General features: G+C 38.4%; 4 protein-coding genes across 10 annotated transcripts in view; 1 reads left to right on the top strand and 3 right to left on the bottom strand.

The window, feature by feature from the left end:
• The window catches only part of RhoGAP71E (Rho GTPase activating protein at 71E), a 292,611-nt gene extending 279,521 nt beyond the window's left edge, over positions 1-13,090 (bottom strand). For both annotated transcript variants that reach the window (XM_067152936.2, XM_067152928.2), the window contains exons 1-2: positions 12,842-13,090; positions 12,593-12,748 (exon numbers count right to left, since the gene is read on the bottom strand). In XM_067152936.2, the coding sequence (XP_067009037.1) occupies positions 12,593-12,748; positions 12,842-12,870 (185 nt within the window). In that variant the 5' untranslated portion in view covers positions 12,871-13,090. The remainder of the gene's footprint in view (positions 1-12,592; positions 12,749-12,841) is intronic.
• A 107,761-nt stretch (positions 13,091-120,851) lies between these two features.
• LOC136879145 (tRNA (guanine(10)-N2)-methyltransferase homolog) lies at positions 120,852-408,621 on the bottom strand. 3 transcript variants are annotated; one of them, XM_067152909.2, is made up of 11 exons: positions 408,491-408,599; positions 344,843-344,951; positions 287,859-287,924; positions 263,294-263,539; positions 246,948-247,082; positions 235,265-235,421; positions 218,329-218,435; positions 206,469-206,610; positions 195,948-196,143; positions 181,796-181,922; positions 120,852-121,610 (listed from the first exon to the last, which is right to left on the bottom strand). In XM_067152909.2, the coding sequence occupies exons 4-11, from the start codon at positions 263,459-263,461 to the stop codon at positions 121,410-121,412; spliced, it is 1,233 nt and encodes a 410-aa protein (XP_067009010.2). In that variant the 5' UTR covers positions 263,462-263,539; positions 287,859-287,924; positions 344,843-344,951; positions 408,491-408,599; the 3' UTR covers positions 120,852-121,409. The 3 variants fall into 3 exon arrangements, with proteins under 3 accessions (XP_067009010.2, XP_067009018.2, XP_067009002.2); XM_067152917.2 differs by lacking the exon at positions 344,843-344,951 and adding an exon at positions 334,424-334,532 and having other exon boundaries at positions 408,491-408,598; XM_067152901.2 differs by lacking the exon at positions 344,843-344,951 and having other exon boundaries at positions 408,491-408,621.
• Positions 408,622-408,860: 239 nt separating this feature from the next.
• On the top strand, positions 408,861-568,117 carry ppan (Brix domain-containing protein peter pan). 3 transcript variants are annotated; one of them, XM_068225544.1, is made up of 10 exons: positions 408,861-408,974; positions 411,689-411,847; positions 433,037-433,094; positions 458,422-458,589; positions 466,271-466,594; positions 466,722-466,906; positions 490,825-490,969; positions 514,359-514,468; positions 519,838-520,058; positions 567,867-568,117. In XM_068225544.1, the coding sequence occupies exons 3-10, from the start codon at positions 433,074-433,076 to the stop codon at positions 567,977-567,979; spliced, it is 1,287 nt and encodes a 428-aa protein (XP_068081645.1). In that variant the 5' UTR covers positions 408,861-408,974; positions 411,689-411,847; positions 433,037-433,073; the 3' UTR covers positions 567,980-568,117. The 3 variants fall into 3 exon arrangements, with proteins under 3 accessions (XP_068081645.1, XP_068081646.1, XP_066994000.2); XM_068225545.1 differs by having other exon boundaries at positions 408,862-408,974; positions 411,658-411,847; XM_067137899.2 differs by lacking the exon at positions 411,689-411,847 and having other exon boundaries at positions 408,873-408,974.
• LOC136858393 (phospholysine phosphohistidine inorganic pyrophosphate phosphatase) lies at positions 552,871-568,986 on the bottom strand. 2 transcript variants are annotated; one of them, XR_010858635.2, is made up of 3 exons: positions 568,084-568,986; positions 555,760-555,967; positions 552,871-552,910 (listed from the first exon to the last, which is right to left on the bottom strand). XR_010858635.2 is itself a non-coding variant. In XM_067137900.2 (2 exons), exon 1 carries the CDS (start codon positions 568,910-568,912, stop codon positions 568,121-568,123), a length of 792 nt encoding a protein of 263 aa, XP_066994001.2. In that variant the 5' UTR covers positions 568,913-568,986; the 3' UTR covers positions 552,871-552,910; positions 568,084-568,120. The 2 variants fall into 2 exon arrangements, 1 of the variants encoding a protein (XP_066994001.2); XM_067137900.2 differs by lacking the exon at positions 555,760-555,967.
• Between the last annotated feature and the right edge of the window lie 7,730 nt (positions 568,987-576,716).

The raw sequence follows: 576,716 nt of genomic DNA, 5'->3' as shown, positions 1-576,716 counted from the left end.
AAATAAATTGGAGCAAGTTATGTGTTTATCATTTTCATTGTTAAATTAAGTGAATACAGATCTAGTGCTTGGTTGTGTAATACTGTACAGTAAGATGACAAGCAAACAGAAATATAGCTCGTGTACATTAAAAGAAAAACTGGAAGTTCTCATGTAACTGGACAAGGGGAAAAATGTTACAAAATTGGCTAACGAATTTGGTGCTGGAAAAGCCACTGTTAGTGAATGAAGAAAAAAATGGCACTATATGTGTGCGTGCATAAGGAAAGGGATTATTTCTCGGTCCACAGTTCACGAAAAAATTGTAAAAAATCACTCAAGGGAGTAAAATGTCGAATTTTTGTTTTTGATGCCTATGTATTGTTTAGATCGTCATCTACTTATTGCGAGAATTTAAAAGCCCTCTGACAATAATCACTGCTAAAACATGAGGTTTATTTAATACTAAGAAAAGGGATTACTTTTCACATTGTAAGCAAGGCTCCACAAACTTGCTCGCTTGCGCTCACAGCTGCGCAAACATGACTCGGATATCTTATCTTACGATAAATAAACCCTAGCTGGGCACTTTTAAAGGTAATAGGTTTCATAGTCCTGTCTGCTCCAAACATTTCCAATAACGATGCAGTTTTTCAGTGTATTTCATAGCGTAGAGAAATGTGGTGTTTTCCTTATTATTCGTATAGTTGTGAATTTAAGTTTATTAAGTTTTAAAAACGATTAGGTTCCAAAATAACGAGTAATAATTCTCACAATGTCAGGGCCTAGTAATGCAGCAGATGTTATCGTAAAAGAATACGCAGACAGTGAGCGCCGGAACTACTGAATGTTATTTCAGACTACTTCAGTGCACCCCTCGAGTTTGAAAGTGAAAATTCTGGTGAGGATAGTGATTTTGAGGAAAGTCAACCTTTTAAAACTTCCACAACAAACGAGTAGCAGGAGGCCTTTGCTGATGTGGACGTAAGTATTTTACATGATATTCCCAAAGTTCAAACAGTTCTGACAGTTGTAAACCATTAGAGAGAATTCCTGTATCACTCTCATCTTGGTATTCCATCTGGCCTACATTTTGCAGTAACACAGTAGTTCAGAAACCCAAGACTGATCTTTGTATGACTCGTAGAAGCAATCAAACTGTAATAGGAAAACTGTCAATTATGGATGAGGAGGGGAAAAAAAAATGATGGAGAAGGCTATACATCATCTTAATCATGTCCAAGAAGAGTGGACTGCTTATAAAAAGACCACAGAAAATTGTAGAAAAGGGATTAGACAACTGGAAACTCCTTTGTCTCTTGGGCCACATAGCTGTAACACAAAGTGATGTATCTGGGTTATTTGTGGAATGTTTTCCATTCCAGCATGGAACTTTTTTTGCCGGTCATATGCAGGAATTGTTACATTTCCGGATTCTGTGCCAACAGCGACAGGAATAATAGAGCTAGAAACCTGACAACTTTTAATGGCAACATTAATTAAATCATAAACATGCAGTCAACTTTATGAATAATTTCAGTGAACAAAATGCACTTATCATGCCAGGCCGGATCTCTACAAAACAAAAAAGTGATCTCATGGTTCTCCCAACCAGCATGTCCAAGAAGTACATTCATACATTATATTCTGACAGTTGTAAACCATTAGAGAGAATTCCTGTATCAATTTTCCTCAACAGGTGTAGTTACCATACGATCCACAACAAGTTGGAACCATTTTCTTTCTTACAGGCTACTAGGAGGGTCTCTTTGGTGTAGCGTGTGAAACACTTACCAAATTTGTTTTGTACTGGTACATTTTTCCAGAACTTAAAATCAATAGACACATGTATCTCCATGAAAAAATCAGACCCTTCTTTCCCTGCTACAACGCTGCCACCAACCCCCTCAAGTGAAAATCTTATGGAGCCGGCTTCTGTTTCTCCTCTTCCCATTATGCACTAGGACATCAGGGCTCAAGAAAAGGTTCGCATACTGTACAAAGGCATAATGCATTATAGTTGCAATTTTCCTCAACAGGTGTAGTTACCATACGATCCACAACAAGTTGGAACCATTTTCTTTCTTACAGGCTACTAGGAGGGTCTCTTTGGTGTAGCGTGTGAAACACTTACCAAATTTGTTTTGTACTGGTACATTTTTCCAGAAGCTTGTATTGCAGGTAAAGGAGTAAATACTGTCTTATCCCTTGTACATCACTCCTTGGAAAAATTTTCATTAGGTTAAATGAAATTAGGTGAGGAGCATTTAGAATTCCATGCTGATAACTGTGTTGGGCTAAACAGAAACATCTTAAATGAGATATCTCATGTGCAGAGTTGAGACAAGAAAGAACAGTAGTTGCAGAATTTCATTTTCTTTTCCAGTGGGACACACGAAATTTCAACTTGATTTGTATTTTGGTTGTTTCAAGAGAGAATTCCAGAAAAATGAAAGTGCAGTTATTGAAGATTTAATTAATGTTGCCATTAAAAGTTGTCAGGTTTCTAGCTCTATTATTCCTGTCGCTGTTGGCACAGAATCCGGATATGTAACAATTCCTGCATATGACCGGCAAAAAAAGTTCCATGCTGGAATGGAAAACATTCCACAAATAACCCAGATACATCACTTTATGTGTATGAAAGAGCACCCTGGTGTAGTATTGACAAAGAAATCCATAGTTTCTGACGAAGTACCCTACACCATCCTTCCAGAAGATCCACCGCCTAACTTCAGTGACCTTCCGCAAGTCATCAAACCTCAAGGACTTAACATCAATAGACACATGTATCTCCATGAAAAAATCAGACCCTTCTTTCCCTGCTACAACGCTGCCACCAACCACCTCAAGTGAAAATCTTATGGAGCCGGCTTCTGTTTCTCCTCTTCTGCCAATAATTATGCCATCATCATTTTCTTCAAAAAGTGTAACGCCTTAAAAAAAAAAAAAAAAAAAAAAAAAAGGCTCAGAAGAGAAAACCACCAAATCCAAGATAATTCTCCCCAAAGAAGAGATCTCGACTCAACTGCAGCTACTGTGGAGAGGTACGACATCGGAACCAGACAGTGAAATGGCATATAATATGCCCAAAAACACAGGCTTCAACATGAATAACTGATATTCCTGTCTTATGCTGGCTGTGATTAACAAACATTAAGGTAAGTGATAAATTTTGTCAAGTGCAGTAGTGTTGCAATTGTCTTCAGTGACCTTCCGCAAGTCATAAAACCTCAGAGACTTAACATTGATAGATAGATCTCCATGCAAATTTGAACCGTAAAGAATACATGTTGGTAAGATTCGTTTTAAAAAAATCTACATCAGAATACTGGTGAACATGAAAATGCCAAATAGTTTAGTAATTATTTGTGTCATAAAGTAACCAAATTTTAAACAGCTCTACTGAAAACTTATGAAATGTTATGTTGTAACATTACATGTTAATTTAAGGCCTTAATTTCTTTCAGAGGCATTCAATTAATTACACGATATTAGTTACATATTATGGAACATGACAGTACCTTTATCTCAATACCCGACATGTGGTCCCTTTTTGTCATGCACGCACACATATACTGAATACCCTTTAAATATCGAACACTTCACATATATCATTGCAATATAAGGATATCATTAAGTTTATGTATCATCTGACATTTGTAAATTTACCCCTCCAAAGCCGTTAGCATGTTGGCGAGCGTGGGGAAGTATCAGAACTTCGTTGTTGGCAGGATACTGACGAGATTGTTTTGTTAGTAAAGTGCAGTGTCTCAGTGATTATCAGTTTCTGCCGGTAAAGTAGAGTCTTCAGAAGGTATCCTTTAAATAGTATGTTGTCTTGACATAAATACGTATTTATTAATTTCTTGTGTTATGAGTTTTCACCTATCTTCATATTTATATCTAAAATGCAGTACTGTCCGATATTTAAATCCCATTTTTAATACTGAAAGATCGTTCGATAAAAGAGATTCATTCAAGGCAAAAACAGCCCTTAATATCGAACGTCACTGAAACTTAATGGGCTGTTGATGAATTTAATTTGTAGTATTGTTTCCTTTTATGCTGAAGTCTACATTTCTGTGGTAGTGACTGCTGAGGCGTCTATATGTAACTTTAGAGGGCCTAAATTTGAACCCTCATCAGGTATAGTTAGATTTCTTTTACGATGTCTGTTTGATGCCATATGTTGTGCTAATCACTATATTTGACAATCCTGTCACTTTCCAGGGGTTCTCATCATCGGTAAATACAGTGGCAGCAACAAGAGGGGGCATGCAGAGGCAGCTGCCCTCCACTTTTAGGAAAAAATTTAGGTTTATAGTGAGATTATTTTGAAATGCAGTGTAACCGCTATTACAACAATGAAAGTTTCGGACTGATGTATTTTCAAATTTAAATGCCAAATTGATTACTGATTTCATTTTGCCTACTCTTAATTAATTCATCTATCTTATCTTTAAATTCCAAGCATCGATTATTAAAAGTCAAGAAAATCTAGTGTGACATGACACCATAGCAAGTAAATACTCTCTCATCAAAGAGACGACCAATTCGGATTTATGTAATATTTGCTATAAGACAGTAAACAGCGCTGACAAAGCCACTTAGTGTGAATGCTGCAACAAATGGCAACATTTTCTTTGTACTGATTTGACTAAAGGAGAATTTTATATAGCCAAAAGAAATAACTGCAAATTGACATGGCTATGTAATGACAGCAAACCAAAAATAACAATTGCCTTGTATTTCAAACAGAAAATAGTAAGAAACCTATGGAAAGCATGAAATCTAGCCTGTTAAGCAAAATACAAGAAGAAATTCACAATGCTCTAGGCAAAGAGATCAATTCTATTCGTAATCAAGCAACATCAAAAAGAAAAGCTCCAATTCCACCAGTGGAAAGTTCCAGTACCCTCGCGCCTTTCAACAACTCTAGGGGAGCAGTTTCACATAAATCTCCTAGAATTATTGTAGGGAAAAAAGAAGAGTCTCTCAGAGATCAGGAAAAAAAGAAAGAGTAGAGAAATGGACACAGTTCCGAATTTAAGGAAATTTCATCATCAGGAAAATATTTCCAGCTTAAATGAAGCTTTGTCTGGTGGTAGTAGTAGGAAGTTGATTTCATCTCACCAGATTGAAACTCATGACAGCAGCAATAATAACAACTCACCCAGGTCAGAGGTCTTCGATCGTAAACGCAGGCTATCAATAGTTGTAGGAACAAAACAATCCTCAACTAAGGATGACAACAAATCAAAGGATCAAGAAATTAAAACTGCACCAAAGAGAGAGCTTGGTTATACGTAGGACGACTCAGAGCACCTCCAAAGAAAAGTGAGAATGCCATCTAAGGAAATTGAATATAACAGAGCATAGAATGTGAAAGAATGTGAACAGCTGCAGACAAAAGGTTCAAGGAAAGCTTTTAAAGTCAGAATCCCTCCAAAAGATCTTAATAAGATAACTGCCCCAAGCCTCTGGCCAGAAGGGGTCTTAATCAGACGATTTCATATTTTTTGACAGCAAAGACAAGGGACAAGGTTTGAGGATTCACCTCCTCCCATGGAATGTAGAAGGGATAAAAAGCACTCTGGACTTAGCTCAGAGAAATCTGTTTGACAATCACGAAATACTAAACATGAAAGAAATCCTAGCAACTAATATGATTGAAATTCCAGGCTTCTACTTTGAGCAGATCTTCGCAATACAAGGTGCAAGAGGAAGACTAATAAGAGGTCTAGCTTGCTTCTTCAAGCCCTCTGCTGGAAACTGAATCGTGTATATAGAGACGTGAACTTCATGATACTTGAATCAAAGAGATTAGTAATAATCAGACCATACGTCGAGCCCCTAACTCCAATTGAGGACATAATAGCTTCAATAATGTCAGTATTATCAAAGACAGATCCTTCAAACAACACAATCGTAGCAGGAGACTAAAACTGCAGATTAGACAGGAATGATTATAGGAAAGAAGAGCTGCTCCGAACAATGGATGAGGAAGGATTTACACTCTTCAATCGGAAATATGATAGGCCATATTTCTTTCATAATGGAAGCAGTACGATTGATTTGACATTTTTTAAAGGACCCAGACTGCATCAAATGGATTATAGAGTCTCAGAGTATCCTTTGAAGAAACATTGCCCCGTCTTAGTGAGTTTCAAGTTAACGGATCAGTCAAGCATAAATGATAAGATGAAATTCTGTAACCCTACGTCTCGGATTCCAAATAAAGACATATTAAAGCAAGATAAGAGCAGCCTTGATGATCTAAGTAACATAATACTGAAGAAATATCTAGATTCTGCAGCTTTTGCATTAGAAATCTTCCATAAATTTGCAACTACAACAGTTAAAAAAAGAAGATCACAATTGGTTCAACCAAGCTTGCTACTTGCAAAGAAAACAGGTATTATATGCTCTACATGTAGCAAAAGTAGAAAATTATACCAGAGGTGCCAACTTTGAAGTGGATCATCACTAATCGCCCTCCGTCCCTGAGAAAAATTTCGAGTCAAGTCCAACGCATGCTCATTCCTTCTTGATAATGACACCCCTTTTGCCCTTCCCTATAGCAATCTATCCAAAAGTATATCATATTACACAATAACATTTGCACGCAACCTGTTGGTTCTGTGATAAAACATTCCTTGTAGCTTGTTTCTCACGCAGCAGCTGCTTTTCAGTGTAGTTTTTCTTGAAGCATCCTTCCGACTGTGATGAAATTTTCGTTTTCTGAACCATTAGCGATACCAGTGCAGACGTGCTTAATGTAGGCCTCACTTCTTAATCTTTCTGTCAACTGTCAGGTACACTTAACACAGAAAATATAACATTACTGAAGGATTTGTAGTGGAGAAGAGCAGCACCTGAGCTCCTTCAATCACAATGAATTTTACAACGCTTATGGGTAGCAAAAGGAAGTCACCATTGAATAATTATCGCTGCCAACTCACAAGCATTGAAATAAAGACGATTTAGGAGAAAGGCTCGAAAGGACTGAACATTTTTCCTTTTCTTTTGTTTCCGTAGAAAATTATCTTTTCGTGATAATGTCAGCTTTTCCGTAATAATTTCCCCTTTAACCGTAACTCCGTAATCGCGAAGTGAAATCGGTAATAATTACGGACAATCCGTAATAGTTGGCACCTCTGTTATACCTATCTCAGGAAACAATATAAGGATCTCTTAAAGAGTACGCGAAAGGCTTACATTGAATTGCAAGCTAGCAGATTGGTGTCGGAGGCAATAAAGGACACTTATTTAGCTTTGAAACCTAGGAATTCACAAACTGCTAGTAAAATAGACATGAACAATTGGGAGGTTCATTTCAACAAGACCCTGAACCCACAAAATTCCTCATATGCTTACTTGAAGAAACCCAATGGAACAGAGTACGACGACTTCGCATTATTTACACAAGAGGAGGTACACAAAATAAAAGATAGGAAAGCTGCAGGGCCAGATAGTATTTATAGCGAGCATCTAAAAACAGCCATGGACATCATCCTACCATCTCTCACGAATCTCATGAACCTATGTCTACAATTAGGGGACATACCGGTTGCGTGGAAAACTTCCATAATATACTGTAGATGCTCTACAAAGAGATACACATGATCCTAACTTTGACAGGGGGATCGCTTTGGAGAACAACCTACTGAAGTTAACAAAACTTGTAACGGAACGACTAAACAAGGAAATAGACGAGAACATTCCAGAAGAACAGTTCAGATTTAGAAGAGGTAAAAATACTATACAGGCAATAAGTAATTTACTAGATGACACAGAAAATTCTATCAGGCTTCCAAAGGGAAAATTTCATGCTGTGTTCATTGACTTCACTAAGGCATTCGACACTGTAAAGTGAAGCATCATCTCTTCTAAATTTGATACACTTGTTTTTTTTTTTTTGCTATTTGCTTTACGTCGCACCGACACAGATAGGTCTTATGGCGACGATGGGATAGGAAAGGCCTAGGAAGTGGAAGGAAGCGGCCGTGGCCTTAATTAAGGTACAGCCCCGGCATTTGCCTGATGTGAAAATGGGAAACCACGGAAAACCATCTTCCGGGCTGCCGACAGTGGGGCTCGAACCCACTATCTCCCGATTACTGGATACTGGCCGCACTTAAGCGACTGCAACTATCGAGCTCGGTAATACACTAGTTAAGGAAAATAAAGTCCTCACTAACCTGGTCCATAACATGCTGAGGCGAAACAAGGTCATAACATCAGAAAGAAAGACTCAACACATGATCTTAAAGGAAAGGAGGGCGGGCTTCCCCTCAAGATGTATTGACTTTCAAACATGAGCCATTACAAGTTGTAAATAACTTCAAATACCTTGGCTTAACCCTTTAGATGACAGTACACTCTTACAGAATACGCATAAGACTAAGAGCAATAGGGCAATAAAAGCAATTTACAACATTAAATTTTTTACTAGATTATCTTAGAAGACCATTATGACGCTATTTGACATAAAAATAATTCCTATCCTAACTTACGGTATAGGGATTATTTGGGAAAAGTTGACAAAGAACAATCTTAGGACGTTGGAAAGGTTCAAGGCTCGCTATCTAAAGACAACTTTGTGCGTATCTAAATACACAAGATCAAGGCTCGTCTATGAACTCACCAGAGAACCTTTTCTAATCGAGACACTGAGACTAAAGTTCTCCCTACCATCAACTGACAGCTGGAAGAGGCTAAAGGCAGAGAGGCAAGAGAAGAAGAAAGAAATCTGATTAGAGTTTTACTACAGTGAGGCCATAGTGAAGAAGACTTGGGCGGATACAAACCAGGCACTGCGACACTTTGTGACCTCAGTATGTATCAATATTATTTAACTGCCATATATCTAGGTTATGTTAGCTGGGCGATCTGTAAAAACAGAGAGATCCTAGAGAGAACAGTGTCAATTATTAATAATCTGTAATGTCTGAAGAAATGTAATCCCTTCATTTAAACAATCAAGATAATACCCCCTAAATTCACATTACGTTAAAAATTGAAGGTGTGTCTAATAATACGGCCAAAGACTGTAGATACAATGAGGCCATTGATCTGCTAAGGATAGGTCTGGCAAGTGACAAGACCATTGGTCTGCTTTTTGAACCTGGGTACTCCTCTTATTTTGGCTTTGTGTGGTAGCCCTGATGCCAGATATGACGAGAGCTCTATCTGAGACAGTAGGAAACTTGCTTTCATCATAGCCAACTAATAATGTCACAGAAAATGGCCCCATTCACATTAACACAGTCACGTTTCAATTCTTCTATGTAAGCAAGAATAGTTCTAAGGGCAGGTTGGTGGGTCCCTGACCTGCAATCGAATTACTACCGGTACCTATAAACGGTGGAACATTCCCCATACCACCACTCGTGTCAATAGCCACTGCAGTTGGCTGAAATTTATACAATATGGGGTCGTTCTCAGAATTCAACGCAGACGTCACAGCAAAAGTTCAGAATCTGCAGCATTTTTTGGTGCAGACATCTAGGAGCGATTTCACTTTCGCTTTTTCCTTTCTCACAGTCAATGTGATCAAGCAGTGCACAAGGCTGCCAACTTTTGAACTTAAGAACTAGTGATAAGTTGTTAGGTGAAAGCATGCCATACATTATAAAAGTAAATGTACGAGGGCTATTTTTTTTTCAAGGTCCGATCGGTCGCGACAGTCAAACGCCCGCGAATATATGATGAACCGCTGCGCAGATGTGTTGCGCAACGTCTCTGAAATGACCGTTATGCGCCTCACCTCAGTCCCGTCAGTAGTGAACGTGCAGCGCGCTCGTAAACATGGCTACAACGATCGCTTCGCCCGCCAAGTGAGAAGTGCGCGGTGTAATTCGATTTCTTCAGGCTGAGGGGTAAAATGCAGCCGAAATTCATCGCCGAATAAGTCGTGTGTATGGTGAAACGTGCATGAGCGACAGCAAAGTGTGACAATGGTGCAGGAACTTTACAGCAGGGCGTAACGTCCATGATGCAGGCGGCCAGGGAAGGAAGCGTGTGTCAACCGATGATCTTGTTCAGCGTGTGGATCAGGCAATTCGAGAAAATCGTCGGTTCACAATTTCTGTGTTGAGTGCTTCGTTTCCTGAAATTTCCAGGTCAGCTCTCTACACAATTGTGAGTGAGACACTTCAGTACCGCAACCTTTGTGAGAGATGGGTTCCGAAGATGCTGTCTGGCCGTCACAAAACACAGCGAATGGGCGCCGCTTTAGCGTTTCTCCAGCGCTACCGTGATGAAGGACCGGATTTTTTTAACAAAATTGTCACAGGGGACGAGACATGGGTTCATTTTGAAACGGAAGAAACAAAAGAGCAATCCAAACAGTGGATGCATTCGCACCCCCGAGTAAGCCAAAGAAATTCAAGCGAACATTCTCCAACAGAAAGTGTATGGCTACTGTGTTCTGGGACCGGAAAGGAGTTCTGTTGGTGGAATTCATGGAACGTGGTTCCACCATCACTGCAGCCGCATACTGTGCGACTATTCAACGTCTACGACGGGCAATTCAGAATAAGCGGAGAGGGATGTTGTCATCAGGCATTGTTCTCCTCCATGACAATGCTCGGCCGCACACTGCAGCTGCCACCACGAACCTCCTGCAGCGCTTCCAGTGGGACGTTTTCGATCACCCAGCATACAGTCCGGACTTGGCTCCATCAGATTTTCACCCCTTTGCTCACATGAAACGCTGGCTAGGAGGACAGCATTTTGACACCGACGAGGCGCTGCAGATCGGCGTACAAAGATGGTTAAAGGCGCAGGCGGCGACGTTCTATCAAGAGGGCATTGACAAGATGGTACCACGCTACGACAAATGTCTCAATCTGCGAGGCGACTATGTTGAAAAATAGCTGTGATGTATCAGTAAGTGTTACTAATAGAAAAGTGTCAAATTTGTACTGCTGTTTCATTTCGTGACCAATCGGACCTTGAAAAAAAAAATAGCCCTCGTACTTCTAGGTGCTGGTGGGTGGGTCCCTGGTTCTTGCAGTGAACACATCTCTCACTTACAAGGTGTTCCACATAAGATTTATACTATTTCAAATCCACTATAATGCTATAAAACCTAGGCTGCACTTATTGAATTTCTACTGATGTCATTACCAAGTGTGGCACTTCCAGTGGCTGTGATATAATCTGATATGATGTCATTACCAGCAATCAAGACAAATATATTCCGTTACTAACCCACACACAATAAAAACACAATTAAATGTAACCTGTAAGTACCCTATGGTCATTTGTTTCCCTCTCGCGTTGGTCGTGATCGTGCGGTGGACAGGGCTGCTAACTGTTCATCTAAAGAACTAGACCTAATAGAGCGGCGCTACTTTTGAATTTACAAAGCCATTGGTCAGGATATGTTAGGTCCGGCTAGTGACAAAGCCACTGGTCTGGATCAAGCAAAGGGGGTCTGGGAGCGTAAACACCTACAGTAGGTTAGAAGCCGCGAAGCGGCCCTTAGGCCTCTAGTATCCTGCGTGACACCTCGATTGGTCTCGATACGTTAGGGTAGGTTAGTGACAAAGCCACTGGTCTGGATTCGTTAGGGTAGGTTAGTGACAAAGCCATTGGTATGGATCAAGCAAAGGGGGTCTGGGGCGTAAGCCCTCAGGTTAGAAGCCGCGAAGGGGCCCTTCGGCCTTTAGTATCTGGCGTGGCACCTCCATTGGTCTGGATACGCTAGGGTAGGTGACAAAGTCATTAGACTACGTTCAAGCATAGGGGAAAAAAACAGTTGTGAATTTACTGACCGCAGGCTGGTAACAGAATTCATTTTACTTCAGTGCTAGGAGTGACTACATATCCGATTGTCTCTCACCCAATGAAAATGCTGCTATGCAGTTAGGCGATGGACAATGGCCAGGATAAATTGTATTATGTTATAAAAGTAAAATTAATTCTGGGGGATGGCGGGTGGGTTCTTGGCTGTCACAGTGAACACATCTCTCCTCTACACGGTATTTCACTTAAGATTTCCAACATATTACATTCTTATCATGCAATAAAACTAATGTAACACATATTGAATTTCTACCCAATGGTTTTGCCAATAACTGGACCTAACCAATTCAGACCAATGATTTTGTCACTAGCCGGACCTAACCAATCCAGAAAATGGTTCTGTCACTAGCAGGACCTACCCTATCCAGACCACTGGTTTTGTCACTAGCCAGATCTAACCAGTCCTGACCAGGGGTGGAATGCTTTCACCTAAAAACTTATTACTAGTTCATAAGTTCAAAAGTTGGCAGCCTTGTTCACACTGACCGCGAGAAAGGGAAAAACAATAGTGAAATCGCTCCTAGATGTCGGCGCCAAAAATGCTAAAAGATACTGAACACAGATAGGTCTTACTACATACACGTCACCCCAATAAAGACTTCTATTTTCTTCAGTAACAAATAAATAATGATTTCTACATAGGATTAGGCTATGCATTTGAGGTTATAATTTACAGTCTTCCTCCTACAGGGCAGCTAACAATTTCAATTTATTTCTCGAACATATCACCCTGAGAATTACGGTACATAAATAAGAAACAAACAAAAGTATTTATTTCAGAAGTAATATTACTTACTTTTCCAGACGTCTAGGATATGGGACACTGGGATGACCACAAGAGGTCACCACGTTGCTGAAAGTGGCAGCTCTGCGGTGCATCCTCTCGGCCCAGCTGGTCATCCTACTTCCACTCCAGCAATCTACCTGACCCCCTATCACACTGGCTACACACCTAAATATGAAGATAAAGGATCTTTCAAATACCTGTCTTGAATGTTTTTTTTAAAACACAGTAAAATATGATAGAATATTAATGTGCACTTGCCTACCGGCTTGAACTTCACTGCTGCCCATTATGAAATGTCAACGTGAAATGTCAGTAAACAATTTGACAGGCATCTCGACAACATATGCTTAGAGAGGCAAACTAGAATACATACCATCCATTATCACCGATAGGCTTAAATAATGCACTGGCATACGTTACATTTTAACTTTCAAATGACAAATAATCATAACACAAACACACTCAAGCATTAGAGTCATCTCAGTTTACTAAACAACCACACCTTCGCCTTCATATTTCAAAAAATCAATATGGCTTCCGACAATACCGCAACTAGTGGTGGTTTCTCGAAACTACATTCAGAAAACATAAGAACGGCCGTTGCCATCAGGGAGTATTTATATAGCAGTAAGGGTAAACGAGCTAGAATGACATTATTTAGGAAATGGGACAAACATCAGTACTCCTTGCGGAGGCTAGTTCATACGGGGCAGCCATGTTTTGAGTTACCAAAATAAAGCGAGCTTATGAGTTAGCTCAGGAGTCTTTCCTTATCTCGGATCTTAGATATCTTTCTGTACCATCGACACCTCAAGCCATTGCTCACCAAAATCTGAGGTTAACCAAAAGCGAAGAAATCTGGCGTGATGGATCCTGATCTTCTTCTTCTTCTTCTTAGAATATTCTTGGGCGCTACTGAAAAGCCATTACCCAATCACAACACTTATTATCACAAATCTTCAAGAGAAACAGACTGAGTTTTACTTATGAGGGATAGAGTTCTTCAACACTTGTAGAAACACTCGGGTTACAGGTGGAGAACGTTACGTCAGGAGATGTTATAGCAAAGTGATTGGGTTACAGTTATGTAGAGGAGGACGCGAGTTAAGAAGCTCATATGACTCACTAGTCAAAATTTAGAGTTTAATATGACAATTATCCAAAAATTCTTTAATAGCAAGAACAAGTGAAGGTGTAGGCTGTTGAACGAGGCGAGCGACCGTTGTGGGTACTTGTATTTTTTGTGAGCGTGAAGTATGGAAAAACGTTTTCTATGTAGGGCGAAATGGGAACATTGAAAGAGTATGTGAGTAGTGTCGACCATTCAGTTATTACATGAACACATGGGTGAATCCGCTAACTATAATTTGAATTTATAAGCCGAAGTTAGAGCATGATTAAAGAGTAATCTGATAATTGTAGTAATATGTCTGCATGAATATTTTTTTATTGAAAACCATGGGTGACTAGCAACAAATACTTTAATACACCAATACCGGACAGCTGTATCTCAACAGCATTGAGTGGAGTGCGAACAGCGATGGTGGTGACATCTAGCGTGTTGGTGTGAACTGCATACTCGTCTATGCTACAGCTGAGAGGAATGCACTACACTCATTGGAAATATTTTTGTTAAAATAATTGAATAATCACAATAATTAAGAATGAAATTTTAAAATATGAAATTTCTCCTTTATAAACCTTCAAACGAGCATTATCTTAGCCGTGTCTTTCGCTATGTCTTAAAAATTATAAAGCAGAATCTGTTTGAGGATCCACCCAGCCTCTGTGGAAATACTTAATAATTACACTCTCCTCTTCTTTCTAACCTTTTCTCAATTACCTGGCGCAGGATTTTGTATGGACTTAGCCTAGTTTTCCGGCCGGATGCCTTTCATAACAGCAATCATATATGGAGGGATATATACCGTACTCACTAGTATTTTTGTGTTTTTTTTTTTTTTTTTTTTTGCATGTGTTGTATATACTTGAGGATGCGTATGAATACGAACACAAACCCATAGCCCTCGATCTACAGGAATTAACAGACGCGATTAAAATCTCCGACTTAGCCGGGAATCGTACCAGGGCCCTCTGAACCGAAGGTCAGTACGCTGACCATTCCGTGGTGGTGATTATTTTAAAAGGAAGTACAACTGGACAGTCATCCTCTATTAACACTAATCAGAAGGGAAATGGGCCGGCCCCGTGGTGTAGGGGCCCTTTACCCGGAGGCCCCGAGTTCGATTCCCGGCCAGGTCAGGGATTTTTGCCTTTACCTGAGGGCTGGTTCGAAGTCCACTCAGCCTACGTGATTAGAACTGAGGAGTTATCTGACGGTGAGATAGCGGCCCCGGTCTAGAAAGCCAAGAATAACGGCCGAGAGGATTCGTCGTGCTGACCACACGACACCTCGTAAACTGCAGGCCTTCGGGCTGAGCAACGGTTGCTTGGTAGGCCAAGGCCCTTCAAGGGCTGTAGTGCCAAGGGGTTTGGTTTTAGAAGGGAAATGGAAGAAGTCCAACACTCAAAAGAATGAAGGTATCATAAATGGGGGGGGGGCACGAAGAGCTAACCAATCAGCCAAAGAGCCAACGGGGACAGATAACCTAACAACATCCGTGATTTATTAAGATTTTGGGAAAGAGAAGAAGCTGTAATTAAGAAACAGTAGTTTGGTCCATTATGTTGACTTCTTCTTCTTCTTCTTCTTCTTCTTCTTCTTCTTCTTCTTCTTCTTCTTCTTCTTCGGTACGGCCGATCTTTCCGAACTCTACAGAGCAACTCAACCTCACGCTGCCATCTCGCTTTTGCCGTTCTTTGAATTTTCTGTTTTACCTCTGAAGACAAAAATACATACCGGTAATATATAACACATATTGGGGTTACGTGAGTGAACTACGATGTTCCTGACAAGGATGAAGGGTCCAGAATTTCCTAACGTCTCTTTCACAAATTAATGCATGAAGAATTAGTATACACACGTTTTAAGTTAATTGGACTGGTGCTCAAGCCTATGCCAATAATGCACTGAAATAATTTTCTTGCGCCGGGCTGAGTGGCTCAGACGGTTGATGCGATGGCCTTCTGATCCAATTTGGCAGGTTCGATCCTGGCTCAGTCCGGTGGTATTTGAAGGTGCTCAAATACGTCAGCCTCGTGTGGGTAGATTTACTGGCATGTAAAGGAATTCCTGCGGGATTATATTCCGGCACCTCGGCGTGTCCGAAAACCGTAAAAGCACTTAGTGGGACGTAAAGAAAATTATTATTATTTTCTTACAGTAAAAGAAAAGGTGACTGGATTCGAAAGTCATGGCTTTAAATTTTCAATTTCAAGACTACCACGATAACCATTACGCTACAGACCCGCAAGTTTTCGATTGTGAAATTTATGGCACTGTTTAACAATATGGATCCTCAAGCTTGAGTATACTAGAGTTGCATATTTGTTAATATTATCGGTCTTACTTCCTACTAACATTTCAGTAGGGTATTTGATTGAATTTCTTAATATAAGGGGCATAGAATGTAACCTCAACACAGATGGAAGGTCATTACTTTTTGTAATACTTGCGGTCCTTATCATTTCCCAAGCCCATTATCTTGCTGGGTAATTTGTTCAGCGCATAACACTTTTCTTGGAATATAACTGCAATGTAAGATTATTTAGTGACAAACACTGATACATTATAAACAACACGGCAGTGCGCCAAGAATCATGCAGATGGCAATATGTTTTTGAAGAGTTGGTCACACCAAGCCATGTAGGTAGCAGCACTATCGGCTTTCTCGCTGAAAACAGCAAGCTGTCCGGTATTATCATATTAAAGTATTTGACTAGCAATACGTTGTTGCAGCTGATAATAATATTTTCCTTTGAGTTTCGCCGATTGTGTCCAATTGTGCTGCCATTTTTGTCGAATAGCAAGTTTAATAAACGGCGTGAAGTCTGTGTAGGGAAGGGCTATGGAAGCATTGATTCCGGTTCCGGATGCAGCTTGTTTTGTCATTTTATCAGCCTTATCATTACCTGCGTTGTTCGAATGACCTTTTATCCATGTTAACGTTATATCAGCACCATTTTCATCGAGTTCAAATAAAAGTCTGCGAATATTGCAGATGTACCAATTTGTATAGGAGTTATGTGGCATTAAACTTTGAAGCACACTTAAGGAATCTATAAAAATGATCGCTTTGGAGACTTGGTTATTTTTTAGGTATAGCAAAACTTGTCGTATAGCGAAAGCCTCAGCAGTAAATATTGAGGCAGGGTTTGGAAATGTGTATTGCTCCCAGACGAGTAACTGCGGAATGTAATATGCGGCACCTGTGCCCACATTTTGTTTGGAACCATCTGTATATATGATAAGAGTAGGATTGAGATCATTTATCGCCATTTTAAGTGTTAGTTTAGGTATGTCAGAAATTTGCATTGTGCTGTTATTAAAGGAAATGTGCTGAGACACTACAATATTAGGTTTGTAGTGCATAATATTGTATGGCATTGTATTGTATGGGAGAGAAATATTTTGTTGAATGCTAGTATGATTTTGTCACGTCAAGTTGAAAGCGCCTAACAAAGCAGGAGTTCGTGATTGCTGTTGAGAACGTTGCCGATATTTCTCTAGTAATTGTAGTTTGGGTAGGAGAGGATGTCTAGCTTGTGCCATTCGGGGCAATAAAAATTTAGAAGGTAAATACAAACGGCGATAGTGGAGCGGCATGTCACATGTTTCAACAAGTAACGCATTAGTAGGGGGAGATGGTAAAGCGCCTATACATCATCGGAGTGCTCGATGTTGAATTACATTGAGCTTTGAATAAGAGTGGAGGAAGCAATATCAAAATAAAAGGATCCATAATCTAGAAGCGAGCGTATTGTATGCCGATAAAGTAATAAAGCCGTTACGGGATCAGCACCCCAGTTTCGTCTAATTGTTAATTTCAATATATCGGTAAATTTTTTAGTCTTTTTTGAAAGGTATTCGAAATGGGGTTTCCAGAAAGATTTATTATCTAAATACTTACCAAGATACGTGTGAACCCGGACAATCGGAATTGTAATATTTGCAATTCTGAAAGAGTCTGTATTACACTTGCGTTTATGCGTGATAATATGGCCACATTTTTGGTAGAGGAAAGTTCCAAACCATGCTCGTTTAACCATGCTTTAGCAGTAGTTAATGCTCGAGTAATATTACTTCTGCAGACTTCCAGACTTTCATGAGAAGAATAAATGACTATATCATCCGCATATAACAGTATTCGTGCATCACGTATGACGATACATTCTAAATCCTTTAAGTATAGAGCAAATAATAGGCCACTTAAAATGACGCCCTGAAGCAACCCATGAGATGCGTATCGTACGTTAGACGTAGAGGTTGGGCATGCGAGTTCCATTCGCCGAAAATATAAAAGATGTTGGAGAATTTTAATAAAATTAGCAGGGAGATGTAAGTTATGAAGTTTCGACAGCAACATGTGTATGGGCACGTTGTCATAGGCAGCTTTAATATCAAGGAAAGCAGCAATTGTTCCATGTTTGCGTTGTTCTGCAAGCACTAAATCCGTTAATAATATATTAATGGGATCCGCTGTACTTCTCCCTTTTATAAAGGCATATTGATAGACGGGTAGCAAATTATGGATGCTATGACAAAGCAGATACTGGATGGGCCCAAATAAGAACATGCGCAGTGCTATCAAAAGGCTGGCTGTACACAGATTTCATCATAAGCTATGTGTAAAAGAGATATGTCACGATCCAAGCGACGAATGCGTGTGCAAATTATGTGGGCAAATATTTGAACGATACCACTTCAAAAAGTGTAGCAAAAGAGAAAACACCTTACATGAATGTAGTGAAGAGTAGAACAATTTATATATGACCATTGGCTGCAATAAAACATTAAAATAAAGCGAGCTAGAACGAGAAAAATTATCAGGTGGCATAAGAATATCGTAGGTCCAAATAAAATTGAAATATTAGATTTTCGAACTCAAGAATGCCAGCCGAATGCTACAATGTTAATAACTGAAGTAATGTGATGCTTAACTATATAGTGATTGATAATGTTCCCTTTTTCCGAAAAGATGAGTAATAATTTCTTGATACCAATTAATTTTTGACCATGAGAGTATGTTTTAGTATTTATTAATGAACATAACAGGCTTCCGCCCAAATACATGTTCTCATTCAAAGCAGATTATATATTAAAATGAAATAAAATTATTTATCTATATGGGTCTTGAACAACTTTCTCGGAAGCGGCAAACGGCATATGAGCTAACAATGACAATTAGGCATATTTAAAATGGCAGGATAGGATAATAATAATTAGCGTAAAATTAAGACAAAAGATAATAAAAGAGCAAGATGGCGCAACCATGCAAACCCTACTTCTACCTCCTACTCTGTCAGCATGTCTAATGGAATTATTACTACACGCTCACGTTATCCTAACATCTAAAGTGCTGAGTGCCAATCTCTTGCTGACCTACTTATGCTGGCTACTCCACTATTTACATTCCATGTCATTACATCATATACTACCTCGTATTTCTCTGAGACATTGTTTTTTCACTGCGCATAAAAACTTGTTCAGGCCACTGTCATTCCTCCACTGTTTTGCTATCCATACAATAATTTTTTGCTCACCTTTTTGTCTACACATTTTTTGTAGCGTAACATTTAGGAATTTATACAATCACAAAGTAAATGTAAGTCATCATGCTCAGCCTCACATAGTATACACTGAGAGCTCTTTTTGCACCTGATCCATCCTTTATTTCTATGCAACCCTATCAGCCACCATAGTTACCCACCCTTTTAATCTTCCATCCCCAAATCTTATACTTAAGTTCGAGATTTGGTATACCTTATAGAATAGACTGAGCGAAGGCCTTTCTTTACATTCTTCCAAACAATTCTGGATCTTTATGTCCTTAATTCTCATTGTCAGGGCCCGCTTCAGTCTGCTATTGTACCCCTTCCATCCCTCTCGCCAAATATATCCCATACCCAATTCCACAACATAACATTTGATTTTTGCTAACCAGCACTCATCATACATTCTTCCAGATCATATCTATATATTTCCTGCAGCAGGATGCCACCGCTACCCCGTCTTAGTCTAGTCCAATAATTTAATAACCTTTTAACACAGTCTAACAAGATACACTCTCGGCATAAGATTAGACCCCCACATTAGTTGTACATTGCGGTAGCCTCAAAACAGCCTTACAGAATTTATATATTATTTGATTCAGGCTGTCCCTTTCCTTTTCTAATACCCAAAATTCAACCCCATATAAAGCACTGCTTAGCACTAGAGATTTCAGTAATAGACTAAGTATTTTATAGCTTGCTCCTGGGTATTTGGCGACCAGAATTTTTATTTCTGCAAGGGCTGCAAACCCTTTCAGCTTGCATCTCTTTATGTGGTGGTCCCAAACTCCTTTTCTATTCAGCATCATTCCTAGATATTCTAATCTATCTACTTTCTCTATTCTTGCCCCTTGTATCCACTATTCCCCTACTTTTCTTACCCGCCTTCTCTTACTTACATTCATCGCCTTTGATTTCTTATAATTAATTTTCAGCGACCACTTATTTTCATAATCTACTAATTTATTCAAACTTTTCTTCAATCCTCCCCTAATCAGCGTCATTAAAAGAATATCATCAGCGAAAATCAGACCTGGGATCTCCATATTACACACCGCCGGTACAGCCCACGTAGCCCCCCCCCCCATGCCCATCCGATATATCATTTATAAATAGTGTAAATAATATGGGCGATAATATACACCCTTGTTCAAGGCCCTGCTTGATTTTTATCGATTTGCTTATTACATTGTTCTCCAGTTTGACACTACTATATACTCTTTGTTATATCTCCTCTACCGCACGTATCACTTTCCTAGAGACTCCCACCCTCCCTATTTTTTCTATTAACGCCAACGACCTAGAAAGAGGACTAGAGAGAGGCTATTCGACCGCCATATTTGAATCTTCTTGAACGCCGCGTCCGCAATAATATTAGTGATCAAAACAAGTGGGCGTGGCGATCGAGCTACAACTCGTTGGTGATTGAGAACAAAAAGTGCACGAAAATTAATCGTCACATTTTCTTCATTGCGAAAATAATCAAAGGAGCATAATGTATTCAGCAAGTGCATACATAATTGCGTATTAAACAAAGAAATCAACGAATTTCCAGTACGGTTCCATAATTACAAAAGGAATCAGATTAGACCTACACTGTCATTAAGCATTAAAACACATGGAGAATGAAAATAATAGAACAGAAATCACTGAAGGTACGTAATACATACACTCTAAATGTACATTAGCTGCAATAAACTTTCTTTGCTAGTGGCTTTACGTCGCACCGACACAGATAGGTCTTATGGCGACGATGGGATAGGAAAGGCCTAGGAGTTGGAACGAAGTGGCCGTGGCCTTAATTAAAGTACAGCCAGAGAATTTACCTGGTGTGAACATGGAAAACCATCTTCAGGGCTGCCGACAGTGGGATTCGAACCCACTATCTCCCGGATACAAGCTCACAGCCGCGCGCCCCGCAATAAACCTATTACCGGTATTAAATGTGCATTAGGCCAGGCCAACAATTTAGAAAGAGGACACCTCTTTATACCTCGTTGTGCCTATAAATAACCGACTCGTAAATGTATTTTTATGTTTTTATTTTACAAAATATGGAATGTACTTTCTTCTTCGCAAGTAAAACTGCCGTTTCATATTCATTTTAAAGTTCTCCAGAAAAATGGTTTTATATTTAAATCTCTTTAACGGACATGGGCCTATCTTTTAAAACATTATAAATTGCCTGGTCATGATTTCTGCTCTGCTAATTGCTTCACGTCGCACCGACACAGATAGGTCTTATGGCGACGATGGGAGAGGAAAGGGCTAGGAATGGGAAGGAAGCGGCCGAGGCCTTAATTAAGGTACAGCACCAGCATTTGCCTGGTGTGAAAATGGGAAACCACGGAAAACAATTTTCAGGGCTGCCTACAGTGGGGTTCGAACCTACTATCTCCCGAATACTGGATACTGGCCGCACTTAAGCGAATGCAGCTATCGAGCTCGGTGGTCATGATTTGGGTGGTCGCTCATACATTCAAAGTTGTGAAATATGAGTCACATTCGGACTCGGGAAAAAGGGAAATGTTCAATAAATTTCCAAGTCCTTTGAAAACATTGGACAAATGGAAAGGTATACTATTGATAGGGAAGCTGCAACCTGGGCGATCTAACGCCTTAACTCCAGTGCATTTCTGAAGATCCTGGTGGAATAAGGTGGCAGTAGCATGGGCATTTGACATGCCGAAAGCAACAAATACCGATTCTTCCAGCGTGTTGTTTCACTTTGCCGAACAGCAACAGTTTATTTATCCCTGAAACTTTTTAAAATTTTGTAGAAATCACTCTCACTCACTCCAACACTAGCGACACACACTTTCACATCTGTGTCACAATTTGAATATGGTCAGTAGCAGAAATGGGTACTCTTGCCGTGCTTACCGATGCTATCTATATACCATCAACCATACAAGCGTTGATGTTGAACTGATGGACAAGACAAATGTCTATCGGACAAATATCAAACCTGATCTGGGGTTAGATTCTCAGTGTATCTCAGATATTGGCCTGTAGTACATAAACTGTTAATACATTCGAGGTACCATGACATATACCATCTTAAATCAATGTAAAACCATTTTGAGCCATGAACAAAATTTCCTTCATCTATAGTTCTTTTCGGTACATCTATTTCAATGCAATACAGATCATGATGAACCAATCGAACTACTGGTGTGCTAGCTGTGGAGAATTTAATTTCAATCAATCATCATTAATTTGCGTTTAGAGCAGTTTCAATGTGGAGTGAGAGCATATGATTCTGCTGATGGTGACTCCTCTGTTGGATGGGGATGACAGGCTTGCACAGACCCCTTGATAGGAGTAAGATAAGTGCCAAAACCGGGTTTCATCCTCTCTCTACCTTCGTCATACGCAGATGCACAAGTCACCCATGAGCATAAGCAGAACGTCCTGCCTGCTTCTGGCCTCTCCAGAGACCACATAACATCATGTAATGGATTAGAATGGTTTCCAATTTCATCCCCAATGAAAGCATGGTGGCTTTATAATAATCTGCTAATACATTATGACCCTTTCCTTCCTACTACTTACCCTAGTTAATTGCAGATACCAAATCCCTTAAGCAGAAGTCATCAGACTGATGGCCATAATTGTAAAATAATATTCATAATTTTATATTTTACAGTTGTGTTTATTGTAGGGACATGCTGCTAATTTTGAGCAGTGTCTGTTGGCTCAGTTTTGACATAAGTTTTTCACTCAATTCTGCAGCTGCCGTTCAAACCTTGAGCCAGTAACGTGCAAGATTTTCAATGAAAATATAGCTTGATGATCTTAAGGGACATTGGTACTGAGTTTTTCCCAATAAATGGTCAAAAATCGTAAATCTGGTTTTTTTGCGTAAAAACATTCTCTGAACCATTAGCCCTTTGGCACTCAGCCTATATGCAGGGGTTTGCTCGAAGACACTCAGACTAATTTTTGTGATTTTCCAAAGCAATTTACAAAAATTCAACACGTAAACAGTTTAACACACATCAAAATAAAGTAAATCACACTAATACAGGAAACTATGAGCATTTCAGAAATGAACATACCAAGGACATATTGTTATTGGTTAAGCCCAAAATAATTATTAGATTTCGAAAATAAATTTAGAAAAATAAATTATGGCTTTCAATGACAGAAAAATCAGACATTATTGCGTCTTCCTTCTTTACTCTCAGACGTGAAGGAAAGAATATTTAATTCTGAATAATTTGATGTCAATATGATGTGTGTGCTGCAATTCACTCATGAAGCATGGCACAAAGTTATTCAGTGTACATGTAACGCTCATCGATGTCAGGTCCTCGCGGTCCGATGCACGGTGAACAGTTACGACCGTGTCACTTCCCACATAACAGGAAACACTTTCGGCAAAAGAAGGTCATTATTGCTGTCTAAATAATCTGAAAATTCAAGGATATCGGTCTCATTCCGCCTTGAATATGGCCTAGTCATTACGATAAAAAGATGACGCAAGCACGTGCAAACACGGAGTTATGAAAAGGAGTAAAATTGTAGTTTACGAAGTACATCGAACACACGATATACCAAAGAAACGAAATAATCTATAAACAAAACTCATGGAAAGGTCAATTTGTTGTATTCATAAGCCAGTCAAAACAGATCCACGTAATAACAACTTCAAATAACCATAACATAAACATTCACGGTCAACAGATTTCATTTTGTCGAAAATAGAAAAACATTTTGTAGGGCTGGTGGATATATCTGTTGAGTTAAACGCAAATTAAACGCTTTAATGTAGCGTCACGATCAAGTGTTACGATTTAACAGCCACGCAAATGACCAAAATCCGGGAATAAGACAGAGCCGATGTATCGGCGCCGTGAGCTTTCTCGCGCTGAGTGCGAAAGGGTTAAGAAGGAGGTACCAGGAATTTAACATCCCCCCTCCCTTATAGGCTGGACAGCCATTTTTAAAAGGCGGTGCGCAATGCTTCAAGCCTCATAAGCTGTTTCGGTACGCCCCCTCGACACTCCATAATGGATTACAAAGTATTCTTACTTTCAAAAAGTTATTTTATGTTTGAACTATGACTTTAGTGAAGTTTGCGTAAATACGCCTATCTTGTGCTGCCATCTCTGGTTTATTTTGTAAACTACATACGAGTCAAAACAATTTAATAAAATAATTATCAAGCTGTTGTTTTTTATTTTTTGTTATATGCTGCTGAGTTTCACAATATTAGACATTGTATTTTAGTGTCCAAAATAATCCCATAAACTATTATATTATGACAATCCTGCGTATTTATTAATTCCGTTAAAGTTGGCAGTACCATGTGCTTTCTGTCTAAAGTTTGTTTGTGGATTTGTTTGAAATCAAAGTAGTGTTCAGCCGTACTAATTTCCATTTCTTGATAAAACGAACATGGATACATCAAGTTCACGATGGTATCCCTCTACAGGAAGATCTAATAAAAGGAAAAAACAACTTGAGGCAGCTCGTAATGGCCTCAATACGAAAAGGGAGTTTAAAAATCAGGTAGGCCAAACTGTTGCACAGTCTACTAAACTGAATTTAGAAAACATCAAGAAACTCAAAAGTTACTATAGACAGGCCATTCATAATCATTTACCAGATGTACCTGCCATGAAAAATGCAATATATGCTACACTGTACCATTACAGGTCTACAGAACACAAACCAGAAAACAAAAAATGTCCCCAAGGAACAGATTGTTGGTACTTCTACAATAGAAGCATTGCCCGTGGCGAGACTCCACAGAGCCATACCAAGATATCTGTTTAGTTGTCTGACAGCTAGTTATTAAGAATTTTGCCTGTCTACCAGAGACAAGGAAGCAATGAATTGTTAGCTCCCTGTGTCAGGGGAGGGACACAAGATTCCAACGAGTGTGTGTATTCTCTGATTTGAAAAAAATGTCCAAAATAAATTTTTACTTCTAAAAAAAGCCTGGACTTGCGAAAATTCAGTGGAGTTTCTGAGTTCAATATGGGATGCTCTGCCACCCATAAACTGAAATGTGTGTTAAGAGGGGAAGAATATCCAACAGCTTCCTCTACAATTTGTCAGCGTCATGATATTACCAGAGTAAACGAAAACAGGTCACGGGTTAAACGAAGGAAAGGGGCACCACGTGACATAAAAAAATTGCAACAAGAAGCTGCTAAAAAGAAACAGGAAGGGGAAACTTACAAATCATGAGCATTCTGAAACTTCAGGTAGGCCATAGAGGTTTACTGTACCATGTCAATATATAAAAATGAAATTTTCTCAAAACTACTTTATTATAATTATATTCAAAATGTTCCATACGCATCACATTTTTTCTGAATTGGATGAAATTTTCAATTTATGTTCAGAAATAGGCAGTGAACAAAGTTACACAGCAAAATTTCAGGTTTCTTTATTCTGATAGTACTTGGTTCGTTCTAAATACCCTCTTTAAAAAATTCGGGCTCAAATTAAAATCCATATATTTTTTATAAACTATATATCCTTGCCTATATTTCCTACCTTGATTCTTAAGCCGAAATACCGATGGGCCACTATCTATGCCTGGTGGGCTTCTTCAGTTAAGTTAATAAATTTCATTATTCGTCCGTATTGAACCAAGATTACAATTTATTAAAATTTGTATCCACCTTATTCAATACATTAAAATGTTGTTAAGATGAAATTACAGCATATATTTTATCAGACCTAGTTTCAACGCCTTATTTTGCGTCATCATCAGCTGATATACATTTTAGGAAACTTTGGCAAACACATAAGTTAATCTACGTCACATAAAACAAATTTTTAAAAACATATTGATGATATAAAAACCGTGTTACTATTATATTGTATCAAAGTCCATATTATCTGAGACTTACGAGTATTAAACTTTAAGTTGATGGGGTCCAATGTAAGTTGGTTTGCTTCCTCATAAATTAACGTGGGTTTAACAAGAACAACTACTGAAAACACAATCTTCTTAAAGAAACATTAGCTCAGTTTTAACAGTTCTTAAACCGTGATGTAGAATCGTATTAAAATAATTCAATAAAATCTTCAAGACGTTATCATGGAGTAATTTTAGTGAGGTGGAAACTAGCAGTCGGTGCTTTAAGATGTTAACAATTATCTCATTCCCAGTTCAATGCGGACCTCAAAAGATCGTTGTCCTTGCGAAGCACCGAGTAGCTTAGCGAGCAACACGGAAACCACTACAGATCTACAACAACTTGCAAAAATCCAAGAATGACAATGCCCTGGAGAAGTAATGCCGTGTGAGAGTAAAGCAAGGAGGTGGAAGAATGTGTTGCGAGTAAATACATGCACAGCCTACATGATGCTGAATCTGACGAAGACTTCGACATTATTGGTATAATAGCCTACTTACAAAGGCAGATTACCATAAGGAGTTGTAAATCATTGAATTTTCCGCCGCTACTTTTCCGATATTCCGTACAGATATCCGTTCAAACTATCACGAAGGTAATCAGCTAATTCATTATTCCCATAATTTGTAGCCTTAGTTCCCTGTATACTTAGTACTTTCCACCTTCGTTTATTCATCGAGTAAAAGTTAATAATCAAATTCCTATATCCCAATAATATTGCATTTCAAGGCCCGGGCGTGGTTTTGACAGAAATTATAGTAGACAACCTCTTATTCTCAGCATTTAAGGACACTTTTATTCTCCGTAGCGCGTAGTAGGGAAAATAATACTAATCCACCAGCGGTAAAAGTTCATATAACCGCACTTCAGCTGAAAATTGTAGTGTAGATACATTGTAGTGTAGATACAGTACATTTAGATAGTGTCGTATCTCGCCTGCTATATTCGTGTGTATCAATTAGAGCGTAGTTCTAATAATAATTTTTCTAAACATTTAGCTATGCTGGTAATCTTTGAGTACAGTAGTTCTTGCAAATTTCATTTCTGTTTGTGCTTAGTAGTGACATACGGTACCGGTATTGTAAATAGGATACGTGTCAAAGTAGTTTAAACACTACTGTAGTGTACTGTACAGTAGTATACGAGTAGCCTAATATCCTATCAGAATTTAGTGTGCTTATTTTATTGTTGTAAAATATTTGTGTATTACTGGTGTAGTAGAGGTATCCGTAGAAACTCTTACTAAAATTACGCTGTTGTAATTGGGATAGGTTTCATTGCAGGTTGGAATTGTGTAGTTCTAGAGCATTCCTTTAGATATTCAGTAATTAACAGCAGTTTTTATCCTGTTAGGGGTTGTAGGATAAAAAATAGAGTAATAATTTAGTGTAGTCGTGTATCTATGACCTTGTTGTTGTGTGATCTTTGAGTACTATCCCAGACAATATATCCCTCGCTTCATTTATTTTTTGAAAATAAGTTATTTTATTTTTAATTTCATTTTTCCGTAAAGTGGCTAAGGAGCGCGAGTGTACGAACTGTGGGTGTGGCGAGGCATTGAGGGGTATGAGGGAAGAGTTGGAGAGTTTGAGGGAGATAATTAGGATTCTCACAGAAGACAGGAAGGAAGATAGGACTCCCTCAAACAATGTACAGGTTACAGTAGGTGTACAAGAGGAAGAGGAAGGAAAGGGGAAGTTGTAGAAGACAGGTGGTCTAATGTTCTAAGGGGAAGGAGATTGCAGGCTAAGGGCTCTATTCAGGATCAGAATTCAGGACAGGTGTCTGTGCGAAATCGGTACGAGTCACTCGAGATAGAACACCAGAGGGAAGATGAGGGACAGGGAACTGTTGCTGGGATGTGTGGAAGAAGGAGGATTCTGCAGCTATCACGAAAGATAGGGCTGACCAGGAGGGGAGGGGATCAAATAAGTTGGGGAGGATTGAGGCTCTGGTCATGGGGGATTCCATCGTTAGACACGTGGGGAAAGTGTGTGGAGGAAAGGGAACCAGGGTAGAATGTTATCCGGGAATTAGGTTGAGGCAAGTGTAAGAGAGGGAGGAGGGTAAGGAGAAGGTGGTAGTGTTTCACGTTGGTACCAACAACGTAAGGCAAGCTGATATAAGTACCAAAATAGTTGGGGATGTGGGGGACCTGGTAAATGCAGCACGGGTGTTGTTTAAGAAAGCGGAGACTGTTATTGGTGGAATACTGTGTAGGAGGGATACTGACTGGGGGGGGGTGATAGGGGATTTAAATGAGAGTATGGAGTGGGTATGTGGGAAACTGGGAGTGAAACTTCTATATCCTAAATGGTGTGTAGGAGATAGGGATCTGCGCTCAGATGGCCTTCACTTAAACCGCAGTGGTACGTATAAGTTAGGAAATTTGTTTGGAGAGGTAATGGGGAGGTACATTCGGGGAAACGGGATGGCATAGGGAGCGGTGATAAGGGAACAGGGAACTGGAAATCAAGTAAGGATGACATAAAATTGTTAGTGTGAACTGTAGAAGTATTGCATAGAAAGGAATAGAATTGAGTAATTTAATAAATATATATTTACCAGATATTCTAATAGGAGTTGAATCATGGCTGAGAAATGATATCGTGGGTGCAGAAATTTTCTCACGTAACTGGAGTGTGTATCGTAGAGATAGGATAGGAATGGTGGGAGGGGGAGTATTCATTCTGGTGAAAGAAGAATTTGTAAGCTACGAAAAAGTTAAAGATGTGACACACGAAATTCTAGATGTAAGGCTCATTTCTAATTTTTTTAAAAATTTTCATTTCAATATAGGCACCTGAGCCAAGGCTCTTCTTGGTGCAATACAAATGAATGACAATGGCAGCTATATTCACAATCTGATTACAAAATAAAATACAGTAAGTATATAATTTAACATGGTGAAAGAGATAAGATAGGACAAAGCTTCCTAACCATAATTACCATACTACTTCAGGTATTTAGTTACATTATTCTTGAAGATAGATAAAGTTGGTAACATTTTTATATTTTTTGGAAGCGAGTTATACATAGTTATAGAAAAATGCCAAAGAGAGTTTTGACCATAACTAGTGGAATTAATCTGATTGTAGTGAATATTATAAATAATTCTTGTTTCATAATTATGAATCTGTGAATTGGTAATTACTGATGTGTTTGAGCGGACTAATTTGTTTTGAATTTTATAGATCATAATTATAGAAGCCTTTATGCGGAGGTTTGGAAGTGATAATATATTACAATATTTATACAGATCTTTATAGTCGTTGTCAGAATGGGCAGTTTGAAAATTATTTTTAGTGCTCTCTTCCTAAGGACCTCTACCTTTCCAAATAATTCTTTATTACAGCATGCCCAGACATGTATCATATAAGAGATGTGGCTTTCAATAAGAGCATAGTAAATACCCTTCAACAACCCACGAGAAAACTTATATCACAATCTACTGAGGATACCAATCACAGGGATAATTTTATTACAAATAGTCTCCACGTGATTACTCCACGACAGATTTTCATCTATAATCAGTCCTAAGAATTTAGTACTGTGCACTTTCATTACTCTTTGGTTGAAGAAAAGCAGATTTTTATCCAAATTTAAAACATATAAAGGTTTGTGAAAATTTATGTAGTTTGTTTTTGTTAGATTGATAGTTAATCGGTTGGAATTAAGCCATGTTTCAAGTAATCGAATATCCTGCTGCATATTTTGTTCAATTTCATGATTGCTAGAGCCTGTATAAAAAATATTAGTGTCATCAGCAAAAATGGATAGTCTTCCATTTAATTTAAGGTGACCAATATCATTAATGAAGATAAGAAACAATAAAGGCCCAAGCACGGAACCCTGAGGCACACCAATTGAGATCACCTTCACATTACTCTGATTATTATTACATGTAACAAACTGCTCCCTATTAGAGAGGTAATCAACAAACCAATCCAATGCAATGCCTCTAATGCCTGCTACTTCTAATTTATGTAATAAAATTTTATGATCAACTGTGTCAAAAGCCTTTTTAAGATCTATAAATAAACCAGCTGCTAACATACCTGAGTCTAAAGCTTGTTGTAGTTTAATAATAATATCCTCAATAGCAATACTGGTACTCGAGTGAGGTAGGAAACCATACTGAAGTTGATAAAAATATTTATTATTTAACAAAAATTCTAATAATCTTTTTTTAACCACTTGTTGTAAAATCTTAGATGAAGGAGGTAGTACGGAGATTGGTCTGTAATTACTTACATCAAATTTATCCATGCCTTTATAGATTGGTACAACCCTGGCGATTTTAAGTTTGGCTGGTACTTTACCCTCGGATAGAGATTTGTTAACTAATTTTGTGATGTGAGGTATAATAAATTTGGAGAGTCTCTTTACAAGAATATTACTAATACCAAAACAGTCAACACTACAACTGTTTTTAAGATTATTAATTATTTGTTCAATTTCATTTTCATTAGTAGGGGTTCAAAATAAGTAATTAGATGGACCAGGCTCAAGGTGAGGGTATTTACACTGAGGAATTTTCTTAGCTAAAGACAGACCCATATCAGTGAAATAGTTATTAAATATAGTAGAAATTTGACTAGAATCAGTCACCAACTTATCATATACTTTCAGTTGTATTTCTTCATTGTTACTGTTATTAGTTGTTAGAATATTATTAATAACTTTCCACTGATTATTTGTGCTGTTTAACTTATTGATATAATAATTATTTTCTAGATCTCTTTTCATTCTAGTAACCCTGTTACGTATGTCTTTATAGTCTTGTATTAACTGCTGTGAAACATAGCCACATCCCATACTAAATCTCATCTGTTGTCTTTTAATTTTGTAATATAATTTATTTTTTTGTTTGACTAAATTTAACAGCTCTGAAGTAAACCATGGGCAAAAGGGTCTAACTTTCTTATTTAGATTAGGACTTTCAGTTTTAACTAAAGCAGTACTTTCTTTAAAATATGTCATTAATTTATTAGTTATGATATCCGAGCTATCCTCTTCATTTATAGTTAATGGCGTTTGAGACATGTATTTTTCCATAGATGGGACATGGTATTTTGTAGGTTGCATTACATAATTTCTTTGTGTATTCATTTTGGGTGTAATATTGATATCCAAGATTAATAAATTGTGATCACTCAGATCATTTATTATGTTATATATTTTATATTTGCAGACTCTGTTTATGTAAAAATGAGGGAGATCTGAATTTAAAAGATGTCAATTGAGAAGGAAATGCGAACGACAGGAAGCATGACCAACAAATTGCAAATAAGTTAATATAGGGAGAACATCTGTTTCAGAAAGTGATGGAACCAACCAGAGGGAAAAATATCCTGGATGTGGTGCTGAAAAAACCAGATGAGCTCTATAGAGAAACTGAAGTAATAGATGGTATTAGTGATCATGAAGCTGTTTTTGTCGTAGTTAAAAATAAATGTGATAGAAAGGAAGGTCTTAAAAGTAGGACTATTTGGCAGTACTATATGGCTGATAAAGCAGGCATGAGGCAGTTTCTAAAAAGTAAATATGCTCGGTGGAAAACGGTAAATAAAAATGAAAACAGACTATGGGATGGGTTTAAAGAAATTGTTGAGGAATGCGAAAACAGGTTTGTATCTTTAAGGGAGGTAAGGAATGGCAAAGACCCACTTTATTATAATAGAGAAATAAAGAGACTAAGAAGGAGGTGCAGACTGGAAAGAAACAGAGTTAGAAATGGCTGCGGAAGTAAGGAGAAATTGAAGGAACTTACTATAAGATTGAATCTAGCAAAGAAGGCAGCTAAGGATAACATGATGGCAAGCATAATTGGCAGTCATACAAATTTTAGTGAAAATGGAAGGGTATGTATAGGTATTTCAAGGAAGAAACAGGTCCCAACAAGGTCATTCCAGGAATAATTAATGAACAAGGGGAGTATGTATGTGAGGATCTTCAAAAGGCACAAGTATTCAGTCAGCAGTATGTAAAGATTGTTGGTTACAAGGATAATGTCCAGATAGAGGAGGAGACTAAGGCTAAAGAGGTTTAAAATTTACATATGATAACTATGACATTTACAATAAGATACAAAAGTTAAAAAGTAGAAAAGCGGCTGGAATTGATAAGATTTCTGGGGATATTCTATAGTTCCGTTTCTATGAGTTTCGACTTGACAGTTAGCCGGAAGTAAGCTGATGGTGCCGAATTGCTATGAATACAAACGGCTGATTTAGGATACAAAACACGAACAGAAATGTAAATACTGTAATATAAGTCCCTAATCAGTTATTCTTTGTAGCAACATACATGATTCACATAAGATCAATAATACACAACACATTTAGGATAAGGATACAAGATAAAATATGTCAATGCTCGAACAGATAAAACGTGAGGAAATTACATTAAATTGAATTTATTAAATTAACTTAAATTAAATTAAATTTCTACTCACCATGTAGAAGATCCCGCGTTGCTGTTTGATTCAGTTTCCCGTAACGACGAAATAAATAATCCTACAAAGCGAATATACCACTCATTTCTCAGTCACTATCGGCATTGCCATCGTCTGTTCAGGTTTAACTCTCACTTGACCCCAAAAAGTTAATAAAGTCTTCAACATTATCGTATGAACTACTTTATGCCCTTTCCTTCTGGCTATCCACCACATAAACTGGGTAGTGGGGGTTGTTTTGTTTCAAGGGATGCAAAAGATCTTCCTTCCCCATGTCATCGCGAACCGAAATATTGTGCTCCTTGAACCACTTAATCAACTCATTCTTTCTAGCCGTCATTGTTGGTGTTTTTTCAAGAATGACTCCCTAACATTACAAGCAATTTTCCGGGCCTGGATCCTTAGTGGAGTACCTCGTCCGAAGGGCTTTCTTCTCTTGGGAGCTTCATCCTTAGACGTAGGCGTCGACATGACAGAACACAAAATTCACACACGGGCCTAAAATGAAACTACTATATAACTACCGAACGAAATATTAAACTAAGCTACTATATAAATTAGATCACCTGTTATACACTATTTACTACAATATAACGCTCTATACTAGTAAAAATACTAAACAATACATTTATAAACTCTACACTACGAAATATAAACGAATAACAACCTAGCACAAAGAATGCGAAAAGAACTGAGCACAATACAACACACACCTGATAGCACGTGGTTACTGTAAACAACAGATCGACAACACCGCTAACCGGAACTGGAGTCTAACCCGCTCTATCGAAGCGATCGGATGCCTATGATTGGTTGTTGATTAATTCACTTACCCTCCGCCAAAAGGCAGCACTCAAACGACAAGTCGAAACTCATAATAACTGAACTATGGGTTGGGATATAGTACCATATCTGAAGTACTTACTTGATTATTGTTTGGTCAAAGGAGCTATACCAGATGAATGGAGAGTTGCTATAGTAGCCCCTGTGTATAAAGGAAAGGGTGATAGATATAAAGCTGACCATTACAGGCCGGTAAGTTTGACGTGCATTGTATGTAAGCTTTGGGAAGGCAATCTTTCTGATTATATTAGACTTGTTTGTGAAATTAATAACTGGTTCGATAGAAGGCAGTTCGGTTTTAGGAAAGGTTATTCCACTGAAGCTCAATTTGCAGGATTCCAGCAAGATATAGCAGATATCTTTGATTCAGGAGGTCAAATGGTCTCTATCGCGATTGACCTGTCTAAAGCATTTGATAGGGTGGAAAATGGGAGACTACTGGCAAAAATGTGTGCAATTGGACTAAACAAAAGAGTGACTGAATGGGTTGCTATATTTCTAGAAAATAGATCTCAGAGAATGAGAGTGGGTGAAGCTTTATCTGACCCTGTAATAATAAAGAAGTGAATTCCTCAAGGCACTATTATCGGATCTTTGTGTTTTCTTATATATATAAATGATATGAGTAAAGGAGTGGAATCAGAGGTAAGGCATTTTGCGGATGATGTTATTCTCTATAGAGTAATAAATAAGTTACAAGATTATGAGCAACTGCAACGTGACCTCAAAAATGTCGTGAAATGGAGAGCAGGCAATGGTATGTTGATAAACGGGGTTAAAAGTCAGGTTGTGAGTTTCACAAATAGGAAAAGTCCTCTCCGTTTTAATTACTGCGTTGAAGGAATGACAGTTTCTTTTGGGGATCATTGTAAGTATCTAGGTGTTAATATAAGGAAAGATCTACATTGAGGTAATCACATAAATGGGAATGTAAATAAAGGGTACAGATCTCTGCACGTGGTTATGAGGGTGTTTAAGGGTTGTAGTAAGGATGTAAAGGAGAGTGCATATAAGTCTCTGGTAAGACCCCAACTAGAGTATGGTTCCAGTGTATGGGACCCTCACCAGGATTACTTGATTCAAGAACTGGAAAAATCCAAAGAAAAACAGCTCGATTTGTTCTGGGTGATTTGCGACAAAAGAATAGCGTTACAAAAATGTTGCAAAGTTTGTGCTGGGTAGAATTGAGAGAAAGAAGGAGAGCTGCTCGACTAAGTGGTATGTTCCGAGCTCTCAGCGGAGAGATTGCGAGGAGATATTAGTAGACGAATAAGTTTGAATGGCGTTTATAAAAGTAGGAAAGATCACAATATGCAGATAAAGTTGGAATTCAAGAGGACAAACTGGGGCAAATATTCATTTATAGGAAGGAGAGTTAGTGATTGGAATAACGTACCAAGGGAGATGTTCAATAAATTTCCAATTTCTTTGAAATCATTTAGAAAAAGGCTAGGAAAGCAACAGATAGGGAATCTGCCACCTGGGCGACTACCCTAAATGCAGATCAGTATTGATTGATTGATTGATTGATTGATTGATTGATTGATTGATTGATTGATTGATTGATTGATTGATTGATTGATTGATTGACAAACTTCTGCAAAATTTATAGCCAACCATTCAGGACCGCAAAACTACATCTTCATTACCTCGAGTTTCACCAACAAAAGAACCTAAATTTGAACCTCAGGGAATATTTAAGCCTACCAAGAATCCTTATAAAAAGACGTCACTATCCATCGCAAAGCGCACAGCCATAGAAGAGCAAGACATTGCAATGAACTTACTGTTACCTTAATCTGAACTGCAGTGATTGATCGATCATTGGTCTTCTAAACAGGATAGTAGGCGGTAAATAGAAATATTGATATTAATATTATTTGCATGAGTGTACTTCAATTATAATTTTCAGTTAGCTACGAATAGACCGGTAATTAAGATAGTGAAGTGTGTGATTTGTATACGGTTCATACCCTACATATTATATTATTTATAATTCAGGGACATGAAAACGCTCTAAAACTATAGTTAAGTAGTTAAAAGTAGTTAAAACTCCAGGTTATAAAGTTACACAAACATGTACGGGGTCTGGGGGAACAAATTTTATTTGTACTATTGCTTAAAAATGAAGGAAATTCATACTTAAACGTGGCGCGCTCAGCAGCCTGCAAGTGCCAATTTCACCGCGAAAAGTGACATACGCAGTGGACAGTTCGTTGGACCGAAGAGAACCGAAACGTTCCAAGTGGCTTCCCGATACACAACAGCAGGAAGAAGGCAAGCAAATGTTGTCAATCCAGAGCGGTGAATTTCAGTATATAAGGCTCAGAATTGTGTGTGATATGTCGGGTGGTAGCAATAAAAAAACTCCGCTAGTTGCTTTACGTCGCACCGACACAGATAGGTCTTATGGTGACAGGAAGAGCTTAGGAATGGGAAGGAAGCAGCCGTAGCCTTAATTAAGGTACAGCCCCAGCATTTGCCTGGTGTGAAAATGGGATATCACGGAAAACCATCTTCAGGGATGCCGACAGTGGGGATCGAATCCATTATCTCCCGGATGCGAGCTCACAGCTGCGTGCTCCTAACCTCACGGCCAACTCGCCCGGTAGCAATTAAAAATGTCCTACTCAACCAATCTCGACACTCGAAAAATATTCATATTATGTGTAACAAACTGAGTAGAAATGTATTTTTCGTATGGCATACATGAATATCTACCTATATATATATATATATATATATATATATATATATATATATATATAATTCTTATTCTGCCTGACGTTCACGGCACTATTGAGAAAATGAAAACTTCAGAAGAGTTGAAATATATACCAGTTGTAGATTGTTATGTACTCTTTACATGAAAAATACAACGGAACTCCCACAACAATAACTTGTGAACTTTGTAAAATATAAATACCTTCGTATCAGCGAAATTATCGTATCATATTCACCATGATGACGCACAAAGCTATCTCTATCAGCCTTCCACAGAAATATTGAGAAAAGGGATAGTTGAAGAAGCTACAAATGGCACATATATACGGTAGCTAACAAAATCATTGCAATGATGGCCAAATCCTACTTGAGTAGTTAAGTAATATATACTATCTTTCAGTGAGCTACACGGATCATTTTCACCATTCTGGTGTATGCAACTTCGTTATCTCCATCTATCACAAAGAGATAGTAACCCTTCCGCTGTGTTTGGGAAATGACATATATCAAATTTTGATCGTGGATACTTAGTTGTAGGTGTTTTCACGGTAGAGAAATGATTTGGCTGAGATGGAATTTCGCATGTTTAGTTCTCAATAAATGTTTATTTCATTCAGCGAGAAGAGATGGCCATTTTGGTGCACGCAAGGTCAATCTATGTACGTCAAGACATTTAACTAAGGTGAGATAGTCACGCAAGGTGTTTAGGAAGGACAAGATATGTTACCTGTGTAGCAGCCATACTGATTCTTGGAATGTGCTTAACAAAATGTAAGAGCATTAGAATTTGGAGGTTTAGGATCACAAAAATGGAAAAAATAACAACTTTCTTCACGTAGAGTTTAATTGGCCATATACTTTTTATTTGGGAACATATAAGTAATTATTTATTAATTCTGTACCACAAATATTTTAGAACTGACTCCATTCATTTCAAGTTACCAACTTTGCCCCTCAGAAAGAAGATTGTTACAACAATATTTTTGACATTTTCACGGCTTCGAAAAAGAAAATTTCTTCTATACACTTTTCCTTTCTTTATCGTCTTTTTATGCTTAATATCTGTGTCAACATGTAGCCTTTACATCACTCCCCTCCAGCGATAATGTCACGAAAAAATAAAATTAATTGGAACTAAAATAAGAAGAATATAAAGCAATATTTTCAAATCACACAAGGAGAACATGCTCAAGAAAGCGTTTTGGAAAATGGACTGTTATACCAACTCGTGTTTTCACCTACTACTTTTTTTTACCGAGAAGTGGTGTATTGTTGTCGATACTGGTGTTGATGATGAATGGTTTCCTTGTTGAGACGGAATGTATCTTCAAGGTGATCCGGCTTAACCTGGTCCTCGTCCACTAACAAATATGCCGGTTTTTATCAGCCAAGCAAAATATTACACTTTCTTGACTTGATGAATACTGTGATAAATTTATCAGTTTGATAAACCACAGGAAATGTGTATTCATAAGCAGGTTCCAGGGGCTTCTTCACTCTATCCACACATACAAACACATGTGAACAAGGGGTCAAGTCTTTTTGCACTAATATATTATTCTTGGTTTTCATTTGTACATGAACAGGTTTTAGTTTCCTAATCGTGTCTTGGAGTTGGGTGACAAAAGAATCCTAGCAAGAATTCTTCGAACCTGACATACCTAAGAATTCGCCTGGCAGCTTGATGGTATTACCATACACCATTCGAGAGATGGATGTCCCAGTTTCTGGGTTGATTGCCGCACGCAGATGAAGCAGGGTCGTTGAAGGGAGTCTGACCATTTTAATGAATTATGTGCTTTCAAAGCTGTTTCAGTGTTTGGTGTAGCCTTCCAAATTTACCATTACTCTGAGAGTGTTAAGGTGTTTTTTTAAAGCGTTAGCCGCTCCTTTAAAGAGAGGCCTTTAATGAGAGATGCTCAAAATATTCTTCCTTGTTCAGTAGTAACGGAAGACTGTACTCCGAATCGAGACATCCAGTTTTCATAAAACGCTTTGGCTACTGATTCTGCAGTAATGTCAGTTAATAGAAATGCTTCCATCCACTTTGTGAACCTGTCTATTTCAGTTACAAGATATGTGTATTCGTCTGAAGCCAATCGGACGACCAGATGTATATGGAGAACAGAAAAGCGATCACCAGTTTGTTGAAAATTTCCTGTTGGTGATAATGTATGTCTTGAGACCCTGCTCCTTTGGCAAGACAACCACTCTCTAGTCCATTCACGAACATTTCGATTAAGGTCTGGCGATACGAAACGACTTGACATTTGCTCCACAGAAGATTTGACTCCTAGATGCTGTAAGTTGTGGGCCTGAGTGAAGAACATGTATCGAAATTGTTGAGGAGTGAGAAAGAGGTCTGATGGAGATCGTTGAGATATCACACCACTAGTTTTTTCCACTTGGAAATTTGTAGGGTATGAATTTCAGAGATGTAGTGCTATTCCTAAATGTTAGGAATTCAGCATCATTGACTTGGGCATCAGTTATTTGATGTAGGCTGAGAGTACTGACTGATTCAATTCTGTAATCAGATCAGCTACAGTAATTAATATCCCGCTAAAGTGACGGATATATGTTGAAAATTCTGATATATATGTATTGCAGCTGTCGAGGTGATGCCTTTTCATTATTTTGCTCAATGCATAGAACCATGTTCGATGGTCAGTGTAAATCGGAAAAGGACGACCTTCGAGTAAATGTATTTAATGTTTTATGGCCATGTAGATGCTTAGAAGTTCCCCGTCACAAGTGATGTATGACTGTTGAGCGTCATTCAACCTTTTCGAATAAAAGGTTAGGGGCTTCGATCCGTCTTCTTAAAGCTGCTATACGACGCATCCAATAGCGTAGTTATTAGCGTTAGTCACAAGAGCTAGTGTGTGGTTTGAATTGGTGTAAGTCAGCATTGTTGCTGAGGCTAGGTACCGTTTACATTCCTCAAATTGTTTAACTGCCTCATGTGTCCATTGAATATTCCCTTGTCACGTTTTCTTATTCCTTTTAGAAATTCGTGTAGAACAGATTGGACATCAGCGGCATTCGAAAAGTATCTTCTGTAGAAGTTTATCATTCCAAAAAATTGATCTGAGTCCTTGAATAGTTTCTGGTAGTTTGAAATTTACGAAGACGTCAACTTTGTCTGGTAGTAGCTGGGTTCCCTTTGATGTTATAAGGTAACAAGGATCTTAGTTGTATTACTCCGATAGCAAACATGGACACGTTAATACACAGACCATACATATTCAATCGTCAAAAACTATTCTGAGATGTTGTCTTTACTGTGGAGAGTGGCATTTTCTAGAAGTGAATCATGGAGGAAAAACAAACACCAATAACGGGTTGTGCAAGATTAACGAAAGTTGGTAGGCGTGTTTATGCATCTGAAAGATGACGTTTATTCAAATTTCCCGCAAATCGCATTAGCGTGACGCTAGTAGGCAGACCGAAAACATTGCAAGTCAGGTTTGCTTTAAAAACAGGCTGTATTGTGCGTGAGCGTTAATTACCTGTGATACTGGACGGAGTGACTGAGACTGGGTCAAGAATGCCAAGAATGCCTTTACGATGACGAAGATGCTAGTCAACAGCTCACTGCGGTTTAACGAGGCTGTAAAATAGGCCTACGTGAAAGTGGATTTTCCTTCTGCGCTATTGCAGAACGATTTGGCAGGAATGTCTTCACTGTGCAAGCATGCTGGCAGCAGTGGTCACGAAAAGGTAAGAAGACCGGGCTCCGGACGTCCCAGTGACACCACCGATAATGAGGACCACCGTATTCGGCGTATGGCTGTGTCGCAACGGACTGCGTCTACAGCAGCAATTCTAGCGAAGGTTGGCACCACAGACACGCAACAAACTGTTTGAAATCGGTTACTTGTAGGACAGCTCCGAGCCAGGCGCCCTGCGGCGTGCATTACATTTACCCCAAACCACCACCGACTGCGATGTCTTTGGTGTCAAGCAAGACCTCATTGGCGAATCGAGTGGAGATCCGTTGTATTTCCCGATGAAAGCATGTTCTGCCTTGGTGCCAGTGTTGGCCGTGTGTTGGTTAGAAGAAGGCGAGTTGAGCGCCTGCATTTCACCTGTCTGCGGCGTCGACACACTGAACCTACACCGGTGTTTCTGGTCTCGGGAACAAATTCCTATGGCAGCAGGAGCACTCTCGTGGTTACCCCACGCACCCTGACTGCAGATGTGCACGTCTCTGGTGAATAGACCTGTTGCGCTGCCATTCATGAACAGCATTCCCGAGGATATATTCCAACAGGATAATGCGCGTCCCCATGCCGCTCTTGTAATCCAACGTTTTCTATAGAGTGGCGAATAGTTTCTTTGACGTGCTTGATCAACAGATCTGTCCCCAATCGAGCACGTATATGACATCTTTGAACGGCAACTCCAGCATCATCCAAAACCGACATTAACCGTCCGTGTATTGATTGAAAAAATGCAACAGGTACGGAACTACATCCCGCAAGCTGACACCCGGCACCAATACGACACAAGCATGCACGTTTGCATGCCTGCATTCAACATTCGGGAGATTACAACGGTTAATAATGGACCAGTACGACACATTTGCGATGGCTTTCCTCGCGTTGATATTAACCTGAAGTCTCATACCCTTAATCAATTAAGTCTGTTACCTCGACAGATACATTGCCAAAATTTTCGTATTCTTACTTGTATGCTTCATGGTATTTGGGTATATTTTCCGCCAGCGTATGTGCACTTTTACTTCCATTTCGTCTTACTGTGCTTCTTGTTAACATCATCTGTCGAAATATGTCGTCTCACGAACCGAATCCATGAAATTGACTCAGGTATATTTTGATTACATGAAATATTGAATTTCTGGAATAATTACTTAAATACTTAACCACCCACCACTCTCTCGAATGTATAAATATACCCAAAAAAAAGCTTATACTCGCTTCGTCGAAACCTTAACCACTAAAACATACCACTGTAAAACCCCAAAAATCAAAAGATCTACGATGCAATAAGCAGAGAAAATGCGCGCAGTAGCAACACAATAATACAACGTTCTTTCCTCGCGAAGTCGGCAAGAACAAACAGGGAAACAATTTGGAGTTGAATCCACGTCAATCAGCACTAAGAAAAATTACAAACGAAACTAACCGATCAAAAGAAAGGTAGGTAAGGTAAGGGTTATTCTGCCCGAAGGCAGGTCCTAACCTCCGCAGAGGTGTTCCTGAGCCGGAGTTTACGTGCGGTAGGGTGGCCAGTTCCTTTCCGTTCCTCCATTCCCTTACCCCCACCAACAGCGCGTGGCAACCCATCCAACTCCTGACCACGCCCAATATTGCTTAACTTCGGAGATCTCACGGGATCCGGTGTTTCAACACGGCTACGGCCGCGGGCTAAGAGAAAGGGATTACCATATTTATTCAAATAAGAAATAATATTTAAGTAACATTGGAGGTAATATTGTCCATATATTTTTCCTGTTAGGACGAGAATCACAACAGCGTGGTTGCTGTTAGGTCTTTCCATTGATTACACCATGCATAAGGCCATTATTCCCCATCTCGATAGAGTGTATTTCTGATAACCATCAAAAACAAGTCAAGGTAATATTTAACTTGAGCCTAGATGAAATATGATCAAACAAAAGGATTAGGTCATCAGAACATTATCGCCCACGCATCATAAGGTCATTGTTGATACGAAGATACCTCTCAAAAAGGAAAAAAGAAAAAAGGATTTAAAAATCGCGATTTATAAGGCGAAAAGCGAAACGAAGAAAGGGAGTTCAACCAGTGCCCGTAAGAATAAACAAAATACATCAAAACTTTTAACAAATCAAAGGGCCCACTAAGAGAACATGTAAATAGAAAAATGGATCCGAGAAAAAATGTATAAATTTATGAAAAAAGAAACGCCTCTTAAAAAGTTATAGTAGTACACACACTATATCTCCTATCCACACAAGTCCCGAAACGAGATCATAGTCATACTAAACCGGTGCCTTATATGGACGCGTCGCAAAATGGGTAACATCCAAATACTTCTCCAGGAAAATAAAATGAAACGGATTAGCCCAAAATGTGTGACAATCAATTTTCAACATCACTGTACTGCCGTAAACGCATCTTACTTTCTCGTACTCGGAGGAAACATAACCTTGCTTCAAGCATAGCTGGGACAAAGGTGATCCAACGCTACCATTGTGGAAAACATAATACAATTGGCATAAGGACGATGTATATAAACATTACTGGGTACAACATTTTATAACCCTCACCAGCGCAGGAACCGTTGTTTAATGTTCATTTATCATTGGGGAGTTAAGTAAGATCTTGGCGACAGGTACTAAATCATGTGACACAATTACTTCCTGGTACAATCTTCACTTATTTTCTAATTCCCAGTACAAACGTTGGTCGGGCTGTTCAATGTAAACGTGGTTAGCTGCTACGGTCATAAATAAATTCTTCGTTGCTATGTTAATCAACAAAGTATTTGTTGAACATGGATGTTGTTCCATGCGAAGGCTTCAATGTCAAATTTATGTTTTTTATGTCGTTTTATGTTAACCACGGCGTGATAAATAGAGAAAGTAATTGTGAGAAATATGGGCATAGCACCAAACTCAGTGTTCGGCGATGGGATGAATAATTCTTTAGATGCTCTCCAATAAGGTATGCTAACTTTTCTTATAAATCTTCCTTCCTACCCTCCTCCTCTGCATGTTAAGCTCTGTTTATGTGTGTGTATGAAATATTTTTTCAGCATTCGTCTACCCTGCATCGTTAGTGTTATTTTCAGAAAAATATGGCTAGCCATGGAACAATCGCTCACGGTTTCATTCCTCCTGTAAACAAGATGTTATAATTATTTTCGTTAATTTCCCCGAATCAATTATAAGACAGACATCAGCGCAATCTATACTTTACAGTGGCCAAATTTTACAATAATCATCACGCTTCCTTTCCCCTGGACGAAACATTATGGCTAGCCCTGGACCGTTAATTTTAAAAATATTACTATCATTATTATATACGTAATTTATCCGGTCCGGCTAGTCAGAAAACAATTTGACTGGAAAGATTGGGTCAAGCTAGCGACAAAACCATTGGTCTGGATAGGTTAGGTCCAGCAAGTGACAAAACCATTGTGCGGGATATGTTAGGTCCGGATAGTGACCAAACCATTAATCTGGACAGGTTAGGTCCGGCTATTGACAAACCCTTTGATCTGGATAGGTTAGTTCCTATCTAGAGACAAAATAGTGGATCTGGATAGGTTAGGTCCTATCTAGAGACAAAATAGTTGATCTGGATAGGTTAGGTCCGGTTAGTGGCCAACCAATTGGAATATGATCAAGCAAGGGGTTCTGGGGGGATAAGCCCCAAGGATAGGGTGGCGATGTGGCTTTAGGCATGTTGACATCAGCGCAATATACACCTTATTGTGTCTAGTTTCATGTTACCGTCAGATCTGGAGTAGTTACAAGTGCTACTGCTTCTCATGTATACATATAATTCTGTTTCCATTATTTGGGTCGTATGAATTCCAAGAGTGACAACAGCGCAATTTATGCATTACATTGGCGATATCTGTAATTAATGTACAGCTAGCTCTGAACAATTTAAACATGCTATTATTTGTCGTTGTCATTGATATTAAATCATGAGTGGCGGTATTCCAAGAATGACAACAGCGCAATTTATGCCTTACAGTGAAGAGACATGTAGATACTGTACCGCTAACTCTGAGCAATTTCAACATGTTATTATTTGTCTTTCTTATTTATATTAAAACTTAAGTGTGCAAAAACAGAGCCACGAAGGTCACACTTTCCTGGGAATATGTTTTTCCTCGAAAACATGTAATTCCCTCCACCCGCGTACATCACATATCTCTTTTTAATAACAATCTATCACCTTCCTTCATCGCCCCCGCATCAAGGAATAAGCCAAGCTAATACATGTTCCGAGAGAGACAGGAAGGTAAAAAAAGAGAGTAAACGATCTCGCAAGTCAAAGGCCAAAACAAAGTAGATGATTGAGGTCAGAACATTTGCGAAAAAACGATGGGAACAAATGAATTTAACGCGTTGGTAATAAAAAGAAATAATACACCGAAAAGCCAACACGGGCACAAAACATCAAGCCTAGAATCGGCATAAAAAGATAAAATGGAAATCAATAATTTAAATGGGTTATCGATATGACACATGCACCCCAATACACCCACACCGCCATACATTTCGGCACTGATATGCAAACATAAGACAGGGCACATAGATCTAACAGTAATACAACATCAAAAATATCGCGACCCCAAGGACATCCAAGGGTCACTCAGGTGAGCACAGGAATGTGCGTAAACGAGCACGAACAAGGTATACGGCAGCAAGACAGTGTAATCCAAACCACCACAGTTTTCCCATCACGACTGCGATTGGTACAAAGCAAGAGTGTTTTTGTGATAACACGAAAGGCAATCACAATCTGATGGTTCATGGCAAGCGACAAAGCTGACACAATAATACAGTAAATGCTGGACCCATCTCGTAACCAAAATGCATATCAATCAAGTGCAAAGATCACATGCACACAGTCCATTCATACAACGGGGTAAACATTGCATATCGAAATTAAGAAATAGTCAAATTTAAATATAAGGTAATTTACTAATACAAGAGCTTTTCAAAGAGTGAACTAATAACCGGATCTATCAAGGACGCAGACAGAAAAATAAAAGGCGGTTGCAGAAACACTTAAAGCGTTTAAAAACTTTCAGATAATTCAGAAACGCTGCTCCAATGTGCAAAGAAGCCATTTTTCTTTTTCAAGATGGGATATTTCACCACTGAAAATTGCGCTCTCGTTACTCATGTTAAAAAATATTATCACATTCCATACCAAAACGAACTTTCAGTTATGATGAACATATAAACGGTCGCATGAATATAGAAATCGACAATTATTGTACCGCTACCTCTCAACTATTTAAGAATGTTTATATTTGTCTTTGTTATCCATATGAAATCATGGCTGGCGGAGGCACGAATGGACTCTGCCATTGGCTGAAGAAATTGCCCTATGAAACATTACTCCCATCAATCAAGGGAGTGAGATGTTATTATACTTATTAATTTAATATCCTAATTCTTTACAAACTTCCTCCGGGCTACAACAACGGTTACTTTATCGCTAACATTGCCTCGTTGTTTCAGGTTTTTTTATAACTCCTAAGTTGGTCATAACTTCTCGCTGTCTTGAATCATGGGAGCGACGGTTCATTGGCGTAATCTTCAACCAAGGGCAGAGTCCATTCGCGCCACTGTTAGCCATGATTATTATGTGATTTATCCTGGTGAGTGTTATAAAAATGTTTATAGATTTTAATCATCTACACTTGATCCCATAGTCCTCCAAAATGGTGAACATCTTTTACCTCGGTACCCTGCCGAATGCTTTCTCTAGATCCAGAAACCATAAATACAACACTCTATTCCTCTCGTCGCAGTTTTCAATTATTTGGCTCATACTGAAAATCGTATCCTGACAGCCCCTCTGTGGTCTGAAACCAAACTGGTTTTCATCCAACTTCCTCTGAACCACTGATCGTACACTCCCTACCAAGACGCCAGTGAATACCTTGCCTGGTATATTAATCAATGAGATACCTGGATAGTTATTGAAGTCCTTCCTGCTCTTTGCTTATAGATAGGTGCATTTACTGCTTTTGTCCAAACGCAAGGCTCCTTACCAACACTCGAAGCTAATGTTATTATTCTATGAAGCCATTACATCACTGGCTTCACACTACACTTCACCAATTCAGATATAATGTCATATATCCCTGCTGATTTATGAAAATGGTGTTTACTTACCATCATCCCACTTCCTCAAACGTAATTTCACCAACAGCATTTTCCTCCTCCCCATGAACTCTGTTGTTCGCGACCACATCATTTCTTTTTATTTGAAAGGATTTTCAAAATATTCTCTCCACCTGTCCAGTCATTCCCTGGGATCTGTTATGAGTTCACATGGATTACTCATTTCATTTTTCCCTCTCTTCCTAAGAATCTTTATTACTGTCCGGAAAGATTTCCCCGTTGCTTGACTTAGACTATCCAGGTTACCAAAATATTTTCACAACTTCGTTTTGGATTAAACAGCTAAGCAAATAAGCTAATATGGGAAGGACTGCTGATTCAGAAAACGATGGAACAAGCTAGAGGGAAAAATACCCTGGATGTGGTGCAGGTAAAACCAGATGAGCTGTACAGTGAAACCGGAGTAATAGATGGCATTTTGTGATCATGAAGCTGTTTTTGTCGTAGTTAAAAAGAAGTGTGTTAGAAAGAATGGTCTTAAAAGTAGGAATATTTGGCAGTACCATGTAGCTGATAAAGCAGGCATGAGGCAGTTTAAAAAAAGTAACTATTATCGATGGAAAACGGTAAAAAAATGTAAACCGACTCTGGGATGGGTTTAAAGCCATTTTTGAGGAAGGTGAAAACAGGTTTGTACCTTTGAAGGTGGTAAGAAATGGTAAAGACCCACCTTATTATAATAGAGAAATAAAGAGTCTAAGAAGGAGGTACAGAGTCTGTGGAAGTAAGGATAAATAGGAGGAACTTACTAGGAAATTGATTATAGCAAAGGAGGCAGCTACGGATAACATGATGGCAAGCATATTTGGTGGTCATACAAATTTTAGTGATAAATGGAAGTGTGTGTATAGGTATTTTAAGGCAGAACCAGGTTCCAAGAATGACATTCCAGGAATAATTAATGAACAAGGCGAGTGTGTATGTGAGAATCTTCAAAACGCAGAAGTATTCAGTCAGCAGTATGTAAAGATTGTTGGTTACAAGGATAATGTCCAGATAGAGGAGGAGACAAATGCTAAAGATGTATTAAAATTTACATATGATAAAAATGACATTTAGAATAAAATACAAAAGTTGAAAACTAGAAAAGCAGCTGTTATTGATAAGATTTCTGGGAATATACTAAAGACAATGGGTTAGGATACAGTACCATATCTTAAGTACTTATTTAATTATTGTTTGGTCGGAGAGCTATACCAGATGAATGGCGAGTTGCTATAGTAGCCCCTATGTATAAAGGAAAGCTTGATAGACATAAAGCTGAAAATTACTGGCCAGTAAGTTTGACTTGCGTGCATGTAAGCTTTGGGAAGGCATTCTTTCTGATTATATTAGATATGTTTGTGAAATTAATAACTGGTTCGATAGAAGGCAATTCGGTTTTAGGAATGTTTATTCCACTGAAGCTCAACTTGTAGGATTCCAGCAAGATATAGCAGATATCTTGGATTCAGGAAATCAAATCGACTATATCACGATTGACAATGCTAAAGCATTTGATAGGGTGGAAAATGGGAGACTACTGGCAAAAATGAGTGCTTTTGGATTACAAAAAAGAGTGACTGGATGGGTTGCTATATTTCTAGAGAATATATCTCAGATAGTTAGAGTAGGCGAAGCTTCATCTGACCCTGTAATAATTAAGAGGGGAATTCATCAGGGCAATATTATTGGACTTATACCTTTTCTTATATATATATGTAAATTATATGAGTAAAGAAGTGGAATCAGAGGTAAGGCTTTTTGCAGACGATATTATTCTGTATAGAGTAAAAAATAAGTTACAAGATTGTGAGCAACTGCAACGTGAACTCGATAATGTTGTGAGATGGGCAGCAGGCAATGGTATGTTGATAAACGGGGTTAAAAGTCCGGTTGTGAGTTTCACAAATAGGAAAAGTCCTCCCGGTTTTAATTACTGCGTTGATGGGGTGAGTGAACCGGACCCCTCCCTTTTTAGATAATATCAGACATATTATGATTCGCACAACTGGAGAATTGAGGCGTGGACCTCGACTAGGAAAGGCTAATGACACAGCCGTGAACTCTAAATGTCCCTCATTTCAATGTAGTATGGGATAAACACTAAAACTACAAACAGTAATATACAAATTAAATTCAAATGAGGGTTTCTTGAAAAAATAAAGATTCAAAAAAAGGAACAAATAAGAATTGTAGCCAGCAATCAAAAAGAGATAATACATACATGTTCAACACCCATCCAACTGGAAATCATACCATTGATGTGTGACCACATTGTTTCCTTTTTAATCACGAGGCTGAAATTATTAATATAACGCTCTCACCTTTTCAACTGTAGTCTCGCTACATAATACCGTGATGAAATTACAATCCACACGGATTAATTCAATCATTCTTTCAGCGGGCATAATGAAATTCCAAGCCTACGTGTCTATTGATTGATTGATTGATTGATTGATTAATTGATTGATTGATTGATATTATTATTTCCACATCGTCTCAACAGTTTCTACACATCATAATTCCGACACAGCGAGGAGCAGAAGAAATAGTTAGCAATAAACCCAGAGAAACATAAACAAAAAGGCAAGATCACGTCTTAGCACACAGAGCAGCATCTCTGGACCAAAGAATTCGAATTCAAAACCAAAGAGAAGCACAGCCAAGTGCATAGCTCGAATGAAAATAAACAACATGGTGGCCCCCAGATCAACAAACGGCCGGGAAGGACACCAAGGCAAAACAAGAATAGCCGTACCCATGACAAGCACAAGGTCCAGAAAAAATTTAAGTATTATATAAACTGATCGATACGTCATCCTTACTCTCCTTTCACGCGCCCACACACGCAAACAAACACATACACACAGTCAACATAGGCAATCGACGCGAGCAGTTGCACCAGTAAATAAGTTGAACACAATCTCGTATATGTGACTCACCTGGTCACAAATATGGGGCCTCACATATCTTAGGGATAGAGTGCACAGCTCAGGCAATCAGCAGCAACATATTAGTGACCTAACGGTCACGCATAAGTCCATCATTTATACATTCCGTACGACCCGAAATGGATCTCCGAGCCGAGACGCAGGGCATGCATTCATACGATGGCAAAGTATTATACAATGCAGTACACCAAAATAAATTAGAGACCCAGCCACGAACACAAAACTATCACATCAACAACAGACACACAACCCATTCTCTCTCTCTGACTACAAGGACGCATATCAATCAGCTATGCATGATAGTGAAGAATGTCTTACAAACACCATAAAAGCATGGTTAAAATAAAGATTAACGTACCTGCCATATCAATAATTAAAATAATAGAAGCAAGGTAGTATGGTCCATGTTTGAATCTGTTATAAACCCATTTATAACGTAAGAACGCCGCTCCAATCTGCGAATGCTCCATCCTTACATTCGGCACTCATAACAATGCAAAGATTCACTCAAAAGAGATAAGACAAAGGTCTCGCCGATGGAACGGTCCTCCGTGCACACGACCGAGGGGCTGCCCTCTAGGGTTCAATCATGGAAATACATTAGTCAATTGAGGTGAGGCAGACATAAGTTCTTTGCAATAGAGAAAACATCAATTTAATGGACATGCCATATTAGCATGTTTCAGGTGTTAATATAAGGAAAGAATTTCATTGGGGCAATTACATAAATGGGATTGTAAATAAAGGGTACATATCTCTGCACATGGTTATGAGGGTGTTTAGGGATTGTAGAAAATATGTAAAGGAGGGGCATATAAATCTCTGGTAAGACCCCAACTAGAATACCATTCCAGTGTATGGGACCCTAACCAGGATTACCTGATTCAAGAACAGGAAAAAAATCCAAAGAAAAAAAGCTCGAGAGAAAGCGTATCGCAGTTGAGTTGCAAGCACATTAATAGAAGAAACTTCAGGAAAAAATATATTTTAACGAAATAATATTATTTAAAAGAAGACGTCAAAGGAACGCATAAAATATCAGCGAAAACTGATAAAACGGATAAAGGTCAAGAAAAGCAGCCAACGAGATTTGAAAGGCAGCCAAGTTACTACACCAAGAAAGAAATACCTATCAAAGAAGCAATAATCCAGAATAGCATCACTTTACAACAAGATAACTGATTACGCAGATCACATACAGCACACATATCGAATTTAAATCAGACATGTTGGGAATCTGAAATATAGATTAGTAGCTGACTATAGAAACTTTAAAGCAATAATAATTAGTACAATAGAACATTATACATCAGCTGATTTCACACATGTCTTCATTCATTAATATATTTGCTCAAGATCAGACGATGAAATGTTTTAAGAAGATGAGTGGAGGACTGTCCGGAGTGACCTAGGCTAGATTGAGACGGGCGAAAACCGCAACCGACAACTTGCAGCACCAACATCGCTACCATCGACACAGGGTGAAAGAAAGATAAATCATCCCCGAAGTACAGAAAAAGAGAGAAGTTTCTTGTATAAAACATGTAGAATAGTAGATATTATAAGAGTAGTTAATTTCTTATCAGAGAAACATTAATTGGGTCAGTCAAATGTTTCATACAATTTTTAATATGTTTCATTCTCGCGAGTGATTTATCAATAAGTGAAAATAAAGAGAAAAGGCAGCGTTTTACAGTCATATAACCAAACCACAATAAGGCTTTAGAGTAAACAGGACCTGTTATGATGCCAGAGTTTCGAAGTGTTAGGCTAAAAATGAAGGTAGTTGAGATAGGTTATTATTCATGAAGGGAGTACATGAATACGATAAGATGCAAGGTCACAAGTGAGTCGTCTATTTGCAAAACCGGCCATCTACTCCCAAAAAAGAAATACAGTTTTCGTGGTGAATGTGTTCTCTGTCCACTTTTACACAAGATAGCAAAATATTAGCTGCAAGCTCGGCCTCCAACCAGCTTATTTACTTCATCAAATCAAAAATTGGAGTTGGTTTCAAACACGGCCGTCCGCGTATGGTTATGAGTCGCAATACCGGCCAACTCCTCTAACGCTAGATTGCAGAGGAATCGGAGCAACTGTGTGGGAAAGAACAGCTTATTCATGGTGACTATTGTAGGTGTTATTGTTCTTTTGTAAGGAAAGTTGTGGTTTTTGTCATAGAACTGTGCAGCTATTATAATTATATTGGGGAAATATGGACACTAAGGTTGATGAAGTGACACCTGAAAGGGCCAGAAAAAGGCAATGCAATAGCATCAGCGCTTTATCATAAGCTAAGTACTACTGATATGTCCAATGTTTCATTTTATAAGGTGTTTCGCTGACGGATGTGGGGGGCAGAAAAAATTATCTTATGATATCAATGCTATCCTTTTGCTTTTCACAAAGGCACCTAAAAGCATTAAGGAAAATGAGTTAATTTTCCCTGTGAAAGGCCATTCATTTTTACCATCAGATAGAGTTTTCGGGCCCATTGAAAAAAAGAAAATAGAAACTTTAATACAACCTGAGGAATTTCATAACGTTCTTTTTCAGTATGGAAAATTATTTCATCTAGGAAAAGGTGATAATGTTCTCAACCTTGACTGGAAAAGAGAATGTACATCTATTTTCAAGCCTACAGGGAAATGGCACTTGAAATTTTCTGCTGCGAAAAGGATTATTTTGACTAAATCAAAAGGAAGAAATTCAGTGTTAAATCAGGGTGAACCCTACCACAGAATAGACGTTGGAACATAATTATTTGTTTGTAAGAAAGGCAAGACTGTTTTGATCATGAATCCAAAAGTTATACATAAGCCCTACTGGTAAAATAGTAAAGAATTTAAAAGCAAAAATTTGAATCTCTAATGACTAAACATTTTGGGACTCAGTGGAGAAATTTTGAAGTGGTTAAGTTTTACAAATAAATCATTGATAACAATACACAAAGCAAGCCAGAAGATGAGGGAGATGCATGTGAGCACAGTGCAGACAATGGCATTAATGTTTATTGTTTTTTAAATTTAAATTTTTGAAAATTTAATCCCGGTTCATTTTGCAAAAATATATTGGATTTTTATACTGCATTGATTTTTTTAATTTAACTTTTAAATAAAGCTTATTTTGTACATTTTCATTTCTTCAGTTTCTTTAGTTTGGTGCAAACCCGGCCATCTCAAAATTTGAACTTTAAATATTTCAAATAATTATACGAATAAAACATTGGCATTCTGTGACATTCATTGCAATGCTATTTAGAAGTGTTATAGCAAATACCAATAATTCTAAATCTCTTTATTTAGATTTTATGAGTTTTTGTTGTCCTGAAAATTTTAACCATTTGGGGATGGCCGGTTTTGCAAATAGGCGACTCAAGTACCGTAATGAAAGTTTGGGACGTAAACATTATTATTATTATTATTATTATTATTACACTGACTGACAGAGCAAATGCAACACCATGAGGAGTGGTTCGAAAGGAATGAAAGTTGGGGAAAAAACAGAGACGGCACGGACGAATAATTGATGTTTATTTCAAACCGATATGCAGGTTACACAATGCGCACGGCATCGACTCAGTAGGATGTAGGACCGCCGCGAGCGGCGATGCACGCAGAAACACGTCGAAGTACAGAGTCAATAAGAGTGCGGATGGTGTCCTGAGGGATGGTTCTCCATTCCCTGTCAACCATTTGCCACAGCTGGTCGTCCGTACGAGGCTAGGGCAGAGTTTGCAAACGGCGTCCAATGAGATCCCACACGTGTTCGATTGGTGAGAGATCCGGAGAGTACGCTGGCCACGGAAGCATCTGTACACCTCGTAGAGCCTGTTGGGAGATGCGAGCAGTGTGTGGGCGGGCATTATCCTGCTGAAACAGAGCATTGGGCAGCCCCTGAAGGTACGGGAGTGCCACCGGCCGCAGCACATGCTGCACGTAGCGGTGGGCATTTAACGTGTTTTGAATACGCACTAGAGGTGACGTGGAATCATACGCAATAGCGCCCCAAACCATGATGCCGCGTTGTCTAGCGGTAGGGCGCTCCACAGTTACTGCCGGATTTGACCTTTCTCCACGCCGACGCCACACTCGTCTGCGGTGACTATCACTGACAGAACAGAAGTGTGACTCATCGGAGAACACGACGTTCCGCCATTCCCTCATCCAAGTCGCTCTAGCCCGGCACCATGCCAGGCGTGCACGTCTAAGCTGTGGAGTCAATGGTAGTCTTCTGAGCGGACGCCGGGAGTGCAGGCCTCCTTCAACCAATCGACGGGAAATTGTTCTGGTCGATATTGGAACAGCCAGGGTGTCTTGCACATGCTGAAGAATGGCGGTTGACGTGACGTGCGGGGCGGCGGATGCGCCGATCCTCGCGTGCTGACGTCACTCGGGCTGCGCCTGGACCCGTCGCACGTGCCACATGTCCATGCGCCAACCATCTTCGCCACAGGCGCTGCACCGTGGACACATCCCTATGGGTATCGGCTGCGATTTGACGAAGCGACCAACCTGCCCTTCTCAGCCCGATCACCATGCCCGTCGTAAAGTCGTCTGTCTGCTGGAAATGCCTCCGTTGACGGCGGCCTGGCATTCTTAGCTATACAAATGTCCTGTGGCACACGACAACACGTTCTACAATGACTGTCGGCTGAGAAATCACGGTACGAAGTGGGCCATTCGCCAACGCCGTGTCCCATTTATCGTTCGCTACGTGCGCAGCACAGCGGCGCATTTCACGTCATGAGCATACCTCAGTGACGTCAGTCTACCCTGCAACTGGCATAAAGTTCTGACCACTCCTTCTTGGTGTTGCATTTGCTCTGTCAGTCAGTGTATTATTATTATAGTAACTGTGTTAGTCTATTATTACTAACTATTATGAAAATGAAAGTTAATCGACCTCACTCAAACTTCGTAGTTCGTAATCTGTCAGAATACACTAACGAAAATAGTGAACTGTCAACAAGTCCGAATTATTATTAATCTTATAATTATGGACAAGTCTCCGAAATTACTGAAACATGTACTTACATATTGTTTTTCGTCGCACCGACACAAATATGTCTAACGGCGACGATGGGAGAGAAAAAGGTTATAAGTGTGAAGGAAGAGATCGAGGCCCGAATGAAGGTACTGTCCTAGCATTTTCCTAGTGTGAAAGTGGGAAACCACGGAAAACCATCATCCTGGCTGCCGAGAGTGGAGTTCGAACCCACTATCTCCAGAATGCAAGCTCACAGCTACGCGCCCCTAACTGCACGACCAACTTAATCTAAGCTCTAATGCTGGGCTGAGTTGCTCGGACGATAGAGCGGTGGTTTTCTGATCCCACCTTGGCAGGTTCGATGGTGGCCCAGTTCGGTGGTATTTGAAGGTGCTCGAAACGCCAGTTTCGTGTCTGTACATTTACTTGCATAAAAAATAACGCGGGACAAAATTCTGGCACCTCAGCATCTGCGAGAACCGTGAAAATTAGTTACTGGAACGTAGACATTATTATTATTAGTAGTAGTAGTAGTAGCAGTAGTATTAATAGTGATATTATTATTACGGAAGTTCTAATTAAACAGTTCAATTACAGTAATCATTTTACCTATCGGCACTTATGTCCAGTAATAAGAATTCTATTAAAAATACCCGGCGGCATATCCACATTAGCTTTTTCCCATCGAGCGATGTTCACGCATGGATGCAACTACGGTTATTGAAATTTATCTCATTAATAACAAATTCACTGAATACTTATAGCCTTTCCTTTCAGTGTCCACCGCCCTTTCATTGACCTGAACATTTTATGAATACGCATAGAATACTCGCATAGTCTATTGTCAGAAATTCATCGTAGACTTTCGCAATAACAGCACAGAAATGCTGCGAACTTTTTCAATTTACTCATTAACTATTTACTTTCAGTTTGTCACCTTGGAACCCTGAGTAATGCCATTGATGTCTTATAAACCACACACAACTACACAAGACTTGATTCGCATGTTTGTGCTGGTACGGATTTTAGACGTCACTGTAAGGATTCTGTGTACTTTTCACACAGATTACCCAAGACCGGTTTTCGAGTAGAGGAAGTAGCCTGGCACGTGAGTCAACCTCCCCTACTTGCCAAGCCTTTAGAGGAAGTGCAAAAGAACATGTGTTAGCCTGCGATAAGAAAGAGGTTCAGCAATCCCAGTACTCTGCAACTGTACTTCCACTACACGACGACAGATTGACATCACCGGCGTATTCAAATCACATTAGGTTCTGAAATATTTGGCTCAGTTATGGGAAGACCAATGGGACGAGGTAAAAAGTGCATAGCATATATTGTGAAATGTATTTTTCTCTGCCGACTAGCAAAATACCTACGTATATACCCCTATCTCCCTGTATAAGGAGGTCAGGTGCTGTGTTAAGCTGGAGAAAACCAGGTTAAGTAGTTCGTTAGAGTGTAAGATGGGTTAAACAGGGTTGTACATTATCCGCGATATTGTTTATTTTATTCATCAACGACATTTTGGATGGATACGGCAGGAATAGCTGTGTGGCATCTGTTCTTAATGGGATGGAGATTCCGCGAATTATTTCTGCGGATGACATAGTTTGCTCACTTTAACTGGAGGTGGGATGCAACGAAGTTTAAATGCAGTTTCAGAATATGGAAATAATGGGCATTGAAAATTAACGGGATAAATATAAGGTAATAGCAATGCAGAAACATAAAGAGAGAAAAGGAAATGAAAATTGATTGTCCAGGGAGAGAAGATAGAGCAAATAATTTAAAATATTTAGGAATGATTTTAAACAGAAGAGGAATATGGGAGGACCAAATTAGGTAAGCAAGGGAAAAGGGGTTGGCAGCCTTAGCCGTAGTCAAAATTTTAGAGGCAAAATTTCCCGGAATAACCTATAAAACCTCAAGGTTAGTCATAAGAACAGTAGTATTACGCAGGGTATTATATGGGGCATAAATATGGGTCTGGAAGAAAAGAGGGTTAACTTAAGACCAATTATGTGTAAATATGGTAAGGCGATGATGGGGCTCCCTCAATGCACAGCGAATGTCAGGATGGAATTATTGTGCGGGGACGAAATAGAGCTTGAGAGTGTGAAATAAGTAATCAAATATTGGATGGGTTTTAAAAGAGGAGAGGAAGGGAGGAGGCTTCGGTCTGCGTACTAACAACTAAAGAAGAGCATGTATAAGGGATGCTGGCTAGCAAAATAGAACTATACGTGGAAAGGGTGGGAATGGGGTACATGTGCGAACAGGTCTGGAAGAAGAAGGACGTCAGGTGTCAAAGGGTGCTTTTAAGGAGTGTTAAAGGTATTCAAAGACAGAGACGGATAGAAAAATGCAGGAAAGCAAGTTCGCTTAGCGTTTTTATTAAAGTAATGGAAGTGATATTGTCTAATATTAGGAATGTAGATAGATTGAAGAGAGGAGGATTACTATGGAGGCTGACGGGTCATACAAGAATAAGCGGTGGACAAAGGATAAAGAAAATTCACTATGCATAATATGTGGGGTATCAGGCAATGATCTACACATAATAGGAAATTGTAAAAGTACGGAACAGGTAATAAATAAACTTTCGAATGCCAATAAACGGGAGTTATTAGAGAAAGGGGATGAGAAAAAATCTTAGGGTGGGTTATCAAAAAATGGGGAAAAGGAGAGAATAAAGCAGGTATTTATGTGCGGCAAGGATAGCTTTTGAAATCAAGTTACAGAGGAAAGTGCATAATGTGATATGCCTCTGCAATAACGGCAGTGAGTTCTGATTGGGTAGTCATGAATGTATAAGACTTGAAAGTGGATGTGAAATAAAGTTAAAAGAGTTAAGTGTGTACAATGAGAATGAATTAAAAGAGCGTAAAAGAGTGATAAATTAAATAAGAATTAAGGTTTTGTAAATAAGTATGTTTGTTAAGGACGGTTAAGTAAGGTAGGTTATGGTTATAAATGTGTGTGAAGTGTGAGTGAATGATTGCTAAGACAAGGACAGCAAGTTTAGAAGGTTTGAGTATATCTGATTGTAAAACGTTGAGATACATTTTAAATTTGGAAGGTTTGTGAAATGTAATTATGGTTTCGGCAGTGTAAACATATTGCAATTTGGAAGGTTTAAGTATTAAAGATAGGACATGTTAATATTTATATGGCATTACATGGATGTATAATTTAAATAGTATTGGTAAGTAAGTTAGAAATTGATGTTTTGTGATTAGCGTGTCGTAACAGGATAGTAAAGTTGGAACGTGAGAAAATGAGAGATACGACCCAACTGATGATTCACAAGTGAACTGGAATTCAAATAGAAGTAGGTCAGTGCATGTGTAATATTATGAACTGCAAAGTCATTAGGTGGTGTAAAGACGACAGGCAAGAAGAATGAAGGCATTGCTCTGCTGATGACGAAATGTTGATTCAAAGAGGCTAGAGTAGAGTAGGGCATGTTTTGAGTGAATAAGTGTGTGTAGGAGTTAGGGTAGACGTATAAGAAAGCAGTAAATGGGTAAGAGGTTATAGGGTGAAAGCGGAGGGGGCAAGGGAACGGCAGAAGAGGGGGGATATGGCTGTCCTATCCCAAATGTTTGTAGCAAGTGTTGGTATATAGAGGTCGAGAAAGGAGAGAGGGAGGCAGGGTGCATGTGAAGCTGGACTTCAGCACACAGGTAGCCTGTCGCCAGACGGAAAGGTGAGGATCTAGCTTTGTGAATTGTAAGAACGGGCCGGATATGTCGTTCAAGGGAGCTCTTCTTTTCCTCACCCGGTGGTACGACACGGCCAGTCAGTAGTTATAGGGGTGGGTTCTCACATGATGTCTGGTTGCCGCCTGTGTGAGGGGTCACATAATGAAGTTTGTGTTGTAGAGTTAAGGTAGTTATAGGGATGGCGCATAAAGTGGCTTGGTTTTCCGCTCATGTGAATGACCACATAGTAGTCTTAGTTTATTTTATTTTTGTTTTGTAATGGGAACATATATGGGAGAGTGACCACATAGTATACAGGGCTGGCGTCTCACATGTAGTCTGGTTCCGCCTTTGTGAGGGGTCACAATATTAAGTTAGTGTTTTAGTGTTCAGGTAGTTATAGGGGAGGCGTTTACATGTGTCTCGGTTTTCCGCCCATGTGAGTGACGACCTAGTAGACTTCGTTTAATTTTTATTTTTGTTTTATAATGGGAACATGTATTTGGTATATATACTACTATCTACATTGAGGATACCAGTAAATAAAAAAGAATGCAAATAAATGCTGCGTAAAATAAAATGCAAAAAAGGCATTATTGTTGAGAAGAATGGGAAAGTACTGACTTGGATGACCAGGGTATTGGAAAGCGCATGGCCTAGGTTATCCTTCCTCGTAACCATGCCATCATCTCAGCTGGACGTGCTTGTGACGGTCTAGCTCTCCATACTCTCTTGTGTACTTGTATTTCCTGGATATCTTTCTGATTTCGTTATTTTACTTTCGTGCAGATCACACCTGAAAAAAGCTAACATTATTCAATAAACACACAATCACTATTGAACCAACAATGCATATACTTCCAATTACACGTGGATGTTTGCGAGATACCGACAATTTCTATTACGTATCGCGTTGCTTTCCTTGTAATGGCTTTGCCTTGCACGACTGTAAGTATTCACACTATTTGCATTCATTTACTGCGTACATATCACCTAATAACTTCTTTTCATATTCAATTTACATAGAGTATTAGTATGCTCATTTAGCAACAACCTTTCTTAAGCTTCCGTGTATCAATTTCACACTACCATTTCATCGACACCAACAATGAATAAAATGACCAGGCTTTGTATATCTCCTTCTCGTTTTTAAAACAAGACATGGAATAACAGAATTACACACTAGATGTGGAAGTTTATTTTAAGTACCTTCTTACATCTATCGATACCTAGGTGTCGCCACCATCCTTATTAAACAACTATCGATGATTTACATTGCATATCCTTGTATGAACGATCTTTCGTTTCGTCTTATTTTATACATTTTACATCTAACTTAATTTTATTATTATTTACATATATTTACACTACGTTCCGCTCAAAGATGAAAGCAAAGTCTCTCTCTTCACGATCACTTCTTCGCGTATTCAACGTATGTCGTTGAGTTCTCGCCTAGACTGTTCCGGCGCCATGTTTCCGGACCTCGTGCTCGCTGTTTTCACTCGCGCTGTGGCGCATGTTCCACATGGAAACGGCACAGTATTACATAATAAGAAATGTAATTTCTGGGAACAATTACACTGTTAATGTGAAGGTACAAAACAGAATGATACGCTTTCATAGATTCCATTTAAAGTCGTTTGTGTTGGAATGTGGTGATTTTCTCACAAAAATAAAAATAAAATGTGATGTGGTATATCTTGTATAAGTTATAAGAAAACAACTTTAAGGTTATGTGTTGGTAACTCAGATAATTGAGTCGAGTGGTTTTTCTTGGTTTTTTTTCTGCTCTTTGAACTGCTTGGTGTGTGTGATAGTCAGTTGTGGTCAACAGCTCGTAATAAAAGGATGTGTGCAATGAAGCTGGTATTTCTATGGCATAATTTGCTTACCTAAACCGGTGTAATGAGTAGAAATGAAGATATATCAGCAGGGCATGGTCCCAGAGCTCCAGAGCGCCAAAACGCCGCAGTCCGTTCCGGATAATATAAGTTGAGATGGAGTAAAGGGAATTAAGGGATGAAGCAAATTTTGACCTTATTGACGGGGAAAATGGTATCCTCGTGGGCCAGTGAAGAACCACTGTATAGGAATGTGGCTAAGCTTACTGTGCAGAACTATTTTTCATGGGCATTGAAGGTGAAAAAAGAGCTGTTATTGAAAGATGTGTGGGAATCGGTAATAGGGTATGATGATACGCCAGGTTGTCAACTGCCTCAGACAGAAACAAGACGGCGAACGCGAAACAATGTGATCGCGTTAGCGGTTATTATCAAATATGTCGGAGAAAATTTTGAAAGTTATATTGCAGATATCGAATCAGCGAATAAGGCACGGGAAAACAGGACGAGTCGTGCAATGACGGAGGACTACTCAATGGTGCTATGACCCTGAAACTGTTAACTCATTTTGTGAAGCCCAAGGACATGAGTTTTCAGAAATACATTGCATGGAGGAGAACGAGTAAAGCCGAATACGAGTTCTCAGATCAACAAGTTGCAGGAATGACTACCGGAAATCTTACAGAGGCATATGCAGGCTGTATACATTCGTTAGAAGCTGATTTGGCGAAACAGACAATCTCGAAGGTGAAGGAGAGATTACTGATTGAGAAAAGCTGAAGGAAACTTCAGCAAAATGGAGGAAAGGCTTACGACACTGGGAAACGTGAGGAGGATGAAACTCAAGCCATGGCTGTATGCAGCATCTACCTTTCCTAGGACCATACAGCCTTCGACATCCTTGCACTTCTCCTTCAGCCATTCTTCCTTAGCTACCTTGCACATTCTATCCACTTCATTCTTTAATCGCCTGTATTCTTTTCTGCCCTCTTCATTTCTAGCATTCTTGTATTTTCGTCGTTCATCAATCAGGTCTAGTATCTCCTGAGTTATCCACTGATCCTTAGTTGATCTTTTTTTCCTTCCTAACATTTCTTCAGCAGCCTTACTGACTTCATTTTTCATGACTCTCCACTCTTCCTCTATAGTGTTTCCTTCAGCTTTTTCATTTAGTCCTTGTGCAACATGTTCCTTGAAACAATCCCTCACACTCTTTTCTTTTAACTTGTCTAGACACCTTCTTCTTGCATTCTTTCCTTTCTTCAATTTCTTCAACTTCAGATGGCATTTCATGACCAACAAGTTGTGGTCAGAGTCCACGTCTGCTCCTGGGAAAGTTTTGCAATCCAACACCTGGTTTCTGAATCTCTGCCTAATCATAATGAAGCCTATTTGATACCTTCCAGTGTCTCCAGGTCTCGTCCACGTATACAGCCGTCGTTTGTGGTGTTTGAACCAAGTATTGGCAAGGACTAAATTATGATCAGTGCAGAATTCAACCAGCCGACTTCCTCTTTCGTTCCTTTGTCCCAATCCAAATTCTCCTACTGTACTACCTTCTCTTCCTTGGCCTACCACTGCATTCCAGTCTCCCATCACAATTAGATTCTCATCACCTTTTACATATTGTATTAAATCTTCTATCTCCTCATATATTCTTTCAATTTCTTCATCATCCGCTGAACTAGTAGGCATATAGACCTGCACTACTGTGGTGGGCATTGGTTTGGTGTCTATCTCGACTACAATAATTCTTTCACTATGCTGGTCTTAGTAGCTTACCCGCTGCCCTATTTTCTTATTCATTATTAAACCAACCCCTGCATTTCCCCTGTTTGATTTCGTGTTGATAATTCGGTAGCCGCCTGACCAAAAATCCTGTTCTTCCTGCCAACGTACTTCACTTATACCAACTACATCTAACTTTAGCCTATCCATCTCCCTTTTCAGATTCTCTAACCTACCACAACGATTCAAACTTCTAACATTCCACGCTCCGACTCGCAGAATGTCAGTGTCCATCTTCCTGATGATCGTCCCCTCTCGTGTAGTCCCCACCCGGAGATCCGAATGGGGGACTAGTTTACCTCCGGAATATTTTACCCATCATCAGTACATCATTCATACAGAGAGAGCTGCATGTCCTCGGGAGTTAGTTACGGCTGTAGTTTCCCGTTGCTTTCAGCCGTGTAGCAGTATCATCACAGTTAAGCCATGTTGAGTATTATTACAAGGCCGTATCAGTCAATCATCTAGACTGCCGCCCTTGCAACTACCGAAAGGCTGCTACCCCCCTTACGATGAACCTTTCATTAGTCTGGTCTCTCAACAGATACCCATCCGATATGGTTGCACCTGCGGCTCGGCTATCTGCATCATTGGGATACGCAAGCCTCCCCACCGCGGCAAGGTCACATGGTTCGCAGAGGAGGGACAGTAAGGGTAACATTCAGAAATATAAGGCCAGGTTGGTTGCCGAAGGTTTTAAGAGACAGATGAAATTTAGTTATGAATCATTTAGTCCTGTTATAAAGAAGAAAACAGTGGGACTGTTAATAGGTATTGGAGTACGTAGAAGTTGGACTGTAGAGTATGAATGAATTTATTGAACTGAACATAACAGGCTTTCGCCCAGTTACAATGTTCCAATAAAATAAACACTCACAGACTATTTATAGCTAGACACTAACTACTTACTACTTAACTACTTCTAAATCTACTTTGTAGCATCCTGCACATGGGCGGATCGCCAGCTCCACATGCAGCACACCACCTAACTAAACTAACTACTTTACTACATGAATATACTACTTAACTACTTCTAAATCTATTTTGTAGCATCTTGCACATGGGCGGATCGCCAGCTCCACATGCAACACACCACCTAACTAAACTAACTACTTTACTACATGAATATATACTAAATCTATCCTAAATCTGTCTGGCCGTGACATCACCCCTGGTGAGGAACTGCTACCACCCTTCCCTGGGATGTCACGACCAGACATGTCTCATGAGGCTCGGAAACCGATACCTCATAGACCCTTTAAGCTGTCAATGTTATTTCCTCACCACTCCTTCCTGTAACAACCCACATGTGAGCGGATTGCCTAGCTCTACATGTAGGCTATCACACCTATATTTCACTGCCGAGACGGATACCATAACTCGGCTCATCTTTCACTGTCTCATTGACAACTTACTTCCTCTAACCTAACACTATTCACTACTTTACTCTACTTTACATGTGCAGACGTACCGAATCAACACTTTAGCTTGAGATAGGTCAGGCCTATCCCCGCCTCTTCCAACTCCACTGTACGTCATCAGCCAAAAAGAAATAAACTAACAAAACCAAACTAAAATAAAACCAAAATAAAATAAAACGGGCAGACAAACCACCAACAATCTCATTAGAAGGTAGCCAAAACAAACTAACTAACAAACCCAAAGAAAATAAAACAGGCAGACAAACAACAGTACCTAAGGAACAAGGGAACAAAACTGTACAGATATGAAAAACGAAAATAATACTAAACTTATAATTATTGTCGCCCTTAGTTATTAGTGAGTTAAACTCTATAATGTTCCATATCTGTGAATCAAAGTTGTTTTATGTACATACATGATTACAAAACTTCGTTATTATTAACCCATACAGAGATGATACTTCAGAGATAACTACTCTCCGTATGTTTTCTTCTACTGACTATAATCAATTTTAAACTTCTTATTCATTGTACGGGTAACTGGTCGATTTGGAGTCTCCCTCTTCCAACTTCGGTCGTTCGAAGTAGGAGAGCCGAGACTTGGTTCATCCTGAAATACTAGCATGCATTCCTGTATGTGTAGCTTAAGTGTCCCATAATATCCTTTTAACCATGTGTACTCGTGCTGATTACGCTGTTTCATCATTTTTTTTTTCAGCAGCATGTGCCCCTTCCCTCATGCACTAATTTCAGTTTTTTCTCCCACAAGCTTTTTATAATTGTGAATAATTTTGATAGTTTCCCTGGCCTTCTCCATTCCCTGTTTATTAATTTGACAAGAGTATAGTACTCAGATTCTCTTTCCATTTTATTTATCTCTTCCGCTTCCAAGTATTTAACCCGTAATGCTCTTGTACTTTCACACTGTCTCAAGAAATGTGCATTTCCTAACTCCTTTTCACACAATAAACATGTATTTGCGACTTCTGTAAATGCCTTATTTTTATAAACTCCCATCAACCACCATATCATTCCCCTGTATTCTCTTTTGGTTAATTTATCATGTATTATTTTCATACCTGGGTATATATTCATGAATTCCTCCAGAGTTCTCCTATTATTACCCTCAGCTCTTAGCCTTTGTATTTCTATATCTGCTACCCTCTGTGCCACTCTCCCACAGACTTTTCTTTCTTCTAAACCGTTGTCCCAATAGTTCCCCATCCCAATTCCTTCTAGTATTTTCTTTAAGTTGCCCGCCCAGTACCCCTCCTGATACCTCATTTGGTGTCGGTAAGCTATATCTAGAATTTCTCCCCCTCCTCCCCTTTTTAACCTAAACCAATATTTTATTAATCTCTTAATTATATCCACTTTTATATTAATGTCAGTACACATTAATCTTGCTCCACTATTCGCTGTACTTATTGGTAAGCCTGTAATTATTTTAATAAATCTACTAGTGACTGAATCGAGCATTACTATTTCCTTTTCTGTGCCCCATACTTCTGAACCGTATATCATTTTAGATTTAATCACAGCGTTGTATACATTTCTTTGTACCCTAAAATCAATATTAGGCATCCTGTTATCTAATATTCTTATACTAGCTAGGGCTGCTGTACCAATCAGTTTTGCTCTCTTGACGTGTTCAGACCAATTTCCATTTCCTGATATGATAATTCCTAAATATTCTAACTTATTAACTACTTCCAGATTTACTCCTTCAAGATACCATTTTTCCTTTTTTGCTAATTTGTTCCCTTTTTTGCACACCATTACTCTAGTTTTCTGTGCGTTAATTTTCATATTCCACTCTTTACAGTACTTCTCGATACCATCAATACTTTTTTGCATTGCAACTGGCGTTAGTGTGAACAGGAGTATGTCGTCAGCAAAGACAAGACCAGGAATATCCTGATTTTCTAAACACGGCAGTGCTAATCTTTCCTCAACTTCCAATTCTAGTATATCGTTAATGAACAATAAAAATAAAATCGGTGACAATTTACATCCCTGTTTCAAACCCATTTTAGAAATAATATCTCCTACTACTACTCCTTCTTTGACTCTCACAGTACACTTTACTTCAGCATATATCTTTTCTATAGCCCTTATCATTTTACATGACACTCCTACTTGTCTCAATCTAGTAACGACTGCCCCCCTGTTCACAGTATCGAATGCTTTTTCTAAATCTATTGATGTAATATAGAGCTTTCCACGTTTTTTCTTTACATATTTGTCAATAAGAGTTCTCACAATAAAAACATTATCTGGTGTTGTTCTCCCTCTTCTGAAGCCACTTTGAAATTTCGAGAGGATTGAATGTCTCTCTGCCCAGTTCCTTAGTCTATTTGCCAGTATACCCGTATATACTTTCCCCAATGTATCTAATAAGGTAATTCCCCTATAGTTCCCTGGATTTAATCTATCCCCTTTATTTTTGTATATAGGGCATATAATCCCCTCTTTCCAAGCTTTTGGAAATATCCCTTTCTCGAATATTTTATTGAAAATCTTTGTCAAAATTTCCAACATGCCGCTTCGTTCTCCCACCTCTTTCCAAAATTCATATGTGATACCTGAAATTGCTCCTGATTTTCCCTTTTTGGCTCGTTGTAACAGATTCCTTATTTCATGAGTCGAAATAGCCTCATCTAATTCAGGCAGAGTGACACTCAAACCCCTCGAAACAGTAATCCCCTCATGCTGAGCTCTCCATGTGTCTTCTTTATTCAATAATTTCTCGAAATACTGGACCCATGTACTATAACTTATATTGGTCCCCCCAGAGCCCGACTTCTTTTTGGTTATTTGATTTATTTTATCCCATACTTTCCTACTGTCATTGTCCTTGCACTTTTTATTTATATCTGCAGCCAACTTTTGTTGCCATTCCAACTTCGTCTTTCTTAACAATTCTCTGTATTCTTTCCTTTTTTTACAAAATTCGTTTCTAGCTACTTGACCACCATCCACCCTGTATATCCTGAGTGCCTTCATAACTTGTGACTTTTTCTTTACACATTCTGTATTATACCATCCACCTCTTATCTGCGTTTTACTTGGATTTTGCCTCATACCTTTTCCTGCCATTCCTATTAAATTTTCTATCCTGGTTAGGGCTTCCTCCACTCTATTCTCTTCTATCAATTTTACAATACCTATTTTCCAAATCTCAAAATTTTCTCCATTGAAGTACTCTCTGAATTCATTTCCTAATTCTTCTCTCCAACGATACCTAGCTATTTTCCTCTCCTGTACGCTATCGTAAACGATCTCTTGCGCTCCTATCTCTTGAATAATTAATTTTACAGTTACTGGCATATGATTTGCCTCTGCCCAATCCTTAATGCTTATCTCTTTGATAGTTTGCAAACTATCCCTACAGCATACAACTAGGTCAATTGTACTACCCCCATTTTCTACTATATAGGTTAGTTTTCCACTCTCATCTCCAAACCACCACCCATTCAATATATAAAGCTCCTCTACCGCGCATAACTCTAGTAGTTTTTCTCCATTTCTGTTACATTCTTTATCCTGACTATTTCTATTAACTAGTAATACCCCGTCCTCAAGTTGACTATAAACTGGTTTCTTGTCCCCTATCCTCGCGTTAAGATCGCCCATAATAATAATGCTTGCCTGATCATACGTACTTCTCATTCGTCTAATTTCTGTCGCTAAATTCTCAAAAAAATCATTCTGCGCAAATGGGGAGCTCAAAGGTGGATTATATATAAAAGCTATACATATTTCATTCCTCCAATTAACCCTATCTAATATTCTTATCCAGATTAATTCCTTAAACTCAGATTCTAACCGCTGTATTCTATCTTTTAAGTTGTTTTTGATAACCACTGAAATTCCGCCCGATATCCTTCCTCTATTGGACCTCCTTGATCCATATTGACTCCATACGATACACCCTTCTATCTTTAAGTCTTTCTTGTAATCATCCCAAGTTTCTACAAGCCCAAGGATGTCCATTTCTTCCAGTAGCTCTTTAAAGTCTTCGTTACCTATTTTGCTCCATACTCCTTCAATGTTAACACATGATACCTTTAACTCTAGTTATTTTTTACTTCTATGTTCTAAACTCCCTGACTTACTTCTAGTTATTCTAGATCTTTCCACTTCCATTATACTTCCCTCCGGAGAGCAAATAACGTCCTTCTCAGATAGTTCTTCTGTGAGTTTTAATCTACTACCTGAACCCATCCCCTTGGACTGTAGAGCATCTAGATGTAACTAGTGCTAACTTCAATAGTGAAATCAGTTGTACTGTATACATGGAACAACCATAATTGTTCGTATGAAACGATGTCCAAAATTATGTATGTAAATTTAAGAAAGGCATCTATGGACTACCTAATTCGAGCAAAGACTTGAATTCTTGTGTTGATGTTATAATTAGAAGACTAGATTTTAAGAGATGTGTCAAACAACCATGTGTGCATGTAAAGGAGTGTTGTATCATTGGCTTGTATGTTGACGACATAATTGTAATAGGTGACAAAGAGGTTGTTAAGTCGGTTAAAATAAGGTTGGCAGATGAGTTAAGGATTAAAAATCTAGGAACAGCAACAAACTTAATGTAAATAAAAATAGAACAGACAAAAGAAGGAGTTATGTTGAGTCAAATTTCGTACATTGACAAATTACTTTCTGATTTTTCGATGAGTGACTGTAACTCGAATAAGACTATTTTACCAAGCGGGTATTCAGCAGCTGAAAATGATCAGCAGAATTCGATTGTACCATCTATCGCAGTGCAGTAGGAAGTTTGCAATATTTGTCAAATAATACCAGAGCTGACATTGCATTTGCGATGAGTAAAGTTATCCATAAATTGTCAAAAACCTACAATTAAAGATTAGGAAGAGCTGAAGCATATGAAGAGATATCTATTGTACCAGGAAGGCCTAGGTCCTGGCACATATAAATTAAAAACTTTATTTCCAGCATACAATTCCAATCCGATACATGAGCAGCGGTGTGAAAGAACGTTCTAGTACCTACCACACTTCACGATTATGTCAAGCAAGGTCAAGTGACTTCACCGCCGCTTACTGCTTACTTCCCCTACAGATATTTCTAGACGTTTTTCATTAACTTTTCAACGCCTGGACCGATTAAAATGAGACAACACTAAACTATAGCTAACATTATGGAAGTAATGCCCTGCAAATTTCAAGTCAATCCATCCAGTAGTTTTCGAAATATAACGATCTAAATATTGGAACGAATGAACACGCCTCCGTCAGCTGATTCATAGTGCCTCCCACCTGGCGTGTATATATGTGCCACTGGGCCAAGGCCAGGGGGAGAGCAATCTGACCTGTGTGGCGTGTACAGTCTGTCAGTGCAGTCTCGTCAGTGAAGAAATTATGCTCCGTCGCAATTTGCGAGGACGTGGTTATGGCCATGATCGAACGCCGTTGAACTAGTACCGTACGTGAAGTTCCAATACGCCACGATGACGGTAAAATTCTAGACGTTTCCGTAACATAACATTTGTGAAATTTTTGACTGAATAAAACCAAAATTCGGAGTGAGAATTCAAGTTACAGATATTTTACAGACTGGTACACTTTACTAATTTCATGTAATTGTGAACTCTGACGATATCTTAAATTACCGTGTGTGGCAAAACGGAAATCATAATTTACGACAATTTTAATCATTCTAGGACACATTCTTTTAAGACAGTATAACAGTGAACTGTGTGTAATCTTATTTTCTTAACATTTCCTCCATAACCGGACAAGACTTTGTTAATTTTCCCAGTGAACTTTCTCGATTTTTCGATCAACACTATAATAAACGCAGAGAACATTAAGAACTCTTTATAGTTATATTAAATAATTCAGACTAGTGTTATATAAACGTGACTATAAAATCACCTTAATCTGCCAACAACAATTGTTCAGAGACTGTGATAAAAACTATTGCAAATTACATTTTCAAGTGTTTGAACTGTGCTTATTACTTCGCAATCATAATTTCAGACGTAATCAGTGACGACTATGAACTGTATTTTGTGTCACAAGGACTGTAAATATTAATTTAATATCGTAAAATTAGAGTTAGAACAGAACTGTGTATCACGACAGTGAGTGGTAATAATGTCCGTGATTACTGAATTAAATAGTGCCAATTGAACTTTCCATGTGCTAATATCACCTTCAAGACTGACGAAAACCTTGGCAAAATAGTACATCCTGCTACATCGAACATCATTCCTTCATCTATGGTACCCATCGAGGGACGTCGACGTGTCTCTTCACGGAACATCGCCGAGTTCGAGTCTTCTTCCGCGCTCCGCGAATGTTCCAGACGCCGAGTCTCCAACTTCAACATTCGTAAGCAGATATTTCGATTCTGAGTGAGTAACTACAAACTGACTGACTTTTACCAAACAGTTAATCCAATACAGTGATATTATCAGTGCTTCGTGTGAATAGTATTCCATAATTTTCTCGTCGTATCAAAGAAGTTCACATTCTGTGATAAATTTATTTCAAGTTAAAAAGGAATTCAAATTCACGTTACCTAGATAAACTTTACGGTTTTCAAGTGCTTTGTTATCATTTCTTACAATCCAAACTGAGAGACACTCCACAAGAGTTTAAATATTTTACTCATTTTTTTGTAAATGTGTGTGTTCATTTTAGTGTGATTTAAAACTTAGAAAGACTCTAGATGCAAAATTGATATCTTATGTTCTCACGAGATTTAAAAAGACTGTAGGATATTAATGTCCCATAATATTTATTTTCAAAATGACTTCAAGAAGTTCACGATATAAATCTTTGATTTTGACTATATTGATGATAGATTTGTCTTCTACAGTAAGATTGCAGGATGATCTATTTTTGATATTATTAATAAATTTTATAGAGAAAGATATAACCACCTCTTATTCGCCCTGCGATTCTATCCTTCTCTGTATCGCTTCCAAAAACACCGTACACCACCTGAGATCCTTCTCATGCCCAAAACCCACTATCATTTCCTGGTACACTATGTGATACTAGAGATTGAAAGTTGGGTTTCAAAAATTGTGAGGAATCAGTACAAGTGTTCTGCGATGAAGGTTGTTGAGGAGATACTGACTCAAGAAGATCAGTGAGTGGGTACGTAACCACAGTGGCAGAGGGAGCAGTATCTTGGTATAGTAAGAAACAGAGTTGTATTGCTAGATCTACCATGGATGCTGAATACATGGCAATGGCAGTGTTATCTCGAGAAATAACTTGGATGAAAGATTTGCTATCAGAGCTAGGGCTGGAAAGGTTTATGGATTTACCTTGTAAAGATTTTGCTGACAATGTAGCAGCGATTAAATTGAGTAAAAACGATAATCTGAGTAAAGGTTCAAAACATATTGACATCATGTATGTAGAGAACTAGTGGAAAGGGGGTTCATTGAGTTTGTATATGTAGCATGAGAGAGAAATGCTGCAGACTTGTTTTCAAAGAATTTATCAAGCAACAGGCTTAAGAGTTTCTGTAGGCTTATAGGCTTGCAATGAGAGGATAATTGATCGGTGTAGTTTTTTTTGAGAAAATGGGGAAGTGTTGGAACATTGTGATTTTCTCATAAAAAAGTCATGTATTATATCTTGTATTAGTCATAAGAAAACAACATTAAGGCTATGTGTTGGTAACTCAGATAATTGAGTCGAGTAGTGTATTTCGTTTGTTCTTTGAGCTGCTTGGTGTGTGTGATAGTCAGCTGTGGTCAACAGCTCGTAATAAAAGGACGTGTGTGTAATGAAGCTAGTGTTTGTATGGTATAATTTGCTTACCTAAACCAGTGTAATGGGTAGAAACGAAGATACATCAACAGTTTGTTAGTAGTATAAAATCGTGTCAGTATATACTGATAGTATACTGTTCTTTATTATTATTATTATTATTATTATTATTATTATTATTATTATTATTATTATTATTATTATTATTATTATTATTATTATTATTATTCATTACGAAAGTAGAGCCAATTTTTTGTTTCGGTTTTACAGTTATAGCTAAACTAATGTCAGATACTCTTTCTCTTTCCAGTCGACTCTCCGTTTACGGATACAGAGGTAGGCCTAAATACGTACTGTACTAGTAACAACGAACCGTGTAACGTTGGTTGTCAAGTTCAAATGTTGGATGACAACAGCACGGAAAATCTAAAGAGAACAAATAAAAGGCTTCTTGTTGCGACATTTAGAATGAAGAAGCAAATAGCAGATCTGAAAGAAAAATTACACCGATCAAGTAAACAGCTTGAAGATTGTAATACGCAAATCAATTTACTGAACATTATAAAGAAAGCTGCAGGAGAGGGTATTGAAGTGACCATTTATCTTCAAGATCAAGTGAATAACGTTCAGAAACTGCGCCCAGTATGGTCTAAAGAAGTTATACGGCATTGTATTTGTTGGCGGATTGCTTCTCCGAAAAATTACGTGTATGGGCGTAAATCAAGATTAATACTGTCACCTACACATAGTACATTAGACAGGTATATAGGGACGGTGAAGTGTGGAGCTGGTATTTCGCCACTAATAAAGGAAAGACTGTAAGCCGAAGCAACTAATTTGAATTATCTGGAGGAAGTTTGCTCCCTTATTTGCGATGAAATGGCAATAAAGAACGGCTACTGTATAATAAAGAAGAGGACTGATTCTATGGACTAGTCGAAGCAGAGGGAGTCTACAACGATGAGATTGGAACAAATCCTCAACTCGCCAACAATTGTTGTGCTTTGTGATTCATGGGTTGACGAAGAAATGTAAAATTCCGGCTTCCTACTTCATGGTGAAGGCATTACAAGGACAGGAACTTCTCCTCCTGGTTCAGCAGGTTTTGAAGGCTGACAGAGAATGTGGTTTCTATGTTATTCGTCTTGTGACGGACAATCATAGAACAAATACTTCAATGTTTAAGAAATTTGGTGATGGAGAATTAAAGTCGTGTGTAGTTCATCCATGCAACGCCATGAGACAACTATATTTGTCTTTAGATTACTGTCATATTATTATAAGCATCACATCTCAGTTTCTTGAAGACATGGCAGATAAAGACGGCATTATCTTTCTTAAATGAGTTGTATCGTTTTCAGATGAATCTCTTAGTGAAACCGGTCCGGAATTTAACGAGGAAGCACGTCGAACCAAGTTATTTTGAAAAGGTGAATGTACTCTATGCTATGGATTTGTTCCCACCGCCAGTCACACCAGGTTTGCAGTTCCTAGTGGAAAACTCATCGCGCCTGACGGCAAGATACGATTTCTTTAGGCTGGACCTACCATACAATTTAAATCTGTGTATAAATTATTCAGTGTCCGTGACTCTCAGCAATAAAACACAGCACTTGAGGCAAAATAATCCGGTCATAATGATGTTCTTTTCTCCAGCAGATGAGTGTCTCCAGTGGCTGAAAGACGATTTCTGTCTATATCTTGAAGAGATATAAGAAGCGTGCAAAGCACGCAAGTGGCCTTGATAGTTGGGATACTATTCGCTATGGAAGAGCAGTGGTCATCTCGGACATATTCTGAGTAGTGGCACTCCTTGTGCTCAAGCGGCTAGGACTATAAAATCCTCCGGTGGTCTTTTAACCCGTAAGAGGTAAGTATTTTCACTCATTCGGACTATGTGTAAGTAAGGTTAAGTTAGCAGCCTTCTCCGCGGAATTTTTCTTAGGATAACGAAAGTGAAGTCTAACTGCAGACGGTTAAGGGTGAAACAACTCTAGAACGAGGAAATTAGACAGGAGTATATGGATGATAATTGAGAAAATTTTCAGGGGTTAGACAGCCATCAGGTTCAGGATAAAGGAAGAGGATGGGAGGCAAAATGTACGGAATGGTAGAAAGAGCAAGGGATTGTATAGAAACAACTGCTTGCAAAAACAGATGGGTCCAATGCAGTTGGTTACTCAGAACAAGGAGATAAAGGATAAATTAGGAATGAACTTGATGTACGACCCGCTGTTGGTTTTGGGGTCATGTACGTCTAATGGATGAGTGGTGGTGATGGTTATTATTGGTTTAAGAGAAAATAAAACTAGACAATCATCTTCTATCAACACTAATCAGGAAAAAGGAAGGGATACGCCACTTCGAAAAATGAAGGTACCTATGAAAGAAAAAAACAGCCACAAACGGCGGGAAAATGAAAAACACCCCAGGCCTCCATTCGTAATAACGTCGGAGATGGAAAATGACAAATGTTGACCAAGAGAGGTCGGATGGGGTAGAGAGTGAGGAGCCTGGCACAAATAAGTGGAATCAATGCTAGGACTCAGCTACGGGAACTGTGGTCGCAAACCCACCCTTCCAATTTCAAAGCCCCTTTTGGTCACCTCTTACGACACAGGTGTTTTTCTATCACCCCCCACACAGGAGGAACTAATGGATGAGGATGATTCCTAGGAGAGTAATGGACACGGTCATGGAGGTAGGAGAGATAGGACAAGACCAATACAAAGACGGTTAGACAGAGTTTTTAGGTATTTAAAAGTCAGAGGTGTAGAACTAAACGAAACCGCAGAGCTACGAGTTCGTAATTGCGAAAAGATAGCTTTGAAGAGACTTAGTTAACTCACAGGGGATTGTAGACTGAACGGCGAAAGGCATAACCGTCTATTATGGAGATATACTGTATTAATGTATTTTATTTATGCTTATAATTTTGTTGAAATCATGGTAACGTATTGTGTTCATTAATCGATGAAGGCCTAGACAAGTTTAAGGCTTGTATGATGATAAGCATTGTTCGTGTACATTGTAATGAAATTACTACTTGGGCGAGAGCTATAAATGTAGATCGTTGATTGATTTATTGATTGATTTTCTCCTTTCATGTATATACTGTATACTCTCTCTGTAGGAAATATCAGTTTCCTCTGCTTCTCCTGTTGTAATTTATATTGTTTACAATGTATTTATAAAATGAATTAACTTCAATTATCTTTAAAAAGTTAAGTTCAATCAATCACTACTGATCTGCATTTAGGGCAGTCGCCCAGGTGGCAGATTCCCTATCTGTTATTTTCCTAGCTTTTCTTAAACGATTTCAAAGAAATTGGAAAGAAATTCCAATCTCTAACTCCTATTCCTATAAGCGAATATTTTGCACCAATGTGTCCACTTGAATTCAAACTTTATCCTCATACTGTGATCTTTCATATTTTTAATGACAAAGTTCAAAATTATTCGTCCTCAAGATACTGTTATGTTTGTATTATTCCCTCAGAATACAAAACACTCAAATCTCATTTCAAAATGAACGCGTGATGTCATAGTATGCGACATTGGGGTCATGTTCGCAGCGACAAAGTTTATTTTCAGCTTGTAGGTTTCTGAATGGTCTGAGCTGGCCGTGCGGTTAGGGTCGCATATCTGTGAACTTGCTTTCGGGTGATGGTAGGATCGAACCACTGTCCTCAGTCCTAAAGATGGTTTTCGTAGTTTCCAATTTTTACACCAGAAATATGGTGGGACTGTGTCTGAAGTACTGCACCGTCGCTTCCTTCACGCTCCTAGCAGTTTCCTATCCATTCTCGCCATAAATCCTATCTATGTCGTTGCGAGGTAAACCATAACTTAAAATATGAAATGAAACCAAACAGGCCTTTTTCGCTAAAGAAATTTAATATCATTTCTTGTATTTATCCGATCATGGTGATTTTTACGAAACTCTGAAAACACAGAGTAATTTATAAACCAGTAGTAAAATATATTGTGCAGTCATTCCATATTCGTTATAAGTGAAAAATTGTACACTATTACATGTTATTCAATATATTTAAATGTTGAGAAACGGATGGGGAGCCGACATTCCTAAATAATAAAACGAATGTTTTCATACCATGAAGTACGGTACTTTTCAAACTAAGATTCTCATAACTATCACCCCAGTCAACCTGACACGTCGCTCTTGTTTGCGCAGCGAGAGATTCATTCGGTCGTGCTATCACTTAGCTGCCAGACCACTAGGAGCGCTGCGGTTATTTTTTTTCCAAACTCTAACATGTAATGTGCGCTTATGTTATGCGTTTGTGTACTGTGGTCTTAGTTCATATTTAGTCTAATAGGTGGCATTGATTTTTCCATTTCGAGCCGGATATCTTCCTTGACTTGTTTATTCTCTTGTTTCACCCTGCTTTTAAACATAATTTAAGCTTTCATGAAGAAAGTGGTGACGATCTCCGACAGAATCGGCTTTCTGTGTTATAAACAAGTTTTTGCTCGTTTTAAGACACATCACATGTTAGATCCCTGTGTTGCTATGAGGTTCGTAATAATTGTATATTTTTAACGATGTAACTGATTTCACACCTTTTCTTCCTTCCAGCATTATTACCTTAGTTGCCGTTAGCGAGATTACAGAGCGTCCTTGGTATGTTCTTCGGTCACTATTCATTTTTAATTTTTTCACTCATAGCTCTAGCCTGATATTACTGCATTTGTGTGTCTTCCAGTCTGTTTATTTAATCCTTAATTGGTGTGTTTCTCTTTTTATTTTGCCTCTTGACATGGTGGCTGGGCGCAACTTTTTATAACCCTCACCAGCGCAGAAACCGTTGGGTAATGTTCAGTTGTCATTGGGGATGTAAGTTAGTTCTTGGCGACTGGTGCCAACTGATGTGACGCAATTAGTTCCTGGTACAAACTTCACTTATTTCCCAGTTACTAGTGTCAAATTTGGTCGGGCTGTTTAATTTATCCGTGGTAAGTTGCTTCCTAGTTAGTCGCTACGGCCATAAATATATTCTTCGCCGCTATGTTAATCAACAAGGTATTGTTAAACATGATGTTGTTCGTTCGGAGGTTGCTATGTCAAAATTATTGATTTTCATTATTTCAGGTGTAAGTTTGAAGATTTATAGTCGTTTTATGTTAACCACGGAATGATAACTAGGAAAGGGAATTGTGATAAATATGGGCATAGCACCAAACTGAGTTTTCGGCGAGGGAACTAATTATTCTTTAGATGCTCTCCAATAAGGTATGCTAAATTTTGGTATAAATCTTCCTTCCTTCCCTCCTGCTCTGTATGTTAAACTTCGTTTATGTGTGTATGAAATAAATTTTCAGCATTCGTGTACACTAGACCATTAGTTTTATTTTTCAGAAAAATATGGCTAACCACGAAACCAGCACTGATGTTTTTATTCCTGCTCTAAAAAGATATTATAGTTACGTCCATTAATTTCCCTTGTATCAATGAAAAGACTGACATCAGCGCAATCCGTACTTTACAGTGGTCAAATTTTACAATCATTACGCTTCCTTTCCTCCAGACGAAACATTATAGCAAGTCCTAGATCATTAATTTTAAAAATATTATAATTTATCCGCTCGGCTAGTCAGAAAATCATTTGACTGGAAAAGTTACGTCCGGCTAGTGACAAAACCATTGGTTTGGATAGGTTAGGTCCAGCTAGTGACAAAACCATTTGTCTGGATAGGTTAGATCCGGCTAGTGACAAAACGATTGGTCTGGATAGGTTAGGTCGGCTAGTGACAAAATCATTGATCTGGATAGATTAGGTCCGGCTATTGGCAAAAACACTGGACTGTGATCAAGCAAAGGGGATGTGGGGGCATAATCCCCCAGGTTAGGGCTGCGAAGCGGCTTTAGGCCTGTTGACATCAGCGCAATATACACCTTACTGTGTCCAGTTTCACATTACCGTCAGATCTGGACCTGTTATTCATCAGGCTAGTCAGTTATGAAAAAACCAGTCCTTGAAACAACCTCATGCAACATCTTCTTTTGTTAGAGCAAAACTGTACAAACTTACCACGGGCTGAATGGTGCCATTTTGTCTCCACCTGTATAATAATGGTACGGTAATAGGTAAGACTTCAGTGCCTAATTTGGTGTCAGTGTCTTCATTTCATGTAATAGTATTAATCCTTATTGAATGCATCATAGCCTAGCTTTGCCCTAATGGTTCCTTTTCTGTGCTACACAATAAGAACCATTCCGCCCCCCCCCCCGCAACCTGCTTCGAAGAACATTGAATGAATGCTGATCCATACTTCATAACACATAGGCTATGGCTCGAAGACTGCATACCATGTATTTTCAATTGATCATCATTTCTATGTAGTTCCCGTCTAAAATCACTAGACTACTCATTTTTTGCATTTTAATATTTTTCTCAAAGCATGTGCGTTTTATGTTTGTATAACGTGTATTTTATTGCCTGTCTCGTGCAGGCCTATGCGAGTCGTGGCGCTTACTATTTGTTTAGTTATTCAATGAACCCTTCAGAAATAGGTAACATAAAACTGCTTCCAACGAATGATAAAAGACTGACACAAGCCGTGATGTAAGTTACGTCCCCTCCGTCGATCCCTTGAAATTGGGGATGACCAGACGAAAAACAGCTAATGGAACCGTGGACGCAAACCTTGCTTAAAATCAAGAAATCGTGGTGACGATTTTAGTCACCTTTTACGACAGACAATGGATAGCCTAGCGTGTGTGTAGCCTACCGCTACATTTACTAGGTGGGGGAGAGAATTGTTAGCAAGTATAGTATTTTAAGTAGTAACTTGAGGAACAGATAAATTTACGTTATTGGCATCAGAATAATACGCAACGGGTATTTCGATGGGGAGTTGAGTCGAGTCAGTATGTGAAAGGCTTGAGTATGGCTAATAAGCATGGGGGAGTTTTGAGGGGGGGATTGGGGCGGAGAACGGGGTAGCGGCGTGCGTGGAGCCAAAAATGTGTTCTGCACGGATACAAATTAGGTGTCGAGGAGCTTGTGTACTACTGAAGGAAGAGACCTTCACAGTGTTGAGACTGTGTCCCGAAAGTGCAGAATCTCAGGCACTATGAACAAGCATGTAGTCAGAGCGTAAAATTATGAGATATTATTTTCTACCAAAGGATGATAAGCACGGAGAAGGTAAGTTATGGATATACATGTAAATAGTGTATTCAATTATACATTTTCATTTATTCAATTTCATTGTTTTCAGTTTTGAAACTTTGTTTTCAAATGCCATACTTTTTTATTTCAGAGAGATAACACCTTTGAGGTTAAAGTACTTCTGCATGTTTCCAGCATGTTGATATAACAGGTAACCTCAACATCAAGATCAAGCATTTTTATACATTTCCTAAGGAAGCAAAGTGAATGCTCTGAAGCAGTGGAAGCACGTCTGTCGTGTGGGTGATTGTGTAAATGGTTTCAGTTTATATGTTTGTGAAGATCATTTCCTTAAGAAGGACTTCGTTGACCACACAAGTCACCGATTAAATTATGATGGTGTTCCCAAACATCTGGAAATTATCCATTAAAATCTCCGCAGTTTAGAGATGCCTATGTCAAATAATAATTTTGCAGAAAATAGAAATGTAAGCCTAGATGATATTTCAATAATTTCACAAACAGGATTTGTAATGTGTAATCCTGATCTTTCAGTATTAAGTGACTTTGAAGAGACTGAATTTGGAGAAGACACACAATGTGGTATGGATGAAGGTATACATTTTCTGTCTTCATCTATAACGGAGACAAAAGTATGTGTGGTGTTTTGGGGTCAAGAATGTACACCATTCATACGAACCAATGTTAAAGCTAGCAAAAGTTGAGAAAAGTGTTAAAATGTGAAATAGAGGGATTAAAAGAACTGAAAGATATATATGAATTGAAGAAATCAAAATTTATTGAGGAAAATCTAAATGAGGTCAGTAAATCATTTATCAATGCTAATTTTCGGAATGCTAACAAACCCACATCCGCGATGCGCTGGAATGTTGGGGATAAGGTTGTGGCACTTTCAGTGTATAAACATAGACCTCGCTTATGTCGATATTTGGCTACTCACTTTCATCTTCCCTCTGCGAGTTTTTGATGTCTTTATTATCCGGAATAACTTTTGACACTGGTGTTAATCCACCCATAGTTGAAGTACTGGAAGTAGTAGTTTCAAACAAGTCAGATAGTGACAAAAATACCCTCCTATTTGGTGAAATGTCGCCTGAAATGGGGGTTATATTATGAGGCTATTAAACAACGTATATGTTCGTATGAAGATCTTGATCTTTGAGGTCACCTGCTCTACCAAATCATGCATTAGTTTTCGTGTTAAGAGGTATTCACAGAAATTGGAAGCAAATAATAGCCTATTATTTCAACCACAAATTCAGTAGGCAGAATAGCCTAACAACAGCTGATTGTGTTTATTATAACTCAGTTACAGGAACTTGGGCTGAAAGTTCTTCGCACAGTTTGTGAACAAGACTCGAAAAATAAGAAAGTATTGAGAAATTAATCTTTATCAAGCTAATTTAGATAGGCCCAGTCCATTCCAGTTTCTTGTAAAGAGTGAAAAATTGTTGACATATAAGTTCCCCATCTTCTAACAAATACCAGAAATGCTTTAATTGAAAATAAGTTTCAAGTTAATGATCACAAGGAGGTAAAATTTGAATACATAGAGATGGTATTCAATATAGACGAAGAGAAAAAATGTAAAGCGCTGTCCAAACTAAGAAAAAACATTTCATCTCCTAGGATATCTATGTAAAAATGAAAGTTAATTTGCTGATACACAGTGAAGCCATACCGTTTTTGTTGTAGTTGAAACATACCTAGCTACTCAAGTGCTGTCCTCAGAGGGTATTAACGCAGCAGAACTTGTAGAAACAATTGATAACCTTCTTGATTGCTTGAAGAGTTGTAATCAGAGTGCCCATGAAAGTAAGTTGTATAGATGTGCTCTTTCAGGAATTCCTCCTCACATTGAGTTTTGGAACAACATTCTGAAAGAGACAGGTAAGTGGAAAATAATACACCTTAAAACTCGTATAGATAACACATGCATCATCAGTTTTGTTGATGGGTGGCAGCTTACTATAAGATTGCTTTATTTTTGTTAAATGAGTTGAAGAAAGTAGAATTCGAGTATCATAATTTGAAAGCTCTCAATCAGGACCCCTTAGAGAACAAATGCAATTTGTTGTATTCGGCAGCACGGCATTTCCAACACAAATCCTACATGTTTTCAGTTATTCATACGAACCAATGTTAAAGCTAGCAAAAGTTGAAAAATGTGTTAAAATGTGAAATAGAGGGATTAAAAGAACTGAAAGATATAGTGACTTTGAAGAGACTGAATTTGGAGAAGACACACAATGTGGTATGGATGAAGGTATACATTTTCTGTCTTCATCTATAACGGAGACAAAAGTATGTGCGGTGTTTTGGGGTCAAGGAGGTAAAATTTGAATACATAGAGAGGGCATTCAATATAGACGAAGAGAAAAAATGTAAAGCGCTGCCCAAACTAAGAAAAAACATTTCATCTCCTAGGATATCTATGTATATGTATATCTATATGCCTGGGTTGTAAATAATGTGGATTTGCCCTCCACGACTATGAGTAACTGCGAGAGTTAGCAATTTATACCAGTTTTGAAGAGTGCTGATCATGACAATGAGGAGTAAGTGGCACTGTCTCTGTTGATCTTGAAGGTATAAATTACTGTCTAAGCCAGGCCAGTGAATCCCACTCTGAACTGTTCGAAGACAATCAAGCTGTGGCATATGTAGCTGGATGTCACAGACACGATTCAGTGTTACCAACATTGGGGCTACACGTCCCCACTATTGTTGGTCAAGCAGTATCGTCGAAAGCAAACAAAGGTTGGCGAAGGACACGAACAAAACATGACAAGTCGGATAAAAAACAGTTTTACACAGCACACCTATATTTACACTAATTTTCCTTCTTCATATGAAAGACATGCAAGGGCGCATCCCAAGAAAACAAGGAGGTGGGTTAAAATAACGGTTGGCTACTATGAAGAATCAATTCTACGACCAACCAAACCCAATAATACTCACCAAAAATTTTTAATAATTCTAATTCAATAACCCAAAATGTAATTAAGTTCAAATAACTAAAATCAAAAGAATTTAAAAAGTAAATTAACTGGAATAAGATATGACAACCTTTAATCTGAGAAACCCTCAACAACAATTTTCACGCATCATTTACTTAAATTATATACATAACTCGAGAAATAAATAATTAATGGGTACCGGTATTTAAGAAAACAGATAATCAGAATTTACAATCACTTTCTGTATATTGGGGGATAAAACACGACACACCAAGCACACCTTCAATACATTTATTTCGTTATTCACTCAACTCGACACATACTATCGATACAGATATGTCTGTACAAGAATTGTTCTTAAACTCCCCGGCAGATGGCAGGGCACTATCTGTTTACAATCCTCAACACTGTAGGTAACCATAAAAAAATTTCACTTGCTCAAATATCGGTATCGTTTATTTTAATCCCGTAGAGTCTGAAATATTTCATAATATATCGGAGCCCTCCATAAAATATAACTAACCGGGCGAGTTGGCCGTGCGCGTAGAGGCGTGCGGCTGTGAGCTTGCATCCGGGAGATAGTAGGTTCGAATCCCACTATCGGCAGCCCTGAAAATGGTTTTCCGTGGTTTCCCATTTTCACACCAGGCAAATGCTGGGGCTGTACCTTAATAAAGGCCATGGCCGCTTCCAACTCCTAGGCCTTTCCTATCCCATCGTCGCCATAAGACCTATCTGTGTCGGCGCGACGTAAAGCCCCTAGCAAAAAAAATATAACTAAATTACCCTTAAGGTATAAATAATGATATTTCGTAAACACAAATATTTCTCATTTAAATCTGTGTAGCATACATGGTGTTTAATGTACACTGTTTTTATAATGAGAAAAACTATTTTGAGACTTGAATTCCATACTACGATGCTTGAAAATTTGGTCAAAATTAATTACACATACATACATCTCCATTATATGCCGTTATGTTTTTCAGTGTTCAGTCTGCAAGCCTCTGTGAGTTTACCAAATGTCGCCATAATCCTCTATTTGCAACTAGTGCTTTGGCCTCATTAATTTATATATATCTTTAAATCGTTAAAAACTGAGTCTAATCACCGTCGTCTTTGTCTCTCTATACATCTCTTACCCGCCGTAACAGAGTTTATTATACTCCCAGGAAATCTATCCTACTCTATTCGCCTCACATGATCCCAATGCCGAAGCCGGCTAATGCGGACATCTCCATGCAACGAGTTCATTCCTAACTTAGTTTTATCTCCTCGTTCCGAGTTACCTCCTGCCATTGTTCTCACTTGTTTGTACCAGAAATCATTCTTGCTACTTTCATGTCTGTTTCTTCTAACTTATGAGTAAGATATCCTGAGCCCAACCAGCTGATCGCAAGTGCGAGCTCACTGCATTAGCTTTACTGCATCTTGCTTCTATCTCACTTACTATATTACCATCCTGGGAGAACACAAAAACTAAATGTGTAGTATAGTTCCAAAACCTGCCTTCTCCACAAAAATCGGAAATTTAGTTAATGACGCCATTTAGTTGTACATTCTAAACTGAGTCGTTTAAAACCAGGAATGGGTTCCAAAAAACTTCTCCTATTCAAAAACCAATAAGGAAACGAAAGTTTGTTCCAGAAGCAGCCTTCTCATCCAAAAGTTACTTCCAAAAGGTGCCTTCTCCATTTCATTCCAAAAGCAGTCTACTCCCATTGCTTTCCATTATACCATTTGATAGTTTGTTCCAAATGGTGCCTTATCCACTTTACTGATTTTACATTTTCAACGTATAGTTTGACAATAATTGAAGACCTGAGTGCAAGAACTAGCTAATAACCAAAAGTTAAGTTCTGAGAAAAACGAGAAAAACATTTAAAACTATATAAATCCTATAATTCATTAAAGGTTTCAGTTTAATGTGAAGGTATATATGAATATACACTACTGTTTCAAATTTTAACCCACTACTCCACTTAGAAATAATAAAAAAACAGAAAATGTGTGATGGAGTTGTCCATTTCTTGCACTCAGATGTTTTAAGGAATACAAAAACGGGAATAGAAATTGGAGAATGATTGCCATTACATGTTTTAATGTTTTAACTATGAAATATTGAGTTTTAAAGCCCAGTGCATGACATACATAATATGTATTAAGTAAAATACGCTTGAAAACAGTTTTTAGAACTCGTGGTATGATGCCTCAATTTCAGAGCAATATTCTTCATCCTCGCGTTCACATCTGAGATCGGAATACCATTTCATGTGTGCAGGAGGAATATACTTCTCTGCCAATTTCATCACATCTCTGTACTTCTTGTTATTCAAAGGCAGTGGAGTTTGGTACAGCTTGGCGGGATGTAATATTGGAGTACGTTTCGTCTTGAACAGACAAAATTTTGTATGAATAAAAGTGTTTTGACCAGCAGAAACAGACAGCTCTCTCCCTTCATAAACAAATTTATAGTACCTACTTATTCTGAATGATTCAGTACCATTCTTTATTATTTTCTTAAAATGTGACACCAAGTGATGTTTAAAATCAAATACCATGTCCTGGTGTACTTTCACCACAGCAAATTTTTGGGAAGCAGATGAAACAATATCATACCATTCCTGAGGGACAAACACATACTCTTTCTTGCGTTTTAGCTTCTCAATCTGTGCGAAGGTACGATCACAGGGCATGAACGAATTTCCACGTTCTGGAAAATGGTGATATATTATGACAAATCTTCCCGAAGCCGCTAGTGTACTTAATTACTGAACCATCAAAATATTCTTGTTTTGCCCTGCATAGTTGTCAGTAAAAGTGTGCAGAGTTTTAATTTCATGCGGAATGTAGTTCTCTACATAATGGCTCTACACCTATTTCTTTATCCTCATCTTCACTCTCAGTTGCATTGTTTCTTGCAGTAAGCTTCTTCTTCCTTCTCCACTTCATGCTGAGATCAGGGCGCCTTCTACAAAAAATATATTGCATTGTTGTGTGTTCAATGCTCCTACAAAATATATGTCTAAAACTAATATTTATTTAAAGCTTACCTCTGAATATTATGTGAGGTTATTAAGCCCATGAGGTATGCATCCTGAGCATTCTTATCACTCATTTTGTTTAAATTCCTAAGAATTCGTTCTTTAATATCTTTGGAGAATTTGGCTGTACATTTTCTCTTACAAAAACAATCTGGAGCAACTGTCTTTACAGGCACAAGTTTCCCTGTTGATATATATTCTTCTTTATTCAAAATGTTTCGTTTCCTAACATTCCTTTGCCAGTTATCTTCTTTTCTTGTCCTTTTCTTACTCTTTACTGGAGTGGAATCAGTAGAACTTCGTAGCGGTATCTAAAAATGACAATAATTTATAAAAGCATAAAGTGTGGGCTTCAAACTTCCACATTTATTTGAATATAATATTTTGGTCTAAAATATTGTTGTATAATACAATGTAACATTAAACTGAATATTCTGTAATATACATTCTATACATTTAACACTAAAATGCAGCTCTTAATGGGACATAAGCTTGCATTTGCAGCACACAATAACTCACTGCATTCAGCCACCTTCCTCACTCTTCTTCAGCACGAGGACAACTGAGAGCAAGAACTGGATAATTCCGGTTATTATCCAAGTCTTGCACTCAGAAAGGAACCAGTTGAATTTTAAAGGCCATCTAGCGAGAAAAATAGGCACTTTCTGAAATTAACTTCTATAGTAACTGATAGAGGGCGGTTATGGCTACAAATACAAGTCAAAAGCTAATTTTCGCTAAATGTGGTCATTATCTAGTTCTTGCAATCATGTCTTCAATTGAGCTCTAGGAGTTTATATAGAGATCTTTGAGTTTGGCCAATATTTCTGTTTTAGTAGTTTGCCAGACTCTCTGAGTTAAACAGCTGTTCGTTGTTTATAAACCAGCAGTAATGTATTTCCGTATAGTGCGTTATTTTCTGTTGTCATCGTTTAATCTGCTAAAAGATTCCCATTGCGATGGATAATAATAATTCCAGCTTTGTTGTTCCGCAAGAAAGAGGAAGAAAACTAGTGAGAGATGTTGGAAATTGGAGAAAATTAAAGAGAAGAGGGAGAGGTAAGTTCCATTAGAGACATAAATAGGTTATATTGTGCAAACCTAGCCTAGCCCAAACCTCAAACTTTGTTCAGTATATTGTACTTCTTTAGTGATGACCACAACTATTTAAATTCTATTGTGTTATATAGGTATAGTATTATATATTTTGGTTTTTTTCAGGTACTCATCTCAAGGTGCTCCAGCTAATCCAGATTGTGGTCACGAGAGCAATAAAATGAAATGTATGACACTTACTAAAAGGGATGTGCAACACTTCCACAGGATGATTTATTCCACTCCTAAGAAGATTATTCAAGACAAATTTATTGTGAAATACTGTAACATAGCACCACCAAAAAGATGTAGGAAAAAGTTAGAACACAGCTCAAGTAAAGGTATTTCTTATTTTGTAAAAAAGGCAACTCTGAAGCCTGGAGCTTCAGCAAACGTACAAGTTTGTCAAAATACATTCATGAAAAGTTTGAACATAAAAAAGACAAGGATTCAAAATGTTTGCAGGAAGCACATGAAAGGTATCTCCATTAAACACAATAGAGGTGGGGACACCAGGTCTAAAAAGTATGTCAGTAAAAGAGAGGCAATTGGGAAATTTATGGGCTAAATTCAAGTAATAGAAAAGCACTATTGCAGGGGTAAGTCACAAAGACAATACTTGGTTAGCCACTTAAATATAAATAAGTTGTGGAGACTTTACAACTCCAGGTGTGAAAATGATGGAGATGTAACCTTAAAAGTCACAAAATTCTTTTTCAGGAATCACATTAATATGAATTATAATATTGGGTTCGGAGCTCCAGCAGTGGATGCATGCTCACACTGCTTAAGATTTAAGTAACAATGGCAACGTGCAACAAGTGCAATTGAAAAAGAACCTTATAACTAAAAAAGTGTTCATAGCCTTCAAGCTAAAGCATTCTTTCAAATGCTTGGGAAAAAGACAACTGAAGACACTTTAGTCCTCTCGTATGATTGCCAAAAGAATCAGGTACTACCTAAAGTACCTGATCAGAAAGCATACTGTCCTCGACAACTTTATATGTACAATTTCACAGTTGTCGAATGTTCGTCACAAGAAAGGCTTGGTAATGACAACGTCTTTTCATACATCTGGTGTGAACATGAATACCCAAAAGGCTCCAACGAAATTGCGAGTGCTGTTTTCCATGCCCTTAATACTAGAGCTATAAGTCCTAGTATTAAGACAGAGCACCTCTTTGAAGATGGCTGGGGGGATCAGAATAAATCAGCATTATCGTCGGAATGGTATCGAATTGGTTACTTGATCATGCACCTGCAAATGTCGGTCAAGTTGAGCTTATCTTTCCTGTTCCTGGCCACTCCTTTATGCCCTCTGATAGAGTGTTCGCATTTTTTGAAAAAGAAATCCGCAAGAAGGACACGATTATTTCACCCCAGAAGTATAGGGACATTTACTCTAATTACTGTACCGTGTTTAAACTTGGATCTGAGTGCCCAAACTTTAATTGGAAAGAAGCTGTCGGAGAGGTCCGTAAGCCACCGGGAAAATGGCATTTCCAGTTTAATGCTTCAAAAGGTTCATGATTAGTAGAAACAAAAGGAGAACAAATACTTTGGTAAGAGGAGAAGTTTTTTTATCGGAGTGACCTTAACAAACCATAATCCGTAACTCAGAAGAACAAAATATTTAGCGACATCCATCCGCTTCCAATACATAAAGGAAGTGGTCTGAAACCGGCAAAACTTAGAAATGTTGACAATTTGTTGAAAAGTCTTTACGGTGAAGATTGGAAGAACTTAAATGAACTGTCTTTGTATGTAGAAGTTTTGAATAACTCCCCCGCAGAAGATATTGAAGCTGATCAACAGTGCGAACATCAAGAAGACTGTTTTGAGAACAATGAACTGAGAGTCTAGATTAATCCAATCTGTACTCTATTCTCAGTACCTCTTGATACTGCTTTATATTTGTAATTTAAATATAATAACCTTCAAGTGTGTATGTAATAAAAGTTAATACATTTAACATGTACCTAATAAATTAACTTTGACAATTTAATCTTTTTAACATACTAAATTAACCTTGACTCAATGTAAGGTCATCATTGTTTTAAGAGGAAGTACAACTGGGCAACCATTCTCTATAACTAATCAGAGGGAAAAATGGAAGGGATCTGACACTTCGAAAAATGAAGATATCGGCCAAAGGAAGACAAGGGCCACGAAGGGCGTGAAAATGAAAGACTCCCTAGCCCTCGCAAACCTAATAGCGCCGGGGTCGGAAAATAACAAGAGTTAGCCAAGAGAGGTTAGATAGGATAGATGAATGTGAGGAGCCTAAAACAAGTGGAAGCAATGTCAGGACTCAGCTAAGAGCCCCCTGGTCGCCAACCCTCGCTCGAAAGTTCAGAGCCCCTGGGGAGACTCAATATAACCTTTACTATATACATTCCAAAACCAGTCTACACCACCAAAGTTTATTCCAGAAAATGCCATTTTTCCTTGTTAGTTCCAAAACATGCCGTCTGCATATTTAACGGTTTTGTTCCACAAACTGCCTTATTCAACCTAATTTGTTCCAAAAACAGTCATCCACCATGTACAGTTCCACAAGGTGCCTTATCCGTATTTAACTTTTACATATTTAATAAGAGGTTTCTCTAAAGTAAATAGATTTAATATTTCCTGGTTCTACAATTCATATCGGTTCCGGTGGTATAAGACATGTATCATTAATACATCAGCATCATATACAAACAGTTTTTCCTCTCTCCTGAAGAATATGTGAAAATGGAGAAGGCATGTTTTGGAACTATACTACTCAAATACTTGAAATTATCTACATGTTCCAACTTTGTGTCACCAATCTGGCAGTAGAATAACACCCACGATATGTCCTGCCTGTCGTAAGAGGCGACTAAATGGGGCTCCAGGGACTCTTAACTTGGGAGCGTGGGTAGAGGACCACGGGGCATTTAGCTGAGCCCTGGCATTGCTTGTACCAGGCTCCTCACTTTCAGCTGTCCTACCCGATCTCAGCTGATCAACTCTTGTTCATTTCAGGCCCCGACGGTATTAGATCACAAGGCCTAGGGAGTCTTTCATGTTCATGCCCGTAGTGGACTTTGTTTTTTCTTTGGCCGATACTTTCATTTTCCTAATTGTCGGATCCCCTCTACACCACCTCTGATTATTGTTATCGGAGGATGATTGCCCAGTTGAAAGTCCTCTTAAAACAATATTCATCCCCACCACCATCGCTGTGACAAAAATTTGAAAAGTTTCAACAATGCTTAGAATGAATGTACTGTCCAAAGAAATACAAGCACGAGAAAGGGCTTGAAAGTGAAGACTCTCCAGGCCTCGGAAACCTAACATCGCCGGAACAGAAAAAGAAAAAGAGTTGACCAAGGGAGGTCAAATAAGACATATGAAAGTGAGTAGCCTGTCACAAATAACTGGAAGCAATGTCAGGCTCAAAAATGCTACAAAATTGAAAGTTTCTGGGACCCCTTTTGGGCTAGAGATACCGTGAGTGTGTTCTTCCGGCCCCACCCACAGAGGGAAGTAACATTATTATTATTATTATTATTATTATTATTATTATTATTATTATTGCTATTATTATTCCTGTTCTATTACTAAATTCATTAGTTAGCCCGTACCGTAGTTAGGTCAAGTTTTACGGCTGAATATCCTTTACGTAAACGCTGTGTGGTGGGACGTCATCAGTATTACGTGTTTTTGTGGTGGATGGTAGTGTGTATGAAGTGTATACTAATAATAATAATAATAATAATAATAATAATAATAATAATAATAATAATACCAGCGGTTCCCCGGCTATTTAAATTGCGCGCCATCTCTACGACCATCTATGCCAAAAGATCTGAACTTGTAAACTTCCAAAGAATTTCGTTTTCTACAGTTAAATGGCTCTAACATCGATTTGCTAGCTCACTCGCGCGCAAGAACAAACCTAGAACTTGGGATATTTCATTTTTGTTATTGGTAACCTTTTTCTGAAGACTGTTTTTTTAAATGTACCGACGTTGTCATCACTTCAGCTGGTACCTCCTCTACTGTAATCTGAATACCAGATGCTTGTAAATATGTTCTCTAGCCAATCAAAACTATGGTTGTGTATAAGAATCCAGCCTATCAGCAAAGTGTGGTTAAATTTAATCGGGAAGCTTCCCCTTACAGATTTTTTTCTAGTTGCTTTACATCGCACCGACACAGATAGGTCTTATGGCGACGACGGGACAGGAAAGGGCTAGGAGTGGGAAGGAAGCGGCCGTGGCCTTAATTAAGGTACAGCCCCAGCATTCGCCTGGTGTGAAAATGGGAAACCACGGAAAACCATTTTCAGGTCTGCCGACAGTGGGGTTCGAACCTACTATCTCCCGAATACTGGATACTGGCCGCACTGAAGCGATTGCAGTTATCGAGCTCGGTCTTACAGAAATACATAAGCAGGGCACTTCAGGGCCGTCTTGTCTGAATTCCTCCAGTGCCTTGAAGTGTGACTTGACGGAAGCCAACTAGGCAGGGGAGCGGCCTGCTTGAAGAATATACAACGATACAAGGTAATAGCAGAATTCTTTTCCTAAACATGTGATAGCGCCTGCGGGTAGTTTGAGGGAAAGGTTTTAGCCACATGCTTTTAATTTAGTTTTGTAAACTGGTGGATTAAATATAGGATTTTCGGCGAAATCTGAGGACTCTGTTTCTATTCCCTACCGGTAAAGAAAGGGAAAGAAGAGTGATGACCATCTGCCCACTCACATTCGACCTTGCAATTGGCTGACTAAAGTTTTCATCTCTAAATTTTGTAAATCTCGTCTTGGCTTTAAAGTTTCCCCATTTAGTCACCATCTGGGTAGTATGGGATTAACCTCTGTATCACTGGGCCGTAAGCCCACTTAGGTTTTTAGTAATTTCTACAAGGAGAGTTGGAGTTTCACCTCCTTGCCTTTTATTAATGACCGGTTATGTGCAATCTTTTCTCTTTTGCCCTTAAGGCCATGTAGTATGGGTAATTATGCCCCTGTTTATCCTGTATTACCCATAAGGCAACTGTTCTTATTTGCAGCTCAAAACGCTTAAAAGGCTTCTCATTCACTAAACCAACCATCGCACAGGGGAAACCTAAGTCCATTGGTAGCCCACGTCTTGGACTCAGCATACGCCAGTGAATGCCTTGGTATTATCAGAGACAATATACTGGCAAGGACAAAAAGAAGAAAAAGTAGTATTAAGGCAATAAATGGTTGACTGATCGGTGGCCAGCTTAGTCGGAAATAGCTCTGAAAACCGTGTAAAACCATCGACACACACAATTATGAACTTGTTCCCGTTCCCTTAGATTGAGGAAAAGGCCCGATATAATATATGTATGAACACTCCATACGGCGAGATACTTGAATAGATGGCAATGGCCCTACTATCGTAGACAACGTGGGCTTGCTAACCAAACAAGATTTACAAGCTTTAGCCATCTCCCCAATTTCGCCGTCCATACTATTCCAGATAAGCATTTCTCTAATTTTTCTCTAGTTTTTAAGAAGTCTAGATGTCCTCCTAATGGGGTATCATGGTAACACTTGAAGATCATAGGTACAAAAACAGCTGGGACTACGACTTTCTCCTTTGATTATGCCTCGAAGGGCAAAACAGAACCCCATTCCTCATAACAGAGGGAACAACATGTTCCCCAGAAGACAAAGTTTCCATAATGGGAGCCAGCACTGCATCTTCGCGTTGATATTTTGCTATAACATGAAACAGTCAAACTAGCACTAACACTAGGACGTATAGGAAAAAAGGGGAAGAACTTTCCTCCAGTTCAATGTAATCAAGCTCGCCAGAAAACATACGGCTTAACCCATCTGCGACCATATTCTTAGATCCTCGAATGTGATGCACGTCAAACTGAAAAGCCGAGATTATAATAGTCTGACGGCCTATTCGCCCTGAACGACGGGGCCTAGCCGAAACCTAGCTCAGGGCCCGATTGTCAAATTCGAACTTAATATGTTCAATATACAGGCGGAATTTTTCCAAGGCAAGCATGACAGCCAGTCCTTCTAACTCATATATGGTTTTTGAACCGATAAAGACCTAGATGTACAGGGAATTGACCACCTTCCGAGTTCAAATTCCTAAAGAAGAACAGCAGCGACAGCAGATGATGAGGCGTCTGTCTGAATGATGAATAAGAGAAATCTGGGGCATTACAGAGAGCTAACTTCAGGTCTTCGAACGCAGCTGGCTGCAACGGCCCCCATTCAAACTTGACACCTTCCCTACGGAGGAGATATAGGGACGCCACCCTATAAGCGAAGTTGGGAATACATTTCCTAAAGAAATTCACCATGCCGATAAATCTCCCAATCCCGTTAACATCTTTTAGAAGGCTTAAAGTCACGAATTGCCTGCGTTATGGAATGATCGATTGTAACTCCGTCAGGTGAAACAATATGACCACAGGAGGACAAAGATGTTTTAGCGAAAGGTACCTTTGATAAAATGACTGTCAATCCAGCCCTTCGAAAGTGATTTAGGACTTCCTCTACATGAGCTATGTGTACTTCAAAGATTTCTGAGAAAATATCATCTAGAAAATGGTACAAATATTTGAATTTGATGTCGGAGAAGTCACTGTCTAGCAGTCTAGTAAGAACAGCCACGCCTGTGGGGAGCACGAAGGGCACGCGGTTGTGTTCGTACAGGTTCCAGTCGGTAGTGAAAGCAGCCAGATATTTCGATTCTTCCGCTAGAGTTATCTGGTTGTATGCTTGGTTAATATCTGGGATGGTGAAGAACTTAGCCTTACGAAACCAAGCAAATCAATAATGCAAATCAGGAAGGGTAACTGATTGCAATACAACCTTACGGTTTAACGCCCTGTAATCAATAACTGGCCTGAAGCCGCCTTGAGGTTTCGGTACAAGGAAGATTGGCCGAATGATGCCATCCTTCAACACTTGATCAATAATTTCATTAAGGGCTTTCATTTTTGGTGAAGATAGCCTATATGGGGGAAACCTTACAGGGGCCGAATCCGTTACCTCGATCTTATAATCGATTAAATCAGTGACACCAAGGGTTTCCGAAAATACATCGGGAAATAACTGACATAACTTGCGAATACTATCAGTCTGATCCTCAGGTAGATGTCTAAGGTGTAACGACATCTCACTCTGGGTAGGCATAATCACAAAAGATGATACAGTGTTACATTTCAAGAGGGGAATACGGAATTAGTCTCAAATTTGAATGTGGACGATTTAGTTTGAAGATCGAGCACAAGACCGGCATGTGACATAAAATTTGCCCCTAGTATCACAGGGCATGACAAATGTTTGGCAAAGAACAACTTAAACTTCCAAGTGGATTTAGAAATACGAATTTTGGCCTGAATAAATCCTAAAATCTCTAGAGGGAAAGAATTCGCCGCAACACATTTAACACAGGAAACATTATAATCTGGGAATATACAACAAACTGTCAATTTGGAACACCAAACTTCAGAAATAATGGAGCTAACACTAAGTCTAACCGTGTCGTTACCGGTTCATTATTTATCTCAGTTATGAGGAAGGGCAAAAATCTTAGGGTCTCGGAGGCGATTTTGGGACATTGTCTCGTACCTCCAAACGATACATTTGAGTGTCCTCCCTCAAAGAGTTCAATGCCCGACCTTACCTGGGCTGAGCCCCGGTAAGATGTTGGTGACTCAGCCGTGCAATCTAGTCACTTCCTATCGCCTAGATTAGCGGAAACAGCACCAGAAGTAGATTAAGAACGTGTGCTGATAGGTGAAGGACAGTTTTTAGCAAGATGTGAGAATGATCCACACTTAAAACATCGTTGGCACTGGCCTGCTCCATTCCTAGGTCCATCAGATTTTACGAGAGGACACTTATTTCTAAGATGGTCCGCCGATCAACACGCATAACATTTGCGAGGAGAGAAGTTTCGCGAAGTGGTGGCGGAGAACTATGAAACGGTGGAGGAGGATCCCTAGCGACTCGAAGAGTGTCGGCATATCTAACTCCCTCCGCGGACACTACCATAGCCCCGGGTTCTGAAAATGTTTGCGGCCGGGAAGCAAAACACAAATAAGCCTAGCTTGAACACGTTTAATTCCTGAAGGTTCACCTCCTTCAAAAAAAGCTGAGAACAGAGGCAAAATAAGTAATATTGGCAGTGATGATGGATAAAGCATCACCAATTTATTTCTCCCCATACACTGGAATGCTGATGGGAAACTCTAAAGAATCTTTAAGTCTAGCTGCTTCTGTTGCAACCGTGCCACCAGACTGGACCTTTTTCATTAAGAATTCGTAATGTAGTTCTTCCTTGCGCAGATACCACGGTGCAAGGACTTCTCTAGGACCAGACATAATAAAAGAAAATTTTGACAAAATTGGAAAATCTGGAAAGAGAAACAATTTTAGAGTTAGATGCCAAATTCTATTAAAGCCGTCAAAAGGGCCTTTGTCCAGACCCATTCAACCACGCATTCCTAGGAAAAAATTAAATTGTCACCCGATACGTATTCAACCGTCTTCGACAATCAGCTTTCGCGTAACAATTAATTTATATCAAGGAAGAAAGTACCCTATAGAGCATGAAGAGCTACTGCCACAGAGAGACGACGAAAAAGAACTAAAACGTTGGTACAAAGAAGCTAAATTCAGACTTTCTCGATTAAAATGTGAAGCAATTTTACGTGATTATGAAAGATTTAGCATCCAGTGAAATTTAAGGTGACGAGTGACGTACAAATTTAAGAGTGCTTTTAGAATATTCCTTTAGTAGGAAAAAATAAAGTTGATATTAGGATGTGAAGACCGAGCGGAGTGGCCGAACTACGGCTATGAATCACAGCTCTGCATTCGGAAGACGAATGGCTTGGTGTCCCAACGCTGGCTGTCCTGAGACCTTTTCTGTGGTTTCCCATTTTCACTTCCAGTTTATTTTTATTGGCCACAGCCAAATCTTTCCACCTCCTTACACATTATCATTCACCACCATTCTCTTCATCTTCATTATCTACTCAACTGAAGTTGGCGTCAAGATTGGGCATCCGGCCTTAAAATCATGCCTAATATTTTATCTCACCTAATTCCCGACCCCATATCTAGAAAGGGGACTAAGGTGTAGACATACATTAAGATGTGACGGACAAGACGACCTGAAGTGTATGTTAATTGTTTCGTCTTTGCACGTAGCACCGTACAGGTTATATTGTATGTTTGATTGTTGTTGTTATAGAAATTGGCGTACGTAAATCATCTTAGTAATTTTGAAGAGTAGTAGTAATGAACTGAGTGACAAGAGTCCTTACTTTGAGGAACTATATGAAAAGATCCCTTGTTTTAACCTTAATAATAATTTAAGTGATGTATGCGATGTGTACCTATGACAAACATCATTACGTAGTGCAGTGGCGGTTCGTGAAAAAAATCGTCCTACGTGCTACAAAAAACCGCTAAATACGCTGTTTACAATCTGCATATTGCCATGATGAACAACTCATAAGTTACTTCAAACTTGTTAATAATAATAATAATAATAATAATAATAATAATAATAATAATAATAATAATAATAATAATAATAATAATTTTAATAGCTTTTCTTACAATTTATAACACAGAACAAACAAAAACAACATTAATTCGGAAGCAGATGATTTCTTCGACAATTGTCTACTACATAAATATTTCTTTCGAGAAAGATTGTGTTTACTCACCTAATGGCGAAATACGAAGTCCATGCGGCGATCCTTCTTGCTGCAAAACTTGTCGATTACCTTGTGGTTTAAGTCCTTTATTTCCGATATAAGCTTTTTCTCGATTGATAGCATCGCTAATGCATTCAACCGTTGCTGACACTAGTGATGGGCAGTCTGAGACGAGGTCCCGAGATTTCCCAAGATTTCTCCAGAGTAGCGCAGGCACTATTTCTCGTGAGAAATTTCGAGAGATCTCGAGAGAGTTGTCCCCGCATTGCGTTGCGACCAGCGTGTCGTGGGCCTACAGGTAGCAGAAACTGAATGTTGTTTACGCCGAGTATGCGAACAGCAATCCATGCACATTCTCCATTTCGTAAATACGCGTTAACAAGCGATTGGGACTTTCATTTCCACCGAGCTTTTATTTTAACGCTGTATAACATAATTATAAAGGATACGAATTCTGACATTGTATGCAGTGGCAAGTACACAAATGAATAGGCTAAGTACAGAAACTGACGACTACTGTAGGTACGCCTACCTGGATACTAGAGGCGTGCATTATTCGATCTCGAGACCAGGCAATAGGCGCACTGCTGCATATGCAACCACCATTTCGCATGACTGGAAAATGTAATCTAAAATTCTTGAGTTTGCTCCAATTCTTTCGACAGGTAGTTATACATCGTTATCAGACCCCACCTTCAATATCATATTATGAATACTGCTTGTGTTTACCGTTATTTAAATGACGAAGGAAATAATTCCTTACAATGTTATAGAGTATTCGTACCATACATAAAGGCCCAGGTGGCAGATTCCCTATCTGTTGCTTTCCTAGCCTTTTCCTAAATGATTTCAAAGAAATTGGAAATTTATTGAACATCTCCCTTGGTAAGTTATTCCAATCCCTAACTCCCCTTCCTATAAATGAATATTTGCCCCAGTTTGTCCTCTTGAATTCCAACTTTATCTTCATATTGTGATCTTTCCTACTTTTATAAACGCCATTCAAACTTATTCGTCTACTAATGTCATTCCACGCCATCTCTCCGCTGACAGCTCGGAACATACCACTTATTACATGTAACTAATCTCATTTTTAGGCCCGTATTGAACTATGCTATGATATATTAACAATTTGTTGGTTATTTTGATCCACCTTTTCAATACAAATTACAGTTTGTGTTGTTAAGTTGTAATGTTACAACACTAATTTACCGGGACATGTTTCGCTTTTATTCATAAGCAACATCAGCCTATACAATTGTCTCAAGGTTTGTCATATTTGGATTGTTGTTACAAATTTCATTACATTGAATATAAATCTAATTTCAGTGATAACAATATTTAAAACACAAGAATAATATACACATTAAAAATTATGACAATATGATTTGCAATGTTAAAATGGAGTAACTCTTAATTCTAAAACACATTGACGTCCAAAACACAGTTTTTACAATTTGAAAATTTGGCTAAAAATTGTTTGCAATGTTAAAATAAAATTGACTCAACTATAATTTTGGTATTAAAATTTGAGTCATAAATATAAATATTGGATGTTAATATATAGGAGCTATAGTTTCTGAAGTGCGTTGGTTTCTAGAATACAGTAACATTTCAGTATTGAGAATTTTAGTTAAGAATTGTGCTCTCTAAATAATGTTATTTAAAAAAGACTGTAATTTTGCATTATGCGTGATTAGTTTTGATGATAATCTAGAATTGAAGTCTTGGGTTCGTTGGAAAATGGCTTCTAGATTTGATTAAGCTTGCTGCTGCAGTTTGGCAATTTGATTAGAGGAAATATTGACATATTTAATTCTTGTTTGTAGCGGCCAGACTCTCCGTTGGAAGTTGATTGTTTTGATGTAAGTTATGGTTAAAAGGGGCTTCAATCCAAATTTTGAGTATCTGATTATGTTTCTTTCAATTTATAGAATGGAAGAAGCATCTGGAACAAATGGAAATGAACTTAAGTAATATTGTGCGTGTGTTGTGCTTGTAATGTGAGTGTTGATGTTGCATTGTCACTTACCCCTTTGTCTGCTGCTACAGAATCTTGTGGACCTTATTGCGTTACTGTGACTATTGTCTGTTGTGGCTCTACTCCTTGTGTTGTACGTTTGAGAGTGCTGTTGTTAAGGAAGGGTAGGGGGTTGAGGGGAAGAGATGTTGGGCGGGGCGTTTGCTATTGACGTGCTATGTGGTAGGGTATTCTTATCTGTTGTCGAGGTGGGGGTGGGGGTAGAGGACGATCCTGCAGGCGGGGCGTTAAGCTTTGGCGTGTTATGTGGAGGGGGACTTTTTTGCGTTGTCGAAATGGTTTCAGTTGTGAGTGTATTTAGATTGAATATTTTAAAGAATTTGCTTTTATCTGATTTGAGATTTCGTAATAATGTTGGCAACTGTTCTATTAACGGACTTTTTATTTCGATCGCGTCATTCAAGTTTTTACCTTTATTGAAGTATTGATCCAAATACCGGTACATATATATGTTTTCGAATTCTGTCATTAGCTTCCCCTTTTCGATTCTTTTGATTATTGTAAGATCTTTGTCTATTGAGGTGAAATGATGGCCGGTTTCTTTCATATGATTACTCATTGCGGAGTATTTATTGTGTTTTAAGGCGTTAAAGTGTTCCGTGTATCTGGTTAGGAAACTGCGTCCAGTTTGGCCAACATATGAAGATTTACACTGTGCGCATGTTCGTCTGTATATTCCGGAGCCTTGAAATTTGTTATTGTAGGCATTTACTGTGTTATGGTTAAAAAATAAGTTTTTGTATGTGTTGTATGTTTTAAAGGCTATTTGCATATCCCGTTTTTTGAGTGGGTTTGCTATTTGGTGAATCTTTGAACTGGTGTAAGTGAAGGTTGCGTATTTGGATTTTTTAGTCTTTTCCGGTGTGAGGTTTGTGGCTATTTTGAGCTTTACTTTATTGATGATTCGATTTACTATGTCTGCTTTATATCCATTGGCTAGTGCTAGTTCTTTTATAAAATTTATTTCTTTTGTAAAATTCGCGGGTGATAAGGTTATTTTGTAGGCTCTGTAGACCATACTGAAAAAGGTTGCTTGTTTGTGGGATTTGGGGTGGAGTGATTCATTTCTTACTGTTATTGGCGTGTGTGTTGGTTTTCTGTATATCTGATAATCCTATATATTAACATCCAATATTTATATTTATGACTCAAATTTTAATACCAAAATTATAGTTGAATCAATTTTATTTTAACATTGCAAACAATTTTTAGCCAAATTTTCAAATTGTAAAAACTGTGTTTTGGACGTCAATGTGTTTTAGAATTAAGAGTTATTCCATTTTAACATTGCAAATCATATTGTCATAATTTTTAATGTGTATATTATTCTTGTGTTTTAAATATTGTTATCACTGAAATCAGATTTACATTCAATGTAATGAAATTTGTAACAACAATCCAAATATGACAAACCTTGAGACAATTGTATAGGCTGATGTTGCTTATGAATAAAAGCGAAACATGTCCCGGTAAATTAGTGTTGTAACATTACAACTTAACAACACAAACTGTAATTTGTATTGAAAAGGTGGATCAAAATAACCAACAAATTGTTAATATATCATCACATACCACTTAGTCGAGCAGCTCTTCTTCTTTCTCTCAATTCTTCCCAACCCAAACATTGCAACATTTTTGTAACGCTACTTTTTTGTCGGAAATCACCCAGAACAAATCGAGCTGCTTTTCTTTGGATTTTTTCCAGTTCTTGAATCAAGTAATCCTGGTGAGGGTCCCATACTCTAGTTGGGGTCTTACCAGAGACTTATATGCCCTCCCCTTTACATCCTTACTACAACCCCTAAACACCCTCATAACCATGTGCAGAGATCTGTACCCTTTATTTACAATCTCATTTATGTGATTACCCCAATGAAGATCTTTCCTTATATTAACACCTAGATATTTACAATAATGCCCAAAAGGAACTTTCACCCCATCAACGCAGTAATTAAAACTGAGAGGACTTTTCCTATTTGTGAAACTCACAACCTGACTTTTAACCCCGTTTATCAACATACCATTGCCTGCTGTCCATCTCACAACATTTTCGAGGTCACGTTGCAGTTGCTCACAATCTTGTAACTTATTTATCACTCTATAGAGAATAACATCATCCGCAAAAAGCCTTACCTCCGATTCCACTCCTTTACTCATATCATTTATATATATAAGAAAACATAAAGGTCCAATAATACTGCCTTGAGGAATTCCCCTCTTAATTATTACAGGGTCAGATAAAGCTTTGCGTACTCTAATTCTCTGAGATCTATTTTCTAGAAATATAGCAACCCATTCAGTCACTCTTTTGTCTAGTCCAATTGCACTCATTTTTGCCAGTAGTCTCCCATGATCCATCCTATCAAATGCTTTAGACAGGTCAATCGCGATACAGTCCATTTGACCTCCAGAATCCAAGATATCTGCTATATCTTGCTGGAATCCTACAAGTTGAGCTTCAGTGGAATAACCTTTCCTAAAACCAAATTGCCTTCTATCGAACCAGTTATTAATTTCACAAACATGTCTAATATAATCAGAAAGAATGCCTTCCCAAAGCTTACATAATGCATGTCAAACTTACTGGTCTGTAATTTTCAGCTTTATGTCTATCACCCTTTCCTTTATACACAGTGGCTACTATAGCAACTCTCCATTCATCTGGTATAGCTCCTCCGACCAAACAATAATCAAATAAGTACTTCAGATATGGTACTATATCCCAACCCATTGGCTTTGGTATATCCCCAGAAATCTGATCAATTCCAGCCGCTTTTCTAGTTTTCAACTTTTGTATCTTATTGTAAATGTCATTGTTATCATACGTAAGTTTTATTACTTCTTTGGCCTTAGTCTCCTCCTCTATCTCGACATCATCCTTGTAACCAACAATCTTTACATACTGCTGACTGAATACTTCTGCCTTTTGAAGATCATCACATACACACTCCCCTTGTTCATTAATTATTCCTGGAATGTCCTTCTTGGAACCTGTTTCTGCCTTAAAATACCTATACATACCCTTCCATTTTTCACTAAAATTCGTATGACTGCCAATTATGCTTGCCATCATGTTATCCTCAGCTGCCTTCTTCGCTAGATTCAATTTTCTAGTAAGTTCCTTCAATTTCTCCTTACTTCCACAGCCATTTCTAACTCTATTTCTTTCCAGTCTGCACCTCCTTCTTAGTCTCTTTATTTCTCTATTATAATAAGGTGGGTCTTTCCCATTCCTTACCACCCTTAATGGTACAAACCTGTTTTCGCATTCCTCAACAATTTCTTTAAACCCATCCCAGAGTCTGTTTACATTTTTATTTACCGTTTTCCACCTATCATAGCTACTTTTTAGAAACTGCCTCATGCCTGCTTTATCAGCCCAGGTGGCAGATTCCCTATCTGTTGCTTTCCTCCTAAATGCAGATCAGTATTGATTGATTGATTGATTGTTCACATAATTAACTAACAGCAACAACAATAACAACAAGAGTACAACAAGCAATTCCATGGAAAGAAAATTTTACAAGAAGTACTACTAATTTAACATGCTAAATTCAGCATCATCATCATCATCATTCCACTGCTTAACACAACGGCTTACAGTACTATAGTTCGAGCTTACTATTAGCTTAACATTACACGTGGTGATAAAGTAAACTTAAATACATAATTATCCAAACAACAACTACAACAAGAGTACAACAAGCAATCCCATGCTGAGAAAATATTAGAAGAATTACTACCTACTAGTTTAACATTCTAAATCCAGCAGAAAATTACAAATTCCGTGTCCGTAGTTTACAACTTTTACTTTTCACTTTACACTAGCACTAATCATCTTCTTAAACGATTTGATACCGGAAGGGAATCTATCAAAGTCTGCTGCAGATAATTTATTCCAATCCCTTACGGTCCCGTGTACGAAGGAAAACTTGCCCACATCAGTATGCTGGTTATAATTACACTATTGTAAGTGACAATTGCCACCAGGATATTTCCCATTTGCGATGTATTTGTTAATAATAATAATAATAATAATAATAATAATAATAATAATAATAATAATAATAATAAAATAATAATTAGGTACTTCGGTTTATGACGGTGCAATGTGTAATTGTGTCTAGTTGTACGCGACAACTTGAAGCCGATATCCGAAACGCAACGTAAGTTGTTGATGTCAGTTATTTTGAAGAGATGCCACATAGCAAAGCCCGTTGTGTTGTTTGTTCACGAGAAGTGAAATACGTAGGCAGAAATACTTCTGGGATGATCCGGCACTTCAAAACACATCAATGAAGAGGAATCGTCACAGAACATCTCCGGCCCGGTCTGAATCACAAGAAACTACCCTGCCGGCAACGATTGTGAGGCATCCAGGTAGGTGTACGTCATAATTACAGTTATTAACAAATTATACGGGTTATTCAGCTCAGAAGTCCACCTGAAATAATGAACAGTTTTATGATACTGACATTCTGTCTTCACTTTCGATAATGGTATTAAGGAGCTCATAGTTCAACATGCAGTGCTTTCCTAAGCTTTTGACAGAATTTATCGTCACACACGTTTCCATATGAGAACTGCTAATGGTAACTATCAAGCGTACACTCGTAGTAACTGGGGAGTCACACAGCTCGCAGCACACGAGAAGCGGTCTCGCGAGCATTAGCCATCACCCCTGTGGACATAATTGAAGAAAACTCGGGCATTTTAGATTTGCATATGTAGCAAAGCAGATCTTCCCCGTCTCAAGTTCGAATATTGCACGCCTCTAGTATCCAAGTAGATGTACATCCTATCTACAGTTATTCACAAAATTATGCAGGGTTAGTCAGCAAGGATGTCCGCCCCAAATAAGTCGTAAACAGTTTAAGATACCGATATTCTATTTTCACTTTCGTTAATGATATTAAGGGGTTCATAGTTCAATATGCAGTACTTTTCCAGGCTTTTGACAAAACTTATTGGCTCAAACGTTTCGATATGAGAACGTTATTCCACGGAATAAATACTGATGATACACTATCAGTTTACACTCGTACTTACTGGACGTCGCACAGCTTGCAGTACAAAAGGATCGGTTACAAGTAACAACTCTCAGTATCGGTCTCGAGATCTGTGACGTCAGTCTCGGGAGTCTCGAGCAAGAGCGTTGCCTATCACTAGCTGACACATAGTACTGTATTTCGGAGGAACGTTTTAATGCTTTTAAGACTCGAAAAGAATCTTTTCGGGTCTGAAGTAGTCATTAGAATCGTAATCAAAATCCTGAGCAATTCTGTTATTTGGGCGAAGGTATCTTACAGTTTGTTCTTCAGGATCGTTGAAGCAAAGGAACTGCACCGTCAATTTCTCTGAAATCATTTCTTTCATACAGAACGCTGAGCCCAGTCATTAGTCTATTCTTGTCTGGGAGTCTGTGCATGTCACACACTGTGTTAACTCCTTTTACAGGGAACTATTTTCAATATTAGCTAAAATTAATCGAATCTAATAAATTTGCAAAATCTAAATAAGAAACAGACTCAAATCTACGATTTAACTCTTCAATGATTTGATCACAAACATCCTTAGCATCAGCCGTCCTGTAGGATTCCGTTCTGCGTTTTTGGTTTGTGGTATTTTTGAAGAAACTTCATTTGCTATTTTATCGATAGAATCCCTGATTGATGTAACAGTCTTCTTAAAAATGCTAACAGCATTTTCTACTTTGATTGCATCTGTCGATCTTGCTTGTAGCTGGGAGTACAAAATATCGATATGAGACATTATTCTGTGAACGGAGAGCCAAAATAAGAACTCTTCGTTCTCCAAATTGTGTGTGAATCCACGTGCTTCTTGAACTGTCCTTACAGATTTCGACTTTTCCAGGTCCAGAAAGCATTGCAACAAAGCATCTTTGTTTCAATGCACGACATTGACGGTTTTAGACTTGAAGTTCCACCTTGTTGATGAACATCCTGGAATTCTTCGTTCTACCACTTTTTCCAAAGCTGCCAGACGTTGAGATCTGGCAAAGAATGCAGGAAATGCAGATAGGCTGCAGAAAAATACGTGCGCAGCTTGATTTTGAGAGGCCTCGTGTTCTAATACGAGGTTGAGCTGGTGGGCGTAGCAGTGAGTATAATTGGCTAGGGAATAGTGAGCTTTGATTTTCCTTTGAATTCCACCTCTTTCACCACTCATCACATATGCTCCATCGTAAGTTTGGGCGATAATTTTATCTGGATTAACCCGAAAAATACTATTGACCTGCTGCAGTATGCACTCAGATATTGCATATACAGTTTGTCCATCTAAATGATATACTATCCAAAATCTTTCGAGTGGTTGTCCATTTAATACGTATCTGAACACAACTGTTAACTGTAGCTCTTCATAAACGTCAGTAGTTTCATCTGCCATGATAGCAGTGTACTTAGTGTTATGTATTTCCTCCGGTGTCTTTTCAAGGCAGACTTCCAGCATACAGTCTAGCAATTCATTCTGGATGGGTTTTGATATGCCCTTAAATACCTTATTGGATTCATGTGTTCCTTAATGGCACTGTCTAGACTGCTCATGAAATCAACTAATCTTGGATTTTCAGATACGGAAGACTCATCATGACCACGTAAAGCTTGTTCGAATGCCCCACAAAATTTTATACAATCAATGATTTAAACTAAATATACCTATTATTCTCTATTTCTGCATTATGTCTCTGCAAATTGTCGTGATATGCCCTACTAAGTTGTGTTGCAATACTCACATTTCCTAGAGCACTTAGGTCGAATACATTATTGATGTGTTTTCTGTTCGATGAATGCTTCTTCATATACTCGTTTATATGCCCCAGATCCTTCACACCTTTCGTACTCCAGATATCATTATTTACAAATAAGACGCAAGGAAAGCAAAACAAAGCATTTCTTATATCACAGCCACATATCCAACTGTTATTGTCGTAAATTTTACAGTAAATGCCTGATTTAACTGGAATTTTGCCCTCTCGAAGCCTTCTGAGTTAAATTTAAGACTGGAGTGGGACGACCTATAATTTTTATGTTCACTTTTTTCTTCTAGTTCTCCTAGAAAATGGTTCTTCATCAAACTGTCCACACTATTCATGCTGTATACTTTCTTCCCAACTTACATCAGTGCAAATAGGATCATAGAAATACAGATCCTCACTAAGAACACTAGTTTAATTTCACTTGATATACACTCTAGTGGATAAATAACTGGACAAATATCAGGTTTGAATTTTAGCACTAACACAGTGAAAGAAAAACACGCACCAACAATATAACCTAGAGATCAAACACCACACAAAGCAACGGAAAGTGCTGCCAACTGAATCATTGAGACCACTTCTGTTACCAGCATAAATTACATTCTAATGCGGGTTAACATTTAGGGTCAGTCTAGGATCCTTTGACTCACGCACAAATTCCTTATTTTTGGCACAAAAGGAAGATGGATATTTTAATAAACATTGACTGATTACTTTAATAACGTTATGTTTGCGATAAATTGCCCACAGTTACGCTTTACCTTTGAACCAACGAGCTAGAATAACATAGAGAGGCGGAAGCACTGGCTGGGTGAAGCTAATAGAACGAAAGTCCGCCATGTTTCCTGTTGTCACACAAGCAAGGGGGCATGGCCTTTAAATGACGAAAAGTGTAGAAAATACGCATTTTAGAATCACTGGGGGAGAATTAAAGACCGTTGCCGATAGCTTGAAGCATTAAAGCGAATACCACCACTTCATCATATTGCGGCACGAGGCCAACATCACGATCAGTTGATTGTAGGGTAGTTCGAAATCATCGCACAGTGACATACGAATAGGCCTCGAAATCGGAACAAGAGCGTTACCCTGCTTGGCTGTTGTGGTTAAGCGTAAATTAGAATAAAAACGATGGACATAAATATTTATGACAGGAAGACTTAAAATCATAGGGACCTATAATAGGTTACAACCTCATTCTGTTCATATTTTAAAAATTATTGCATCCTCATGAGTATTGTGTTCCTTTATTAATCTGTTTACCCTCCTGGGTTGGTTTTTCCCACGGACTCAGCGACGGATCCCACCTCTACCACCTCAAGGACAGTGTTCGGGAGCGTGAGACATTGGGTCGGGGGATACAAATGTGAGGGAGGGCTGCACCTGCTACGCTGAACAGGGGGCCTTGTGGGGGGGAGAAGGAAGCGGCCGTGGCCTTAAGTTAGGTACCATCCCGGCATTTGCCTGGATGAGAAGTGGTAAACCACGGAAAATCACTTCGAGGATGGCTGAGGTGGGAGTCGAACCCACTTCTACTCAGTTGACCTCCCCAGGCTACTAGAATCCCGTTCCAGCCCTCGTGCCCCTTTTCAAATTTCGTGGCACAGCCGGGAATCGAACCCGGGCTTCCAGGGGTGGCAGCTGCTCATGCTAACCATTACACCACAGAGGCGGCCCATGAATACTTTACCACAATAATCATTTAGTGTAATTATTTATTATAATATAGGGGGGGATATCATGTTTCTCCCATTACCATATCATACTGGGATTACTAGCTGAAAGGTAAGCTTGAAAGTTGTCCATTATGAAGTGTGGCATAGTTTTAAAAACCAAGCCAACAGACATCTACAATAAAGACTGTATACATTTCAAAAATAGCAGTAAAATACTGTATTTACCATACTTACGAGGGAACGGTACGAAGTCAGACGGCGAATTTCGATTTGATTTTTACATATTCGTGAAGGTCTTTTTAAGCTGAAACAGGTAGTGGAAGTCTAATTTTTCGCTGGTCTTTTTTAAGAGGGCATTTGGGGGCTCAAAATTGGCGGTGCGCGTCCTGAATTGTACAGTACATGCTGGCACACGTCAACGCTCACGGCCAGCGGCTGCCCTGCCTCGCCTTCCCTCTCCACTCCTTCGGTTCTCCTCTGTCCCCCACCACATATGGCTGCCAACAGTTCTGTATATGAGACGGCGAGTCCTATTCTATTCGGTCAAGTTCTCCACGACTGATGGCTATTCCACATACAGGATATCGCATTGGATTCTTTACTTTTTTATGGCCGCTTGCAACATTATTGCAGCTCTTATTAATGCCTACGGTGTTAATATTCAGGAAGCTACAGAGCTTTCTGATGAAGAGCAAATCATGTATATACAAATAAAGACAACGTTTGATGCAATTTTGGAGGGAAAATGGGAATTTATTCAGGAGGAAGAAGCCGTTTACGTTGATTCAGAAGAGGAAGATGGCGTTGAGGAGGGTACAACAACACCGGAAAAACGCAAACACGGAGATGAGTTTAATGAAGATAACGTCTTGTGATGGCCGAGGAAGACCCTGTAAGTCAGTGGAAGATTATGATTCCGAATCATTGTTGGACATGTATCAAAAAATAAAGGAACGAGAACCTATGTACGCTGTACGGAAGTATAAGAAGACTCGGACACAAATTTATGGAATCGTCAACCACGGTGAACGCAATGGAGAAATTAGGAAATGTGCGATGGTTCGAGCTTATGTGAAAGAAAGTACACCAAGACAAGGATGCGTTATTTATATGTCACAAAATCGGACATTGAGCGTTGGATTGGTGAGGGTAGAGACTTGTATTTCCCCAAACATTCTTTGCAAAGCGAGTCATACTTGACAAACCTTAAAAGGCGTTTGAAAATTCGGTTCCGAAAAGTAACCAAACTAGTCAGTAAAACGTTTAAAACAGACGAAGAAGTACGACATGAAGTGGCTAAAACGTTTGTAACATTCATTAATGAATTGCAAGAAAAGAAAGAGATCCCGGATGCCAATATCTGGAATTCGGACCAGTCCCAATTTGAGTACGAAATGGCAACACAGAGAAGTTATTACTTTCGTGGTGTGAAAGACGTTCTTGCTACGCATGTTTGCCGAAATAGTTTTACGCACTCCCACACAGTGCAATATCACATTTCTAAAGCTGGAGAGATGGGACATTTGTTCTTGATCGTTTTCCAAGAAATTAATGGAAAGTTTGGACCTAGAGTACAAGAAAGTATCAAAACCTACACGGATGCCTTTAAATATGTCATAATTGATTGTTCATCTTCCGGTAAAATGGGGAAAGGGCATGTACGTGACTGATTTCAAAACGTTTTCCATCCGCAATTACAAGAAGACGGAAGAAATCTTCTTCTCATAGATTCATTCAGTGGCCAGGGCAAAAATGCACAACTTGAATCCCTGACGAACAAACATGTACAAATTGAATACATACCGAAAGGAACTACGTATCTTTGCCAGCCGTGTGATCTTGGACTCTTCCGACAACTAAAATGTTTAGTGCGTCGAATGAAAAACATTTGCTGGGTAAGGAATTTACACGGCAAGTCAAAATTAAAACCCAAAAACAGACTTTTCATTATAACTAGTCAAATACTAGCGCATAACCAATTACAAGCTGATTGTTTTGTACCAATGCAAAAATATGCTTGGAAAGCGGGTGGTTATTCCATTACTGACAATATACCACAATTTCATACTGTCTCACAAACGAATTTTCATGATTTAACTGATAAAAGGTGTGCTGGAAATTATTGTACCAATTTTTCATTTATAAGGTGCGCACATTGCTGTCTTGTGTTTTGTTATTCACATTTTGTGTTAGATTTTTACTATCATGCCATGAACAATGAACCAATGCCAGACTGTGTTAGAATAAAGTCATTTCTTGAACACTTTGAATGTCATGATGATGCGGATGATATTTGATTATGTATTATTTGTATGTTAAGTAGTGATTTGTAAACAATTTTTATTGTTTATTTATTCCATAATGAATTCATCTTTGTAAATAAAATGTCCCAACTAACGTCGGTCTTTGCCCGCAATCCCCTGTACATACCTGTAGGCAGCCGTATGTGGTGGGGGAAAGAGGAGAACCGAAGGAGTGGAGAGGGAAGGCGAAGCAAGACAGCCGCTAGCTGTGAGCGCTGACGCGTGCCGGCATGTACTGTACAATTCATTGCGCGCACCGCCAAATTTGAGCTCCCAAATGGCCCCTTAAAAAGGACCAGCGAAAAATTAGACTTTCACTACCTGTTTCAGCTTAAAAAGAACTTCACGAATATGTAAAAATCAAATCGAAATTCGCCGTCCGACTTCGTACCGTTCCCTCGTTAGTGTACGTTTGAACGAAATGCGGTGGTTTTTTTTTTTTTGGTTACGTTTTCTTGGTTGTGGGCGCTCCATTTCCTTTATTTGTAACTGTGAATGAAAATTGTTCCGTTAATTCCTTGTTCTTTAAACGAAATCTGAAACAAAATTCGACAAATAATAACCGTGGCTATCCGTACTTTCGTTAAGTAAACAATAAAATGGATTTAATTACAAACAGAAATTACAAAAAGGAATCTTGGCTATAATTCAGTAATACTTACTTAAAGTACGATATATCCTTGGTTTTATTACTCCGATTAGAACAACCATACGCTGAGCTTACGGCTGGCATTCTTGAAAGTGAGAATCTATGTTTTCACTTCTTAAAACTTAGGGAATTAAATTGGCATGCACAATCTCCCTGTCACCTCAACATATGCTCTCGCGCCAATTCGCTTTGTTTTGACAACCATTAACATGGCTGCCCCTTACCAACTTGCTTCAAGTAGGGAGCGCTGATGACAAGCTTACAGCCCCTCTATGTTATTCTAGCTCGTTGCTTTGAACCCAGACGATGCTAACCTCTGGTGGCAGAATCGCTTATCACGTTCAACATCAGGGTAGCAGGAGGCATCGAGCACTTATGCCCCCTTGCGGAAGGGAAAGTAACAATAGACGGGATCAGTGAAAGTTGATCACGGTTGATAGTATACTCCACCGGCTTCGGGGAGTGTTGCAGACTTGGCTGTGCCAGTGTATTGCTTCCTTCAGGCTACAAGGCAGAGCTCATTTCACATGAGCACGAGCCAGGTTCCCCGGGAGAACGGCGCTAGGTTTTCGACAGATCCCGTCCTGATTTTCACAAAACAAAAATTCATACCGTAATCAAAACAAAGGAAAGGCATCAGGATAATTGTACGGAATATAACTAATGCCTTACAGTTCCAAGCTACGTGCAGGAGCCCGGTAGCACACATTGACCGCCCGCCACTGACGTAGTATTTAAAAATTTTGTCAAATATTTTTGCCAACAATTATATGAAAATCTCAAACGAAAATCCCCAAATGAATTGCCAAGTAATTTAAATGCAAGGCACCACGGGGAAGACTGATGAAAAATTCAAGGACAGGAACAACAGAAGGCAGAAGTATTCAGTCAGCAGTATGTAAAGATTGTTGGTTACAAGGATGATGTCGAGATAGAGGAGGAGACTAAGGCCAAAGAAGTAAGACAATTTACATATGATAACAATGACATTTACAATTAGATACAAAAGTTGAAAACTAGAAAAGCGGCTGGAATTGATCAGATTTCTGGGGATATACTACAGACAATGGGTTGGGATATAGTCCAATATCTGAAGTACTTATTTGATTATTGTTTGGTCGGAGGAGCTATACCAGATGAATGGAGAGTTGCTATAGTAGCCCCTGTGTATAAAGGAAAGGGTGATAGACATAAAGCTGAAAATTACAGGCCAGTAAGTTTGACATGCATTGTATGTAAGCTTTGGGAAGGCATTCTTTCTGGTTATATTAGACATGTTTGTGAAATTAATAACTGGTTCGATAGAAGGCAATTCGGTTATAGGAAAGATTATTCCACTGAAGCTCAACTTGTAGGATTCCAGCAAGATATAGCAGATATCTTGGATTCTGGAGGTCAAATGGTCTCTATCGCGATTGACCTGTCTAAAGCATTTGATAGGGTGGATCATGCGAGACTACTGGCAAAAATGAGTGCAATTGGACTAGACAAAAGAGTGACTGAATGGGTTGCTATATTTCTAGAAAATAGATCTCAGAGAATTAGAGTAGGTGAAGCTTTATCTGACCCTGTAATACACTGACTGACAGAGCAAATGCAACACCAAGAAGGAGTGGTCAGAACTTTATGCCAATTGCAGGGTAGACTGACGTCACTGAGGTATGCTCATGATGTGAAATGCGCCACTGTGCTGCGCACGTAGCGAACGATAAATGGGACATGGCGTTGGCGAATGGCCCACTTCGTACCGTGATTTCTCAGCCGACAGTCATTGTAGAACGTGTTGTCGTGTGCCAAAGGACACGTGTATAGCTAAGAATGCCAGGCCGCCATCAACGGAGGCATTTCCAGCAGACAGACGACTTTACGAGGGGTATGGTGATCGGGCTGAGAAGGGCAGGTTGGTCGCTTCGTCAAATCGCAGCCGATACCCATAGGGATGTGTCCACGGTGCAGCGCCTGTGGCGAACGTGGTTGGCGCAGGGACATCTGGCACGTGCGAGGGGTCCAGGCGCAGCCCGAGTGACGTCAGCACGCGAGGATCGGCGCATCCGCCGCCAAGCGGTGGCAGCCCCGCACGCCACGTCAACCGCCATTCTTCAGCATGTGCAAGACACCCTGGTTGTTCCAATATCGACCAGAACAATTTCCCGTCGATTTGGTTGAAGGAGGCCTGCACTCCCGGCGTCCGCTCAGAAGACTACCATTGACTCCACAGCATAGACGTGCACGCCTGGAATGGTGCCGGGCTAGAGCGACTTGGATGAGGGAATGGCGGAACGTCGTGTTCTCCGATGAGTCACGCTTCTGTTCTGTCAGTGATAGTCACCGCAGACAAGTGTGGCGTCGGCGTGGAGAAAGGTCAAATCCGGCAGTAACTGTGGAGCGCCCTACCGCTAGACAACGCGGCATCATGGTTTGGGGCGCTATTGCGTATGATTCCACGTCACCTCTAGTGCGTATTCAAGGCACGTTAAATGCCCACCGCTACGTGCAGCATGTGCTGCGGCCGGTGGCACTCCCGTACCTTCAGGGGCTGCCCAATGCTCTGTTTCAGCAGGATAATGCTCGCCCACACACTGCTCGCATCTCCCAACAGGCTCTACGAGGTGTACAGATGCTTCCGTGGCCAGCGTACTCTCCGGATCTCTCACCAATCGAACACGTGTGGGATCTCATTGGACGCCGTTTGCAAACTCTGCCCCAGCCTCATACGGACGACCAACTGTGGCAAATGGTTGACAGAGAATGGAGAACCATCCCTCAGGACACCATCCGCACTCTTATTGACTCTGTACCTCGACGTGTTTCTGCGTGCATCGCCGCTCGCGGTGGTCCTACATCCTACTGAGTCGATGCCGTGCGCATTGTGTAACCTGCATATCGGTTTGAAATAAACATCAATTATTCGTCCGTGCCGTCTCTGTTTTTCCCCCAACTTTCATCCCTTTCGAACCACTCCTCGTTGGTGTTGCATTGTCACTGTCAGTCAGTGTAATTAAGAGGGGAATTCCTCAAGGCAGTATTATCGGACCTTTATGTTTTCTTATATATATAAATGATATGAGTAAAGGAGTGGAATCGGAGGTAAGGCTTTTTGCGGATGATGTTATTCTCTATGCCGGCCCCATGGTGTAGGGGTAGCGTGCCTGCCTCTCACTCGGAGGCCCCAGGTTCGATTCCCGGCCAGGACAGGGATTTTTACCTGGACCTGAGGGCTGGTTCGAGGTCCACTCAGCCTACGTGATTAGAATTGAGGAGCTATCTGACGGTGAGATAGCGGCCCCGGTCGAGAAAGCCAAGAATAACGGCCAAGAGGATTCGTCGTGCTCACCACACGACACCTCGTAATCTGCAGGCCTTCGGGCTGAGCAGCGGTCGCTTGGTAGGCCAAGGCCCTTCAAGGGCTGTAGTGCCATGGGGTTTGGTTTGGTTTGGTTTGGTTTGGTTATTCTCTATAGAGTGATAAATAAGTTACAAGATTGTGAGCAACTGCAACGTGACCTCGAAAATGTTGTGAGCAGGACAGCAGGCAATGGTATGTTGATAAACGGGGTTAAAAGTCAGGTTGTGAGTTTCACAAATAGGAAAAGTCCTCTCCGTTTTAATTACTGCGTTGATGGGGTGAAAGTTCCTTTTGGGGATCATTGTAAGTATCTAGGTGTTAATATAAGGAAAGATCTTCACTGGGGTAATCACATAAATGGGATTGTAAATAAAGGGTACAGATCTCTGCACATGGTTATGAGGGTGTTTAGGGGTTGTAGTAAGGATGTAAAGGAGAGTGCATATAAGTCTCTGGTAAGACCCCAACTAAAGTATGGTTCCAGTGTATGGGACCCTCACCAGGATTACCTGATTCAAGAACTGGAAAAAATCCAATGAAAAGCAGCTCGATTTGTTCTGGGTGATTTCCGACAAAAGAGTCGCGTTACTAAAATGTTGCAATGTTTGGGTTGGGAAGAATTGAGAGAAAGAAGAAGAGCTGCTCGACTAAGTGGTATGTTCCGAGCTGTCAGAGGAGAGATGGCGTGGAATGACATTAGTAGACGAATAAGTTTGAATGGCGTTTATAAAAGTAGGAAAGATCACAATATGAATATAAAGTAGGAATTCAAGAGGACAAACTGGGGCAAATATTCATTTATAGGAAGGGGAGTTAGGGATTGGAATAACTTACCAAGGGAGATGTTCAATAAATTTCCAATTTCTTTGAAATCATTTAGGAAAAGGCTAGGAAAGTAACAGATAGGGAACCTGCCACCTGGGCGATTGCCCTAAATGCAGATCAGTATTGATTGATTGTTTGAACACATAAGGGAAGGATTGAAGCTCAGCAGCATGTAGCCTCATTATCAAGATAACGATTTATTATTTTATTTCATCAACTAATGTTTGTTTTCTAATAACAACACTTCCTTTAAATGGTTTGTTGTATGTGTGCAGGATTGGATTTGGTCAACTTCATTATTTTATTGAGGGATACATGTTGGATTAATGGGCATGCTGTCACAGGCTTAATAACAGAAAAACTGATTATTTTGTTTGGTTTCTTGTTGGATGTTTCTTTAGTCCTTACTCGTGTTTCAGCAAAGTGAAATTTGTTAGGTATTGTCAACTTGAGTTTGGTGTATTGTTTTTAAAATTCGCTTTATGCATCTTACTCTTATAGGTAAAGGTGTAAAACTACTGAGCCATGTATTTGATTTTCCCTCCCCCCTTATACTATTTATTATGTCTGTTTTAATGGTTTCCCACTTTTATGCACTACTGTATTTTTTTGCCCGTTGAGTTGTCCCCTTGGTAAAATAATAATAAAATTATTCCTAAATTATGGTCCCAGGGTAAAGGAGCCTTTTCCGCCCTGGGAACGGCCCGGCCTGTACTGCCTCCCCCTTGCCTTCCCTCCCTTACCCCTGCAGATGCGCCGAGCTCTTCTCATGCAGCCTGACCGTGTCGCTTTGCGTCACGTGGTCGTGCGTCATCGGTACTCTTGGCGAGGCCGTGCGGCCTGGCTGGGAGTAAGTGTTATTCTTGCCTTGCTCTCTGACTTGAGCACGTCTCGCACCCGTCTTCGAACTCCGCACCGCGAGGGGTATGGGAGGTAAGCGTCTAAAACTTGCTTAAGATTACGGATGATGGGAGGACATTCTTTGATTGTAAACCACTGAATAGGCGCTGAATGTTGTTTCAAGGCATCATAATAGCCGAGTTGCTTGGAAACTGTAAGGTATGTGTGAACCCCTTGGGTCTGTTTACTGCAGTTTTCTGCAGCTTAAGTTATTGGGAGTTTGTGCCCTTGGTAGTTGAAAAAAAAAAAATATATATATATATATATATATATATGTGTTGAATGATGTATTCAACTCCCCTGGGAGTCTTAGGCGCTTAGAAGCGTCCTTTAATGAATGTAAACTGTACCATGGTATGTTATGTTAGGGGAAATTTGCGCTCCTCCTTGAACCACTTGAGGTGGCGTATTATCAATTAGCTCCATCTAGAATTACCTATTACACTGTTCTCTGGTCATAAACTGTGAACAGGGCTGGATCCCTGAAAATTACTATAGGGCACGTGTCTGAGGAACCTGAGTGATGTTGGTGTTTAAATATTTTAATCTTTCTAACTCTTCTTGGTGTTTATCTATTTGTTCAATAAACTCTGTTAACCTGATTTCCTCGGGTATCAGTGATCTTGCCCTCTGGGTGGTACCCTATCCTCGCAAAGTCCAGATCCCATGGGGGCCGCACCTTCTGAAGGTTTACCAGTGATAATTTATGGTACAACTACCAATACATTTTTACGTATCATATCTTCCTTTTTTGATATCCATCGGTAAAAGATTTCTGACTACTAAATTCTCACAGACAATATTAGGTTACTCCTCGCCATGTGAGCTTTGGCCCGGTAGTTTGCCATTTTTTCGGTATTGTAATCTGAGTATTGTAGTTGGTCTTGCACTCAACATCTTGTATACAAGTTAACGAGCATTGCAATTATGTAAATCGCGACATGCTTCATAATTCCTGTAAAGATTTCATGACCATTCAGGATATTTAGATCTGTAAGATGTACCATAATAATTCATAGATTAATATTTTTTTCCTTTTTACTTACCGCATGTAGAAATTTCAGATTATTGGTCTTTTCTGAAATTAGACGAATGTAGGTTAATACAACAGAGCCTCCGTGACACATGTAACAGAGTTCCGGTGTTTCACCGCTGGGTGCTAGGTTCAAATTACCGTCACTCAGTGTGAGATATGTGTTAGACAAAGCGGAGGCGGGACAACTTTTTCTCCGGATACTCTGGTTTTCCCCCTCACCTTTCATTCCAGCAATAATCTTCGATATAATTTCGCTTCGTCTGTCAGGCATTAACTATCGCACCAGAAGGGTGCGACAGGCTTCGGCTGCCTGCACAATTTCAATCCGCATTCTAGATGGGGATTTCATTCATTCCATTCCTCACCGGTTGAACCTGGAAACAGGCTGTGGATTTTCATAGCCTAATACACAAAAAATGTTTACTCACTGCTTCTCTATTACGCAAATAATGGGAAATAAGAAATTAAGGTAAATGAGATATAAATTAAAATTTGCAATCTTTTAATTCCGGCGGTGACATTATGTTCAATCGATTTCTACACAACTTTAGCATATTTGTATAGTACACAGCAGACAAATCGGTGACTTATAGTACCTATGTTCTAAACCAATGGGTGCTGCGTCAGCATTTTCCAGAGCTTTTTTCGATTAGTAAGGCCATGAGGATTCTAGGTCAATTACTTATTAGTATGCCTATGAGTGTTCTTGGCCAGGTTCAATGACCTCTCGGTGAGGTTAAGACATGAAATAACGACATAACCTCACGTACGAGAGCAATTCTAACCTCAGGCATCCAGGCACCACTGGATGCGCTCAATCAGTCAGGGAATCACCTGGATTCTTTTTGACAACCAAGTGAGGCTATGACGTTATATCCTTACGTACGATGGAATGCTATCCTCAATGGTCAACCTGAGGTGTTTTTGACCCCTAGGTGATGTTAAGACCTCATACCCTTACGTACGAGGGCAATGCTACGCTCACGTGCCGCTTTGGAGGAGCCGAATCGGTCGGGCCCCTTAGGAGGAGCCAAAACGGTTAGGTGACCTACAGATGAGGCTGACTTCAATATGACTTAACCTAACCTTGCGCGCGAACGGTAACCTAACATCACACAAGCTCTTCTCCGGATCCCCTTAGAGGAGTCCAATTGGTTAGATGATGTTCAGTTGTGGTTATGACGCCATGATGACGTGTACCTAACCTCGCTACGAGGAACGCAAACCTAACATTACACAGACCATTTACGGGCTAACTTTGGAGGAGACAAACTATTGAGTTGTCTTGTAGGTGTGGCAAACACGTGTGCTAACTTTACCTTACCCGCGAACTGAGACATTTATTATCCTAATTCCTCCAACTACAAAAACTACCCGTATCATTAGCTCATTTACGTGCCTAACAGAAACTATGTTGCGTGCATTAGTATTCCTGATAAATAGCCCTACCCCACAATCTGCCAACACCCATCAAGTACATTTTATAATACCCTATCTCTTCTTCGTTATCTCCCCTTACCCAAATATCACTTACTCCTAGCACATCCAGATGCATTCTCTTTGCTGATTCAGCTAGTTCTATTTTCTTTCTTCCATAAGCCCCATTAATACTGACAGCTCCCCATAGAATTCCATTTCATTCGCCAAGTTGTTTCCAAGGAGTTCCTCGCCTGTCAAATGGGAGAGGAACTCCGTTACTTCCATAGGTCCGAGGCTTGCTTAAAATGTTCTGAGCTCGGTAAATTCGTGAAGCAGGATGCTACCCTACTTGCACATAGTCCAAGTGAGGGTCTCTCCTCTAACGGCTTATGGACCACCGGTGAATTGTATAGTCCTAGCCGCCTGAGCACAAGGAAGGGCCACGACTCAGAATATGTCCGAGATGCCCACTCCCATTTCACAGCAACTGGTATCCCGACTCTCAGGACCACTTACTAGGCCACTCAGCCGTTGCCCATGGTTCCGCGAACCATAAATAATCAAATAAAATAATCAAATAAAATAATCTAACATTTCAAATATCATTAGGAATAATGGGGTGAGTTATAAATAAATTTTTTGGTTTACGTGTGTCGGATGGATAATTAATTGAAATAAAAGAATAAATGAACTCCTATGAAAAATAGAAATACACTTTTTTTCCAAATGAATCTCCAAATGTTGAAATAAATGAGTGAATTAACTGTTTTAATCTTTAATATCTGTAAAATTAAGTTTCTTATTTAAGTAAATGCTGTCTTCCAGCCACATAATGGAACTATGCCCCAGTACTATCAATTGACAATTTCTTTTAACTAGCAGCTGGCAATACACAATGTCCCTGTAACATTAATGTGTATATTTTATTTACGTGAATAATGTGAGATGGGATTGTCAGTTATGAGATTTGTCATTTGGTTAAATTTTATTGAAGATTGTAGACGAGTAAGGCACTGGTAAACCGCTCCGCAAGCGAGCAAAAACCTGTTTTGTTCCGCCGTGCGCTGCACATATGGAAAGAAGCTAGCATGTTTCAAGGCTGTATTGTCTGCGTAAGTGAAGAATGGAAAAGTCGAAATGTACAGATAGAATACACAAAAAAAATCTATAAAATACATCAATAATCAATAAACTTACGAGCCATTTACACCTCCTTCACCTGAGGAAATATAAGCCGTGTTGTACAGAACTCGTTCTCTTACTTATTCTCTTGACTCTTACATTTGACTTCTAACTTCTCTTATATACTGCTCTGCTGAATAACTTCCCAATGACTTACGAGAGTCTACTTAATTTTTAGTAGAGTTCTGAGGAGACTCTTACCTGAGCTTTGCCTTGACTGACACCGTAATATACGATCCGTGTGGTTTATTTAACTAGGAGATCAAGATAAGTTTTGAACTTGTTTGTTTCACAAAATATTGACTGGTCATATGAAGATGATAATTCCATTTATTAGTTTTCAGTGTATGAAGAATTCTTTCCAACTGAGAATCGAGAAGTCCCCAATTGCAAGAGACAATTCTCAAGTTGATCCGCATTGAAACTGACTAAAAGCAAATTATCACAAACCGGGCGAGTTGGCCGTGTGGTTAGGAGCGTGCAGCTGTGAGCTCGCACCCGGGAGATATTGGATTTGAACCCCACTATCGGCAGCCCTGAAGATGGTTTTCTGTGGTTTCCTATTTTCACACAATAGGAATAGTGCCGGCAGCCGAAACCTGTCACACTCCTCTGGAGCAATGATTAATGGATGACAAAATAAATTAAATTATATTGGACAGTGTTGCTGGAATGAATGATGACAGGGAAAACCGTAGTATCCAGAGAAAAACGTGTCCCGCCTCCATTTTGTCCAGCACGAATGCCACATGGAGAGACCAGGATTTGCACCACAGAACCCAGCTGTGAGAGGCCGGCGCGCTGCCCCCTGAGCAACGGAGGCTCCTTATAAATACATTATGAACAGTAAAGTCAATTGGTCTCACCTCCTTTTACACCCCACCGCCGTTAAGTTTATTTACCCCCCCCCCACAAAAAACTAAAAGAAGGCGTGTTTCTTTATGTTTAAAGGAGATTCCAAACACCAATGTTTACGTCTATTACCTTCCATTTTGAGATTAAAATAATTCACCTTTTTTCACTTTCACACTCCTCACCCCCCAAACCCTAAGTGAATTTTCCGGCAAAAAATACTTGTTTCTTTAATAGTAAAGGATCTTCTAAATACCAATTACCACGACTGTAACTTCTTCAGTTTTTGATTTATGTGTCCTCATGAAAGGAATTCAACTCCTTTTCACTCCCGCCCCCCAAGATGATTTCCCCCCCCCCCCTTAAACGGGCTTTTCTTTGTTTTTAAAGGAGATCCAAATACCAATTTTTATGTCTGTAGGCCCTAACAACTTTAGTTTTTATTAGATGTAAGTATTCTCATAAAATTAAGTCAATTAATTTTTCAATTCTTTCACCTCTTTTCCCCCTTCCCATTCATTGGATTTTCCGAGAATACGTGTTTCTTTACTTTTAAAGCAGATTCCAAATATCAAATTCCACGTCTGTGACATCTTCATTTTTGAGATAACAGTAGCCTAATTAAAACAATCCAACACCATTTTCAGTCACTTTTACCCCCCCCCCCCTACTCCACCCAAGTGGTATTTCCGAAAACTAAAAATACACATTTCTTTATTTTTTAATAGAGATAAAAATACCATTTTTCACTTCTGTAACATGTTAAGTTTTTTGAGATATACTGTATAAATTCTCATTTTCAAATTTCACCCCCTTTTTAGTTCCCCTTAAGAGGAGTTTCCAAAAACAAATCGCCTTTGTTTCTTTACATTTACAAGAGATTCCAAATATCACTTTTTACGTCTGTAACATTCTACGTTTCTGAGATATTCTGTAGATATAGTCTTTCAAAAAATTCACCCCAATATGTCACTCCTGTTTAACCGCCATTAATTGGATTTTCCAAAAGCAAAAAAATAAGTTTTTCTTTATTTTTTACGGAATTCCCATATACAAATTTTCACTTCTGTAATATCTTCAGTTTCTGAGATATATGTATCCTCATTAAAGGCATTCAACCCATTATTCCCCCTTAAACACCCCTCCTATTCGGATTTGCAGAAAACAAAAAAAAACGTGTTCCTTTACTTTTAAAGGAGATCCTAAATATCAATTTTTACATGTGCAAACTTTTAAAGTTTTGAGATACAGATACACTCATTTTAAAAATCCACCCCTTTTCACCCCCCCCTCCCCCACAGTATTTGGATTTTTCAAAAGAAAAAAGAAATGTTTCTTTATTTTTAAAGGAGATCACAAATACCAATATTCAGGTCTGTAATATCTTCAGTTTCTGAGATTTAAGTATCCTCATTAAAGGCATTCAACCCCTTTTTCACCCTTCCTATTGGGATTTTCCAAAAACAAAAAATACATGTTTCTTTATTTTTAAAGGAGATTCAAAATACCAATTTTCACATCTGTAAACTTTTAAAATTTTAAGATGTAGATACACTCATTTTAAAAATTCATGCCCTTATTTGGATTTTCCAAAAATGAAAAATACTTGTTTCTTTATTATTTTTAAAGTAGATCCCAAATACCAATTTTCAGGTCTGTAATATCTTCAGGTTTTGAAATACAATTAGCCTAATTAAAGGCTTTCAACACATTTTCACTCTTTTCGACCCTTCCTATTGGGATTTTCCGAAAACAAAAATATATGTGTTTCTTTATTTTTAAAGGAGATCCAAAACACCAATTTTCAGGTCTGTAATACCTTCAGTTTCTGAGATATAAGTACCGGTATCCTGATTAAAGGCATTCAACCCCTTTTTCACCCGCCCTATTGAGATTTTCTGAAAACAAAAAAATATGTGTTTCCTTATTTTTAAAGTTCTAAATACCAAATTTTACATTCGTAAACTTTTAAAGTTTTGAGATACAGGAACACTCATTTTAAAATTTCACCCCACTTTTCATCCCCTTAGTGATGGAATATCCAAAAAATCCTCTCTTAGCGTGCACCTACATCTTAATATGAATGTATCCCCAAAATTTCATTTCTTTATGTCCAGTAGTTTCGGCTCAGCGATGATGAATCGGTCGCTCGGTCGGTCGGTCAAGACAAGCTATTTTATATATATAGATATGGCGATGGACTTTAATCTCTTTTTGTTTGGGTGCATCTTCCTATTGTTGGTTTCTGTAATTGTTGCCCATCTTTCTTTTGTTTTTGATTGGATGCCTTTGTGTTGTTGCGTCCTATTGTTTGTTGGATTCATATTGTAGATGGGCATTGCTTTAATCTTATCTTGTTGGGATCTGAATAAAATCCCTGTAGTTTCAGGATTTTTAACTGGTTTTATGATTTTCTGTGTTAGGCAATTGTTTCATATTTTTAATACTTGATTCTCTTAAATTCAGAATTTATTCAGCCTAAATAGAAGAATGGTGGTTCATTGTCTCGCCATCGACGTTACCCTCTCACGAGAAAGGATCATAACTTAATGTTTTCATTTTACTAATTTTCTTAAATTATATTGACTTTACTTCATCTAATTCATACTCGTTTTAATTTGAATGACATTTAAAGTTAGCCCTGTAATTTATTTTCATTTCACTATTCAATTAAATTGCTATGATTGTATCCCAATTTTCTTAATTTTTAAATTTTGTTATTACGTTTTCTTGGTTGTGGTTAATGTCTTTGAATGATCAGAATTTTTCTCTATTTTTGAGCATCCTGTACCTACTTTCTCTTTATTACTTCATCCTTTTGGAATTTTATGGACTGTTTTCCTACTTGTAATTGTTCCTATGATACTGTTTACTATGAATTGGTAAGTTTTTTAATTACTTATCACGTCATCATGCTTCATATCCAAAATGTAACTGTGTTAGTTACACACTACATTAATGTTATTTTACGTCTCATGCATTATTATAAGACACCAGAGTATCCGAATATTGTTGTACAGGGGTTCTCTAATGTGATCAAAGCCAATGATAAAGATTTATCGTATATAAACACTCTCAAATGTCATCGACTTTGGCTGGAATCAAATCCGTTATCTTGGGGACAGAAGGATGACTAACCAACTGCACCATAGAGATCACCCTCTCCTTCTCACTCCTTAAAACATATCAGATCTGGAATGATCACGAAATGAAGTAACACTGTAGTACCTTTTCTTTGATGCTTCCCCTAGTAACACTGTGCTTGGTAATTATTTTATTGAACACAACATTGGTTTCATTCACATATTACTAATACTGTACTTAGTGAGGACAGCAAAAAGGAAAGATTGGTATGACTGAAGATTAATAATTATTTTCTTCTTTTCTACTTGAGTAATATAATACATTTTTGACAAATTTATTTTATAAATAATTTATTTTTTAATTAGAATGAGTGATATTAGTGAATATCAATAATTAGAATTTCCAAGAGCATGATCTAGAAAAATTTACTGTACCACACTTCAGCCATTCACAATGTAGCCTATATTCTATGGTCAAAGTCCAAGTTAAATGCTTTGCACATTTCAGTTATAGACAAATTCTCGCTAATCTTTCTACACCATCGAAATAGTATAACCAATAGGATAAAAAACTGGAAATACTCACAATATATTTCTGAAATACTTACAGCTCAGTCAATGCTATGAAAGCAGAAACATACATTGGCTTACAGCAAAAATCTTGCTAAAACAAATAGAAATTCTGCTATCTCATTTTGTACGTACACCAAAATCATCCTTGATGTTCATTTAAAATTGGTTTTTCCTGTAACACATACCGCTTTTTTATGATTTATTATACCTTGAAACTGAGATCTTAACATTCAGTGAGAGGATATAAATTATATCAGATTAATACTGTTTATCTCCTACAGTGTAATGAACTTATGTCACCTTTCACTACTCTGCCTATCTTCATTTTGAACACCAGAGACCTCCTGATCTTGCTGTGCTTGTAGTCGTTTGCAGAACAGAGCCTTCAGCTGATCTTTCCGTAGTTTGCGTTCCTTCCTTACTTCTTCTCCATATCGAAAAAATTTGGAACGAAATTCTCCTGTTGACGTGTCAATGTTTGGCAATGACTGCGCTTCCTAAAATGAAGGAAATAAACTGTAAATTAAACTACACACAGGTAATCTGCATAACTGTGCAAAGAAGAATTTCAAGCAAATACTGCCCATTAAGTTAATTAACCTGGAAAGGACTTGTGGTATCATATGGTACCAGTGCATATTATTATAGATTTGATCCCAATTATGGAAAAAGGGAACCATAATTATGGCAATCAGTATAGTTATTATCTGTATACTGTGCCACGTGAATTTGCGTGATCTTCATATGAAGTGACAATGACTGCTCATCTGAGGTAAGTAGTATTATTGACTGAATAAGAAAGTGTACATGAACTTTTCAATGCATGAAGTATGTTTGTAATAGATGAAAGGAATGCCATAAATACCAATGAATACTACTGTATAACTTCCCCAGTACTGCACATCCTTTACAGCAACATTTCATGTTGTTCTGTTATTTCTTCATTTTTATATTACGAAGAGAATTATTACAAAAGGTAGCTTTCATAAATGAATGAGTACTACCTGCACAGATATTTTAATAAATTTTAAGAGCTACAATGTGTTCAGAAATTCAACCATAGTAACTTGGTAATTAGTTTCCCTCTCCCGTGGCCTCACATCAGAGGAACTATTACGTATATTGAAGAGAATGATAAAAATATAAGGAACATTACACTGAGCCACTGGATGCCGCTGTACATTCTGCGAGGATTCTGCAAGGGAGGATGAAGGAGGTTTAGCAGACAATCTTACAACTCAGAAGTAAAATTAAGGCAGATAGTAAAGTAGCTTATAAGAAATATGTAACGACTGTCAGACACCATTACACATGATTGTAAAAAAAATTTAGTCTTATGCAAAAAGTAGAAAATGTAACTTAGGAACTTGTGATAACATGTGGTACAATCATGAGGAGTTAAAGTGTGATGAATCAGTTGTGGATGGGTTTGCTATATATTTCAGATCAGTCTACTCTCAACACACTGCTCTGGACGATATTCCCACAGATAATACTAGTGACTCACTTCACACATCGATGAAATAACAATGAAAACATGAGACATTTAAAGCCGAAGACATCTGCAGGTCCGGATCAGATACACTATAAGCTTTATAATTTCCTAAGATTTTCTAATAGAGTAGCGTCAATGATTCTTCAGACCACCACTGCTGGACACTGCAAAAATACCCTGTGGTTTTACGCATTGGTGCCGACTACTGTATCTGTAAATAAGTTAATATAACCCCTTTTAACTCCATATATTAATGAACATTGTTTTCTCACTGAACATTGTTTCTTAATTAAATTTTAATAACAGTTACCAACATTTCTGATAATGTAACGTCAATACTTCATACGGACCACTGCTGCTGGACACTGTCAAATACCCTGTGGTCTTACCTATTAGTGAAAGTCACTTATCTTTCCCTTAGACTGCCCCATGTTAATATGTTAAGTCATCCTTCGTAGGACATACCCTAACATTTTGACTATATTATCCTTCACAACTGGTAATATACAGCCAACAGCTGATATATTGGTATCTATATCATCAATGAACATTGCTTTTCTCTTGACTATCCCTACTGTAATATGTTAATATTATATCTTAGTATTTACAATTTAATTACAAATCAGGTAACTGATTTATGCCTTGAGGTAGTACTATGACTGATGATGCCTTCAAAGAAGGGTGAAACATGTCTTATACGGAAATAAAGATAAATTCCTAAATGTTTAAAATTTCTAATGTATTGAATAGGTGACATAGTAAACTATTTAGCATTATACATATAGTATCTTCAATATGGATCAATAATGATATTTATTACCTGCAACTCACCAATTAGTCGAGCAGCTCATCTTCTTTCTCCCACTTCTTCCCAGCCCAAACTTTGCAACATTTTTATGATGCTATTCTTCTGTCAGAAATCATCCAGAACAAATCAAGCAGCTTTTCTTTGGATTTTTTCCAGTTCTTGAATCAAGTAATCGTGGTGAAGGTCCCATACACTGGAACCATACTCTAGTTGGGTCTTACCAGAGATGTATTTGCCCTCTCCTTTACATCCTTACTACAACCCCTAAATACTCTCATAACCATGTGCAGAGATCTGTACCCTTTATTTACAATCATATTTATGTGATTACCCCAATGAAGATCTTTCCTTATTTTAACACCTAGATACTTACAATGATCCCCAAAAGGAACTTTCACTCTATCAATGCAGTAATTAAAACTGAGAGGACTTTTCCTATTTGTGAAACTCACAACCTGACTTTTAACCCCACTGATCAACATACCATTCCCTGCTGTCCATCTTTCCATCTTACAACATTATCGAGGTCACATTTCAGTTGTTCACAATCTTGCACCTTATTTATTACTCTATACAGAATAAAATAATCCGCAAAAAGCCTTACCTCTGATTCCACTTCTTTACTCACATCATTTATATATATAAGAAAACATAAAGGTCCAATAATACTGCCTTGAGGAATTCCCCTCTTAATTATTACAGGGTCAGATAAAGCTCCGCCTACTCTAATTCTCTGAGATCTCTGAGAAATATAGCAATCCATTCAGTCACTCTTTTATCTAGTCCAATTGTACTCATTTTCGCCAGTAGTCAGCCATGATCCACCCTATCAAATGCTTTAGACAGGTCAATCGTGATATATTTCATTTGACCTCCTGAATCCAAGATATGTGTTATATCTTGCTGGAATCCTACAAGTTGAGCTTCAGTGCAATAACCTTTCCTAAAACTGAACTGCCTTCTATCAAATCAGTTATTAATTTTGCAAACATGTCTAATATAACACTAGCCAACATGATTTTGTGGTAAAATAGAAAATGTGTAATTCTTATGGAAATCGCTGCCCTGATTCCGAAAATGATGCTATTTTTTTCCTATCACGTCTAGTTTTGATGCAATTTGGTGTTTTAGTATCTGCATGAATTCGTAATATGTAATGTTGAGAGATGTTCTCGTGCAACTTCTTTTAGAATACAATTATGTGGTTTAATTATTATTGTTTGCATTTTATTATAGGTTTATTGCTGTCTAAATGTTCATTTTGTAGTTGGGGGTTTCCTGGTAAATTCATAACAAACTCCCCCAGATATGCAATAGACCATGAGGTATGTAGGATTGAAGATAAGACAGTTGAACGTTTGTCTTTCATCTTAGACCACTTGAATAAACAGACATGTTAAAAGCCCTAGCCCTTATGCAATGTTTATGACGGACTGATAAAGCAGTTTCCTTTCGAAGATAACAGTGTTGCTTGAGATGGGCTCCAAGAAGTACTGGTACGTGTTTAGTGCAACTTTTAAAGTTCACATTCATTTAATTGTAGGCCTATCGTGTGGGCGAGATTTAATGTATTTTAATTTCAAATTGATCACTAATAAGTGAAGTTTTAACACCATCATGACTAGTGTTTCAGGGGTGCACAGAAGACAATGTAAACAAAGTCCTCCAAAGTCCTCCAAAGTTTTGTTACATTTGTGGAGTTTATGTGTTTGATTCCAAGGTGCGTCAAATAGACTCGTTCGTAAAGAAACTTTATTTTTCTTACTTCAAATTGAAAGTTGGGGATCAAGACAAATCTTTCGCAACTCATATTGCATGCAATATCTGTGTCAAGGGACTACGTTACTGGTACGAGGCCAAACGAAGCTCAATGTCGTTTACTATACGCATGCAATGGCGAGAGCAAAAGAACCATCATGACGATGGCTATCTTTGTACGACCCATGTTGTCGGTTACAATAACAAAAGTAAAAACAAAATTAAATATCCGAATCTCAAGTCACCTCTTCGACCAGTTCTTCATGGACCTGACTTACTTGTACCTACTCCACCTACTCACTTGAGTGAGAAAAGTAGCAGTTCATTGCAATCTGATGATGAAGAAATAGATTTCGAGCCACTTCAATATGACACACCTTCAGACAAATTCACGCGATCCGAATTGAATGATCTGATAAGGGACTCAGAGCTAACCACAGAAAAAATTGAATTACTTGGTTCAAGACTGTGTGAAAAGAATATGCTGGCACATGGTGTTACATTTTCCTGGTACCAAAATTGTGACAAAGAATTCCGAAAGTATTATACTCAAGAAGATGAACTTTTATTTTGTACGGATGTTTCAAATCTTCTAGGTCAATTGGGAGAGAAAGAGTATGATTCTAGTAACTGGCGTGTTTTTATTGACTCTTCCAAAAGAAGTTTAAAGGCTGTTTTGCTTCATAATACAAATGTTCTGGCATCCGTACCACTTGCACACTCTACAAAAATGTCTGAAACATACAAGACCTTAAAGTTGGCGCTTGAAAAAATTAAATATCACGAGTATGGGTGGCATTGAAGATCACTGAATTGTTGCTGGGACAACAAAAAGGCTATACAAAATTTCCCTGTTTCATATGCAAATGGGATAGCAGGGCATGGGATAAACATTGGGATACAGTGAACTGGCCAGAAAGGAAACAACTACAACCACGATCCAAAAATGTCTTGAATGTAAGTCTTATTGACTGTGAAAAAATTATACTTCCACCCTTGCACATCAAATTAGAATTGATGAAACAGTATGTCAAGGTATTAGATAAAAGTAGCCTATGCTTCCAATATTTATCCACTAAATTTAACTCATTATCAGATGCAAAAATCAAAGACTGCGTATTTGATGGACCACAGATTCGTAAACTGATGAAGGATAAAAATTTCACAGACACGATGATCAAAATTGAGAAAGAGGTATGGAACGCATTCAAAGATGTAGTGACTAAATTCCTTGGCAACATTACAGAGCCTCAATACAAAGAAATTGTAACGAAATTGTTGGTAAAGTTTAAGGAACTCGGTTGTAATATGAGCCTTAAGCTTCATTTCATAGCTTCGCATCTGGATTATTTCCCCCCAAATTTAGGAGCTGTCAGTGAAGAACAAGGTGAAAGGTTTCACCAGGATCTCAAAGATGCAGAATGACGCTATCAGGGACATTGGGATATGAATATGATAGCCAACTACTGTTGGTTGATGGCACGGTTATATTAATTTAAAAGCAACTGTACAGCCGAAACTAAATAGGTGCTTTATGCTTCAGTTTCACGAATTTCAATATACAGTACATTAAAAATATAATACAAACCATCTACTTGCTTACAAAGCAGCATTTATGTGTATTTAATGCATGCAAAATATGATTACATTTTGCAAGCTGATATTTACATTAATATATATCAAATTTAATCAGTACTAAGTATCAACAATTTTACATAAGAAAATATGTTTTGTAAAATTGCCACTAAACCAGGCGTGATATGCCAAAACTAATTTTTCTCCATTTCTGCGTTAAGAAATTCATAAAACCCACCTATTTTCCTTTTTACCGCACAAAAAAAGTTTTTTTTTTTTTTTTTTTTCCCCAGGCTAGTGTAATCAGAAAGAATGCCTTCCCAAAGCTTACATACAAGGCATGTCAAACTTACTGGCCTGTAATTTTCAGCTTTATGTCTATCACCCTTTCCTTTATACACAGGGGCTACTATAGCAACTCTCCATTCATTTGGTACAGCTCCTTCAACCAAACAATAATCAAATAAGTACTTCAGATATTGTACTATATCCCAACCCATTGTCTTTAGTATATCCCCAGAAATCTTATCAATTCCAGGTGCTTTCCTAGTTTTCAACTTTTGTATCTTATTGTAAGTGTCATTGTTATCATATGTAAATTTTAATACTTCTTTAGCATTAATATCCTCCTCTATCTGGACATTATCTTTGTAACCAAGCTATCCTTCCCATATTAGCTTTAATCTTTACATACTGCTGACTGAATACCTCTGCCTTTTGAAGATCCTCACATACACACATACACACTCCCCTTGGAACCTGTCTCTGCCTTAAGGTACCTATACATACCCTTCCATTTTTCACTAAAATTCGTATGACTGCCAATTATGCTTGCCATCATGTTATCCTTAGCTGCCTTCTTTGCTAGATTTAATTTCCTAGTAAGTTCCTTCAATTTCTCCTTACTTCCACAGCCATTTCTAACTCTATTTCTTTCCAACCTGCACCACCTTCTTAGTCTCTTTACTTCACTATTATAATAAGGTGGATTTTACCATTCTTTGCCACCTTTAAAGGTAAAAACCTGTTTTCACATTCCCCAACAATTGCTTTAAACCCATCCCAGAGTCTGCTTACATTTTTATTTACTGTTTTCCACCAATCATAGTTACTTTTTTTAAACTGCCTCATGCCTACTTTATCAGCCATATGGTACTGCCTAATAGTCCTATTTTTAAGACTTTCCTTTCTATCACATTTGTTTTTAACTATGACCAAAAGAAGCTTCATGATCACTAATACCATCTAATACTTCGGTTTCTCTATAGAGCTCATCTGGTTTAACCAGCACCACATCCAGGATATTTTCCCCTCTAGTTGGTTTCATCACTTTCTGACTCAGCTGTCCTTCCCATATTAGCTTATTTGCCATTTGTTTGTCATGCTTCCTGTCGTTCACATTTCCTTCCCAATTGACATCTGGTAAATTCAGATCTCCCGCTACAATCACACTCCTTTCCGTGTCGTTTCCCACATAGCTGATTATCTTATCAAATAATTCTGAATCCGTGTCAGCGCTTCCCTTTCCCGGTCTGTACACTCCAAAGATATCAAGTTGCCTATTATCTTTAGAAATAAGCCTTACACCTAGAATTTCATGTTTGTCAACTTTCACTTTTTTGGTAGCTTACAAATTCTTCTTTCACCCAAATGAATACTCCCCCTCCCACCATTCCTATCCTATCTCTATGATACACACTCCAGTTCTGTGAGAAAATTTCTGCATCCATTGTATCATTTCTCAGCCATGATTAGGAATGGTGAAATTTTTTAAAATACCGATATATTGATATTGTGATATATTGAAAACTTATTTTCGATAATCAATATTTACTGCACATAATATATCGGTATATTCAAACGATATCGATATATCGCTAATGATAACCAAGACCAACTACAACATCATCAGACCTCAATGCATATAGGCCTATATCAATATTGGTTTATTCTGCACGTGACTGGTTGGTTGAGTTTATCTTGCTACTAGAATTTGCAATTTAATATCCATGGAATATATCCATCAACGGCTGCTAATTTCAGATAACCACTAGCCTGCACGGTTGCTAGGGTTATACTTCCAAAACACAAATTTTCAGCGACCCCCAGCCACAAGACATATTTATGTCAATAGGTGCCAGCAGTCGAGGCATAGGCCCTGAATAAACAGCTTTTTGAAAGAAATAAGTACACCTATAAAAAGGAGTGAGTAAAATAGCACTGGAGTTCATATAAACCTCGTAAATTAGTAGGAATGGCTGAAAATAGTTAAGAATATGATGCAGCATCTACCGTGCAAGTACGAGGGTCGAGTCATAAATCATGGCAACTATTTTTTTCTCGCGAACAGGAGACAACACGGAAAATCTAAGATATGCATTTGGAAATATAGGGCATGTACTTATGCATAGTGCCTGAAGACAAATTCTGACTTCAGAATTCTCGTAGGAAAGTGATAGAACATTAGTAAACATTGTTTTATTATGGTATAGACAGCAAATACACAACACAACGTACAAAGGACAGGTCTCCACTGGTTACAGACCTTCAAAATAATCACCCAAGGTTTCCACTGTGCGTTGCCAGCGGTGGGGCAAATCGCCACTGTTCTATAGGGCATGGCATGCACACCTAATGCTTCCCGCAGCTCTGCATGGCATTGGCGTGCATTTCTGCCGTGGAGAACTGCTATTTTAATATACAATCGTTGCTCCTACTTGTTGACTTCCATTTTGTGATGCTCCCACTCACACACTGCTTAGACCCATACTGTTGTTTGTATACACCATCCACTGAGCTTGATAGCTGCAGTCGCTTAAGTGCAGCCGGTATCCAGTATTTGCGAGATAGTGGATTTGAACCCCACTGTCGGCAGCCCTGAAATGGTTTTCCATGGTTTCCCATTTTCAAACCAGGTGAATGCTGGGGCTGTACGGACGATTCCTTTCCACTCCTAGCCCTTTCCTGTCCCATCGTTGCCATAAGACCTATGTGTCGGTGCGACGTAAAGCAAATTGTAAAAGAAAAAAAAAAAACATACATCATCTAGTGGCATCATACGCAAGTACAGTACATACCGTACGTTTCCAAATGCATATCTTAGATTTTCCGAGCTATCTCCTGTTACAAGTTGTCCATTTCATGACCGTATCGATGTTTAATCAAGAAGTAAGTATAAATAACCACCTAATCGATACTTTATTCAAGAAACACAATACCAAGGTAGCCTTCTCTACAAACAACAACACGAAACATAGGTTCTTTAGTCATAATAAAGCTAATAAGCTTAAAGATGACGAATTCCAGGAATCGGGTATTTATAAGCTGACTTGTGCTCAATGTAAAAAAACTTACGTGGGACAATCTGGAAGGAACTTCTCAATTAGATATCAAGAACACGTCAATGCTGAAAGATACAAAAGATTCTCTGCCATGGGATCCCATATGAAAGAGTCCAACCACAAATTCACCAATATAAAACAGGACCTTCAAATTATCTGTATGATTAATAAAGGTAATCTTATGAACAACCTGGAAAACATCCACATCGTTCTTGATAAATTGGAAAACGGTGAAGAGAATCTCAACGAAAACAACGAGCATAAAAACATCTTATATGAGAATATTAGCAAATACTTAGAATGGGTAGACATGAAACAGACTAGACGAACAAGAGATATAATCAAACACGACATCGCAGAAGCACAGCCCAATCTCCCTCCTCCCTCACATTTTATTTTAGATGACGATGAAACTCTACTTCCCTTCTCTCCAGAGCTTTCCATGAACTGTCAAACTGTATCACATCGTTACTTCACCAGGTCGCGCTCAAAGACAGACCCTCTAGACAGCGCAGAATAAACATCTTTTCCAAACAAGAACGAAAGGCAAGATGACCTATTCTACGACCACCATTTTTATCAAAGGAGTCTCCAAAGAACTTTTATTTGTGCTTATTGTCAATGTTTTTCTTTTCAGTTCTTTATTTATACAGCTGAAGAGGACCACTAAGTGGTCGAAACATGTCCTGTAAGTTTTAATTTTATTCAATTTTGCCTGAGGCATTAATAAAGTATCGATTAGGTGGTTATTTATACTTACTTCTGTTTCCTGTTCACGAGAAAAAAAATAGTTGCCATGACTTATCACTCGACCTACGTATTTATGGCTTTATCACTGCATTCTGGGAATAAAGATGTCATTGGTCTTTTTTCTGGTGAATAACATTAACTCAGGCACATAGGGTGTTAGAATTCATGGTTGAATTAAGTTTTGATGTTTTCTACTTTACTGCTGATACCATTTTACACAAAATATTTTGGTCATTATATTTGATTCTCTTAATTGTCTTGTTTTTCTTGGAACTGCCGTGATCCCCATTTTATAGAACTTCAATATAATTTCAAATCCTTGTATTTTGGAAAAAGATATAATTTAATATTGAGATACATCGATAATTTGTTCTGATAATAGGATAATATAATCATGTCGATATCAAAGGAAATATCGATATTTTAGTATATCGGAACGCCCTTAGGTAAAATTCTTTCAAGAATAAAATTAATGTGTCCACCTATTAAATACAATTATATTCTGTAGTGATTAGGTGAATTAGTGAATAGGTGGACAAATTAATTTTATTCTTGAAATAATTTTACTTATTGTATAAATGAGATTAGTTACTTGTAACGTCCCTAGGTGTTATCGTTGCCTACGAGATAAGTAAAGGCCTCTGCATGCACGGTCTCCTCAAATACTAAATTGACAGAGTAGCAGCAGTTCAAATAGCGCCACTGGATTTCAGGTTTCCCCTCTATTCCTCCGCACGATTCCAACTGGCATTACAACAATAACTTGCACATGAAAGCACATTATAAATATAAAAACATTGCGTTTTCAGTAGGAAAGTGATATTTCTATGACGTTTAATAAAAAATAAATATATCACCCAGTAATTCAAGATAAGCTCATACGAATCAGGTAGTAGGCTAGAACTGCAACTGGAAAGTTCACACCCTAATAAAAATGAAAATACTCCATAGTATATTTTAAAACACTGCAGTATTCACATAGCCTATGTCGATGAATGCAGAGTGGGTCTCGGCCCACACGTGTCCAACAGCACTGCACTCCGACCGGCCAACCGAGCAGACGAGGGGTGGCCATGGCTCTACCGTGGCTCTTCGCCTCTGTATTCGGGAGACGGGACAGGGCTGGACCTCACGGCTGGTCCCCACTGTCGACTGTCCTGAGAATGGTTTTCCGAGGTTTTCCATTCTCCTGCACCAAGGCAAATGCCGGGACAGTTCCGAGTATAGGCCACGGCTACCAACCCCCTCACCTTCTCTGAGCATCTTCTTCACCGTAACAAATCTCCTGGCCTAAGAGATGGCGCCACCGTCTAAGAGGCCCGCCTCCTCTTTCAGGGGAGGAATGAAAATATTTTAGTAGCCGTACATAGCCTAGTCTTGCCATGCAAGTACGATGGATACCCTGAAAAAAGTGTTGGCATTGATTGTGGCTACTTTTAGTAGAAATGCTAAAGCACGTGCTTTCAAAATGTTCACTACATACTACAGACTTCAAGGAAGGTTGCCACATGCTATTTTTCTCGTCACCCTGACATGATATCATATGGACCCATTTTTCTCGTAGTTCTACATTTGCTCGTGGAAAGAAATGCCACTACCTTTCTGAAGTTTACTTTGGCAGAATGGTACACAGCAATAATCCATTGTTTATCACGTGCAATAAATATCCTGTAAATAGAATGTTTACAATAAATACTCTATTGGCTTTTGTATATTTATCAATATGCACAAAACATTTTCTTAATGTAAATCCACAGCTTGTTTAGTCATTTGACCGGGCCAGGAATGGAACAAATAAAGCCCCATCTAGCGGCGAGGATGGGAACTGTGCCGGCTGCCAAAGCCTGTCGCACTCCTCTGGGGCAATCATTAGTGACTGACAGATGAAATGAAATGATATTGGAGAGTGTTGCTGGAATGAAAGATGACAGGGAAAACCGGAGTACCTGGAGAAAAACCTATCCTGCCTCCACTTTGTCCAGCACAAATCTCACATGGAGTGACCGGGATTTGAACCACGAAACCCAGTGGCGAGAGGCTGGTACGCTACCACATGAGTCACTGAGGCTTCTATTTTCTTAATTTAATGTTTAAATAACTCACCACAAGCTGAATACACAAATCAATGCCTCTTATAATTAATTTTAAGGCTACTCTCACCTAAAAACTCACTAACTTACCTGTTTGCTTCACAGTTTCCATATACGTCTGTGTTGTTAAACAGTGGAAGACTAACATGAAGTCTAGGGGGAATTCTGGAACTAGAACGTATTTAGCGCTGTGTAAACTGCCATTGTAAGTTATGATCTTCATTTCCGTGTTGACGTTTAACCAATAATGTAGAGTTTGAGGGATGTTCCGCCATTCAACACATTACAACAATTTATTCAATTATAAGAAGACTGGTTTCGACTCCATGGAGTCATCATCAGTTCTTGGTGAAAATTAAATTAAGGGGAAACTGATAACAATCATCATAATGAAAAATCCATGCATCTATAAGGGGTTGATTGGAAATACATCATTGAGTTGATAGATATTACCTAGAAATGTAACATACACTTGGCAAGGAGAACGTGGAGCTTAGAAAGTTCCCAGTCTGGCTCTAACAGTCTTGTGTTCACAGAACACGGAACACTGGAATTACATGTACTGGATTGAAAATGTATACAAAACACAATAAGGACACTTATAATGGTGTGGAAAACTTGGCTCTCTAAGAGCATTCTTGGATTTGACAGTCCTGTTTCTGTCTGAAAAAGATTGGATGAAATACACACAATGAAGCAAAACGTATAAAGACATAGATCTAGTCTAAACTGTCGCGCGTTCATGTACACGGAGCACTGGGAACACTTGTCTTGTTTGATAACACATTCGTTCAAATTAAAACACTTATAACCATATGAAATATTGGCGTTACAAGAACGTTTATGGGTTTGACTGTCCTGCTTCCCCTGACTAAACTAGTGAAATAAATATACATTGAATGTTAAAAATAAACTACTTGGTATTTAAAGTTCTGGTTTTTTGTTTCAAAAATTGTCATGTGTTCGTAGAACACAGAATAGAACTGCTGGTCCTGCTTCTGTCTACTGGAAACTAATGCATTAACGCAGTTGAAATTAATTGATTGAAAGTTTATACACCAATGCGAAACACTTGGCACTTTAATATTCTTGGATCTGAGTAAAATATCGTTGTATGTTTATACAACTTGGCATAGACTTGTCGAGCTGTCTTGTCACAATCAACCAGAATATGTGAACCTAAAAAAAAAACAAACAAACTCATTGACTATTACAACCACACATCACATGAAACGTTTGGTGAACAGCTGAAGTTACACACTGGTCTGAGATGCTTAGTATTTAAGAGAGAGCTTGGGTCTATATTAAAATTGTTACTGTGTGTTAGTGGAACATGGAACTTAATTGTCGGTCCTGAATCAAGATACTTGCTTGGTTTTAGTTTACATGAGCTTGCAGTGTTTTATGATAGATGGAATGAACTTATTAGTAGAATTAAGCTGGTTGAAGAACTGGAGGAACATCCTGCAATATGGAATACTTGCTACTGTAGTTGTAACTGTCGTCGCTATTGTTGTTGTAGTATGGTGATGGTATGGCCTTGGCTTATGGAAACGTGCACTGAAGGTGTCTGAGGAAAAAGAGAAAGACGGAATGAGAAACTGTTGTGTGTGTGTTCGAGTTAAAATGGAATGAAGTTTTTATTAATTTACTCACTCTGTATCTGCTCGTGCTGACCAGCCGTTTGAAGAGTGGATTGTGATCTGTTCAACTGTGCTTGTGTGTGTGTGTGTGTGTGTGTGTGTGTGTGTGTGTGTGTGTGTGCGCGCGCGCGCGCACGCGTGCGGTGCTATTGTTGGTTGGGAGATGGTGGGGAGGTGTGGCTTGCTGTGGATTGGTTGAGGTGTAGGAAGGGGTGTGTGAGACGGGGGTGGGGGGTGGGTGTGCTTTGTTGTCGAGCCGTTCTGTCTACATAAGTCTTGATTATGAGGGGATGAATGGCCTCGTAAAAAATGTTTGTTTTTTCGGTGGATTCATTCAGATTATGATTAAAATTAACTTGTTGGTCTAATGATATGTAAAATATTTCTTTGATATTGAGTACGGGTCCCTTTTCCATGGTTTCAATAATTTGCATGTCTTTATCTATGTCGGAGAATTTATGATTGGATTCGTGCATGTGTAGATGCCTGATTTGCCAAATTTGTCCGATTTATTCACGGTCCCTGGATTGGGGAAATGAGAACAACTGTTGTTGGTTGTTTTGAATGCTCTTTTTACCCCGTGTTTCTTAAATAGGTTTGTTATTTGGTAAACTGAATCGTTGTTGAAGGTAAAAACTGAAAAGCTGTCTTTTGGTTTCTTTTCTTTGATAAGAGTAGATTTAGGTTTGTTTTGGATTTTAGATATAATTTGGTCGATGAACCTTTTGTTGTATCCATTGGAAAGAGCGATCGTCCTGATGGTGTCTAGTTCCTTTTTTAGGTTGGAGCGAGTTAATGGAATATTAAAAGCCCTGTAGACTGAGCTATAGTAGGCTGCTTTTTTGTGGGAGCTAGAGTGGATTGAGTGTTGTTTTATAGTGTTGATAGTTTGTATACGTTTCCTGTAAATGTCGTAAATGAGTGAGTGTTGATTTCTTGTGACTGTTAAGTCTAGAAAATTTAGAGAACGGTTGGACTTTGTTTCCATTGTGAATTGTATATGGGGATTCAGTTTGTTCAACTCTTCAAGAATGGTTAGGCTGTTGGTGTGTCTGCCATCTATAATTGTGAAGGTGTCATCGACAAACCTGGTCCAGAAAAAAATATGTTTCATTTTGCTGATGTGTGTATGTTCTAGGTAGTCTAGGTAAATGTCAGCCATGATGCCCGATGCGGGGGATCCCATTGGAAGGCCATTTTGTTGATATATTATTCCGTTAAAAACAAAAAAGTTATTGTTAAAAGTAAACTTAACCAGACTGATGAATTCTTCTATTTCAAGTTTACTCAGTTTACTATGTTGGTACAAGTTACGTTGTATGATGGAAATGGTCTCATCTAATGGAATGCTAGGGTACATATTCTTAATGTCAAAAGATGCTAGTAAATGGTAAGACTGAATTCTGAGGTTTTTGGTGTTGTTGCAAAATTCTATTGTGTTTTTGATGGAAGTTTTTGCTTGATGGACATAGTGTTTTTTAAGGAATTTTTGGATGAATTGGGCTAGTTTGTAGGTAGGGCTGGGTCTGAAATTTATTATTGGTCTTATCGGGGTGTTTTCTTTATGAATGTTGGGGAGTGCTCGTGCTGTTGGAAGTTTGGGGTTTATGTTAATTAATTTACTGGCATCTTGTTTACTGAGGATGAATGAAGTGTTCTTAAGTAAGAGTTTCAGGTTGGTTTTTTTTATTTTTTTTTTATTTTTTGGGTGGGGTCTTTTTTGATTGTTTTGTAATTTCCTTCTTGAAAAAGTTGGTGGGTTTTTGGATGTAGTTTTCTCTGTCTAATATGATGGTGGTATTTCCTTTGTCTGCTTGTGTAACTATGAGATTGTTGGATTTTATTTGCTCTTTTAACTGTTTGATTTGTTGCTGATGATTTGTGCTATTGTTAGGTTTGTTGTTTTTTTGGTTGTTTGTTAATTAGTTTTGTTAATCTTTTTCTGGCTTCATATCTAATTTCCTCTTCTTGTTGTGGGGGGATTTTACTAATTGCGTGTTCAGTTTCTGTAACAGTAACCAGCTTAATTCTACTAGTAAGTTCATTCCATCTATCATAAAACACTGCAAGCTCATGTAAACTAAAACCAGCAAAGTATCTTGATTCAGGACCAACATTTAAGTTCCATGTTCCACTAACACACCATAACAATTTTAATATAGACCCAAGATCTCTCTTAAATACTAAGACCAGTGTGTAACTTCAGCTGTTCACCAAACGTTTCATGTTATGTGTGGTTGTAATAGTCAACGAGTCTTTTTCTTTTTTTAAAGGTTCACATATTCTGGTTGATTGTGACAAGACCGCTCGACAAGTCTATGCCAAGTTGTGTAAACATACAACGATATTTTACTCAGATCCAAGAATATTAAAGTGCCAAGTGTTTCGCATTGGTGTATAAACTTTCAATCAATTAATTTCAACTGCATTAATGCATTAGTTTCCAGTAGACAGAAGCAGGGCCAGCAGTTCTATTCTGTGTTCCACGAACACATGACAATTTTTGAAACAAAAAACCAGAACTTTAAATACCAAGTAGTTTACTTTTAACATTCAATGTATATTTATTTCACTAGTTTAGTCAGGGGAAGCAGGACAGTCAAACCCATAAACGTTCTTGTAACGCCAATATTTCATATGGTTATAAGTGTTTTAATTTGAACGAGTGTGTTATCAAACAACACAAGTGTTCCCAGTGTTCCGTGTACATGAACGCGCGACAGTTTAGACTAGATCTATGTCTTTATACATTTTGCTTCATTGTGTGTATTTCATCCAATCTTTTTCAGACAGAAACAGGACTGTCAAATCCAAGAATGTTCTTAGAGAGCCAAGTTTTCCATTATAAGTGTCCTTATTGTCTTTTGTATATACAGTATTTTCAATCCAGTACATGTAATTCCAGTGTTCCGTGTTCTATGAACGACAACGCCAAGAATGTAAGATCACAACTAGGGAAGTTGACCCACACTAATGTCTTTGTAGTGAACGTGCCCCACAGGCATGATTTGAGTAGAGACTCGTGTGTGAACACTGAAGTGGACAAAGTCAATACAGATATTGTTAAAATTTGTAAACATTTTTGGAATACTCAGGTTATTGAATGCAGCAGTTTTGAGAGATACTGTTATACAAAACATGACCTCCATCTAAACAATTCAGGTAAACGAAGATAGCAAATATTGTTCTAGATTTTATTAATCTTAAGATATGTACTGTAAAACAGGCAACTCCCTTGAGTTATAATACTGACCAGGAAAACTAGTACTTCAAGCTGGCTCAGTCAACTAGAAAATGAAATTCAGGAAAGTAAGGAATTTCAAGTTACCCAATTGCAACAGTCAAGTTTTAGGGAGGAAGGGGGTCTGAGATTGCTCTTTGTAAACTGTCAAAGTGTACTAAATAAACAATTAAAATTCAGTACACTGATGGAATCTAATGAGACTGATGTGGTGATAGGAGTGGAATCGTGGTTGAGAGAAGGGGTGGGTAATAGAGAAGTATTTCCAGAAGGGTACACAGTCTATCGTAGAGACCGAGGAGATAAAAAGGGAGGGGTGTGTTTATTCTGGTGAAGGAAACTTATTGTTCACATGAATAATTTACCGAAGAAAGGAATGAAGTATTAGGGATAAAATTAGTTTGTGATAATAAGAAGGAGGTGGGAATTATAAGAACATACAGGCCAGGAAAAGAGGAAAGAGACATGGAAATATTTGAGAAAATAATAGATTATACTCATAAAAACTACAATAATGATATAGTAATAATTGGAGGAGATCTAAATTTGCCTGAAGTTGAATGGAATGGAGCTGCAAGTGAAGCCCATGAACAGAAACTGGCAAATAAGTTAATTTGGGAGGGAGGATTTACACAAGTAGTACAAGAACCGACTCGTCTCAATAACTTACTAGATGTATTCTTGGTTAAACCATGGGAAATTGTTGATAAAACTGAGGTAATTGAAGGAATAGGAGACCATAAGGCTGTAATAATGGATGTAGGACTCGTACCAAAAAGGCTTAATAAGAGGGTTACACAAGACAAGAAATTGTACAGAAAAACTAAAGTTGATGAATTTGGGACTTACCTTAAATCACAATTCAGTTGTTGGAGAAGTGAAACGAGTAATGTGGATACACTTTGGGCTAAATTTAAAAGAATCATTTGGGAAGGAGAGACTCATGTGTGAACACTGAAGTGGACAAGGTCAATACAGATATTGTTAAAATTTGTAAACATTTTTGGAATACTCAGGTTACTGAATGCAACAGTTTTGAGAGATACTGTTATACAAAACATGACCTCCATCTACCTGTTAAGAAGGTAAAATGACCTCAGACCCTGTTTATTATACAAAGGAAATAAGAAAATTAAAAAGAAAATGTAGAATAGTAAACAGGAAAATCAAAGAGGGTAGGAAGAGTAGAAAAACTAGAAAACAGCTAATGAGGAAACTGAATAGAGTGAAAAAGGAAGCAAAAGAGAATTATATGAATGGCATACTTCAAGAGGGTAATGACCACAAAGGGAAATGGAAAAAGCTGTATTCGTATATCAGGAATCAAAAAGGAAAAGGAATCCAAATTCCTACAATGGTGGGAGAAGGGGGTGAACACTATTTAACAGATACTGAAAAAGCAAACCTATTTAGTAGGGAATTCAGAGATTCAGTAGTTGATTGTCAGGAGTTGGAAACCGAAACAGAAGATAGAGAGGGAGAGATACAGAGGGAAACAAGAAGCTTCTCATTCACAAATGAAGATATTTTCAGAGAAATCGAACTGCTTCAGCAAGGAAAAGCAGCAGGAAGTGATCAAATTACTGGGGTGGTGTTAAAGACAATGGGGTGGTACATAGTGCCTTATTTGAAATTTCTCTTTGACTATGTCATAAATAATAGTGTAATACCAAAGGAATGGAAGGAATCTATAATAATACCAATTTATAAAGGAAAGGGTGATAAAAGGAAACCAAAGAACTACAGACCAACCAGCCTGACCAGTGTAGTTTGTAAAATACTGGAGAATTTAATAGCAAAGTACATCAGAGGGATATGTGATGATAAAAATTGGTTCATGAGGAGCCAGTATGGATTTAAAAAGAAATTTTCTTGTGAGGCACAACTGGTGGGATTTCAGCAGGACATATCAGATCAATTGGATTCAGGAGGCTAGTTAGATTGCATACCCATAGATCTTTCCAAAGCCTTTGATAGAGTGGAACATGGAATATTATTAAAGAAATTGGAGGGAATAGGATTGGACGTAAGGGTTACACGTTGGATAAAAACATTTCTAAATTCAAGGGTTAAGAAAGTCAAAGTAGGAAATAATGTATCACAGGAAGGGAAAGTTTGGAAGGGAATTGCACAGGGTAGTATAATCGGTCCATTACTTTTCTTAATATATATGCAAATGATTTAGGGAAAATATAACATCAAAAATAAGATTGTATGCAGATGACATAATTGTTTATAGAGAAATAAATAACATTGAGGATGTTTCAGAATTACAAAGGGACCTTGAAAGTATCCAACAATGGGTTGAAGAAAATAATATGAAGGTTAATGGAGGCAAATCAACTGTTACAACTTTTACAAACAGGAGCTTTAAAACTGAATTTGAATATACCTTGGATGAGGTAGTTCTCAAGATGGCAAGTGCAAATACTTAGGTATGAGATTTGAAAGTAATTTGCACTGGAAGGGTCATGTTGATGACATTGTTGGGAAAGCATACAGATCGTTACATGTCATAATGAGGCTACTCAAGGATGCAATAAATAATTAAAAGAAAAAAGTTACTTAAGTATGGTTCGTCCATTATTGGAATATGCAAACAGTGTTTGGGATCCTTACCAAGAATACCTAATAAAAGAAATAGATAGTGTGCAGAAGAAAGCAGCAAGATTTGTAAGAGGTGATTTCAGGAGATAGAGTAGTGTATCAGAAATGTTAAAGGAACTTGGGTGGGAAACTTTAAGTAAGAGAAGGGAGAAAACTAGGCTTATAGGATTATATAGAGCCTATACAAGAGAAGAAGCATGGGGAGATATCTGTGAGAGGCTTCAGTTGGAAAATAATTATATCGGCAGGACAGACCACAAATATAAAATTAGAAGGAATTTTAGCAGAAGTGATTGGGGTAAATTTTCATTCATTGGGAAGGGTGTGAAGGAGTGGAACAGTTTACCAGGGGTAGTGTTTGATCCTTTTCCAAAATCTGTACAGATATTCAAGAAGAGAATAAACAGCAACAGAGAAAATAAATGAAGTGTTAGAGGGCATTTGACCAGTGCAGGTTATCGTAAATAAAAAAAATGTGTGTGAATGAATTAATTCCATCCCCTGGTCTAAGGAGTTTGGACAGCCGAAGTAGGCGATTGCCTGTAGGGGTGAAGTACAGTGGGGACTTCGTGGGCCCTGGGACCGCTACGGTAGCTGGTTAAGATGCAGCAGGTCGTTATGCTACTTAGGTTCCAGAATGGGTTAAAAAAAAGTAAATAAATGCAATGAAAAGTTTTTTTTTTGCTAGGGGCTTTACGTCGCACCGACACAGATAGGTCTTATGGCGACGATGGGATAGGAAAGGCCTAGGAGTTGGAAGGAGGCGGCCGTGGCCTTAATTAAGGTACAGCCCCAGCATTTGCCTGGTGTGAAAATGGGAAGCCACGGAAAACCATCTTCAGGGCTGCCGATAGTGGGATTCGAACCTACTATCTCCTGGATGCAAGCTCACAGCCGCGCGCCTCTACGCGCACGGCCAACTCGCCCGGTAATGAAAAGTTTAATCTTATACCAGTTGTATAGTATCATTTGAAGTAATTCCACATACTGTATATCAGTTGACTATATTTGTAAGTAGTACAGGAGATATTATAAGTAGAATTTTGTAAACAATATAAATTTATTAAGGATGAGCTGTGTGTTTAATAGAAAAAATTGTTAGCGTGAATTGTATAATATTGTATTATAGGAAAATTTTCTTCTCTTGTTAATTTAATAGTTAGTGCTTGACAATAATGCATTTTAGTGTACCATTTGCCACAGAGGTAGACACCTCATTTGCAAATAAAGAGATTTTGATTTGATTTGATTTAATTTGATTTGAAGACTGTCAGAGCCAGAACTGGGAACTTTCTAAGCTCCAAGTTCTCCTTGCCAAGTGTATGTTACATTTCTAGGTAATATCTATCAACTCAGTGATGTATTTCCAAGCAACCACCTATAGATGCATGGATTTTTCATTATGATGATTATCAGTTTCCCCTTAATTTAATTTTCACCAAGAACCGATGATGACTCCATGGAGCTGAAACCGGTCTTCTTATAATTGAATAAATTGTTGTAATGTATTGAATGGTGGAACATCCCTCAAACTCTACATTATTGTGTAAACTGCCATGCGGAGGCCTTAATACTAATCACATAGGCAATGGTGTTACATATTCCACCGTTAGTATTCGAATAATAGTCCAGCCTATCAGAGGCTCAGAGCAAGGTATTGATTAGATTGGATATTTCCAGGTTGCAATTCCACCTTTACTAGCACCATCTCTTACAGAATTATTGACGTTCTCTAGTGCAGATGTTGTTAATGAAAATAATAATTCAAAGAAAAACGATACATTTATGCGATAAATTGAATAAAAATTTCAGTATCGATATATCAATAAATCGATAGGAAAATATCGGTATTTCGTAAAAACCGATATATCGTTGCCATCCCTAGCCATGATTCAACTCCTATTACAATATCTGGTAAACATATTGTACCCGTAAAAATGTGTTCATATCTTTAAGGCGCTTGATATTAAATTAACGAGCATGATTCTTAACCTAGGGAGTGGCTTTATCATTGGAGCTGGTACAGAGAGAGGTATAGTTATCAATTTGAGAGATTCTTTTGTTAAATTGAGTTTATTGATCGTCAAAAGCAAGTTCATATCACCTTCATACAGCAGCGTGGAAGCGTCGTGGCTGGTTGGTGCCTCCAAGTCCTGGGATGGTGCTGGACGTCGACTGGGCAGGGACCACACCTGCTCGGATGAGGAGTTCTGGAATGTCTGGAGGTTCTGGAAATGTCTCGACGTTCTGGAAGTCTCGACGTTCTGGAATGTCTCGAAGATTGGCACACGTTCCTGGGTTCGATTCGAGACGTAATTCACACTTGAATTTCCTGCACGGCACTCCACACATTCAGGGCACTGTCTGAACAGATATGACTGTAAGCCAGAATGTTCTAGAGGATTACTGTCACTGCAGTCCTAAACGCATAGTTTAGAAGATTTAAAACATGTTGGCAATGCACTGAATAAGTAGCACTCGGAAACTGTCCTGTTCCGTCAATAGGCGAAGTGAATAGCCATTAAAGAAAATAATATTTGAAAGAAAAAGTCTGACTTCATAAATTATGGATCACTCAAAATACTGGAAAGTTCTAGGCTTTCTCGGAACGCGATATGCGTATTCTGAATTGTCACAGTCTTTAAGAATCAAAACATAAGTCCCTGTGCAGCACTTGGAAAGCATTGCATATTTCACAATTAAACGTAATGTTGAATGTCCCCTAAGTTTCATAGTCTTTACAAGGCGTAAATTCATTGAGGCACTTGAGAAAACAAGTCACATCGTTCACACGAAAGTTTACGTTGGTAGGGCACAAGTTCATCCTACACGCTCGGAAAGTTTCAATGTTCCAGAAATTGATTCAAAAAATACAAGTTCGAATAAGTTCGAAACATAAGTTCAATGTGGTACACAACACTCGTGAAAATTCAAAGTCCCTTCAATCGTCGTCGAATAAGTAAGTCCCTATGTTGCACTTAAAAAAAAAAAACAAAGTTCCAACGTGTAGAAATAACAAAGTTCCAATGTGCCAAAATATTAAAGTCCCAACACGACACTCGAAGAAAATAAAGTTCCGATGACAATGTTCCAGTATGTCACCTTAAGAAAATAATAAAGTCTTGTCGCGACACTTGGCAAAAATAACTAAGTTCCAATGAGACGCTTCAGAAAAACAACAAAGTTCTTATATGGCACTTTAAGAAAATATCAAAGTCTAATCATGACACACGAAAAAAAAAACAAAGTCCCAATGTGTCAATATGACAAAGTTCCAATATGATGCCCGCAAAAAATAAAGTCCCATTCAGGCACTTCAAGAATATGTTAAAGTCCCGATACAATACTTAGAGAAAATACCGAAATACTTGCATTTCGCAGACTGTCAACTAGAAGTTCGACACACACAATACTTCTCCTGTCACCCGTGTCACAGAGACGGCGGAGTGACAGACACTGAACTCGTAAGTCGGGCGGTCCTCCTTTTATACACGTTCGCATGGAAGTGTCTAGAACTCGGGTACTATCTACCCTTATAACTTCTATAATACTCGGTGGATTCTCTTGAAATCTTAACAGATGATGTCCATTGTAAAGGCTTTTAAGATGGCAGTGTCAAAATAGCGATAAAGTAGCTCAAAAATGTACTTTTGAGGATGAGCTGGAACATTACCATATATGGTAGCGGATAGCTGGCTTACGGCGGCCACGTCACTCGCTGGGTACGTCACTGCGTTTGGCGGGCTGCCTACCTTCCATCTCGCGCAAAGTTCAACAAACATACTTCGGACTTCTCTCGTAGCGGCGTTCCCGGTACAATATATCTATTAAATTACTTAATTCTATTCCTTTCTTTACAATACTTCTACAATTCAACACTAACTTTTTTATGTCATCCCTACTAGACTTCCAGATCTCTGTACCCTTATCACCGCTCCCTTGTCCTGAATGAGTAAATTCATCATTTCAATATAATTGGTCCGTTATTGCACATTGTACATTTTCCAGCTAACTCATTCTTGGTTGCCAGCGTTTCGCCCCAGTGTGCCAAGTTTGGCTTATCAGTTGCTAACTAGCACACCTACCAAGACACATGGCTAGTGCATACTGTGGAGGCCACTGCGTAGGCTACTTGGAGCCACTGGCAGTGCCATTGCACTATGAAAGACTTTGTTCATTTAAAAAAATTGATGCTTGCTAGGCGATGAGATGATGTGGGTTTACAGCATAGTACTTGCTGCAATTCTGAGGTGTTGTTTTTTTTTTTTTTTTTACGTCGCACCAACACAGATAGGTCTTATGTGAGACAATGGGATAGGAAAGGCCTAGGAGTGGGAGAGAAGCGGCCGTGGCCTTAATTAAGGTACAGCCCCAGCATTTGCCTGGTGTGAAAATGGGAAACCATGGAAAACCATCCTCAGGACTGCCAACAGTGGGGTTCGAACCCACTATCTCCCGGATGCAAGCTCACAAATGCACGTCCCTAACCGCACGGCCAACTCGCCCGGTATTCTAAGGTTTATTTAGGCTTGAATTTCTGTAATTATATTGAAATATGGAATCCTCTTCCCTGTTTGTTCCTTACAACTGAATTATGTTTTACTCCTTTGTTATATGCTGGTCATAATGTTGTGAGATTTTACTATTTAAAACTGCATATCTAGTCATTGCTTCTTTTTAATTATGTGTCTAGGTGTTAAATTGTTATGTATTGGATGGTTTATATTGGCAATTAGCTTTTTCTTGTTGCACATGCTAGAAGCATATTTCTGTTAATACCTTTTCAATAATAGTAGAAGATAGTGATCTATTCTTCTCTTACAATTCCACTCAAAATCTAATTATCTTAATTTCAATAACTTGAGCTTTGTTAAATATTCAGTGGTATATAGCCATTTATGTCAGTGACTAGACTTGTGCCTTGCGCTGCGCGCTCTGCTCTCCTGGGGAGAAAATCCAGAGAATCCTGCACCAGTTTGCTTCCACTTACTTGTATCAGGCTCTTTACTTTCATCTTGATCATCTCATCTCCTTTTTTTTTTTTTTTTTTTTTTTTTTTTTGCTTTACATTGCACCCACACAGATAGGTCTTATGGCAACGATGGGACAGGAAGGTGCTAGGAGTAGGAAGGAAGCAGCCGTGGCCTTAATTAAGGTACAGCCCCAGCATTTGCCTGGTGTGAAAATGGGAAACCGCAGAAAACTATCTTCAGGGCTGCCGACAGTGGGGTTCGAACCCACGATCTCCCAAAAACTGGATACTGTCTCATCTCCCTTGGTCAACTCTTGTTCTGTTCTCATCCTGACAATTTTTTATTTATTTATTTTATTTATTGTCTTGTTTTATATGGCGGGACTCAGGCTATGAAGCCTACTATTCTGTCCGACCATACATACACCTACATGAAGAGTTAAATATACACTAAATTATCTACAATTTAATATCTTAAGGTATCAATTAAATGTTTTAATTAACCTAATAACTCAGCTATGATCTAATCCTACTATGTTATAAGAAATTATTATTATTCATTAACCAGGTTTGACAGAGCTTCTTAAAGCGGAGGTGGTTTGACACGCTCCTAATTTAAGCAGGTAGGGAATTCCAAATTCGGCTGGCGGCGACTATAAATGATCTATTGTAGCCAGTTGAGCGGTGAATGGGAATGCTTAGTACTGCGCTGGATGATGATCTGGTAGGAATACTAGAAAGTGATGCTAGGTAATGGAATTGTGTGGCAAGGTATTCAGGTGTGTTAAGGTTCAATATACGATGTAACAGGGAAAGAGTGTGTAAATTTCGTCGCTCTCTTAAGCGTAACCATGAAAGCCTACCAAATGCGGGAGAAATATGGCTAAACCTTGGTATATCTGAAATAAATTGAACGCATGCGTTATGTGCCTTTTGGAGCTTGATGGAAAGTGAGGCGTTCAGGTTACTGTATACTGCGTCACAGTAGTCGAATATTGGCATTACCATACTTTGGATAAGCAGTTTTCTTACATTTTGGGGGAGTAAATCTCTGAGTTTTTTTAAGGGAATGTAAGGAATACAACACTCGCTGACATATACCTGTTACATGTTCGTTCCAACTAAGGTTTTTATCCATTATCATCCCTAAGTTTTTAACTGTGTCTTTGAATTGTAACTGAGTGTCTCTTAATGTTATTGAGTGGGTATGGACGTCTGTAAGTCGTGCATGGGTTTTTTGGGTAGCTAAAAGAATACACTGCGATTTTTGGGCATTGATTTTTATCGCATGGTCATCGGTCCACCTACATATTCTTCCTAGGTCGTCATTCATATTATTTATTGCAGTCGGTAAGTCACAAGGATGTGCACGTGTATATATCTGCATGTCATCTGCGTACACATGATATTAACAATGTTTAATTACTTGTGTTAGTCCTGAAATGAAGATCGAAAATAGGAGTGGCGCTAGCACTGACCCCTGTTGTATTCCAGTCTCTACAGATTGCCATGAAGAGAAATTTTCACCTGTAGATACACACTGCCGGCGATCAGAGAGATAGGAATACATCCAGGATAGTGTGCTTTGTGAGAAATTAAGAGCACGTAATTTTGCTATTAGTATGTCCGTGTCAACGCAGTCGAAGGCCTTACTAAGGTCTAGAAGAGTTAAAACAGTAACTTCTCCCTTATCCATAGCTACTCCTATGTCGTTTATAACTTTAAGTAGTTCACTAGTTGTGCTATGATTGCTTCTAAAACCAGACTGATATTTGTCAAGAAGCATATTGTTATTTAAATATGCGGTTATTTGTCTGTGAACTATTTTCTCCAAAATTTTGGACAGAAATGGTAAAATGCAAATGGATCAAAATTCTTTGGGTTCCAAGGGATTGTTGGTCTTGGGGAGTGGGCGAACAATTGCATATTTCCAAAGGGAAGGGAATATGCTGGTTATCAGTGAGGTATTAATGATGTGGGTTAGAGTTGGTAGGATTACGTCTAGAGTTTTTAACAGTAACTGTGGAACAATCTCGTCACATCCTGTCGCAGTTGTCTTTATTGATCGTGCAATTTTTCTCACTTCTGCAGGAGTTACGAGGGAAAAATATAACTGTTCTCCTCCATTGTTAGTATTGCCATTGTGTAGAATTTTGTTAATCGTCTGTTCTTTTGTTGTCTCGTCAATGTTAACGGGTCTTGTAATAAAGTATTGGTTTAAATCATCCAGTGATAGTTTAATGTCAGCAGTATGTATTTTATTTCCACCTATGCCCATTTTTTTAAACGGTTTTCCAGATTGTTGTTGTGTTTTGGGTTAGCAAAATGTTCTGTGAGTGTCTTATTTTAGCATTCCTTACGGTCTGTGTGGTCCTGTTACGAAGGGTCTTGTACAGGTCAAAATCATTTGGTATTTGGCTAGTTTTGAATTTTCTGAAAGCTTTGTCTCTCTCTGTCATTAAGTCTCGTATTTCCTGAGTAATCCACGGAGCCTCAGGGCGTGTTACGCGAGCAGTGCGTTTTGGCGCGTGTTTATTAAGAAGAGCTAGCAGTTGTGTGTTTAAGAACTCCACTTTATCATCTATATTATCTAAAATATGGACATTATGCCAAGGTATGTTTGCAGCGTCTTCTAATAGGGCTTCGTTATTTCTACTTTTTAGGTCTCAGAATGTAATTAATTTTGGTCTGTACCTGGGGCATTTAAGTGAATAAGCTAAATAAATTAAGTCGTGATTGGATAGTCCGCAAGCAGACATTTGCCCATGGGTCAGTACCCTGTCAGGGTTATTCGTCACAATTAAGTCCAGTAATGTATGTGACGTGGCTGTGTGATGTGTTGGGTTAAGTGTCAAAATCGTCATGTTACAAGATTTAAATATGTTGATTAGTTGTTTAGTCTCAGTCATTTTGTTGTTAAGGATTTCAGTACTGAGGTCTCCTAGTAATAAAACATGCTCATACCTGGGTAGGAGGTCAAGTAAGATGTCTTCAAGGTCGGTGATGTATCCAATCTTTGGTGGGCGATACACAACACTCAGTAAACACTTTACACCTAAAGCCTCAATTTCAATGAACATGAACTCAGGCCTTGTGCAGTATTCACTAATTGTTTTGTAGATTATTTTATATTTTAGGTCGTTTCTAATATACATAGCTACTCCGCCGCCGGCTTTACCTGTGTGATCATTTTGGATCAAGGTATAATTTTCGAGGTGGACAAGAGAATCTGACAACCAAGGTTTCGTCCAGGTTTCCCCGTTCATGACGATGTGAGGGTTGACATTAGCAATTATGTTACAGAGTTCGTGGAAGTGAGGAATTAGACTTTGAATGTTAGCATATACTACCTGTAAGGAATTTGGAAAGTTGTTAAAAGGGGATTAGTATCAGCTGTGTAGGTATGGGAGCGGAGATTCCGCTCAATACTGTATTAAGTTTGCAAGGCCTAAGGTGTCTTACTTTTTCATGCCCTTTGCGGTCCTTACCTTTCTTTTAAAACCGAATGCAACCTAACCCCCTGGCACCAAGCCCTGAAGGGCCTGCAGATTACGAGGTGTCATGCACAACAAATCCTCTCGACCATTATTCTTGGTTTTCTGGACCAGGGCCACTCTCAATGTCAGATAGCTCCTTGAACCAGCCCTCAGATCCAGGTAAAAATCCCTGACCTGGCCAGGAATTGAACCCGGGGCCTCTGGGTAAGAGGCAAGACCGGCACCTACTTTTCTTTTGCCAACACCTTTATTCTTTGAAGGATTGCAATACTCCCTTTTTTTTTTTTTTCCCCCCCACCCGCTTTTGATTGGCTTCTTGACCGCCAATATCAATTACTCTTTAATCACATCTCACTTCTTACTGTGAATCCTTTTGGTGTTTGCCCTCCTTTGTGATTGCCTGGGTCTGCTGACATACAGCAACTAAGACATGCTACTGAGGCAGTATGGTGATGGTTTTGTAGTATGCCTGATTAATCTGTTCCTCTCCCCCTTCATCCCAACTTGAAGAGCTCAACAGATGATTAGGTTCATCAATACAAGAGCACAGCTCATCGGAAGTTTTTGGAGAGAAGTGTGGAAAGGGGAACCTTAACAGAGGAAATGGTTGATTCTGTGCTACCCAGAATGGTAAGAATAAGAATATCTATTCACCACTGATAATTTACATGAAATAAGTTTAGTCATCCAATACTACAGTATTATTTCCATTATCATCTATATACAGTTATTAAAAGTTAATATTAACAATTTTCATTTCTAAGAATTCCTTGACGTCATAAAATGGATTTTCCAACATCCAGTTATAGGCTACAGTTTTCTTTTAAAATTATTGATGGACACATCCTGTACAAAGAATGGTAATTTATTAAAAAATATACTATTTACTTTATGTGAGTTACCTGTTTTCACAAGTCTATGTCTTGGGACATCAATATTACCCTTACTACGAGTATTGTGTTGATGGAGGTTTTCCCTGATGGCAAGTTCATTCAGATGGCTTTTAACATACAATAATGAGATAAAATATACAGATTTAAAACTGTTAATATTTTAAGCCTGATAAAAAGGGGGCGACAGTGCTCAGAAGAACCAGTTTTACACATTACATGAACAAGCTACTTCTGTATTAGCAATACATTATGGACATAAGATGAACATCCCCACAATAGCAGCCTATATGAAACATGGGACTGGAAGAGTCCAAAATATGCCGTTCGCAAACAGTCTGCTGTTACTAATTTCCTCAATTTCCACATAAGATATGAGACCAGTGATACCTTTTTACAGACATGACTGACATGTACTTTCCAGCTTAATTTGGTATCAATATGAATACCCAGTACCTTGACTTACTGAATTTCTATATTATTGGATAATCCTCACAGAATACGTTGGGTTTTATTCTTGTTGCAGAGTACTGTAGTTTATTAGATGAAAACCATTTTACTGCAGTCCTAAGAGCTTCTTGTGACATCTCTTGCAGATTTAATACATCCTGATGCATGTTGATTAGTGTTGTGTCATCTGCGTATGATACAACTGATTGTGATACAACATTTTGTTGTAGGTCATTAACAGGAACATTAAAGAGAAATGGGCCAAGTACAGATCCTTGTGGAATGCCTGTCATAACATCTTTCAATGTGGAATGTCTATTTCTAATTGCAACAAACTGGCATCTGTTACTTAAATATATCTTCATTACATAATACTGAAGTTTTCCCAACAAAATGTTATGATCTATACAGTCAAACGCTCTACTGAAATCACATAAAACCAGAGAAACCATTTTCCAATTTTCGAAGGCTGTTAAAGTTTGATTGACAATTTCCAGAACAGCAGAGGTAGTACTTTTACCCTGTTGGAAGCCATATTGATTACTAGACCAGGCATCGTCAATTAAGAACAGAATGCCTTCGGAGCCAGTTTGCTCCCCGCTTTCGAGGAACGAGAGCAGCTTAGCAAGCAAGTAGGGGAAGTTCATGACATAATGCATACTGAAGGCCAGTGGCACAAAGGTATAGCACATCTTTCTTGACTGGTTAGATTACGACATGATACGCGTGAAGTCATGCGAGGTGACATTCCGTATTATACGAACGTGCAGTGGTTAAGTAGAGAAAAGTTTTACACCGCTTCTATGCTCTGAGGAAAGATATCGCTCTCTTTATGGAAATGCACAGAGAACCACTAGGAGAACTGAACAATTGAAAATAGATAGGAGATGTGGCATTTCTAGTACTGTAGATCTCACCAGTCACCTTAATGATCTTAATTCCTCCCTACAAGGTAGAAATCTTATCATTATTCACCTCTTTGATCATGTTAGAGCTATTGCTTTTTATGATAATTATTTGGGGATATTAGGTCGTGTAATAATAAATAAACACCAGCTGACGCGTTTCAATCCTGCGACCAGGATCGTCTTCAGAGCAACTTGCTCTCCCCAAATAATTATCATAATGTCATTTAGTGGTCGTGAAAGTCTACGTATGAAGACTATTGCTTTTTTTTTTTTTTTTTTGCTATTTGCTTTACGTCGCACCGACACAGATAGGTCTTATGGCGACGATGATGGGATAGGAAAGGCCTAGGAGTGGGAAGGAAGCGGCCGTAGCCTTAATTAAGGTACAGCCCCAGCATTTGCCTGGTATCAAATTGGGAAACCACAGAAAACCATCTTCAGGGCTGCCGACAGTGGGGTTCGAACCCACTATCTCCCGGATGCAATGTTACAGCTTTTAAGCGAAAAGTACTATTGTGGGAAAGTCAGTTCATGAATAAAGGCAATGCATTTTCCGACTTTTACTGGTGAGTTGTGTATAGCTCTAAACTATTCTGGTAAAACATTAGAAGAATATAAAGGGGTTTTAATGTCACTATAAGACGAATTGGAGAGTAGGTTTCACGATATTCAGGCATAGAAAATGATCTGCAGGTGTTCGTTATGCCCTTCTCAGTGGATGTGCAAACTGTTAGACCAGAACTGCAGCTAGAACTGATTGACTTACAGTGCGATACTCAAATGAAAGGTAAGTTTGCAAACACGAACAGTCTGACTGAATTTTATGTTCGTTTTCCACGGGAGAGATTTCCTAGACTGCACAAAGTTAATGCACATATTTTAAGTATATTTGCATCAACTTATTTATGTCAAAAGATGTTTTCATTAATGCAGATTTGTAAATTTAGACACAGAAGTCGGCTCACCGATGAAAACTTGAAATGTGCTTTGCGTCTTGCCAGTACGCAAACGATAGTGCCAAACATTGATACAATACTATCTAAACGAGCCCAAAGGTCCCGTGAAGGAGGAGTATACCAGTGATATGTTTTAGTACGTGTGTTTAATTTGTTGTCATAGTCATAAATGCCATACAAATATTAAAATGTATGTTAATGAGAGTGCAAAAAATGTGTACAAATCACACAAATTGTATTTTCTTCCGGTAAATGTATGTGTCCCAAAGCTTCAGTTAATCGTGAAAATGTTTCAGGACATATTGCACATTGCTGTATATTCCTTTGTCAATGAATAATTTTCTTGTCCTGTTATACTCTGCAATCTGTGTCCTGTTCCTCTCACATGATACATGCTCCAAATTATTATTATTATTATTATTATTATTATTATTATTATTATTATTATTATTATTATTATTATTATTATTTGTTTGATAATGTAATTGGACAGCCAATAACAGTCCATACTTTTAGAATTAGATAATTTTGAGGCCATCTTTATGATTTCATTTGGCGTCATGTCAACCCATTGGAAAGTATGTCCCCCTAATTGATGTGGACCAGGCCCAATGATAGCAGATGTACATGTTGGCTTAACTTTAACATCTATTTCTTTCACTGTGTTCAAAAAGTAATCATTCATAGTATCTGGATTCAGTAATATATCATGATTATGAGTATTCTCTTACGCTATAATATCCCAAGCTGCCTTGCATTTGTTGAATGCATTTTCAATGTATGTTTCACACGCTAATTTTTTTTCATGTGCAAGTTTAGTTCTGTAGAACTTTTTACACCTGAGATATACTTCATATGCATCATTCTGCACACCCCCTTACACCCAGGAATTTTTATAAACTCTATACAGAATCAACATCCTTTCCCTTATTTGGGTCAATTCGTCAGAATACCAGTTAAGTTTTTTGTTCCTAACTGTGCGCACATTATTGACTAGGTGTCAAATGATACACATGTAAAGAAAAGGAGGTTAGTATGAGTTGACTGGGAAGAACTGGCAGTCAATGAGTTAAGTGAGTTAACACAAAAAGTGTAAGTGATAGTCTGCTGAAAGGAGAATAGGTCTCCAACCCAGTGACCATTTCACACAGCATAATTTGACTCCATGGCACGACACAAAGTGATAGATGGTATAAATGATCATGAAGCTGTCTTCATTGTAGTTAAAAATAAATGTGATAAATGTCATAAAAGTAGGACTATTAGGCAATACCATTTGGTTGAGAAGGGAGGCATGGGACAATTCTCAAAAAAGCGATTATGATCAATGGAAAATGGCAAATAAAAATGTAAACAGCCTATAGGATGGGTTTAAATAAATTTTCGAGGAGTGTGAAAATAGGAATTTACATTTAAATGTGGTAAGGAATGGTAAGGACCCACTATATTATAACAGGAAAATAATGATATTAAGGAGGTGCAAATTAGAAAGAAACAGAGTTAGGAATGGTTGTGGAAGTAAGGAGATACTGAAGGAGCTTACTATGAAATTGAATTTAGCAAAAAAACTAAGGATAATATGATGGCAAACATAATTGGCTGTGATATGTATTTTAGGGACCAATGGCAGGATATGTATAGATACTTTAAGGCAAGAACAGGTTCCAGGAATCATTAATGAACAAGGGGAGTGTATATGTGAGGACTTACAGTAGGCAGAAGTATTCAGTCAGCAGTATGTAAAGATAGTTGGATAAAAAGATAACGTCCAGAAATAGGTGGAGACTAATACTGGCAAATTACTGAAATTACCTATGATAATAAAGACATTTACAAAAATATACCAAAGTTGAAAGCTAGAAAGACAGCTGAGATTGACAAGATTTCTGGGGATCATGAAGCTGTTGGGACATAGTGCCATATTTTAAATGCTTATTCGATTACTGTTTGTATGAAGGAGTGATACTAAATGAATGGAGAGTTGCAATAGTATCCCAATGCACAAGGGAAAGGGTGACAAACAAAACACATAATTACAGGCCAGTCAGCTTGACATGTGTTGTCTGTAAGCTCAGGGAAAGCATTCTGTGTGTATATATTAGACAATTTTTCAAAATTATAAACTGGATTGATAGAAGGAAGTTCAGGTTTAGGAAAGGTTATTCCAGTGAAGCTTAACTTGTAGGATTCTGGCAAGATATAGCAGATATTTTAGATTCAGGAGGTCAAATGGACTGCATCACTATTGACCTACCTAAGGCTTTTGATAGGGTGGATCATGGGAGATAACTGATGAAAATGAGGGCCTTTGGACTAGACAAAAGAGTGGTTGAATGACTGGCTAATTTCTAGAAAATAGAACTCAGAGAATTAGAGTAGGTGAAGTATTATCTGATGGCGTAATGATTAAGAGGGGGGGGGGGGGGGGGTCACAGGGCAGTATTATTGGACCTTTATGTTTTCTTATATATACAAACTAGCTGTTAGGGTAACAGGTAAGCACCCTCTTAGAGGCAGCCCTGATCAGGGAGTGGTGCCCCTGCCTATGTGAGTCCTAGACCACAATGACCCGGTGTGTAACATCTGGTAAAGGGTCCCAGCTCAGGGTAACGAGTAAAGACCTCAATAGCAGAAAAGGCGGAGAATATGATTCGGTACTGTGGAGCTGGCCGAGGAGGCAACCTCATTCCTCTGGGGGTAGTAGAGATGGAACCCACTGCCTTGTGGGATGGGGAGGGATCCTCAAAGGCTAAGGGAGTAAACCCTGAAAGAAATCCTCAAATTATGTTAGGCCTAGCAAGCCAGTAAAAGAGCTTATTTGTAGTTGCTTTCAAAACATATAAGAGCCTCAGAATGCATTTATCAACTAAATTAAGACACCAGCATGAGCAGACTCATGTCAGGGACGATGGTTTATGGCCTGATGATAGACAGGGTCTTGCAAAAATGCAAAAATCCTGGAGGAGACTAACACGGATTGGGACCATCAACTACTCAGTCTCACAGGAAAATGTGAAGAACTAGTTGACCTCATGGAAAAGAGGAAATTAATGATACTGGGGCTGAGTGAAACCAAATGGAGAGGGAAAAGAATAAAGAAATTAAGAAAACAGTATACACTGTATTGGCATGGAAATGACAAAGAGAAGAGGAATGGTGTTGGTTTCATCATGAGTAAAGTTCTAGAAGGAGTTGCTGACATTCAGTTAGTGAGAGAATAATAAAAGATGACTGTGCATTTAGGGAAAGAAAAACTAACTTTGGTACAGGTGTATTCGCCTCAAACTGGATGTTGTCAAGAGGATAAGAACCAATTTCTTGATGATTTGGAAAAAGTTATTAGTAATCATTATAGGAGATATGAATGCACAGATTAGGACAGATAGAACAGGATATGAGAGCGTAATGGGACCTCATGGATACGGTGGAAGAAATATAGAAGGTGAACTGCTCGTTGACTTCTGTATGAGAAATGGGTTGGTGGTGAAAAGCAGTTGGTTCAAGAAGAGACAGAGCCATAAGGTAACACGATACAGTTGGGATGGACTACAAAAGACTGTAATTGATTATGTCATCTCAGATGAAGAAAGGAGCAGAATGGTAACAGATGTCAGAGTAATACCCAGCAAGAGCCTTGACAGTGACAGTGGGCCTGAGAAACTTCTATGCGCCAAAAGTACAGAACAGGAAAATACCAAAAATCAAAGTACGGAAACTCCAGAAAACAGATAAGAGTACTGAGTATCAGAACTGGATAAAAAACCTGTTACCAAGAGATGAAAGGAAAAAATGGAAAGGCAGAATGGACCAGACTAAGGGACACATTGGTTAAGGAAGCAACTGAGGTTTGTGGAAAGACAAGTATGAAAACAAGGGAGAAGGAAACATGTTGGTGGAATGAAAGAGTGAGAGGAGCAATCAGGGAAAGAAAGGGATCGGGAAAAAAAAACCTGGATCTTACTAGAGATGAGGCAAAGATCAGAAACCTTGAACAAATATACCGAAACAAGAAACTACGTTGAAAGAACAGTTACAGAAGAAAAGACCCAGGCATGGAAGATATTCACTCAGAAACTGGAGGAGAACAGCAGAGGCAATGAGAAACTGCTGTATAGTGTTATCTGAGGTAAAAGAAAACCAATGAATACAATAAAGGCACTTGAAGATGAAAATGGAAATCTGGTTAGGACAGCAAGTGACATGAGAGAAGTCTTGAAGAACAATATTTTGACCACCTACTGAATAGACCAGTTCAAGAACAAAATACAGAACCAGAAATCCAAGCCTGCAATGAAGAACCTCCCATCACCTGGACAGAAACTGAGACAGCCTTAAAATCTATGCCTAAAGGAAAATCTTCAGGTGCAGATGAAGTGAATGCAGACATGCTAAAGGCAGCAGGCATCCAGGGCATACAATTGCTGTACAGAGTACTAAAAGCCATATGGAAAGACAACAAAATACCTGCAGATTAGAGCAAGGGCGTTATAATTCCCCTGTTTAAGAAAGGTAGCAGACGGAAACCCACCAACTAAAGAGGGATAACCCTACTGTCTCTAGGGCTACAAGTTCTAGAGAAGTTCATAGAAAGGAGATTGAGAACCATCATTGGACCATAGTTAGAGGAGGAACAATATGGATTCAGAAGTAACAGATCAACAATGGATCTAATTTTTAGCACCCGCATGCTGATGGAAAAGTATTGGGAGAAGGCAAGAACCTGGTCATTGTATTCCTGGATATAGAAAGGCCTATGATAGTGTTATAAGAGATGAGATCTGGGGGTGCCTGAGGAAAAGGCATTGTAAGGAAAATTCAGATGTTGTACAAAGACTGTACTAGCTATGTACAAATTGCTAGTTGCTTTACATCGCACCGACACAGATAGGTCTTATGGCGATGACGGGATAGGAAAGGCCTTGGAGTTGGAAGGAAGGGGCCGTGGCCTTAATTAATGTACAGCCCGGTGTGAAAATGGAAAACCACAGAAAACCATCTTCAAGGCTGCCGACAGCGGGATTCGAACCCACTATCTCCCGGATGCAAGCTCACAGCCGCATGCCCCTGACCGTACAGCCAACTCGCCCGGTATGTGTACAAATTGGGGAAGGTCGATCATCATGGTTTGAGACCAAGAGTGGAGTTCAGCAAGGAAGTGCACTGTCCCCATTACTGTTATGGACAATATAATGAAGAACGTCAAGGAAAAGTTAGGTGAACTGAATGCAGTGGCCTTTGCTGATGATATCATGATTTGGGGTGAAACAGACGAGCAAGTACAAAACGTATGGAAATTCTAGTTCCAGGAATATAACCTCAAAATCAGCGAGACTAAGACAGTGGTGATGGCAGTCAACAGAGATGGGTGTCCAGCAAGTGTAAAACTATGAGACCACCAGCTAGAGTGTATGGGTAGGTTTCCTTACCCTGGAAGTGTAATCTCCAGTGATAATTTGGTCAGAAAGGAAATTACAAACAGAGTGCAAAAGGGATCAGAATTCTACCAACAAGTAAGAACACTTTTATGGGATGACATGATTCCAAAAAAGGCCAAACTGATGTCGTTTAACAGCTATTTCATACCAATATTGACCTATGGTATTAAAGCGTGCACCCTCACAAAAAGAGATTCATCAAGACTGCAAGCATCAGAGATGAAATTTCTTAGATCCTCCATACAGAAGACCAAGATGGACAAGTTAAGAAATGAGTAGGTGAGGAAAGAAGCCAAAACAAAAGAAATCCCTATTAGACCAAATTAGCACATCCAGACTACGGTGGTACGGGCATGTGATGAGGATGGAGCTTACAAGAACAGCCAGAATAAATTTGGAAAGACAGGTGGAGGGGAAAAGACCTGCAGGAAGACCTAAAACCCGATGGATGGACATGATCAAGGTTGATCTAGTTACCAGAGGATGGACAGTGGATGATGTTCTCCATGACAAGTTATATATGGACACGATGAAGTGGCAGAGGCTCATTAACAGTACTTGGGAAACTGGAACTGTACACTGATAATGCTGACAAACTAGCTGTAGTACCCATCGTTGATGGGACAATCATATAGAACGTGCAAAGTTCAGGGAAACAGGGTGGCATAGGGAGCGGTGTTTAAGGAACAGGGAACTGGAAATCAAGTAGGGATGACATAAAACTGTTAGTGCTCAACTGTAGAAGCATTGTAAAGAAAGAAATAGAATTAAGTAATTTAATAGATGTATACTTACCAGATATTGTAATAGGAGTTGAATCATGGCTGAGAAATGATATAATGGATGCAGAAATTTTCTCACGGAACTGGAGGGTGTATCGTAGAGATAAGATAGGAATGGTAGGAGGGGGAGTATTCATTCTCATGAAAGAAGAATTTGTAAGCTACGAAAAAGTTAAAGATGACAAGCACGAAATTCTAGGGGTAAGACTCATTTCTAAAGATAATAGGCAACTTGATGTCTTTGGAGTGTACAGACCAGGAAAGGGTAGCGCAGATGCTGATTCAGAATTATTTGATAAGATAATCAGCTATGTGGGAAACGATAAGGAATGGAACGTGATCGTAGCGGGTGATCTCAATTAACCAAATGTCAATTGGGAGGGTAATGCGAACGACAGGAAGCATGATCAACAAATGGCAAATAAGTTAATATGGGAAGGGCACCTGATTCAGAAAGTGATGGAACCAACTAGAGGGAAGAATATTCTGGATGTGGTGCTGGTAAAACCAGATGAGCTCTATAGAGAAACTGAAGTAATAGATGGTATTAGCGATCACAAAGCTGTTTTTGTGGTAATTAAAAATAAATGTGAAAGAAAGGTAGAGATTAAAATTAGGACTGTTAGGCAGTACCATATGGCTGATAAAACAGGCAGAGAGTTTTTAATAAGCAATTATGATCGGTGGAAAATGGTAAATAAAAATGTAAACAGACTCTGGGATGGGCTTAAAGCCATTGTTGAGGAATGTGAAAATAGGTTTGTACCTTTGCAGGTGGTAAGCAATGGTAAAGATCCACTATATTATAACAGGGAAGTAAAGAGACTAAGAAGGAGGTGCAGGTTGGAAAGAAATAGAGTTAGAAATGGCTGTGGAAGTAAGGAGAAATTGAAGGAACTTACTAGGAAATTGAATCTAGCAAAGAAGTCAGCTAAGGATAACATGCAGCATAATTGGCAGCCATACTAATTTTAGTGAAAAATGGAAGAGTATGTATAGGTACTTTAAGGCAGAAACAGGTTCCATGAAGGACATTCCAGGAATCATTAATGAACAAGGGCAGTGTGTATGCGAGGATCTTCAAAAGGCAGAAGTATTCAGTCAGCAGTATGTAAAGTTTGTTGGTTACAATGATAATGTCCAGATAGAGGAGGTGACTAATACTATAGAAGTATTAAAATTTACCTATGACAGCAATGACATTTAGAGAAAGATACAAAAGTAAAAAACTAGAAAAGCAGCTGGAATTGATAAGGTTTCGGGGGATATACTAAAGACAATGGGTTGGGATATAGTACCATATCTGAAGTACTTGTTTGATTATTGTTTGCATGAAGGAACTTTTACCAAATGAATGGAGAGTTGCTATAGTAGCCCCTATATATAAAGGAAAGGGTGATAGACATAGAGCTGAAAATTACAGGCCAGTCAGTTTGGCATGCAATGTATGTAAGCTTTGGGAAAGCATTCTTTCTGATTATATAAGACATTTTTGCAAAATTAATAACTGGTTTGATAGAAGGCAGTTTGGGTTTAGGAAAGGTTATTCCACTGAAGCTCAACTTGTAGGATTCCAACAAGATATAGCAGATATCCTGGATTCAGGAGGTCAACTGGACAGTATCGCGATTGACCTGTCTAAGGCATTTGATAGGGTAGATCATGGGAGACTACTGGCAAAAATGAGTGCAATTGGACTTGACAAAAGAGTGACTGAATGGGTGGCTCTGTTTCTAGAAAATAGAACTCAGAGAATTAGAGTAGGTGAAGCTTTATCTGTCGCTGTAAAAATTAAGTGGGGAATTCCTCAAGGCAGTATTATTGGACCTTTATGTTTTCTTATATATATCAATTATATGTGTAAAAAAGTGAAATCAGAGATAAGGCTTTTCGCAGATGATGTTATTCTGTACAGAGTAATAAATAAGTTACAAGATTGTGAGCAACTGCAAAATGACCTCGATAATGTTGTGAGATGGACAGTACGCAATGGTATGATGATAAACGGGGATAAAAGTCAGGTTGTGAGTTTCACAAATAGGAAAAGTCCTCTCAGTTTTAATTACTGCGTTGATGGGGTGAAAGTTCCCTTTGGGGATCATTGTAAATACCTAGGTATTAATATAAGGAAAGATCTTCTTTGGGGTAATCACATAAATATGATTGTAAATAAAGGGTACAGATCTCTGCACATGGTTATGAGAGTATTTAGGGGTTGTAGTAAGGATGTAAAGGAGAGAGCTTATTTGTCTCTGGTGAGACCCCAACTAGAGTATGGTTGCAGTGTATGGGACCCTTACCAGGATTACTTGATTCAAGAACTGGAAAAAATCCAAATAAAAGCAGCTCGATTTGTTCTGGGCAATTTCCGACAAAAGAGTAGCGTTACAAAAATGTTGCAAAGTTTGGGCTGGGAAGACTTGGGAGAAAGGAGACGAGCTCCTCGACTAAGTGGTATGTAAACTGTATATAGGAAAATATATTTTGTTTATTTCTACCTATTCAATACAATATAAGATGTTGGCATTTAAGTTAAAACTTTTTTCAGATATGAGACATGTTTCGCCTTCTACTGTGAGGCATCTTCAGACATTATCAAAAAAACATTATTATTTTTTCAGACGTCTGGTTAAAGATATTCTAAAATGTGTTTGATGATTATAAGAGAGATAAGATTTACATTTGTTATAATCATCAAACACATTTTAGAATATCTTTAACCAGATGTCTGGTAAAATAATAAGGTTTTTTTGATAATGACTGAAGATGCCTCACAGTAGAAGGCGAAACATGTCTCATATCTGAAAAATGTTTTAACTTAAATGCCAACATCTTATATTGTATTGAATAGGTGGAAATAAACAAAAGATATTTTCCTACATACAGTTTATGAAACTTTCAATACGGACGAAAAATGATTTTCATCACTTGTAATAAGTGGTAATCTCCGATCTGTCAGTGGAGAGATGGCGTGGGAGGATATCAGTAGATGAATAAGTTTGGATGGTGTCTTTAAAAGTAGGGAAGATCACAATATGAAGATAAAGTTGGAATTCAAGAGTACAAATTGGGGCAAATATTCGTTTATAGGAAGGGGAGTTAGGGATTGGAATAACTTACCAAGGGAGATGTTCAATAAATTTCCAATTTCTTTGCAATCATTTAAGAAAAGGAGAGGAAAACAACAGTAGGGAATCTGCCACCTGGGTGATTGATTGATTGATTGATTGATTGATTGATTGATTGATTGATTGATTGATCTCCCCAGTTACTTTCCACCAATATTCAGGCATGCTGTTTCACTCTGGATGTAGCAGTGGAGATCAGTGGCAGCAGAAGAGACAAATCACATCACAGCAATGATCCATGTAATATTATTGTTGATCAGTTTTATGAGCTTTTGATATTGTAGGCCTTTACATTTAGTTTACTTCCAACTCTGGGATGTTGTAAAGTCAGTCCTTCCTTTTTTTCATGTCTCCCTCTTGTCTTTTTCTTCAAAATATCATTTCTTTATATATTTTTTTAAAAATTATTTATAATCTTCCTCACAATTTTTCTCCAATTAATTAATTGAAGGAACAAGAATCCACCTGATCGATACTTTCACTTTTATTTAGCCTTAGGTTATTTCAATAGACATTAAATTAAAAGTTCAGAACATGTTTCGAATGCATTGCATTCATCATCAGCTGCTTACATTTGGTAAAAGTAAAATTAGCTAAGAACAGTCTCACAATTTTCTTAAAACCTTAAAAACAAGTGTTAGTAGTGCATGTGTGAATGGATGTGGAAGGGGGGGGGGGGGTGTAGAGGGGGGATTCATTGCAGGCAATTGTTGGTTAAACTATGACTTATTATTAAAAATCTTCATGTTAAAAAACACTGATGGACTGAAATATAGTTCACTATAAGTCTTGTGAATTTTCCATAAGTTCGTTGATTACTGAAGAACTTGTATGCACTATGTAAAGTATTTCTGTTGAACTGTTGGTAACAAGTTTCCTTACGAAGGCATCCGGTGTTTTCACGTCTCTTATCTCCTGTTGGGTGGAGAGGTGTGGCTTGTTTCGAATATGAAGTTTGCTATTTGTAGTTTGAATTGAAAAAAGTTGGATCGTCTGTATCACGACCTGTAACCGGCAGGAAAAAATGAGGCTATTAGTTGGAATTTGAAAAACGTGACGGATAATAAGTCTTTGAGTGTTGGAAAGTATGGAAGTATGAATTTACCCTTGCCTTGCGTGTTTGTTTAACTTCCCGTGCTACAGGGGTGGGTTTAATCCGGCTGCCTTCAACCTTGTATTGTAACTGTGTGCTGTAGTTCGTGAGTTAGCCTGGTTAGGAGGGAGGGGAAATGCGGACGTGCCGTCATTTGCTATATCGGGCGGGGAGGTGGTTTCTGCTTGTGACGTGTCGGCCTTGTGATTGCTTGAAGTGTGCGCTAAGCGTGTTTGCTTCCTTCGTAATAACTCAATGTATCTCAATATGCATTTGAATAAGGCGTTTTTCTGTTCGTTTACTTCATTCAAATTCTTGTCCTTATTAAATGACTTGTCTAGAAGTATATGAATACTTTCTAGACTGTTCATTAACCTTCCCTTGTTTAGCCTATTGAGAATTGCTAGGTCTTGTTTAATGTCTGTGAATCTATGGCCTGTTTCACTCATGTGTACTCCCATTGCAGAGAATCTTTTATGTTTCTCCGCATTGACGTGTTCTAAGTACCTTATTGTGAAGTTACGTCCTGATTGCGCTATGTATGTGGCCTTGCACCGATTGCATGTCAGTTTATAAACACCTGAATTCTGGAACCGCTCCTCGCTATTTCAATTGACCGTATTGTGGTTGAAAAACTTATGTCTTGTATTGTTATTCGTTGAGAACGCTATTTTGATGTCATGCTTCTTGAATAAATTGGTAATTGCATAAATGTTGGGATTGTTACAGGTGAACCTTACGTACTTTTTTGTTTGTTCTGATTGTTTTGTTAAGTTTGTTTGTAGTTTATGCTTGCATTTGGCAATTAATCCGTTAATGGTTTTTAAATTAAAACCATTAATAAGGGCCTGCTGTCGAATAAAGGCTAGTTCTTTATTTCTCTCTTTGTTGTTTAACGGGATTTCAAAAGCTCTATTGATAAAACTGTGGTACGCTGATTTTTTGTGTGAATCGGGGTGTAGGGAGTTACTATGAATGGTTGTTGGGTGAATGTAGGTTTTCTATAAATTCCAAAGTGAAATTGGTTGTCTTTTTTAGTTGTGGTCACGTCTAAAAAATGAATCGAACCATTATTTTCTTCTTCAACAGTAAACTGTATATTGGGGTCTAAGGTGTTCAACATGTGTAAAATGCTAGAACTGTCGTTATGATCCTTGTCAAGTATGGCGTACGTATCAATCAAACTTCATATTCGAAACAAGCCACACCTGTCCACTCAACAGGAGATAAGAAACGTGAAAACACCGGATGCCTTCTTAAGGAAATTTTTTACCATCAGTTCAATAGAAATACTTCACATAGTGCATACAAGTTCTTCAGTAATCAACGAACTTATGGAAAATTCACAAGACTTATAGTGAACTATATTTTAGTCCATCAGTGTTTTTTAACATTAAGATTTTTAATAATAAGTCATAGTTTAACTAACAATTGCCTTCAATGCATCCCCCCTCTACCCCCCCCCCCCCACCACATCTATTCACACATGCACTACTAACACTTGTTTTTAAGGTTTTAAGAAAATTGTGAGACTGTTCTTACCTAATTTTACTTTTACCAAATAATAATAATTTCGTGTGGCTATTACTAGCCGAGTGCAGCCCTTGTAAGGCAGACCCTCCGACGAGGGTGGGCGGCATCTGCCATGTGTAGGTAACTGCGTGTTATTGTGGTGGAGGATAGTGTTATGTGTGGTGTGTGAGTTGCAGGAATGTTGGGGACAGCACAAACACCCAGCCCCCGGGCCATTGGAATTAACCAATTAAGGTTAAAATCCCCGACCCGGCCGGGAATCGAACCCGGGACCCTCTGAACCGAAGGCCAGTACGCTGACCATTCAGCCAACGAGTCGGACACTTTTACCAAATGTAAGCAGCTGATGATGAATGCAATGCATTCGAAACATGTTCTGAACTTTTAATTTAATGTTTATTGAAATAGCCTAAGGCTAAATAAAAGTGAAAGTATCGATCAGGTGGATTCTTGTTCCTTCAATTAATTATTTGGATCATATAGCCGATACGGATATGAAGTGGATAGTATGTAACACGAACACCAACCAGGCAGGAAATATTGCGAACACCTACTTAAAGTTAAAGGTAAAAATAGCAAAAGTCAGCAAAGACATAGTTTTTCTTAAAGAATGACTTAAAAATGACCTAATACCTAAATTTCTAAAAGGAACTCAAAAGAAAAAACTGCATTCAGAATACCACTCAGTAACTCAAAAATTGGTCAATCGAACCTGGTTAAAGAGGGAAATTAAATTCATGTATAAAAAGAAACAATTTCTTAATCACGAACTATACACTACTTATCTCAAAGCGGCAACCACCCTTTAACCGTTAGAATGCAATTCTTTCCTCATATTTAGCAGAGATAAAACAGAAAAGTTAATGGATAAGAAACAGGTTACATTAAATAAGAAGTTAGATAACCTAAAAGAAGATCGTTCGAAGAAGGGGAACGAGTTACAGTTTAAATCAGCAACTAGACATATCACATACCCACCCGCTGTCGAAAATTTATAAAAAACTATTTTTACAGAACAGGAATTGCAAATTTTGAGTAAAGGCCCGAAATATAATTGGCAGGCTACTAATAGAAGTAAGGAGTTAACCCTTACCTTAGCTGAAACCGAAGCAGCCATTCAGATCCTTCCATTTGAAATGCAGAACGATTTGAGATATGAGGCTAAGAAAAAAATTCCGTCCCTCATAAACGGTTTCAGGAATAACACCCATAACACTAGAGCAAACAACAAATTACAACGGAAAATCAAGCAAAGTGACGTAGTCGTAACCAAGGCAGATAAAGGAGAATCAATAGTTATTCTGAACAAATCCGATTACATTGAGAAAACCGAAACCTTTTTTAATAACAACAAGTTCAAAATAGTAAGTAAAGATCCCACCGTAAGGATTCAGAGAAATTTGAAAAGTATACTCAAACAAAGTACCTTTCTTCTTAGTGAGCAGGAATCACAAAAGCTGATTAATATGAACCCAGGACTCCCTACTGCAAGAGCCTTGCCCAAATTGCATAAAAAAGATATACTTATTAGACCGATAATCAACTTTCGTAAGAGCCCTACATATAAAACATCGCAATACATTCGTAGATTCTCAACACAAAATTACGTCTACTACGCCAATACAGCCGTAAAAAATTCTAGCGATATCTGCAAGAAAATTAAGGACTTTAAACTCAAATCCTCTCACACAATCAATATGTTCCTTCGATATAAAAGATATGTACACCAATATCCCCATAGAGAAGGCTATTAAAATCATAAAATCCAACCTATTAGAACATAAAAAGGTAAGCATACCCGAAATAGAAGAGTTTATGGTTATCCTTGAATTCGTACTTAGTCAGAACTATTATATGTTTAACAGGAAGATTTATCGGGAGGATGGCCTCCCCATGGTCGCTCCAGCCTCGGGCATACTAGCATTCCTACATTATAGACCATATCAAAGGACTTGATTTATGGGTACGCTATGTTGATGATACGTACGCCATAATTGACAAGGATCATAATGACAGTTCTAGCATTTTACACACGTTGAACACGTTAGACCCCAATGTACAGTTTACTGTTGAAGAAGAAAATAATGGTTCGATTAATTTTTTAGACGTGACCACAACTAAAAAAGACAACCATTTTCACTTTGGAATTTATAGAAAACCTACATTCACCCCAACAACCATTCATAGTAACTCCCTACACCCCGATTCACACAAAAAATCAGCGTACCACAGTTTTATCAATAGAGCTTTTGAAATCCCGTTAAACAACAAAGAGAGAAATAAAGAACTAGCCTTTATTCGACAGCAGGCCCTTATTAATGGTTTTAATTTAAAAACCATTAACGGATTAATTGCCAAACGCAAGCATAAACTACAAACAAACTTAACAAAACAATCAGAACAAACAAAAAAGTACGTAAGGTTCACCTGTAACAATCCCAACATTTATGCAATTACCAATTTATTCAAGAAGCATGACATCAAAATAGCGTTCTCAACGAATAACAATACAAGACATAAGTTTTTCAACCACAATACGGTCAATCGAAATAGCGAGGAGCGGTTCCAGAATTCAGGTGTTTATAAACTGACATGCAATCGGTGCAAGGCCACATACATAGCACAATCAGGACGTAACTTCACAATAAGGTACTTAGAACACGTCAATGCGGAGAAACATAAAAGATTCTCTGCAATGGGAGTACACATGAGTGAAACAGGCCATAGATTCACAGACATTAAACAAGACCTAGCAATTCTCAATAGGCTAAACAAGGGAAGGTTAATGAACAGTCTAGAAAGTATTCATATACTTCTAGACAAGTCATTTAATAAGGACAAGAATTTGAATGAAGTAAACGAACAGAGAAACGCCTTATTCGAATGCATATTGAGATACATTGAGTTATTACGAAGGAAGCAAACACGCCCAGCACACACTTCAAGCAATCACAAGGCCGCCACGTCACAAGCAGAAACCACCTCCCCGTCCGATATAGCAAATGACGGCACGTCCGCATTTCGCCTCCCTCCTAACCAGGCTAACTCACGAACTACAGCACACAGTTACAATACAAGGTTGAAGGCAGCCGGATTAAACCCACCCCCGTAGCACGGGAAGTTAAACTAACATGCAAGGCAAGGGTAAATTCATACTTCCATACTTTCCAACACTCAAAGACTTATTATCCGTCACGTTTTTCAAATTCCAACTAATAGCCTCATTTTTTCCTGCCGGTTACAGGTCGTGATACAGACGATCCAACTTTTTTCAATTCAAACTACAAATAGCAAACTTCATATTCGAAACAAGCCACACCTCTCCACCCAACAGGAGATAAGAGACGTGAAAACACCGGATGCCTTCGTAAGGAAACTTTTTACCAACAGTTCAACAGAAATACTTTACATAGTGCATACAAGTTCTTCAGTAATCAACGAACTTATGGAAAATTCACAAGACTTATAGTGAACTATATTTTAGTCCATCAGTGTTTTTTAACATGAAGATTTTTAATAATAAGTCATAGTTTAACCAACAATTGCCTGCAATGAATCCCCCCTCTACACCCCCCCCCCCTTCCACATCCATTCACACATGCACTACTAACACTTGTTTTTAAGGTTTTAAGAAAATTGTGAGACTGTTCTTAGCTAATTTTACTTTTATCAAATGTAAGCAGCTGATGATGAATGCAATGCATTCGAAACATGTTCTGAACTTTTAATTTAATGTCTATTGAAATAACCTAAGGCTAAATAAAAGTGAAAGTATCGATCAGGTGGATTCTTGTTCCTTCAATTAATTAATTGGATCATATAGCCGATACGGATATGAAGTGGATAGTATGCAACAATTTTTCTTGTTGATACAGACCGATGACCATGTGGTTTTACACCTTAGACAATCATGACAAAAACCATCACCAATTTACACGATTAAATAATATTTCCATGTTAGCCCTGCTCGGTGTTGATATGGACAAAAGTCTAAATTCATTAATTCTATTATCACGATCGATATCGTAAAACTGTATAAGACATAAATGATTGTAATTGTATTCTCTATCATTTTGGTTACAGTATGTAATACTTTTTGATAGGACCAATAACATAGGTATTTAAAAAATTAAGTTTTAGGCACCCTCCCCTAAACTACCATTTAAACCAGCGTGAATACAAATTATTTACAACCTAGACAGTAGCACCTTATTTTCAGACTTTACATATCAATTTTCATTAAATTCTGTTCGCCCATTTTCTCATGGTTTGGCGTTGACTTAGCAACAAAAATGCATATTCATGAATATCTCTGTTATCATAGCCGGTACGGTAAAAATGTATAAGACATAAATGATCGGAAATTTAATTACATGTAACTTTAGTTTATCGATAAAACAATCATGACGAATATAATAACAAGTGTGATGACTCAACCGTTATAGCGTGGTAGTTTGTGGACCCGCCACTGGGAGCACTGCGAACGACGGTGTCCAACACGTGCTTCAGTAGACCGGCAAACCATGTGTAGGAAAGTGCTGGAGATGTTATTGTGCGAGATATTTCAAGTCAATAAGTTGAATTTTCTTTGCTTTCAGTTCCTAAACTCAGTTCATAGTGTGTTGTGCACTTAAAGCACGTGTGTTATGTGGCTTGATTAAATTAATAGTTCAACATGCCATACTGTTTTGTGTCTGGCTATAAGTCAGGCTATGGTGGAGTAGTTAATGGTATTAAGATTCTTTTCACCACCGAAGGATATAAATAAATTTGAAAAATGGGCCAGAGCTGTTCCACGAAAGGATACTGTGTTAATGCTTAATAGTAGAATTTGTCAAGTTCATTTCTCTGATGATTTCATAGTAAAATCAGATAATTTTATAATGAATGGTGAAAAAGTGGTTATGTCTCCTGTGAGATGGAAATTACGTCCAGGAGCGGTATCTCACATTTTCCCTAATTTTCCGAAATACCTTTCAAGTGTGATTAAGTCCTGTGAAACTTCCAACAGGAAAAAGAATCTAGACACCACTAGGAAAAGAAGAAACAAGATTGAAGATGGGAGTGCATCAGCTAATGGAGAATTAAAAGGTCAATCTAATGTTGAACAAAACTTGAGTTATCCTATTGTGCTTTCTGATGCCCAAAAGACCTTTTCATCACCATTCGTTTTAGATTCTAGTCGATACATTTTGAAGTTTTAATTTTAATTTGCATTTTGTTGCACCTCGTACCATTAGGGGCCGATGACCTAGCGGTTATGCCCCTTTAAACAACAATCATCATCTTTCTAATACCTATTTCAGTGTTCGAAGTGAGTAAATTTATTTTCGTAAGTCTTGCTCATGCTAGACTGCATGTTATTTTGTCCTTCTGCCATCGTTAGTTATTATTTTACTACCCAAGTAACAATATTCATATACTTCCTTCTAAGTTTATTAAGTGTTCGCCCTGTGCCCATTCTCTACGTGACAATAATCAAAGTACATTTTCAGTTCTCTCCGAAGTAACAGACTACGGTTCAAGCAATAATGAAGTGTTTTTAACACGCACTTCGAAAAGTATATGCGACATTCTTTTCCAAATGGAAATTCTAAGTTCCCATGGAGGGAATTAGATTCTTTTCCACCAATAGAGCATATCAAAAATCAGATCAAAAATTAGATGGATGGCTTTTCCGGCGTTTGCTCTATTAACCAGCGTTTCGTCTTAGGTCTGACACTAGACTCTTCAGAGTGGGATGTGTCAGACCCTACCCACTGACGCTGGGGTGTATGCAGGTGAACTTATCAGAAGCTTATTTATGAAGCACAGTCTGATAACTGCATACGGGAGATAAAACTCCACAATGGAATTAATGCCCGCCTAGCAATTCCAAATGGAAATTCTAAGTTCCCATGGAGGGAATTAGATTCTTTTCCACCAATAGAGCATATCAAAAATCAGATCAAAAATTAGATGGATGGCTTTTCCGGCGTTTGCTCTATTAACCAGCGTTTCGTCTTAGGTCTGACACTAGACTCTTCAGAGTGGGATGTGTCAGACCCTACCCACTGACGCTGGGGTGTATGCAGGTGAACTTATCAGAAGCTTATTTATGAAGCACAGTCTGATAACTGCATACGGGAGATAAAACTCCACAATGGAATTAATGCCCGCCTAGCAATTCCAAATGGAAATTCTAAGTTCCCATGGAGGGAATTAGATTCTTTTCCACCAATAGAGCATATCAAAAATCAGATCAAAAATTAGATGGATGGATGGATGGATGGATCTAATTTTTGATCTGATTTTTGATATGCTCTATTGGTGGAAAAGAATCTAATTCCCTCCATGGGAACTTAGAATTTCCATTTGGAATTGCTAGGCGGGCATTAATTCCATTGTGGAGTTTTATCTCCCGTATGCAGTTATCAGACTGTGCTTCATAAATAAGCTTCTGATAAGTTCACCTGCATACACCCCAGCGTCAGTGGGTAGGGTCTGACACATCCCACTCTGAAGAGTCTAGTGTCAGACCTAAGACGAAACGCTGGTTAATAGAGCAAACGCCGGAAAAGCCATCCATCTAATTTTTGATCTGATTTTTGATATGCTCTATTGGTGGAAAAGAATCTAATTCCCTCCATGGGAACTTAGAATTTCCATTTGGAATTGCTAGGCGGGCATTAATTCCATTGTGGAGTTTTATCTCCCGTATGCAGTTATCAGACTGTGCTTCATAAATAAGCTTCTGATAAGTTCACCTGCATACACCCCAGCGTCAGTGGGTAGGGTCTGACACATCCCACTCTGAAGAGTCTAGTGTCAGACCTAAGACGAAACGCTGGTTAATAGAGCAAACGCCGGAAAAGCCATCCATCTAATTTTTGATCTGATTCTTTTCCAAGCCGAGAAAATAATTTGTGAAAAACTGAACTCAAAATCGATGTGGGGCGAAATATTTTTTTATTGTATCGATTCTATAATTACAAGATATTAGAATCATTCCGTATTGACGGTTTTCACTTTACAATGGCGAAAAATGAAAGTATCCTCCTATTCAATACATCATATATTCCGTCGTTAGACGGAGTAAACAAGTTCAGACATGTTTCGGCTCGTTTGAGCCATCTTCAGTGAAAAAATTAGGGGGGTTGGAATAATTTACATAATATGAGTTGAAAAAATGCTAAAAAACATAATGAAAGCGCAAATGAAAAAACAAACAAAAGAGAGCCTAGACGGAAACAAAATAGCACAAATATACAATATTTACATCAATATGCAGAGCAAAAAACAACTTATTGCAACAAAATTCAGTGAAACAGGAGTTAATTTGAAATAATAATTGATACTAAAAAACTGCGTTAACCTAAGAAACAAGGGAATGAGAAAACAAATGATGTAGATGGAAATGAATAATAGTAGCACATGGTGAGGTTGTGGACCTCATAGTTTACAAATTATTAGTTTATAAAAACGACAAAACAGTTTGAAATCGCTGTCAAAATCCTAGTGGAAACCCATCACATCAAAATGGTCAGGAGGAGAGCGGGAGCAAACATTTTGAGAGAAACCAAGCCTGAATTAACCTGCAGGCGAAAAGCCTGTGATAAGGAGAAAAAACACCTTAAATTTAAGGCTTCAGAAATAGCAGCATTCTTAATATCTTCTCAATCTAGCGGTCCCTTTCTTCATTATTGTTTCATAATGTTGGCTGGTGTTTTGCCTTATTATAGAGGGGTCGGAAGGGCCGCATATAAAAAAATATGAGAAGCTGTGTTAAGTAGAAGACAGATGCATAGTAAATTGTAGTAATCTAGTGGAAACCGTCAATGAAGTTCTAATCTGTAATGGAAAAAATGAGGTTGTATGAGAAACATGGGTTGATAAGTAAAAAGTGTGGAATGGTTGTGAAGAAAGCTTAAACTTACGGTGTGCAGTAGGTGGTTGTCCTCTCTAGTGGCCTGGCTTTCTCAAAGTAACGGTCTCGTTCGCGTGATCGAGTCTATTGTTGGTTCGGCTGTGTCTGCTAGGATGGAAGGAGCGGAGGGGGAAGGGGAGGTACAGGGCTGGTTTGAGGAAGGGAGGGGTGTTGAGTTGGAGAGATGGAGGTGGGTTTGTTTGGCAAATATAAAGAATGAATGTTTCAAGAGGATGTTAGTTTACTCGCTGCCTTCTAAAGCTCGAATGGTGTGGCCTTCTTAAAGTGACGGTCTCGGTCGCGTGATCGAGTCTATTGTTGGTTGGCTGTGTTTGCTAGGTTGGAAGGAGCGGAGGGGGAGGGGTGGTGTGAGGAGGGGGGGTGGTGGTGGTGAGTCGGCGAGATGGAGGTGGGGTTTGTTTGTGTTATGGAAATTCTGACAAATGTATGGAATGAATGTTTCAAGTAGAATGTTCTTTTTCTCGCTGACTTCATTTAAATTGTGATGGGGTTCATAAACTGATCTAAATCGATGTGGATGCTCTCGAGAATGTTGAGCAAGGTGCCTTTTTGCTCATAATGCAAGATCTTCAGGTCTTTGTCTATTGAAGTGTATTCGTGGCTGGAATGGTGTTCGCTCATAGCTGAAAAACGATTATATTTGAGAGCGTTGCGATGTTCGGCGTATCTTATGACAAAATTGCGGCCTGTTTGACCTATGTAGCTGGAATTACAGGATTGGCACTTTAATTTGTAAACTCCGGAGTTCAAATATTTGTTGTTGATGTTGCTATTGTTATTGTTGACAGTGTGTGGATTGAAAATGAGTTTGGAGTTGGTGTGGGAGGTTCTGTAAGCTATTTTGATGCTGTGTTTCTTGAAAATATTAGAAATTTGGTAAATGCTACTATTATTGAAAGTGAATGTGGAAAATTTTTCTTTTGGAGCAGAATCTTTTACTAGGGTAGTCTTGGGTCTGCTTTTGTATCTATTGATGATTCTGCTGATGAAGGTTCTATTGTAACCATTGTGTTCTGCAATGTTGTAGATGGTATTAATTTCTTTTTTGAAATTCTTGCGAGATAAAGGGATAGTTAATGCTCTGAGGACCATGCTATTGTAAGCTGCTTTTTTATGTATGTCTGGGTGCACAGAGGTCTGATGGATGGTATTGATGGTGTGGGTGGGTTTCCTGTATATATTGAAGGATAAAGTGTTGTTGCTGTTGCGCATAATGGTTAAGTCCAGGTAATTAAGGGCTTTATTGTTTTCTGACTCTATGGTGAATTTTATATGTGGGTCAATAGAGTTGAGAAATCCAAGTACTGTGTTGCTGTTGGTAACGTGGGAGTCTAAAATAACAAAGGTGTCATCTACAAAGCGTGTCCAGTGTTGGATGCCATTGATCTTGCCAATGATGTGAGAATGTTCTAAATGATCAATGTAGATGTCTGCAAGGATTCCTGAAGCTGGTGACCCCATGGGAAGACCTATCTGTTGGTAAATGACATTATTGAAAGTGAAGAAATTGTTGTTCAAAGTAAATTCCAGAATTTGAATAAATTCATCTATTTCGCCTATACTTAAATTGCTGAATTTGGAGAGATTGTTTTTGATCAATTGTACGGTGCTGTTAACGGGAACATTAGCGTACATGTTAGTAATATCAAAAGAATGAAGAGTGTGGTGTTTGGATAAATTAAAGTGTTTGATCTTATTGCAGAATTCTAAGGAGTTCTTTACTGATGTGTTGGCTTGAAAACGATAGTGTGACTTGAGGAATTTGTGAATGAAACGAGATACTTCATAGGTCGGACTGTTTCTGAACTTGATAATGGGTCTTATGGGGATGTCTGTTTTATGGATCTTGGGTAGCGCTTTGGCTGTGGGAAGTTTCGGATTCATGATAATCATTTTGGATTTTTCAAGGTCATTAAACAGAAATGAAATGTTCTTGATGATGGTTTTTAGGTCTCTTTGTATTTTATTAGTTGGATCTTTTTTAGAGGTTATGAAGTTGTTGTCTGTAAAAAACGTGTGTGCTTTATTAACATAGTCACTTTTGTCCATGATTACGGTAGCATTTCTTTTGTCGGCTTTTGTTATAATTAAGTCGTTTTGTTTCACTTTTTTCTTAAGTTTGTTTACTTTAGCTACGTGCACTGTGTTGGGTTTAATGGTTTGTTGTTGATTGAGGATGGAAGATAGCTTGTGTTTGACTTCATATCGGACCTCTTCTTGTATATTAATTGGTAATTTATTAATGGCCAATTCAGATTCAGCTATGGTGGAAATTAAATTATCATGGTTAGAAGGATTACCCCAATTATGTTTAGGTCCCTTGCTCAACACATCAAGATCATCGGCATCAAGAATGATTTTACTTAAGTTTACTACAGGTTGGTGAAAATCATTAGACCTTGTGTTATTTGAGTTGTTATGTTTGCTAAGTATTGTTTTTGTTTTTGAAAGAGCATTCCATTTCTTGTCAAGTGTGTTTTGTTTCTTTAACAAAGTGAGGTTAAGTTTGATGGAGACGTGGAATTGAAAGGACGTCCATTCGAGGGGGCAAAGGAGAGTGGAAACTTCTAAATGAGTTTCATATAGTTTGTGGTTCAGGAGAGATTTCTTTTTATGGAGAAATTTGATTTCCTCTTTAATCCAGATTTTATCGGTTTTAAGTTGAGTCGCGCGAGTTTTTGCTGTATTTCTGTGAGTTTTCATGGTAAACTTTAGAAAATTGGGGGTTATGTCATTAATCAAGCATTTTTTCAAAAAACGTAAGTCTTGCCCTAATTTGGCGACCTTTATTTTGAGGTTGCAATAAAGGTTGGCTTTCTTCTTTGCCTGGATGGCATTTCCATTACAAGATATTAGAATCATTCCGTATTGACGGTTTTCACTTTACAATGGCGAAAAATGAAAGTATCCTCCTATTCAATACACCATATATTCCGTCGTTAGACGGAGTAAACAAGTTCAGACATGTTTCGGCTCGTTTGAGCCATCTTCAGTGAAAAAATTAGGGGGGTTGGAATAATTTACATAATATGAGTTGAAAAAATGCTAAAAAACATAATGAAAGCGCAAATGAAAAACAAACAAAAGAGAGCCTAGACGGAAACAAAATAGCACAAATATACAATATTTACATCAATATGCAGAGCAAAAAACAACTTATTGCAACAAAATTCAGTGAAACAGGAGTTAATTTGAAATAATAATTGATACTAAAAAACTGCGTTAACCTAAGAAACAAGGGAATGAGAAAACAAATGATGTAGATGGAAATGAATAATAGTAGCACATGGTGAGGTTGTGGACCTCATAGTTTACAAATTATTAGTTTATAAAAACGACAAAACAGTTTGAAATCGCTGTCAAAATCCTAGTGGAAACCCATCACATCAAAATGGTCAGGAGGAGAGCGGGAGCAAACATTTTGAGAGAAACCAAGCCTGAATTAACCTGCAGGCGAAAAGCCTGTGATAAGGAGAAAAAACACCTTAAATTTAAGGCTTCAGAAATAGCAGCATTCTTAATATCTTCTCAATCTAGCGGTCCCTTTCTTCATTATTGTTTCATAATGTTGGCTGGTGTTTTGCCTTATTATAGAGGGGTCGGAAGGGCCGCATATAAAAAAATATGAGAAGCTGTGTTAGGTAGAAGACAGATGCATAGTAAATTGTAGTAATCTAGTGGAAACCGTCAATGAAGTTCTAATCTGTAATGGAAAAAATGAGGTTGTATGAGAAACATGGGTTGATAAGTAAAAAGTGTGGAATGGTTGTGAAGAAAGCTTAAACTTACGGTGTGCAGTAGGTGGTTGTCCTCTCTAGTGGCCTGGCTTTCTCAAAGTAACGGTCTCGTTCGCGTGATCGAGTCTACTGTTGGTTCGGCTGTGTCTGCTAGGATGGAAGGAGCTGAGGGGGAAGGGGAGGTACAGGGCTGGTTTGAGGAAGGGAGGGGTGTTGAGTTGGAGAGATGGAGGTGGGTTTGTTTGGCAAATATAAAGAATGAATGTTTCAAGAGGATGTTAGTTTACTCGCTGCCTTCTAAAGCTCGAATGGTGTGGCCTTCTTAAAGTGACGGTCTCGGTCGCGTGATCGAGTCTATTGTTGGTTGGCTGTGTTTGCTAGGTAGGAAGGAGCGGAGGGGGGAGGGGTGGTGTGAGGAGGGGGGGGTGGTGTGAGGAGGGGGGGGGTGGTGGTGAGTCGGGGAGATGGAGGGGGGGGTTTGTTTGTGTTATGGAAATTCTGACAAATGTATGGAATGAATGTTTCAAGTAGAATGTTCTTTTTCTCGCTGACTTCATTTAAATTGTGATGGGGTTCATAAACTGATCTAAATCGATGTGGATGCTCTCGAGAATGTTGAGCAAGGTGCCTTTTTGGCTCATAATGCAAGATCTTCAGGTCTTTGTCTATTGAAGTGTATTCGTGGCTGGAATGGTGTTCGCTCATAGCTGAAAAACGATTATATTTGAGAGCGTTGCGATGTTCGGCGTATCTTATGACAAAATTGCGGCCTGTTTGACCTATGTAGCTGGAATTACAGGATTGGCACTTTAATTTGTAAACTCCGGAGTTCAAATATTTGTTGTTGATGTTGCTATTGTTGTTGTTGACAGTGTGTGGATTGAAAATGAGTTTGGAGTTGGTGTGGGAGGTTCTGTAAGCTATTTTGATGCTGTGTTTCTTGAAAATATTAGAAATTTGGTAAATGCTACTATTATTGAAAGTGAATGTGGAAAATTTTTCTTTTGGAGCAGAATCTTTTACTAGGGTAGTCTTGGGTCTGCTTTTGTATCTATTGATGATTCTGCTGATGAAGGTTCTATTGTAACCATTGTGTTCTGCAATGTTGTAGATGGTATTAATTTCTTTTTTGAAATTCTTGCGAGATAAAGGGATATCTTGTAATGGAAATGCCATCCAGGCAAAGAAGAAAGCCAACCTTTATTGCAACCTCAAAATAAAGGTTGCCAAATTAGGGCAAGACTTACGTTTTTTGAAAAAATGCTTGATTAATGACATAACCCCCAATTTTCTAAAGTTTACCATGAAAACTTACAGAAATACAGCAAAAACTCGCGCGACTCAACTTAAAACCGATAAAATCTGGATTAAAGAGGAAATCAAATTTCTCCATAAAAAGAAATCTCTCCTGAACCACAAACTATATGAAACTCATTTAGAAGTTTCCACTCTCCTTTGGCCCCTCGAATGGACGTCCTTTCAATTTCACGTCTCCATCAAACTTAACCTCACTTTGTTAAAGAAACAAAACACACTTGACAAGAAATGGAATGCTCTTTCAAAAACAAAAACAATACTTAGCAAACATAACAACTCAAATAACACAAGGTCTAATGATTTTCACCAACCTGTAGTAAACTTAAGTAAAATCATTCTTGATGCCGATGATCTTGATGTGCTGAGCAAGGGACCTAAACATAATTGGGGTAATCCTTCTAACCATGATAATTTAATTTCCACCATAGCTGAATCTGAATTGGCCATTAATAAATTACCAATTAATATACAAGAAGAGGTCCGATATGAAGTCAAACACAAGCTATCTTCCATCCTCAATCAACAACAAACCATTAAACCCAACACAGTGCACGTAGCTAAAGTAAACAAACTTAAGAAAAAAGTGAAACAAAACGACTTAATTATAACAAAAGCCGACAAAGGAAATGCTACCGTAATCATGGACAAAAGTGACTATGTTAATAAAGCACACACGTTTTTTACAGACAACAACTTCATAACCTCTAAAAAAGATCCAACTAATAAAATACAAAGAGACCTAAAAACCATCATCAAGAACATTTCATTTCTGTTTAATGACCTTGAAAAATCCAAAATGATTATCATGAATCCGAAACTTCCCACAGCCAAAGCGCTACCCAAGATCCATAAAACTGACATCCCCATAAGACCCATTATCAATTTCAGAAACAGTCCGACCTATGAAGTATCTCGTTTCATTCACAAATTCCTCAAGTCACACTATCGTTTTCAAGCCAACACATCAGTAAAGAACTCCTTAGAATTCTGCAATAAGATCAAACACTTTAGTTTATCCAAACACCACACTCTTCATTCTTTTGATATTACTAACATGTACGCTAATGTTCCCGTTAACAGCACCGTACAATTGATCAAAAACAATCTCTCCAAATTCAGCAATTTAAGTATAGGCGAAATAGATGAATTTATTCAAATTCTGGAATTTACTTTGAACAACAATTTCTTCACTTTCAATAATGTCATTTACCAACAGATAGGTCTTCCCATGGGGTCACCAGCTTCAGGAATCCTTGCAGACATCTACATTGATCATTTAGAACATTCTCACATCATTGGCAAGATCAATGGCATCCAACACTGGACACGCTTTGTAGATGACACCTTTGTTATTTTAGACTCCCACGTTACCAACAGCAACACAGTACTTGGATTTCTCAACTCTATTGACCCACATATAAAATTCACCATAGAGTCAGAAAACAATAAAGCCCTTAATTACCTGGACTTAACCATTATGCGCAACAGCAACAACACTTTATCCTTCAATATATACACGAAACCCACCCACACCATCAATACCATCCATCAGACCTCTGTGCACCCAGACATACATAAAAAAGCAGCTTACAATAGCATGGTCCTCAGAGCATTAACTATCCCTTTATCTCGCAAGAATTTCAAAAAAGAAATTAATACCATCTACAACATTGCAGAACACAATGGTTACAATAGAACCTTCATCAGCAGAATCATCAATAGATACAAAAGCAGACCCAAGACTACCCTAGTAAAAGATTCTGCTCCAAAAGAAAAATTTTCCACATTCACTTTCAATAATAGTAGCATTTACCAAATTTCTAATATTTTCAAGAAACACAGCATCAAAATAGCTTACAGAACCTCCCACACCAACTCCAAACTCATTTTCAATCCACACACTGTCAACAATAACAATAGCAACATCAACAACAAATATTTGAACTCCGGAGTTTACAAATTAAAGTGCCAATCCTGTAATTCCAGCTACATAGGTCAAACAGGCCGCAATTTTGTCATAAGATACGCCGAACATCGCAACGCTCTCAAATATAATCGTTTTTCAGCTATGAGCGAACACCATTCCAGCCACGAATACATTTCAATAGACAAAGACCTGAAGATCTTGCATTATGAGCAAAAAGGCACCTTGCTCAACATTCTCGAGAGCATCCACATCGATTTAGATCAGTTTATGAACCCCACTCACAATTTAAATGAAGTCAGCGAGAAAAAGAACATTCTACTTGAAACATTCATTCCATACATTTGTCAGAATTTCCATAACACAAACAAATCCCCCCCTCCATCTCCCCGACTCACCCCCCCCCCTCCTCACACCACCCCTCCCCCTCCGCTCCTTCCAACCTAGCAAACACAGCCAACCAACAATAGACTCGATCACGCGACCGAGACCGTCACTTTAAGAAGGCCACACCATTCGAGCTTTAGAAGGCAGCGAGTAAACTAACATCCTCTTGAAACATTCATTCTTTATATTTGCCAAACAAACCCACCTCCATCTCTCCAACTCAACACCCCTCCCTTCCTCAAACCAGCCCTGTACCTCCCCTTCCCCCTCCGCTCCTTCCATCCTAGCAGACACAGCCGAACCAACAGTAGACTCGATCACGCGAACGAGACCGTTACTTTGAGAAAGCCAGGCCACTAGAGAGGACAACCACCTACTGCACACCGTAAGTTTAAGCTTTCTTCACAACCATTCCACACTTTTTACTTATCAACCCATGTTTCTCATACAACCTCATTTTTTCCATTACAGATTAGAACTTCATTGACAGTTTCCACTAGATTACTACAATTTACTATGCATCTGTCTTCTACCTAACACAGCTTCTCATATTTTTTTATATGCGGCCCTTCCGACCCCTCTATAATAAGGCAAAACACCAGCCAACATTATGAAACAATAATGAAGAAAGGGACCGCTAGATTGAGAAGATATTAAGAATGCTGCTATTTCTGAAGCCTTAAATTTAAGGTGTTTTTTCTCCTTATCACAGGCTTTTCGCCTGCAGGTTAATTCAGGCTTGGTTTCTCTCAAAATGTTTGCTCCCGCTCTCCTCCTGACCATTTTGATGTGATGGGTTTCCACTAGGATTTTGACAGCGATTTCAAACTGTTTTGTCGTTTTTATAAACTAATAATTTGTAAACTATGAGGTCCACAACCTCACCATGTGCTACTATTATTCATTTCCATCTACATCATTTGTTTTCTCATTCCCTTGTTTCTTAGGTTAACGCAGTTTTTTAGTATCAATTATTATTTCAAATTAACTCCTGTTTCACTGAATTTTGTTGCAATAAGTTGTTTTTTGCTCTGCATATTGATGTAAATATTGTATATTTGTGCTATTTTGTTTCCGTCTAGGCTCTCTTTTGTTTGTTTTTTCATTTGCGCTTTCATTATGTTTTTTAGCATTTTTTCAACTCATATTATGTAAATTATTCCAACCCCCCTAATTTTTTCACTGAAGATGGCTCAAACGAGCCGAAACATGTCTGAACTTGTTTACTCCGTCTAACGACGGAATATATGATGTATTGAATAGGAGGATACTTTCATTTTTCGCCATTGTAAAGTGAAATCGATTCTATACACAAAATTTCAGTTGATCCTTCAGGAGTTCGCTGTTGTCTTCAACATGTTATGGATATAATCCCCACTTGTTTATCATTATCTGAAGTGCCGATTTTTCTTCAGTATGAAAGAAATCCGGTGATATTTACAATCTCGAACATCCGCCAAATATTCACGCAAGCTTTCGAAAGTCCATTAACCGAAAAACTGAGTTGGTGTTTGTTTTAATATGCTGGGAGTTGTGTGTTATTATTGTATATGTACACTCGAGTAACTTGTGCTTTTCGCAACATGTGGTGAAGGTCGTAGATCTTTATTTCCGTGTATGATATTTTTGCATTGTTCTCTGCCATGGTATTTTAATTGTAATCTCTCAATTTTTTAATAAAATACAGTGTATATACTTATCAGTTACGGGGTAATACGCTTCCTGTGTCACCATTCCTAAGACCAGCTGATCGGTTATATGGAGCTACCACACTCTAGCACTGCCTGGCGGGGCGCGCTTGAACTCGTTGAGTCATTACACTTGGTTCTTATATTTGTCATGGAACAATTAATAACATGGATATTTGAGAATTAAATTTTAGGCTTCCCGTAAACTATCATTTCACTCAATGTGATTAAAATTATTTGTAGCCTAGATTGTAGTGCCTCATTCCCCAAATTTACATATCGATTTCCATTTCCAGGCATTTTCTTGTGATGCCCGTACAGACAGACAGGCAGAGAGACAAACAGAGATGACAGAAAATTAATAAGGGCATATCATTGTTACTGTGGACACAACCACGGAGACTGGATCGAGCCCGTCAACTTGGGCTCAGAAAGCCAACACTTTCCCATCTGATCCACTCAGCTTGGCAAATGTCCAAGAAGGTGATGTGATGATTAGATAGCCCCAGCTTGCCTTATCCAACCTATTTGAAGTGCTTGTCAGCCCACTAAGTCTCTCCTCTTCCTCCTCTTTGACTTTTGAAGACATATGTCAAAATATATATACTTATTTTATGAGTCAATCTGTTGCACTGTTGTCTATTTAAGCCCCTGTTCATTCTCTCATTTCTGTGAAATAACATGCAAGTGAAATACTCAATATTAAATACTTTTTCTCCTGTACAAACAAAGATAAAGAATTCTACTTACTTCAGGTTCACACGTTTTCTCCAATGTCAACAACCGTCTGCTGGTATACATGGTTAATGTCTGTTCTGAGTTTGCAATCAGGTTGAAACATGGATGTGCAGGAAGTTTACTCTCATCATAATCACTCCTAAAATAAAATTAAGAAATTAAAACAAAAGAGAATTTGTTTATAGTACCTATCAGAAATACTACCAAAGGCTAGGGGGATTGCAACTATGGCAATCCAAGACAGTCATGACATCCAAAGGTAGGAATGAGTCTATGATATTTTGGATGTTCAGTGAACATATGTTTTTTTTTTTTGCTATTGGCTTTACGTCGCACCGACACAGATATGTCTTATGGCGACGATGAGACAGGAAAGGGCTAGGTCTGGGAAGGAAGCGGCCGTGGCCTTAATTAAGGTACAGCCCCAGCATTTGCCTGGTGTGAAAATGGGAAATCACAGAAAACCATTTTCAGGGCTGCTGACAGTGGGGTTCGAACCTACTGTCTCCCGAATACTGGATACTGGCCGCACTTAAGTGACTGCAGCTATCGAGCTAGGTGAACATATATGTATAAATATAGTATAATTCTTTTTTTCCTGACCTTTTGCCAAGCATCTGGGGTTGGCACCAATGTGGATTAAGCCCAGTTTTAGGGCCAGATGCTCTCCTCATGCCAACTCTATGTGAAGGGAATACATATTACTGTGTGTCAACAAAGATAATCCTGGAAAACTGTTATCTGTAATACTGGTTACAAGAGCCTACCTTGTTTTTTTTGCAATGCATTTATAAGAGCCATATTAATTTCATAGGGATAGGTAGAAAAAGCTAAGTTAAAATTTCATGATGATGTGCACTTTTTCCCACACCACCATCTACTTATGCCAGATGCTGTGAGAATACCATGGCAAACAAAATGATGTAATGAAGTTTGAATGGAGTATGATTGCTGGTGCCCAAATAACAGGTAAGTGTGTTTACTATGCTCCAGGATTGACAGAATTTTCGAGGCTAATCGTGTCAAAAGTTCACCATGATAGAAGGTATTAGCACAACACATCCAGTAACAAAAGGTTCCTGGGTCATAAAATGAAGACAGATGAAAGGGAGCAGTGATGTCCAGCAGTAAGATTGTGCACGTCATCAGGACAACTTCACAGACGAAAGCTATTTACGATATCAACACTAGAACTGTGCAATAGAACATGTTATTCATAGAATATTAACACAGATGAGTTATGCCAGCAAGAATTCCTGTTAACAGTTACAAACAAGAACCATCACCCTTTGTTTGCCACAGACTATTGCAACTGGACCAATGATCAGTGGAAGGAGGTCATAAAAGCAAAATAACCTCCGTACAGGCCATGAAGGCCCTTTGAGGAGTGGAAGGTAAAGGCTTCCACCATTGTTAACCTCGGCACGTGATGGGGTAGAGTGGTTAGCTCTACGCCCGGCTGCCTTTGTCTTCAGGAATTAACCTGGTACTAATTTTTTGTGTAGGCTGAGTGAACCTCAGGGCCATATGCACTGGAAGGAGGTCATATAGTCAGACAAATCCAGGTTTAAATTGAATTATTATAAGAGAGGCTTCAAAAGTGTGGTAGAAACATTATGAATCAATGAACAAACAATAATGTGTTGAAGGCAGTGCTTTTTTCTACAATAAAAGGTGGCAGTACTCACCTGAAAATTTTCATAAACTAAATCTCACAGGAGCTGTCACACCTCCTTCATATCTCCAGATATATTCTTCTCTTGATCACTGTTCGTATCCACAGGAGAATGCCGTCTTTACAGCAGCCACAGATTAACATATCTGTCCAGTTTGAAGCTGGTGAAAGGAGGTCCAACTATTTTTATAATCATTAGTGCAGAGGTTGTTTGTATTAATAAAGATGATCTCGTTGGTGTCAATATCAGGTTCATCTGTGAAAACCCTCTTTTGTATTCACCGGAAGATACACCAATGGTGCTCAATGTATTTGAGAGAGAAGTGGTCTATTCGACAGTTTATCTTCCTCAAAATACTCATGAAAATGAAGAATAGCCTCACTTTCATTTACTCTAAAGGCGACTTGTTTTTCTGTCTTTTCCAGCCAGTAATGGGAGTCTAAGACCGGGCGCACATTGAGAAGCAGTTGGCTACAGAGCAGGGGAGAGGAGAGCAGGACGGCACGGGGCTGACGGAACTGCGAAGTGCATGTGAGCTCACATAGCCATGCAGGGTCTTAACGGTTTTCAGAAGGAATAAACATGTTTTCTTCAGACTCTGTGATATTGGGGCATCCTGCGTAAAGGGGCTCCTTTTCTTATTCTTCAAGCATTCATGACTTTTTCTCATTTTCCTTGTGCTGATAACCACGCGACCAGGCGAGATGTTTTTCCGTGGTTTTGCATTTTCACACCAGGGAAATGCTAGGGCTGTATCTTAATTAAGGCCACGGATACTTCCTTCCCATTCCTAGACCTATCCTATACCATCGTCGCCGTAAGACCTATCTGTGTTGGTGCGACATTGTGACTACGTGGTTGTACACTTTTAAGACAATTCCAATAAAAACCACCACCATCGCCAGTTTACAAGACTGAACAATATTTCCATGTTACGATGTTCGGCGTTTGTATGGACAGAGCAACAAAAGTCTAAATTCATTGTTATGGTTTTCATTTGTTTTACGTCGCACCGACACAGATAGGTCTTATGGTGACGATGGGATAGGAAAGGGCTAGGAGTGCGAAGGAAGTGAACATGACCTTAATTAAGGGACAGCCCTAGCATTTGCCTGGTGTAAAAATGTGAAACCACGGAAAACCCTCTTCAGGGCTACCGACAGTATTCTTTGAACCCACTATCTCCCGAATGCAAGCTCATAGCAAGGCGACCCTAACTGTACGGCCAACTTCCTCGGTAAATTTGTTAATATCTATCTCCTTTATCATAGCTGGTAAGATAAAACAGTATAAACCCAACCCGTGACACTACAGCCCTGAAGGGCCTTGGCCTACCAAGCGACCGCTGCTCAGTCCGAAGGCCTGTAGATTACGAGGGGTTGTGTGGTCAGCACAACAAATCCTCTTGGCCATTATTCTTGGCTTTCTAGACCGGGGCCGTTGTCTCACCATCAGAGCTCCTCAATTCTAATCACGTAGGCTGGGTGGACCTCGAACCAGCCCTCAGATCCAGCTAAAAATCCCTGACCTGGTCGGTAATCGAACCCGGGGACTCTGGGTAAGAGGCAGGCACGATAAAACAGTAGAAGACATAAATAATCGGAAATTGTGTTCTCTTTAACTTTTGTTTTGTAGTATTAATTTATTTACAAATGTACTGCTAGTTGCCACAAGACACAGTATACTAAAATAAATCAACACTGACAATCTATTGTGAACACGTTTTCATTTGACAAGACATGGTAAATTATTTTCCCTCGTTATTTCTTCACATAAACGTGATGGTAGACGATGGCCACGGAGTCGGCGATGATGATCTCCATAATCAACATTAGATCTTGACGTGAAATACCTAATGTTATGAGAACTTGGGTCATGAATTGTTATATAGATATTTGAGAATTACATTTTAGGCCTTCCCCATAACTACCATTTTACCCAGCGTGAATAAAATTATTTATAGCCTAGACTGTAGTTCCTTAATTCCCGAATTTACATAACAGAAATTAAAATTAAAAACTGCATTTGTAGTCCACATAGTACAAAACATGGTAAGACGGAACGGCTGTGGTGATTTTCTCCTCCATTCCTCAACTAACTGCGTGATACATGCGCAGGAAACTGTGTTTCGAAGACTGTGCGTGGTAGGCGGAAGTAGGTGCAGAACCGGCCTGCTCTGCTCTGTCCTGCCCTGTCTGTCAACTTGCGATGATGCAATGATTTGTATGGAATACAAAAATCTGCTCTGCGCTGCGCTGCTTTACCTGTTTTGCCTACGTCCCAATGTGCGCCAGGCCTAAGACTTAGACACAATCAGGCAAGTCAACAACTGTTCCCTCCAGGAGTCTTCTTTATAAGCATTCCTTTAGGCCCTGATAAAAGCTGCCTGGTTTCACTGAATAGCCACGCTTCTTGTTTGTTTTGTTATGAACATCAAGCTCTTTTCACTTTGGTGAGAGATGCTGTAATATGAGCAAACATAATAATTTTTTCTTCAAATACTTTTATCGTTCTCCTTATCTTCTTGTCAGTATTGTTCAAGTTTATATTTCTTTCCTGAAATTCTAAACTTAAAGCACTCAGTTCTTGAAGAGCATCACACATCAGTCCCAAATCCAGATAAAATGAAAAGATATAATTTTCTTCAACAGGCCCTCATAAAGACATCGCTGTTTTGCTTCTTGTAGCATCCTTCTGTACTTGTTGGAATTGACCAGTTAGTGCTGGATAATCTTGTCACACTGCATGGATTGTATGAAAGCTTGATGCTACCCATCATGTACTCAAGACCCTTCCTACTTTCAGGAGCTGCAAATCTAATGTTGTTGCACACTCCTGCAGTCACCTTGCGATTTTTGGAGAAATTTGAATTTTGAATTTGAATTTGAATTTATTGATCATGATTTACATGCCACTGAGGCTGAAAAGCCCCTTTATGTAGCGTCTTCTTATAATACAATACAGATTTATGAGCACAGTAACTACATTTTTATAATATTAAAGTATTAAACTAAACATGAAACATAAAAAAAAATGAAAATACAGATACCAAATCCAGTAAGGTTAAGACATACAATATATAATAAGTAAGAAATTAAGTCATTAAGCCCTTCTGTTATTTTGGACTACATGGAGAGAAACAATTTTCTTCGAAATATACATATTTCCGATTGTTCGACACAAGAATGCCTGATCTCAGCCTCTTGCGTACTCCTCCAGAAAGATAGATGTTAAGAACTGCTTTAGTTGTGTACAGTTAGTGTTATTTGCGAAACGGTGAAGATTAAAGACGTTAAAGATATGTGATGCAGTGCAAACAAAGAATTTGTTAAATCTAGTGGTACGATGAAGGGGAATTTGAAGGGTGGTTTTTGTAAACCTATTATCTCTGTTATGTACCTACTCCATAGGTTTAAATGCATTATAAAGGTAGGATGGTGTCTTCAGTTTGAGAATTTTCTGCGTGGCAACAGCTACTGAGATACATGGTATGTTACATATAGTTTGTCTACAAAACTTTTAAAATCTATTCACTGCAGCCATACTACTTATTGTTTCATTAATGGATAATTCCAAACAATGATTGGCACAGTACCATCCAATAACATTCGGGAGTATATCTTGCAATAATTTTCCAACATCGTTACGTGCACCAAATATTACTGCTCTCAATCACAACTGACAGACAAAAGGTAATCCTTTAAGTAGTCTTCTGACATTCCAAGGCTTTCTAATCGACTCATTAATGAACAGAAAGTCCTTTTGGCAGCTACAACATTAAGTTCGATCAAATCAAGGACAAGCTCCAATGGAGCACACAATTCAGGGAAATTCACACAAACACAAATCTATAACAGCACCCTTGATACTGAAAGGGGTTGATTCATCGATAATTACAGAAATTTTTTTTGCAACTGAGAATTTGATTGATTACTGTTTTTCTCATGTCACTGCCAATGTGGTTAATTATACTCATGCAGTCACTGTCGAATATGCAGCCCATATCTACATCATTAAGTTTCTGAAGATTAAGGTTTATATCATCTTCAAAGTTGTTGGATGATGGTTCTTTTTGGTCACTTCATAAGACGTTCAAAATATCTTAGCAATAACTTCTTTTTCATGAGATAGAGCTTCCAAACACACTTTTTCCAAAGCTTCATGCTTAGCTTCTTGTTTAATTTTCAAAGCTGCTCTGTGAGCTGCACTTTCCTTATGGTTGTAAATCCTTTTCCTCAAAGACATTGTTTCTTATCACTAGGGCTTGGATGTTTAAGACCTAAAATTAACCCAAATAAGCAAGCAAATATGACCTCAAAAGCGACAAAATATGACGTAAAAATTGAAAAATATGACCCAAAAATGATTGATATAAATATAGCCATTTTAAAATAAGTTATAAATCGAAACAGCAATTCCTTTGATACATATTTGTTAACTAAATTGTTTATTCTTACTTTCATATTAATTTTCTGAATAAACATGTTTAGCAGTTATTCACAGTCTATTGTCCTCGATTTCCTCATCAAACATTTGTGAATACATACCTATAAAGTACGAAGTTTGCTAAGTTTATCAGATCACACAACATGTTAAAAGTCAAAACATGTTTGCAACCTTCATTGTTGGTTTAAAATACAAGAAAACTAGAAATAAATCTATTTTTTAAAAAATATTTTGGAACGTTTAAGCCCAGATTACATTAATATTACTCAAAGGCGTTAAGGTTTAAATTGAGCACCACGTCACTGCTGTCGAGTATGCACTCATCTTGAAATGTACTGGTACCTTCTCCTCTAAGAACAGCATTTATCTTGCACACACTTCGATTAAGCACATTTTAAATTTTCCATTTTACACTGCCGCCAACTATTCCATGTGATTGTTGTGCTAAAAGTTCAACACTTTTCACATTTTCAATACTTGCATGGATTTCTAAGATAGCAGTTTCTAAAAGAGTAATTGCACTCGATATAATTCCAAAGTTTGACTTAATATATGCCAGACTTTCTGACAAACTGTAGGAAAACAATTCATGTGCAATCTTGATAGAAGCGGCTGAGTATTCCACTTGTATTAAGTATAGATGTGATACGGAAAAGCAGTTTTGTGAATACTAGTTCTCATTTGGAAAGTTGACGATCATTTTGCACAGCTACAGCTGTCGTAAAACCCCTGAAATATGACGTTCCTCCTAAAATAACTCAAAATATGACCTTAAGACAAAAAAAAGCCAAAATATGCATTTATATGACAGATAAAAGTCACTTAATTGTGACTGCTGTGTGTGTCCTCCGCATCGCAAGCTCTGCGCCTACAAGCTCCGCAACCCACTGCAGCACCGAAGTTTCTAGCAGCTACGAGGTGTCTTCACTGCGCCTGGCCCGCTCACCGATGACGTCAGCCAGCGATATATAAGGAGCTTCATTCCGAACCTTTCCAGGACTACCCCAATGTTCGACGACCAGACCACACCGCAAGTCAGACACGGAGGCATTCCTCTTCAAAATGTGTTTTGAACAGGTGGACAAATAGCTGGCCATCAGGTTTCCCCTCTGAACATTGCCTCATTATCCTGATCCCCGTAGCCACGTCGAGCCCTGAGTATAGCATTCTGCTACTCCCTTTAGTCCTCACCAGTGCTCCGATGTCCACCTTAGCATTCTGCTATTTGAATAAATTAATGCAAGTTTCTTGCAAGTATAAACCTAGTACCAGCATTCTGCCTCTCTCTACAAGTTACGCTTGTAATTTCACAGAAGATAGTTTTCGACTATCAGGACAATTTATTAGTGAAACAGACTATCTCCTCAAGATAGAACTAAGTGTATATAAAACTCTCGTATTGTATAATTGAACATGTGCAACGGACATTCAAGATTTAATTTCAACATTAACTGCGTGCATTCAAACAAGTTTCAAGAAGAATTCAGTTTTATTTCTTATATATATTGTATCAAATCAATGAAACAATTAACTTTATGTTGTGTCACTGTATACCAAGTCCTTGTATACAACAGTGACAATCATCTGATTTGCACCAAAATCCAATCAGGTAATAAAATGGAGACAAAGAAAAAATATGACTTTTCCTAAACATCCAAGCTCTACTTATCACCTTCTCCAAAGGTACCAATTTTATCACCTGCCCACTCTGTAGAAATTTTCACACCCATCTGCTTTTCTGGTCATAAACTTACAACCTTAGAACCTAGCATTCTATTCTTCACATACAGCCACTCATTTCTATAAAAGAAGGCAATTGGGCTCATCATAGCCATAATTGTTTCCCTCTTCATTACAGGAAAACTATCTGTACTTGCGATGTTTTCTTCACATTCACTTGGTTCAATGTTTGCAGGTTCAGGAGATACTTTAAAAGCATCATCATGCTTTCTTTTATTGCAAACCAGTAAAAATTAATTACTTATTTTATTCATTTCACTTCTTTACCTTGTGAACCCCATGCAGCCTTTGCTCCTCACTTGCCTTGGCAGAACAAACCAAGGGTTTTAGGCTTTTCAAATTATATTAAAATAACAAATGCAGTTAAATTTAAAATATACTAACCTCAGATTAACTATGATGGTTAACTATTTACAACTTGTTTGTTACAATGTTAGCATTAATGGCACTTGGTGCAATATAATACTGTTAGCTTGTTCTTGATAAGAACAGTCAGTTTGATGAAGAATGAGAAAGCAAAATGCTATCTCTTTCTTTTCCTTTAGTCATGAATCGACAACATGATATGGTTAAAAGGACAAGAATGAGAATTTTGGAAAGGCAGTTTACAGAAACTTCAATTATGTGCTTATATACACTACATGTATAGAAACCTAACAAAAACAGACAAACAAGCTTCATTTTAAGCCATAAACCATTACTTTACAGGGATTGTGATAGGAATATTCCAAATAATATCAAATTAATTTTTTGTTTTTAGTTTTGTTAAAACAAGTACTGTGTACTGTTGTCTACTGCCATAAAAAAAAAAAGCACTGGTCATAAGTGTATGTTCATGGCTGCTTTATAATGATGTGATAATAATTGTTTTGCTGGAATAGATTATATTCTCCAATATGTTTGGCTACCACTGTATACAGTATTTCCAATGTGTTGGAATTGGTACTTTCAGAGAGAAATAACTATTTCCAATATGACAATACCAGATTTGTGTATACATTTTTGCCAGTTTTTGTGGTAAAGAAAACACATAATTTTCAAGGGAAATTCATTTTTTGTTATTCAAAATATTGGCCATCTGCTTCTACACACTTCGCCGATCTTTCAGGTAAGTTATGAATGTTGTAGTTTAAGTCATCAATCCATAGACTGGTTTGATACATCTCTCCATGCCACTCTATCCTGTGCTAAACTTTTCATTTCTACATAACTACTACATCCTACATCTACTCTAATCTGCTTGTCATATTCGTATCTTGGTCTACCCCTGCCGTTCTTACCACCTACACTTCCCTCAAAAAACCAACTGTACAAGTCCTGGGTGTCGTAAGACGTGTCCTATCATTCCATCTCTTCACCTGGTCAAATTCAGCCAAATCGATCTCCTCTCACCAATTCGATTCAGTATCTCTTCATTCGTGATTCTATCTACCCATCTCACCTTCAGCATTCTCCTGTAACACCACATTACAAAAGCTTCTATTCTCTTTCTGAGCTAGTTATCATCCATGTTTCACTTCCATACAATGCCACGCTCCAGACAAAAGTCTTCAAAAACATCTTTCTAATTCCTACATCAATGTTCGAGGTGAACAAATTTCTTTTCTTAAGAAAGGCCTTCCTTGCCTGTGTTAGTCTGCATTTTATGTCCTCATTACTTCTATCATCAATTAGTTATTTTACTACCCAAGTAACAATATTCATCTACTTCCTTTAAGACTTCATTTCCTAATCTAATATTTCCTGCATCACCTGACCTTGTTCGACCACATCCATTACTTTTGTTTTGGACTTATTTTCATCTTGTACTCCTCCTCTTAGACTCTGTCCATACCTTTCAGCAATTTCTCCAGATATTTTGCAGAATCAGATAAAATAACAATATTATCGGCAAATCTAAGGGTTTTGATTTCATCTCCTTGGACTTTGATTCCGTTTCCAAATTCCTCTTCGATTTCCTTTATTGCCTGTTCTATGTAAACAATGAAAAGGAGAGAGAGAGAGAGAGAGAGAGAGAGAGAGAGAGAGAGAGAGAGAGAGAGAGAGAGAGAGAGAGAGAGGACAAACTGCAGCCTTACCTCACTCCTTTTTGGATTGCTGCCTCTTTTTCAAAGGCCTTGATTATTATCACTGCAGACTGATTTTTGCATAGATTGTAGATAAATCTCCTTTCTCGGTATCTGATCCCGATCACCATCAGAATCTCAAACAGCTTGGTCCAATCAACATTATCGAATCCCTTTTATAGAACTACGAAAGCCATGTACATGGGCCTGTCTTTCTTAATTTGGTCCTCTAAGATCAGACGTAAAGTCAGGATTGCTTCACATGTTCCCACATTTCTTCTGAAGCCAAATTGATCTTCTCCCAACTCAGTTTCAACTTGTCTTTCCATTCTTCTGTAAATAATATGTGTTAAAATTTTGCAGGGGTGAAATACTAGACTAATGGTGCGGTAGTTTTCACACTTGTCAACACCAGCTTACTTGGGAATAGGTATAGCAACATTCTGCCAAAAATCGGATGGCACTTCTCCTGTATCATACATCTTACACACTATACGGAATAACATCTCCATGCTGGTTTCTCCTAAGGCAGTCAGTAATTCTGAGAGTATGTCATCAATTCCCAGTGCCTTGTTCCTACTTAGGTCTCTCAAAGCTCTGTCGAATTCTGATCTCAAAATTGGGTCTCCCATGTCATCAGCATCAAAAAACCTCTTCTTGTTCCAAATCAAATCAAAATCTCTTTATTTGCAAATGAGGTGTCTACCTCGGTGGCAAATGGTACACTAAAATACATTATTGTCAAGCACTAAATATTAAATTAACAAGAGAAGAAAATTTTTCCTATAATACAATATTATACAATTTACGCTAACAATGTTTTCTATTAAACACACAGCTCATCCTTAATAAATTTATATTGTTTACAAAATTCTAATTATAATATCTCCTGTACTACTTACAAATATAGTCAACTGATATACAGTATGTGGAATTGCTTCAAATGATACTATAAAACTGGTATAACATTAATATTTACATTGCATTTATTTATTTACTTTTTTTTTTTACCCGTTCTGGATCCTAAGTAGCATAACGACCTGCTGCGTCTTAACCAGAGCCCCTTTTGCCACCACTTTTCAGAGTTCCTGAACCCTATCATCTACTTCTTTACCTTGATACAACTGTTGGATATGATAGTACACATTCCTAATAAATAGAGTGCATTCTGAAAAGCTTGGTTAGTATTCCAATTCTCTCTGTGCCACTCATATTCAGTAAAGGTACATGACGTTTTTCATAGTGATTCGTCCGTGAATGAGGATATTAAGGAGGTTACCTTTCTTTAACTTCATAACAACTTACCATCAAGTATTTACACTAAAGTGAGATAAATGCTTGTCGGTTACTATTCTACCATTGTCGTGGAAAAATTAACTACCCATTAAATTAATAACAATAAATTGAATAATTAATAATACAATTAATGATCCTCTGCCCCATATGGTGGCAATGATTACGAATAAAAACTTTACTTTCGCCATAATGCACATCCGCGTAATTAGTATTACACAAAGAACAAAATTATATCATGTGGCAGGAATTATCTGATACAATACATAACCTGAATCTTGCCGTTTGTGTCCAGGTAACATTTTCAGTCATTTTATTTTCTAGAACAATTTCTGAGTTTTGTTACATATTTAATTCATTTCAACATTTCTTTGTATGTTCAGATTTCAGTCCTAATTCTTTTCTTGACCTGAACTTCTATATTATAGCCTTATAGACTGTTATGCCTTTCAGCGTTCAGTCTGCAAGAATCTGTAAATTTACTAAACGTCGCCACAATCCTCGATTTGCAACTAGTGTTGTAGCCTCATTTAGTTCTATACCTCTTATCTTTAAATCGTTATAAACTGAGTCTAACCATCATCGTCATGGTCTACCTCTACTTCTCTTACCCTCCATAACAGAGTCCATTATTCTCCTAGGTAACCTATCCTCTTCCATTCGCCTCACATGACCCCACTACCGAAGCCGATTTATGCGTACAGCTTCATCCATCGAGTTCATTCCTAAATTAGCCTTTATCTCCTCATTCCGAGTACCCTCCTGCCACTGTTCCCACCGGTTTGTACCAGCAATCATTCTTGCTACTTTTATGTTACTTCTAACTTATGAATAAGATCCTGAGTCCACCCAGCTTTCGCTCCCGTAAAGCAAAGTTGGTCTGAAAACGGACCAATGTAAAGATAGTTTCGTCTGGGAGCTGACTTCCTTCTTACAGAATACTGTTGATCGCAACTGCGAGCTCACTGCATTAGCTTTACGACACCTTGATTCAATCTCACTTACTATATTACCATCCTGAGAGAACACACAACTTAAATACTTGAAATTATTGACCTGTTCTAGCTTTGTATCACCAATCTGACATTCAATTCTATTGAATTTCTTACCTACTGACATCAATTTAGTCTTCGAAAGGCTCATTTTCATACCATACTCATTGCACTTATTTTCAAGTTCCAAGATATTAGACTGCAGGCTTTCAGCACAATCCACCATTAAGACCAAGTCATCAGCATAGGCCAGACTGCTTACTACATTTCCACCTAACTGAATTCCTCCCTGCCATTTTATACCTTTCAGCAGATGATCCATGTAAACTAGATTAGATTCTCTAATCTACCACACGATTCAAATTTCTAACATTCCAAGCTCCGACTCGCAGAATGTCAGTATCCATCTTTCTGATGATCGCCCCCTCCCGTGAAGTCCGAATGGAGGACTAGTTTACCTCTGGAATATTTTACCTGGGAGGAAGCCATCATCAGTACATCATTCATACAGAGAGAACTGCATGTCCTCGGGAGTTAGTTACGGCTGTAGTTTCCCGTTGCTTTCAGTTGTGTAGCAGTATCAACACAGCTAAGCCATGTTGAGTATTATTACAAGGCCATTTCAGTCAATCATCCAAACTCCCGCCCTTGCAACTTCCGAAAGGCTGCTACCCCCCTTTTGATGAACCATTCCTTAGTCTGGTCTCTCCAACAGATACCCATCCGATATGGTTGCACCTGCGGCTCGGCTATCTGCGTCATTGTGACACGCAAGCCTCTCCACCACGGCAAGGTCACATGGTTCGCAGGGGAGGATTCAGGAGGTCAAATGGACTGTATCACTATCGACCTATCCAAGACCTTTGACAGGGTACATCATGGACTAGATAGAAGAGTGACAATGGGTGGCTAAATATCTACAAAGCAGAACGCAGATAATTAGAATATGTGAAGCATTATCTGATCCAGTAACGATTATGAGTGGTTCCCCACAAGGCAGTGTTATTGAACTGTAATCACAGATAAGGCTTTTTGCAGATGATGATACTCCATATGGAGTAATAAATAAGTTAAAGGATTGTGAGTGACTGCTAAAAGACCTTGACGAAATTGTGAGATGGACAGTGGACAATGATATGATGGTAAACAGGTGAAAGTATCTAATGGGGATCATTCTAAGTACTAAGGTGTTAATGTAAGGAAAGATCATCATTGGGGTAATCACATAAAGAAGATTGTGAATACAGGTTACAGATCTCTTCATATGGTTCTGAGGGTATTTAGTGGTTGTAGTAATGATGTAAAGGAGAGGGAGTATAAGTCACTGGTAAGATCTCACTTAGAGTATGGTTCTAATGTATGGGATCAAGATTACTTAATTCATGAACTGGAAAAATATCTAAAGAAAAGCAGCACAATTTGTTCTGGGTGATTTCCAACAAACAAGCCATGTCAGAAAAATGTTGCAAACTTAGGGCAGGGAAGACCTGGGAAAGGAGACAACTCAGAAAAATGTTCTCAGCTGTCAGTGGAAAGATGGCTTGGAATCATATTAACACACAAATAAGCTTGAGAGGAGTTTTTATAAGTAGGAAAGATCATAATATGAAGGTAAAGTTGGAATTGAAGAGGACAAATTGGAAAAAATACTTGTTTATAGGAAGAGAAATTAGGGACTGGAGTAATTTACATGGGAGAAGTTTGATAAATTTCCAACTTCTTGGCTATCATTTAAGACAAGACTAGCTAAACAAGTAATAGGGAATCTGCCATGTGGGCAATAGCTCTAAATGCAGATCAGTGATGAATGATCGAATGATTGGTATTTTAACACACTCAAATGCAAGCAACTTCAGCCAGGATTTAAACTGCTGTCTTGGGAAAAGAAGAAAAACTATAGATCAACTGTGTCAATGAGGTTGGCAGGACGTGATAAAAATGCTAGACATACCTTACCACTGGTATCCAACAAACTAGTCTTCCACCTAACTTCAGATGGCTTGCAGAAAACTGTAGTAAATCAAAGTAAATTTGTTGCAATCCATATTCTACCTTGGAAGGGATGTGTGTTGCTAAATGGTCTTCACTAATTTGATAAGTTCTGGTGGATCCAATTCTCTCTGTAGCTTCTCGTATACCATATGGAGCTGGAACAAAGTGAAAGGTGAAGCAATTTATATAAATTTTATCTATATAATAATTACTTTATAATTAATTATTTACTTTTATTAAGCACAACCAGAGAACTTCATACACACATCTTCATTATAGACTGTTAAACCTTTCATCATTCAGTCTGGAAGCTTCTGTGGATGTTCTATTTGTAAGTAGCTCTGTACCTCCTATTTTTAAATCATTAGAAATCGAGTTTAACCATCACTGCCATAGTCTTCCTCTACTTCTCTTACCCTCCATGACTGAGTCCATTATTTTTCAGGTAACCTATCCTCCTCCATTTGGCCTACATTCGTCCACCAACAAAGCTTGTTTATGAGTACTGCTTCAATTATAAAGTTCTTTCCTAACTTTGCCTATTATATCCTCATTCTAAGTACCACCTGCCATTGTAATCAACTTATTGAACCAGCAATCATTCTTGCTACTTTTATGTCTGTTACCTCCAGCTTATGAATACGGTGCCTTGAGTCAATCCAGCTCTTTCACTTCCATACAGAAAAGTTAGTTTTTATATAACAACAACAACAACAACAACAACAAAGTCCACTATGTTAAATGGGTAGAAGATGTTTAGCCGACTTCTTAATAAGCATTTTATTTATCAACGCAAATTGCATCACCTCATACAGAATAAGAGACCACAGAGGTTCGGAAAGAAAAATAGTAATTTTTTTAACCTGGCAAAAAATCCAAAAAGAGTGCATTTACAAAAGTAGAACAAGAGATTATTTGGAAGTTCTACTAATAAAACATTAAAAATTGGGTTTTTGCCATGTCAAAGTAAACAAACAGAACTTCTGTACATTTTGCAGAGACTTTGCTCTGTGACTTTGGAAAAGAAAACACGTCTGTCGAAGAGAAAGACTTCTCCAACAAGGGCAGTTTGAACTTCAAAATACTGGACTGTTGGTCTAGTGTAAGTGGTACTCTCGTTCATCACTGGATGGCCCCTCACTGCGCACTAGCCTTCTGAGTGGGAAGTCACAATGCCATCTTAGCTCAAGGTAAGATGTTTCATGTTCAATGCACTTGTGTGTTGCACAATAGATAGCAAGGTCATCAGATTAATGAAAGACGATGATAGGGGGATGGATGAGGTAGAAGAAATAAATAAAATCAAATAAGATGGAGTGCAATGGAAGATGATCAAGGATAAAAGAAAAACTAGAGAAGAAGAAAATAAAAGTGGGTAGGGGTAGGAAGAATGACATACTGCAAAGAAGTTAATGAAATGAGAGTAAACTGGTCAACAGAGATGATGAAAGAATGATGCAAATTATAATATAATAATAATAATGTTATTGGCTTTATGTCCCACTAACTACATTTACAGTTTTTAGTGATGCCAAGGTACAGGAACGTATGAACCTTTTTCTATTGTTGTTTCATAAGCACAGCCACATTGCTGCTAGGGTTTTATTTAAGATAGTCATAAGAATTTAGCGCATGTATTAAGTTAAGCACCTTTGTCCCCATACAAATGGCTCGTTCCTTGCCTGAGAAAAAAGGAAAGATCAATTTTTTTTAGTATGGCGAGAAGATGAGACACTTCTATGTCTCTATATAGTGATACTTTGACCTTATGCTTTGTTTCATAGCATATCCAAGTTGGTTTATAACCCTCTCATTTGCATTTTTATATCCTGTACTACTTGCAATCTTAGTACCTGTTCCGTTTGCTAAGTGATGTTAGCGTTCCATCTCAGCCAGAGATTTTCTCTCTGACTTGCTTACCCATTTTGGTTCTTTGATTGAATTATACAGTGAAACCTCGGAATGCGAGTAACTTGGTCTATGAGTGTTTTGCAAGACGTGCAAACATTTTAAATTAATTTTAACTTGATAAGCGAGTGAGGTTCCGCAATACGAGCGTCACGTGTGCCTATGTTTTCCCCTTCCCTGTTCGTTTGTTGAATGGATGAACGAGGTCTTTGGTCCTGTAGTGGAGAAATACCTTTCAGAAAATAATCTGGCACTCAGTGTCTTGCTGGTTATGGACAATGCTCCTGCTCATCCTCCAGGTCTTGAGGATGACTTACTCTAGGAATTCAAGTTCGTTAAGGTCAAGTTGCTTCCTCCCAACACTACTCCACTACTTCAATCTATGGATCAGCAAGTCATTTCGAACTTCAAGAAGCTATACACCAAAGCACTATTTCAGTGATGCTTCGAAGTGACCGAAGGAACAAACCTTACCCTCCGAGAGTTTGGAAGAAATAATTTCCCCATTGTGAACTGCCTGAAGATCATCGATAAAGCCTGGGATGGAGTCACCAAGAGAACTCTCACTTCCGCTTGGGGAAAGCTGTGGCCTGACTGTGTTCTTGGATGTGACTTTGAGGGAATTGTTGGTGACAATGAGCCGCTGATTATCGATGAAATTGTGACCTTAGGGAAGACTATGGGGCTGGAGGTGAATGATGTGGACATTCAAGAGCTGGTGGAAGAACATTGCCGGGAATTGACCACCCACGAGCTGATGGACCTGCATCGCGAACAACAGGAGGAGGTTATGCAGATCTCGTCCGGGGAAGAGGAGGAGGAAAAGTCAATGGAATCTTTCACTTCAACTGAGATTCGGGAGAAGTGCAAAATGTGGGAAACGGTGCAAAATTTTGTAGAAAACACCACCCGAATAAGGCCGGAGCAGTGCAAGTGATGAATTAGTTCAATGACAATGCAATGTCACATTTTCGTGAAATCCTCAAAAAGAGGCACAAGCAACAGTCATTGGACAGGTTTCTCATTAAAGTTACAAGAGAAGAAAAACAATTTCAGTAAGCCAACAGACAGCAGTAATTCCGTTAGTGAAATTCGTGCTACACAGTAATTGTAAGGAAAAGTGCACTTTAATTTTTAACGTTTTGTTTTAGAAATGGTATGCGAATATTTTTGTGTTGTGGACGAATCATCCGTGTTTCAATTGTTTCTTATCGGAAAAGAAAACTTGCTTCGATATACGAGCACTTTGGATTACAAGCATGTTGCCGGAACGAATTATGCTCGTAATCCAAGGTTCCACTGTACTTGACCTGAGTTGAGAAGAAGGGGCTGCCTGGCCGAGACGGTAAAAGCGTGCTCGGTTCGCCCGGAAGGACGTGGGTTCGAATCCCCGTCAGGAAGCCGTAAAATTTAAGAAACAACATTTCCACTTCTGGAGGTGCAAATGGCTCTGAGGTTCACTCAGCCTACACCAAAAATGAGTACCATGTTAATTCCTGGGGGCAAAGGCGGCCGGGCATAGAGCTGACCACTCTACCCCATCAAGTGCCGAGGTTACAGATAGTGGAAGCCTTTACAGTCCACCGTTCCAAGGGTCTTCATGGCCTGTACGGAGATGACTTTGCTTTGAGTTGAGAAGAAAAATGGAGTCATAGGTAATAAATTTCATATTAGACCGTATTGAAGAGCAATATATTGTAAAACAAAATAACAAAAAGTGTATCATATGAAAAGTAATAATACTACTAGCATTCACGTTGGCACGTTCTGTTGATTTTCGTCCCAACCAAGGAAAGAAAAATGTACGTACTGGAGCACTTCTTCCTCTTTGTGTATTTAATGATGTACATACTGGAGTACTACTTCCTCTTTATGTATTTAATAATTTAACTTTCTTAAAACCCTTCCTTCTCTATGTGTTTTAAAAATGTATTTTTCCTTTCAGCCTATCTTTCCTTTATCACCTTAGTCTAGTTTTAGGTGGAAACCTTTAGCTTTTGTTTTACACTATCTTTTCCTTATGTCAGGAGTATATGACGGGCCTGGTCTAGAGTTCAATTCCTTGATTAATTGTCACTCTGACATGCTTCAACACTTCTAGTCAAAGCTATGCTCGAGACAAAGTTAGGTTACTTTGAAGGTTGAAAAGGTAAGGAACGAGTATGCTAGTACTGCTACGTTTGGAATTATTGTACTACTCACGTTTGAGCTAGACCATCTGGAGCTCCTTGTCCTGGAAAATATTGGAACCTATGTATCCTGTGAAGTGTTTATTTTATGCTAGTTGCTTTACGTCGCACCGACACAGATAGGTCTTATGGCGACGATGGGACAGGGAACGGCTAGGAGTGTGAAGAAAGCGGCCGTGGCCTTCATTAAGGTACAGCCCCAGCATTTGCCTGGTGTGAAAATGGGAAACCATGGAAAACCATTTTCAGGGCTGTCGACAGTGGGGTTCGAACCTACTATCTCCCAAATACTGGATACTGGCCGCACTTAAGCGACTGCAGCTATCGAGCTCGGTGTTTATTTTATGACACTACACCTGTATGATTGTAGTCTCTGACTGATTGTAGAGGATGACATGAGAAATTGGCTGTATGTCATTGCTATTCAAAGAGGGATTTTCTTAATCTGATTTGCCCCTTTTATTTCTTAGTCTGCATCTTATTTTTTCTTAAATACCATTTTCCTCGAATGTCCTTTCACTACGGAATTCTCAGAAAGACTGTCTTTGTAGCTTTCCCAACTGAAGTCAACATAGGTCATTACAATGATGTCAGAAGGAATGTCGCGATTAAAAACAATGCTATCATATGAAATACTCAATCAAATGAAAAGCTGCACATTTTTTCACTTTTAATGAACAGTCCAAATTTCCAGAGCTGGAAAGACCAGGTTGCAGACAGCTGTGAACACTCTTCTGTCATTATTCCGTTAAGTCTGCATATTGGTCATTCCGATCAGTGCCTCAAAGTAGGGATTGAATAGCTGGACTGCTATGATGAACCAGCGTGTTTATGTATCAGTAGTATCAAAACATTTATGCTAAAGAAGATAGAGATCTACTGTAGCTCTCCAGCTACTTCCTGCCAACATTCAGGCAGACTGTTATACTCTGTGTGCACCAATAATCCTGTCTATCAGAGATGATTGGCAGCAGAAGACACAAAGCACATCACAACAAACAATGGTCAATGTAATGTTACTGTTGATCAGTTTTATGAGCTTTCTATATTGTAAGCCTTCATATTTAGTTTTCTTCCAACTCTGTGATATTAGGGCATTTAATGCAAAGTGAATCCTTCTTCCTTTCATGACTCCCTCTTATCTTATTATTCAAGCAATAGTTCCTTTATATATATATATATACACAGTATATATTTTTATAACCATCTTCACAATTTCCCTAGTTCGTGAGTCCTGGCATTGCTTCCACTTACTTGTGCCACGTTCCTCATTTTCACCTATCCTATCCAACCTCCCTTGGTCAACTCTTATCCTTTTCTGATTCCGACAGTATTACATATGGAGGCCTGGGGAGTCCTTCATTTTCACGCCCTTCGTGCCCTTGTCTTTCTTAAGTCAATATCTTCGTTCTTCGAAATGTCAGACCCCTTCCACTTTTTCTCTCCTATTAGTGTTATATAGAGAATGGTCGGAAATTGTATTCTCTATAACTTTTGATATGTAGTACTTTTCGACAGGACCAATAACAAAGGTAGTTAAAAATGACATTTTAGGTGCCTTCTCCTAAACTACCATTTCAACCATGGTGAATAAAATTATTTATAGCGAAGACTATAGTTCCTTATTGCCTGACTCTACATACCAATTTTCATTAAATTCTGTTTACCCATTTTCTCATGGCTCAGTGCTGATATGGACTTGGCAACAAAAATCCAAATTCATTAATATCTCTATTATAGCAGGTGCGATAAAAATGTATAAGATATAAATGATCGGAAATTTAATACTATATAAATTTAGTTAGTCAGTATTTATTGATATAACCCCTAACAGCATAAATATTTGAGAATTAAATTGTAGGCCTTCCCCTAAACTACCATTTCACTAAGCCGGAACAAAATTATTTATGGTGTAGATTGTAGTGACTTATTATGACTATTGATACCAATTTTCATAAAATTCTATTCAGCCGTTTTCTCGTGATGCATGTACAGACAGACAGACGGACAGAAATTATGGAAAATTAAAAAGTGCATTTCCTTGTTACTGTGGATACGACTGATGCAGAAATACCATTTTCTTTCAATCCTGAGTAATGTACAGACAAAACTCTTATTTTATATATATAGATTTGGAATTATTATTTAGTAACCGCAATAACCTTACCTGTTTATATTTCGGTCCATAACATTTTTTAGGTGAGCCTCCATGACTGTGATGGGCTACACGTGATATGTTAACCCTTTTTCTTCTTTGCCACTTTGGGTCCTTGTTCTGTGTCAGATTTGATTTCCTTACATATTTTCCTTTGGAAAAAGGGAGTAGCCTCGTGCATGGGCGTAATTGCTTTCTGCAATCCATTTATTTAGGTGTTACATTTATTTCTTTTTTTTTTTTTTGCTAGGGGCTTTACGTCGCACCGACACAGATAGGTCTTATGGCGACGATGGGATAGGAAAGGCCTAGGAGTTGGAAGGAAGTGGCCGTGGCCTTAATTAAGGTACAGCCCCAGCATTTGCCTGGTGTGAAAATGGGAAACCATGGAAAACCATCTTCAGGGCTGCCGATAGTGGGATTCGAACCTACTATCTCCCAGATGCAAGCTCACAGCCGCGCGCCTCTACGTGCACGGCTTTATTTCTTTTGGGTCATGTAATCATTCTACAATACTTTGACACGTTCGTCTTATTTACTACCTGGAACATCTTCATTCGAGACAGAGTGCCCAAGTCTAATAAAAAGTGTATCATATGAAAAGTAATAATACTACTAACATTCATGTTGGCACGTTCTGTTGATTTTCGTCCCAACCAAGGAAAGAAAAATATACGTACTGGAGTACTTCTTCCTCTTTATGTATTTAATAATTTAACTTTCTTACAACCCTTCCTTCTCTATGTGTTTTAAAATAAATGTATTTTTCCTTTCATCCTATCTTTCCTTTATCAATTTAGTCTAGTTTTAGGTGGTTATTTCCTATGCTAGTTGATGCGGATTCAACTCCAAACTGTTTTCTATTTGCTCGAGTAGAGTCCACCATGAAATACCCCAATAACCTAACTGTTTTCCACTGCATGTACTGTATACTCTCTGCTAACTGAACAAGCATTTACTTATGTTTATAAGAACCTCTGGTAGTAAGCGTTAGGGTTTGAAGAAAAAGGAATAGTAGAAGAAGAGGGAAGGGTGGTGGCGTTACAGAATACTTACAGAAAAGTACTGGTAACATGGCAAGAATCTTTGATTACATTTTTGGACATTGAAAAGGCCTACGATACTGTCCCCCTGAATAAGATCTGCGAATGCCTGGAAGACCTCAAGGTGCAAAAATACCTGACTGACAAAGTAAAGATGCTATTACAGACTCATTACAAATGTGTTCAGATAGGCAATGGACGATCAAAATGATATGAGACAAAGAAAGGTGTCCAACAAGGAAGTGCCCTATCAACACTCTTGTTCATAATACTAATACTCAGTAGGACACAGAAAGCATCAAAGTTTTACAAACAAGTCAGAAACCTACTCTGGAATTGCAATATACCACAAAAAGCAAAAACAATCCTGTACCACACCTACTTTGTGCCGATTCGCACATATGGTTTAGAGGCACATACTCTACTAAACAATCACTACAGCAGAATTCAGCAATAAAAATTAAATTCATTATAACTATCAATCAAACTAATCAAAAGGACAAAATCAGGAATGAAGGTAACAGGAGGGTAAGGGCACTGAGGTCCCTATTACCAGTGTAATAAAGAAGCACAGAGTACAGTGGTATGGACACATTATGAGAATGAAAATAGGGAGACCTGCCAGAAAATACTTTGACTTGACTGTCCAAGGCAGTGAAATCAGATATGGAGCAGAGAGGTCTAACATGGGAAGATGTCCTGATACAGTCCAGACAAGAATAGATGGCGAGCGCTTGTACGCCACAAATGGGAAATTGGAGTTGGATAATGACGGTGGTGATGATGATGATGATGATGATGAGTCTATGAGAAAACTGTTATCAGATGTAAATTTGTCCATCAATACTATTAATTGCAGAATCCAGTAAACAAGTGCCAACGGGTACAGCTACAAGGAATATACAATGGGCATCCTATCCTAGACATTAGGCAATCAGAGAGTACAGTAAGAGGAAGAAGAGCTGCTGGCTACAGCCATCCAGCTTCACTTAAACATAATAACTGACTGCATATAGAAGTTGCATAAAAAACATGACGTAGGCTAATAACAATGTAGTTTCCTGACAAAGATTCAGGACTTCTTGAGATCTGCAAGAGAAAAGTACCTCACATAGCCCTGGAAATACAATACGAAGAAAGAAATCAGGCAGGTAAACAAAACCTGGACCCACATTCAAACCAGCTAAGGTAAAGAAGCAAAGTGAATGTGTGAGCAGGAAAAAATTAGGGGAAAGCTCAAACAGTATCCAGCAACCACTACTGTATAAACTAACCAGTGCTGACCCCCTCGCCACAATAAAATTCCAAGAAAATACCATAGGAGATTCATAATTCCAATTTATCTTGTACAGCTAGTGATTTATCTGTCCCTGTAAAAATTAAGAGGGGAATTCCTCAAGGCAGTATTATTGGACTTTTATTTTTCTTATATATATCAATGATATGTGCAAAGAAGTGGAATCAGAAATAAGGCTTTTCGCAGATGATGTTATTCTGTACAGAGTAATAAATAAGTTACAAGATTGTGAGCAACTGCAAAATGACCTCGATAATGTTGTGAGATGGACAGTACGCAATGGTATGATGATAAACGGGGATAAAAGTCAGGTTGTGAGTTTCACAAATAGGAAATGTCCTCTCAGTTTTAATCACTGCGTTGATGGGGTGAAAGTTCCCTTTGGGGATCATTGTAAATACCTAGGTATTAATATAAGGAAAGATCTTCATTGGGGTAATCACATAAATATGATTGTAAATAAAGGGTACAGATCTCTGCACATGGTTATGAGAGTATTTAGGGGTTGTAGTAAGAATGTAAAGGAGAGAGCATATTTGTCTCTGGTGAGACCTCAACTAGAGTATGGTATGGGACCCTTACCAGGATTACTTGATTCAGGAACTGGAAAAAATCCAAAGAAAAGCAGCTCGATTTGTTCTGGGCAATTTTGACAAAAGAGTAGCGTTACAAAAATGTTGCAAAGTTTGGGCTGGGAAGACTTGGGAGAAAGGAGATGAGCTGCTTGACTAAGTGGTATGTTCCGAGCTGTCAGTGGAGAGATGGCGTGGGAGGACATCAGTAGACGAATAAGTTTGGATGGTGTCTTTAAAAGTAGGAAAGATCACAATATGAAGATAAAGTTGGAATTCAAGAGGACAAATTGGGGCAAATATTCATTTATAGGAAGGGGAGTTAGGGATTTGAATAACTTACCAAGGCAGATGTTCAATAAATTTCCAATTTCTTTGCAATCATTCAAGAAAAGGCTAGGAAAACAACAGATAGGGAATCTGCCACCTGGGCGACTGCCCTAAATGCAGATCAGTAGTGATTGATTATAGCTCTAAATAAAAAAGGCATTCATTCTGAGAGATTGTCATAGAGTGAATAATGATATTGTTAGTGGTGTAGTTAATGGTTTCTGACAATGCATGCTTACTGGCTAATTTCCTGAATTATAATAAAATAATTTACTTAACACATAAACTAAATCTAAAAATGCCCTGTTCTATCCATTACTAAGTTGATATCTTCAAGTTTTAGGAGCAGGCATGCCAGAAAAAGAGGGAGGAGATGCTGTCAAGGTTTTCAGAAGACCAACCAAGCTCTGAAGAGCCATAGTATCAAAACTGTATTGATCAAAAAGTTACATACAGTCAAAGATTCCTCTTTCTAGTTTAAATATTGCATTTCTTCTTGAGGGACTGTGGGTGTAGGAACTAGAGGGTGTAGTATAAATGTAATTATTAATGTCATCTAAATAAGCTAGAAGAGTGAGTTGGCCATGTGATTTAGGTCACATAGCCATGAGCTTGCATTCAGGAGATGGTGGGTTCGAATCCAACCATTGGCAGTGCTGAAGATGTTTTCCATGGTTTCCAATTTTCAGACCAGGCAAGTGCTATGGCTGTACCTTAATTAAGGCTGCAGCCGCTACCTTCTGAATCATAGATCTTTCCTACACTTGCACTGCCAAAACCCTCAAATGTGTTAGTGCAACTTTAAACTACTAAAAAAAAAAAAAAAAACACCCACTTTTGTTTCACAGGCTGAGCAGAAAATAAACATACCTTAACCTATAGTTTGACAATGGGCAGTCTTAGAAGGTCTACTATATCATAGGCAAATTCTTTAGTTTTTCTTCTATGTACTATTTGATGAAAATAAATAGGAATAATGTACTTACGATCTGTGATTATTGCATCCAATATAAGAGACTGTCTCCACATTGGAAGAGAGCTATCTGCTACAACCACATCAATATAATGGCTTCCTCTGCCATACTGCACCATGTTACTACGTACACTCTCATCCTTCTCTCGTTGTTTCTGCAATTAAAATACAATCTTCATGCCCTAAAGAGGAACAAAATCTTTATCAATCTGTAAAAGTCTGTTAATTCAATTCAATTTACAACATTCTCCTCACTTAACCCTCTCATGCCCAGACATAATAACAGTATATTATTATCAATGTACATACAGTTCCACACTAATTTATCGGAATATAATAACATACACATTTTATGTTCTTTCTTCTTGTTTGCACTTATTCATCTACAGTAGAAGCCCAATGTAACAAGGCGAATATACTGTACTGTGGATTCAGACTTAATACAGTAAAGAGTATGTCACCCCAAAAACTGCGAAAATACTGTACTGTGGATTCAGACTTAATACAGTAAAGAGTATGTCACCCCAAAAAATGTCCGACTCGTTGGCTGAACGGTCAGCGTACTGACCTTCGGTTCAGAGGATCCCGGGTTCGATTCCCGGCTGGGTCGGGGATTTTAACCTTAATTGGTTAATTCCAATGGCACAGGGACTGGGTGTATGTGCTGTCTTCATCATCATTTCATCCTCATCACGACGCGCAGGTCACCTACGGATGTCGAATAGAAAGACCTGCACCTGGCGAGCCGAACTTGTCTTCGGACACTCCCGGCACTAAAAGCCATACGCCATTTCATTTTTACCCCAAAAAAATACAGAATTTATTAGTGAAATTCTTATTTTCAAAAGTCAGTAAATTAGTCTCCTTAAAAAATGGGGAAAACCGGGCGAGTTGGCCGTGCACGTCGAGGCGCGCGGCTGTGAGCTCGCATCCGGGAGATAGTAGGTTCGAATCCCACTATCGGCAGCCTTGAAGATGGTTTTCCGTGGTTTCCCATTTTCACACCAGGCAAATGCTGGGGCTGTACCTTTATTAAGGCCACGGCCGCTTCCTTCCAACTCCTAGGCCTTTCCTATCCCATCGTCGCCGTAAGACCTATCTGTGTCGGTGCGACGTAAAGCCCCTAGCAAAAAAAATAAAAAATAAAAAAATAAAATAAAATGGGGAACTATGGAATACCATTTTCAAAATGGCCAACATGGGGTTGGAACAAACTTTCTTCTGAGTCCAGTTTCACTAGTTCCAGAGAGTGTGTTAATGCCCTGAGCTATGGTAGTTGGTAAAACATCTTGTTTTACTATTTGGTGTGTTAATGTTGTAGCTCAGAGGTTCTTTGCAGGGTCCAGCCAACAGGGAACAATACAGTACCTATTACAGTTTTAGCTCTGCGGGATGTAAGAATGAACTTTTGAGATATCACAGAAGAACAAGAAACAAACAAACAAACATATAAACAAACAAACTTTTACACTTCTAAGAATTCTTACCAAGGCAAGCAGCAACATTTTTGGAACTAGCCAACAAAGGCCTTACTCCACCTCCCCTCCTTTCAACAAGTGTAGGCTACAGTACAGTATTGTTGTGCATAGTGTTGAATCCTGAGTTCACTACACATGTGATATTACAGAAAAAAGGAAAGCATATCCTGCGAGCAATAAATTCAAAAGAATTGATCATTTGAAGAAGGGGCCAGTTTATCATGTAAGTGTGGAATCCTAGAAGGAATAATCAGAGGGTGGATGAAAGAAGAAGGTAAAGAATATTTGTGGGCACAGTTAACCCGCTGGTGGTCGCTTGGATAAAAGTAACGCGAGTGGTCGCGCGTTGAACAAAATGCTCACGGTATGATATGACGTATTTACATAATAAATACCAACTGATTTCAAGCGTAAATGTATTAACACATTACATGAACATAAGAATAAATCTCAAATGGTTATAAAGAACATTAAAAATTACAAATAAAATTACAAATAGTAATAAATCTCAGATGGTTATAATTGTATCTGGGAAAAACAATACCCAACTTTCTAAAATAGTGTTTGCATCTTTCACAATATCCTTTGCACAAGGAGGATGAGTCACTATATTTTCGCATAAATACGTGAATGTGGATTTCTTCTTGGTGGGTGTCTGCCCCAATTTGTCACCTTTTCATATATAAACATTGTCACTAAACATGAAATTCTCATTTGCCCCCAACATATGTTGTTCGCCAGCTATAGATTGCTCTCCAGGTTCGGTTCCATCAACACGTTCTTCTGGCTCGGACTGTTCAATATCCGTATTTCGTTCACTATGATCACTTTCACAGTCCGAGTCACGGGTTTCGCCCTCGAGTTGATCTCTAGGAATTTCATCAAACTAAGCTAAAATATGACGACTTGAAGCCATCGTCACACACTAATTATACAACACATTAATACAAAAAAGTTGCAAAGAACTGTTTCAACTATGAAACAGAATACAACAATAGCAAAACTAAAACACACACAGAAATTAGCGCCAACATGACTGGTCGCACGTGAAGCAAATTGCTCACCGTTGACGGTCACTGATAATTCCTCCCTCCCTGTCCCTTCTCAAGGTCACAGATGTGCGTTTCAATGCATCCGTCCTTCTCTCAAAACTGCAGTGCGAAGGTACAACAGGGCTCAAATTTGAAACTACATGCTGTATAAAATTGTAGATGATTTTCAATGACCATGAGTATTTTTTGCAGTGCGAAGGTACAACAGGGCTCAAATTTGAAACTACATGCTGTATAAAATTGCAGATGATTTTCAATGACCACGAGTATTTTGCTCATATAGCGACCACTGGCGGATTAAAAGTAGAAAGTGCACAGAAATAGAAAACTATACTAGATAAAGAGTGACCTAGATGAGTGTCTGTACAAGAGGTTTTTAATAAAATAAAGTGAAAGTGTATTGCTGTTAGGACATGTTATTAGAGCTCAAGCTGTGAAATTCCATAATGATTTACATGGCAACAACGGCTTTAATGAAGTCAGATAAGCAATAAGTCACATGACTGTTCCTCTCTTTTGGATTTATTTATTTTCATCTTGTACACCTTCTCCAAGATTGTGTCCATACCATTCAGAAATTTCTCCAATCTTCTGCAGACTCAGACAGAATAACAATATCATCGGCAAATCTCAGTCTTGAATTCCTCTCCATGGATTGTGATTCTATTTCCAAATTTATCTTCGATGTCCTTTATTTCCTGATCTATGTAAACACTGAAAAGGAGAGGGGCAAACTGCAGCCTTGCCTCACTCCTTTCTGGATTGCTGCTGCTTTTTCATAACCTTCGATTCTTATCACTGCAGACTGATTTTTGTACAGATGTAGATAATCCTCTTTTTTTGATATCTGATCCCAAACCTCCTTCAGAACCTCAAATAACTTGGTCCAATCAACATTATCGAATGCCTTTTCTAGATCTATGAATGCCATGTGCGTAGGCTTGTCTTTGATCCTTTTTTTTTTTTTTTTCCCTAGTTGCTTTACGTCGCATCGAAACAGATAGGTCTTATGGTGACGATGGGACAGGGAAGGGCTAGGTCTGGGAAGGAAGCGGCAGTGGCCTTAATTAAGGTACAGCCCCAGCATTTGCCTGGTGTGAAAATGGGAAACCACTGAAAACCATCTTCAGGGCTGCCGGCAGTGGGGTTTGAACCTACTATCTCCCGAATACTGGATACTGGCCGCACTTAAGCGACTGCAGCTATCGAACTCGGTTTTGATCCTCTAAGATCAGACGTAAAGTCAGGATAGCTTCAAATGTTCCTACATTTCTTATGAAGTCAAACTGGTCTTCTCCCAGCTCAGTTTTAACTTGTCTTTCCATTTATCTGTAAACAATACATGTTAAAATTTTTCAAGGTTAAGATACTAAACTAATGGTGCAGTAGTTTTCACACTTGTCAACACTTGATTTCTTGTGAATAGGTATAACAACATTCTGTCTAAAATCAGGTGGCACTTCTCCTGTATCATACAACTTACAGTCTGACTCGTTGGCTGAACGGTCAGCGTAGTGGCATTCGGTTCAGACGGTCCCGAGTTCGATTCCCGGCCGGGTCAGGGATTTTAACCTTCATTGGTTAGTTCCAATGGCTCGGGGGCTGGGTATTTGTGCTGTCTCCAACATTCCTGCAACTCACACACCACACATAACACTATCCTCCACCACAATAACACTCAGTTACCTACACATGGCAGATGCTGCCCACCCTCATCGAAGGGCCTGCCTTACAAGGGCTGCACTCGGCTAGAAATAGTAACACAAAATTATTATTATACAACTTACACATTAAATGGAATAACCTCCCCATGCTGGTTTCTCCTACGGTAGTCAGTAATTCTGAGGGTATGTCATCAATTCCAGGTGCCTTGTTCCTATTTAGGTCTCTCAAGGCTCTGTTGAATTACCACCTCAAAATTGGGTCTCTCATTTCATCACCATCAACAGTATCTTCTTGTTCCAGAATTTTATCATCTACTTCTTTCCCTTGGTACAATTGTTTATGTTCCTGCCATGTCTTCCTTCCCTAGAAGTATTTTTCCATCTGAACTCTTAATATTCATGCACCTAGTTTTCCTTTCTCCAAAGGTTTCCTTGATTTTTCTGTATGCAGCAACTATGTTTCCTACAATCATACAACATCCTTGCACTTCTATTTCAGCCATTCTTCCTTAGCTAAGCTGCACTTTCTACCTACTTCATTCTTTAATTGCCTGTATTCTTTTCCATTCTCCTCACTTTTTGCATTCTTGTATTTTCATCGTTCATCAATGAGGCCTAATACCTCTTGAGTTATTCACTAATTCTTACTTACCTTTCTTCCTAACTTTTTTTTAGCACTCCTAATGATCTTATTCTTCACAACTGTCCACTCTTCATCTATTGTGTTTCGTTCAGCCTTTTTATTTAGTTCTTGTGTAATATGTTCTTGAAACAATCCCTCACTCTTTTCTTTCAACTTATCTAGATCCCATCTTCTTGCATTCCTTCCTTTCTTCAATTTCCTCAATTTCAGATGACATTTCATGACCACCATGTTGTGGTCAGAGTCCACGTCTGCTCCTGGGAAGGTCTTGCAATCCAATACTTGGGCTCTGAATCGCTGCCTAATCATAATGAAGTCTATTTGATACCTTCCTATGTCTCCAGGTCTTGTCCACATGTACAGCCTTCGTCTGTGGTGTTTGAACAAAGTATTAGCAAGGACTAAATTATGATAAGTGCAGAATTCAACTAGCGACTTCCTCTTTCATTTCTTTGGTCCAGTCCGAATTCTCTTACAGCATTACCTTCTCTTCCTTGGAAATAAAATGTAGTACTTTGTTGCAAAATAAGGCCAATAGATGTCAGAAGTATCTATAAATTTCTGATGCTTATAAGCGGTTGATGCAATCTGTAATAAACACACAAACGTGGATGACGCTTATAAGTGGTTCACGCAACTTGCGAATTATTACCTTAATGCTTATAAGTGTTTGACACAGGGAAGGGGTTAAAAAAATGTTTTTGAACAATTATTATTAAAATTTTAAAAAATATGAATAATAAACATAGAACTATAATAACCTAGGTTACAAAAGACATCTTTGAAATATCTTCAACAGTTTACTTATGAAGCGTTTTGAAACGGTATTTACTTACGAAGGGCTTATTGGGCACGACGCTGTTCACAGAATGTTGTCACCTTCTTCATATTCTTGCCTTGTTACGATCTTTTGCTTCTATAACCCATCTGTAGCAAACTTTGCTGTTCCTACGGATACTTTCCTTATCCTGTAAAGACGTTGAATTCAGGTGGATAATGGTACCCAGTCACTTTCACAGGACTTAGTCCTGTAGCCCCATAAGTGCATGAAGCAGACTTTCTTTGAATGTGAATATGGACATTGCATACCTCGTAGGTCAACTACTGTTTGCTTCTATGTTACTTTTGTAAGCAAGCCAAGAATTAATAACAGCTGTTCTCAGAAGAAGTTCCTCAACAACTTTTTGATAACACCTCACCTCTTTTTTTTTTATTTTTTTTTTATTTTTTATGGCAGTGCTATAGGATGACGTCTGAAACATCTCTTTCCATTTTGGCTTTGTTCTAATTTATTGCTACAAGGGGCATGATGGGGTGAAAGTTCCTTTTGGGGAATTATGTAAGTACCTAGGTGTTAATTAATATAAGGAAAGATCTTCATTGGGGCAATCACATAAATATGATTGTAAATAAAGGGTACAGATTTCTGCACATGATTATGAGGATATTTAGGGGTTGTAGTAAGGATGTAAAGGAGAGGGCATATAAGTCTATGGTAAGACCCCAACTAGAGTAGTTCCAGTGTATGGGACCCTCACCACGATTACTTGATTCAAGAACTGGAAAAAATCCAGAGAAAAGCAGCTCGATTTGTTCTGGGTGATTTCTGACAAAAGAGTAGCGTTACAAAAATGATGCAAAGTTTGGATTGGGAAAACTTGGGAGAAAGGAGACGAGCTGCTCGCCTAAGTGTATGTTCTGAGCTTTCAGTGGAGAGATGGTGTGGAATGACATCAGTAGACGAATAAGTTTGGATAGTGTCTTTAAAAGTATGAAAGATCATATATATATATAGGAATTAGTGAGAGCTACGTAGCATTGTTGCTGGCTTCTCACCAAGGTGCTCACAGTTCAAATATTCCAATATTGGCTAATTCATGTGGTATTTTTGAAAGGACCTGAAGCCATGATATTTGTTGAGGTTCTTATCCCACAGGGAAACAAAGTGAGGAATGCCTCTATGGAGGAAGTCCCTGTGTACAGCAGCAGCTTTTCAAGTGCATCAGGTACAGCCCGGCTGCACTAACATTTCTCAAAATAATTGGCAGGCCTCTCAATGCTCACAGCAGTCTGGGCTGACTTGTGACGTGTAACGCAACGGTTGCCATGACAACACTCAAGACTGCCCTCAGTATGCATAGGCTGTATTTAGCTTGGTGCAGCCCATCGAGGAACTGGGATATTTGGCTGCTTGGCATGAGCTGGGACGATATTATCTGAACACACCCGAATATGTAACGCGGCCTCTCTGCTTAGTTTGAACACATGCGGGTTCCTACAGCATTGCTGCCTATGTTCATATCTGAATCTCATGCTAAAACGCAATCAAACAAAGACACATTTACTAGTATAGTTTGTCGCGAGAGTTGTGGCTACTGTTAAAACACCTGTAACAAGAAGCTTGTATAAGTTTGAACGTGTGGTGCATGGAGTATTCTTTTATAGTGAAAATAAATGTCCGTTGTTATACTGTGAATCGTGACCGTGTGGCGGATTAATTGTGAGTGAACTGTAAATAAAATACGCGATTTTGAAAAGCATTTAGTAGCACAGCTCAAAGAGTGAGCTCTTGGTATTTTTATAGTTACAGCATGAAACGTAGCACAATTATTGTCATATGGATGTTTGGAGAGGAAGTGTGTTTGAAATTCATTAGGGATATAAATATGTAGCGTGTGAGGTCGTACTTACATATAGTATTTAAATCTTTTCTTACAGTGTGAAAGAATAGTGTTCCCTCCAAGGCATGTTTTAACATGGAACCCTCCGTGGATTTAGTTTGTATTTTAAGAGAAACTCCATTTTTTAAATGGAAGGAGGAGGATAAAAAAGAAATTTTATCAAGCAATCGTCCCCAACCAGTTTTGACTTATCAGAAAATAAATGGTTCTGGCTCCGAAAAGATGCACACATTAAATTTTCAGCTATCCTGGTATACTAGTTACCCGTGGTTATGCAGTATTCATTATTTGCAGAAACTATTTTGTTGGCCTTGTCTTATTGTTGGAGAGAAACAGGGAGTCTAGAATCACACAGGATTTGAAAATATGTCCTGTGCTACTGTCTCTCCAAAAGCACAAAGGTTCCTTGGAGCATATGAAAAATGTCGTGGGATTTAAAGAAAAAAAGAATCAGAATCAAACTGATGCCTTAAGAGAAAATGCTTGTCTATACATCACAACATTGAATGAGAGTGTGAGGCAAAACAGACTTTTCATGCGATTACCAATTGATGCAGTTTTATTTATTTCTAAGTAGGAAATGACATTTAGAGGCCATGATGAGAGCGACTCCTCCTTAAATAGAGGGAATTTCAAAGAACTGTTCATTGAAACTTCTAGTTTCCAGCAGCTCATTAGAAATGCAACAGCATTATGCTTCTGTAAAGAAAACTTTTAGCGGAGAATCGAAAACTATACAATGTGAGTTAATAGACTGCATCTATACCTTCTTTAGGGATGCTGCAAAAGAAGAAATTTTAGAAACATCTTTCTTTTCAGTTCAGGTCAACGATACAACTGATATCACAAAGAAATCGCAGTGTTCGGAGATACTTCGGTATATTACCCACAAATGTGCGCTAGTTGAACGCTTTTTTGGTTTTTTGACGTTATTTCAGACTGTACTGCGATTACTTTATTCATCTTGTTGTAGACTGTTTTGAGTGCATTTTCCTACAAAACTAAATTGATTGTCCAGTGTTATGATGGAGCTAGTGTTATGGCAGTCATCTAAATGGTCTTCAAACTAAGGTCAAGGAAGATGCCCCTCAAGCATTATTTGTATATTGTTTCGCACACTGATTAAGTCTAGTGGTAAAGCAAAGTATTACCAACATATCAGAGTGCTGTACTTTTTTTGCAAGTCTTGGTGGTATTTCTTCATTTTTTCATTCATCAGCCAAAAGAACTTTCGCCGCTGATTCAGTAACTGCGAAGCGAATACCGTCTGGCGTGTATACACGTTGGTCGTCACACGGGAAACTTTTGAATGTGGTTGTCGAGGAGTGGGAGGGATTGAAATAAATTTTTGGAAGACTTATGTTCAATCCTCAGTCAGACGAAAAAAACCTTTTGTCAATCAGAGGGGTTGTTTAATAATTTCAATACCTTCCGGTTCGCATTTTTTCAATAGTATTCAGTGACATTTCTGAACTTGCTAATATATTATTTAACATGCTCCACAAGAAGTCTCTGGATGTTTACTTCTTGTTGTAACCAAGGTTGAAGTTTACAAAACACAACTTTTATTGCTTCACTTTGATATTTACACAAATAACTGAAATTTATTTTGAAGCAAAAAGGAATATTGAATCTTGAGAAAAGTCTGTCTTTATACAATATGTACAGGTTTACAGTCTTTATATACACTCCTATCTTGAAAAGATAGTCTTTGTGAATTGACACGTTGATAGTCGAGAACTATCTGGCACACTAACATAAATGTCTTTGAGAGTCCTTGTTTGTTGAAGTGCCTGAATTCCTAAAAAGCAAGTTCAATTGATTGAAGAAATTCCACCTAGCGAAACTAAGGGAGCTTGCATAAATTAGGGAATGAAAATGGCATGTAAAAGAATTACGGAACATAGGCAGCGGAAACAGGAAAGGAAGCGGTGACCAGAGGTGAAACCTCGTACTGCCAGAAATTCAGTCCACCTGGTCGAAGCACATTTTCAAGAGGAGTAGCCTCCGTGCTCGACGTAGGGTGTATTCTGGAGCTGGACACCGGGGCAAGTGGGCAATTGAGCAGGCAGGGAGCTCCTATTTATAGTACACTCGATGATCAGGCACGCGCACTGAGGGCTGCGCGTCGAAGCTAGCAGAATGATACACAGGCGCGCGTTCCGCTGGCTGGCGGAGCGAGAAAGGGAGCGCCGGACATACAACACTTCTGCCTCTCAAAAATAGCACCACACAGCAACTGATACTAGGTAAAAGGAATGAAGAAACATTTAAAACCTACTTTCATACGGCTGAGAAGAAAACCAAAATTGAACTAAAAAGACATTGTTGCTTAAAAAGAGAAAGTGAAATTTTTCTAAAGTACCAAGTGCTTTATTTTCAGATACTGGATTTAGTCTCTATAGAAAATGACACAAGATTTCAAGATATGCAGAAGCTCCAATTTCTTAGCTTAGGAGATAGCTCTAAGTTTGAAGAATTTACTGAAATTATCCCTCTTGATGCGCTAGAGAACTTAATCTCTTATCCCACGATATTTCACACACATAGGTTAAAATATGAATTTCAGTACATCTATTCTGATTTTACCTATGTAGATACGTACCAGTTTGGAGGAAATAATTGTCACTCAATAAAAATGAACTTAAGGACATCTTCAAAGAAGCATATCAATTACTTTGTTTAATATGTACCATACCATCTACCAACTCCTCAGTAGAAAGAAGCTTTTCGTGTCTTAAGCGCATAAAAACCTACTTAAGGAATTCAACATCTCAGGAGAGGCTAACTGCGCTGGCAACCATATCCCTGGAGAAGTCACTGCTGAACGACTTGATGGGTACAATGCCCTTTTACAATGACATTATTGCCAAGTTCGCTGCTTCAAAGGACTGAAGAATAGATTTAATGTACTGTACAAGCAATAGACATTACCGAATGCGAGTAATATTTGTTTTTTTAGTTAATTTTATAATTACATTGTGCTTTTAAAAGTAAGTTCATGAAAATTATACAGCGCATGTTTGTAGCCCAATATCTTCCCAAACATCACCTTGATACCTTATTTCCTCCTAGATAGATTATCCAACAAACCTATTCAAAATGTACAAGTTTACTACACACACGCGAGTTGGGCTGCACCAAACTTACACCCCACAAACCACCACTGCCTGTGTAGTTCCTGGATCCAGTGATGAACCGCAGCATCCATATCACTGCAAGATGAAATTCACTGGTTTCTGAATGCACGCTTCGACTATTCAGGTACGTGAAAATCACACAGAGACATAGCAGGACTATACAGGATGTGTGAGCACTTTGCACCTGAATTACTGCAATTTGCTATGGCCAGCATTGGCAGTATGTGGACAGGTGTTGTCATGGAACAAAAAGGATAACTTCTTAGAACAATGTGGGAGTTTTTCCCTTTTTGTTTTACCACAACCTCTGAAGTATTTTTACGTAAGGTGCAGCATTCACAGTTGCTTTTTTCTCTCCAATATGAGTGACCTATGTTTGATCAGAAATGCAACATAATCATTACTTTAGCTGCACTGTTCTGTGTGTCCTTAGACTAATTCGGTGGCAGGGAGCTGAAATGTTTCCACCGACAACTCTGTTTCATATGTAACAAAAAGAGGTCACCTAGCAGCTGATGATGTGGATGCTGCAAAGCAATGGCCATGGGATAGCTCTTCTGACCATCGTCAAGGTTACGGGGATACCACTGATTGCAGATTTTCTGGTACTGCAGCCTACTGGTGATATTAAGATGGCTGGTACCATGACAAAGATTTAACACAGTGGTGAAACCCACAGTAAGATGTATGTTAACTCAAATCAATCTATACACACGAGACAACAATATCTTCTATTTTCTGTAGTTGTCTTGGCTGATGGTCACTAAAGAAAGTGTGTCCTTTTAGGAAACATTGTTGTCACATCAGCACTTGTATCAGGCTCGTGTAGTAATCACTGTACACTGCTTTCATCCACTTATGCATCTACCCACATCCAACACTTTCCATTGCCAAAGGCTGCACTACAGAAAGCTGTTCCACCTTGGTTGCTTGCATTCTCATTAATGGACAGTGAATACACTGCCACCAATTGTGTTTGGCTAATGAACAGCGAATCACAGATGTGTAATGTCCTGGCTGAATGTCAACATTGTTACTTAGTGTACTAGCTTCCTTCCTAAGGAATAAAACTGACTGTGATCTCCGTCTTCTACCTATCATCATGTGTATTAGGTTTTTAAATGACTGACTCTAGTAGTTTCCAACAATAGTATTCCTACTTGTGTTGGAAATAAGTTCATCCTTCCACAGAAACATGCTGTTATCATACTGTACCTTTTGCTGAATTCTGGTTGGTCGAGTTTTGCCATGCAGCATTAAGTAATCAATGTCGGTACCCAACACAAAGCCACCAAACTGCGCTGCAGCTACTAAAAGGGAACCTGGAATGAAGAAAGGTTATCTTCACTGGAAACATATAAAATTTATTCTCAAGTATCTATTATAAATAAATTCTCTTAATAATGCTTAGAAAAATATGTATGTACTAGTTCATCAGCAGGTTCCTTACACTTAGATGAACAGCTTTTCATACAAATGATAGGCTATTTATATTCATATTTTACCGATAACCATTAGCTCAATAATATGTTTCAGAAACAGGAAATATAGAAGAGTCTTCTTCAATCCTCTGTTAAGGCTGTACCAAAGATTCAGGACTCATGTTTTTGTATGTAAGTGCTAGTAGCTGTATTTACAACTTTCTCCTTTCAGTTATGGAAAAAAATAAAAAAATAAAAATAACAACAACAATTAAAAGCAATGCAACCATTAAGCAGTGAATAACACAAAATAAAACATGGCTAAACAAGAACACAGATTTTTTTAAAAACAATGTGAAAGTGAAGAGGACATGGCATGGGTACATACATTTTTCATATTGATGCTTTGAGTGAAATAAACAAGATTAAAAAAAAAAAAAATTTAAAATACGACAAAGTAACCTAATTGCTTACATAAGTGAATTAAAAAGAATTTATGTAAGAGAATTTAAAGGGAATAGTTGGTACTACTACTTCAAATCCCATGACTTCTGAAAACATGGGAACATGATACCAGGAAGGGTAAGTGAACAATATACAGTAAGTGAGGAGATTAAACCAAACATGAATCACAAAGAACATAACAGGACAAGAAAACCAAAACCAAATTAAATTGTGGGGAATTTAGAAACACTACAATCCCTATGCTATGATGCATTAGTTTCTCATGTCTCTATCTTGCACAATTCAAGTATTTTGAGCAACAAGACCTGAAAACATACTGTGGCATAAATAATTCCTTTGTAGTGGTCTATTCCCATTTTACATATGTACATGGTATCAAAAATTTTTCCAAATAACAGAGGAGCTTAAACGTTACCTATTCATTGGAACATCATGATTTGGGAAGAAACTGCCACTCAATTTTCATTTTATCCAAAAACATTGGAAGAGAAAAGGCCTGGAAAGTGGTACAAGAAATTAAAATTACTTACATTATACTGTAATACGAAGCCTGAGAGTCATTAAAGCATACCTTAAGTTCAGTTAAGGCCCCCAGTGGAGTAGGAACTTCATGGACCACCTCCGCCTCCTTCAAGGTCCAAGTTATAACTACCCTTCAAGCAGTGATGCATCAGGCAAGAGCTTGCTAGCGTGAGGCAGGGAAACCCAGCATCCATAAGCAGATTTGGCTGATGGCCAATAGAAATAAATGTTTAAACCAGGCTCTTTCCTCTACCAATGAAATTCAAATCTATTTCTGCTGCTTACTAGCGTGTTCTGGAATGTTCCAATGCTCACCCGCGATGTCACCTGAAATGCAGCGGGAAATCACATGATGGAACACAGTGACTCTGAGTCTGATGCACTATTGTGTAATGTTGGGCCACAGTCGCCAAAACCCGTTTAAAAATAATTACTAGTTGCTTTATGTCGCACCGACACAAATAGGTCTTACGGCGACGATGGGATTGGAAAGGACTAGAAGTGGGAAAGAAGCGTCCGTGACCTCAATTAAGGTACAGCCCCAGCTTTTGCCTGGTTTTGAAAATGGTAAACCACGGAAAACCATCTTCAGGGCAACTGACAGTGGGGTTCGAACCAACTCTCCCAAATGCAAGCTTATAGCTGTGTGCTACTAACTGCACAGCCAACTGGCTCAGTAAACAAACCCGGTACCTACAGTATTCTTATCAGGTGCTCCTCTCAATCTATTTCCTTTATTTGTGCTGTTGTAAATAATAATCAGCCAGGCCTAAGATACTTGTGTCGAATATCAAGGAAGATTGGAGCTATGGAGGAACTGGTCCCTGAGGTGCAAAGGAACAAGACTCCAAGGATGAGCTCCAACAATGCGGACTGATCAACGAGTTGGTTCAGTGATCTCTTCATCAAGCAAAGAATGTAGCACAGGATAGGAAAGCGTGGCAAAAAACTCTGCAGCCACATCATACTTCACCACACCCTGTCAAGGGTATATGGATAGGAGAGAAAGAAATGGTAAGTATAGTAGTAAACAGACTCTAAATGGGAATATTTCCGAATTTAGATAGCATCGTACCCAAAATGTTGATGTGCATATTATTATTTCTTTACACCGGTAGAGCTCAGTGTGGAAATATTAATGTGCTCCATAGCAGAAGTAATCCATTTTCTGCTCCGTTTAAGAGTACAGGTCATAAGTGTCTAAATAAGTGGTAAAGTTTAAAAGCCAATTATTTAGGACATCGTGGCTAGTGAGTATGGGGAAATGATATTCCCAGGACTACAGAAAACTGACTGTTTATTCTCCAATCTTCCTTATTTTCTTTTCTAATTAAATTTTTTGTTGCTAGAGATACTCACTTTTCCTCTCATCCATGAGCAGTAATAATGCATTTTACTTGTAACCTTCTTATCCTGTCTGGTGGCCATGGTCATTAAGGCATTGAGTCTGTATGGTCTGATATCACTGTTAGCTGGTTTGAGTTCCGCTGGTTGAAAAATATTTTGACCACCAGAATGTTGGCCAGCAGGGTAGGAGAGGTGGTGGTATACAATTTCTGATCACTAGATTGCGTGCCAAAAGCCTGGATTCAATTTCAAACCTTTCTGCAGTGTTCATATGGTGTGAGGGCATAACGCCATTAATGGTAATTTGTCCATCAGATGGGGACGTTAAGCCTTGAACAGACCCCTTGATGTTATGTAACAAGAATAGATTATGTGCCGGCACCAGGTTTCACCCTCTCCCTTCCTACTATCATATATCGAGTCATTCATTCTATTTCATTAATTCCTCTGATGAGGCTGACATCAGAAAGGGCAGCTGGTTGCGAAAGCTTGCTACGAAGATTCATCTCACTTCATACCCGACCCCGTAATGAAACGGGACAAGGGTTAGATCTATACTTGTCACCTTCTGCTTTTTTTAAAACAGAGAAATAAACCACCTTCTCTTTTTCAAATTTAAATATAAACGCAAACTTTAATTTAAACAATTCAACATTTTAACGTCAACATCAGTGCCACATTTGGTTAATCATTGGCCTTCTGTTCCCAAGAAGCAGATTTGATTCTGGCTGAAGTCAATGGCATTTAAGTGGATTTAAATATGTATTGCTGGACCAGTAAATTAAATAATAAAAATTCCAATAACCTGGTGTCTGTTAAAGATTGTTAGTACAGTAGTTATAACAGATGTTAAACCAACAACATAATTATCAAGGATTAACATCGTTTCTTAGGAAGGATATTCCTTCCTACATTGAAACCACATCTTTGTGAGGATTACTTAATTCAAATGGGAGCCACACCAAGTCTACTTGATATTGCAAACTGTCCACTTCATGGCCGTATCGATGAGTATAATCGACAAATTAATCTAAAAAGCCACCTAATCGATACTTTATTTCTTTTGCCTTTGGCAAACTTAAAAATACATTAACAAACACAGTACATGTTTCGACCACTTAGTGGTCATCTTCAGCTGTATATAAAAAAATCTTAGATGATAACATTTAAAAGTAAGCACATTGGATCTTAAAACTATATCCCATGGGAATCCAAAAACTATTGTACTAAATGCTTTAAATGAAATGGAAGATGGTGGGGGGGGGGTTGGGGGTAAGGAGATTTATGTGAATGATACTTAAATTACAGTATCGTTTACAATTGTGTTTAAAAACTTAAATGATGAAAAACATATTTAAAATATTTAAAAGCGTCTATGGTAAAATTCTTTTTGATAACATTAGGTGGCGTGAATAAAAAGTTTGTGTTTGTAATAATCTTCAGGCATTTGTGAGAAAAATAATAACTTAATTAAAATTTGTGTCTGTGGTGATGTTAAACACTTTGTTTTTAATAAACATACTTTAAAATATTCTAAAGTGTCTATGGTAAGGTACTTATTCAAAAACACTTGTGCTTGAATGAAAGTTGATGTCATATGGACCAGTCTTCATGTATTTATTGTTTATATTTAATAACTTCCTTGAGTGATATTCTTGTGGTTAAAAGGCCGTGTCGACTATTTAACTTCTGAGAATTGCTCTTCGGAATGTGATAAAAGAAATTGTGTTAGTCGTTTAACTTGCTAAAACCCTGTGGTGGCTTCTGTTATATAAAATGGCGATCTGATTCGGGCAGCTTGCCTCGCGATCTTATCGGGCAAATGTTTAATCCGCGTTGCCTCGGAGAACTGCCTTCGTGCACGACCTAGTGTGATAGGCAACGCGGATTAAACATTTGCCCGATAAGATCGCGAGGCAAGCTGCCCGAATCAGATCGCCATTTTATATAACAGAAGCCACCACAGGGTTTTAGCAAGTTAAACGACTAACACAATTTCTTTTATCACATTCCGAAGAGCAATTCTCAGAAGTTAAACAGTCGACACGGCCTTTTAACCACAAGAATATCACTCAAGGAAGTTATTAAATATAAACAATAAATACATGAAGACTGGTGCATATGACATCAACTTTCATTCAAGCACAAGTGTTTTTGAATAAGTACCTTACCATAGACACTTTAGAATATTTTAAAGTATGTTTATTAAAAACAAAGTGTTTAACATCACCACAGATGCGAATTTTAATTAAGTTATTATTTTTCTCACAAATGCCTGAAGATTATTACAAACACAAACTTTTTATTCACGCCACCTAATGTTATCAAAAAGAATTTTACCATAGACGCTTTTAAATATTTTAAATATGTTTTTCATCATTTAAGTTTTTAAACACAATTGTAAACGATAATGTAATTTAAGTATCATTCACATAAATCTCCTTACCCCCACCCCCACCCCCATCTTCCATTTCATTTAAAGCATTTAGTACAATAGTTTTTGGATTCCCATGGGATATAGTTTTAAGATCCAATGTGCTTGCTTTTAAATGTTATCATCTAAGATTTTTTTATATACAGCTGAAGATGACCACTAAGTGGTCGAAACATGTACTGTGTTTGTTAATGTATTTTTAAGTTTGCCAAAGGCAAAAGAAATAAAGTATCGATTAGGTGGCTTTTTAGATTAATTTGTTGAAGTCTACTTGATGCGAAAACTGGAAAAGATCCAAAGGAAAGAAGCATGATTTGTTCTGGGTGATTTTGACAAAGGAGTAGTGCTACAAAACTGTTTCAAATCATCAATCAATCACTACTGATCAGCATTTAGGGCAGTTTTCCAGGTGACAGATTTCCTATCTGTCTCCCACACTGGTATCTTCATCTTCTCGTGATGTGGGAGCTTGCGTGCCTAAGTGATCCTGAGAGCTATGCCGGCGGGAGCATAAGCTCCTGGTAGGGCCACCCAAGCTGGACAGGTCAAAGGTGATAGGTCAAACTAAGAGGGATACCCTGGTCCTCCAGGTTGGGGGTTGATCATGGGGCTAACAACCCTATATCGGAAAAACAACTCGTAACGAAACTCATAGACAAGAATAGCTGGACCGATGACAATGGTAAACGACCCACGTGAGGAAACGGAAGATGCAAACGGAAATATATGTAGCAACCTGGAATGTATGAACCCTGAATAAACCAGGAGCCCTGAACAGTCTGAAACAAGAAATGGAGAAATATAATATTGGAATAGGAGCAATTCAGGAAGTCAGATGGAAAGGCAATGGTGTTTTTAGAAGTGGTAGATATACAGTTCTGCATAGTGGTGGAGCCAAAGGTACAATAGGTGGCACAGGCTTCCTAGTGGATGACAGATATAAGTCAGCAGTTTTGAATTTTAAACCTGTAAATGAAAGAATATGCACTCTTGTTCTATGGACAATTGGAACAAGAAATAGAATGCATCCCAAGACAAGATGTAAAAATCATACTTGGAGATTTCAACGCTAAAGTGGGTACAGAAGAAGCCTATAGGGAGACAGTTGGGAAGGAAAGTTTGCATGATGAGTCAAATGATAATGGACAGAGGCTAATTGATTTTGTCATGGGAAACTCGATGGTGGTGAAGAGTACATGGTTTCAGAGAAAGAATATATGGAAAGCCACTTGGTGTTCACCAGATGGTGTCACCTTGAATCAAATAGACCATGTAGTAATCGATCGGAGACATGGATCTGACATACTACAAGTTGACAGTTGTAGGGGAGCTGATTGTAATTCAGACCATTACTTGGTACAGGTAAAATACAGGCAACGTATTGCAACTTACAGATCTGCTAAGAAAGGGAAAGCTCCAAGGAGATATATGGTCTCAAAATTGAAAGATAAAGAAACTGCGCAGCTATATGAATCCAGGATGGAGAAGAAATTGGAGGCTAAACAACAAAGCTGGGCAGTGGAAAACATCGAAGGAAAGTGGATTTTATTGAGGGATGCATTGCAGGAAACTGCGGATGAAGTACTAGGAGCGGAAGTAAAGACTGAAAGGCTAGGATGGTTTGATGATGATTGCAGAAGAGCAATTGAGGAGAGAAATGAAGCAAGGAAGAAAATGTTTAGCAGGAAAACAAGAACATACGTAGAAGAATTTAGGAAGAAGAGGAAAGAGGCAGACAGAATTTGTAGGAGAAAGAAGAGAGAGGCAGAGAGGAAATGGATTACAGATCTGAAGGAACAATATGATATGCAAGAAGTACGGAAGTTCTATGGGAAAATAAAGGACGTACAGAAAGGTTTTCAACCACATGCTGTATTCTGCTGTAGAGATAAAGAAGGAAACATGATTGGGGGAAGAGACCGGATTCTTGACCGATAGGCGGAATACTTTAGTGAACTGTTGAATGTGGCTGCAGAGACGGTGAGATTGGAAGAAGAGGATGGGCAGCCTTGGCAGGATCCTAGCCTAGATTTAAAACCAGTGCCTGTACCATCTACAGAAGAAGTGAGGACGGCAATTAAGTACTTGAAGGATAATAAGGCTCCAGGAAGTGACAACATTTCAGCTGAGATGATTAAATACGGGGGTGAACAGTTGACGCAACTTGTTCAGCAACTACCGGTATTTGTGGAAGTTTGGGAGACAGAACAAATGCCAGAGAATTGGAGCTTAGCGATTATTTGCCCAATTCATAAGAAGAAAGATAAAGCAAATTGTGAAAATTATAGAGGTATATCTTTGCTTAGTGTGGTTTATAAGGTCTTAGCCAAAGTTTTGTCTATGAGACTCACTCCACTGGTTGAGCAGATACTAGGAGAGTACCAAAGTGGCTTTTGACAGGGTAGATCAACAACAGATCACATCTTCACTGTCAGGCAAATAATGGAGAAATGCTATGAATATAATGTGGATGTGCATCAGCTGTTTGTGGATTTTTGGCAGGCTTATGATAGTGTGAAAAGGAGGAAACTGTATCAAACAATGATGGACATGGAGTTCCCAACTAAATTGATAAGACTGATACAAATGACCGTAACAGGTACCAAGTGCATGGTTAAAATAGAAGGAAATCTTACTAAAGAGTTTGAAGTAAACCAAGGTTTGCAGCAAGGGGATGTGCTATCTATTCTGCTCTTCAATGTGGTTTTGGAGCGTGTGATGAGAAAGGTGGAGGTCAGTAATCCAGGTGGTACGCTGTTCAACCGTGTAACACAGAATCTGGCTTATGCTGATGTTGATATGCTGTCTAGAAGATTGAAAGACCTAGAGGAAGGACTGGATGGATTAGAAAAGGAAGGAGGAGAAATGGGCCTAAGAGTGAATAATGCCATAACTCATTACCTGTTTGCATCTAGGAGGACCATAGTTAGGGAAGACAAGTGCATAAAATTAAATGGGATTAACTACGAGAGATGTGAAAAGTTTAAGTATTTAGGAGTGCTGGTGACAAAAGATAATGACATGAAAGAGGAAATAAAAGCGAGGATTGTTGCAGGCAATAGGGCTTACTTAGCTTTACTGAAAGTGTTTAGATCATGCAGCCTTGGTAGAAGATTAAAGTTGACAGTCTATCGAACAGTATTACGACCAGTGGTAACTTATGGCTCTGAAACATGGACAATGACCAAAGTAGATGAAGAATTGTTGAACAGATGGGAAAGAAATACTGAGAAAGATTTCTGGCCCAGTGAAGCAAGGGGAGTTGTGGAGAATAAGGAGAAACACGGAACTGGAAGAACTCTATGGACATCCAAGTATTGTAACCGAAATAAAAAGCAACAGATTAAGGTGGTTGGGACATGTGGAGAGAATGGCAGATAATAGGGCTGTCAAGAAGATCTATAAAGGAAATCCAGGTGGTAGAAGATGGAAAGGAAGACCCCGGAAAAGATGGCTGGATGATGTGGAGGAGGATTTAAGAAAGATGGGAATAAGAAGATGGAGGAGGCGTGCAGAAGATCGTGAAGATTGGGCTACAATAGTCAGAGAGGCCGAGGCCCTACAAGGGCTGTAGCGCCGAGAAGTAAGTAAGTAAGTAAGTAAGTAAGTAAGTAAGTAAGTAGATTTCCTATCTGTTGTTTTCCTAGCCTTTTCTTAAATGTGTGCCCATTGTATTTTCTGATCTGTTCTAAAATGGCGTCACAGTGGAGGTATAGCCCACACAAGTCAGAATTATATAAAGTGAACTATAATTTAAAAGTTCACAGGAGGCCAAGATCGAGTAAAGAGTGCACAATTTCAAAGGCCGTGAGTAGAGAACATAAAAATATCAAGTCAACTGTTTGAAAAGAAACAAGAAAATATTAATATATTATTACAAACTAAATTGCCGAGATACTGGACGGACACGGAAGATTTCAGCTGTGTGAGAAGAGAAAGATATTAGCCAATTTAGAGCAGAGTACTAAAAAATTACTTGTCTTAAGAAGAAGATACGGCATAATACAAAATATTCAGTGCAGAAAAAAAGAATTGCGGTGTGGATTTAAATTAAATACGCTCATCAACTGGTCAGACAAGGATCGCAAAGACACGTCAAAGCTTATTTGAGGATAGAGATCAGAGGACGGAAAATAGCCAAGAATTATTACCAAGAAAGCAGAATTACGAGATTCTTATACCTTAAAGAACAAAATTATTATATAAAATTCTATACAAAAATTAAGGCAAAGATAAGACTGGAAATACACTGAACCCAGTGTTAAACATTTTGGAAATCGTCAGCTCAATAAGCAAATATAAGAGTATTGACAAGATATTTGATCTTCAGGAAGCATTAAAATGAACTCTTACTTGTCGGGATTATTTTATGTTGACACTAGCGCAAAAGAGAGGGTAATCATGACTTGCTAAAATTGTACTAGACGACCTGGAGGTGAATATGTAACCGCCCAGCCAACCAACCTGATGAAGGAGAGGACTCCAGTTGATCCATAGTTTCCAGCCGGCCAAGGACTACAGCTGTAGCGCAGAGAGCTACAAAGTCGTCATAGCCAGAGAATGACAAGCTAACTTTACTAAATTATAGTTCTTAATTAAGTTAGAATGTAGTAACCTCATGAAATTTATAGTAATGGTGAAGTATTTAAGATATCACGTGACTCAATGAAGTGCAATGATTGAATTAAGTATTACAAGGTTAAGTTGTGATAAAATCGATATATCTCGAAGAAGTGATTAGACATAGATTGAGTGTATTATGATAGCTGAGGAATTTATGATTTCACACAGCAAAATGAGAGTATAAAATGGATTTCTTAAATGGGTTTGGAAGCCGAACATGCTTATTAATCGTCATAATGAAATGATATAGAAAGGAAGTGTAGATTGTAAGAGTTATTCTTTGTCGATGTATGTCATGAAAAGGTATTACTAGATGTTAAATATTATTCTGTGAGATGAATTATGATCCAGTGAAGTGAATATAGATTCAATGAAGTTTAATACATTGTGGGAATTGTGTTATATGTGAAGAGGTTATGATATGAAGGAAAATGTTTATGTTGAGATATATATAATTGAACTGAGCGATGTGTAGAAGTTAATGGAGTAATGAAAAGGAATTGAAATGAAGTGTTATGAAAATAGATGCAGCAGAGACATAATGATGGATGCTGAATATAAATATTCATCTCCTGGATCAATTATAGGAAGCAAGTACATGGAATGATTAATACTTCGTGGGAATATCGTAAGACACGGTAGGCATTGCTAACTCTCACTTAGTTTACAAAAGGAGTATATCTATTACCCCACCTATTCAATACAATTAATACCATGTTATGTGGTTAAATAAACACAGAAATTCTAAATTATAAGGGGACACGTTTCGCCCTTCCTTTATTGGGCATCATCAGCCTTGTTTTATCTTAAAACAAACATTATTTAGAGGAAATTACCATAACATTTATAACTGATAAAAATTGAACTGTGATTTCTTAAGGTTAAAAAACACTAAGGAATAGTAGTTACAAAATATGATGTTGAGACATGACATATACAACACATGTTAAAATCATTGTAAACAATTTTAAAATCTTTGTCCAAAAGAAAATTTATGTCATATAAAATTCTAAAAACAACTCTTGTCTGGCACTGAAGTGGATCTTCTTTTTAAGAAAATTCGAGCCTATGTTAGCTTGAAGCAATTGTCAATACAAGTCTTCAATAGACTAGATTGGATAAACGTTGAGGTTGGATTTTGTTTATTTTGCGAACAGGAGCTAAAGAATATTGGCCAGAAGAAAAGGCTAATGTTTTAAATTCTTCTTCTTCTTCTTCTTCTTCTTGCTACTTGCTTTAGTTCGCACCGAGACAGATAGGTCTTATGGCGACGATGGGACAGGGAAGGGCTAGGAGTGGGAAGGAAGCGGCCGTGGCCTTAGTTAAGGTACAGCCCCAGCATTTGCCTGGTGTGAAAGTGGGAAACCACGGAAAACCATTTAAAGGGCTGCCGACAGTGGAGTTCGAACCTACTATCTCCCGAATACTGCATACTGTATTAAAATAACACTTGTATGTTTTCATATTCATCCACCTATTCAATACAATACAATTTAAAAAAATTAAGACATTGTCCTTATTAAAACTGTTGACATGAAATTAGTATATTAGATCGTACATGTTTCGCCCATCAATAGTGGGCATCATCAGCCATATTTTCCACCTCAGAATAGATCAGGTACTTGATTGGAAATAATCTATGAATGCTGTTAAAAACTATGTCGTATAAAATATACTGGAGATTGTTAAACAACTATTACAATATAAAATGTAGTATGCTGTTATTTGACAATATTATTTATAATAATGGAGTCTAAAACATGGCAGTTGTTTAAGGATTATGACCTAATAAAAGATATCACAATGAAGATAAAAATCAGAAAATACATTCCATTTAGTTGTCAAATGGCACACTGTTAAAAATTTTTTTTTTTTAAATGGAAAGTTAAGCAATGATAATGGTCGTTGGTTCTTGCAGTTAATAAATGTTGATTTTCATTTATTTGCTTATAGATTTTGAAGAGTTGTTTTTATGGCCTGGTTCCTTTAGAGATGATATTAGTTGGAAATGTTGGTGCCATTAGGCTATATTGAAATCTTTGTAGGCATCATTAGACCATCTTCTATGATGTGGTAAGAGTTTGTGATGTTGCTGTTGAGCGTGTTGAGCTAAGCGTGTTAGTTGGAAGGGAACGTTGTTGTCATTCGGTGATTAGCCAAAGGTATGACGAGTTCTGGTAATTAAAGAGATAATTTGAAAATTTGAAAATTTAATGAATTACCATAATTGGAATTAAGAGGCCGAATAGTGGAGGTTAAATTTGGAGTGTTGACACTTATCCCTTTGACTGCTGAGATATTAGTTTACGTTGAGAGTTTTAGAGTAACTGGCAGTCGCCGAGCTCTTAGTACGTGTGTTGTATTTGTGAAGTCTTGGTGGAGGGGGCTGAGCTTGAGAAGGCGTCGCTGAGGGCCCATTCGCTGCGCGTGAGGAGGAGTTGTCGGCAGTGGAAGAAGGGGAGGGGGGTGGGGGTGTGTGTGTGTTGGATTGGTGGGTGTGTTTACTGATTTGGTGTTAAATATTTTGTAAAAATTATTCAGAAGGAATGGTTTTTGTAATAGAATTGAAATCTGTTCATAAAGAGGACTTTTGTTATCTATTACGTCATTTAAGCTCTTGTCTTTGTTAAACTGTTGATTTAAGAAGATGTATAAGTTTTCGTATTCTGTCATGAGCTTACCTTTTTCGATTCTTTTTAAAATTTGTAAATCCTGATCTATTGTAGTGAATTTGTGACCTGTTTCTTTCATGTGGTTACTCATCGCAGAGAATTTATTATGTTTTTGGGCGTTGCTTGAATATTTATTATTGGTTGAATTGACTGAGTTGTGATTAAAAAATAAATTTCAATTTGTATTCTGCGTTGTGTAAGCGATTTTTACCTCATGTTTTCTTAAGGGATTCGTATGTGAGGCAGACTGGGTGTAATCCTACTGTTATATACTGTTATATACTGTTATATATTCAGAACATGTTAACGCTTTAAAATACAATAGAGACTCTGCAGTAGGACAGCATATACATGATTCTAAACATAATTTCACCAACATAGAACAGGACATACAAATACTTGAAATAATAAACAAAGGCCCCCTACTTAACACAACAGAAATTTGTTACATTAATCTTGACCCGTATTTTAATCCTAATTTCAATTTGAACGTCATTTCAGAGAAACCAAATATTCTTTTCAATTTTCTTATCTTCATTTTAAAAGTGTTAAATCTTCAAACTTGAATTCTATTAACCACGCCTTGCATAGTACCCATTCATGTCTTTTACCCCAATTACCTCATCCACCTGCCCCGCCTTAAATTCGCTCCACTTTCCTCCTTTCCCTCTTCCCCACCTTCTCCTTCCCCTCTCCCTTTCTCCTCTTTCCCTTTCCACTCTCTTACGTACACATTTCCAAATTCAACCCCTCACTGTATCACACTGTGCAATGTGAGTTATATATTATATTTTTCTCAATCAATTCATTGCCTTTAAAATCTATCGCTCACCTAAATTGGCTTTTATTACTCTCATTATGTCTTTCTATTTCCACGTCGAATTGGGAATTAAAATCAACCATGGTTCAGAACAGTATGATCTTCAAACTTATCTCTTCGCCACCTCAAGAACTACTCGAGCATTTATCTTAAAACATACCTTCGCTTGTCAACTGTGATTCTCAATTGTTCTAATACTGGACTCAGTTTTACTTTATTTCTCTTCACAAGGGTCTCTAATTTCAACAAGACAACTAGCTATTTGCATCTTAATATATCATACATACGATTATAAGATTTAACATTGAACTATTTATTTATCTTCACATTAAGATTTTAAAGACTTTTAAAACCTAGTGCTTTATACTCAAGTGTTATATAGCTCCACACAAATTTTCATCTTGAAAAAATCTTTATATCTTGTACGTTACTTGTTATTCATTTGTGCATTGCTTTTATCTTGTACCTTTTGAATGATCAGCTGATGATGACCCAGATCTGGGGTAGAAACCGGTACCATTTGTGATCGACTTGCGATGTAACCTCGCATTATTGTATTGAATAGATGGAACCATAATATATTATTAATTTAATTGTAATCTCAGTTCAATATGGACCAAAATGAAATTCTTATCTTCCAATTCTTTTGTCGGAAATCACCCAGAACAAATCAAACTGCTTTTCTTTGGATTTTTTCCAGTTCTTGAATCAATTAATCCTGGTGAGGGTCCCATATACTGGAACCATACTCTACTTTGGGTCTTACCAGAGACTTATATGCCCTCCCCTTTACATCCTTACTACAACCCCTAAATACACTCATAATCATGTGCAGAGATCTGTACCCTTTACTTACAATCCCATTTATGTGATTACCCCAATGAAGATCTTTCCTTATATTAACACCTAGGTACTTACAATGATCCTCAAAGGGATCTTTCACCCCATCAATGCAGTAATTAAAACTGAGAGGACATAACCTATTTGTGAAACTCACAACCTGAATTTTAACCCCATTTATCATCATACCATTGTCTGCTGTCCCTCTCACAACATTATTGAGGTCATTTTGCAGTCTCTCACAATCTTGTAACTTATTTATTACTCTATACAGAATAAATAACATCATCCGCAAAAAGCCTTATCTCTGATTCCACTTCTTGACTCCTATCATTTATGTACATGTAAGAAAACATAAAGGTCCAACAACACTGCCTTGAGGAATTCCTGTCTTAATTATTACAGGGTCAGATACAGCTTTGCCTACACTAATTCTCTGAGATCAGTTTTCTAGAAATATAGCCACCCATTCAGTCACTCTTTTGTCTAGTCCAATTGCACTCATTTTTGCCAGTAGTCTCCCATGATCTACCCTATCGAATGACTTAGATAGGTCATTGCGATACAGTCCAATTGACCTCCTGAATACAAGATATCTGCTATATCTTGCTAGAATCCTACAAGTTGAGTTTCAGTGCAATAATCTTTCCTAAACCTGAACTGCCTTCTATCGAACCAGTTATTAATTTCACAAACATGTCTAATATAATCAGAAAGAATGCCTTCCCAAAGCTTACATGCAATGTATGTCAAACTGACTGGCCAGCAATTTTCAGATTTACTTCTTATATGGTACTATATCCCAACCCATTGTCTTTAGTATATCCCCCGAAATCTTACCAATTCCAGCTGCTTTTCTGGTTTTCAACCTTTGTATCTTATTGTAAATATCATTGTTATCATACAGTAGGTAAATATGAATGCTTCTTTAGTATTAGCCATCTCCCCTATGTGGACATTATCCTTGTAACCAACAATCTTCACATACTGCTGACTGAATTCATCTGCATTTTGAAGATCCTGTATACACACTCTCCTTGTTCATCAATGACTCCTGGAACGTCCTTCTTGGAACCTGTTTCTGCATTAAAGTACCTATTACATACCCTTCCATTTTTCACTAAAATTTGTATGACTGCCAATTATGCTTGTCATCATGTATCCTTAGCTGACTTCTTTGCTAGATTCAATCTCCTAGTAAGTACCTCCAATTTTTCCTGATTTTGACAACCATTTCTAACTCTATTTCTTTCCAACCTGCACCTGCTTCTTAGTCTCTCTGCTTCTCTGTTATAATATAGTGGGGTTTTTACCATTCATTACCATCTTTAAAGATACAAACCTGTTTTCACATTCCTCAAAGGGGCGAGTTGGCCGTGCGGTTAGGGCCGCGCAGCTGTGAGCTTGCATCTGGGAGATAGTGGGTTCGAATCCCACTGTCGGCAGCTCTGAAGATGGTTTTCCGTGGTTTCCCATTTTCACTCCAGGCAAATGCTGGGGACTGGACCTTAATTAAGGCCACGGCCATTTCCTTTCCACTCCTAGGCCTTTCCTATCACATCATCGCCATAAGATCTATCTGTGTCGGTGCGACGCAAGAAAGAACATTCCTGAACGATGTTATATGTAATATAGATGAACGTAAAATATTTGTCCAAATTGGCACACTGGGACGAAACGCTGGCAACCAAGAATGAGTTAGCTGGATTTATTATTATTATTTTTTTTTTTACAATCTGCTTAATGTTGCACCGACACAGATAGGTCTTACGGTGATGACGGGGAAAGGAAAGGGCTAGGAGTGGTAAGGAAGCAGTCATGGCCTCAATTAAGGTACAGCTGCAGCATTTGCCTGATGTGAAAATGGGAAACCACCTTCAGGGCTGCTGACAGTGGAGTTTGAACCCAATATCTCCCGAACAGGTGGAAAATGTATAATGTCCAATAACAGACCATTTATATTTGAATTATGTGATATATTTCAAGCTGTCAGTGGAAAGATGGCATGGAATAACAATAGTAGATGAATAAGCTTAAGCGGAGCTTTTGAACGTAGGAAAGAGAATAATATGAAGATAAAATTGGAATTCAATAGGACAAATTGGGGTAGATACACCCATTTATAGGACGAGGAGTAAGGGGTTGAAATGAATCATCAAGGGAAATGTTTGATAAACTTGCAAGTTCTTTGAGAATGTTTAAGAAAAAGCTAGGTAAACAATTGATTTGGAATCTGCCACCTGGGCAACAGACCTAAGTGCAGATCATTGATGACAGATTGATTGATTGATTGATTGATTGACTGACTGAAATCAACATATAACTCTCAATTGGAATTTCTATAGCTAACAGAAATGAAGTTGTTGCACATTATCTGCCCATCTGCAGTCTAAAGATAGAAATGATCCAAAATCAGCTTAAAAATAATACTAAAAAGACTGATCAAAATAAAGGGACAAGCAGGGGGAGCAGTAGAAAGAAGAGACAAGAAGTTCTCTTGATATAGCCTAAATTGTCAAAATATTTGCTTTTCATTAGCATTCCTGAAGAGAAGGAAAATATGTAATTAATAATTTCAATTCTGGCTCTACCGGTACTGATTGCAGCTAAACAATGGCAGATGGATGTCTGGCCATTCATCATATTAGAGACACAAATAAATCATGATTTAATAATGTCCTTGTAACTGCAGTACATTTCGTATGGAATACATTGTTCTCAAAACAACTTGATTTTATGTTAATTTTTGAAGCGAATAAGATGTACCTAAAATTAAGCTGCAGAGCTAGCTGCAAATTGAGGATTGTGGAGGCATTTTGTTAACTCAAAGGCTCTTCTGAAAGTCATAATAGTCTATAATGAAGATGTGTGTACAAAGATGATTTGTTAGTTATGCTGAAGAATGACAATTGCCATATCAAACCATTTCCAGACATTAATAAATAACTCTCAATTGGAATTTCTATAGCTAACAGAAATGAAGTTGTTGCACATTATCAGATCATACCTGTACCAACAAATGGGTCAAGAACCAAGTCTCCATCCTTAACACAGGCCTGATTTGCCATCAGAAGAGACAGTTGTGGGTCCATGCTTGTATTTCCAATGAATTTTCTTGTCTTAAGAGACAACTTAGTAATCAGATCTCTCTGACCATCTGCAATCTAAAAGTAAAAATGTTCCAAAACCAGCTTAAAATATATATTAAAATGCTAGTAAAAATATAAGGCAACAAAATAAAATAAGCTCAGGTTCAATGGAATACAACACAATTATACAATGACATGCCAAAAGTCATGGGATAGAGGTCTACAATTGTATAGATTCTTCTTTAGCTCGGCCAAGAGCAGGAACTCATTGTCACATTGTTTCCACAAGTGGATGAAACACCTGTGGAGACATTCTGACCCATGCCACTAGGATACATACCGACAACTTCCTGTTCCTCATAGGTGCAGGGTCTTGTGTGTTAATGGACCTCACTAGCACGCTCCATTAATGCTCGACAGGGTTCATACCAGGTGAATGAGGTGGCTATAGCAGTTGTAGAAACTCTCCATATTGCTTCTCAAACCAATTCTGAACTTCAGGACAAATTTGGCTCGATGACACAGTATCCTGCTGGAATATGTCCTCATTATAGCAGAGGCATGTGAAGGGCTGTAAGTGGTCACCAAGCTGTTCAACATAATGACCTGTGGTGGATAGCTGGATTCAGCCCATACCCTGGTCAACACACCCCACGCCCTTATGGAGATACCACCAACCTGTATGGAGTCTTGTTGACAACTAGGGTCCATGGCTTCATGGGGTCTGTGTCATTCATATCTGAACCCTACTGGAACTGGAACAACAACTCATCAGACCAAGCTACAGATTGGCTATCCTCCAGGGTCCAAATAGCAAAATCATGTGCGCAGGTGAGACACTGTGGCTAGTGTCGTGGTATTAAGAGGGGCATTCTGGTAGGTTTTCTGTTCCCATATCATTACATAGCGTATATTCACCTGTTATTGTAATGGGAGTTGAATCATAGCTGAGAAATGATATAATGGATGCAGATTTTTTCTCACAGAAGTGGAGTGTGTATCGTAGAGATAGGATAGGAATGGTAGGAGGGTGAGTATTCATTCTGATGAAAAAAGAATTTGTAAGCTACGAAAAAGTTAAAGATGACAAACATGAAATTCTAGGTGTAAGGCTCATTTCTAAAGATAATAGGCAACTTGATATCTTTGGAGTGTACAGACTGGGAAAGGGTAGCGCTGACACGGATTCAGAATTATTTTATAAGATAATCAGCTATGTGGAAAACGACATGGACAGGAATGTGATTGTAGCGGGAGATCTGAATTTACCAGATCTCAACTGGGAAGGAAATTCGAACGACAGGAAGCATGATCAACAAACGGCAAATAAGTTAATATGGGAAGGACACCTGATTCAGAAAATAATGGAACCAACTAGAGGAAAAAATATCCTGGATGTGGTGCTGGTTAAACCAGATGAACTCTATAGAGATACTGAAGTAATAGATGGTATTAGTGATAATGAACCTGTTTTTGTTGTAGTTAAAAATAGATGTGATAGAAAGGAAAGTCTTAAAAGTAGGACTATTGGGCAGTACCATATGGCTGATAAAGCAGGCATGAGGCAGTTTTTAAAAAGTAACTATGATCGGTGGAAAACAGTAAATTAAAAAAATGTAAACAGACCCTGCGATGGGTTTAAAGCAATTGTTGAGGAATGTGAAAACAGGTTTGTACCTTTAAAGGTAGTAAGGAATGGTAAAGACCCTTGTTATTATAATAGAGAAATAAAGAGACTAAGAAGGAGATGCAGGCTGGAAAGAAATAGAGTTAGAAATGGCTGTGTAAGTAAGGAGAAATTGAAGGAATTTACTAAGAAATTGAATATAGCAAAGAAGGCACCTAAGGACAACATAATGGCAAGCATAATTAGCAGTCACACAAATTTTAGTGAAAAATGGAAGGGTATGTATAGGTATTTTAAGGCAGAAACAGGTTCCAAGATGGACATTCCAGGAATCATTAATGAACAAGGGGACTGTGAATGTGAGGATCTTCAAAAGGCAGAAGTATTCAGTCAGCAGTATGTAAAGATTGTTGGTTACAAGGATAATGGCCAGATAGAGGAAGAGACTAATGCTAAAGAAGTATTAAAATTTATATATGATAACAATGACATTTACAATAAGATACAGAAGTTGAAAACTAGAAAAGCGGCTGAAATTGATAAGATATCTTGGGATATACTAAAGACAATGGGTTGGGATATAGTACCATATCTGAAGTACTTATTTGATTATTATTGTTTGGTTGAAGGAGCTATACCAAATGAATGGAGAGTTGATATAGTAGCCCCTGTGTATAAAGGAAAGGGTGATAGACATAAAACTGAATTTTTTTTTTTTGCAAGTAGCTTTATGTCGCACCGACACAGATAGGTCTTATGGCGACAATGGGAGAGGAAGAGGCTAGGAGTGGGAAGCAAGCGGCCATTGCCTTAATTAAGGTACAGCCCCAGCATTTGCCTGGTGTGAAAATGGGAAACCACGGAAAACCATCTTCAGGGCTGCCGACAGTGGGGTTCGAACCCACTATCTCCCGAATACTGGATACTGACCGCACTTAAGCGACTGCAGCTATCGAGCTCGGTAAAGCTGAAAATTACAGGCCAGGAAGTATGACATGCGTTGCAATTCTTTCTGATTGTATTAGACATGTTGCTATTGATGCTTTTGGGCTTATGCTGTGTCAAGAAAATAAGGTGAAATTTCTTTACGTTTCACAGAGGACTGTGCTCTGTGTTGTCAGAAGAAAATCTTCACTTTACATGAGAAAGGCTTTCTGATGACACATAGCACAGTTCTCTGCAAAACGTAAAGAAATTTCACCTTATTTTCTTGACATGGCATAAGCCCAAAAGCCTATACAGTATCATGTCTATATTAGACATGTTTGCGAAATTAATAACTGGTTTGATAGAAGGCAGTTCGGTTTTAGGAAAGGTTATTCCACTGAAGCTCAACTTATAGGATCCCAGCAAGATATAGCAGATATCCTGGATTCAGGAGGTCAAATGGACTGTATCGCAATTGACCTATCTAAGGCATTTGATAGGGTGGATCATGGGAGACTACTGGCATAAACCAGTGCAGTTGGACTAGATAAAAGAGTGACTGAATAGGTGGCTATATTTCTAGAAAATAGATCTCAGAGAATTAGAGTAGACGAAGCTTCATGTGACCCTGCAATAATTAAGAAGGGAATTCCTCAAGGCAGTATTGTATGTATGTTTAGTCCTCAGCCCGAAGGCTGGTTGGATCCTCAACAGCTCCACCATCAGCTGTCGTAGATGACCTGGGCATCACTGAAGAGGTGTACTAGGGAAATGAGGAGTAAGGTAGTTTCCCCGTTGCTTTCCTCACCGAGCCAGAAGTTGCTACTACATATCAGTCTGCCAAGCCCACTGAAATGCATGCACCAACCGACCCTATGAGTAATATTTTCACACCATTCATAGCAGGGACTGGCTGCAGAAGGAATGGCATTACTAGCATCACTCATACCTCAGTCACTTTCATTTTGTCAAAGCCAAGGATAAAGCTGAGACAGATCAATGAAAATAACAAAATTGCTCTAGCCCATACCAGAAGACATAGTGCACTGTAAACACTACATCTTGCCAGCAAAGGCAGAAGGCAGTATTATTGGACCTTTACGTATTCTTACATATATAAACTAGCAAGATACCCGTGCTTCACTACGGTATTATACTGAAATTTATAATTGAATGCTTATTGTTTTAGATATATAATCCGCCGAAATTCGCGATCTGACTCGTTTTCTGTGAGAATCCGCCAAAATTCGCAATCTGACTTGTTTTCTAATAGATTACGGCAAGTTCCCTCCCATTATTCAATCTTTTTTTCCAGCAATCGATTTCGTACTTCCCGGGCTAGGTCCAGGTATTCCACCCGCTCAGTTGGGTCCCTAAATCTTTGCCATCTTTTCCTATAAGCATTTTTAATATGGATCAAATCCTTCAGTAGATCCGGCGTGGTGTCGTCTTGGGTGCCTTGGCGGTACTGAACACGGGGCCAGACTGCATTCTTAGTCATTACCCATCCAGGACCAGTTTCCAGCGTGGTCCGCACATTTGACGACGGTCCAGAACATTATTATTATTATTATTATTATTATTATTATTAGATGTTCTGGACCCCACAGCAAGATGCAAGACCGCTACTTGGCGGTAAATTACATCTGCTGCCATTGTCATTGTTGACAATGTGACCAGCACCATTGTCGCGCGTAGGCAAGTGTGCGAGATTTCTGGCGATACGAATGACATACTTTCGTGCATTATTGACCTTTATTATAGAGGTGAACAATTTGCCGGTCAAACTCATTCCTATCATTTATTTCAAATGTGTTTAAATTTTTATTTATATGCCAGGAGAATCTACTGTAATCTAAGAACGTTCTCCGAAAGAAAAGATGGTTGTTGAGAACGAACCCAGGAAAGATTAAAAATGAATGGTTTATGATCAGAATAAGTACATCGAAAATCTACAGCCTGTTTCTAGTCATTCGACAGGGTCAGGAATGGAATTAATAAAGCCCCCTCTAGCGGCGACAATAGGAATTGTGCCAGCTGCCGAAGCACTCCTCTGGCACAATGATCGATGAATAACAAATGAAATGAAATACTGGACAGTGTTGCTGGAATGAATGATGACAGGGAAAACCAGAGTATCCGGAGAAAAACCTGTCCCGCCTCTGTTTTGTCCAGCACGAATGTCACATGGAGTGACCGGGATTTGAACCGTGGAACCCAGCAGTGAGAGGCCAGAGTGCTGCCGCCTGTGCAACGGAGGCTCCTTATAAGTACATTATGAACAGTAAAATCAATTGGTCTCACCTCTTTTTACACCCCTCCGCCGTTAAGTTTATTTAAGGAGATTCCAAACACCAATGTTCACGTCTATTACCTTCAGTTTTGAGATATAAGTATCCCCATAAAAATAATACACATTTTTTTCACTTCCTTTCACACTCCTCACCCACCCCCCAAGTGAATTTTCTGGCAAAAATTACTTGTTTCTTTAATAGTAAAGGATTTCTAAATACCAATTATCATGACTCTAACTTGTTCAGTTTTTGATTTATATGTCCTCATGAGAGGAATTCAACTCCTTTTCACTCCCGCCCCCCAAGATGTCCCCACCCCCACCCACACATTTTTCCTTGTTTTTAAAGGAGATCCAAATACCAATTTTCACGTCTGTAACAACTTTAGTTTTTATTAGATGTATGTATTCTCATACAATTAAGTCAATTAATTTTTAAATCCCTTCACCCCCTCCCCCTTCATTGGATTTTCCGACAATACGTGTTTCTTTACTTTTAAAGCAGATTCCAAATATCAAAGTTCACGTCTGTAACATCTTCATTTTCGAGATATCAGTAGCTTAATTAAAAGAATTCAACACCATTTTCAGTCACTTTTAGCCCCCTCCATCCAAGTGGTATTTCTGAAAACTAAAAATACGTGTTTCTTTATTTTTAAAAGAGATAAAAAAATACCATTCTTCACTTCTGTATCTTGTTAAGTTTTTTGAGATATACTGTAGAAATTCATATTTTAAAATTTCACCCTTTTTTAGTTCCCCTTAAGTGGAGTTTCCAAAAACATATCACCTATGTTTCTTTACATTTACAGGAGATTCCAAATACCCAATTTTTATGTCTGTAACATTTTACGCTTCTCAGATATTCTGTAGATATAGTCTTTCAAAAAATTCACCCCAATTCGTCATCACTCCTGTTTAACCGCAATTAATTGGATTTTTCAAAAACAAAAAAATATGTGTGTGTTTATTTTTAAAGGAGATCCCATAACCAAATTTTCAGTTCTGTAATATCTTCAGTTTCTGAGATATATGTATCCTCATTAAAGGCATTCAACCCATTATTCACCCTTTTACACCCCTCCTATTGGGATTTACAGAAAAGAAAAAAATACGTGTTCTTTTATTTTTAAAGGCGATTCTAAATACCAATTTTTCCATCTGTAAAGTTTTAAGTTTTAAGATGTAGACACACTCATTTTAAAAATTCACCTCCCTTTTCACCCCCCATTATTTGGATTTTCCAAAAACAAAAAAATATCTATTTCTTTATTTCTAAAGTAGATCCCAAATACCAATTTTCAGGTCTGTAATATCTTCAGGTTCTGAAATGTAAGTAGCCTCATTAAAGGCATTCAACCCATTTTTCACCCTTTTCCACCCTTCCTATAGGGATTTTCCGAAAACAAAAAAAAATATGTGTTTCTTTATTTTTAAAGGAGATTTTAAATACCAATTTTTACATCTATAAACTTTAAAAGTTTTGTGATATAGATGCACTCATTTTAAAAATTCACCCCCCTTTTCACCCTCCCATTAATTCGATTTTCCAAAAACCAAAAAATACGTGTTTCTTTATTTTTGAAAGAGATCAAAAGTACCAATATTCAGGTTTGTAATATCTTCAGTTTCTGAGATATAAGTACCGGTATCCTGATTAAAGGCATTCAACCCCTTTTTTACCCTTTTTCACCCCTCCTATTGGGATTTTCTTAAACAAAAAAATACGTATTTCCTTATTTTTAAAGAAGATTCTAAATACCAATTTTTACATCTGTAAACTTCTAAAGTTTTGAGATATAGATACACTCATTTTAAAATTTCACCCCCCCTTTCCACCACCTTAGCGACGGAATATACAAAAATCCTCTCTTAGCGAGCACCTAAATCTCAATATGAATGTATCCCCAAAATTTCATTTCGTTATGTCCAGTAGTTTTGGCTCGGCGGTGATGAGTGAGTCGGTCGGTCGGGCGGTCAGGACAAGTAATTTTATATATATATAGATTAACAACATCAACAGACAAACAACTTTGGATTTTACCTCATCATTAACCAAATTAACATAGCAACTGTCGAAGGGACATAACACCACAAGCTCTACTCAACCTCGCAAATTTTCCTTTCGACTCTTAATAAAAGACGACAACCATGCCTACCAGCTAATTATAAAAATAGCTATGTTTCTGACAAGTCCTCGCTCCTAAGTGCTTCAAGAAGTTTGTCGTCTTATTTTTTCATATAAAATTAACAACTTCAACTTTGGATTTAAATTTAACTACCACTAAGAGTTACTTTTATCCTAAATATTAAGCTATTATAAATTTCCTATGCCATCTCCAGATTAAGACACCATATTTACCAGATTTCATTTCAACGCAGCAATTTACATTTTCTTTTCGAACTTTAACTACTTGTTACCACATTAAAAAAACAAGACATTCGTAAAGATCTACAATAAGGACTGATTATAAGACTTTATCATAAGAGTACTTAAACTACTATATTCTACTTGCTAGTCATTTTATACACATTTGTACCTAAAAACAGTATCCTCTTATTTATATTTTAGACGTATAAAAACAATCAGGATCCTGATCTTTCTTTCAGGTATGAGATTTTTAGGCTGATGATGCCCTCATTATGGGTGAAACATGTCCTTATATCTAATACGTTAAAAACTATCTTTTAAATTTAAATAAAAAACTCTTATGTATTGAAGAGGTGGAATTTATAATTTAGTATTATCATTTGACTTTAAGTACATTACAATATGGACCATAAAATGAGATTTGTAAGATGTAACATACCACTTAGTCGAGCAGTTGATCTTCTTTCTCCCAGTTCTTCCCAGACCAAACTTTGGAACATTTTTGTAACGCTACTCTTTTGTCAGAAATCGCCCAAAACAAATCGAGCTGCTTTTCTTTGGATTTTTTCCAGTTATTGAATCAGGTAATCCTGGTGAGGGTACCATACACTGGAACCATACTCTAGTTGGGATCTTACCAGAAACTTATATGCCCTCTTCTTTACATCCTTACTACAACCCCTAAACACCCTCATAACCATGTGCAGAGATCTGTACCCATTATTTATAATCCCATTTATGTGATTACCCCAATGAAGATCTTTCCTTATATTAACACATAGATACAATGATCCCCAAAAGGAACTTTCACCCCATCAATGCAGTAATTAAAGAGAAGATTTTTCCTATTTGTGAAACTCACAACCTGACTTTTAACCCGTTTATCATCATACCATTGCCTGCTGTCCATTGCACAACATTATCGAGGTCATTTTGCAGTTGCTCACAATATTGTAACTTATTTATTACTCTAGACAGAATAACATCATCCGCAAAAAGCCTTATCTTTGATTCCACTTCTTTACTCATATCATTTATGTATACAAGAAAACATAAAGGTCTAATAATAATGTCTTGAGGAATTCCTTTCTTAATTATTACAGGGTCAGATAAAACTTCGCCTATTCTAATTCTCAGAGATCTATTTTCTAGAAATATAACAACCCGTTCAGTCACTCTTTTGTCTAGTCCAGTTGCACTCATTTTTGCCAGTAGTCTCCCATGATCCACCCTATCAAATGCCTTAGATAGGTCAATTGCGATTCAGTCCATTTGACCTCCTGTATTCAGGATATCTTGCTGGAATCCTACAAGCTGAGCTTCAGTGGAATAACCTTTCCTAAACCCAAACTGCCTTCTATCAAAGCAGTTATTAATATCGCAAACATGTCTAATATAATCAGAAAGAATGCTTTCCCAAAGCTTACATGCAATGCATGTCAAACTGACTGGCCTCTACTTTTCAGCTTTATGTCTATCACCCTTTCCTTTATACAAAGGGGCTACTATAGCAACTCTCCATTCATTTGGTATAAGTCCTTCAAGCAAACAATAATCAAATAAGTACTTCAGATATGGTACTATATTCCAACCCATTGCCTTCAGTATATCCCCAGAAATCTTACCAATTCCAGCCGCTTATCTAGTATTCATCTTTTGTATCTTACTGTAAATATTGTTGTTATCACACATAAATTTTTATATGTCTTTAGTATTAGTCACCTCCTCTATCTGGACATTATCCTTGTAATCAACAATCTTTACATACTGCTGACTGAATACTTCTGCCTTTTGAAGATCCTCGCATACATACTACTCTTGTTCATTAATGATTCATGGAATGTCCTTTTTACAAACTGTTTCTGCGTTAAAGATCATATACATACCCTTCCAATTTTCACTACAATTTGTATGACTGCCAATTATGCTTGCCATCATGTTATCCTTAGCTGACTTCAATTTCCTAGTAAGCTCCAATAATTTCTCCTTACTTCCACAGCCATTTCTAACTCTATTTTTTTCCAACCTGCACCTCCTTCTTAGTCCCTTTACTTCTCTGTTATAATATTGTAGATCTTTACCATTCCTTACCACCTTTAAAGGTACAAACCTATTTTCACATTCCTCAACAATTTCTTTAAACCCATCCCAGAGTCTGTTTACCTTTTTATTTACTGTTTTCCACCGATCATAGTTACTTTTTAAAAAGTCCCTCACGCCTTTTTTATGAGCCATATGGTACTGCCTAATAATTCTAATTTTAATACCTTCCTTTCTTTCACAATTATTTTTAACTACAACAAACACAGCTTCAGGATCACTTATACCATCTATTACTTCAGTTTCTCTATAGAGCTCATCTGGTTTTACCAGCACCATATCCAGGATACTGATGTTTGGTAAATTGAGATCACCTGCTACTATCACATTCCTTTCCATATTATTTCCAACACAGCTGATCATCTTATCAAATAATTCTCTACCAGCATCAGCACTACCCTTTTCCGGTCTGTACACTCCAAAGATATCAAGTTGCCTATTATCTTTAGAAATGAGCCTTACACCTAGAATTTCATGTTTCTCATCTTTAACTTTTCCGTAGCTTACTAATTCTTCTTTCACCAGAATGAATACTCCCCCTCCTGCCATTTCTATCCTATCTCTACGATACACACTCCAGTTCTGTGAGAATATTTCTGCATCCATTATATCATTTCTCACCCATGATTCAACTCCTATTACAATATCTGGTAAGTATATATCTATTAAATTACTTAATTCGATTCCTTTCTTTACAATACCTCTCCAGTTGAACACTAACATTTTTATGTCATCCCTACTTGACTTCCCGTTCCCTGTTCCCTTTTCACTGCTCCTTAGGCCACCCCATTTCCCTGAATGTACCTCCCTCTAATCCTTCTAAACAAATTTCCTACCTTATATGTAGGCTAAATTATAAACATAAAAGTTTTCCACCTATTCAATACATAGTTTTATTCACACTGCACGTATTTTCATTTCATGGGACTAGTTTCAACCCTACTCGGTGTCATCATCAGCCATATTTAAACAAACACAATATTTGACGAAATCCTAAAACATGTTTCTAATGAGCAGTAAGAACAGTATGAAACAAATAATGTAATTAAAACAATGATGTGTGGTTGAATTAGCTGAAGTGCTATGGTACTAAAAATGTTGCATATGAAAGTGAAATGTTATGAGTGACAGTAGGTGAGCAATATATAATACAAGCATCTCATTTGTATTTCTATACCCAGACTTTTTAACACGCTTTGATAACCGCTGATCTAAGGCATTAACATTAAATCCCACCCATTCTTTGTTTACCAACTCATTTAACAGAGGCACAAATCTAGGAAGATCCTCTTTTGAAATTCCAAGATTCTGAACCAACCAACAGAAACATCCACACCAAGGAGACCCAAAACCGACTTCATCTCATCTGTTAGATAGAGTCATCTGAGATCCAAGCTCCAGAACAACAAAAGAAGTAGATCATCTGGAGATCTATGAATAGGTTACGTAAAGTGGTTCGAAAATGCAAGGAGACTCAGTGGAAGTCAGGCTTCTAGAGGGGTTCAATGATGAACACATAGAGGAAACAATATCTTGCATATACAGGAGCATTCTGTGTTTCTCACTTTGAGCTCTCAAGTACTGGATTTGATGTAGGTAAGACCTAATGTGTGTGATATGTGCTACTGTGCTCAGATTATTAAACTTCATTTTGACCAAAGACAAAACTAAGAAGTTCCAAGTTAAGAACAACACCAGAAAACTGATTCAGATATCAGAGGAGGAAAGGAGGAGGAGATCAGTTAGAATGAAGAACTATTGGGAGAAGAAAAGAGCACAAGCATCTAAGAAGTGATTGATCTAACATACCCCAAAGACGGGTGATTCGAAATGAAGAAGAAGAAGAAGAAGAAGAAGAAATAAATAAAGAAGGAAAGAAAGAAAGAAAGAAAGAAAGAAAGAAGAAGGCAGGTAAATAATGACATCATTAAGAAACATGCTTTACAAAAGAGTAGAGAAACGATGCTTAATGAAAATCTACAAAATTGTTTTAAAAGTGATAAAAGAGACTGATATGGTCTGGATATGAGTGAAAATAAATAATGCCAAAACACACAATAAAACTAAAAATGAAAGAAAAAAGAATCTTAAGGTGATTCAGGTTACAGAAGGGGGATCTGGTTAAAAATAGCATCAAGGGAGGGGACCCCAGACTGCAACACTGTGATGAACATTGGAAATATGAGTAAAATGGAGAGAAATCACATTTGTTCTGACATGACTTAACAGCATAGGGAGAAGTGATGATAATGATGAAATACATCCTGTAATGATCAAACTTACCCAGCGTCCAAAGAAAACATCATACGGTTTTTCCGGGATGTTATTGGAGTCTAAACCATAATATTCTATTAGTTGCAAAGTAACATCAGGGTTTTTCAGCTTCACTGGACCTTGTAGTGGTAAGTAGCTGAAAGACTGAAACAAAAACCAGGGAGAAAATAAAAGACAATTATGATTTCATTTTGTAAATTAATCCTAACATAAAAAATTATGGCAAATGGGTCAGTTTGAATGATTTTGGCTACAATTTCTCACAAAACTTAAAACCAAGTAGAACTGAGCTGAAAATGTTTGATGTCCGAAAGTAAACCCACACATTAACCACATTAAAGATCTGTATCACTTTAGTCTTGAAAATACAAGAGCCAAAATATTTTACTGCAAATCTGTAATAGTCTGCCATTAAAAGTAAGTCACTGATAGAAGCTAAGTGGCTATATTTTCATATAACTGAACTGCATCTTACCACTAGGAACGATAAAGATGAATGACTGCAGCATAATCGGAATGGATAAAATCTTAAGAAATATCCTAGAGAAAATAACCACAGGTGAGTTAAAAACTGCACTGTTTGTTGATGACATTTTAATTTGGGGAGAAAATGAAGAGGAAGTGCAAATTCAAGTAAACGTTTGGCACTAGGAAAGTGCAAATTTTGGAATGAAGATTAGTTTCACAAAAAAGCAAGACTCTGATCATGACAAGAGGACATAAAATAGGCATGGGAGAAATAAAGATAAGAAATGACCTTCTACAAGTAGTGGGCTTCTACAAGTAGTGGACAGTTTTAGATACCTTGGCAACATATCACACGATGGAAGAATGGACTAGGAAATGAATTCAAAAACAGATAAGTGTTAGAGAGATTATACAGAACCAAAATGTACCAGTGATGTGCACAAAGAAATTATATTCATCTTATTTCATACAAATACTGATGTATGCTTCAGCAGCCTGGATCATGACTGAGAGAAACAAGAGTAAGATTGAAGTAGAAGAAAATGAAGTTCCTAAGAAAGATACAGGGAACGACCAGATGAGACCGAGTAATGAGATACAGAAAAGAATAGGTGCATGTAAATAACAAGAAAGATTGTTTTATGATAATGCTTAACGTAATACCAATATAAAGGGTCCATTATTCGACATTAGAAATTTTCCAGCTAACTCATTCCTGGTTGCCAGCGTTTTCCCCCGTGTGCTAAGTTGTGCTCATCAGTTGGTAAATAGCACACCTACCAAGACGCTTGGCTAGTGCATACCATGAAGGCCACTGCGTAGGCTACTTTGAGCCACCGGCAATGCCAATGCACTATGAGAGACTTTGTCTCATTACCAAAAATTGATGCCTGCCTGGCCATCAGATGATATAGATGTTGATTCCCATAGGAAACCTGAATTATCTGTCCCGAATGAGTAAATGAGCCCAACTTAGCACACTGGGGCGAAACACTGGCAACCAGCAATGGGTTAGCAGGAAAATTTATAATGTCCAATAACGGACCATTTATATGGGTATTATAAATTTACTCATTCGGGACAAATATTTCAGGTTCGCTATGGGAATCAACATTTGTATCATAAATGTTTAACGTTACACTAACACGTTGAAGGTTTTCGGTGACATAAGGATGGGAAAGAACTAGGATTGGGAAGGTAGTAGCCAGGGCCTTAATTAAGGTGCTTTATGTCGCACCGACACACATAGGTCTCATGGAGATGATGGCATAGGACAGGCTTAGGAATGGGAAGAAAGTGGCTAGGGCCCTAATTGAGGTACAGCCCTAGCATTTGCCTGGTGTGAAAAGGGGAAACCACAGAAAGCCATCTTCAGGGCTGTTGACAGTGGGGTTTGACCCACTATCTCCTGGATGTAAGCTCACAGATGCGCGCCCCTAACTGCACAGCCAAATCCCCCAGTTATTAAGGTACAACCCCAACATTTTTTAATGTGAAAATGGGAAACAATGGAAAACTCTCTTTAGGGCTGCCGACAGTGCCCAACATATGCCAAAAACAAGCTCATAACTACGCAGACCTAACCGTGCTGCCAACTCACTCAGTTTGCAAGAAACAACTGGCAGAGCAAAGTTAAGGTGGTTTGAACATCTGTGAAACAGGAGGATTTAAAAAACATAAGCTTTCTACACAGTGATCACTGAAGACTTCACTAGAGAACAACCTGAAATGAGATAGAGCAACTCTGTAGTGGGAAGAAACAAAGCAAGAGGTGTAAGCAGCGGCACAGTAATTGAAGAAGATTGGTGGAAAGATAGAATAAAGTGGAGGGCTTTGAATGTATCATGTACCATACCTGGTGTCAGGAAATCGGAACGGATGAAGATATTTCCTTCTGCACTAAAATATCATCTTAAGATTTTTTATTATTTTTTTGAAGCCATTTATTTATGTCTTCTTGTTCTGAGGGCTTCATTCCAGCAGAGGATAACAGCACTCAATTTGCCTGACACCTCTTAGAAAAAATGAATTCTGAAGCGATGGACAAAAGACAGACAATACTAATGGTCCTCCTTGACTTCAGCAAGGCATTCGATTCTGTAGACCATGGTGTGTTACTGTCAAATCTTTACCTATTAGGTCTTTCAAATAGCACCTTGAAATGGGTAGACCTCTTTTTACATTGTCGGCAGCAATGTGTTACCAACAAAGGTGGCCAATCATCTTCATGGCAACTATGGAAACAGGAGTACCTCAAGGTTCTACAGTAGCGCCTCTTCTTTTTTCACTGTATCAATGATCTATCTAAATCTCTTAAGTACAGCAGACATTACATATATGCAGATGACACTTTAGAAACAACACAGAAATTAAAATTTAGATTTTGAATCAGTAAAAAACTGTCTCTCAATCCTGACAAGTACCAAAGAATCCTTATAGCCAATCCAAGACTATTATTCGAAGCAGACTGTGCAGCTCTTCCAATGGTTTGGATACAGAACAAAGTCAAACCTTACAGTAAAACTGTAAAAAAATCTTGTAAGCATCCTAGATAAACAACTATCCTGGTCTGCACATACTGTATCAACTTGCAAGCAAGTATTTGTGTCACACCATAATCTCAGGAAGTTCAAATTTGTATTTCCCTTTAAATTCAAAAAGATTTTAACTGAAACTCTAGTTATGCCAATTCTGTATTACTGTGATAATAGTTTACGACGACTGCACTGATGAATCACTACAGAAGTAACAGCACTCGCAAAATGCATGTGTGAGGTTCATCTGCAACTTTAAATACACAGACCATGTGACTTCAATCTACACCAAACTCAGCTGGCTCTGTCTACATAAGACAGGTATAATTTTCATTGCCTAACCTTAGTGCAATGAACTTTAAATCTCAATTCTCCTGCTTGCCTTAAAGAATGTTTTTATAATCATTCTTTATACCATGAAAAAACCACACAAGCACAGAACATGCACATTCTTACCATACCCAATCACAAGTCCTCAGTATACAGCAATTCCTTCACATTTACTGCAATTTGTGAATAGAACAATGCCATAAGACGTCAGAGAATTATCAGTGTCCAAGAAATTTAAACGTGCATGCACAAAATATCTGATGAAAAGCAAGGCAGTAAGACATAACACTTCCCTACTTCCTCATCCTATTGTCTTTTAAATCCTCTTTCCCCGATCTACTTTATCCTTCCCCTGTCCCTTTCTCAATTTGGGTGGAAACTCACAATAAAAGAGTAACTTTTATTTCACAGATAATTCTATTTTGTTTCATAATTTTTTTTTTTTTTTTTTACAACTTTAGTGTTTATGTTTATCTTCAAAACTGTACTCCTCTTCTGTAACACTGTGGTCTTTCCCACTTATTTTTATAACTTTTAATGTGTAAGTAGTTACTGTTTAGTTCAGTAGTTCTCTATAGTTTAAGTTTATGAGAGTTAGTTTCTAATGATTTTTAATTAGTTATTAATCAATCTAATTCTGTTACTGGTTAACTGTAAGACAGGGACATTTGTCCCTACTTTGACAAAATTAAATTACCTTATCTATCTATCTATCTATCTATCTATCTATCTATCTATCTATCTATCTATCTATCTATCTATCTATCCACTTACCTTCTGAAGTGTAGTAGGTGAATAGCCTTATACCCAGAGAATGAATTCATTCCTGTCAGCCTCCATACATGCCCGTCTCATGTCAGCACATTTACCGGCACATAAAAGACACAAAAAAGTCCTGAAACCACCAAACCTACCTAGATCACTTGTTCTTTTTCATACCCTAACCAAACCCCAAAGTTCTACAGCCCTTGAAGGACCTTGGCCTACCAAGCGACTGCTGCTCAGCCCGCAGGCCTGCAGATCACGAGGTGTCGTGAGGTCAGCACGACGAATCCTCTCGGCCATTATTATTGGCTTTCTAGACCGGGCTCTTTTACATACCCAATGTAAATTATGCAATATATATAGCAATTCTGATGACTAATCCAATTCTGCACTCTTCCCTACCCATTTTAACACCTGTTAAGACCTCCATTCTCTGTACCTCAGCTTATCTTCATTATAGACAGTTATGCCTTTCAGAATTCAGTCTGCAAGCCTCTGTGAAATTACTAACCGCCGCCACAATCCTCCATTTGTAAATAGTTCTGTGGCCTCATTTAGTTCTATACCTCTTATCTTTAAACCGTTAGAAACTGAGTCTAACCATCGTCACCTTGGTCTCCCTCTACTTCTCTTATCCTCCATAAGAGAGTCCATTATTCTACTAGGTAACCTATCCTCCACCATTCACCTCACATGACCCCACCACCGAAGGCAGTTTATGCATACAGATTCATCCACTGAGTTCATTCCTAACTTAGTCTTTACATGTGCACTCAGAGCACCTCCTGCCATTGTTCCCATCTGTGTGTACCAGCAATCATTAATTTAAGATATTACCAAAATTTATTAGGATCAACCTATTCAATACAATAGAATTTACAAAGTTAGGACTTACATCCTATTAAACTAAAATTTGAAGGGACATCATCAGCCTTTTTACACGCATACTCAAAGATAAAAATCAGGATCCTGATTGTCATGGTAAAAAATATAAAATGAGAATATAAGATTAGAGTGAAATTATACAATGTGAGAAATTGTTATGAGTTCTTGAATAATGATTTACAATTAAAACTTCATTTAAAATGTTTGCGAAGAAAAAGTTGAAGTTGGTATGATATTACACTAGTAATTTTAAAATGATTTTATAAATTAGACAAACTAGGCCTTAACCACATAATATCAAGAAGGTCTATGGCTAAAGTTGCCGTATCAAAGTTCGAGTGAAATTCGGCTGGAAGCAACTTGATTTATATGTTGAAGAGAAGGTTAATGGAACTTAGTAGCCGCTTGAGATGACACCGAAACTTTCTTGTTGAAAAGTTGTAATATTTAACTGTAGTATGGCGCTATGTAGATTATAAAGTTGTATCCAACTAATCCATTCATCTCGTTATTTACACAGTGGGTTCGCGGTCTCCGTAATTTTATTGAAGGAGTTATAAAGAGTTCATAATTGAATGTTGCCATATAGATCTTTGTTAACTCGTATACTGATAGTTAAATGGGAACATTCTTACCTGTTGTTGGCTGTAGTTTTGAATATAGATTAACTATTGAAGGATATATGGTGAAGAATCTGTAATGAAAAGAGAATAAAAGATATGAAGTTTAGAGGAAAAACGGTTAATTAGGCAAAATGATATACATTCAATTACTTACGTTCTTGATTTTTGCGGTATTAACTGGTTGTCTATATGGTCTTGGAACGAGTAAGATTTGAATGTCGTGTGTTGTATCTATGTGGAACTGAGGGAGGGGGGTGTGATGGAGGGAAGGAAAAGGGCAGAGCGTTGAGCTTGTGCGCTATTGGCTGTTGAAGATGTGGAATTGAGGAAGAGGGGTGTAATGGAGAAGAGGAGGTGGACGGAGGGTTGAGCTTACGGGCTGTTGGCTGTGAAAGATTAGCAGGGGCGGGGACGGAGGGAGTTACCTTTAAGGGGAAGAAGGGATCTTTATTGGAAATTAGTTTAAGATTTTTAAGGATTTTATTTAAATTTGGATTTAAAGATTGTAATAAATTGGGTAAAGTCTCGTATAAGGGATTTTTTTATTTCAACGGGATCATTGAGATTTAGGTCTTTGTTGTAATGTTGATCCAGATATATGTAAATGTTTTCTAATTCGTTCATTAATTTTCCTTTGCCTACTATTTTGATGATTGTTAGGTCCTGTTCGATAGTTGTGAAATGATGACCTGTTTCTTTCATATGAGAGCTCATGGCTGAAAATTTGTTATGTCTATTGGCATTATAGACAGTTCCACATAGATACAACACATGACATTCAAATCTTACTCGTTCCAAGACCATACAGACAACCGGTTCATACCGCAAAAATCGAGAATGTAAGTAATTGAATATATATCATTTCGCCTAATTAACCATTTTTTCCTCTAAACTTCATATCTTTTATTCTCTTTTCATTACAGATTCTTCACCATATATCCTTCAATAGTTAATCTATATTCAAAACTACAGCCAACAACAAGTAAGAATGTTCCCATTTAACTATCAGTATACGAGTTAACAAAGATCTATATGGCAACATTCAATTATGAACTCTTTATAACTCCTTCAATAAAATTACGGAGACCGCGAACCCACTGCGTAAATAACGAGATTAATGGATTAGTTGGATACAACTTTATACTCTACATAGCGCCATACTACAGTTAAATATTACGACTTTTCAATAAGAAAGTTTCAATGTCATCTCAAGCAGCTACTAAGTTCCATTAACCTTCTCTTCAACATGTAAATCAAGTTGCTTCCAGCCGAATTTCACTCGAACTTTGATACGGCAACTTTAGCCATAGACCTTCTTGTTATTATGTGGTTAAGGCCTAGTTTGTCTAATTTATAAAATCATTTTAAAATTACTAGTGTAATATCATACCAACTTCAACTTTTTCTTTGCAAACATTTTAAATGAAGTTTTAATTGTAAATTATTATTCAAGAACTCATAATAACTTCTCACATTGTATAATTTGACTCTAATCTTATATTCTCATTTTATATTTTTTACCATGACAATCAGGATCCTGATTTTTATCTTTGAGTATGAGTGTAAAAAGGCTGATGATGCCCTATTAAAGGGCGAAACATGTCCCTTCAAATTTTAGTTTAATAGGATGTAAGTCCTAACTTTGTAAATTCTATTGTATTGAATAGGTTGATCCTAATAAATTTTGGTAATATCTTAAATTGATGTACATTTCAATAAGGACCAAATATGAAAATTGTAACATGTAATACCAGCAATCATTCAGGCTACTTTCGTGTCTGTTACTTCTGACTTATGAATACGATATCCTGAGTCAACCCAGATTTCACTCCTGTAAAGCAAAGTTGGTCTGAAAACAGACCAAAGTAAAGATACAGTAGTTTTGTCTTGGAGCTGACTTCCTTCTTACAAAATACCGTTGTTTGCAACAGCAAGCTCACTGCATTAGCTTTGCTGTACCTTGATTCAATCTCACTTAATATACTACGCATCCTAAATACTTGAAATTGTCTACTTGTTCCAGCTCTGTACGCAATCTGACATTGAATTCTCTTGGATTTCTTACCTACTGACAACAATTTAGTCTTGGAAAGGCTCATTTTCATACCATACTCATCGCCCTTTTCTTCCGAAATGCCAATGAATGAGATACCTTGATAGTTGTTGCAATCCTTCCTGTTCCCTTGCTTATATTTAGGCACAATTACTGCTTTTGTACAATCAGAAGATATCTTACTAACACTCCATGCTAATCTTATTACTCAATGAAGCTATTTCATCTCTGCCTTCCCACTATATTTCACCATTTCACGTCTAATTTAATCTATTCCTGCCGTTTTATGACAATGAAGTTTATTTACTAACCTTTAAACTTCCTTAAGGGTAATTTCACCGACATCATTTTCCTCTTCCCCATGAGCTTGGTTGATTCATGACATCAGGAAGATTTCCTTTTACATTCAGATGATTTTCAAAATATTCCTTCCACCTGTCCAGTGATTACCCAGGATCTGTTACGAGTTCACTTGATTTACTCAAAACACTATTCATTTCCCTTTTCCCCTCCCTTTGTAAGATTCTTTATTACTGTCCAGAATCATTTCCCTGCTGCTTGACCTAGCCCTTCCAGGTTATTACCAAATTCTTACAACTTCTTCTCGGATTAAAAACTATTTGTTTTGCTTTGTTTCCTTCATCTATGTACAAATCCCAGTCTCCATTAGTCCTTGTTTGGAGGCATTTCTGATAAGTCTTCTTTTTACATTTGCAAGCTGCTCTCACTTCATCATTCCACCATGACGTTCGCTTTTTCCCATCTTTACACACAGTTGTTCCTAGGCATTCCCTAGCTGTTTCTACTACAGCATCCATGTATGCCACCCATTCTCTTTCTATATCCTGAACCTGCTTACCGCCTATTGTCTGGAACTTCTCGCTAATTATACCCATGTATTTCTGTCTAATTTTTTTGACCTGGAGATTTTCTACCCTTATTTATCTGTACACAGATTTTCTTTATCGCAGGCCTAGAGATACTTAGTTCACTACCGATCAGATAGGGGTCTGTATCATCGAAAAATCCCTGGAAAACCTGTACATTCCCAACAGATTTCTTGAATTCAAAGTTGGTTATGATAAATTCTATTATGGATCTCGTGCCCCTACCCTCCTATATGTAGCCTTATGCTTGAAGCATGTATTCGTAAATTCTAATCTCATATGTGATGTTGTGCTACCAATTTGTAGTGTTAGATAATAATAATAATAATAATAATAATAATAATAATAATAATAATAATAATAATAATAATAATAATAATAATAATCAAGTAATCGGGAGATAGTGGGTTCAAGCCCCATTGTTGGCAGCCCTGAAGATGGTTTTCAGTGGTTTCCTATTTTCACACCGACACAGATAGGTCTTATGGCGACAATGGGATAGGAAAGGCCTAGCAGTTGGAAGGAAGCAGCCGTGGCCTTAATTAAGGTACAGCCCCAGCATTTGCCTGGTGTGAAAATAGGAAACCACTGAAAACCATCTTCAGGGCTGCCGACAGTGGGATTCGAACCCACTATCTATTAGATGCAAGCTCACAGCAGCGCGCCTCTAACCGCATGGCCAACTCGCCTGGTAGTAACATATTTTAGGCAATCAAACAACATGATTAACAAAAGAGAGAGCACAAGTTTAACAAAAGAGATTAATGAGATTAACAAAATTAAATAATGAGGTAGGTCAGCCACATTCACAGATTAGGAAGAAACAGGGACCATTACACAAAAACACAATATTCAATGATCAATTTACAAACTTGCCTCTTAGAGGGGGTAGATATAAAGGCACATACCCCAAAAATATACAAGCAAGGTATAGAACCCTATTCTGAAGTAGAGGGATGGGTACCAGGTCCAGCATAGGAGGAATTGTCTGGCAAAATATTTAATTCAATTTCAAAACAAAGATGTGTAGAGCACTTCATCAATAATTTAGTGAATAGGCAAAGAAAATAGGTCTGAAAGTTCCCTGCCACAAGTTACTGGCCAAGTCCGTATTCAATGACCAAGACTTGAAGAAAACAACACGCCACACACACAAACAGTTTATGGCCGCAACCATAAAATAGATAAAGACAGCCAAAGCAAAGTTATAACTTGGAGCCTTAAGGGCTCTGGGAACCAATACCCCAACACAACCTTTTTAAACATGTAATGCTTTTCTCATCCAGTCACGCAGCAGAAGTCTAGATGGTTGGGAGTAAACAAGACCACGTAATACACATGGAGAGGTAAAGTCCCTCCACACCACACTGGAGCTGAAAGTAGACTGACTTCCAGGTTGAGTGGATGGTTCTTATACAGGGTAACTCGATGAAAAAGTACTAGAATAATGCAAGGGATCAAGCTCATTCCAGAATGTGACATCAAATTGACGTCAGAATGAGGTGGCGAACAGCTGAGTTGAGGATACAGTTGTGTGATGGCGGCAGGCAATAGCTGGTGGAAGCGGAGATCCCAAGTGTACAGGAAGAGGTACACGAAGGCGAGTCAGTATTTTCTAGTAGACTGGAGTTGGAGAGCGTTATACATACTGGAACAGATGTCGAGCAATACTTCCTATTCCTAAGACCTTCCATATCTTCCCCACATTTTCCGATCATTCTTTTGTGTTCTTCAGTTCTATTTCCAACTTTCACATTGAAATTGCATACTTCATGAAACAAGTCAACTTCATCCTCATCTGCATCCTCACATGGTGAATACACTGAGACAATTCTAGTCCTAATTTCTCTAACTGCCAAATCTACCCAAATCATTTGCTCTTTTACATGCAATAGTATTCCTGATGAACAGTCTTCCCCTACCCTTTTAACACCTGTTTAGTACACTTCATCTTATCCTATCTCTTCCTCATTTTCTCCCCTTACCCAAAATCATTAACTCCTACCACATCCAGATTCATCCTCTTTACTGACACCGCCAGTTCTATTTTCTTCCTTCCACAAGCCCCATTAATACTGATAACTCTCCATCGAATTCCATTTTGTTCGCCAAGTCATTTCCAAGGAGAGGGACTCCAATACAGGTACGAGGCTTGCTTAAAATGTTCTGAGCATGCTTGCTGAAAATTCCGTGAAACAGGACGCTACCCGGGGGGCTCATTCCCAACTCCTGCACTTTGCTTCCAGCATAACATCGCCTCATGCTGACGTCACGCGGAGGTCTCCCATCTCAGCTGCTGAAGTGAACGATAAGAAACTCGCTTTCAGTATAGATCTCTTTGCTGCATGGAATCAACCCATTTTTTTATGATTTTGACGTGACAATGACGTTGAAAGTTGGAAAGATTGAAAAATCCCAATTAAGAAGAGAGAAAAGAATTAAAGTATGGAAGTTGAAGGAGAAAAGCATACAAGAAGAATTTCAAAGGGAAATAATACCCTTGGTACCCAGGACAGAGGTGGGGAATGTTGAAGAGGAATGGAAAAGATTTAAGGAAGCACTGGCTGGATGTGCAGAAAAGGTGTGTGGTAGAACATCAGGAAATGTGAAAGACAAAGAAACACACTGGTGGAATGATAGGGTAAAGATTAAAGTGAAGGAAAAGAAAATGGCATGGAAAGCATGGAAAACATCTAAGACTGAAGAAAGTAGAAGAAAATATGTGGAGGCAAAGAATTTGGCCAAGAAAGTAGTGGAGGAAGAAAAGAGGAAAAGCTGGACCTTATTCACACAGAAATTGAGAGATGATACGCAGGGCAGCAAGAAATTACTGTATGGTATCTTAAGAAACAAAAAGAGAGATCAAGTAAACACCAGATTTGTGAAGGATGAAGGTGGCATAATTTTAACAAAGCCAGAAGAAATAAGAAATAGATGGAGAGAGTATTTTCAGAAGCTGCTGAACATAAGAACGGATGACAGTCATTCAATGGACGACCAGGAAAGGCAATTAGTTGACGAAGAAATGGATAAAGAAATTACAATGAATGAAATTGAAATGGCAGTAAGAAAGATGAAGAATGGAAAAACTGCTGGAATAGATGAAATTTCAGTGGAGATGATAAAGGCAGCTGGAGCTGTAGGCCTGCAGTGGACATATCGGGTTCTCAGGAATGTCTGGGAGAATAAGGAGGTCCCTGAGGATTGGCGAAAAGGAATAATCATCCCAATTTTCAAGAAAGGTGATAAGAAAGTTTTGAAGAACTACAGGGGAATTACTCTAATATCCCATGTTGCTAAGATAATGGAAAGGATACTGGAAAGTAGAATAAGGTTGAGGGTTGAGAAGCAGATACAGGAAAATCAGTTTGGTTTCAGAAGTGGAAGGTCAACAATAGAGCCCATTTTCATTATGAGACAACTAATGGAAAAGCATTGGGAGTACGGCAATGATATGGTGATGACATTCATTGATATTGAAAAGGCATATGACAGTGTCCCTAGGACGAAAGTTTGGGACAGTCTGGTGCAAAAAGGAATTGGACAGGGATTAATAAAAATGATCATGGCACTATATAAGGAATGTTGTAGTTGCATGCAAACACAAGTTGGCAGAACAAGTTGGTTCAAAATAACTAGTGGGCTGAGACAGGGAAGTGTTCTATCACCAATCCTGTTTACAATAGTAATGGATGACATCATGAGAACAGCAAAAGCAGCATATGGAAGAGAAATGAACATGATGTTATTTGCAGATGATATTGTGATTTGGGGAGAAGATGACAGGAAGGTTCAAGAACAGTTGAATATGGTGAACGGGAAGATTGAAGAATGTGGATTGAAAATAAGTGTAGAAAAGCGTAAAACTCTTGTTATGACTAGAGGGGAGAAAGAAGGGAAAGGTCAGATTAGACTTGCAGACAAGCCCCTGGAAGTAGTGGAAACGTTTAAATACCTGGGGAGCGAATTAATGGAGAATGCTCGACTGGATGCTGAGATTAGTAAAAGGATTCAAGCTGGAAGTTGTTTCTATCATAGTGTAAGAAATACGTTATGGGACAAAGATGTGCCAATGGAAGCAAAGGATACTATGTACAAGATGTATTACGTACCCATAACAACTTACGGAGCAGAAACTTGGACAATGACAAAGAAGGATGAGAGTCGAATACAGGCAGCCGAAATGAAATTCTTGAGGAGTATGATACAGAAGAGTAGACGAGACAAAATAAGGAAGGAGAAAATCCGGGAAGAAATTGGAGTGGAAAAAATGAATGATAGAATAGAGAAGAGCCGACTAAGATGGTTTGGGCACATAAAGCGAATGAGCGACGAAAGAATGCCAAAAAAGGTGATGGAAATGCAAATCCAAGGAAGGAGAGGCCGTGGACGACCACGATTGAGATGGAAGGATACCATCCAACGCAGCATTATAGAAAGAAACCTGGACTGGGACACAGTGTTGGAGGAGGAGTGGTGGAAAGACCGAAGAAAGTGGAGAGGAACCATATTTGCCCCTACCCGGCTACAGCTGGATAAAGGGAAATGATGATGATGATGATGATGATGATGATGAATGACGTCAGAGTTGTTAAGAAACATAATTAGTAAACTTGAGATGTGTGACATTCATATTGTCGCAGTAACTTGTGACATGGGGGGTAAAAATACCAAAGTGTGGAAGGAACTAAACGTACACAAGGGCAAGAGCTTTTTTGCCAATCCAGTGGATGATAAAAGGAAGGTGTGGGTGTTCTGTGATGTACCCCACCTCTTGAAATTATTGAGAAACCACTTTTTAGATGAAGGTTTGATGTTAGCTGATGGTTCAGAATTTCCGAAGACGGCAATAGAACACTCATTACAAACTCAAACAGGTGACCTATCAACTACACATCATATTAATGAGGCTCATCTGAGTAAAACAGACAGATCCTGTCAGAATTTGAGAATGGCTGTGCAGTTATTTTCCAGGCGCACAGCTCTGGCAGTGCGGTATACTTTAAACAAGGATGCTGAAAGCAACTTTATCGAGCTAGTCAATGACAACGACGTGCTGAACTCCAGGGCGCCTAAAGATGAAGAGACTCCCCTTAGGATTGGATACGGCTTAAACTTAAGGAGCCAGGAAAATATTCTGAAGTGCATTCTGTAGGTGATTACCTGATTACACAAGTGAGATTTGGTAAACGGAAAACTTTTCTTCCATTTCAGAAGGGATTCATAATATCTATAAACTCTATCTTACGACTTTTTGAAGACATGAAACATGCAAATATGTCTTATATTTTAACTGCCAGATTAAACCAAGACTGCTTGGAGAATTTTTTTCACGTGTCCGTGGCTTAGGAGATTTTTTATAGCAAGTTCATAACAGAATTCGACTCCTATTACTCACAGGGAGTAATGAAATCCCTTTCTGCTGTAGTGTGTCAGTGGAAGCTGAAAATAATTAATCGCCGAGTGATATGGGTATTATCCATCCTGATGCTGATAATGAGGAAGATTTCTTGAGCTTCATAAGCAATGAACTATGTATAGATGTTTTTGAGGGACTGTTAACACCTTTACCCGTAAATGAACAGGAACAAACAATGGAGTTGTTAAGGATGGAAGACTTGAGCCAGGACTTTGAAACTGACGATGTAAACTAGGATGCAATTAAATACCTTGCAGGCTACTTGGCATTCAAATGTCGCTCTGCTGATGACAGCTTGGGTGATAAACGTGAAATGTTTGCCTTGCCATAGGAAGTGCCTCACGACTGGTTATCAATCATTTCAAAAGAAGGCCTTACTCGTCCAACCGAAGAATTTTATCAAAAATTTATGCAGTTTGAGGTACTGTTTGGTAGTTTTCATGGGCTTTATATTTCTAAATGTGAAAGAGTAATGCAGACTTTGACTTCTATAATAAAATCAAAATTTCCAGAACTTGACGAGAATATTATATCGCTGTACGTCAGAACTAGGACTTTCTTTTTTTTGCTATTTGCTTTACGTCGCACCAACACAGATATGTCTTATGGCGATGATGGGATAGGTAAGGCCTAGGAATTGGAAGAAAGCGGCCATGGCCTTAATTAAGGTACAGCCCCAGCATTTGCCTGGTGTGAAAATGGGAAACCACGGAAAACCATCTTCAGGGCTGCCGACAGTGGGGCTCGAACCCACTATCTCCCGATTACTGGATACTGGCCGCACTTAAGCGACTGCAGCTATCGAGCTCGGTACTAGGACTTTCAGTAGAATACGTCACCTCAACAAAAAAACATCATATAGATGCCATGAAGAAGTATTCAGCGTAAAATAGTCGACTGTGGCAAGCTTCAGCTTCTTCAACAACTTCCTAAGTCATCACAACGTGACTTTTAAATACAATTAAACCAACTATTTGTGTTTCTATCTATGTATTGTTTTTACAGTTGGCTTTTAAGATGTAATTACTCAGAGTTTCTTCTATTTTTTATCAACAGTATTATATCACTGATTGCAGGTGGTATGTAAAGGATCTGGACCCACGCATCTTGCATGGCTACTCACAATTGGTCTTGTGTAGTTGGTCCGGGGGTCATGGAGCGTACAACAGCATCCCATAAATGCTCGAATGGATTAAGATCAAGCCATCTGGAGGACCAATCCATGGTTGTAACTTCACTGGAGTGCTCCTCCAACCACCTGCGTGCCACCACAAAGTGGTGACATGGCGTATCGTCCTGTTGAAACATGGGATCTCCATCAGGGTACTCTAGGGTCAGAAAGGGATGCTGATGGTCCCTTTAGCTGGACAATAGGGCCTAATTGCGACCGTGAGAATGCCGTCCAGACCAGAAGTAAGCCACCTTGCTGACATGCAGAATCCACAGCTTCATGGGGTATACGCCACACTCTCATGCCCCAGTTACCTCAATACAACTAGAACTGGGATTCATCGGACCATACCACACACCGCCATTGTTCCATCGTCCACTGCCGATGTTCGTGGACCCATGCACGCTGTTGAGCTCTGTGTTGAGGGTTAGCAAAGGGACATGAGTTGGTCGTCGGCTGGTGAAGCCTATGTGGTGCAGATGCCTCCTTACAGTCCTGGTAGAAATGGGTTCCGGACTCCCAACATTCAAATGGGCAGTGATCTCACAGTAGCCCGTCGAGCACCCAGTGAGGTTCTGTGAAGGCAACGTGATATCCGTTCGTTAAACACCTGTGGTCTTCCCGTGCAACGGTTTACGTGGGTGGTAACATTCTCTCTACGATATTGAAGATCCCCCCTTGACACTGTTGACCTTAGAAACCCGAATCCGCGTGTAATATCCGTAATGCTATGACCCATGCGCTGTGCGCCAATGATCATCCCACATTCAAAATCAGTTAACTCACGGCTTGTTGCCTTCTTCATGACAGTGGTGCCTGTGACTGACTGCTCAGCTACACGGCATCTAGCCGCAACCCTCAGGGGCCATACGCGGTAGATTTTCTAATGGGACACCCCTTCCCGTGACTTTTGGTCACTCAGTGTACAATAAAAAGGGCCTCTCACTAGTCACAAAATTAAAATAATATAAAACAGTTACACAACCAAAAATAACATACACAAGTGAAACCAACAATTAACACTGCACAAATAGACAGTGTACTTAAGATTTGTTACCAGCTATCGTCGTATGTACGTACAGTGCTGATATGATATAGTTATTGTAATAGTTAATAGATAGATTAAGCATACAAGTGGTACAAGATGAATAATAATATTTTCAACATTTTAACACAAGATACAGTAACATTTTAATGAAAGGAATGAAAATAAAACATACCTCAATCTTGGCAACTTTCTCTGCTTGAGTCTGACGATTACAGAAAGTTTCCACTTTAATTTTAAAGGATAACTCAGGTTGACAATATGGCTTCATCTGCTCTAATGAAGAACTTTTAAGTTTTTGATGAAGTTCATCAAGTGTGCCAGCTCTTCCCCACAGTTCCATACATGATCGAAGGCACACAGATCGACAAGCTATCTGCTTAGCAGCATGCTCTGAGGGTAACTCAAGAATACAGTATGGCTGAAAGTGAAGCAGTTAAAGGCATGTAATACTTACAATGAAATGTTTTAAAGGTTCACATGACTACATAAATAAAGGGATATTTTTGAAACTTACACTACCAATTATGCTCACTTTCCTAGAGAGTTCTTTTTAGGAAGAAGATTCATTCAAAACAAGAAACAAATACAGATTACCTTAAAGGCTTACACAGTGGATCTCATTAACAGGTTATTATTTTTCTTTCTGAGTAGTAATACAATAAAAGAAAATAAAATATTGAAAATGGAAATTGAACAACAAGGAACTGGTCATTTGTGTTGATTTTGGAGATAAAGGTGGTCCCATGTGTCCTAGGTATGGAAATAATATGTTTCAGGCCAATTGAACTGCTTATAGAACACTCCAACATGACTGGTTACAGAAAAACCACCAATTATATTCAGAACAAAGAGGGTTTTTTCCCTTTTTACAAGTTGATCTACGTCACACCGACACAGATAGGTCTTATGGCGAAGATGGGACAGGAAAGGGCTAGGAGTGGGAAGGAAGCGGCTGTGGCCTTAATTAAGGTACAGCCCCTGGTGTGAAAATGGGAAACCACAGAAAATCATCTTCAGGGCTGCTGATAGTGGTGTTCAAACCCACTACCTCCCAAATACTGGATACTGGTCATGCTTAAGTGACTACAGCTACCAAGCTCGGTAGGAACAAAGTATAGGTTAGTTAACATGCAGTCTATGAAGTGAAGTGATCCCCATCAAACATGCACCAATGACAGAGAAGAGCACAATATCACAATATGTCACAGTTTGATACGGCTCAGTTTATTTTATCTGAATGAGAGTGGGTTATCTCTAAAGACTGATGCAGCATGTGTCGACTAGCGTGCACCTAGGGTAAAACGTGTATCACAGCAATGGGCAAATGAAGGTAAACGTGCTTCTAAACCTACCTCCGGGTCAGCTGGATAGACAACAGTTCAAGAAAATTATGGTATAATTCAGATGGTCTGGATGGAATCCATGAACAACATCAGTACAAATTTGTGCAAATGTAGCCTGTACTATTTCTCTTTTTTTTAAATTGCTAATCGTTTGCACACAGTTTCCATCAACCTCACAGCATCGACATGTAATTCTGACTTCATAACAGGCAAAATATCACAGACAGATGAACGGCATATTGTGGTCTTGAGTAATGTGTGACACTTTTTTCTTTGCTATAATTATTATAATAATCATGACCAACAGTGTATCAAAGAGAGATGCCAAGCTGATCTTTTTGTAGAAAGGCGTAAGGCCAATACCCGTCAATATGGTCTGTGAAGACTATAACCGAGGTTATGCTATCGCCCCTCCATTAACATTCTGAATATGGCTTTCTGCCTTGGAAATTCGTGTCACCTGGGAACTTATTTTCCAGTTATTCTTCTTCTATTATCTTCCCTGTAACCGTCTCTTACTTCGTCTTGGTGCTTGGAGTACTAGTTCCCATCTGGTGCTGCCCCTAGTCGGTAGCGAGACAAACTTCTATTTTGTTCTGGCCAATGAGCGCACGGCTACTTCGTTCAGCTAAGCGGTCACAGTCAGCAAAAGATTGTCGGCCATTGTGCATTCTGCCGTGGTGGACGAAGCTCGCGGAGTGAACCAGCGTCATGTGCAGGCTTTGCCTGGCACCATGGACCCAGAATAAACCTAGCTATTTTTTCTGTTGTCCTCAAAATCTCTTCAATTGGAGTTTCAGTGGAGAGTGTTTTTCTTTATAATATTCTAAACCCACGCCTATGGTCAGTATGTTTTTAAGCATGTGATTATGATTTGATACAGAATGGGATTACTACGTGAATCTTCCAGAACTGTAAGCTGAACTTACGTATTTTTGCCTCGACCTTTTCATCATGGATTTCAAATTATCTTCTTGAATAAGACATCTGCTTCTCGTGGTCACCCTTCTGTTTTGCATACCTTCTGAAAATTACGTCTTAATTAAACTATTGTAATGTTTCCTTCTTAAATTTATGTTTGATGGGGCTTCTCCTTGTATATTTTTGGAATTCAAGTTTTTCTTACAAGTTATATGTTATTCTTATTGTTGTTTGGTCAAACCATTTCCTGGTGGATTGAGTTTAGTTCATTACCTTATTAGTATTATTATCATAATCAACAAGTGCTTTGAACTATTATGTAAAATCTAACTTATAAAGAAATTCTGTTAGAGGCGGTTTGACTATCCACGAGGGTTTCTGCAAACATTTTTTTTTTTAAATAATCTGATCCCATTTAATTATATTAGTTTTCTGTTACCCTTTTCTTATTATTTTAATTAACCTTGTAATTTTTGTGTAATGGAATCTGCTAAATCCTCCATTCTTCTTTCTTTCATTTTGGCCCACTGTGGACCATGTTAATTCGATTTCAGCTGCTCCTGGGCTTTGATCTGCGCCCAGTAATCATTCATTCTTTCATTCTGCAACCTTCGTCTCTCTTCCGTCCATGGCGTTTGGGTCCGCAAACTAACTTTTTCTTGGAAACTCTTTGTGTTCTTTATTTTCGACTTGCAAGTTTCCGTGTTGCTTATTTCCAATCCTTGTATTCCCATTTCTGTCAGGTCCTTCTTCACTTCCTGATGCCAGCATACCACAGTTTTCCTGGTCTCAAAAGACCTTACTATCTGGTTGGTCAGTCTTCCCGGGTCCATTCTGTAGATGTGTCCAAAGAACATGGCTCTCCTCTTCCGGATGGTGTCTGAGATCTTTTCTATCTTGCGGTACAGTTCTTGGTTTGCTTTCTTTCTGTATGATCCATCCTCTGTTCTTTGGACTCCCTGTATCTTCCTTAGGATTTTTTGCTCCACCAGTTCTAACTTCTTGACCAATCCTACCTTTGGCTGCCTATAAGGCTTCTGGATGGATCACTGTCTGGTAATGTTTGAGTTTTGCATTGATTGATATCTTCTTGTTATAGGTGTTCATACTTAGCTTGTATGCCAAGTTCATTTTGTTGATTCTCGATATCAGTGCCTCTTTCTCTGACATGTTGTTATCTATCCACTCTCCCAGATATTTAAATTTCTCTACTTTCCGAATTCTCCCTCCCTCCACTGTCATCCCTCTGGGTGCTGTTTCGATGTTGGTCATGTACTGTGTCTTCTTGAAGGAGAACCGTAAGCCTGCCTTACTTGCTTGTTCCTGAAGCTGGGCAATCTGGTTCTGTGCCTCCTCTATTGACTCTGACAGAATCCTCCAATGTTTGACTGCATGTAAGTTTTCTCATTGTTGGGTATTGTTCCGGGGTTCACCATTCTATTGTTTTTGTTTGGTGGTTGCCATGGTGATAGTGATGATTGTTTATTGAACTAGTTGGCGTGGCTGATTTTCTATGGAAGACCTTGGTCTTTGTGGAGCATTTTTATGTTGATTCTTCCCTTCTACGTGATATTTGAGCATTTTCCTTCACTCCTTCATGCTAAAATTTTCCACGTTTATTAATGATTTAGTGTACCTGATGTGGATGATTATGAGGAGATGAGCTCAGTGGGATGTCCTTGATACCATCAAAATTTAACAAAGAAACCAAATTTTCCCCATTTTGGTCTGAGAATTTTGTTTAAAAGGAAAAAAGGAAGTTAACAATGTACTGAAAATACTATCATATCCTGCCTTAATTGTAATAGTTTTAGTGTTTCTACCTTTTTCTTTTCTTTGCGTTGGCCGACCGCGTTCTAAATAGATTTTGTTTCCTAGGTTGTTAATTTTATTCCTATTTTAGTGAATTTCTGTTCTTTTACATATTTGTCTTGATATTTGGGGATGACTGTTGAATATTTGTTCATTTATCTTTAGTTCATTTCAAAGTTAACCCTTTAACGCCAAAATTATTTTTTTCGTCCGTTTTCTTTGAAATTAGTCTAAATCACTTCAGGTCCATAGTATAACATAACTACAAAATATTAAGCTCATACTTTTCACGGTTTCGTCGTTAGGTGGCATGTTCATATGATCACGCTAGGCAGATGTGTTAGCATTTCATTCTGTATAGAATTTCTTTGGTATTTATAGATTTTATGTATTGATATTGATAAATTATGAACAAAATACACTAAAATAAACTAAAGATGATAATTTATGAAGAATATACATTAATTACAATATGTACATACATAAATAAAGCAATAAAAGTCTCAAGATATTCGTAATATATTACATTCAAGTTATCTAATTCACAGAAATTACCGAATAGGAACAAATATAAGGACTGTATGCTTCACACTGTATGAAATAGGACAAAGCATGGAACACAGAGTCCAACATTACATTTTGTGCACTCGGTGCGAACATTACTGGAGCATTCCTTTCCAGCACAGCGTCATCGATTGCAGGGTGCTACGAGGTGCCCAATCCCGTCAAGTCGTGCATCGTCAGTGACACTACTCTGCTGGATACTGTATCTCGAGGTGATAGGGCGGCCTCTTCCTACTGGCATTATTTTGAACTTATGTAGATATGTTTGCACAATGTGGCGACGAAATTCTAGATGTGACAAATCACATCCAGACCTCCTTAGCAGTAACCATGAATTGTGAATGGATACGTCCAGGAGCCATGTGAATAGCGACCACCACCATTTCTTTCCACGTATGCCTACTCTGTAGTACGACACATTCTGGTCCATCCTATCTGTTCCTGCTGAAACGGGATCATCGTCTGCGCTTCCTATACGATCGTTGCCAGCGAGTACAATTTCTACCTTACTTGAAAGCTGGCGACCTGTGAGGTTATCAACCAAACCACCAACATCATCTCCTGAATCTTCGTCGGAGTGAATATTAGCTTCCGGAGGTTCAATAAAAATTGGTTCGTCCGATTCAAGAATATCTAATACTTCTTGGAGCGTAATGTCCCTGTAAAAAGGGAAACAAGGTTTTGTAGCTGCATATATGTTATCAAGTCGCAATTTATTTAAATGTAGAATAGATGACCGTAAATTGAATAAAGTTGTTCAATGAAAATTGATGTATAACAGTAATAGTAACAGGTAGCATAACGTCCACCATCAAATACACGCACAGGGTGAATAGCTAACACAAGCGCCTAGCGTGATCATACGATCACGCAATGTTTTAAGTGCCTACGGGAGTAATATTTACTGTTAAATGTAAATTAACGGCATCATAATGTGAACATAGATCACTCCCGAACTTGTTAAGCATATTAGTTGTGTAATCTAAGCATAAATATATGTGAAATATCAAACTTACTTGAAGCGCACCATCATGATTCAGCTGCTGTGACAATGACACGAAACGAAAGTGCGCTGAAACAATGAGTCGATATGTATCATGTAATAATATGCTCGCACACAGTTGCCACAAGCTTCTTGAATTGATCTACATAGTCAGCAATCAATTCCAGCGCTATACAAAGCACTGAGAGCAGTCTAAATGAAGGAATGCAGGCCGTGATCATATGGACACGCATGGTGTTAACAGGTTTTAAATACATCTAATTTACCTTAAAGAGGTGTATCTGTTTTTAAACTTTCATTAATTAAGCTGTGCATGGAAGTGTTTTGATCCACGTGCTCCCCTTTCTCTTATTTGGACACCGTGGTGATTTAAAGTTATCTGTTCTTTCACCATTTTCATTGATTGTGTTGATTTTGTTGATATCCTGAGGGTGTCTGTTACTTGTGTCCGCCATATTTCGGTGCCGTGGTGGCACAGAGACAAAGGCTTCAATGTGTGATTGTGGTTTCTGTTAAGGGTAATAAGACTAATCATCAGCATGTTGATGGGGTACTCAATCTAGTGGTTGTCCCTTTGATGCTGAATATTGCAAATGGGATGATTAGCAAGACAATGTACGTGCTCAAACTGCACGCATCTCCGCTTAAGTTCTCCGTAACATTATGACAGTACAATGCTCAGTCAGGTTGGGGGGGGGGGCTCCTTGGCCCAATGGTTAATTCCTCTGTTTTGGGACTGTGTGTTAGTGTTCATCTCAATGCACTTCTCTTTGTGTATACACAATACACTACACTATTAGCCATCACAGAAACAAGTAATACGAAATACTTCCCTCCACATAGGGTTGGCATCAGGAAGGACATCCAGTCATAAAATTGGACCAAATCAACATCAAGTGTCGACCCCAAAGAAATTAGTATTAAGGCCTGGAAGAAGAATGATCAGTCATTTTGCTGGAACTATGCCCATGATGCATAGAGACAGAACAATTCAATTTTGCTGTATGGGAATGAAAGCTGGGCAGATTCAGGATGACATATAAGTTGGAAGTAACAGACACGAAAATGCCCAGAATGCCTTTTGGTATGAACTCAAATTAGCCTCTTTAACTACCATTTTAAAATGGGGTCCTAAAATGTTGATGCACCACCACAATGGATTTTGCCGCTTCAAAGTACAACAAAATACAATGCCTTCTCACAGCCAGATACTACCATACTGTATAATGTATCCTGGTGGTAAAAGGCAGAAAGAGTGTGACAATTAAGAAAACTCACAGAGATCACAAAGATGTAAACATCTACTACTGATGCCATCCTTTGTTTACCCCTAATCAATGGACATGTTTTTTTTATCACCCTGTAGATAGAACAAGATGAGCAGTTTGACAATATATATATATATAATTCGCTGGGGCCATCAAGGACCACGTTAAGTCTTGTTGCATTGGACACTGAACTTGGCCTTCTTTAGAGCCCAAATTTCCCTCATTCTTTGTGAGTGGGCCTGCTTACGCTCCTCTGTCCAAGGGGCACCGTGTCTTCTCTTCGGTTGCTCGTCTCGGTTTAGCCCGTTCGTCAATATTTTCTTGCGGAAGAGATCTCTGTTAAGGGCGTCTTCAGCTGAGATATGTAGCATTTGCAGGTCTTCTTTGGTATTTCTAAACCAGGGAAATGTGGTTTTGGGGTTTGAATAAAAAAAGTGAAAGATTTCTTTAGTTAATTTTCTTCCGTCCATTCTTTTCAGATGACCGTAAAATCGTGCCCGTCTTTTTCTGATTGTGTCGGTAATTTTCTCTATTTTGCTGTAGACTTCCTTGTTGGATCTCTTTTGATGAATTCCATTTCTGTACTTTGATCCCAAGATTCCTCTCACAATTTTGCGTTCTCTTTTCTCCAGTTCTTCAAGGAGTCCTTTGTTGGCATTTAGAGACAGGGTTTCGGCTGCATATAGAACTACTGGCTTCAGAACTGTTTCATAGTGACGTATCTTGGTGTTTTGGGAAAGGCATTTTTTGTTGTAGATTGTGCGGGATGTTTGGTAGGCTATTTCCAGTTTGCGTACTCGCTCCTGAAGTGCTTCTTTGTCCAGTCCATTTTTCATGATGATCTCACCTAGGTATTTGAATTTGACTACTCGGGTGATGTCCCCGTATTTTGTATGGAGTTTTGGTGGAGCCTCTTTGATGTTAGTCATTACTGTTTTCTCAAACGATATCTGCAAACCAGTTTGTTCGGCAATTTCCTTTAAAATTTCAACTTGAGCTCTAGCGGTTTCTATGTCATTTGACAGAACAGCAATATCATCGGCAAATGCTAAGCAGTCTGTTGCAATCCCCTTGGATTTGGTTCCTATTCTCAATGGACTGTAGTTGGTTTCCTGTAATCTCACCCGCCAAGTTCTGATGATCTTTTCAAGAACACAGTTGAAGAGTATCGGGGATAGCCCATCACCTTGTCGGACTCCTGTTTTGATGTCAAAGGAATGCGAAAGACATCCGTGGAACTTCACCTTGGATTTTGTATCGGTCAAAGTGGCTCTAATTAATGCCAGCAGTTTCAAATCAACTCCAAATTCATTTAAGATGTTTAGCAGGACTTCCCGGTCAATGGAGTCGTACGCTTTCTTAAAGTCCACAAAGACAGACACATATTGCTTGGACCTTAGTGTACAATATCTGATGATCGTTTTGAGATTTTGGATCTGTTCAGCTGTTGAGCGACCTTTTCTGAACCCTCCTTGGTATTCTCCTATTTGATGTTCGACTTGTGCTTCCAGACGCTCCAGAATGGCAAGTGATAGAATTTTGTAAGTCACGGGTAGCAAAGATATTCTTCTGTAGTTGTTGATGTTCTTCATGCTGCCTTTTTTGTGTAATGGATGGATCAAGGCTATTTTCCAATCTTCGGGTAGGGTCTCCTTGTTCCAAATTTCTTCTATTTGCTTTTGCAAGATATCAAGTGATTCCTCTGGGGCATATTTCCATAGTTCTGCTACTACTGAGTCTTTCCCCGGCGTTTTGTTATTTTTGAGACGGGCAATGTGGCGCTTGATTTCATCTCTGTCGGGTGGTCTGGAATCTGGGTACCTGAGTAAGGGTTCCTTGGTCTCAATGGCGCTTTGCGGTTTAGAGCAATTAAGTAAATTCTTGAAGTAATCTGCCAGAATGCTGCAATTTTCTTCATTTGACATCGCCAGTGTGCCGTCCTTTTGCTCAAAGCATAGAGATGGTGGTTTATAGCCAGTGAGTTTGCGTTTGAAGGCTCTGTAGTACTCTCTGTTTTCATTCTTCCTAAAGTTTTGTTCTATCTTTTCAATGAGAGATTTTTCGTATTTACGTTTCTCAGTTCTGAACACCCTAGCTGCTTGGACACGTTGGGTTTTGTAGGTTTCCCAATCATTTTCTGATTTCGTAGAGTAGTACTATTTCCACGCATTGAGTCTTTCTTGGAGGACTGATTCACAGGTACTATTCCACCAGGCATGCTTTTTGCTTCTCTTGATTTCTGCAACGTCTTTGGCGGCCTCAACAAGGAGACTTTTGGCGTTGTTAAAGTCACAGTCATTTGGTCTAGCCTTCTCCTGGAACTCCTCGACCCTTTGCCCAAGTTTATTATTATCGAAGCGTGTGATCTGTTTGGTTGTCTTCCTTGTGTTTGCGGGACTTGGTTTGAATTTGATAAGAGATATATAATGATCTGAGGCCACATTGATGCCTTTCTTTACCTTGGCATTCATAGTCTCAGGGCTGTTTCTCCTGGAGATTGCAACATGATCAATTTGGAACTCTCCGAGAGCTTGGACGGGAGAACGCCAAGTCATTTGCTTTCTGGGTAGATGGCGAAAGTGGGTCGACATGACCTGGAGGTTGTGATTTTCGCAAATGGACACCAGTCTTTTGCCGTTGGGATTGGTTCTTTTGTGAGCAGGATAATTTCCTATAACTTTCTTGTACTTCTGTTCACGACCTAGTTGGGCATTGAAGTCACCCAAAAGAAGCTTGACATGGTGTTTGGGGATTTTCTTTAATTTTTCATCCAGTAGGTCCTAGAAATTATCAACTTTGTCTGGATCAGACTTGTTCTTATCGTTTGTAGGAGCATGTGCGTTAACTAGGACGTAGGTTTTGTTCGCGCATTTAATTGTGAGTATAGACAATCTGTCATTCACAGGTTCGAAATTTGCAACCGATTTAAGGATCTTGGTTCTAACAGCAAACGCGGTTCCAAGCATCACAGCTCCATTGAGGATTCCTCTTTGCGCTTTGCTCTTGAAAAATCGGTAGCCTTCGGATTCAAAAATCTCTTCATCTGGGTACCTTGTTTCCTGTAGGGCCATTATGGATATCTGATTTTCGTGAAGAGCTTTGGTGAGGGTTTTCAGCTTGCCAGTTTGTGTAAGTGAATTTATGTTGAAAGTTGCTAGAAAGGTTTTAGATTTTGGCCTGAGTTTTTGACTCTTCGGGGTACACCGAGACGCTCCGACTCGTCTCTTGCATGATGTCGAGTCTCCCCCAGAATCCGAACGAGACTCGTGCGCCGTGGCGTTCACGACGAGGGATTTATCCGAAGATTTACCCCCTGGGGTATGTTTCTTGAAATATTGTGCCATCATGCTTTTTGACTTGACTTTGCTTTGGACGGGTACCCATCCTTTTACAACTAGGGTTGTTAGCCCTAGAGGTTGCCTCAAGATGTTTTCTGGCTTCTGGTCATTTACCAGTCTTCGCCGTAACCCTGGCAAGGGACCAGTTTTTGTTTTCACGGTGGTATTTTATTTCCCTGCTACCCTCTGACTCTGCTGGCGGCAGAGCCAGCGAGCTTCCCCAATTCCAATGGGACGCGCCCGATGGAGGTAACCGGTAAATCCCCACACGGGTTGACAATATATATATATAAAACATAAAAATATTGTACAGTTACGCGGAAGAGGCAGTGTTGGTGTAACTGAATATGAGGGTGACAGAGACTTAAATGGAATAGACACACTCCAAGAAAATGATTAGAAATTAGTGCTCAAAGATGATGTCAGATAGCCCCAGAGTGGTGCATGGAAAAGGTATCTGCCTGCTTGGCTGACTCCTTCATGTTGCCTATTATGTTCACTTCCCATCTGTCCTTGTAAACACAGCTCGCTGGTCTGCCCAGTGCTCACTGTGAGGTGGTACTGTACAGAGGTGGTCAGTGCAGGATGAAGCAGTTGAAGTAATGACATCTCATTTTCACAGCAAGAATGAATGACTGTAATACCACAAAGTATGTGTGAACAGCTTCCACTTTGTTATTTATGATATTCACTTGCATAAAATAAAAGACTACATTGTCATAAGAAGCTGATGTAGGTAGAAACACACAAGTCTACAATACTAAAACTGCATACAAACTCTATACCGTGTAACTGTTGTGAAGCATTTAAAAAGGATCTGATAAAGGCGAACATTTAATCTGATTGCAGATGGACATTATGACCCACTTCAGTTGTTTCTAATGGACAGGTTCCATTTGTCAAGGCACATTAATTCTCAAAACAAGAAATGGCAACAGAAGCTTCAGTAGAGCAGACTGCTATCACAAGCAAATCAGGAACATCTGTAGAGACAGAACTGAAGACTTCTGCATAAAAAATCAACAGATTACATATTGACAGACCACCTCGCAACAGTGCATACTGTACGGAAAGGAAGAGAACAAGGGAGGAAGCCAAAATAGCGGCTGGAACTTGGACGGAGAAGAAGTCAAGGAACAGGGATCGGCGAGAGGCTTTCTCTCCGACAATGCCCAAAAGGCTAAGGTCGGAGGATAATACGCCATCAAGTTCAGCTACAAAATCACCTGTCAAGAAACAGAAAGAAGAAATGGTCATGTCCTTTTCAGAAAGACTTACTTCAATCAAGGTCATCTATCTCATTAACCAAGGTATCCATAATACCTAAAACCTTTCCAGATGGGAAACTGAAGGAGGAAGACGTGAAGAGCTATCATTTGTTCTGATAGCGCAGATTAAACCATTGTCGGATGGATGTCTTTCAGGCTTCCTCGAGTCTCCAAGGCTGGAAAGTGGAGCAATGGTACTGATCTGTGCAAATCCAGAAACCAAAAGTTGGCTGGAACAGACAGTAGCCAATTGCAACCCTTGGAAAGGGGAGAATTTGGAGGTGGCAGAAGTCAAGAAGGTGCTGATTACCACAAAGGTCATCACCAAGTTTCCATCTCCAATTGACAAGATGAAGGTTGAAGATGCTCTTGTCAGAATACATCAGCATGACACCAAACTTCTGCCGAAAGAGTGGAGAATGCTGAATGCTACAACTACTGACGACACAGGAAGGACAATTGTTTTGGACCTTAATGAAAGAGGTTTTGAAGAACCCAAGAAAAGAGGTCTTAAGGCTAAGCTTGGACTTGGGAAGATCAAATTTCAAGTAATTAAGGGAAAAACAAAACCTACCATTGGCAAGGATGGTGCTGAAAGTTCTTCAGGCCAACCTTCAACATAAAAAAAGCAGCTGTTGCCAATTTCGTTAGGAAGTTCAAGTCCGAGACTATTGACGTGGCTCTTATACACGAGCCATGGGTAGTTAAGGGCAGAGTAGCAGGACTGGTGGAATCTGGAGGTAAGCTAATGTACGATACTACATCGGATATGCCCAGAATATGTTTATTTGTGAACAGAAAATTAAAATACCTCCTGTTAAAGGAACATTGTTCAAGGGATTTAGTGGCGGCCAAGATAAAACTTGGAAATTGGTAAGGTCTCAGAGAAATAACAATAGGCTCTGTGTACTTTCCATATGACACAACGGATCCGCCTCCATCGGAAGACATGGAAGAATTAATTTGCAAAGCAAAGAGGAAATGTGAACACCTAGTACTCGGAGCAGATGCAAATACACATCACACTGCATGGTGCAGTACCAACTGCAATGCAAGAAGTGAATCTTTACTAGAGTGTATTATTAGAACAGAATTGATAACATTAAACCTAGGAAATAAACCGACATTCATAAATAAGAATCGTAGAGAGATAATAGATATAACTATGGCCCAGATTATTTTAAAATGCATATGCGCATATGCAAATGCATATTTTGAACGTTAGTGCATATTTTGAATGTTAGTGCATATAAAGATATATCTTTGTCTTATGTGTGATCGATTATCTAAGATTTCTGAACAAAATGAAAATTTAATGAAATCTATATGTTGTACATCCCTTGGCAACACTAAAAGCCTTCCCTAATCAAGGAACATGCTTTCAGTGTCACAATACAAGCAGGTAAATGGATAATGATCCTTTTCACAACAGCTATTCCTTCTTTCTGACATTCCTTCCTACTTACATTAGCCTCCCAAGGTTTGCTTAAACAAGTGTGTTCATATCAAATCAAATCAAATCAAAATCTCTTTATTTGCAAATGAGGTGTCTACCTCGGTGGCAAATGGTACACTAAAATACATTATTGTCAAGCACTAAATATTAAATTAACAAGAGAAGAAAATTTTTCCTATAATACAATATTATACAATTTACGCTAACAATGTTTTCTATTAAACACACAGCTCATCCTTAATAAATTTATATTGTTTACAAAATTCTAATTATAATATCTCCTGTACTACTTACAAATATAGTCAACTGATATACAGTATGTGGAATTGCTTCAAATGATACTATAAAACTGGTATAACATTAATATTTACATTGCATTTATTTATTTACTTTTTTTTTTTTTACCCGTTCTGGATCCTAAGTAGCATAACGACCTGCTGCGTCTTAACCAGAGCCCCTTTTGCCACCACTTTTCATATGTTAACTTGCTCTTCGTCTATTGCAGTGTTTTTCACCAAATTAAAATGTAAAAATGCCTAAAACTAAGAGCTCTAGGTCTTTTTTAATTAAACTGTGGATATCAGGCAATAGTGAATATACAAGCGACTGTGATGTAGTGTACTGTCAAGTGTGCGAAGAGTGTAAAATGCGATAAAAGATATCAAACTGAACAGAATTCGAAAACAACTTAACATCTCAGATCAAAAGAACAGAGTGAGAATATGCATCACTACCTTTAATCGACATGGAAACAAAGTGTGAAGTTAGTGCATTTTCCGCTGATATTTGTAAAACGTTTGTATGAAGGTTGAATAATCCACTCTACACTCGTTTCTTGAAATGTATTGTGCTAATCAAAGGATACCAGATGAATCTACCCTTAGGAAGAACTATTTATCTTCAATGCACGCTTCTGTCATGGATTCGATGCGATCTGACATGAGAGAACTGTGTCTGGATATCGGTAGATGAAACAACCGATTCGTATGGTCGATACATTGCAAACTCCATAGTGGGTAAATTATGTCCAGAAGAACCCGGAAAACCTCATTTATTTTCATGCAAGGTGCTAGAAAAATCCAACCATGCTACAGATGCAAGATTTGTTAACGTTGCCTAGTGAATCGGAGAGTGATTGTTACAAAGTGTGCCTTTTAGTCATAGATGCAGCTTCGTATACGATGAAAGCTAGTCAGTCTCTTTGAGTATTTTTTTCCAAATCGCATCAATGTCACATGTTTGGCCCATGGATGGCATCTAATTGCAAAAAAGATACGTACCCTCTTTCCATCGGTCAACAAAGTAATTTCAAGTGGGAAAAAATATGATCCTAAAAACACCAGCTCATGTACAGTTGTACAAAACTCATCTGCTTCAGGTTTCTCTTCCACCGGAACCTGTTCTCACAAGATGGGTAACTGGGTTATCTGCAATATCATTCTACCAGGAAAACTTTACTCAAGTGAATGGTGTAGTTGAAAGTATTGATGATAGTCATACTGCGTGTGTTCGTGAAGCAAAGTGCACATTTGAATCTGAAACTGTATATTGCACCCATAAGGCGAATGGCCTGATGTATGCATTAATTAAATAATTAAATTTATACATGTGAATACTGAAAATAGCAAGTCGGTGCAGTATATCTCACAAGAAGTAATATCGAGACCTCACAGGGTGAAAATACATCCCCTTAACTGGCTTTAAGACACGTCTCGAGAAGGCTTTTGCTAAAAGCGTCCTGTAATAAAGTTTATGATGCCGATGGTGCGAAACTTTCTACCAAGCTTTCCCACGAGAAAGAGGACATTGGAATTTGCCGCACCGTATTGAGTGAGTGAGACAGAAGTCATACCTAACACCCCTCTGCGAGAATGGTTGAACCCGGGATGAAGTATGTCAGTCTAGCTGGAGGCAGTTTTCGGCCAATCAGAAAATTCCAAAATTAAACCGCCCTGTTTCAGTGGGAATATTATTCAGTTTTTCGTGATTTGGTGATGAGAGAAGTAGAAATATACTGTGTTTTGATCTGGGAATAAAATTTGAGGGATCATTTATGCGAGTATGTGATTAATTATCTCATAAAAAATAAGTTATCAGCATTAAAGTCTGATGTTTGGAAGAATGGTTTCACCCAGAAGACTGAGTCTCATGGCGGGAAGGCGCCGTATCGCAGCAGTAAAATAATCCCAGTGACGCGGTGGAGCTTGTATAAAAATAAACTATCATATATTATATTTGAGTGCAACATGTAAATCACACCAATTTTTGGAATCTACGGAATGTTGGAAAATTAATTCAAGGTGTCATATCACTACGCCACACCCCTCCATTGGACTATTTTGAAGGCGGCGTCTCCTGAATTTACAAAACTATTAGTCGCATCTTGCCGAACACCCAGTCTTGGTTACAATTTTAGAGCCTACGGTCAATTTTCCAGATGTGCAGCGCAGAGCGAAGTTAACTAAACCCGCTATTGTGTCAGTCATCGCTTAGTGTATGATCGGTGAGTTGACTAAGGTGATGGACATTGGAGAACTCTTATAATATTACAAGATCAGGTTATATAAAATGTTGGGACACTTATTACAGTTGAAATGTCGCTGATTTTTCTACTATGATGTTTCACAAATAGACATTTAATGTGTTAAGCTCACGGCGTACACAGATGAACTATATTATTTTTCAGAATGATAGCGGCCGGAACATTTAGGTTCGCAACACATTCCAAGCTCACACGTAACCTAGGCAGTAGTAATTGAGTTGAGAAGTCATTACATTCAGAAGGACGAAGATTTTACAGTTTTTCTCTGTGCATGATCAGTAAGATATCGCACTTAGATTTGCATTGTATTAAAATACTGTTCAATTGGGACATTGGAGCCGGTACTAGTCATGCTAATTAGAGGGTGAAGAGATTTGGTAACTACGGAAGGTAACGGGACAGCACAAGGCCTGGACGTATCCTTTCTATTTCCGAGCCAGGTGAATGACATTTAATCCCCAGTACAAGCACGCAGGGAAGCGAGCTAATTTGCAGACAAGGTGAAGGGACACAGCCAGCGTAGCATTTCTGTTTCTCTCAATGGAAGTCAAACTCTGTGTGTGTTAATTCCATTTATGTTGTGTAAATTATATTTTAATGTAAGCTTCAAGAGTGTGTGTGATTCAACCTATCTGCGAGTGCTACATAACCAAAATGGATCCAAGCCTTGTGCGCGTAATGTCATGTAATTTCAACAATATGTGCACGATGGATTAAATCAATGTGTAACGGGGGCTAAAGAGGATGCAGCCCACCTTTCAGCACAAAGGTAAAAGAGCATGTTATATTTATATAGTATGTAATTAATAATGACGTGAATAATTCGTGGTCCGGTTAGGTTAGTGACTTCATGTATTTTTGTATATAGGTAAAATTCACGTACCTGAGACGGAGTTGAGTTGCGTTAGATGTAATTTTTATAGTGTAATGCGGGAGCGAGACCAGGGCAATTACATCTAACGATTCGGGATGTAAATGTCAGGGGATCGATAATAATAATAATTATCATAAACATATTTGAAGTTTTTTTTGTCAATCAGGTTTGAATCATTCAATGACGTGAGTTTTATGTTGATGATTTACAGATCATTTTACTTGACATTAGGTAATTCATGTCCAGGTTTATTGCAGGCACGTTTCGAGGCCTTATTTGATGATGATGATGATGATAATAATAATAATAATAATAATAATAATAATAATAATAATTTGTTTTTGTGAGATGTTGTCAAATTATTTAATTTCAGCTGAGGTGTTTTTTTTTTTTCTCTTGTCGTGATGGTGTATGATTTCAAATGCATGTTTTTCCTTAGGGTGCATAGTTTGAAGTTTGGTAGTAGAATGTTGGCAGACAATCTTGTTTCTATATTCAGTTTAAAAATGAGGAATCGTTGCTGACCAGCTCTGAAATACATGGCGACTTAGGGAATAGAAATGAAAGATCAAAGTATGAGAATAAATATGCAATAATATCCCTGATGGTAATAGTTATGAGATGGAAAGTAGAGTCTTGAGGACCATGTCGTACATATGTCGTATTGTGCTTATGAGAACGAGAGAATGGACTTGTGCAGTTATTGAGCCCGTGTGAAAAAGAACGAGGCTGTGTTGATATAAAATGCTACGTTGAGAAGAAAATAATGAGGTAAAAATAGGAATTGAATTTAATCAGTTCATTGTGATGTGTATTTTCTATTCTTTTTTTTTTTTTTTTTTTTAGCTTTGGAATATCAGTTTCAGACATTCTGTCTTGTGTTATGGCATTGCCACCAAAGTGCACCTCAGCGTTTAGAAAGTTTGTTGTTGACAGCGGATTTTGAATTTTGGTAAATTGCGTATTTTTGTTATTTTTCGATGTAGGCGTTGATCACGTTATTTTTGAGATTTGTTCGTTTTTTTCTTTATTTTTCATTTTTGATGTTTTGATGTTTAGATTTTACTGTGTTTTAAAGAGTAGACGCCAACGGTACGTGGATATCTGTTGTATTTTGTGAATTAAGTGTAGGTGTAGCTTAGGTTATTTTGTGTTTTGATTTCTTCTTTTGTTTTGAACACTATGCTGTACAGTGCTGTGTATATTTTATAAATTAGAATTTCAAAGGTTAGTTTAATAGGACCACCTAGTATTCACAGTCAAAATTACAGCAGGTTCTTTACGCAGACATGAAGGCACCGTAAATAAATAAAATTGGATGCCACTACAAATTTAATTTAGGCAAATGAACCGACCTTTGGTAATAGGTTATGTGAACAAAGTCGCAAATTGATTAAATGAGATGGAATCTGCCGCCATCAACTATAAATTAACACAATTTGTTTATTCTTAGTAAAGTGTAAATAGCGGCAAATAAGATAAAATGATGTAAAAAGGCAAGTTCATTTGGTTAATGTAAAGACTGAGGCATTTAGCCTAATATTATTTTTGTTTTGATTGTCCAGAACTATCACAGTAAGTTAATGTAAGGTGTATCTTGGCAGAATAATTAATTTCTAATAATAAATTTCATGTTATTTGAAACACAGCTTCTGCGATATTTCATTCAGCCACCAGTTAAATTACGTGGCAAGGTTATATAATTTAAAACGATATTTTACGCAACGGAAAGAGTGTTCATGGTTCTTTCTTTCTTACTTTCTTTTACTTAAAAATGGTTGTTAACAGTTGGGTAACTTGTAAGATTGATAAGTCTAGAATTGTGAATTTAAGATACCCATTAGTGGTCTCTGACAATTTGATTAATTAATTAATTAATTGATAAATGATATAATTCCCTTATTTACAATTTCAGTTTTGTTTGTAAATCTGAGACATTTCTATGAGTGGAATCTCGTGTGGTAGACCACTGGTTTCTTCTATATTTAGCGTCTATCGACGTAGAACTTAGTTCATGGTGATGTTCATTATTTTAATTTTGTGACCTACATCCAAGTTTATGTGAGGTAGATCGTATGGGAAGATCTTGAGTTTTTTCCTTCCAGTTATTTTTCTTTAAATCCATTTTATTTCACTTCGCTTAAATTTTGTTTTTGTTTTTTCTTTTGATTCTTTTGTTAATAAACTATGTTCATTTAAATTCGATTCAGTCTTGGGTAACGTTATTTGTAGTTAGTTGACCCATCGTTATTTTTACTCCCTCACTCCCATTTTGTTGTGGCCCGACAACCTCGAGGAAAGCTGAGGGACATTTCCACACCCAAGGGGAGAGAGAGAGTCTAAGTGTGCGGTGAGTAGTTTTTGATGTTTTTATTTTAGGAGCAGCCGGAGCAACATTCAATCAAGAGGAGCACCGCCACACATGCCTTGAAGAGGACACAATATAAAGATATCAGTTTCGCCCATGTGCATTATTCATCACTTCTGAAGTCGATTAAGGGCCTAGAAACTCGTGGTGCACTCCTACATGAATCCCTTCAATTAATTCAAAACACCTGTTAGTTCTTTAAATGGTGACCGTCGTAAATCTGGAGAAAAAGTTAAAAGGAAACTCAATGTCGTGTTGGACTCAAACCCAGAACTGAAGAAGATTCAATTCAGAATCAAGTACATAAGTGGAATCAGGCAGGCTTTGCCAGAAGAATGTTCCGACCAGTCAGGGCCAGTGTACAAATATTTCCCAGTTACGTCCATCAACGTAGAACAATCATTTTCAAAGAATAAATTAATTCTGTCTGACAACAGAAAGTCATTGATTTCTTAAAACATTGAAAAAACTGTAGATAACCTACTGCCATGCATCATTTTGTAAGGAATGAAACATGTTTATCAATTTAACACTGAGTTGAAATTTAATAATGCGTTTGGTAAGTGTATTTTGTTTTATTTTTAGTGCATATCTTCGTGTCTATTTTCACCATTTTTAGTGCACATTTGCATGCATAATTTTGGAGTTTTTAGCGCATATGAATCCGGGCCCTAGATATCACAGTGAGCACCATGCATATAGCAAACTTGACTAAGGATTGGAAGATGCTGGAGGAGCTATCATTGGTGGACCACCAGCATATCCAGTATGCAACAGATGCGAGGCAATGTGATATTGAAATGTACAGAGATCCTAAAAGAACGAACTGGGATGGATACAGAGAAGTTCTAGGGCAGGCTATACAAATGATCCAAATGAATGTAAGGGGACAGAGGAAATTGGATGAGGCAGTGGAACAATTAGAAGAGGCCATTTTAGCCTCATACCATGACAACTGCTCCCTTAAGAGAGAAGAAAACCGTCCAAAATGTTAGGTGGTGGAATAACAACCTAGCCAAAATGAAGAAAGGGGTTAGAGCATTGTATAAAAAATCATCAACAGGTGGCTTGTGGGACGTATATCATAGGAAACTCACTGAGTATAACCTAGAGATACGGAGAGCAAAAAGAAACTCTTGGAGACTGTTTTGCGAGAAAGTGGAATCAAAAACTGAAGCAGCAAAGGCTCCAGAAGGTTTTTAAAACAGTACATATAAATCAAGTGGGAACACAGGAAAAACCCAATGGAAAATACACTCAAACTAGAGGAAAGCCTCGAATACAAAGAAATTGCTCTGGTGGCATTTCTATACATAGAAGGGGCCTTCAGTAATACAACCTACAACTCAATGATTAAAGTTGTTGAATACAGTAAGGTGAGCAAGACTGTTGTAGAATGGATTAGATGCATGTTAGACAGGAGGACAATAAAGGCAACTCTGTTTGAAGAGAAGCTAACGGTTAGAGCCACTCGAGGTTGTGCGCAGGGAGGAGTTATTTCTCCTCTTCTGTGGAACCTTGTGGTGAACAAAATCATAGCCATGCTCAACGAACAGGGATTTTACACACAAGGATATGCAGATGATCTAGTTATTGTGGTAAGAGGTAAGGTGATGAGTGTAATCCAGGACCTCATGCAAAGATCGTTTAACCTTTTGGAGAACTGGTGTCGGAAAGAACAACTCACAGTCAACCCAAACAAGATAACACTGGTCCCTTTCACAAGAAGGAAGAAATTAGAGGGGAAGAGAATACTGAAGCACTTTGGGCAAGAAATCTATATGGAAGTACATAGCCATGCTCAACGAACAGGGATTTTACACACAAGGATATGCAGATGATCTAGTTATTGTGGTAAGGGGTAAGGTGATGAGTGTAATCCAGGACCTCATGCAAAGATTGTTTAACCTTTTGGAGAACTGGTGTCGGAAAGAACAACTCACAGTCAACCCAAACAAGATAACACTGGTCCCTTTCACAAGAAGGAAGAAATTAGAGGGGAAGAGAACACTGAAGCTCTTTGGGCAAGAAATCTATATGGAAGAACAAGTGTTGCACTTAGGTGTAATATTAGACAAAAAGTTAACCTGGAATCCACACATAGAAAGAAATATAACCCGAGCTAAGAACCAATTGCATGCATGCAAGAGGGCAGTCGGGACAACATGGGGTCTAAAGCCGGCAATTGTGATGTGGATATACACAATGATCATTAGACCACTGATCACCTATGCAGCAATCATTTGGTGGATGAAAGTAAGTCTCAAGGAAAAGTCAGTAGCAAACTAAATAGCCTTCATAGAATGGCATGTATAGACATAACTGGGGCAATGAAAACTACGCTGACAGAAGCCTTGAATACTCTACTAGATCTCCTTCCATTAAGTAACTTTATAGAAGGACAGGCTAGAATGAGCTCATATCGACTGGAGCAAAATGGATGTAGGAAAGCTCAAAGGCCCAATCTTGGACACTGTAAAATTAACAGAGTAATAAGAGGGGAAGTTTTACACATGCAAGCTGATCATATGATTCCAAAGTATATCTTTGAAAACCATTTGAGACCCAGATAACAAAAAAGGAAGACTGGGACATTAACAGATGGAAAACTGGTAGGGAAGATATTGTGAGGTGGACAGATGACTCAAGGACTGAGAAGGGAACAGGACGAGGGATCAACGGGGAAAGACCTGAGAGATCAATCCAAATGAGCCTAGGCAGACACACAGCAGTTTTCCAAGCTGAAGTGATAGCCATCATTACATGCATTGAAGAAAACCTGAAAATGAACTACAGAGATAAGAACATTTTCATATTTACAGATAGCCAACCAGCCATTAAGGCACTTGAAGCTGTCCGGGTTACATCCAGAATTGTTTGGTATTGTCTTGCACTTCTCCTGAAGCTCTCAGAGTACAATGTTGTTAAAATAATATGGGAACCTGGGCATGCAGACATAGAAGGTAATGAAAAAGCAGATAAACTGGAAGAAAAGGGTCAGAAACAACTTTTGTGGGCCCAGAACCAGTATGTGGAATCTCTTATAGACAAGCCCGACTTTACATAGGTAAATGGGTACAAAAGAAACAAATGGAAAACTGGAAAAATGCTCCAGGATGCAGGCTTGCAAAAGAACTAATAAAGAGCCCAAACAAGAAGCATACTAAAGAACTGCTGTAACTCAGCAGAAGAAATATAAAAGGACTGCTGACTGGACACTGCCATTTTAAAAAGCACCTACATAGAATTGGAGTAATAGCAGATAATATATGTAGGAAATGCAACGATGCGGAAGAAGCAGCTGAACACATACCCTTTGAATGTGAGGCGCTGGGAAGAATTAGAATCTCCACACTGGGATTACCTGGTGAAGAGAGAAGAAACATCGGAGGACCTGCAACTTTGTGAAGGGAGCAGGTATAACTAGGTGAAGATGAAGGAAAACACATGGTAGCAAAAGATCTTCGAGGTTGATGCTAAATGGAACTTTTTAAAGAGACTCCATGAATGAAATGAAATGGGGTGTGGCTTTTAGTGCCAGGAGTGTCCGAAGACATGTTCAGCTCGCCAGGTGCAGGTCTTTTGATTTGACACCTGTAGGCGACCTGCGCGTCCTGATGAGGATGAAATGATGATGAAGACAACACACACACCCAGCCCCCGTGTCAGCGAAATTAACCACTGATGGTTAAAATTCCCAACCCTGCCGGGAATCGAACCCGGGACCCCTGTGGCCAAAGGCCAGCACGCTAACCATTTAGCCATGGAGCCGAACACACCATGAATAAAGGAAGAAGAAGAGAAGAAGAATGGAAAGGATATGTTACTGGGTCTTCAACATGCTTCCCCCACCACCTCCCCGCCCACACTTGTTGATCGAACAACTTCTTCATGAAGAGTCGTTTAGTGTACAAGGTTTATTACTTTTGTCACAATGGTCAACTTGGAGGAATAATTACAGAATTTTGGTCAGCTCTACAATTAATGAATGCATGTAGGCCTATTGCTTCTTTCATCAAGATGGTCTGTACTGCCATGCATTCTGCAAAACTGCAGAAAGATATTCAAGAGCATTTCCCTGAGTAAGGAATTGCCAAGAAGAGTTCATTGTCACAGAGAACACCTGAATAATCAAAGTGAAACTTTTACATAAGTGATAATTTAGAGATTGATTGATTGATTGATTGATTGATTGATTGATTGATTGATTGATTGATTGATGCTTGTTGTTTACAGGGGCCTAACATCTAGGTCATTGGCCCCTAATGGTACGAAATGAGGCGAAATGAAATGACAAATTAAAACCCCCAAATCCTCCACTGACCACAATTCAAAACGTGAGGACAAAGAACGAATGGATGGATATGAATTAAAATGATCAGTGGAACCGACCCATAGTGCCTCATATGCACAGAAGCTGGTGTAAAACAATAGTATTACTGACCAAGGGACTGCTTCTATAGCACGATATTGAATCGATGATGCTTGTAGTCTAAAGGAGTCCAAAATCCAAGTCATCGACTCCTCATAATGGTACTTATCACTAGAAAAGTAGAAGCATGGTATTTCTCATGTTGCGGTACTAATCAAGAGCAGCGTATACTCGCGGCATTCCACACATTATGGTACTACTCACAGGTAATGAAATTCGCACATGTATTACAGACCTAGGGTGTTTCACACATTGCGGCGTCATTCACAGGCAATGCAAACCTATGGTGTTGATCACCTAAGTGTACTAACCACAGGGACTCGTACTATCCCGTGGTGTTCCTTATATAGTGGGTACTAATCATGGGCAAGCCAGAACCATGGGTTCCGTCATCCCATGGTGTCGCTCATATAGTGCTACTAATCACAGGTACTGTAAAAGCCGTTGCACTCTCCTTTGCTACTAATCACAAACCTATTTGATACCTAACAAAGTGGTACTACGCGCAAGGAAAAGAGACCCATTGTGTTCCCCGCGTGGTGGTACTAATCACAAAGAGTTTCATGGTTCTAATATAATCATCCCTAGGCCGCCCCTTTTAGTCACCTCTGACGACAGGCAGGGGATACTGTGGGTGTATTCTTCGCCTGTGTCTCCCACCCAAAGGAGGTTGTGTGTTTGGTCCGCGAGAAGTATTTTATTTCTCTCAAGTCCGTCGGCAAGCCGGTTCGGGCCCCCCTAGAGGACACCTGGGACGCACCACGTGGGAGTATCACCTCTCCCCCTGCTACGCCAGCGTAGTAGGTTCGTGGATGATTTAGAGGCCTGCAAATATTAATCTAATCAATGAATTGTAATTGAACTGTGATATTACAGTGAAAATGTAATATTCAGAATCAAGTCCATGTTAATGCAACATGTATTCATGAGTGTGGTTAGGAGTGCGCAGCTGTGAGCTTGCATCTGGGAGATGGTGGGTTCGAACTCCACTATCGGCAGCCCTGAAAACGGTTTTTCTGTTTTTTTCCCATTTTCACATAAGGCACTTACCAATTCTAGACCTTTCCTATTCCATCATCGCCATAAGACCTTTCTGTGTTGGTGCAATGTAGAGCAAATTGTATTGCATTCATGATTATGCTGAAATAGACACAAATCTTTATGAACATACAAAGACAGAGCATTTTTCAGCATCTTCTGTAAATGATAGTACCAAACTACTTTGCTTTCTCTTTGCAAACAATAGTCAAGTACCATATCCCCTGGAAGTAGTATGACAACTGGGCTTACAATAAGTGGCCAGCAAAAGAGTGTCGGCTGGTTTTCTAGTGCACCATTCTCTAGTTCAAGCATATGTGTAAGTCTCATCAGGTCTCTCAGTGACACTGCCAATTAAAGCACCTATCTGATAACTAGTATAAAATAACATTCGGACACTGAGATTTAATTCTACATTGTTTTATACACAGGCCATTTACTTTTGAAAACTACTAGTACACAAAAATAAATTATAGAATGCTTATGAATATATAACAGCTAGATACATACATGATGAGTGACTTTGTCTTCCCACCTCACTTGAGTGTTAAAAAGGGAAATGATGGATTCAATTTCCTGAAACAGACATGAAAAAGAAAAAGAGATTGAAAATTTTTTTCTGTGGTAATGCAACCTTGTATTACTTCAATTCTATATTAGGTATTTATATTACTGACATGACTTCCTATTGAAAATTCTAGGGTCATTACAGAATTATTTGTTGTTTTTATTTTTTTATTTGGGAAACAAAAAGAGCGAAAAGCCAAATTACAGAGCTCAGCAATGAAAAATATATTTACAATGAAGTAGCATAATAAAAACATTTAAAAGAAAAAAAAAACAACGAAGAAAAATCATCCAATATCAAAAGTAGCAGAAAAAAATTAAAAACTAACAAAATAACTGTAGAAACACAGCAATCAACAATAAAACATAAAGGCAAAAGAAAAGAACAAGGAAAATTAAAGATTGAAAATCAACTGAAGAGAAGAACTTACAGCTAGGTAGAGTAAGATAAATACAGATATGACACAGAAGTAGCGGTATAGTGCAGAAAAAAAAAAAAAAATATATATATACAATGAGAAGAGAAAAAGGGGATATGAAAGAAATAAGCTAGGTTACTGTAAGTTCCTCCCCTGCGAACCATGTGACCTTGCCGCAGTGGGGAGGCTTGGATGTCATAATGAAGCAGATAGCCGAGCCGCAGGTGCAACCATATCAGATGGGTATCTGTCGAGAGACCAGACTAAGGAATGGTTCATCGAAAGGGGGGTAGCAGCCTTTCGGTAGTTGCAAGGGCGGCAGTCTAGATGATTGACGGGTACGGCTTTGTAATAATACTCAACATGGCTTAACTGTGTTGATACTGCTACACGGCTGAAAGCAACGGGAATCTACAGTCGTAACTAACTCCCGAGGACATGCAGCTCTCTCTGTATGAATGATGTACTGATGACGGCTTCCCCCCAGGTAAAATATTCCGGAGGTAAAATAGTCCCCCATTCGGGTCTCCCGGTGGGGACTTCACGAGAGAGGGCAATCATCAGGAAGATGGATACTGACATTCTGCGAGTCGGAGCATGGAATGTTAGAAGTTTGAATCATTGTGGTAGGTTATAGAATCTGAAAAGGGAGATGGATAGACTAAAGTTAGATGTAGTTGGAATAAATGAAGTACGTTGGCAAGAAAAACAGGATTTTTGGTCAGGTGACTACCGAATTATCAACACAAAATCAAACAGGGGAAATGCAGGAGTTGGATTAATAATGAATAAGAAAATAGGGCAGCGGGTAAGCTCCTGCGACCAGCATAGTGAAAGAATTATTGTCGTCAAGATAGACACCAAACCAATGCCCACCACAATAGTGCAGGTCTATATACTTATTAGTTCAACGGATGATGAGGAAATCGAAAGAATATATGAAGAGATAGAAGATTTAATACAATATGTAAAAGGTGACAAGAATCTAATTGTGATGGGAGACTGGAATGCAGTGGTAGGCCAAGGAAGAGAAGGTAATACAGCAGGAGCATTTGGATTGGGTCAAAGGAATGATAGAGGAAGTCGGCTGGTTGAATTCTGCACTGATCATAATTTAGTCTTGCCAATACTTGGTTCAAACACCACAAATTACTGCTTTATATGTGGACGAGACCTGGAGACACTGGAAGGTATCAAATAGACTTCATTATGATTAGGCAGAGATTCAGAAACCAGGTGTTGGATTGCAAAACTTTCCCAGGAGCAGACGTGGACTCTGACCACAACTTGTTGGTCATGAAATGCCATCTGAAGTTGAAGAAATTGAAGAAAGGAAAGAATGCAAAACGATGGAATTTAGACAAGTTGAAAGAAAAGAGTGTGAGGGATTGTTTAAAGGGCTAAATGAAAAGGCTGAAGGAAACACAATAGAGGAAGAGTGGATAGTCATGAAAAATGAAGTCAGTAGGGCTGCTGAAGAAATGTTAGGAAGGAAGAAAAGATCAGAAAAGAATCAGTGGATAACTCAGAAGATACTAGACCTGATTGATGAACGACGAAAATACAAGAATGCTAGAAATGAAGAGGGCAGAAAGGAATACAGGCGATTAAAGAATCAAGTGGATAGAATATGCAAGGCAGCTAAGGAAGGTTGGCTGAAGGAGAAGTGCAGCAAGGATGTTGAAGATTGTATGGTCCTAGGAAAGGTAGATGCTGCATACAGGAAAATCAAGGAAACCTTTAGAGAAAGGAAATCTAGGTGTATGAATATTAAGAGCTCAGATGGAAAGCCACTTCTAGGGAAAGAAGACAAAGCAGAAAGATGGCAGGAGCATATCCAACAGTTGTATCAAGGTAAAGGTGTAGATAATTTGGTTCTGGAACATGAAGAGGCTGTTGATGCTGATGAAATGGGAGACCCAATTTTGAGGTCAGTGTTTGACAGAACTGTGAGTGACCTAAACAGGAACAAGACACCTGGAATTGATGACATTCCCTCTGAATTACTGACTGCCTTAGGAGAAACCAGCATGGCAATGTTATTCCATTTGGTGTGTAAGATGTATGAGACAGGAGAGGTCCCATCCGATTTTCGGCAGAATATTTATACCTTTTCCCAAGAAGGCCAGTGCTGACAAGTGTGAAAACTACCACACCATTAGTTCAGTATCTCATGCCTGCAAAATTTTAACACGTATTATTTACAGAAGAATGGAAAAACAAGTACAAGCTGGGTTGGAAGAAGATCAATTTGGTTTCAGAAGAAATGTAGGAACACGTGAAGCAATCCTTTTTTTTTTCTTTGCTAGTGGCTTTACGTCGCACCGACACAGATAGGTCTTATGGCGACGATGGGATAGGAAAGGCCTAGGAGTTGGAAGGAAGCGGCCGTGGCCTTAATTAAGGTACAGCCCCAGCATTTGCCTGGTGTGAAAATGGGAAACCACGGAAAACCATCTTCAGGGCTGCCGACAGTGGGATTCGAACCTACTATCTCCCGGATGCAAGCTCACAGCCGAGCGCCTCTACGCGCATGGCCAACTCGCCCGGTGAAGCAATCCTGACTTTATGTCTGATCTTAGAGGATCGAATCAAGAAGGACAAGCCCATGTACGTGGCATTCGTAGATCTAGAAAAAGCATTCGATAATGTTGATTGGACCAAGCTATTTAAGATTCTGAAGATGATTGGGATCAGATACCGACAACGAGGAATTATCTACAACCTATCTACAACCTGTATAAAAATCAGTCTGCAGTGATAAGAATCTGATGATGCTTGTTTTAAGGGGCCTAACATCGAAGGTCATCGGCCCAGCATGATAAGAATAGAGGGGTTTGAAAAAAAAAGAAGCAGCAATCCAGAAAGGAGTGAGGCAAGGCTGCAGTTTGTCCCCCCTCCTTTTCAATGTTTACATAGAACAGGCAGTAACGAAAATCAAAGAGGAATTTGGAAAATGATTCATAATCCAAGGAGAGGAAATCAAAACCTTGAGATTTGGTGATGATATTGTTATTTTATCTGAGACTGCAGAAGATCTTGAGAAGCTGCTGAATGGTATGGACGAAGTCTTGGTTAAGGAGTACAAGATGGAAATAAATAAGTCCAAAACAAAAGTAATGGAGTGCAGTCGAACTAAGGCAGGTGATGCAGGACATATTAGATTAGGAAATGAAGTGTTAAGGGAAATAGATGAATATTGTTACTTGGGTAGTAAAATAACTAACGATGGCAGAAGTAAGGAGGACATAAAATGCAGACTAGCACAAGCAACGAAGAGCTTTCTTAAGAAAAGAAATTTGTTTACTTCAAACATTGATATAGGAATTAGAAAGATGTTTTTGAAGACTTTCGTGTGGAGCATGGCATTGTATGGAAGTCAAACATGGACAATAACTAGCTCGGAAAGAAAGAGAATAGAAGCTTTTGAAATGTAGTGTTACAGAAGAATGTTGAAGGTGAGATGAATAGATCGAATCACGAATGAAGGGATACTGAATCGAATTGGTGAGAGGAGATCGATTTGGCTAAATTTGACGAGAAGAAGAGATAGAATGATAGGACACATCTTAAGACATCCAGGACTTCTTCAGTTGGTTTTTGAAGGAAGTGAAGGTGGTAAGAATGGTAGGGGTAGACCAAGATATGAATATGGTATGCAGATTAGAGCAGATGTAGGATGCAATAGTTATGTAGAAATGAAAAGTTTAGCACAGGATAGGGTGGCATGGACAGCTGCATCAAACCGGTCTATGGACTGATGACTCAAACAACAACAACAACACTGTAAGTTAAGAAAGAATCGATTAACTGCTCAAGTTGGTTCGACGTGTACATGTACGGACCTACAAAACATAAGCCAGGAACGGTTTGCCATATACCTGTACAGACTAGGCTAACGGTGTTTTTAGATGTACACCTGCGTGCCATCTGTTAGTTGTCACCATGAACTTTTAGCATGGCTCGCAGCACAGGGGAGATCTTCTACCGTAATGCGGCACTGTGTTGGTGTAAAAAAAATTTGTTTCAACAACGTCGATCCTTGTGACAACATAGCGGCATCCTCGCATCATCTGTGTTTATCTAATGCAGCTCTCGAACGCATAATAGGTGAAAGCAGGATGAGAATAATCCGAGTGATAATGAAGTGTTAGTGATGATGATTATGCACAGCAGGAAATTACGCGTGATCTACGTAATGATAGTAACATGAGTGAGTGCTCAAACGAATGATCATGGACACCTGTTGATTCAAATTTTATTCCAACAAGAAGGTAATTAGGCATTTTATTACTTTGCATGCCATCTTTTTGTATGTAGATACAATATCTGCATGATATGAACTGCGTATCCGCTTATTTTGGACAAAATCAGGCAAGTCGTTTATAAGTTATACCAATGTTTGTGACAGCATGTAAAATTGTGATATTTTTATCAAATTTATTACCACTGTAGGGTAAAACTTGGCCAACTTTTAATACAGGCTTGAAGGGTTAAGGAGGGTTGGTATGCGGATAAATAAAGTTCTTTGAACAAGTGAGGCGGGAACACGGAACATGAAGGAGTGGATTTATCCTGGTTTTGCGAGTTGGGACATGTAGGGAAAATAAGGATGCAGGTTCAGGAGAACAAAATAAACCGTTAAAAGTGTTATGTATAGGAATCTAAGGAGAGCTACTTTCTTGCGAGTAGATAACGGGTGAAGGTTTAACTTATCCAGTATCTGAGTGCTGCTCAAGTTTTTACAATCGGATACAATGGGACAGAAGAATGACTGCACGCGGAAGATGTGATTCATATTAGTGAGTGAAGAGGCAGACCAAATGGGATATGCAAATTCAATAATCGGTAAGATGCAAGATACATAGTAGGCTCTAAGGGCGTGGATATAGGTGATGTCAGAAAATCTATACAACAAACCAAGAAGTGACATTGCTCGTGAGGTTATCTTTTATATATGGGGGACAAATAACAATCTACAATTATTATTATTATTATTATTATTATTACCACCATTATCATATTTATGAATAATACGTGCAATGTCTCCCTCTAGCAAATAGTTCTCATGACATTTTCATCCCAATCCTTCAGTTCTGGATAAATGTATTCTAGGTTAAATTAAACTATAATATGAGTCAAATAAGAAGCCGTTTCCATTATTAAAGTCATTTTTATGAAGAAAATATAATTTGGACTGGCACAAGGGAAATTTAACATAGTGAAATTTTCTATGCAGCGCAGTGCATTATGTAGGTGGGATCAACATCATCGTTTTCATTTTCCCTTGTCAAGCTCCTGCTAGGTCAGTGTATTGATGGTACTTATCCAACGTTGCCTCTCCTTCCACCACTCCTCTTTAGTAATTGTATTCCAGTCCAGTCTTCTTTTTCTTTTACACTTCTTGACAGAGACTATCCATCTTGCTCTGGGCTTCTTTCCTTCTATCTTAGCCTCCGACACTTTTTTTGGTATCCTTTCCTCGTCCATCCTTACAACATGTCCAAACCATCTTAATTTAATCTTTTCCACCCTATCACTCAGTTTTGCTATCCCTATTTCTTTTCTGACCTCAACATTTGTTACTCCTCAGGAACTTCATCCCACTGGCCTGAATTTTACTCTCATCTCTATCAGTGTACAAGTCTCTGATGCATGCGTTAATATAGGGGTATAGCACATCTTGTACATTATCTCTTTACAATTCAAAGGAACTTCTCTGTTCCACAACAAGTTCCTTACATTCTGGTAGAACGTATTTCCTGCTTGTACCCTTCTGCTGATTTCCTTACACAACCTTGCATCTTGCATTATTTCACTTCCCAAATATTTGAACTATTCAACATGCCCAAGGTTTTGTCCCCTGATACAAACAATTCCTTTTCCCTTGTCTTTCTCCTCTTGTCATCACCAGGGTTTTGCACTTCTTCACACTGATTTTCATACCATGTTTCTCAATATTGTCATTTAAAGCCTCTAGTTGGATTTACACTTTTGTATTGTTAACTTCCCAAATCACTATGTCATCCACAAACAATAATATTTTTGTATCCCCTCCATATGTTGCCTTTGCTCCCTTTAGAATTTCATCCACAACCATTATAAATATGCGTGGAGACAATATACTTCCCTGTCTTTGTCCAGTTTGGTTTCTAAACCAATCTGTTCTCCCCACTGAAGTCTGGACACAACTGGAAGAGATTTTATACATTGCTTTCCCTAATTCCCTTGATTGCTTTCCACATACTTTTCTTTCTATGGTTTTCCACATCTTTCCTCTATTAACACTATTGTATGCCTTCTCTAGATCAAGGAATACCATCATCAGATCTTTTCCATATTCCCACTGTTTTTCCATCAGTAATCTCATGGTAAGTATAGGGTCTATTGTTGACCTGCCCTGTCAATCCATACTGCTCTTCTTCTTTCTTTCCACCCTTCTGTTCATTCTCCTGTCTATTATTCTCTCCAATCTTTTGGCTACTTGTGACGACAGTGTGATTCCTTGATAACTATTACATACCTTCATTTCACCTTTCTTCAATACTGGTATTACTACTTCTTTATAATAAAACATCAGGTACTTGCTTTTTTTTTTTTCAAATAAACCCTAGCAACTGATATACCCAATGTAGACCAACAGGTCCTGCTGCCTTTATCATTTTCATGCATATTTCATCCATCCCTGCTGCATTTCCTGTTTACATTTTTGTTGGCAACCATTTCCACCTCTGCCATTGCAATATCACTCTCATACTCATCACATACTGAACTATTGTTTACTAAACGGAACTTATCCAACTGTCTGGAAAACAGCCAATATTATACCGGTACCTAAGAGTTTAAACCCACAATCACCCTCTGACTATCGTCCTGTGTACATACTCCCTGCGCTTTCTAAAGCCTTTGAACGTTTAGTATACGAGCAAGTTCTGGAGCACCTAAATAAAAATGCTCTTTTGGACCCTTTGCAGTCTGGATTTAAGAAGGGCCACAGTACCGCGACAGCACTTTTGAAGGTTACTGAAGACATTAGAAATGCTATGGACAAACAACTGCTTACTATACTTACCCTTCTTGACTTCAGTAGCACCTTTGACACTATAGACATTCAGACTATGATAAAGAAAATGGAACTGTTAAATTTTGACCTGGCTGCGCTTAAGTATTTTAGTTCTTATTTGAGTAACTGTCAACAGCGTGTAACAGTAAACAACAAGGTCTCTAAATGGAAAATGAAACTTAGTGGTGCCCCAAAGGGCAGTATTCTAGGGCCCTTACTTTTTTGTATTTATATCAATGACATACCATCTGTGACAGGAAATAGCACACACCACTTCTATGCTGACGATCTTCAGATTTATCGACACTGCAAGACTTCAGACTTAGATGAAACAATACAAGATATTAACAATGACCTCCGACGACTCAGTATCTATGCACAACGAAATTCTCTTATACTAAACTCCACAAAATCTCAGGCAATCATAATTGGAAGACGAAAATTACTGAACAGCTCAAACAATATTGCAATCCCGCCTATCCTACTGAATGGTAACATTATTCCCTACAGTAAAACAGTTTAAAATCTCGGCGTAATTATGAATGAAACAGTTGATTGGTCTGATCACACGAAAATCATCTGTAAAAAGATTTTTGGAGCGCTTCACCCTCTTAAACAGCAAAGGGATGTATTTCCATTTGAGCTTAAGGCCAAACTAATACAGACCTAGTTCTCCCTATTCTTGATAATTGTGATGTTCTAGTTGATATGACAAGAGAAGAAACACTTAAACTTCAACGAGCACTGAATTCCTGCCTGCGATTTATTTACAATATCGTGTACGATGTTCATATTACCCCATACTATAAGGCTCTCTCATGGCTGAAGCCTGATAAACGTCGGCAGCTACACATTTTAACAATGGTGTTTAGAGTACTAGCGGAAAGTCAGCCACTGTATATTTCTTCTAAATTCACCTTTTTGTCATCATTTCACAACTTAAATACACATTCCAGATCCTCTCTTTCTATTCCAGTGCACCGCACAAATAAAATAAATAGAACATTTGCAGTGACCGGCGCCAGATTATGGAATTCCCTGCCAGCTCAGGTCAGAGAAACTAGCTCTTTACAAAGATTTAAGGTCACCTGCTGAGACTACCTGCTAAGGACAGCTAACTGAATGGCTGAAGTATGAATGTGTGCGCACCTGAGGATTAGTCATTATTAAGAGTTTTTACTATTACTTCGTTTTATTATTGACATAGTAATGTATTTAAATTTGTTCTCCTTCCTTCCTTCCTTCCTTCCTTCCTCTTCATGGATTAGGCTAATAGCCTGTTCTGACCTCAGATTTCATTCCATCTCTTCATAGGACGACCAATATCTCCATTATTAAATTTGTTCTCAATTCTCTTAATTTTTTTTGTTTGGTTTTAACTATTTTAAATATCTCAGTATTCTATTTATGATTTTGATTAGTATGTGGTTAAGTGGAAGAGAAGGCCTCGAGCCCTAACTTTGCCACTGAAAAAAAGGCATTAATAAATAAATAAAATAAATAAATAATTTCTGGATCATCCTCATTTACCACTACACACTCTTCTACATAAATTCTCACATTCAAGAGTTTATTGAAGTAATCTTTCTACCTAGTCTTTATCTCCTCTGGGTCTGTTATTACATTTCCACTCTCTTTCTTCACTTGTTTTGTGTAGATTTTTCTCTTATATTTTATCAACCCATACAACATCCTTTTTCCACCCTTTACGTTGTTTTCCAACTCTTGCGTGATTCTCTCCCAACATTTTTTCTTTTTCTTATTTGTTACTTTTTTACACTTACTTTTAATTTCCTGATACTTAATCTTACCTCCTTCTTTCCTATTTCTATTCTATTCTTGCCATGCTTTCTTCGTTTGTTTAACAACCTCCTTCATCTTTATATACCACCAAGGTGTCTCTTTTCCTTCACTGTCGCTGAAGTTCTGCCACAAATCTCCTCTAGACGGCTTACAAATTTGTTTTTAAATTTGGCTCATTCTTCTTCTGCATTTTCTATTTCTGATATAGAGATGTGCTGTCTTAATTCCTCCTGAAATTTCTCCTGAGTTCTTCTTTCATGCCTTTCCATGGGGCAGGGGTAGCGTGCCTACCTCTTACCTGGAGGCCCCGGCTTCGATTCCCGGCCAGGTCAGGGATTTTTACCTGGACCTGAGGGCTGGTTCGAGGTCCACTCAGCCTACGTGATTAGAATTGAGGAGCTATCTGACAGTGAGATGGCAGCCCCGGTCTAGAATCCAAGAATAACTGACGAGAGGATTCATCATGCAGACCACACAACACCTCGTATTCTGCAGGCTTTTGGGCTGAGCTGCGGTCACTTGGTAGGCCAAGGCCCTTCAAAGGTTGTAGTGCCATGGGGTTTGGTTTGGTTTCTTCTTTTATCTTTCAATTTCCATACTTTTATTTTCTCCTGTCTTACTTCTTTTACTCTCACAATTTTACCTATTGTAATTTTGCTACCACTACTCTGCGGTCTCTGTTTGAAAATACAGAAATCAAATATTCTTTAATATTCATATTTAATATTTTTGTTTCTGCACTTGGACGTGCCACGAGAACTCAATTGTAGCAGTTTGCCACCGTCAAAGCTGAGCGAGAGGCTGTTACCACTCCATGCAGTGTTTACGCTTTGAATCTCTTTTAACAGCTAGGCGACTATTACTGCGCCCACGCCAAGCAAGACCCCTTTCCCCTCACCTGGTAATTCTATTACATCGATTAACTCAGTGGCGAAGCATGCTAGTATCCACTGTTACCACTAGTAACGGTTTGAAAATACAGAAATCAAATATTCTTTAATATTCATATTTAATATTTTTGTTTCTGCGCTTGGACGTGCCATGAGAACTCTATTGGAGCAGTTTGCCACCGTCAAAGCTGAGCGAGAGGCTGTTACCACTCCATGCAGTGTTTACGCTTTGAATCTCTTCTAACAGCTAGGCGAGTATTACTGCGCCTGCGCCAAGCAAGACCCCTTTCCCCTCGACACTGTGATGTATCCTAGTACGTTCTCCGGTCGTGTTACCACAGTGGAAAGTGGAAACAAAAGCTTATAACGTCGGTGCCGAGCTGTTCTGTCCATTCGTTCCGCCGCGCTCAACAGTGCATTGTTATATTATTGTGGTATTGTTTTCTATTATAATATGATGCAACTTCTCTTGTTAAAATGTGAATTTATATTTAATTTATATTAGGCAAGGATAGCCTATAGGACTGCACAACGTATTAAACATTAAAATGAGTGCCCTCTCTTCCACCTCAAAAATAAGTGAGTAGGCGGGCCCAGAATGTTCATGTATAATAGAAAGCTTAATGAACATGCCATTTTTGTTAAGAACTTATGAAGAAAATAAAAACATAGAAGAGATTCAAAGCGTAAACACTGCATAGAGTTGTAACAGCCTCTCGCTCAGCTTTGACGGTGGCAAACTGCTCCAATAGAGTTCTCGTGGCACGTCCAAGCACAGAAACAAAAATGTATTCAAGGAATCAAAAAGAACAGTATGATATTTTCATAACTCGTGGTACATAAATCTGGACTGGTTATGTGGGTGTGCAAAAATGAATAAACTGTACTGTTGGCCATGTATTCTATTTTCCTCAGAAAATAATGCTTGCAATAAAGACGGGTGGACAATTTAGATAGTTTCAGAGTTTTAAAGAGACACCATGAGTTGTTGCTGATATGATTCAATTCGGAAGGTCCACAATAGAGTTCTGTTTGAGTACAGCTTACAGAAAGAAAATGTGACGAGCATAATAAGCTAGTAAAAAAATAACAGATATACTGTCAGCACTTCAATAGATTCTGTGTGTTTTCTTTCAAAGCTAGGATTACCTTTCAGAGGTCATCGAGAAACTGAAGAATCCGATAACAGAGGTAATTACAGGGAGTTACTAGCATTGTATTGTTGTTTGAGTCATCAGTCCACAGACTGATCTGACGCAGCTCTCTGTGCCACCCTATCCTGTGCTGATCTTTTCATTTCTACGTAACTATTGCATCCTAAATCCACTCTAATCTGCTTGTCATATTCATACCTTGGTCTACCCATACCGTTCTTACCGCCTACAATTTCTTCATAAACCAATTGAACAAGTCCTGGGTATCTTAAGATGTGTCCTCTCACCTATCATTCTATCACTTCTTCTCATCAAATTTAGCCAAATCGATCTTCTCTCACCAATTTGATTCAGTATCACTTCATTCATAACTCGATCTAGCCATCTCACCTTCAGCATTCTTCTGTAACATCACATTTCAAAAGCTTCTATTCTCTTTCTTTCCGAGCTATGTTTCACTTTCATACAATGCCACGCTCCAGATGAAAGGCTTAAGAAACATACCGAGCTCGATAGCTGCAGTCGCTTAAGTCCGGCCAGTATCCAGTATTCGGGAGATAGTAGGTTCGAACTCCACTGTCGGCAGCCCTGAAAATGGTTTTCCGTGGTTTCCCATTTTCACACCAGGCAAGTGCTGGGGCTATACCTTAATTAAGTCCACGGCCGCTTCCTTCCCACTCCTAGCCTTTTCCTGTCCTAACGTCGCCAAAAAACCTATTTGTGTCGGTGCGACGTAAAGCAAAAAAAAAAAAGAAAGAAAGGAAGAAGAAAAAAAAGAAAAGATAAATCTTTCTAATTCCTATATTAATGTTTGAAGAGAGCAAATTACTTTTCTCCAGGAAGCTCTTCCTTGCTTGTGCTAGTCTGCATTTTATATCCTCCTTACTTCTGACATCATTAGTTATTTTACTACCCAAGTAATAATATTCATCTACTTCCTTTAAGAGTTCATTTCCTAATCTAATATTTTCTGCATCACCTGACCTTGTTCGACCACACTGCACTTCATTTGTTTTGGACTTAATTACCTTCATCATGTACTCCTTACCCAAGTCTTTGTCCATACCATTCAACAACTTCTCGAGATCTTCTGCAGTCTCAGATAAAATAATAATATCATCGGCAAATCTCAAGGTTTTGATTTCCTCTCCTTGGATTGTGATTCCCTTTCCAAATTCCTCTTTGATTTTCTTTACTGCCTGTTCTATGGAAACACTGAAAAGGAGGGGGAGGGGGACAAACTGGAGCCTTGCCTCATTCCTTTCTGGATTGCTGCTTCTATTTCAGAGCACCGATTCTTATCACTGCAAACTGATTTTTTTTTCAGATTGTAGATAATTCTTTGTTCTTGGTATCTGATCCCAATCACCTTCAGAATCTTAAATAGCTTGGTCCAATCAACAGTATTGAATGCTTTTTCTAGAATACCATGTACATGCGCTTGTCCTTTTTAATTTGATTCTCTAAGATCAGACGTAAAGTCAGGATTGCTTCACGTATTCCTACATTTCTTCTGAAGCCAAATTGATCTTCTCCCAACTCAGCAACAACTTGTCTTTCTACTCTTCTGTAAATAATACTAAACTAATGGTGCAGTAGTTTTCATACTCGTCAGCACGAGCTTTCTTGGGAATAGATATTTAACAACATTCTGACGAAAATCGGATGACACTTCTCCTGTCTCATACATCTTACACACTAAATGGAATAACTTTGCCATGCTGGTTTCTCCTAAGACAGTCAGTAATTCAGACGGAATGCCATCAATTTCAGGTGCCTAGTACCTATTTACGTCTCTCACAGCTCTGTCAAACTCTGACCTCAAAATTGGGTCTTCCATTTCATCAGCACCAACAGCCTCTTCGTTTTCCAGAACCATATCATCTACATCTTTACCTTTATACAACTGTTGGATATGTTCCTGCCATCTTTCTGCTTTTTCTTCTTTGCCTAGAAGTGGCTTTCCATCTGAGCTTTTAATATTCATACACCTAGATTTCCTTGATTTTCCTGTATGCAGCATCTACCTTTCCTAGGACCATACAATCTTCAACATCCTTGCACTTCTCCTTCAGCCATTCTTCCTTAGCTGTCCTGCACTTTCTATCCACTTGATTCTTTAATCGCCTGTATTCCTTTCTGCCCTCTTCATTTCTAGCATTCTTGTATTTTCGTCGTTCATCAATCAGGTCTAGTATCTCCTGAGTTATCCACTGATTCTTTTCTGATCTTTTCTTCCTTCCTAACATTTCTTCAGCAGCCCTACTGACTTCATTTTTCATGACTATCCACTCTTCCTCTATTGTGTTTCCTTCAGCCTTTTCATTTAGCCCTTTAAACAATCCCTCACACTCTTTTCTTTCAACTTGTCTAAATTCCATCGTTTTGCATTCTTTCCTTTCTTCAATTTCTTCAACTTCAGATGGCATTTCATGACCAACAAGTTGTGGTCAGAGTCCACGTCTGCTCCTGGGAAAGTTTTGCAATCCAACACCTGGTTTCTGAATCTCTGCCTAATCATAATGAAGTCTATTTGATACCTTCCAGTGTCTCCAGGTCTCGTCCACATATAAAGCAGTAATTTGTGGTGTTTGAACCAAGTATTGGCAAGACTAAATTATGATCAGTGCAGAATTCAACCAGCCGACTTCCTCTTTCGTTCCTTTGTCTCAATCCGAATTCTCCTACTGCATTACCTTCTCTTCCTTGGCCTACCACTGCATTCCAGTCTCCCATCACAATTAGATTCTCGTCACCTTTTACATATTGTATTAAATCTTCTCTCTCTTCATATATTCTTTCGATTTCCTCATCATCCGTTGAGCTAGTAGGCATATAGACCTGCACTATTGTGGTGGGCATTGGTTTGGTGTCTATCTTGGCGATAATAATTCTCTCACTGTGCTGGTCGTAGTAGCTTACCTGCTGCCCTATTTTCTTGTTCATTATTAAACCAACTCCTGCATTTCCTCTGTTTGATTTTGTGTTGATAATTCGGTAGTCGCCTGACCAAAAATCCTGTTCTTCCTGCCAACGTACTTCACTTATACCAACTACATCTAACTTTAGTCTATCCATCTCCCTTTTCAGATTCTCTAATCTACCACCACGATTCAAACTTCTAACATTCCACGCTCCGACTCGCAGAATGTCAGTATCCATCTTCCTGATGATCGCCCCCTCTCGTGTAGTCCCCATCCGGAGATCCGAATGGGGGACTAGTTTCCCTCCGGAATATTTTATCTGGGAGGAAGCCGTCATCAGTACATCATTCATACATGTAGCTGCATGTCATTGGGAGTTAGTTACTGCTGTAGTTTCCCATTGCTTTCAGCCATGTAGCAGTATCAACACAGCTATGCCACGTTGAGTATTATTACAAGGCCATATCAGTCAATCATCTAAACTGCCGCCCTCGCAACTTCCGAAAGACAGGCTGCTACTAGCATTAATTGCTAAGAAAGATTATGTATTTTGGCACCACTTGGAAATATCTACAGTTTTCTCAGGACTTTCATCTGATATACAAAATGATATTATTGAAGCCATAGCTACTTTTATGACCGACAAAATTAAAGATGAGGTTAAGAATGCAAACTTTATTTCCATCATTTTGGATGAAGGTACAGAGCACAACTCTCGACTGTATTTAGATATGTTAGTCCCGAAGGCTAAATTCAAAAGAGATGTTTGAGATTCAGTGATATAAGCGGTGACGGTTCTGCTGTTTCTCTCTCTAAACATCTCTTTGGAGTGTTACAAGAATTTCAGTGTGGTGAAAAGTTAGTAGCAGAAACATTTGATTCAAGTTTAAAAACTTCATGTTAATTCCATATTGAATTGAGAATCTAATGGAAACAAGAAAGTTCCACTTATTCAATACCATACAATGATATAAAATAACCGAGAAGAATAATCATTTAAATTTTTTCAACTTAACAGTTACTCGATCGCTTTCTTCTTTTTTATATAATATCTATAGAAAACCTATTCAGACTGCTATCAGGAATGATTCTTCCCATCCTCAGGCCCATAAAAATGCTACCTATAATAGTCTGGTTGACAGAGCCTTTAGAGTTCCTATATCAAAAAGGAATTTGAATAAAGAATTAAATTTAATTCGGGTGTTAGCTAGAAACAATGGTTTAAAGAACGTTTTCATTGAGAGAATCATCAACAAGTTTAAGTACCGTCCTAATACCACCCTTCTGAGAAGAAAACCCAAAGTTAATACTTTAGAATATTGACATCCTGCATAATTCCACTTCATTGAATAGAAATAATGTTTTTCAAAGTTCTGGAGTGTACAGATTATGCTGTCATGACTGCAGCAGCTCTTATCTTGGACAAACAGGACGCAACTTTAAAATCAGATACGCGGAACACATTAATGTCGTTAGATACAATAGGTTTTCGGCAATGGGGCAGCATATGAAAGATTTTTGGCATAATTTTACTAGCATTGATCAGGATCTCACAGTTTTACAGGTTCTTAATAAAGGTACTTTGCTTGAAATCACTGAGAACTGTTTCATTCACCTGGATCAATACTTTAATGCTGGTTTAAATCGCAATGATATTTCGGAGAAACCAAAAGTATTGTTCGATTTTTTTGTAGCGTTTTTCAGACTCAATAAAGCTTCCAATAGCAAGTCAGTCTTTCAAAGCATACAGAAAATGTTTTCACGCCACGCCCTCTCACCATACCGCTCTGCATAATTCCCCTCCCTCTTCCCTCCTTCCTCCATTGCCATTAACTCTAAGCCCCTCCTTCTCCTTCCCACTTTCCGTACCTATCCTGCTATCTCCCCTCAGTACCTCCCCTGATCTACTTTCCCCTCCCTTCCCCTTCAACACATGTACATTGGTCACGGTGTCTTGCGGTTCTCAGTGTCTTCTCTAACGTTTGATTATACATATCGTACACGCTGCCAAGGGCGAGTCTCATATTCACGTTAATTTTTACGACAGGACCTTACCTTTTATCTCTCTTTTTTCAAAAGCCTTTCTTAACAATCTCCCCTTTTTTCTTTTTCCTTTTTCTGCTTCAGGTCCCACATTTTGAACCGAGAACACCATTTAGTACCCTGGAAACCCGGCATCCGCCTTATTTTCAAGTAAAATAAAAGTTTTGTTATTTAATACTCAGCAGACCGAATCCAGCCACATTCTTTAAGTTAGAGAAGACATGTATTTTATTACGCAAAACAGTGTTTGAAATTCTTTCATGTTCTTTTTAGTTCTAGAAGTTTTTACGTCTTATGACCGGTTATGTTATTTTAACAACAGACTTTTTTAACCAATAAAAAAATGCTTTCTTATAAATTGCACCTCTTACTTCAAGACTCAGTGGATGTTCAGCATGAAAATCTTTTATACAAATAATCTTACAAAATAAAGAAATATGCTCTCGGACTTTTAAGTTAGTGAGATATTCGTTTTTGTCTAGGCTCAATTTAATCTGCTTACATTTTATTCAATGCTTTTAGATTCAGAGATTCTTGTCAAGAGGACGTATATACAAAATTTTAAGACAACTGGTGCTATATTTCTAGGTTTAGATTATAAGTTAATGTTGACGGATAATGTATTTTAATTAAGTCATGCCTGATTTTGTAAAAATTTGTGTACACTTTATGCATTGATTTTGTAACCTTGTCATTGTATGTTTTTCTTATTTTATGGTTGATGATGATGCACACCAACATCGAAACCAGTTCTAAGAATAATAAAATGTTATAAATTATTTTATAACATTGTATGGTATTGAATAGGTGGACCTTTTTTGTTTCCATTAGAAACATTTGATGGCGCAACAGTGATGGGAGGACAGCACAGTGGGTTTCAGAAGTTAGTCGGGGATAAATATGACCAAACTATATTTGTTCACTGCTGTGCTCATAGGCTCAACTTGAAGCAATCTGTTAACCACATCAAAGAAAGCAAAGTATTTTTTCAGACCTTGTCCGGGTTAGCAGGTTTTTCTTTCATCATCTCCTAAAAGGACCGCTGCTCTTGACAAAGTATTACAGAGACGATTACCAACAGAAGAGCCTACCCGATGGATACATGCTGGTAGGCTCGTTGAAGTTGTGTCCTCTTTCTATACATATCTCCTTGAATTCTTCAGAGAAATTAAAGATAACGCAGACGAATGGGACGGTGGTATGAGAATTCAAGCTCAGGGTTACTATGTTACCCTGCAAGACTTTGCTTGCTACTTCCTATTAAATTTATTTGCTGAAGTGCTTCGTCAATCTGGTGTTCTGTATCAGATCCTTCAGAATAAAATATGTGATATCGCCTTCTGCTCCAAAGAGATCCAGCAATTAAAGAATTAAAGAATTAAAGAATATATTTCTGCTCTTCAGGACTTGCTCACCTGATGAGCTAAACTGAGCACTGTCCCTGCATTGCAGGAGGCCATAGCCCTTAGGGGATTCATACGGTTAATTTACTTATTTCTGTTTGTATTATGGGTTTTAAATGCAATATTGGTGCCATGTTACTTAATCGGATTGGTGATCTGATATACTGTAGAGCCTTCCTTATTCTAATTCTAACATCCATACAGTAAATTTAACACATAACTGATACAGAAATTTAGGGATTTACAGACTCAAATGCGCCCTCTGTAAGTTTTCTTACGTGGGGCAAACTGGATGCAGTTTTCAAACGAGATACTTAGAGCATTACAACTCATCTAAGCACAACAAATACTCTGCTATGAGTATTCATATGAAAGAAACGGGACATAGATTCACCACTACAGACCAGGACCTTCAGATCTTAAAGATAATTAATAAGGGTAGTTTGATGACTGAATTTGAAAACACATATATCTTTTTAGACCAGCACTTCACAAAGAATCAAAATCTAACTGACATCGTAGAAACAAAGAGCCCAGTTACTGAGCAAATTCCTAACTTATTGTCATCTCTTAATATAAACAATAACAACTTTTTAAAAATTTTCACCTATAAATCCATCATTAATACCCCTATATTAACAGCGGTTAATGTCCTGTTGCCTGGCCACACTCCTTCCCCTATGCATATCAACAGCGATCGTAACTCCCCGCTACTAATGACACACCCCTACAACACGAGGAGTAGAGGTAAAGCGACTGTCAGACTACCTCACACAAGTAACGCTGCCGGACATCTCTCTTAAAGTCTAAAGGGTAAGTATTGATAGGTGGAAATCCTTCCCTATTTCTAATTGTGTAGTTCGTCAATACGGAGATGAAGATTATAGATTATGATAAAGGGTAATTGTTAAGAAGATTAATTCCACTAGTGAACAACTCTAAATTTAGCAACTCACACACTTTTTGTCATATTTCACAGCCTTCAACATGCATCACAAAGCAGTTTCAATTACACCTAATAATCCAATTGAACTCCTCTTCAGACTTACACAGGTGATAACTTCACAAGCCTCACGACATAGGCAGCACATTTTCATATTTAAAGAGAAGATGGAATAACTTATTATAGGAATGAGACTTGATCAAACACCCTTCACTAGCTATACTTGCTATCCTACCAGCATTTTCACTTCAAATATTATTAATAAAGACTCTCGTTTTAACAAGTAAATGATTTGAATCTACAGAAAATTTCAGCTAATCCACAAATCATTTTAAGCTAAGTATACTGACTTCTTCTACATACTGAAAAATCTGTTGTAAATATTTTTACTATTTGACTTGAATTCTAGTATCAATATCATGTATGTTAATATTATTTTCACACTGTTTCCATTAGATGGGAACACGAATATGATAAACCATTAAAACTTTATGACAAGATTTACTGATCCAATCCAAAATGTGACCATAATGTTCTTATACATCATTGTAAACAACTAGTTTCTAAGGATAACTTTAAATCACAGTCATAAAGACTGTAAAGTATTGAACAGGTGATTTTCAATAAATTAGTTGTAAATTTTAATATACTGAATTTCAGTATGGTTTAATAATGAAATTATCACATACATACCACTTAGTCGTGCAGCTCATCTCCTTTCTCCTAAGTCTTTCCAGCCCTAACTTTGCAACATTTTTGTAACACTACTCTTTTGTCGAAAATCATCCAGAACCAATCAAGCTGCTTTTCTTTGGATTTTTTCCAGTTCTTGAATCAAGTAATCCTGGTGAGGGTTCCATAGACTGGAACCATACTCTAGTTGGGGTCTTACCAGAGACTTATATGCCATTTCCTTTACATCCTTACTACAACCCCTAAACACCCTCATAACCATGTGCAGAGATCTATAACCTTTATTTACAATCCCATTTATGTGATTACCCCAATGAAGATTTTTCCTTATATAAGCAGCTAGGTACTCACAATGATTCCCCAAAAGGAACTTTCATCCTATCAACATACTAATTAAAAATGAGAGGACTTTTCCTATTTGTAAAACTTACAACCTGACTTTTAGCCCCATTTATCATCATACCATTGCCTGCTATCCATCTCACAACATTATCAAGGTCATTTTCCAGTTTCTCACAATCTTCTAACTTATTTATTACTCTATACAGAATAAATAACATCAACCACAAAAAGCCATATCTCTGATTCCACTTCTTTACTCATATCATTTATATACAGTATATAAGAAAACATGAAGGTCCAATAATACTGCCTGGAGGAATTTCCCTCTTAATTATTATAGTGTCAGATAATGCTTTGCTTACTCTAATTCTTTGAGTTCTATTTTCTAGAAATATAGCCACCCATTCAGTCACCCTTTTACCTAGTCCAATTGGATGGTCATATGCCAAATTGAATTAAGTGCCAAGAGAAATATTCTGAGAAATTAAGGCTCAAAGTTACAGTTAAATTGAAAAACCTGCTGTTGACTCAGGTTTCTAATATTTTGTTTCGACAATTTACACAGTTATACTTTTCTTTTTATACTTTTGGGAATCATGCAGCACATTGCCATTCTGAATTATGTTACTTTTTCCAGAGGATTGGGATATGGTCCACTTTGTCATACAAAGTATTTTGATTTATTCTTAATTCACATTTAGACATTACAAACAAAGATGAATGAACAAATAAAAGTTAACAGAATACAACAATTGATACCCCTGGGAAAATAAAATACATGTACCAGTACCCTTTCAAGTTAAATTGCATATGAATACCCTTGAAAATCATACTTCATGCAGATCAGTACTGATTTCCTCACAGGTATTGTCAGAGCAGTCATGTTCAGAAGTAGTAATGTTTTATACACTAGCACTTGTGATCCTTTTATAAAACGAATGATATACTGGAGGGACGTATTTCAGTAGACTCTTCACATCTTTATGCTTGTCTTCACTCAGAGGTCTATCTTTGGGTAGAGTACTGGAAGATCAAGTTCACCAAGGTTTGTTGGTCTGCCCTTTAGTCTTTTATTGAAGTTCACTGAAAAGTATTCATAGATCTTGTTCCGGGGTATCTGTGGAACGCAGAGGTTAAAGAAGGTGCCAGGGTGAACGGGTCTAACTACAAAGTCAAGAATGGAATTTAAAACTTTAACAAAGGTTATATTTTCTTTTCTTTTTAGAATCTCAAAAAACAACAAATAACAATATAACAGGTCCCATAGGCAAATTAGAAATGAGTCAAGTAAAATACAAGGTGGTGAATTCTACAAGTCCTGGGCTTCAAGCCCCACGCTTACATTTCCTGAGCTACACGCTCAAATTCACAAATATCATAACTTTACTTAAGGGCAGAAATCCCCTAATACATGGAGCCCTTGCTCCAGCAATTACAATATCAGGCCTCCCAGAGGCACCTTTACAACACTTGAAAAGAGCTGACACGCTCTCAGTTTTTCAAGCCTATTCAAGGCAATATCAGACTTTACAATTACTTGCCATCAAGGCACACTTACACAAATGAAACGGGGGTATCCCCTACCCAACCTACTGGGCCTTAGCAGAAAAAGAACAGGTTAAGTAAATGGCCCGAAACACCAAGTTGAATGGAGGCATGTACTTGCACTCCTAAATATGCATTCTTAAAACCTAAAAGCCACTAGGCTGATGAAACAGGGGCTATTCCCAAACTATGGAGGTGACTCGTATAAGAATAATTTATGACATTACAGAAGGAAGAAAACCAGTTACAAAACGTAGTCACCTCAAACCAATAGGAAGGGGAGCTCGAGAGCGTGCATCACTCTCTATCCCCGAATTACGGTTACTGATTTTATGAAGTTTTTACATAAGCCAGAAGAAAATTACATTTTTAGAAAAGTAGGTTACATGGTAAAAGTTTTGGACCTTTCCCGCAGGTTAAACTGCTGAGCTAGCAAGAAATAAAGATGTTAAACGGCCATTACCTTGCTGTAGAACTGCTGCTTGATAAAAGAGGCACCGCCCGTCTCCTGCTTCACACACACACACACACACACACACACACACACACACACACACACACACACACACACACACACGCGCACGCACGCACGCACACACACACACTTAGTTAGATGTTGATCAAATGGCCAAGAGACGTGAAAATCCGCAGTTTATAAACCCTCGGGGAAGGTTCGAGACCTTTCATGAATAATCAAGCCACGCCCTCTCACTTTTATTGGCTAGCTTAAAGTTACACACCAAATCGAAAAAGCCTGAGATAGGCCGAAAATTAATTACAGAAATTAGGGATTGGCTGAATTTAAACCTGGCGGAAAGAAAAGATCAATACTGCCAACCCACAAATGAACAAACATAATTTAGTAAAGAACAAACTTAAGAATACAAAATTTCTTCAAAAAGGGTTCCTTCACTTCGCACCAGGGTGCACGATCATAGTTTTTGTAGTGACATCTGTTGCAGAAAGTACAAACTTCTGATAAATGGTAAACAAAACGCGTAGAATTGTATACAGTACTGGAAACTTGACAATCACAAAATTAAGGAGGCGATATTTAAGTAGATCTAGTTCCAAGTTCTGTGTTTCTCCTGTAGAGGAGTTCTAATTGGCGCAAGATTTAAATGTGCGGCATAGAGGTGTACCACCCGGTACAGTTCTCATTGTGAGTGTATTTATAATCCATTATGCCAAGCTTTTCTTTCGTAAATCTCATTTCTTTGATCTTAAGCCATTCAACTTTGTCAGCTGAATCATTCTTCTTACAGTTAACAAGATGTTGCTGCAGAATTTCAGTGCATTTGAAATCTTCTGTTCCCATTACACTTATTTGAAAAGCATTTTTCCTTGCTCTTGCACAGGAAATTATGTCATCCCACTGTGATGGAGCATAGACCTCTGAGTGATACTTAAGCTTTCTCTCTATAACTCCAAATGCGCTGTTGTTAGGTAGGTAAGAATGTCCCGGTTCAGCGAACTTGTGGATAACTTCTTTAATGCTTATCTCTGAAGACTGGACCACAAACATCCAGAAACAAGCCATCTTGAAATTTCTGTTCTGACCACCGCAGTTGTCTGACCATGCTATTACGTTTCTTTAGTTCCATGACTCTTCAGGTATTTTAACATGCAAGATCCTATCTTGTATGCACCTCTGGATGCCACACTCTCATGCCAAAGATGCATAGTGTCTTTATTAGAGCAGAAATCATGGATTCCTACATTGAAACAAGAAACCTGTCTTTTGTGGTAGACTTCGTTCGTGGTTAAGCGAGGTAAAGACATTACCTTCTGCATGTTGAATTACATCACGCTGCATCCATCTTCAGATTTGCTCTTCAATTCATCGTTCTTCATACTATCTCTTGCATGTTCTGTTTTATGGCGATGAAGTTCTACCTTTGCCTTCAACTGTGTCACATCATTGGGAAGATTACTGGTTTCAGGTGACTGAATTTGAATTTTCACACAATCACATGTGTGGCATGTTTCCTTTGTAGGGGGACGGAAACTTATATTGAATTCACGCCTAAAGACTCTCTCATACAGCGACTGACAAGGCATCTTCTGAACACAACCTTCTTATTTAACTTTCTCAACAAATAGCCTGTACATTAAACTCAAATTTAGATTAGTATTCAAGTACTTTTTATTTGAATCTTTCCTGGTGTAGTGGCTATAAACTGCAGGGAAGCTTTCAATGTGTTCTCTAATAAGGTCTACAGTACTGGAGGTACTTTTATTATGTGGTTCATGCACCCCTCATTGGTCTTTTATTGTGCCTGTCTTAGCCTTCAGCTGTGCCCTAGTGTATCCTTGTGTTGACCTCGTCAGTAAGTCGGCCATCGTCAGATATTGTGGAGCCAAGATATTTAAATTTTTCTACCCGTGGTAGATCTTCACCGTCAACATGGATGGTTCCAACTTGCAAGTTGTAAAATACATTGTTTTTTAATCTGTATAGGAAGTAACTTCTTTTAAATGTGTAAAATTTAATTGTGTGTTATTTTCCACCTATTCAATACAATCAATTGTAAAAAAAAGTGGTTCCAACTTCTCGAGGATCTAATGTCATGTATTCTGTCTTCTTTTTGTTGAGGTGCAAGCCGTATTGCGCTAGTCGGTTGTTCCACTCTTCTGTTTGGCGCTGGAGATCAAGCTTATTCTCAGCAGCCAACATGACATCATCAGCATAGAAAAGTGTCCATGGTATTGGCTTGTGCAGGTCTGATGTAACAGTGTCCATCACAAGAATGAACAGCAGTGGTGATAAGGCAGAGCCTTGATGGACTCCTACAGTGATACGGAAATCATTGGACGCTCCTGCAGCAGCTTGAACATAACTCCTTGGTTCTATGTAGAGCATCTGTACTCACTTAACAAGGTGCTCTGGAATGCTATGTTCTCATAGCGGTAACCAGATTTTGTCATGTGGCACCTGATCAAAAGCCTTCTCAAGATCCTGAAATGCGAGATGAAGTGGCTTACACTTTTCACGGTATTTCTCAACTAACAGCAATGCAGCAAGGATTGCATCTGTTGTGCAACAAGTTTTCACAAATCCAGCTTGGTTCATTGTAAGTTTGGCTATATCGCGAATCCTTTTGTCGAGAATACGTTTTAAGTTCTTCATCGCGTGGCTCAGAAGTTCGATCGGGCACTAATTAGAACAATCGGCAGGACTTCCCTTCTTCTTGAAGATTGGTATGGTAATGCTCCGTGCCAATCTGATGGTATTTGACCTTCTTGGATGACCTGGTTGAAAAGCTGTGTTGGCCATAATGCTGCATCCCACCATTGAGAGCACCAGAATTCTGCTGGAAGATCATCAGGACCAGTGACGTTCCCTGGTTTCACCTCCTTCAGAACCGCCTGTCATTAGCGGAGGTGGATGGGATTGGTGGGTGGGGAAATTCTTTGGTTGCAAGTTTCTCGAAATAGCTCCGCCAGCGTTCTCGCTCTTTCTTCCAGTCGACCAGCAGGTCACCTGTTTCATCAATGCTGCTATAAAAACGTTGGATGTCTTCCGTTTTGTGGTGCTTCGATTTGAATGGCAAGTAAATGTGCCGCTCGCCTTCGTGCGTGTCAAGTTTTCCATATAGGTCTGCATATCCGTTTGCTTTTGTTACGGCAATGACCTTCTTTGCTTCACTACGGGCTGCTTTGCAGGCATTCCAACGAGATGGTGTTTTATCTGAAAGAAACTCATGGTACAGCTGTTTCTTTTTCACTGCATCTTTAACATCGTCGTTCCAAAGCCACGTGTCTTTGTCAATCCTTCATCGTCTTGGTTTATTTGTTCCAAGAATAGAGCATGTGGCTTCATGAATGGCGTCTTTCAGTTTAGTCCAGCTCTCTTCAACTGTGGTGATTGGTGGCACTGTAATTTTTATAACAACGTCGGCCTCCTTCTTCTATGACGATAATAATAATAATAATAATAATAATAATAATAATAATAATAATAATAATAATAATAAAAATGCACTCAAGACTCCTTTAATTGAGTTTGTTAGCCATGTAGAAGCCCATGCCATGTGATTATACTGACTTAGATACTGCTAAGTGTTCTTCAAAATAATTCTGCATTGTGATTGAACTTACGTCTTGTGATGGAAAAATATTTAATATTTGATATTTAAATCAGAACAGTCATGATAATTCAGTGATTAATATATCTTTTTTCCTAAAGATAGTGGTATATTCTTGAAAGTAAGGCAAACCAACACATTCCATATAACATTAAAATTAGATGCAAACAAGATTAATCAAATGAGATCAAATTTAGAAGTTAACTGTGTAAAATAACAATAACATTGTGAACCAGAGTTTGAAACTGTGTTAATTTAAAAATAGTTTTGAACAGGTAATTACTGTAAATAAAGTCATATAAAACTCAGATAGTGTAAAGGCCGGTCTCCACTGATTAACATTTAACACCAACATGTTAAATTTAACATGTTACAATTGACATTTATATTGTGATTGTGTCTTCCAATTGACTTTGCATGTTAACTCAGAATGTTGAGGTGAACACTTTCAACATGTTGGTGTGTTTTCCGCTCCAAGTGGAAAACATGTCAAGTCAATTCCTTGTTCGTGAGATGTTGGCACAGCTTCGGCAACTTCCTTGCCATTTCCATGTCAACAGATAGCCAACGACGCAAACGAAGTGCTTCTCGTAAAGTAGGATTATAGTTACAATACGCCACAACACTCATTCTCTTTGTTATAAGCTACAAATACAGTACCGGTACGCAAACGTGTGTCGTTCTCTCACCACTATACTAAAATTTATAGTCAGAAATGGAGTGGAGCAAGATTATTTTGGACTTAATTAAGCGAAGAAAGCCGACAGTTTCCAGGAACTCTAAATTATCTATAATTATTCCTGCGAGTGCATCGGAAAAAAAAAAGAAAATAGCGTCCCTCCGCTCCCAGTACAGTCGAGTATTGCAAAAAGATCAGAAAAGTCACAAGTCGGGGGGGGGGGGGGGGGGGAGCGGACGAAGTTTATACTTCAAAGTGGTTTGCTTTTGAAGCAATGAGCAGGATGAGGGGATGAAATGTGTCCAATAAAACTGCATTTGTAAATCATAACAAGAAGCAACAGTGGCAATAACAAAGGCCAAATCCTCTTCATCTGAGTCCATTGTCCTTGTTTGAAAATACTAGACACCACCTAAATGTATTACCGGAAATTGATATGATGAACTACTTATAAATAAACAAAGAAGGTCAAGTTTAACATGTTTATTAAATGTGGACACAATGTTAAATGAAACAGTATTCAACATTTTACAGTTAACATGTTGATAGTATCACCAGTTAACATTTAACACTTTTAACATTTAACATGTTGTTGTTAAATTTTAATCAGTGGAGACCGGCCTTAAGATAGACAGAATTAGGCTTAAAAGAAGTTGTGTAGGATTTAAAAAGGATGAAAATTCCATGAGATAGCCTACACAGAATGAAATGAGACATGTTTAATGAAATATTTTGAAGAGATAGCAGAAGGTTACGTGTTCATAGTGTAAATGTTTTGTTAAATCATACGATACAACATAAATAGAGTTAACTTGAAACATTCAGATGCACATGCTGTGAAATATTTGTGTTGAAAATATTTATTTGAACAAGTTTACCAATTTATTTTATTTCCTTGGCTAATTAATGTTTAATTAGGCAGATATGACCTAAACTCATTTCATTAATTGAAATACGCCACCGAACAATAGGCTTGGGCACTATGTCCCTGTTTCGGCACACTGTGGCGGTGCATAGCTATGTTCCGCTGTTCCTGAACACGGAGCGCCAGTTGATTCTGAAACAATCTCAAGCAAAACCGAGACAGTGACTCGCTGTCCTGTCAGAAGCACCACTATACACTGCCCTTCACCTACCAGCAGACTGTTGATATCGGCAGTATGCCACCATGTGCTGGAGTGTTCCGTGTTCCATCGTATCCTCTTAGTTCTGTGAGTTCCGTTGCACCGGCAACTGGCCTTCGGTACATGCAGATAACTTAATGCGTTCTGTTTTGTAAGAGTGATTTCACTGAAGCCTAGTAATATACTGTATACCGTACGAAAGACGGTAAACTTTGAATAATGTTGCACCGGAGTCCTGTTTACGACTTTTTTACTACAATAAAACCGGACAGAAAGACATGCAATTCATGCTCTTCTATTTTGTCTGCAAAAGGATCTTCAACTGGCACAATGACAAGACAATTGAAACTTAAACATCCTACAACTTTTATTTTTGTGTTCTGCTTGTACCTAGTTTTATTTTTAATCTCCTGCTGTATATAGTGTTTAATATTTATCTTCGTGTTTTGCTTGTATGGGTTTATTTATTTATTTTTCATGTTCCGCTTGTATATTTTGTATGTAAATAGAGTAGTGACAAATGTATCTTCAACCGCGCTAGTATATTTTTAATTCGTGAAAATAACATTGTGACATTTGTAAACACATCCACTGCCAGTGTAATTGTCACAGGTGTATTTCAGAATGAATGAACACATTCTTATCCTAAAAACAACATTTAGACATGATTTTCTGGGTGCCTATTTCAGAGTTCCAACTGCTTTTTCACGTGCCGTGAAGTTTTATCCTGGCCCTAATTACGCAAAATATAGGCTGATATATTCAATTGGTGAAAATATCCTTGGATTAGTTACTTTGAAACACCTGTACTGCCATTTGAACTGTGTTATGTGTATTTCATATTGACCGAAAAAAATCTTCACCTAAAAGCAGCCTTTAAACGTTATTACTGGGCACGAATTTCAGTGTTCCGACTGTTCCTTCACGTTCCGTGCAGCTTTAACCTGCCCATAACTACACACAGCACGTCCGGTACAGCAACACATTCCTGCTGAAGCGGAGCATGTCATGTTGCCTCACAAAGTCCTCTCTACTGCGCAGTTACTGTCCCATGTGCCGTGTGCCAGCACACTGTACTGAAACACTCCACGTCAAGCTCCTAATGTTCTGGAACATCTGAGTGTTCCGGTGTGCCCACCCCTACCGAACAATGCTATATGGCACATTTTTGGTGAAGTTGAGTTTTTAATGGAACATTATCCATTTCTAGGTGGCAGTAAAAGTCAGATATCTGAAGCACTTCAGTGGAATAATGCTGTATAGCAAACAAGATGGCGGAGCCTCCGTGGCTAAGACGGCAGCGCGTCGGCCTCTCACCGCTGGATACCGTGGTTCAAATCCCAGTGACTCCATGTGAGATTTGTGCTGGACAAAGCGGAGGCGGGACAGGTTTTTCTCCGGGTACTCCGGTTTTCCCTGTCATCTTTCATTCCAGCAACACTCTCCATTATCATTTCATAGCATTTATCACTCGTTAATATATCACCTTGGGAGTGGCGACCCCATTGTAATAACAGCCTATATATGTTTCATTCATTACATCCTTGACCCGGTCAATGACTGGAAAACAGGTTGTAGGTTTTCGTTTTTTTCAGCAAACAAGATGGCAAACGCTGGAAGTATACATGTTTCGTCAAGCACTATAAAATGACTTAGTAGGTCAACGAAATGAAAAATTAATATGTCTCAGTGGAATGGTGTGAAATGGAAGAAGTTCAGGGACTCCAGAATTACATACAAAAGTCGAAGAGAGAAAGAGGTGGCTGGTAAGACACCTCCATATAAGATGAGTCGAACAATGCTGTATGTGTTATTCCTACTGCAGTACACAAAATTTCCGGTCTCCAGACTGCCATTCATGATATTCATGTTCCAATACATTAATGTATGTGCTATATTTACGTTCTTTTCAAATGTTACGACTGATATCGTACATAGGCACCATTGCGAAGATGAATTATAATTATAACAGATCAGCTGCCACACTACATTTGACGATATTTGAATGAAAGAGAGTTTCTTCTTATTTCCTATTTTATTTTGCAGATGTACTGATAATTAACCATAAATAAACGAGGAAAAATGTTAATATTCAGGGAATGAAGGTGGCACAACGGTCAACAGACCTTGATTTCCACGGCATGGAATGTCTAGTGAGAACACTTCCATTTAAAATACGCAGGGTCGATCTTGACCATGACTGGATCACGGTTGCTCAGCACTGCTCTGCACATGTAATATGAACTGGTCCTTACCTGCCAACTGATTTACCAATTTGTGACATTGGAAGAAAAAGTGTGTTCTCTTTGATATATGTTAAAACTGTTACATCAGTTCTGAAGTGAAATGCTTGTAAAATTTGGTTTTGATTAAAGAGTGTGTGCTTCCACAAGTAATTACGTTACTTACATGCAACATAACCTTAAAGTGTTACATCTATTATGTTATTTTTGAGGCTCCACTCCAATTCTGACTATAAATTTTAGTATAGTGGAGAGAGAACGACACGCGTGTGCGTACCGGTACCGTATTTGTAGCTTATAACAAAAAGAATGAGTGTTGCGGAGTGTTGTAACTATAATCCTACTTCACAAGAAGCACTTCGTTTGCGTCGTTTAGCTATCTGTTGACATGGAAATGGCAAGGAAGTTGCCGAAGTTGTGCCAACATCTCACGAACAAGGAATTGACTTGACATGTTTTCCACTTGGAGCGGAAAACACGCCAACATATTAAAAGTGTTAACCGCAACATTCTGAGTTAACATGCAAAGTCAATTGGAAGACACAATCACAATATACATGAGAATCAGGAGTTTACAAGTTGAAATATCAACAATGTGAAAAAACTTATGTTGGGCAAACACGGCATAGTTTTACGGTAAAATACTTAGAACACGTCAATGCTGAAAGGCATAAAAAAATTTCCATGATGGGCCAACATATGGGTACAACCGGACATCAGTTCACAACTATAGAGCAGGATCTGACAATATTATGTAAAATAAACAAAGGAGCTCTTCTAAATACATTAGAAAATTTATATATTTATTTAGAACAACAAAGTAATCAGGAAAATAACCTTAATGATATAACTGACAACAGGAACTCTTTATTCAAAGGGATATTATCAAATCTTGAAACATTAGACAAAATAAACAACACAGACAATAAAAGTAAGAAAACGAACGAGCTTCCACCATCTCATATTTCCACTCCCCCTACCCCTTCTAAAGCTGAAACCGTGACCATGAGCAACACGCCTCCTCCCCTCTCCACAGCCTTGCCTGCCGTGAAGGTGGAGCAAGCATTAGAGCACACACCACTATTATACAAAACGGAAGGCCACTTCAAACGTAGCTCCTCCAAGGTCACAGTAGGAACGGATTTTGACAACAGCAAGGTATGAAACCATTTTTTCTATACAAAGTTTCCTTGTGCAGACATATTTTTCATCAAAAAGCAAATCCCCCATTTCATTTTATTTTATTTGATTTCAGAATATGGGGAAGCTCCTTTATTATTAGCAAACAAAAACCAGCTTCAAGGTTCCGTAAATAACACAATTTCAAGATTATGTAAGTTCAAAAACAAATAGCAGTCACCTTGGAGGGAGTGAAAGAAGTGAACTCTTAACAATATTCAGAACAGTGTCAAAGGAAAGTCATACATTTAAAAAAACTTTTTACATGACACAAGCAAAATATTTTTAGTGAAAAAGTGCTGGAAACTTTTTAACAACTGTTCAAAATGAATAGAAATAGGTTTTAAAATAGGCTAATTATAAGTATAACCATACCATCTCATTTCACTAACCCATTTAACCACCACATTGTTTTTAATTCATTTTAATTCAATTCATATTTACATAATATTTAAGAAGAACAAGGTACCTGATTATAATGTAGTTAAGGATAAACACTTAGTGAATCACCTAAGCTATATAAACAGCTGAAGATGTTCTATAAAATAATGAAACATGTACTGTGTGTAATTAATTAATTTGCTAGAATGCAAATATAAGTATCAAAAAGGTGAAAGATTTTTATTGTTATAAGTCTTTGTAATAACTGTGAGACCAAATTTGAATTGACATTGACATAATTCATCAAAGAAATGAGAACACTGGCTAAGAATACGGAAGAGACAAATAAGGCTGCAGTAGAAAAATCACAATAAGATAAGCACTAGACCTTACTGAGAACATGGATGACCTTTTACCGGACTGGGAGAACAATTTAGGCCTACTTAATATCGATAGCCACAGTCTTGCTAAGGAGTGTTTGATTTATTATCTACGATAATATATAGTACACAACTCATCCGGGGTCACAAAATGTCTAATGTGACACCCTATTTTACGGAAAACCTACAGAAGAAATACTTGCTGCAGTCCTCACATTTATAACGGACTATAACAATAAATGCAGTATTGACAGCACTTTCCTTACCCATCCTTCAAAAGCAGTTAAAAATGTGTTCATGCAAGTTGAAAGTTTAGAGGAATAAAAACTGTCCTATGAACATAGTCTATGGGGCGATATATTTTACAAGTGTTTGGACCGTTTACACAGCAACTCTATTAATTCAAAAGAATTATGGTGATGAAATGACCATGTTGTGGACATTATCCCTAAAGTTGTGTTACATTATAATTATGAAGTGTTGATTTTATTTTGTAACAAGACAGATGAGAAAGGAAATGAAAGCTTCTAAGACCATGAAGTTTACCCAGAAGCTATCCAAACTATTTGACAATGGACTTATGGAATGGAAAACAAAAGTATAATATTTTCCATGCAATAATTGCCTTTTATTTGTATGCTGACTTGTAAGCTCAAGCTCATTTACTGGTGGAAGAGCTGCAGTTATCATCTGTCACTATAATAGGTTTTTCAGGTGACACCATCACTATTGGTAAGAATAAAGAGCCAGCTTTAGAAATAACACACATTGCCATGAGGATGTTTACAGAAATCGGTTTTGAAATAAACCTTTAAAGATGCTTTGGGGTACGTTTTTAAAAATGGAAAATTAGTTTAAGATACTTGAGTAAGTGAGGAGAATTGCAGAATTCAAATAATCAAACAGGGTGGAGCGTTTCAGTATCTCAGCATCTCTTTGAGTCAATTACATTTGAAGCCAATGCAGTTATGAAAAATTTGCACAGAAAATTAAACTTGCTAGCCTCTTCACTGCTGCTTAAATCTGATCAGAAATTTATTGTGTTGAATACAACAATCTGTTCCACACTTATTTACACATTTCAAACAGCTGAACTGGCTAAGATATCAATCACATTTTTAAAAGACACCAATAAAATTATCAGAAGCAATTATCAGAAGCACATTGACAAAAATTTTACTGTTACCTACTGACATCTCTGACAATGCTTTATACACTGATTAAAGGTACAAAGGGAAGCTTTTCCAACACATCAACACCTGCAATATGTTAATTAACCCCTCAGCGCCGACCTCTATACGTGGTATAGACCCTCTTTTCTTCCGTAGCCGCCGACCTCTATACGTGGTATAGACCCATACATGGTTTCACATTTACGGCTATAGCGCGAAGAGTTTTGGAGTTATTGATATGCAAATTGTTTTGTTTCCAAGAAGACATTTTCAGGTTTATCAGCGTTGTAAATAAGAATTGAAAAATTGTTATGATGTAGTTGTTTTTGCAGGGATAATTATTTGTCAAATAAGTCTGAGCACTAATCTCTTGCTTTTTTAAAAGTCTGTTTGCTTAATTCTTTCCCACAGAATAAAATAAAGAAAAGATGATCTGAGAAGTTTGTCTTTTCGTGTGATGTTCTTTGCTCTATTTGTACATTGGGAGTGCGGTTTATTTATTATATTTGTCTTTATTTCTCAGCTTGTAATATTTTCGTAACTCTCCACGAGCGCTCTGTGTAGGCATCAGTTAGTGCTGCTTTCTGTCATACGATACGAGAACCAGTTGTTCATGGTATATATCTCGCTTGAAAGAAAATGTCTCGACCTTTCATCTGAAATATGTATAGAGTTGGTTTGTTTCGTCATAAAAGTTATTCCCCTCATTCAGTTTCGTCCTGTTGCTTTCGGTCTCGCTGCAGCTTCATCAGTCCGTGTGACACGCCGCGCTCAGCCGTGGTATGACTGACAGTAACGTGCTTGAAATATTGTATAATTCAGATGAAAGTTTAGTCGGAAGTAGTAGTGACAGTATACACAGCAGTGATAATGAAATAGATGATGTAGCAGTGGTAAATGATGAGAGTGACGATGAGGAGGAAACAGTACTTGGAAATTTCGTGTAAGAGACTAGATAATTATACAGGTCAAAGAGAAGTTTTCAACGGTGAAATCTGATTGCTAAATTCTCTAATAATACTCACACAGGTCACAGAGACAAATATTGAGCAATTACCTTATCGGGTTCAGCTGGTGAAAGGTTTGTTTACAAAATACGCTCGCTCGGGAGGGGAACGAAATATTCAAGGCCGGCGCGCATCAGATAATACAGTTCCAAGGTTGCAGGAAAGACATTTTATCAGGAAATTAGCACCCAAGAGTTGGAAATCCAAACCTCAGAGACATTGTATCCTGTGTTCAAAACACGGCGAAAAGAAGACGTCAGTGTACTGCTTCCAGGAGTGTGACTTGAGTCCCTGTCTCAAAGAGTGTTCGAACTCTATCACACGGAACTAAATTACTAAGGAAATGTGAAACAATTATGTAATTATCTGCATGTACATAGTTCTGTCATAAGGTATTCCAAATTTCGCGAAAATCGGGCTACTCTTATACTTGTAGTAACGCTTTAAGTGAATCGATGTATTGCAGTCGCGCGTAGTTGAAATCTCATCCGGCCGCGGGGTAGGAAGCTATTTAAATGGCTGCGACGCTGAGGGGTTAAAGCTGCCAACCACTACGTATTTGCGAATCGAACCCCCCATCTGATGCAATAGGAGCATGTCAGTGTCCCCTGAACATCACCAATGCTAATCAGATTACCAATTAGTGGTGCAGTCTTCTTGACCAAAGGAAAATTCATCAAGAACTTGGAGTTGCCATTGATGCTTTCACGGCCCGTACTATAAGAACTTTGAGAATGTGAAATGATAGCTTGGCCTGCATTACCTCATCAAAACATCGGCGGAGTTATACAAAGAATACACACCACTCAACAGCTGGATAAATCATTACAAAGGCCTTTCCTGCAGTGAATAGCAGGAAGATATTAAAATTAAAAGCAACATTATTGCAGTCAGAACTGTTCCAGGCAGATCTTTTGGATGGTAACCTCAGCCGGCAGTATCGCAGGGAGAAAGAAACACTGACTCACGCTCTTGGATCTTGTCCATGCGGTGATGTACTGAGGAACTCCCACCACCATAAAATCACACTGTTTGTTGCTGAAAAAATTTGTAGGGAAAGTTTTAACATGCATGAAGAGGTCCGTGGCATATTATGTAATGGCAGCTCCAGACATGACTGTCTACAACAACAAGAAAAGCTACATAACTGACCCAACTAACAGGTTTGAACATCATCTAGGCCAGCCTGAAGAAATAAACATCGAGAAAGGGAACATGTAGAACCCAACAATACTGTAGTACAAAGGGAAATACGAGCTTGATGAGATCAAGTTAACAGAACTAATACTCGGAGCTCGTGATACTGCGTTAGCCTTTTTCATTGAGTTCTGGAAATGGTTCAGTTTACCAAAGTACAGGATTTTGGACCTTGTCATACTTGTATTATAAGCCTCCATGGCTCAGGCGGCAGCGCGTCGGCCTCTCACCGCTGGGTTCTGTGGTTCGAATCCCGGTCACTCCATGTGAGATTTGTGCTGGACAAAGTGGAGGTGGGACAGGTTTTTCTCCGGGTACTCCAGTTTTCTCTGTCATCTTTCATTCCAGCAACACTCTCCACTATCATTTTATTTCATCTGTCAGTCATTAATCATTGCCCCAGAGGAGTGCGACAGGCTTTGGCAGCCGGCACAATTCCTATTCTCGCTGCAAGATGGGGCTTCATTCATTCCATCCCTGAACCGGTAACTGACTGAAAAACAGGTTGTAGGTTTTCTTCTCTCATACTTATAATATGTGGTTCTAGTAAAATCTCACATCTACAAGCTGTGAACATCATTTATAATCCACATTTTTTATTTTAAGCCTACCTTCAATCAGTCTACTGATAACACATGATAGTTCTCAGCTTTGTGGCTTTATATTTTTCATTTGGGTACTGAACACTTTTGTCCACTGTTGGCAGCCTGTACATATACAAAGTTGATGGTTTAACACTAACCTTTTGGGTGCCGCAATATTACATCATAAGACAACGGACTAAAATTGCAGCGTCAGTAATATTACGTCCCTCGTATCTGCACGCTTTATGTACAAGACAAACATATTATAATGGCTCTAGCACTGCTGTAGTGTATGTATTGTGCAGCAAGTAGTATAGTGCATCACTAGATGACACCATGTTGTATGGAGGTAGGAAAGAGCAGGGTTGAGCTAGATGGCTCTACCCGTATTTTCCTTGACCCCACCTTCCTGTAAGGAAGTACTGTCGAGCCCTCAAGCTGACTGAAGCTTCGTTCTTGGTGTGTAGTTGTGCTTGATGTATGCTTTGCCCAGTAATGACTCTTTACAATGAGCAAGGATGTTTAGAACAGTTAGTAGAAGTTTTAGTCGAGTCTAGTGAGAGTGACAGCGATATATTTGAAAACAGCTATAGTGAGTTTGCTATTTCATCTAATGAAGAAAGTTCAGGTAGGTCTATTGCTTTGTGAGAAGAGAAATTTTTTTACAGCACGGTGAAAACAGTCCGTGATTAGAATCACTCAATGCATTATATTTATATATTATAATTTTGACATTTCAGACTCTGAATCTGACTCTACAGAATATGTTACCCGGCCTTCTACATCTGCCGGTGCACCTACTCATCCATGTATGAGAGCGCAGACAACAGGTGCAGTAAATGATTCTGTCTGGCCAGAGGTGGACCAGATTTAAGACACAATGATTTAGGGTATACTAGTCCTTGTGGTGTGGAACAGAACATTGGCTTGGATGATTTCTGTGAGGCAACTGACTTCTTCATGCATTTCGTTGATACGGACAATATAAATATAATGAAGGAGCACACCAATTTATATGCACATTAGAGACTGTGTAAACGTCAGGCTCAATATATGCTCGGGGCTGTTGACCTTAGATGTTAAGCCCCTTTAAACAACAAGCATCATCATCATCGAAATATGCTAAGCCTGAAGTATGGTTCCAGTGTATGGGACCCTCACCAGGATTACCTGATTCAAGAACTGGAAAAAATCCAAAGAAAAGCAGCTCGATTTGTTCTGGGTGATTTCCGACAAAAGAGTAGCGTTACAAAAATGTTGCAAAGTTTGGATTGGTAAGAACTGAGAGAAAGAAGAAGAGCTGCTCGACTAAGTGGTATGTTCCGAGCTGTCAGCGGAGAGATGGCACGGAATGACATTAGTAGACGAATAAGTTTGAGTGGCGTTTATAAAAGTAGGAAAGATCACAATATGAAGATAAAGTTGGAATTCAAGAGGACAAACTGGGGCAAATATTCATTTATAGGAAGGGGAGTTAGGGATTGGAATAACTTACCAAGGGAGACGTTCAATAAATTTCCAATTTCTTTGAAATCATTACGGAAAAGGCTAGGAAAACAACAGATAGGGCATCTGCCACCTGGGCGACTGCCCTAAATGCAGATCGGTACTGACTTATTGATTGATTGGTACACCGATGAAAAATAAAGGCCGAAAAGTACGAACTTTGAAAATAGAAATTGAAAAACAAACAGAGGACAGGGAAGAGATCTAATGTCAAAATCTTAAATGACTGGCTAGTTCATAACCAGTTTATATGCAAAGCAGCAAGCACTGAATTATTTACCATCTTAGCCTTTAATTCTTCATTCTGACTGCCCTCCTGTAATTGTTCATGCTCACTATTTTCAACGTCTGCAACTTCTAGCTCATCAATAACTTTTGAGATCTCTCAGCTTTCACTCCCAAACAGCAAAGTTATACTCCGCATATCTTTACTTATAAATTGATGTTTTGGCAGATTTTGGCTCTGTCTGGTGGTTATGCACTGAAACATAAGACATCCAACAAATCCCAAGCTGCCATTCATATCGATTTATATCAGCAGAGCACGATCTCGAAACCTAGTTGCCAACTCTAATATTTACACTCACCACGTGGTAAACTATCTCGCTCAGCATGAATGGTATTCGGTACGGTTTGCGATCTTTTGTGTTACTGCATAAAATAAATTTCATTGCAAAGCCCGTACTGTCATTCATTAAAATACATGACGGCTGACTGAAGGTGAATTGTCAACAGTAACACACGTATCGAGTCTAACCACTCTTGGGCGGACAAGGACGGATACTCAACCACAACACAATTTTTCTCCATGTATGTATTTACAGTCAAATATTCTGCCTGCCTCATAACCTAATCAAGAACTATCAATAACATCATCACGCCAACAAGAACAGCTCGATTATCGTATTCTATTGGAACTATTATGCGTGTTTAACATCTTTATCTTCATTTTAACAGAATCAAACATTTGTGCTTTAGCATTTTAAGAACATTCTCCAAATTTTTATCATGCAATTTAACTGACGTATTCGGTAACCCAAATCGTATTTTAGCGTGTATTTGTCTTTGTCTATTTTACTTATTCTTACAATTATTTCAGCTGATGATGTCCACCCAGAAGGACGAAACATGTCCCGGCATTTGTTAATTGCTAATTTAAAAAAAAAAAGTATTATAAAGGTGGAAGCTTTGACTGTACCTTCAGTAATTAGTGTGCTTTTCATATTGGTCTTTATCTCTCTAGTATAGTGCAGTATAGCGTAGTTTACAGTTTAGCATAGCATAAGTTAGTGCAATAGAGGTTTAATTATCCAGAGTATAAAAATAGCAGTAGTTTTATTTTCGTCCGTGTATTAGTGTACTTAGTTCGTCGTGTTTACCATGTCTCAGTGTAGTTCAGGAAATACAAGTGGCAAGAAATTGAGATGTGTGGTACAAGGCACACCATTGAGAAGCCAGGCCCATGAAATTTTGTCCAATGTGCGCGAGTACTTTGAGAAAGAAAAGGAGAATGGTGCAACATTGCTTCCTTTAGCACAAGCCGTACAGAGAACTGCTGATGCTACCAAAGTAAATACACAGTAGTGGCAGTTGGAAAAGAGAAATAACATGCTGAGGAACAATCTCCTGGATGCTCTTAAGTTTGGAACGCTGAGTAAGAAAGGAATTGGGCCAAACCAGTGACGAACTTGGACAGTTTCCAGAAAGATGACATTCGTTAGCATATTTATGACTACTACTGCAGAAAAGACCACCCTACTCTTTCGAAACTACGTGAGTCTCCGAGGGAAAGCAAACTATTTAAGGACAACAAGACTTCATTGAATGTTGTGGTAAAGGAACTGGGATTCCGTTACAAGAAATGAAATGGCCGGCATGTATTAATGGAGAGAAGTGATACTGTGATATGGAGCTGCTGGTTTTTAAGGGACGTTAGGAATTAAATTTTGATTTGATTGTGTGGTTAGATGAAACAAGGATCAATGCAAACCATTCCATAGGAAAAGGCTGGACAGATGATTCTGTGGAAGGTACAATGGTAGTGCCCATTGGAAAGGGGGAAGAATTATTATGCTACATGCTGGTACTAAATGGATTTGTACCTAACTGTTTATACGAACTGAGGTCTAAGAAGACTGGCGATTACCACGAGGAGATGAATAGTGTTAATTTTCAGAATGGGTTTGAATACATGTCAATGAATAATCTATCTGAAACCTGTACGATAATAATGGACAACGCCTCTTACCATTCCGTAATTCAGGACAAAGCTCTGACAATGGCAGCAAAGAAGTAGATTCTTGCTGAGTGGTTAAGGAGGCACAACATTCCTGTACAGGACAACAAGAAGAAAGGTGAACTGTTGTGGCTTATGAAAGAAAACAAGCCACAATTTGCAGTGTATGTTGTAGATGAAATCGCAAGACGTCATGGATAAAGTTATTCGACTTCCACCTTATCATTGCCATTTCAATGCAATATAGAAAATTTGGGCTCAGATTAAGGGTTATGTTGCAACCAAAAATAAGCTGTTTAGTGTACCCGAGGTGGAAAACCTGTCAGCTAAAGCTGTGGTGAATGTCAGTGCCGATGACTGGAAGAAAGTTGTGTGCAGAACACCAAGATTAATCCATGAGGCGTGGGAAAATGAAGAAGTAGTGGAGAACTCCGTCGAAAATTTCATATCATCTTTGGGAGCTGGTGACAGTGATTCATTGTTGGAGGGTTCCAGTGACTCTGAGATCAGTGGTGTGTTCCCTTTGTAGGCCATAATCTCCTTCCTGTGCCAGCCATTAGCGTGACATATTATTTCCTCATTCTCTTTTATTCTTAATAATATATTCTCTTATTAGTGTCGGATGTTGTTGGTAAGTGTGAATTTGTTTTCAATTCATATTCATTAGTTTTTCTGAGTGCTGTATTACATTTTACAAGGGCTGTTTACCACGGTCGTATTGCATCAGCTGTTCTCGGGGGAGTAGCGCACTAGCAACAGAGGAAAGGTGATGCTCATTTGTTTTGCAAAACTTCAATTTAGAAGTAAGGCTGTGCAAAGTATAGACTGAAAACAGAGGAATAATTTTGTCTGAGAGCTCACCTCCTTACAGAAATTGTGAACTCACTGCATTAGATTTGCTATATCTTGTTTCAGTTTCACTTCACCCTCCTAGGAGAACACAGGTAAGTACTTAAAGACCATCTATATATATAAAAATGAATGTTTGTATGTCTCGAATGGGCTCAAAAACTTCAGGACTGGTTTTGCTGAAAATTTCACAATTTGTTCTTATTACTCCTGGGAGGGTTTAGGAAGTGGTGTGAACGAAATCCAATAGGTAGTTTTTTTTAATTTTTATGATGAGTAATTTTATGTAATTAATTTGTATGCAAAGTTGCACCAAGATTGGATCGTCTTGATGGACAGACTGTCGCTAAGCGACAGCAGCATACGCTATATCAATGATAGTCCGATAAGAAATGCTGTATATAAGAAGATGGGAACACACCGCCATGTTTTATAAAGTGCATTTCTACTAGGAGATTCATGACTGTGCCTGTTACTTGGAAATAACAATCCAACATGCCGTGATCGAGATGTACTGAACTTTCATGTCATAGGACCAACTTTGATAGGTCTGTCCAGTTTGAAGAATGTAGCTGTGTATTATATGTGAAAAAATATTTAAGAAACTGTAAAAAACGTAGAATATCAACAGTGGAATGACACGAGTTATAACCCACTACTAACAAAGAGCAAAAGGGGGTTCGCAATGAGCAAAGGCGAATCTATGTAATCTACAGTGGAACCTTGAAATCTTGAATCACCTCAGGAGCTAAATTTTGAGTTATCAAAATTTCGAGATATAGAGAATACAGTTTCTGAGTATGTATAGCACATAACTGAATCATATGTACCTATGGGCTTATACTGAATACATTATTTTTAACAGCACAGTATAACCCCGTTTAACCGAAATAAAGGGGGCAGAACCACTTCAGTTGACTCTTTTTTCGGATGACACATGGCAAATATTTCCAGAAGTTAAATGTTGAAATAAAAATGCATAAACTCTGTTAAGCAAAGGTGCATACTGTATATTAACATTAAACTGTTTACATAATGTCACTCATTGTATAAAATCAGTGATTTTCTTGTGAATTTTCTTGGTGCAGCGCTGTCGTGCAGCTATGTCGCGCCGCCATCACAATACATCAGCCGGTATAGATTCATTGCTTTGTTCAACAAAGCGCAAAGCAATCTGAAATATTGAAACAATATTTTTGTTAATTCTGAACGGAATACTGTGTAATTAAAGCATGTGGCACTGTATTTTAATAAAAATTCAAAATCAATCTTATCTCCAAATCCATTAAATCCATCATCTGCTGTAACTCAATTCTCAGAACTGCTATTGTCAGAGTCGGAGTCATCTGCATAATCTTCATGATGAATAATACAGTAATAATAAAAATAATAATACAATAATAATTCCTGTTTGTTCAAGAAAATTGTATCATGGAACGAACTAGAGGGTAAGGAACTGTTTTGTTTTATGCTACACGTGCATTCTGGCATGTCATAATATAAAAATAGGGTTTGCCTAGTAGCTCTCAGCACATATAGCAAGAGAATTATTAATATCGACAGCTAAGAATGAGAGGGTAAAAACAAAATATTCAAATACAATTTTGCCAGAACATTTCGGTTAAGCCGGGTTTCGGTTAAGCGAAGTTTGGTTAAGTGGGGGTTCTACTGTATTTAAAAATATACAAAGTCTATTTTCCGGCATCAGTTTAATTATAACACTTCTTATAGTAACTTTTTAAAAGACAGGATACAGTACATACAGTAGTGAAACAAGGAACATAACTCCGTTACCACCTTTGGAAGAAAATCCGTTAGTCTCTTCTGTTTGTTACTGTTAACCTTTCCTCCCTTCACGTTGAAACTTCTTGTCAATACCACGCATTGATGGTTATGAATTTCATGTTTTTGGTCCGCAGACAAGATTTGTAAATGGAGCTTGGGGGTTGCTTTCGTACGTGACCGGTAATTAATTCACACCCAAAAAAAAAAAACAGCGAGGCTTCGCCAATTTTCCGATCACGAAGTTTTAGTTTATCAGTTCCCATCATATTACCTCTCAGCATCACTGTAACCCTTTCTTTACTTGTTAACTGTTCCTCACAAACCACAAATGCCATATTGCACAATTAATGCTGCACAAAATTCGAGTTACAGAGTACTTTTTGCTTCAAGGAGAAAATGTTTGCTTCGAGAAATCAAGAAATTTGTGTAACCAAATTTGGAGTAATACAGAAATAAATACACGTGAAGTATAGGACAAACGGCTGGGAAATTTAAGTTATTTTGAGATACTGAAAATTCGAGTAATAGAGGTTCGAGATATTGAGGTTCGACTGTATATATGTATATATAAAATAAAATGTCCTACCTGACAGATTCATCATCGCTGAGCCAAAACTATTGGACATAAAGAAATAAAAATGTGGGGATACATTTATATTAGAGGAGCTCACAAAAGAAGGATTTTTTGATATTCCATTGCTAAGAGGTTGAAAATGGGGGTGAATTGTTTAAATGAGTATATCTATATCTTAAAAACTTAACACTTCAAAGACATAAAAATTGATATTTGGAATCTCCTTAAAAAAAATAAAACACATATTATTTTGTTTTGAGAAAAGGCCCTTAAGGGGAGGAGCAAAAAAGATGAAAAAGGGGTTGATAATCTTTTATGAGGATACCTGTATCTCAAAAACTGAAGACATTAGAGACATGAAAATTGCTGCTTGGAATCTCCTTTAAAAATAATGAAACTATTTTGTTGTTGGAAAACACACTTTAGGGGAGGTGAACAGGAGTGACAAAAGGGGTGAATTTTTAAAATGAGTATATCTACAACACAGTATATCTCAAAAACGTAACATGTTACAGACCGAAATATTGTATTTTTAATCTCTTTTAAAAAAGCATGTATTTTTGTTTCCAGAAAAAACACGTAAGGGGGGAAGGCATCGTAAAAGGGACTGAAAAACGGGGTTGAATTATTTTTATTAGGATACTGATATCTCAAAAACTGAAGATACAGTATCACAAATGTGAAAAATTGTATCTGGAATCTCCTTTAAAAATAAAGAAACACATATTCTTTCGTTTTCGGGAATTCCACTTAAGGGGGTGAAAGAATTGAAAATATAGTTGATTTCTTTGTATGAGGATACTTATATCTTAAAAACTAAAGATGTTACAGATGTGAAAATTGGTACGAAGGTAATCCCAAAAATAAGGTCTCCTATTTTTTTTTATAAATACATAGATCTGTTTATTTCTAGAATGGTTTACATCACTTTACAGCTTGAACATTTAGCTATTTTTCTACATAATCACCATTTTGGTCGATGCATTCTTCTAGACGCTCTGACAGTTTTTGTATGCCCATATCATACCAACTCGCCGCCATGCTGTTCAGGAAGTTGTGAACCTCATCTTTCACCTCGTAGTCGGTGCTGAATCACTTTCCCGCCAAATGTTCTTTTGACTTAGGGAACAAGCAATAGTCAATGGGCGCCAAGTCGGGACTATAGGGTGGGTGGGTGATGAAGATCCACTAAAACTGTTGCAGGAGAGCAATAGTTTGCCGGGTGATGTGCAGGCGAGCGTTGTCATGGAGAATTTTTACGCCCTTGCTCAATATTCCTCTCCTCCGGTTCTGAATTGCCCGTCTGAGTTTTTTCAGGTCTCACATAAAGTTGACCAACAACACCCCTTGTCAATTCCAAAACACACTTGTCGTGACTTTACCGGCAGACTGTGTTTGCTTGAATTTCCGCGGCTTTGACGAAGAAGGATGCCGCCACTGGCATGATTGTTGCTTGGTATCAGATGTAAAGTTGAACACTCAGATTTTGTCACCCCTGACAACTGAGTCCAAAAAGTTGTCCTGTTCGGCTGCAAAGCACTGAAGACATGCGCAGGCAGAATCAACTTGCTGTCGCATGTGGTCTTCAGTCAGCATGCGGGGCACCCATCTTGCGCACACCTTCCGGTATTTCAACTTTTCCGTTAAAATTCTGTGAGTGGTGCTTCGGGAAACCTCGGGAACCAAGGTGCAGATATCACCCAAGATGATCCGCCGATCTTCACGCATGATTTGCTCAACCTTCACGACTGTCTCAACGGAAATTGAAGGTCTCCCACTCCTTTGTTCGTTGTGAATTTCAGTTCGACCGGCTGCAAACTCTCTACACCTATTACGAATATTTTTGACATCCATGCACGACTCACCATACACTTCTCTCAATTGATGATGGATTTCAATCGGTTCAGTACCTTTTGCATTCAAAAGCCGAATAACTGCGCGCACTTCGCGGTAACATCCAACGGGAGCTCCATTCTCAACGGCTGCCGAGCCAAGACTGAGTGCCTCAGTGCGGCGTGCGCATGTTTATATGCGAGCGCAGGAAACACTCTTCACAATATTGTGACCAACAGCCACACGGATAGTTTTCTGTATTTTTAAAAAAATAGGAGACCTTATTTTTGGGATTACCCATGTAGTTGGAATCTCCTTTAAGGGGAGAGACCTAGCTCAACATGGGGAAAATAGGCCAATATTCATTCGATTGTTATATATGCTACAAACATTGTTGACAAATGCTGCACATACCCCAGGATTGGCATGCTTAAAAGCAATCAGAAGCAACTTCAATAATGTCAAAATTCTAATTATAACATTTTAAAATAAAATGTTCAAAATTTCCCACCTTTTTAACAATATATCACGGTTTCCTTCATAACTCTCTTACTGATTCACGGATAATTATGATTTCTTCAGAGTTTTCTCCCATAATGTTGTACTACAATCTGTACCACATTCAGATCAATAGGATTTAAATTTGATTTTATATAACATTTCTTTTTAAAAAGCTATTAATATTTTCTGGTGCTCGGAATAAAAATGCGACAAAAAATCCAAATCACAGTCTATGTTAATGATTGAGATTCATTTTGTAGCTGGAGTTTTGATACACACTTTAAAAAAAGGAAAAGTACGAAAATTCTTATAAACTTGGAATTTTTAAGGGAAACAGTGATATATTGTTAAAAAGGTGGGATATTTTGAATATTTTATTTTAAAATATTAAAATTATTAAAATTCTGACATTATTGAAGTTGCTTCTGGTTGCCAGGAAACTTGCCAATACTGGGATATGTGCAGCAATTGTCAACAACAATTGTAGCATATTTAACAATTGAATGAATATTAACCTATTTTTTTCCTTTGTTAAGCTGGGTCTCCCTCCTTGAAAATAAAGACACGCACATTTTTTGGACAAAATCAACATGGGGGAGGGGTTGTAATAGGAGTTGAATTCTTTTTACGAGGATACTGATTTCTAAAAACCTGAAGATGTTACAGTCGTGAAAATTGCTATTTGGAATCTCCTTTAAAAAAAAGAAAAACATATTCTTTTGTCTTCGGAAAATCCACTAAAAGGGGTGTGTGAAAAGAAGTGAAAAAAGGAGTTGAATTCTTTTTATGAGGATTCTTATATTTTAAAAACTGAAGATGTTAGAGACACAAAAATTGGTACTGGATTCATCTTTTAAAATAAAGAAACTCACATATTTTGGTTTTCAGAAGATCCACTCAAGGGGTGGGGGGTGAAAAGAAGTGAAGAGGGGTTTAATTATTTTTATGGGGATACTTATAGGTCTATCTCAAAAACTGATGTTACAGGCATGGAAATCAGAATTTGGATCTCCTTTAAGAATATAGGAACACAGTTTTTTTTTGGAAAATCTACCTGAGGAGGTGTTAAGAGAACTGAAAAGGGGGTTGAATTCTTTTTATGGGGATACTTATAACTCAAAAACGGATGTTACAGACATGATAATCGGTATTTGTAATCTCCTTTAAAAACAAAGAAAGCCGTATTTTTCTGTTTTTGGAATATCCACTTAAGGGGAATGAAAAGAAGTCTAAAAGGAGTCAAAATCTTTGTATGACGATATATCTCAAAAACTGAGATGTTACAGGCGTGCAAATTGGTATTTAGAATCTCTTTTAAAAAATAAACATGTAGGCCCTATTATTTTGTTTTTGGAAAATCCCCTTAAGGGAGTGAAAAATGGTAAAGGAGGGGGGTGTTGAATACCTTTTATGAGGATACTTACATTTAAAAAAAAACTGGAGATGTAACAGATGTGAAAAGTGGTAATTCGAATCTCTTTCAAAAATAAAGAAACAGACTTTTTTTTGTCTTTGGAAAATCTACTCTGTGTGTGTGTGTGTTTTTTTTTTGAGAAAGGGGTTGAATTATTATATGAGGATACTTATATCTCATATACTGCAGATGTTACAGACGTAGAAATTGTTATTTGGAATCTCCTATTTAAAAATATATTTTTAAAAACATCTATTTTTTTCAACTGGAGAGTGGGCTGTTCCTAGTTGCGCCACTAGTTGCCAGAGGATTTAAGTACCAGGCGATCAGTGGCGCAACTTGTGAATAATTGCTCGGTTCATACTGGGGAATAGTCAGTTGAGAGAATGGCGTCCTACAAAGAACTTCTTGCTCTTGCTCTTCTATTAAAAAGGAAAAACCGAAGGGTTAGGAAAATGCGGAAACATCCTATATTTGTTTCTCGACTGACTAGACGATTATATTATATATTGTTTGACGATCTAAATGAGGATGACAGTAAAATTTTCAATTACCTGCAAATGTCAAAGTCGTCATTTTACAAATTGCTTGGCTTCATAAAAGAAGAAATAACGGGAAACGACACAGTACTAAACAAGTGTTTCCCAGCTGAACTGTAATTCACTAATATAACATATAATGGATCAATGGTACTTGTAAATGTAAACGATTATAGAATTTTTATGGGTATTACATGTTTCCATATAAGAGTAGTAAAACCGGGCGAGTTGGCCGTGCGGTCAAGGGCACGTGGCTGTGAGCTTGCATCCGGGAGATAGTGGGTTCGAATCCCACTGTCGGCAGCCCTGAAGATGGCTTTCCGTGGTTTCCCATTTTCACACCAGGCAAATGCTGGGGCTGTACCTTAATTAAGGCCATAGCCGCTTCCTTCCCACTCCTAGGCCTTTCCTATCCCATCGTCGCCATAAGACCTATCTGTGTCGGTGCGGCATAGAGCAACTAACAAAAAAAAAAAAAAAAAAAAAAAAAAAAAAATAGATAAATAAATAAATAAACATTTTATAATACTCATATACAGGGCGAGCTGGCCGTGTAGTTAGGAGCGTGCAGCTGTAAGCTTACATCCGGGATATAGTGGATTCAAATCCCACTGTCAGCAGCCCTGAAGATGGTTTTCCGTGGTTTCCCATTTTCACATCAGGCAAATGCTGGGGCTGTACCTTAATTAAGGCCACGGTTGCTTCCTTCCAACTCCTAGGCCTTTGCTATACCATAAAACCTATCTGTGTCCATGTGACGTAAAGCTACTAGCAAAAAAAGAAAGAAAAAGAAACCACATTATAATACTCACCGTATTCTTCTCGCCTACGGGTTTTGCTTTGAATTCTGGAATAAAGTATGCTGTTCCAAGAATTCAGTGTTCTATTTTGTCAGTGTAAGCTTCAGTTCTAGAATCCCAAGTGACCGGTTTTCATTCTACCTCAAAAATGGTCTTCAGTATTTATTTGACTTTCGAATAATTTTACCATCTCCTACATTTGCTGTTGTAGTGTATTTGATGTCTCCATGTTCAATAAATAAACCCATCAAATAAGTAAAATATTCACTCTACCACAGCACGAGACCAAACAAGGTAATGAAGAAAGATGATGGTTAGGTGGATTGCTGACTCAATTGCGTTCCATCTTCCGCATTACATCAAGCTGGTGTGAGAACACGAACTTGAGTGACGTTTCCATATGCATGGGGAGGTACATCGGGTGACTAGTTGCGCCACTAGTCACCCGTGGCTAATAGGCTACATTTACTGCAATGTCCTGTCACGCATTTGAGCAACTAAAAGTCGCCAGAGCAGTTGCCGGCTCAGATGATGGCCGGCAACTAATTGCTCAGTTGCACCACTAGTCGCCTGCGGCTAATAGGGTCCATTTGATCCAATGGCCCGTGACTCGCCAGAGCAACTAGTTGCGCCACTAGTCGCCCACAGCTAATAGCAGCCTTAGCTCTGAAAGGCAATACCATTCATTTTTTGCTGGGGTAAATTGTGGTAAATGAATCTCAACTATTCAGTAAGTTTTTATGCCTAACAAATTTTCAGAAAATCTCTTAGTGCAGTAGCAAGGAATGATTACCTTTATCAAATTACGAAAGCCACGTGAGCAAAGCCACGGGTAACAGGTAGTCTGTAATAAACCAAACAATACTGTAACTGGTTATCAGACATAAAAGATTCCATGTTCCCTACCTGATAATGGAACTCTTTTAGGTTTCTTCCCAACTGACATCGCTTTAGCCTTGGATAAGCTTCTTTTCATGTCATACTTTCTTCTCAAGCTTCAACATATTAGACTGCAAGGTTTCCATACAGTCTGCCATTAAGACGAAGACATTGGTGTGGGACAAACTACTTAATACATTGCTATCCAACTAGATCCCTCTCTAGCATTTCATGCCTTTCAGAAATGACCTGATCTATAAAAAAATTGGGAATGACAAGAGAGTTTATCTATTTGAAGACAGCAGTGTATGAAGATGTGGGGATTGTCCTTAACCTTTTGTGTTTTCATGTCTATCCTTGTTTCCTTTTCTATTACTGACCTGTCTTTGTGCTTATCCCATTATGCGTTCCTAACTTTCTAGAAAAGACTTGATACCAAAATAATACAACAACATGTAATGAAGCACTGTCTTATGAAAAAGCACACTTGTTTGCACTTATCTAATACCTTGCGCAGACCAACGCTATGCTATGGCAATGAGGCATGGACTCTAAAAACCACGAGCATATCCAGAATCACAGCATGCAAAATGCACTGAAGAACAGGCTACACACAAGGACATTTTCTCTGAATTGTGTCGGAGTTGCATCTTGAAATTTGAACTAGTGAAAGTACTAGCCATGGTCTGAATGTAAATTGAAAATAGAGCAAATTGGTGGGGTCAAGTTGGCAAGATCTCCATGTAAGATATAGTTTCTTTTAGCTCTGTGGAATTGTTTGTAATAAGGAGACTTCCACAAAAGCAGTCTACATTTTGGTAACCTAAACCATGTGTTAAATACTACCAAATCTGTTTCTTGATGGAATTCATGAAGTCTTCACTGTTGTTCTCTGTATAATACAGTGTTCCAGTATTGTGATGGATTACATCAGAGTTCACTTATTCCTAAAATGTGAATTTCCACTCTCATCATTTCTTTCATCATACTGCTGAGTTTACCAGCTCCATAACGGCTGTTCACATTCCATGAGACCATATTTTTAATTTCATTACTTTCATCAAAGGGATTCTGAACACCATCATCCATCTAAGGGCTGTCTAGAATGGAGGATCATGTTAATTGAATTTTCTGCCATAGGGTATTGGTTTCCCTGGGAAACTTTTTGCCATGGTGGTTTCTCATTTCCCCCATTTTTTTTTTTTTTGAACAGATGCTTCCTGCAAGCTATTCATCATGGATTTCAATGGCATTTCTTCTGCTGAGGTTCCATTGCACATACTAAAGGGACTCATCTGCTCATAGTCATTGGTTCCTTTGAAAGGTCCAGATGATATACATTGTAACCTTATCTTATGGGAAAGGAAAATAAAAAGGGGTGTTTCTTTTGTTTGTCACACCAATAGATTCCATAAAAATTATTTTGTATATCAGTTATGAAGTAAATAACTAGTCAAATTAATGTTTACAACTATTTAGAGTATGTTTGGGAATGAAGTTTCTATTGTGTAGATTTCAATAGTAATAGCTACTAAAAGGAATGTTTAGGTTTGGAGTTTCATGAGATTACAGGAAACATACAATAGTGAGGGAACCAGTGTACTACTAACCAGAGCATAACAACAGGATACCATTACAGAACAGAATTTGATGGAAGTACCAGACACGGCATCGTACAGAGTTCACTATTCGTAACAGCTTAGACTTTTGCTTTAATAAATATAGAAGAAATTTTCTGGACTTGTTGGCCAGGATCTATTTGGGTTCCTTTTTTAAAACATTTTAAAAATACAAGTTGTTTTATGTCGCACCGACACAGATAGGTCTTATGGCGATGATAGGTCAGGAAAGGGCTAGGAGTGGGAAGCAAGCAGCTATGGCCTTATTTAAGGTACAGCCCCAGCATTTGCCTGGTGTGAAAATGGGAAAAGACAGAAAAACATCTTCAGGGCTGCTGACAGTGGGGTTTGAACCCACTATCTCCCGAATACTGGATACTGGCCGCACTTAAGCGATTGCAGTTATCGAGCTCAGTATATTGGGTTCCTAGTTCCCAATGTTTCATCAGAAACTGTGCCGAATGGTTTCAAGGTCTGCTCTTTCCAAAGGTCAGTAGTAGACTGAACCAGGGTGCATGAAAAATGATGTCTATAACAGTGATAAATGGGATCAGGACAATTAAAATGAGATTAATATATCAAACTACTCATTCTCAATTTTAAAGTTTGTTGTAATTTGATTGGTGAATCATATTCTCCTTAGAAAATAGAGTGGATTACAACCAAGACCTCACTGTACTATATTTGCAACTTCCATCTATTTTCCTGCCCTTTTTTACCTTAATGAAAAAGTATGAAGTAGACTGTTTATTCAGGGCAACAAGGGTACTCAAAACCAAAATTAATGACTGTGAAGTTCACCACACTGATTATGTGATACCCAGTTTTGCCCGAGGTTGATTCAAAAGGACTATAGAGATAAGGTGTTTCGTTAATTATGATTGTATATTTTCCTTGTTCCTTTCTTTGATGTGAATATTTCCTTTTCTCGAAATTTCTTGTTTAAAGATGCACATTCTCTTCTGTTTATATCCTGCCTAGAATGTATAATTTCAATGGGAAACAGATTCAGAGCAGAGACTTACCATATAAGCATGCGTGGTTAGAGTACAGCAAGAAACACATGGGTGCAAAATTTTCAGCTGCAGCCTTGGTCATTGGAGGACCGAATAAGAATGATAGTGATCATCGGTGAGAAGAAGATGCTATTGAGAGGTAAAGGGAAAAGGCACAGATTTGAGTAAAAAACAAAAAACAAAAAAAAAACAGAGTTGTTATCTTATGTTAAGGATAGGTGCTTTGCTAGTTAGAAGTTACTTAAGATCTATACAATAGTAACCACCTTCCAAAACATACCCTTAATAGCTGTAAAAAAAAAAATAACTTGACTGTGCTCAGGTTGAGCAAAGCATCTGGTCTAAACATTAGATGAACGTTGTTGTGAAGGATTCAGTCTTGCGACTTGTTTGCCTCCCTGACAAGTCGTCTCCAACTGGCTCGGTCTTGAACAGTATGTTTCACCTCTTCATAGCTTCACAGCCTGGCATTTTCAAGGAATGTCTTCAAGGAGGTCTTCCTTGGTCTTCCTTGAGGGCACTTGGTATTTTGCCTTAAATCACTTCAGTTATCACACTGCTATGGCAAAGCATATGGCCTATCCACCTGAGCAGTCGCTTCCTAATCTGACTCAACAGCTGGTGAGTGTCCCACACCACAGCAGTGGTCATCTTCTTTGTTCAACTTACTTCCTGCATTTGATGCAAATACCAAATCTCAAAAGCTTCCAGTCTTTATTTTTATTTCTTACTGAGTGTACAGGTTTTGGCAGAGTATGTCACAAAAGACCAAACATATGGCTTTGTTATTTGTGTATGTGGGTTGAGGATGCCATTGCAAATTTTCTGTGATAATCTAGCCAAGGTATTGGAATTGAGCTATCTGCTGTAGGACTACTGGTGTGCAATTGGCAGTAGCAGCATTCTTGATAGGATGGCTGGACTTCGTGTGACTATAGCTTGGCCATCAACAGATTTGATGGCCTATATTAGTCTTCCTTACATTTTAACCCCTTGTTTGGGTATGTTAGGAACTTGTTTATGATCCATTCAGCGAAGAAATTAATAATGGTGAGAAAAAGCTTATCTTATCCCCTTGCAAATCTTTGCAATGGTTGTGACTTCTTTGCTAAAACAGATAACTGCACTTTGATGTTGGTAAGAATTGAACACCAAATATATCACATGCTGTCAACAGTCTGTGTGCACCAGAAGAGGAAACAGCATATCCAGGGCAACTTATGACATGCCTTTTCATCATCTAGGCCTACAGTCGAAGTATACACATAGGTCTCCACCATAATAATGTTATCTGCTTTACGTCCCACTATCTTCTTTTACAGTTTTCGGAGACGCCGAGGTGCTGGAATTTAGTCCCGCAGAGTTCTTTTACGGGCCAGTAAATCTACCAACATAAGACTGGCGTATTTGAGCACCTTCAAATACCACCGGACTGAGCCAGGATCGAACCTGCCAAGTTGGGGTCAGAAGGCCAGCGCCTCAACTGTCTGAGCCACTCAACCCTGCAAGGTCTCTATCACAGTCAATCATCCTCTCTTCTAAACAGTGCAAAGAAATAATTGCGCTACGAGTAGACTTCTTTATTGCATAAAATCAGCTTCATGGTCCGTATCGCACTTCAATAGATTCACAATTAAGTATTTATTTATTTTCCACCTAGTCGATACAATGATTGCTTAAGGCAATTTTTAATGGTCAAAAGTGGTACATGTTTCGTATATTATCAACATCTTCAGCCACATAACACTGTTTAGATGAAAAATATATAAAATTGACAAAGTAATGCTTTAGAGGAAGTGTCCTTAAAATTAACATAAGATTGACAAGATTAAAACAATCTTATGTTAATTTTAAGGACACTTCCTCTAAAGCATTACTTTGTCAATTTTATATATTTTTCATCTAAACAGTGTTGTGTGGCTGAAGATGTTGATAATATACGAAACATGTACCACTTTTGACCATTAAAAATTGCCTTAAGCAATCATTGTATCGACTAGGTGGAAAATAAATAAATACTTAATTGTGAATAGACTTCTTTATGCAAAAGCCAAATTGTGTCTATCAAGATACCGCTCAATATACAGCTCTCCAAACGGATTTAACATTTTTTTGATATGCAAAGGATTAAGCTGATTGTCCTGTAATCTTTGCAATCAACTGTATGCTAAAATAACTGAAGAGCAAAAATTCTTCTGGTCATTCATCTCTTTCATAATTTTTTAAGTTAACTTGGAAGATCCATTCTTGTGTCTGGTCACAATTGTACTTAAGAGGCTCAGCAGGAATATTATTGACACACTACGTCTTATGGTCCCATTGATTTTTAAGAGCATCACAAAACTCTCCCGTAGTTATTCCACCCTCCTCCACGGTTCTGTCATCCTGTGCCACTGGTGTCCAAGAGACTGGAATGGTTTCACTGTGTAAGCAGATATGCCAACTTTCAAAAGTAAAAAGTCAGGAGAAATTTGGCAGCGAATCGTGACGCATTACGATACATCACTAATTCATTATAATTCAATACATTAACAACTCTACTTGGCCAACATATATATTTTTTAATTATTTACATGTGAATACTACTGGACATACCTGAACTTTAGGAACATGTGACTTCTCATTCTTCAACATGCTGAGCACATTACGAGTAATTGTTCAACACACTCATAGGGGACTTAGCCCTCTTCAGAATCTCGGAACTAAATTTTTGCTCAAAGCACTTGCGTTGCTGAACTGATTTTAAGCTTAAAAGTTTCTCCAAGGTTTGTTCGGACAGCAAGGATCTGAACTGTATTTTTGTCTTTGTGACTCTGCTAAAAATCCTTTCACATTCTGCACTGTTATGTGGAATTGATAAAATAGCAAGCATCATCTTAGAGAGCCTGTCATATTTAAGTACACCATCAGCTGATTTCATCTGACCTATCAATGCCCACTGAATATCAATTATTCATTTTGCCAGGTCTGTTTCTTCGAGCTGAAAGTTACAGAACTGGGAGTGCAAAATATCAGTTTTTTTTATCCAAATGTTCTGTTTCACTAGTCAGAATGTAGAACAGAATAGCATTATTTATTTATCATCAACAGGTTATTTTCTCAATAAAAGATGATTCAATAAAACATAATATACAACAAATACACCTTAAATAAATAACACTAATTTCCTAAAATAATAACCAAGATGACACTAAATCTAGAGATATTTATATATGTCTATTTACAACATCTTTAAATAAATAAATAAATAAATAAATAAATAAATAAATAAATAAATAAATAAATAAATAAATAAATAAATAAATAAATAAATAAATAAATAAATTAATTAATTAAAAAATTAAATCTCTTTAAATAATTGACAGTATTAAACTACATCTAGTAACATTTATATATCTTACATAGAGGGCCTTACATTCATGACGTCATTAGGGCACGTCTGTTTTTAGACAGGGGTGAGTGAAAAAGGTCCACCGATTCACCCACCTCATTCAGTGATGTTAGTGCCCTCGCCAGCCATGAGTTAGCCCGAGCCACAGTTCTCACTTTAGGCAGATGAAAAATATACCTTTGCCTAGTATTGCGACGAGGAACATATAATGGAATCAGCTCCAGTAATGTTGAGCAATCCACTCTATTCATAAGACACTCATAAAGAAAGAGGGCATTGGCACATCTGTGGCGTGAGTGCAATGACCTCATTCTCATAGTCTCACAAAAAAGACTCGTAATCGGACGAAGAGAGATAAATACCCAAACCCTTGTAGCAGATCCATTTCATGAACCTTATTTGGACTCTTTCCAAGTTTTGTATTAAATACTGCTGAGAAGGTAGCCACACCTCGCAACAGTATTCTAACGCTGGCCTGATCAGAGTGCAAAACAAAGTTAATAGCGTTCTAGGAGAAACAAATTCGGCACATTTTCTTTTCAGAAAGCCAAGTAATTTAAACCCTTTCCTAGAAATCTTGTCTAAAGGCCGTAACAGTTTGAAAGTGTCACACCAAGATCATTTATTTCATTCACATGATATATTTGGAAATTGCATAAATGGAAAGGGTAATTTACTGGTTCCAACTTACGTGAAAATGTAATTGTGTTGCATTTTGAAGTATTCAAACCAAGCAGCCACTTTTTACAGCAATTACTTAAGAGGTTTAAGTCAGACTGTAGCAACTTACAGTCCACCTCACTATTGATCACCTTAAAGAACTTTAGATCGCCAGAATAGAGAAGGCAATTACCGTGTTGTATAACTGATATTATATCATTTACGAATATGACAAAGAAAAGAGGGCCCAGTAAAGAGCCTCGGGGGACACCTGAAGCAGGATGGTACGACTTTGACGGAATACCATCAGCTTTTACTACGCAAACCCTATTAGTGAGATAGCTTCTAATCCACTCCAAAACACCTCCTCCTATCCCATATGCTGACAATCTGATGAGTAGAGCATCATGTTGAACTGAATCAAAGGCTTTGGAGAAGTCTGTGTAAACAACATCCACTTGCTGCCTCCTATCCAGAGATTCTGAAATGAAATTGATATACACCTGCATATTGGACACGATAGAGTGTTTCTGTACAAAACCATGCTGCGCTACATTAATATACTGTGAAACTGTACAATTTCTTATACACGATCTTCTCTGCCACCTTTTAAATCAGGGACAATAACAAAGTTATCAAACACCATTTTGTCTCCTTTCTTGAACACTGGTAGACATAACCTTCCTTCCACTCACATGGAAAATACCCTGACAAGAATGACATATTTATTATGATGCTAAGTGGCCTACCTAGCACAGATGCACATTCTTTCAATACTAGTGCGGGTATGTCATCTGGACCACATGAGTTGGAGGTATCCAAAGATGCAAGAATTGAAGATACCTCTGCTGGAGAGGTCACTATTGAAGTTAAGCCTATAACACACATGGACGAAGTGGATAGATTACACTGTGCGGCAGGTGAGTGATACTTTTCAAAGGTATCTGCAAAACTGTTTAAGATGCTCCTCTTGTCCTGTAATTCTTTCCCGTCCTGAAGCATAGTAGATGGCAGGCGAGATGACTTCCGTTTGTTGTTTACAAAATTCAAGAAACACTTCGGGTTGGCAGCTAATTTTGATTCCATCGAAGTTTTATAGTTTCTGTATTTTTTTGAGCTGAAGACGCTTAAATTCACCGCGTATGGTCGAAAATTGCACATAATCACTACTATGGCCCGCTTTTTTTAAACTTCCTTCTTGCCCTCTCCTTTTCTTTTAATTTGTCTGTTACCTCAGAGTCATACCAGCATGGATACTTCCATGTGCTAACTATCCTGGACGGTAGTGTCTATTATTACAGTGCGAAGGAAGTCGCAGAAAAGGGTTAATGCCTCACCGACGGAGGGGGAGTCCTCGATTAAATTCCAGTGAAACAACGAAATGAAATCTCTCATTTGAGGAAAGTCGGCCTTACTCCATGCGAATATAAACTTCCTCTGTGGTACGGGGCGCATAACTCGCGGTAAAGATAGAGTGAATTCTACATCTCGATGGTTGGATGTAATTACCTTTTCCGTCTCAAAGCAGTTCAAGTGTCCACAGTATTGATCCGAGATTAGAACAAGCTCCAGGAAGTTCTTGTTTCTTGTTGGGAAATGACACATTTGCTTGAGACCAAATTCACTGACGATTTCAAGAAGTAAGACGACTTCCGCACATCTTTGTTTTATAACAGGACCAGGATTCCAAGCCAAATGCCTGATGTTAAAGTCTCTGCAAACTAGAAGGATATCCTGCGGGTTTAAAACAGCTATTTGGAAACTTGTTAATGAAACATCGAAGGCTAGAAAATGATGCCTAACTTATAGCAGAAATATATGCAACTTCTGCGTTAATTAAAACTTCATCTTTGAACGGAAATTTGTGTACCATGTAGTCACATGATGAAGAGAAACACTTTCTAACACACTTAAAGAAAATGCCCTTTTCCTCAGACTTCAAAGTCTTCACCAAAACAAATGCAGAGTTCCCTATCATCAGATCACAATCAACCTTTTGATTTGCTGGAGTATGATAATCTACATCAAGGAGAGAGGAAGAGCTTTTAATAACGTGTGGTTTCACAAACCTTGCCATCACATTCTTCAATAGTTCTTCCAAAATCGACTTCAATAAGTGGATGTGCGGCATACTTGACTGAAGAGCTGCGTTTGGATTCTCAAAGATATCCATAACACCTGAGAGAAAAAGGCAAAAAGATTTATGTAAATTTGATGAAGGGAATATGAACAATCGTTCTTCATGCGATAAAGCACGGCTCTTAGTTCATCAGTAGTTTCATTTTTTTTTGGGTGAAACTGATGACTGGGTTTTCCTTTTAACTGAGGAGTATGATGAAATGTTATGAGAATGCTTTACCTTTCCAGACAAACAAGACACATCTGCACATAGACTGTGCTTAGGAATTTTGTAAGTCTTCAAAGTTCCTATCTGAGAATCCTTATTTATAATTTCACTCCTGAATCAAGTAACCAAAGGGTCCCACTGCAGCAAAATCCTATCTAATTTCCTCCTTAGTGATAACGATCGAGTAGGCACATGCTTCAGAATGTTCCTGATCTCTGTGTTGTGTAAAGTCTGAAATTCTCTGAACTTTCCTTTCCTCTTTGCACTCTTTTCCAGATAATAAAATATATCAATTACTAGCTGATGTACCCGTGCTTCGCTGCAGAATTTTACAATGTATACAGAATTCCAGGTTAGGTAGTGTACATGTTGTGAGCAAGATTGTATTAGGGGTCTAAATTGCATAGTTCTTAACGTTACCCTAGAAACGCGAAGGGGAAGTCACCTAACGTCTTTTCTCATATGAAGACTGGGTTAGGGAATTTTTATTGTAATGGTAGGCCCAATTGCCTACCATCAGTCACAAATCAGGTTGGGGAGTTTTCATTATAATGGCAGACACTCATTCTCCACCGGCCTTTTTACATCCTCAGAAAGAGTGTCTTAGTTGTTTTCCCAACTGAAATGAATATACGTAATTACAACATTAAACTCCGAAAAAGAAAGGGTGATCGGCAGGTGTTTAATCTAAAAACCCTGGACGATGTGTATGGATTAAATGAGACTGTGTAACTTTTTTGTTTTGAGAAAAATGACTTTTAATGCAATTAATATTTACTACCAGAATGTAAGAGGGTTAAACACTAAAATTTCGGAGTTTTATGTTAACAATAGTGAATTAGAATACGATATTCTGTTGATTACGGAAACATGCTTACAATCTCATGTTGCTAACAGCGAACTGTTTAGTAGGGATTTTAATGTGTATAGAAAAGATCGTGGAGGTACAAGAAAAGGAGGAGGCGCATTGATAGCTGTTAAAGGTTCTATAGTATCAAGACAAATAACGTTAGATTTTGGTGATACTGAAGCAGTTTGTGTAAAAATTATAGTTAATGGTCACAGTTATGTAATAATGTCAGTGTATTTTCCACCTGCAACCAAATTGGAAGCATATTTGGACTTCTATAGATTGTTTGAAGTTAATAAGGACCTTTCCAATTTAGATATTATAGCTGGTGACTTTAATTTGCCATTAATTACTGGTGAGCAAAGTAATATTGTAAATTTTGGACCTGCATATAGAACCTTAGCTAAGTTTATGTCACTCTATCAGTTGCACTTGGTCAATAATATTCTTAATGCAAATGGAAATACACTTGATCTTATTATTACGAATGTTAACACATTAACAGTATATAGAGATGAGTGCCCCTTAATTAAGGAGGATAGTTATCATCCTGCAATTGCAGTCACGCTACTATTAAACAGAGAGAGTAGCCATGTTTCACAACAACCTGAACAACCTAAGCAGTTATTTGACTTTAGAAGGGCTAATTTCTTTCAAATGTATAAAAGGTTTGAGCGAATGGATTGGTCTAGGATTGTAGAATTTACAGACGCTGACCAGGCTGTTGAGTATTTTTATGCTCAGGTACACTCTGTATTTTGTGAAACGGTACCTATGAAGAATTTTCACACAAAGAAAAAGTATCCTCCATGGTTTACTAAAGACATAATAAATAACTTGAAACTGAAGGAAATCCACAGAAAGCGAAGGAAACATTCAGAGTATAGTAGGGTAATATTTAACCAGTTAAGGAGAGAAACGAAACATATGATCAGTAAAGCGTATAAGAATTATATTTCTAAACTTGAAGAGAATATCAAAAGTGATGTTAATCAGTTCTGGAGCTATATGAAATGCAAAAGAGATACCAAGGAGGGTCTGCAACAGGGCATGAAATTTAACAATATCTTACTTAATAATAATAAAAGTATAGCTGATGGCTTTCCAACCTTTTTGGATCGGTATATTCGAAACCTCCACCAACCTTTGATATTCCTGATTCATCTGATGTGTATGTTAATTATCCGTTATCTTTAGAATTAGTGGATGAAAAGGAATATAAGTTAGCTATTAAAAAATTAAAACCTAAAAGGTCATGTGGTGTTGATGGAATACCGCCGTACGTACTGAAAGCATGTTCGAATGTGTTGGATTTTCCCTTACGAGCCTTATATAACGTTGTGGTAAAAACGCAAACCTTTCCAAAAGTATGGAAGATAGCGAAAGTGTGTCCAGTTTTTAAATGTGGGGACAGTAAAAATATTGAAAACTATCGCCCTGTTTGTATTTTGTGTGCACCGGCTAAAGTATTTGAGCAAATAATGTACACGCGTATATTTAATCATGTGAGGGTCGGTATACATATCAATCAGCATGGTTTTATGCCAGGTAGATCAACTACGACTAATTTCTTAAAATTTATACAATATGCTTATACCGTTTTGAATAATCAAGGACAGGTCGATGTAATATACACAGATTTTTCCAAAGCCTTCGACAAATTAGATCACGGCATTTTAATGAAAAAATTGTCATGCTTTGGTCTGACCCCTCCTTGGTTAAAACTGCTTGCATCTTATCTTAGAGCACGGAAACAATATGTTTACTATCATCAACATGAGTCTTTCACATACAATGTTACTTCTGGTGTACCACAAGGGTCTAACCTTGGCCCTTTATCCTTTATTTTATATATTAATGATTTGCCCACTAGAATTAGGTTTTCTCAGTGTTTATTATATGCTGATGATGTCAAACTTTATAAAGAGATAAAAAATGTTGATGATATGTTGAAATTACAATATGATTTGGATTACTTATACGCATGGAGTATTGAAAACTGTTTGCAACTTAATATAAATAAATGCTGTTTCCTTCAGATTTCAAATAAGAAAAATACATTGAATTATAAATATAAAATTAATAATGAAGAACTCAAAGTTGTCCACTCTGTTAATGACTTAGGGGTAATTGTTACAAGAAATTTATCTTTCAAGGAGCATATTAATACAATGGTTAATGATTCCTATAAGAAATTGGGTTTTATAATTAGAAATTCAAGAGATTTTTCTAACACGTATGCACTCACCTTATTATTCAATAGTATTGTCCGATCAAAACTTGAGTATTCATGTATAATTTGGTCTCCATGTTATAAATCTTACCAAAATCAAATTGAAAGGGTGCAGAAACGCTTTTTAAGATATATTTATGATAAAAAAATATAAGATATTCCCCTTTAGAAATTATGTTTCATATGAAGTTTTGTTGAATGAATTTAAATATGTATCGCTAGCCAGTAGGCGTGTAATAGCCAAACAAATTTATCTCTATAAGATGGTTAATGCATTAATTGACGATAATAGTTCGCTTCACGAGTTATGTTTTAATGTTAGAAAAGGAAATTTAAGATTTTGGCAATTGTTGATTACTCCAGTCTCCAAAACTGTATTTTTTAAGAACTCTCCGTTTATCAATATGTGTGAAACATACAATAACTTAGTTAATAAGTATCATATAGATCTTGACTTTGCTTATGAATATGACACATATGTAAATATATTAAAAGAATTTTTCTCGTCGAAGTGATTTGTTTATATGTATAATATTTACATGATTTTGTTACAATTTTTTGTTTGATTTATTAACAGGCTTCTGTATACGATATATTGTTTCATCCATTTCATACAGAGCATTATCATCTCATTTACATAGCGTTTTCACATTTTCTTCTTTTCGGTATTTCTATGTTATTTGTTCAAATAATTTGTAAAAGCCACCTATAATTGGAGCGTGTCTCTGTTGGTGGCATATGCATTAAATAAATAAATAAATAAATAAATAAATAAATAAAATAAATAAATAAATAAATAAATAAATAAATAAATAAATAAATAAATAAATAAATAAATAAATAAATAAATAAATAAATAAACAATGACGCCAGTAGTAATGGCGCGATTAAAAGCAATGCTTTCATATGAAATACCGTACTCGATCAAATGAAAAACCACACACATTCTCACTTTTAACAAACAATACTATGCTGCCAATCCAACAGTCCAAAGTTCCAGAACTGGAATGACCAAGCCACAGACAGACGTGATCCCTGAACACTCTTAATATTTTTTCGGCGGGGGATCGAATATTGGAGATTCTCAGAGCAAAAACTATTACTAATCTGTTTCCAAGGAGAACCTGGTGAGTCGGCAGATATATATATATAGATACTTTCATCTGCTTTCACAGGCAAGCACGTCGCACCCTTCTCTGCAGCAAAATTAATTAGGTTACAAGAGCAGCCTACAATGATTATGTCACTATTTTCCCGCTTCAAACATCCTGCCACACCATTCTTTAATCCTACCATTACTGAAGCAATATCAGCACCCAGAGCTAGGCAGATTTTTAATGGAATGAGGAATTCCTGAAAAGTTGAGAGCAAAATATTGGCAATGTTAGCTCCAGTACCATCCCCTTCTAAATTAGGCACAGAGAGTAGACAACTCTGAATTTTAATGAGTTCAGGCCTAAAAAATGTTACAACAATGGGATATATATTCAAGTCATTTTTATTGCTACCACCAGCAGCAAGAGAAAATGCATTCAACTGCAAATGTGATAACAATTTTTGCCCTTTCTTTCGTGCATATTTCTGTAATGATAGCCACTGTTTTTGTTCTGGCACACCCATATCATTTAGTGATTTCCAAATCAGGAAATTTTTTGTAAAACAACAGGCCTGCGTGGTCGGCACAATTTACAGGCAGGTTATGTTCTACAATAAATAACTTAAATAAAGCCTCGGCATTCGTCACAGGATTTACATCTTGGTTTTTACATGGAAAGTTCAGTTTTGTTCTACACAGTGGACACTCTCCTTACGGTATGATTTTTTTGTTTGCACATGTTTGAGTATAATGCACTTCCCACCATGCGCAGCTGAAAAATCACACCTGCATATAGTACAGAATGTGAATGTTGGTCCCTTCCTGGATTCATTGAAATATGGAAAAATCTTCCCTATAAGCCCTTTTAAACACTGCATCATATTTCTTCTTTTTGACATTTTGGCCAATACAAATATTAAGACATACAACCAAGAAGCACTATTACGTGACATAACATGAGCACTTATGCAGGTCCTGCCCCAGGTAGACGTCTATGGCATGCTACTTCTGAGGTTAGGTTATTCGCTTGTGACTTACACTTCCTATTATTAAACTATTTGGGTATTTGACTGTATTATAGACCAAAGAGGAGCATATGACTGGCCACTGTGGCCCGTACTGCCATTCGGTTGTGAGTATTAAAACTACTACTGACCAGCCATACTCAGCCATATATCGATAGAATGAGGAAACAGGCGGAAGTTTAAAATAATATGAAAATTACTGAAACTGCTCTGAAAACCGGGGGGGGATTGGTCCCAGTGATCGGGAGATTGGGAAGAACAATGAAAAATCGAGAGTCTTCTGCTTAAATCACGAGGTTTGGCACGTCTGTATAAGTCTTCCACATACTTCCTGCAAAGCTCTCTCATTTTCATTCATGTTTAGAAATAATGAACCATACTAATTAAACTTGTAGAAAATCCTTTTTGCTTCCTTGATGTTATTTGTATTCTTCTGTCAGCGATATTTGATCTACTTCCTTGTTCAACTTGAACTCATGGCTTGCGGTTTACCCTTTGTACTGTCCTGATGACTTCTCCAGCTCTTTGCACATCAGTCTTGGTCACTGTCCACAGCTCTTCAGATTCACTAGGGGTAATGCTCTCAATCCCATCAGCTCCTAGTCAGTGGCAAGTGGATCTTTGTATGTTGGTCATGAAATACTGCTCGGTTCCTTTTTTTTTTTCTTCCTAAGAGGCCATCTGAAATTAAATTATCTGCAAATCACAACCAATAAGTGATCTGAATATATATCTTCTCCAGGAAATACCAGACTATTTCACCTGGTTTCTATACCATTATTTGATTAAAATGTAGTCAATTTGATAGCAACATTTATCATCTGGCATTTTCTATGTATATCTATGCCTTGATGTGTTAAGAAGTAAGCTATATTTTCCAGTATCGACTTAGTAACTGTAACTTAAAAGCTTTCTGGTCTGTCAAACACACAATTTCAATATAAATTATAACACTATAATACACCTGTAAAAAACTACATACTCTATTAAACAAAGAATGACATGTTTCGTTCTACAAGAACATCCTCAGATTCTATAAAAAATATGCACGATTTAAGTGATTTCATAGAATCTGAGGACGTTCCTGTAGAACTAAACATGTCATTCTTTGTTTACTAGTAGGTATGTATGTATATATATATATATTTTTGCTATTTGCTTTACGTCGCACCGACACAGATAGGTCTTATGGCGACGATGGGACAGGAAAGGCATAGGAGTGGGAGTATATTTTTTTTACAGGTATGTTATAGTGTTATCATTTATACCGAAACTGTGTGTTTGACAGACTGGAAAGCTTAATGTGTGCAGGTTCTTCATATTCTAAAATAGGCAAATTATACAAACAGCAAAACAGTATTGGTGAAAGCCCCAATAAGAATTGATATGATAAAGGAAAATTCCAGATTTTGTACTTCTACCTACCATAGGCCGATAGTTACTCACTGGGGTACATGGTTAGAAGCAGTAGTGTATTATGCAGAAAATGTTGATTGATGATTGATTGATGCTTGTTGTTTAAAGGGGCCTAACATTTAGGTCATTGGCCCCTAATGGTACGAAATGAGATGAAATGAAATAACAAATTAAAAACCTAAAATCCTCCACTGACCACAATTCAAAACGTGAGGATGAAGAATGAATGGATGGATATGAATTTAAAACGATCAGTGGAACTGACACACAGTGCCTCACAGGCACAGAAGCTGGCGTAAAACAATAGTATTACTGACCAAGGAACTGCTTCTATAGCACGATACTGAATCGATGATGCTTGTAGTCTAAAGAGTCCAAAATCCAAGTCACCGGCCCCTCATAATAGTACTTATCGCTAGAAAAGTGATGATGATGCTTGTTGTTTTAAGGGGCCTAACATAGAAGGTCATCGGTCCGCTAGAAAAGTAGAACCATGGTATGTGTCATGTTGCGGTACTAATCAAGAGTAGCGTAGACTCGCGGTATTCCACACATTATGGTACTACTCACAAGTAATGAAATTCGCACATGTATTACAGACCTACTGTGTTTCGCACATTGCGGCGCCTTTCACAGGCAACGCAAACCTATGGTGTTCATCACTTAAGTGTACTAACCACAGGGACTCATACTATCCCGTGGTGTTCCTCATATAGTGGGTACTAATCATAGGCAAGCCAGAACCATGGGTTCCATCATCCCATGGTGTCGCTCATATAGTGTTACTAATCACAGGTACTGTAAAAGCCGTCGCGCTCTCGTTTGCTACTAATCACAAACCTATTTGGTACCTAACATGGTACTACACGCAAGGAAAAGCGACCCATGGTGTTCCCCGTGTGGTGGTACTAATCACAAGGAGTTTCATGGTTCTAATATAATCATCCCTTGGTCGCCACTTTTAGTCGCCTCTTACGGCAGGCAGGGGATACCGTGGGTGTATTCTTCGTCTGCGTCCCCCACTCACAGGGGGTGCAGAAAATTTTAAATAAATAAATATGACACTTCATCAATCAAAATTCCTTAGAACTTGCATAAGGACAGTTCAATAAAAAGTGAATAATCTTACATATCTGTAAATTTATGTTTACTGTGTTATCCTAAAAAGAAATTAGAAACAGTAACCAACTTGCTGACTGAGACTTTTATTGAGGTGCATGGCAATGAGAAAAAAATCACAAGGACCTCAAAGTAAGAATAGAAGTTTAAAAGTAAATTTAAAATAATTTTTGATTTCATTATTATGTTTAAAGTTACCAAAGTTTTGGAAGGGCAAGAAGACATTGCTGAAAATAGGAATTAGTGTATCAGAGACATTTCTTTGATGAAAAATGCAAGACTGTCAACTTGTAATGTTCCACAATCCTTCTCCCAGTATCATGCATTCTTCTGAGACAATCAACATCAATTCATGTTGAATAAATTGGAGAAAATCTTTGTTGTTCACTGCAATAGCATTAGCTTACCAATGTCATAATATACGATTACAGAACATACAATTTTGTAATACTTAAACAAAACATTTCTATAATTTTTTTTATAATTCTTTTAAATTTCTCCATAAGAATAACTAATTTAATGCTTTCTAGCACATAAAAACCAGAGGCTGTCTATCTGAGATTGTAAAGGCGTCTTTGGTTCACGCCAAGTGTCAGTAAATAACCTGATCCCCTCATGTGACCAATGGCTTTGGACGTTTGGGTTTCCTTTAGCTGGGGTGACGGTCTCCTCAGTGTAGGAAATCACAATGGAACCCACTGAGTAGCGTCTGACCCCAGGTTGTGTATGGCTGCAAGAGAGAGTGCACTCTGTGTTAGGAGTGGCCTGTTCACCTGCTGGCAGTGGCTCTAAAATGCCTTTGGGAGTGGCACCTCTATTGTTGTAACAGCCTTTTTATGCTGAAATCAGCTCCAGAAAAGGTTAAAAGGTTAGGGCGTTCCCTGGAAGTGACGTGTAGTTCTTGTGCTGGGGGATCTGTAAGAAGTGAGCGACCAGTAGAGAACGTTATGAAGATGGCAATAATCAACCTCGTGTCACTGACTGGAAAGTCAGAAGAACTAATTTATTTTAGGAGAATGAGAATATAGCTATGATGGGATAGAGTGAGGTTAAGTGAGGTTAAGTGAGGTTAACAGGAAAAGGAAAGAATAAGTTCAGGAACAGATATACTCTCTACTGGACTGGAGGACGCAAGGAATGTAGTGGGGATAATAACCACTAAGATCTTAGATGAGCATGTAAATAAAGTGGATTATATGTGATAGCATAATGAAGATACAGTTAATACGGAAGTGACTGTCATGTGAGAATTAATTCAATGGTGGAATGCGGCAGAAAGGGAATGAAAGAAATAACTGGACCTTTTGGATATGGAATTAGGAATGAAGAGGGAGAGCAGATGGGGATTTTTGTGTGATAAACGGGTTAAGTGTGGGCAATACATGGTTCATGGTTCAGGGAGAAGATTGATAGAAAGATTACAACATATGGATGGGGAACAGAAGGACAAATACAGTAATATTTACTTCTTGGTGGAAAGAACAAATTGTAAACAGCTGTTAAATGTAACAGCCTTTCCAGAAGTAGCCTTCAATGAAGACCTTAGAGTAGCTGTAGCAAAAATGAAAGTAGGAAAAATAGAGAAAAAGAAAGAAATACGAGAGAAGAAACTAAAGTATGGAAATTAAAAGATATGGAAGTATAAGAAAAAATTCCAAAATGAATTGAAACAACACATACCCAGAAGTGGAGAGAGTGGAAGTGGAATGGGACATCTTCAAGAAGGCATTTGTAAGCTGTGCAGAGAGTGTTTGTGGCAGAATAGCTGAAAGAGTGAAAGACAAACAGATCCCATGGTGGAACGAGAGGGCAGTGCTGCAACAGGTCTGCGTTTAAACACAAAAAAGACCAAAGTAATGGTCAAAAGCAAACATGTCATTCAACTTGTTAACTTGACAGTAGCTGGCATATCACTGGAGCAAGACCTGCATTTAAACATGAAAAAGACCTAAGTAATGTTCATAAGCAAACATGTCATTCAACTTGTTAACTTGACAGTAGCTGGCATATCACTGGAGCAAGACCTGCATTTAAACATGAAAAAGACCTAAGTAATGTTCATAAGCAAACATGTCATTCAACTTGTTAACTTGACAGTAGCTGGCATATCACTGGAGCAAGGCCTGCATTTAAACATGAAAAAGACCTAAGTAATGGTCATAAGCAAACATGTCATTCAACTTGTTAACTTGACAGTAAGTGGCACATCACTGGAGCAAGTTCAATGCTTTAAGTATCTCGGCTGTGTACTTGATCACAGCTGGAACAATGCTGTTGAAATTAGGTCCCGGATTGAACAGGCAAGGACTGCATTCAAGACAATGAGCAAACCTCTCTGTAACAGAGACTTTAAGATTGCTTGATGATGATGCTTGTTGTTTAAAGGGGCCTAACATCTAGGTCATCGGCCTCTAATGGTATGAAATGAGATGAAATGCAATGACAATTTAAAAATAAAAAAATCATCCACTGCCCAGAATTCAAAATGTGATGATGAAGAATGAATGGATGAATATGAATTTAAAACAATCAGTGGACTGACCCACAATGCCTTATATTCCCAGAAACTATATGACTGACCAAGGGACTCCTTCCAAAGCACAATCCTGAATCGATGATGCTTGTTGTCTTCAGGGGGTTCAGTATCCAGGTCAATGGTCCTTCATAATGACACTTATCGCTAGTAAAGTAGAATCGTGGTATTTTTCAAGTTGCGGTTCTAATCAAAGGTAGCATAAACTCACGGTGTTCAAAACATTATGGTACTACTCACAAGTATTGTACGTCGTACAGGTAATGCAGACCTATGGTGTTTCTCACATAATGGCGCCACTCATAGGCAATGCAAACCATGGTGCACCTCACATAGGTGTACTAACTACAGGGATTTGTACTATCCCATGGTGTTCCACACATAGTGGGTACAAATCACAGGCAACGCAGACCAACAGTGTCGCTCATACAGTGGTACTAATCACAGGTGCTGCCTCTGTGGGTCCGTGGTAGAGTGTCGGCCTCCGGATCCCAAGATAGCAGGTTCAAACCCGGCAGAGGTAGTCGGATTTTTGAAGGGCGGAAAAAAGTCCATTCGACACTCCATGCCGTACGATGTCGGCATGTAAAAGATCTCTGGTGATACATTTGGTATTTACCCGACAAAATTAATTAAATCTCAGCCATAGACGCCCAAGAGAGATCTGGTTTACTCTAGGTCCGCTAGGTGGCAGACAGAGTAAACTGGAACGTCGAAATTGACGAGCAGACAGCCAGATGGCGTCAGATCGAAATGTCTGCAAACGGTAGCTGAGGCCATGCGATTATTATTATTATTATTATTATTATTAATCACAGGTAATGCCCAGACCCGTGGTGTTTCTCACTTAATAGTACAAATCAGAGGCAACGTAAGTCCATGATATTTCGCATATAATGGTACTAATCACAGGTACTGGAAACACACAGTGAACCACTCTCTGCTGCCACTAATCACAAACCTCTTGTGTACCTAAAATAGTGGTAATACTCGCTAGTAAAAGCGACCTATGGCTTTTCCCACGTGATGGTACTAATCACACGTAGTTTCATGGTTCTAATTCAATCATCCCTTGGTCACCCCTTTTAGTCACCTCTTATGACAGGCAGGGGATACCATGGGTGTATTCTTCATCTGCGTCCCCCACCCACAGGGAATAGAGAAAGAAAAGAAGAAGAAAATTAGGGATCCATCACTTCGAGAAATAATGTAACGGATGAAGAAAGGCAAGGGTCATGAAGGGCGTGAAAATGAGACTCCCTAGGCCTCGAATGATTTAACACCGTCAGGGTCGGAAAAGAACAAGAGTTGAGCAAGGGAGGTCAGACAGGATAGTTGAAAGTGAGGAACCTGGCACAAGTAAGTGGAAGCAATGCCAGGACTCAGCTAAGGGCCCCATGATCGCCAACCCACGAGTCCCTGGGGCCCCTTTTAGTTGCTTCTTACGACAGGCAGGGGATACCGTGGGTGTATTCATCTGCCTCCCCCACCCACAGGGGGTGACTTTAAGATTAATTCCCATCTCTGTTCACTTCAGCGTTATATATTCTCTGTCTTACTTTATGGTGCTGAGACTTAGACCCTAACAGAGAACACCACCAAAAATCTTTGATCCTTTGAGATGCAATGCTAATGACGCCTGCTCAGAATATCATGAGTTGACAGAATATATAATACTGAGTACTTTGCCTGTAAAAATCTTACCGCACCATCTCCTGTTTTTCTTTAGTGCAATAAGATTGTCACTGTAAGTAGTCAATACTGATCACTACAGGCCATTAATATGGTCAAGTTCATAGATTCTAATTTGACCATATCATTCAAAATGATAAATATAGACTCCTTCAGCTTATCTTACAAGGTAAAATTGAAGGAAGGCGAAGTAGAAGAAAGAGGAGAATACCCTGGCTACAGAATCTACAAGAATGGTATGGGCTCAGTACCCCCACTCTTTTCTGAGTTGCTGAGAACAAGAATCAGACTGCCCTAATGACAGCTGACATTCAATGAGGACAAGGAAAAGGTGGAAGGATTACTCTGATGAACTCCTGAATGTGAGAAGGGGGTAGATGAGATGATAGAGGCAGAGTGTGAGGAGACAGAATCTGAGAATGAAATCACAATGGAAGAAATAGAAACTGAGGTCAAACTAATGGAAGTGGGAAAAGCAGCAGGATTGGATGAATTGTGTGCAGAAATGATAAAAGCAGCAGGACCTGTTTGTTTACAATGAGTGTATAGGCTATTTAGATCTATTTGGAGAGATAGTCAGTACCAAATGACAGGAGTAAAGGAGTAATATGTTTTTTTATCAAGAAGAAGGACAAGATACAGTTGAAACTGGTTAAACCATCCCTCTCTAGTGTATTTCTCAGTCCATGTCCTATTAAATACATGCTGAAGACTATACTATTGGTTCTAGAAAATAGAGGACTGCCATTACAGTGGCAAAAACTTGGCTAGGTCCAAATTGTGGATCAGATCATGAATTGCTGATGTGTAAGGAAGTCAAACTTAGACAGAGACCTAAGGGTAGCTATCTCCGAAGACACGACCTATAAATTCACCAAGTTTTAAAATATCACTTAAAGGTCATTTTGAAGCCTTAAATATTCACCCCCCAGGAACCGGATGAACTGCGGTGTGAAATTAGAGGCTTCATTAAGGAGGAAAGTGACTATAATTTACCAAGGGTTACTGTGAAGAAGAAATCAAAATAGGTAAACGGAGAAAGGAAGCTAAAATTAAGAACAGAGAACTCATGTCAAAGTTGAACCGGGAGTTTCAGAGAAGTGTTCAACGAGATAAAGAAGAGTACTATAACAACATCTGTACTGATTTAGAACTGGAGAACAAAGATGGCAATAATTATGATAAGAGTTATTCCAGTATACATCCAGTTTGAAGAAAAATGTCGACCAAGGGTAGCATTGGTCAAGGATGTCAATGGTCAGTTAATAAATGATGAATCAGGGATTGAACAGAGATGGAAAGAGTATACTGAGGACATGCTTGGAATGGTGGAAGAGAGTTGAAGATGAGGATAGCCAGCACTGAGATGGGCAAATATCATCAAACTTGCAATGAATATGTCCTTGCAAGATTTGAAAGGTCTTGTAGACAACAGAAGCCTCTGGAGACACTCCAATACAAAAGAACAGCAAACACTCAAAAACGAGTAGGCTGGTCTTCCAATCAGAACTCCTCTTCAGCTGCGAGTCCATAGGTGACTGAACAGCCCAATATGGGAGGCACAGAATTTTCCGCAGAGATGGCAGATAGTCCCAGGTGGAGCAGCCATTGTTATCCTATTTTGTTCTTCTTCCTTCCTTTGTTGCCTCTTATAGTTCGCTATTCGCCTACGGTTTGCTTCATAAAGTAGTGTGCCGTAATGAACTAAAGATCTCCAGGATGAACGGTTGAGGGCTACGGTCTCCCAGTTGTTAACATCAATGTGGCACATCTTCATGTTAGCCTTAAGTACATCCTTAAATCACTTCCTGTGACCTCCCAAACAGGGTTTACCTACTGTTAACTCAGAGTAAAACGCTTGCTTGGGAATGTGATTGTTGGGCTTGCGTATTGCATGCCCTGTTTGTCGTAGCTGACATCTTAAAATCATGGCTTCTATACTGAAACTTTTCACCTTCAATAGTCTTTCACCCTCAATAATACCCACGTTCATTCCATAACTAATATTTTTAAAAGACGTAATCTAAAAATAGCACTGCTACTGCTAAGTAGCACATAGCAGTGCCAACATTTTATGCAATGCCAAATCTGTTAATGATAATAATAGATACAGTTGTTCAGGAGTGTATTGAATGAAATGCGACAATTGTGAGGCTAGCTATATTGGACGTACTGGAAGAAATTTCCTTATCCGTTACAATGAACATATTAACGCCTTAAAACATAATAACTTTTCGTCTATAGCTCAACATAATGAGGATTATAAGCACAATTTTGTAAATATTGAAAATGATATGCAGATTCTAAGTATGATCCCCAAGGGCCCTCTACTCAATATAACAAAAGATTTTTACATTAGTATGGACCAATATGGTAACTCAAATTTTAACTCAAATGAAATTACAGATAGAGTTAATATCCTCTTTAATACAGTTATCCCGTTTAAAAAAAAAAAAAAAAAAAAAAAAAAAAAAAAACACCTACTTAAAAATAGGTAAGAAACAGAATCCGATACATATGAAGGAACCTCCAGAAGACACGCACCGCTCTACTTCACCTTCCCCAATCATTACCCCTCTTGCCCCTTCACTTCCCTTCTCTGTAACCACAAGTACCAGCCCTAGACGCACATGGAGCAGTGCACGACGTGCTCCCTAACAGTACACATCGATTAGTCAACAGCACAATGTAAGTAAGCACTCATCAATCCACATGCTCAGTAGACATTCTAATAGGCAAAATTCTTATACTTAGTTTCTTTTCTGTTCTCGCAGATTACTAGCATGTCCCTCAACACAATTACAAAGAGGGAACATCTGCACCTATTTAATATCATATAATGAGATTAGTATTAAAGAAACCAATAACACACTACAATATTACGATGTAAACTATTCAACATCACAACTGTATGAATGCACAAGACGAACAATCCACATCACTGAATATTCTAGAATACTTGGTACAAACATACCTGTGAGCGCATGCAACGCTTCACCAACATTAATTAAACTCCAAAGTGTACCTTAAGAATACTGTGAACATTTCATGTTATAGAAATTGTATTTTAACGAATTATGTGTTACTCACAAACAGTACACCAGAATTTTAAGTAGCATATACTATACATGTCACATAAACATCGATGCTTGTTTTTTAAAACCAGAGGACACTTAATATCATTGTATATTTTAATATCATCACTCATATCATATGACATTCTACATTAGACTCAGTAATGTTTTTAAATTATGTGTTAACTTAGATCTCATGACCAGCTGAAGATGACCTCTGAGAAGGTCGAAATCGGTACTGCATAGTAACAAGATATAGTACTGATTAGGTGAGATACATCTTTTTCGAGAAATGTACATGTACTGTTTCTTCCCGTGAACTGTACAAGCCATCTCCAACCGCTGGACAAGGGCATCATCCAGTGCATGAAGCAGAAATATAGAAAGATGCTTCTGCAGAATAGACTGGTTTTCCTGGAAACAGCTTAACGTAAAATCTCAATTCCATGCATTTCTTAAAATGGGCTTGAGAATCTGTAATCAAGACCACAATTCGAAATTATTTCTGCAACGCGGGCTTCGTTTGTTTAGCCACCGATGATATTTTAATGGAAATAATAGAAAGCATGGATCATATGAATGAAGAATATAGCTAGCTTGGGACAGATGAAAGAGAAGTGAAATTTGCCACGTATATTGACTGTGATGACAATGTTACCACCCAATGTTACCACCTACAAAGTGCAGACGGTAGACGAAATTCATGAACAGCTGATGATTGATAGAGACAGTAATAAGCAAGAACATGAGGATGAAAATAAAGCTGGTGAGAACTATGCAACAGTACCAATGTATTCAACAACAGCAGTATAGAAGTTATGGACACAGTGCGACGTTGTTGTCAAGTTTTGTTGTGGATAACAGTGTAATGAATTATTATAATACCAATATAATGGTCCGTTATTGGACATTATAAATTTTCCAGCTAACTCATTCTTGGTTGCCTGCATTTCGCCCTCGTGTGCTAAGTTAGGCTCGTCAGTTGGGACTTAGCACACCACCCAAGACGCAAGGCTAGTTCATACTGTGGAGGCCACTGCATAAGCTACTTGAAGCCACCAGCAGTGCCAATGCACTATGAGAGCTATGTCTCATTTCCAAAAAATAGATGCCTGCCTGGCCATCAAGTGATGTAGATGTTGATTCCCTAACTTAGCACACGAGGGCGAAACGCAGGCAACCAAGAATGAGTTAGCTGGAAAATTTATAATGTCCAATAACGGACCATTATATTGGTATTATAAATTTACTCATTCAGGACAAATTTTAGGTTCCCTATGGGAATCAACATCTACATCAGTGTAATGAATTGTTACCAAACTCGATATTCTTGTAACTTATATAATTTGGACTGAAAGAAGAAGCAGTCTACTTTAGACATGTTTATTACACACAAGTAGTGATGTGCAGTTACTCTGTGTTTCTTCATTTTCAATCAATTCATTGACAATTTTTATGCATTTTAAATTTTTATGCAAATACTGACATGCATAATTTGTGTTTCTAAGAACATTTTTCCTTGATGTACTACTATGTTCATGCTTTTAAAATGTACTATTTCTTTATTCATTTCATTAATTATAACAGTAAACACTCGTTTCTTTGTTTCTATCGTGCCGGGCTGAGTGGCTCAGATGGCTGAGGCGCTGGCCTTCTGACCCCAACTTGGCAGGTTCGATCGTATTTGAAGGTGCTCAAATACGTCAGCCTCGTGTCAGTAGATTTACTGGCACGTAAAAGAACTCTTGTGGGACTAAATTCCGGCACCTCGGCGTCTCCGAAAACCAAAAGAGTAGTTAGTGGGACCTAAAGCCAATAACATTATTATTAGTTTCTATCGTAATTATTTTAATGTTTAAACCACACCTTAAATTTAACAGTGTATTTTTTTTCTTTTTTCTTTTAGCATGTTTTCTCTTTATGATATTATTCTTTTTCAGTCCTTATAAAAATGTCCTAACTAGTTTTGGCTATATGTGATAATTATCAAAAAATCACTGTCATATATCAGGTACCAAATATATCTGAAAGGGTACTAGAAAAGAGAATGAGAAGAAAGGTGGAAAGACATACATGAAGAGCAATATGGCTTTCAAATTGGAAGATCAAAACTAGACCTGATCTTCAGTACGAGGCAGTAAATGGAAAAACATTAGGTATACGGAACAGATATGGTGATGACATTACTTGATTTATAAAAAGCTTACAATAGTGTACCCAGAGCAAAGGATTTGGAAAACACTCGACATAATATCTACAAGCAATGTACAACAATTGTTGTAGCAGTGTTCAGACACATGTGGGGAGAACAAGAATGGTTTTGGAGTGAAACTGGACTACGACAAGGAAGTGCGCTTTCACCACTGTTATTTGCAATATTTATGGACAAAATTGTGAAGGAAACAAAGGTAATATACAGAGACAGGGAGCTGAAGGTAATGCTGTTTGCAGATGATATTGTGGTGTGGGGAGCAAACAGAGAGGAAGTACATGGGTAACTCTACATACTGAGTGATATTATTGAAAATTATGGAATGAAAATCAGCATGGAAAAGAGTAAGACAATGGTGCTGACTAGAGGAGAAAGGGAAGGGAAAGGAATCATAAAAATACAGGGATAAAACATTGAAATATTTTTTTTTTTTTACAATTTGTTTTACGTTGCACCAATACAGATAGGTCTTATGGCAACGACAGGATAGGAAAGGGCTAGGAGTGGAAAGCGGCCGTAGCCTTAATTAAGATACAGCCCCAGCATTTGCCTGGTGTGAAAATGGGAAGCCACGGAAAACCATTTACAGGACTGCCGACAGTGGGGTTCGAACCCACTATCTCCTGGATGTAAGTTCGCAGCTGCGTGGCCCTAACCTCATGGCCAACTCACCCGGTAACATTGAAACTGTGAAGAACTTCAAGTACTTGGGAAGCAAACTGATGCAGGGCTGGATATGGAGATCAGTAAAAGGATTCTAGAGTGTAAGAAACCTGGTGTGGAGGAAAGAAGTAGTACCAAAGAAATGTAAAGATGTGATGATAAAATGTACTACTGCCCAATACTGATACATGCAGCAAAGAAATGGATTCTGACAAAAAGACGGGAATAAAATCCAGGCCAGTGAAATTACATTTTTAAGATGGTAGAAAAGACAAGAAAGGACAGAGTAAGAAATGAGGACGTCAGGAATGTAATTGGAGTAGAAAAGCTTTTTGACAAAATGGACACGGATAAACTTGATATAATGAGAGAATGGAAGAGGGAAGGATGCCAAAGTGAATGAAGAAAACCCAGATAGAAGGAGGGAGGACAAGAGGGAGACCCAGACTAACGTGGTTGAAAACAATCAAAGACAGTAGAATTAGAAGAAGCCTGGATTGGAACACAGTTAACAATGGTGGTCGGATAGAGGAAGATGGACAAGTGCCATAAACATCCCAACCCAGCAGGAGTTGGATGAGGGAAATGGATGTTGATGATGATGATCAACATATTTTCTACTCAATGAAGTCAAGGATTTCAATAAAATCTTACAGGAAGTCATTCCCAAGGTATAGAACAGATACACAACGCTTCAGCAAAATTAGAAATGGTGGATGACATAGTATGGGTGAATTGAAATGGACTGCCCCTTATTTTATCCATGTAAGTTTACAGTGTTCGCTAGTCCTGAAACATTTGTATGCTTATTCACTTCAAGTAAGTTTTCAGTTGTTGAATATTAATGACACAGAGTCCGGCTCCATGGCTAAATGGTTAGCATCCTGGCCTTTGGTCACAGGGGTCCCATGTTCGATTCCCGGCACGGTCGCGAATTTTAACCATCATTGGTTAATTTCTTTGGCACGGGGGCTGGGTGTATGTGTCGTCTTCATAATTTCATCCTCATCACGACGCGCAGGTCGCCTACGGCTGTCAAATCAAAAGACCTGCACCTGGCGAGCTGAATATGTCTTCCGACACTCCCGGCACTAAAAGCCATACGCCATTTCATTTCTTTTTTTTTTTTTTTTTCAATGACACAGATCACAAAGAAGTCTGCATCTATGCAAAGAAACGCACTGAAGGAAAATAAAAATAGGATCCGGGGTTTTAACTTTGTCTGGTTAATTCCTGTAGCTCACGAGCTGTGTGTTTGTGCCCATCTTACCACACACCTTAATTTACATTCAACACATTATGCTACAAGCCACCACAGAATCATGCAAAAGTGAATTCCTCCACATAGGGTTGGAGTGAGGAAAGGGATCCAGCCATAAAACTGGGTTAAATCCATACAATGTGCCAGCCACAGAATTGGAAAACGATAAAGATAATAATAATACTCTGAATACAGCACTTACCTCACAGGTTTAAATAATTCAAAGTCAATCAATCAATCAATCAATCAATCAATCAATCAATACTGATCTGCATTTAGGGCAGTCGCCCAGGTGGCAGATTCCCTATCTGTTGCTTTCCTAGCCTTTTCCAAAATGATTTCAAAGAAATTGGAAATTTATTGAACATCTCCCTTGGTAAGTTATTCCAATCCCTAACCCCCCTTCCTATAAATGAATATTTGCCCCAGTTTGTCCTCTTGAATTCCAACTTTATCTTCATATTGTGATCTTTCCTACTTTTATAGACGCCATTCAAACCTATTCGTCTACTAATGTCAATCCACGCCATCTCTCCGCTGACAGCTCGGAACATACCACTTAGTCGAGCAGCTCTTCTTCTTTCTCTCAATTCTTCCCAACCCAAACATTGCAACATTTTAGTAACGCTACTCTTTTGTCGGAAATCACCCAGAACAAATCGAGCTGCTTTTCTTTGGATTTTTTCCAGTTCTTGAATCAGGTAATCCTGGTGAGGGTCCCATACACTGGAACCATACTCTAGTTGGGGTCTTACCAGAGACTTATATGCACGCTCCTTTACATCCTTACTACAACCCCTAAACACCCTCATAACCATGTGCAGAGATCGGTACCCTTTATTTACAATCCCATTTATGTGATTACCCCAGTGAAGATCTTTCCTTATATTAACACCTAGATACTTACAATGATCCCCAAAAGGAACTTTCACCCCATCAACACAGTAATTAAAACTGAGAGGACTTTTCCTATTTGTGAAACTCACAACCTGACTTTTAGCCCCGTTTATCAACATACCATTGCCTGCTGTCCATCTCACAATATTTTCAAGGTCACGTTGCAGTTGCTCACAATCTTGTAACTTATTTATCACTCTATAGAGAATAACATCATCCGCAAAAAGCCTTACCTCCGATTCCACTCCTCTACTCATATCATTTATATATATAAGAAAACATAAAGGTCCGATAACACTGCCCTGAGGAACTCCCCTCTCACCTATTACAGGGCCAGACAAAGCTTCACCTACTCTGACTCTCTGAGATCTATTTTCTAGAAATATAGCAACACATTCAGTCACTCTTTTGTCTAGTCCAATTGCACTCATTTTTGCCAGTAGTCTCCCATGATCCACCCTATCAAATGCTTTAGACATGTCAAAGAGTTCATCCATTATCAACCCTATTTTTACACTTTCTAAGTGTAGAGATGAATAATCTAATGCAGAGGTATTAAAATTCCTTTTTCTGAAAAATCGTTCATCTGATCCTTATTTTCCTTTTATTACCAGGAAATAAACACTAAAGTTGAAAGCATCACAGTACCCATTTTTGTAACATCCATTTGGCAAAATATAATAATTCCATTTGTGCAGGGCTGTTAACATGGTGGGTGTAGTACATCATCCAAGATAATCTTGTGATCTTTCTGCTTTTGACCACAGATATGTCTTGAAAACAATACTTGTTCTGTTTACTAATTCTGGTCCTTCTGACAAATGCTTTTGGTGCAATTTCTCCAATTGGCTGCAGTACACATTTGGACTGAAAATCTGATTTTGTGAAGTAGCTCTTAGTAAGGAATGCCTCTGACATCCTACCAAAAAGGAGTAAAACCTCCTTAGTACGAATATTCTGCTTTGATCTTCCATTCTGTGTTTCTGTTCCCAGTCAATTAATTTGGTATAGGCCTACCCAAGAACACTGTCAATTGATATAATGGATAATCAGCTAAATGTTATTTGTTGTGTCTATAGACTCATCAATTTGGTAACCTTTGTTGCTTTAAGATGTATGGTCAAATTAGAAGTTGGGATAATTTTATTGTTTTTGAATACAATGATCTAATATTTTATTGCCCATACTCAGCATTACAAGATTGAGACCTTCCTCTAATGCATTTGAGTTCATATAGTTGGCTGTTAGCAGAACTATTTCAAGTGAAGTCTCCACAGCTTTCCTTTGCGGCTGAAGGTATTTAGGAATTGTAGGTATTTAGATTTCTATTTAATTGTACCTTGCTTAAAAAATAAATAAAAATACCAAGTGTCTATTCCTCAAACTCACCTTGATGGTTCAATAAATGACACTTTAATAACAATGACATTCCTAGATTGGCTATCTGGGGTCAACATGGCCCCTCCTAAGAAATACATAAAAGCTTCTAAATTAGATTGAAATAATGAATAACAATTTTATAACACTTCAATGGTAGAGAATCTGACATTCCCAGATCAGCTACTTGACGTCAACATGGCCCCTCCTAAGAAATGCATAAAAGCTTCTAAATTAGATTGAAATAAGAGCTATATATTTTATTCAGTTTAATTTTCTATAATTTGTCTTACATGCTAAGATCTCACATGATATTACTGAGGCTTAATGTTGTTGATATAAATGTAGTTTACTTGCACATCCTATCGTGCTTCTGATTGTTTTAAGTGTTTTCATAAGATGAATCACTTGAACACATTTAGTTTGTCAGTTTTCAAACTTCCCTGATATACTTTAAGGAGAGTACCAACAACCAAAACACATTTTGCACACATTATTTCTAGTTTCCACACATATTTTCTGCAGATGGCTTTGAGAGATTTGTTGCAGTAATGATGGTCTTCTTCTTCACCATAAATTTGTTCCAAACTTTATAGACAGGTATGAATTTGTCAGCTGCCAAGTGTTCAGTCTGGATTGATTTCTCATTGAAATTCAGGATTCCATGGAACTCCAGAAATCTATTCCTTGACATTGCATCCGTGAAGTACTGTCCTCAGGAAAGACACCTAAGATCATCCGCAGATGCACACAAAGAATATCCTGGGTATACACGAGGGTGCACATTGCTGATTCCAACCCTTAAGATCTACAGTTTGCTCGTCCTTTTAGGTGTTTCCAGGCATTTGATTCCAAATGATGATACTTCATGAGATGAAGCACTAATTTATCAAAATGTAGGTACTAATGACAGTCAATGAATCAGGCATAAGCATATGTAATGGGATCTATGCATTCCTTCAAGACGTTCTCAGCAAGCTGCCTTCCACAAGATGAATTGGAAGGTAAGACTTCCAACTCTGGTGCCCATCTTCACTAGTTAAATACTGAACAGAAAACAAAGCAAGCTTGAAGTTTTACGTGACTGTTGATCTCGGGATCACAGCCAAGGGACTTTCACTTTTACATGGAATTCAGACTAATTCAAAAATCCCATTTGTGTTGGCCAGTACTCGAACCATGGCTGATTTGGTGAGAAGCCAGTGACTATGTCATTCAGATAACATATCCTCATTTAGCTGAGATCAAGACTTTCGAGTGAGTGGAGATATATCTTTCCCTGATGATAATCCAACCTTAGTCACATTATGACATTCGTCCACATTTATCTCAAGCACAGAATCATCTCCTGAACGAGATATATCACTTTTTGATTCAACATCTGAATTCTCTAGCACACGAAACACCTCACTACTAGATAAATTAACTTAACATGACATGATTGAAGACATCTATAATGGGCAAAATAGGCTGTTTGAGATGTCCGCAACTAAGTCCACTTGCTTAAGGTAAGAAAGTAATAACAAACTTAATTAAAGACCACTAGAGGACCCGTGCTACTCTGCAGCGTTAGTTTTAAAAAGGTCAAATAACGTGTCTCGATATGAAAATGTTCCGTGCGCTACCCGGGTACTTTTTGATGTCTACTTTTAGGAATTTTATTAGCTCTTAATTATGTGTCAAGTGAATTTTTGTAGAATTTTCATTGTCATTGATTGATATCTTACAAACTATTTTGTAGTTTTAGAGTTATTGTTGTGTGTTAAATAAAAAGTTTTTTCACTTGGAGTTTTGCCTTTGTTGCAACCCATATTGTCTGGGAAGTAGCTGATTCTTTCAAATAAATATTAAAAGTAACTTATGACTGTATATACCTATTTATGTGTTGCCCTATAGATATGATGTTCACAATTCCAGTTGATAATATCACTAATCAGCCTAGTGAACCTGAAAACTGTACATTCAACACTAATCTCGATCATTTTCTTTTTCAACCTCCTCCCCATGCTAATGGAGGTTGAACATGGACTTAAACGGCATCCAGAGTGTAACAATTCAATTTAGCGACCCGAAAAGTATGGATTTGACAATAATATTGGTTGCAAGATAATAGATATTAGAAGATATTGGAATAAATAATATTGGTAGTTTTTGATGGCACCTGTCCGTCCAACCATAATCTCGGTCATTTTGGACATTTACTTTTTCATCTCTTCTCATCCCCCATAGCGAAAGTGGCATCCAGAATATCACTACAGTTGTACCTGACTTATACGTATATCAAGGGGAAGAGAAAAAACTACTTGTAACTCAGAATTACTTAGAAATCAGACTTACGCAATACATCACATATTTACTGAAAAACCAATGGAATAGACCTACATGTATAAATCCTTGCAAATAATAAATACATTAAGACAGAAAATATTATTTTGAACTTGGCCCGGCCTTAAAGAAATCAGATAGTTTGGCTTGTTTCACTTTTCTTGCATTAAGCATATAAACCTCCTTTAGCAAACTTGGTAATGCATTCAAAGCATTTTCACTACAACTTTTCGCACTGATGTAACGCCTACACACTTCGATTAACACTTCACTCAGATCAGGTGTCAAGATTCAAGTCGTTATCTCCATCTCCAATATCACTATCGCTTGTAGCTGGCATCACCGCCGCGTTGTTGGCATACATCAGCAATAATCTCTTCATCCGGTAGTTCTCCACATACAGCCAGATTGTCATCAAAATGCACAAAAGTATCGAATTTATTTTTATACACCCACCGGTAGCGTTAGCTCATTACCAGACAAAACTTCGTCCACATAATCATAATTAGAGGCAGCCTCTTCCCGTAAGACACCAGTTTTGCAGGAACAGTTGCTGATTGTGGAGGATGACACCTGTTCATGGCTTGTAGCAAATTAATGTAAATGTAAATGCCTTTATTTTTTTCCCTCCGATCTACAGCATTGAAGCCTTATTGATCTATTAAGGAGAAAAATAATAATGCCCAACCTAGGCAGCTTAATCTAAAATACACATATAATAATTCCTGTAACATAAACATATCTGGCACCAAAACAAGTAAAAAAAGCCATATTGATATAAATAATAATAATCAAATGGCAACGAGGCAGAATGGTCTGTTGTCCCTAGTATAAGACAGTATGGTAGTATGGCAATGAAAAACTAAACTGGTAACATATTGCTATGTAGAGTACGATGTGTGTCAGATTTGCATCTGCACTTCAAACAAGACAGTATGACAGTATGGCAATGAGAAGCTAAACTGGTAACATATTGCTATGTAGAGTACGATGTTGTGTCAGATTTGCATCTGGACTTTAAACAAAGAGTATATCACTTCCAGCCTGGTTCGCACTCAGCATATTCTTTCTTGAACACTGACCTCTCTGGTTTTCTACTTAAGTTGCAAACCTGGCTTCGTATTTCCTCCACTGTAGTGCCGGTGTGCAATTTTTCACCTTACGTTTCGTTACTGTTGACCACTATTTGAAATCTATTGTCTCACTATATTTATTATCTTTAGAATCCAGACAAATCACCACCTTAACTGAAACCATATTCATTCACCATTAACTTGGACCCTCAGCACATATACCAAACATCTCCACATATTAGTTTTATCCTTAACACCTATCCAATTTACAATCACTCTCTTCCTCATTCACTGCACACTTTACCGCCTACGAATTTAACTATTTAATCACTCTTGTCATAGTTATACGAATAACAAACTCCGCTATTCTCATATGTACACCAATTTACTTTTTACTGCAACTTGCCTTTTTTTGCTCCTTGTCACTATGCCTTCATCCAATTTGTTCTTCTTACCCCATATCTCCCTTAGGCTCAAACTTCTCCCTTTCGCCAGGGAACCTCTTGCTTCTTCTTACTGCCTCCCAGCCGTATTTTCACTTCCTTTGTGTGCTCATGTCACATCTTGTGTTTCCGACCCCCACAATCACTTCCTGTATCTTCCTTTCTTCTCTCCCACAGGCCTTTGTCCTCAGCTCCTTAATTAATGCCCTGGTCTCCCTGGTTTCCTTCCTTATTTCCCTCCTCATCTCAGCTGTTACCTCTCTGGCTCCTTCTTCGATCTATTTGTAAATAGCATTCATGTCTTCTTCTGTCAAGTTAATTTCGTCTTGCTTCGAACTTGGGTCCAGTGTCGTATTTTCTTTGGTTCTTTCTTTATCTCCAGGTCCGTCTTCACCCACTTTACTGTCTCTGACTTGCCTTTCTTCCACCCTCTTCCCCACTACCCCTTCGTCCTTCCTATTCTCTTCCATTTCCTGTAATTTCTTCGCTGTCCACACTCTGGTCCATAGTCCATTGGATACTACTAGTTGTTGACCCTTAATGTAGGCTCTTAACCCTTGTATTTTAGCCCTGACTAGATGTTTTTCAGAGTGTTTATATTCTTTACCCCTTCTCTTCCCATGTCTCTTTTAATCCAAATTTTTATGCTATGTATATTATCTGCGCCTCTTATCACTACTTCCGCCATCAGGGTGGAAAACAACTTCAATTTTATCGGCCTATCACTCCGTTTTTTACCTATCCTTTCCACATCATCAATATCAACTTCACCAAAGTTAATTTTCATCATTTTCTGAATAACTTCCACAACTTTGTAGGTTGTCAGCACTTTGTCTTCCCCTTTGTCTTCCGGCACTCCATATATAAATAAGCATTTCTTCCTGCGATCTCGGTTGCTGTCTTCAATTTCTGATTTCAGCTTCACCACCTCTTCCTCCATCTCCTTTATTTTTGCCTTTAGTGATATCATTTCTCTCTCGCTGATTTCCACTTTGTTCATTGTCACGTCTGTTTTTCCCTGTATCCAACGCCTCATATGTTCAAATTCCTTCATTTGTACTTTCATCATAATCTGCTCAAACGGACATACTTCTTCCACCACTTCTTTCACCACTCTTCTTATGACCTCCACGTCTTCCCAGTTCATGTTGCCACTGGAAGTCGGGCCGGGGTTCACCTCCAAACCTCCTATGGCTAACTACCATAATCACAGGTGCCACCAGTATCATCTCGCCCATCATTCTTGTTTCCACTTTACCTCCTTTATTTCTAACTGTTTCCTTTTTCCATCTCCCCTGCCATCTTCCAATAGCTGCACGATATTGATCCACACCAATCATCTTCCTCTTCCCTCGCGTCTTACTTTTCCACTCACCGGCCACACTCCACACCGGCTCTACCGGCACCTCACTCAGCACGTCTGTCACCGAACGCTGACTAGGTTAGACTGTAGCAAATGGATGGAGAGAGGTTCATTTCCTGCATCACTCAGTGTTATTAAATGTTGAACCAGCATTTTTCTATAATGCACTTTGAAATTTGCAGTGATGCCCAAATCAAGCGGTTGTAGAACACTGGTACAGTTAGGAGGGAAAAATTCCATTCGGACATTCTCTAGAACGATTTGAGGTGGATGTACTGCACATCGATCCATAAGATGAAGGATCTTCTACTGTTTCTTTTTCATTTTAATGTCCAGTTTTTTCAACCACTGTTCCATTGGATTCAACTTCCTTAGGTTTTGTTTTCACACCCTTAAAACACCTTGGATTCTTTGATTTTCTTATCACAAGTGGAGGAAGTTTGTCAGATCCACCTGCATTGGTGGTGAGATGTACTGTTGCACGAATTTTACTTTTCTTCCCTCCGTGGCATGAGTCACCTTTTTCAGCTAATGTCTTATTACGAAGGAAATTGTAGAATAGGCCGGTTTCATCACAGTTGTAGATGTTTGGAGGCTGATAATCGCTTACGATACCCGGCAGAACCTCCTCTTTCTAGTGTTGCACAGTGACGTCGTCTGCAGATTTTCAGTCACCGCAAATTGTTCTCCCTGTAATTCCATGACGATATTTAAATCCTTGCAACCACCCCAATGAAGCCTTGAAAGGAGCAGTGATACTCATCATTTTAGCTAAATCTATACCCTTTGCCTTCAGCATGTCTGCACTAATTGGTAGAGCTGCAGCCCGCTTTTGCTGGAACTATGTGAAAAGTGCTTTCTCCAAATCTACGTACCATCCTTCTTGCTGACGGCTGCGCTTTGCTGATTTTGAACCCAGTTTTAAGAACTCATCCAAAATAGCGTTTCTTTTACTGATGACTGTACACAGCGTGGTATAAGCAATGCCTAAGTCTGAAGCGATTTCAGTTTTTGTTTTGTGTGGATTAGCGACCAATTCTCGTATAACTTTTCCCTTTTCTGTTCTCCATGGTTAATCAAAAGCAACTGAATGACAAAACTACTGTTCAGCAGTAAACACCAGATACCGGCATCGTGGACATTTTATTCTCCGTTGTTCCCACAAAAGAAATTCTCATATTCAAACAAATTTACTGTATTTTCTTTTGTTTACGCACCGAAACCGCCCATTTTGCTTACAATGTACCTTAATCTTTGGCGGAGTGTTAAAAACGACGAAGGTAGAGGAAAAGCGAAGGGGGCTCGTCTTTGTTAAGCCGCCAGTAAGTAAGGGTCAACAGTGTCACTCGGCGAAACTCTTTGTTTCAGCACCGAAACCCGACCGCTCTATTTCCGCCTATGCCGGCAAAGAGGAAACTTCGTAAACACAGTAGTTTCTTTTAAAAAAGTACATTCTCATTACAATTACGCAAAACTCAGTTATATTCCACTGGCACTTAATACGTATAACAGTGAATTACGTATAAACGGATTACGTATAAACGGATTACGTATAAACGAGAGTTAATTAATACGCTTTTAAATTACGTACAAGTACGAATTACGTAGAGCATAGTTACGTATAAAGCAGGTTTAACTGTATTCATCTCAGCGACCCCAAAAACTTTGGATTCAACACTAACATAGGTCAATTTGGATTATTTTTACACGCCACTCTGTCCCCATTCCACTCTTAGGGGTGCTAGGTTTGTCTTATTTTGACAGTATTTCTCTCAAGATTCACATGTGTACCAAGTATAGTTGAAACTGCAGGTTCGCCTATAATCGTCAATTTCAACCTTACTAAAAATGGCTTTCACGGCCGCAGATCTTACGATCACAGGAATAGAACCAGTTTTGGGTGGTTAGGCCGTGTGTGTTTGCAGAGTTTCGCCCAGACGTGCCATTTGGGCTCATCAGTTGGATTGGCACACCCCTCCAAGACTCTGCTTAGCAGTGGAAGACCAACCGTGTGGTCCCGCCATGTTAGCAAATAGGGATTGCTAACCTGCTAAAGGAGAAGTGAATTCCCCATTTTCAAAAATCTGTTCTCTCAATGGAGATACAATACTAAAAATTGCTTTCACAATCGCAGATCTTACGATCCCAGGAATAGAACCAGCTTTTAGGTGGTTAGGCTGTGTGCGTTTGCAGAGTTTCGCCCAGACGTGCCATTCGGGCTCATTAGTTGGATTGGCACGCCCGTCCAAGACTCTGCTTAGCAGTGGCAGACCAACCGTGTGGTCCCGCCATGTTATCAAATAGGGATTGCTAACCTGCTAAAGGAGAAGTGAATTCTCCGTTTCCAAATATCTGTTCTCCCCATGGAGATACAATACTAAAAATGGATTCCATACGATTGCAGGAATAGAACCAGCTTTTGGGTGGTTAGGCCGTGTGCGTTTGCAGAGTTTCGCCCAGACATGCCATTCGGGCTCATCAGTTGGATTTTTACCAAAATCTTTACGTAAAAAATATTGTTCCTTAACTGTGTGCTACCCGTTAAGTAAAGAATGTCTTGTGGGCTAGGGTAAGCCTTAACCTGAAATTATTGGAGTGGTCATTTCTTTCACCATTCCTTATATATCATCCCAGTAGCATGGTTTTCTTCCTGGTAATTCCTGCCTTAATGCCGGTTCTCAGCTGGACATGTGCTATATTGATATTTAAAGGCTTTTGATACCGTATGCCACGCACTTCTTTCCTATAAACTCTAATAACGTTTTAACATCCATGGTCGCTTCCTAACTCTCTTACAGAGCCTCAATACCAGAACACAGCATGTGGTTCTTGATGGGTTCAGTTCGACTCCTTGTAATTCTGGCATCCCACAGGCAGTGTCCATGGTCCCCTTCTTTTTGTCCTATTTATTGATGATCTCATTAATACTATATCCTCCTTTTCTTGTGAAATTCTACTATTTGCAGATGACTGTAAATATTTAAACAAATCGATTCTTTATCGGATGTAAACTCCATACAGAGTAGGCTTAACTCTCTCACCAAATGGTGCTCTACATGGCGTCTTAAGCCTAATCCTGCAAAGTGCTCCTCTATCTCGATCACACTTCATAACTGCCCTATTCTTAGTAAATGCTCCCTCCTCGGTAACCCATTTACAACTCTAACAGAACAAAATGACTTAGGAGTGTTGTTGACAGCAAATTGTTATTTGTCCCCCCCCCTATACAAAAGATAACCTCACGAGCAATGTCACTTCTCGGTTTGTTGTATAGATTTTCTGACATCACCGATATCCATGCCCTCAGAGCCTACTATGTATCTTGCATCCTGCCGATTATTGAATTCACGTGTTCCATTTGGTCTACCTCTTCATCCACTAATCTGAATCACAATGACCGTGTGCAGTCATTCTTCTGTGCCACTGTTAGAGCCAGAGTATCCGATTGTCAAAACTTGAGCAGCTATCAGATACTGGATAACTTAAACTGAACTTAGATCCCTATATAACGCTGTTAATGGTTTATTTCGTTCTCCAGAACCTGCATCCTTCTTTTCCCTACATGTCCCAACTCACAAAACGGGATAAATCCACCACACTCTGTATTCCTGCCTCTTACTTATTCAAAACACTTTATTTATCCTCATTCCAACCCTCCTTAACTATCTTCTGACAGAAACTTGGACATTTTTTCTTCGTATGCCTCCTTTAATCGATTCTTTCTTAACTTAACCTAGCTCATTTCTTTCATAATCCTTTTTTATTTTCTCATTGCTGTCCCCTCTATTGTACATAATGTAATATTTACTTTTTACTGTACTACACCATTACTTACATGCTGACATGTCATATCTGTATTTATCTTACTGTGCCTAACTGTACGTACTTCTCTTCACTTTCAATCTTTAATTTTTCTCGTTCCTTTCTTTTCCTGTATGTTTTATTATTGTTATTTTTTAATTTTCTTCTGCTACTTTATCATTAGATGATTTTTCTTCATTGCTCTTTCATTTTTTAATGTTTGCATTGTGCTACTCCGTTGTATTTTTCATTGTGGAAGTCTGTAATTCAACATTTTGCTGTTTTAAATAAATAAATACAAATAAATAGTGATTTGATTTTTTCCTATCGGCTTTATGTTGTGCCGACACAGATAGGTCTTGTGGCGATGATAGGATAGCTAACGGCTAGGAGCAGGAAGGAAGTGGCCGTGGCCTTAATTAAGGTACAGCCCCAGCATTTGCCTGGTGTGAAAATGGGGAAACTATGGAAAACCATCTTCAGGTCTGCCGACAGTGGGATTCGAACCCACTATTTCCCGGATGCAAGTTCACAGCTGTGCGCCCCTAACCACATGGCCAACTCCCCCCGGTATTTGATTTTAGGATTACTCGAAGTTGACTGAACTTAGAGCCCTATCAATGACTGATGATTTACCAGCAGATAATTTTGGAGTGAATAAAACAAAAATGAAGCAACTCGGTCCAATAGAACGGGTGGATGGACTTGCCAAAGCTGTTTTTAGTACCATTATAATAATTATTTGGGGGTATTAGGTCTTGCAATATTAATAATCAGCTGGCGCATTTCGATCCTGCAATTAGGATCATCTTCAGAGCAGTAATAAAGCCTAATGGCAACTGTCACTCCATAGTAAGCAGGCTCAAGATACAGACACCCTGTTAGAAATATAGTTCATTCCAGGGCCTCCAGAGTCACGGAGAAAGATGTTGACGAGTTAACTATGGAGGGTAGCCATGATCTACTCAGTATAAAGCCGTCACCTTCGTTAAAATTATTCGGGCGTTTAGCAATTTCTATCACCTCACGAATGATTCTAAGAATAAAATGTTTCTCTTTATAAATGACAGAAGTTGCATCAAAAATGTTTTGATGGTCATTATGTATGGCATGTTCTGCCACAGCAGACTTCTCTGGCTGGCAAAGACGCAAGTACCTGCGATGTTCTTTAATCCTTGTTGCTACGTTCCTACATGCTTGGCCAACATAAACCGATCCACAAGATCAAGGGATCACATATATTCCAGCACAGTTTAAACCAATAGGATCTTTGACAGATCACAAAAAATTGCCTATGATGATATTGTGCTTTCTGAGAATATTGCCAATCCTATCCATGACAGATTGTATGCATGGCGAGAAGGCCGAACTCAAAGGACAAGAATCGCATGACAATCTGTCTTCTGGCTTAGGATGTAGCACTTCGTCAATCTGTTTTCTTGAGTAGCCATTGCTCAGAAATGTTCTGGTTAGGAACTTAAAGTTCACCGTTTAACTTATCCTCCTCACAAACCTCCCTTGCTTGGCTGATAAGGGTGTTACGCACAGCACGCTTTTGCCAAGGATGGTGATGAGAGGACCCATGAAAATATCTATTAGTATGGGTGGGTTTACGGTAAACCCAAATGACCTAAAGTTCCATCTGATTTCCTAGAAACCAAAACATCCAAGAACGGCAAACATTCTCCACGTTCAGTCTCCATGGTAAATTTAATGTTTGGATGTACGGTATGATATTTAAGTGATCCAAAAATATGGATAATTCGTGTTCACCATGGGGCCAGATAACAAATCTGTCATCGACATATCTCAACCAGATGGAAAGCTTGAGCGTGCAAGATTGAAGACAACGCTCTTCAAAATCTTGCATATGGAAATTAGCAATGACTGGTGCCAATGGCGATCCCATGGCAACACCATGTATTTGTTCATATATTGTACCGTGAAAACTAAAATATGTGGTGGTGAGAACAAGGTGAAACAGATTAACAATGTCACAGGAAATATTTTATCCAGTAGAGACAAGGTGTCCATCCCTAGTGAACAGAGACACAATATCAAAACTGACTAGAATATCACCAGGAGATGATGATGATGATGATGATGATGCTTGTTGTTTAAAGGGGTCTAACATCTAGGTCATTGGCCCCTAATGGTACGAAATGAGACGAAATGGAATGACAAATTAAAAGTCAAAAATCCTCCACCGACCAGAATTCAAAAAGTGAGGACGAGGAATGAATGGATGGATATGAATTTAAAACAATAAATGGATCTGACCCGCAATGTCTCGCATTCACAGAAACTGATGTGAAACAATAGTATTACTGACTAAGGGACTGCGTCTATAGCATAATACTAAATCGATGATGATTTTAGTCTAAAAGGGTCCAAAATCGTCATCGGCCCCCCTTAATGGTACTTATCATTAGGAAAGTAGAACCATGGTGATTGTCATGTTGCAGTACTAATCAAAAGCGGCGCAGACTCGCAGCATTCCACACAGTATGGTACTACTCACAGGCAATGATAATTCACACATGGAATACAGACCTATGGTGTTTCGCACATTGCGGTGCTATTTACAGGCAACGCAAACCTATGGTGTTCATCACATACGTATACTAACCACAGCGACCCGCACTATCCCATGGTAAGAGAAGTAACTTGAAGGGTCCACCTTTTCAATACAAATAAATGTTATAATGTTTAAGTTACAACATATTTTTACTTGGAACTAGTTTCAATGCTATTTAGCGTCATCTTCAGCCAAAAATGTGAGAAAGAGGCATAGGCATATACATGCAGACATGTACATTACACAAAATGTTACAGCATTACTGACAATTTCTGACCTTATAATTCAATATTTTATGTCTCTTTTACTCTTATTTAATCATAATCATACGCAAGCCAGAACCATGGTGTCGCTCCTAAAGTGGTACTAATCACAGGTACTGTAGAAGCCGGCAACGCACTCTGTTGCTACTAATCACAAACCTATTTGGTACCTAACATAGTGGTACTACGTGCAAGTAAAAGCGACCCATGGTGTTCCCCGCGTGGTGATACTAATCACAAGTAGTTTCATGGTTCTAATACAATCATCCCTTGGTCGCCGCGTTTAGTCGCCTTTAACGACAGACAGGGGATACGTGGGTGTATTCTTCGTCTGCGTCCCCCACCCACAGGGTTTGTGTGTTTGGTCTGCGGAAGGTATTTTATTTCCCTCAAGTCCACCGGCAAGTCAGTTAGGACATCCCTATTCGCCACCTGGGACGCGCTAGTGGGAGTTTCACCTCTCCCTCTGCTATGCCAGCGTAGTAGGTTTGTGGTCCCCAGGAGAAACAAGCAGATTGGATAAAATGCCAATAAACTGTGATGAATTCCTTATGGATGCCGCATTACCTATGTATGGCTTGAGAAGTTGTCCAAGGTATTTGGCCAGGTTGTACATAGGGGAACCTATACTGTTAACAATATGTCTAGAGGGAACTCAATCTTTATGGATCTTAGGAAGGCCATAAAGTCGGGGAACTGTAGAAGCCTGCAGTCGCAAACATCACTCGGAATCAAGCTAGCTTTAAGAAGAGACGCTGTTTTCCTATCAATGACGTTGGTAGGATCATTCTTTAGCACCTTGAATGTGGGATCACTGAGAAGTTCCTCAATCTTGCTACTATAGTCAATGGTGTTCATAATCACAGTAGCATTGCCTTTATCAGCCTTCAACACCACCAAGTCCTTGTTCATTTTCAGTTGTTTAAGAGCATACCGCTCTTTACCAATAGAAATGGTCCGTTATTGGACATTATAAATTTTCCAGCTAACTCATTCCTGGTTGCCAGCGTTTCACCCCGTGTGCTAGGTTGGGCCCATCAGTTGGTACCTAGCACACCTACCAAGACACTGGCTAGTGCATACCGTGGAGGTCACTGCGTGGGCTACTTAGAGCCACCAGCAGTGCCAATGCACTACAAGAAAATGTGTCTCATTACTAAAAATTGATGCCTGCTTGGCCATCAGATGATATAGATGTTGATTCCCATAGGAAATCTGAAATATTTGTCCACCTAGCACACGGGGACGAAACGCTGGCAACCAGGAATGAGTTAGAGGGAAAATTTATAATGTCCAATAACAGAACATTTCTACTGGTATTATAAATTTACTCATTCGGGACAAATATTTCAGAATCCCTATGGGAATCAACATCTATATCATACCGCTCTTTGAAAGTAAGATTAGGACGAGGGAGTTTGAAATGTCTGATGATGGTGGCGGTTTTCAGACAAATCACCTCAGCGATATGATCCGATAAAGGGTTTAAAGAACCCTCAACAACAATGATGATCTCCTTCATCAGAAGCTGAAGAGGTGAAATCACAAAATTTAATCCCTTCTCGAGCACAGACATAAAAGGAGTATCCAAATTAGTGGTGGGAAAATTAACCACTACTTTAGAATAATTCAAGTGTGGAACAGAATTTTTTCTCTGACACTTCGATAAAGGGAAAAATTTGGGTACATGTCTAGCCCTTGAAGAAGATGAAAGCAATAAGGAAGCCATGTGAGACACAAGGTCCAGATTATTGAAAGTGTTCACCTGTAATGAACAACTTAAAGAAAGATGAAGCTTATAAAGCTCACCTGAAACAGAATCCAGTTCTCTTCTCAAAGCATGAATCTGCTCTCGAATGAGAGCGAAGCTCACCCTACGTAGAATTCTATGAGTATACGGCGATTCAATCGAATGCTTTAACACTGCAAATTTAGCGATCATGTTATTGTCCCGACATCTAACACACAATGTTAGAGATGACAATATACGAGCCTTTTTCAGCCTCAGATGTTCAAAGTGTTTCATGTTGTAATAAATATTCTCCCCATAGAGTTTAGTTATCTTAATTCGTAGACTTTCATGACCACTAAACGACATTATAATAATTATTTGGGGATATTAGGTAGTGTAACATTAATAATCAGCTGACGCGTTTCGATCCTGCGACCAGGATCGTCTTCAGAGCAGTAACAAAGCATAATGGCAACTGTCACTCCATAGTAACCAGACTCAAGACAGAGATATCCTGTTAGAAATATAGTAAACTGTTTTAATATGTAGATTATCAGAGACCTTACATCAAAAGTTCAAAAAGTATTTTAGAGAGTATTCAAGATTTCAACTGCATTCGTGATCCATTTGTTGTGGATTTAAAAACCTTTTCCAACTAACACACAAGAGGCAATCGGAAATTTAAAAGCGGACAGAACACTGGAATTAAAACATCTCACAGTTCCTTTGGACACATTCTGGTTGGCAATAAGGAATGACTACCCAACTATCTGCAAGATGACAGTTAATGTGTTATTACAATTTTCAACTACACATGAGAACTGGTCTTCTTAACATTGACTGAAATGAAAACAAAGAGAGGGAGGCTCAAATCTACCGATCAGGAAAAATTAAACTTGCAGCGTCAACAGTAAGTATCACACTGAAGGTATGAGTAGATTTATTTCCTTTAATAATAAGGTAATGGAACAGTGTATTTTCTTGCATCTTCTACAGAGAATTAAAGTTGAAAAATTGTTAATAAATGTGCAAGTTAATTTTTATTTAATATTATATAATAATAAGTAAATTAAATCACATTTGATATTAATAATGCTGTATGTTTCTGAGGTAAAATAAAAGGTTTGGAACTCTATCCAATACCAAAATTAGTCATTTTCATGCTATGTGTAAAACACACAAGTCCTGTTAGATGATTTATTTCTACCGTTAGGACTTTCATTAACCCCCACATTCTACACAGAACTATAAATGTTAGACTGGACATTCAATGTGTGTAAATAAAATCTAACACAGCAATATATTGCAAGTTTTGTCCGTAAGAGTGTAATGAAAAGATTCTATAACACTCAGAAAGCTACTATCTAGACTAACCAGACACCACTTCCAGATCAAAACTGGACCTTTTGCTTCTAGGGGCTCTAAAACAACAAGCTTACAGCACAAGAAAAGGAAGGAAAGCAGTGTGATCAGTGCATAGTTCACACTACACACTGAAAATTTTGGACTTACTGTATGGTAAGTACAGGTTTTTTTAACATAGATTTTACCATGTAACTTTTAATTATCGCTCAAAAGACAATTTAAGAGTTTGAGAATATTACTTGATAATTTTAATTTTCTGCAACAATCAATCAAAAATATTAGCCTGGTGCACAAAGATTAATGAAGGCACAGCCCCGACATGTTCCTGACAACAAAAGGGGAAACCACAGAAAATTATTTTCAGGGTTGCCGATAGCGACGATCAAATCTATCGTCCCCTGAAAACAAGCTTACAGCTACAGATCTAGCCAACGTACTTAGTATTGGTATGTGATGAATACAATGAGACCTTGACTGAGACAAAAATACAGTCACCTGGAACACAGGTGGTTTTCTGACAATGAACACAGAATAGGCCCACAAAAATACGGGAGCCAAATAACTTTCTACTGATTGAAAAATCCATTACAACTTGAACACTATATCGGAATTTGTTTTACGTCGTACTGACACAGATAGGTTTTATGGCGACGACGGGATAGGAAAGGCCTAGGAGTGGGAAAGAAGCGGCTGTGGCCTTAATTAAGGTACAGCCCGAGCATTTGCCTGGTGTGAAAATTGGAAACCACAGAAAACCATCTTCAGGGCTGCCAACAGTGGGATTCAAACCCACTATCTCCTGGATGCAAGCTCTGCGCACCCCTAAGTGCACGGCCAACTTGCCCTGTCAACTTGAACACTTACTTCTAATTTATTATAACAAGGACAAAAAAACTAGGAAAGTAAGAATGACTGCAAGGCATTTTATTTTTAAATAGTACATTTTTATTTTTAAATAGTAGGTAGCAGGTAGGTAACCTCTTCGGAGGCAGCCCTGCCTAACGAATGGTGCCCCTGTCTATGCGAGTCCCAGAGCACAATGACCCAGTGTGAAGCATCTGGTAAGTGTCCCAGCTCAGGGTTACGAGCGAAGACCTTAATGGAATCTACAGCGGAGAAGATGGACTTTGGAATGGTGGAGAGGGCGGAAGAGGTAGCCCAGAATTAACGTAAATAAATATATGAATACTGGATTAAAGCCAATATGTTCATTTAATGAAGCCGAGCTTTCAGCCAAATTGGATTGGCCTTCATCAGGGCAAGTTAAATTATGCTTCCGGCAGTGAGAAAAGAGTATAGTAGAGCAAATCAAGAAAAGAAATTTCAGAAAATGGTCCAATGCAAACCACCAGAATTAGATTATATAACAAGGTCATAATAAATATGTCTGATAAGTACTAAACCACAACTCAATATCAGTGCTAAAGAAAGGTATGAACTTTGCTGTGGCACTGAGAAGAATTCCAGTAGAGAAGATTGTTTGTGGAGTAGAGTGTGCCATCAGAGATTTACCTTTAAACAAGACGGAAGAAATCCGTCAAGATGAATCTTACGTGCTGAGAAAAGCAAAGCCACCATGTCAAAACCTGACCAAAGGTGAACTTAAAGAAGCTAATGAATTTCACAAAGACGATAGTATAATTGTAATTCCAGCTGACAATGGTTTCAGTCATCATGAATACAGCTGATTACGAAACAAAAATGAACAACCTACTAGAAGAAGAAACATATAAGAAAGTAAGAAATCCCACTAAGAAAATTAATACACAAGTCACCCGACTAGTGAAGAACTCAACACAACACTTGCAGAAGACCTTACTAAATTCAGACCCAGTACCTCCAGTCATTTATGGCCTCCCAAAACTATGCAAGAATGACATGCCACTAAGACCAATCGTGAATGCCATTGGTTCTGCGACCTATGAGTTAGCCCGCTATATTTCATCACTGTTACAACCAGAAACAGGGAAGCTAGAACATCACGTTAAAGATTCGGAACACTTCTTGCAGAAGTTACGTGAGCTACGAGTGGACGAAGGTGACATCCTGGTACAAAGTATAGATAAGTCACTTTTTACTAATATACCAGTAGAAGAAACGCTTGCTTACATCAGACAATATCTATCTGAGGACTTGACAAATCTGGCAGCAGTTTGTTTAAAATCTACTTACTTCTACTGCAAAGGGGATTATTATGAACATGATGATGATGATGCTTGTTGTTTAAAGGGGCCTAACATCGAAGGTCATCGGCCCTTATTATGAACAGACAGAAGGAGCAGCAAAGGGTTCACCTCTGTCACCAGTGTCTGCTAATATTTTTATGGAACACTTTCAGTCTGCTGCATTAACAACAGCGCCATTGAAATCTAAGTGCTTCTATCGTTACGTGGATGACACATTTTCGGTCTGGCCACATGGAAGGGAAACATTAAATGAATTTTTGGAACACCTCAATTCCATTAACAGTAAGATCAAATTCACGATGGAAGTAGAAAAGGTAAATTACCTTTTCTTGATGTGCTAGTATACAAGTAAAATGATGGTACACTAGGCCATGCAATGTACAGGAAACCTACACATTCTGAAAGACACCTTCATAAGTACTCACATCACCACCCTTGCCAAAAAGCAACTCTCCTTCGAACGTTATTTACAAGGGTGAATAACACTGCAGATGCTGATAACCGCTCAAGCGCATTAAGAGAACTGACAACATCCATGAAGGTGCGACGTAAAGCCCCTAGCAAAAAAAAAAAAACATCCATGAAGAAAAACGGCTATACGTCAGGAGACATAGCACGAGCTGTGAAGATCAAGCAGCCTAACAGGGATAGTACCAACCAGGACTACAGTAAAAAGAAGAAAGTATTCCTTCCTTACGTGGCAGGTATAACTGACAGAATAGGGCGCATTCTTAGGAAACACAATATAATTCCAATTTTCACCACAGACCGGAAGCTCAAATCCCTGTTTTGACCATTCAATGAAAGACCACATCTTGAAACACCGGGCATGTATGAAGTTCCATGTGGTTCTGGTTGCTCATATATTGGCATAACGAAAAGGCTTGTCAGCACCAGGGTGAAAGAACACATTAGATCAGTAAAGAATGTCGCTCTTTCATCCTCCACGGAGAATGCCATAAGCCAGTCTGCCATAGCAGAACATTTCTACAGTACAGATCATGAAATCCTCTTTGACCAGGCGAAAGTCATCATCGTGCCTGTAAAAGACTTCTATGCTCGACTGGTAAGAGAAGCCATAGAGATAGAGCTGCGCCCAAATAACATCAACATGGAAGATGGCTTCAAGTTATCAAATACATGGAGACCTGTACTGCAGAAATACATGCATAACACCACCATGGAACAGTGGGACATTCTCATGAAACCATCGACAGAGGGCGATGAATTACAGCACAACGATCCTCGAGACCTATTAGTGGGGCAGGCCGTGGATAGTACAGCCATGACTTCCACGTTTCTTTGAATTTCTTTGCTCACTGTCGGAAGCATAATTTAACTTGCCCTGATGAAGGCCAATGCAATTTGGCTGAAAGCTCGGCTTCATTAAATAAACAGTGGCTTTAATCCAGTATTCATTTATTTATTTACGTTATTACTATGAGCCACGAAAACCTACGTTCATTACTTACGTAGCCCAGTACTTGGGGAATAGTACGAGTATATTATTAATCAGCAGCATTTGTTTCCCATGTTAGGGGCAACTTCAAGAGCGTCTGTTCCCCATGTAAGGGGTCGATAAACTGAATGTGAGAAATGATGCAGAAGAGAGTGTGGTGATAAATGAGGATGATCCAAAAATGGAGAGTGATATTGCAATGGCAGAGGTGGAAATGACTGTTAAACAAATGAAAATAGGAAAAGCAGCAGGAATGGATGAAATATGTGTGGAAATGATAAAGGCAATAGGACTTATTGGTCTACATTGGTTATAGAGGTTGCTAAGGTGTATACAGAGGAAAAAGCTGATGATGATGATGATGCTTGTTGTTTTAAGGGGCCTAACATCGAAGGTCATCGGCCCCCAGAGGAAAAAGAAAGTACCTGGCAATTGGTGTAAAGATCTAATAATACCAGTATTTAAGAAAGGTGACAGGAAGGTATGTGATAATTATCGAGGAATTACACTGTTGTCACAAGTAGCCAAAGACTGGAGAGAATAAGAGAAAGGAGGATGAGAGGAAGGGTGAAAAAAAATTTAGAAGAAGAGCAGTACAAGTATGGATTTCAACAGGGCAGGTCAACGATAGGCCCTATATTTACCATGAGATTACTGAAGGAAAAACAGTGGGAATATGAAAAAAATCTGGTGATGGTATTCCTTGACTTAGAGAATTCATACAATAGTGTTAATCAAGAAAAGGTGTGGGGAAACCCTGGAAAGAAAAATGTGGAAGGCAATCAAGGGAACTACTGAAAGCAATGTAGGCCTATAAGAATTGTTTCAGCTGTGTCCAGACTCCAGTGAAGAGAACAGACTGGTTTAGAAATCAAACTAGATTAAGACAGGGAAGCGTATTATCTCTACTTATGTTTATAACGCTTATGGATGAAATTCTAAAGGAAACAAAGGCAAGAAATGGAGGGGATATGAAAATATTATTGTTTGCAGATGACATAGTGATCCAGGAATCAACAATACAGAAGTGCAAATCCAACTAGATGCTTTAAATGACAATATTGAGAAATATAGAATGAAAATCAGTGTGGAGAAGAGCAAAGCAGATGTGAAGACAAGAGAAGAAAGAGAAGGAATCATATCAGGGAACCTTGAGATGTTGAATACTTCAAATATTTGGGAAGTGAAATAATGCAAGATGCAAGGTTGTGTAAGGAGATCAGAAGAAGGGTACAAACGGGAAATATGTTCTATCAGAATGTAAGGAAATGGGTGTGGAATAGAGAAATTCTTATGAAATGTAACATATGTGTCAGAGACTTGGATTTTGACAGCAAGAAATTAGGGTAAAATTTCTGAGTGATATGGTAGGGAACAAGGAGAGACAGAGTGAACTGAAATACAATTACTGAAGACAAGTGGTGAAAGGAGAGGCAACGGTGGAGAAGTGCTATCAACACCCCGACCTGGCAGGAGCTTGACAAGGGGAAATGAAAATGATGATGAGTACATTACAAAAGAAATACAGTAATGAGTTAGGGTTCATATTAACCTACACTTGTACTTCACAACTCTAGTGTGAAAATGAAATGTCGTATGGCTTTTAGTGCCGGGATATCCCAGGACGGGTTCGGCTCACCAGGTGCAGGTCTTTCTATTTGACTCCCGTAGGTGACCTGCATGTCGTGATGAGGATGAAATGATGATGAAGTCAACACATACACCCAGCCCCCGTGCCATTGGAATTAACCAATTAAGGTTAAAATCCCCGACCCGGCCGGGAATCGAACCCGGGACCCTCTGAACCGAAGGCCAGTACGCTGACCGTTCAGCAACGAGTCGGACACTCTAGTGTTAGCCTAATGCAATTATTTGACTATTCGCTGCAAATCACGACGAACTAGCTTCATCTGTGGGTTGGTAGCAAACTGTCAGACTCCAGATTCTAAGAACATGTGTTTATACAGAGCGATCCATATATACGTGAACTACTTTAATGAATCATAACATTTGAATCAATAATAGGATACGTGTGCAACTTTGGGAGATGATAACACACAATTGGGAGATAAAAAACACACACACACACATACACGCACGCACAAGATAAAGTCTGGTGATCCAGGGCAGCACAAAATTTTTTGAGATTGTTCGGTCAGCAAAGAAACTGGTTACAATACTTTGTTGAGAGATTCCTCACAACAAATGTTGTAAGTGCTTTCCATCAGCGTCCATACACAATTGTACTCGTTTCATCATATTCTGCAAAGAGTACCCTCGTCAATGTTGTTTATTTCATGTCTAATGGCCTCATGGAGTTCAGCAGTTGTCTGAAGCCTATTCTTGTACACTCTGCTTTTAAGATACCCCCATAAGATAAAGTCCTGCGAGGTCAGGTTAGGTGATGGGAGGGGGTCATAAATTTTTGGAAATTATTTGGTCATTAAAGAAGTTGGTTACAAGTTGCATGGAAATGTTAGACTGTAACATGTTGCTCCATCTTGTTGGAAATAAACTTCTGTCAGTTCGACATCATTCAGCTGCTCCACAAATGTATTGAAGATGCCCGTATAAACTGCAGTGTCTATATTTGTGTCAAAGAAAATGGAGCCAACAATCCTGGAAGCTGACACCGCACACCACACTCCAACCTTTTCATCATGCAGTGGTGTTTCGTGGGTGATTTGAGGGTTTACAACAACCCAATATATACTATTTTGTGTGTTGATATAACCTAACAGATGAAGCCATGCCTCATCTGTAAACCAAGTTATGGAGAGGATGTGTGGACGTTGAATAATAAACCCTAAACCATCGACAATAATGCATTCATTTCTCATAATCTACTTCTTTCAATGCTTGAATCATATACACTCTGTATGGTTGCAACCCCAATTTCTTCATAGCTCTCTGACATGTGCCGTATGAATTGTCTGTCTCCTGGCTCAATCGACGCAACGATTTCTTGGGAGAGATCTCGAAGCATCTTCGAACATTATCAATAGTCTCTGCACTCAATGGAGGTCTATGTTTACTACTGTTACTGTTTAGTACACCAGCTGTCTCCAACTTCCTTACAATCGATAAAATTGTTGCCTTTGTTGGAACATCACGCACATTGAAGTCTCTTCAGAATGCCCGTTGTGTTGTAACCAAAGATTCTATCTTCCAGTATGTTTTCACAATAAAAACACACTTCTGAAGTGTGTATAGCGGATTTCCGTTATGACTGCCAGCTAAAGACTCCGAATGAATTATTCGTTTGCGAACAGTGCTCGTTATTGTCACCACAATCACCAAAAAATTGTCAACAATGGGCAGCTGTACTGATTCTTCCAGAGCCACTGAGATCATTAAAACAAATTTCCAGTTCCTAATGGCTTTCAGAGGAAAATTATGACCTACTGTAAAGTAGTTCAGGTTTATATGGATCACTCTGTACTTAGCAAAGAAAGGCTGGTTTTTGGAAGGGCAGACCAAGGTACATTTAACATTCCATGTCATATGGTGATGGTATAAAAAAGATCTCAACACATTCCATGTTTATCCCAACAAATGAGTAAACCAAATAGGCTCTGAACTCTATGTCATCAAAGAGTAAAGTCTGGAATCTTGAAATTGACATGCAGACGGTTTAAATAGTCAAATGAAAATGTCTGCACAGGCTAAATGAGATCACACAATAATAATTCTATATTCCGTAGGTATTCGATTTTGGGACTTATGCCCATTACAGTATTTTTGGTATCATCATCATCATGCAATCAGGCCCTCTGGATTGTGTACAGCTTCAAGAAGTCTCCTCCGCTGTGTCCTATCCTTTGCTTTCTCCCATCATCTGTCTCAGGTCTTTGTGAAGTCAGTCACTCCACCTTTTCCTTGGTTTGCTCAGTGATCTCTTCCCACATGGGACTAAATTCATCAGCTTCACAAGCCATCTACGTGTACCCATTTTCATGACGTTAGCTAAAGTGAATTTAGGGTCACCTTTGGTTATTGGTATTCACACCATATACAGTGACATTGATCAATAGGTGATGCCGCGCTACCCAATACTCATTACGTTTAGCTGCACGCAAAGTGACTGTCGTTTGTTTATTTCTTGCTGAGGTTGTGAGTACGTGCTCGGGCGGTCTAACAATGCTGCCAACCTGTTCATTTGGGAACTAAGACTAGTGACACTGGACTGTGACCAAGCAAAGGGAGTCTGGGGGCGTAAGCCTCCAGGTTAGGGCCACAAAGTGACTTTCAGGTCTCTAGTATTCTGTAGGGCGATAGCAGTGCATTCTATGGAAAAGTTTAATTAACCTATATTTCCGGTTAGTGAGAAAGCGACTGGTCTGGACTGGTTAGGTCCGGCTAGTGACAAAACGATTGGTCTGGATTGGTCAGGTCCGGTTAGAGACAAAACCAGTGGACTGTGACCAAGCAAAGGGGTATGCTCCCAGGTTAGGGCCGCAAAGCAGCTTTTAGGTCTCTAGCATTTTTAGGGCGATAAGAGCCTATTCTATTTCGCCTAAGGTGATACTGCTGTTGTGTATTTCATATTGTTTTCTTTACATGGTGTTTCTTGTTTGTGCTTTTATTCAGAAGGGGTTGTTAACACATTGATGACAAAGACATCACATTCTGTTCACGTTGACCAATAGGAATGCAAGTAGCTACTTTAGCCATGGACGATGGCGGGTGCTGCTCTTTGATAGGTTATAAAAATAAATGTACTTCTGGGGCCAGGATGGTGGGTTCCTAGACATCGCAATGAACAAATCTCTCCTCTAAAAGGAATTCCAAGTAAGATTTGCATTATTTTCACTTCCTTATAATGTTACAAGCTCTGGGTGACGTGATCTCAACTTTTACCATTGAAGTGCTGGTTGGTTTTGAATACACATTATAACAATCTTCTGCGACACAATTTCTTTTTTATAGTACTCACATACAGTAGCCTAGAAACAAGAACAACTTTCTCCTAATGCATGAAAGAACAATTCACAATAATTTAGCACAACTACTTACACCATTTCAAACAAAAACTGATGACACATAAGAAAATTATTTCTTAATACAAAATCCTCCAGAAACTCCCTAAAAGTGTGGCAAGAATTAGTGACAGGACATTAACAGACAGGGATTATTATGAGTACAGTAAGCATATTCATTCCTTTCATGCTGTACCCACATGAGCTGGACATACTTAAGAGACAGGGAAATGGGCTAATACCTATGTCAAATAAGTAATCACATGAATGAAGACTTCTCCTTATCTGGTCTCGGAATTTGGCTAAGAAACTGACCATAAAAAACACAATGGAGTTACACGGTAATGAAACAATTTTACATACCCCTTGAAACAAAAGCCCAGAAATTTGCATATGGTGCCACTGATTTAGTACCACTGACCTAACAAATGTAAAATGAATATGAATTAGCTAATATTATACTAACATAGAAATTTAGCCTAAGAACCACTTGCCACTGTTAGTCGTTCATTTCTCCTTGGAGATTGTATTCCTTATTCCTGAATCCCTTGGTTGTTTTTTTTTTTTTTTTTTTTTTTTTTTTTTTTAACAATTTGCTCTAGCCTCCGTAGCTCAAGTGGCAGTGTGCCGGCCTCTCACAGCTGGATACTGTCATTCAAATCCCCGTCACTCCATGTGAGATTTGTGCTGGAAAAAGCGGAGGTGGGACAGGTTTTTCTTTGGGTACTCCGGTTTTCCCTGTCATCCTTCATTCCAGCAACACTCTCCTCTATAATTTCATTTCATCTGTCAGTCATTAATAATTGCCCCAGAGGAGTGCGACAGGCCTCAGCAGCCCGCACAATTCCTATCCTCGCTGCAAGTGCAGGGCTTCATACATGCCATCCCTAACCCGGTCATTGACTGGAAAACAGGTTGTAGGTTTTCACAATTTGCTTATGTTGAACTGGCACACATAATAGGTCTTATCGCAACGATGGGATAGGAAAAGGCTAGGATAAGAAGGAAGCGATCGTGGCCTTAATTCAGGTGCAGCCCCAGCATTTGCCTCGTGTGAAAATAGAGAACCACGGAAAACCATATTCAGGCCTGCCAACAGTAGAGTTCGAACCCACTATATCCCTAATGCAAGCTGACAGTTAAGTTATGTGAACCAAATCACGCGGCCACTTGCTCGGTCCCAGAATCCTGTTACATATCAGTGCTACACTAGCTTGAGTAATAACTTCAGGGCTGATGACCTCGATGACGCTGTCTTTGTCAAAGTTAAACATATATGTGTTAGAAAAGAATGTTGTAAAAGTAGGACTATTATGCAACATCATGTGGCTGATAAGAGGGGAATGGAGAAATTTAAAAAAGCAATTATGATCAATCATCATCATCATCAATGTCATACTCCAGTCGCCATAAATGGAAAATAAAAATTTAAACAGTCTATGGGATGGGTTTTAAGCAATTGTTGTGGATGTAAAAACAGATATGTACTGGTACCTTTAAAAGGGGTAAGGAATAGTAAGGACTCATTATATTATAACAGGGATTTTTTTTTACGTCGCACCGACACAGATAGGTTTCATGGCGACAATGGGATAGGAAAGGCCTAGGAATAGGAAGGAAGTGGCCGTGGCCTTAATTAAGGTAAAGCCCCAGCATTTGCCTGGCGTGAAAATGGGAAACCACGTAAAACCATCTTCAGGGCTACCTACAGTGGGGTTTGAACCCACTATGTCCCGGATGCAAGCTCATAGCTGAGCAATCCTAACCGCACGACCAACTCGCCCAGTAAAAGGAAAATAACGAGATTAAGAAGGAAGTGCAGATTAAAAAGAAATAGAGTTAGGAATTGTTGTGGGAAGAAGGAGAGACTGAAGGAGCACACTAGGAAATTGAATTCAGCAAAAAAAAAAAAAAAAACCAGCTAAGGATAACATGATGGCAAACATAATTGGGAGCCACATGAATTTTAGAGAGCAATGGAAGGACATGTATAGATACTTCAAGGCAGAAACAGGCTCCCGGGAGGACATTCCCGGGATCATTAATGAACGAGCTGACTGTATATGCGAGGACTTACAGAAGGCAGAAGTATTCAGTCAGTGATATGTTAAAGTTGGATATAAAGAAAATGTCCTGATAGAGATGACTAATAATGGCGAAATATTGAAATTTACCAAAGGTAATAAAGACATTTTTTTTTTGTTAGGGGCTTTACGTCGCACCGACACAAATAGGTCTTATGGCGACGATGGGATAGGAAAGGCTTAGGAGTTGGAAGGAAGCGGCCGTGGCCTTAATTAAGGTACAGCCCCAGCATTTGCCTGGTGTGAAAATGGGAAAACACGGAAAACCATTTTCAGGGCTGCCGATAGTGGGATTCGAACCTACTATCTCCCGGATGCAAGCTCACAGCCGCGCGCCTCTACGCGCATGGCTAACTCGCCCGGTAAAGACATTTATAAAATGATACAAAAGTTGAAAGCTAGAAAGGCAGCTGGGGTTGATAAGATTGGGTTGGGATATAGTGCCATATCTGAAATACTTATTTCATTACTGTTTGCATGAAGGAACTATACCATATGAATGGAGAGTTGCTATAGTAGTCCCTGTATACAAAGGAAAGGGTGACAGTCATAAAACTGAAAATTACAGGCCAGTCAGTTTGACATGTATTGCATGTAAGCTTTGGGAAAGCATTCTTTCTGATTATATTAGACATGTTTGCAAAATTAATAACTGTTTCGATAGAAGGTAGTTAGGGTTTAGGGAAGGTTATTCCACTGAAGCTCAACTTGTAGGATTCCAGCAAGATATAGCACATATTTTAGATTCAGGAGGTCAAGTGGACTGTATCGCTATTGACAAACCCAAAGCTTTTCATAGCCTTTGGTCGTGGTACCATACACAAACATTAACCCAACTCAAGGGAGATAGGGCCACCTTCCCTATTCTCCACTTGAGTAACTCCTGCCTGGCGCATCCACGTTGTGGGGGTGGGCATCCTTAACTCCAGTAGACCGGTCTAAAAGGATGGCTAAGTTCAGGTGGGGACCCAGTCCCATGGCGTATAACGTGGAACCCATGTCCAGAGTTACGGGTGAAGACCTTAACGACGGATCCAGCAGAGAAGGAGACCTTCGGAATGGTGGAAAAGGCAGATGAGGCAACCCATCCTCACTGGGGTTAATTAGTTGAGGACATAAGACGGGGTAGACGGGACTCCTTAGTCGTGGTGAAGACAACCTGTCTAGGAGTAGGATGCTCCAAAATCAATGGTCATAGCCAGTGGATAGGGTTGAGCGTGGGGTTAACAGCCTCACCTTGTAAAAAAAAAAAAACATTGTTCAGAAGACTTCTACGAGAAAACCGGACAGAAATCAAAGACGACAAAAGCATAAGAAAAGGACACAAGTAAGGAAAGCGGATATAAACATGGCGACGTGGAATGTAAGAACAATGTTGAAACCGGGAAAATGCAAGAAATAGTAAATGAAACAAAAAGATTTGGATATGACTTAATAGCAATTCAGGAAATAAGATGGAAAGGGCAAGGATGTATTGAAAAGAAAGATTATAACCTCTATTACAGTGGGCCGGAAGAAAGAACAGGGCAGTTCTGTACGGGATTTATAGTAAATGGGAAACTGAAGAAGAGTGTAATAGGATTTGAACCTATCTCAGATACAATATGTAAGCTTCGGATTAAGGGGGAGTTTAGGAACATAACTGTTATATCAGCACATGCAATAATTGAAGATGTGGATGAGGAAAGGAAGGAACAATTTTATGATGAGTTGGTACAAGCCGTTGAAGAGGGACCAAGATATGACATGGTTATTGTTTTAGGAGATTTTAATGCCAAAGTGGGAAAGGAAGAATGTATGAGACCAATAGCAGGGAAATATACACTACATGAAGAATCAAATGAGAATGGTTTTCATTTGGGACAGTTTGCAACTATGAGTGGTTTTATAATTAAAAGCACCTGCTTTGATCATAAGAAAATACATAAGGGAACATGGAAGAACCCAGGAAGCACAGTGGTAAATCAAATAGATCATGTACTAGTGACTGCGAGGCATGCGGCATCCATTATTGACATAAAGACATGCAGAGGGCCAAATTGTGATTCTGATCATTATTTAGTAAAAGCAATAGTGAGACAAAAATTGGCAATAGGACAGAGGAGACAACCTACGGAGAGAAGGAAATGGAATTTGGAAAAACTACAACAACCAGAAGGAAAACAAGAATTCCGGTAAAAAAATTAACAATATTTTACAGACGACTGGACAAGTATCTGGAATAGAAGAAAGGTGGGCAAAAGTTCAAAGGCACATACAAAATGCAGCACAGGAAACATTGGGTATAGCTAAAAAGAAAAGAAATATTTGGTTTGATACAGAGTGTGATGAAGCGATTGGAAGAAATAATGCACCAAGAGCCAAAATGTTACAGAGAGATACAAGGTCAAATAGGGAAAAGTATGAGAAATGTAGACGTGAAGCTAATAACATCTGTAAGAGGAAGAAAAGAGAGATGCTTAAGAAGAAACTAGAGAGTATAGAGACACAAAGGTTACAGAAGAGGACAAAGGAATTCTATAATGAAATTAATTATTTCAGGAAGGGGTATAAGACAAGATTGAATGATTGTAAGAATAAAGAAGGTAAGCTACTACAGAATGAAGAGGAAATAAGTGAAAGATGGACCGAATACTTCTGAGAGCTCCTTAACAAGGAAAGAGAAGAGGTAGAAGAAAATGAAAGGCATATGGAGTAGATCGGGCCAGAACAATGGATAAATGCCCCTACATTGAAAGATGTAGAAAATGCTATTGCAAAATTAAATAGCCATAAAGCAGCAGGAGAAGATGTAATAACAAGTGAACTGATTAAAAATTGTAGCAAAGATATGCTACATGAGATACATGAACTAATTATTAAAATTTGGGAGGAAGAACAGATACCTGATGAGTGGAATACAGGAATAATTTTCCCAATATATAAAAAGGGAAATAAATATGAATGCACTAATTATAGGGGAATTACACTACTGAATATCATCTATTTTCAAATATCCTATTACAATATCTGACTCCATATGCTGAAGAGAGATTGGATGAAGCACAATGTGGCTTCAGGTGAAATAGGAGCACAGTAGATCAAATATTTGTTGTATGTCAAACGATGGAAAAATGCTAGGAGCATAATATAGATCTACATATGTTGTTTGTAGATTTTAGACAAGCATTTGACAGTATATACAAGGATAAGCTATATGAATATATGGAGACAATAGGAATACCACAGAAAGTGATTAGGATGTTCAGGATCACTTTGGGAGAAGTAAGGTGGATGGAATAATTGGAAATGAGTTTGCTCTTAATACAGGAGTCAGACAAGGTGATGCACTCTCAGCTACTTTGTTTAATCTGGCAATTAACCAAGGCCTTGAAAAAATTATGGATATTGTATATAAATCTAAACAAATTTGTGCGTATGCAGATGATGTAGTGTTAACGGCCAGGAATGATAGATATTTGAAGGAAATGTTTCTTGAAATGGAGGAAGCAGGAAAACGAATGGGACTGGAGGTGAATGACAGTAAATCCAAGTATATGCATGCGACTTTTATAGAGGGCAGAAGAAGTCAAGATAATTTGACAATAAATGGGCATAGTTTTGAGAATGTATGAAGTTTTGAGTATTTGGGAACCAGGTTGACAAACAATAATAGAATAAGTGAGGAGATACATTGTAGAATAATAGCTGGAAACAGGGCCTATTATCCAAATCTTGGATTATTTAAATCTCGTCTATTGTCTAAAACTACAAAACTCAAAATATATAAGACCCTTGTTAGACCTGTAGTGACATATGGCTCAGAAGCCTGGAACCTTTTAGTTGATGATGCAAATAAATTAAGAATATTTGAAAGAAAGATTATTAGACGAATATATGGCCCAATTCAAGACCAGAATGGTTGGAGGATAAGGACAAATGCTGAAATACAGAGCATAATAGACCAGGAGGACATAGTTAGATTTATTAAGGCACAGAGACTGCGATGGCTTGGCCATGTGGAATTGAATGGAGGAAAATCGAATGCCAAGAAAAGCAGTTAAATCCCGAATAGGTAAAAGACGGCGACAAGGAAGGCCCCGTAATAAATGGAGCGATGAAGTTGAAGCCGACCTGAGGGCAATGAACATCTGTCCATGGAGACCAGCCGCTCAGGATCGAAGTAGATGGCGGACTATCGTAGAAGAGGCCAAGGCTCACACAGGGCTGTAGCGCCGGATAAGTAAGTAAGTAAGTAAGTAAAGCTTTTGATAGGGTAGATCGTGGGAGATTACTGACAAAAATGATGGCAATTGGACTAGACAAAAGAGTGTTTGAATTGGTGGCTACATTTTTAGAAAACAGAACTGTAATAATTAAGAGGTGGGGGTCCCACTGGGCAGTATTATTAGACCTTTATGTTTGAGTTATATCTATATTTATATGAGTTAAGATCTGGAATCACAGATAAGGATATTTGTGGATGATGTTATACTGTATAGAGTAGTAAATGAGTTGCAGGATTGTGAGCGACTGCAGGGGGACTTAAACAATGTAGTGAGATGGACAGCAGACAATGGTATGAATGTAAATGGGATGAAAAATCAAGTTGTAAGTTTCACCAAGAGGGATAGTCCTCTCAGTTTTAATTATGTGTTAATGGGATGATAGTATCTCAACAGAAACAATGTAAGTACCTAGGTGTCTATATATAAGGAATGATCTTCATTGAGGTAATCACATTAATGAGGTAGTTAAGAAAGGTTACAGATCTCTTCACATGTTTATAAGAGTATTTAGGAGTTGTAGTAAGGATGTAAAGGAGAGGGTGTATAAGTCTCTGGTAAGACCACAGTTAGAGTATGGCTCCAGTGTATGGGACCCTCACCAGGACTACAGTATCTGATACGAGAACTAGAAAAAATTCAAAGAAAAGCAGCACGATTTGTTCTGGGTGATTTCTGACAAAGGTGTAGTTGTTACTAAAATGTTGCAAACTTTGGGCTGGAAAGACTCGGGAGTATGAAGATGAGATAGACTATGCGGCATGTTTCGAGCTATCAGTGGTGAGTTGGCGTTGAATGACATAAGTAGAAGAATAAGCTTCAGTGAAGGTTTTAAAAGTAGGAAAGATGATAATATAGAGTTGGAATTCAAGAGGATAGATTGGGGTAAAATATTAATTTATAGGACGAGGAGTAAGGGCTTGGAATAAATTACCAAGGGAAATGTTCAATAAACTTCCAAGTTCATTGAAAATATTTTTAAAAGTAAAAGCTAGTGTACCAGTAAAGCCTAGGTCCTGGTCCATAGTTATCAAAAGAAATGTTGTTCCAGCATATAAGATCCGTCCGACGTACGAACATCTAAGTAAAAGAATGTTCCAGTATGTACCAGACTCCACGAGTGCGCTAGGCGGAGTCAAGTGACGTCACCTGTCGTTCAAAGCTCACCTCCCCTAGAGATATTTCTCGAAAATATCTTTCTTTTCGCAAATTTTCAACGCCTGTACCAATTTTAATGGAACAAACGCTAAATGGTAGCGGACGTCATGAAAATTAACCTCTATAAATTCCAAATTAATCCATCCTATGGTTGCTGAGTTACAATGATTTAAAATCTAACAGAAATTACGCACTCACGGTCACATGACCGAGAGAAACTACCCCTCCCAGCGCCAGCTATATATGCCACTGGGTCAAGGCTAACAGGTAGTTGTGTGTTGAGTTGAGTTGAGTTCAGTTCATTGCAAGCAGTCCAGTCTAGCAGTGCAGTATGTGTATGAGTAAGAGAGAGGGGAGACTGGCCCTCACATAGTATGTTCGTGCAGTCTCGAAGACAGTACTTTTCATCGTGTTTCGCGGAGACGAAATTACGGGCTAGTAAATCGCCATCGTACTTGAAAAAAAAAAGACGTCGCACCGTAAGTAGTCTATTGCGCCGCGACTACGATATAACCTACAGACATTTCGAAGTATAACACGTACGAAATCAGTGAAGTTCGAAGTTATATATTGGACATTCACAACATGACGTGTGGACTTAATTAATTGCACACAATATTAAATTACCAACAGAAACTGTCGTGTACAGTAACTTTAACTACTCTAGAGCTTATTTTCTAACATAGCACATCCTTGGACTATGTCTTTTTATTTATGTGCCATATTAGGACATGACGTGTTACAGTGATAAACTTAGTGAAAGTTAAGAACTTTTTCTAAAATAAGATAGTTCTATCAACATTAGAGAATCAGTGTTATCTGTCAGGACAACGATTCAAAGACTGTGGTTAGAGACGGTAATGAGAAATATTACGTGTTTGCACTGTTGGACGTTCTCAGTGACAGTTTAAAATAGTGGTTTTTTTTTTGCAACAAGGACTGTGATCACTCATTGGACGTCCTAAAATTAACATAGTATCTGTAAATACTACTTGCATGTTCCGTGTGTTAAGATCATTTCTACGAGCAGCAGAAATCTTCAGAAAATTCTACAAGATCCAACTACCTTCAACATCATTTCATCTATGACGTCAACGTGGTTTCTTCGTGGAACTTCAAGTTCGAGTCATCATCTGCACCCGCGGAATGTTCCAGATTCTCATCAGTATTCGTAAGCCAAGTTTTTTTTTAAATAAGTGAGTAGTCACAAACTGACTTTCTTTTTTTTTTTTTTCCCCTTTCTTACCAATCGTGACCAGTGGTTTACCCACTGCTGCGTGTGACGATACTTCGTAGTTTTCCACCATTACTCAAAATTCATCTTTTAATGATAAATCTATTTTCAAAATCTATTTCACATAAGAAAGACTCTAGGAGTTTCAAGTGTTCTATGTTTCAAGGCTCACAAACTGAGAAACTCTCAACAGAAGTTCAAATTCTTATTTTCAATTATAAGTGTGTTCATGTCATGTCATAATACTTAGAAAGACTTTAGGTGAAAAAGTGACACTTTATGTTTTCACAAAAGACTATTGGATCTGTGAGATTTATTTATTTTCACAAATTTCATTCAAGAAGATTTACGTTAACCCTTTTGATTTCAACAAATTATTTGCATTCTATATCGACATTGCAGGGTGGTGAATTGATTAACATTATTAATAAATTGTTTGAAAAAGGGTATAACCATCTATTATTCGCCCTGCGAGTCTATCCTGCTCTGTACCGGCTCCAAAAACCAACTTCCACTACCTGAGATCCTTCTCATGCCTTACGTCCCGAACTTTTACTGGTACACTAGGAAAACAATTGTAAGTAAATGTAAATATGAGGTAAACAATTGATAAGGGAATCTGCCACCTGCACAACCACCCTACGTGCAGATCATTGATGGTGATTGATTTGATATTAGACCCCATTAAACAATCATCATCAGCAATAACTTCAATTGGATGCCATTATGCATCATTAGACCAAGCACCAAAAGTTGGTTTTGAATATTCGCATATAACTTCAGGTTTGGGCCTATGTGTAAATTCGAGCAAACATAATGTAATAGTTATAGCGTCCGCCATGCCAACTTGCTACGGGCCTGGCTCATCACCGTATTCGACCCACCCCCTTACTTCAACTGCGCGAATCACGAGCAGCACTTAAGTGCTAGGCCAGCCCCACTCGCTTCCGCCCGCGGTCCCGCAACAAAGGAGTATGGAAATGACTCCACGATTAATCTGGAGTGTTCCATCTCGCGAGGTTCCTGGATACATCTAGCATCCGGACTGTTCTAGAAGGGTCGTCGCAGCAATATAAGAGAGCAGTTACTTGCCTGCAGGAGTGAGTGAGTGAGTGAGTGAGAGTGAGATTGAGTTCGCTGGTGTGAGTTAGCGAAGAGCGCAGTCAGTGATAGCCTGGGCTGAGGTGTCAGCCTGATGGAGTATCTGCCTGTTGGAGCCGAGGACTCGTTCCTGTTTCCTTGACGTCGTGTGGGTAAGTCTCTTGGGCCGGCTGCCGGAGAAGAATCTTGGGTGTTCTGGAGCAGCGAAAAGGGAACACTGGGTGACGACGTGTGCAGACTGCGAACGGAGTTCGACGGATTGAGTGAACAGTGGATACTACCCCGACCTGCGAGACTGATGTGCAGGCTGTGGACCGTGACAGCGCTAACGAGCGTGACTGAATGGCTGAGTGAGTGTAGTGTAAATAATCGATGACTCTGTGTGTGTGTGTGTGTGTGTGTGTGTGTCATTGTAGAAGGAACCTGAGAAACTAAGAGAGAGAAAGCACAAACCGTGTAAGTGTACTTGTGTAAGTTGTAAGCTCGGCAATCGTGTGCGTGCGTGTGTAAATGTGTAACTGTAGTGCTTAGTTAATAAATCTTAGAAATAGAATGCTACCAGGTTCTGTACTCATTTATTTACTTATTTACCCCGCCAACACATTACAATAATTTTGTTAAGCATGGTATTCCTGGTGTTGTAGGATAGTAGATTGTACCTTCTCACCAAATTTCAATATTTTTATATTCGCAGTTCATAGATTTTCTTGAAAAAATGGCGCTTAGTCTACTGATGCAATTTAAGGTATTTCTCATGTGCGAATAATGCATCACAATGCTACACCAATGACCCCTTACTGTTGAGTATCTGCTGAGTTAGACTTCAAAAAATATGTGACCGCAGCCCTGATTAAAACCTGAACCTCCTACCACACTAAGTGCTTGAACCATCGCAAGCCACACCACAACACTGGCACATTATTCAAGTTTTAGATGGAGAAACTCTAGAAGGTGAGCTATTTCCTAAAGTCATTGCTGTAACCACTTACTGATTTGACAAATTTCAACTGATCTGAGTCAAATACAAATGGTAAGAAGTGAGCCATTGTAGTCTATACAATGCATATCTTTATGGATTTTCCTTCACAATAGGTCTATTATGTTCTGAGAGTACAGTACTGATGTGATATTTTGAAGCCTATGGGTAAGTTTTGTACTGCTTTAGACACACATTAGTTGCTAAGTAAAATAGCAGTCTCTCATACCATTAGAGGCTGCTGACCTAAATGTTAGGCCCCTTTAAACAAGTATCGTCATCATCATCATCATCATCATCATCAGAATGGCAGTCCCTTAAACTAAGTAAAAGATATGAAGTTCGGCAGTATATGTGGTTATGATTACCTTATTCCAAGAAAAATAAAGCGATTCTGAGAGAAATTACAGAATTTTAATTACTTAACTCAGTCGAACAGAACAGGAACAGAAAATGTGATTTAAAATATTTGCTCCCACAAATTCATATAAAACACAGGACAAGTAATAAGACTGTTGTTACTCTGAGTTCATTCAATCTCAAAATCAGGATCTCCATTGAATCCATTTACGCTGTCCACGATGTCGGAATCTCCTTGAAGTTTCTGGTAAAATTGTTTGGCATCTGCAAGTATTAGGTGCATGAGCGACTTAAGGTCTCCAAGTTTGGCTTCAGAGATAGGCCTTTCATTTGTCCACAAAGGGATTAAAAGGAACTCTAGTTTCCCGTGGTCATCCCAGTCTTGATGTAATTAGATTAACTTCCATATATTCACCATCAAATGTAGTTTTGACATACGTACTGAACAGCTGTGAATTCAAGAACTGGATTTCTTTTAGTTTATGCCAGTTTATCTTGCAACCATGGACATCCATTTCCCGATTCAAGATCAGTTTTTCAACTTCTGCTGAACTGAAGAACGACGTGTTTTCCATCTGGTGAACAACAATGGAGTTTTTCTGCCTGCAGTTTCTCATTACATTTACGTAGTCCTCTGCAGTGGATAAATGCTGATGAAATTTGAGGGCACCGCTAAATATCTTTCATTATTCCGATCTGGAATTCACTGATTTGGCGCGTATTACCTAGCATAACATGTTAAAATAATGTTACAGTGAAGCCTTCACAGCTTCTTCAAACAAATATATTGATACAAAAATATTACCTACATTGCAGATTACCATATTAGATAGCGTACAACCATCTCATTTTGATCCTAAACTTAGAAAATTCTTCTACAGAATGATGCTCCGTCGTAACAATTTTAGCAAGCTGCATTAGTAGCATTGTCCTTCTCCTTACTTTCAGAGGTACTTAATACATCGCTGAACTTCGCTAATTGATAAACCACTCAATGTATCACCACGTCAATAACTTAGCACTATCGAAAATGCAGGCTCCCTCACTGTCATCCACGACGCAATGTGAGAAGTGAGGTGCCTGGTCTAATGATGCAAAACGGAACGTCACATACCTTAGAGGTGAAGCTTCCACGGTGTGAAGAATTATTTAGTTTAATTTCCATGTTGTAGTTGTCTGTACATCACGTACAGTTTAAAAGAAATAAGTTTCATAATGATAGATCCGTATTGAACTGTGATTACAATAGAGTAAAATAATATATTATTGGTCCACCTTTTCAATACAAAATGAAAATTACATAGGGACTAGTTTCGACCTAGTAATAGGTCATCATCAGCCTGAAGTAAATTAAAGCGTAAATATCGAAGAAAACATAAACAATGTAAACACAAGTACAGTCTTTTTAAAGGTACATACCATGTGGGAAGTTGAGTAGAGATATATTAAAAATAATAACTCTTCCAATTGACGAAGCACTGAGCGGAAGTTATGTAAAGTTCGGTGCGCCGTATATTATAAAAGACCACTGTGCACTAAATGATGTAATAAAGAAGAATAGTAGGTTGAATGCTGGCTTCTTCTTAGCTGTTGTATATTCGAAGAAGATTACGTCGTATTTTATAAGGTATTGAAAGACGTCAAAATACATGGATGTTGGAAAGGCTCTTCATTTTTTGGAACAAGGCAATTGTTGCGCGAGGAGGCTTAGGAAACCAGAGAAGCGCTATATTATGTTAAAAAATAGAGATCCTTAAAAAAGTTCCGTGCGTCGTATAAATTGTGGAAATGGAAATTGAAAAAACTTGGTTCTTAAGCGATAATGTTGTTCATTCAGAGATCAATTGAAAATAAAGAATCGTAACATTGTCTTCTTAAAGATGTTTATAAACTAGAATTAATAGACGATGCGAAGTATGATACTAGGAGAAAGCTCTTCTGCTTCTGGAATCTTGAAGGACGATGGATGTTTCACGAGGTGGAATAACATATATGGAGTTAAATAAAGGTGGATATAAATTCGCAGTTCAATGCGGACTATAAATTTGATTCTGAACAGTAAGAATTTTTTTTTTAAAAATATATAAATATGCCAAAAGGAAAATTTAAGCATGATGTGATGAGCTGAAGAGAGAAACGGATGTAGGAAAGGATCAAAGGAAATTTTGTTTCTGAATAAAAGACAGTAAGATTTTTTTTTAAATTTATTTTTATTTTTATTTTTTTATTCAGAAACAAAATTTCCTTTGATCCTTTCCTACATCCGTTTCTCTCTTCAGCTCATCACATCATGCTTAAATTTTCCTTTTGGCATATTTATATATTTAAAAAAAAAAAATTCTTACTGTTCAGAATCAAATTTATAGTCCGCATTGAACTGCGAATTTATATCCACCTTTATTTAACTCCATATATGTTATTCCACCTCGTGAAACATCCATCGTCCTTCAAGATTCCAGAAGCAGAAGAGCTTTCTCCTAGTATCATACTTCGCATCGTCTATTAATTCTAGTTTATAAACATCTTTAAGAAGACAATGTTACGATTCTTTATTTTCAATTGATCTCTGAATGAACAACATTATCGCTTAAGAACCAAGTTTTTTCAATTTCCATTTCCACAATTTATACGACGCACGGAACTTTTTTAAGGATCTCTATTTTTTAACATAATATAGCGCTTCTCTGGTTTCCTAAGCCTCCTCGCGCAACAATTGCCTTGTTCCAAAAAATGAAGAGCCTTTCCAACATCCATGTATTTTGACGTCTTTCAATACCTTATAAAATACGACGTAATCTTCTTCGAATATACAACAGCTAAGAAGAAGCCAGCATTCAACCTACTATTCTTCTTTATTACATCATTTAGTGCACAGTGGTCTTTTATAATATACGGCGCACCGAACTTTACATAACTTCCGCTCAGTGCTTCGTCAATTGGAAGAGTTATTATTTTTAATATATCTCTACTCAACTTCCCACATGGTATGTACCTTTAAAAAGACTGTACTTGTGTTTACATTGTTTATGTTTTCTTCGATATTTACGCTTTAATTTACTTCAGGCTGATGATGACCTATTACTAGGTCGAAACTAGTCCCTATGTAATTTTCATTTTGTATTGAAAAGGTGGACCAATAATATATTATTTTACTCTATTGTAATCACGTACAGTTTGCCGAAGTTTTGAATACATTGCAGTATTCTTTGTCAAGGCTACTGAAATACCCCTACTCGATCTGACTGAAATACCCCTACTCAATCCGAGGGGTATTTCAGTCACTTTGACAAAGAATACTGCAATGTATTTGAAACTTCGGCAAACTGTACGTGATGTACAGACAACTATAACACGGTTCAACCCGGGAATTAAACTAAATAATGGAACGTCGAATAGTCTAATGATGCAATTTACACTTTAACTGATTCCCGCTATGTCACTTAGGTTTTCAATTTACTGACAACTAATGCCCTCTTGTAAGACAGTGGAGAATTTATTATATGTAGGCTAGTTCAAGCTTTCCTGTACATGATAGTGCTAAAAATCTCAATTTTCATCAAATGGCGCTTAGTCTATTGATGCATAACTCCATCCAATTATAGTACAAGAGAGAGAGGAGACTAAAAAAAAATCTGCCATCACTGGTATGGCTTCTTGGCAATATTAAACATCAGAAAATAATAGCTCACTGCATTAAGGGCATTGGAGGCGAAAATAAGACATGAAAAGAATGGGGTACATCCCTCTAAGTTCCCGCAAAGGCAGCACTGCAGTGACAAATGACATGAGGTTACCACAATTTCTAACTGATCGTGAGCACTTAAGGATGTAGCTGAACTGACAACATGCTGAAAATATAAAGCAGAAGTGAATTATTCTATAAATTTGCCTTGTAGGGAAGGAAATATCAATCCTGAGTAAAACAAAATGGAAAGGTAAAGGGAAGAAAGAGTTGAGGAAAAACTATACCCTCTACTGGAATGGTAAAAACAGAGAGATGAGAAATGGAGTAGGATTGATTTTGTCTAAAGAGTTAGATGGTATTACAGAGATCCAGTACATCAATAAGAGGATTATAAAGGCAACAGTTCACCTTGGGAAAGAGAAACTGACACTGGTGCAAGTATATACCCCTTAGACGGGTTACAATCAAGATGAAAAGAACAAGTTTCGAAGAGAGGGCAATAATCATCGGGGACCTCAACGCACACCTTGGGACAGACAGCAATGGGTATGAGAAGGTGATGGGACCACATGGCTATGGGAGAAGGAATTTAGAAGGTGAACATCTCCTAGACTTCTGCATAAGAAACTGTTTGGTAGTATAAAACAGTTGGTTCAACAAAAGAGTCAGTCACAAGATAACCCATTACAGCTGGGATGGAAAGAGCAAGACAGTCACGACTATCTCATTACAGATAAAGAAAGAAGTAGACTTGTGACTGATGTCAAGGTGATTCCAAGAGAGAACCTCAATAGCGACCACCGTTTATTAGTAGCAGATCTGAAAGACATTAATGTACCAAAGATAACGACCAGGAAATTACCTAAGATTAAAGTGTGGGAACTACAACAGATTGGAAAAAAGAGCGACTATAAGGACCGTATAAGAGGACAACTGCCTACAGAAGAAGTGGAGAGTGGTGACGTCTTGATAAAAGAAGCAATAGAAGTTTACAGGAAGACAAGTGTGAGAGTAAGGGAAAAAGAGACATCCTGGTGGAATGAAAGAGTAAGATCTTCAATAAAGGAACGGAACATGGCAGAAAAAGAACGAGATAGAGAGAAATCCAAGCCAGAACAGTTACGGGGTGAGGGGAAGATCAGAGACCTCGAGCAAGTTTACCGGGACGAGAAATTGAGAGTTAAAAAGAGTAGTGAATGAGGAGAAGATAAAGTGCTGGGAGAAATTTACTCAAAAACTGAAGGAAGACAGCAGAGGTAATATGAAACTATTGTTCACAGATTGATCAAAAACAAAAGGAATTCAGTTGAAACCATCAAAGCAATTGAGGATCCTAATGGAAACCTGGCCAGGAAAGAAGAGGACATCAGAGGGGTTCTGAGGAAGCATTTTGATCACCTACTGAACAGGACAGAAGCAGGAGAACAAAAGAACCAGCTATTGAAACCTGCACAGAGGAACCTCCCATTACATGGGCAGAAACAAAAGCAGCCCTTAAGAAGATGGCGCAAGGGAAATCCCCAGGAATCGATGAAGTCAGCACGGACATGATTAAAGCAGCAGGAGTCCAGGGTTTACAGTGGCTACACAGAGTGCTCAATGCAGTTTGGAAAGATGCGAAGATACCTACTGATTGGAGCAAGGGTGTTATTATTCCCCTGTTTAAGAAAGGAAATCGCCGAAATTGCTCCAGCTACCGGGGAATAACACTCCTTTCTCATGGACTTAAGATTCTTGAGAAAATCTTAGAGAGCAGATTGTGAGTCATCTTAGAGCCACAGTTTGAACAGTATGACTTCAAGCCTAACAGGTCCACAACAGACCTAATTTTCAGTGTCCATATGTTAATAAAAAATATTGGGAAAAAGGCAAAGATCTGTTTATGGTTTTCCTTGACATTGAGAAGGCATATGGCAGCATTGCAAGAGAGAAAAAGGAATGTGCCACAGGGACCAGGGAGGAAAGTTCAGATGCTGTATGAGAACTGTACCAGCTGTGTGCGATTGGGTGACGGACATTCACACTGGTCAAACCAAAAGTGGAGTCCAGCAAGGCAGTGCACTATCCCCATTGCATTATTGTTTATCACCATCATGGATGACATAATGAAGAACATCAAGAAAACCTCTGGTGAACTAAATGCAATGGCCTTTGCTGATGATGTTATGATCTGGGGAGAAACTGAAAAAAAGTACAGTCGAGACTCAATGAATGGAAGGTTAAGTTCCAAGAGTTCAATCTCAAGATAAGTGAATCAAAGCAGTAGTGATGGCAATAAACAGAAGGGGATGACCAGCGAACATCATGCTGGGAAACCATCCACTAGAAAGTGTGGAAAATTTACATACCTCGGCAATGTAATATTTCGAGATACACTAGCCACAAAGGAGGTGGAAAATAGAGTGCAGAAGAGCTCTCACTTTTACCAGCAAGTACGAACACTCCTCTGGTATCCCAAAGTACCAACAAAATCAAAGCTGGTGATATTCAATCAGTACTTCATACCAATCTTAACCTATGGTATTGAAACCTGCACCCTCACGAAGACTCATCAAGGTTGCAGGCATCCGAGATGATGAAGTTCCTTAAGTCCACAATTCAAAAAACCAAGTTGAGGAATGATGTGGTTAGGAAGGTCAGGTCAGCATGTTCAGACTGAGGTGCTTTGGGCATGTAATGAGGATGGAGCCAACAAAGACAGCATATGTTAACTTGGAGAGACATGTGGCAGGAAAACGGATGGTGGAAAGACCAAGAACCCACTGGATGGACATCATAAAGATGGACATTGCAGATCGGGAAAGGACACTGGAGGACGTCATTAACAACAGAACCTATCTCAATAAGACAGAATCGAAGAGGCTCACCAACAGTAACCGGAAAACTGGAACTGTAAAATGATGATGATTACTTTTTTTTTTACACCGCAGTGACACAGATAGGTCTTATGGCGACAATGGATAGAAAAGGCTTAGGAGTGGGAAGGAAGCCGCCGTGGCCCAGCATTTGCCTGGTGTGAAAATAGGAAACCACGGAAAACCATCTTCAGTCCTGCCGACAGTAGGGCTCGAACCCACTATCTCCCGGATGCAAGCTCACAGCTGCGCGGACCTAACCGCACGACCAATTCGCTCGGTAAACTCGCCCTGTAGTTAGGTGATGGTGAGTGCATAGCTCAGCTGATCAAATGCTCTAGGTTGTGCGATCGAAGGAACCCTATTTCTAAGAAAAATCCTAGTACTCCCAAAGTCTCGTTACACCGATAACAGCTGAAGGAACGTTAAACATCTTCCATAATTATTATTCATGTCACAGAACGTTTTTCACTCAAATGTCTTTATTTAAACGAAAAGTCAGCGACTTTGATTTACGAATGTGCTGATGAGAATTACACTGCGACACTTCTACGGACATCACACTGTACTAGACCACACATGCAACAAGCAGAGAAAAACCCATACCACACGTCGTTCATTACATCAAGTCACTTACACAAATTCGGAAATTCACATGTTCATTGGCAAACCAGAACAAATATTTTTTCCATGGAGCTGGATTCATTTTAAAATTCCCTGTAAATTAGAATCGCGGCCAACACCATTTGGAAGCAACGATACTTCTTTTGTCCGTGGGTTCCATGCTCACCAACCTAGGTAATTGAATAACAATCTTTAGTCATTAAAGAAAAAGAACCAATATATCTAACAACAGCGCTTAAGACTCACCAACTAAGTGGTATTTATATTATATATTTAGTACATTTATTCCCTAAATTAATGGATTGGTTGTCAAAGTAGGATTTGTATTTTGTCTATACTTGTTTGCTAGTATGGTTCTAGCTGTCATGTTTGTTGTGTGGTGTCAGAATCAGAACACCACCACGTGGGTACGAACAGGTTAATGTTTCCTTCGGCAATCTGCTTGTGATTACTAATTTGATATTTAAGACCACAGGAGGGATAAAACGATATCATTGGTAAGAATAAATATAATAATAGAAATGCTTTACGTTGATTTCCATATTGATATCAGGTGCTTTGCTGTTTTTGTTCATCCTTCACCAAGAAGGTTAAGTTCCAAGTTTTTTTTTTCTCTTTTTTTTTCTCTCCCTAAAGTTCAAAACTATTTAGATGCTTTTTCTTTACATAAGCACCTTACTAAGATATAATATATCTTTCACGTACCCCTGCATAACGTATAGACCTTACATACAGGGTACGGATTCCAGTTCAGATTCGTGCATGTTAACTGGAAGCTTTCTGTACATTGGAACTAAATTACGCGGATAATTTCCATCTAAATGAAACTTTCCTTATCAGTTAGTTCCTTATAGTTAGTTACTTGTGTGTGTGTGGTATTCTTAAAAGTGTTTGTTTTATGTTGCTATTAAAAATGTACACTTAAATACTCTAGTTTTCCTCTGCGTTTGTTACCAACATTTTGATTAGAAAACATTTTTATACAGTTTGGACGTATGGTTCACGGTACTTGAATTTGTACTAGAAAATGTTGGCACGTTGATATAATATGTACCTAGCCTATCTATAGGCCTATTTCATACGGTATTATTTCAGACTATTAAGGGCGTGTCGTTTAGAGTTCACGTGTATGAGCAACTCTTCATACCATCTAACACTCTTGGAAGTTCTTCACATTCATACTCATATTGTACAGACTCTTGTACCATATAGTTTTTTTTTTAACATGTCTGTTGATATTGTGATTTTAGCCACGGAATCTCCAGTTTTATATGGACTCCAAACCATAGAAACAGGATCAGAAATCCCACATAGCATAACCTGGTGGGCACTAATTTATGTAAGGAGTTCTTCAGGGAAGGAGTCATAGGGACTGCTCTATACAAGGCATTCTGCTGGTTCTGTTATATTGATAACCCTTTCATCCCCTGGAACCATGGAGAAGAAGTACTTGTCAGTCTTCTTCAACACCATAGTAACATCCTCTGACAGATCTAGTTCACTGTGATGAAAGGTGAAGAATGGAACACTTATCTTTCTAGATTTACTGATACTGGGTGAGTTTGACCATGCGCTTAGTGGCACGCAGCTGTGAGCTTGCATCCGGTAGATAGTGGGTTCAAACCCTACTGTCGACAGCCCTGAAGATGATTTTCCGTGGTTTCTCATTTTCACACCAGGCGAATGCTGGGGCTGTACCTTAAATAAGGCCACGGCCGCTTCCTTCCCACTCTTAGGCCTTTCCCATCCCATCATCGCCATAAGACCTATCTATGTTGGTGTGACGTTAAAACAAATTGTAAAAAAGAAAGGTATACTGATAGGGCCTAATAATAATAATTTTGTGTGGCTATTTCTAGCCGAGTGCAGCCCGTGTAAGGAAGACAATCTGATGAGGAGGGAGGTTGTGTGTAGGTAACTGCGTGTTATTGTGGTTGAGGGTAGTGTTTTGTGTGGTGTGTGAGTTGCAGGGATGTTGGGGATAGCACAAACACCCAGCCCCTGAGCCATTGGAATTAACCAATGTAGGTTAAAATCCCCACCCCGGACGGGAATCAAACCTGGTATCCTCTGAACCGAAAGCCGGTATGCTGACCATTCAGCCAACGAGTTTGACAGATGTACTGATGAACAGGAGAAATGATGGAACTCTCAGCCACACAGTATTCTGTAAACCTACCCACACATATCATTATTTCCAAGAGATGTTTAATCATTATCCTGGGTGGCAAAGACCTGTGATGAAAACCTCTCAACTTAGTTCTTGAAACTTGCATTTGTGGACCTGTCAACCTCGAGAGCAAGCACCGTATAGACCTCGCTCGTCATGCCAGCAGTTACCAGTATGTCCCCAATAAGTAAAGAGAACTAGACCTGTAACTTTCAATTCATCCGCAGAAAAAAAGAAAAACAAAAAGGAAAAGGGACACTGTGTTCCTGCCGTACCACAAGATCAGATAGGATAAGAAGTGTACTCTACCACCACAATGCTGCATACTGACGCTGTAACTCCAGTACAAATTCCACGAAGGATCCACGAGACTGTCTCGCTTCAATCAAAGAAAGAAGAAATTTGAATGAGACTGTTTTAGGGTCACACAGCAAGTTTTGACATAGCATACATACCATGTGAATAGGTACTGTTGAAATAAATAATATTGTGGTGTCCCGTGGCGTATACTGAGGGCTACTGAGGCTATCGGTGATGCCCAAATCTCAAATGAGAACGATGGAAATCTAAAGCACTTTATAATGTAAGCATCTGACACATTGTTCCATTTAAAAAATTGAAAGCAATGGGAGAAAACGTCACACGTATTTCCGAGAGCAAGGCATTGGAGACTGATATTTCAGTCCAAGTGCTTCGTCCCTCTACCCTCACCGCACCTCGCGCAGCATGCAGCTGAATGTCATATACGTGCTTATACCGGGGGGATAGGTGTGCTAGGCTTCGCTCCGTCAGATCGCCACTGCTAACGAACAAACATGCATTACTCATCGCATATACTTCCTCGCCTCATACTTCTGACTTAATTATATAGATGACAGAGTGCTGGTATTTCATTCCCGTTTACTTCTACATCCATGTAGGAAGACACTGCAGAGCTGCTGTTACAGGAGTAATATATGGTAGTTTTCTTTTTATAGGTAGATCTAATAAAATAAAATGCAATCTTTCAGGTTTAGTGTTCTCTTTTGTTGGTTGGAATAGGACCCTTGATCATGGGTCGGCATCTGTATAGGCTTGGTGGTGACCTAATGAGGATGAAATGAATGGTGAAGACGTCATAAACACCCAGTTCCCAAGCCAATGGAATTGAGAGTACGAGGGGGTTGATCGGAGAATTGAACCAGGGCTATTGGACCAAAGGCAAGTATTCTATCCATTTAGCCACAAAGCCGGACTTGCTAAACCTTAGGCTACCATCTCCACTGATCAGGTGTTGATTATTGACAGCAGCAGAGGCCAGGGCAGTAGCTTGTGAAACAGCCTTGACAATATAGCAGACTACTCCGTTGGCTACTGGCTGCAGCTAAAAACGCTTAAGGCTTGATATTCACTAAACCATTTAAGGTTAAAAACTTCATAATTGATTGGTATTGAACTGAGAATCAATACACCTATTCAATACAATGATAAACTGTTGCACAAATTAATGTCACAACATATTTAATTTGGTTTGGGACAGGTTTTGACACATATCTATGTCATCATCAACCGATAGAACAAACATGGCAAGAAGTATACAATTATCAACACACACAAAAACACATTAGAGGATAACTGTCGAAGTTCATGTAGCACTTTTCCATGAAAATTTTTGTAGAGATCATAAGCAGTGTGATGTCCTTGAGCACTCTTGCTGCAGATATCCTTGCTGCATATCTTAAGGTTAAAAAGGATCTGTTAAACTAAAACTTTTAATTTTATGTGCAATGTATACTGTAACCGTATCGACAACACCCGTACTTTATTAAGTGGAGAGCATGGGTTTGACGCCAGGGCGTGTGCGGTTCATGCTTAGGAAACATCAGAGAGAGGGTAGTACAATAAGTTCTTAATAGTTTTGAACTTTTGTTTATTTAAAAGAAACGAGCAAATCATATCACCTTGTCATAGATGAACAGCTGAATTTACAGAGTCCAGGTTGGGAAATGAGGACGCCATCCCCACAGCGTCGGCGTCGAGGATGGCCCGTGATGACGAGCTCCTTCCCCTCACCATTGAACACCTCTATGCACGATGGAACCACGTAATCCCTCGGTGGTCGACTGTTCTGGAAGTTCTGGTAGAGGCTCGAACTACGGAGTCTGATGACGGGTGAAGTGCAGCGAGGAATGTATAGTTAATGATTGAATTCCACTTAAGTCCCAACAAGGGAGTAAAGAAGCATGTAACACTGAACAGAATGTCAGTAAAATCTGAACGGCACTTGCTTACAGTACTGCACTGGAGATAATTGCGTAACACTGTTCATACGAGTTACGAGTTCTGCTGTTCGTAAACTTTAGCACACATAAATAAGTTTCAAGTGATGCTTATATCAAAGAGATTAAATCAGTTTTATAATGTACGACGAAAGGTAAATTAACATAGTTCAAAAGTGAAATAATAACTGTCCAATTCATTCATTGGAAAAATAGAAATTAATGGAGTAGTGTGAAAAACACAGATCGTAACCTTCTCCATCACTAAGGTTAATGCAGTGAATTAACACTTTTTTTTTCTAGCCACAGTCGAATGAAAATCAAATAATGTCACACTTGAAAGTATGACAAGCATCGTAATGAAGTAGCCTGAAGTCCCATTAACATACTACAGCACTGTTCTTAAAATAAGAATATGGAAATGCCAGCCAGGCAGGCAAGAAAGCTAACCTTTATTGCAATCTCAAAATAAAGGTTGCCATAGGGCAAGACTTACAATTCTTGAAAAAGTGCTTGATCAACAACTTAACCCCCAAATTTTTAAAATTCACCAGGAAAACTCATAGGAACACGGCAAAAACTCGTGCGACTCAGCTTAAAACCGATAAAATTCGGATTAAAGACGAAATGAAATTTCTCCATAAAAACAATCTTCTGAACCACAAACTATATGAAACTCATTTACAAGTTTCCACACTCCTTTGCCCCTTCAAATGGGCATCCTTCCAATTACACGTCACTAACAAACTTAACCTTACTTTGTTAAAGAAACAAAACACACTTGACAAAAAATGGAATGCTCTTTCAAAAACAACACTTAGCAAACATAACACCCCAAACAACATAAAGCCAAATGATTTTCACCAACCTGTAGTAAACATAAGTAAAATCAATCTCGATGTGCTGAGCAGGGGACCTAAACATAATTAGGGTAATCCTTCTAACCGTGAAATTTCCACCATAGCTGAATCGGAATTAGCCTTAAATAAATCACCCATAAACATACAAAAAGAGGTCCAATATGAAGTCAAACGCAAGCTATCTTCTATCCTTAATCAACAACAAACCATTAAACCCACCACAGAACACATAGCTTAAGTCCACAATCTAAAGAAAAAAGTCAAACACAATGACTTAATAATAACAAAAGTCGACAAAGGGAATGCTAGCGTAATCATGGGCAAAAGTGACTATATCAATAAAGCATAAAAGTTTGTTACAGAAAACAACTTCAGAACCTCTAAAAAAGATTCAACTAAAAAAAATACATAGAGACCTAAAAACCATAATAAAGAACGTTTTGTTCTTGTTTAATGACCTTGAAAAATCCAAAAGGATTATTATGAATCCAAAACTTCCCACAGCAAAAGCGCTACCCAAGATCCATAAAGCCGACATCCTCATAAGGGCCATCATCAGTTTCAGAAATAGTCCGACCTATGAGGTATCTTGGTTCATTCACAAATTCCTCAAATCACACTATCGTTTTCAAGCCAATACATCGGTAAAGTCCATAGAATTTTGCAACAAAGTTAAACACCTTAATTTATCCAAACACCACACTCTTCATTCATTTGGTATTACTAACATGTATGCTAATGTGCCCATTAACAACACCATACAATTGATCAAGAACAATCTTTCCAAATTCAGCAATTTAAGTAAAGGCGGAATAGATGAATTTATTCAGATTTTGACGTTTACATTGAATAACAATTTCTTCACTTTCAGTAATGTCATTTACCAACAGATAGGTCTTCCCATGGGGTCACCGGCTTCAGGGATCCTTGCGGATATTTACATCGATCATTTAGAACATTCTCACATCATTTGTAAGATTAACGGCATTCAACACTGGACTAGCTTTGTAGATGACGTTTCTTATTTTAGACTCCCGTGTTATTAACAGCAACACAGTACTTGATTCTCTCAATTCCATTGACCCACATATAAAAATCACCATAGAGTCAGAAAACAATAAAGCCTTCAATTACCTGGACTTAACAATTATGTGCAACGGCAACAACCCTTTAATATACATAGGAAACCCGCCCACACCATCAATACCGTCCAACAAACTTCTGTGCACCCAAACATACATAAGAAAGCAGCTTACAATATCATGGTACTCAGAGCATTAACTGTTCCTTTATCTTGCAAGAATTACAAAAAAAGGAAATTGATACTATTTACAGTATTGCAGAACACAACGGTTTCAGTAGAAACTTCATCAGCAGAATCATCAATAGATATAAGAGCAGACCCATGACTACCCTAGAAAAAGATTCCGCTCCTAAAGAAACGTTTTCCTCATTCACTTTCAGTATTAGTAACATTTAGCAAATTTCCAATATTTTTAAAAAACACAACATCAAAATAGCATTTAGAACCTCCCACACAAACTCCAAACTCATTTTTGAACCACACGCTGTCAACAATAACAATAATAACATTAATAATAGATATTTGAACTGCGAAGTTTACAAATTAGAATGCCAATCCTCTCATTCCAGCTATATAGGTCAAACGGGCCACAATTTTGTCATAAGGTATGCCGAACATCGCAGCGCTCTCAAATATAATAGTTTTTCAGCTATGAGTGAACATCATAAAGCATCCAGCAACGAGTACACATCAGTAGATCTTAAGATCTTGCATTACGAGCAAAACGGCACCTTGCTCAATGTTCTCGAGAGCATCCACATCGATTTAGATCAGTTTATGAACCCCTCTCACAATTTAATTGAAATCAACGAAAAAATGAACATTCTACTTGAAACATTCATTCCATATATTTGTCAGAACTTCTATAATAAAAACAAACCCCACCTCCATCTCTCCAACTCACTACCACTGCTCCCTCCCCACCTTCACCCTCTCCCCACCAGCCCTGCACCGCCCTTCCCCCTCCGCTCCTCCCATCCTTGCAAACACAGCTGAGCCAGCAATAGACTTGATCGTACGCACAAGACATTGAGAAGACCAGGCTGGTTTCGAGAGGAAACCACTAACACCTCAATTGTTTAACATCTATGGTGAATATATCATGAGGCATGCCCTCGACAGTTGGGAAGGAGAACTTTCGATTGGTGGGAAGAGAATTAATAACCTCCGTTTTGCAGATGACACCACACTTGTAGCCAGCAGTGTACAGGAGCTTGTCGAGATAATGGATCGTGTACAACAGGAAAGTCACAAACTTGGCATGGAAATTAATTGGAACAAGACAAAACTAATGATTGTCAAGAAAGGTGCAGAAATTCAGCTGCCACAGCACCTTAATAATCTCCAAAGAGTCTGTCACTTTCCTTATCTTGGTTCAACAATCGAGGATAAAAGTAGCTGTGAAAAAGAAATCAAACGTCGCATCATTCTAGGACATACAGCTATGGCAAAATTAAACAAGATCTGACAAGATAGAGCAATATCTATGAATACGAAGAAAAGATTAGTCCATTCGCTTGTGTTCTCGATCTTCCTGTATGGATGCAAAACTTGGACCATAAAAGCTAAAGACAGGAACCGAATCACCACTTTGAAATGTGGTGTTGGAGAAGGATGTTGCGAATACCGTGGACAACCAGGCGAACAAATGATTCTGTCATCCGGGAAATTGGAATACAAGAAAGTTTATGCCAAGTTGGGTACCAGAGAATCCTGCAATTCTTTGGTCACATTATGTGAAGAGAGGATGACGATCTGGAAAAGTTAATTGTCCAAGGAAAAGTTTCTGGTACAAGAACATGAGGACGGGTTGCAAAAAGATGGGTTGATCAAGTAAGAGAGATCATGGGCTTACCATGGAGAGTTGCTGTCCAGAAAACGCAAGTACGTACAGAATGGTATCGGCTTATAAAAGAAACAACAAAGTCCTTGGGTCACGATACTCAGTCATGAGTGGAACGACTGGAGAGAGAGAGAAGTACTCTTATGATAAAGTCTTATAATCAAACCTTATTGTAGATCTTTACGAATGTCTTGTTTTTTAAATGTGGTAACAAGTAGTTAGTTAAAAGTTCAAAAAAGAATGCGTAAATTGCTGCGTTGAAATGAAATCTGGTAAATATGTTGCCTTATTCTGGAGATGCCGTAAGGAGCTTATAATAACTTAATATTTAGAATAAGAGTCACTTTAGTGATAGTTAAATTTAAATCCAAAGTTGAAGTTGTTAATTTTATATGAAAAGATCAGGATCAGTACTTAGGAGCGAGGACAAGTACTTGTCAGAAAAGTAGCTATTTTTATAATTAGCTGGTAGGCGTGGCTGTAGCTTCTTGTATTAAAAGTCGTAAGGAAAATGTGCGAGGTTGAGTAGAGCTTGTGGTGTTATGTCTGAAATAAGAAGAGAGTGAAATGTTAAGGAGTAGCCTACTTATAACTACTTTTTTTTTTTTTTTTTTTTTTTTGCTTTACATCGCACCGACACAGATAGATCTTATTGCGACGTTGGGATAGGCAAGGCCTAGGAAATGGAAGGAAGTGGCCATGGCCTTAATTAAGGTACAGCCTCGGCATTTGCCTGGTGTGAAAATGGAAAACCATCTTCAAGGCTGCCGACAGTGGGGCTCGAACCCACTATCTCCCGATTACTGGATACTAGCCGCACTTAAGCGACTGCAGCTATCGAGCTCGGTACCACTATATTCTACTTAGGCCTACTGGTCATTTTATACACATTTGTACCTGAAACAGTATCCTCTTTTTTATATTTTAGACCTTCATTAAAAACTACATATAAGAACAATAAGGATCCTGATCTATCTTTCTTTCAGGTATGAGATTTTTAGACTGATGATGTCCTCATTATGGGTGAAACATGTCCCTATATCTAATATGTTAAGAACTATTTCATAAATTTAAATAAAAATCTCTTATGTATTGAACAGGTCGAATTTATAATCTAGTATTATTTTAACTTTAAGAACTGCAGTATGCCGATGACACTGCATCTCCTGCTCTAACACCTGCAGAACTACAACAATCAGTCAACTGCTTTAAAACTGCATATGATCGCTTTGGTCTTGCCATTAATGCAAAGAAAACGAAGGTACTTGCTCAACCTGCCCTAGGATTAACCTTTCCTGAGTTCAGTATTTCCATCTTAGACACAACACTGGAACAGGTTGATCACTTTTCATATCTTGGAAGCATCTTGTCTAAACCGTGTACCTGTGAACAAGACATTGATAAAAGAATTGGGTCTGTTCATGCAGTATTTGGATGTTTAATGCACAGAGTCTTCATGAATGACTTACTTGACTTAATTCCTATTACTCCTGAGTGGAGCATAGGGCACATACAAGAGCTCTCCATCTGACTCGATTTGCTGCCACAGTTTTGATGTTCTTCCAGGACTTCCCAACTGACGCCGCCTCCCTTCCACTGTTCGACGCCATGTTATCCTTGGTCTCCCTCTTCTTCTAGCCCCTTCTGGGTTCCATTCAAGAGCCTGTTTTGGAATGCTGTCAGGACCTTTACGCAGTGTGTGACCTATCCTATTCCATTTACGTTCTTTTATCTGGACTTCAGCCTTGCGTTGTTGGGTACACTCCCACAATTCCTGATTTCATATAATATCTGCCCATCGCACTCCTAGGATGGTTCTCAAACATCTGTTAATGAAAGTCTGGACCTTGTGTGTTATCTCTCCAGTCATCTTCCATGTCTCACACACGTAGAAGAGCACTGATTTCACATTTGTCTCAAAGATCCTCAACTTGGTCTTTGTTCTCAATTCTCTGGACTTACACACCGACCAGAGCTGGGCAGAGGCCCCTTTGGCCTTGTTTACTCTATTTTGGACATCTTCATTTGCCCCTCCACTTCTAGAAATAATACTTCCTAGGTAACAGAAGTTGTCAACTCGCTCTATCCTTAGCTCCTTTGTCTTGGCAAAGTTTATTTTGAGTCCCACCTTTTGTGGTTCCGTTTTGAGGTCTTTCATTTTCTCAGTCGTATGTGAGTGTGAGGGATTGTTTCAAGGAACATGTTGCACAAGGACTAAATGAAAAGGCTGAAGGAAACACTATAGAGGAAGAGTGGAGAGTCATGAAAAATGAAGTCAGTAGAGCTGCTGAAGAAATGTTAGGAAGCAAGAAAAGATCAACTAAGAATCAGTGGATAACTCAGTAGATACTAGACCTGATTGATGAACGACGAAAATACAAGAATGCTAGAAATGCAGAGGGCAGAAAAGAATACAGGCAATTAAAGAATCAAGTGGATAGAAAGTGCAAGGTAGCTAAGGAAGAATGGCTGAAGGAGAAGTGCAAGGATGTCGAAGGCTGTATGGTCCTGGGAAAGGTAGATGCTGCATACAGGAAAATCAAGGAAACCTTTGAAGAAAGGAAATCTAGGTGTATGAATATTAAGAGCTCAGATGGAAAGCCACTTCTAGGGAAAGAAGACAAAGCAGAAAGATGGCAGGAGCATATCCATCAGTTGTATCAAGGTAAAGATGTAGATAATTTGGTTCTGGAACATGAAGAGGCTGTTGATGCTGATGAAATGGGAGACCCAATTTTGAGGTCAGAGTTTGACAGAGCTGTGAGTGACCTCAATAGGAACAAGGCACCTGGAATTGATGACATTCCCTCTGAATTACTGACTGCCTTAGGAGAAACCAGCATGGCAAGGTTATTTCATTTAGTGTGCAAGATGTATGAGACAGGAGAAGTCCCATCCGATTTTCGGAAGAATGTTGTTATACCTATTCCCAAGAAAGCCGGTGCTGACAGGTGTGAAAACTACCGCACCATTAGTTTAGTATCTCATGCCTGCAAAATTTTAACATGTATTATTTACAGAAGAATGGAAAAACAAGTTCAAGCTGAGTTGGGAGAAGATCAATTTGGCTTCAGAAGAAATGTAGGAACACGTGAAGCAATCCTGACTTTACGTCTCATCTTAGAGGATCGAATCAAGAAGGACAAGCCCACGTACATGGCATTCATAGATCTAGAAAAGGCATTCAATAATGTTGATTGGACCAAGCTATTTATGATTCTGAAGATGATAGGGATCAGATACCGAGAACGAAGAATTATCTACAATCTGTATAAAAATCAGTCTGCAGTGATAAAAATCGAGGGCTTTGAAAAAGAAGCAGCAATCCAGAAAGGAGTGAGGCAAGGCTGCAGTTTGTCCCCTCTCCTTTTCAATGTTTACATAGAACAGGCAGTAAAGGAAATCAAAGAGAAATTTGGAAAGGGAAACACAGTCCAAGGAGAGGAAATCTAAACCTTGAGATTTGCCGATGATATTGTTATTTTATCTGAGACTGCAGAAGATCTCGATAAGTTGCTGAATGGTATGGATGAAGTCTTGGGTAAGGAGTACAAGATGAAAATAAATAAGTTGAAAACAAAAGTAATGGAGTGCAGTCGAACGAAGGCAGGTGATGTAGGAAATATTTGATTAGGAAATGAAGTCTTATAGGAAGTAGATGAATATTGTTACTCGGGTAGTAAAATAACTAACGATGGCAGAAGTAAGGAGGACATAAAATGCAGACTAGCACAACCAAGGAAGAGCTTTCTTAAGAAAAGAAATTTGCTCACTTCAAACATTGATATTGGAATTAGAAAGATGTTTTTGAAGACTTTCGTGTGGAGTGTGGCATTGTATGGAAGTGAAACATGGACGATAACTAGCTCAGAAAGAAAGAGAATAGAAGCTTTTGAAATGTGGTGTTACAGAAGAATGCTGAAGGTGAGATTGATCGATCGAATTACGAATGAAGAGATACTGAATCGAATTGGTGAGAGGAGATCGATTTGGCTAAATTTGACGAGAAGAAGAGATAGAATGATAGGACACATCTTAAGACACCCAGGACTTGTTCAGTTGGTTTTTGAAGGAAGTGTAGGTGGTTAGGACGGTAGGGGTAGACCAAGGTATGAATATGACAAGCAGATTAGAGCAGATGTAGGATGCAGTAGTTACGTAGAAAGGAAAAGGTTAGCACAGGATAGCTTGGCATGGAGAGCTGCATCAAACCAGGCTATGGACTGATGACTCAAACAACAACAACAACAACATGTCTAAATGAGTGAGATAATAGACATATCTCATCCGCAAAGTCCAAATCTACCAGACAATCTGTCATCCCCCATTGTATTCCCCTCTGCTTCCCTTCAACCACTTTTCTTATGACCTGATCTGATGTCAACAAGAACAGCAAAGGTGAGAGCAGGCACCCTTGTTTCACTCCCGACTCTATTTGAAAGGGCTCTGAAAGGTCTCCATCATGTTCCACTTGGCAGGTGTAACCTCTGTATAACATTTTTACCATGTTCGTTGAAACCCCATACCCCTGCATCGCTCTCCAGATTGCTTGGCGCTGTACGCTATCAAAAGCTCTTTCAAAGACAATGAATGCCAAGTACAGTGAAGACTGATATTTCATGGACTGTTCTACTATAATTCTTAAGCTATTTATTCCATACCTTTGGGTATTAATGCTATTCTAACTAATGCTCCTATGTTATTTCGGGATATTGAAAAATATCAACGTGAAGATCCTGTGCTGGCTCCTATTATGGAAACCGTTTCTTCTGGGGAACAGGTTGTCCCTTATGTAATGAGAAATGGGGTTTTGTGTTGCCCTTCGAGGCATGATCAAAAGATGAAAGTGGTAGTTCCAGCTGTGCTTGTACCTATGATCTTAAACTACTATCATGAAACCCCATTAGGGGGGCATTTAGGCATCTTCAAAACTCGGGAAAAGATCCTAGAGCTGTTTATTTGGAAAGGTATGGATGGTGAAATTAGAGAATTGGTCAAAGCTTGTAAATCTTGCTTGCTTAGTAAGCCCACCTTGTCCACTAAGCTAGGCCTATTGTCATATCATCAAGCATCGCGCCCCATGGAAGTCTATATATAGACTACGTCGGACCTTTCCCACAATCAAAGGGGAACGCAAATAAATTTATTCTGGTGTGTGTAGATGACTTCACTAGATTTTCTTGGTTATTTCCGACTAAGCTGGCAACCGCTCAGTCTACAATATCTTGTTTGAATACTATTTTTGCTTCTTTTGGTCCTTGTCAATATATAGTTTCTGATAATGCTAAGGCATTCACATCTAATTTATTCCATAAATTTTGTTTTGACCTGTCAGTCTCACATGTAACCACGTCAGCTTATTACCCTCAACTGTCTCTGGCTGAGCGGGTCAATCGTAATCTCTGATTGGCTTTAATTGCATTCCATTATGAAGATCATTCCAGGTGAGATACTTCCCTGCATTGGTTGGCTTTTGCTTTAAATTTGGCGGTTCATGAGTCACACAAGTTCACTCCAGCATCTCTCATGTTTAGATTTGTACCTAACACACCGCTCTCTAATCTTTGGTCACTTAACGACATATTACCAGAGACAATAGAACCCGATAATCTTAGAGATCTATGGAAGAAGGCTATAGTTAACCTTAAAGCTTCCCATGAAAAGGTTATAGAAAGATATGATCGTGGACGGAGTCCCACCAATTTAAAAGTCGGAGATCAAGTCATGATTAAAAATTTTGTTCCTGCGGGCAAGCTTGCCCCCAAATTCCATGGGCCATGCTTTGTTTTAGATTTTCGAACACCGGTTACATTATTGGTCACTAACCCAGCCACGGAGAGGATATTTAGGGTTCACCTCTCTCAGGTGAAACCTGTGTAAATTCAGGGTTGTTTTTAATTCGCCATTCCTTTTTAAGAAGCGTCGTACTGCTTAAAATTTATGTAATTTAATAGGGTGGCTTCCTGCCCTGATTATAATAAGTATGTAGCGAGATTTCTGCTGTAAAACCTTCCGCTCTGATTATTCCTGTTGTCTTCTCCCTGGTGGCCATTACCTAGCCCCCGTCTCCTTCATCCACGCATTGCTGTCACACACTCACAATCTACGCCGCCCGCCCCTCTGCCTCCAACAAATAAAAATTGTACTCACATGCTCCAGCAAAACAATTTCTGTCGCCCAGGTATTATTGTGTCAGTACCCCCTCAGCCATCGGCGCCCGTGTCTCAACATCTAGCGAGCGATACCGGAGTGGGGAATGGGCCCACTCCACTCTAGTGAAGACTCCTTCTGAACGGCGCGCTGGAGCTCCATCTTTCCGGCAAGGGCTGAGGTGCGGTAACTCTACCGCCAACCCATCTGGGGACTGATCATGTACCTGTAATCTGCGGCGACCATCACCACGACTACCTCTCTCATAGTAGCGGGAGAGGTGTATCTGAGGATACTTGGGGGGTCCGGGCGACCTCTCCTGGGTATCGGCAGCGGTGGCATGTATTGCCGTCAAACTTAATCGGCATATAATTAACTTCTGCGATCACAAGAAAACTTCAAATATTGTTTTCCAAGTTAATTTTCTAACAAAGACTTTAGCAAGAAATCTTTCATCATCTATAAAATTTAAACGTGAAAATTTTATTCTTTCAAATTTCTTCTGTGTCACCCCAAGGAAGGACCTTGGGGGGGGGCTGTACCAGAAGGTACACCTCAACTCCGCACATTCAAAAGAAGTGCCTTAAAGAACTCTATCTATCAAACAAAACGTGAAACTACTGCATGAAGTTGGGATATTAATCAGAAGATGTCACTACTGAATAACTGAGAAGTTTGTCATTTCTAAGTTTCCTAAACTGATTGGATTTGTTTTGTTTTTGTGTACATCAAGAAGTTTGAACTTTTCTCCATAGATGTCTCTACGAAACTGAGGTCACGCACTCTGGTGCAAAGTGGAATAATTTGTTATTGAAAGAAATTTTGTTTTCTCAAGTAAATTAACTTTCTTTTATTTTTTTTTATATATTTTAAGGTTTGCAACACTTCCTTCTCTTCCTGCCAGCTTTGGTGTCTGGCCAATCAAAATTTTTCTGTAATTATTTTTCAGCCTATCACAGGCTTCTTGTTGGTTTTTGGGTGTAACTTTTGATTCTGCCAATAAAATTGAGAGGGTGTGTCCGGATTGGTCCAGAACCTTTTAGAACTGTCCCCTCGCGTATATAAGCTGCGGTCTTTCAGGCTACCTTGTCTTTGGATCAAACAATTTCTGAGAGTGTGTGTGTTAAGTCAGGAGGCGGGGCCTCATTCTTTGCCAGGCAGTTCAACCGCCAAGGTAATGGCCATCCGTCTTATTTTTCTGTAGCTACCTTCGCAGACTTACACGAGGTGAAGCTTCTAATTTCTAACTATGTAACCTCCTGTTTTTTTTGTTTTTTTTTTTGAAATGTAAACCCTCTTTCGGCTAATGTAAAATTTCATAAAATCTTAAATTGTAAATCGGGGATAGAGAGTGTGTTACCCTCTCAAGTTCCCCTTCAGCTTAGTTTGAGGTGATTGTGATTTTGTAACCTTTTTTCTTTTCTGTAAAGTGTTAAATTAACCTCCATTCTAGTCATCTCAGTAGCTTGGGATTAGCCTCTGCATCATCGGACCAAGAGCTCAATTAGGATTTTTAATTTTCTAGGAGTGCACGTGTACTCCTCCATTAATTTTGTGTTTGGGCCAGTAATTTAACCTGTTCTTCTTTCCACGAAGGTCCAGTAGTTTGGGTAATAGATACCCCTGTGTACAAATTGTAGATGTTAGGTTGGACCTAGAGAGGCCGGAAGGTGTTAGATTTTGTGTAATATTGCCTTGAATAGGCGGTAAGAAATTGGGAGCGCAGTCTCCTTGGCTAATGTTGGAGAGCATGTAAGCTCTTTTCTGAGATTGTGAATTTCCTGTATTAGGGAGGCGTGCCTCAGGAAGGCTATAGATTTGTACCATTTGGAGCAAAGTGCTCTTGAATTTGGGAGATTTTTGTCCTTATCTAAATAATACCACTTTTGCAAAATTGTAAATTTATAAACTAGGGGCTTGAAGCCCAAAACTGTTAAATTCCCTATTCTTGGGTTCTCTATTTTAATATCCAAATTTGTCATTGTTATTTCACTAAGAGAAAAGTTAAGTTTGTTTATTTGAAAAGAAATATAACCTATGTTAAAGTTTTTAATTAATTTTTGATATTGTAGATAGACCCATTCAAACCTTCTTTCACCTCTTTCTGCTCCACGGAATCTCCGTAACAATTATTATTATTATTATTATTATTATTATTATTATTATTATTATTATTATTATTATTATTATTATTATTATTATTATTATTATTATTGAAATATGGTGGTTTAATTTTGAATTCACTAGTGAATAGATGTTTATTAATGTTTTCTCATATTTATCGTTAGCAAAAGTATCATTGGAAAAATCTTTAATATCAATTTCATATAAGGGGTCATCACCATTATTACTTTTATCTTTGCTTGACATCCAGAATCAGTGTAGTGTAGTTTATTAATTTCATTTTATTGTGTACCTTTTTTGTATTGTGCATTTTATGCTGCCACCGGTTGTAAGCCACTTGTAGCATAAATAAATACTTACTTACATCTCTAGCAATCAAACCTCTTATGAGCTCAGTTCCAAAAATTTCTCAGAAAAATTCAAATGTGACGACCTTGTACATGGTCCTGAGGGCTCTGGTTTGGTGTTTATCTACCCTATACATTTTGTAAAATCAGTGTTGGCTAGATTCCTCGGAAACAAACCACACACTCAGAAGCCACTTACAATGGAGCGTTTTAGCCTTTTTTTGTTTAAAGCTGCTTGTAAGACTAAATAAAACCATTCTTTGGTTAATATGTTGTCACGGTTTTCTTTGTGCCATTCAGAACTACAGCTTTCCAACCAATTTTAAGTGATCTGAAGTTCATAGCAGAGTTCACTCAGGTGGTATGTTAGGTGGGTGCGATGTCGATCTATAAAGAGGATCACAGGGTACGTTACTTTCTGCTTTTGAAGAAATGGGCAAAGACAATACTAATACATACATTATCATTATAGACTGTTATGCCTTTCGGCGTTCAGTCTGAAAGCCTCTGTGAATTTACTAAACGTCGCCACAATCCTCTATTTGCAACTAGTGCTGTGGCCTCATCTAGTTCTATACCTCTTATCTTTAAATCGTTAGAAACTGAGTCTAACCATCGTCGTCTTGGTCTCCCTCTACTTCTCTTACCCTCCATAACAGAGTCCATTATTCTTCTAGGTAACCTATCCTCCTCGATTCGCCTCACATGACCCCACCACCGAAGCCAGTTTATACGTACAGCTTCTTCTATCAAGTTCATTCCTAAATTAGCCTTTATCTCCTCATTCCGAGTACCCTCCTGTCATTGTTCCCACCTGTTTGTACCAGCAGTCATTCTTGCTACTTTCATGTCTGTTACTTCTAACTTATGAATAAGATATCCTGAGTCCACCCAGCTTTCGCTCCCGTAAAGCAAAGTTGGTCTGAAAAGAGACCAATGTAAAGATAGTTTCGTCTGAGAGCTCACTTCCTTCTTACAGAATACTGTTGATCAGAACTGTGAGCTCAATGCATTAGCTTTACTACACCTTGATTCAATCTCACTTGCTATATTACCATCCTGGGAGAACACACAACCTAAATACTTGAAATTATCTACCTGTTCCAGCTTTTTATCATCAATCTGACATTCGATTCTGTTTAATTTCTTACCTACTGATATCATTTTAGTCTTCGAAAGGCTAATTTTCATACCATACTCATTACACCTATTTTCAAGTTCCAAGATAATAGACTGCAAACATTAGGCACAATCTGCCATTAAGACTAAGTCGTCAGCATAGGCCAGACTGCTTACTAAATTTCCACCTAACTGAATCCCTCCCTGCCATTTTATACCTCTCAGCAGATGATCCACGTAAACTACGAACAGCAAAGGTGAAAGATTACAGCCTTGTCTAACCCCTGTAAGTACCCTGAACCAAGAACTCATTCTACCATCAATTCTCACTGAAGCCCAATTGTCAACATAAATGCCTTTGATTGATTTTAATAATTTTAATTTTAATAAGGATTCCTTAACTGACAATTGGGTATCTAACTTCCTCTTAGGAAACCCTTTCTGGAATCATTCAGCTGTCCCTTTCACAAGCAGTTGTTCCTCATTCTCAGTAAGAATGGGAGATGATGCCATTGAGGATTTAGAAAATTTGTTGCTTAGACAAAATTGCATTCTAGACCATGGAATATTGTATTTCTGTGATGCCACCTTTTTTTGTTAAATCCCCTTCAATGTCTTGTAAAGCAAACTCTAATTCAGCAGGGTAATATGCACATTTCCTTATTCTTTCTTTCCTCCTCCCAGCCCTCCCCAATATGATGCAATTTATTTTGATGTTCCTAAAATAAAAGAATATAATATCATGTATTAGCAATGCCATTAACCATAAATATGACTAGAACCTGGAGCTGGATACACTTCTCAAACTTTGCAAATATTCATTTTATGACTTAATGATTCTAAATAACCGTTGTTTTTCCCTGCGTGTTTGCATGTTTTGTCCTTTTTAGGAGAAAATTCATGCATAATGCTTATTTTGATAATTTTGGATTTAATGGTGAATATTTTGACATTTATTTATTGCATAATATGACTCTTCTTCTGACTTTGGCGCATGTATAATGTTAAGTTGCATGATAGTGCCTTTTATGCATATTGCTGTGTAGAGTTTGGCACCGCTTTCCCAGGTTATACAGTATGTCTATTATTGAGAGACAAAGAGAATGTATTCCTGGCATCCTATCTGACAGCCAAAGTTAGTACATACAGTAGAGGTCCTATAAACCAATTAACCAAGCACTTTCTAATCTGTTGCTTGAGTAAGCACTGAAGTAAGCTGAAAGGCCCCACGTCGATTTCTGTAATTGTTAGAAATAAGGTTTCCCAGTTATTGAACCGTAAATGGTGCATTACTAAATATTACTGATTTTTCGTCTATATTAGATGAATAAAACTCTTACCACACTTCTGTGATGCTGCATTACTGAGATAGCTCCTTACAAACCTTGGTTTTGCACTGAACCCTCTTCTGTTGTTATCCTAGAATTTCCTACCCGGAACTCTCACTCATCACACGTCTTTGTTATTGCAGCTTCAGTCTTTAATAGTTACTGAAGACATCGTCATCTGCACTCGTCACATGGAGTAGTAGGTGCGGCAGCTAGAGATAAGGTGAACAAATTGGGCCGTTCAAATCCTGATTTTGAGTTCGTCAAGCTTATAAAAGACGTATTGTGGTGAAAATTCAAAGACGTACAATTTGACGTCACTTTGTCGCAAATGTCTCTTTAGTTATGCACCTGTTACTTCTTGTGAGGCAAAATGGTCATTTTCTATGCTTAGGAATGTTCTGACAGATAAACAGATGAGCTTAAATTAAGACAATTTGGAGAAATTAGTTATACAATGTTTCAAAAGGAACTGAATTTTGATAGTGCATATTTTTCAGTTTATTGTGCATGTTTTGCTATATGATAGTGCATGAATGCATGCATGAGATTTGATAGCGCATGGAAATCCAGGCTCTACATATGACAATGATTTGCACTGAATAAGGGCATTTGGCACCCCTTGCCAACAACTGTTAAATTTAATACCAGGCCTTTCAAAAGAGGATCATTGATGACTAATTAGTAGTGAAGTTGTATACTACTAAAATAAAAGTAGAAGATAATGAAACAAATTAACACAGTTACTCAATTTCGAATGAGCCTTCATGGCTCAGGCGGCAGCACGCCGGCCTCTTACCGCTGGAGACTGTGGTTCAAATCCCAGTCTCTCCATGTGAGGTTTGTGCTGGACAAAGTGGAGGCAGGACAGGTTTCTCTCCGGGTACTCTGATTTTCCCTGTCGTCTTTCATTCCAGCAACACACTGCACGAACATTTCATTTCATCTGTCAGTCATTCATCATTGCCCCAGAGGAGTGCAACAGGCTTCGGCAGCCGGCACATTTCCTATCCTCTCTGCTAGATGGGGCTTCATTCATTCCATTCCTGACCCAGTCGAATGACTGGAAACAGGCTGTGCATTTTCATTTTCCTTCCATTTTGAAACACAATTGTTGGCATTCCACCATTATGTGGCAGTTGTATATATCAAGCTTTTATTTTTACAGGTTACACATACTGACAAAGTAAATTTAACGAAATTGATATTGACGATGTGACATCAATATTGCGCATGTAACTTTTCCAAAATTTTACAGGAACAACAAAAAAACTTTTCTCTGCTAAAAAATATACAGGGTGAAGCAAAATTTGCACACTTGGGCGTCGCAGCGCAACTCCTCACATGCCAGCAAAATTTAGTAACTCTGAACACGTTGTAACGCATCTAGTAGATGAAGTGGTTCGAATAAATTCACACCCGTGACGTGGAAAGGGCGTCTTTCAAAGCTGACCAATGAAAAAGAATGTTCGTGCATTTCTAGGCTCGTAGTATGTAAGCGCAAATGGTTTCTAGATGACCCGCTGCAATCGCTGTTGACGATTAAGATGCCAGATACCGTATCACCTGGACTACATTTACGAAATAAAAAACATACGCCTCAAACCAGGATCGACCCCCCTCGACCTCCTGCACGCTAACCCAAAACTCTATCCACTGCACCAACTGTACAGCACGACAAGTATGTGCTGACAGGGGTAGTTACCCTACATGTGGTTACAGTGTTGCCAGATTGACACTCTTCAACGTTCTTTTTCTGCAGGATGTACTCGCAGGATGAACTTTTGTGAGAGACACTCTTTTATTGCTGGCATGTGAGGAGTCACGCTGCGATGCCCAAGTGTGCGAATTTCGCTTCATCCTGTATATTTAAGAAAATTCAAACTTGCATTCATGTTTGTCTTCAGAATGCTCTCTGCTAGCACAAATAACTCTTACATAAATAGTTTGAGGGTCAGAGCATACACTTGGTAATGCCTTTGTTTAAAAGATGCCGTGATTGTGGTTTCATGGTATTGCTTAACACTCCAGTGGTCGCGTAGAGAAAAGTCACGTCAGTGGTCGCGCAGAGAAAAGTCACGTCAGTGGTCGCGCGGACCACAATTGTGATCCTACTTTCTTTGTGATATAAGGCTGTTGTGTGTTATTTATTCAATAAATCTGATTATGCATTGTAAAAAGAACTTTATTTTCTGTACAATATAATATTATTATGCCTGCATCTATAAGTAATACCTGAAAAATTACCAGACATTGTGATTTGTCTCACTTACTCCCTCCATAATGTTTTTGAGGTGCCTCACTGTCTGGTTCATTCAGCCATCGATTTATATTCTCATAGTCATCCATTTTGTACGTATATACCAATAATCAATATAAACTCATAGAACGGAGTAGATATGTGCACATTGAACTGAGATTAGACACCGTAATAAGAAAACAAAGTCAATAGAAGTCACACTAGTGGTCGCCCGGATCACAGTTGTGATCCACAAGAATAAATTGCTTTATAATGCAACAACCATCAGTCAAGGTTAGCAGACTACTGCATTATCAGAGAGGGGATGGGGCGCAAGGAAGGTACACGAGCGAAAGAAATTAAATGGCTGGATCACTATTGTGATCCGTGCGACCACTGGAGTGTTAAAATTAAAACTTTAAAAACGTTTATTTTTTCACTGAACACATACATTCACCTTGAGAAATGGAATGAAGCATTTACATCTCAAGAAAACAAATAATCCGCTTACACATTTTATTAATTTTTCTTTCATCACATTACATTATTCTGCGAAAGGCAGGTAATCATAGAATAGCTGACAGTCCTTAGGCAACAGTGTTTTCAGTTCCTTAAGGTGCTGATATTTTGTCAGCATTATTTCGAGGGGCTTCTCAAACAACTGAAGAGCCTCAAATCCAGCACTGACAGGGCAGAAGTGGCTGAAAATCTTCTTCAAATGAAAGCTCATACTCTACATGTCCATCAGTTGTGTACTTCATAGCTCATAAATTAGCAGCTGTAGGGTCATGTGGTGATCTGTATGGATGAATTGAGTCATACATGTGCAACATTTTTGTGAGTGCAGTCCTTAAAATATTTATGATCAACTTGCTTAAAACTGAATAAGGGGAAGGTTTGATCCGAGTTTCTTTGGTTGCCAACGCGTGCTTACTTGGAAGATAGAAGGATATGTGTTTTTAATTTTTTTATGGTAGCATAAACAGAGTCCCACTCCATCTTCTTGTTGATCTTCAACAAGGAAATGTGTAATTTCTGTCTTACACTCCACTGCTAATTTTAGAAGTGTGTTGGACAGAATGATGTTCTGATTTTGGTAGAAACATCCATCAGAATAAGTTATTATAGGGTGTTTTCATTGTTCTATTGGAGTACCTCTGTTACACAATCGATAGTAAATTAAGATAACACTTCAAGTCCATTGCAGTTTCATCGAATAGCAAGTATGATAGGAATCAGTTGAGGGATGTTCCACCATTCAACACTTTATATAATGTGTATCATTTATACATTTAATAAATGAAGACTAGTTTCGATTCTCCTTGGAATCATCATCAGTTCAAACAAATATATAAATCAGTAAAGGTATCAGGACTAACACACATTTTACATGGAATACACTAGGTCACAGCACCTATCAGAAACTACTTATGTTGCCTGTAACTACATGCGGTAATTGGTCACTGTCAGGCAGAGTGCTTCGGGTAAAATAGCAAGTTGTCCAGTGATGACATTGGACAGATTTTGATCAATTCTGGATCAGAAATGAAAGATAAAGATTCAGAAGCAGAAAACTATAATTTAAAATGGAATGCAGGTATGTACGGTCTTCATAAAGCAGGTGTCAGTTTCTTTTGTAGACAGTGCTGCAGTGGAACGAGAGAATACTTTATCGCAACCATCTTTTGGCACAGGGGTGACAGCAAAGCAATTCCCATCCAAGAGAAGAAGAAACGGCCAACTAGAGGGTGTAAGGTCTGTTTAGATGCAGGAAAGAAAGAACACCAGTCTTAGGATGCAAACTGAGAGCAGGTGGATGTGTGATGTTGGTCTGTATATTCCCACCAAGTGCTTCTGAAAATTCCATTCCTGACAGGACTACTCAAACTAAAAGCTAGGAATGGCGCTGTACTTCCTTGTTGATGCCTATGATATATTGTAACCATGGAATATAGTTTAGCCTTTCCTATTTCTCATTTGTGTTATCTGTTCCATGCAAGCAATAATAAAAGTTTATTTTGTATTTTTGAAAAGTACAGTTTTTCAAAAATTATTTTGAGACTGTTACTAGTATTATATTTAAATACCTCATTGCAAAGAGGAAAGATGACTTATTAACATAATTAGAAGCACATGGTAGTGATTAATTTCAGTGTCTTTTAATAAAAGCCTTAATATAGCAAAAAAGCTCTCAATATCCTCATACCAGGCAGAACTAAAATGACTAATGTGGAAAGTGTTAAAAACGTTTCAGTTCCTCGGAATTACAAATCTTTTAATATTCTCATTTTCCTATTGGTCCATCTAAAATATCACTTTTCCCACTCCCGCACATCTGTTCAATAGTGCCAGTGGTGCGAAACCTAAAATTGCAACTTTTTGTCGGTTACCTGGTATTGCAGTCGCAATGACAATATACAGAATAACAACAAGTTGTGAAGTAAGTAGCTTAAGCCGTACCTTAAGAAACAGCGTTGTTCAGCAAAGGTTGTAGCATGAGGTGTCAAGCAGCCATGTCAGTAACTGCAATGCTCATAGTAGGTAACTCCAGAACCACAAGAACAAGCACAGAGCAGCAGTTCTATACATGGACCAAGGATGTCTCTGACCTTCACAAAACTATTGAACACCACTTTAATCAAGATTTCGACCTCAGACAAGAATTATGCCGCTTTCGGATTTAATAGTAATAAAGATAGGAAAATTTAAAAGGGTCCACCTTTTCAATACAAAAATGTTATAGATTTACATGTTATACATGTTATAAATAAATTTACATGTTATACATGTTATAAATAAATCTATAACATTTTTGTATTGAAAAGGTGGACCCTTTTAAATTTTCCTATCTTCCATTCTCAGTTCAATAGGACAAAAATGAAATTCTTAGGTTTAAATAATAGTAATAATGTAACATAGGTGCCAATGACTGTATGAGTGCCAACCACTGTATAGTTACCCTATATTACCCCTGTATGTGTTACAATTTATTATTCCTGATCATCATTCATTAACATCCATTGTTATTCTGTTACAGCTGTGGAAGTTCTATTCTCCGTTTTGTGACAATAAGAATGGGGAGAAAAACTAAAAAGGTGAGTTGTATTTAGGTATATAAATCAGTATTATGTCTTGTTGTTATCCTGAGTGTTTGTAGACCTGAATGGGAGGCAGTGTTACAGCATCTAAACGTATGCCTCAAAGAAAGTCAGGAAATGAATATGCGCCGTCTATAAAGTGTGTGTCTTCATTATTTAAAGAAAGATGGGTGTGTGCGGCATTATTTGTACTGTGTAGTAAAGTGGTGAAGGGTACTGTCTGAGCACCCTGTATGAAGCCAAGCGTTTTCTTTCTCACAACATTTTGGTGACAGTCGAGGAATGCCAATTTTCTCGAGCCCAGAAGAAGCTGCATTCTTGGTGTGTTTGGAGAGTGTGGGAATATATTACACCCTCATGTTACGGGATGTGCGGCATGCCCTGTCTAAAAGTTCTACACATTCCCATTTTTCTGAAAATGTGCTGGGTATAAACGGGGGATATAGGTTGGCCGCAGAAGTTTGTGGGGGTGATTCGGTTCTTGTGTGTTGAGTTTAGCAAATGTCTTTTCTGTAGTGTGCCTGCTCCTCGGAGAGTGCTAGCTGGTTTCATGGGACAAATAACGTAAGTTCCTTCTAACTCATGTTACTTAATGTTGGAATGAGACTAGCTCGCTGTATAAAGAAATATGATATTCCAAGGTAGGATTGTAAAAGGGATATGCTGTTGCCTCACAGCAGGTATAGGATCAGAGGATAATCAGTGGTAATGTTTTAGAGTTCCCTTGATCTTTTAAATTACAGTAATACCTTTTTCTAAATGATCACCCTTTCTCTAACTGTTAATTTGTTGTGATTTAAAATACCCCTTTAATGATAATATTTTAAGCCAGATTATAATTTGCATTAGTAGGAACATCGCGTGGGTTCCAAACGCAGGTCCACAAGTTGAAGTGCCTGCGAGCACTTTGATAAAGATGTGCACTTCCTAAATTGCACAGTAAAGGGAGTTTGTTATTTTCTTTATATTCAAGGTTTGTAAAGCTCAGGCTTACTTAACTTTCCACATGTTTCCCTCAAACAGGAATGGGTTTCGAGCTAATTATGTTTGGGATTAATTCTGTCAGTGTAGTTCCTTCTTTTCAATGATACTAATTTTGTTGTATTTTAATTTTAATAAAACGTTTTAGTAAGTATTCTTGACTTCCATGCTTTGATACCTCATTGCCCCAACAGGTTACAGTTTTTGGACCTGTTTTCCATCCTTTGTTTAATTATTTTAATTTATTTGCTTATATGTTATTGTCAGTGCTGAGCAGAGGAGTTGCATTACCAAACTTTGTTTGAACAATGAAACAGGGGTACATACCAAAATAGCAGAAAAATTAAGATTGCTGTTAAGCACATCAGAGTATGATAAATGGTGTGAACTGAGTGTTGATAAGAAAGGATCTATACTTTATCAATAACATATGCCATCAAACCACTGGATTGAGACGCTGAATAGTTTATCGAGATATGAGTGGACAGAAATCTTCAGGAAAGAGATTAATGTTGTTTCTGTACATGCCCTCCCTTGGTGAAGCTGAGACAGAATCCTCTGCAGACACCGCAGTGAGACAAACCATGGCACTCATTCTCAGTTCTTTCCCAAGAGCGGCCATCCTTTGAAACACCAGACATCACAGAATCCGAACAAAGATCACAACTGCCCTTTACCAGCAAGGCCTGGAAGTGTATGAATAAGTTCCATTTATTGCCATTGAGGGAGCAACAGACAGATCGACATAATCACCATTGCTATAGATGTTGATTCCCATAGGGAACCCATAGGAACCACAGAAATGTTAGGACTGCAGCCAGCTTGAGGAGATAAATCAAGAAAAGAGAGCCACCAATAGAATATTTCATACACTCATACAGAATTTCTAGCTTTCAAGTTGTTGGACTGTTGATTGGCACCAGAGGAACAATGACAAAATTTTATGTGAAACATCTGCAAAATCTGGAAGTTCCTAATAGCATCATCGTAGATATATCAATAATAGTGATCAAGGGATCACTTCAAATTATTCATAATCACTTTAACAACCCACTTTACAACCATTCTCCATTGTTATTATTTAACACTGTTGATATGGTATTCTTTGTTATGTCCGGTAACCCATAAATAAATAAAGTAATAAATAAATATGCATTAGTAAGCAGTTTCATATGTTAAGTAAGAATCCAGGAGATATAAAAGAGGTCTTGGCACACTTTTCTCATTCGGTCATTGAAGATACATAATATGAGTTAATGATGTGTTACTTCAAGTTACACTCTCTATTGGAGATTTGTGAAGGTTGCTTACTACTCAACTGATTTGTATTTAATCTCATTGTGTCCCTGGATGTTAGAACTGCTTACTTTCAGCATGAACCTTACCTCTTTTTGATTACAGTAAGAAAATGGTTTCGTAACGATTTGCTAGTGGCACTGATGTATGTGACTGAACTTACTAATTGGCACATTTTATAGTTGGAGAATCTTAATTTGGCTTGATGTTTGTCTAGAATGAGGGTGAGAAGATGACCATAATAATATGTAGGCTACAGTAATGCCATCTAGGAAACGATAAACTAGTTTTGTTTTCAGGAGATGGTATTGGTGTGGTAAAGGTAAAAGCATACCAAGTGACTGATTAGAAGGTTGGTGAATGCATTAAATATAGCAGAGAAGGTAGTGGATTTAATAGGAAGAGCCCAGTAGGTCTCAATGTATTAACAATATTTCCTTACAAAAAACTATTTCAAAACAATTATTTTAAGAAGAATTACTAATAAATTGAATATACAAAGTTAAATTTCTTGAATATAAAGAGAATGGATATAAATTATTTTAGAATTGATGCAGAATAAAAGGCAAGAAACATGCAAGTCCAAAATTTTACTTGAAGTGTCCTTTAGAAATAATCTTGCAGAACACCAATAATAAAAAGAAAAAATCTTTACACTGATAATTCTTAACCGACTTTGAAAAATAATTTAGGTTGTAAGAAAAATAGAAATTTTAATGTCCCTAGACAGACTTTGATGAAAAACCCGTCTTGGAAGTCTTGATGCTTACCTTTGAATTCTCTGCTTTGAAGAAACAGCATGGTGCTGCTAATGGTTAAAACACAAGATCTTAAACAGCGCTGACTGAATTAGAGAGATAACAGCTTATGCTTGCTTATCATAGATCTTGAAGTAAATGAAAATATATGGTAAAAGTTCCATACCGGGCGAGTTGGCCATGGGGGCACGTGGCTGTGAGCTTGCATCCGGGAGATAGTGGGTTCGAATCCCAGTGTCGGCAGCCCTGAAGATGGTTTTCCGTGGTTTCCCATTTTCACACCAGGCAAATGCTGAGGCTGTACCTTAATTAAGGCCATGGCCGCTTCCTTCCCACTCCTAGGCCTTTTCTATCCCATTGTCGCCATAAGACCTATCTGTGTTGGTGCAACGTAAAGACACTAGTAAAAAAAAAAAAAAAAAAAAAGGTTCCACGCCAAGTGGAAAGTAGAAGCTAGAAGCGAAGTTTAAGTAGCCACCCTTTTTGATGAATTGTGCTAAATCCACGATTTTCGGTGAAAGGAGATGAGAGTTATATTTCTGTAGAAATGACATGAGGTTGACGGTCCGGCAGTAGTCTAGTTGAAATGGAACGGCAGCCTTGGTGAGTGACAACACTCGCTGCTGTGTGATGTGTGACATGCAGCAAGTATGTTGGCGTGAGTGTCCTTCGAACTATTAATGCTTAGACGAGTGATTCAGGCACTCGTTATATGCAGAACCCAGTATGAGGGGCTAAAGCAATGACTAAGTAACCAGAGATAGGACAAAAGTAGTATAAACGGAAAAGGTAACCTAAATATATTGAATATAAAGAGTACAATACAGACACAGTGGTTTTCAAAAAGAACAGAATTAATTAAAAAATGGCTAAATAAGCTAATGATGAGGGAATGACGTCACAAGAAACATCACAGAACATGAAGAAGCTATCCAATAGAATTCAAATAAGTGAAGGTTTGAGAAGCGAGTGATCACAAGACAAAGAGGTGATTAGTACATGAACAACCGAGCAAAAGTACGGATGCAATACAAATTTATATACTCGAAATAATGCAGCAAGTGATAATGAGACTTCAACAAGATAGAATGTCAACAGAGAAAGGTACCATGACATTTAAATTGATCAAAAAGTAAGGAGTAGAAAGCAGTTAGACATTATGAATAACAATAAACTCAAACACAATACTTTCGCATATGTGCGGACATACTGAGACTTTCGGCTCGCAGTTCCCTTACAAAATGAAAAAAAGTGAGGATTGGAGTGGTAAAGGACACACCATAGATATGGGTTTTGTGACCATTCCATAATTAGTGTTGACCTTTATGACTTGTACTCTTTTATCACTTCCAAAAAAACAATAAGCACCTCTACCATGTTGCCATTCAAGAGGAGAACTTGCATCCTTAAGAAGGACGAAGTCACCCACCTTTATATTAGGTGTAGCAAGTTGCCACTTTACTTTGGTTTGGAGTTGGCCGAGGTACTCCTACTTCCAACATTGCCAAAACCGATTGCGTGATGCTTTGAGCTTCTCCAAAGTATAGGAAGAGATAAAGTTTGATGAAGGAAAGGAGGAGATGGAGAAGAAGCTAGAGATCCTCTGATCAAAAAATGTGCAGGAGACAGAAGAAGAAAATCCTGAGGATCATGAGTCTCAAATTTACAATCCCCCTCAGATTTAATTAACAAGGAATTAAATTCTTCATAAGAAAAAATAGAAATGGCAACTTTCTTTGTGTGTTTCTTAGTCAACTTAATGCAAGATACCCATCTACCACCGTGATGAGGGACATAAGGAGAAGTGAAATGCCATTTAAAGCCTTTAGATTAAGAGAAATATTCAGTGCCTTTTTAAGCTGTAGGAGAGGTAAGAGTCTTCTTGAGCCCTTCAGAAGCACCAAGGAAATGTTCTTGGCATTATCCGAGAAGACATCTGAAAATTTAAAAAAAGGCTTCTTAAAAATAAGTAGAAACTTTAGTCACTAGCTCCAGATGATTGGCCCCACTAACCATACACACGAAAATAATTATATAAGCCTTACCTAGAACTTGATGTTTAGAACTCAAAGGCTTAGCTGAATAAGAAAAAAGGTCTGCATAATCAATACCAGTAAGAGAAAAAAGTTGCTGAATGTTTGATCTGAAAGTAGATAGATCTCTCATAATTTAAAATGCAGGTTGTGGTTTTGAACAAATGCAATGAATACATTAACGGACCACAGAATTTTCATGAATTCTGTTAATAATCCAGTAACACTCACAAATTAAATAGAGGAAGGTACAAATACCTGCATGAAGATTTTGATAATGAAATTGGTGAATAATTAGGGCAGTTATGTGATGCTTAGGTGGACAAATAATAGGGTGTTTCCTTCAGAACAATTAGAAGAAGAAAGCCTGCCTCCTAATGTAGAAGACTGTCAGAGTTAACAAAGGCAGAAAAGGCAATCAATTTATTGCTCCTTGACAAAGGAATTTTCTTATTTAAAGATTGCAATTCATCTGAGAAAGCTTCTTGTTGTGTCAAACACAATATTTTGACAGTGGCCAGATTTAATTCTGCGTTGGTTAAGTGAACAGTAGGAATAAGTTGTTGGTTAATAACAAAATATTTCCTGTGTAAGACATATGCCATTACCCTTACTAGTTTAAAAAAAGGTGGAAAACTGACATAACAGGGGATGGGAAACAACAGTTACATGGCAATAGCAGTAGTATTATGACCTCCAGGAGGTTTGGACACCTCACTAAAAAAAAACAGGAGGCCACTGAGACGACTTTTGTACCAGGCAAAAAGGACCATGCCACTACAAAGAAAGGTTTATTAAAAAAAGAGAACGTCCTCTCGATATGACATCAGCAGGATTTACCTTACCTGAAACATGGCGCCATCATTGAATGGTGGTTTGTACTTGAATTTTAGAAACACAGTTACAAAAGTTTGCCAATTAAAAGAAGGCTTGGCAGCGCAAATTAGAACAACAGTGGAATCAGTCCAAAAGAAAACATTTTTAACATTAAGTATACAATTCTGCATCAATGTAATGGACAACTTTACAGCTAAAAGAGCAGCTCAAAGCTCCAACTGGAGCAAAGAAATAGTTTTTAGAGAAGCTGCCTTAGACTTGGTACATAAGAGATTGGATTCAGGCACTCTTGCACTATCATAGTGGGTAAGATAGGCCCAACAGCCATATGCCTTCTCAGAGTTATCTGAAAATAGATAGAGTTGGACATTATCATAGGTTGAAGTTTGGAGTAAGGTCCTATGAATAGAAATAGATGAAATAGCCAAACGACTCTATCTGTTCAAGAACAAGTAAGGGAGTGGCTCATCCCAGTTAGTTTTCAGGGGCCAAAATTCTTGTATGAAAAGCTTTGCCATAATGATGATAGGAGCAAGATACTGTAAAGGGTCAAAGATCTTAGCAATCTCAGATAAAATTTTCCTTTTGGTAGAAGGACAAACTGTCTTAATCTTGGCTTATAAATGAAGAAATCAGATGTGGATCACCACTATAAATGAAAGGCCTTGACAGAGGTGTCATCCTTGAAATGTTCCCCAGTGTGAATAGGTTTAGTTTGGAAAATTGGTTAGAAATTCAATAGAATTGGAACCCCACTAGTGCAGGGTGAAACCACTGTGGCTTAACAACTTGACAAGGTCTAACACCATGCTTGTTGCTTCAGCTGGTGTTGAAAATGATGATTAGGAATCATCAACATAAAATGATGATATTAAAGCCTTTTAGGCTTTTGGATAGAATTGATGAATCATACTGCATCATTTTTTTTAACTTCAAGATCTACAGCAATAGTGCTCAAGAACCTCTACATGAACTTCTATTTTTAATTCAAGAAAAGTGTCATAAGTGTTACAATTGTGTTGACTTCTTGCCATTTTTGTGTCAGTTGATGATGACATGGACATATGTCGAAACCAGTTCCATAACATATTAAATATGTTGCTACATTAATTCGTGCAACAATATTATTGTATTGAATAGATGGAACATCTTTCTCTTTTTAGCATTGTAATTGTTAGTTCAATACGGATCAGTGATGAAGTTTTTAACTTTAAATAAACTCTAGTTGTGCCAAATGATGAAGCGTCCTAATGGCAAGAAAGGCTGATTGTTTTAACTAGTTATGGGCAGTCTGAGACAAGGTCTTGAGATTTCTCAAGACTAGCGCAGGCGAGTTTCTCGCGAGAAATTTCAAGAGATCTCAAGAACGTTGTTCCTGCATTGTGTAGCAAGCAGCGTGTCGTAGGCCTACAGGTAGACGGAGCTAAACGTTGTTTGTGCCGAGTATGCGAATAGCCAACCACGGGCCTTCTCCATTCTTTTCAATACATGTCAACAAGCGACTAGGGCATTCACTTCTTTCATTTCTTCCGAGGTATATTTTGACGCAGTACTACGTAATTATAAAGGATACTCATTCTGGGATTGTATGCAGCAGCAAGTACATGGATGAGTAGGCTAAGTACAGGAACTGACGGCTACTGTAAGTACACCTAACCGGATATTAGAGGTGTGCATTATTCTAACTCGAGATGGGACAAGGTGCGCGTTGCTGTGTATGCAACCACCATTACACATGGGTAGAACGTGTAATCTAAAACATCGTTATCAGCCCCCACATTCAGTATCATGTGACCACTGCTTGTGTTTACCGATATTTTGGTGATGAAGGAAATAATTCCTTACAGTGTTATAGAGTATTCGCGTATAATTAGGTACTTCGGTATATGATGGTGCAATGTGTAATTGTGTCTAATTGTATGCAACAACTTGAAGACAATGTCCGAAACACAACGTAAGTTGTGGAAATAGGTTATTTTGAAGAGATGCCTCATAGCACAGCCTGCTGTGTTGTTTGTTCAAAAGAAGTAAAATATGTTGGCAAAAATACTTCTGGGATGGTCCAGCACTCAAAAATACGTAATATCACTGAAAGAGAATCGTCACAGAACACCTCCGGCCCGGTCTGCATCACAAGAAACTACCCTGTCGACAACAGTTGTGAGGTATCCAGGTAGGTGTACATCCTGTCTACAGTTATTCACTAATGATAAGGGTTATTCAGTAATATGTCCACCTGAAATAACTCGTGAACCATTTAAGATACTGACATTCTTTTTTCACTTTCGTTAATGGTATTAAGGAGCTCATAGTTCAACATGCAGTGCTTTCCTAGGCTTTTGACAAAATGTATCGCCGCACATGTTTCCATATGAGAACTGCTAATGATGTACTATCAAGCTTACACTCATAGTTACTGGGACGTTGTACAGCTTGCAGCAGAGGAGAATCGGTCTCGAGAGCATTGCCCATCATCCCTGTCGAAAGAATTTGAGCAAATTCGGGCATTTTAGATTACACGTTCCACTTATGTTTAATGGTGGTTGCATATGCAGCAAAGCACATCTTTCCCCGTCTCAAGTTCGAATAATGCACGCCTCTAGTATCCTGGTAGGTTTACATCCTATCTACAGTTATTCACAAATTATACAGGGTTATTCAGTTAAGATGTCCACCTCAAATAAGTCATGAACAGTTTAAGATACTGACATTCTATTTTCACTTTCGTTATTGGTATTAAGGTGCTCATAGTTCAATATGCAGTACGCTTGTAGGTTTTTGACAAAATTTATCGGCACACATTTCCGTATGATAACTGCTGACGATATACTGTCAAGCTAACACTCGTCACAGATTGCAGCACAGGAGAATCGGTCTCAAGATTCTCGCGAGAGTCTCGAGATCTGTGACATCAGTCTCAAGAGTCTTGAGCGAGAATGTTGCTCATCACTAGTTTTAACCCATAAGTGACTGTTTTGAGATGAAACTCCTCGATAGGTTTTTTTAGAATGGTTGTGCTATAAAATTCTCTGGATCAACCAAAATTTGTCTATACATCTGCTGAACATCAACCACGATGGCAATAGGGAATAACCTAAAATTTAACAAGATAGAAAAAAGGTCATTCTGAATTTAGGGCCTGTCAAGAGGGTGTCATTCAAAATATACCTTGGGAATGAGGTGCAGAACCATTGAATACAGCAGGAATTTTATCTTTGATGACTTTGTTTTTCCCAACTGGATGACGATTTAAGTAAACGACATAATGAGAAGAACTTTCTCGTGGTGTGATTTAAGGCTTCATACTCCTCCAGAAAGTTGTTATACTGTTCTCTAAGGCACTCATCCTCCTTAAATTTATTATCTATGGAAAAAAGTGTCTTTAAAGCCTAAGGCTTGGTATCCAGTAGCAAAGGAAGATTGGAAATGCGAGGAAGTTGCACTACGAAACAACCTTCCTCTGTTTTGGTAGTAGTTTGTATGAATAGCTGCTTACAAACTTCATCCTCATGTGTACTTTTAGAACTCTGTGAGGTACAAATTTCAATATTCAAAAATCTTTCCAGATCTAAATGAACACTGAGGATAATGAGATAACATTGAGATTTTAATTGTTTAGGTGATCTGTGAATTTGTTTAGTAAACATCCAGTCAAATTTGGTTTGGTGGACATGTAAACCAGAATGAATTTTGATTTTCTGAGGTAGTAACACTTTCCAAAACATCAACACTACTGTCGGAGTTTTTATTATATACACTCGAGTTTAGGCTTTAATTACAAACGAACCAATAGGCCTATTGCAATGCGAGTTATACCAATATTTCCCTTGTTTAATTCTACATTAGCGTATATATAAGACACATTGTTTTCGACGTACATTTAATATTTTTTATTTGTGGTTGTAATAAATATTGTCCGGGTTTTGGCTTCTTCTCTAGGAAGCACTCACTTAGCAATATATACAAGGAAAATTACTTGTCTGATGGTAATGAAATTTTTGTATGTTATAACCGCATGTATTTGTCGTGTAATACTCAAGTTACAATTTCTTTCAGCCACCCCAAAAAAAGTTCTTATCATTTTTCTAAAGCAACTCTTTCTCATCCCAGGATAAACGTACAGCAGAAAACTTGGGCTTGTTTTATTTAGTTTAATTTCCGGGTTGAACCGTGTTGTAGTTGTCTGTACATCACGTATAGTTTGCCGACTTTTCAAATACATTGCAGTATTCTTTGTCAAGGCGACTGAAATACCCCTACTCGATCCAAGGTAGTCTCCCAGGCAGCAATTTACACTACTAGAGTGGCCCTAACCTTGGCCTTTTATATCCTAGCTTTTCTGGCTGACGTAAGCCCTGGCTGTCTCGTGAGCATTCTGGATATGCCCGCGCTGTTATGTAATGGGGTTTCGGCCCGTGTGTTTATGTTGTGGTCTGTATGTCTTAAACTGTGAATGATAGGCATCCAAGAATTACTGATTTTATATTCTTCTTCAAAATTTATGTTGTCGGATGTTTCTTGATTTCAATAGCCTCACGGATTTTCCTTTCCAGATTCCAAGGGATAGCTGCTAGGATCTTGGTCTTGTCAAATGATATTCCGTGCCTTGTTTCATAAGAATGCTTGGCTACCGCTGAAATATCTGTGTTTGTGTTCTTGGTGTGATGGATATGTTCTTTTAGGCGGGTGGAGATCAGACATTTTGTTTCACCAACATAACAAGCTCCACAGCTACATTCAATGTGATATACTCCAGGAGCCTGTAATTCTGTTGTGTCTTTTACTGGTGGTAGATAACAGGCTAGCTTCTGGAGAGGTTTTTAGATGGTTTTTATGTCATATTTGTCCAGTATCTTGCCGATCCTGTCTGTAGTATTTTTAATGTATGGCAGTATCGTTTTTGGGCTGGTCAGTTCTTCTTTCCCGTTGTTTTCTCCTACAGCGGCCTTTTCTTTGTTCTCTTCTGATTATTTAAAGACTTGTCGGATGTTATTGAGCGAGTAGCCATTTTTCCTGAGGGTTCTCGTGAGGTGTTCTTTCTCTTCCTCGAGGTGCTCTGCGTCTGATATCGCTATGGCCCTGTTCACCAGTGATGTTAGGACAGCCTGCTTTTGTGATGGGTGATGATGAGACGAGGCGTGTAGGTACCTGTCTGTGTGAGTGGGTTTCCTTTATACTGCGTGACTCAGAGTCCCATTGGAGTTGCGTTTTACTAGGACATCCAGGAACGGTAGTTTTCTGTCTACTTCGATTTCCATGGTGAACTGAATATTTACGTGAATGAGATGGTCGAGAAATAACTGTAGGTTATTGCTCCCGTGAGGCCAGATTACGAATGTGTTGTCCACAAAACGGAGAAAACGTTTCAGTTTCAGGGTAGATATGGCTAAGACTTTCTGTTCGAAGTGTTCCATATACATGTTTGCTATTATTGGAGAGAGTGGCGACCCCATCGCGGCCCCTTCTATTTGTTCGTAGAACTCCTCGTTGAAATAGAAATAAGTGGCATTAAGGCATTCTTTAGCTAGTGTTGACAGGTCTTCTGGAAGTTTCTGGTCCAATAGCGGAAATACTTCTGTTAGCGGCACCTTGGTGAAAAGTGAAGTGACATCAAAACTTACTAATAAGTTCGTTCTTTCAATTGATTGCTCCTTAAGGAGCTGGATCAAATGTCGGGAGTCCTTCACGTAGGTTTCTTTATGGATTTTAGGAAGGCCATTCAATTTAGGAAGTATCGGGCCCAAGGATATCAGCTTCTTCTGTATTTCGGCTGGGATACTGGAATTTTTTACTAGTATGTGGAGTTTGTTCTTATTGCGGTTGGTAGGGTTTCTTATTTTTCTGTATGTAGAATCTGTGAGTAATTGTTCTATTTTCCAAGTGTAGTTGGTGCGTGTCATTACCACCGTAGCGTTACCTTTGTCTGGGGTAGGATAATTGTTTCCGTATCATGACGTAGTGTTTTAAGGGCATGAATTTCTTCTTTGGTCAAATTGGATGGTGGCGGCTTTGCGGTTCTCAGTAGACATGATATATCCTGTCTGATCTCCTCTGCAGATTCGGTAGGAAGGTATCAGATTGCAATTTCAACTTTGCTAATTATTTCTTCCACCGGTATGCTATTCGGAGCTACTGTGTAGTTGAGTCTTTTCTTCAAGACCGAGGTAGTAGGTTCACTGAGTGGCTTGTCTGCGAGGTTAACTATTACATTCTTCTGCAGTGGAACAGGTGGTTTCGGTTTCTGTTTTTGTAGGAGGCGGTTGAATTTCTTGTTTTGTTTGGCAGTGGCTAGTTCCAGTGTACGCTGGGATTGTATGTTACTAATCCTGTCTAATGTGGTTCAGTCATTGAGAGACAAAGTGCTGGCAAGTTGCAGGTGGAGATGAAATAATTTATTGTTGAGGTGGTCCAGAGTCTGTCTGGTGTCACTGATCCGTTCTCTGAGGAGTTTTATCCTGGTTTCGTGAAGAATACGGTCTGTCCGTCGGTTCTTCGTGTGATATTTCAGTCTCACACATGCTGTTGTCCCTGCAGCGTTTCAGAAAGGCGAGTTGAGCCAGGTAGTTACTCATCTTCTTTCGAAGGTTGTCGAACTGCCTAGTAGCTTTGAGAATATCCTCCCCGTAAAGGTTTCGTATCTTAGAGGTGAAGCTTCCACAGTGTGAAGAAATATTTAGTTTAATTTCCGGGTTGAACCGTGTTGTAGTTGTCTGTACATCACGTACAGTTTGCCGACGTTTCGAATACATTGTAGTATTCTTTGTCAAGGCGACTGAAATACCCCTACTCGATCCGAGGTAATAAGTCTCCCAGGCAGCAATTTACACTACTAGAGTGGCCCTGACCTTGGCCTTTTATATCCTAGCCTTTCTGGCTGACGTAAGCCCTGGCTGTCTCGTGAGCTTTCTGGAATGTATGTGTCACAGCCAGGTAGTGGGGGCTTGCCCGCGCTGTTATGTAATGGGGTTTCGGCCCGTGTGTTTATGTTGTGGTTTGTATGTCTTAAACTGTGAATGATAGGCATCCAAGAATTACTGATTTTATATTCTTCTTCAAAATTTATGTTGTTCGGATGTTTCTTGATTTCGATAGGCTTGCGGATTTTCCTGTCCAGATTTCAAGGGATAGCTGCTAGGATCTTGGTCTTGTCGAATGATATTCCGTGCCTTGTTTCACAGGAATGCTTGGCTACCGCTGAAATATATGTGTTTGGGTTCTTGGTGTGAAGGATATGTTCTTTTAGGCAGGTGGAGATCAGATGTTTTGTTTCACCAACATAACAAGCTCAGCAGCTACATTCAATGTGATATACTCCAGGAACCTGTAATTCTATTGTGTCTTTTACTGGTGGTAGATAATGGGCTAGCTTCCGGTGAGGCTTATAGATGGTTTTTATGTTGTATTTATCCAGTATCTTGCCTATCCTGTCGGCAGTATTTTTAATGTATGGCAGTATCGCTGTTTTCGGGCGGGTCAGTTCTTCTTTCCCGTTGTTTTCTCCTACGGCGGCCTTTTCTTTGTTCTCTTCTGATTTTTTAAAGACTTGTTGGGCTTGTTTTGAAGCACTCAGTCATGGTTATCAGAAACTACAACATCTGTAACCATACAGTGTGTAACCGAATTTATGAAGAGTAATATTGAAGGGAGGTTTTGTGCACGCCGGACCGTGCCATTAACAGCAGTTTGGGTGGTGAAATCGGATGCAGTGTTGCCACGTTCATTAGTTATCATGCTCGCAACGAACACAGCTTTTCGTTTACTTTCAACCTTTACTTTCAACTTGCAATGATTTTGACTGCTATTTGTTTCTTTCAATGTGAGGGGGAAAATGTAGGGGACAAGAGGTTCCCTGTGTACCAGAAGGTGGCAGATTGTCTTGGATTATTGCTGTCATCAGTGAAGAGATTAGGAGCCGCTTCAAAGGAGAATGATAGAAATACGTCATCCAGGTCAAGAAAGAAGCACTGTGTGAGACCGGGGCATTCGAAAATCCATCTCAATGGTTTTACTTTGGGCACAATACAAAGAAATGTGCACAATTTTTATATGAAGAAGATATTTCCCACAATTAAAAGCCTCCGCATGAAACTGTTAGAAAATATGGCGGATTTAGCTGATATGTCAATTTCTTTGCTTTTGAAAGTAGTTCAAAGCTTGGGATTCTGATTCAAAGAACTAAGGAAACCAGTGCTAATGGAATCTGTGACAGTTGCTGAATCCTGACATACCTACCTTACAAGTGATAAGTATCATTATTGATCCGTATTGAAGATACTATGTAGGATGCTAAATAGTTTATTATGTCACCTATTCAATACATTAGAAATTTTAAACATTTAGGAATTTATCATGATTTCCATATGAGACATGTTTCACCCTTCTTTGAGGGCATCATGAGTCATAGTACTGCCTCAAGGCATAAATCAGGTACCTGATTTGAAATTAAATTGTAAATACTGATATAAAATTGACATATTACAGTGGGAAAGTCAAGAGAAGAACAATGTTCAATGATGATATAGATAACAGTATATCAGTCTTTGGCTGTAAATTATCATTGTGAAGGATAACAGCGTCAAAATGTTAGGGTATGTCTTACAAAGGATGACTTAACATATTAACATGAGGCAGTTTAAGGGAAAGATAAGTGACTTGCACTAATAGGTAAGACCACAGGGTATTTGACAGTGTCCAGCAGCAGTGTAGGCAGCACCCTCCATGTATGAGAAACTGTGTGTTATTGGAGTGGAGGAATAGTGTTGTGTGTGATGATGTGTGAGTTGCAGGGATGTTGGGAACATGGTCAATGACCCCTGAGCCAGGGAATTAATCATTTGAGGTTAAAACATCTGACCCATCCAGGAATCAAACCCAGCACCCTCTGAACTGAAGGTGACCACACTGACCAATCAGCCAAGGAGCTAGCCAGACCTGAAAAGAATGTAAACTAATTATTCGTGAATTATCATGTGGGACTGGAGAGAACCGTTTGTCACCCCCTTGCCTAGATATTGCTATCCTCCATTTCTCTCATAATGAAGCTTTATTTGGGAAAAGGTGTAAATGATCTCCTTTGTCCTTCTTTGAAGTATCACATGTATGATTAGGCATGCAACAATGGACTATGTTGACCTGAAGATTAAAAATAAACCATGCAGCATACTTGCATTGGAGCAAACAATCAGGCATTCAATAGAAATACTTCTATGGTACTTACTGGAGAAATTCACCTCTGTAACTACATAACTGATCAGTAAGTATAAAGCACTGATATGCTATAATTGACAATATGCATTAAAATATAGAACAATGTGTCTGTAATTTCATGATCAAGTGGGAAAGAATACTATAGATCTGCAGTGGAATGGCGTGAATGACAGAACATAGCAGCAACCCTAGCAGCAAAAGTGAGCAACGTAACTGAGTCCGTTTTATCTAGCAGAAGCTTGGCTCCTGTCAAGGCCTTGTATATTCTAGTAGGCTATGCTAAGACATATGCTGTTTGTGGAGAAAAATAACCTAGAGGAAAGGAAAGAAAAGTAAAGAAAGACTGACCGTGTTGTTATGAATCATAGATAAGTAAAATTAAAAATCCACCTTTTCAATACTGATATTAAACTAAATAAGTTATAACATTTACTTGGAACTAGTTTCGATGCTGGTAAGCGTCATCTTTAGCCAAATATGAGAACAGGCAATCGTAAATATGCATATCATCATTAAATCAGTGCACATGTAAACACTCTTAATATGGGATTTATGATGCCCCTAAAAGTATCTGGAGAATAAAACTTCAAATAATCACAGTTTCAAAATCATGAAGTCACGATTAGAATGACACATTACACAATATAATTCTCTTCACTCAAGTGTCGTTCTAATCGTGACTTCAACATTTTGAAATTGTGATTATTTGAAATTTTATTCTCCAGATACTTTTAGGGGCATCATAAGTCCCATAATAAGAGTGTTCATATGTGCATTGATGTCAATCAATCAGTCAATACTGATCTGCATTTAGGGCAGTCGCTCAGGTGGCAGATTCCCTATTTGTTGTTTTCCTAGCCTTTTCTTAAATGATTTCAAAGAAATTGGAAATTTATTCAACATCTCCCTTGGTAAGTTATTCCAATCCCTAACTCCCCTTCCTATAAATGAATATTTGCCCCAGTTTGTCCTCTTGAACTCAAACTTTATCTTCATATTGTGATCTTTCCTACTTTCAAAGACGCCACTCAAACTTATTCATCTACTAATGTCATTCTATGCCATCTCTCCGCTGACAGCTCGGAATATACCACTTATTTTGCAAGTTGTAAATCAAGTTGTAACAACTTCTTATACATGCCACTTAGCCGAGCAGCTCGTCTTCTTTCTCCCAATTCTTCCCAGCCCAAACTTTGCAACATTTTTGTAACGCTACTCTTTTGTCGGAAATCACCCAGAACAAATCGAGCTGCTTTTAATTGGATTTTTTCCAGTTTTTGAATCAGGTAATCCTGGTGAGGGTCCCATACACTGGAACTGTACTCTAGTTGAGGTCTTACCAGGGATTTATATGCCCTCTCCTATACATCCTTACTACAACCCCTAAACACCCTCATAACCACGTGCAGACATCTGTACGCTTTATTTACAATTCCATTTATGTAATTACCCCAATGAAGATCTTTCCTTATATTAACACCTAGATACTTACAATGATCCCGAAAAGGAACTTTCACCCCATCAACGCAGTAATTAAAACTGAGAGGACTTTTCCTATTTGTGAAACTCACAACCTGACTTGTAACCCCGTTTATCAACATACCATTGCCTGCTGTCCATCTCACAATATTACCGAGGTCATGTTGCAGTTGCTCACAAATTTATTACTCTATACAGAATAATATCATCCGCAAAAATCCTTACCTCTGATTCCACTTGTTCATTCATATCATTTATATATATAAGAAAACATAAAGGTCCAGTAATACTGCCTTGAGGAATTCCTTTCGTAATTATTACAGGGTCAGATAAAACTTCGCCTATTCTAATTCTCAGAGATCTATTTTCTAGAAATATAACAACCCGTTCAGTCACTCTTTTGTCTAATCCAGTTGCACTCATTTTTGCCAGTAGCCTCCCATGATCCACCCTATCAAATGCTTTAGACAGGTCAGTCGCGATACAGTCCATTTGACTTCCTGAATCCAAGATATCTGCTATATCTTGCTGGAATCCTACAAGTGAGCTTCAGTGGAATAACCTTTCCTAAAACCAAACTGCCTTACAAACATGTCTAATATAATCAGAAAGAGAATGCCATCCCAAAGCTTACATACAACGCATGTAAAACTTACTGGCATGTAATTTTCAGCTGTATGCCTATCACCCTTTCCTTTATACACAGGGGCTACTGTATCAACTCTCCATTCCTTTGGTATAGCTCCTTCGACCAAACAATAATCAAATAAGTACTTCAGATATGGTACTACATTCCAACCCATTGTCTTAAGTATATCCCCAGAAATCTGATCAATTCCAGCCGCTTTTCTAGTTTTCAACTTTTGTGTCTTATTGTAAATGTCATTGTTATCATATGTAAATTTTAATACTTCTTTAGCATTAGTCTCCTCCTCTATCTGGACATTATCCTTGTAACCAACAATCTTTACATACTGCTGACTGAATACTTCTGCTTTTTGAAGATCCTCACATACATGCTCCCTTGTTCATTAATTATTTCTGGAATGTCCTTCTTGGAACCTGTTTCTGCCTTAAAATACCTATACATATACTTCCATTTTTCACTAAAATTTGTATGACTGACAATTATGCTTGCCATCATGTTATCCTTAGTTTCCTTCTTTGCTAGATTCAATTTCCTAGTAAGTTCTCTCAGTTTCTCCTTACTTCCACAGCCATTTCTAACTCTATTTTTTTCCAGTCTGCACCTCTTTCTTAGTCTCTTTATTTCTCTATTATAATAATGTGGGTCTTTACCATTCCTTTCCACCTTTAAAGGTACAAACCTGTTTTCACATTCCTCAACAATTGCTTTAAACCCATCCCAGAGTCTGTTTACATTTTTATTTACCGTTTTCCGATCATAGTTACTTTTCAGAAACTGCCTTATGCCAGCTTTATCAGCCATATGGTACTCCCTAATAGTCCTACCTTTATGACCTTCCTTTCTATCACATTTATTTTTAACTACGACAAAAACAGCTTCATGATCACTAATACCATTTATACTTCGGTTTCTCTATAGAGCTCATCTGGTTTTACCAAAACCACATCCAGGATATTTTTCCCTCTGGTTGGTTCCATCACTTTCTGAATCAGCTGTCCTTCCCATATTAACTTACACTACCGGTCAAAAGTTTTCCATCACCTATCACAACTATGGATTTGTGGTTAAAACAGATATGTAGTTTTAAATAATCTATCATAGCCCTGGTCTGTTAATAAAACAAGCATAAACATGTAAAGACAGAATGACTCTGTTGTGTATTTGACCGGTTCTCCGCATGGAGGGTCACTGATGGGTTACCACAATAACACTAACATGTCTTTACCCAAGGATTTGTGGTTAAAACAGATATGTAGTTTTAAATAATCTATCATAGCCCTGGTCTGTTAATAAAACAAGCATAAACATGTAAAGACAGAATGACTCTGTTGTGTATTTGACCGGTTCTCCGCATGGAGGGTCACTGATGGGTTACCACAATAACACTAACATGTCTTTACCCAAGATGTGTCCACTTGAATAGGCCTGATTCCTTCAGCTGTCTGTGTAGCAAGCAGTTCACATTAGTTTTCAGTACACTGTGTGCAGCTAGCAGTGTGTTTGTGTATCTGATCAGGTGCATACCATATTACTTCCAAATGGGACGGAAGCAGGAGATTGGAACCTAAAAACATGCTGTAATTGTAGCTCTGCATCACAAAGGGTATTCTAGTAGGACAATAGCAACAAATGTTGGCGTAGCCCAATGTACAGTGGTGTATACATTGCAGCGGTTCAAGCAAACCGGTGCCAGTGCAAGTGTTCCACGATCTGGAAAACCCCGTGTAACATCATACAGGGAAGATCAGTTCATATGTGCACAGAGTAAACGTCAGAGAACTCGTACGGCACCTGAAATTCGCGAGGAAGTCAATAATATGCGATCTGCTCCAATCTCTGTCTCAACAATGCAACGCCATCTTTGTGAACGAGGTTTAAAGGGGTGCATAGCGGCCAAAAAACCTTTATTACGGACACAAAATAATGTGAAAAGAATGCAATGGGCACAGCAACATAAAAACTGGAGCGTGCAGCAAGGTCCAAGGTGTTATTCACGGATGAATCAAAGTTTGAAATATCTGGGAGCCATCGTCGAATGTTTGTTCGTCGACTTCGTGGAGAACATATGAAGAGTCTGTGTGTGACACCTACGGTGAAGCATGGTGGAGGGTCGGTTATGGTGTGGGGATGTTTTGCAGGTGATAAAGTTTGTGATCTAGTGCGAAATAATGGAACTTTAAAGAAGGAAGGATGTCGCAGGATACTGATCAACAATGCAGTTCCATCTGGCAGGAGACTTATTGGTCGTGGGTTTGTACTGCAGCAGGACAATGACCCCAAACATTCTTCTAAATTGTGTAGAGGGTGTCAATAGAAAAGAGAAATGTGGGGAACTGAAAAATATGATTTAGCCAAGTCAGTCACCAGACTTAAATCCCATTGAACTGTTATGGGATGAACTTGACAGGGAGGTCCAAAAACTGAGGTCAACTAATGTTGAAGAGCTATGGAATAATTTACATAGCTGTTGGACTGCAATATCGACACAAACGCTACAAAATCTTATTTCCAGAATGCCAAGAGTTTGTGCAGCTGTTCGGAGGGCAAAGGGTGGATACTTTGAAGAGGCTAAAATATAAACCATATTGTATTCTACTTAATGATAGTGAGAGAAAATATATATTTTGTTGGTCTATTTAGTTTTAACGATGTGTTTGTACATTGAAATAAAGTATCTAGTTTTGTGCATAAGTGATCGAAAATTTTGACCGGTAATGTACTTGCCATTTGTTGGTCATGCTTCCTGTCATTCGCATTTCCTTCCCAATTGGCATCTGGTAAATTCAGACCTACCACTACAATCACATTCCTTTCCATGTCGTTTCCCACATAGCTGATTATCTTATTAAATAATTCTGAATCCGTGTCAGCACTACCCTTTCCCGGTCTGTACACTCCAAAGATATCAAGTTGCCTATTATCTTTCGAAATGCCACACACCTGCTATGCTGGCATAGCATGGGGGGACGTGATAATCCCACGTGGCGTGTCCCAGGTGGCGGATAGGGGGGTCCTAACCGGCTTGCCAGCGGACTTGAGGGAAATAAAATACCTCTCGCGGACCAAACACACAACCCCCTGTGGGTGGAGGACACAGACGAAGAATTCACCCACGGTATCCTCTGCCTATTGTAAGAGGTGACTAAAGCAGGCGACCAAGGGATGATCAAATTGGAACCATGAAACTACTTGTGATTAGTACCTCCACGCGGGGAACACCATGGGTCGCTTTTACTTGTACGTAGTACCACTATGTTGGGTACCAAATAGGTTTGTGATTAGTAGCAAACGAAGGCTCAATGGCTTTTACAGTATTTGTGATTGGTAGCACTGTATGAGTGACACCATGGGATGAGGAAACCCATGGTTCTGGCTTGCCTACGATTAGTGCCCACTATATGAGGAACACCACGGGTAATGAGTCTCTCGTGGTGCATTGGCACTGCTGGTGGCTACGATTAGCCTACGCAGTGGCCTTCACGGTATGCACTAGCCATGCTAGGTACCAACTGATGAACCCAGCCTAGCACATAGGGGCAAAAAGCTGGCAACCAGGAATGAGTTAGCTGGAGTATTTATAATGTCCAATAACGGATCATTTATATTGGTATTATAAATTTACTCATTCAGAACAAAGATTTCAGATTCCCTATGGGAATCAACATCTGTATTATCCTTAAACCTCACCCGTGCTGCATTTACCAGGTCCCACACATCTCCAACTATGTTGGTACTTATATCAGCTTGCCTTACATTGTTGGTACCAACGTGAAACACTACCACCTTCTCCTTGATTGCCTGTTCCCATATTTTGCTGAAGATGACGCTCACCAGCGTCGAAACTAGTTCCAAGTAAATATTATAAATTATTTAGTTTAATATCAGTATTGAAAAGGTGGATTTTTAATTTCACTTATCTATTATTCTCGGTTCAATACAGACTTAAAAATGAAATTCTTAAATTTAATCGTGTTGTTATGTGTTAACATTGACGGCAGTGAAAAATTACCCCCACTGATACTTGGAAAATGTGAGAACTTGAGATGTCTCAGTAACATCTGTACATTCCTTTGAAAATATGGCTTTAATAAAAATATGTGGATGACATCAGAAATATTTGTAAAATTTTAACAAACCTTGGATGCTAAAGTGGGATCGGCAGGAAGGAAGGTAGTGTTGGTAATGGATAGGTGTCTAGCTCATCGTTCAAATACATCTTTCTTACAGAATATCATAGTGGTCTTCTTTCTCTTAACACCACCAGTCGTCTGCATACTTTAGGCCTTGGCCTTATTCATTAAGTGAAAGCGAAGCACAGAAAGGTCATGTTTCAAAGAGCTATTGGGAAATGAAATTGAATATATTCCAAGCCATGCACATTAGTAGCAACATGGCAACTAGTCACAATGGACACAATTCAAAACTGCTTTGACAATGCAGGTTTTGGTACCATTTCAAAAAGTTTTAAAGAAGAAGGTGCTACTGAGAACATTGGGGAAGATTGGGGGTTGTATTAAAAGATACAAGTACCACAACATTCAAAGAAGTTGTTATTTAGGATGATAGTTATTTAGGATGATAATATCCTAACCTCAACACCACAGATGAATGTTAAGGATCTTTGTGATGATGCAAAGAAACAAAATACCAAAGAAGAAGAAGAAAAAGAAGATTAGGAAGAAGAGTATGCAGCAGAACCAATTTTTGGGGCAGCAGTGGAGGGATTGGATATTGTCCATCGGTACTTCTTCTCTTTCAACGTTAATGAAAGCCTCAAGACAGTGTTAACCAAATTGAGAGAAATCATCTTTCCATGAGATGCCGTATATGAGCAACAGGAAGCAAACTACTCTCCTGGACTATTTCAGAAAGTAAAGGTTAGTACACATATTTTCATGGTTCTCATGGTCTACTTTTTCACGACATCTCTTTCAAATTTTGTAAGGCTCATGTTCCTGTAAGTTACAATTGCATGTCAGTAATATCCATTTCCACTTTTCTTGTTGCAGGTGGTGCTTCCAATGGTTGATTAAGGAATTTTTTACTTCTGCTGTTTTGTAAATCATTTGGGAGATAGTGGGTTCGAGCCCCACTGTCGGCAGCCCTGAAAATGGTTTTCTAGGGTTTTCCCCATTTTTACACCGTGCAAATGCTGGGGCTGTACCTTAATTAAATCTGCAGTTGCTTCTTTCTCGCTCCTAACCCTTTCCTACTCTATCGTTACATCAGTGCAACATAAATTAGATTGTAAAAAAAAAGAGTTTTGTATATATTTTCTGTTAGTTTTGTTTTAATTTCACTTTTTAGTATTCATTAATTTGTTCATTAATTATTTCTTGAAAATATGGGCATTACATTAGCTAAGGGCACAAATGTATTATTATTTCTTGTGATAATAAGTTATAGCCTATTTCCTATAAACCTCCATTTAAGGAAAATTTACTTTTAAGGAAGAAATTTCAAATCCCTCTGATATTTGTTCAAAGGGGGTTCTACCGAAAAGATTTTTTGTTGCACCTTGGAATTTATTACTATTGTAATAAATCGGATTGATTTTTATGGGTGTTTTTAAAATTTTTTGCTTTGTTTTCTTCATTTAAGAAAATAATTATTTATAGAGAGAGATCAAAAACCAAAATGGAAATCTTTAGCCCTGATGAAAGTGACATAACTTGTGATTGAACTACCACTGTTTGCTTTGTATACTTTTGTTTTCAGTATTACACACTCGTCAAAAACATTTGTGGTAGTTGAGGAAGATCTCTATATAAGTGAGTCAGAAATTGTTAGCTGCTAAAAATGCATCATCATTCGAGAAGGCAAATGTCACTGAAGTGCACCAATAGATTGCACCACTGTGCTGTAGTGTACTGCAACCACTAACACTGTCATGCTAAATCATCACATGTCATACAGCCAAATGATTCACTGTTAAAGCACTACTATGGAATGTCAGTCCACTCCTCAATTTGACCATATGATAACAAGATTAACTGTTAGATTACAAACCTGGTCGCTTAAAATTACACATTTTAAAAAATCCTAACCCTTTCAGCCCTGAGAGATTTTTTTCTGAATTTTTCTGTACAATACATGTTTATACCCATTGTTTGGGATGCAGAATCACGGAAAAATATTTTAAAAATTCCAAAATTGATACTTTTTTCAAAACTTGACTAGCACGTTTGTGCTGGTTAGGCTTTATTTAATACTACTTAACCTGCTTAGCCTAGTTAGGTGTTACATCATATTTACAAACTTTACAGTCAAAATACAAGCAATAACATCACATACAAGTATAGAAATGATTAAAAATCAAAACTTACATTAAAAATATGCAGCAGTGGTGACCATTACCCCCCCACCCCCACCCACTTATAGGCTACACAAACTCACACACAAAATCTTTTCAACATTCTTCAACTTTTTACCATATGTTTATCATTTGAAATGCACAAATATAAATCACATTTAATGCAACGGGTTCTGGTTCTACTTTTACAAGCTTCGTACTGACAAGAGCGTGGTAAAGGTATTTTATCAACATTGGGCCAGTGGTCGTACCCGTCATCTCTTTTCATAGACAGGCTTAGGAGATGGCGTGTATATCTTCGTCTCCTTCTTGCAGGTTTGTCTTCAACTTCATCATCCTCATCTTCTTTTCTTCTCTCTCTGTCTGGAGCTGCAACCAATGCTTGCCCACTGTCATTCGAAAATGAGAAGATCGATAATCTTACTTTTGGGAACTTTGTTTGCTCGGCAGTCCTCCTGGTACTGTTGCCAACTATTAACAATGCTTGTATCCAGAAAGTGGAGAATCATTTCAAGGTCCATTTCTTTGTCCTGAACCATGCTCGGTAGCATTCTAATTCATCATCATCATCATCAATGTCCCACTCCAGTTGCCCGGGTGTGGTTAACAAGCCTCCTCCACTCCTTTCTGTCTTTTCACTTTTCCTGCTCCATTACTTCTGCCACATCCAATCCAGCTTCTCTAATGTCCTTCCAAATCTGATCCATTCACCTTCTTCTCAGTCTTCCAACTAGTCTCTTTCCCTTAACTTCTCTTTCCAATTCCCTTCTTGCTACCTGTTTCTTTCCCATTCGTTTGACATGTTCGAACCATCTCAGTCCTGCTTTCTGTAAGTTCTGTACTAATTGTTCTATATTTAGCTCTTCTCTGATTTGAATATTTTGAATTCTATTTCGTTGATTGCAAATATCTACTCTCCCCATGTGCTCATTGTAATACTTAATCAAAAAAGGGGCAGTCGACTTCAATATATTTGTCTTCATTTTTGGACCACCTTCTTACCGTGGCTAGGGGTTCAATCCTGGCACAAGTAGAAGCAACAACAACTCTTAGGGAACCTTTCCATTCCACAATTACAATGGTATTGTCAGAACGCACATATTCATGAACAAGTGTTGATCCCATGGGTGCCCAGTCGTCTTCATCACTTGACAAATCACTAATATCAGAGTTGTCCAAACAATGTAATATCCGGTCCTCAGATACACCTGTAAGCGTAAATAATATGGAATTGGGGATAAACATTGTACAGTTATTCTATAAATATGAATTAATTCAAAAATACTGCTTACAAAGTAATATTTCAATCCCCTGACTGTCACAATTGTGCTACTTGAACTTTGATGCAAATATAAATTAATATTATTGTATTTACAACTAACTAATGGTCATAAAATCAATAACTGTAATGTCTACAAGTGACACATTCCCAAACATAGCCCAACAACGTAGTATTTTTTAAAATATAAAGCACTTACCTTGAGAGCACATGGTCAGTTTTTAACACCATTGTTTACCAGTCACTGCTGCTTCCTGGAGACAGGTAGACAAATGAAAAACAGTTGAATGATGTAGCACAGAACCCGCACCATCGTTGTAGTCCGGTTCGAAGCACAGAAGTGACTTAGTTTAGCACTTAAAAAATAAAACTGAACCATACCATACCATACCAAATAAATTACAAACATTCAAAATTCCCATATGTAAGATTAATATAAAATTTGATTAAATGTTAAAATTCTGAGCTCTTCTCTCTTTTTCTGTTTTCTAGGGACGCAGTGTTAAGCGTAATTTGGCAGTAAATTCAGATGAACCTGATGAGCTGAAGAGAGCACCTCACTCTTTTGTAATTCATCGAGGTCGTGTAGGAAACTACATCCTGGAACTTGTGAAGGATTTCAGAAAAGTTATGGAGCCTTTCACTGCTTCATCATTACAGGCAAGGACAAAAAAGTGTATAATATTTCTGATGATAATATTGAAACTGACATGTAAGGAATGAATGTTGTGATGATGTGGATATTTTTTGTGTCTTTTCTTGATGACTGGGACGTATTCAGCCTGGATGTGGATGGAAGAGATGCAATTTTGATCTCTCTTTTGTATGTTAGAGACTTTGTGCCTCCAAAAATTAATACAGTACTGTATTTTGTTGTGCCATGTCCATAGGATCCATTTTTTTTTTTTTTTTCACCAGAGACCACCTTGTAAATGCACAATGCAATTTTGCAACATGAACACCTGAGAATACATACTGCTCCGGGGTATCTGTGGAACAGCAGAGGTGAAAGAAGGTGCCGGGGTGAATGGGTCTAACTACCAAATCAAAGTTAAGAGGCGGCCGGAGCTGGAACGGCCGGCCACCAGCTCAGTAGTTGTTGTAACATGGGTCAAAAGTTTGTAAGAGTTTTTTATAAGGAAATGGAACAAGGTAAAATTATTTTGTTTTTATAGCGCACGGTAGTCTGTGATACACTTTTCATTAGTGCAAAAACATTTCAAAAAGAAATGCAAATATAGTTATAAAATGGTAATTAAAATAACGAATCTCCATATGAAATTGAGCTATGAACCGCGGTTTTCCTAAACTTGTTTTAAGTCAAGATGGTGTTCAAATTGGAAGCAAACTATACCATAGCGAAGTTTATATATTTCTCTAAGGGGCTACTTTAACATACTTCAAGATTAGGGATTCTTTGTATATTTAATCGTGATTTTAATAAAGCTCTGCTTATTGACTTACGAGTGTCGGCCGAATTCTAGTGCTGGTAGTTCAGCCAGTTTCCGTCAGATGCCGCAGCCCCTTGTCCTTGAAGAGGGATGATGACAGATTAGCTCTTACCCACGCAGGGATGTGGTGAGCGAGATCTTCAGCTGCTATCAGTCGCTTCCTCACCCGTGTTTCATAACAAGCGGCAGTGGACACGCTGACAATACTTTGTTACTCGCTAGTTGTAGTATGACCTTTCAATAGCACGTTATATTTTGTCGTGTTTTATTATGCCGTATCTTTTTACCGAGTGCAATGGAATGGCAAAATGCTTGATTTGTAAGAAGACATTAAACTTTATTAAAAATATTAACACTGGGCGAGCTGGCCGTGCGGTTAAAGGCTCCATATTTGTTTAAAAAAAACATATTTTAATAGGTTTAGACTGTATTGACCTATCTGTGTCTGTGTGACGTGAAGCAACTAGCAAAAAAAGAGAGATGTCACTTGAAGAAGAAGGATATATGAAAGTGAGGAGCCCGGCACAAGTAAGTGGAAATAAAGCTAGGACTCAGCTAAGGGCTCTGTGGTCGCCAACCCAGACTCCCAAGTTCAGAGCCTATGGGGCCCGCTTTAGTCGCCTCTTACGACAGGCGGGGTATACTGTGGGTGTTATTCTACTACCCCCACCTACAGAGGGAAGTTACAGTGCCCCTCAGCTATTGCGTTCTTTACCAGCACCGTTTCCGAGTTTCATAACGGGTAGGTATACAAAACCGTCGTTTACTGTCCTTGTATTTCTTGGAAATTGGGTTATCCAACATAACTGGAATAACTCACAGGTCAGATAGGTCATTCCGGTGAGCAGCGTTGCTATTGGCTAAAGCGCCTGACGTCACCGAGAGCGAGAATGAAGTGGTATATTTTTGAGCTTAGTAGTTACTCTAATTACACTCCACTCAAGTCATGAAATACAGAACTAATGGATATTTAGGTGCTGTAACATTTATTATTTAAAACCTATACGAAAACATACGACTTCAAATCCGTCTTTGTAAAGACAAAGAGACTCTCACAACGGCTCGAAGGATGGAACGCAGGCCTTCTGCCCCTTGGCAGGTTCGATCCTGGCTCAGGGCGGTGGTATTGGAAAGTCGACACGTTAAAGAACTCTTGCGGGACAACATTCCGGCACCTCTGTGTCTCCGAATACAAGTTATTTGATCGAATTCAAATTTTAACACAATATGCAATGGGATGTTTTATACATTGTTTATATATTTCAGAAATGTTTGTTTCCAAGAGGAAAAGACTGTTATAAATTTGTAAGGCTCTTTTTTTTACTCCGCGTTACAATATTTATCGTATGTCCAAAGCATAACTGTGTGACTAAAAAATTCGTAAATGAATTACCTTCTATTATATCAGTTTGTATTTTCATTGGATAGAATTATACGAATTATGTATCACTGACTGGCCGGTACAGGGAAAGACGTGAGGCGGGGACGGGATTGATGCTTTACTTCATTTCAACATCGGAAACAGTGTCCGGCGTGCTGGCCTTTGGTCACAGGGGTCCCGGGTTCGATTCCCGGCAGGGTTGGGAATTTTAACCATAATTGGTTAATTTCTCTGGCATGGGGCTGGGTGTATGTGTCGTCTCCATCATCATTTTAACCTCATCACGACGCGCAGGTCGCCTACAGGCGTCAAATCAAAAGACCTGCATCTGGCGAGCCGAACTTGTCTTCGGCCACTCCCGGCACTAAAAGCCATACGCCATTTCATTCATATTTGTCGGAAACAGTACCTTATTTTGACTGTTTTACTCAGCACTAACCCATGCTCAATAATTTCCTGGAATGTTTCGCATTCCGTACAAATGTCAACACCATCAGCTCCGTGCAAGTACTGTATCACAACTTCCTGGTGACAGACTATGTGACGCTGGAGGGTGAGAGGGGAATCGCTCGCTCGGCCTTGGCCTCTCTTACTGCCATCTATGCACCCGCGATGTAACTATCAGTGGAGTTAGCTGTCGACAGCAACGAGACTAGTGGCGATATTTTGAAATAAAATGTGAATCTAGAACTGACTCCGGCCGCCTCTTAATATAAAACTTTAACAAGGTTATATTTTCTAATTTTTAACAAACAAGAATAACAAAACTTTAACAACAATAACAACGGTATGGCAATTTAGAACTAAGACTTATAAGGATCCAAGATTTCAACCTTCAAACATTCTTGGGGTAGCAAGCCCTAATTTTACAATTCTGAGCTCCTAGTTCAACTTTAACCCAGCAACAATTCATTCAAAAGGGCAGAAAACCCCTAATACATGGAGTGCTTGCTCACAATTGGAATATCAAGCCTCCCTGAGGCACTTTTACAACACAGGAAAAGAGCTGACACGCTCTCAGTCTTCCACGTCTATTCAAGGCAATAACAGACTATCCAATTACTTGCCATCAAGGCACACTTACAAAAATGAAACGGGGGTATCTTGTACCCAACCTACTGGGCCTAAGCAGAGAAAGAACAGGTTAAGTAAATGGCCCGAAATACAACGGGAATGGAGGCGTGTGCTTGCCCTCCTAAATACTCATTCTGAAACCTAAAAGGCACTAGGCCGAAGACGCAGGGGCTATTCCCAAACTATGGAGGTGACCCGTACAAGAAAGAGTTTAAACATTAGGGAAGAAAAGAAAATCAGTTACCAAAACGTAGTCACCTCAAACCAAAATGAAGGGGAGCTCGAGAGGGTAAAGCACTCTGTATCCCCGATTTACAATTAAAGATATTTACATAAGCCGGCAGAAATTTACATTACAGAAAGGTAGGTTACATGCCAAAAGTTTTGGACCTTTCCCGCGGGTTAAACTGCTGAGCTAGCAAGAAATAAGGAAATGGCCATTACCTTACTGAAGACCTGCTGCCTGAGGAAAGAGGTGCCTCCCGCCCCCTGCTTTACAACCACATACTTAGTTAAACGTAGATTAAGTGGCCCAGAGATGTGAAAATCAGCAGTTTATAAACCCTCGGGGAAGGTTCGAGACCTTTCAAGAATAATTATACCTTACAGATACACACCAAATCGAAGATGAAGCCGGTGATTGGTTGAAAATTAATTACAGAAATTCTGGATTGGCTAAATTCGAAACTGGCGGAAAGAAAGATAAATATTGCCAACCCACAAATGAATGAACGAAATTTAGTAAAGAACAAACTTATGAATACAAAATTTCTTCAAATAAAGTTCCTTCACTTTGCACCAGGCTGCATGATCATAGTTTTTGGCAGTGACATCTATGAAAGAATGTCCAAACTTCTAGATAAATAGTAAACAAAAACAAGTCTAAATTCACACAGTGACATCTTCAGGGGAAAGGTTTAAGTAGATCCCGTTTAAGTTCAGTATTTCTCCAGTAGAGGAGTTCCAATTGGCGTAAGATTTAAACGTGTGGCATAGAGGTGTACCTCCTGGTACACATACATTTTCATTATAGAATATTTTGCCTTTCAGCGTTCAGTCTGCAAGCCTCTGTGAATTAAGTAAGTGCCTCTACAATTCTCTACTTGCAACTAACTCTGTGGCCTCGTTAAGTTCCACACCTCTTAAATTATTAAAATCTGAGTAACCATCATTGTCTTGGTCTCTCAGTACTTCTCTTACCCTCCTTGGCTGAGTCCATTATTCTCCTAGGTAACTTGTCCTCATCCGTTTGCTCACATTACCCCACCACTGAAACTGATTTATATGTACCACTTCATCCATCAAGTTTATTTCTGATGTAGCTTTTATCTCTGTATTTCAAGTACCCTCCTGTCAATGTTCAACCTTATCAGCAATCATTCTCACTGCTTTCATATCCATTACTTCTTATTTATAAATAAGATATCCTGAGTCCACCCATCTTCCACTCCTCTACTGCAAAGTTGGTCTGAAAACAGACCACATAAAGATAGTTTCTTTCAAGAAATCACTTCTTCCTTAGAACATACTGTTGATTGCAATGACAAGCTCACTGCATTCGTTTTGGTACACCTTGATTCAATTTCAGTTAGTATACTGCCATCCTGGAAGAATACTCATCCTAAGTACTTTAAATTACTGAGTGAATTGGCCATGCGGTTTAGGGTTGTGCCGCTGTGAGCTTGCATTCGGGAGATAGTGAGTTTGAACCCCACTGTTGGCAGCCCTGAAAATGGTTTTCCATGGATTCCTATTTTTACACCAGGCAAATGCTGGGGCTGTACCTTAATTAAGGCCACAGCCGCTTCCTTCCAACTCCTAGCCCTTTCCTATCCCATTTTTGCCATAAGACCTATCTGTGCTTGTGTGAGGTGATGTAAATTATAAAAAGTACTTGAAATTTGACACAATTTGTGATTAAGGCCAAGTCATTGGCTTAGGCCAAACTACTTGCTGCATTTTCACCCATCTGAATCTCAGTAAATGATCCATGTATTTTATGAGCAACAAAGGTGAAAGATTACAGTCTTGTCTTACCCCTGTAACTACTTTGAACCAAGAATACATTCTGCCCTCAGTTCTTGCTACGGCCAGATTGTCTACATAAGTGGCTTTGACCGACTAATAACTGATCCCTAATCCCATAATCCTTCAATACAGCTAACATCCTTTCCCTTGGTACTCAGTTATATGTACCGGGCGAGTTGGCCGTGCGCGTAGAGGCGCGCGGCTGTGAGCTTGCATCCGGGAGATAGTAGGTTCGAATCCCACTATCGGCAGCCCTGAAGATGGTTTTCCGTGGTTTCCCATTTTCACACCAGGCAAATGCTGGGGCTGTACCTGAATTAAGGCCACGGCCGCTTCCTTCCAGCTCCTAGGCCTTTCCCATCCCATCGTCGCCATAAGACCTATCTGTGTCGGTGCGACGTAAAGCCAATAGCAAAAATCAGTTATATGTCTTTTTCTAGGTCTATGAAACATAACTGTTTATTCCTCTCATAGCATATTTCAATTACCTGGCACATAAAGAAAATCTGGTCCGGACAACCTCCCTCTGGTCTGAAATGAAACTGGTTTTCATCCAACTTTCACTCCACACCCTCCTTTCCAAAATGCATGTGAACACCTTGCCTGGCATACTGATCAGGTGTTGCAATATCTCATACACTGGTGCAATTACTACTTTTATCCAACCTTACTTACATTCCATAGTAATCCTATTACTATATGAAGTAATTTCACCCTACTTGCAATCAGGAAAATAGAGAACAGATATATACTCTTTTTATTTTTTATTTTTACAATTCGCTTTACATCGCACCGACACAGATAAGTCTTATGGTGACAACGGGAAATGAATGGGTTAGGAATGGGAAGGAAGCGGCTGTGGTGTCAATTAAGGTACAGTTTCAGAATTTGCCTGGTGTAAAAATGGGAAATCACAGAAAACCATCTTCAGAGCTGCCGACAGTAGGGTTCGAGCCCTCTAACTTCCGAATGCAAGCTCACAGCTGCATACCCCTAACCATGCGGCCAACTCGTTCAGTGTTCTCATTCTTATCTGACACTTGATTCACAAGTAGTTGGTATAACAGAATACATCTACCAGAGTGTTAGGCTTGGCACTTGGGTAGTCTGGTATGGGCAAAGTTTCAGTAACTTTTTATTACATTGTGCTGATGTATAGCTGCGAGAAAGATTTTTGTGGCATTTGCTTTATTATTACCTACATTGTGCTGAGAATAGAACAAGGAAATATTAGACTCTATGGGTTCCGACTGAATTGAGACTACCTTTAAAAAACAGCAATCGTTCATGCTACATAGAACGAGTCCAGCTTTCTCAATTCGTCAAGTCTATACTGGTCATATTGGACTATTCCCTCTGCGCCATTGTGGATCTCGCTTTTAGAACCTTCCAGAAACATAAGAACTTACATAAGATTTCACTCGAATTTAAGTGTGCAACACAAGTTCAACCGTCAACTTAAGACTTTGTCATCAAGCGATTTTAAACGACATCACAATGCTTTTATTCTTCTGTTAATTTTAACATATTCTGGTCATATTTATTGTAACACATGTATAAGGTTTTAACTTTTGTATGTCATTCCATCACCATCCCATCCCCTTGTTCATCCACATCACTTCATTTTTAGATTATGTCTTTTGCTTGTAATTTTGACTAGGCTGATGATGGTCCAAAAAACAGACCGAAACTAGTACCTGTTATTATTATTATTATTATTATTATTATATTGTAATGTTTTGATAAACGTTATATGATTTTAAGTATTGAGAAGGTGGAACAAAAAAATTTTGTACTCATTTTTAAGTTAAGTCTTAACTCAATACGGAACCCGACCATGAAGTTTATTACTTTAAAAGCAGTCAGTATAACGGAATACATCTATTGGAGTGTTTGGCTTGACACTTTGTGATCTGGTATTGATGAAGTTTCAGTAACTATGTATTATATTGTGCTTATGTATAGCAATGAGAATTTGTTTGTAGCAGTTGCTACCAGCTTTATCGAGAGTTTCCTCTGTTAAAATATAACAGCTTTAATTTATTGTTTTATTCAGCATTGTATTTGTAGTTTTTTAATTTGATGACTGTTCTATGAACTGTACATCTATTATGTAGGACAAGGAGAACATTCCTGAAATTCTCTACTACTTTGACAAGCAAATCCATGTTCAGAAATTTTAGCAATTTTTATTTTATTTTACTGAATCTCTGAATTGCCTTTATAAATTTTTCTAAAAATGATTTGTTGGCATCATTTTACCTTATAAATGAAATAGAAATCTTACATATAATCTTTGATAATGATACAGTACAGTAAGCAATGTGATGAGGAATATATTTGACACAGAGACTTATTTGCTTTCTTTGAATGATTCCATGAAAGTTTATTGTAACTTATGTTTCAGGCTCGCAAGAAGAACCTCATCAAAGATTATGTATCTATTGCTGGCATATTGCACGTGTCACACTTATGTATCTTCACTCATACAGAAGTCAGTACTTACCTGAAGATTGTCCGTCTACCGCGAGGTCCAACACTTACTTTTAAAGTCCACAATTACTCTTTGGCTCATGATGTAGTTTCTACAATTAAGAAACAACTTGTGTTTACCAAACAGTTTGAACATTCTCCATTAATTGTGCTGAATGGGTTTAGTGGTGAAGGAATACACATGAAGCTTATGACATCCATGTTTCAGAATATGTTTCCAACAATTAATTTGTTGAAGGTAAGACAGTCAGCATGAAATGGTTTTGCTAATTTTCAAGTTTTCTTCCAACATTCATTGTATACAATTATTATTTTTATGTTTTTTATGTTGCCCATTTTCATGGTCTAATAACTTTTTTTAAAAGGTGAATCTCAACAATATTCGACGTTGTGTGTTATTCAGCTACAACCCTACCTCTAAGCTGATAGACTTCAGGCATTATGCCATCAAAGTTGTGCCTGCTGGTATTTCAAAAGGAGTTAAGAAGATTGTACAAAGCAAGGTCCCTAATTTGGGACGTTATGAGAGTGTATCAGACTACTTGACCAAGTAGGTATATGCATAGCATAGGAATTTGGAATACATAGAATTCTTACACTAATTGTATGCAGTTATGTGTAGTCAGGATTGTCATCATTTTTAGAACATAATAATGTTGATAATATATTATTTTGTCAAATGTTAATATTTGTATGTGTTTTACTTCTAACTTAGCTATTGTGATTGTTTTAATAACTCTTGTGGACACCTTTGTTGGAGCTTCTATCATTTTCAAATCACATTGAATGTTGTTTTCTGAGGACATTATCACTAGAGAATTTTTTTTTTAATAAATAAGACTGCAATATGATTACAAATTATTCTTTCATCAAATTAAATATATTTATACCAGTTACATTTTGATATTGGACACATTTTAAAGCTATATTATATAATACAAATAAATAAATTATATACATTTTATATTCTTATCCTACAGCATTTAATAAATTTTATGATCAGTTTAGATATTCCCCCACAGAATAAAAACAGTGATATGCCTGATATGCCATTAATAATCTTTCAACCGGGCGAGTTGGCCGTGCGCGTAGAGGCGCGCGGCTGTGAGCTTGCATCCGGAAGATAGTAGGTTCGAATCCCACTATCGGCAGCCCTGAAGATGGTTTTCCGTGGTTTCCCATTTTCACTCCAGGCAAATGCTGGGGCTGTACCTTAATTAAGACCACGGCCGCTTCCTTCCAACTCCTAGGCCTTTCCTATCCCATCGTCGCCATAAGACCTATCTGTGTCGGTGCGACGTAAAGCCCCTAGCAAAAAAAAAAAATAATAATAATAATCTTTCAAATGTTTTTATTTTGAGGGCAAATTGGATGTCTTTTGGTAGTTTAAAAAGAATTATTTTATGGCCACATTGGAGCACTTTAATCAATCCATATACATTTAAGTTTTAAGAGTATTTATTAGCTACAAATTTGGCTTATGTTTCTTCTTCTGCTCCCCGAACTTCTTCATTCTTTCCAACCTGGCTGCCTTTGTTTGTCAGTTATGGTGTACTGTTCGCATAAAAAGTTTTTAGTTTAAGTCTAAAGTCTCTGTTTCTCAGGATCCTTTTTTCTTCTCGGTCTTCAATTTGCTGCATTGTCAAGCCTAACTCATCTAAATCATCTTGGACTTCTTTGATCCAATTATTCTTGGTTTTACTTTTCCAAAAGTAGTTGAAAAGATGTTTCAGTACCCTGGTTTCTGGTGGTCTTGATATGTGGCAGAAAAATGCAACCCTCCTTTTCTGCATTGTGTCTATTATTGACTCAGTTTCCTGGTATACAACTTCATTAGGTAATAATCGCCATTGTCCATCTACTTGGTGTTTTTTGTTTATTATTGTTCTAAGGATTCTTCTTTCTGTCTTCTGTAATTTATCTGTTGTTGATTTGGTGTTCAAATTGAATAGTGTTTCACTAGCATAGGTTGCTTCAGGTTTAATAACGGTGTTGTGGTGTTTAAATTTTACATTTATCGAGAGAGATTTCTTCTTGTAGGTTGTTCAACGTTAAGAATTTCATGCTTAGGTTCTGTATTGAATCAAGATTTACATCAAAGAAAGGACGATAAGTTCCACCTTTTCAATACTATATATTGTGCGAAAGTTTTACATTTCTGTTAAAACATCACAATTTATGTATATTTGGTACCGGTTTTGACACACAATATATAGTATTGAAAAGGTGGAACTTATCGTCCTTTCTTTTATGTAAATCTTGTAGGTTGGTCAAGTGATACATTGTGCTTGTTTAAATTTAGTTGTTCTATTTTCTACCGATATTTTCTCGTTTAAGTTCCAAGTACTAATCTCTCCAAGATACTTGACTTTATGTACAATCTTAATTTGTTTGTTATTATTCAGGGTGATAGTTGGTGTTTCATCCTTGAAGGATGACATCATATCAGTCTTTTCAAATGAGATTTGTAGTCCGACTTTTGCTCTTACTTTTTCGAGTTCGTCAATTTGGTGTTTAGCCTCTTCCACACTTTTTGTGAGCAGTGCAAGGTCATCTGCAGATGCCAGGCAATTAAGTTTGATATTTTTGCCAATCTTGATGTTTGGTTGGCATTTCTTAGTCCACTTTCGCATGATTTTCTCCAGCATGCAGTTAGATAGTAATGGTGAGAGACCGTCACCCTGCCGAAATCCAGTCTGGGTTTTAAATGATTCATACAACTCCCCTCTGATTTTAACTTTTGATTTAGTGTTCTTAATGGTAATTCCAATAAGGTTGACAAGTTTCTGGTGTAATCCAAATTCCTTGAGGATTTTAAGTAACGACTCACAATGGATACTGTCATACGCTTTCTTGAAGTCAGCAAAAGTGATGACTAACTTTTTGTTTCTCACTCTTTGATGTTTCATGATCCACTTAAGACTGATGATTGATCTGGACAACTTCTTCCAGGTCGAAATCCTCCCTGATATTCTCCAAGTTCTTGGTGGAGTTGTTCCTGAATTCTTGTTAGGATAATTCTAGACAGGATTTTATATGTGAACATCAAGTAAAGAAAACCCCCGGTAAATATTTGGATAGAATTTATCACCCTTTTTGTATATTGGATGAATTATAGCTGTGTTCCATTCTTCAGGCAGTTTTTCAGAATTCCAGATGTCTATGAAGTGTTTGTTTATTTGCCTATGAAGTGTTTGTTTATTTGCATTCTTCCACAGCTCTGCAACCACTTGATTCTCTCCTGCTGCCTTGTTGTTCTTGAGCCAACCAATCGATTTGATTATTTCATTGAAATCTGGTGTTATAACCTTTTCTAGACGTTTTATTTTTTGGATAAGGCTCAAATTCTAAGTATTCTTTCTGTTCCTCAGCATTTAGTAATTCTTTGAAGTGATCGGCTAGAATTTTGGCATTCTCTTGATTATTGTGTGCTAGTTTCCCTTGTTTATTTTTCATCATGAGTGTGGGTGGAGTATACTATAATTGATATTGTCTAAATGTCCTAGTCCCATGTTGTTTGATTGACTCATCTATGATGTTTAGGTTTTCTTTTTGATGGTCTCTTTTGATTCTTATGATTTCTTTGGCCACTTGTCTTCTAGATTTTTCTGTTTTCTTTTGTTGGTCATTTAGCCATGCTTTGTGCCTTTCCTGTATTGCCATATCACATTCCTCATTCCACCAGGCATGTTTCTTTCTCTTTCTAATAGGAGCAGTTTCTTTGGCAATGTTATTCAGAACACAGCTTATCAATAATCATTTCCAGTTTGTCGCTTAGATTTGTTTTGGATATTTCTGAATACAATGCATTATTTATTAAGTAGCTGGGGTCGTATTTCCTCCTCCTAGTGGATTTCGGTGGTTTGTATTTCTTTCTTGGGGTTAATTTGATTTTTATCTTTGAAATATAGTGGTCTGAATCGATGTCCACTTCACGAAGGACTTTGACATTATAGATTTCTTTGTGGTACTTCTAATTGCTGTCTTTTGAATCCTGAAAGTACCTAAAACATCTGGCAACATACTGCAAAAATATTACTCCATATTTTAAGTGTGCATAGAATTAAGCAAATTATGCATGGTTCATGGTGTGGGTTACTGTAGTCACATCCTAGTTTATGAACCATGGGCAACGGCTGAGTGGCCTAGTAAGTGGTCCTGAGAGTCAGGATACCAGTTGTTATGGAATGGGAGTGGGCAGCTCGGACGGCCAGGACTATACAATCCACCAGTGGTCCCTAACTCATTAGAAAAAGATCCTCACTTGGACTATGTGTAAGTAAGGTAGCATCCTGCTTCATGTATTTAACGAGCTCAGAACACTTTAAGCAAGCCTCGGACCTTTGGGAGTAACGGAGTTGCACTCCCATTTGACAGGTGAGGGACCCCCTTGAAACAACTTGGCGAACAAAATGGAATTTGATGGGGAGCTATCAATATTAATCAGTCTCCCAAGAGTTGTTTCGTTTACACCCGCTGTTAAGCAACACTCTCTCGTAGGAATTGTGGTTGACTTTCGATCGCATTACTGCTATACAGGCTGAACGAAAATTCAACCAGGTGTCATTCAGGCAGAAATCGAAGTTCCTCTGACAAGCTCAGAAACAGACGGTCTCTCGCACTGCCTAAGATCCATAAAAACGATGTTCCCCTCAGACCTATTGTTAGTGTGATAAGTTTTCCTATGTATGCTCTGGCTAAATACCTAAGCAAATTGCTTCAGCCACACATAGGACATACTGAATCATACATCAGGGCTCTCGGTATTTCGATGTGGAGTCCTTGTTCACTAAAGTGCCGATTGACTCAGTCATGTCTCTCATGGAGGCTAGTGAAACTGTCGTCAATCTTTCCAAGAAATCTTTGGAAAAGAACCAAATGGCAATTCTAGCTAGGGGTCTTAATTTCGCTGTCGCTTCCTCTAAAATTCCCACTGAAGAGTTAATTACTTCCGTTGAGGCAGCCATCCACTAACTACCTATGGATGAGGCTGAGGAGTTAAGACAGAAATGTGTGAAACTCGTAAGGTCCGCTGTTGTACCCGCACCCAATTTAACAAGAGGCGAAAGGAGAGCTTTGAAGGAACTTAGAGATGATTCTGAACTGACTATTCTCTCAGCTGATGAGGGTAATGCGACAGTGGTTATGGACACTGACGAGTATAAGAATAAGATCTTGGCTATATTGTCAGAGTCTGTTTACAGACTGAGCTTACATGATCCCACCACTCGTGTTTAACGCCACCGTGAAGCTTTTAAGGCAATCTTTAATTCCAAAAGAGGAGGTCAAACATCTGTCCCAAGGGAATGCAGTGCCACCTAGATTATATGGATGAAGCTGTACGCATAAACAAGCTTTGGTGGTGGGGGTTATGTGAGGCGAATGGAGGAGGATAGGTTACCTAGGAGAATAATGGACTCTGCTATGGAGGGTAAGAGAAGTAGAGGGAGACCAAGACAACGATGGTTAGACTCAGTTTCTAAGGATTTAAAGCTAAGAGGTATAGAACTAAATGAGGCCACGGCACTAGCTGCAAAAAGAGCATTGTGGCGACCTTTAGTAAATTCTCAGAGGCTTGCAGACTGAACGCTGAAAGGCATAACGGTCTATAATGATAATGTATGAATGTATGTGTGCATGCATTTCTTAACGTTAGAATGCTTGTTCAAGATTTCAAAATATGTAAAGCAAAACATATTAAGCTCAGTTTTGAATTAAAATACTGTATATGTGTATTCCTATTCATCGTGCCGACCACACAACACCTCGTAATCTGCAGACCCTCGGGTTGAGCAGCAGTCGCTTGGTAGGCCATGGCCCTTCGGGGCTGTTGAGTCATGGGGTTTGATTTATATGTTTATTCCATTTGAGATCATGCTGAATCCAAATCCCAAAAAATTTTGTTTCTAACTTGTTTTCTATTTCGTGGTCATTTCAAATTATATTTGGGGTTGCAGAATTGCTGTTCTGAGTGGTATTTTAATAGGAAATGCTCTTTCAAAATAGTGTTTAAATATGCTGACAAACATATTAAATTTATCATTTTCATTTTCTAATATATAAACTTCGGACCATGATTCCTTTTTTAACAAGTTGTTAAAATATGCAGTATTTGTTTCATTGAATGATCTGCACTGTATTTTTTTTAAAGTTTCATTATGGAATGATTCATTTACATCAGTGCTTATTATTTTTGCACTGTGGTCACTAAAACCTGGGCAATAAACATGTATTGTGCGATAATATTTATTTGTATTTCTAAAAATTTTGTCAGGTGGTGTTTTTCTAACTTTTGTTATTCTCTTAGGGTTTTTTACTGTCTGATTAAGCCCATATGAATTTACAAGTTGTGTTAGTTTTCTCTACTTTTGCCATATTTTCAAGAAATCATAACTCATTTTACTCATATCATGAGAATGGACAATCAGAGGCTCACCTCCAGAATCTTCCACACCATCTCTAGAGGGAAAGCGACTAACGCCAAGTGGGCAAGACTCGTCAGAAAAGACCTTCAAGAATTGGACATTGCTCCCAGTGATATTTATGACAGGAATAGGTACAGAACGTTGATCTGAACATCAAACTCTCTCCAGTCACTAACAGAAAAAACAGTACGTCCGGGAGGAGGTGTGAAATGGACCCAGGAGCGAAAAGACTTTCACAGTGCAAGGATGAAGGAGTACTGGTCAAAGAAGAAAGCTGCTAGAGATAAGAACCACGTGGTCCATAGCAGGCGCAAACGGAACTAAAAAAAATGAAATTTTCCTAATGGTGAAGAGTATACCCTCAATGACCTTTAATTTTGGAATCTTCAGTGAGGGTACCTCAAAATCCTGTTCAGTAATAACATAATTGTAAGTTGTCAAACCTTCATGACCAATATCATTTCTGATATGCCCCCATGTTAGCTTTCTGATCTACAGTAATTGCTAGGTATAATAAATCCTGGAAAATTTATCAAGTTAATTTGTTCCACTCTGAGCCTGTGCTCTGAAAAGCACAGTTCTGTGATATCCTTGAATTCACCGTTAAGCAGTTAATTCAGTTCATCAAATTTGTTATAAAGAGACTGAACATTTTAATAGTAGATATTTATTTTATTATTTTTGTGTGTTTGGGGTGTTAATTTCATCATCATCATCATATTTATTATTATTATTATTATTATTATTATTATTATTATTATTATTATTATTATTATTATTATTATTATTAATTGAATAAAACTGAAGCACCAATATCTGATTTGTTTGTTAAACCCCGAATCCTGCAATCATGGATGTGCCTTACGGTCTTGCTACTAAAAAAACATTGGTTCAAAGCCCTTCCAGGATCAAATTCATTTGCTGCAGTTATATTCATATTACACATCATCAAGTCACATAAAATGTCTGTTTCTAATGACAATCTGAATCTGTCTTGTATAAGATTCATCTGACCAAATCTTCACTCACACAATGCTGTAGAGACTGGAAGAACACACATAACAGATAGTACCTGTCCCAGAATAGGAAATCTGTCACTACTTGCCAACTCCAACAGTTTGAACAATTCCTTTTTTTTTCCTCTTCCAAGAACTTTGAACTCATACTACTAATTTTGTGTAGTTCTCCCCCGTTTTCACATTTTGCAAGTTGCTCCCTTTATTATGCCAACATTGAGATGTCATCAGCACCATAATTTTTCAGATCAGTTCCCATTGGCCATACAAAAGTATCAGATAAGTTTGTGCATTTTTCTACAGTTCCATGAACGAGAAATCTTTCCGACACTATGACTAATCCATTTTTCTTTCTGCAAATTGACAACAGAACTAGCAGCTGGTCCAGCTCCCTTCAGTTGTATATCTTGGGAAATGCCACTAATGGACGTGTTCGTTACAAATTTATCTTCATTTGGGCCAGGGGTAGTGTTAAGTAATTCAAGCGATGCTATTGTACTTTTTACACATAGTTCAATAGTGCTGAGAAATAGCTGCTCCCTATGAAACAGGATTTCTAAATGTAAAAAATTAAAAAAAAAAAAATCAGGAAAAAGTGCAGCATATTATGAAGTAATTTAAAATCAGTGAGTTATCTCGGTAGACCTTTTGCCACTGGAGCTGCTTTATCCATTCCCGCAATTACATATTCCAAGTGCATAATGACACATTTCCAATCAGTCACTATGGCTGATACACAACCAACCTTGCTGGCCACCCATCTCACACTGTGCAAATATTGAAATTTCTGAACTCTTGTCTTAGTTGTTGTAGAATTTGTAGATCAGCTTCATTAATAATAATAATAATAATAATAATAATAATAATAATAATAATAATAATGATAATAATAACAACAACAACAACAACAACAACAACAGTGGCACGTGGCCTCCGAAGAGGCCTGGTGCAAGTCTTTCAAATTGATGCCGTATAGGCAATCTGCGCGTCTGTGAGGATGGGGCCCTACTTATGATGAGTTCTAATGATGAAGACGGCACACACACCCAGCCCCTGAGCCATTGGAATTAACCAATAAAGGTTAAAATCTCTGACCCCGCCGGGAATTGAACTCAGGGCCCTCTGGGCCGAAGGCCAGTATGCTAACCTTTTAGCCATGGAGCCGGACAACTTCATTAATGAATCAACTTCATCAACATAGTCCACATTTTTTTTTTTTTAAGAACTTAATATAATTGAAGCCTATATACTATGCAGTGCACAGCAACATTATGTTTGACCTTTAGTCTAATATGAATCAATCCACTGTGTGCAGCAAACAGAGAATCAGCACCATCTGTCCCGACAACCATTCTGAAAGCCCAAGTGTTTTAAGTTCCTTTTCAAGTGTCTCCATGTACCTGACCACACTTCCACTTCCCAAAGGTTTGAGTGATATGAAAATTTCTTCGAATCTGAAGTTCCTTACGAATCTGCCATAGAGAATTAGTTCTTCCACTGATCCACTATCTGCTGATCCATTCAAAGGTAAACTAACACAACTTGCATCTTTCAACTCAGAATTAAGTCACTCCTTAGCACCTTATCTCCGGCCCCGTGGTGTAGGGGTAGCATGCCTGCCTCTTACCTGGAGGCCTCGGGTTTAATTCCCGGCCAGATCAGGGATTTTTACCTGGACCTGAGAGCTGGTTCGAGGTCCACTCAGCCTACATGATTAGAATTGAGGAGCTATCTGACAGTGAGATAGCAGCCCTGGTTTAGAAAGCCAAGAATAATGGCTGAGAGGATTCGTCGTGCTGACTACATGACATCTCGCTATCTGCAGGCCTTCGGGCTGAGCAGCAGTCGCTTGGTAGGCCAAGGTCCTTCAAGGGTTGTAGTGCCGCGGGGTTTGGTTTGGTTTTAGCACCTTATCTATTTGACTAATAAATTCCTTGTAACTAGTTCTATTCCCATACCCCTCTCCCAGCCCTGCTCTCAATTTCTCACTCAGTTCTTTAATCCAAGAAAATCGGTGAATGGCTTATTATTCTTTGCAATATACAGTCAAACTTCCATAACTCGAATTTTCAATATCTTGAAGGAATTTTCTTTTCCTGATGGAATGTTATATATTTTATATAACTTGAAATTCTGTTACTCAAGTTTTCTGATATCTCTAATTATATTTGAAGCTCAGATATAAAATATGTTTCAGTAACTCAGAGTAATGCAGAACTTCACGCTCGCGCGTACTCGATTATTCCCACATAACACTATTTCCTGTTGCAGAAACCTGAACTTAAGTTGTCTCCGTATACAAGAATAAGCATTCTCTACATTTCAGAGTGTGTTGCTAGACTAGCAAAGAACAATAATGAACTTCATTTCGAAGATTTGAATTTGTTTTTTTTTTTTTGCTAGGGGCTTTACGTCGCACCGACACAGATAGGTCTTATGGCGACGATGGGATAGGAAAGGCCTAGGAGTTTGGAAGGAAGCGGCCGTGGCCTTAATTAAGGTACAGCCCCAGCATTTGCCTGGTGTGAAAATGGGAAACCACGGAAAACCATCTTCAGGGCTGCCGATAGTGGGATTCGAACCTACTATCTCCTGGATGCAAGCTCACAGCCGCGCGCCTCTACGCGCACGGCCAACTCGCCCGGTATTTGAATTTGTAAGTAGCCTATCCTAAAATAAGAACATTTCTTATTAAGGCCTAATACAACTGGTTTTGAAAACAACATTTAATACGATACCTAGTAATACTAAAATGTTAAATGTAGATAAGAAATAGTGGCATTAGTGTCAAAAATTAGGAAGAAAGTACTTTTTTTATAGCTGAATTAATATGCACGCTTCTCTATATCTCAAATTTTTGATAACTTGAACTATTTTCAGCCTCTGCAAGTACTTTGAGATATTGAAGTTTGACTGTAAAATGAAATATACACATGGCCAATGGTATTGTTTCTGGAAACTGTTGTATTACAAGCTACCACACCGTTTCTGTGTTGTAAATGTTTGTTTCTTAAACATTTCTAGTTTAAATGGCCCTTAGAAACCTGTTTCTACTTTCAGAGACTGATCTGAGGAATTTGGAAACAAAACACAAGATTTACGTTAGGCCATACCTGTAGTGTCTTCAGAACTTGCCAAGGCAGTTTCTTACACCACTAACCTTTGAATTTTCTTTTAACTAGTTGTAAGCCTGCTACACCTGCTACATTTCTCACTTCTGATTTAACTTAATTTAGGTTTTTTGGTTGTGAAGAATTGTGTCAAATTAACCTTGTTTAATTCGTCATCACACTCGAGTTTCTTATTGCGTCTCATGTTCAAAGGCTAATGCAATATTAAACACCTGCACAAACACAAGATTTATGATTTACAGGCCTAAGCCCTGCATTTATTAAAACTTGAATAATACCATGTGTAGACATGTGTAGAACCACTAAAATCTAAACACAGTACCACAGATTTATTGTACTTTTGACTACGTGTGACTAAAATGTAATTATTTCTCACTTCTTCTACCAAAGGCTATGGTGACATAGCAGATAAGGGCCAACTGTGCTATGCATGTTGACTATCCACTATCAAGTGCAAAATCTCTCATTCATGGATATACATCGCTGATCTTGTGCAGAGAAAAATATGTAATCTCTTTGGTCTCGCAGTTATTTATTTTCGAGAAGATCATGATCTGGTTTTAAGCTTGTTCAGTGATGTAACGTCACTTCACCGGGTTTTTGTTGCAGACTGATGGGCAGGAGAAGAAAGTGCAATAGTCAAATTCCCTCTAACACACATGCTTCCATTAAGACAAAGATTGTTTGAAGTGTCCACCACCTTGCTCAGTAATTGTCATGCAACAACTTAAATCATCTCACAGATATAGGGCAATAAAAGTTTATCTTCATTCAGCACGTGAAGTGCATCTTCAACGGACATTCTCAATTTATCTAAATTTTTTTGGCAATACAGAAAACATATTCTTCTCAATCCCCTACAGACTAAAATCACACAGTATCAAATCATAAGAGCACACTGACCATTCAATAGCCCCATGGTGTCTGACCCACTCTGTGAATGTGTTATCCAAAACATTACGAACTTGCTGCCAAGTGAAGTGCTGAATGTGATTATTTTCCAGCTCAGATATTACAATATGTTATATGACAGGGGTTTGTGTCAGAGCAATAAACACAATTATGATGATTAATGCATCCATTTAGGTTGCTTCATCTGTCCATAAAATTGACTGCTAAAAATTTGGATCATCTTTGTTCCCAGATAACAAACAACTGCAGAACTTACAGTAAGTCTTCTATCATAATCACTTTTATGCAATGCGTGAAGTAATTTTGGGTCATCATCATCATCATCATCATCATCATCATCATCATCACCATCATCAATGTTCCACTCCAGTCGCCCGGATGTGGTTAACAAGCCTCCTCCACTCCTTTCTGTCCTTCCACTTTTCCTGCTCCATTACTTCTGCCACATTCAATCCAGCTTCTCTAATGTCCTACCAAATCTGATCCATCCTCCTTCTTCTCGGTCTTCCAACTAGTCTCTTTCCCTTAACTTCTCTTTCCAATTCCGTTCTTGCTACCCGTTCCTTTTTACATGTCCGAACCATCTCAGTCTTGTTTTCTGTATGTTCTGTACTAACGGTTCTATATTTAGCTCTTCTCTGATTTTAATATTTTGAATTCTATCTCTTCTTGTCTTTTTAACCGATGTTCTTAAAAATTTCATTTCTACTGCTTCAATTTTACTATCTTGTCTCATAATAGTTACCAGCGTTTCTGGTCCGTATGTTACAATTGGTATGAAGTACTTTTTATATAATGTTAATTTCATTCTCTTGGGTACTTTGTCATCCCCTAAAAGCTCTCTGACTTGATGATAAAATGTTGTACTTTTACTTAGTCTGTTATTACTGTAATTTCAGGGTTGATTTCATTACTTCCATTAATAATGCTACCCAGATATGTAAACTGTTCTACATTCTCTAACCGTTCTCAGTCTAAGTTCACTTGGCTTCTCTTTTTCTCTTTTCCACAGTGCATGACTACAGTTTTCTTTTCACTATTTACCATTCCAAACTCCTTCAGATATTCATTCCAAATGTCCAGTCTCCTTTGTACTTCCTTTTCTCCCTTTCCCCCAAATCACCACATCATCTGCAAATACCAAAGCATTCACTTCATCACTATTGATACTCTGTTTTACACGTTTTATGATTTCATCCATCAATATAATAAACAAAAATGGCAACAGTGCACTTCCTTGCTTGAGACCTTTTTTTGTATAAAATGTTTCAAAGTCACCACTCCCCACTTGTACACTGCTTTTACTCTCATGATACAACATTTTTATCTTGTTAAGTAATGATTGTGGTACATTCCTTTTCAATACGCATTCCCTTACGTTTTCTTTTAACTGTATCATAAGCTTTTTCCAAATCCAAAAATACGAAGATGATTTCCTTGCTCCTTTCCAGATGTTTTTCCATTATCGTTAGCACTGTAAATATCAAGTCTATTGTTGATCTATTCGGTCTAAAGCCATATTGTTCTTCCTCTAACTGTGTTTCTATTATATCCCTCAGTCTTTGTTTATGACTTTCTCCATTATTTTTAGCCCATGTGATAATAGTTATACCTCTATAATTTTCACATTTCTTGCTATTTCCTTTTTTGAACAGTAGTACAATGCTTCCTTGTTGCCAGTCTTCAGGTATCCTTTCATCCTTCCATATAGCATTGAGGGCTCTGTATAGCCACTGTAGTCCAATGCTTCCTGCTGGCTTAATCATATCAGCATTGAATTCATCTTTTCCACTTGCTTTACCTTTGGTCATTGCTTTCACTGCCCTTTTAAGTTCCAACCATGTTATTGGGTTCTCTTCTTTGAGTGAAAAGTTTTAATTTTCAATATGTTATGATTCTCTCGTGCTCTTTTGAGATATGCCTTACTCATTTACTTATGAAGACTTACTACAAATATTTGAGCAACCAGTTGGGCATTTTCTTCACCACAGACATTATGTGGCCAACGACATCTGGATGCATCTATAATGTTTCCCGTTCTTTCAAATGTGAGGTGAGGTTTTTGCAGATGTTGCCGAGTTTGTAAAGGTACATCCGAAAACCTCGTATTAAAGTCATTATGATTTTTGGAAGTCTCTTTTGTCACTTATTCACCATAATTGAAGTACATAAATTTTTGTTTGTTAGTAAACTGGTGTACCATTGCCTATCAGCAATTATAGAAACTTACAGTAAATAAAGCAGCAAATAGACAGTTTAAATGCAGTGTACTAGTATTTTGCCAGATTATGAGCTTCAGGCATCTCATGCATCAGTTGCTCCAAGGTAAACATCACTAGGTATAGACTTCAGACAAGGAGAATTTTGTTCACTGCATTTTCATGAGGTTGAGTCATAGGCAAGTTCTATTCTTCCAGTTGATCCTCGACATACAGACTTTCAAGCACAACTGAGAAGCATTTTTTCAAAACTCGATAAATGCAAACATTTTAGAAATTGAATTATGCATGCTAATATTATCAGTTTGACCTTGCTCACCATCCTGTGCAATCATCCTTTGCATAAGTCGATATTTGCCGTGTAGAGAAGTGGTTGAAATCACTAGGTTTTTGCAAAAGTCGATATATGCTCTCGTAAAGTTAAAGCAAAACTCGATAAATGCAGTTAACTATTAATCACATGACATTCTCATGGATAATTGGAAGTGTTATTCTGTGGAACAATGGAACGCCGAAACTCCTTTATTGAAAGGACGTATTCTTGGAACTGCATGCCACATGTTCCCGCGATTAGCCCTCATTGTCGTCGACAAAATGAAACTCACTCCTTGAGAAGTTTTAAGCAAGTTACTGTGTGAGGAACTATTTCCCCCTACAACAGTATGAATAATGAATCTGAAGATTCTGAAACTGGTGTGCCGGTTCAGGAATGTGTTGGTGGAAGAAAGTCTAGATACAAGAAGAGAGTACCTGGAAAGCTGGCTAGAACTAAAAATGAACCTAATATTAAATGCATTCATGGACTCAGACTTGCCCACAAGTACAGAAACTAAAACGATGAAACAATGCAAAGCTGCTGAACTCTGCTAAGAAGATATCACAAAATTCCATCATCATACGACTTCTTTAAACAAGGTCGATCAAGACAAGTTTCTGTTGAAGTATATGCACATTTTCACACCTCAGCGCAGGGTAGTGAACATTGAAAGTGCTAGGAAGAAGAAAACTGTTTCTGTGAAGTACAGCATTAGGAAGAAAACTGGTGAAATACTTCCTGTCTGTGCTGCAGCCTTTCAAGGAATTTCTAGCATGTCAAAGGACAGATTATCTTATCTGGCTAGTAGGTTTCATCATACTGGGAAGTTACCTAAGGAAAATCGAGGTGGTGACATAACAGGCAAGGAACACTAGGACATAACGGTTGCCATTAAGAATCACATCAAAAGGTATAAATGCAGAGAGCCATCATGGCAGAGGAAAGTCTAAGAGAGGATATTTACCGTCATATCTCTCAGTCAGTAAGATGTGGAAGACATTCTGTGAAGAAAGGAAAAGTTCTGGACTGAAACTGTGCTCGCTGTCAAATTACAAGTATATATTCTATAAGTGTTTCAATCTGTCATTCAAAACTCCTTACACTGTTACCTGCTCCAGTTGTAATATTAGTCTGATGAAAATAGACATGCCTAGAGAAGAAGAATGAACTGAGGACAAGTTATAGATTGCATAAACTTCATGCAAAGCGATTTTATCAAATAATGAAAGAAGAAAACCCAGGTGTCATCAAGATATGTTTTGACATGCAACAGAATCAACCAATTCCGAAGTTATCAGTGAGTGAGGTTTTCTATGCTAGACAAGTGTGGTTATACAATCTCCGCATCATGATTCACTCAAAAGAGCAGAGAAAGGAAGACATTTTTCTATACTTGGCTAGAAACAGAATCTTCAAGAGGTTGCAACCAAGTTGCTTCGGCTTTATTGGACTTTCTTTTTAACCTGGAAAAGAAACTGCACAAAGATGACCCTACCACGATACATTTATTCTCAGACTCTTGTAGCAGTCAAAACAAAAACAATGTCATCCTGGTCACACTTACTGCTTTCTTGGAAAAAAAAGCACATTATTCAGTAATATTCTACATTTCTTCCCTATTCGGGGACACAGCTACATGGCTCCAGACAGAGTGTTCGATAGAATTGAGAAATCTTACAGAAGACGGGAAAACATACTGTCTCCCAAACAATGCTATGATATCTTAGACAAGCATTGCACCCTTAAAATTCTGAGCAGGGACTGGGAAATCAAAGATCTAAAAGAGTTCACAGAAGGTACTACAAGCTAGGTTGCCGTTTAAAATGAATAGTCAATGTGTTATCACATATAATAAGAAACATAAAAGTCTCCGTATCAGTACAGGATACCTACTTCGCATACCCAGTGGAAGTTGAAGTTCTGAAAATGAAATCCATCCAGCCATGAAGTATTGCTAAAATCCTCTGTTTTACCAAAGAAAAATATGGTGTGCAAAGAAAAGGATGTTAAAGCTCTGAAGTTTTTTGAAATACCGGATGATGCTGTGGATTTCTACAGGATCGTGTTAGAAGACAAGTAACAGCCTTCTGATGTCTATGTTTTGATGAGTTCTTAAATATTAATTGAGTAGACTTTATTTTGTAAGACAACTTTAATTTAACCTGTGTGATATTGTGTTCATTCATTACAATAGGATTGATATTATAGGTTAATACCTTATTTTGTTTTATGTTACACTGCTTGATACTAAGTATATTAGAATCTAATAATATTATGTAATCTTACAATACCAAGTAGCCTATATTAAAAAATGTATGACAATGGAGCTCAAAAATAAATATACATTTTCAAAAAAATATTATTCACAAAATAACAAAAATGTGAAGACAATGTGTGTTAATGTGAAGTTCCATTTTACCATAATATTTGCATATATCGACTTTTGAAAAAAATGTTGAGAAAATTATCTTCTAATCTTACCCCATCCACCTTAAGTTGCCGGGCTGAGTGGCTCAGGCGGTTAAGGCGCTGCCCTTCTAACCCCAACTTGGCAGATTCGATCCTGGCTCAGTCCAGTGGTATTTGAAGGTGCTCAAATACGACAGTCTCATGTCGGTAGATTTACTGGCACGTAAAAACTCCTGCGGGACTAAATTCCGGCACCTCGGCGTCTCCGAAGACCGTAAAAGTAGTTAGTGGGGCGTAAAGCAAATAACATTATTATTATTATTATTATTATTATTATTATTATTATTATTATTATTATTATTATTATTATTATTATTATTATTATTACCACCACCTTCAGTTTCAACAAGTTCTATTTAGGTATCGTGCTTGTCTCTATTGGAACTAACATCGACAAAAATTTGAAATGTTTCATGCATATGCTTCTAAGTGGAAATAAAAAAACACATTTCCTGAAAAATGACGTTTGCTGCAAATGTCGAGTTTTGAAAAAACGCTCCTCAACTATGAATTGGTCCGTGATCCTGGACCACCATGAAGCACAGATCTCACCTCACCAGGTTCCCTTAGCAAAATCAGAAAATGGATGTTTGCAAAAGATGTTTCAAACAAAGAGTTAAAGAATGCTGTTCACAATGCCTTCACAAGTGTGATTCCAGAAATGATACAGAAACTGCAAACCAGACCCAGAAGAGCATGGAGAAGTTCATTAGGACATTTTGCATTTAAATAGGCTAGTGAATGAAATGGTTTTCATTCCGTATTGATAACATGGGAATATACAAATATATTGCCTACTCTCTATACTACAGACTTCAGCTGCATTGATCTTCTAGATCAGGTATATCAAGGTCACAAGTTGACTGACTCCTGGTGTAGGTCCATTGTGTCGACACTGCAGACAGGTGGAATTCAGGCGCTCACCAGGCCTCCTTCTAACAAACCCATGGCCATCGCAGGCACCCAGGCAGAATCGGCTTCCATCGGAAAACACAACGGATCTCCACTCCATCCTCCAATGATCTCTTGCTTGACTGCACTGAAGTCGCAGATGGCAATGGTTTGGAGTAAGTGGAATGCACGCTGCAGGGCATCTGGCTTGGAGCTGTCCTTCAAGTAACCGATTTCGAACAGTTCGTTGCATAACTGTGGTGCCAACTACCACTTGAATTGCTGCTGCAGACACAGTCCGCTGTGCCACAGCCATACGCCGAATACAGCAGTCCTCCCACTTATTGGTGCCACAGGGACGTTTGGAGCCGGTCTTCTTGCGAGCGTACCTTCTCGTGACTACTGCTGCCAGCATGCATGCAAAATGGAGACATTCTTTCCAAGTCGTTCTGCAATAGCACGGAAGGAAAGTCCAACTTCACGAAGCCCTATTATATGGAATCATTCAACTGCAGTGAGCTGTTGATACTGGCCTCTTCGTCGTACTAAAAGTTAACACCAGGAGTTCTGGTCTGGGGAGCAATTTCCTATGACAGCAGGAGACTCTCATAGTTATCCCACGCACCCTGACTGTAAATGTGTACATCCGTCTGGTGATTTGACCTGTTGTGCTGCCATTCATGAACAGCATTCCTGGAGGCGTTTTTCAACTGGATAATGCATGCCCCCATTCCGCTGTTGTAACCCATCGTGCTCTACAGAGTGTCGACATGTTGCCTTGGCCTGCTCAATTCCCCCAATCTGTCCCCGATCGAGCACATATGGGACATCATAGGATGACAACTCCAGCGTCATCCACAACCGGCATTAACCATCCCTGTATTGACCAACCGAGTGCAACAGGCATGGAACTCCATCCCACAAACTGACATCCGGCACCTGTACGACACAGTGCATGCACATTTGCATACCTGCATTCGATAGTCAGGCAATTACACCGGTTATTAATGGACCAGCATGTCACATTTGCGATGGCTTTTCTGGCATGGATATTAACCCGTAGTCTTGTACCTTTAATCAATTAAGTATGTTACCTTGACAAATATATTGCCAAAATTTCTATATTCTACATTTCTTATTTCATGGTGTTTGGATATTTTTTTCCACCAGTGTAATTCCCTAATTTTGAATATTCTCTCAAGAAAGGAAAACGGAAGCTATTTCTATTAATATACTTACTGATTGAAGACCGTTTGATAATTCGGATTTTAAGGGTTTCGTGTTCTCTCATGTGATGCCCGTGTTGTCGTGCGAATGATTCACTTGATAGTACCTCCGGACATAAAACTACTTACATATGATATGTTTTTATTACATACTAGCTGTAGTACCTGGCGTTGCCCGGATAGTTTCTGAATATTTACCCTTAAGATTTGCATTACCAGTTAGTTATGTGTGAAGAGAATTTTTATAGAATTCCTTTTTGACTTGCAGATTGATATGTTACGATCTATTATCTAATTTTTTGAGTTATTTAGATGTGTTTGATTTCAAGTTTTAGATTATTTAATTTTCAAGTAAAACTTTGTCCTTATGGAAGCTTGAATCGACTGGGAAGTATTTGATCCTGTCAAAAATTAATAAGTGATAACTATATGTATTTAGCCGTCGCACTATAGATACAATGTACAGGATTTCAACTGTCAATGAGACTGTTCCTCTCTCGCCCTCCACCCCTAAGAGATAAAAGATCTGGATTGTCACCATTCATCTCAGTGATCCCCAAAACTGTAGATTCGACACTGTTTTCGATTATTTTTATATCTCATTCCGCCCTCACCCTCATCCCAAAGGGGCTGATCATGAACTTTAAAAAATTCCGAGTGTCACTATTCATTTCAGCGACCATGAAAACTATGGATTCGATACTATTCTAGATTATTTTTATACCACCCCCCTCGCCCCCTGCCCATAAGGGTTCTAGGGTGTCTTACCCCCATGCGGTTTGTCTCCTGATACTAATTGATAAGTGTACCAAGTTGGGTGAAATTGCTCTAGTGGTTTAGGAGGAGATGTGTCATTTACACACACACACACACACGCACGCACACATGCACGCACACACATATATCCATTTTTATATATAGTAAGAAGAAAAAAGATTTTTATATATAGTTTTCCTATTATTTTTATATCTCACCCCCTCCACCCCCCACTTGGACTTGTAAAAAATCCGGAGTATTACTATTCATCCCAGAGACCCTGAAATCTATGGATTCAAAACTGTTTTTAATTATTTCTATATCTCACCCCCCCTCCCCTTCGCTACCCACCTAATAGGGGGCTGAACTTGGACTTTAAAAAATTCTGGAGTATTACTTTTCAAATCAGCGACCCCGAAAATTATGAATTCGACACTATCTTAAAGGCACTAGGGATGGCTTACCCCCACAGTGCTAGTCTCCCGTTTGGTTGAAATTGTTCCAGTGGTTTAGGAGGGGATGTGTCATTTACACACACACACACACACATACATCCACTTTTATATATAGTATAAGATTTTTATACTTCACCCCATTACCATCCCCGCCCAAAGGAGTCCTATGAGTGCCTTACACAACAGTATATTTTTTACAGATAGTAAGTCTTGTGTACCAATTTTGGATGGCAGCTATGCCCAAACATACGTGCAAAATCTCGCTGCTCTAGAATCCTGGAGCTGACGTTGCCATGGTTACGGAAGTTCATTTCTTTTATCCGATTTCTAGAGAACGGGTAGTGTGGTGCCAATATCTCCGTAATGGTTGGTTTTAGGGCCTTAAAACATGGTTTTCAGGCCCATAGGGCTTACCGAGTTTTGTTCTTTGCATCAAGAGGATTAAATTGAGCTTTGTCTCGTCCTTATACGACAAATTCGATATTTTGCCCATATTAGCCTATTATTTTTATATCCTGCCCGTGTCCCCCACCTCTAATTGTTTTGAAAATAAAATACAGCCCATGTTACTCACTGGCAATGTAGCTTTCTATAGGTGAAGTAATTTTTAAAATCGGTTGAGTAGTTTTTGAGTCTATTCGTTACAAACAAACATACAATTTTTTCCTCTTTATATTATTAGTATAGACAAGGCACTGTGCTTCTCCGTCATGATCATGGCTTAAGTAAAGGAAGAACCATTCCTTGTTGCATTTGGAAAATGTCATCCTTTTACAACCTATGATTCCACTCAACATGTTTTAGACCAGAACAAATAACTGGAGAATGTCATCAGTAGGTGTGCACACTGCACAGGCCTGAGTCAGCAACGTGGGGAAGTACAAGCTGACTGAGGGGAAGAGACTTGCGCTCGCATTCACAGGTATTTCTAGCACGGTCATTGCACTTACGGCGTCCAGGGTTTGACTCCCCTATTCTAGACTGAATGTCTTGCAGTACTTCTTTACCTACTTGGTGGGGTAATCCCATCACAATTTAATGCCTAGAGGAAATATCTCTCTCCGGATGATATTTACATATTCAACAGTACCGGTACACATACGTTTTGTTGAAAAAGTCCTGGTTCATTGAAAATGTTGGTGGCAATATCAGACTGGCTCCTGGTAATCTATAATGTGTGCCCATCTGCCCCCTGCTAAGGGCAGTAATACTGAATGCCTGAAACAGCTCACCATTAATAAATAGCTCTGTATCAAACTTCCAGTCCTTAACACATACCTATATGGACCAGACTAAGTGGTTTGGAGCAGTGGTATTCAAACATTTTGGTTGGCATACCCCCAAAATCCAATTGTTTTACCTTCATACCCCCGAAGTACGAGTATAATGCAATTATACCAGAAATACCAAATGATTGTTGCTCGATTCCAAACAATATCAACCATCATCATCTTCCGCAGCTTATCCCACTTACTCAGGGCCGCACTGAAGTATGAAAGAGTTGTGGCTGGGGATTTAAGATTGCATGCCCTTTCTGACACCAAACCATGATCGCCGGGATGACAGGCAAGCAGCAAAACCCCTACACCATCCTGTTCCCCAGTAATAACAATAATATATTGTATATGTATTGTCACTATGCAAAGGAAACCTCGTAACTCGTTTGGAGTAAGGTTTACAGAAGAAGTCCAAACCTGAGAGGTCAGCAATGGCCGGAGAACTGTTCATGGCACTTTCATTGCTTAATGATAGCCCAATCTTTTGACTGTTGCAGTTTTCTCCTTCCTTCTCAGGCAGCACGGCAAGCCTTCACAAGACAAATGGAGAAACGTGGTTTTCTTGTGAGTGGAATTACAAGGTGCTCATTGCCTAGCAACGATATATATACGAGCATAATTATTAATGCAACAGTATACTGTTTTACTACATAGGCCTATACTGCTACTGAAGAAAATTGAAGTGAATGTCAAAACAAAAATGAAAAAGGAGAGCAGTGCAGCATAAGTAAGAATTTTTACATACTGTGTCAATGTCAGATACGAACTGACATGTATTTTAAAATGAATAATTCGGAAAGGGGATTCTGTGTAGGCATCCGGGAGATAGTGGGTTCGAATCCCACTGTCGGCAGCCCTGAAGATAGTTTTCCGTAGTTTCCTATTTTTACACCAGGCAAATGCTGGGGCTCTACCTTAATTAAGGCCACGGCCGCTTCCTTCCAACTCCTAGGCCTTTCCTATCCCATCGTGACCATAAGACCTATCTGTATCGGTGCAACGTAAAGCCACTAGCAAAAAAAAGGATTCTGTGTAGTGATAGACAAAAACACTAAATCAAAACAAGATTTTATTGAAAATGAGGTGAATTCATTTCTGAACTGTTCACTGAAAACAGTTAAAAGCTACGATAAATTTGCTTATGCCTCGAGACGAATCCGCGTACCACACTTTGAATACCACCGGTTTAGAGCACTTGCTATCACCGAGCGAGTTGGCCGTGCGGCTGTGAGCTTGCATTCGGGAGATAGTGGGTGTGAATCCCACCGTCAGCAGCCCTGTTTCCCATTTTCTCACCAGACAAATGCTGGGGCTGTACCATGGCCGCTACGTTCTGCCTACTAAAACGTTTGTTGTGTTAGTGCAACGTTAAGCAAGTAGAAAAAAAAAAAAAAGAGAGAGAGAGAAAAAGCACAGGCTATCCGAGCACAAGTTGACACATTCAATCCTGGTTTAGTCTGAGGTGTTTGAAGGTACTCAAATATCTCAGCTTCGTGTTAATAGATTTACTGGCACGTAAAAGATCTACTGTAGGACAAAATTCCAGCACCTCTGTCTCTCCAAACACCATAGAAGTAATTAGTGGGATATAAAACCAATAATATTTTGAACACAACACAACATTTTAACCTTTTGAACTCCTTTATCCCTACCTGGTGCTTCCCGCTCAACTCCTATTTAATTTCTGCACTATGGCGGATGAGAACATAAAACAGTCCAACACAAAAACTAATTATTGTATTGTGCATGAAAAATAATTACAACCGCAATTTAAAATGAATTTATGTTTCACAACACAACTCAAAATGAGTATTTATTTATTTATTTCGTGTCAGAGTGTTGAGAAACTTAAAAATATAAATAAGGTATTATATACAAATAAAACAGAATACATTTTATGTCACAAAACATGTTTCACACAATGTCTGCCCAGAAATGGGCAACAGAAATTCCCTCTTCAGTGGCTTGAATCAAGTCTTGAAGTGTACAACGAACAGGGCAGGACTGACAGTCATACAGGTGTTGGGTAGTTTGTTGCTCCCACAATCGCAGAAGTCTGACTGATCTTTCAGATAACCCCATTTTTTAAGGTTATCCTTGGATTTACCTACTCCACTCCTCAAACGATTAAATGCCTTCCAGGTTGTCCATTCCAAATGATGACCAGGGGGTGGAGATTCAGAAGGCACCATCCAATCAGAAAGATGCTCCATTTTTGCTCGCCACATATCACAACGTGCTGTTCTTGCTGGTTTATCCAGAGCCTTGGAGACATTGAGGAAACTTTTCCTGGACTTCAGTCTTCTGGGTGGAGGTCGATGTCCAAATAACGGGTGGTTGCTTGTGAGATCCACCTTCGACCTCTCTTGCCTTGCAAACACTTCTCGCCGAATGTCTGGAGGAGAAATACCAGCCAAGCAGTAGAGTTTGTCATTGGGAGTAGGTTTCAGACACCCAGTTACTATTCTACATGTTTCATTAAGGGCTGCATCCACCCGCTTCGTATGGGCTGACCTAAACCATACAGGACACGCATACTCAGCTGCAGAAAAACTCAGAGCAAGATTAAATGGGAACTCATGTAAATCAGGATCATCATATTTCCTCTCGCACCATGGCTGCTGAGGAACATTACCACTTCCTATTTTATTATCACTCTCACTATTTTCACTTATTTTGTGCGCTAATATATTGATAAATTCAGTAACTGGTGCATCAAATTCATTTTTACTGTCCTCTGTTGTGAAATATTAAAATCCGTGAGAGAAGGCACGTTCACAAACAAAGCATGGCATAACAAATATTCATAAACATTCAAGAATGAGAGTTACTAAGCCATTAAAATTGTCCCAAACTATCATAAAGTGGGGAAAGTGTTCTCATGAGTTTTGTAAGATGGTTCTACAAAATGTAAACACAGCTTCTTTAGCTTCTCACCAAGGTAACCATGGTTTGCATCATGCCCAATGCATGCAGGATTTTTGAAATGAAAAGTATTCCTATATTTTGGATTTCTTGTAAAAGTGGAAGTCTTGTGGATGTGATCATAACACTTACGTAAAACTACTTACTTTAAGTAACTATTCCGGGGTATATTTTGACACTCGGGTGTTTTATGGCTAATAATAGATTAAAGGATGTTAAATGCAACTAATATTTCAAATGTATTACTCATTCCCTTGTGGCAGATTATAGTAGTATAAGTTCTTTTAGAATAATATGCAGTAATATAATGTAAATCAGGATCATCATATTTCTTCTCGAACTGTAGCTGCTGAGAAGCATTACCACTTCCTATCTCATTATCACTCTCACTATTTGTTCTTTTAATGTTTGTTATAAGGAAATGAATAATAATTTTGTTTGATGTGATAGTCCTGCCCAGCTGTCTGATAGTGAAGCGGAAGATGATCCAGCTAGTCATGTGACCTTACCACAGAAGTTGTCATCCAGAGGTAATGCAGCTGCCAGTACATCTGCTATAAGATTAGTGGAGATGGGTCCAAGACTTACCTTAGAGGTATGTTCTAGGTTTTTTTGAAATCTTATCATGGTTCATAGTATATGGTAAGTTCTTGTTCATATATCGTTGTGACTGAGCATGAGCAAAAGCTGAGGGGCCTTGCATCTGATTCTGAGAGTCAAGATACCAGTTACTGTGAAACAGAAGGGAACAATTTGGGCACTTTCGAAAATGTAGCCCTTGTTGTGCTCTGGCAGTTGGTACAAACCAGTCTACCTGGGAGTCCTAAACCATTTGAGTTAAAAGTTCACCGAGTCTAAACAGGGTTTACCTAAACATGTGGGAAGTACAGTAGAAGTCCGTTATAGCGAGAACTCCGTTATAAAGGCAGCTTTTTTCTGTCCCTCAAAAACCCCTATATTAAATCCTTCGGTTACAATGAGAACCCTATCACTAATGCATCCGTTATTACAATTGATTAAGCATCTGTAATTTTTTCCATTGATAGTATATAAGCACTCCAGCGATTATATTAAATGTGATCAATCATCTTCGCCATAGATATTTCACTATGTGCAATAGCGAGCTCTCTGGTCAACATTTGAACTCGAAGGAGATATCGGAATCGATCAGTAATACTCATCGACTGGTGTTCTATAAGCACAATTCAAAATGAAAGAGAGCATGTTTTTTTTTAATGAATGCTTAAATAACGGTGGCTGATAGCAGCATTTAACTTGTTAGAAATAAAGGCTGAAATAAATGATCGCTTAATTTTAAAACTATGTACAGAAATTAAGCAAGAATATGATACACCTCAAGATATGGCGCGGAGTGGATGACTGATTTTGGAGGTTAGTTTATTCAGTAAAACCTCTTTAGGTATTTCTGCAGGAGACAAGGAAAGATAATGTGTTAAACGAGAAAATCTACTATTGACTACACGAGTAAAAACTATCCAACACGAATATATAAACACTTGATATGTTTTTTTCTGACATGCGTGCATTTTACGTTGTATATATACGGGTAAGGATATAGGCTATTTTTCGTTTCTCAAGATGCGATGCTTATTAAATAAAAACAGTGTATTAAAATGTGTGTAAAATACCTAACAGTAAATATAAAAACATTTGCAGTGGGGCTCCGTAAAAGTATATCAGCGGATTATTGCAGATCACACTCTTTGAACATGAATTATTTGGAGTTAAAACTCTGCTACGTGCAAGAGAAATGACTTTGACTGTCACCTTGAGTACGACAACACTTCGATCGACTCGAATTGTAACTAGAAGGTGCGAGTTTCAACATACACGTCATCCTCGAAAGATGTGGATGCCTCTCCACTTCCTGGAATTGTCTTCATTAATAAACGATTTCAGGACTTTTTCAGTATCTGTAATGGGGCTATCACAAGACAAATACGCACCACGCTAGGCAGCTTCACACAATTATATTCGTAATCCTTAAGTAATCTATCACGCAGCAAATAATTGCTACCTTTCACTGCATCACTGAACACAAAATACATTATTCTAACTTTTGAATGGAATGCAAAATACAAGCACAAATAGGCTTTTACTGGGTTTTTCAGCAATATCAAAGAAAACCAGAGAGCAAAACTGAACTTTCCAGAGGCTAATAGCTTGCTTCCCGAAACTATAAATTACTCTCTAAAGTTCCGGAATTCAAGGCCATTTCCCATTTTCGCATAACTTTCCCCGACCTGCCTCCTTTGGTGAGGGCTCTAATCTGTATTAGAAATCATGTTCATTTCACAAGGGATGACAAAGAACAATTCAAAGCTGGGAAAAATGTGATTGAGCTGAGCGGTAATAATGAAATTTTGTGACGCGATAAATGGGGTATTTTTAAATAGATTTAATACAACGTGAATCGGAATTCCGAATTTACGTTGTAGTAAGTGAGAAAATATCTTAATGAGGAACACGTACTACGAGGTTTCACTTTATTTTCTCATGTCTGGTTAAATTTCAGAAAGGCTAGTCCCGAGTAATTTATAGCGAAATGGTTGTCATTACTCTACTGGTGCTTGAAATATGTTTTAATGAAACGTATAAGGTTTAGTTAAGTTAGGTAACTGTTCGAATAAGAAAACTGAAACATTTGCCACAGAAGCCACTGGAGTGATACTACTACAATTCTTCAGAATGAAATCCAACATCCGCTTTCACATTGTCTCGGAATTAGGAAAATAGCTTACAAGTAAGCCGTAGTATGGAAATATGCGGAAACACAACTTTTGAACAAGCGGACTGCCGTTACATACCGATTGTACAGTAATATATTTGGGGGTTTTCCTGACTTTTACGAAAAAGTCGGATATAATGACAATCCGCTATAGCGAGTAAATTTTTGGCCATTATGAATTCTCGCTATAACGGACTTCTACTGTAATTGGAGGGTGGATAGTACACCCAAACCAACACAGAAAGTCCCTATGAACATGCCGTATGGTTGATCGTTTACGAGTTACAGACTTTCCAACTTTGTATGGTAAGTATTGGTAAAAGTTTTACCCGGCACATCCTATATGGAGTAGTTGTTGCCATGATGGTGTACCAGCAGGGATACTGCATTGTAATACAAAAAGTGCTCAAAATGTCCACCACGTGCTTGAACATGATGCCTTGTTGATTTTTTGATACATTTGAACACTCCAAGCATTGCATATATTCGATGGCAACCTTGTACCACATGCCAACAACGCCCTGCTTTGTCCATAATGGTATGCTTGACTATATGAACCCCCTCCTGGACACAAATTTCCTAACTATGCTAACAATGTTTTTAGCAAGCTTTAGACCTTTGGGAGTAACAGGGTCCTACTCTCATTTGATAGTTTAGGGACTGCTTGGAAATGGGTTAGCAAACAAATCAAAATTCGGTAGGATGCTATAAATGCATAGGGGTCTGTATGAGTAATCTACTACAATTGGCTGAATTGGCATCAAGATGTTATTGGGGCAAAGGAAAAAATGGAAGGAAAGATTGGAGAATGTAAAGTGTAGATAGGGGCAGGGCAGAATGTAGAGTGGTATAACATACTACATACCGAGCTCGATAGCTGCAGTCGCTTAAGTGCGGCCAGTATCCAGTAATTGGGAGATAGTGGGTTCGAGCCCTGAAGATGGTTTTCCGTGGTTTCCCATTTTCACACCAGGCAAATGTCGGGGCTGTACCTTAATTAAGGCCACGGCTGCTTCCTTTCAATTCCTAGGCCTTTCCTCTCCCATCGTCGCCATAAGACATATCTGTGTCGCTGTGACGTAAAGCAAATAGCAAAAAAAAAAAAAAACATACTACATAATACTGTATATGTGCTAATAATCCCTGCATACTCGTATTTACATTTTTTTCTTTTTCCTTCGTAATTTGGTGAAAAGTCAGGGTACTGGTGTTATTTTGCGTCAAGGTTAGTACAGTGCTCCTGGCATGCAGAAATCTGGAAGTTGGTATTATTTTGCCCACTCTCTTGGGATCTCTGTTCCTGCCATAAGTGAGAAGCATGTCGTACACATACCGGGTGGTCCACCAGACCCTTGCGATCTAGTTTTATGCATCCCTTCACATTTACTACATTTCTGAAAGACATCAGTCCCTCTCCCTCATCATCATCATTTCCCATTATTCAGCTGGGTAGGGGCAAATATGGTTCCCCTCCGCTTTCCTCGGTCATTCCATCACTCCTCTTCCAACACTGTGTCCCAGTCCAGGTTTCTTTCTATAATACTGCGTTGGATTGTGTCCTTCCATCTCAATCGTGGTCGTCCGCGGCCTCTCCTTCCTTGCATTTTCATTTCCATCACCTTTTTTTTGGCATTCCTTCATTACTCATTCGCTTTATGTGCCCAAACCATCTTAGTCGGCTCTTCTCTATTCTATCATTCATTTTTTCCACTCCAATTTCTTCCCGGATTTTTTCATTCCTTATTTTGTCTCTTCTACTCTTCTGTATCATACTCCTCAATAACTTCATTTCGGCTGCCTGTATTCAATTCTCATCCTTCTTTGTCATTGTCCAAGTTTCTGCTCCGTAAGTTGTTATGGGTACTTAATACATCTTGTACATAGTTTTCTTTGCTTCCATTGGCACATCTTTGCCCCATAACATGTTTCTAGCACTATGATAGAAACCGCTTCCAGCTTGAATCCTCTTACTAATTTCAGTATCCAGTCGAGCATTCTCCATTAATTCACTCGCCAGATATTTGAACGTCTCCACTACTTCCAGGAGCTTATCTGCAAGTCTAATCTGACCTTTCCCTTCTTTCTCCCCTATAGTCACAACAAGGGTTTTACTCTTTCCTACACTTATTTTCAAACCACATTCTTTGATCTTCCCTTTCACCACATCCAACTGTTCTTGAACATTCATGTTCTCTTCTCCCCAAATCACAATATCATCTGCAAATAACAGCATGTTCATTTCTCTTCCTCCATATGCTGCCTTTGCTGTTCTCATGATGTCATCCATTACTATTGTAAACAGGATTGGCGATAGAACACTTCCCTGTCTCCGTCCACTAGTGATTTTGAACCATCTTTTCCTGCCAACTTGTGTTTGCACGCAACTACAACATTCCTTGTGCATTGCCATGATTTCTTTATTAATCCCTGTCCAATTCTTTTTTGCACCAGACTGTCCCAAACTTTAGTCCTTGGGTCACTGTCATATGCCTTTTCAGTGTCAGTGAATGTCATCCCCATATCATTTCCATACTCTCATTGCTTTTCCATTAGTTGTCTCAAAATGGAAATGGGCTCTATTGTTGACCTTCCACTTCTCAAACCAAACTGATTTTCCTGCATCTGACTTTCAACCCTCAACCTTATCCTACTTTCCAGTATCTTAGCAACATGGGATATCATAGTAATTCCCCTGTAGTTCTTCAATAATTTCTTATCGCCTTCTTGAAAATTAGAATGATTATTCCTTTTTCCAATCCTCAGAGACCTCCTTCTCCTCCCAGACAATCCTGAGAACTCGATATGTCCACTGCAGGCCTACAGCTCCAGCTACCTTTATCATCTCCACTTAAATTTCATATGTTCCAGCAGTTTTTCCATTCTTCATCTTACTTACCCATTTCAATTTCATTCATTGTAATTTCTTTATCCATTTCTTCATCAACTAATTGCCTTTCCTGGTGGTCCGTTGAATGACTGTCATTTGCCTCCACTTTTTTCAGTCTGAGATGTTTTCCACGCTTTCCATGCCATTTGCTTTTCCGTCACTTTAATCTTTACCCTATCATTCCACCAATGTGTCTCCTTTGTCTTTCACATTTCCCGATGTTTTACCACATACCTTTTCTGCACATCCAACCAGCGCTTCCTTAAATCTTTTCCATTCATCTTCAACATTCCCCATCTCCATGCTGGGTACCAAGGGTATTATTTCCCTTTGAAATTCTTCCTTGTAAGCTTTTCTCCTTCAACTTCCATACTTTAATTCTTCTCTCTCTTCTTTAATGGGGGTTTTTCAATCTTTCCGACTTTCAGTTTTCCTATCACAACTATATGATCTCCAACAAAAGCTGCTTCAGGCATGGCTGTAACATCTAAAAGGTTCTTTCAGTGTTCTTTCTCTATGATCATATAATCAGTTGTGGTCTTCGTTTGTCTATCTCCCCAACCATACCTTGTAATCTTCTGACTGTTCTTCTTCCTAAACAACCTTTTGGTTCCTCATGCAAAAACCCACCAACAACTAAGCCTTCTGGATTTACATTTCCATATCCAAAGAGCCCTACAACTTCCTTTCCTTGTCTTTCCATTCCAGCTTGTGCATTTAGATCTCCCATCAATAGCACCTCCTTATCTTCTATCTGTCTCTCCACTTCCTCTAAAAAGTCCTCTAGATCATCACCATCATCCTATCGCTAACGCATTTCGTAGATTCCACATACCCTTGGATTTAGCCCGCCTGGTGGCCGTGATCGTTAAGGCGCTGAAGTCTAAATGGTCTGACACCGAGGTTAGCCGGTTCGAGTCCCGTTGGTTGAAAAAATGTTCACCATCAGAATGTTGGCCGGCAGGGTAGGGGAGGTGGTGGTATACAATTTCTAATCACTAGATTGCGTGCCAAAAGCCTGGATTAAATTCCAAACCTCTCCGCAGTGCTCATGTGGAGTGAGAGCATATGACGCTGTTGATGGTGATTCGTCCGTCGGATGGGAACGTTAAGCCTTGAGCAGACCCCTTGGTGCTATTCGACAGGAGTAGGCTATGTGCCGGCACAGGGTTTCACCCTCTCCCTTCTATCATATATCACGTCATTCATTTAATCTCATTAACTCATCTGATGAGGTTGACGTCAGGAAGGGCATCTGGTCATAAAAACGTGCCACGACAGATTCGTCTCACCTCACACCCGACCCCGTAGGGAAACGGGACAAGGGTTGGACAAACAACAAACACATATTCTTGGATTTCTTTTCTAAGTATGATGGCCACTCCATGTACTGCTTCAGGTCCTCCGCTGTAATACAGCTTGTATCCTGCTTTCAGAGGAATCTCTCCCTTACCCCTCTTCTTGGTCTCACACAGTCCAAGTATGGCTACCATATAATCCTGAATACCACCCGCCACCGAATAAGACCCGCATCCTATTTTGAGACTGCAAAATACAAAAAAAGAATCAAATAACTTGCATACCTATTTAATTTTCTTCAAATATACCACAAATATAAATTCAGACAGCTTACAATTAATAAAATCATCACAAAAATTGTAAATAAAATCGGTCCAATACTCAGATCACTCACAATTCACCTTCATCATCTGAAGTTTCACCATAGGAACTTTCGTCGCTCGCATCTTTCCATAAATAGCCCCCTCAGTACCATCCACTGAATTTGAAATTCCACATTTCTTAAAGCTTTTGAACACTAGATCGTTGGAAATGCGCGCCCATGCGGTCTTGATCCAGCTGCATATTACCTCCACTTCAGGCCTCTTCACTCGTCCGGTTGGTGTTAACGCATGATCACCATCAGACATCCATTCGGTGTATAACTGTTTCATTGCAGTTTGGAAAGGCCGGTTCTCGCACACATCCAACGGCTGTAGAATAGAAGTGAGTTCTCCAGGAATTATCGCAAGATTTTCCTTTCCTCCTCATATCTTTTACGGCATCAGTTGTATGTCCTCGGTAACTGTCCAACACAAGCACGTTTCGTTTTTGTAACAAAGCTCCCGGGAGACGTTGCCAAACGCACTTCACCCAGTCCTCAACTAACGCACTGTCCATTCAGCCGGACTCATGTGTTCTAACAATAACAACAGACGGCAAGTTTCCTTTAGGAAGTGTTTTCCCTTTCAGAACCACAAATGGAGGGAGTTTAGTTCCATCTGCTAATACGCACAACATTACCATGCATCGTTGCTTTTCGTTACCACCTGTTCTGATGGTTACACTTTTAGAACCCTTCGTATCCACTGTATTTTTGAACGGCATTTCAAAATAGAAAGGTATCTGGTCAGCATTTCCAGTTTGCGACAGCAAATAAGAAGTTTGTTTCCTCAAATGAATAAAGTGACGCTTAAAGGCCGTTAATTTTTCTTCATACGCCCCAGGGAGATGTTGTGAAATAGATGTATGTCTCCGAATGCGCAATCCCTTTCTCCGATAAATGTTTCAGATCCATCCGCGGCTTGCAGTAAAACACTGTGTTTTGAGTTCTTTTGAGATCTCGGATGCTTTTAATTGACATATTTCACTAGAAACACCATATCCTAACTCACGTTTTTCTATCATAAATTTCTGGAGTTGTTCTTCATTTTCCAGAAACACTGCACCTTTGGCTGTGGAATGCTCTGCAATCGCTGTTACTTTTTAGAAGTTTTCCTTGTTCTGCCAATCATGAATACATGATTCATCAACATCGTACTTTCTGCCATCGGCACGATTTCCGTATATTTCAGCTTCGCTTACAACTTTAAGTTTCTCACGCACAGTAAATGACCACAGAAGCCGTTTTGGATCCATCATTTACTATCGAGTTAGCACTTTCACGGGACAGATACAGACTTCGAATGTGTGCGAGGTACACTTCCGTAACCAACAGTCTTGACTCTCGTAAAGTACGATATCCCACTAGATCAGCTATTCGCACACCCAGCATGCCAACAACACTTGTGAAACAAATGACGATCGAGAATCCGCAGCAACGGCTGTCATATTTACCCATATTCTTTGATTTATCATATTTCGTTACCTTACATTTTGCAATTACATGCCACTGTAACCGTATTGAGAAAAAATCGATCTTGTTTCCTAGAACACAACTAAAACACAACAAGACCTGAATGCCTATTTACATGAGGTATGTTGAGTACGGTAACCGTATTCAAATCTATTTCAATACTCCATGTAAACATAGTAAATATTTACAAGAATGAACGGCTTGAATATGACCCGCACCCAAGATTTAGAACTAATATTTTGGGGAAAAGAGTGCGGGTGGTATTCAGGATTATACGGTTTATCTTTTTCTTTCATAAAGTCAACCAGTTCTTCTGCCTTTCCCGTCAATGTCAGGACATTTACTGTTGCAATCTTGATGTAGTTTGGTGCTTGTTGCCCATTTCTCACAGTTTCCCCAGCACCCAAAGAGCTGTGTGTCACTTTTAGCAGGGGACGCCCTAACCTTTTCTAAGGCACCATATCTGCTTTATCCATATGGGCTATTCTTACGATGGGCTGGCCACACCCAAAGGCATTTTATACCTACTGCCAGGTTAAAAATTAGGCCGTCCCTAACATGGAGGCAGACGCCTTTCGTAGCCGCTCCTCTGGAGTACAGATGCTACGGGTTTGCTCCTTCCGCCATCTCCACTGTGTTCATCTTCTCTACTGTAGATGCTGTTGAGGACTTCACCCATAACCCATGGCAAGGCCTCTCCATATTTATGATCCCTGGAGAGAGGTTGTCTACCTGTTCGTGCAGGTTGTATTGGGTATTTCAACCAACCCTACATACTGTAGGGGCCCCCTATCCACCACCTTGGGATGCGCTCTGTAGGGGTCAGGTACCCCTGGTTACTTCCGGAAGTTAACCTTGCCCACAAAGGCTGAGGTTATTTTCAGAGGTCACTCTCCCTAAACCGGTGTAATATAACGAGATGTGTGTTTATGGGCTAGAAGACGGCAGGAATCGTGAGCGACACTATTGATTCATTATGGGTACCTCAAATGAACCCGTAAAACGAGTACAGATACGCAGAACACATACTTTAAAACAGGAGGTAGACGCACAGACCGGGTGCACGGTACTGTATAGGCTGGGAAGTGGGCGCATAGGTCAAGTGTTACAAGTTATCAATCTCATTATAAAACCGTATTGGATTTCAGAATAAGTTGTTATATTAATTAATGCTCATTAATGAGCATGAGCGAAACATGTCCTGCTTGTAATATCTATTAATGGTTTTATCCTAAATATAAAGGACTATTGTGTATTGGAAAGGTGGTTTTTATTAATATAATAACTTCTTATAGGTCAAGTGTTGCAACACCTCACATGGCAGGCGGGCAGGTAGATATGTGATAGTGGACAGTGCTCTAGGTAGGAGGTTCGAATACCACATAAGATTCTTTTTAACAGCCAGTTGCCTAGGATGTGGTAAGGTTGCACTGTACCTGAAAAGCTGTCTGTCACAGAAAGTGGGGATTATCCACACTTCAGTAATGCATATTATGGCGATTAATGGTTCCATTGTTGTGGCATCGTGCTTTGTCCGTAAATAAGAGAGTCACTATAAAAGCAGGAGATAACACTAGGTGAAAAGTGTTAGCACTGCTCGCTTGAGACTTTTTAACCATTCCAAAGTGATCAAGTCTTTAAACATTTGTTAATATCTTCACTTTAATTTTATATTTTGACCAACAAGCACATAACTTGTTTATATTCTTGTAAGCATTGTATTTTTACTTCATTCTATTAATGTCATTTATTACTAAAGGTCTATTTTATGTACTATATACTTGTATATCTTTGTTCATACGACCTGTTTCAGCTGATGATGGTGTCCATAGACACCGAAACCAGTACTGAATAAAAATGTTTTGATCATATTAACAACATATTATGTATTGAAAATAGGTGGATCAATTCAATTTCCCTCTATTTTCTGCTACCACTTGTTCTGGGGATTGTGTGGATCACTGAGGTGAAAGAAGGTGCAGGCATGAATGGGTGGATATAAGACAGTCAGAAGATAAATTTAAAACTTTAAAATTAGAGCTGTATTTCTTTCTCTTCTTTTTTGTTTTTCTTTTCCAATTTTAAATTGTACACATTGCTAAGAAAGCAACAATTCAGGTACAGAACTAGTTCGTTAGCTCAGGTACAATGTTGGAAAAATCAGCATAATCAACAAATTGCCAATTAACAATCTGAGCTTAAAGCTCTCAATTTACAAATGTTACTTGAGCACTACTGCTCCATTCAATCAATAATCAAGGAGACTGATATCTCGATTTCTTTTACACCACTCGTAAGAGCACTTAGGAATCTATTTCCGAAAATACACACTTTCCAGGCCTATCAAAGGCACAACCTACATTTAACAAAATTAAACAGTATTCACTGTTTTATTTATGCTCAGTGGTCTGATATCTTTAACCTGAAATGAATGAAATGGAGTTTAACATGGGTAACAAGTACCCATTCTTTGTGGCCTTCGGTAAAAACAAAAGGTTACAGTTACTGGCCCAAAAACCTAAATGGTGAGGAGGTGAATACTTGCGCTCCATAAAATTTACATAAATGCATGAAACCCTATTTGGGCTTATGGCCTGACGTTACAGGCGTTACTGCGGAGGTGACTAGATGGAGAAAAATATTTAAGTTACAGAAATTACAAGAGAAAAGGTTACAAAATCATAGTCACCTCAAAATCAAGTTGAGAGGGAATGCAAGAAGGTACCTCACTGTCTGTTACCTGATTTTGGTTAAGTTCTTTCGGCTTGATAGAAATTTACATTTAGTTTGAAATTTACATTTTAGAAATAAAGTTACATTACTAAAGATCTGAAACCTTCCCCTCGAGCTAGCTTTGAAAGACTGTCAGATTTTAAACAGGATTTGCCATTACCTCTAGCTGGTGGACCTCCTGAAGATGGATGAGGCGGCCCTTGCCTCCGTTACAAACACACTCTAGACTGGAGTGATCACTAAGGCATCATGGTCCGAAAATGTGCCAGCTTTTATAGCCGGGAGGAAAGTTCCAGAAAACTCTGGGCTAAGGCCCTGACACACCCCCAATTCTCATTGGATAATCAAATATATACCAGAAAGTTTTGATTGGCAGAAAAATAAATTTACAAAATTTTTCATTGACCAACATGTTAAGTTGGCGGGAAGAGATAGAAGTGTTATAAACTTTAGCACACCAAAAACAAAGTATAAACAATTCAGTTTAGGAAACCTTAACTTACAAAATTACTCTTGAATTGCAATAGTTCATCTTCACCCCAGAGGGCACGACAATAAGTGTATAGTAGCGACATCTGTTGAGAAATGTTCACACTATCTCCGAAATGAGTTTCAGCGTTTCCGAATTTGAAGGTCCTCCTTGCTAAAACTTACTTTACTCAAGTTCATGACAGGTAGATGAAAACTGTTGGATGTAATTGTGTTGGTGAGATTGACAAAGTTTTTTGTGTTCTGTTTTATCTAGTTTATGACTGAGTTCCATTTTTTTTTCTTATGTATTTTGCTTATTGGATAGTGTATTCTCTAGCTTATTTGTAACCTGTTTTTGTAGTGAATTGCATTCTAATGGGGCAAAAATATGGTAATTTCGAAGTGAGCGTCATAAAGTCTGTTGTTCAAAATCGACTTTTTCTCATGTGAAACCTTGATCTCCTAATGTATCCAAATCTTATCTGTCTTTAATTGAGTGATTCTAGTTCTTGTGGTGTTGTTGTGCTTCTTTTTAGTGAACTTTAAGAATTTGATTATACTTGTTGTTTAATGGGGTCTAACATCTAGGTCATCAACCCCACTTCTGGAATTTAGGTGTCACATCATTATTAAGACATCTTTTAACACTAGAACGGCCGCAGCAGTCAATTTGACCGATGGGGAACTTTATAATACTTTGCCATGTCTATGATTTTTATTCCTATGACTGGCGGTTAACGAAATGCTCATGTGGTGAGCTGTTCTTCTCGTTAACGTTTTATTTAGACTGAAAACTTCAAGCAGTGGCGTAAAAATCATCGACCTGCCTAGAACGGCCGGAGCGGTCAAACTGACCGGGAATATTTTATAGTGAAGTCAAATAAATATTAAAATTTATTTATTCCACCTATTCAATACATAAATAGAGATTTTAATTAAGAAATTAAATCTTGAATAAAATTATAGGGACATGTTTCGCCCTTTAATTAAGGGCATCTTCAGCCTTAATCTCAATCTGAAAGGTAATTAATCAGGTACCTGATTGTATTAAAATTACATATGAATGTGAGGATGATGTTGGAAATGTGCTTCAAATGGTGAGCAAATGGTTAACAGTAGTTATGATATTCTTAAAATGAAGCCTTAATAAAGTCTTAAAAAACAAATAGTCGTAAATTTATAAACTTTCTTGAATGTCCTTGTTTAAAAATTGGTAACAAATTGTATACTGGTAATTTTATAAGAACATAAATTGTTACGTCAAACCTTGTAAAGTGACGCCCTATGGAGGTTCAGGGCGTTAGAATAATGATAAAAGAAAAAAATGTAGTTGATAATTCCAAATGGAGTATTAAAACATATTAAAGCTAGTAAAGAGACATTACCGTTGCTCACTTCAAGTGAAGTTTATAATAAAATTGTTACGTTGGAACAAGTAAAGCGGAGCCTTGTGATGGTTGAGGGTGTTAGATAAAATTATCGGGTTTTGAACAGTAATTGTCTTGGAAAAGTACCTTTGATTAAATTTAGGATTGAGTTTAGGTTGGCTGCATTATTGTTTCTGAGGAAAGTGATAAATAGATCGAAGAGTATGTTGGGTTTCTCTGAGATTTCATTGAGATTGTGACTGGCATTAAAGTATTGGTCTAGGTGTATGTAGTAATTTTCCATTATGTTGAGTAAAGGGCCCTTGTTTGCTAATACGAGGATGTCCATGTCTTGTTCAATATTGGTGAAATTATGGTTATAATCTTGCATGTGTTGGCCGACAATTACACTTTCTCCCGCACCCTTCAGCCCCACCTTAAGCCCTCTTCCTAAGCCATATTTCATTTCAATACAAGAACTTACTGATTTCCATGATTATAATTTTTACAACACCCCATTTATACTTTATTCTTTGTTAAAAACCTCTTAGTATGTATATTCCTTGTATTATTAACTATTACCATAATAACATCTCATTTCACTTGTTATTCTTTAAAATAACATTTTCTTAGGATTTCGCCACAAATGATCTTTGCTCCAATACGGCTGATGATGACCCCTAGATGGGTCGAAACTAGTACCGTGTAATTTATAATTTTGTGAATATATTGTAGTATTGAAAAGGTGGAAACGTTTACGTTGTTATTTTTATTATTATTACTTATATATTATTCTCAGTTCAATACGGACCAAAAACATGAAATTCATAACCATCCATAATCACCAACATCCTAAAAAAACAGAAGATAAAAATTGCTTTTATAACTAGCAACACTAATGAAAAAATAGTACTTAACCCTCACACAGTAAATAGTAGCATTAAATACACAAATTCTGGAATGTATATACTGGAATGCCTGGGATACTGTTCAAAAACCAAAGAAAAGTATGCCACATTCACATTTAGTAATAATAGTATCCATATCATCACAAACGTCCTAAACAAACAAAACCTAAGAATTGCTTTTAAAACCAGCAACACTAATGAAAAAATAGTATTTAATCATCACACAATAAATAGTAGCAATACATACACAAATTCTGGAACATATAAACTGGAATGTCAGGGATGCAGTTCAACTTACATCGGACAAACTGGCAGGAACTTCTTCATAAGATGTACAGAACACCGCAGCGCTTTAAAATATAATCGTTTGAACTAAAAATTCTACAACGTGAACAAAAAGGTCCACTACTCAACATCTGTGAGAACTTTTACGTTAGTATGGATCAATACAAGAATCCAGCCCTCAAGTTAAATAAGATAAATGAAAAAAGAACATAATATGGGAAACTTGATGCTTGTCGTTTTAAGGAGCCTAACATCGAAGGTCATCGGCCCAATATGGGAAACTTTCATTCCAATTATTTTTAGTAAAAGCAAGGCCAGAAGAATTCACAATTATTATACTCAGTTTCATTTACCACCCCCATAATCCCGCATACTATGGCTGATGATGCCTACTATTGATAGGCGAAACGTGTACCATCTAATATATTAATTTTTATCTTGACAATTTAATAAGGACAAAGTCCTAATTTTTAATATTGTATTGTATTGAATAGGTGGGTAAACATTAAAAATAAACTAGTTTTATTTAATACAAATACTTCCAATACGGATCCAAAAATGATTTTCATCAGGTGTAATACTGCCACACTCCCGCAAGTCCTTCCCCATTTCCCCCCTCCACCTCCTCCCGACAACATGTTGTACATCTCGACTGAGGGAGCACGTTAGTCAAGAGCTGGACTCTGTAGTCAGAGAACAAGCGGACCATGTAACATAAGTTAATTTTGTTCATCAAAACTTGCCTTAAATGTTTCCTATCTGTCACCGTGTTTTAATTCTTAATATGATTTTCATTATCCACTTTACAGACTAGAAAACGGAAAGTTCAACTTCAATAACAACTTACATAATTATGTCAGCCTATGACTGAACATAATAATTATGTCTGCAGCGTACAGATATCATTTGAACTGCATCAGGGGAGAACGAGAACATTGCAACAAAAGGGCCTCCAGCTCAAAAACTGTTTTAATGACCACCATTTTTAATTTTTATCGTGTTTTTTAAGGAAAACCTTTTTAACAAGCACTTCATATTGTGTGTCTAATGTTTTTAGTTTATTATATACCAGTATATTTTACTGAGGATGACCCTATGCCAGGTCGAAACATGTCTATCTAAAATTTCATCTTAATTGGATTTACATTGAGTTTTGACTATGAGGATAATCAACACAATTGTGTACAATTTGTAAGAAGTTCAACCATCAATATGGATCTAACATGAGATTTATAGTCTGTAACCGGCTAAATTTGATGTTAAGAAGAGATAGATGATAGGGCTTATCTCAAGACACCCAGGACTTGCACAGTTACTTTTTGAGGGAAGTGTAGGCAGTAAAAATGGTAGGGGTAGACCAAGGTATGATTATGACGAGCAGATCGGAGCAGATGTAGGATGCAGCAGTTAACGTAGAAATGGAAGGGTTAGCACCGGATAGGGTGGCATGGAAGGCTGCATCAAACAGGTCTATGGACTGTTGACTGAAACGCACACAGTTCAGAATAGGGAAGTCAGATGTGATGTTCCTATCTTTTCCTATATGACTTGATTTGTCACTTGTTTGTTCTTTTCGATATATTTCCTGTTGGATTCCTTTTCTCATTTTATTTTTGTCCTCTATTCATAGTATTTTTCCACCTGCATTTTTATGTATCTTTTTATCGTTTTTCTTTTTCTGTGCTCATCTGATTTTCCTCTTGTCCTTCACTTCCTACATGAAGACTGATGATTTGTCAAGATGGCCCTTCGATGAAGCTTGTCCACCTACCAAATAACGAAGCTGGGAAACAGAAATGAGCTTGTTGGAGGCTGAGAAGAAATTAATGTGGAAGAAAGAGAGCCATTCTACTTGGAATACCGCTGTATAGAAAAATGTGGAGATTGTCCTTGTTCTATTGTTTTCGTGTTTGTCCTTGTTTTCTCTTTCTATTCCACCCTCTTCCAATGTTGACTTGTGTTTATTCTATTGTGTTTCTATTCTATTCTAGATATCACTTGATTCTTCACTTGTTTGTTCCTTTCCAGAAATGAATAGTATTTTAGGTAACTCAGGTGAATTATTGTAGATCTTAGCGAATGCCAGACAGAAGATACACCTATACAGACTGTGGTGGTGGTGTTTGTTGTTTTAAAAGGCGACACAATGTTATTATCAAGTGAATATTTTATTTTCATGATTGTATTATACTTAAAATACACTTTGAACATTATTAGATAATGTTGATTAGATACAGTACATGCTGAAGAGATGTTAAGTACATAATAGAAATGGTCAATCCAGAACCTTCTGATTTCAAGGCTGATACTGTACTATTTGAACTCTGGTAGCCTAGGTCATATTAATTCTGTTGGAAAGGATCTAAGTTACAGGTCTGGCACTGCCCAGTGGTGTCCTGCTGACCATTTTTGTTTTGTACCTAACATATTTTTAGCATGTAACTTACTATACATACTCAACACTACATAATAAGTTGGAAGTGCATTTTAAGCACAATTTGTTTATGAAAATTAAACATTCTCTTCGATTGGCTTACAATGGACAACAAGCATGCACTCAACAATTATGATGGAAGTGTATTTCAATTGTGATTATCAGCACCTCTCAGTGTAGAAGGAAAAATTCCTGTGAAAGTTTTGAACTGCAAAATTCATTGGTATGATAATAGAATAATTCTCCAGCAAAGAACTTGTGCTGGACAAAATCTAATGTCATTCCAAATGCTTTTCAGACACATTATTTTCTCCATCGGCGTACTTAAAATGTAAGTTAAAGAATCCATTTCAGTTACTAGAATTTTGGTTTAACCTTGCTCTAGCGCACAGGGAACTAGGTTTGAGGAGGTAGTGGCTGTGGCCTAAATTAAGGCACAGTCCCAACATTTGCCTGGTGTGAAAATAGGAAACTGGGCTGCCGATGGTGAGATTTGAGCCCACCATCTCTTGAGTACAAGTTCACAGCTACATAACCCGAACTGTGCAGCCAACTTGCTGGGCTACTGGAAATTCTTTACAGTGTTTTTTTTTTCTTTACGTCGCACCGACACAGTTAGTCTTATGGCGACGATGGGACAGGAAAGGCCTAGGAATGGGAAGGATGCGGACATGGCCTTAATTAAGGTGCAGCCCCAGCATTTGCCTGGTGTGAAAATGGGGAAACCACAGAATACCATCTTCAGGGCTGCCGACAGTGGGGTTCGAACCCACTATCTCCCAGTTGCAAGTTCACAGCTGTGCGCTCCTAACCGCACAGCCAACTCACCCAGTACAGCGTTATTAAAATGGTCAGTTTCATTAAAAGCTGGCCATAAGAAATGCAACTTTTTTTTTGCTTTGTAAAGAAATGAGTCCAATGCAAAATGGTCTCTGTACGCCTATTGAAGTCTGTTGATTTTTACAGGGCACAATGCTGATCATATTATTTTTGCTAAACTCTAATGCCCTCTTGTATTTTTGATTTATTATTAATATGCTTACTCTGAGTTCGTTCAGCTTTTAAATCCTTTCTGGCTGTTCCAGCTAACCTACTTAGCAGGCATATTTACTTTGTGAAATGTAACTTCTATTTCTGAAAGAGATACTTTTTGCACTAATCAAAAGTAACCTTTCCATTGTTCTCCTATGGGTAAGGTTTTTCCATTAACCATTAATATTATGCAAGCAAACTATATGTTGTGTAACACTTTCAAGAATATCAACAAACATTGCATTTTCTAGACTTTGAAGTAAGATGTGTTTCTCATAAATACAACCTTACGTTAATAATTAAAGTATATTTCTTTGTGTTAAACTTAATCTTCACAAAGAAGATTTGAATCAGTTGGGGAAATGAAGAATAACATATTAAGACCAGTCTAATATCTCCCAAATGGACTGCGTAACTCGACTGGAGTAAGGCCTTTGGTCAGGTACCTCATCAACGACTGTTGTTAAAACTTAGCAAGTGTGGCATTCAAAGCAAACTGCTGACATTGCTTTGATCATTCCTGGTAGGTTGAATGCAGTGCGTTGTGCTCATTGAGGCCAGGTGAGACCAAACTTTAGTCACCTCGGGTGTGATTCGAGGTAGTGTACACGATTTTCACACCGGGGCTACCAGGTTGTGTATTGTCTACTATGGCACAGTACGCTGATGACGCCATCGTTTGCAGAGCCACTTGAAATGAAAACAACATAATAGATCACAGTCAGATCTTCATAATGTGGCTCTTTGGTGCAATGGAAATAGAATGTCTATAAATATACAGAAGTGTAAGTAATGTCCACTTAAGTAGAGCAAGAACACCGTTACAACATAAAATTTCACTGTGTGGTAAAAGCCTGATGTGTTCACCTCAATAAAACTGCTTGCCAATTTGCAACAGTTTAAAATGAAACAAGGATGTGGAGGAGATAAGGTGCAAAGCATACTGAGCCTTGGGATTTATCTGCAGATCTCTACTGGGAGCTAGAAAGAAAGCAATTCACAAGGCCTATTTGACATTAGTACAGCCATTCGTTCTTGGCTTCCCTCTACAATAGAGAACATGTCGAAACTAGAGGAAGTTCAACTCTGAGCAGAACGACTAATTGCTCAATACAGTAATTTAAACACAGCCAGTTCACTGCCCCTCCCCATGCCATAACCGATCTCTGTAAGCAAATAGATATTGCTTTCTGAGAAAATCCCTCACAGGTAATATTCACATCAAACCTTTCAATTGCTTCCTCTGAATTACCATTCTGCTCAGAGAAGTCGAGTTGTGTCTCTTTTCCCTTCACTTACAAGAATAACATCATATGGAAGCGGCCTATTCTGCTCAGTGTTGGAATGAACTCACACCAGAGGAAAAAGAACTTCCTATCAAAAATTTTTGTTAAGAGCTAAAAAAGAATGTTTATTTAATGAAACCGTGTATACATAACATAATTTTCTGTTTGTGTGAATGGTCAGTATGCGTGGGAGGGCATATTAATGTTTATGTGAGCCTGAGTATGTGAGACTTTACATGGGTATGAAAGAGTTGGCCTAGCTGGAATTATGGGAATTACTTGGACGTACAACAGATCCTCTAAATATTATGTAAGTAATACATCTATCTAAATAGGGTAATTGTATATAAGCACATTTGGTAGTCTATAATTGTAATTTTTTAATACTGTAATTTTAAGTGAGGATGGAGGTACCTTTGTGTATGTGGAAGTATGCCCTTTCTCCATTCACCATCCCTGAATTGTATGAACAATTTGTGGAAAATATAATAATAGTAATAAAAAGTGTTTTTGCCTTTTTACACCTTTTTATTTATTTATTTATTTATTTATTTATTTATTTATTTATTTATTTATTTATTTATTTATTTATTTATTTATTTATTTCATACATACTATTTTTGCCCTTATGGACAGTGTGTGAACTCAAGTATCTCATGATGACACAATTTTCACTTCTTCCCCTTCTTCCTCTTCTCTTCCCAAAATCTCTTCATACTTTGGCTGTGCTCCTGTTTCCTGTCCACAATGTTCCTGTCTTCTTCTTCTCATTTACTATAAATTTTGTATTCCTAATTTTGTTTCTGAATTTGTTTCTGTCTCCTATCATTTGCCTGTTGATCCCCACCTGCCTTAAGTCTTCCTCTATTTCATGATACCAATTTGTTCCCTTGCTTGAACCGTTTACTACATCAAAGATCTTCATTGTAAGTTTGTTTTGTTCATGCTCTGTATGTGCCCATAGAAAGTTAGTCTGCGTTTCCTGATCATGTCTGTGAGTCTGTCAGAGTGCTGGTACAGCTCTTTGGTAGTTGTTTCATCCATATGCCATCTCTGTGTATTGGTCCAGATATCTTTCTGAGAATTTTACGTTCTATTTTTTCTGTCTCTATGATGCCTGATGCTCCAATTGTGGTCATTTCTGATGTAAACAATGCTTCTGGTAATACGAGTGTTTTGTAGTGTCTAAGTTTGGCCTGTCTTGATATGCTTTTATTATAATAATGTGATCATGTGAGTTTGTATGCTTTCTGGAGTTTTCCGTTCGTTCTATGTTAGACGCCTTGTTTGATCCTCTTATTTGTATGTATTCCCCTAAATATTTAAATTTTTCGACCCTTTTTACGGATCCATATGCAGTATGCATGGTGTGCACATTGTTGTTCTGTCGTTCCATGTATTGGGTCTTCTCGTAAGATATCTGTAAACCTGTTTTGGCAGCTATTTCATGCAAGCGTTCCAGTGCTTTCTTTGCCTCCTGTGTATTATTCCTGAGTATGGCTATGTCATCTGCAAATTATTATTATTTATTTATTTAACCTCAAAAGACTGAGGTTGCCAAACTGCCAAAGAATATCACACAGTACAAGTTTGGTGATCTGATTACAATATAAAATAAAAAACCAAACAATAATTCTAATGATAATGTAGAGAAAACGACTCTTAGTGACAAAGGTATATAGATGAAGCAGATAAAATATAAAAGAAAAGTACTTCCATTAATTAACAGGGTGAGCATAGAAGTGATGTCTCAAGATCAATATCGAAGCTTTCAATTTATGTATGCCCTAGCTCACAATGGTCTTATTCAGCACACCAAGGCATCGTAGGCCTAAGTAAGTGACCAGTAGTTTGGGAAAAGTGCCCATTGCATCTAGTATGCGCCCTATGACCTCAAATATCGTCAAGGTTGTACTTATTGAGGTAATAGGGAATGGTTGGTGAATATATCCTCTCTTTTTTTTTTTTTTTTTTTTTCTTTATCGACTTCAGTGGGCTGTTGTGCATGTGATTCAGAATTTTCATAAGTTGTGTACATCAAGGGTAAATTGTGGAATAGACTGTAGTTAGAGACTTGATTGTGTGTAAGTAACAAACATTAAACCAGACGTAGAATGATTCATTAAGAGCAAGCAGTCTCGTACTTTTCACTAAGATGGTTGTGCAATATATTCCTTTTAAATAAATTAAGGAACCATTTATATATCATGGGTAACAAAAATTTCATCTCCTGGAGATTATGCTCTATAGTTCGGAGACCACTATTCTGAGGCAACACTCCAGCCTCCACTTTTTTTCTTGATTGTTTATTTGTAGATCTTTTATCTTTTTCCATTGTAACACTAGAAGAGAGGTATTCTGAATTTGACATTTAGAGAAATGCATGTAGTATCTGTAGTAACTACCAACGCCATTCTAATGATCCTGAAACACTATCTTATATTATTGGTATCTGCTTCAGGAAACAGCGATTATTTTGGAATGGCTAGAAAGTTGATGTAAATCTGAGTAGTTGCGGGTTAGAATAAATCATCGTTATAATCAGGGCTCGAAAAATACAGAGCGCCAGGTTGCCATGGTGACTAGAAATATGTGTCTGGCATATAGGTTTTTCTGATGTTGGTATTTTTATGTGAATGGATTAAAAACAAATTATAATAAATTTCCTATCAGATAAAGTTCAAACTTCCAAATTTATCTTGAATATCAAATATATTTCATTTTGTTGTGTTACGAGTGTGCAGGTACAAGGGTAGAATAGTAGTGCCAGTTCTTCTCTTCAAGTCGACAAAGATACTTTAGTGCAAGGTGGAGCAAAACACCAGAGCAAAGGTTTCTCAAGAGCAAACAGCATTGAAATGTGCTTGAGAGTATTTTATACTTTTACCTTGCCAGAAGTTTGGATGAAAATAGATTAAAAACATTGACACAGCATTTTAAGAACCAGCTTGTGGGTTTTACCATGCATTTTGAAACAGTAAAACAAGGCATTCTACATGAATGATAGGAATTCAGGGGGATGACATTAAGCAGCTTTTGAACAGAACTGTGTCAAAAAAGACAGATTTCCTATTTTAGGCAAGTTGCTTCATATTGTGTAATTGTTATCTGCATCACGTGCTTCTTGCGAGAGAGGATTTAATTTACTGAACTTAATAAACTGTAACTGGAAATAGTTGAACACTTGAAATACTTGGGAAGTGAACTGACAGAAAATGGAAGAATGGATATGGCAATTAGAAGAAGGATACAACTTGGGAGTGCCTTTTACCAACAGATACGGAGATTAATATGGAATAATGATGTACCAATGAAGTAATGTACAAGGGATATCACTTACCTATAATGACAAATGCAGCAGAAACCTGGACAATGACTCAGAGAGATGAGGGTACATGAAGCTGAAATGAAATTCCTGAAGAGTGTGGTACAGAAGACAAGGAGGAATAGAGTGAGAAATTAATACCTTCAAAAATAGTTAAATGTGCAAAAAAAGTAAATGACAAAATGAAACAGAACAGTTTTAGGTGGTTTGGGCATGTCAAGTGGATGAAAGAAGAAAGACTGCCTAGACAAGTACTGGAAAGACAAATGACAGGGAAGAGAGGACGAGGGAGATTGGGATTACGATGGATGGACTCTGTGAAGAACAGCATACGACAATGGAACTTGGACTGGAACACAGTGTTGGATGAGGAATGGTGAAGAGACAGGACAAAGTGGAGAGGAACCATATTTGCTCTCATCCATTGTCAGGTGGAAAAGGGGAAATGATGGATGAATAACTAACACTTTGAGGTCATCAGTGAGGCTAGACAGCCTTAATAATTTAATGTTTATTAACATGAGTGGTAATTTCATGTTTATTAATATGAATGGCACATTATTAGAGAATTTTGATCCATACAGATCTTGGTATTCCAGTGATCAAACTACATGTGCATGGACTGAAAGCACACAAAACACACACTCATATAAATACGTAGTTATGTAAAATTACTATACTGCCGTTATATGCCGTAATCTTTGAGGGATAGCTTGTACACTAAGTTAAGTTTGTACTGTTTTATACAAGTAACTATTATTTAAAGCCAGAACATAAAGGCATATGTATCACACTGTATTTGTATTAGTGAAGTACCTGATATTCAGAACTGGCACTTAGGTCAGAAGAAAAATTTTTGAGCCCTGCTTAAAACTTTTTAAATGTTTTTAAATTTGTTTGTATAACTTTGTCAGTCATGATCATTGTATTTTAATTCCACATACTTATCATTATTTTTAATTTGTTTCTATAACGTAATATTGAACTTCTACCGAGGATGGCCTTTAGATTAGGCTGAAACATGTATAGATATCATCCCATCTCATATAGATGGTTGTTTTGTATTGAAAAGGAGGAGCATATAAATACTTTTTATTTGTAAAGTGATACAGGTATTTTATTATATTTCTAACATGCAACCCTGCTTATAACAAAGATTTCTGAGTGTGATGTTTTGTTCAAAACTGCACAAAAAATTTCAATCATGAATACAACAATGTCCTTGTTGTTCAGTTCATAATTTCTTTAAATTATTCATGATTATGGCAGTGGCATCATAAAGATTTATTCAAACACTTCTTAAAATACATTTAAGTCAAGTATTGGTATGAAAACAATAGGGCAGAGCTTGTATAAAGAATGTTCTCATTCCAGTTGTTGAAGGTGGAGGAAGGTCTGCTTGGAGGTGAAGTCTTACATCATGAACTAGTGGAGAAGACTGAGGAAGAGAAAAAGTTAATCAAACTGAAAAGAGAGCAAAAACGGTATGCATTTTCACTTCTAATTTTTTTCTTATTGTAGTACATAGGATTTTTTTAATGCCACACTAACTGCTTAGTTTTCTAAATTTTGTCACTTCAGTTTCTCTTCAGTGAGAAACTCCTTTAAAGGTCTAATTACAATCGAATATATATACAATTCAGTAACGTTTCTATTAACCTAAGTGTAAATAGTGATTGCTGGGATTCAAATTCATTCACCTAAGTCAAGAAGAGGCATGATAGTCAAGTGGCTTAGTCACTGGCTTCTAATTAAAGCAACCCTGGTTTGAATCCTTCCTATGCAAGGGGAATTTTTGAATTGAAAGTCACTTCCCTGTGGTTTGGATTCCACCTGAAACTTGAGGTCCCATGGCTATAATCATGATATAAATACTGTAGTTATGTAAAATTACTAGCTGACTTGCTTTTTTAAATTAAGAACATGAAATCATCTGAAGCACTGAAACTATCAATTTACCCTAGTTGCATTGTAAAGAGTGTATCCTTTCTTACAACTCAGTTAGCAAGCAGGTAGCCTTTATTATATGAGTATGAAACAGATGGAGAAAAGTAATTTACCAGGTAAGCATTCTTGGATGGGTGGCATCTAGTGAGCAATTATGAAACTTATCAATGAGCCAGTAGTTGACAGTTCGATAAGTTACATGCTATGCAATGTATATTTGTAGGGTAGACAATTATAGCAAATCAGTAGTTACCAGATAGATATCTTATCATTCCAGAAACCAGGCATTAGGCTCATAGCACATGAAACTAAGTTTCCAAAAGACAATTTGCTCCCCTGGTTCACACATGGGACACAAATTGGTGGATATAAAAAATGCAAGTGCAGGCATCTACTGTGATATATCGTCGTTGCCGGGAAAAAACCTCTTATGTGCAAAATAACAAATTTTTCAGGAGAGACAAAAAACTATTTCATATAATAATACTTAACTTCATAATAATCGAAGTAATCTAGTTCCCTTCTGTACCTGTCTTTTTATAACCCTGTACTGTTTAACTGCAGTAACATCAATTATTTCACCAGATATTTAATTTTTGTTCATTACGTTGACAGATAGGAGATTATGGTTTCTACGAAATTACACATAGGAGATTTTGCTTTAAGAATGAAGCTTTTATTATATTGAAGTTTTACTCAAACACAGGAATCATTACAGTTTATTCAGCTGAATTTTATTACATCAATTGTTCCTAATTGTATTTTATTAAATGTATACTGTGCAAATTGATCACTGTCCTCTTCAGGGAACTTTTCACTTGTCCGGCTTTACAGAGAGATTATCATAGAAAGAGTGGTGGTCATGCTCAATTACCTGCTTCAGTTACTGCAAATGAGTGAACTTAGATATTGTGATTGGCAATTGTGCAGTGTACAAACTGCGTGGTTCACCAATTGGAAAACTCATTCTCCTCCTTTGTGGAAGTTCTTCCCACTCTGCTGTGTGTTCCAATTTGTAATTTATTCTTCCATCAGGTAAGTACTGCAGTTGGCGGATATCTGTCACTACAGGGTCGGCAGATTTTCTTCCAGGCCGTAATGATGGGAGGTTTGATTTATGCTCAAAATCCTTAAACTGAAGTCGACACTTTTCACATTGTATGGTTTCGTGGGTCTGGCTTGCCTCATTCTTGCTATATAATCCATGGGCGAATTAATTGGTGGAGAGAAGTAGTGCTCTAGAGTGGCATGGACACTATCACATTTCATCATAGTGTGCCCCTTTTCCAGATATTGTTCCACGGTGATGTTCTTAGATCTAGCGGCATTACTTAAGGCGCTGGCTAAAACCTTGTTCCTATTCTGATAATTACAGCCATCAGAAATTAAGGTAACCTTATTGGTTGGAGGTGGCAAATTTTCAATAAAATTAACTATGCATGATGTAAATTCATTTGCACTTACACCACCATTGCCCTCGTGCCATACATAAAGTGTAACATCATCGTTTCTTAGATCATAAATTGTGAAATTGTGTACTTGAAGTTTCTGTCTGTAGTATGTCTTGGATGCTAGCAACTTAAGACACAAAAGAACACTTTGAAGATCCATTGTTACCACAACATGATAATCAGTACTGGCCTCCTTAGCTTTATTCTTCGCTTCCCGACTTTCCTTAGGAGGTGTTTTTGATATTCTTCTTCTTCTACTTGACCAACTTTATATGCACAGCAAATGTCGCACTAGTCTTTTTTAGGCAGATGAATATCAATTTTGTCATCTTCCAACGTATCCATGAAAAGGGTTCTACAGCTTGGAGATTTGTTGTTTTCGTCACACCATTCCTTGTAGACTGAAAACATATGTAATTTTGATCGAAAAGTTGGCTCAACGTATACCTTTTTCGTGGACTTTCGACAATAATTGCTGGGAACTTTAGGTAAAACTCCAAGCCACTCACGAATTGTCTTCTTGTCTTCAATTTTCTTTTTCTTCTTGATGGACATAGGTACATCCTGCTTTTCTTGGGCACGTTTCTTCAATGGACTGCTTCGGGCATCGGTGTCTGAATTATCTGCTCCCTTACCAGTAGAAGTTGAAATATGTTCGACATCCTTTACATGTGTCCATCTCTTGTAACTGTCCTCACCAATTCCCAAAGTGTTTATGAAAAATGTTCGGCAAACACGCACACTTTCTCCGTCAGATTTAGTTAAATGTATATCATGGCCTACGTTCTTTCTTTTGATGTTGCCTGCTGTTTCTTTGCGCCTCCTGAGAACATTCCTAGTGGTGACAAGCCCTCTGATGTATGCCTTCTTTTCAGCCCAGGATGGAATCTGCCAGAAATCTTTGAACAATTGACATCGGTGCTCCTCGTTGATTGTACCGCAAAGGAATGTCTTCTGTGTCTTCTTTATAAGTTCTTTATGTTTGCATCTGTTACCTAATTTTCTTGCCTGTTTTGTGATTACTTTAGCCTTTTGCTGTAAGCCTAGGTAAGGCTTGCCAAAGATTCTATTTGAACGGGATTTTTCCTTTGCTTTGTGGTTGAGTCTCTTTTTTGCGCTTATTTTTCGTATATCAGGATTACCAACAGACATTTCAGAATGATCCAGCGCCTCACTCACAGTTTTCGTACCTTCGTTAGACGTATCTTCGGTCTTCGGTATCCCTCTCTTTTTATGAGAGTTCAGTATATTTTGGAGATCATCTTCTTCTACATTCCACTTAATGGAAGACATGTCATGTAGATCTTCTAAATCTGAAATAAATGATTTAATATTAGAACACAGTTTTTATCCTTCGTGTGGCTCCATTTGTCAACGTCACAGATTTTACACTAATTGCTTTGTACTCGTATTAGTCACAATTTTATGTTTAAGTAGAAGGCTTGTAAAACTTCAAACATACCTATTATAGGGCAGGCGATTTCCATTGCCTCCACATTTCTTGCTGTGCTGGTAGAGTCATTATCAGACATCGCCGCTATGGATGCATTAAGTTCTTCTAGATGAAAGGGAAATGAGGATTATTTTGTAGATAAATTTTAGAGGCCACATGACTATTTGTTTACCAATAATGCAACATTCATATTGAACATAGTTTCTATGATATCCATGTGTTTCAAGTTGGTATTGTAATTCATACGTACCTGCTGCAGAACTTGTAACATCCATCACGTCGTCCAATATTTCTTCCATGGTAGGGGTGTCGTCATTTCCATAGTGATTTGTCTCTGTTGTGGTTTTACAAATGCACCTGCGGTATATTAAAGAAAATAAAACGATCATACTACTGTCATCTTACAATCCATAGTAGTTGTTATTTAAATGTGCTTAGAGTTGGGATAGCCCTTGTGTTTTTGGTATTTTAAGATTTGCAATGCATCATGCTTTCATCACTGTTTATTAATTGACTTACCTTTGTCTGACTGATAATCTTTTGTAGATATCTCCAGTGTCATTTGTAGAATCTTCTTTCCACGGCTGAACATTTCTCTTCACAATAAAGTTCCTGCAGCAATAATAGTAGAAGTGGCATACAGAGTAAACAATCCCTATAGAGTTGTCATTGTCGAGCAGAAGGCGGAAAAGTATAACACTAACGTGTTCGACTCAACACATAGGAGATATTTCCCGGTAGTGTGGACCAAGGTATAATACTCCTATGTGTCCTTCAAGCACATAGGAGATTTTCCCCAGCAACAAAAATGCTAAGCCACATAGGAGGTGCAATATTTTGTGGAATTTAACCCATTTAATATTTTCTAACACATTGGAGGTTTTGCCACTTCGTAGTGGCAGCCATTCTGAATCTCTTGGTGCTAAAATCTCATTTTCACAAATTCTGACACATAGGAGGTTTTTTCCCGGCAACGACGATATATGCCTTATACATCCCTGTGGGGACACAGTGAGTGGCCTGCTATGGTGATATTGAAGCCATTCGCACTGCACCAAAACAACTTACTCTACATTTCGAAAGATTTGACAAAGTAGCCATTCTGTCTGATCCAGAAGCTGCAGTCTAATCTATATGCCTGAGTTATAACACAACATTTATAGAAGCCCAGGAATGTCAACTTCTCTTACAACAATTCAGTCCAGAGAGTAAAAGAATCATTCTGCAGTAGATGCCAGGACACTTCTTAATCGAAAGTAATGAACGAGATGATGCACTGGCCAATGCTAAAAGCAAACATCTTACTAATCTGCCAAATCAAAAGTCAAGAAATTTAATTAAAGATTATCACCATCATGCTCTGGAAGAGAGAATATCTCAGAAGCCATGGAAAGCAGGAATCTCAGAACATCCATGACTACCCACGACAAGAAGCAGTTGTTGAGATTTGTCTGGGTGTTGGACATGATGACCTTGGGAAACGTTTTCATCACTTCAGCATTCTTCTTGGGCCATACTGCAAGCTTTGCAACCAACAGGAGATGATCAGCAGAAGTCAGCTGAATATCTGCTCTGCTCCCCTGTTCTGCTTTAACAACCAAGAATGTCCATGCCTGCTACTAGGAAGCTAGGGAATGCATGAGTCTTATCAGTGTACCTGCCATTAGAAATAAAACAAAAATAATGTTTTCCTCTGTGTACCCTTTCTACAAATCCATATCACTCTTTTTTTTATTTATACTCTCTATACACAATTATTTGGTAAGTTGTTGTTCTCCATCTGTAATTTTACATTTAATAGCTTCCTTACCTGAAAATTTATCTGAGTACTAAAATGACCTTTTGGCTTGACAAGGTACTCATTATTGGTTCTTGTATGTCTTTAGCAAGTCAAGTGTGGTATAATGTGAAGCTGTTTTTATTGATAAGGGTAAAGAAATGTTATTCTGTGAAAGTTGGTGAGCTGCTTATATCCATTTATTTATATGTTCTACTTTATCAGCAAACTGAAAGAGAAAAGGAAGAAAATACAAGAGGATAACAAAAAACAAAAAGAGCTGAAAAAGGAGATGCACAAACAGAAATCTCTGAAAGGGATGCAAAAGAGAAGTGAGAATGAGGTGCAAATGTTGAAAGCTGTTGAGGAAGCCAATCAGAATGCAGATGAAGATGATAATGATGTTGAGTGGTACAAAGAGGAAGTGGGCCAGAATCCTGACTCAGGTATGATATATAAACATTATTAACATTACAGAATAAATTCAAAACTGTACTCACCAGCAAAAAAAAGTGAAACACTACATATTTCAGACAAAATTTAACTGGTAAAAATCAAATATGACATTACAACAATATAGCAATATACGAGGGCTGTAAATAAAATAGTGACAATATTGATAGAACGCAATATTTAGTAAACACACAAGTACATTTGCATTACATTGCTTCAGTGTAGTCACCCACAAAATCTATTACCTTTTTCCAAATGTTGGGAAGCAATTGGGGACCATTGGCAAGGCGTTCTCTGCTGATGACAGTGACGGAGCACCCTATTGCGTGGAATACAGATGCCACGTCAGGAAATCAGTGACCTCAGAGCGGTTCCTTCAACTTCGGGAACGGATCGATGTTACAAGGACTCATGTCTGGTGAGTACGGAGGGTGTTCCAAGATCTCCCAATGCCACCATTGCAGTAAAAGGCTGACATTGTTTGCAACATGATAGGGTGATCGTTTTGCTACAAACGTGAACGTTCGCACCGCATAGCCAGATGCAGATGTCGCTCCAGAAATCGGCAAGAGTAGTCACTCTTGACGGTTTGTCCCTCAGGCACAGCGTGCGTAAGAATAACACCTTAGTAGTCGAATGCCACAATCAGCATAAGCTTCACCCGACAGGAATCCTTTCAAAATTTCTGTGGACGTGGCGAACCTGGGTGATGCCATTCGTTCGACTGATGCTTTAATTCAGGTTTGTAGGCTTGTGCCTACATCTCCTCAATTGCAACAATATGCTGCAGAAATGCATCTCCTTCATTATGATATCTGTCCAGATGGATGCCTGTTAGTGCATATCGGTGCCATTTCTGTACGTCGGTGGTTGATGTGGAACCCAACAGAACGCCACACCGTTCGATGACTGGTACCAACCTCTACAGATAATTCCCCAACAGTCCATCGATGGTCTACAGAAACGAGACCACTCATGACGTCAATCTGATCTTGAGGAATGGACGGCCGACCTGTTGGGTGTAAATTCACAGTCTCATCTCGACCCCGCACCAAACGCCTTGACCCATCATCCAGTGTCCTATGTGGTAATGCATTTTCACCACAGGCTGCATGTAATCCTCGATAACATTCTGATGCATTTTTCCACGGGCAACCTCGATTTTAATCCACGAATGCTGATCACCTTTTGAAAACATGCCTTAGAATGGTGAAATCAACTCTCTTCACTTCAATGCCACACAGCAACAACACTCTCAACTGGATGCCCATCAAATGCACACTACATTATTGACAACAGCGCCACCTGATTGCTCCCATATCCTATTTGTGCATGCCCGATCTCCTGCGAGTGTCTGTACTACATTGCCACTATTTTATTTACAGCCCTCATATTTTAAATTAAAAAGCCTATTTGAAAAGTTTAACCTCAATAATTGAGAAACATTATTGTCGTGATAGTCACAACAGTCCAACAACGTGAATTTGGAAATGTCAAAACTTACAGCTCTGCACAGCTTCGTATGCAGTCCATTTGTCCATATGTTTTCAACACATTTCCATTGCCTCAGTAACAGGTTATACCACCTCTAGCCTCACTTACAGCTGTGATTCAATCAGGCATGCTCAGAATACAATCTCGAATGTTGTCTTATGGTATGCGCTCTCATTCTGCCTGGAGCGCAGTCCGAAGTTGAACCAGTGTGTCAGGGGAATGACTCCTAACTTGTCTCCCAAGCATATCCCAGACATACTCTATCGGGTTTAGGTCGGGACTATGAGCAGGCCACACCACGTGCTGAATTCTGACTTTATCCAGGTACTCGCATACACAAACAGCAATATGTGGGCAAGCATTGTCATGCATCAGGATAAAGTTCTCGCTGATGATAGGTACAAAAAGCACCATGTGATCCACTAATATCTCCTCGATGTATCAGTTGGTTGTCAGACTTCCATTCTTGATGAACACAAGCTCCATGCGCACATCAGTGATAATCCCAACACAGACCATCGCAGAGCGTTTATTGAACAGTGCTTTGCAGAGAATGTACAGGGTGATTAACTTCCCCAGACCTTTTCCATACCTCTCCCTCCCATCCGGTGCCCTCAAACAGAATCTGAATTCATCCGTAAATAGCACTCAGCTCCACTGCTCCACAGTCCAGTTGGCGAATTTCATCCAAGAGGCATGGTGCTCACGTGTAAGCAGAGGTCTTGTGGCAGGTCTCTTGGACTTCAAATCCGCTTCATTCAACCTCCTCCTTACTGATCTTTCGCTGATGTTTGTGTCCCGTACTTATTGCAAAGGTTTTCTGGCCTCCACAGCTGTTGTGTGTCGATCATGTAGAACGTGCATTATAAGAAAGCGATCATTGCACTCAATAGTGCTTCTCTTACGACCAGATATTGTCCTCTCTGTACTTAACAGCTCTGTACGTGTTAGAACTGGATGTGTCTATTAACGTTTGCTACATGGGATATACATCGCCAATCCTCCACTAATGCCACGGCCCTTGCTATATTTTCAGGTGAAGAAGCCATTATGGCCTGACTTAGAAGCGAAGCTAACTGATGATGTCCATAAAAATATGCGACACAAGATATTCACAGCGATAAACCTTAAGAGAGCTGTTTGTGATTATTCTCGTCCAAAGGCAGGAAACGGCAGTATTGGTGTTATTTATCAGTTATTGCACTGAAACTTTTCAGATGGACTAATAATGATACATTGCCGTATTGATGTAATGTCATAACATTTAATTTATACAAGGTTTCAAATGGTCTGAAATACGTTGTGCTTTTTTTGCTGGTGAGTGTATTATGCTGTTATCAATCTTCCTGTCCTTTTGCATTAACCAGAGCCTTTATATTACCATTTTGGCCTGGATATAAGATGGCTTTGCATATAAGATGACTGTGAAATTTTTGGAAGGTATTTAAAAAAAAAAAAAAAAAATTGAATGAACCATATATATGTGAATAATCCCCACATACTTTTTTCAGAATTTGTTGGCATAAATTTGGGATGTGGGTATTATTTGCGTCAAGGTCAGTACAGTACTCCTGACTTACAGAAATCTGGAAGTTGATATTTTCTCTGCCTACTTACTTTACAGATTTGTTCCCGTCAAAATCGAGAAGCAGGCCATGTAGATATTGGATCATTTGCGTGGTGTCAGTTTAAGTAATATCACATATTTAATATGGCCTGTATTCGTTCTCGTTATGGGTCGTTCACGGCTAACGAAAAGATCCACATTAATTGCATAGCGAGAAAACACTATGATGTGTACAAAAGTTTCATATGTGATTGGGTGGAAAATACGGCTCATCTTGAAGAAACAACCAGTAACCGCCGTAAATTTCGTGGACGAAAAGCAAAGTTCCCAGAAATCGAAAACAGGATAGTTATGCAAATCATCATCATCATTTCCCCTTATCCAGCTGTAGCTCAGTAGGGGCAAATATGGTTCCTCTTCACTTTCTTCGGTAGGGGACGCCCTAACATTTTCCAAGGAACAGTATCTGCTTTATCTGTATAGGCTATTGTTACGATGGGCTCGCCACACCTAAAGACATTTTATACCTACTGCCAGGTTCAAAATTAGGCCGCCCCTAACATGGAGCCAGACGCCTTTCGTAGCCGCTCTCCTGGAGTATGGATACTACAGGTTTGCCCCTTCTGCCATCTCCACCGTGCCGAAGTCCACCTTCTCCGCCGTAGATGCCGTTGAGGTCTTCACTCGTAACCCTGAGCTGGGACCCATACCAGATGTCACACCCAGGTCATTGTGCTCTGGGACTCACATAGGCAGGGGCACCTGTCCCTGGGTAGGAGGGCTGCCTCCGATTTCACAGAAACATTTAAAAATCGCTCTCACTTCATCACCACAGTGCAGTTTGCAGTTCCTCGAATAGCATCCAAATTACTATTTTGAAGCCACCAGAAAATAAACATCACAAACTTGGACCATTGCACGCACTTGTTTGTTGCAGATAGCCATCAGCAGTGCTGCTAACACTTCGTGTTCCACCACCATATCAATAACACAGTTTTCATACACACTCAGGACTGACTTATTTTTTCAAATGTTATAAAAACTGAAGATGAATTGGAGTGAGGAACAGAACAAAGCCACACCAGAAACACAAATTTGTACTACGGTGGGATAGACAACTGAAGTACGTATTGTATAGCTAGTAGGTAGTATAGACAGAGGAATTCACCCAAGGGAGCAGATTTTCAAATTACGGTTCATACTAATTCATAAAATTTAATAATTTCTCTGAAATATATTGAATGCTTATGTCACACGTAGTTTTATCTTTTCCCACTGGCTCCTAAGCAATCCATCACACACTCCCAGTCAACCAAATACAGTGCTTATACAAAGAGAAGGGAAGAAAGAGATAGACTGTGGGAGGGTGGGCAAAAAATTTAGTTAAAGGCTTACCTCAAAAGTATGAAGGCTTTCACGGCCGGTGTCAATATAATAAAAATCTTCCGGGCTATTATGCCGCGGTCCACTCCTCTCGTTTCTTTCATACGTTTCGACTACTGCTGTGGTAGTCATCTTCTGTGGCATCGTGTAGATACGCTCTCCTGTATCCCGCTGGCGACTGCCAGCAGTAGTAGTCGAAACGTCTGGAAGAAAAGAGAGGAGTGGACCCTGGCATAATAGCCCGGAAGATTTTTATTATATGTTTACCTCAAAGTCACATATTTTCAAAATAAAGAGGTATAATTAAAGGTAAGAAATTAAAACCTGAAGCAAATCGTGGCGGTTCAGGGACACACCTTGTAACACTGGATATGCAGTCACAATTGAAAGCTGTAGCAAAAGCAAGAAAGTTATAAATTATGGGTTGTAAGGCTAGCCGTGAATGGCTCACATGTGTTTCGGAATAAAATAAATTTCCATAGGAAAATTAGCACTGAACTCATGTCTCCCAGCCAGTTATGAAGAAAATATTGTGAATTTCCACAGAGTTCTTATTGGTTTGCACCAGTGAAATTATATTTAATTCGCAAATTGGTAATGTAGATCAGATGTATTTACTGGGCTGTACCAAGACGACGATGTTGACGGAGGAGGAGGAGAAAAAGAAGAAGAAAGGTAGTCCGTTATAACGAGCAAGGCATATAGTGAGAACCCTGTGATAACAGTTTCTTTTATGCCACTTGAAAAATTTCTATATTAAACTGTGTAATATACTCCAGTTACACTGAGAACCCTTTCACTGTTTCTTCTGTTGTTATGAATGATTCATGTGCATTATTTTTCTGTCATCGATAGTTATACACCACAGCATTTATATTGAATATGATTGATCATTACTGTCAACTCACAACTCCAAACATACATGCAAGTTCAAATGAAAGGGAAGAACGTGCTATTGCAGTAAGTGCGTACAGTATATAACATGGCCAAAAGCAGTTGTTAACTCATTAAAAATAAAGGCTGAAGTAAACAATCACTTAATTTTAATGGTTAGTACTGAAATGAAGTAAGAATGTGTTACTTCTCAAGATATGATAGCGTGCATCACAGATTTCAGTTGTTAGGTTATAGTCGTGAATCTGCTAAAATTTTAGAAAACTGGGCGAGTTGGCCGTGCGCGTAGAGGCGCGCAGCTGTGAGCTTGCATCCGGGAGATAGTAGGTTCGAATCCCACTATCAGCAGCCCTGAAAATGGTTTTCCGTGGTTTCCCATTTTTACACCAGGCAAATGCTGGGGCTGTAGCTTAATTAAGGCCACGGCCGCTTCCTTCCAACTCCTAGGCCTTTCCTATCCCATTGTCGTCATAAGACCTATCTGTGTCGGTGCGACGTAAAGCCCCTAGCAAAAAAAAAAAAAAAAAAAGCTATGACCATTGCCCTACTGGAGCCTGAAGTATGTTTTAATGATAAATGCATACTAAAATTAGGTTAAGTGATGCTGTATGTGTAACTAAAATTACTATAAATGATTGCCACAGAAACCTTATGAGTGATACTATTTTAACTTTTGAGAATGAAATTGAACATCAGTGTTCACATAATAGGCAGAATTTGAAAATGACTAACAAATAAGCTGCAACATGGAATTAATGCGCAAAAATGTAAGTTTTGAACTAGGCCTAAATGAATATCATTTCATACTAATTTTAATGTCTTTTTTAATATCTTTTCCAACTTTGACCAAAAAAAATTGGCCACAGCGACAGTCTGCTATAGCTAATACATTTTTCGCTATAACAGGCTTTCAATTATTAATATTTAACAAAGCTATATATGTATAGTAATTAAGAAAATTTTTTTTATTTCTCTTCCTAAAATTAGGGTATGAGCATTATTCATTATTCAGTGGCAGGGATTAATTACATATACAGTATATGGTAACTACAACGTACTCAAACTCTCCTATTACTAAGACCAACAAATTATAAATAAGTTAATATGGGAAGGACAGCTGATTCAGAAATTGATGGAATCACTAGAGGGAAGAATATACTAGACTTGGTGCTGGTAAAACCAGATGTGCTCTATAGTAAAACTGAAGTAATAGATGGTATTAATGATCATGAAGCTGTTTTTGTCGTAGTTAAAAATAAATGTGATAGAAAGGAAGGTCTTAAAATTAGGATTATTAGGCAGTACCATATGGCTGATAAAGCAGGCATGAGGGAGTTTAAAAAAAGTAACTATGATCGGTGGAAAACGATAAATAAAAATGTAAACAGATTCTGGAAAGGGTTTGAAGCCATTGTTGAGGAATGTGAAAACAGTTTTGTACCTTTAAAGATGGTAAGGAATGGTAAAGACCCACTTTATTATAACAGAGAAATAAAGAGACTAAGGAGGAGGTGCAGATTGGAAAGATATAGAGTTAGAAATGGCTGTGGAATTAAAGGAGAAATTGAAGGAGCATACAAGGAAATTGAATCTAGCAAAGAAGTCAGCTAAGGATAACATGATGGCAAGCATGGCAGTCACACAAATTTTAGTGAAAATGGAAGGGTATGTATAGGTACTTTAAGGCAGAAACAGGTTCCAAGAAGGACATTCCAGGAATCATCAATGAACAAGGGGAGTGGGTGTGTGAGGATCTGCAATAGGCAGAAGTATTCATTCAGTGGTATGTAAAGATTGTTGGTTATAAGAGGAGGTGACTAATACTAAAGAAGTATTAAAATTTACTTATAATAACAATGGCATTTACAATAAGATACAAAAGTTGAAAACTAGAAAAGCAGTTGGAATTGGTAAGATTTCTGGGAATATACCTTTTGAAGACAATGGGTTGGGATATAATACCGTATATGAAGTACTTATTTGATTATTGTTTGCATGAAGGAGCTATACCAAATGAATGGAAAGTTGCTGTAGTAGCCTCTGTATACAATGGAAAGGGTAATAGACAAAGTGAAAATTACTGGCCAGTCAGTTTGACATGCATTGCATGTACGCTTTGGGAAAGCATTATTTCTGATTATATTAGACATGTTTGCAAAATTAATACAGTAGAACCTCGATAATTCGAAATCGGTTAATTCAAAGTCCTGCCTAATTTGAAGAAGCTCTCGTTCCCGGAAACATGAGGTACGGTTTTGCATGTTATTTAAATTGCTTAATTCGAAATATGGATAATTTGTAATTCAAAGAATAATGTCGGTCCCATTACCGAAATTCAGACTTTTAATTAAAACTGCTTTTATATTATATTTTTATATATTTATATATTTGTTCAGAGTAATTTAAATTTCAAATTTATCTGCATCATGATAGAACGCATCTTCCAGAACGTGCTGGGATAGATTTCAGTATTTTTGCTCACTTCGGTGTATCTACAGTGTGCTTCATATTTGCTAAGTTTGAGTAAAATCGTAATTCTTTTGTATTCAGCGTTTTAAGGAACACCATAATATTACTTAGTAGGCAGTGTGCGGAGAAGCAGAATCCGTAAACACCGGCGATGCCGATAGTTGGTGAAAAAGCGTGGCTCATATAATCAATTCAAACGCACCGAATATTGTCATTGCCGATGAAACTGCATTGTTTTTTTTTTTTTTTAAATGCCGATCTGAAATGAGCTTGCGGTTTTATAGGAGGGAAGTGCCAGCTGGGAAATCATACAGGGGGGGGGGGTGTCATTGCAGTGTGTTGTAATGCACACGGAAGCGAGGGACTTCTTCCCCTTGTCATAGGGAAGTTTGATAAGCCAAGATGTTTTAAGGGCGTCAAGTGCATTATTTGAATAATATAAATGCACCCTGTTGGACACATTTCGGGTATAGATTTTTCCAAAGGCATTTGAAAGGTTTAAACTGTGAATCAAGGTGATTGCATGCATTAATGCATCTTAGAATACTTTGTGACGTGGCAAGGGTTTGTATTTCTGAATTACGAGATAAGTACCATGGCAGGAAATCGTACAAGGATAGGTGAGTCACTGTACTGTGTTCGAATGCAGGCGGAAGGGAGAGACTTTCACCCCTCATCATAGGAATGTTCGATAAACCACGATGTTTTAAGGATCGGGTGTCCGGCTCTGCAGTGTAGGGAGCACTGCTACGCGTCCGCCTGTCACCCGGTGGCCCCAGGTTCGATTCCAGGCCGGGTCAGGGGTTTTTAACCGTCCGTCGGTCGCAACTGATCTGACAGGCACAGGCTGAAGTCATCGGTGGCTACCGCTCCAATGCGCGTACCTGCAATGCTCATCCTCTGACTAGCCTCGCTCCTTGCCACATTCATTAGTCATGTGACAGGCAGTCTGTGTTTGCTCGCTCCATAAGCCAGAAGTGTTCCAACTGATCTGGTAGATCATTGCGACTGTTCCCGTTGCGATTGGTGTTTCAAAGAGATGCAAACAATTGCTGTTCTGTAAGTGATTAAATTATTTTTTTACCCTAAGTTTGGTGTAATTTCCCATGTAATCATGTAGATGGTGCAATATAAGCCTGGTGCCTCACAGGCACATTGCGATTACTTACGTCCCAATTTCTCTTTATTTTAGATTTACCATACATTTTGGCCAGTAGGAAGGAACATTTTAACTTAAACAGAGCAGAAGATGTGGAGGATGTCCAGCGACTTGCTGGATCAAGATGATGATACATTACATGAGAATTTTGAAGACAAAAGTGACACAAACAGTGGCGAACTTCTGGAATCACGAGATGGTGACTCGGAAACAGAACGAGATGACAACAGTGATGCTGATGAACAAGGAGAATTAGAGCCCAGTGCTAATTATTACGAAGGGAAAGAAAAGACAAAATGCTGTACAGTGCCGCCATCCCAACAGGTCCGCGCCAGGAAACACAATATCGTGCGATATCTACTGGAGTTATAGGACTAGCAAGGCAAGCTAAATCACCACTTGACTCCTGGCAGTGTTTATTTACGGAGGAAATAATATACACTATTGTACCTTACACAAATCAATAGTGGACTACGTGAAACAAAATTTTACTTGTGAAAGGGATGCTGAGCTTACAGACCAGATAGAGATTTTTTTGCTAGGGGCTTTACGTCGCACCGACACAGATAGGTCTTATGGCGACGATGGGATAAGAAAGGCCTAGGAGTTGGAAGGAAGCGACCGTGGCCTTAATTAAGGTACAGCCCCAGCATTTTACTGGTGTGAAAATGGGAAACCACGGAAAACCATTTTCAGGGCTGCCGATAGTGGGATTCAAACCTACTATCTCCCGGATGCAAGCTCACAGCCGCGCGCCTCTACACGCATGGCCAACTCGCCCGGTGATAGAGATAAAAGCATTCTTTGGCCTAGGTGGCAGGATCTTACAAGGGGAATAAGTAGAGCCTTGAAGATCTCTGGGGAACTGATGGAGATGGTATAGAAAAGTTTGCACTGGTAATGAGCCTCAGGAGACTTAAGTTCTTGATTCGTTGTTTAAGATTTGACGATCGCCAAACCCGTGAAGAAAGAAAGGAACATGATCGACTAGCGCCTGTGAAAAATATTTTTATGTGGTTTGTGGAGAGCTGCATGAAATCATATAGTTTGGGTAAAAATGTAACTTGAGATGAAAAGTTGGAAAAAAATATTTTTATTTCACGTGTTGTCACCATGTGTATTGAATTACACAGAATTAAATCACAAAATGCTAGTGCTCTCTGATTACTGCCCACTTAAACGACACAGATTTTATTTTGTGTCAAAAATATTAGTGTTCTTGTAGAATCCTTACTGGTGGATGCATGACATGTTTAGCCCTGTTTATGATATTTCCCATGTTTGTTGTTATTGCTGACACGTATGCACATAGTTTCCGCTAACACAAGATTTTCTATGTGATTAAAATTGTAAATACAGCAAAGATACCTAAAATTTTGAAGAAAATAGTTGGTTACAAAATGTGGCTCATTTTGGAATCAGAACTTCGCTAAACCATTTTTAACTGGCTCAAACACACCTATATAACATAAGGAGTACTTCATAATTGCCCATTTGAACTTCCCGAAACTTATACGTGGGGGAACTTTATATATATATCTTTATATATTGCGACCGACGGAAGGTTAATTGTAAATGATTAATACCCCAGTCCTGAGGACTGGGTGTTTGTGTCATCCTTAATGTTCCTTTCCTCACATTCAACACTTTACACTTCTGCCATTTCCAAATACACACAGGTTCACAATATGCCCCAAATAAATAGCATTTCAAAAAATAATTATAAAAAAGGGCATCAGGTACTTTCCATGCAAGTACAGGACATCTAAAATGCATTCAGTTCAGTATCAATGAATAAAGGACTTGCTCAGGGAAGCCAGCTTAGATTTCTCCTCGTCTTTGAATCATGTTTTTGTCTTCTTTCGTTGCGTGAGGTTATGTTTGACAGTGAGTTATCCAAGTGAATACTGTATTGTGAATTTGAATACTGTAAATGCACCTTGTTGGATACATTTTGGAATTCTTTTTTTTTTTTTTTCATGGCATTTCAAAGGTTTAAACTTTGAATCAAGGTTAATTGCATGCAGTACTGGTCTTAGAATATTTTTTGATGCAGGAATGGTTGGCATTCGAAATCACATAATTCAAAGTCCGATTTTTTCGTCCCAGTGACTTCGAATTAACGAGGTTTTACTGTAACTGGTTTGATATATGGCAGTTCGGGTTTAGGAAAGGTTATTCCACTGGAGCTCAACTCTTAGGATTCCAGCAAGATATAGCAGAGATCTTGGATTCTGGAAGTCAAATGGACTGTATCATGATTGACCTGTCTAAGGCATTTATAGGGTGGATCTTGGGAGACTACTGGCATAAATGAGTCCACTTGGACTAGACAAAAGAGTGATTGAATGGGTTGCTATATTTCTAGAAAATAGATCTCAGAGAGTTAGAGTAGGTGAAGCCTTATCTGACCTTGTAATAATTCAGAGGGGAAATCCTCAAGGCAGTATTATTGAACCTTTATGTTTATATATATATATATATATATATATAAATGATATGAGTAACAAAGTGGAATCAGAGATAAGGCTTTTTGCAGATGATGTTATTCTGTATAGAATAATAAATAAGTTACAAGATTGTGAGTAACTGCAAAATGACCTTGATGGACAGCAGGCAATGGTGTAATGATAAACGGGGTTAAAAGTCAGGTTGTGAGTTTCACAAATAGGAAAAGTTCTCTCAATTTTTTATTACTGCGTTGATGGGGTGAAAGTTCCTTATGGGGATCACTGTAAATACCTAGGTGTTAATATAAGGAGAGATCTTCATTGGGGTAATCACATAAATGGGATTGTGAATAAAGGGTACAGATCTCTGCACATGGTTATGAGGGTGTTTATGGGTTGTAGTAAGGATGTAAAGGGGAGGGCATACAAGTCTGTGGTAAGACCCTAAATAGAGTATGGTTCCAATGTATGGGACCCTCACCAGGATTACTTAATTCAAGTACTGGAAAAATTTGTTCTGGGTGATTTCCGACAAACAAGTAGCATTACAAAACTGTTGCAAAGCTTAGGCTGGGAAGACTTAGGAGAAAGAAGATGAGCTGCTCTACTAAGTCGTGTGTATAATACCAATATAATTGCTCCGTTATTGGACATTATAAATTTTCCAGCTAACTCATTTATGGTTGCCAGCGTTTTGCCCCAGTGTGCTAATTGGGCTCATCGGTTGGTAAATAGCACACCTACCAAGATAGATGGCCAGTGCATACCATGGAGGCCACTGCGTAGGCTACTACCGGCAGTCCCAATGCACTATGAGAGACTTTGTCTCATTTTCAAAAGTTGATGCCTGCCTGGCCATCAGATGATATGGATGTTGATTCCCATAGGGGACCTGAAATATATGTCCCGAATGAGTAATTTATATCTATATATACAGGGTGAAGCGAAATCCGCGCACTCGGGCATCGCAGTGCGACTCCTCACATGCCAGCAATAAAAAAATGTATTTCACAAAAGTTCGTCCTGAAAGTATACCAGGCAGAAAAAGGACGTTGAAGAGTGGCAATCTGGCAACACTGTAACCGCATGTACGGTAAGTACCTCTGTCAGCAAATATAATCTGTGCCGTACCGTTGGTGCAGTGGATAGAGTTTTGGGTTGGCAGGCAGGAGGTCGAGGGTTCGATCCTGGGTTGAGGCGCAATTTTTTATTTACTCATTTCCATCGGACATTACATACTGTAATACAGTAAGACACCATACCTTAGGTCACATGTATCCTACATTTACAACATTTTGTAACGCTGAACACAACAAATACTTTGCTAGGCCTACTGGTAACGCAAGGCCCTAACGAAATGTAATTGACCTGAACGAGGCAAGAAAAATAGTTGGCACTAATCTATGAGACCATTGGAGGAGGGTACAAAGAAAACTGGTTTCGTACCTGGTATATGAAGTGGTGCGAATAAATTCACGCCCACAATGTGGAAAGGGCATCTTTCAAAGCTGACCAATGAAAACGATTGTTCGTCCATTTCTAGGATCGTAGTATGTAAGTGCAAATGGTTTCTAGAGGACCCGCTGCAATCGCTGTTGACAATTAAGTTGCCAGATACCATACCACCTGGACTACATTTACGAAATAAAAAACATACGCTTCAATCCAGGATTGACCCCTCGACCTCCTACATGATAACCCAAAACTCTTTCCACTGTACCAACTGTACAGCACAAATAATATGTGCTGACAGAGGTAGTTACCCTACATGTGGTTACGATGTTACCAGATTGCCACTCTTCTACGCCCTTTTTCTGCCGGATATACTAGAAGGACGAACTTTTGTGAGGTACTTTTTTTATTGCTGGCATGTGAGGAGTCCCGCTGCGACGCCCGAGTGCGCGAATTTCACTTCACCCTGTATAAAATAAGAGTTTTGTCTGTACATTGCTCAGAATTTAAAAAGGATGGTATTTCTGTATCAGTCGTGTCCACAGTAACAAGGAAATGGACTTTTCAATTTTCCGTAATGTCTGTTTGTGTGTGTGTATGTACACGCATCATGAGAAAACAGCTGAAGGGAATTTAATTTAAATTGGTATGCAAAGTTGGGAGATAAGTCGCTAAAATCTAGGCCATAAATAATTTTATTCATGCTGAGTGAAATGGTTGTTTATGGGAAGGCCTAAAATTTATTTCTCAAATATTTATGTTATTAGTGATCGTATCTTGATGAACATCAGTATGCAAAGTCGGGATGATAAGTCGCTACAATCTAGGCTATAAATAATTGTATTCACACTGAGAAAAATGGTAGTTCAGAGGAAGGCCTAAAATTTAATTCTCAAATATTTGTTATTAATGGTCCTATCCTAATGAAAATCGGTATTCAAATTCGGGGAATAAGTCACTATAATCTAGGCGATAAATAATTTTATTAACACTGAATGAAATGGTAGTTGGGAAGGCCTAAAATGCAATTCTCAAATATTTATGTTATTAGTGGTCGTATCGATAAATACTACATAGCTAAAGTTATATAGTATTAAATTTCCGATCATTTATATCTTATACATTGTTACCAACTATGATCACAGAGATATTCATGAATTTGAATATTTGTTACCAAGTCCATATCAGCACCGAGTCACGAGAACATGGATAAGCAGAATTTAATGAAAATCTGTATGTAAAGTTGGAGAATAAGGAACTACAGTCTACGCTATAAATAATTTTATAAGACGTCCTAATATCACAGAGTCGATAGAAAACTAAATATGAAGGCCTACAATATAGAAAGCTCATAAAATTGATCAACAATAACATTACATTGACCATTGTTTGTTGTGATGTGCTTTGTGTTTTCTGTTGTCACTCATGTCCGATAGATAGGATTACTCATCTCCAACAGACAGGATTACTGCTGCATACCGAGTTTTTTTTTGTTCGCTTTACGTCGCACCGACAGAGATAGGTCTTACAGTGATGATGGGATAAGAAAGGGCTACGAGTGTGAAGGAAGCGGCCTTGTCCTTAAATAATGTACAGCCCCAGCATTTGCCTGGTGTGAAACTGGGTAATCAAGGAATACCATCTTCAGGGCTGCCGACAGTGGGGTTCGAATCCACTATCTGCCGGACGCAAGCTCACAGCTCCGTGCCCCTAACCACACGGCCAACTCGCCCAGTTGTACCAAGTGTAACAGCCTGCCTGAATATTGGCGGGAAGTAGCTGGGGATTTAGATAACTTTCTTCTTTATCATGCCATTCTTCTGGTTCATAAATTGTCTGATACTACTGGTACGTAACACACTGGTTCATAACAGCATTCGAGCTATTCAATCCCTACTCTGAGGCACTGATTGGAATGAGGAGTTTGCATATTTCACGGAAAAATAGCACAGGAGCGTTCACGGCAGTCTACGGCCTGGTCATTCCAGCTATGGAACTTTGGACTGTTAGATCGGCACCGTAGTAGCCTACTGGTCGTTAAAAGTGAGAAAATGTGCAGTTTTTCATTTGATCAAGTATTTTATATGATAACATTGCTTTTAATCACTACTTGTAGGCACTGGCAGTGCTAATGCACTGTGAGAGAGTATCATTTTCAAAAGTTGATGCCTGCTTGGCCATCAGATGATATGGATGTTGATTCCCATAGGGAACCTGAAATATTTATCCCGAATGAGTAAATTTATATAATATCAGTATAATTGGTCTGTTATTGGACATTATAAATTTTCCAGCTAAGTCATTCATGGTGTTTGCCAGCGTTTCACCCCATTGTGCTAATTGGACTCATCAGTTGGTAAATAACACACCTACCAAGACGCATGGCCAGTGCATACCGTGGAGGCCACTGTGTAGGCTACTTGGAGCCACCGGCAGTGCCAATTGCACTATGAGAAACTTTGTCTCATTTTCAAAAGTTGCCTGCCTGGCCATCAGATGTATTGATTCCCATAGGTAACCTGAAATATTTGTTCCGAATGAGTCATCATCATCATCATCATTTTGTAGTTCCAGTTTCCCAGGTACTGCTGGCGAGCCTCTTCCATTCTGTCTTATTGAGATACGTTCTGTTATTAATGACATCCTCCAGTGTCCTTCCCCAATCTGCAATGTCCATCCAGTGGGTTCTTGGTCTTCCCACCATCCCTTTCCCTGCCCCATGTCAGTCCAAGTTAACATATGCTGTCCTTGTTGGCTCAATCCTCATTACATATCCAAACCACCTCAGTCTGGACACGCTGATCTGATCTAACAATGATGTAACAATCCCAGCTTCCTTCCTAACCACATCATTCCTCAACTTGTCCAGTTTGGTTTTTTGAATTGTGGACCTAAGGAACTTCATCTCAGATACCTGCAAAGTTGATGAGTTTTTCTTAGTGAGGGTGCAGGTTTTAATACCATAGGTTAAGATTGGTATGAAGTACTGATTGAACATCACCAGCTTTGAATTTTTTGGTACTTTGGGAACCCAGAGGAGTATTTGTACTTGTTGTTAAAAGTGAGAGTTCTTCTGCACTCTATTTGTCACCTCCTTTGTGGCAAGTGTATCTCGAGATATTACACTAATGAGATATGTAAAGCTTTCCACACTTTCTGGTGGGTGGTTTTCTAGCATGATGTTTGTTGGCCGTCCCTCTCTCTTTATTGCCATCACTACTGTTTTGAGTTCGCTTATCTTGAGTTTGAACTCCTGGAACGTAACCTTCCATTCATTGAGTTTACTTGTTCCTCAGTTTCTCCCCACATCATAACATCATCAGCAAAGGCCATTGCATTTAGTTCACCAGAGGTTTTCTTGATGTTCTCCATTATGTCATACATGATGGTGATAGACAGTAACGGGGATAGTGCTCTGCCTTGCTGGACTCCACTTTCGATCTTGAACCAGGATGAATATCTGTCACCTAATCACATGCAGCTGGTACAGTTCTCATACAGTATCTGAACTTTCCTCGGGGCTTTACGTCGCACCGACACAGATAGGTCTTATGGCGACGATGGGATAGGAAAGGCCTAGGAGTTGGAAGGAAGCAGCCATGACCTTAATTAAAGTACAGTCCCAGCATTTGCCTGGTGTGAAAATGGAAAACCACAGAAAACCATCTTCAGGGCTGCCAATAGTGGGATTCGAACCTACTATCTCCCGGATGCACCAGTCCCTCTGGCACATTCCTTTTTCTCAGGCATTCCCATACCTTCTCTCTTGCAATGCTGTCATATGCCTTCTCAGTGTCAAGGAAAACCATAAACAGATCTTTGCCTTTTCCCCAATATTTTTCCATCAACATATGGACACTGAAGATTAGGTCTGTTGTGGACCTGTTGGCCTGAAGCCATACTGTTCCTCTTCAAACCGTGGCTCCCGAATGAGTAAATTTATATATTTTTTATATATATATATTTTAATAATGTCCAATAACAGACCAATTATGTTGGTATTATATAAATTTACTCATTCGGGACAAATATTTCAGGTTCCCTAAGGGAATCAACATCCATATCATCTGATGGCCAAGCAGGTATCAACTTTTGAAAATAAGACAGTCTCTCATAGTGCGTTGGCACTGGCAGTGCTACTATGCAGTGGCCTCCACGGTATGCACTGACCATGCATCTCCTATGGTTCAAGTGAAGGCTGTCTGAGAGCAGATCCCTATCTCTTACCCACCCATTAGATTCTGCAAATGTTACTCTCAATTTCCCACATATCCACTCCATAGTCTCATTTAAAACCTCAATCACCCTCCAGTCAGCATTCCTCCCACCTAGTATCTCACTGCAATGTCTGCTTCATTAAACTTTTCCTGCACTGCTATAACCAGATCCCATACATCCTCAACTATGTTGGTACCTATGCCTACTGGCCTTATGTTGTTGACATTAATGTGAAAAATGTTCCATCATCTCCTTTTCCTCCTCCTTCCTTTCTACTTTCCTCAGCACTTGCTCTGACCTAATTCCTGGATATTGTTCCCGTTTCTCCGTACACTTTTCCCATGTGCCTAACAGTGAAGTTCCCCATAACCAGTGCCCTCAACCCCATGCACCTCAGATCCCCTGTCCCCTCCCCTCCTTGTCTCCCTTATCTTCCCTGACGGCTGCAGAACTTACTTCCTTGTACCCCCTTTTCTCCCTCTTATGACCCTCTTCCTATCTTTTACTCTACATTTCCCTTTTCCTTTACCTTCCCCTTCCTCCGTAATACTTCCCTTCCTTCTGTTCTACCAGCAATGACTTATTCTGATTCCTCACCGATACCTTTCCTGAACTTTTCCATTGACTACATCCCTTAACCCTCAATTTCCTACCCCTTAAAAAATTAGACCACCTGTCTTCCACAACTTTTCCCCTTCTTTCCCCCCACTCGAGTCCCTACCATACCCTGTACAATGTTTGAGGAAGACCTACCTTTATTCCTCTCTTCCATTAGAAACCTAATTTTCTTCCTTACACTCTTAACTATTCCCTTTTCAGAGGTGCCAACTATTACGGATTATCCGTAATTATTACGGATTTCACTTCATGATTACGGAGTTACGGTCAAAGGGGAAATTATTACGGAAAAGCTGACATTATCACAACAAAAATAATTTTCGACGGAAACAAAAGAAAAGGAAAAAATGTTCAGTCCTTTTGAGCCTTTCTCCTAAATCGTCATTATTTCAATGCTTGTGAGTTGACAACGATACTTATTCGATCGTGGCTTCCTTTTGCTACCCATAAGCGTTGTAAAATTCATTGTGAATGGAGGATCTCAGGCGCTGCTCTTCTCCATTACAAATCCGTCAGTAATGTTGTATTTGCTGTGTTAAGTGTACCTGACAGTTGACAGAAAGATTGAGAGTGAGGCCTACATTAAGCACATCTGCACTGGTATCGCTTGTGGTTCAGAAAACGAAAATGTCATCACAGTCGGAAGGATGCTTCAAGAAAAACTACACTGAAAAGCAGCTGCTGCGTGACAAACAAGCTACAAGGAATGTTTTATCACAGAACCAACAGGTTGTGTGCAAATGTTATTGTGTAATATGATATACTTTTGGATAGATTGCTAGAGGGGTGTCATTATCAAGAAGGAAGGAGCATGCTTCGGACTTGACTCAAAATTTTTCTCAGGGGCGGAGGGCGATTACTGATAATCCACTTCAAAGTTGGCACCTCTGCCTTTTACTTTTTAATATACACTCAGACCTACAGTCCCTACACATGCATTCTTTAGCTATTCTGTAATTTTCTTCACATAAATATTATGTAAATATCAACAAAAATAAAATAATGTATTCTGTGAATAAAAAAATAACATTGTTTGTCTTTCAGTGTCTTTCACTCTTTGGACCATCTTTTTTACACAATCCCATATCATCCCTCGATAAATTTCTTTTCCAATGGTACCCTATTCCTATGTAATCCATTAGTTTCTTCATCCCATCCATATCTTTAGTCACCTACCAGTCATTCACAGTTTGAATTAGCAGTGAGGTGGATCGTAGTGTGTCTACAAGTACAGTGTGTTCAGTTGCATTCATTCAATATTCTTATATTCTCTCACAGTCATGGATGACCACCAACTGAGAAGAGAGTATTCTTTTATTGTAATCATAATATCCAGGGTCTTTTTTTTGGCTGGCTCCATGTGTCAGAGGAACATGCACGGAAGGCAATAGCGCAGCCGGGTGACTCATTTGCCGAAAGATATATTGCTTCATGACTGGCTAAGATGATGTAATGCAGTATGGTAGCAATAACCATTGCTTCACAGCAAGAGTTTAGTTTTACATCTGTAGTATTGGTAGCATGTTCAATGTGTTCGCTTTAAAATATCATAGTACCGTAATCGTGTGTTTAACGAGTGATGTATACAGTAGAACAGCATGTATTCATTGTGTTGTGCTATGCAAAGCATTCTTCGTATACAGAGTGCCACTTTCGATTCATTCCCAAATATCCTGGCATCCTCCCTCCGCATAGGAGTATGGTACGTAAATTAGTAAAGAAGGTCCGCACAACCGGATCCATTCTCAACAAGAAATAACACAGGAGATGAACCGTTTTAACAGAGGAAAAACTTGACGAAGTAGGAACTCTCTTCGAAAGAACTCCAACAAAATCCCTGTCGCGTCACACCTTACAAGCTGATGTGACATTATCTTCTGCCCACAGAGCAACAAAACTGTTAAAAGCCAAACCGTACAAACCCACCCCTGCCCAATATTTAAGAGGACCTGAGAGTTTCGCTGGGGTTCGGTATTGTAACTGGTTGCTTCAGTCAGTTCACGATGGGTATGTTGATCCAGAACTTTTATTTTATAGTGATTAGGCATGGCTACACTTAAGTGACTATGTAAATAGTCAAAACAGTTGCTACTTGTGTGCAGAAAATCCCCACCAGCTGCATGTCCTTCCACTTCATGATGTAAAGATAGGAGTTTTGTGCACAATAAGTACTCGCAGAATTGTAGGGCCTATATTTTTCCGTGAAACAATAAATGCTGATCGATATATAGACCTCATTCTCAGACCATTTTTTTTCAAGAGCTGACGGAAGAAGAATAGAGCAGTGGTTACTTCATGCAAGGTAATGCGACGGCACACACTGCTAATCGGTCTATGGGGGTAACACGGGAAGTTTTTGAAGATCGTGTGGTTAATTATCCCCCTAAATTTTCTGATTTAAATCCCTGTGGTTATTACCTGTGTGGGATGCTGAAGGGAAAAGTGTATGTGAACAACCCTCACACAAGAGAAGAACTACAAGAGAACATTACACAAGTTATTTCAAACATCACACGGGCTGAGATTCGCAGAGTATCTGCAAACCTATTTACGAGGTGCTGGCATGTTTGACAGCTGAGGGACAACATTTTGAACATCAAATATAATGCGAGGTAGGTTTTAGACTGAGAGTTTCACTAGAAATGGATTTCTATAAGTGTGAATTGCCGTGAGTAGTGGGGAGGAAAAGCATGCATGATACCAGCTAGCGACGGAATGTCATTGCGCCAGCCGTGCCGTGCTCTGAGCGGTGCTGCAGAGCGAGTCTAAAAAGGACCCTGTATTACATGCAGTTAGTTTTTTACATTATACAATAAGCTCACCGGACAAAAAAATAGTCACCCTAGTGCGCACACACAGGTGGATCGTTAAACCTATACAGATGATGTAGCGAATGAGTCCCGTGCTCAAGCACACACACACTACCTCTACGTGAACATAAGGCAGGAGCAATCAGCGAAACATTGATGTTTCAAACAGACAGTGTACGTCAGCATGGTTGATGTAAGGATGTGACAGAGTGGCAAAAGGGGGAATCACGTTTGGCCGTGCCCATAGTCATGCGATGCTGAAATTGCTGGATTTGTTGGTGTTGTAGTGGACTGTTTAACATGTCTACAAGCAGTAGTGTACTACAAATGGCCACAAAACACGACATCAGAATTGTGGCCAGAAGAAGATCCTGACTGAGAGGGACCAGAGATGCATTTCACGGCATATGAAACAAAATCGCTTCCAAACCTGACAGGAATTGCTGTAGTCAGTGAATGAAGGTCCATCCCAACCTGTTAGCGAGAGAACATTGCAACAGGAACTGCATGCAATGAACATTTGGAGGCGGTCACCTCACAAGAGGCTATTGCTCATACAGGCACATAAAGCTGCACGTCTTCAATGGGCTAGAAATCATCGAATGTGGACGGTAGCTGACTGACAGAACGTAATGTGGTCTGACGAATAATGTTTTTTGCCTGTATTCCAATGATGCACGTCGTCGAGTGCACCGAAGGCCAAATGAAGCATTTCATCCTGGATGTGTGCAAGGTCAGGCTCAAGCCAAAGGTGGCTCTTTGATGTTTTGCGGGTGTTTATCATGTCATGGATTGGACCTGCTCATTGAGGTGACCACTAACATGAACCAGCATGTTTATTTAAACATTCCAAATGATCAAGTGTTGCCTTTCAGTCAACATCTGCATGATGAGTATGCTGTTGATACTCTGATTTTTCAAGATGACAACAGCAAAGTTCATCGGGCTGGACGCATATATGACTGGTTTTATGTACACTCCCCCATCCTATTACATCTCGATTGGCCTGCAAAATCTCCTGACTTGAACTCCATAGAAAATCTGTGGGACATGTTGGAGCAGCGAGTAAAATGCCAACATCAGCATTCCTGCAGTTTGATGGAATTGCACAATCAAATCCTCAGCGAGTGGCTTAACTTGGATGCGATGTACCTGCACAACCTTGTGGACCCACTTCTGGCCTAATCCGGGTGGTTATAAAGTCCAGAGGTGGAGTTACATGGTATTAAATGATGCTTGTAATGATTTCTTCAGGGGTGACTAATTTTTTGTCCGCTGAGCTTATTAAAGATAAGCCAATTAAGAAAAACATTTTAAAACATATTTCAGTATACAGTATTTCCCATCCCTTCTATTTATTTACTTCCAATTAGAAAATGTCATTGATAAATAAAAATTTAGTTGCTCTTCTAATCTTCCTTGATATTCCAATACTAGCCAGAGCACTTATTCCCTTCTTGCTCTTTTTATGTGTTTTATCGATCTGCCATTACTGCTTAGATCGTCCCTAGGTATTCAGTTTTTTTACGACTTCTAATGTTGTCTTATCGATCCAGCACTGTTCACTTTTTGAGAGTTTGCCACCCCTTTTACACACCGTAACTCTGTTTTCTGTGGTTTAATTTTTAGATTCTCCTCTTTCCAATAATTTACTATCCCATTAGTACTATTTTGCATTTTGACAGGTGTTAATGTGAGTAGAAGTATGTCGTCTCCGGAATATCTTCGTTCTCGAGACATGGAGAGGCTCTTTCCTTAAAACCTTCCAATTAGGAAACGTCATTGATAAATAATATTGGTGATAATTTCCAACCCTGTTTGAGATCCAGTTTTGAAAATATCTCTCCCACTGCTACCCTAGCTTTCATTTTGATAAAATATTTAAATTCTTCCTATGTATTTTCAGTTGCTCTTATCATCTTCCTTCATACTCCCGTCTGACTCAACTTATACCGAGTGGTTCACCATTCCCTTGCAATTTAGTTTTATGCATCCTGCCGTGTTTACTACAATTCTGAAATACCTCAATCCCTCTCCCTAAACCATGGTAATATAACGAGATGTGTGGTTATGGGCTAAAATTCAGCAGGAATCATGAGCGCCACTTAATTCATTGTGAGTGCCCCGAACGAACCCGTAAAACAAGCACAGTTACGAAGAATGTGTACCTTACAATAGGAGATGCACACGTAGACCAAGAACAGGTATTCTATAGGCTGGAAACTGCTCATTGCATGTCAAGCCATGCAGTAGCTCACTTGGCATGGTGGCCAAAGGTTCGAATTCCACACAAGGTGCTTTTGTTTTTAACAGCCAGTTGACTGGGATGTGGCAAGGTTGCATAAATAGTTTCCACAGACTGATTTGTTTATTTGAGCCTGAAAAGGACCATTGATATGGTGGTTATATGATATGGAGCTGGGTTGGAAGAGGCTAGGAAACGTGATAGGATTTCAGTTACGTACGTCTTTTAATGCAGCGTCTGCTTGAACTGATGACCTTCATGGTTGATACAGACCTGTGTGTGATGTTGTAAGGACCATCTGGCACATTGCAACATCCCCGGCATAACAGATCGGCATGCCTCGGTGATGAAGTGTCTAAGGTAACCACGATTGCTTGGGTTCTGAGCATACACCAGTTTTTTTACATGGTCCCACAGAAGAAAATCCAGGGGTGTAAGATCGGGCAATTTGACAGGCCAGGGACAGAGATGACGTATTTATAAGGTGCAACCTATTCAATACTCGTGTTGTATAGATGTTATTTACAACATTTATTTGCCATGGGACCGGTTTTGACATTTAAATGTCATCATCAGCCATAAACAAATCACAAACAAATGAGCAAGGACATAATAATTAAGACTGGTATAGTGACACATTGAAATATGTACATTCTAAGATTAAGAGAAGGCTTTAAAATGTTATCAAACCACAAAAGTCTCCATACGCCCATTCATACCTCATGCTAACACTGGCGCAGTGACACATTGAGACATCTACACGGCCCTCTTACAAATCAAAGACTAATACAAGGTTCCGACATATTATCAGAGAACAAAAGTCGTTACACGCCCATTCACACCATGTGTCAAACAAATCGTCAAAACAAATGAGCAACTGGCGCAGTGACACATTGAAGTATGTACATAGCCACTCACTATTCAAAGGTTAAAAGAAGGTTCCTTGTTATATTATCAAAGCACATTCACATCCCGTGTTAATAAAACAACAATAATCAGAACCGGCATAGTGACACACTGAGATATGTACATGGTCCTCACACCAATCTAAGTCAATAGAAGGCTCCGACACATTTCCAAAGTTAAAAGTCATTAAAACGCCCATACACGCCATGTGTCAAAACGTCAAGAACTTATTGGAATCACTTGGTATACAGCTCTGGCTGGTCTGTCCATGTGCCAATGCATGACCAGACATATTAACAGTTGTATTCGAATCCTTGAACAACAATCTGGCAGTCCGCTAAGACATTGTTGATTCGAATGCTGCCAAAGTGAGAATGTAAATTAGTAGACACACTTTGATCATGTATTGCACTTGTAGACTTCTCAGTACACATTGTTTCTAAAGGCTTAACTTTTACCTGTTAAAATTTACACTGATTTATATGAAATTATAAGAAACAGTCAGTGGTAATAGATTGTCCTTCAGTATTCTTTTTCTTACAGTGCAGATGATCAAAACTCTCAGTTCAATTAGAAGAATTTTTATCATCTTGAAGCGAGAATAAAAATAAAGGAACATATTATATAAATTAACACTTATAAATTTAAAAGGATAAATAAAAACAATGGAACATAAGTGTTAAAATACATAATATGTTCCTTTATTTTTATTCTCGCTTCAGGCTTCAGGAAGGATTGCAACAACAATTGAGGTATCTCATTGATTAGTATACCAGGCAAAGTATTCACTGGCATCTTGGAAGGGAGGGTGCGATCAGTGGTTGAGAAAAAGTTGGATGAAAACTAATGTGGTTTCAGACCACAGAGAGACTGTCAGGATCAGATTTTCAGTATGTGCCAGGTAATTGAAAAATGCTACAAGAGGAATAGGCAGTTGTGTTTTTGTTTCGTAGATCTAGAGAAAGCATATGACAGGGTACCGAGGGAAAAGATGTTCACCATACTGGGGGACTATGGAATTAAAGATAGATTATTAAAATCAATCAAAGGCATTTATGTTGACAATTGGGCTTCAGTGAGAATTGATGGTAGAACGAGTTCTTGGTTCAGGGTACTTACAGGGGTTAGACAAGGCTGTAATCTTTCATCTTTACTGTTCGTAGTTTACATGGATCATCTGCTGAAAGGTATAAAATGGCAGGGAGGGATTCAGATAGGTGGAAATGTAGTAAGCAGTCTGGCCTATGCTGACGACTTGGTCTTAATGGCAGATTGTGCCAAAAGCCGGCAGTCTAATATCTTGGAACTTGAAAATAAGTGCAATGAGTATGGTATGAAAATTAGCCTTTCGAAGACTAAATTGATGTCAGTGGGTAAGAAATTCAACAGAATTGAATGTCAGATTGGCGATACAAAGCTAGAACAGGTCAATAATTTCAAGTATTTAGGTTGTGTGTTCTCCCAGGATGGTAATATAGAAAGTGAGATTGAATCAAGGTGTAGTAAAGCTAATGCAGTGAGCTCGCTGTTGCGATCAACAGTATTCTGTAAGAAGGAAGTCAGCTCCCAGACGAAACTGTCTTTACATCGGTCTGTTTTCAGACCAACTTTGCTTTACGGGACAGAAAGCTGGGTGGACTTCATGATATCTTATTCATAAGTTAGAAGTAACAGACATGAAAGTAGCAAGAATGATTCCTGGTACAAATAGGTGGGAAGAATGGCAGAAGGGTGCTCGGAATGAGGAGATAAAGGCTAATTTAGGAGTCCTCTCAATGGATGAAGCTGTACGCATAAACTGGCTTCAGTGGTGGAGTCATGTGAGGCGAATGGAGGAGGATAGGTTACCTAGGAGAATAATGGACTCTGTTATGGAGGGTAAGAGAAGTAGAAGCAGACCAAGACGACAATGGTTGGACTCAGTTTTTAATGATTTAAAGATAAAAGGTATAGAACTAAATGAGGCCACAGCATTAGTTACAAATAGAGGATTGGGGCGACGTTTAGTAAACTCACAGAGGCTTGCAGACTAAACGCTAAAAGGCATAACAGTCTACAATGATAATGTATGTATGTATGTATGTTCAGGCTGATAAAAATTAAATTGTCCAATGTTTACGCTCCTTACACCAAGCAAGGCGTCGTTTGGCATTGACCTGCGTGATGTGTGGCTTATGGGCAGCTGCTCGGCCATGAAATCCAAGTTTTCTCACCTCCCGCCGAACTGTCGTAGTACTTGGAGTGGATCCTGATGCATTTTGGAATTCTTGTATGATGATCTGGATAGATGCCTGCCTATTACACTTGACGACCCTCTTCAACTGTCGGCGGTCTCTGTCAGTCAACAGACGAGGTCGGCCTGTACGCTTTCGTGCTGTATGTGTCCCTTCATGTTTCCACTTAACTATCACATCAAAAACAGTGGACCTAGGGATGTTTACGAGTGTGGAAATCTTGCGTACACACTTCTGACACAAGTGACACCCAATCACCTGACCACGTTCGAAGTCCATGAGTTCCGCGGAGCGCCCTATTATGCTCTCTCACGATGTCTAATGACTACTGAGGTCGCTGATATGGAGTACCTGGCAGTAGGTGGCAGCACAATGCACCTAAGATGAAAAACGTATTTTTTGGGGGTGTCCGGATACTTTTGATCACATAGTGTATTTATCCATTATTGTTTTAACACCCATTATGTTGTCACTTGTCCTCGTTTCTTTTCTAAATCCTGATTGGAGCCTTGACAGGATTGAACACCCACTGCCCAATTCATTAGTCTTTTTGCTAATATCCCTGTACATATCTTAACTTAGTGAATCGAGTAACGTTATCCCTCTGTAGTTACTTGGATTTTATCTCTCACCCCATTTCTTATATATAGGACAAATGACTCCCTCCTACCATGATTTTGGTACTTTCACTCCTTCAAATATATTATTGAATATTTTCACTATGTTTTTGAGGATAATATTATTTTTACCTACTTCCTTCCAGAATTCATTATTGATACCTGAAATTGCTGCTGCTTTCCCTTTCTCTATTAACTCTCTTACTTCACTAATTGAAATTTCCTGGTATAAAGTAGACAGGTGCACTCCAATCCCCTTGAAATCCCAGTCTTTTCGATGTTAGGTTTCCGACTATCCTCCCCATCTAATAGCCGTCTGAAACGTTTAATCCCTTTACCATGACTTGTGTTGGGCTTTTTCTTTCTCTACACATTTGATTTATTCTATTCCACACTTTCTTTCTGTCCTTCCTATTAGAATTTCTGTTCAGATTCTCAGCTTGCTTCTGCCTTGAGTACTTCGTGTTTTCTAATAGTTCTCTACACTCTTTTCGTTTGTTACAGAATGCAATTCTTGTTACAAGACCCTGTATGATTTTAGTGCTTTTGTTACTTCTACCCTTTTCTTTCTGCATTCTTCATTGTACCACCCAGAATTTCTTGGCAGCCCTGTTCCTTGCACTCTCATTTTTGTCTTACAATCAATATAATACTTTCTATAAGCTGTATTGTTGCATCTATTCAACCATAAGTCCTGTCCCTATCTTCATAATTTTGAATCTTCTCCCTTTAAAATAATCTTCAAAGTCTTTGCTAAGGTCTTCCCTCCATCTATATTTGGACATTAATCTCTTTGTAATATTTCCCTGATAACAAGTCATACTATGATCTTCGGTACTTATCAGATTAATCATTAGTGGTAAATGGTTACATTCTGCGTAGCCTTTAACAGTTATCCTTTCGATGAGTGGTAAAGCCTCCCTTGAACATACTGCTAGGTCTATAACACGTCCTCCCGTTTTTGTTGTATGTGTCTAAGTTACCAATTTCATCTCCTGGCCGCCACCACCTATTCAAAATGTATAATTCTTCTGCACCACAATGTTCTAGTAACTTCTTGCTGTACCTATTATACCCTTCATCTTGACTTATTCTCTTTTAAACTACTCTTTCCTCTACCTGTTTACAATTCACTGGTTTTCGATCTGCAATCTTTGCATTGAAGTCGCCCATCAGTACAATACCTACATCTTCACACATATTCCTTAATCTAATTTTTTTCTCTTGCCAACTCCAGGAAGAAATCTTTGTTTGCATATGGGGAACATTCAAGAGGGCTGTAGACAAAACCAAGACATAAGCTTATTTCTTCCTTCTGATTTTTCATTATTTGCATCTAAAGAACTACTTCTATTTCTGTTTCTATGAGTTCAATTTCTCCTGTATATCATACCGTATTAAGGTCAGTATATCACGAGGATATCTGCCGGTCCAAGCTCTCCTATCTCTTGTAATAATGTCCATACATACATACATACATACATACATTATCATTACAGACTGTTTTGCCTTTCAGCGTTCAGTCTGCAAGCCTCTGTGAATTTACTAAACGTTGCCACAATCTTCAATTTGCAACTAATGCTGTGGCCTCATTTAGTTCTATACCTCTTAGCTTTAAATCGTTAGAAACTGAGTCTAACCATCGTTGTCTTGGTCTCCCTCTACTTCTCTTACCCTCCATAACAGAGTCCATTATTCTCCTAGGTAACCTATCCTCCTCCATTCGCCTCATATGACCCCACGACTGAAACCAGTTTATGCGTACAGCTTCATCCGTCGAGTTCATTCCTAAATTAGCCTTTATCTCCTCATTCCGAGTACCCTCCTGTCATTGTTCCCACCTGTTTGTACCAGCAATCATTCTTGCTACTTTCATGTCTGTTACTTCTAACCTATGAATAAGATATCCTGAGTCCACCCAGCTTTTGCTCCCGTGAAGCAAAGTTGGTCTGAAAACGGACCAATGTAAAGATAGTTTCGTCTGGGAGCTGACTTCCTTCTTACAGAATACTGCTGATCGCAACTGCGAGCTCACTGTATTAGCTTTACTACACCTTGATTCAATCTCATTTACTATGTTACCATCCTGGGAGAACACACAACCTAAATACTTGAAATTATCGACCTGTTCTAGCTTTGTATCGCCAATCTGACATTCAATTCTGTTGAATTTCTTACCTACTGACATCAATTTAGTCTTCGAAAGGCTAATTTTCATACCATACTCATTGCACCTATTTTCAAGTCATCAGCATAGGCCAGACTGCTTACTACATTTCCACCCAACTGAATCCCTCCCTGCCATTTTATACCTTTCAGCAGATGATCCATGTAAACTACGAACAGCAAAGATGAAAGATTACAGCCTTGTCTAACCCCTGTAAGTACCCTGAACCAAGAACTCATTCTACCATCAATTCTCACTGAAGCCCAATTGTCAACATAAATGCCTTTGATTGATTTTAATAATCTACCTTTAATGCCATAGTCCCCCAGTATGGCAAACATCTTTTCCCTCGGTACCCTGTCATATGCTTTCTCTAGATCTATGAAACATAGCACAACTGCCTATTTCTCTCGTAGTATTTTTCAATTTCCTGCCACATACTGAAAATCTGATCCTGACAGCCTCTCTGTGGTCTGAAATCACACTGGTTTTCATCCAACTTCCTCTCAACGGCTGATCGCACCCTTCCTTCCAAGTTACCAGTGAATACTTTGCCTGGTACACAAATCAATGAGATACCTCGATAGTTTTTGCAAACCTTCCTGTTCCCTTGCTTATAGATAGGTCCAGTTACTGCTTTTGTCCAATCTAAAGGTACCTTACCAACACTCCATGCTAATCTTATTATTCTATGAAGCCATTTCATCCCTGCCTTCCCACTATACTTCATTATTTTAGGTCTAATTTCATCTATTCCTGCTGCTTCATGACAATGGAGTTTATTTACCATCCTTTCCACTGCCAGTGAATACTTTACCTGGTACACTAATCAGTGAGATACCTCGATAGTTGTTGCAATCCTTCCTGTTCCCATGCTTATAGATAGGTGCAATTACTGCACTGGTTCATTACTTTACCTGCTTGTGTCTGAGTAGAGAGTTTGGTATTATTTATGTTTTGAACCTAGCAATAAAGTTGGACCAACTGTTTATATGGAGACCGTAAGTATTTTAAAGTATGAGTTTTTACTTATAACAGTGATACACTTACGTCTGATTTCCAGTTCTTTCTTTCACCCAAGCAGATATTACAATGAGAACAGGAATGCCCGACTTGCCTTTGCCAAGAAATATGGTGCTGGGACGAACAAGGAATGGAGTAAAGTACTGTGAAGTGACAAGAGTCAATTTAATATGTTCAATTCGGATGGAGATTCCTTTGTCAGACGTCCAGTTAACACGCATTGATGTACAGTACAAAAAACCTACAGTAAAACATAGTGGTCATGTAATGGCTTGGGACGTCATTTCTAGAACTGGAGTTGGTCCACTGGTAAAAATTGAAGGTATCGTGGATCAGTTTGTATATGACAGGATCATTAAACAGCGTATGGTACAGCATGCTAAACAAAACATGCCTCGTGGGTGGTTGGATCATTATGGCAATGATCCTAAACATACCTCCAAGTTTGTCAAAACATGTCTCAGGAAGAAAAGAGTCAGGGTTCTCGATTAGCCAAGTCAAAGCCCTGACCAAAATGCAATTTAACATCTGTGGGAGGAACTCAAAAGGTATGTTAAACACAAAACATACACAAACAAGGAGGCATATTTTAAAGCTTTAAATGAAGAATGATCCAAAATTGGACTCAATGCTAACTCAATGTGCAGTAATTATACAAACAAATGGCTGCCGGACTAAATACTAGATAATACAAAGTACATATGAACTTCTGGAATGGCTTTTCTGCTTAGTTATGTGTGTCAAAATATTTATGGTCTCCATGTATCCCTATAGTGTAATTATTTTTGTTATACATTTATATTTGTATGAATGTGATGGTTTGGTTGGGTGTAGAAATGGTCAGATTATTTGTGTTAATAAGTGAGATTAGAGCAATTTAATCGTTTGTCAAAATACTAGCCAGTACTGTAAGCGGTACAGGATATATTATGTCAGAAGCTTGTATAATCAGCTTCATCATTTTCAACGTTGTTGTCATTCAGTGTCAGCAATTCATACCTACATATCTTTTGGACCTTTGTATTCAAATATTTCAACTACAGAACAATTTATAATATCAACCCTTGTGGTGCTACCCAGATTTCCTTATGATAAATATAGATGATTAAAGAAGCCTCTGATCAGCTAACAATGAAGAAACCCTAGGTTTGGGACTGCTTTAAACAGAATAGGTTCTTGCAATTACACATCTTGCATCAGTGGGTTTTGAACTAATGTTACTTTGAGTGTAATCCTGTGGAGGTTATAGAAATTTATTTATGATAATGCAAGAATCCAATTCCAACAAGAAGCTACTTCATACATACAAATATGAACTCCGAATTTAGTCAGTCTGAAAGCACATTTGATTAAGTGATGATCGTAAAATACAAATATACCATATTGTGGATTTCTGAATGTAATATAATATTTGTTATTGAGTTGCTCTTTAGCTCTTATTCTTTCATTATTTTCTTTTATGATTAAATATTATCACCATCATCATTTCCCGTTTCCAGCTTCCCGGGTCAGGTTGTGAATCGAGGACCTCCATCGCTGTCAGTCTCTCCACCACTCTTCACCTTTTTAAAGTACTTCTTCTGGTTTTCCTCCCTTCTTCTCTATGCACTCCCACACATATCTGTCCATCACTTTCGGGGTTTTCCTCGTGGTCTCTTTCCTGTTAACTTCTCTGAAAAAACTTTTTGTGGCACACTCTCTTCTCCCATTCTTATGATATGCCTATACCAATTTAGCTTTGTTGTTTCTATCCTGTCTTGAAGTTTCAAGATTCCAGTCCTTTACCTTATCTCTTAATTCCTAATTCTATCCTTTCTGGTCTTGCCCTCGATACCTCTTAAGAATTTCATTTCCGCTGCCTGTATTCTACTCTTCTCTCGTTTTGTTGTAGTCCACGATCCAGCTGCATAAATTAGTATGGGTTCGTAATAGGTTGAATGTAATACTCGTTACATTTCTTTGGGGCATCTTCATTCCACAAAATACCCCTTGCATTCTGGTAGAAGCTGTTTGCTTGTTGTATTCTTTTCTCAATTTCCTCAGTTATCTTTCCTTCTTCTGTGATCACACTTCCCAAGTACTCGAAACATATAACCACTTCCAGAATTTTCCCATTCAGTTTTATCTTTCCCCTTCCTTCCTTCCCCTTGTCATCCCTATTGTTTTACTTTTTTCTGTGCTTACTTTCATCCCAAATTTTTCTCTCTCTTGATTCCATACATCTACTTGTTTTTGCACTTCCGTTTCATCCTCTTCTCATATCACTATATCATCTGCAAACAACATGGCTTTCGTTGCCTGTCTTCCCAATCTCTGTTTAATGTTCTTATGAATTTCATCCATGACTATGATGAATAGTATGAGGGATAGTACACTTCCCTGCCGGAGACCAGTTTCAACTTTAAACCATTTTATAGATCTGAATTATGAAGTAAAAACATTATAAAATATATGTGGCCATTTATAGTTGAGAATAGTCATCAATCAAGCTAATCTTTTTTTTTTTTAAGTTTCTTAAATTTAAAAATATTTATCAAATATATTTTACTATACGTAATATATCACTAAGAAATAATACTGACTACTACTACTATGGCTCTTTTTGTCTAATCATCCAGTCAGAAGCCACCAGTACAAGCAGGCATTGTAAAAAGAACATGTGTGTAGATCCCTGCACTAATGCACTCTTAACGCAGTTTTTAAGTCTTTGTCACAGTGATCATGTCTTCAAATCTGGCAACTATATCAAGATTCTGTTTTATGATCACTAGTTAAGGATTGTGCATGAACAGAGTCATACAAAATATAGAGGAAAATATGGTTACTTTCCTCATGTCTAATGACATGTTATTTATTAAAAGAAAAAAAATTGCAAGAATATTGTATAAATGTCGAGAGGTGGTGCTTTGATTTATTTCATAGCAGTTTAAACATTATAATGTTTTTTGTCTTGTCTGTATCCACTAAGAAAATCCCATCATTTTCATCCAGAGTTTGTTTTCTTATCAGCAATAACATCCACACTGTTATTTCAGATAACATCAGCAGTTCTACATTCTCCTGAATTACCATATCATTCAGTTCTTCAGATGAAAGTGCTTCTTTTTTTTTCTTTTTGTTGTCTTGAGTCTGCTTTCATCTGTAAATAAAAGAAACATTTAATTTTCACTATGCCTGTTCCTACTATGGATACACTAAGGCTTCAGTTCACCCAAAGTGAAAAATATTGGGCAAAATGTCTTGTAGTTTGACTTAATAATAGTATGTGTTTGATAAAGAAGAATAAGATTATGAAGTATCACACAGTACTATATATACTTGCATAAGGCAACTATCCCACGAGCTAGGTGGGTTAGCAGGTGTGCTTATGTACAGAGAGAGAACCAGGTTAAGCCACTGGCAGAGTCAAAATTTAGTCTGCAGTAGCAAAGAATTTCTTTGCAGTAAGTGCACAAGCTTTTTGCATGTGCATTTACTGTTACGCTTTTACTGAGGTAGAAGTAATACCAAATGCTACATTTTATGCATACCATCCAGGACTGTATAATACTTGACTCTCAACAAAGTACAAATTACATATATGACTTATTTATTTATTTTGTGTCAGAGTGTTGAAAAAAGTTAAAAGATAAATAGGGTACTATATACAAACTAAACAAAGTACATCTTATGTCACAAACATGTTTCTCACAAAGCCTGCCCAGAAATGGGCAACAGCAATTCCCTCTTCGGGGGCTTGAATCAAGTCTTGAAGTGTACAATGATCAGGGCAGGACTGAGAGTCATAAAGCTGTTGGGTAGTTTGTTGCTCCCCCACAGTCGCAGAAGTCTGACTGATCTTTCAAATAACCCCCCTTTTTTTTAGGTTATCCTTGGATTTACATACTCCACTCCTCAAATGATTCAATGCCTTCCAGGTTATCCATTCCAAATGATGACCAGGGTGTGGAGATTCAGAAGGCACCATCCAGTCAGAAAGATACTCCATTTTTGCTCACCACATATCACAGCGTGCTGTTCTTGTTGGTTTATCCAGAGCCTTTGAGACTTTTCCTGGACTTCATTCTCCTGGGTGGAGGTCGATGTCCAAATAACAATCAATCAATCAATCAATACTGATCTGCATTTAGGGCAGTCGCCCAGGTGGCAGATTCCCTATCTGTTGCTTTCCTAGCCTTTTCCGAAATGATTTCAAAGAAATTGGAAATTTATTGAACAACTCCCTTGGTAAGTTATTCCAATCCCTAACTCCCCTTCCTATAAATGAATATTTGCCCCAGTTTGTCCTCTTGAATTCCAACTTTATCTTTATATTGTGATCTTTCCTACTTTTATAGACGCCATTCAAACCTATTCGTCTACTAATGTCATTCCACGCCATCTCTCCGCTGACAGCTCGGAACATACCACTTAGTCGAGCAGCTCTTCTTCTTTCTCTCAATTCTTCCCAACCCAAACATTGCAACATTTTTGTAACGCTACTCTTTTGTCGGAAATCACCCAGAACAAATCGAGCTGCTTTTCTTTGGACTTTTTCCAGTTCTTGAATCAGGTAATCCTGGTGAGGGTCCCATACACTGGAACCATACTCTAGTTGGGGTCTTACCAGAGACTTATATGCACTCTCCTTTACATCCTTACTACAACCCCTAAACACCCTCATAACCATGTGCAGAGATCGGTACCCTTTATTTACAATCCCATTTATGTGCTTATATGAACACCTAGATACTTACAATGATCCCCAAAAGGAACTTTCACCCCATCAACGCAGTAATTAAAACTGAGAGGACTTTTCCTATTTGTGAAACTCACAACCTGACTTTTAGCCCCGTTTATCAACATACCATTGCCTGCTGTGCATCTCACAATATTTTCGAGGTCACGTTGCAGTTGCTCACAATCTTGTAACTTATTTATCACTCTATAGAGAATAACATCATCCGCAAAAAGCCTTACCTCCGATTCCACTCCTTTACTCACATCATTTATATATATAAGAAAACATAAAGGTCCGATAACACTGCCCTGAGGAACTCCCCTCTCAACTATTACAGGGTCAGACAAAGCTTCACCTACTCTAACTCTCTGAGATCTATTTTCTAGAAATATAGCAACCCATTCAGTCACTCTTTTGTCTAGTCCAATTGCACTCATTTTTGCCAGTAGTCTCCCATGATCCATGGGTGGGTGTTTGTAAGATCCACCTTCAACCTCTCTTGCCTTGCAAACACTTCTCGCCGTATGTCTGGGGGAGCAATACCAGCCAAGCAGTAAAGTTTGTCAGTGGGAGTAGGTTTCAGACACCCAGTAACTCTTCTGCATATTTCATTAAGGGCTGTATCCACCCGCTTTGTATGGACTGAACTGAACCAGAGAGGACATGCATACTCAGCCGCAGAGAAACTAAGAGCAAGAGCTGAGGTTCTTAACACAGTTAGATGGGCTCCCCATTTGCTTGAGCCAAGTTTACAAAGGATGTTATTTCAGGCTGAGACTTTCTGTCCAGAGTTAACACAGTGTTTCTTATATGTTAAGGTCCAATCTACGTTGACACCCAGGTACTTTGGTGTAAAATAATGCTCCCGTTGCTTACCCTCCCATGTCACGCACAGCCTAATTTGGAATGATTTCTTTTAATCTAATGATCAAGCAAGTTGACTGTTGTGGGTTGTGTAATGTATGGTTTTGTTATTAGCCCAAGTCAAGGCTTGGAAGTGGAGGCCTCGCCTACACATGCTAGAGAGGCATCCATGGTTTCTCCACATGGGTGATACGGTGGTTCAGGTGAAGTGGGGCTGGTGATTGAGGTGAAGGCTCACTGCGGGGTGCTGGAACCAACACATCACTTTACTCTGCGTAGCCTGGACAAGCTGCGGGTTGGGAAAGGGGTGATCCCAACCTAGAGGGAAAGTCATGGCTGTGAACTCAGTCATGATAATGCCAAGTGGAGACCACTTGAGTAGGCCTACTGAAGGGGGAACAAACCCGGCTAGGTTCGGGCCAGGGGCGAACCGCTGGATGGACGTCTGAGGGGTGTGATCTCTCCTGCGGAGAGCCTGAGTTGCAAGAGGACAATATCTGGCTGTATGCCTCACCACGGATTGTGAGAATGACGCTCAGGACCCTAGATGGGGAAACTTTGATATAAAGGGAAGCCATGGAAGCTCCAGTAGAGGAGATCCGGGAGCATGAACTGTGGAAAAGAGAAAAAGAAAAGCCAATTGAACATAGACGTAGAACGGTTAGAGAATGTAGAACAGTTTACATATCTGGGTAGCATTATTAATGGAAGTAATGAAATCAACCCTGAAATTAATAACAGACTAAGTAAAGGTACAACATTTTATCAAGTCAGAGAGCTTTTATGGGATGTCAAAGTACCCAAGAGAACGAAATTAACATTATAAAAACAGTATTTCATACCAATTGTAACATACGGACTAGAAATGCTGGTAACTAATAAGAGACAAGATAGTAAGATCCAAGCAGTAGAAATGAAATTTTGCCGGGCTGAGTGGCTCAGACGGTTAAGGCGCTGGCCTTCTAACCCCAACTTGGCAGGTTCGATCCTGGCTCAGTCCGGTGGTATTTGAAGGTACTCAAATACGACAGCCTCGTGTCGGTAGATTTACAGGCACGTTAAAGAACTCATGCGGGACTAAATTCCGGCACCTCGGCGTCTCCGAAGACTGTAAAAGTAGTTGGTGGGACGTAAATCAAATAACATTATTATTATTAAGAAATGAAATTTTTAAGAACATTGGTTAAAAAAGACAGGAAGAGATAGATTTCAAAATATTAAAATCAGAGAAGAGCTAATTATAGAACCATTAGTACAAAACATATAGAAAGCAAGACTGAGATGGTTCGGACATGTAAAAAGAATGAGAAAGGAACGGGTAGCAAGAACGGAGTTGGAAAGAGAAGTTAAGGGAAAGACACCAGTTGGAAGGGAGAAGAAAGTGGATGGATCAAATTTGGAAGGACATTAGAGAAGCTGGATTGGATGTGGCAGAAGTAATGGAGCAGGAAAAGTGGAAGGACAGAAAGGAATGGAGGAGGCTTGTTAACCACACCCGGGCGACAGGAGTGGGACATTGATGATGATGATGGTTGAGATTCATCCCCATATTTCTCCATCATGATACACTTTGTTTGACACATTTTTTAATATATCTTTATTTTGACTTGACACTATCTTTATGTATGCTGGTGTTATAAAAAAAAATTATAAGGCCTTGGTTACAATGCAGCAGCAGCAGCTTTTAAAAGAAAAGAAAAAGGGGGGATAAGTTTGAATTTGTTTTGAGGCCTAATGAAACTAGTGTCATAATTATGTTTTTTACAAATTTACCATTCACAGGATCCTACATGTTTCCAGGAAATTTAATTGTGGGTGGAGTTCCCCAGACAAGGAGGACCACATTTGTACTTTTTTTCACTCAGCCGTCTGTTTTAATACCCTTTAATCTTTATTTTTATAAAACTATCAGCCTGCTTTTATGCAACATGGTTTTGTGGGCAACATCTAATGTAGTGTTACAGAGTTTCCCCTACATTTAGGAATGGGGTAGCCTACTATATCATTTTTATCACTGCACATCAGCATTTGTTTTACATTCCTGGTTTGCACCTTGCATTGCTGACTGACATTAAACCACTGGGGAGTTGGGGGCAAGACTGTTGTTCAACCAACTGGCCTGTAAAATATACAGTCTCTGGATCAGTATGATGACTTCTCAGCTATCCAGCACAACTTTGATTACTAGCAGAGTTTGTTGTGTCTAAGTTCTTCAGTCAACATCAAGGGGCAAAGTTAACCCTACTCCAAACCTCTGACCAGCTTTAAAACAGTTGGGCAAGCTAGCAATGGAATTCAAGAACTGCAAAGCAGACACACTACCTCCACACTGTAAATCACCAATAAAAATTCAAATATATGCTTTTTATTCCCAACTCTGATATTACAGCGAGAAAGAGAAGTTAAGTTTAACAAAAAAATTTAGTTTCGCCTTTTGAGAGTGCACGTATGTTCACAGCTCACATGTGTGCAGAGGAGGGATGGAGGGACAACTGACACTGAATAGTCTAGAGCAGGGATGCATACAAAACCACCCCCCTCTGAACACTCGGAGCCACAAAGTGCAGAGCTGTCTCTTCTGCAAAGCTGGCTGGCTGAGATTGCCAAGGCCATGTTAGTACAATGGGCTGTGGGAGTCTGCATTGTTTGTGATATACAAGTGTGTTACTAGTGTATAGAAACAGTGCAGAAGCTATTATGTTGCCATTGATGCTTTCACGGCCCCTACTTATTGACTTGATGTAGGCTTTTGGGCTTATACCGTGTCAAGAAAATAAGGTTATAACGTCTAAATTTCAAAGCTCATTGTTTAAGAAGCCTTTCTCGTGGACAGTCAAGATTTTCTTCTAATGACGCAGAGCACAGTTAACTCTCTATGAAACGTAAAGAATTTCACCTTATTTTCTTGACATGGCATAAGCCCAAAAGCCTATATCATGTCTATCAGACGCTATTATATTTGTACATTCATGCAGGACGTGTAAAGAGAGCTATCTCCTGTCAGCTGAGGTCTTAATGCAAAATAATGAAACAGTTACAGCTAGAAAAATGCAAACAAATACAAAAGGCAGGAAAGTGACGAGTATGTGAATGAAGAGACCATGGACAGTTACAAGTGAGGCAAGTGGTGGAGGTTTGAGCTTTGAGCCTCAATACATGCTCTTGCTCCAAGAGTGAATTGTTTATCTCTGGCCGAGGTCGGCTCTGCAGTGTAGGGGTGCATGCCTGCCTCATACCCAGAGGCCTGGGGTTTGATTCCCTGCCAGAACAGCAATTTTTACCTGGATCTGAGGGCTGGTTTGAAGTTTACTCAGCCTATGTGATTACTACAGTATTGAGGAACAACCTGATGTTGAGATAGCAGCTGAGAGGATTTGTCAAGCCAACTGCACATCTCATAATCTGCATGCCTTCGAGGTTGTTGCGCCATGGGGAGGTTAATAATCTCTCTCTATATATAAAATAAGACTTGTGTCTGTACATCGCTCAGAATTAAAAAATGATGGTATTTCTGTATCAGTTGTGTCCACAGTAACAAGGAAATGAATTTTTTAAATTTTCCATCTGTCCGTTTGTATGTACGTATGTGCATGCATCGCGAGAAAATGTCTAAAGAGAATTTAATGAAAATCGGTATATGAAGTCAGGGAATGATGCACTACAATCTAAGCTATAAATAATTTTATTCACCCTGGACTAAAATGGCAGTTTAGGAGAAGGCACCTAAAATTTAATTTTTAAAAACCTATGTCATTGGTCATAAGAAAAGTAGCTACTGCATAAGAAAAGTCGTAGAGAATACAATTTCAAATTATTTATGTCTTAATACATTTTTACTGTACTGACTATGATAACAGAATTCACAAATGTAGACTTTTGTTGCTTAGTCCATATCAATGCTAAGTGTTGATAACATGGAAGTATTGTTCAATCGTGTTAACTGACAATAGTTATTGTCATGATTGTCTTAAGGTGTAAAACCGCATGGTCTTTGGTCCATATCGACAAGGAAAATGATGAAGATGATTATAAAAATGAGAAGAAATCGTGAAAGAACGATCCATTGAAGAATAATGATTGCTTGAAGAATAAGACAAGAGGAAGTCGTGAAAGAAGGGAGAACTCTCCTTACATTAGATGCCCTATCACAGAGTCGGGAGGAAACGAAACATGAAGGTCTACAATATCAAAAGCTCATAAAATTGATCAACAATAACATTACATTGACTATTGTTTGTTGTGATACCGAGCTCAATAGCTGCAGTCGCTTAAGTGTGGCCAGTATCCAGTTATCGGGAGATAGTGGGTTCGAACCCCACTGTCGGCAGCCTTGAAGATTGTTTTCCGTGGTTTCCCATTTTCACACCAGGCAAATGCTGGGGCTGTACCTTAATTAAGGCCACGGCCGCTTCCTTCCCATTCCTAGGTCTTTCCCATCCCATCATCGGCATAAGACCTATCTGTGTCCGTGCGACGTAAAGCAAATAGCAAAAAGTTTGTTGTGATGTGCATTGTCTCTTCTGCTGCCACTCATCCCCGAAATATGGGATTGCTGCTGCATCCCAAGTAAAACAGCCTGCCTGAATGTTGGTGGAAAGTTGGATAATTTTGTTTTCTTTAGCTTGCCATTCCTCTGGTTCATCATAGCAATTCAGCTATTCGATTCCAACTCTCAGGCGCCGGTTACAATGAGCAGTGTGCAAAATTAACGGAATATGGCAGAGGAGCGCTCGTGGCTGTCTGCAGCCTGCTCATTCCGTACCGAAGCACAGGCACGTCAGCTAGTCTTAACCTTTTAAGTGCTGAGTTACCAGTTGACTGTTTGGTACCTCAGTGCTGAGTTTTTTCATTCGTATGTAAAATTTTTTGTAGAAGCCTCAATTTTTAACTTATCAGTTGGATGATTAGCTTAAAATGTTTATAAAAGTTGGTTGTTTATAAATCTAAATGCAAATGGAAAATGCTACACTTATGTTCAATATTATTTTGAGAGAAAACAAAATTACACTTATGTGCCCATGCGTGCATTATCTTTATACAAAGTAAAGAGCCCAAAATAATATTATTTTCTAAAATTTGTAGGCAACTAATACATGTAACTTCTTAGAAATATATAAGTTTATATTTTACTTTCCAAACCTGGAATATGGTGATAGCTACATGTTTTCCACTGGTTTTTTGTGATGCTGATTTGTTAAACTATCTGCACCAACTCCTCTGGCCAAAAAAGCTTCTAAAAAATCAATGATTTTCGGGTTGTCATCAAACACTACTTGGCCTCAGAGCCTTTCACAGTTGCTTGAAACTCTGGTGAAGTAATCCATCCACCAGGAAAATAGTGATAAAATAGCTTTTGTACTCATCGTGTTTTCTTCTTTTGTTTAGAAGGAGGCTCTGTTTCTCTCTCACATACAATATTTTCGGCACTCTCTCTGTCACTCTCACTTTCAAAATCGCTTAACAATTCATTAAAATGATCATCTCCATAATCACTTTCCGCTGCGGTTAATAACTGAAAGATTCTCTGATCCGAAATAACATTGCTGCAAGAGCAACTAAATTGTTGTTCTGCCATGTTTGTTTATATCACAGATGAACTCCACAGATGTCTACAAAAAGCTCTGTATAAGTTACTTCCTGTAGCTATAATCTCTGATCAATTAGTTCTAGATAATGCCCAACAGATGGCAGAACATGTCAGAGATCAAATTGGCACTCTAAAGTGAACCGAGAAACTCAAAAAATTAAAATTCTCACGCACCATCTATAGACGGGCGTAGCAGTGGTGGACCGGTCGCGACAGCCCGTCTATAGGCGGGCGTAGCACTCATCGGGTTAACTAAAGCTGGGTAGAGTCTGCACTGATACTGATAGATAATGTTAGATGAAAAGTACAGTCATGACAACCTTGTTGGTAATGCTGCTAGTAAAAATGATGTTTGGTGTATGTAAGGGGCATGTCTTACAGCGCCTGTAACTAGCAATACACCAGCTAAACATATACACAGCGACTGCAGTTCCTGCAAAAAAAAAAAAAAAAAACCAACATAAACTTTCCTGTCCCCATTCACATCAGGCACCATCAAACTACATTTGATGAATGTTTCACAGTTATTCTCAAACATTTACCCCCTACTTCCCACCTTCTTACCCTTAGAGATTCTGAAGTAGAACATCAACTGGCAGGTCCAGGCAAGCACCTGGCCTTAACATTAGATAACTGCTCCTTTTTTCCATTCTTTTGCCTGGCTGACCCCCAATCCTCTCACTTCACACAGCGTTTACTTGCCAACAATGACCATTATCATTCTATCCTCCACTGACGACTGCAGCCAAAAATTATGGACTCATATTTTTCTGCCTTCCTTCTGTTTCTTACAAGGGGGCATTCCCTACTCGTCACCACCGATTTCGCTCAAATTTATAGAACATGCAGGGCTTGGCTAGAAATGAAAGTATCCGAAGTCGGAACTCCAGATGGCCAAGCGTATAGAAAATAAAAATGTTGATGCGGCTCTCCCACCATATAAGCCACTTACGTTAGTACGCACGCCAAGCAGTTGTTGGCGTAGCGGTACGAGCTCGGACTGGTAATTCGATGGTCGTGGGTTCAACTCCCTGTACGGAGAATGTTTTTTCTGTCAACTTTTATATTATTCATTTTCCAATTAAGCAAAAAGGTGAATAATTCATTTTATTTATTTATTTATTTATTTATACGTAAAAGGCATTGAAAAGGTAAAAAATTGGGATTTCATTGTCGGACTTTTTTCTATCCTGCGCCAAGAATCTATTGTTTGTGTACAGTCGTTATCATAGTCAGTACAGTAAAAATGTATTAAGACATAAATAATTTGAAATTGTATTCTCTACGACTTTTCTTATGTAGTAGCTACTTTTCTTAGGACCAATGACATAGGTTTTTAAAAATTAAATTTTAGGTGCCTTCTCCTAAACTGCCATTTTAGTCCAGGGTGAATAAAATTATTTATAGCTTGGATTGTAGTGCATCATTCCCTGACTTCACATACCGATTTTTATTAAATTCTCTTTAGACATTTTCCCGCGATGCATGCACATACGTACATACAAACGGACAGATGGAAAATTTAAAAAATTCATTTCCTTGTTACTGTGGAGACAACTGATACAGAAATACCATCATTTTTTAATTCTGAGCGATGTACAGACACAAGTCTTATTTTATATATAGAGAGAGATTATTAACCTCCCCATGGCGCAACAACCTCGAAGGCATGCAGATTATGAGATGTGCAGTTGGCTTGACAAATCCTCTCAGCTGCTATCTCAACATCAGATTTTTCCTCAATACTGTAGTAATCACATAGGCTGAACGAACTTCAAACCAGCCCTCAGATCCAGGTAAAAATCCCTGGTCTGGCAGAGAATCAAACCCCAGGCCTCTGGGTATGAGGCAGGCATGCACCCCTACACTGCAGAGCTGACCTCGGCCAGACATAAACAATTCACTCTTGGAGCAAGAGCATGTATTGAGGCTCAAAGCTCAAACCTCCACCACTTGCCTCACTTGTAACTGTCCATGGTCTCTTCATTCACATACTCGTCACTTTCCTGCCTTTTGTATTTGTTTGCATTTTTCTAGCTGTAACTGTTTCATTATTTTGCATTAAGACCTCAGCTGACAGGAGATTGCTCTCTTTGCACGTCCTGCATGAATGTACAAATATAATAGCTTCTGATAGACATGATATAGGCTTTTGAGCTTATACCATATCAAGAAAATAAGGTGAAATTCTTTACGTTTCATAGAGAGTTAACTGTGCTCTGCGTCATTAGAAGAAAATCTTAACTGTCCACGAGAAAGACGTCCTATATCCCTTTTTCATGTAAATAAATAAATAAAATGAATTAAAATGAATGGATAATATAAAAATTGAGAAAAATATCCTCCACACGGGGAGTCGAACTCACGACCATCGAATTATTAGTCCAAGCTCTTACCGCTTTGCCAACTACTGCTCGGCGTGCGTACTAACGTAAGTGGCTTATACGGTGCGAGAGCCGCGTCAACATTTTCATTTTTATTTTCTATACGCTTGGCCATCTCCCACTTTGTGTACTTTCATTTCTAGCCAAGCCCTGCATGTTCTATAAATTTGAGCAAAATCGGTGGTGATGAGTAGGTAATGCCCCCTTGTTAGACATATATATATATTTTGCTCCTGCTAGCTTTATTACCTCAGCATTTATAACTTTCAACTCAAGTAATGTATAAGGGATGAAATAGTATTCAGGAAAGTTAATGATGAATCCATCCACTGTCTGAACTGCAGTGAACTGTGTATTAGTTGACCAAGATGCAGGAAGTTAACCAACAGTAAACAGGTCTTGGATAATGAAAAGGAATGAACAGCATATAGCAGTGCTGTACAAGAAACAGCAAGAGACTTAGTTTAAAAAGTTTTAAAAAGCAGTCCACAATATGATGAAATTTTGAAGACAGAGCAGCTTGTAAACTCAAATAGAAATCATAATAAATTTGGCTTTAGGCAAAAAAATGCTGTATACAGGGAAAAATACAGAGGAAATAAGGTTAGACAAGTAATGTTCAAGAACAAAAGGAAACCATGAGGCTATGAAAATAAACTGGAAAGATTAAGGTAAGACAGCAAGAAACATTTTTGAAGTGTTGTAAAGAATGTTAGAAAAGCAGAGTATAGGGAAATGAATAAGTGTGTTGTACAGAATCTTAGAAAATTTGGAAATGAATAAGTGTCTTGTAAAGAATCTTAGAAAAGCATAGTACAGGAAATGAATAACACTGCATAAATCAGGTGAACTTGCTATAGATCATTGGGAGTCACTGTACAAATGGCAAGAATGTTTTGAAAATCTACTCAAAAATCTCATTCACAGAGTCTTGCAGACTGAATGCTGAAAGGCACAACAGTTTATAATAATGGTGTGTGGCCTCTGAAGAGGTCTGGTGTAGGTCTTAGGATTTGATGCCGTATAGGCGACCTGTGCATCAGTGAGGATGAGGCCCTACCTGTGATGAATTCTAATGCTGAAGATGGCTCACAGACCCAACCCCTGGAGGATTTTTTTTTTTTTTTGCTAGTTGCTTTACGTCGCACCGACACAGATAGGTCTTATGGCGACGATGGGACAGGGAAGGGCTAGGAGTGGGAAGGAAGTGGCCGTGGCCTTAATTAAGGTACAGCCCCAGCATTTGCCTGGTGTGAAAATGGGAAACCACGGAAAACCATTTTCAGGGCTGCCGACAGTGGGGTTCGAACCTACTATCTCCCGAATACTGGATACTGGCCGCATTTAAGCGACTGCAGCTATCGAGCTCGGTCCTGGAGGAATTAACCTATAAAGGTTAAAATTCCCATCCCAATTGGGAATTGAACCCAGGACCCCCACATGCTAACCATTTAGCCATGGAGCTGGACAGTTTATAATCAAGATGTGTCTGCTCTGTGTAAAACAAACTGTTCCAGATGAAGTTTTGCACCAGTTAATTTACTGGAATGAGAATGATGATATATAATTGAGGATGTGGAATTTTATAAAGCAGCAGGATTTGATCAAATTAGATTAGAAATGGTAAAATAATGGCGAAGTAGTGATCAAATTACTTGACAGAGTAAGAGAATTAGCATAGACTCTGCATTAGAATTAGACTAGGGAGGATTGCAAAAAATATTGTGGTCCTTTTTAGATCAGTACACTAACCAAAATTTGACAAGCATTTTGGAAAAAAGAGTGCAGTCATTAATGGGGGATGAGATGGGTGAAAAAAAATCACCACAGTTTCAAACTACAGAATTGACATTTATGTATATATTCCATAGATCTACCAAATGCCAACCACAAATTACAAAAGGAAAATGCTTTTGCCTTACTGAGGAATTATGGAACCAAGAGTAGGTTACAGGTAATCAAAGGACTTTCTGTTGAAAATCAGGCACAGCAAGAGTTGTTGGGACATGAAGTTTTTGGTACAGAGTGTATCAGGCAAAGCTGTAATCTTTCACCCTTATTATTCATCCACTTACATGGATCGTTTAATAAAAGACATAACAAAAGTACCAAGGTGGGATGCATTGGGTGAAACTATTGAAAACTGACCGATTATATGGTCTTAAAGGCAGACTGTTGAAAACTTATAATTTAATATTGTGGAATTTGAAAAGTTCAAAGAGTATGTTATGAAAATCAAACCCAAGATGAATGATCAGTGTTGAGAAGAAATCTAAGAAGACTGAATCCTAGATGTGGAATATTTAATCAAAGCAACTGAGAGACTCTTCCGACTAGCAGAAGACAGAAAAACTTTCTCCAGAGTAATCGCCAACGTCTGGGCAACCGGATATGGCACTTGAAGAAGAAGAAGAAGAAGAAGAAGATGGACCATTTCATATACTTAATATGCAGGCCTATGCAATACAGACTGTGTACCTGTAAGCTTGCATTTGGGATATAGCATCTTCAAACCCCATCATCAGGAGCCTTGAAGAGCGTTTTCTGTGATTTCTTTTATTTTCATACCACACAAATGCTGTAGCTGTACCTTAAGTAAGGTCACAACTGCCACCTTCAATGTCCTTTCCTACCCAAGCACTGCTGAAAACGTGTATGAGTTAGTGCAACATTAAACCACTAGGGAGCAAAAAAAAAAAAATAGTGTTGCAAAGCTAACCAAGCAAGTTTGATGGTGTAAGAAGGGAGTGAGTTTAAAGACATTTCATCCTTGCACCTGTGTAAACCGCTATGTCACAAAGTTGTCGGAGAAAAACTGACCTGTAACATTTATATAACTAAGAACTCTCTGATATAACTTGCACGATATTGATCCTTAGCTGACAAAACCTTACTTGCCAAAGTTCTAAGCTGAAATATTTCACATATCAGTTTTTGAAGCTGCAGTGACAATTTATTCCCTATTTATCATTCTGTTTCCTCTGCTGCATGGGCTGAAAAACTGAGTAGACTTGAAATAGTGGTGGGAAAAGTCTTGCTCTGATGTCATGGATTTTGAGAAACCCAGAGATTTTCTTGAGCTAAATTCTTCAGTGCTATGATCTGTTGGGCACTGTGGGAACTATCAACACACCAAAATTATATTCAGTATTTAAATTGTATTCAACATGATGGCTGGTGAGCCCTGCACGCTAGAAAATGCAACGAGGTACTTAAACAAAAATAATTATTTAAAATAACAGATAAAGTAACAGCATACACTGTTTTCATTGAGGTGAAAAAATTATATATTATGTGTATTTAAAAACAATTTAAATGAAAAAATTCACATAATCATTCCAGTTTTTTAAAAGAAAAATTTCAAAAGAAAATGGAAAACTTTCCCTAGGACTGGGCTTAAATCTTTTACCATTATGAAAACATGAAAACTGAGCGAGTTGGTCATGCGGATAGGGGCACGCAGCTGTGAGCTGTCGGCAGCCCTGAAGATAGTTCTCCTTGGTTCCCCATTTTCACACCAGGCAAATGCTGGGGCTCTACCTTAATAAAGGTCATGGCTGCTTCCTTCCCACTCCCAGCCCTTTCTCGTCCCATCATCGCCATTAGAGCTATCTGTGTCAGTGCAAAATAAAGCCAATTATAAAAATAAAAAAACATGGGAATACTGTGCATCATTGGGTTATCAAACCATATCCCAAAATATTCTCACAACCTAGATCTTCATTGTTATTCTTTTTCAAAAATATTACTTTTCTGACAATTTGTCTCTGCAAACTATTTCTCTGGCTATTGATTAACAGGCAGAACTGATGTTGCCAGTTTACCACATACAGTGGAATACTGTTGCTCATTTTATGGAATAAATTATGACTTTAATTATGTAAATAAACAGAACGTGTGCCCTTTATAGCTGACATATGCCAATAATACTAGAACAAGAAACAAGTGTCCTGATGGTTTAACATATATTAAAGGAATAGAAGAAGACAGTGAACACCTACCCGATGCAAGCAATACCATCACTAAGCCTTTGTCTTGCACGCTGAACAATACGTGCAGAGACAGAGTTCTCGGGAGGGATATCCAAGCTTGGGTATTGTACTGGTCTTGGGAAAATTGTAGCAGAAGTAAAGATAGTAATAAATATAATATTCTGTTAAAATCAGTTAGAGAACTGAAGGGAGACAAAAGTTACATGGTTGTTTTTGTTTTGTTTTAAGGATAAAAATGGTAGGACAAGTTAAGAAATGAAAAGGTGAAGTAGGAAGCTGGGATTACAACATTTCTACATAGACACAGAGAGCACATTTAGACTCCTACTATCTTTTACAGATTTTAACTTTTCATTTATAAAAAAGTAATTTTGAAAGGTTAAATTGTGATTCTAATTAAGTCACTGCCATGTATAATAATCCTGCTCCTTATAATCTACCACATTACACCACAGCCCTAATTTCAACAAAAATTATATTTCCTTTAAGTTCTGCATGAGTGAACATACCAAATATGCTGTGATAACTACTTCCTTTTCTTGTTTCAGATTTATTTTCCACTACAACTGCATTCAAAAAGAAGCGATTCATACCATATAAAGTTAAAAGAAGGAAAGGTCCTAAGTCTGACCAGCCAAAGAAGAAAGTACGATTCGGTTAATGGAAATGCTAATATCTCTTGAATCATAAAACATTACTGTGTTGTACTAAAACAAGTGGAAGGAAACAACCATAACCTGTATATGATCACAATATTTGACTTACATTTCTCTAAAAAATAAATGTCTCCTGTTATTTATTCCTACTTGTTTTGTAATATTAATTCTGCAGCTTTTGCCAAATTATCAACAATTGCATCAGGCTTCACACATGGATGTGCTTCATCTGATGGTCTGAATTTTCCTGTTCGTACCAACACTCCTGCAAGACCACAATCCTGTGCTCCTCCAACATCTGAAACAATATCATCCCCAATCATTACAGCTTCCTCTGGCTTCACTCCCATATCTTCCAGAGCTGATTTAAAAAATTCAGGCTGAGGTTTGCCAACAATTTCAGCGCGTACACCTGTAGCAAACTCGAGAGCAGCAGTGTAAACTCCAACATCAAGCATTAAATCACGGTCTTGCCTGTAATATCGACCTCTCCCCAATGAAAACAAACGAGGATTTTCTAAATCCATCAAAATCCTGAATGCAGTGTTGAGATTTTCATAAGTGAAGTTTTCTGCAGCATCTCCAATGACAACACAGTTCGGATTAGTCATATCAATACCTTCAAATTCTTGCATTACATTCGGATGTACCAACAAATGTGGCCTAAGCTTTTCCTGTATAAGCAATCTGATGAGTGCAGGGCAGGGCGGGATAATATCCTTTTCTTCAACAGAAAATCCCAGTGATGCTAAACTTTGTGCTAATGATCTTCTAGTTTCTTGCGTTTCATTAGTCACTAGTTTGATTAACAGACCTGCTTCCCGCAATTTATTCACGGCTTCTATTGATCCCTTTATCACAGAAGTTCCATCCTTCAACACTCCTGAAATATCCAGTAACACGCCATTAATTGGCCTGTGAAACTTCAACAAACTCATTTTATTAATCACTCCAAGATCGAAATGTTTTCGTCCGGAACACCAACAGCTGATCGAACACCAAAATAAACAAACTGTTGCTGGGTAAGTTTCCGATTACCACTTGTTTGGCAGTACAGTGCTGCCAACTGCGACGACTGTTACTGGTCAGGGAGTAATGTATTCTTTACTCCCTGGTACTGGTTGACATGATCCAAGACGAACTACGGTCTTCAGACCTCAAGGGAGGTTTCGATTAGTGGCAATATGGCCGTGGGTGCGAGCCAGGCGTAGCTTGTTCTTGATGTTAGTGGGCTCCTGTATTTCGACCAGTAAAAAGTCCTGGGTTATATGAAAAACACAGACGATATGTATATAGGCCTACGAATGTCTTCTCTACACTTATTGTTCGTGTTGATCATTCACATATCGCACTACAAACTTTGTATAGGTAAAAAAATATTGTGCAGAAATCATCAGTGGAAGCAGGAGTGTATCGGTATGGGAAAAGGTTATTAACAGTACAACTTGTCATAATTCAAGGGTAGCTGCCTCTGTGGATCAGCGGTAGAGTGTCGGCCTCCGGATCCCAAGATAGCGGGTTCAAACCCGGCAGAGGTAGTCGGATTTTTGAAGGGCGGAAAAAAGTCCATTCGACACTCCATGTCGTACGATGTCGGCATGTAAAAGATCTCTGGTGACACATTTGGTGTTTACCCGACAAAATTCATTAAATCTCAGCCATAGACGCCCAAGAGAGTTTCGGTTTACTCGGTCTGCCATCTAGTGGTGGCCTAGAGTAAAACGGAACGTCGAAATTGACGAGCAGACAGCCAGATGGCGTCAAATTGAAATGTCTGCACACGGTAGCTGAGGCCATACGATTATTATTATTATTTATAATTCAAGGGTTGAATAGTCAAGAAACTTATTGATCACAGCAATCATATCTGGGGTAGGATTATGTAAAAAACAAGAAAATCGGGAAGGAAAAGGGTGTTTGAGATGTACTAGACGTTGTAAAAGCTTTTGATGAGTGGAATGGTCGTTGGACATTGAAAAAATAAATGGTCGGTATCTCCGTCACTCTCACCACAGGTGCAGTGGGAGTGGTTAGTAAAGTGAAACCTATATCATCGCCCTCTACTATGGCTGCACTAATAAAGACCAACTTCAATCCTCAGACCTCAAGGCAGGTTTCGATTATTGGCAAGATGGCGGTGAGCGCGGGCCATGAGTGAAATCAGTGTGATCGTGAATGCCAGTTTAAAGTAATCGTTGCGACTGAAGTATTTCGGGTCTACTTTTGAGGCTGCATTTAATAGCTTTCAATAGTGACAAGGAAGTATAGGAGTCGTCGGATTCTTTTTTTCTGGAAGTTTAATATACTAAGTAAAGATTATCTCCTATTTACATGTGGTCACGTATAGGTTATGTGTTTGTTTATCTTTGTATTCGTGTGTAATTGTTAATATTATTAGTGTCGTTTTAGAATTCAATGTACATATTTTAGATTAACATGGGTCGATCGTGTTGTGTACCTCTCTGTAAGTCTAATTATGGCAATTCTTCGGGAATTTCTGCCTTCACATTTCCGAAGGATAAAGTCTTACGAGAGAAATGGATTCGTTGTATTCATCGTGATAATTCCACTGTAAATAATAAGACTGTTGTTTGCATCAAACATTTTGACCCTAAGTTTATTATGCGTGAAGATGATTTTCCCGTTGAGAATGGTGAACCACTTCGCATCCCTAGGAAGAATCCTAAATTAGCACCTGATGCCTATCCAACCATATTTGACAATCAGCCTTCGTATAATACCATAAGTTTGCCTCGAGAAAGAAAGGACCCTGAGGTGCGTAAACAGCAATTGCTACAGAGAGACGAAGAAGCGTTTACACGTTGGTGTGAAGAGGACAAGAGAGATAATTTTCAGGTTTTCACAACAGAAGTGAAGAAGAGAAATGTGAGCCCATTCAGTGTGATTGTAAAAGATGATAGTGTTCTATTCTTAAAACTTCAAGACCAAGATATTCCATCAATAGTGGTGAGTTTTAAAGTGATGAGTGACCTAGAAGTGAAAGCACTTTTTAAAAACATTCCTTTACCTACAGAAAAATTAAGGTTTATATTAGGATGTGAAGGACAGGATGGCCTGAAGTGTGACAGATGGAGCAAATTCGAAACTCTGGTAAGTCATCTTGGTAATTATGAAGAAAGTAGTATTGAACTGAGTGATACAGTACTTATTTTGGTGAACTTTCTGAAAAAAGCCCTTGTTTTAGATTGTGAAAAAGAAAAACTGAAACACAATAAAATTAAGTTTGCAGTAGAACACAGTTGGAACTAAGTTTACTGAAGCAAGTGAGATATACTTCTGAGTTGCTAATATGGGCAGCAACTTTTTACTATTCTTTTCCTGGGGCTTATCGCATGTTGAGAAATACACATGTGATGACTTTACCTTATCCTGTCTATTTAGGACACTTTTTGACAAAAATAGGTCCAAATAGCACTGGTATTGGGCCTTCTCAAAAAGCATTTTTGAAGGAGAAGGCTAAACTTCTCCAACACAATGATAAAGTTGTGACATTGATGTTGGATGAAGTCTTTGTCAGTTCTAAACTGACATATAAAGCTGGAAAGATTTTTAGGAGTGGCAGAAAATAGTTCTGAGCTGAATCCAGCTACCACCATTCAGGTTTTTATGTCGTCTTCACTACTTTCTGACCACAAAGATGTTATTGGTCTCTTCCCGGTAACAAAACTAAATGCAGAAACACTTTTGAAACTCACAATGGAGGTTCTAAAACTTATGAATGAATTAGAGTTTGAAGTTGTATGTATGATTTCGGACAATCATAGTACAAACACAAGAATGTTTGAATTGTGTGGTGGTTCTCTAAAATCTTGTATTCCAAACCCATTTAATTCATCGAGTGTCATTTATCTTCTTTTTGATAGTGTTCACATACTCAAGTGTATCAGAAATAACTGGCTCAATAGGTCTAATCAAACATTCACTATTCCAAATGTTGAAGAGACTTTTCCAGTAATTAGTAACATGCTCTCTATTCCTGATGGTACTGCTACCTGTCAGTATTCTACAGTTGAAGCTAGGTTTTCAGACTTGAAAGATGTATTCCACTCAGAAAGAAACATGCTTTTGAAACTGGCACCAAATTTATCAAGAAAAGCACTTTTTTTCCTACTTCAGTGGAACGGCAGAATGTTACCTTGGCAGTAAATATTTTTGATGTAAAGAATATTGCAGCTCTAGAAGTGTTGAAGAGCGAAGGTGTTGATATTTCTATTGGCACAATTCAATTCTTGAAGTTGATTGGTCGATGGTGGGCAATATCCAATGTTCAGCATCCAATGAAGGGAAAATATACCAAAAATGATGACTCCAATCCCATTACTGGTCCTGATGATCCTAAACTTACTTTCCTAGAAAGTTTGAAAGTTTACATTGATGTTTGGCACATGTCACATGCTGCAGGGAAACTGAGTAATGAAACTTACCCTGCTTTGACCCATACTTTGACAGCAATAGTTCAGTTGTGTAGCTATATTTTTAGTAATTTTAACTGGTCATATGTACTTACAGCAAAGTTACAGACTGATAGTTTGGAAGGAAGGTTTGGAGCCTATAGAAGGTTAAGTGGGTGTGCTTATAATGTTTCAGTTGAACAGATTCTTGAGTCAGAGAGAAAATTGAAAGTGCTGAGCGTACTAAAAATGCAATCTTGTAAGCTTGGTGAATTCACACTCAATGATTTTTCAACTGAACTACACAATATCCAGAAGAAACTAGTTCAGAATTTAGACAAGATTGAGCTAGCATTAGGTGACATACATAGTGTAACAATCCCACCCCACTCACAGAGGATTCTCGTTTGTATTGCCGGCTATACTAGTATGAAGGTTATTGAGAAGCTTAAGAAGTATAACAACTGTGCTGATTGTGTTGAGATGCTACAGTCCGAAGAAGAAATGGTGATACACTGTGATGTTGACCAAATGCTTTCATATTTTAGGCAGTTAAACAGAGGTGGCTTGAAGTGCCCATCACCGATCATTGTTTCTATGTGTTGTAAAATGCTCTTTCATGTCCTCATAAGTAGTGCTTATGAAACAGAATTTTCAAAATTAGAAAACCAAATGGATGCAGTAGTTGCTTTAGGAGTTGAACCCTTTGAAAGTAGTATTGATAATGCGAGTGATGTATGCAAGTGTGGGGTTCCTTTGACCAGAATTATGAAGAAGTGTGTGAAAATTCTGGCCAATATTTTATTAACAATTACACAAAGGTCTTAAATGAAAAGAAAATCTCCCAAGAAATTGCCAAGAAACTTGAAAAGCAGGGTGTCAAGAGAAAGTCTGATGAAACAACTCTCAGGCAGAAACAGCACATTAGGAAAGAATTGAAACTCAGCAGCAAGTAACTTTAAGGTAATAAATAAATTAATTTTGAGTCATTAAATAATGTTTGGTGTAGAAACTTTCTTTAAAATTGTTTTTTGGCTATGCACAGTGTTAGTTTTGTTCGACTACAATATTTTGGTGAAGGATGTATAATGAGCTAATGGGTATGTTGTTTTAGTGTTATTAAGTTATGAAGTTAGGAGGAAAACTGATTTTTTTCTTTGCTTGGTGTTATGTTGCTTAGTCTGTAGGCCTAATTTGTATGTTGGATGTGGGCACTACTAGTTTTGTTTAAATGCAATATTTTGGTGAAGGGTGAATAACGAGCTAAGGGGTATGTTTTGTTAGTGTTCATAAGTTAGGAGGAAAACTGATTTTTTTTCTGTGCTTGGTGTTATGCTGTTTAGTCTGTAATTTGTTTGTTGGATGTGTGCACTACTAGTTTTGTTTGACTGAAATATATTGGTGAAGGGTGAATAACGAGCAAATGGGTATGTTGTGTTAGCGTTCATAAGTTTGGAGAAAAACTGATTTTTTTCTGTGCTTGATGTTATGTTGCTTAGTGTGTAGGCCTAATTTGTATGTTGGATGTGGGCACTACTAGTTTGGTTCGACTACAAAATGTTGGTGAAGGGTGAATAACGAGCTAATGTGTATGTCGTGTTAGTGTTAATAAGTTGGGAGGAAAACATATTTTTTCTGTGCTTGGTGTTATGTCACTTAGTCTGTAATTTGTGTGTTGGAAGTGTGCACTACTATAATAGTTTTTGTTCGAATGCAATATTTTGGCGAAGGGTGAATAATGACCTAATAGGTATGTTGTGCTAGTGTTAAGAGAAGGAAAACTGATTTTTTGTTGGTGTTATGTTACTTAGCCTAGTCTGTAATTTTCTTGAATATGTGTTTACATTTAAATGAAGTCGTACTTATAACTCACTGTTTGTTGTAAAGCTTTCAAAGTCCGCCCTATGTGACATACTCTCATAGAAAAAACGCAATATAAATTACCACTGCTATTTTATATTTCAAATATTGCGTGTTTGATAACCATGGATAAACATTTTCGTACTACAAATTTCTTACGACTATTATTAGGTTATTCGTCGCCATGTCAGCTTTGGCCTGGTACGGCAGCCATGTTTTTTTTGCATTGTGGTCTGAGAATTGGAGTTGGTCTTGCACTAATACGCCTTCTCATTCGCCCGGTCACACATGTAAACGAGCAAGCACTGCATAGTTACCAGTTCAGGCGCTTGGGGCGCTGGCATTAGTCTGCTTTACGAAACTCGTTCAGCGATCATTGCTAAGAGTGCCGGTGTAATTTGAGCTTGTGTTTACATTACTTGGTGTTTTTTTCTTTGTTCGTGCACTGTCTTATGCTTATGTTCATAATAGGGTTTACTGTTGTGTGCCTTTATGCAATAGCAAAAGCAGATCGGGAAATGGGATTTCATTTCATGAATTTCCCCTCAACGAGCAACACAGTGAAGAATTGTTAAATATTATTTCGAGGAAAGATGTCTCGTCGAATTTCACTTCAAGATCATCGGTTGTTTGTAGTGTACACTTTCTGGAAAGTGACTTTTGTCCCGGCTTAAAAGTAAGACGTCTGAGACCTAATGTTGTTCCTAGCGTTTTTCCCGCGTATCCATCACACAAGCTTCCTGCTGAAAAGCAGATTAGACGTAGTATTCATATCAGCAATTACTCATAGAAGCAAAAACAGGAAGCGTGATGAAGGCTCTGAATCCACTGGCGGACTGGACGAGGATTTACGTGAAAATGAAACTCAGTTGACTGTCAGTTATTGTTCAGTAGGGACACAGACAACTTCTGGCCTTGAGAGTAGGTTGCGTAAGGCGGGTAAAGGGAAAGCAAACCTTCGAATGAAATTGTGGCGGGCTAATATGAAGATAAAAGTGTTAGAGGGCAGACTAAAGTTAGCACATAATAAGCTAGAACAATATCAAAGCATTACGATTCTTTTACCTAAGTAATTGAAGCACAGCAAAATGACGCTGATCGCAACGCATGAATTTTGCTAGACATGCTGGAGAATTTTCGCAAAAAAACAACCAATATGGTCCGAGAATATGATAAAACAATGCGTGATTTTTCAATCTGTCTCTCCTAAGGGCTACAGATTTTCGAGAGACTATATGTTTGCCATACCGAGTAAATTCCCACTTTCGCGCTACGTAGGAGATATAAACTGTGAGACAGGAATAACACCCTTAATAAAGGAGCGCCTCTCAGCTAAAAGCCAGCGCCTGAATGAAGCAGAGAGTTATGTTCATTGGTAGTCGATGAAATGTCCATAAAGCAGCAGATGTTATACGACAAGAAACTCGACACTTTCTTTGGGCAGAAAGACACTTAATTCCATGTTGAGCAAATAAAAACCACTCAAGATGACTGCCATACAAGTTTAAATAGAAATCCAATTACCCTGGCCAATAACATTCTCTGTTTTTGATTTCTGGTGTGACTACTAAATACAGGCTACCAGCAGCATTCTTCTTCTCTAAGACGCTTTCAGGTAAAGAGCTACATACTTTAACACTCGCGACAATAAAGGAAGTTGAAGCTTGTGGCTTTTTCGTGTTGCGCATTGTGAGTGACAATCATAAAACGAATGTCAGCATGACGAGAAGAATGTCTTCTTCAAAAGAAATCAAACCGAAGATCTGTCATCCTGTTGATAGTGAAAGGCCTCTTTTTCTTTCTTTCGATCAATGCCACATTCTAAAAAAGTAATACATTTTTAACTTGAAAAATCTATATTTGATGGTTTCCAAGACATAAGTGGTGATTTTATCAAGAGACTGTATGAGATTCGATCAAAAGAAACTGAGAAACCGGTTCCATTCCTTACACGCAAACATATTGAGCCGTCTAACTTTGAAAAAATTAATGTGCGGCGCACGAAAGATATTTTCTCGAGTGAAGTAATAACAGCCCTAGAATGCTTAAAAGACCATTCATATCATAAAGATTCGCGCGATTTTGTTAATGCAGGTGCCACTATCAAATACATGACATCAATAAAGAATTGGTTTGATATACATGATGCCAATAGCCCACATGTAGCAACATTGCAGGTGGACAAGATGCATTTCTTCAGCTTGGATGGCGAAAGATTGGAGTGGCTGGAAAATGATTTTCCCCAGTACCTGAAGGAACCTAAGACCGCCAGTGAGAAAACCGGAAAGCAATTTCTTAGCAAGGGTACGTATGAGTCCATTCTGTTAACGACAGCATCAACAGTGGGTTGTGTACAGTACATTCTTTAATCAGGATTACATTTCGTACTGACCCGAGCATTTAACAGTGACTCTAAAGAGATGCTTTTTAGCGCTCTGCGGCAAATGTCAGGCAGAAATGACATGCCGGA

The sequence above is a fragment of the Anabrus simplex genome, chromosome 1, assembly GCF_040414725.1.
Source record: "Anabrus simplex isolate iqAnaSimp1 chromosome 1, ASM4041472v1, whole genome shotgun sequence".
Taxonomy (NCBI): domain Eukaryota; kingdom Metazoa; phylum Arthropoda; class Insecta; order Orthoptera; family Tettigoniidae; genus Anabrus; species Anabrus simplex.
Note: the sequence above shows the minus strand (reverse complement) of the source record. Positions and strands in the feature narration are given on the sequence as shown.

What these genes read in the sequence shown, in the direction of transcription:
- LOC136879145 (XM_067152901.2), bottom strand. Translation starts at nt 408,559, where the DNA reads ATGAATCCAGCTCCATGGAAAAAATATTTGTTCTGGTTTGCCAATGAA. An exon ending in AAGACAAAGTCACTCATCAT is followed by an intron (nt 263,540 to 287,858) that starts GTATGTATCTAG and finishes CTTCACTTTCAG; the next exon opens with CCATACTGTATTCTTGAGTT. An exon ending in TGACCCATTTGTTGGTACAG is followed by an intron (nt 218,436 to 235,264) that starts GTATGATCTGAT and finishes TCTTCATTCCAG; the next exon opens with GTTCCCTTTTAGTAGCTGCA.
- ppan (XM_068225544.1), top strand. Translation starts at nt 433,074, where the DNA reads ATGGGGAGAAAAACTAAAAAG. An exon ending in TGGGGAGAAAAACTAAAAAG is followed by an intron (nt 433,095 to 458,421) that starts GTGAGTTGTATT and finishes TCTGTTTTCTAG; the next exon opens with GGACGCAGTGTTAAGCGTAA. An exon ending in TCACTGCTTCATCATTACAG is followed by an intron (nt 458,590 to 466,270) that starts GCAAGGACAAAA and finishes CTTATGTTTCAG; the next exon opens with GCTCGCAAGAAGAACCTCAT.
- LOC136858393 (XM_067137900.2), bottom strand. Translation starts at nt 568,912, where the DNA reads ATGAGTTTGTTGAAGTTTCACAGGCCAATTAATGGCGTGTTACTGGAT.